The following is a 508300-nucleotide window of genomic DNA, read 5'->3' as shown; positions in this document are numbered from 1 at the left end:
TGCGTTACGTTTATTTTTATTTTTTTAAAATATTTTTTTATTCTCGAGTAAAAACAGGGATTTTAGCGTGAGAATTTTTGCAGAAAAATGCATTAACAGCTCGGAAAATAAATTGCCTACACAATACATAAACTTCAAGACCATGAAAGAATATTTTCAACTAAAATAAAATCACAAACAGAATATAAAAAAAATAATATAAAAAATAAAATAATAATTATAAAAAAAAGTTAAAAGAGTAGAAAAAAAAATAGAAAATGGAAAATTAAAATCAAGAGTAAATACACAAGTGAAGGTTGGAAAATGTAAAAAAAAAAATAAAATAAAAATAAGAAAAATAAATTAGTTGACCGAGAGTTGCCTTGTTGAGCATGTTTTACGATGAATTCGTAGTAGATTAACGAGGGATTCAATTACGAGATGATTTAATCGACTTACCACTGATGTGACAAAAAGATTATCTAGCCCCAAGAAGTCTGCACAGATGGTTTGTATACGATTGACCCAATGTTCTCGTTAAATAAATTTAGTGACTCGACAAATTTGTATGACTTTTATAATTTTGACACCATCATCAGCCAGATTGTTGAAATCAATCTAAAAAAAAAAACATTAAAAAATTATAAATAAATGTAATTTAATTTTAAATAATATTTTATACTTTAATATTATTTTTGCATGTATTTTATATTTTATTGTATAATTTTTCCTGATGAATAAAATGTATAGAATAATTATAAATACATTAATAAGGGCGCAGGGAGAAATGGCTATTCCCTTGGTCATTTTTGTGTTACATTTTGCAAATTTACGATCGCAAACAAAAGTAATATATGAACCCCAAATATTATATATAAGAAAAATATGAACTGACCATACTATTTATAAAAAAAAAAAAAAAAAATTAATGACTAGTAACGGTATCGGTGATAAATTCATATTTTCAATTGTTCCAATGGTCACATTGACGCATTGGGAATATACAAAAATTATGTACTAAACAAATCGTAAAGTGTCCAAGTGTCCAAAAATTATATAAAAACTAAATAAAATGACCAGTATAAGATGGACAATGGTCGGCCAATTATTGACGATTGTATTCCGCCAACTGTCGAATATTTTGATGACAAGAGTCAAGCAGTTTTACGAAATAGAATAAATAAAATGGGCGTGAACTTGATAAACTAGATGTGGTGGTCATCCCCTTGCGACTACAAATATACATTATCATTTAGTCAGTGTTTTTCTAAGGAATACGAACACGAGATAGTATAAATATACAAAACCACATTTGCTTGTTCATCATCAACGCTTGGTCACCACCATGTCTCTTTAAATTAATATATGCATGTTTATTTTAGTGGTCATGTTCAATTATTTTCATCATACAATGTGACAATATATACACACGAAATTGTTTTTTCTATATATGCAAAATAAATTTAAAACATGAACAACATTGTATTATACAAGATAAATTTTAATGTTTATCTTTTTATAAACTTTGTCAATCAATAAAAATTGTAAATAAAATATATTATTTTTTAAAATTTAATTTTATATTTTATTTTAGTCACGTGCAATATTACGCGTGTAACATTTTAGTAAGTCACGTGTCAACCGGATATATTAAGTACCGGAAGTTTTAGCATTACTTCTTATTCCATTTTTATTTTATCAACCATTTACTTCGCTTCATTGAATTAATGACATTTTCAAATAATACAATAGATTTTTTTTTTCCATTTTAGTGAGTCATAGTTTTTCATGATCGGGTTACATTTAAAAATAATAAATAAATATTATTATAAATGTTTTTTATAGAACTATTTTGATTATTTTTACTGTCATTTAGAAATTGTAGTCTTGATGTCATAGTTTTGTCATGTTTATTCCCCGATGTTACATTTTTTAAAAACTAATTAAAATTTAAATAAAGTCAAACATTATTATTTTTTTTTTTTTACTTTATTTATAAATTTTTTTTTTTTTATTTGATCTTGAAAACTAACAAGTAACTAGTAATTTTTAATCATAATTTATTTTATTTTATATAATACTATTTAAAATTAAAATGATATGCAAAATATTAAATCAAGAAATATCAAGAGTAATGATGATATTTATCAAATTGAATTAAAACAAATAATAGACAGATATGTAATAAGGTGTTATCATGATACAAAAGGCTAAGGAAGTATAAGCGTCCATCGCAATGGTACATCGCAAAGTAGCAACAATAAGTAAAGGCACCTAAAATTTGATCCACCAGCACTGAACAGCAAAAATGTTTATGACCCACATAAACGATTGTCATTGTATACTAATAACTATTGTTATACTATATGATGTATATCTTATATATGACAAACTATTATAATTTTAAATGCAACGAGAGTCAATTTTATATCTTTGATTACTAAACAGTTTCCTAGTCAACTTTAATTTTGTCAGCTACCGTGTTTAACAGAGAGTGGAAAATAAATTCACCTTTTTTTTTTTATTTTTACTTATTTTTAGACATTTATTATAATTTTTTTTTTTTTTTTTAAACAGTTGAAAGTATGCAGACGCGGTTTAGTCAGTGGAAAACTAACGAGGTCAGTCTGGTGTATTAATTTTTTTTTTTTTAATCATAATTTATTTTATTTTATTTTCGGCTTGGTCGATAATACCAGGGTAACTGACACACACAGTAATTTATTAAAATCTAAAATAATTATATGCAAAAATATTAAATTAAAACAAAAAAAAAAAAAACCAAAATAATAATAACCAAATGAATGAATTATTTTAAAGAATATACACTGTAATATATCAAGATTGGAAAATTAAAAATTCGCCAAAGGGCAGCTGTATAATATTGTCATTGTCAAATTTATATATAAAAAGACCCGTTCTAGTTTCTCGAGTAAAAGATTTGCTGGTGGGGAAAAAAAAAGTAAAATAAAAAGAAATGAAAAAAAAAAGGGGCCAAAAATCTGTGGGAACTGAGTTCAGGATGAGTTGAAAAGAACCAGAAAAAGATAGCCAGGGGAAATAGGCATCACATATTGAACATGTATAGACAGAGCATACATATGCAATAGGGGAAAATAAAGAAAAAAAAAACATAAAGATGCACATACTTGGATCCAAAGACCCCCAGGATAAAATATATACCGATTGCATAATTGAACATTTAAAACCATCAAAGAAACAATATTTCTATAAACTTAAAAATAAAATATATAAGAGGGCTGACAAAAGGTTCAAAAAGAAATAAAGTTGGTGAGAAAAAAAAAAAAAAGTAACATTTAAAAGGACTACAATGCACGTGATCAAAATTTTATTTGTCGTGTGCTGAACGTGTGCATTGTTTTTATCGTGATTCTTGACATACATATCCATGTATAAAAAAAAAAAACAGGTGGATATTTATTGATGTACAAGTCATGGGAATTATTATCAAAAAATAAATAATAATTTATTTCAAATAGATCATGATTGAACATGAAAAAATAAAATTATAATGATAAATATACAGATATATATTTGCATACGTGTTTATATAAAAATATTGTTATCAATATATATAAAAAATATAAATTTATATTGTTTGCTTGATAATGATAAATTTTTAATCAACAAGAAGTTTAACGATTAGTCAGCAAGGTTCCCATGCTAAATAATCGTGTGAGCGCGTGCTACGACCGATTCCTGTGTGAATTACATTGTTGAATAACCCACCCCCATTCACCCTCAATATTGTATATACGTAAAATTTATATATAAAAAAATTCATGTATACATAGCCTGGCTTAACACCCGATATACCGATTTTTCCCCTCGTCACTCATTCACCAATACATATATTTACCAATAATAATTTAAATTTTTCAAAATGGATTTGACCGTGTGGGAGTGATTTCACGGTGGCGTCCTTATCAATGCTAACATGATACTTTTTTTAAAAATCTTTCTCACTTTTCAAAAGCTTTTTCAATCACCTAGCAACTCATCTTTCTTATCTGTAATCCTCTCTCGCTCGTGATAGCTCTTTACTTTGTGTATATATTATCTCATGCAGTCACGTGCCTATCATTATTATTTCTCAATGGTTGCATTGATCCTTTGTCCTTATAAAATTATAATTGTATACATTATCATTATTAATTATATTTATTATTATTATTTTTAAAAATAAAAATACTGCATGTTTTAATTATTCAAAAATAAAAAAATCATTATTTACAGGAAGATTTTGTCAATAATCTTCAATAAAAAATTTCATTTCAAATTAGATATTGAAGACATAAAATTGATTATTACAAGTACAATTAAATTAAAAGATAAATTTGTATAAAAAAAAAAAAAAAAGAAAATATTTAAATCCCTGGAGATCTAGATGAACTTGGTGCGATGAGAAAAAAAAAAAAAAAAAAAAAGAAATAGGGAGGATTGAAGGGGCAAAGTTTGCTTGCTTGTTGACCAAATGCAAGAGTACGAGGATTCATCCCCCTTAACACTTATGATTGTTCACTCTCGCGACACGCGTTCCCACGAAATCACCCTTGATATGTCTCTTGAATCCCTTCTTTTTCATTTTTCTATATACCAGTCAATTTCATATGGATATATACCCCCACCAAAAACAAATATCCATGTACCCCAATGCATTTTTATTGCCCCCACTATATTAAGGGTACCCGGGGGCCACCACGTGGCGAACGTACGCATTTATCCCCCACCAAAATTTATTTCATCTACTCTGACCACGGGATAGGTCGTGTGTCGTGCTCGTCCGCCCGCACACGACATACGTTTGCAGCCACGCGACCGGTATACACGTAATGCAACATAAAATTTGTACTTAAACAATTTTTTTTTATACAATTTTAAAATTTATTATTTAAATAAATTTAATATTTTATAAATAATAAAAATATATTATTTAACAAAAGTGTGTTTAATAAAAAAAGTGAAAAAAAAATTAAATTAAAACACAAAGTTATATAGTGATTGAAAAAAAATTAACAATTAAAAAATATACAAGTGATAAAGCTTAATGATATTTTTTCTATTTTATTTTAATATTTGGATAGAAAAAAAAATAGTGAATAATTTGTTTGAAATTTAAAATATATCATTAATTTTTTTGTGATAAAAATTATAAAAAAATGTGGCGAGTTGTTGTAGCTAGATCAGATGACAACAGTACTCTGTTGTCATCAGAAATATCATCGGGTACAGTTGGTCCAAATCATTTATCAAGTTTACCAGCTCCACCACCAAGTCATCATTATTATCCTGGCTATCCACCACCCCCACATCATCCTCCTTATCAACCACAACATACAGACATGCGACATCACGATATGAGACAAGATTTGCGACCTGAATTACGTCAAGATATGCACAGACCAGATATGAGACATCAACAACAACAACAACAGCAACAACAACAACAACAAGATATGCATCAAAGACAAGATATGGGACAAAGAAATGAGACTGGTATGCGTCAAGAAATGCGACATGATATGTCACAACATCAAGATATGGGTATGAGACAAACAAGTCATGATTTAACTGAATTAAGACCAAGTCATGAATTACCAGAACTTAAAATTGATGGACCAGAACTTAGAAGTCGTGATACACAAAATCAAGGACATCAAAGAAATTTAAAAAGGCCACTGAGTGATTCTGATTGTGATGATGTATTCTCCGAAGAGAGTGGAAAAGAACCGTGAGTATTTTTTTTTTTGTTTTGTTTTTTATCAATTGAATTTTAAATTATATATATTGTATTTGTATATAAAAAAAAGTTTTTATTATTCTATTATAAAAAATTAATTTTATATAAACATAATATATAATTTATTCAAAATTTCATTGTTTCATTATTGACATTTGAAAAGACAAAAGTTATTGATATGACATTCAACCCTCTTGAGTTGCCTTTTTGAAGGAAAAAAAAAAAAACAAAATATTTTAACCCTTCAAAAATGCAATCAAGTGACCATTGTGGTCAAAACAATTTGTCTAGACTGAATATTATTTTATTTATATATATTTTAATTTATAAAAATATTTATTCAATTCAGATGCAATTCACCTGGTGGTGATTCATGCCAGCACGCGTCACGTAAAAGAAGACGTGGTATGATTGAAAAAAAAAGAAGGGACCGAATAAATGCATCACTAAGTGAATTGAGAAGGCTTGTTCCTGCCGCTGCTCGAGATCCACATTCTGGAAAACTTGAAAAAGCTGAAATTTTACAGCTAACTGTTGAACATCTCAGATCATTACGCAATAAAGGTATAATTTTTTTATATATATTTTTCATCAAAAAAAATATTCTCAAAATACATATTATCTAACGGATTTAATAAATCCGTTGTTGATTTACCGGATGTAACACTGTTATGTCGACAATTCAAATCTTAGTTTGATTTTTATTTTGTAAGAAAAATTCAAGAGGCGTGACGTACCAATAGATGTCTTTTACTTGAATCGCTATTTTTTTTTTTTAATAAATGTGTATTTTTTAAATATACCGGAAGACACCTGTTGAAAGGGAGGGTTGTGATTGGGCAACTGTGACTGAGTATAACCGTATTGCCATATGTTGTTTTATCCAATTCTTACCCTGTGAAAATCTTAATAATAAAAACGTAATAGAGTCGAAATGAATCAAGGAAATCTGGTCAAGTCGTTAACTATATTTATAGTCTATACAGTAGAAAAGTCATCTACAAAGAAAAAAAAAAAATCAAACTACTAATTTAGTATACGAAATCTATTGCCCACTTCCGGTCTGACCTTTTCCTTTTTTTTTTTTTTCTCATAAAAATTTGAAAAAATAAAATTGACAGTAACTAAATAAAAAAAAAAATATGAAAATAGTATATTTAGAGCAAAAAAATATATATATGCGCCACTTCCGACTGTCCCTTCTCACGAAAAACTTTAGTCAGTCGAAAAGGATATATGTGAACAGTATGAGGAAGTCCCGTTTTGAAGTTTAAGCAAAAGCAATATATATGCAGGTGCTTATACTTGCGTTTATAACCCGAAGGATCCTGTGGGAAGCACAGAGGAAGTCAACAACTCTTCCGAATGACGTTCCCACGATTGATGAGAGAGATCATGCCTTGGTTTTTAGAATAGCATGAGAATAGTAGTGGTGGTGGGAGAACTCCCTTGATACGGGGGGGATACACCCTATATGAAAAATGATGCTAAGGTGGCCATGCACTGTGCTTACTACCACTGTACAAAGCAGATGCTTGGCCCACTGTGGGAAACCTTCATCGTCAACTTTGTTTCGATTATTATATTTAAACTATTCAAATTTATTTTTATTTTTTTTTAATTTAAAACAAAACACTCGATTTAATTATGAAATATTCTCACTTAAATTTATACCATAAAATTTTTAAATAGAATTTTTTTAAATTTAATTTTTTAAATCAATAAATAATTAACTTGTTTAAATAAAAAAAAAAAAATATTATTTTATATTTAAAAATTTATAAAAAATAATAATTAATATTTTTTAAAAAAAACAGTAATAATAATTTTTAATTAACAAAAAAAAAAAATTTAATTTTTAATTTTCTAAAAATTAAAAATATTCAATTATAATTATTTATTTATTTAAAAATTAAATTTTTTTTTTTACAAAATTGAATTTTAAATAGCAATTTTTTTTAAGATTGATAAAAAAAAAAAAAAAAATTATTCCATATTTTGAAATTTATAAAATAATATAATAATTATTATTTAAAAAATAATAATAATAATAATAATTTTTAATTAACAAAAACAAATTTAATTTTCCATTTTTTAAAAATTAAAAATATTTGATAATAATTATTCATTTAATTTAAAAATTAAAATTTTTTTTCTACAAAATTTAATTTTAAATAGCAATTTTTTTCAAGATTGATGAAAAACAAAAAAAAAAAAAATTATTCATGTATAAGTTGATGGAGATTTCGCACCAGCTCACAGCCGACAAATGGGACAGGTAGCGTGGGAACCGTTTAGACCCCCATAGCCCCCTCCCCTTCCCAACACAACCAGACCATTAGTCTGTATGTGTTAATACTCGGCAAAGCTTCAATGTCATGTCATATATATAGCATTAATAAATATATACACGAATATGCGCTTCGCAATATTATATAAATTTCCCCTTTTACTGTAGATATACATGAGCCACAATGCTGTATGCCGATGTATATATATAAACTTGTTCTATATATAAACATGTGTATAAAGGCAACTTTAGTTAATGTCCCAGGGGCATTAGGGGATCACTCTCGTGGTTTCCTCAACACTAACTCTAATTTAATTAACCAAAACCCAATAAAAAAACTAACTCTTCTTTCAAATTTTTTATATTTAGATTATTTTTTTCAAATATTTATTTGACTTTATTTATATATTGATATTTTTTATTTCAATTGAACCCCCCAAAGCCCCTTGCTGAGAATTCATAAATTCAGATCAGTCATAAATCTGGAGAAAATATTATATACTTTTAAGTCTCTGGAGGAATCAATGATTGAATTATGCTAAATTGTATGTTTTTTTTTTAAATGTGTTTTAGGAGCTGAGGGTTATGATAGTACAAAATTGGCTATGGATTATCATGCTGTTGGTTGGAGTGAATGTGCATCTGAAGTTGGAAGATATTTAACAACAATGGAAGGACTTGATGAACGTAATCCATTAAGATTACGTGTTATGTCACATTTACAAAGTTTTCATCGTGAACATCCACCAAGTAATTCATCAACAGTTCCACCATCTCCATCATTAGGATCAAATTCAACAGCAGCTAGTTATGATTTACCAAGTACTAGTGGAGGTATGCCACCTGGTAGTGGTACAGTACCACCACCACTTATTGGTAGTAGTGGTTTTGGATGGGGACAATATCCTGGACAATATCCACAACAACAACATGGTAAACCATATCGTCCTTGGGGTGCTGAACTTGCATATTAAATAAAAATAATTTAATTTTTTTTTTTCATTCAATAAATCCCAATAAGTCTGTTGTTTTATATTTTTTTTTTTTCAAATTTATATATTTAAATTAAAAACAAAACTATATGCAAAATTATAAAATCAATTTGCATTTAATAAAAATAAATTGAGATAAATTATATTTTTAATTTATAAAAATAAATTGAAATAAATTATTTTTCTAATTTATAAAAATAATTAACGACAGAATAAAACAACTGGGCTAATTTTAAATTAAATTGGGTTTTAAAAATATATATAAGATTAAAAAAAAAAAAAAACTTCATCAGAGTGATAACACAAATAGTCATGTTTGTACCTTTGTAAGTGTGAAAATTAATAATTATTAAAATACAATTTATTTATATATGTATATGAGACAACTGATGGTCCATATTTGTACAGTGTATATAAATTATTTTTTTTTTTAATTTTAAATATGTAAATAGAACAATAATTTTTCTAAAAATTAAAAAAAAAAAAAAAATGTATATTTTCACCTTCAAGTGCCATTTACATATCCGAAGGTCTAAAAGTGTGAAAGAATATTTTTGCAATATGAATTTTTAAATATAAACTATTGCGATAACTAAAGACTGTGTATTTTTTTGTGTTCATTATAAATATTATTTTTTTTTTTTGAAACCTTGTGACTCTTTTGTATGCAAAATGAATCCTCACCCTTTTTCAAACTCTCTGACCCATTATACAAAACATTTTTTTTATAATTTTTTTTTCTTTCTTTTCTACACTATCCAGTTTGTCACCAGCTTGAATTATTTCAAAAAATTGGAAAGCTTTATAAAAAAATTTTTTTTAAATATATATTTCTAAATGAAAAATATAAAACCAGTTTTAATTAACGTAAATAAGCAAAAGTTTAAAAAATTTTACAACGAAGCAATTTGTTTGCTTTGGACTATAGCTGGCACGTGTCCATTGTATAAATTATTTTTTAAACATTTTATTCATAGTGAGAGAAAGAAAAAAAAAAAAAGTTAAAGTATATATTCAAAATATAACATGCATCGGTATAATTACTGTAGCTTACTCCGCGCTTAACCCCATAGAAAATATTAATAATGAAAAAAAAAAAAAAAAAAAATCCAACAATGAAAACATATACAGAAAAAGATAATGAAAAAGCAAAAAAAAAAAGTTGATGGGAAATAAATTTTCTCTGGGTTCGTGTGACTCACCGAAAAATCAATAATAAAAAAATTTTTTTTTCCGTATTAATATTGCAAAGAGGAGAGAAAATTCAAATGAATAAATAAAAATAAAAAAAAGTTTTTGCATTAAGATGAATATAATGTATATATTGTTGAATTGAATTGAGTTTCAAACAACAAAGGATTTCAGAATCTCAAAGATGTCTTTGAAACGTTTTATGATTTACAAAAGGAGCTTTGATGGTCTGTTGGTTTTTTTTGTTGTTTGGTTTTTATACTCGAATGACGACTGATTTCTTCTTTTATATTATTTTCGATATATTCCTTTCAATATAATAACCACAATAATATAAATTAAAAAATTGATTAATACAAATATAAACACTCAAAGTTATATATATGGAAGATATAATTATTTTATTTTTATAATATTCATATTGATATTTATACAAATTTTCACAGCCTTAAAATATTTTTACATTCTATCTTATAATTTAATAAGATTGTGGTAATAATTAAATCTACTTGGAGGTACTTGGATGTGTTATATTTACATCAGGTCTTTGACATACAGGTGCGTGTAAATTTTTTTTCAACTTATTGCTATTACTATATATTTTTTTTTTTTTTTTGATAATTAAGGAAAAAAGGCAAATACATAGATTGAGCGAAAATCCAAAATTGGATATAAATAATTAAAAATATTTTTAAAAGATGCAATTTGAATTTGTCATTTCGTTGATTAATAGGCCAATAATTATTGCTGTTGTCATATTTGAAAGATTTTAAAATAATAACAAAAGCTAATTTATATATTTATCTTAAAAAAAAAAAAAAAAATTTATAATAATATATATAGATTATTTTTTAATATAATAAAATTATCGCGATACGTTAAGTTTGTAATTTCTTAATGATTAATTATAAAAAAAAAAATATATAATTATATAAATTGTTAATGAATCATTTCATTTTCTCGATTTTCATTTCTTTGATTTTCATGTTCAATGCAGTAGCAACACATGGAATTGCATTCATCAAGATTTTCAATGACGTATGTCATATATGTATCAACACTCTTGGCATCAAGTGAGGGCAATGACCATGATAACGAGGCAATGTCCGGCTCAAAATATGTCGTTGTCCACATTGGTGTTGGAGGTGGTGCAAGCTCACATATAACCTTGTTATGATAAACTTCATCTTGTTTTTGTTGACTTTTTTTAACAGCTCTACTTCTAGTTGATAATTTTTTAATCACCTAAAAATTAATAATTAAAATTATAAAAAATAAATCAAATAAAATTACAATAATAAATTTAACAATTTATAATAATATTTATATAAAATAACATACCTTTAAGATTTTCCTGCCGGATTCGTTGAACGCCTTCTTGAACATTCTCTTGGTTTATCGATCCTTAGAATCGCGGTGTGTAGATTCCACCCCTTAACCAACACTCACGCGACAAGTAAGAAATATTTTCGCACAGAAATATATACAAAATAATCAAAAGTTATCAACTTTTAGAAACTCGTAATTTAATAATTATTAAAATGATAATTTATTAAATTTTTTTGATAAGAACATTGATGATTATGTTGATGATAATATTAAGAAAATACTTGTGATATATGTATAATTTTAGGCGGTGGCTTTTTTTTTTTTTTTTTGATACGACGCGTACGCCGCGACGCCTGTCGTCGTTGTGCTGGCTGTTGGCGGGACACAACTTCTATTTATAGACTTTAACCCGAGGGGGTGAAGGGAGACTGGGTAGTACCGATCCGCTTATCACAAGCAACTCCCACTCTTCATCGACATTATAGCCCCGACCTGACGGTAGTTTGTTGGGTGGTTTTGGGGGTGGTTTGAGCAAAAAAAAAAATGTATACGAAAGGGAGATTATTCTCATATTCGCAAAAGCATGGATATATCAACATGGCCTACATAATGACGTGTATGATAATCATCAAAAAAACCTGTTTTAATTTAAATGTAATTAAATAAATTTACTTGATTATTTTAATTGCAAAATTAAATATATATAAAATTTTTTAGCATTTTTAAATTTTATAATTTAATTTTTTTTTTTTTTCTTTTTTGACTCGTTTGAAAAACTTGTTCACTTGGTAATTGGAATGATTTTACCAAGAGTAGGAATCAACTCTTGCATAGCCAGCAAGAGTAAAGGTGAAGTTGAGCAGCTTGAGTTCAAGTAATAATTAACCTTTTGTTTATCACTGAACAAGTAAAATTTAAATCATTTTTCTAAAAATTTTTTAAATTATATTAAAGAGAAAAAGTAAAAAAAAAAAAAACCAAAATTTATTATTATACTTTTTAATTATAAATATGTATAATAAAAATAAAATAATGAAAAATATAATATTTTTAGAGATATGCTTGATTGAGTATTGAAGAAATATTGGGGTTCGATATATGGGGCGAAAAATATTAAAGTAAACCACAACTTGAGAGACCGTAACGAATGACGTCAATGGCCCATGGGGATCAAAACGCGAAAATGAAATTGCATGGAATTGGATTAACATGAGATTGATCGTAGTTGTGAAGGACAAAAATTTTACCCCGATGAATTGCCTTTTTTTTTATTATTTTCCATATATTCTATTCGAGGCGAAAATTGTGTGCCACCACCAAATTCTTTGTTGGTACATGATTTACATGTATGCATCGTTAAACGGGACGCTTCATAATTTTGGTGAATTATTAATACAGGATGCATCGATAATTTTCTCCTTTATTTTTTGATTTTTTGTTATGATTTGTTACGAATAAAGATTATAATCATTTATGATTTATGACTATTTTACGACAATGTATATGCTTGCGGTTTAAAAAATGCACAAAGTGTGACATAATAACAGGTGCAACAATTGAACATTCAAAAATTCAATAGAACATACATTTCTCAATTTCTTGCACTTGCTAAAGTGACAATGTTTTTGTGTCTTTTTATTTTTTTCTGCACGCGGCAAACACGCGACCTCACGCGTACTCTTGCGTCGCGTGTCAAAAGAAACCAAGTGTCTTCGTATATTTAATAATACTAAAGATTTTTGCCAACTGATATAAGATTTTAAATAAAATAAAATTTCAATTATAATCATACGTTAACAATGTATATTATATTAATTTATTTTGATTATTATTATTTTTAATATACAGTTGAAAATTTAATCTTCCTTGGCAAATATGATGATTAATATTTTTGGACAAAAGAACAAAGGCAATGAGAAGGTCAATATATCGAATGGATCAAATAAAAAAAAACAAGCTTTTTTTCTCTTTGCTGTTGTATATTTTGAGTTTGTGTATACAAAACTGTACGTACAGTATGTGTGTATGTGTGCATGTACATACGCGTGCTTACTTTAGGAAAAAGTGTGTGTAACGCGTGTGAGCGACGTCGTTCTCACGCGACGCCACGCGTCGATTTTACCCTCCTTTCCTCCCTCAATTCAAAGTGAGGCGCGCACGTGCCATTTCATACACCGATGAAAAACTTATAATTGTCATAACATCACCCCATATTTTTATCCATATCTTGAACATATACTTTTTTTTTTCTTTCAAACATGATTTTTGCAATTATATATTGTTCTTATTTTTCATCGTTAAAAATCATTTGTTGTTTTCGATGAAAAATTTTACATGCAACATACATTTTGCAATAATTATTTTGCTACATTTTTGATAGTAGTTACTAATTTTTTTTTTTTTTAATTGAAAATTGATCATATATATCTTTGTTGCTTTGAAAAACAAGACATATAAAATTTTTCGAGGGAAACAATTGCCAGTGGCAACGAGGTAACGATCGGCGCGTGTCGATCACGTGCGCAAAATTGCGCTCAAACATTTCACCGAGTAAAATAAAAGAGAGAGAAAAAAAAATTATTATAAAAGACTAAGTAAAAAAAGTATACATGAGCAAACGCGTGACGCACACATTCAAACGAAATAAAGCTTCATCTAATTGCGCCAGCCGTTCCATTAGAGATTAAACTTCAAAAGAAAAGCTATACCCTTGTCTCACTATTATCTTTCTTTCTTTCTCTTTTGCAACTCTGACAAGTTTGTTAATTAATGCGAGGAGAAATTGTAGAAGGATCGCATTGCTGAAAGTTTAAAACTTAAACTCTCTTATAAGTCTGTTGAGATATAAAAAAATTAATAATTTTTTTAATTTCATAAACCTTTATAAATGCATCTTGATTGATGATAGTGCAATATTACAAAAGAATCATTTGACTTTGATTAATTTTATAGCACCAATTTATAATACATTGTTTATAAAAATAATATTTACTTTGAGTAACTAAAAATATCACGTATAGAAATAAAACGATACAAATTTAAGCCAATCAATTTTCGAAATAAACATTTAAATTTGATATGAAAAATTTATTTTGTTGATGCATCGTGTTTTGTAGTAAATTCTTTATACTTTTCATTTGCTTTTTATGAGTGATTTTTATGACTGGCTTTTCGGGGGTGGGGTGGTAATAATCCTTTAAACTATCTGACGTGCGTGGGAATCACTTCGGCCAGGGCCTCACACGCGACCACCACTATACTATTTTTTCACGCTAAGTATATAGGGCGATTGAAGGGAGAAAAAAAAAAGCAACAAGGGAAGGAACGATGATGACAATTAAAACCCTTTAAATCAATTCTTAAATCTACTAAACCTTCAATCGATTAATTTACCAAAAAAAATTTTAATTTATTTTTTAACTAAAAAAAAATTATCATATATGTATTTTTAAATTTCGTAATTGAACGTTAATTAAAAATTGTTGAAAAAAAATAAAAATAAAAAGAAATCTATAATATCGATATTCTATAATATAGAGATGAGTATATTTTCATTGATTCAAAGATGTCAGCACATTGTTGAATTTTCCGGAGAAAAACAACAACCCCACCCATGTGTGTTTACATTTAAATTTCAACCCTCGATTGAAAATGAAATGTATAATTTTCGTAAAAAATTGATTTTATATTTTATTGAAAGATCAATAATAAAAGTAATAAATTAAGTTTCTGATGAATTTAATAATGAAATTATACGTAAGTAGATTAAATATCTCGAATGATTAATTTAAAAATTGAAAATTTATTTAAAGTAATATAGAAAATAATATTTTGTAAGATAAATGGTTTACAAGAAAATAATAAAATTAAAAAAAAAACAAAAAAAAGGAAGAAAAAAAATATCTGTTTTATATATGCACGTTGACATAAAGTATCCGTTTTTCTTCTTGCGCGCACGTCGTTTAGTATTGGTGTTATTTAGTATCATTGTATATGATATTTTGTTGGGTGGTTTATGTAGGGTGGTATTTTGAGACAAGGGGAGGAAAAGACGCAAATTTATATGCGCGAGAGTACCAGGATGAAAGCTAAAAGAGAGGAAAAGGGCTAAGAGGACCACCACCATTTCATCCCTGTGTATATTAATGGTGGGAGTTTGTTCCCCGATCTCCGTAAAGTGAATCGAGGCACATCACCGAGGCAGACCACTAGTCACCGGCCAGTCGTTGCTGCGGCGGCAAAGACTTTTATTTATATATAAATAAATAAATATATATTTACATTTATATTTTTAACATAATAATTAATTGTCTTTCCTTTTTATTTGTATAATAATTAAATGAAAAACGTGCAACATCATCATATGCACAAATAAACTGATTGTTTTTTTTTTTTTTTTCTCTTTCTTTTTTTGCAAAAAAAAAAATAAAATAAATAAATACATATAGGAAAATAATGTGAGTGTAAATAATGCTGTATTATTAATGAACAATGTCAAAATAAATGTGTTCAAGTATAATACTTTTTCTACTAAATTTAAGTTAGTTTTTTTGCTTTAAAAAAAAATTTTTTTTCATAGATCTTTTCAAATAAAATTCACGGTAAATGAAATTAAAAAAAAAAAAAAGAAAATTGATGAATAATTGAATATTGTGTCGACACTTGCTCGACAGCTTTCATCAGTTGTTAATGGTTATCTGTCAGTAGATATACGTCTGGCTCCAGTGCATCAAGGAATGTACTTGATGCAACTGAAGCGAGAGGTAGACAATCATATAGAGAGCTGCATATATATATCAAGATAAACAGCATAAATGAGAGTTGATAATAATCGTATACTGACATAGATTCGTGAGTGGGATTAATTTTTATTATTATTTTTTTTTTTGTATAGACAATAGATGATTGAAAATTTAACTTTTAATCATTTATCAAGTATAATCATTTAAAAAAACAAATATATATTGAAAAAAAAATAAATTGTATTTTTACAAGAGATGGACAGTAATTTTTGTAAGTGATATGGTTCATATCCTTATCTCGAAATAATAAAAAAACTTTTTATCCCTTTTTAAATGTTTTTTTTATATTTCACTTTTTATTTTACTTTTTTTCCAATTATTTTCATATTTACTTAAACTTTTTTAATCTTATTGCTAATGAATATTTATCATTGAAATGAAAAATAAATTTATAGAAAAATATTTGTTAGATATTTCGAGGTTTATCAACAAGGGTATTGAAAAAAAAAAAAAATATGTATAAATCAAGTATTCAAAAATATTTTAAAATGCGAGGGAGCAAGTGTATACAGTAACTTTATTTTCTAAAATATACATAAAGATATTAAAATCGATTTTAATCGTCTCGACTATGTGTCCCTCAGGAACTATGTCATAAAAACAAAAAATTTACTCGCAAAAATCTAGAGACAATAAAAAAATAAAAATAAATAAAACACAACCACGATGACAGTAATAATAATCAAAAGTTTAAAAACATTGAAATTTTATATACATAAAAAATCAACCCAACGATCAATAACTTATATTTTTTTTTTTTGTTTATTATTTGTTTCAGGTTGTTGGAAAAAATGCATCAGAGACAAAAAAATAAAGGTCCGACAATACAAAACAAAAGGGTTGTTTATCGTGTACCAACTAGAGTCATATTTCTACCAACAACAATATCCTATCATTACCTTTAACGTGACTTTAATTAACTTCTTAGAAATAATATAACGACGACAGAAAAGAATCAGATAGTTATTGTTAATATATAAAAAAAAAAAAACATTGAAATAATTTAATGAATATTATATCACTCGACTCTTTACTTTCTATGTTATGATAATGATGATACTTGAACATCTAAAATAAACAAAGGGATCTTAATTTACCCGAGTGAACACTTTTATTTTTTTATTATTTCACATTGACTTTGTTCTATTATTTTGAATCACCAGTTTTTCTATTTTTTTTTTTTCTATTATTTTTCAACGAAAAAAAAAAAGGAAACTAAAGAAACAAAATAAAAATGACAAGAGTATCTCGCGATACCATATCAACAAGCCAGTGACAAAATAACAAAAAAAAAAAATATATATATAAAGAACGATAAAACAAAAAAAAAAAAATAAAGGACTAAATATATATACAACTTGGGCAGTTAGTTTTGGCAAGAGATGTCAGTTGTATAGTTACAAATGAGAATAGATAAAAATATTTTAAAAAAACAATATTTTTAAACAATCTGTATGAAAAAAAAAATAAAAAATAATAATAAAATTATAAAAAAGATAATAAAAGCTTGAATAATAGATGAAAAAAAAAAAAAAACATAAAAATATGATAAATATAATAGCTGATTTACACGATAGAGAATCATAAAAATTTTCCACTTAAATATGTTGTGTTTCAAATGATTTGTATGACCATTGATTTTTCGATATATACTAGTATCCGGCCGGTGATTGCCGGAAGGCTAGCCAAGAGAAGTTCGATTATCGAAGTAGAAAAAAAAAAATCGAAAAGTAAACGGATGAGTTTGAGTTAACTTGTCCAATATTATCCATTGAAATTTAAATCGTCAATAAAAATAATTTCTTTAAAAAACAACATTTGAAGGAAAAAAAAAAAAGCTTAATTTTTCTAGTCGACAAATATCAACAGCTTATTTATAAATAAAAATAAAAAAAAAAATATAAATAAATAAATAAACTATTACTGTATATTTTGAAATGGAAAATAACAGTTTTAGGAAAATAGAGGAAATTTGAGAAGGATATCTATCTAGGGACCAGCCGTTCAGCATCCCAGCCTAATGGTACAGTGAAGAGTGTGCCGTCACTTTGAAAAATCCCATGAGATAAACCCTTTTTCCTTTTTCGTGCCTAGCTAAGAAACGAGAGTAGAGTGCTTTTTAAAGAATTGAAAAAAAAAACAACATATCTTGTTTTATTATACATGAACTATATGTATTTTTTTATTATTCACAAACTTTTATTACACCATTTTGAACCGTATCCTTTTTTTAACATCACTTTTGGCTTCATTCAAAAATCATGCACACTCATTGTCAGCTCGAGGCGTGTAAATCGATATAAAAAAAAAAAAATATACAGATAATATTTGACAGAAACACACACACATACATTCAACATACTCATCCCCCTGAATTTTCATGGATTGTTGTGATTAGCCAAGTGGACACTGGAGGGATGATACGGGTGAAAAAAGTCATATAAAAAGTATAACAAGTAACTGAGAATCAAGCAAAGCATACCAGTTCATCCTAGCATTTTTAACGTGCCGAAAAAGATAAAATGTAAAAGAAAAACAAAAAAATAAAAAGAGAAAGAAAAATAGTCTTTCACACTGTAGAGCTTGCGAGTATATATCTAGATAAAGAATATAAAAAAAATATATTCATACATATATATATAGAAGAAGAAAAGGAAGCAGGAAGTGAGCGTATATCTATTTTGGACAAAGGTACATATATACCTGAGTATGTTGTAGGTATAAAAAAAATTGACGAAGAAAATTGATGTCATGTGAATCGAAAAAGAAATAAATAAATATAGATATATAGGTAACATTTACTTTATATCACAGCTGATAATTGGAAGGCCTGAAAGACGAAAAGAAGACTTTGTAAGAAAAATATAATATTGATGGACTTTGATGAGAGTGGTTGATATACGATTGGATTGAGATACACTGACACTACTTTAATTGCAAATATTTTCCAAAGCAGATATATCGAAAATAAAAAAAGATGAGAAATAAAATACGGGGATAATAAAAAGAAGAGAAAACAAAGAGAAACGAAAAAATAAAAAAAAAAAGAGATTTATACTCGAGGGAAATCCGTGCGTTTTTGTCATTCAACTTGTCCATTTAAATCGGCTTTTTTTATTTATATATATATTTATTTTTTCCATGTTTTTTCATTAATTTTATTTCATCATTTGATTTACTATTTAATATATATTTATAAATACGAATCATTGGGTAATATATATTATGACACACACCTAGATATATTGGTGTGGCTTTAAATTGGATTTGATGATAATACAACGCAACGACCTCAGCTGACACGACTGATGACCTCTTTGTTGGGGTCAAGGCAATCCACGTGGCTTTTTCAACTTCCAAAGAAAAAAGAAAATCAAGAAAAATTCAAAATAAAGAGAAAAAAAAAACGAAGAAGAAAAAAAGAAAAATCAAAAAAAAAATAATAATATTTAAAAAATCGAAGAGATTGGGGAAGTTTAATTTAGAATCAGAGCACACGAGATAGATAGAAGGAAAAAAAAAAAAAATATAAATATAAATCCAAGACGAGATGCTTCGGGCAGTGTTAAGATAGTGTATAGATAAAAATAGATATTTTTTTTTGTTTGTTTTTGTTTAATGGTAAATTAAAAAAAAAAAAAAATCAAAAGATAAAAAAGGAGTACAACGACGAGTGTAAAATGATCAAGTATTGGACATTGATACAAATACTTTTAAATATATTTTTAAGTTTTAAAAATAGTGGTGTATTATCAAAACAACCATCAGGACGTGAAACAATATTAATACCAGGTGATTTAGTCCTTGGTGGATTATTTCCAATTCATGAAAAAGGAGGTGTTACATGTGGTCCAAGAATTTATAATCGTGGTGTACAAAGACTTGAAGCAATGTTATTTGCAATTGATCAAATTAATCGTGACAAAAATATATTACCAGGTATATCACTTGGTGTTCATATACTTGATACATGTAGTCGTGATACATATGCACTTAATCAAAGTCTACATTTTGTACGTGCATCATTGTCAAATTTGGATATAAGTATATTAGAGTGCACTGATGGATCTACACCACGTGTACGAAAAACAGCAAGTGCTGGACCAATATTTGGTGTCATTGGTGGCTCATATTCATCTGTATCACTTCAGGTAATTTAATTTTTAACTACATTAAATATTTCCATTAGGGCTGGTCAGTAAACCTCACTCTTTTAATTTAATATATTTATCATAATAAAAAAAAAAAAAAAAAAATGGAATTTGAAAATTCTTTTGTAAATGATAAAGTTTAATTTCAATTATATTTGTGAACGAAAAAAGTAATATTATATTAGTGCCTGACCAAACGTGGGCATATCTACTGATTGCCTTGAGACCAGTACAGCTGTATATTTCTCTCTCTCTCTCTTTCACTTATACCACTTGGTACAACATGAACACGTATAAAAGCACAGATCGTTTATCGCATACCCTGCCATACTAAAATTCCTATCACCACGTTATATTCTATTTTTTTTTTTTTTTACGTTTTTTCCAGTTCACGTATCACACGTTAACACGATACGAAAATGTGCGAGATCAGCGAAAAAGACATTACCATCTTGTCACATAAAAACCCAAGTGGCTGACTATTCTTTTCTTGAAATGTATTTTATTTTAAAAAATTTTATATATAGATAATCAAAATATTTTAAAACATATATATCAGTACGATGATGATGTAGAAAATTTTTCCTTTTTGTATTTTTAATATTAGCTTTGTATGAAATTGTACATTAATATATATTAAAGAATATTATGAAATATGTTCATTCATGGCTTAAACATGATGGCAAAACAAAACAGATAAAAATATTTGGCTAGTTTCCAGATATCAGATTTAACAATGTTGTTTATTTACCACACGCGTGTATATATTTGTATAACGAAAAAAGAAAAAAAAAATGGGCAGGTGATGTATATACCTAGGTTTATAAATATTTTGTATGTACGTGAGTCTATTAAAATTGGCTGAGTTCCAGCAGCGATTTGGTGAAAGTGGATTTGAAAACGTAGGTCGAGCGAGATAAAAAAGAGAGAGAGAGAAAGAAAGATTGAGGGAAAATGAGAAGAGTGATGATAATGGTCCCAGAGGAACGTGAAGAACCTCAGTAAGGTTTTGGCCTCAACTAAACTTTTCTTATTTTACCTTGTATACTACTTTGTATAAATGTATTAAATTGTTTTTTTATTTTTCTTTACTTAATCTATTTTCGTTTTTTATATTTTTCGTAAATTTAAATTTTCTACTTTATTTATTTTAATAAAAAAAAAGCATTTTGTTTTTTTTTTTTTTTGCATTTTATCTTGAGTATCAAAGTGAATATTATCTTTATCAGGTTGCCAATCTCTTGAGACTTTTTCATATACCTCAAATATCACCAGCATCAACAGCAAAAGCACTGAGTGACAAAACACGATTTGACTATTTTGCAAGAACTGTACCACCTGACACGTATCAATCAATTGCACTTGTAGATGTTGTCAAAAGTGCCAATTGGTCATATGTATCAACGGTATATTCAGAGGGTTCCTACGGCGAATACGGAATTGAGGTGAGTAGTTTTTTTTTATTTTTCTTTTTATTATTTTTCATTACTTTTCATTTTTTCTTTCATTTATTTTTATCCCTCAACTGTATTTTATTGATCTAGGTTCTTTTAACTTTTTGATACTCTTTGATCATCATTTGTTTATTCAAATAAAAAAAAAATATATATATCTATATGATGATTATCGTATTTTTTTTTTTTAATTTCAATAAATTTATTTTTATAAAAGAGAAAAATAAAAAACTTAAATTTAGGTATTTACGCGAGAAGCAACGGAGCGAAATGTGTGCATTGCAGCAGCTGAAAAAGTACCAAGTTCAGCAGATGATAAAGTATTTGATAGTATAATTCAAAAATTATCAAAAAAACCAAATGCTCGTGCTGTTGTATTATTTACACGTGCTGAAGATGCAAGAAGAATATTAGAAGCATCAAGACGTTCAAATTTAACACAACCATTTCAATGGATTGCAAGTGATGGTTGGGGTAGACAAAATAAACTTGTTGAAGGACTTGAAGATGAAGCTGAAGGTGCAATAACTGTTGAATTACAATCAAAAAATATACCTGGTTTTGATGAATATATGGCTAATTTAAGACCCGATACAAATCGTAGAAATCCATGGTTTTCGGAATATTGGGAAGAAGTATTTTCTTGTACATTAAAAGAAAATTTTCCCTTAACAACAAATAAAACAATAACTGTTTGTTCATCAAGATTAAAATTAACATCATCAAGTGGTTATGAACAAGAATCAAAAGTACAATTTGTTGTTGATGCTGTTTATGCATTTGCAATTGCATTGGACAATCTTCAACGTGATATTTGTGGTAAAAGTGGTGCACTTTGCCAAGCAATGATTGATTATGATAAGGGATTATTTTACAAGAAATATCTACTTGATGTGTCTTTTACAGGTAAGATATTAAATTGTTTTTTATATATATAAGCTTGAATGATAAATCATCTATCATTTTATTCTTCTCACACAAAAATTAATGAAATTTTATTATTTTTTCCCCTCCTATTTTTATTACTATTTTTTTTTCTTTTCTTTTCTCATGATTATCAACGTTTTGTTCAACTAAAACGACTTGTGTATTTTTATTTATTTATTTTTTTTTCTATCCCTCGCAAATAGGATTTTTCAAATAAACATAACGATATTGAACTAGTATCCCTTGCAATTATCTATTTGTTTAACCAATATGTTATTTATATATAAACAATAGTATCTATATTTATTTCATGTTTTTTTATTCATGTAAATTTATATCTCACATATGTATGTTGACCAAATCAATGTTTGCATACTATAATTTGCATTTCGAATTATTATTTGGTGATAAAAAAAAAATATATATATCTCGGTTTTGTTTATGTAATTTGTCAAATTGCAAAAATAATTTGGCCACAAATAAATAAAAATTACTCAAGTATATTTATACATAAAAAATTGATATACATCTGAATTTATGAAAAAGCTCAAAAGCTCGTTTAAAATCACGTATATATGAATGCATAAATAATAAAATAAACTAAAAATAAAAAATCAAATATAGGCATATAAATAAATGATAAAAAAAAAAAATATTATAAAACAAAAATCGATAATAAAAAAAATTAAAGAATATATATTAAAAGAGCGATTTGAATAGTAAAAGAAGAAATGACAGACGACATTGAGTGTGATGCATAAAAAATTTCGTGGCAATGCCTCAGGGATGCACGACTTTGTCGTCCCTTGGTTTCTTGCCTCGTCAATATCCAAAGAGGCTATCGATCCCCCAACTCAACTTCCTCTCGACCGTTTATTATTCGCTCTACGTAAATTGCCGTATACCAACTATATTTTTTTATATAAAATATGTATAATATTTTTTTGAATATATATGAGTAAATCTCGACACCCAGATTTTACCAGCAATATGCTTTTTTTTTTCTCTATGCTATTTTTTATTTTACATATAGATTCATATATATAAAGGTATTATTTATATTATTTTTTTTTTTTTTACGTCTTCTTTTATTTGAGGGATTGAACCGGATCAAAATAGTAAGTAAAAGAGATCACGCGACAGAAAAGACAACAAATAATATTCATAGAAAAAAAAAATGATGATGGTATAATAAAAATATGATTGAAATTTGGGAACAATAATCCTTTGAAACTTTGAAATATAATATATTGATGCACGTGATTTGAGTTCAAATATTATCTATATTTAAAAATTTAATAATAAATAAAAATAATAATAATAAATGCGTTTTATCATCCAAGTTTTCATATACATATTTTCAACACTTTTATAATATTTTTTTTCTTTTCAATGCATATAAATCAGTCATGGTATGATTATTCTTGACACTGATAAAAATACGTTGAACTAAAAATATAAAAAAAAAAGCTTCAAAAATATTTAAAATCAAATTTCAATTTCCGCTTTTTACAAAAAAAAAAAAAAAATTGATTTAAAATTTTTATAAAATATGTTTAAATAAAATTATCAAAAAGTAAATCAAATTTGTTGGTTGGGCTTTATATATATTTCATGAATGGATTTAATTTATTTGTAAATTAAAAAAATGTATTTCATATTGGTCAAGTGATATTATCATGATTAAAAAAAATTAAAAAACAGAAATTTAAAATATCATGTCAAAGTACTTGACCTCAAATATAATTTCTTCATCCCATAAGCTTGCACTTTTTTTTTTTTTAATTAAAATTAGTTCATTACTCGTGATAATATACTTGGATAAAAATAAAACAAAGAAAATTTATAATATTTGTTATTGAAAAATCAATAAATAAGATTTAGCGATAAAAAAAAATAATTAAATTAAAAACTAATGAACACGAAATGAATTTTAAATAAAATAAATTTATCTATACTAGAATAATTTCGATTAAAGATGAGCACAATAGGTTGGTAAATTTATCAGAAAGACTATATCTCTGATAAGGTACTGAAGAATAGAGCCAGAATAAAAATAAAAAAATCCAATATCTCTTACAAACAATGCGTGAAAATACTTTGAAAATAAAAAAAAAATAAAGGTCAACTTTAAGCTCAAGTATTATTTTAACAAAGTGTTTTTTTTTTCTTTTTTTTGAAGAGGGCCTTATTATCAATAGCTAAATCGAATCACGAAATGATCCAAGCTTTTGATTATATTTTTAAAAAATCATTTTTGATAATAAAAAATCTTTATCAACCAGAAGAATTAAATGAACAACAAAATAACTATCCCAGTTGTAATTTATAATTATCATTATTAAATAATAATATACGAGATTGATTGTCAACTGTTTTCGTCGCTGATAATTCAATTAGTACGTGATTCTAATCGATTGAAATTGTTGATTGATTAAAATGTAGTTTCCTAATCAACCAAGTCATTGTTGTTGTTGAAAAAAATATACAGATAACATGATGAGTGAGTTGTCAAAACGTCAATGATTCACACAACAACCGTTCATCAAAACTGTATAAAAACTCGCATGTTTTCAATTAAAATTTCGGATATTCAATCAAAAAAAATAATATAATTTATGATTATTATTTTTCAAATGAAATTAATAATATAATTATAATAAATACATTTAAAAAAAATAAAAGTACTCACATTAATACTGGATTGAAGAAAAGAGGGCTATACTAGCACCAAGGGACAGCACTATAATGCCTCCCAGGATCATAATATCCTTGGAATCCAATTGGATCAGTTGATGATTATGATGATGATAATGACGACGACATATTCAGCAACCTGATAAAAATAATAAAATAATTATTAGATATATTTTTATGATTGACTGGTATATTGATTAAATTTGAGATAAAAATAATTACAATTTACCAACACTAAATATTGGGAGAATGTAATTGAGTGATGCCAATTAATTTATCACAATTCACATCAGTAAAAAAATATATACAGGTATATTAAATTAATTAAAAATTTTTAACAATTATTGAATACACAAAATTGAAAAATGAAATTAAATAAAATATATAAAAATAAAAACAATAATACGTACGTTTTGTGAGTAAAGAGTGAAAACAGCTCCGATTTTTCCATTCAATTAATTTTTAAAAATAACAATTAAAATCACTTTAATTGTTAGTTTTTTTTATTGTAGCTTGATTATCTTGATTGAGGCTATTAAATGATTACACTTTTATCAGTAATTGACACTTATAAATTATATAAATTTAATTACGAAAAATACGTAAGAGCCTACGCGACAATATTTATTTTCGACTCGGTATGACGCAGTATGACGCTGATATGCATTGTAATGGCGGCCACAAAATTCCAGGAATCACAACATGGCCGAGCGCTGTAAATATGTGGCAGAAAAAAATACTAAATTAAATTGGCGGCAATATTTTAAATTAATAACTAAATCAAAAATAAAAAAAATATAAAAAAATAAAAATAAATTATCAAAGTAATTAATTTTAAAAAAGTATAAATAAAATAAATTAAAAGAAAAAAATAAAAAAATATAATTAACAGTTATTATTGAGATTGTGAAAAAAAAATTTTTTTTTTTTTTTTATTTGTTTACCAATAAACTTCAGAGTGTAGCCTTGATCCATCAGAATTGATTGAAGGTCGAGTCCAAAAATAAAAATAACATCTATATACGATACTTCTCTCGAGAAACTTTTTATTTTTTATTTTTTTGGTTTATATATCAAAGATATATATGCAGTTTGTGAGGAGCAAAATGTATATTTTATACGCGTACTTGGAGAAGCAATATATACAAAAAAAGCGTTAAATCCCTTGTCGACGTTGTTGTGTCGTCGTAGTAGTTGTCCAGAATTATACCCAAGGGTAAACGTGCAGCTTTATATCTCAATGTATATACTTACACAAGAATCGATTTACAAAAATCATCTAAAAGCTGACCCTCACTTTATAACTGTCATCTGAGAGCATATATATTATACATAATAATAAGCTTGGTGGATACTTACCCTCTCCATTTGAGAATTAATATATGTCTCATAATAATTTCATATTCAAAGTTAGTTTTCACTTTTATACAATCAATAATCTCCAAAGTTAAATATAAAAAAAATCATAACCTTTTCAACAAAAATATAAAAAATTACTAATCTAATTTTAATGTTATTAATTATTTGTAAATTTTGTTGATAGATTTAGCTGGAAGTGAGGTTCAATTTGACAAACATGGAGATGGTTTAGCTCGCTATGAAATTCTCAACTTTCGTAAAACTAATCAGAGTGGAACAAATGGATACTACTACAACGTAAGTACTCTTGATAAATAAAAAAAAATAAATAAATTATAATTTAAATTATAAATAACCAAGATAAAATTATATATTGTATAAATAATTAAATTAAAACTTTAAGGTTGTTGGAAAATGGCACAATAAATTAGACTTTCATACAGATCAATTGGTGTGGGCAAAAGGTGCTGATAATATACCTTCACAATGTTCATTGCCCTGTGAACCAGGTATGATACGTAAGCAACAGGGAGACACCTGTTGCTGGGTTTGTGATCGTTGTGAAGAATACGAATATGTATATGATGAAAATACATGTAAAAGTTGTGAACCAGGTCATTGGCCACACAGTGATAAACGTGGTTGTTATGCATTACCAGTTAATCATATTAGATGGAGTAGTGCATTTGCAATTGGACCAGCAATAATATCATGTCTTGGTATTATTGTTACAATGGCTGTTGCTGGTCTTATGTTTTATCATAAAAATACACCAGTTGTTAGAGCATCTGGACGTGAATTAACAATAATATTACTTGCTGGTGTACTTGTTTGTTATTTAAATACATTTTTATTATTAGCAAGACCAACAACAGTAACATGTGTACTTCAAAGGTTAAAAAAAAAATATTTAAATTTACAATTTTTTCAACTATTTACACAAAAAATACTGAGCTTTATACATCTTCTTTTAGATTTGGTGTTGGTGTTAGTTTTAGTGCTGTTTATGGAGCACTTCTTACTAAAACTAATAGGTATTTAATTTAATTTATTAATAGTACTTGAATTTATCTAAGATAAATAAATCATTATTAATTTTTCAATATAGAATTGCAAGAATTTTTGATTCAGCATCAAAATCAGCAGTAAGACCAAGCTATATAAGTCCAACATCACAAGTTTGTATAGCATCAGCTTTAATTGCATTTCAAGTTGTTTTAACATTAGTATGGATGATTGTTGAACCACCAGGAACACGACATTATTATCCAAATCGTCGTGAAGTTATATTAAAATGCAATATACAAGATATGAGTTTTTTATTTTCACAACTTTATAATGCATTTTTAATACTTGTATCAACAATATATGCTGTTAAAACACGTAAAATACCAGAAAATTTTAATGAAAGTAAATTTATTGGTTTTACAATGTATACAACTTGTATAATATGGCTTGCATTTGTACCAATATATTTTGGTACTGGTAATTCACATGATATACAAATAACAACACTATGTGTTGCAATAAGTTTAAGTGCATCAGTGACACTTGTATGTTTATATTCACCAAAAGTATATATTATTGTATTTCAACCAGATAAAAATATACGTGGTAAAGTTACAATGGGTGGTAGTACATTTAAAAAACAAAGTAGTAGTGCTGGAACATCATCAGTTGCAAAATGTAAGTTAAATTTTAATCAAAAAAAAAAAAATATACATTAAATATTTATTATAATAATTTAAAATTCAATCATCCAAGTGAAATGAAAAAAGTAGAGAAAAAAATACTGATGACATCTAATTAAATTTTTCATTTATTTATAATTTTTTTTTTTAATTATCGTAAAGTTTTTTTATTTATTTAAAAATAAATAATAAACACTCAAATTTTATGCTTGTATTTTAATAGAATTTTTTTTATATATATTTAAGTTTATTTAAAACATGCAAACATAGTAGAGATTAACTCGCTGGTTTTCGAGATAGAAACGATTGAATTTTAATCTTGGTAAGCCATTAGACGCCCGAGATGAAAATTTCTTGTAAGCAAAGTTTTAAACTGATCTACATAATACTCTTAAATATCAAGTCCTTGTATTTGTTTGTTTTTGTTTGTAACAATCACGTTGAGGTCACAACTTTTTTTTTTTTTTAATTTAATTTATTATTTTTCTTATTGATTAAATTTTATTTCTATTTATAATTAAATTAATTATTTCATATGAATGTGATTGGAAAAAAATTAAGTATGAATTATTAAAAAAAAGTCGAGTTTATTTTACGATAATAACACATGACACTTGTGTCTAGATCCAACTCATGTAGACATTTAATTGACAGGTAATTTAATCCACATGGACGTTGATTGCATGTATAATATAAACTTGTAAAAACTTTATACACATACTTTCTTGTCCTCCTCAATTTCTTATTTATTGATTTTTATTTAAAATAATAATAATAACAAGAAAATTATATTTAAAAAGTCTTGATTACATTTAATAAGTATAATTTGTTTTTTATTTTTTTTTTCTTCATTATTTAATTTAAAAAGTCAAAATGGCCAATCAACTTTTCTGCAACCTTTGCTGCGACAATTTGTTTGAATTACTTTTCATAATTAACTGAGATTGGTAGTCTCAAGTTTTATTACCTTCGTCAAACTAATTTACCGAATAATTTTGATGACTTCCCGTGCTATGAATATAAATATATAATATAATTTATTTACAGATGGTGGTTGTGAGATGAGCAGTGAACATGTACCATTGCGAAGTGCACTATGTGCTGTTGTACAGACTTCAATGGGAGTTACAGAAATTTCAATAGCATCAAACAATTCAAATCAGAATGATGAACAAGTTGCACAATTATAGATTGATATTAATATTAATTGTGAAATATTTTCTATCAATAATTTTAAGTGCTCAAAATACATCAACATGGTTAAATTAATTATATACAAACTATTGATTAATTCAAGAAAGAAAAATACTATTAAAAATCTAATGGTTTCAAATGGCTTCCGAATATGTGTGAGACTTGGATAGAAAAAAAAAAAAACACTTTCAGTTTTTCATTAATCAAATGGAGAGTGAATTTGTATAAGTGTATTATTTATATATAAAAAAAACGTAACAACATGTGAGCGTGATACCTTCATATTGGCATGTTTATCATATAGAGTTTATATAAAAAAAAAAATAAAATAAGGTATAAACAAAACAGCCTTCTAAAGGTTGTTGTTGTTAAATTTCCATATATGTATATGTGTTGTTATCATCGCTCTTTTTCATACTAGCTCGACCACCTCATTTTTTTATTTTTTCATTGTTGTCGTTGCTTGATTGTTAATGTTGATCACTGTAATATTTTGTCGTTTTAAGTAATGGAACATAACACAATTGAAAGATAAAAAAAATAAATATAAAAACTATGTACACATGATACATATAGACTGCACTCGCGCACGAAGCCTAAAAGGCTTTTACATTCTAATGTGGCTGTTTGTAATGATAAATAATAATATAGTAATGTTTAACTCACGAATTCGATCAATTGCCCAGAGCCTATTTGTATAGTAATCAATAAAATATATTATATATTGTTACGATGTCGAACGAACAAATTTACGGTCTATATATTAATATTATTTAATTATTATTATTAAATTGATAAATATTTTTTATTTATTTGATATAAATGTATTTGATATTGTACAAGATATATATTATGCCAAAATGATATTGGTTGATTGTTGTTTGTCATGATAATTAATCTAGTACGTCAATTTGTTCGTGCCTCATCGATTTACATACTAAAAAATAAAAAAATAAATAATGTAGACTAATTATATATGCAAAAAGAAAAAAAAATAATATAAATATCATTATAGTTGTTAAGAGAAAGAGAAAAAAAAAATATTGAAACCTTATTTACTATTTTTGAAGAATATCTCCGATGGAGCTGGAAGTGAATGATGTATGAAATTAAAAAAAAAAAAAAATATCATTATTATTAAAATAGATAAATAATTCAATAATTAATTATGTAAGTTTTTTTAGGAAAAATAATTTAGATAATTATCAGTGAAATATTGTATATTTTGTTTTGTTGAAATTTGTTTTTAAATCAATTTATTTTATTTTTGTTATTTATTAATTTATTGAGAGCATTTTTTTTATCTTTTTTTTTTTTTTTTTGATTTATTAATAATTATATTTGATGATTGATTGTTAATATATCCAAGTGTTGATAAATAGATTGAAAGGTAATATATATTAATCGAAAACGTGATACAATGGTTTCAATAAAGAAAAAAAAAAAAAAGATTAAACAGAAGCACGAATGAAAAAAAAAACAAATAAAAATAAAAATATTATTATCATTGGTGTTATTTTATTATCTTGAAACCTCATTATAAGTTTCTCACGATTTTTTATATTTTAAAAACTTACTGATAGTTAAAAAAGTTTGCTATTAATTTTTAAAAATAGAAATGAATATTATCTATGCGAGAAAAATATATATATATTTTTAATTTAGTATAAAACTGGCTGTTTTGTTTTGTGTTCAAGAAGTGCCAGTCGTTGCTCTCTTATCAGTTTATAGCAACGTCAACGTCATTGCGTAAGCATAAATTATACATCAGAATATAATTACCAGTTATATCTGAATAAATGAACATACATTGTCAACAGTTTGTGAATTTTAATGTATTAAAAGTCGATATATTTATTTATTTGTAAAATATTAATGAAAAGAACAGCTATGGCGTTAGCTTGGAGACTATCATCAATTGTCAAATTAGTAAAGTATTTATTTTATATATAATCATTAATCAATACGCGAAAATACGTTTTTTTATTATTTAATTAAATTTTATAATATTATATATTGATAGAGAACAGCTGTTGGCTTGAGAACGAGATTATTTTCATTGAGTTATGTGAAGCATGGAACTGTTGTGCCATTTAAACTGTCTGATATTGGAGAAGGAATTCGTGAAGTTACTGTCAAGGAATGGTATTGATTAAAAAATATATCTATAATTGAATTTATATTATGAACTATTTTTTTTTTTATCACAGTGTTTATTTATTATTTTTTTAGGTTTGTAAAACCTGGTGATAAAGTTTCACAATTTGATCAAATTTGTGAAGTTCAAAGTGACAAAGCCTCAGTGACAATAACAAGTCGTTATGATGGTTCAATAAAAAATCTCCATTATCAGATTGACGACGTGGCACTTGTTGGTAATCCTCTGGTTGATATAGAACTTGACAGTGTTATTAAAGACACTGTTGTTGAATCAACAGAGCCAATAAAAAAAATAACAAGTTCTACATCATCAAAACAAACTGAAAATAATACAGATGAACATGTTTATGAAAAAACTATTACAACACCAGCAGTTAGAAGAATTGCTGCTGAAAATTTTATTGATTTAAAAAAAATAATACCAACTGGTAAAGCTGGACGAGTATTAAAAGAAGATATTATTTCATATTTAGAAAATAAAAAATTATCAGTAAATAATGATAAAAAAAATAAACAATTAAATAATGATGAATTTGAAATAATTACATTAAAAGGATATGAAAAACATATGTGGAAATCAATGACAAAATCAATTGCAAGTATATTAAAAATAACAATATAAAATATAAATTAAATTAATTAATTTTTTTTTTCTATTATTTTAGAGTATTCCACATTTTTCATACTCTGATGAAATTGAAGTAACAAAATTAATTGAATTTAGAAATAACGTAAAGGATATTTTGAAAAAAGAAGAAAATATTTCATTATCATTTTTGCCATTTATAATAAAAGCTCTCTCAAAAGCCCTAGAAAAATATCCAAGACTAAATGCATGGCTTGATGAAGATTCACAAAGTCTTAAAATTTTTAAAAATCATAATGTTAGTATTGCCATGGATACACCAAATGGTTTAGTTGTACCGAATATTAAAAATGTACAGAATCAAAGCATTGTTGAAATATCAAGAGAATTAAATAGAATTCAATTACTTGGTGAAAAATCATCATTTTCAATTGATGATTTAAGTGGTGGAACAATTAGTTTATCTAACATTGGAATTGTAATATTAAAATATTATTTCTCAATCAACAAGTGTTGGTCAAACTTTGATATATTTATTTTTTTTTGTTTATAGATTGGAGGCACTTATACAAAGCCAGTTATTGCCTCGCCCCAAATTGCAATTGGTGCAATTGGTAAAATTCAAAAACTACCACGTTTTGATGATCAAGGAAATTTAATAACAGCAAATATTCTCACAATAACATGGTCTGCTGATCATCGTGTTCTCGATGGTGTAACTGTTGCTAAATTTTCAAATGTCATGCGTCATTACATGGAAAATCCATCACATTTATTAATTTTATAATACAAATAATAAATTACGGAATAATAAATTCACAATTTTTGTTTTTTTTTATTCACATATATAATTACGTCGATTTTTTTTTTTTTCACTGGTTTTTGTGTACATATTTTTTAAACATGTTATTATTATTTTTTATCTGGTCTGTTATATTAGAATTTAATTATTATTATTTTTTTTTTTTGATTCTTTTTAATATCTAGTTACAAATTATCCAAAAAACATAGTCAGTCTGTTTAATTTGAAGTTGAAGAGGTATTGGTTGAGATTGTTTTTTTTTTTTCTCGTTTGTAATATATATACAGAGTTGTTATTGTTTATTTTTTTTAAATCAAAATTATGATTCCTATTAACACATTTAAAGGAAAAAAAAATCAAGTAGATATTTTAGAGCTATTATTGTTTTTTTTTTTTTAACTTGTCTAACGTATGATTCAATTAATTAATCAACAATTAAAGGGCCAACGAAGCTATCAATAATTATTAAGATTTGATTGGTTGCAGTGTTTTTTTTTTTCAACAATAACGCAGATGTTTTAAATAAATGACGAATAAAATACTAATACAGAATAATAAATAGATAATGCAACATATAATATGTAAGAGAGCGACAAGAACAATGACTAATAATCTATGTTATTGAACGCTTTAATAAATGCTTGACTTATTTATTTATTTTCTTTTTATTATTATTTTTTATTTTTGATTTATGTCTGTGATCAAGACGAAATTGAAACCGATAATAAAACATCAAATGCAGTAATAGGATCATCTTTTACCGTTTTTTCTTTTTCTTTAAATTTTTTTTTTTTTTTCTTATCAGCTATTTATTGCTATACAACAACACACGAAGTAATATATAATATTTTGGTCCAGCCGAGCTGGAAGACAAACGTGAACAATGTTTTATCTTTCATCGATATTCAACTAACGTCCGATGACAATCAATCTAATATATTTTTCTTTACTCTCTCATTTCAATATATATATTTTCTTCTTTCTGGTTTTAACTAAATTATTCACGTGAAACTTTACTTTATCGTATCACCGGAAAGTTTTTTTTAAAACTAAATTTATTGGGATTTCTGGCTAAATTATTCATCAGCATTCTTCTATTTTATTTTTTATTTTTTATTTCTTTTTCTTTTATATAACTGCAAATCGATTCTTGTGGAATTCTTTCATCACCTAAAAATATTTTACTGGGCATGAGAAATATTTGAAAAGTTAAGAAGTTTAAACATTAAATTTTGTTTTTTTTTTTTTTGATTTTTTTAAATTAATTTTAGTCTCATAGTTTCGAGCCTTTTGATAGTGGCTTTCCTGTGTTACCTTTGTTACTTTTTTTTTCTCTCTCTCTAATTAGGTACACGTTTTGATATATGATAATCAACAAACAACTCAATAAACGTATTACCCATATCCAAAAAAAATAAACACACAAAATAAAAACCATAAAAAGTATAAAAAATTTTTTATAAAAACAAAAAACAATTTTTTTTTATATTTATTAGTTTTTTTTTTTGTTAAAAATAAAAAATTGAAAATGCATAATTTAATTAAACTATAGATATAATAAATCCTAACATAACTAATTGATATATAAATATTTTGAATTTAATAATGGCAAGTAAACACACAACAGCCAATAAATTTTTTTTGTTTAAAAAAAAAAAAAAATCATTTGAGCAAATTATAAAACAAAAAAAAAAAAAAGTAAATAGCTTTTTTTTTTTCTAAACAAACAAACATAAATTTCTAATTGATTATGTAAATTTTCATAATTAAAATTATTGCTTATATAAACAGTCATAAAAGTATGAATCAGTTTACAACAGTGCGAAACGTACACTTTATAACACTAATATAATATCAATTTTTAAGTACGGCACATTAGAAGAATATTTATAAATTTCTTTCTTTTTTTTTTTAAACATATTACTCTGTTATTTTCCAATCAATCATTTTTTATTTTTTAATAATAATATAAATTTAGGATTCACGATTTATTTTTTTCATTAAATTTTTCTCAGTCATACTATTGCTTTTAATTTTGTCTTTAAGACATTATCTAGTTTCTTAAAAATAAAAGTATCAAATGATACTCATATTATAGCTTTTTTTTTAAAACTCATATATTAAATTTTTTTTGTTTGTGTAAGGTGTCAAGATATCGCTCAAGAAAAATATAGAGATATGTGTTAAAATGTGCGCGTCATATATCATTTTTTTTTGTCCATTAAATTTCTCGTAAAAAAACTACGAAGAATATAGAAAGTCACCCCATCAAAGGATCATTACAAAAAGGTACATTTGTGCATGGTTCCAATAACGACTGGAATAAAATACTTGGATTTTTTTTTATAGTTATTATAGCAATAAAGCATCAGCGAATTTTTTTTTTTTTTTCATCAATTAAATTTCTTTTTGATAATTGAGACTTGAATGAAAAATAGTATCAGTGATGCTTTATTGGAATTTGATATAATTATCAGTCTAGATAGAGAAGAAGAAAAAGATAGTAATAATAATTTTGTTATTTAAAAAAAAACCTGAAATCTATCCGGTTATTTTAGTGGAATCTTTAATTTCACTGAGGTCGACTTATCATCATTGATACGATTGATCCAGTTGAGCGAAGTATTCCAACAGCTGAATCATGATCTGATTTTGTCAAATCAATACCATCAACTTCGAGAATTTTATCACCTGGTTTAAGTGTTCCTTGAGCTGGACCAGCTGGATTAACTTTTGTTACAATAATACCCTGATGAAACCAGAAAAAAATACAAAAACATTAATCAATCAATACAATTAAATTTATAAATATAATTGATAGTAAAAAAAAATAAAAGTCTTACTGTTTCATTTCCAGCAATCCCACCAGATATTGTAAATCCAAGTCCAGGATTTTTTCTCACTTGTACCGGTAACTAAAATTAATTTTAATTAAAACAAAAAAATATAAATTGAATTTATTTATTAAAAAATACTTACCACACTGACATTTTTATGTGGTCCAAACATCCATTTAAGTTTTGGTTTTTTATCACCAGGACTATTATATCCATTAACTTTTAATCCATTAATATCCAACGAATCATTATTATTTGATAATGGAGTACTTCTACCAGAATTTTTATCATTATGTAATTCAATTGAATTATTCAAATCCATATTTAATCCATCATTTTTAATACTACCATTTGATTTTTTTGATCTATCAGAGTGTCTCAATTGATTATGTGCTGATGACAATGGACTTCTATATTTTCTTCCAGTAACTGGTGATGTTGGAATATCTATTTCACTCAATATTTCATGACATTTATCTGATTCATCAAAATTTAAACATACACCATTTTTATCACCATAATAACTATTTTCACTTTCACAAATACTACCCTCATTATTTTTACATTTTAAAATTGGTATTCTACTTGGTTTATCTTCTTTAAAATAATAATTATTATTACCATTATTATTATTATTATTATTATTATTATTATTAATATTAGCAGTATTATCAATTGATGTATTTAATTTAATATTATTATTTAAACCACTATCAACAGTATCATGATTATTATTAATAATATCATTTTGATTATTTTGATTATTTTTTGATGATTGCATTTGTATTTTATTATTATTATCATTATTAATATTAAGTGTATGATTGTCTGTATGTGTATATGATGGTGTAATATCATCTACACATGAACGATTCAATTGTTGAAATAGTGCAGCTTTTTTTGAAAATGCAGCAGCAATATGATAGGGTGGTGGTGATAATGGGGTATCTAATTTTTTACCAGATAAATCAATAATTGTACTTTGATCACATATATTATTATTTTTATATGGTTCAGTAAATTTTTCTGATTCTACAATTTTAGCTGTATTTGTTTTAGAATATTCTTCTGGTTTCCATGTTGAACTAACATAATCAGCAATTGTTGGTGGTTTTAATTGTAAATCATTATTACCTGGATTTTTAACACATTTAGCTTCACGTATTTCAGGTAATGTTTTTTGTGCTAATATAGTACGATTAATTTCTTCAATTGGTTCAACAAGATTTAGAGCATCTGGATTTTGTTTATTATCACTTGGAGATTGCTGTTGATGATGATTAATTGTATTAAGGGTTGGTGTTGATTTTGCAACGACAGCTTCTTTAACCATTCCTTCTTCATGCTCCGAGTGGGTCTAAAAATAATATTTACATTTATCTTAGATATAAGAAAATGAATAAATAAATAATAGTAAATTAATTAATCACTAACTCTTTGATCGTGCATAGATTGATGATGTAAATTTCTTGCATGTCTTGCTAAATTACGAAGTTCTTTTGGATATGGAGTTGGTGCTCGATGAAGTTGTCTAGGGAGTTCAATTTCAACCTCAGCTGCAAAACATATTTTTCTTCCAGTTCCAACAATTGAACCGGATATTGGACCCACTGCTTGCTCCATTTCTAATAAAATTAAACATCAAAATTAATTTTTCAAAGTACAAATTAATAATTTTAAATAAACAACATAAACAACAATAACCATATTTTATTTATAATAATATTATTTAATTTTACCATTTCATTCCTCATCCTCCTCAACTTGTTTTTCATTATCATTATCATTATCGACTGTACCAGCATTAATTAATGTTAAATAATTAAATAAATAAATAAATAGTTAATAGTTAAAAAAAATATAGGTATATACCTATATAATAAAACTTACTTTCAAGTTCTTTTCTTTGTTTTTGTGGCAGCATAAAACAACTTAGTATCATCATATCTTCTTCATGATTAAATTCTTGTTGTAGAGGCACCAATGGTTGACTCTGATTATCACTTAACCATAATGCTTTAAGATTAGTTAAATTAAGCATTGATACTGGTAAAAATTGTATACAATTATTAACAAGATTAAGTACACGAAGTGATGATAAATGTCCAAGTTCAGGTGGTACATCTGTTAAATTATTTGATCTTAATGATAATAATGATAATGCATTACAACTACCAATTTCAGGTGGTAAACAACGTAAATAATTATTATCAGCATTTAAACAATGTAATTTACGTAATAATCCAATTGATGATGGTAAAAATTCCAAAAAATTTTTTGTTACAATAAGTTCTTCTAAACTTGACATTTGTCCAATTTCAACTGGCAGTGAATTCAATTGATTATCATCAATTTTTAATGTTACAATTGTACGTAAATAACATATTGAATCTGGTAATTGATATATTTCATTTGATGAAAAATTCATAATTGATATGTCTCGCCATCCTTGTATTTCTGTTGGTATATCATGTACAGCATTCATTGTACAATCAAAATGATTTAAACGATAAAGTTGTTCAATATTAACTGGTATTCTACGTATGTCATTACCATCAATCCATAATTCAGTTAAATTTGTAAGATCACCAACAACTTCTGGTAATTCAGTAAAATCATTATTACCAATATCAAGACGTTGAAGATTTGTTAATCTACTCATACTTTTTGGTAATGTCATCATATTATTTTCACGTAATTCAAGTGTTCTTAATGCTGATAATCTACCAAAATTTGCTGGTAAATATTCAATATATGCATCATTAATATACAATTCACGTAAACCAATAATATGTGTTATTGCATCAGGAAATCTTTCAAATGGATTAACACTAAGATCAATTGAACGTAAATTTTTACATTCTTTTATGCTATCTGGTAATTCTTTTATACTGTTTTTAGATAAATCAAGATGTTCAAGATTTATAAGTGAAGCTATTGCTGGTGGTAATGAAGTAACTTCATTGTCACTCAGTGATAATACACGTAATTCATGACACTGAAATAATGGTCTTGGCAAATCTTTTATCTGTAAATATAATTAAGTTTTTATTTTTATTTCCCTACATCGATAATTATTATTATTTAATTTATTTACTCTATTGGCATCTAAATAAAGTTGCTCCAATGTTCTTTCATAAATAAATACATCTCCTGGTACATCATACAGATTGCAATGATTTAGTTGAAGCTCACAAATGTCTTCTTCCTGTGCTCTAAGACAGGCAGTACACTGCCACCAAGAACTACCCATCCTTACTCACGTATATCTTCTGTCAAAATAAAAAATAAAGAGCTTAAAAAAATAACATAAATAAAACACCATACATATAGGATATGTATATATATCCCCTTGTACAAACCAACCAACCAACCAGATTGCAAACAACCTCGTAGTCATCATTGGTAAAAAAAAAAGGAAAAAAAAGGAAAAAAAAAATTATATATATAAAAAGATAAAAGAGACATACAAAAAAATATATAGAGAAAAAAACTTACTATGTATGCTTTGTCGTTTGTCAGGAACTAAAGAGAAGCATTGAATCCAAATATAAAGCGAATAAGTCGCCAATGATTCTGTCACTCTGTCACAAAACTATCACGTTTTTTTCTTGTTGGTCGATGGCATGTCATCCTCTTAATCCTGTCTATTTTTTATTTTATTTTTTTCTTTGATTTATTTTACTACATATGTTTATCTCAAATGAAATTTGTCTATTTTAAAAACTCTTGATTATTATCACTCTGACATAAGCAATGCCAAATAAGGCATGAAAGATAGTGAACAAAAAAAAAACAAAAAAAAAAAACAAAAGCTAATGATGGGAGCCAACTTAATATACCTTTTTATTTTTTTTTAAATTAAATAACAATGTTGATGGTCTTATTGTCTATATTGTCTATCACACACAAGTCACAACAAATAAGTATTAAACAAAATGAAATTTAGTCCAAGAGCACGCTTGTATGTCAACGATGACAACGATGACAACGACGACGACGTCACCACCATGGCCCACCGATACCACCACACCGAGTTTAACCCGGTTGATCAATAAGGGGGTTTTTGGATAAAACAATAAACCCCAACATATGCACACACACACATAAATATAGGTAATAGGTATATACTATATATATGCTATCACGAAATTCAATATAACCCTTCTTCTTGTTGTTTTTCTTGTGAATTTAAATGGCCACCCAGTACCCACTAGGGAAACTTATTTGCCGTCATATATACTCAACTTCTATCTATGTATACATATAATAATAACATGGAGTTTAACAAGGAGGGTAATCTGTGACGTCACACTGTGTATTGGCATAGGGAGCTGTTGAAGCTCACGGAATGGAGCAAGTCAGTACATTTTTTTGCCAGTGATGACGCTAGTGGGACGAGTGCCCAAAGTCACATGTTGTTTTTGTTTATATTTTTTTTTTTTTTTGTGTAGCTCAGTTAGAGTATTCCTTCATTATGTAAAAAAATAATACAACTACATAATACATTATTTATTCAACAAGTAAAATTAAAGCAATTTATTTTAATTTACAGTGTCTAAGAAAAAGATAAAGCTAAGGAATTAATGTTGCTTACCATATAATTTCTTTATAATCACATCAATTCTTTAGCTTCATCTTTTTCTTCCTATTTTCATTTGGTATTTTTTATGATAATGAATTACTTTAATGTTAAATAAATAATTTTTTATTAGAAAGATCATTCAAATAAATTTTATTTCAATTAGGTACATGTGATGCAAATGTTGACATAAAATAATAATATAGTCAATTGAAGTATTGAAAAAAAAACAAAAATGTTCATGATGACATTAATGGATATGAACCAGGAAAACCAAGTCTTTTGGAGAATTAGTTGGTAAAGGAAAAGACACAAAAAATCACCAGAGGATTTGTATTTGTATGGTGATGGAAAAACCATGTTGATGGATCTCTTTTTAGGATTATTTGTTAACTAATTTATATCACAATTATTTTAATAATAATATAAATAAATAATTAATAAATATCATTGTTTACAGATTGAGAAAAAAGAACATGTACTTTTTATTTATTTATGCTAGATGTACATAGTAAAATTCATCAAGTTAAAAACAATAAAACGTGTTAATAGTAGTACAAAACTTTAACCATTTGATCAATACACCAGTTGCTGATATGATTATTGAAAAATCATGGCTTTTATATTTTGATAGATTTCAGATGATGTTGCTAATGCAACGATATTAAAACAAATTATTTACTGAATTATTTGAACGTGTAATGATTGCAATCATTAGCATGTTGTTACAACAAGTAATACAGCTCCTGATGATTACACGAAAGTCGATTACAAAGAAAATTTTATTCCATTTATACAAGTGTTAAAAAATTATTGTTTAGTTGTATCACTTGATTCAGGAATTAATTAAAGATTAAAAATTGGACAAGGTAAAAATCGCTGTTATATTATCAAAATACAAGACCCAAATGATTTGGTTGGAAATGGAAAATGCTACTATTAGACCAAAAGTTAAAGAATTGATGTGACCAGAAATTATGTGGTAAGCATCATTAATTTCTTAGCTCCATTTTCCTTGGCCGCTGCTTGCCTTGGTATTTTTATTAAGATATATTGCTATAATTTCATTTGTTTACTAAATAATAAATACCAAAGACAAGCAGTGGCCAAGGAAAAAATAGAGTTATAAAATTAATGCTGCTTATCCAATAATTTTTTTGGCTGCATTAATTCCTTTGCTCGATTTTTTCTTGGGCCACTGTTTGTCCTTGGAATTTTACTCATTTATCTAACAAATAAAATTAAATTAAAACATTATAATAAATTAAAATACCAGAACAAGCAGTGGCCAAAAACAAATGTAGCTATAAGAAATTGATGTGGCATACCACATAATTCCTTTACTGCAATAATTTCTTAGCTTCATCTTTTCTTTAGCCTCCTGCTTGTGCTTGGTATTTTTTTTTATTAAAATACCAGCAATATCAGTTACCTATGATTATCAAATATTAAATTTAATGTTTTTAATTCATCATGATTTTTTATAAATTTAATTTTGTCTTGTCTGAAATCTATTAAAACATAAAAGCCATGATTTTTCAATAATCATATCAGCAACTGGTGGTAATGGATCAAATAGTTGAAGTTTGTACTACTATTAACACGTTTTATTGTTTTTTAACTTGATGATTTTACTTTACAATCTAGCATAAATAAAAAAAAGTACATGTTCTTTTTCTCAATCTGTAAAAACAATGATATTTATTAATTATTTATTTATATTATTATTAAAATAATTATGATATAAATTATCTCACAACAATCCTAAAAAGAGATCCATCAACATGGTTTTCCATCACCAACAGCACGATACAAATACAAACCCTTTGGTGTTTTTTTGACTTTTCTTTATTCATTTATTTATTTATTTAGCATATAACTAAATTTATCTAAAGAACTTGGTTTTCTGGTTTTATGCATTAATGTCATCATAAACATTTTGTAAAATTATACAACACACCTTTGATATTCATCCTCAATAAGTTGTCTATTTATATTTTTTCAATACTTCAATTGGACTATATTAATATTTTATGTCAACATTTGCATCACATGTACTAATTGAAATAAAATTTATTTGGAATGATCTTTTAATAAAAATTATTTATTTAACATTAAAAGTAATTCATTATCATAAAAATACCAAATAACAGTAGCTAAAAAAAGATGAAGCTAAAAAGAATTGATGTGATTATAAAGATATATGGTAAACAACATTAATTCCTTAGCTTTATCTTTTGGGCACTATAAATTAAAATAAATTGCTTAATTTACTTGTTAAATAAATAATGTATTATGTATTGTATTATTTTACATAATGAAGGAATAAAACACAAAAAATATAAACAAAACTGTTTGGGCACTCGTCCCACTAGCGTCATCACTGGCAGAAAAACGTACTGACTTGCTCCATTCTGTGAGCTTCAGTGAAATTCGAGAGATTACCCTCCTTATACACCTCCATGAATAATAATATATTTCTCCCACGAGGAGGTAAATAACTTATAACATTGGGAAGAAGATACATGCATTATAATTTATCATACATACCAATGCATACAAGGAGCGATAGAAACCGATAAAACACGATGATTTTTAATGATAAAAAACGCAACAATTAGGCATTAATCATTTAATTATAGTTAATTAATAACTATTGACAATATTTTATAAAATAAATTGAAAAAATATTTTCTAAGAAACTTTATGACATTGTTTTTAATTGTTACAACGAGTAAATATATTTTGTTAATTAATTATTAATATTTAATTAATTTAATTAAAAAAAAATTTATTTAAAAAAAAGAGCTATTTATTTAAAAAAAAAAATTGTTAGTTGTTTTTTTTTATTTTAGGTAGATGTCACTACTGGTAAATTTTATTTACACAGAGGACACTAGTTGTTACTTTTTTTTTTCGATTTTTTTTTTTTCTCTCTCTCTCGTCTCTCCCTTGTCTATTTTTTTTTCTCATCTAACTTTCGAGAGAGAGAGAGAGAGAGAGAGAGAGAGTTTTAATAGTTGAATAATTTTTTTTTTTTTTCAACTTGCAACAATTTTCTAACACAGGCATGCGCATATTTCATGTCAAGTGTTGTTAGAAGTAATATTTTGGTTTTTCGGGGGCCTATAAATTAATTAAAAATGGTAAGAACTATTGTTGTTGATGTCATTTAATATATTGAATAATATTGTTTATTAATTTTTTCAACACAATAAGGATACATTATTAATCAGTTGTTTTGATTATTGTACAATGTTGGATGACTTGATTGACGTTGTTTTAAAAATAACCTCGATGTTATTGTCTGCCTCAGTGGATTTAATTCCAGTTATTAATTATTATTAAAATGTGTCATATATTTTCCATTAACGTAAATTTTTCATTTTTGTTATTTAAATTTAATTTTTTCATTTATAACGTGACTTTTTTTTATTTATTTTTTAATATTTTTATGATAAACAACACAATACAATAATAATTCATATTTTTTGATTTTTTTTTATATCGTTTTTTTCTCATTTTTTTTTTTATTACATTTTAATTTCAGCATAAGCTTAAATTTTCCCAAAAAGACAAAGTGAAAAAATTCATAACTTTCACTCAAACTGGTGAGCAGACAGCAATTTACTGCTTAACACAAAATGACTGGAAATTAGAATTGGCAAGTGACAATTATTTTCAAAATCCAGATGCTTACTATAAGGATACCAGGGGCGGTCACTCAGTGGACAAGAAAAAACTGGAAATATTATTTGCACGATATCAAGGTTAAAACAAAATTCAACATTTTAATATGAAATATAGCCTGGACATTATTATTATAACTGATTAATTTTTAATATTACAGATCCAAGTGAGCCAGATAAAATAACTGAGGATGGAATAATGAAGTTTCTTGATGACTTGGGACTCAGTCCAGAAAGCAGACTAGTGTTGATTATTGCATGGAAATTTAGAGCAGAAACACAGTGTGAATTTACACGTGATGAATTTATGACTGGCATGAATGAACTTGGGTAATTTATATTCAATCATTATTTTATAAATAAAAAAAAAAACTTAATTTAATCAATTATATTTAAATTTTACAGAGTTGATGGAGTTGACAAATTAAAATCTCGTTTAAATAGTTTAGAAAATGAAATTCGTGATACACAAAAATTTAGAGATTTTTATCATTTTACATTTAATTATGCTAAAAATCCAGGACAAAAAGGACTTGATCTTGATATGGCAATAGCATACTGGAATATTGTGCTAAGTGATAAATTTAAATTTTTACAATTATGGTGTCAATTTCTTCAGGTAAAATAATCAATTTATGTATTAACAAAATTACATAATAATTATTTGCTCGTTTTATTAAATATTTTTGAATAATATTATTTAGGAACATCACAAAAGATCAATTCCAAAAGACACATGGAATCTTTTACTTGATTTTGCATTAATGATTGATTCAGACATGGCTAATTATGATGAGGAAGGTGCTTGGCCGGTGCTAATTGATGACTTTGTTGAATGGGCACAGCCCCAGGTTCGTCAGTACAACAATATCCCATTATCATTTTCTAATTAATTTTTATTTATTTTTCAATTTATTAATAATATTTAAAATAACAATTGAAAGATGTACTTTTTATGAAAAAGTATCAGACAGTGGTGTTAGTAAAACTATCATTTTTGTTAGATAATTTTATCATAATTTTTTTTTGTTGACTTTAATGCATTTTTTCTTTTTCTTTTTCTCATAAATTGCTCAATCATTACGATTTTCTTTTTTTTCTTTTTTTTTTTTCTTTTCACGTCAACTTTATATGGTACTTTTTCGTTTAAATATGTTCTTCAAATAGATAATAATATCTTTAAAATTTTAATACACACTTGCATAATATTTAAACTTTGAAATCTTTGAAAAATCAAAAAAAAAAAAAAAATTAACTCTACATTCTAGCATCATTAATTAACAATAGAAAAAAAAACGTTCTTGTATTTTTCTACGTGAAAAAAATTCAATTGATATAATTTTTGTTTTTGAATTGAACTAAATTATCAGTTTCTTTTTTTTCAAACAATTTAAAATGATTTTGTTTTTCTATATCCAAGCATACGTTATATTTTTTTTTTTTTCTCATCACATTCAATAATATTTTTAATTAAAATATTTGTCAAACTGCGATATACTTAACATGATTTATTATTTTGAAGAAGTAGCAAATTAAAAGAGAACAAAGAAAAACATAATTAAATTTAAGTAGAAATTTTTAGTAAATAATCTATGAAAAAATGGTGATAATAATACACAATTATACAGACACATGCACACATACACCAATAGTTTTTAGTAATAATAAATCATTGAGTTTAGCTAAAAATAATTAACAAAATTACTATAAAATATATCAAAAAAAAATATAATTATTCCGATTATTTCTTAAAATTAAAATCTTGCTTAATACATCGTGTCCAGCAACAAAAATATTTTCGATGAGATTTATATTTTTTAAAGAAAATCAGATAATTATTAAAAAAAAAAAAATAACAACTATAATTATACAATTAAATTGAAAAAAAAAAAAACACTTTTTAAAGTTCTAAACTCTGTTATAAATTATTATCGGAGATTGCAATAGTAAAAATTAAAATGTTGTTGAAAGAATTAAAAAAAAAAAAAAACTACCTTTGTATATATTGTAAATAAAAGTCATAAAATTTGTGGCATTAAAAAATACAAATAATTTAATTTTTGCTGGTTCGAATAAAACACAAAAATTATAATAAAAACAACAACTAAATTTGTGTGTAATATTTAAATGTTTTTTTTTAATATTTAGCATTTGCTGCAACCACAGTCACATGGATAGCCTTCATTTTTACAGCATGATGATTTATCATAATAGAGAAATGCCAATTCATACTGACGAGCTTGTACATTAAAACAATTGTTGAGAATTTCTTGTGTATACCAGTCACAAAGATAGTCCAGTTTATCCAACTTGGTCTTTGAAAAAAAAAAAAACGAACATGTCTTATTGAATTTTTAATATTTTATTTTGATTGATAAACATACTTGTGATACGACTAGACCTCGATTGGAAAATCTTTCAGTTGGATGAGCATGTGGATCGAAAAATGTAACTCTTTCTGTATTACCTTGGAATAAAAATAGATTTGTTCGACCACATGTTATCAAGAGCATTATTAAAGACTCTGCCTTTGGTTTTTTGTACCATTCCTTGAGGAATAGTTGAATATTATTACAGAGATTTAGTTCAATGTCTTCTTTAAACACGTGAAACTTCTGTTAAAACAAAAAGAAATCATCTGGATGTTGTTGTTGTCTTTTTTTATATCATCAACATTATAATAGATAATTATTACTTACCCATTCTTTTAGAGTCTTAAGACGTTTACCACCAAATTTTAAAGCCTCATCAGTGTTTAGATAAGGATGAGACACCAAGCCTCGTTCAACAATCCAAGCATGAATATCATTACCCTCAATTATTGATTCTGCTATGAAAATATCAAGTTGAGGACATGTTTCAACATTCCAAATGAGTATTTTTGAATTGGCAATTCGTTGGGCAACCAAGAGACAAATTATTGTACATGCTTCACTTACTAAGTTCGTTCAAAACAATCAATATACATTTAATAAAAAATATACAATTTAATGATTAATCATTAACTTACTCTCTTGTCCTGGTGGATAACGACTCTGTGTAAAATTTTGTTCATACCAATAGACATTGATATTTTTGTAAGATGTATCTTTAACATATTTTGGAAAATCAAAATCAAATAATGGAGGAAGTTTCATTGCCATTATTAAATACTTAATTAATTTTTTTTTAAATTTTAATTATAATATATTTAAAAACATTTTAACTGGAAATTTTGATGCCATATTTTTCGTTTTAATATGCCAAATACATGATAATATTATGTTTATTTAAAATTTTGACAAATTAATTGATGAATTAATGAAATAAATGAATGATTTTGTTTTTACTAAAAAAAAAAATGAATAAATTGATCAACAGCAAAAAAAAATAGTAGAAAAACATTAGTTTTTTTCTCATTGATTACATATCATTTTACATGGCATGAAAATATTTCTTTTGTAAAATAAATTAGGTTGATGAAAATCCTGAAAAAATAATAAGTCATTTATGATTTGGATGTATCAGTGATGTCAGTGTGTTACGGGTGTGTGTGTACATTAGCAAATTGTCAACATGGCTGCTGTAAAATTCGGTTCTCATTTAAAAGAATTAAGAATATTGTTGTGTCAAACATCAAAGACCAGTCAAGGTGCTAGGTAAATAATAAAATTTAATTTAAAATTATTTAATTAATTAATAATTTATATAATTTTATCATTTGTTTTATGAGTATTAATATTGCTACTGAAAGGTGTGAGGTTATGTTGTTTGACTCTATTTATTTACAAAAAAATTTTTTAATTAATTTACAGAGAATTTATTGAAAGTCAATATGTACCGTTGAAGATGAGTAATCCAAAACTTCCTGTATTGGTCAGGGAGTGTTCATTAATTGAGCCTCGTTTATATGCCCGTTATGGTGAGTCAGTTATTACATCATAACTTTGACACTTGCCATTATCGAAATCATATGTTTGTCTAACAATTAAATATCTTTTCAGAATTTGGAAAGGAATCATCAGTGTCCTTAGCAAATTTAAAATCATCTGAGATTCTTGATAAAGTACTCCAACTTGCTTCAGCAAAGCCATAAGTTAAATAATTCTAGACAAGTTTCCTGTGTATCATAAAAGAAAAAAAAGAAAAAATATAGTTGCTAAAATAAATTAGAATCATTATTTAAAAAAAAAAAAAAAGATCAAAGAAAATAATTTCCCAGAAATATCATGATTTATTTATTATTAAAACATACAGGTACTATTTATCAAAATAGAATTTTTGATTTTCAAGAAAAGATTAAATTAAATTTAGATGAAGGTAAATCTTTTAGCACCGAGCTACTAGTTTATTTATTTTTTTAGAGGTATTTTTTTTTTCATCTTTTCTTTTGTCAACAATTTTAATAGATCAACTAATTCTCAGTAGAATACTTTTTTATTTTTTTGCTTGTTAATTGTGTTGTTGGTCGTGCATTATTTATTTTTTTTTTTTTTAACAATATTTAACTATTAATTTAGTAGATTTATTTAATTTGTTAATACATTATTAATCATCAAAAGGAGGTAAGCCAAATTCTTCTGGTTTAAATTCCAATAAAGTACCAATAACTTTTGTTGCTTTTTTAGTCAAATCTTTTGGCAAATTTGAATCAGGTACCATTACAACTTGCATTCCAGCACTAACTGCTGCTTGAACACCATTTGGCGCATCTTCAAATACAAGACACTGTCAAAAATAATAAGAAAATTTAAATATAGTTTTAATGATGCTTGATTTTGTTTATTTTTTTTGTCAATAAAATATATTTTATACCTTTGATGGTTCAGGGTTATCTGAAAATCTACTGGCAGCAACTAAAAATATATCTGGTGCTGGTTTACCATTTTTAACATCAGGATCAGAACCACCAAGTACTTGATGATGAAATAACTCAAATATTGGCTTAACTTGTTTTGTTTTAAGCTCATAACTTGCTGCACTTGAACTTGTTGCAAGTGCAATTGGAATTTTATGTTTATACAAATGACGAAGTAATCTCTCTGCACCTATTAATTTATTTAAAATTTTTTTTTATTATAATAAACAAATTAATGATTGCAAAAACACAACATTCAATCATAAATATTATTATATGAATGAAAAATAAATATCTTACGATGATAAAATTATAATTAACAATAAAAAAATTGAATTATTTTTGATGGCAGATTCAAAAAGTGTTACACGACATTATTTTTTTGTTTAAATTATCAAAAAGCTAAATGAATAGTTTTATTTTTTCCAAATTTAATTTATTTCAAAATAAAAAAATAAGAAAAAATAAAACTTTTAAAAGCAATGATGAAAAAAAATTAATAATGATTTAAATAATAATATAAAAATCATCACAGCATTATTATTTTTTTGTAAATCAATAACCTGGCATAACTCTAACATCAACGAACAGTTCATGCTGCATTTGATGATATTTTTGCTGAAATTCTTGAATACTTATTGGCAATTTAAAATGTTTAATTATTATATCAAATCCAACCATTTCAGGACGTCCAAGTACGGCATATGCAACATCACCTCCATACTTGTGACCATATTCAGATACTACGTTATTGTATATTGTCTTGTATACGCTTTCCGAATCTGCACAAAAATAACGAAATATATAAGACTTTATGTATTAATTAATAATGACCTGGTAACAATTGACTCTGTGGAAATAATTTTTCATAAACTGGAGTTAATTGATCAGCAAGTTCTTCTGGTGTCAATGGTAAGCTATATTTATCAATAATAAATTGACAACTTTGACGCCACTGTAATCCCATTACTGATGATTTTTCATTCCATCCAAAAATCTTATCACTGCCATATTTACTTAACACCTCATTAAATGCCATTGTATAACGATCCTCTGTATCTGTTGTAAAATTTCTACAAAATATTAGTAACACATATTTACTCAATTATTTTAATCTATTTCTTTAAACTTTTTTTGTATTACAATATACTGTGTTAATTATTTATTTAATTTATAGTCTTGTTGATGATAAATTAACACTTATTGTAACTATTAATTATATTTTAATTTGACAGCTATTAACTGACGTTTAGTACACGTGCAATTGCATAAGATTTCATCATTGACCTTACCTAGAAGTAATCCATCCATATCGAACAAACAATGCGTAACATTTTTGTAATTTTCCATTATGTCTATTTTTTTTTTTACTATGTAGAAAAATTATTTCCTGGCTCGTGAGTATGTGACGTTTTTTAACTGAAAAGTTAATGAAAATTAAAATGTCAAGTTTATAAAATTAGATATTATTTTCATGGTCATATTGACTATCATTTTATTTGCATACAAATATTGTTAATTTTTTATATTAATTGTTATATACTTACAATAAAATAAACTTTAAATTTTTTATAACTGTAGTAAACTAAGCTGTGCTAAACTCAAAAACGAGGGAATTTTGAGGAGAGAAATAAAACACCTGGGAGGAGCGTTTGCTAAATGCTGAGGAACAACCGAATGGTATGGTCTGCTAGATGATTGGTCAGTTCCCCGGTCTTGCGAGACCTTGAAAAAAAAAATTTGGCTGGGATAAATAATTGTCGATAAGCTGTATGTTGACAAGACCAATTGATGGTATGATAAATTCATTAATTGGTTTTTGTTTTTAGTAAATATAAACATAAATATTCCAATCAATTTCACTTAAAAAAATACGAAAAAAACTATCAAAATAGTATGGAAAATAGTCTTAATAAAAAAAAAAATAAAATGAAACTTTGTGTGTGTTTTGACTTTTGAGAATTTAAAAAAATAAAGTAGCCATTTTGGTGTAATAATAAAAAAAAAATGTCTACCTTGTCAGCTTATAATTAAATTTGGCAGGAGAGAGGTCATATTGTTGACATATTTACGTTTTACACATCAAAGTCTAATGTCAAAATTGACGTCAATTTTTGTCAACTCCTGTCAATTTCCAATAAAAATACATCCAATACATCAATTTTTCCTGGTACATATTTCTGAGCTGAGACGTAGTAGCATTAATAAAGAATTAAATTAAATTAAATTACTGCTAAAAATAAATAAAGATATTAATGATGGTGAGTCAATGATGATAAGAATTTATTTATTATACATTTAAATAAATAAAATTTATATTATTTTCAGGATGATGATGATCAGTATCAGGCTGGTTATGATGTTGGTTCATTTCCACAAGATTTTGGATATACACCATTTGATGGTGAGGGTGATAGTTCAACTGGTCTTTTAGCTGGTGAACAAAAACCAAGAATATTATTAATGGGACTTCGTAGAAGTGGTAAATCATCAATTCAAAAAGTTGTTTTTCATAAAATGTCACCAAATGAAACTCTCTTTCTTGAGAGTACAAATAAAATAATAAAAGATGATATCAGTAATTCAAGCTTTGTTCAATTTCAAATATGGGATTTTCCTGGACAAATTGATTTTTTTGATCCAACATTTGACAGTGATATGATATTTGGTGGATGTGGAGCATTGGTATTTGTTATTGATGCTCAAGATGATTATATGGAAGCACTTAATAAACTTCATTTAACTGTTACAAAAGCATATAAAGTTAATCAGGCAATTAAATTTGAAGTATTTATACATAAAGTTGATGGTTTATCTGATGATTATAAAATGGAAACACAAAGAGATATTCATACTCGTGCTAATGATGATTTAGCTGATTCAAATTTTGATCAAATACATTTGAGTTTTCATCTTACATCAATTTATGATCACAGTATTTTTGAAGCATTCAGTAAAGTTGTACAAAAACTTATTCCACAATTGCCAACACTTGAAAATTTATTAAATATTCTTATATCAGTAAGTTAAAAAATTTTTTTAATATATTAATTTTTAACTTGATGAAAAATTAATTAATTATTATTATTTATTATAGAATTCAGCAATTGAAAAAGCTTTTCTTTTTGATGTTGTTTCGAAAATTTATATTGCAACTGATAGTTCACCAGTGGACATGCAAAGTTATGAGCTTTGTTGTGATATGATTGATGTTGTCATTGATGTCTCATGTATCTATGGGTAAAAAAAAATAATTAATTATATTTAAATACATTAATAATTCATTGACTAATTATTGTTTTCTTGTGAAACATTTTTAGACTAAGAGAAGAGCTTGCAACAACATCTGACAAAGCTGCTTTTGATGATCAAAGTTCTAGTTTGATAAAATTAAATAATGGAACAATTCTTTATCTTCGTGAAGTCAACAAGTTTTTAGCACTTGTTTGTATTTTACGTGAGGACAACTTTGATAGACAAGGTGTTATTGATTATAATTTTCTTTGCTTTAGAAATGCAATACAACAAGTATTTGAATTACGTAATAAAACAGCAAGTACTAATAATCATTCACCATCATTGAGTATCAATGAAACGACAAATAGTGTTCCTGGTAATCAATCTGGTAGTATTGGTCAAAATGGAAGTACTGTTCTTGCACAGAGTTAATTTTAATTTAATAATTCATTGTCTTTTTTAAAATCTATTACAGAATATATTTGTGTATATAATATATCATTGTCAAATGCATTTATTTTTTTCTTTAATCAACAGTAAACTTTGTTATTTTATTTTCTTTTTAAATCTACAAGTTGGTAATTAAAAAGAAGTATTTACTTTTTTATTTTATTGTTCGATAATACCTCCTTCAACATTCTCTATTCCTGATAAATAATAGTAGAAAAATCATTGAAAAATACTTCTTCGGATTTCTGTTAGCCTGATATTTTTAGAAAAAAAATTTTACCGATTTGTATCAGGAACATAGAATGAATAAAGAGGTATTCGGTAATTTTAGAAATTTACCTCCCCGATTTTATATTTGCCTGATACTTAAAAAAAAAATATCGAGTATCAGGAACATAGAATGAGCAAGGAGGTATTTTCAAAAATATCAAATACCTCTTTGCTCATTCTATGTTCCTGATACTCGAAAATTTTTTTCCTCTATGCTCCGCGTTATTAAAACTGAAAGGGAAAAAATATTCAAAATTACAGCAAAAAATAATGTTTTGTATCAGGAACATAGAACAACTAAAGAGGTATTTTTAAAAATTTACCTCCTCGATTTTATATTTGCCTGATACTTAAAAAAAATAATTTTGATTTTTATCAGGAACATAGAATGATAGAAGAGGTATTCCATGTTTTTGAAAATTTACCTCTTCAATTTTATATTTGCCAGAAACTTTTTGAAAAAAAAATTTTTCTATTTGCATCAGGAATATAGAATAGGCAAAAATATTAAAGTTTAGTATCAGGATAATAGAATGGTCAAAGAGGTATTTAATGAGTTACGAAAAATAAAAAAAGTGATTGATAAAAATTTCAATTATGATAAATAAAATAATTACAATGAAGATACACAAGAATATATACAATCGTTCTTGTTTATTTAATATTATCGATTAAATGTATTTAAAAATTTACCTCCTTGATTTTCTGTTCGCCTTTAATTTTTCAAAATTGTTTTTATAAATTTATTCAAGCAGTTAAAATTTATTTTCATCCATAAAATTAAGTAGTTCTTCATTGATATCATATTCTGATAAATTAACAGCTAATGAATTATTTATTGACTGATACCAAAGATAAACAAATGTATCATCATATTCACTCAGTGATAATTCATCTTTATTTATTTCTGTCCAGTATTGGTTGTGTTTTTGTACAAGGGGTGGAATAGGAATTGGAATACCAGATGGTGGAAGACTTTGATGGGCAATTTCAGCAAGATGATCTTTCATAACTTGAAGTTTGAGATTCATTTTGTCTAGAAATTAAGGTTCAGGATAATAAGGATTATCAAATAAATAAAAACTTATTAATTATCTTAATATTAATAATATTTTTGTTTTATAGAAATAATTATTTATAATTTTGTTATCATTGCATCAACATAAATTCAATGCAATGATATAAACAATTTGTTTTTTGTTTTTTTTTTTTTTTTACATTATCACAATGAAAGTACACTGGAAATAATTTCATGTACATTATTCAGTACATGGTAAATTGCTTTCGTTAAAAGCAGATGTCAAGCCAGTTACTGGAAAAAAAATTATAAAAATAAATATACATTTAATTAATAATTATTACAAGTAAAAACTGAAAGTTAAGTAAACAAATAATTAAATTAAACAGATATTTTTTAAACATTAACAAGTATTATTATAATTGTTATATTTTTAAAAATAAATAATTGATACTTACAGAAATCAGCTTCTTTATTTTGAACAGCATTGTGTAAAGCCAAAGCAAGATAAGTGTGATACTTTGTATAGCTAGTTTCCATTATATCCAAATCTGATGAAATTAATTGTTTGGCTCCATTTTTCCATCGATCACGAACGTGGGCACACATTCCAAGCATCTGTGTTGTACAATAAAATTTTAATTTTATATTATAACGTTGTATTTTTCATTTGAAATTAATTTAAACTTACATTATTAATTGTTACTAGGATGTCAGAAAATTGAGGTGTTTGAAGACAGTGTTCATGAACTCTATCCAAGTAATCATTATGAGCTAAAAAATAAATATAATTAAACAAGTTTAATAATTAAAATAAAATCAAGTCTGCAATAAACGTACCTTCAATTATTGAATATAAATTATTAGCATTAGCTAATTTTTTTTCTAGAATTGAGCCAAGATTTTGGAGCACTTGACCTGATAGATATGAATGTATTGAACCTATTGCATGCAACAGCCAAAATCTGAGACACTCTAATCTTCTTGCATAAAAATGTTGAAGAACATCTGTCATATCATCATCACAACTTTCTTCTAAATCTAATAATAAAAATTATATAAAACAAAATTAATAATTACAATTTATCAACAATAAAAATGTTGAAAATTTTTGTACCTTTAAATCTAAGATCACTCAATGTCCATACTGCCCACTTGAGTTTCAATTGAAATTTAAAAATAGTATTATATTTTTCTAAAGTATCATCAGTCAGTACCATGTTAACTGGCCAATTAATTGAATAATGAAGAACAGTTCCATCAACTGCTTGAAGTACTTGTCTTGTTCTTATATCATTTATTGTCATTGACCAATGATTATCTGATTTTGAATCACGCCATTCATCTGGCAATACTTCCTCCATAAATATTCTCATTGAATAAGGATTTGTTATTGATGAATGATTCTCAATAGCATAAAACATTTCTTGTTGAAAAAATTTCTTCATAACATGCTCACGTTCCATCATATAAATTGATCTCATTAATTTAAGATGATGCTCCAATTTATATTCATTAACAAGAATATCTTTAACAAGTTTTGCTGCACAAGAATATCTACGATCTAAAATTTCATCTAATACATTTTCAAGTACTTTTCTAAATGGCAATATATAAGGTGATATTTTTTCAAGTTTATCATATATTTCAGTACTATTATTGTTGTTTTTATTATTACTTTTAGCATCAACAGTATCAATATTTAATACTGGTGGTAAATAAGTTTGAAATGCTTTCATAAGAAATGGATTATTAATTCTTAATATTTGTTGTTTAATATTTTCTTCCATATCTGAAATTGTATTATTGCCTGATAATTTTTCTGATTTTGTTGAAGAACTATCAACATCTTCATCTTGTTCAATCATATCTGGTTCATCATTATTATTATTTGAACTATAAATTTTAAGTTCAAAAAGTACTTGTGTAACAAATTCAACACTCAATGGTACTCTATTATTTTCAAATTGTTTTGTATTTTTTTTCCACATGTCTGATAATCTATCTAATGTTACAAGAATTTCAATGCTTCTTCCAATATCCATGACTTTTTGAAATAATTTAATTAATACTGGATCTGATATTGTTTTATCAGTACATTTAGTTGTAACAAATGTAACACGTGTTAAATCATCCTCACTTTTAGTATTATCAACGACTTTATTTATCAAAAATTCATGTCTAAAATCTTCAAGACGTCCTTCACTAAGCCAAGTATCAACAATATTTAAATAAACACTTAGACTTGATAGATAAATACTTGCACAAAGATTTGTTCGTTCACGACTACTTGATGCTTCCATTTGTTGATAAATACTTGATAGTAATCTGTATGATTTTATATGATTATCAGATTCAATTAAATTTGATGTTACTAAACAATGAATACCATCAAGTAAATTAATTGTTTTTAAATCTGATTGAAGATCTTTTGTAAGTGTTAAAAATGTATTAATATCATCTTGACGCATTACTTTTTTTTCAATTTCAATAATATTATTTTTAACTTGACTCATGTGTTGTTTCATTGATGCAATATAAGCTTCAAGTGTTAATGGTGGTAATTCATTAATATTATATTTTAAATGTAAATTTTTTTCAAATAATTTTAGCCTATTTATCATTGAAAAATATGGTGTTAAACTTGTAAAAGCACTGTTAAATGCTGCTGGTGTTAAACTTGGAATTGATAGATTATCTTTAACAAAAAATTTATTATCTGTTTTTTCATAATAAACAACCATTTCCATGGGTACATGAAACATCCATAAAACTTCTCTGAGTGCTTGATACTCAGTAATTGTTCCAACATCTAGAGTTGTTCTTTTAATTTCTTTGTGATAAATTGCACATAAATGGGCATGTGAAAATCTACTGACTACTTGTGATTCATGTTTATTTACATCATTCCACCAGGAGTTTTCAATATTTGAATTAAGCCAATTACGTGATTTTGTAACTTGATCAAAATGATCAATTTTTTGTAAAGCATTTTCTTCAGTTGGTATTAATTTTTTATTGCCTTCTTTAATTTCTAGTCTTGATATTTTTTTATCATCTTTTTTTTTATCATCCTCATCATCTGACCAATCCTAAAAATAATAATACAATTAACATTGATTCATCATAAATATTTAATCCAAAATAAACGATTATTATATTATTTAAAATAAAAATTAATTTACACTTTCTGAGCTGCTTTGATATTGACAAAAGAAATTTTCTTGACCTTCTTTAAGATGTTCAGCCCAGTCAATTTCATTAACTTCATTTTCTTCTGTTATTGATAAACTTTTATCAATGGATGACACTTGAAGACAATCAATGCTTGATTTAGTTGTGTCAGTTGATAATTCCAATATAAGTAATAGCAATGACCATTGTAAATCATACTGTGGATGATGCTCAAAATCAAAACTTGTTAAAAATGTATCAACAAGTCTTTCAAACTCTCTAGCAACATCATATTTTCCATGAATAATAAATTTTTTTTTAACATCAGCTATTTTTCTTTTAGTTGCATGACTGTCAATTGACAAAAAACGATGATGACTGATATTTGAGGTAACATATTTTTCACACACTCGAAATGCTTCATCTGATTCCTAACAATCATCAAATAAATGTTAAAATTTATTCTGTAAATTAGTAAACAACTTTGGTACTTACTTCAAAGCCAGTCAATGATATTATCAATAGCTTCAGATCATTTTGAATATCATTGAGTATTTTAGTTCCCATTTTATTTACTTTTTCTTCCACATGAAAATTTTTATTATCTAAATAATATGCTGAAACAAATTTTAATATTAGTTTATTTGAACTGTCAAAAGTTGTTTATACTATTAACTATAAACAAAAATATTTTACCTATTAATCATGATGATTTTTGCTGTTGGTTATACTTTTATATTATAAATAAATTTTTGTTTCCATGGGTTGCTTGTCTTTCCCCAGCTACCAGTGAATATTTGTTAAATATCTAACCTCGATATGTTTGTTTACTGACACTACAAAATTGACAGTTAATTAAATAATAATAAATTAACAGCTATTATTAAATTAATAATCATAAAACAATAATAAAAAAATAACAATATTATGATAAATTAATTTCAACTAAGTAAACATGGTTTTGTTTATAGTTGTATATTTTTTTATCAACAAAAACTTTAATTAAAAAATACATAAAGAAAAAAAATTGATTACCCATAAATATTGATAATTAACACACCATTGAGTCATCATAATAATGATTTAAATTGATAATAATATTATTTATTTATTTATTTATTGTTATGGTTTTATTGTTGACATATAAAAATAATAATAATATTTAATTTTGCTAAATTGCTGGTTAATATTTTCTCTGCTTGGTGGCGTAGCTCTCTCGAATGTGAAATTTCGGCTAAGTTCTGGTAGATACCCACAGAGTCTCGAGCCCCTGAAAAATGGTCAAATTTTAATGGCCGCGAAGTGACGCTATAATTTTTTCACTCCAATAAATTGCTTAATTATCCTGTAAAAATGAAGCAAGGTATGTTAAAATTGTTATTAATTACTTTGTTTATGTTTAATTAATTGAAATACTATAAAACAATAGTGAAATATCAAATAAAAAATATGTAAAATTGTAAAAATGAGCAACCGATTGTGCGAGATTTTTTTTTCGTCGTAGTAACCCGGCGAATGAATATATTTAACAAAATTCGTGTTTTCAAGTTTGCAATATTAGTTTTTTATATTGTTTTATCAATTGTTTCGGTATTAAAATACTTTATTTATTTAATTTATTTTTGATAATTAATTTGAGAATGAGGCTGTTGTCTATCACCAGGATGTACAAGCTAATATTTTTTCATAGCAAAATATTGTCCGATTGCTCCGAATGCTATTAATTATTATTGACTCCATTTTGTTTAATTGCTATCTTTTTTTATTTATAATTTTTATTTATATATTATTATTATTATTAAGTGTGTGAACTTTTTTTTATTGGTTTTTATGATCCATGTACAGAGCTGTTTGGCTGTGGAGTTGTTGTTCATGTCTCATATATTTTGATGTTGATATTTACAGATAGCTAAAGCTGAGGCTACTAATTATTTGAAGAATATGTACCTGGGGCTGAATCAGCATGTGTTAATATGATTCATCAGACACAATTATTGAAACCAAGACTGAAAAAGATGATCAAGTCAGTTCGTCATGGGAGTCAAGGTCGTTTTACAATACAGTGAGTATTATTTTATTTTTTTAAATCAATTTAATTTCTTTATTAAGCTTTAAATGAATTTACAACAAATTATCAAACAACAATTAAATATTTATTTATGATTATAATTATTTTTGTTTTTTATTGTTACAGCTACAGTAAATGGAGTTTTGGTAAAACATTCATCATCACCAAGACCTTGCCAATATATGTAAAATGAAAAAGAACGAGCAATAAGTATTACTGAATTAATTGGAGCAGATGATAAATATGAGAGTGCTTGTACACCACGACAAAAGCTGTGTGCTGTTAATATGACAACATAGCTGAGAAAATAATGGTGATGCTGAGAATGCAATAAGGTACGTTTGGTTTGGATTTTATTTATCAAATGGTTGAGAAAATAATCGAGCTAATTCTGAACCGTTTGGTCAACTAAATATGAGATCAAAAAATATTGGTGAGTGTATTGAACAATCAGATATTAATACACTTGAACCACCAAGACAATCATAAAAAAAATAAGATATTGAGTTTGACGTGGATATTATCAGTATTGACATATTGTCATACGTTAAATTTATACTGATGAATCCACTGGAACCATTGCGTTACGTGAATAGTGCAAAAAGTAAGTGATTACTTAGCGAATGATGCACTCGATATAATTGACAAATAAATAATTATTTGTTAACGAAAGCGAATCAAAAGCGAAAACATTACTCGATTTTAAAGTTAAAAATGACAAATTAAAAAAAAAAAACGGTGTTATTGCGTCACAGAGGAACGGATATTAAAATAACGAACGACAAAACTAATGACAACAAAAGGAACGTACAAACTTGGAGATCAAGAGCAAATGACCGACTTAAAGACAATTGAGGAAGTACCTGAAGAAACAACGCATACAACTATCCGAAAAAAAAAAACAATCTGAGCTAGATTGATAATAAACTTGGACACCAACAGATACTAAGTCGTCACCGAGACCAACTACATCACTCAATCCTTTATCAATGATGAATCTTGGATAATAAAATAGCCCTTATTAATTATCTTTGACCCCCAGTGCAATTGAACTTACTAAATAACAGTTAGAAGCTTTTTTTTAATAATTTAACAGACCATTTATTATTGCTATTGCCATACATTTTTTTTAGTTACTTAATCGAAAGCATTTTAAATTATCAGACAGACTTTTCCCATTTAAAAAATAATAAGTTAATCAATTGATAGTTTACCTGTTGATGTTGATGATTCAATATTTATCATCAGCTGCAACATCAAGTTTTAAATTGCGGTAGTGTTTGTCCATGTATTTCACTGGTCGACTCTCTTGTTAGCCTTCGGTATATCAGGAATTGCTACCATCAAAACGTTGAAAAATATTCCACCACAATGAGATACATTATCGTCAACATGTTCAGAATTTTATAAATAATAAAACAATTAAAAATATTTAATAAAATTACTTCATAAAGAATTTAATATTCAATTTATTACAAATAAAAATAAATTAATTAATAGGCAAAATATAAATACATACAAAACAATTTATCATCAAGCGTACAATTAAGTAATTTAAATAATATAATTCATCGTTTTCTATTTTATTAATAAAAAATAAAAAAAAAACAACTCAATTATTTTATAAATAATTAATAATAAATATAATAATAATTCAGATAGAGATGGTGTGTAAATATTCGTGGTGCCGCTGATGTAATCATTACAGACTACCTGGGGACATCTGCGTAGGATGGTGGGATTTATGGACGCTTAAAAGGTAGGCCTCTATTTAATAGAGTATTAATTAAGCCATTACAAAAAATTGCCTGAGTAAAATAAAAATTATTAAAATGATAAATTTAAATTTACAATTGATTTATAAACAAAAAATAAAACTGTCTTTTCTCAGTGGTTGAGGTAACTCAGTAGCGTTCGCAACTCGAAATAATTTAACAAACAGTTCGTTATATTTTTTTTTTTTTTTATAAATTAATAATTATACTTGATAATTTCGTAAACTAAAATAACTATCAATTTAAATAATATTATACAATCACCATTTTCCCATATGCAGGAGAAAAATTCATAGCTTTGAATTTCTCAATCCTGCAAATTGATTTTAAAAATTTACAAACGAAAATCGAGTTTGATGTAATATATCAAAATACAATATACATTAAACATCATATAAAATATAAATTATAAACATTACGCATCATATAAAATTACTATCTATTACTAGAACAATAAATTACGAATAATTCATAAGATATGTCGGTTCACATTTGGCAGGTACATCAAAGCGTGCGCGCTTTTTTTTTTATCATTAAAAAAAAAAGAAAGATTAATAAAACAATAAAATCTGCAATAAAGCAACGGGTAAAAATAATCAAAAAAATAATTAATAATTACCAAACAACCACCAGTATTCATACATTAAAAATGACAATAAATAAACTATTGATATAAAATCTAATAACAAAGTTCAATAACTTCAAATAGTAACGAAAAAAAAACTAATAGTAAATTCTACAGTCTATTTAAATCAGGACATTAGAAAAATAGCAAAAAAAAATCTGGATTTGTATATATGGTTTTAAAATAATACCTTTTTGGCAAGATATCGCTGTGATTTAAATTTTCTACATAATCAACGGTATAAAATAAATATATTTTTTATGAATTACTCTGGATGATAAATATATAAATGACAATTTAAAATTGCGAGATTATAAAATTCTATTGAAGCTAAAATAATTGTCAATAATATTTAGACTAGAACTTGTCATGTCGCGTTTAAAAATAAAAACTATTAAAATAATTTAACAATTTATTAATCTAGTATTGCACCATTGGCCATTGTCTGTCATGATTGACATTAAAAAAAATATATAAATTAAATTTACACATAAATAAAGTATGTTAAAATTATAACGAGCTTATACGCTAAACTAAAATATATTAAGACCCGATTAATGAACTTGATTGATGACTTTAAAAAGCCAATAAATTATTGCTAAAATTAATTTAAAACTATCATGAGTTGCCTCGATCGATTACAAACGATTATTGGCACAAAATTTATATTTTTTTTTAAAGTACTAAACTGTTTCTACGACTGCCTCCATAAGGTAGTACAGTAACAAAACTTTCATTTTCACTGTCACTTGTATTAAAACTTGTTTGTCGTTCTAAATTAAATGATCTTGATCCAGAATTTAATGTACCAATATCAACACCAGAATCAATGCTCTTTGAAAAATTTGAAATATTTGAAAGTTTTCTAAAATTACCAAAAAATACACTATCAGTACCAATACTCTCAGCTCCACTTTCACTGGCACCATCACATATTGATTCAGTTTCATCAGTCTCTGATACACTACTAAATTCATATTTTAATAATTGTTTATGAGATTCACTACTATCTGTACTACTTAGATATCCACTGTCTTCAATTTTTCCATTTTTTTGATTAATTTGTTTTGTATTTTTAATGGTATCTGTATCAATTGTTTTTTTCCATGATTGTTTGTTAAATTTATGATTTTTTTTTGTCCCTACGAGACGAGGTATTTGGACAGAAGGGCTGTCGCTGACCGTAGGGCTGCCTGCTTCAGCTGTACTTCTGTCCTTGACGTTTTTTGATATGAAAAAATTATCAATTTGTCTTGTTGGTTTTTTTTGTAAATAATTATTATCTATTGGTGGTGGTAGTGGTACAACATCTGGTTGATTTTGTTTTCTTTGACGTCTTGCTTGTCTTTGATCTGGTGTTAAATATTTTGTTTTTTCAATTGTATTATCTAAATCAATTTTTTTATTAACATTTTCATTATCATCATTCAATGAACTCATGCTTTTCATAAGTTTTGAATCAATTGTATTTGATTTTAATTTTGCTGCATAAATATCACGTAAAGTTTCATAGCCACTTGTTAATGAGCTAGTATTATTTTTTTTCTCATCATCTATACGAAAACTTCCTTTACTTTTTAATAATATTTGTGTTGGTGCTGGTGGTCTTTCTAATGAATCAATGTAATTTTCATTTGTCATATCTTTTTCATAAATTACATCACCATTTATTTTGAGTCTCATTGGTTTTCTATCTAATGTGTCTGGCTCATATTCTGACTCGTCTTGTTTTACATAATTATTTGGTGAATCATGTACTTTTATTGTCAAATGACCTGGATTTTCAGCTTCATATCGTATTTCTGGTCCTGAATCATCACTATTTGCTGGACTTGCATAACCATCATTAACATAAACTTCACTTACAAGTGAATAACCATCAGGTCGTTGAGAAATAAATTCTGGAAAACTCTTATAATAATTTTCTTTTGCTATTTCATCATCATCATTATCATCTTCATTATTATTATTATTATTAATATCAATATTATTTTTTGATTCAATTTTTGTATTATCAGATTTATCATTAACTTGCATTGGTACTATATTTTTTTTAATTTTTCTTTTTTGATTTTTATTATTATCTAAGCTATCATTTTTGTAGCTTGGATTGATCAGTCTATCATGATGATCAAGTGCTTTAACATCTTTCATTTCTTTGATAACAGCATCCATGATTTTTTTGGCAGGTGTTTTTGATGTTTGAATTTCATTGATTATGTCATTTAATTCTTTACCAGGAATATCTGGTGCTTTTGATTTTTTTCTTTTTTGAGTACTAGTTGATATTTTTTTATTGCTACTTATTGACTCTGGATTTGTTTTTTCTGAACTACCATCTGGTGAAAATCTTTGCTCAGTTTGATTACGATGATCTTCATTTATTTGATTTTCTAAAGCAGCCGTTTCTTCCATCTGTTTAATAAATGAATTTTCAATAGCTTTTCTAACCTTGGCATTAATTTCATTGTCTGGACCAATTGTTGATAGCTCTAATGTACGTCTTCTTGTTCTACAAAAACGATCATAATTTGTATCTTCAAACATAGATTTTGTTGATCGTCTCGAGACACTATTATTATCATTATCTCCAAGAATTTCACTTCTAGCAATATTTTGAAATGTCCTGAGCATTGGTGGGTTTTCTTTCCATGATGCCAAAGTTTTTCCAGTTGAATTTACCTGTTCAATATTCATGTAATTATTTCTATTGTCTCGTAAATTTTCCAGGCTTCTTGCAAATGTACGTATATTTTCTTGAAAATTTTTATGATTATCTTCAATATTATTATAACGTCTTTCTGGTGGTTTGACATCCTCCAGCCAAGCTCGAATTCTGCTATCACCAGTAATTGAACGTGAAATGTCAGGAACAATTACTGGTAAATTTGGACGAGCTTCCATACAACCAGGACAACCAGTACATTTTTGTGATTTTTTTGATCTAGCAACAGAGCCTTGAACAGAAGCAGCTCGTTTATTTGTTGAAGCACAACGTTCTGATGATGATTCTTCTTCGGGTATACCTGACAGTGTTGGAATAAATCGTTTGGCTGACATTTTGTGTTTAGCAATTGAGATGACTTCGCGAATTTTAAGAAGGAATTCAATAGCTGCTGGCGGTGGTGCCTGAATTGATAGGAAAAAAAAAAAAAATAATACAAATTGCATACCGTTAAGAATAAATTTGATTTTCTATTCACATTTATTTAATATTTTCACTATGAATACAAACTTACAATAAGTAGTTGTCGCTCAAAATAGGCAGGATTAAAATATAATTTGCGACGTTGTGTACCAGGAAGTACTGGCATATCTTGTTGATGTGTATTTTCAATTGTTTCGACAATTCTCACGTCTTCTTCAGGCAAACGTTCAGCAATTATTGAAGTGCCAAAGGGTCCTTCTGTTTGTTCCATATACATTTGTTGAGGATGTACAATTGCCGACGTCACCTTTTCAAATCCTTGTTCATTGTCACTTAGATTAAATTCATCACCTTGATCGCTTTCACTGAGACCACTATTTGTGTCACTTTCAAAGTGTCGTGTTGCTGTTAGTAATGGATTTTTTTTAATCAATCCAGCACCATTTCGGCCACCTGTTATTACAATTTCCGGTGGATCTTCCATGTCTTTTTGACGAGACTTTCGACTGTGTAAATATAACGACACACTGGCAATGTAAATTAAGGCCAATAAAATTGCAGCTATTCCAATAGCTGTATATTCAATTGTAGATAATCCATATTGAGGTTGAACTGCTGATGCAAATGTTACTTCTCGAATATCTGTTGATTTATTATTGTAAAAATTAATTATATGAAAAAAAATAAATCAATTAATCCAAAGAAAAAAATACTTACTTGTCTTTGATGGGGATCCAGCAACTCTGAAGGTCACACAGGGACTAAATACACCTGGGTTCGTGGACTTTGGTGATGCATCCCGACAAACAAGTCGTGCAACAACAATTTTACCTTCAGCTGCGTCTCTAAGACCAGGCTCACCATTCCACTGTCAGACAATAGATATATTAGAAATTATTTCTCAAAGAAAATAGACAACAATAAGTTTAAATTAAATTAACATATAAATTTCTATTTACCTGTAAAAATGTTCTTCCTTCATCTCGAAATAGTTTAAAGGGTGGTTCAACACTTGATATATTTTTAAACTCTGTCCATCCATATTTACCAAGTTGTTGAGATCCAGCAATACCACAAAGTGGTGTTTTTATACCTAAAAGACCGAATGTCATAATAAAAATTAAATTTAATTACTGTTTAGCATACTGTCCAAGTATTTATTGCTTTTTTTTCTTGTGACATACCCTCAAATTGTATTTCTGCTTGTGGATAAACAATCTGTCCACGTTGAGGTAAAAATACATAGGGTACTTTTTCAATGACACCAGTGCTACTTAAGAATCCAGCAATACGGCACTCTGCACATGCAAAAAAAAAAAAATACAAAAGACATGAATAATCAAAGACAATACAAAGTGTGACTTGCAGAATTTTATCTAATCTAGCGGTAAATCAAACTCACAAAATCCCTAACTCATTCTTAAATTAAAACAATAGTCAACTAACTGTTGATTGTCATTGGTGGGCAAATAATTTAAGTGGTATTTTTCAAAGACTGCAGTACACAAATATGTATGCAAATACTCTTTTTTTTTTTTACTTTGTCCAAGTAAACATATGGAATTTAACAAATGTCATGCAAGGCTATTACACAAGTTAGTAAAAATATTTAAGAGACATTTTTAATCAGTAATTTTGTTGAAACTAGAAGGTAACTAATTGTACAACAAGAAAAGGAAAAAAAAAAAATTTACAAATAATCAACTACCATGTAGATAGTTGCAGTCAAACGAGTGAATACTTTGAAGGCTTATAACCGTTTATCTTATCCAAGGCCATTTTAAAATCTTTGGAGCCCACATCATCCGACAACCAAGTGATTTATTTCATCTTGAATTTTTCCCGTTTTCAAATTATTCATTTATTTTTCCTGATAGATTTTTTTAAATTATATAAAATTTTGAACCTCGACCTTGTAAACTATACGAATTGAGGTTTCTTGTTGTTCATGTTTAATCACAGCTATATATAGGGGGGTATAAAAATAAAAAAAAAAAAGAGAAACAAGAGGACTGTATATGCTGAAGCAAGCCGGTTTTTTTGGTAAATAAGATGAAATGATGCTTATAAAGTTGGGGTCATTAATAAGACGGTAGTCGACAGGTCACTTGGGCCACTGGTTGAACAAAATCACAGCTGGATTGTTGACCGGGTCCATAAATTCGACCTCCCACGACCTGTCTTCACTATAACTTTTTGCAGTAGCTTCCCAGCGCCTATTTGTCGTTCACCCGTATGTTATGTTTCACGTCGTAAATTACTGTATTATATTTTACTGAAAAATTCATTATTATATAAAATTACGTGTAACATTTTGTTCTCGCAACATAATACATTAAATTTTAATTTTAATAATTTCATTATAATTTAGATTTGCAGAAGAAAATAAATGTTTGTATATAAATTTATCATTTGACCTTGTCGTATGTGAATGTGTACTTTACATTATTTACATTGTAAAAGTACATAAATTTTTCATTTTTTTATGCCTTAGAATATTATTTCTGGGTATGACAATGACAATAAGACATTAATTGCTTTCACACAACTCTTAAATTTCAATTACATATATCTTTTTTACAAATAAATAATAATATAGACGTCTTTTATTAAACTGCATGATGTCTGATGACAGACTCACTAGGGAACTGGTAAATCAATAACCATCATTCAATCTCATCTTGAAAGTTTTTACTCAAACAGGCATAAAAATAAAAAATAAAAAAAAATCTTGTATTTTCTTATTGAGAAAGTAACAAGTGGTTTTTTCGATGAAAGTTTTTAAAATTTTTTTTTCATGGATATACATTTGTATAAATTTTTGATAAATAAGTAAAAAAGCAATTCTTGATTATTATCTTTAATATTTGCGTAGCCAAAACTCGTTAATAAAAACAAATGTATATTCATGAGAAAGCAAACTATCAAAAAATTGATGATACAGTTGGTATTTTGAATTTATTATAATAATTATACTATAATGATAAAAGTGCTTATGTTATTTCGTTTGTAAAAAAAAGCCCTTTTTATTTGTATAAATTAATAATAATAAATATATTATAATTATTATTATTATTACAATTTCAAAAGTATAAAAGCAAAGTTAAATAAATGTATATAACTTTATGATACACCAGAAATATATATATGCAAAAAATTTTAAGTTAAATTAGCTCATCTTTTAAAATGTATATATTTTAAATTCATCATATAAAAAGAAGGTCAAACCAACTGGATTTTACCGGGACATACTTATAATATTGCGTGTCGAAAATCGTTGAAACCACTGTGTGCCACCCAGCATCAATTCATTTTCAAATAAATATATATAAATTCACATATTCCATTTAATTTCTCTTTCCAGAAATATATACTCATAATCATGTAGATAAAAAGATGAATTTAACAAATTGTTTTTTTTTTTTTTTTTGCCAAAATATATATTAAACAGTTAAAGATTCGTTTGTTGAGTTGCATGTAAATTAAACTTACCTTGTATATCACTCACGCAAAGGTTGAGATCTTCTCGAAAAAGTGGTAGACCAGAATTGCATTGACATATACAAGTAGTATTTGTATTGAGTGTCATGGAGAGATGATTATTGTAAGGTGATGCTGTTCCACTGCTAACATCCGAGCATGCATTTATGCAATAACCTGATAAATAAAATTAATACTAATATAATTTTTCATTAACACATAAATTTACAAATATATTTCTACAAATAAATATTGACAAATTATATTTATCATATAAATGATTAAATATTTTTTGTATACCGGTTTAATTGCGAGTCTTTAAATATATACAACTAGGTGCCATCGCGGTTTATTTATATGTGTATTTGTTGTTTTTTGAGGTAAGACTTATGAGCTTGAATTATAGACTAGACAATCAGGAAAAACTGGTAATCCACTTTCCAATTATTCGCACGAGTCCGGATGTATACTTTTATTAAAAATTTTTTAAAACACTAATGACAAATGTTGTGCAAGTGCAGACTTTACCGTTTTTTAAATATTTCTTTTTTTTTTAAATTCTATTCTAACTATAATGTATAGACTTTATTGGTGATAATAATTAAATGAAAAAAAAAAAAAAGGAATGTCAAGTTAATAATGCAATTAATAAAAAACTGATGGTTAATTAAATTAACAAATTAATAAATTATGTTTACCTTCAACGGTGAATATATCGCCGTCAATGTGCCTAACGACAGAAACATCATGTCCCAATACGCTGAACACTTTGAAACATCCAGTGATGACGAGAATCTGTAGAAGCATCTTCCGAGCATTCTGAAAAATTAATTTTAATAATTATTAATTTATTAATTATTATTAATATACATGCTTGTTATATTATAATGATTTTTGATTGTACGATTGAGACAACTTTCTAAAAAAAAAATTTCTTCTGTTGATGCGAGAAATTGTTTATATAATTTTTTTCATTTTATATATACTTCTTGCTTAATTGAAATTGAGGTTTTTTAATTGAGTCAATAGAATGCATTTTTATGAGGCAATTTATCCGTAAACACAAATTTCCAAAAATAAAAAAAAATAAAATAGATAGTCATTAAATTTTAATTTATTGACTGATAAATTTCATTGAATCAATAAATTTTATCATGCTAAAGTGCAGTGTAATTTCGCATTGTGTCAATGACACATTAAATAAAGTTGTTGAAAAAGGTGAAGGTAGAATATATACGTATATACAAGAATGAGAAAAATTTTCTGAAGAAATGATATCGCACGATGTATAAGATTAAGAAATTTTATTACAACTCGACACGGTTCATGGAGTTTTTTTGTATACATATAATGACACTCTTGCTGCTGCAACGGTATAAATTTTTTTGATTCTTAAATAGCATGCAATGGATAATATCATCTTGAGATATTACAAGGGTATAGCTTCTTCATCTGTGTACCAATTTTCTCTGGTTTTTTTTTTCTTGATTTTCATTCATTCATTCATTCGACACAATTCTTGTAATTTAACAAACAAGTGTATGATGTTGGTGGTATCACTTTTCTTATTCGACGATGCGTAGCGGCACGAGCCGACTTTATTCCACCTCCAATACTCCAATATATATGATCGGAACCTCCTCTTCCTCTTCTGGCCGCGCCCAGATGATACTCTTATGATGTTCTTTAAGCAACGGGATTTAACAAGTGGTCCCCACTTCAATATACCCATCATATACCGATACAGAACACTTATGCATAGTTATATAAATTTGTTTTTTTTTTTTTTTCATTATTTGCACTGATCATTTTGACACTTTAATGATTATCTTATTTCAATTTTCTTTTCTCTTAAATTTTTCTTCTTTTTTTTTCTGATTTTTCAATATCAAGTCTGGTAGCTTTGAAATTTTCAATCAACCAAAAGTGTTTATAACTGTCTACCAGTAAATTTTGGTCACCTTATTAACAAGTAGTTTTTTTTTTTATTTCGAATCAACATTTGGCAAATGAAAATTTATATTATTGGTACTTGGAAAATTTTAGAATATAATAAAATTAAATATCAAAGTCAAGTATATTTAGTAGCTGATGATTGTTTTTTTTATTTTTTAAATTTGTTTAAATAGTTTGTTCCCCAATTTGATTCGACTTCCGTGAAACCTGATCGTTTTGATCGATTTGATCAAGATGTTTGATTAAGGATAACTCAAGAGGATCAAGAAAACTTCAACTCGTCGTGATAAGGGCCAAGTCTTGTCCAAAATTGATCAAGAAAACTTTAACTTGTCCGTGATACGCCGTCTTGATAAAACTTGATCAATAAAACTTTAACTATTCTGACTAAGACAGTTTGATAAGATAAATCAAGAAAACTTTAACACGTCCGTAATACGTAAAGTAATTTGATCCAAACTAAATTCTGATAAAACATAATCATCAATGACCAAGGACGTCTTGATCAATATAAATTTAAAATTTAACACGTATGTGATACGGCCGTCTTGATCCAAACTTGATCAAGAAAAACTTTAATATTCTTCTTGATTAGAACGGTTTGAAAAATATAGGATCAAGAAAACTTTAACGCGTCCGTGATAAGAAGGCCGTCTTGATCCAAATTGATCAAGAAAAACTTTAACTATTCTTGACTAAGGCTAAAGTCTTGATCAAGATAGGATAAGAAATATTTAACACGTCCGTGATACGGCCGTCTTGATCCAAACTTGATCAAAAACTTTAACTCTTCTGACCAAGGCCGTCTTGATCAAGATAGACCAAGAAAATTTAACACGTCCGTGATACGGCCGTCTTGATCCAAAATCTTATCAAGAAAAACTTCAACTCTTCTTGATTATCCATTTTGATCAAGATAGGATCAAGAAAACTTTAACGTCCGTGATAAGGTCAGTCTTGATCCAAAACTTGATCAAGAAATCTTTAACTCTTCTGCAATTAAGGCCATGGCTTGATCAAGATAGGATCAAGAAAACTTAACACGTCCAATACGGCCTTCTTATCAACCAAGAAAACTTTAACTCTTTCTGATTCAAGGCATCTTGATTTTTATAGAAAAATTTTAACACGTCCGTAATGTCTTGATTCAAACTTGATCAAGAAAACTTTAATCTTTGAAAGGCCGGATTGATTAAGATAAATCAAGAAAATTTAACACTTCTTTGATATTGTCCAAACTTGATAAGAAATTTTAACTCTTTTAAGGCGCCTTGATCAAGATATGAATCAAGAAAAATTTAAATTGTCTTTAATAAGGCCGTCTTGATCCAAAACTTGATCAGAATTGATCAATAAATATTTATCTCGTTACTTGTTCTTTTAAATATTTCTTGATCAGATAGGATCAAGAAAACATTAACTGTTAATTTATTATAAATTATGTTGATTATTACGATTTTTTTAAATATTGATAAAAGTTTTACTGAGAAAAAAAAAATTGACAAAACGTGACCTAATAATGTTCTCAAGACTGGTATAAATATATAATGTAAATGACAATGTACATCGTTTCCTTGGTCGAGCGGTTTAAAGCGTACCCGTTAATAATCATTTATACTTCGTCGGTTCGATTCCAACGTATTAGAAAACAAAAACTTCTGCGCTCGAAAATTTATCCAACTTTTCTATGACATCTCTCTTCATAATACAAAAATAAAATCATAATTTATATAATAATTTTTTTTCAAATATTTCGATCAAGTAGAATGAAATATATTTAATCAAGTTTTGATCAAGCTCTTGATCAAGTCTTGATCACCTTTTGATTTTTTTTTTTTCTGATCAAATCTTGATCAAGAACGTAAAACGTGATCAAGTAAGATTTCAAGATAATGATCAATTTTTGATTAAATATTGATAAATATTGATTATCAATGTTTAGCGTTACGTTGATCAAGATTTGATCAAGACATCTTGATCAAGAAATGGATTTGAAACACTTTGCCTGAACAAGTCTTGATCAAGACTCTGATCTCATACTTCCACCTTCAATTATTTTTTGTTATAAATAGAAAATTCAGTTTGTAGATTTTTATGGTGTTATTCACCAAGTGTGTATCCACCCGACACTTCCTATATCAATTAATTTTAACGAGCATTCGTGCGCGCGTTCACATTCAACGATCGTTAAGGGGCAAGGAATGTCGTCAAAAATAAAAGAAAAAAAGTAAAAAAATACTCAAGACTTGCGAAAAGTGTAGTTCATCAGCGAATAAAAGCATTTCAAATGATTTTTTTTTTTCTTCTTAAACGACAGTTTAAATAAAAATAAATAACAATAATCGCATTAATTTCTTTTAATAATAAAGTTGTAATTTGATAAGAGGCACTCTAAGGTTCTAATTAAGACATCATCATCAATGAACGGAAGTGACGATGTGCATATATAATTTTATATATTTTTATCTCGATATGTATGCTTACGAATTAGTTATCAATTATACTATTAGTCGCTTGATTAGATTAATATTAGTATATATATTCTTTAAACTTTGCCGACCAACAAATTGAAAATAAATTTTTAAAAAATCATAACGGTTAGAAAAAAAAATAAAAATTTAATCATCAAAGTTACTTTGGAAAGATTAGAATTATGTTTATAAAATTAAATTATTTATTTTTCATTATAAAATAATGTAAACGATTTTTAGCAAATAATATTAAAGCACTATATTGAAACTTGTATTATTTTAATATATGGAATATGTATTGGCTATTTGATTGGCTGCCAAGTCGTAATGTCATAAATGGATTTATAATAGATAACTGTATAACCATTATAAAAAAAAAAAATCGTTAAATTCAGAATAGATACATTTCTAATTTGTCGTTTTTTAAAAATCCATTTGTTTTTTAAATTATTCTGGTTTTGTTGATTTGATTCAGGTATATTTTTTTATTATTAAGTGCTGCATCATTGTTTTAGCCTTGACCATTAATTAATGTATTTTATTCATCATCAAACATCTTTGCAAAAGGGATCGTTGACCAATCGAGACTTATATATCAACCAATGAAATAGCATATCTTGTTGGTGCTTCAACTTGCTCATATTTTATATTTTTTTTATTCTCAAATATATTTTTTTATGTTGGACACTTTATTTTGTTAATTATCTTTATGACTTTGCCATAAAAAAAAATTTATCGAAACCGCGATGATTGGTGAGAAAAATGGAGAATAATTAATATTTTATGGATTGATGGTTTAAGGTTTTTTTTTTTTTAGTTAATTTTCTTCTTTTTTTTAATTCTTGACATTGATAATGAATATTTTTAATCGATTTTCAAGCGCCTTTAAAAATTACAAGGTATGAATACACAAAAAATTAAAAATTGTGTTTTTTTTTTAAAATTTTTTTTTAGTTGATTGAATGGAAAGTGCTGAAAAGTCTCGTCAGTTATCGCCTTTGCTGTTAAAATTGTGAGTTAAGAGGCGTGGATAAATTTAAAAAAAATGATAAAATCAGATTGAATATATACCGATTAAAAACAAATGGTGTTGGTTTATTAAAAATATGATGAAATTGAAGATTAATTTGTAAATAATATGTCTGGGTTATACCAGAAGAACCTGTTATAAAATTTTACAAATTATGACAAAACAGTTTTGTTAGACAAACTTGCTTGCGTGGAAATTTATATAATATTAAATTGAAATGATCATGTTCAGACAGTTATTCTTGATTCGATTAAGTTTTTAAAAAAACTTAAAATGGCATATATGCTTTTGCGACGACAACATTTACCAGACTCATCCATCAGTGACTTGATCTCTCTTTTTTATATTTTTTCTATCCCATTTTTTCTCTCTGCTAAAAAAAATAACCATCATTTCGAATTTATATATAATATATTTAATTTTCTAAAATATATCCAGCCACCTGTAGAATGAAACTCGTTCATTATTTAATCAAGGTTTATGTTAATTAAATTCAACACAGTTTTTATTTTAAATACGGTTTTTTTTTTTTTCTTCAAAAAAATTATTCGTGTAGCATTCCTAAAACAGATATATATTTATTTCGCATATACCAATTATAAATTTTAATATTTATTTATTATTTATTTTTGAAATATAAAATTGTCGATGTATCACAGAAATCCGGGACGTTAAAGATGAGGTATAAGAGACATTTTTACACGTGCAAATGCTACTCAAACAACTCGTTCAACAACTGTCTTGAAAAAAAGAAAATTTCTCTGTTTATTCGCAAATATTTAACCTATCACCCAAGTATATGTGTGTGTCTATTTATATACTTATTCAAGTTGTGTTTTCAAATATGAAAATTAAAAAACCCCAATGATATTTTTAAAATGAAAAAAAAGTTTTCAAGTATTTACTATTTTTCCGACACAATAAAAATAAAATATAATAAAAATTGCACAGATATTTCGCATAGACATATGATCATTGACACACTTGAGAAAATTCTTGAGTGTCGTTTTTTAAGTAGCTTGTTTTATGTTAAAAATTCAAGTGGAACAATTCAAATGATAAATATTATCAACTGACATCTGTCAGATATGAATGGCTACATCTTTTTTTTTTTTTTTCCTTTCGTAAATTGTGTTAAGTGCAGCAACTTTTAAAGTTGAGATTGTTTTCGTTTGGCTTATATATAAATGTGATGGGCCACCCATAATGTTTATTATTTATAGTTTTTTTAAATTATTTTTTTCATGATATTAATACAATTGTTGGATTATACCAACTTCCACAAACTTTCCAGCTTCATATGTGTGTATAATTATTTCCTGGTTTGTATATTAATATTATGCTTCAGCAACCACTGACAACTTGGTTTATTAACGAGATAACAACTCTATAAAATAGATCCAGTGATTAGCAGTGGCGCGTGTGCATGTGTCTATATATGAATCAAATCACTCAAGCTAATCAAAATTTATGATTTATATCGTATATTTAAACTCATATTAAAACACTAAATAAATATTGTATAATCTATACAATGATATCTGTATTATCCTCAGAATTTATTATTATATTTATAATCGTTTAATAAGCTTTGTTTTTTTTTTTAAATAAATAAATAAATACATCAACAAGATAAAAGTTAAACGACTTAAAGACACACAAATTCACAATGATTACCTCGTAAATATGACAAAGTGGTATTGCCAGTTTTTGGTTATTTAATTCGATTGGTATATTCATATTTTAAAAAATTTTTTAGCTGCTTTTATTTTTAAACATTTTTATTACATTTATTTTTTTTTTTTATTTTTTTTCGTCGGCATGTATCCTTGTTTTACGCCTTGAATTAATTAATGATCTTCATTTTATGATCACCATATTTTAATAATGACTTTAATATACAACAAGATGCGGTCATAATCTATAAACATTAAACTTTCAAATTGTTGAATTTAAAAATTTTTTAATTACTTATTATTTCAATTAATTAAGAATACAAAATTAAATTATTATAATTTAAATATATGATTTATATTTATTAATAAATTGATTCAGTAGTTAAATTTTGTATAAAATATAAATATATTTGTTGATGATAATGATGATGATGATGAGATGATGATCATGTTGTGTAGGACGATTGAGAATTTGAATTAAATTTACATTAAAAAATAATGTACGTTTTTGTGACGATATAAATGCATTGCGTGATTTTGTAAAAGGATCAAACACGTATGTCTTGAAGTGAAACACATGTTGATGATGTACCCACGTATATATACGATGAAAGAATAAATGATGAGTGTTATAGACACTCGCGTGATCGTGTATAGTGGCTCTCAGGTGTTCTGGAAAGTCACACATCTGTATACAGTAGGTGCAAAACTCTCTTTTTTTCTTTGGGCTGTTAAAAGAAAAAAAAAATGAAAAGATAAAATAAAAAAGTTGATTTATCACCATTAAAGACTGAGATGAAAAAGAGGGTTGAGCAGTATACGTGTCACCAAGCTTGTGTATATATTATTATGTATACATGATTCTCGCCAAAAAATTTTGTCATCATATATATGTACATATAAATTTATAAAACATATATAAAATCTTTTTGCATGACTTTGCATTGGGCATCAAGACTTCCCAGAAGTTACGCTGATAATTTTTTTATTTTTTTATTTAAAAAAATTTTCATTTCTCTCTTAGGACACATTTACCATAACGAATTGAATCTTGAGAGTAACATATAATGATAAATGAGATTGTAATTAAGAACAAATTTTTAATGCATTTATCAATTGTCACAGTGTGAAATAAACGTCTTTCATTTGAAAGATTTATGAAGAAAATATTGTTGATGATAGTAGATGGGAAAAAAATAAAAAAAGAATAATAAACTTTCGAATATATTTTATACACAATTGGGAAAAAAAAAAAGTTATACAATAGAACAATTGATAATTAAATTAAATCAAGTTATTTTTATTAATTATTATTGATTGGCGCAAAGATGAAGTAAGATGAAAGTTTAATTTACAGTGTAATTATTTAAATAGTTAAATAATTTATTTTCAAGTATTTTTTTTCTTTCGTTTTCTAGAATGAGAATAATAAAGTCTTGGTGTCAAATTGCTATTGCATTATTAGACGGTGAGAGCGAGTATTTTTTTTTTTTTTTTTTTTGTGGTTTTATCCTCGTGCTTACCAGTGGTAATTCTTATTATGTTGCTAGTGCTTCAGAAAGAACACATTAATACTTGTTCTGTAACCACTAAGAGACCATTTAAAAAAATATATATATATATATATATTATTTATAATATCTTTTTATTTTGATGTTGGTGGAAGAAAAAAAAAAAACGTAACGAAGTTTATTCGTCAATTTCACGTAAACCACGAACGAAAAAAAATTATTGCACTGCGAAAATGATATTATTATATCGTAAATGATATTATTGCAATAATGTTTACTAAGTGTTTGTGTGGTCATGATACATATCCTGTGAAATTCTTGGAAAATTTTGCTACTGCTTAAATTAGATTATGCTTAGTAAATTTAAAATTATGAAAATATGCGTGCTTCAATATTTTTCCTTACCCTCTTATTTATAAATTTTCGTATTACAAAATTGAGAATTCAAAAAGCAATGATGCACTTTTGTCGTAAAAAAAAAAGCTCAATGAATTTTTAAAAGTAGGAAAAAATATTTCAAAAATAAGACAATGTGAAATTTCAAATTCAAAAGGTCTGAGTTAATTATATATACATACTTGAAAGTATAAAAAAATTGATTCAACTTTAATTTTTATAATTACTTTTAGTATGCTCTCAAAATTCAATTACCCGACATCACGCGAAGAAAAGAAAATTAGATATAAATAAAATAAAACATAATGTAATATAATAAATAACATATATATCTTTTTTTTTTTTTTGAAATCATCTCGCTGAAAAGCATAACCATAATCTCAAGTTTAATAGCAATAATCAAACATCTATTTTTTATTTACAATATATATAATAAAAAATTTTGAATTAAAAAGTAATCTGATCGTGTATAATATGTTGACAAATGGATGACGAGATGACACATTAAAAAAAAAAAAAGTCAGTCTTCATCAATAATGTATTTTATTTATTTTTATTGAGCTTGAAAACAAGTGCGTGACAGATAAATTGATTCAACCTACTGAGTATTATATATATGGTCGTTTGAGTATAATACAATTCACATTGTCGGTTTACGCAGTCTCGATCGATCCAAATGATCTATGGCGCCGGCGCACAGTTCGACAAATATTCCTCTCAACAACAAACACGCACATGTGCTAAAGATTTTTCTCTGATATAGAATAACACAGTAAATACAACAAAATCAACAGACTACTATCACAAGATATGCATTACGTTTGTCAGAGAATATTTCTCTTTACGGAAAATCAATGTAGACAACGTTCTATCGACAACGTTTACCAAGAACGCGGAAATTCAATATTTAAAAAAATAAATATAAATCGCTTAATTTTTTTCCTTCTCATTTAATAAATATTTTACAAAATAACGATATAAAAAAAAACGTACATAAAAACTTTTTTAATATTTAAAAAAAAAATTACATATTCGTAAACGTGGAATATGATAATTATTTATTATTTTTTTTTTATTACTCAAAAATATGAAGAAAAAAAATAAATAAAAATAAACAACAACTTCAACAGGTGCCTCCTGAATTTTTTGAACATTAACTCGTTAATGAATTAATTATTTCAAAGGGCCCAAATGAGGAAACCATAAAAAAAAAAAATAATAAACACTGCAATAGCTCGTAAGTTGAATAATAATAAAACACCACACAATTCAAAGGATATTATACGATAAATGATCCAACAGATATATATATTTCAATCTGGGTAGGCGTATATAATATATAAATAAAAAAAAAAATGCCTCTGTGGTAAATTGAGCCGGTAGGAGTGACAAGAACCAGGTCTTATAAAACCATAAAAGTCCCAAATAAAATAAGGTTATATATACAATTTGCATCGTTTTTTGCATAAATCATATCACTTTATTATTTATTTTTTTATTTAAAAAAAAATAAAAACAAAATGAAAAACAATAAAATTTTGGTCGTATATAAATTTGTATGCTTGAAAAGATGCAAAAGTTATTTTGGTCATGAAGACAAACGATGTGTGAGTATATATCCTTTTTCAGAGTGACCAGTTTCAAAGTAAATGTACATGTATATAAATATATATTTATATACACTTTAAAACTGTTGTCCTGCGTTGAAATACGATAAAATCATGATTCACTTGCCGTTACTTTCTTTTCTAATAAATTTCTAAAACTAAAATAAATAAAATATAAATTACAAATTTGCAAATAGATATTGATTTTTTGAATAATATTTAAAATAATAAAATAAATATTTAAATAATTTTTTTTATTTGTAAAATAAGAATTTCACTTTTTTTTTTTCGATACTCTGCTTGATTGAATTACTACAAAATTATATTTGATACAGTAGTGAGGATGAAAATTGATAATTCACTTGATTTACGATGTGTGCAATTATGACTTGAGGTTATTTAACCTTTTACTTTTTTTTAAATTCACGTTGGAGGTAATTAAATGATTAAAAAGTTTCTGTAGCTGTCTTACTTGTTTGTCTAGTATCAATCTCACTCAATGCTTACAGCGTTTTTCATAATTCCATAGCATCCAACAGCTATGTATACATATATTTATACATCTTTATTGATATCGTGAGTTGCTCTTGTTTATGAGAAAGGCGTATACTTCAAAGGGCGTCTCAAGTCGTTAATTACTTAACCGTACTAATAAGTCCCTTATTATCATTATTTTTTTTCATTTTTACCGTTTTTTTTTTTATTATTTTTTTTTATATTTACACGAGCAATTATACCTAAAACTTTTTAATTTTGTTAATGGTTTTTCATTAAAAAAAAAAAAACAAAACGACTTCAGTATAAATTTTTGGACACAAAAATTTTAAGTAAATTTAATTTTACTCTATAAAAATTTAATTTAATCATCAAAAATTTTAATTATAGTAAAATAGAAATTTATTTGAAAAAATACTTATTAAAAAAAAATGACTCATTATATTTTTATGATTTTTTATTTTTTAATTATTATACTTTTTTTTTTTTTTATAGTTTTATTGCTTAATGGAACTCAAATAATTAAGCTATGAATAAAAATATAAAAAGAAAAAACAAGTAAATTAATTTAATAAATAAACCGTTAGATTTTTTTATTTTTATTTTTCATATATCGTATGTAATATTCGAGAAACATTATTGAGAAATGACACAAGTAAATGTCCCAAATCTTTTAAGACGATTTAATCCTTGTTTTAAAAAATTTTTTTAATTCTGATATGCTGAAGTGAAAAAACCAATGAATATATATCGTGTATTATAATGGATTCAATTTCGGTAAAAGATAATTATATGACAAATGTACAAATGGAATTAAGGTACTGATGGTATATGAAAATAAAAATACAAATAAAAATTATAAGACAAAAAAAATAAAAACCACTTGGCAAAAGAAAAAATAAGAGAAAAAAAATTATCAAAATCTTTTCATGCTGGTAAATAATGTAATATTAATATATACACGTTCTCAACTTCCGTATTACGTTTTAACAAAATATGAAAAAAGTACGGTTCTTTTAAAATAAAAAAAAATATATAAATAAATTTAAAAAATAAAAAAAACCCCCATCGGAAGTCACAGTTAGTTTTATCATTTCTGTGTTAAACCATATCGTTCATCTAAATATCATCATGCTTTTAGTAAAATGCATTTTAAATAAAAAATTATAAAAATGAAAAAAAATATTAATTCATACAGGTCAGTTGTTTATACAAGTTCCCTTACAAATTTTTAATGAAAAAAAAAATATATATACATAAATTATTACATACAAACATCAGATGGATTTACTAAGTAATAAATACAACATATACAAACACGATATTATTTCTACGAAATCACTTAATCTCAGTACACCGATAGATGTCAAAAAATTATTGTCGTTGTTTTTTAATTTAAAAAAAGAAACGATTTTTTCTCTTCATCAAATTGCATATATAGATGTAGGTGTAACTTGTTGAATTACTTATAATACAAAAAAAAATTATGAGAATAAATGAAAGCTACATTGCTGGAAAATTTATTCAGTCGAGTAGAGTACAAAATTGAAGCATCTATAAAGCTATATAAATAAGAAAATAGCCAACGCAAAGATGCAGTAGCAAACGCGTGACATTCCACAAAAAAAAAAATATATTTATAATACTTTGATCTGAGTTATGTATGACCGACTGTAGAAACCGTTGATTCTATCATATTATTCTTTACCAATCCACATGTTAACATTTTGCATTTATTATTATTTCATATTTTTTTTTGTCCTCTATTTTTATTTAACAAACAACTTTTTTTTTTTAAAACTTTTACAATATTAAACTCGTATTTTTATACCTGTTTACTGGCTCTTCAATTTGTGCTAGTAAGCGTAAAAAATTGCATGACTAATAACGACAATAAAACTAAAACTTGTGTCTTACTCATTGAGTCTAAACAATGTCAAGAATTTTAGCAAAGTAAATAGCTATTTATTGTTTTTAAAAAAATATATATTTATTATCACGATCAATTTATTGTAGAAAAAAAAAAAAATAAAATAAATATCAAATTATAATAATTATGATTTGAAAATAGTTTATGATTAGCGCACATTGAACTCTTTTTATAACAAGAAAATTATGCATTTATAGTAGTGTCAGAAATTGCATGGTGATCAGAATCCCCATGAAAATTCATCGAGCCGTAATAATCGTAGTTTTTTCATGTAATAATGATGCATTAATTAATATTTATAGTTATCCACGTGGCATGACGTTTCCTCTGCATAATTTTTTTTGTATCTTATAACCATTTTTTTTTTCTTCCCCTCGTTTAAACTCATCTATTTCCTCTTGTTATTAGTTTTTTTTTTTTATTTATTTAAATTTAAGAAACATTTTTATAATTTTAAATTAGTTACTAACTCGATAAGGGTTTCGACAGTGTATATACTGTTAATTGAATAAAAATTATTGTGATTATTTGAATAAAAAAAAAAGATCTAAATAATAATATAAAATTCATTTGTATATACATATATTTAATCATAATTAACATCTTCAATATCACGATGTTAATGAAGATTTTATCAATTCAATTATCCTTCATTTTCCACTACTGTCAATTAAAATTATCGTCATATTGATGGTAAAACTATGACTATAGGAAGTGCTTCATGCTAGTTATAAAATGGAAAAGCCCATGTTGATGTGCTCAAGACATTTTAAAAGACGTAAAAACATGTTTACTGCATTTTATTTTATGACTTTGATTTTTTCTTTTTGCAACTTGAATATCTCAATTTTGCAGAAATGTTTATTTAACAAAAAAAAAAAAAAAATCAATTGACATGTATTTTGTGTTTAGTGATATAATAATTTGGTGATAAAATTTCAGTCAATATTCATTGGAGTATTTATATAAAATTAAATGCTTCCGGTTACAATTTAAATTACAAATAAAATAGAAAAAAAAATTAGAAGATTAATTACAGTATTGATACTACAACATTAGCTTTATAATAAAAATAAATATTATAATTTATATAAATCAAATACTCAACAAGATGTTAAAATTGCGTGATGATTAATGACACATCAATGATGAATTAACAATTATATTGCTTGGCGTTTATTTACGATACTAAATTGACTTTTGAATCGATAAAAAAAAATCATCAGTAGCTCGGCAAACTGACACAAGACATGAAAAAATTATATGATAGAATAAAAAAGAATAAAAAAAAAAAAAACAATTAACTCGTAGACAAGGTGTTGATCGGATCCCACATACCTGTCAAGATAAATTTAATTCTCCCAGTGTCAATATTTAAAAAAAAAATTAAATTCTTAATTTATTTACTAAAACTTGAATATTTGCATGTGTATTTTCGATAAACAAAAATAAAAAATATTTAATCTAAAATCATAATAAAAAATCATACAGTATATATAAATAATAATGATGAAAAAAAAAAAAAATTAAAATCGTGATTTGTGGGAATTTAATTGGAGGAAGGTTGGTGATGCTATAAATTACGGGTGGTCCAGATGACTATATAGCATCATAGTGTAATCAGGAAGTTCTTGAGAATAATTCTCCATATGGTAACTTTTATAAAATTTCATTGGCAGCCTGTAGTGCGTCAGCTTGCACAATGCACAATTCAACATTTTACCTGTTAGTAAAGTGACAAGCGTCGCATAAATTGTATAGAAAAAAATTATTAAAAATAACAAAAAAAAAATTTATAATTATATATTACTGATTCGTTTCTTATGTTAATGATCATTAACCAATTTGTCGTGATTAAAGAAAAATAAATAAATATACATAAATAATATTAAACACAAAATAACAATAAATAATAATTCCAAGTTAAAATATAATTATCAAAGGATTTTTTTTTTTCTCTGAGAAAAAATATAGCGGCTTTCCCTTTTTATCTTATAATTAGGCTGTTACTCTAAGCCCTCGTTTACGACTTATTAAAAAACGTGAGAAGAGAAGATGTCGATACAGGAAAATAAAATTTAAAAATATAAAAAAAAAAAAGAAATCCAATAAATATCATAATATAAAAAAAAAAAATATATTTTTTCGTTTGAATTAGTGTCGAGGAACCATTGGATATATAAATTATAAATTGACTTGATTTAATGTCCTGAAAATTTCAGCACATGCTATACTTAATTTTACAAAATGTAGATCTCATAAATAATCATTTTGTAAATTATTAATTTTTTTCTCCTTTTTTTCTTTTTACAAATAAAAATGTAAAACTTGTGTGATGCTAACGTGAATACAATTATTTAATTTTTGATGAATAGTTTTTATATTTTTTTTTTTATACAATGAATGAACTTGAATAGATGAGAGACAGCTAGCGTCAGGTGTTGAGTGTTTTTTTTATACAGTACTCAAGTGCAGGTATCAAAGCAAACGAGCATGACTATCATAAAGTATATTTCCGATAATTTTTTATGTGTGTATATATGAAAATGTGCATAAAAGCTTACTTGAAAAAACGTTTAATCACATGTTGATCGTGTTCAAAGTGCGCTGTACATGTATACAGAGTTAACGAATTTGGTCAAATATTAAAATTATCAAATAATAAATTAATTATTATATTCAAGTCATTATGGTTTTATGTCATAAACATATTTCATACTGATTTATTATTCAAAGAACAATGAAGAGAAAAAAAAACAATAACATTTTATGAGTATTGATTACTAGCTATTAATTGCAATTTTAAAATAATTTTAATATATTATTTTAACGATTATATTAAAATAATATAATCATCTTTATTTGCCGGCTATATTATTTATCACAATAACGACATTTATACTGTAATTTAAATACAATAGAAAATTTAAAAAAATTATTGTTTTTATATTAATACAAATAACAGATCCAAAAGGAAATATGAATTTTATGATTTCCTATATTTATTTAAGATGATAAAATGTTCAACAGTCCGAGTAAAATAGGCCAAATATCTCGATACAAAAAAAATGAAAAATTAGAGAAAAGAGAATCTTAAGTTGCGTGTGAACTGAGAAAATTTTAAAAAATAAAATGCAAATAATAATAATAATAAAATTTGATTATAATATGTAATAAGTAGGTTATTGCCTACTTAGTTTACAGTCTTAAAAAAAATGAAAAGATTATTGTATTCAATAATCTTGTTATCATGATGATATGCTGCTTCAAAATATTGCATATATAAATCATCACAGTTAGACTATATATACACATAAAATTTAATTACAAAATTATTATCCACATATTTATTTTCTAATTAATAATAACAATAATTAATTTTTTTAATTCTTTTTTTTTTTTTGTGAAAGCATGTAAATGAAATTAATTTATACTTGCATCATCTTGTTGAGTTTGAAAATGAGCAAAGTTAGGTATATAGTATAAAGAGAGGAAGTGAGAAAAGTGGAAGATTAAAAGATCAGGGTAACTGGAGCACATAGGCGTCCTGTGTAAAATGTACATGTTGTTGTTAATTTGATGTTTCTGCTATATTCCAGTCATGATTAATCCAAAAATACAGTATCTCAATTATTGCTATATATTTTTTTTAGCACTTGATATAATTTCCAAAAGATTTTTGATTATATCAAATATTACAAATGGTTTTTTGATAATATGAAAAAAAATTTATTTGTTATTTTTAATTTTTTTTTTTTTTCGATGTAACTACCTAATTAGTGATATCGTTAAATAATTAAAAAAAGAAAAAATATAACAAGTTCATTACCTGAGTTTACTACAGCGTCAAGTTGTTTTCGAGTTGTTTTCTCGTATTAATTTTTTTTTTTTAATTTTACTCTTTCACTCACAAAAATATAATAAATTTTTTTTTAAATTTTATAAAAAATAATAAAATATAATTATTGTTTTATTTTCACTTCAATCATTATGCACTTTAAAAATAAAAAAAATTTTATTAATATTTAAACAATGAATTTTACACGAGATAAGTGACAGTGACATTTGTGTTGTTGTGTTAGCAAAGAAATAAATAAAAATAAGGTGGTTGATCTGTGCAGTGTGGTGGATGGGTAGTTTGTGGCTTGAAGAATAACTTGTGGTAAAACAAGGGGGGGACTGAGTCCGTTTCACTTACCAGCTTACCAGGGTCTTGTGTATAGTAGTCCCCCTTCTTCCATCACCTCGACCACATCATCGTCATCATCACTACACTGTACACCTTACAATCTCAGTCTCTATGTACCTACCTATTCTCGTGTCAAATAGATACACTCACGACTTCCAGTCTTTAATTTAAATCCCTTCACTTGGATCCACTCAATAGCTTCATTAATTGGTATTTTTTTTTAGTTTATTTTTCAAAGAAAAACCGACGAAAAAAAATTTTTTTAATAATCACTTTGCCTCGAAGCAAGGCACGTGCTGATAGCTTTACCTTAGAAATTATTTGAAATGATTGAGCAGATCTTGTTGAAATAATGACATGATACATCCCGCAGGGTTTTTTAACACATAATTCATTTTCTTAAATTTAAATAAACATAATTTTATATCTAATAACACATTAATAGTTAATTCTAATTAATTGATCATTTATAGATTGATTTATAATTATATATTTATTAAGGATTTATAGAATGAGGAAAAAAAAACAAAATAACGGACGTTATTTGTGATAAATTGCTTCTGGATTCAAATAATTCAACAAACCAGATTGAAAAAAAATAAAAATAAATAAAAAAACAAAAATCATATTTGTTTTTCGAAGGATAAGATACAGTTATACATATGTAATCAAGTTGATAAGATGATTAAATTATTTAGAGACATAAATTTAGGCAAACAACTCTGAATTTTTGTCGCCGAAATATTCGAAATTAAAGCAGATTCCCATAGCGGTATATTGAGTGGTTGCATAAAAGTTAGGATAATATTCAGACTTATTTATTAGTTGCGAAAATTTCAAGTTTAAGGTATTTTTAAATAAATAACTGAGAGATTGATTGATATGACTGGCTGTGTTGTTGATTCCACAATTTTAATTATAGAATTTTTTTTCCTTGTACATTAAAAATATATGAGCAAGTTGAATAATATTAATAATTAATTATATATATACAAAATATCATGCATCCAGGGTGACTATATATAAGTGAAGATACTGATTAGTATTTACAAGAAGATGGTGTAAATTTTAAGTATCTTGTAGTATATGGTCTTAGTTGGCAACAGTTAGATGAACATGTGGCAAAGCATCAGCCACATCTGTCTAGGAAATGATTTTGTCGCTATGTATTATTGTAGGTAACTTTTTTTTCGTTGGCTTCACCATCTGTATATATGTATATATAATGTTTACTATGACTGACTAAAAAATTACATCTATTCATATTTTCACTGACTTATTTAAACTCATGTCGATGAATTATTTATGTTTATAATATTCATACGTATTAAATATACTGAGACTTTTTTTTTTCTATACAACAATGTATTTGATTTTTATGCAATTAAGCAATTAGCTTAATTATAAATAATTATCTTTTGATTTTTAATAATTACATCGTTAACTTTTGTCATTTTTTTTTTTTTTTTTATTGTTCATGTAAGATTTTTATAATTTAAATTATTCATTTTTTTTTTTTTTTTTCATTCAAGTGTTTGAGATTGTTTTGAGAATTTTTTTTATGACATTAAATAGATCCGGTGAGGCAGTAACTTTCTTTTCAATTTTCCTTTCTAAAAACATTTAATGAAAAAATAAATAAATAGGGAAACCAAAATATATATTTATCTTACTTGTAACTATTGAGTTTTAAAATTTTTTCAGTTCAATGCTGCATATTATCAATATTAGTAATTTATGCTATATATTTTTTTTTCTTCTATAAATTTATCACCAATGACTATTCAGTTCCGCTGATAAAATTGCATATGCCATGACTGCTTTTTTTTTTTTTTTGTTCTTTTCCACCTTCTTTACAAACATAAACACGTCAATTCTACCTGCTTCTTTCCGCGTGCATGAGTTCTCATTTATATCATTGCGAGTGTAAGTGAGACCGACATAAAACAAAGAAGTTCCAATTTCCACGGAATTTCCGTAATCACATATTCCTTGGGGAGAAGTAAAATAGATAGAGCATAACTTATATGTACACATAAATAGATGAGCGCGTGCACGATTGTCAACTCGTGCGAAAAGTTTTACACTACGTGCTTTGATAACGTCTAATCATGTATACAACTACAATGTTCCGGTGATAATAATAAAACACAAAATTTACCCTTTTTTAATCACATGACAATGGTTTTTTTTTTTTTTAATGTAATTTTAAAAGAACGTAAAAATAAAAAATATCACATGGCAATTGAAAACAAAAGTATTCTCTTTAGGCTTTATATAGATGTATAGAAAACTTGTCGAAATATGGAATTGTGGTGATAACACCTGTTACAACTTGACGAGAATAGAAATCCAGTTTTTTGGAAGGTTCCATAACCGTAAAACTGCGACGAGAATTTTATATACCGGTAGAACTAATAACCAGTTTATCCCAATGTCAATGTTCAATAATGTGATTGGTATCATTATCATCAAATTCCATTTAAATTTACCTGTAAAAAAATAAATATATATATCTATATATTTTTAATGGCAATTTAATGGTAGTGAAGAAATTTAAAATTAATATTAAATACCTTTTCAAAGTATAACTAAATTATATTATAGTTATTATTAAATTAATTTTTTAAATTAATTTAATTTGAGATGATTTTCAATTGATATTTTAAGTGGCAGAAGTTGCGACGAAAGAAAAAAAAAAGTTGTTTCTTTTCGATGAGGAAAATATTGAAATCACTGACGTTGCGCATCAGTTGCAGTTGTTAAAAGTGCAAAAAATTGATAAGAATTTCGTAAAATCTGTTTTGAAAAAAAAATCGTCATGTCGTTATTTTAAATTTTTTATGAAAAAATATTTGAACGTTACCCCAGTAAAAGTCGTCATTGACATTGTATAAAATTTTCCAGCCTTAAGTTGAAGAGGTTTTTTTGTTCGTATCAAAGGAATAGTCATTAGTGTTCTTATGGATGGATCACTTATTTGCTTTTCCCATCCTGAGAGCCACTGACTCTCAAACAAAATTGTGCTCTAAAAATAAATTTATGGAAGTTCAAGTAGAGTAATGAGTATTTAAAACCCTTCATGCATATATAATTGTAATAGTTAACCTCGTAGCTTATTTCATTTCCAATCCAACACCAGTTTGCTAGTTGAGAAAATGCTGCACCGAGATAAACAGCAAATTTCATAAGGCTCGTTTTAGAGGTTGATCCCTAGAGAAATTTAAGAAATAATTTAAATTTTAATCGTTAATTTAATTTTTATTCGAAAAAATTTATGACTCACTAAAACAGCTTGAAAACCAGTAAGGCAAATCATGGAAAAACTTGCGAATAACTGCATGAGCATACTGGAACCGAAAATTGCGTTTAAATCATCAACAGCATGGATTATGTCTTGATGATTTTGCAGACAAGTTTTAAATCTTAATTGATAAGAATCTTCAAAATTATTTACTTCATCAAGCTTTATCGGTATAAATGATCGTATCTTTTGATGTTCATCGGTGATTTGATAAATACTTGTATTTTTAAGAAACTCGAAAGTAGCATCGGTCGAATAAAATGCCCCCCTGTCGTGTTGTTTACTGTCACACATTCGAAAATTAGAAGTTAAAATTTTCATTCGAAAATTAATCCATCGGCCCATTTCCGTAACCATAGAATCCATGCAAACAATTAGAAATAGTCCATAACAAATTGCTGCTGATTGTAAAAAATATCCAATTTCATGTTTTGGTGATATTTTTGTATTAAATGGAAATGCAGATCTTATTGGAAGCTCTCCATCTTGTCTTGGCACCAAAACAAGTAATGCAAAAGCAAGGAATATTGCTAATCCAATAAAAAAATAAAATAATAATTGTTCTAAAAAATTTGAAATCCTCAAACGGCTACGTACTCCTGAATCTAAAATCGAAAAAATAGCTTACATTCAATTCTCAAAAATTAGTCTCGACTTACCAGACGATTTAGCAATTATATCTATTGGTTGATAGACTTTTTCGACAAGTTGATTTATTTTTTCTTGTTTATCATTGAATATATATATTTTGAATAATATGACCATCATTCCAGCAAGATAACAGCCATCATCGGTAACGATTAAGAGATCATTAAAATTAATAATCAAATCTGCAGTCAGTGTTCCGATAAAAATTAACACAAAGCTCAAAACGACTTTGTTGTAGACGTAATAAAGAATTTTGACATAAGCCGGTAGCGTAGGATTGAGGCTCCAGAATCCACATAGTCTTGAATAAATAGAAAAAATTGAATGTCTTCAATCGGAAGCAAGTTTGATACTTCCTATTTTTTTTTTTTCTGTTTTTACCGCAGACCGTCGATTTGCATGTTCAGTATTTTCCGATGTAGAAATTGTTTCACCATTTTTCAATAAATAGTCTTTGTTATCACAAAAACTCTGAAAGGTGAGAAGGCGTGCCCACACGCAAAGTCAATGTTTCCCCTCCATTTGAATATATGATTTGAATGATATTCCACGGACTTATAAATGTTGTATTACATCATGTATGCAACGGGCACTTTAATGCAACCGCGTATAAGTAACAGCTGGCATTCTCCCGACAATTTATAACACTTTTTTTTCACACCTTTATTTCTTTACAATATTTGATGATAAATGGTACCTGTTGTATTATCACATATTTTTTATTCAGGGATACTCGTCATGCACGTGCTATTTTTTATTACCTTGCTTTTCTAGGAAAAACGGAAATACCAAAATAAAAATATATGAATTTTTTAAAACATAACTCTTATATTCCATTACTCATGTAGTTATGTGCAAAGTGAATATAAGTAGTCAAATATCGATTTCAACAAACTACCGGGGTAATTTAAAAAAAAATTAAAGTTTTATCGATATAATGAAAAAAAAATGTCAGAAGTGGGATTCGAACCCACGCCCTCATTGAGGACCAGAAGCCCCAATATACCCCGGTTTTGAACCGAGAAGGTTAATGACCTTGAGTCTGGCGCCTTAGACCGCTCGGCCATCCTGACAATTGATGATGACAATCCAATTGAATTATAAGTACAGTGAGAAAAAATTTTTGTTAGGTAAGAAATTTTAGAAGATATATGAAATGTACGTTGTAGACATAGATAGACTTAAATTGCTGTAGCAGTCAATATGTTGAACATATGTATAATTTATATGCCAAATGGATTGCTAAGTTACCAACAATAATAAACAGAGTTTCCTTTTTATCAGCTGTATCTTATGTCGATAAATTAGCTTTCGGGTAAATCCTTTGTTTCGGTAACAGCTATATGCAAAAATGCAAAAAAATCAATACCTCCAAAGTCCAATTCAATGATTGCATTAGAGAATAATTCAAATAATGATTTTGTTAATTAAAAAAAAATATTATTGAGTATATAATATTTTCAATACTGTTGATTATTGATAGCAATAAAAAAAAACCCTGTTTCCGCCCGGGTTCGAACCGGAGACCTTGCGCGGATTCAATAGAAAAAAGATTGTGAAGCGCACGTGATAACCACTACACTACGGAAACACATTGGTACTTTCTGGAAAAATTTATTGGTAGACATAACATGTATCAAAGAAATTGACTGTCGAAAATTTATCTCCTAAGACTTGTGATATTTTGAGTATTCATAGAATTTTGAAAAGTAAGCGAACGGAAAGCTTCTTCAGCAATTGCATTCAAGGAATTTCGCGTGATCGATTTGCAAACCGTGAGACTATCTAATAAAATACTTTGCTCGATAAATTGAAGCTGACCCAAGTTAAAATTCAAATAAAGTAGTGATTTTTGATTAAACAGATGCATGTCATAAAATTTCTGCGAATCTCCCATGCTCTATACGCAACAATGATTTTAAAGATCTCAGACTTAAACAGAGCAGTAGTCATTTTGTGTGTAATTGAGCGAATCATATTGTGGTATTTATGCTGTGAAACTTTTTTAAAAAAAATTTAAATTCATGGTTTGGTCAAGCAAATAATTATTCATTTATTTAAAAACTGTTCAGTGAATATCGAAGATAGCATTCAATGTTTCCTGCTTTTGCTATCTGCGATAGCCTTGCTTTACGTTCGATAGCAAGCCGACCATGTTATTCACTACCAATAATTCCAGATAAAATACCGGTAAAGTAGAAACTATCATTTAAATTGAAATTTCAAAATTGAATTTTTCTATTTTTCAAGTTTTAATGTCATTGTCTCGTAGAAAAATTATTTCGACTGTGATATAAAATTTATGACTGAATTTTGACGATATCGTATGTTGATAAAAGATGTACCATGTCAGGTTCTTCAGAGAGCCTTGTTCTCAGCACTTGGTTACCCAGGTTCTGAGACAGATAACTTTAAATTCCGATCTTTCCTTCCTTTTATAATACATGTATATCTAAATATATGTTCATATAGTTAAAAAAGATAAGAAGAAAATATAAAGTGACTTAAGTTGGCATGATAGCCCTGGGCTGTTTAAAAGACACTTCCACTTTAATTATTCTAAAAAAGGTGCTCTTGCGATATTGCGATATTATCATATTGCCAGACCTGCTAAACGACGTTCACGAAAAACTTTTATAGGTGAAACTTTTATTCGTGTACAACATAATAAAAATAAAAATACTAAATATTTTTAATTTTTTTCATCAAAAAGTTTAAATATAAAATTACTAGTTGTCTAATCATAAAAAAAAATCTTAAATAAATATAATATTATTGCGTGATAATAAATTTTTAAATTATTATAATAATTATAATATATAGTTAAATAAAATATCTGTTTGTGAATTTGATCCTTTGTTTGTGATAAAAGTCGAAAAAGAAAAGAATATAAAAAACAAAAAAAAAAAATTATAATCAGTAATCAAATTTATTAGATTCTATTGTCTTGAGTAGGGAAAAATGAGAGAAGGTGGAAAAATAAAAATAAAAAAAAATTCTTTTCCAATTTTATGGTGTGGAAAGACGATATAATAAGGAGGGCCTTTAGGCAGTGCGAGTAACGAGGGAATAAGAATAGCTAAGAGGACCATAGATTGGGGACGAGTAGAAAACGCGTGCACAGGTTTTTATTCCTTGGGCTCTGTCGGGTGTAAGAGCACAAGATTTACTGGACCCCACTGAGCTGGTGGTCCGCATGAAAACTTTGAAAATAGGAAGAATGAGGTACAACTCCTCTGACTTTACGAAAAACATTAAAGCAATATAAACGCGTCTTAACGGCGGTCGAAAATTCACGTCTCATTTTAATTGCTTTTTCTTTTCATAGTGGATTCATTTTTCATTTTTTTTTTTTACTTGGTGTTATTTATTTATTTATTTATTTTTTATTTGAAATCGTGAATAAAAGTTGAAATAAAAAAATGATAAATTATCATTAACCGCATAAAAGTTTTGAAATAAATAGAATGATAATTTTTTTTTGATGGTCAAATAATTTTATTTTACTTGAGATATACTTATATTTTGTGAAGCTCAAAATCGATTTGAGATAGGTGACAAGAAATCTGTTGACTCAGGAGGATAGGGGGCTTGTAATAAAAATAAATATCCTAGGGAGTGTGCTTGGGGGCCCAGGGATGGTGAATAAGTATGAGGAAAAAGGATCGTATATATATATGAGAAAAAGAAAACGCAAAGGGGCTGCAATGTGTCGTATCTAACCCGTATCTATACATTTTTTTTTTTTGTTTTTTTTCTTTTTCCATATAACGATATATAATACCTACATATTTTCGAATAAAGCATTTTTTTTTTCTTCAAATCCCATATGCTGAATCATTCGACGTAAACTTTAAATCTTCCATAACCAAGATGAAACTTTTTGTCTTTGTCGATTGAAGGCTGAAATTTTTCTGCAGCCCATGAATTTATTTAATTAATTTATTTAATAATTAATTTTTTTTTTTTTTTTATTTACCTTATCGATTGTCATAATAACCGAGCTATGTTAATGATGTTTTTTTGAGTATACAAAATAAAGATATGTGCTTTAAAAGTCTATACAATTTTTCACAAGTGAAGGATATAAAAAAAATAATAAACATACAAATAAATAACAATACGTAAAACTGACATGTGTACAGTTGTCGTGTTTATAAAATTGATCGATGAGTCAACAAAAACGACAATTACTCTGTTTAAAAAACAAATATAATAAACAAAAAAGAAAAAAGCAATTTAAACGGGCATAATGTCTTTAGTGAGTAAACAAGTGAATGAGTTTAAAAAAAATAAATAATGAAAAGGATAGATAGTGATTCAGCACTATATTTGTGTATGTGCAATTGACATTTTCATGGTCAGTTTTTTTTAGACTCTCGGTGAAAATGAAAGTGATGTAGAATTATCGATTACTCTTGAAACATTTTGGACATGAGAACGACCACTTTGTTCGCCCTTCACCACCGACCCTCAGTTTATTTATGTATTATTTTTTTGTTTCTATACACTATTGATAAATATCCAACTATTTGAACGTGCGACATGGTAAAAAAAAAAAAACAAATGTGGTGCGAAAAAAGGTAGTAGGCGGAATAAACGAGTGGGGTCGCGAGAACTGCCTCGCAAGATGTTGCAATGCCCATTACAGCCCCCGGGCTAGGTTCTTCACCAAATAAAAAAATAAAAAATAAAAAAAAATATAGTTCTATACAATATATAGTCAATGGTTTTTATGTTTATGGATATACAGTTTGTATGCGTGCAAAATTTCGCATCTGGCAAACAACCCATATGGGTGAACCATCATTGGCGATGTTGAAAAAAAATTCAAAAACGATATGCGAATACATAATAGTTGGATTGTATTTTATTTTTTTTTTTTACATTTAAAATCAAAGAATTTATACTTTTACAAGTTTGGGGACCTTTGAAGAGTGAATGGAGCATAATAAAATGCTGTTTCGTGTATAGATGAAATAAAAATTGCCTGGCTTACGAAAACTACTCACCCTTTGCAGTACATCCGGGCTCCATTACTGATTTCTGGTCTTTTCCAGTCATCCGAATCCATTCGAATCAGTAAAAGATTTGTGAGATTTTACTTTCCAATATTTTTATTTATTTATTTTTTTGTTTAACCCTCATTTTATAGTTTTCTTTTTTTATTTTTTGTCTTCATTTAAAACGTGCGGAAGGAGGGAATTAAGAGAAAAAAAAATATTGAAATCTGACGAGTCTTCAGGATAATAAAGTACTGTCGGAAGTCCAATCACAAGAGTCCTGTCATCATATTGCCAGTGCAAGGGGAAAGGTGGTGCGCGATGAGAATATCGAAGGGACGTGATTTTTATATTCTTGAACATTTTTATTCTCTTCAAATCGAGGGATGCAAAAAATATATAAAAAAAAAAAAAGTGTTGATGAATATATATATATAGAAACAAGTTGCTTTGATCCCTTGATTTCTAGACTCTTAGTTAACGCAATGCTGAGATTTTCATTTTTCCAGCTGTCTCACTCTTCACCCTCGCTCGCGCCCAATCTAATTCAATTTTTTTTATACAGATGACATATAATCCCTTTATATATTTTTATTAACAGCTGTGTTGTAAAATAGATGAAAAATATAAATTTTAAATAATTATAAAATATACCTCTCTTAATTAAATATTAATAATAAACAACAATTGATTGTATGTAAATTAAATAAGTATATATTTTGAATAGAGAAAATTTTCATTAATTTTTCATCATTGAATTTTCCATTTAAGACGACTTAAGAGAAAATACATTAACACCCCTTTTTTGTTTATAAGAGACGTGAAGGATTTTTGAAAGTACAAAGTTGTGAGTGATAAAAGAGCACAGAATTTGTGTTGAATTTTCTTCAATGTTGAAAATACTTGATTTTTTATATTATTTTTCTTATTTAATTTTTCACACCAACATCTTTCCTAACAAAACAAATGACCTTTGGATCCGCAACATCTGTTTACCTCACCTCTTTCCATTATGATTTTAATTAATTAACCATCGTTAAGCCAAGACTTTTGAGTAGCCTACTACTAACATTTATTATTTTTTATTTTTCCACAAAAATCAAGATGTTATAAATTAATTTATATATATACCACAAAATATAATGTAAATTTTAAAATATAAAAAATTAAAAATCAATGTCAAGAAAAAATATTTTCATTATAATTTTGCCAGCAGAGACTCAAAAGTTTACTACACAAATATATAAAAGGGGTTTTGTAGAAGATGCGATAGTATATAGATAGAAATTGTGGAAAGAGAATAGAGTTTTGCAAAACGAGTTGGCGACTTTTAGGAAGCGTATAATTAATTTCCCGTGTCACTCTTCTATACTTCTCTTCCTCTTCATTTATATCCACCAGTATAGGATCGTTTTGTTTCCCTTGGTTTGAAATCCCCGACGACAATATTGCTGGCCATTTGGTTCGACATTGCAACCTGAGAGGTTTTCTCTCCCTCTGCCAAGCCACTGCCAAGTGAAAGGGGTGACTTTGGTAAAAGCAACCTATCCTATCTGCGAATACCAACCCGTCAATATCAGCCAATGTAATTAAACATAACAGATCAACATTCAGAACATAATTTTTTTTTATTTTTATCTACATGTGTATATTTTATGCGTATATTTTTTTATTTTGAGTTTACGTATATTGGTTTTACGAGCTTTTCACAAGTCTATATATGATAAAAGAAAAATAAATAAATAAAAATATATATGTTGAAACAAAAAACAAATAATCGAAGGGGTTTATACGAGTATATGCATATATCGTCACATTCAATGATCAGCTTTTTATTTTTTTCTTCTACTATACCCACCGCACTTTTGCTTGCAATTTCACCGGCAATAACGAGCAACCGGTTAATTGGATAAATGTCCGATGAACAGTAGTCTGAATATGGTCAGTTTCACTGTCTCCGTAATACTTTTGTCTCTTTCTCTCCCTCTGCTATTTGTTGTTTTTTTTTTTTTTTTTTGTTTCACCCTAGTTCTCTCTGGGAATCGTTAAAACCCCCTTCGACTCAATTCCGTTCGTGTCCTTATATCAACGACTCCACCGGTATATATATACACACAATCGTTTTCATTTAATTTATTGGAAACGACGAATCATGTTTATGTCTCTTTTTCACTGAACTTTATATCAACCCCAACTAATATAATATATCTTCTTTTATAATATTTAATTTTTTTTTTTTTTTTTTTTTACAATTAATTTGTAAATTCTGATATTGAACATCTATTTCGTTTGATAAACCAATATATGTATTGAGTTTAGAAATAAATTTAAAAAATTTTTATTAAATGAAAATTAAATATTTTTATTATTTTTATATATTATATTTTATTTATATTTAATTATTTGAAAAGGGAGACATTTAAATGTAGATTAGAAGAGGCTTAATGTTGCTCGAATGTTTGAGACATTTGTACGAAAAGACATTCGATATATGTATGTGAATATGGGTGAGACAAATAAGACAGCCGTTTTCTAATTGCTTCTCGTAAATCAGTGACAACACCTGCATTACTCAAGTAAAGTGTTTATCCTTCGTTTGCATGGTGAATAGGGCTGATGAATTGAGTTTAATTACACACGATACCATAAATTAATTACGAGATTGCTATTTAATGAGAAATCTATTGACTTTTAAAATAATCAATGTGTTGTTTTTTTTATTAAATATACCCCAAGAAATAAAGATTTTTTTTTCTTTTTATTTTATCAATAAAAAATACTGATAACAATTTAAATAATAAAATATAAATAAACAATAAAATAAGTAAATGACTTTTAATGTCACAAATATTATAAAGCTCTCGACAAATATTTTTCTGGCTTTTTTTTTTTTTATTTTTTACATAAATATAAGAAGCTTCGTAGTAGAATGAAAAGTACTACAGTCGTTAGTACTTTTATTTTATTTCATTTTTTCTCTTTCTTATATAGCATTTGTGTTTTTTTTTTTTTTTTTACAAAATGAAATAAGAATCGTAAAATGATAAAAAAAAAAAAAAGGTGGAAGTGTTTCAGGGTCGTAATTCGTAGATGAAAAACTGAGAGAGACTTTTTGACGTCTTGGTTTTCATAAAATTCAAAATACTGTATACAGGAAAAAAAAAAAAAAATTATATGTATGTATATGAATGGTCTTATTCTGATTATAACGTGGAATACAATTCACTCTTGAATTTTTTATTTTGTTTTATTTATTTTTTTTTGTAGAAGTTTATAAATTCGGTAAAAAATACACTAGTGAAACAGAAAAAAAAAATAAAACGATGAAAAGGGCAGAAAAAATAGAAATAAAGGAGAAGAGGTACTACCCTCAGGCCAATAATATACCGAGAACCTTTATTTTATTTAAGCATCCCCAGTTTTTCATTACGTTCATTTTCATTCCTCGCGTCTTTTACCTCTTCCTCGGCCCTTTTTTTTATTTTTGCTCTGCTCTTGCCAAGTAATGCAGCCACCTTAGTTTTCCAAATAGATTATTTACCTCTTGGAACAAAATACCTACTCTTTTTTTGCCTTTAAGACAAACACCAAACTTTTATTTCCATCTGTATCGAGACGGAAGATTTCAACAAAATAAGTATTCGCTCGATTTCCTTTGGATGAACTGTCCCGTTATGTAACTGTAAAAAAAAAAAACAAATAAAAATAAAGCCAAAAGTTGTATTTTTGTTTTTATGAGACTATCGAAAAACTTTTTCACTATCGAAAAATGAGATTTTTCTTTACAACAAATTGCACATTTTAGAAATAAATTTAGAAAATTTTAAATGTTACTCAGTATATGTAGGACTGCTAATATTTTAGAATATAATTTTTTTAATTTTATCTAATTTTATTAATTATAATATTTCAATAATTTTCTAAAGTTTTACCACTAAAATATATTCGTTGAAAAAAAAAAAAAAAAAGAATAACCCAATTTTTTCATTTTTATTTTAATAGAATGAAAAAAAAAATGAGATTTAATAAAAACAAAAATATATGTACATAAAAAAAAAAAAAAAAAAATTGTTGGTATATTAACACCTCGGTAAAAAGTTATTGTCGAGGCCAGATCGTAATCTGTTGGTTATTCTCGAGGGACTTTGGGCGTCGATAGACGATACGAGAAACGAGGAGGAGCCAAAAGCTCAAAAAAAGGTCGCTTAAACACGGCAGCAACGAGGCAATAAGCGAGTCTACGGATATAGTGAGTTTAAGGGTGAAAATACCGATAGAGTATGAGGGTTATGCTGTTAGACCACACGGAAAACCACCCCTGGTCAGCACAAACTCTTCAGCAAAAACATTCGTGTGCCATTTTTGCTTCTATATACTATATATATATTTTCTTTTTAACTTTTTTTTGTTATTAATTCATATTTTTTTTTATTGTCATTGCAGTGCTCTTTTGTTATATACAGCTAATAATACGAGCTCAGGTTAATTTCAATTATATTGATAATAAAATTCTATAAAGAATGAAAATAACCTTCCGTTTTAAATATTAAATATTTTTCTTTTATATATAGCAAGAAAAAAGTCGTCGATACATGCGTTTTGTCATTATGAATTCATCACCATTATAATCTGTTATTTATGATTAAAAAAAAAAATTAATAACGTCAGTATATGGACGTCCTCTTTATAATAATAAAAATATTTCTTTTTCTGTCTGACATTTAAGTATAATATAGCTTACGAAGTAATTTTAATTATCTTTATTTCAATACCAAAACTTTTTAGTTATATATTCTGCATTTATATTTAGACACATAAGAACGTAGTTATCAATTGATTTTTATTTTTATAGCTAGGTATATGTATTTAATAAAATATTTATATATGAGTTCAAATAAACGTTTTTCACATGAGTTGAGTTTATGATGAAGAATAAGTAAATTAAAAGGATGTAAATGTGAATAAACACAGTAAGAGTTGAATGGTATGAGGATGGCTATCCGGGGGCATTCACTTTGTACAAGATCAAGTCCTTGGATCCTTTTAGCAATATTCAAAGGGCAAAAAAATACAAAAAAAAAACCATTAAAATTTTGAGGTGCAGTGTATTTTGTGTATGTATGTTTTTGTGAAAATAAAAATCTATGTAAATAAAAGTTACAAGTAAATTATATACTTGTTATTATTTAACATAAATTTTTTCGACCTAAAAATTATTCTTAAAAATATATTGATAAATGTTACATTAATAAATATATTTTTATTAAAAAAATTTGATGGTTTTTCATTGAATGAAAATTTATATAATATATTTTATTTTTAATAGACAATAAAAGTTTAAAATCTTGAGGGTGTAATGAGTTGTCTCTAACAGTTAGTTTAGCCTCAAATGTTACTTGGCAATTAAGGAAGAATTGCATGTAACAGCTGAGCATTAATACAAGAGAATATGCCAAAACGAACCCTTCATTTACTCGACCATTTAGAGAATTTTAGACGGTCATCATGCCTCTTTAGCCCTACTTATCCCTTAAAACCAACCATTCAATATATACACACTGTGATTTTAAACATTTGTGTTTGTGCATAAACCAATTCACATATACAACTTATACAAAAGAAATTATCAAGAATCAAAATATCCAAAGTGTCGTTTCTTATCGACTCTTGAATTATCATGATATTCCAATGTATACTAAAATAGTATTCAACATTTCTTCCCTTTTTTTTTTCTTTCTTTTTCTCGGACTTATCTTGAGTCTTTAGTTAAGCTTCTTGTGCTCAAAGTAACTACCGAGATATCGACTCTGCATATGTATCAACTATCTCGATACTTGTGATAGCAAAAAAATAAAATAAAATAAATAAAAAAGCACCATTTTATGTGTCAGCATCTTATGTACATTTAACTATTATTTTTTTATTTATTGTTTTTTTAATTAATTCGTCAATTAAATATTTCAGTCGTTAAAATTTTTTTGATTGATGAATATATTTAAATGATTACTTGTGTTTGTATATGGGTAGAGGGTTTTCGGTCAGTAGTGTATAATCGAAGGAAATATCCGTATTGGTAAACAAACGCGGGTCGTTAAAGCATCAGTTTAACCGATGACCGTATTTTAGGATAGTTTAAGTAAGAAATTGAGAGTGATGTGGAAGGTAGAGGTGGAGGTATATATATACGGATCATGATGTTTAGGAGGGTTGTTTACGGCTTGCTTTCTCTTGCACGGGTCTATGGTCAATAAGATTTCTAACCGCTTATACGGATTTCTATATATCGATGCCGATACACATATATATACAATAAATGGCTGTTCATCCCCTGTGGCCAAGATATTCGCTGACGGGGCAAAATACTCATCCCTTCACGGAACTTGGCGATAAAGAAACAGCAAAAATAATATAAAAAAAAAATCTGAAACATCAGTGCCAACCGACCAAACATGATTATTTATTTCTTTTTGTTCATTTTTTTATTTTTTATTTTTATTGTATAATGAAGGAAAATTGATGTAAAATTAAATGAAAAAAGAAAAAAAAAATTACGAAAATAATCAAATGAGTTAATTTATTTTGTGAGGAAAAATTTTTAGTTATTTTTTGAAAAATAATAAACAAATCACTTTTGTCGATGTATAAAGTTATTTTGAAAATACGATAATGCTCACTCACCGTCATCTACATCAGAGGGGGGTGTATATATGCGTACATTTCTCTGTATATATAAAAAAAATAAAATAATAATACAGGGATGAGGTATGGTGCGTGGCAGACAAGCAAGTAAAACTGGCTGTTCGTTGGTGCGAGTCGAACTGAGAGTAGAACATTTGCATGTGGCGATCGTTGATGTGGAAACTATATGCCCTTGTCTCTTCTATATTTTGTATATCTCTTCGTTTTCCATATCTTGTGAAAACTACTGTACCAAAATTATGATATTCATCTTAAATATATTCTATCTATATTTGACTAAATTTTTTTTCTTTTTCCTTTTACATTTGTTTTTTAAAATTATAAAAAGTATTTTTATTTATTATTTTTTTATTATTTTTTGTAGTTTTAAAAACTTTAAAGTGAATTGAAAATTACGAAAATGAACGTAGTCGCCTTAGTTACTTAAGGATGAGGGGGTAAAAAGACTTAACGAATATAGATTAAAAGTTGTGTACCGTCAAAGGGGGTTGGGTTGAGTTTTTGAGGGATGCTTTGTGCAGAATTGGAAAAGCCACAGCGCCAGTTTCGTCGGTCGGTTGGTTCAAGTCTGGCCGACGGGAATAGTGTTTGTATTTTAATGAGGGAGCTATGCTAATCCCCGCGGCACGCTGTTTCTTTAGCCCCCGTGCGCGAATATATATATAGATGTATTATAAATACAGCTTCAGTTCGTCCATCTCACTATTAGTTTCATTTTTTAATTTTGCAAACATAGGCTATATTCACGGCACAAGTAACTTGCAATTTTATTTTAGTTGCGAATGTTGCTTTAATTATCATTGTATTTTTTAAAATATCATAAAAATAAAAAAAAAAAAAATTATATAAATACATTGTAAAGTTGGACTTTATGTTCTGCAAAAATTTTGTATATTTAGATTTTACATTTAAAAATATTTAAGAGCAAAAAAAATGACCATTTTTTGTTTGAAAATTTTTTTTATAAATATAAAAAAAATTAATTAAATTATTTATTGATTATTTTATTATTTTATTTGAGCATTTAATATTTTATTGAAATATTTAATATACAGCTATTTTTATTTTTACAAAGTATTAATTTTTTTTAAAAGCAATTCTCATTTAAATTAACAATTTAAAAAAAAAAAATAATATTTTATTGCTTTTTCACCTGTTTTTTTAATTATTATTCTTTAATTATTAATTTTAATTATTGATTTATTTTTTTAATTATTCATATCAATTATTTATCTCTATTTTTATTTGTTCTCAAGTCTTTTCTTTTAATATCTCTATATTTTGATTCAAAATTTTCGCGGGCGGTAAAATTTAGTTCCTATTTCTCCCGCTGCGCAGCAGCTCAAAAAAAAAAAAAAAAAAAAAAAAAATTGAGAGCACTTTCCCCCTCTTCTTTATTTGTACTACACAGTTAAAAAAAAATCGTCATTGTCGTGAGATGTCTCGAAAAATACTCCAACATTTTATCATTTTTATATTAATTTACAAGCGCGAATCGATGTTAAAATCATTGTCATCTGAAAACTCAATACCGTTAGACCGATATTAAATAAACAAAAGTGATTATTTAAGTGGATTATTACATTAGGTATTTTTATAAAATTGTCGCGCTGAAATTAATGGCGTCGTTTATTGAAAAATTTATTTGCTCAATTTATATTTCTATAAATATTTACGTGTGTGTTGTATTATTTTATTCAATCGTAAAATCATTCTTAGTTCGGTGCTCAAATATTTATTATTAATTTTAGCTAGAATAATTAGAATTGAATTAAATTTTTTTTTTTTTTTTGTTGAGAGTATTCGCGTAAGCCCATTTTCATGTCCAAGATAACGTCATCAACCACGCATTTATATTTGCTCCAATATTGTGTTTGTTTTTTTCTCAAATACGTAAAGTGAAATAATTTTATTATTTTTATTATGTCTATTTATTTTTTATTTTAATTCTTGTTTTTTTATTTCAGATTCATAAACTCCAAAAATTATTATGCTGTTGTTTGCCAATATGATATGTTGGCCATTGCTGAATTCCAGATTTCACGTATGTTTATTAATATTTATTTAAATCAACATACATATTTTATTAACAATATAATTATCATGATGGATTAAATATCTATCTCAATAATTATTGATAATCATTCTGGAGTTCGTGTCCGTGTGACTTGGACATTGCGCGCGTGTGTGTGTTAGTGCTCCAATTCAAGGGCACACGTATGCGACGCACACATCTTGACGACATTTTGTTTTGGTTTTTTATCCAAAAAAAAACATAACATTTATTTCGCGTGTGAGAATTAAGAAAATCAATAATACTCAATTAAAAATTTTAAGTTGATTGATTATTTTTTTTTTACATTAATTTATACTATTGAGTGATTTAATTTGATTTTTTTTGATTTTTTAAATTTATTTACTAACTGATAAATAATAATTAATTAATTCTATATAAACTTAAAACTTTTTTCTTGAGTATTTTTTGATTTAAAAAAAAAAAAAAAATGCGTAACGACAGGTTATTATCACAAAGTTTATTGTTGTTTTTGTATTAAAAATATTATTTGTGATTTTATTTTTTAAAATTTATAAAGAGGGTGTGATAGAGGGTGATTTGATTGGGGTTGTAGAATATTAAAGAGAGGGTGTTTGAGAATAGCAGAGGGCTGGCTCAATTGTGAAACTATACTGCGATGACAATAGGGAAAAAAAGGGAGTTGAAAAACTACGCAATTTTCATCCCCTTTATATATATATGCTTGACCCACTGCCATAATTTGCCAAATCGATAATTCACATTCGTTTGCATGACTCGAGTTTAATCGATAATGCATGTGCATCCAAGGGAAATTATAGAGAAGGCGTATCGTGTGTGTCTTTCTAACATAATTAATCATTATTCAGCAAATTTGTTGCAATAAAATCATTAATTAATTAAATTAATATCTAAATTCAATTAAATACATTTTTTTAAATTAAAACATTTAAAACAAATATTTATATTTGTTTTTTTTTTCTTTTTTCTTGATAAAAATAATATATATTTCGACGAAAAATATATATTTTAATTTAAATAATTTTTAACAACTTAAATAATTTTTTTTTAAATTCTTTTCAATTATCAAGATAAATATAACGATATACTCCACGTGATTTAGTTTTATATTATTTAAAAATAAAAGAAAAAAATAAAACATGCGATTTTATTTTTTATATTTACACAACTCACGAGAAAATTAAATTGTTCTATCGATGCGAGAAGACAATTAAAAAAAAGAAGAAAGTGATGATGAAATAATCTGAAAATCACAGTTGAAAGAATGAAACGATGAGAGAGAAAGAGAGAGAGTGCCTATAATCCCAATACGTTGATTCGTTGTGCTTCGAATGTTGACAGAAGTTTCAACAATTTATCGTGAAGGATATCGTATTGTGGACGTGGCTGCAGATAAAACGATTATGATCTCTCTCTGTACCTATCTCGCCTTTTTTTTTAACACCCCTTTTTTTCACTTGCATTTCGTATATATCGATATATATTTATTTTTTTCAATATCGAGACATATAACGACATAATCCTTGTTTAATTGGAAAACTTGAAGCTCTTGGTGATGAAATTCGTAAATTCGTCTGGATAAAAATAAATTAATCTAAAAAACCATAATAATTAAAAGTAGCCAAATTAAAAATACATATCTATAAATAAAGAAAAAAAAATTTAATTCTAAAAAATTATTATAATTTTAAATTTTTGATTAGTTAAAAAAAAACAACAATGTAAAAAAAAAAGTTAAACAAAAATTTTATGCGCATAAAATACATTTTTATTTATTTTTTTTTTCTTTATAAAGTTTTGAGATGTAAGATCGGGTTAAATTTAAAAAGTTTTTTAAGTGCGTTAATTTAGTTGATATGTAAAATTTTAAATAAAAATTTTATGTCAAAGCTTGGTCGTGTTCTTGTATATTTTGTCTTGTTTTGGGACGTCAGTCATGTTATTCAACGACCGTAGACAATGATTAACCTTGCGCGACGCTGGAAAATAACATCCGATTTTCTTGGTATTGTATCACAGTACACACCCATGACAATACAACGATATGAAATATACAAATTTTGATGAGAATAAGATGTATAAATGTTAAAGTAATAATAAGAAAGATAAAACAAGAGTTAGTATAATATAAGAGAGAGAAAATTGTGGCTTGGTTGTTGCAGAGTTTTGTGAGATAGTAGTATGAGGGGTGTAAATGCGTAATTTTATTCTTGCTTATACGACACTGTAGTTTAAACTAAAATTTTCTCCTTTTATACATGTATACATAGGCAAATATATATGTAGCAAAGATGAATGTTATCTTGCTCGTTATATAATTATGACGGATACGTCGTGTGCCAAGGCGATTTGATTATAAATATTTCACTGAATTTTACCTCATAAATTTATCATTTCAAATTGGGTAACATGAATTTACTGATATATATTTTCTTCTTTATATATATATATTTTATATATATACATAGACAAATCGATATTGAATCTAAATTGCAATTTTGTGTTATACTCTTCAAAAAGGAGTAAATTACAGCAATAACGAAAACACATTCTCAATAAACCTTCATTGCAATAAGACATGCAAGGCTCAAGTATTTTTTTTTTTTTTTTTTTTCTTATGCTTTCATTATTTTCTTTCGTATTTTATTTTTTTATTTTTATCCTTTACTATCTTAGTATTTTTTTTTATTTTTATTCGGCCGATCACCCCTTAATGGGCATCAGCTCCCTTTCTTGCCAAAGTAGCGGCTTCAAACCCTTGTGAAAATCTTTCGATTTCACGTCATCCCCTTTTTTTTTTTTTTTTCTTTCATTTTTTTAATTTTTTTATTACTCGTCAATTCTCCTTAATTTACCTTTCTCATTCGATACCTGTTCGTGTATATACACTGGCGTTTTTATTTTTATTTTTTCATAAAAACTGGTGTATTTTATAATATACAATTTGCAGTACATTGTGTGTATTATAAAATCATCAAAACATTATAAATTTATTACTGTGGTTTTAAAGGGAGGGAAAAAAAAGTTAAAATAATATCCACATGCAGTAATAAAGTTTTAATTTTTGTCACATGAGTTTTTGTGTTCGAGGAGTAAATTATAATTATTAGCTGCTATTATTACAATTGTAAAAAAACGAATGAAGAAATGTTCAGACAGGGAGAATTGGGAATTGGTTATGGTTTAAGAGAAAAGTAAGGGTGGTGACCAAGGGTTGATTATCGTTTATGTGCCAAGCTATATATATATGAAAAACATCAACGCAAAGAAAAAAAAAAAGAATAAAAAAAAAAAACAACTCTTGTCAAGTAACTTAAAATCCTTTGTGAATATGAAAATAGGGTTATACTTCTCATCCTATACACTCGAAGCATTTTCCAACTCCCTCAGTGGTTTGCTAAACACCCCTGATGATGACGCAAACAGTTGGCTTCTTCTTGTGTTGTCTCGACTTGTATATATCACCGCAGCTTTTTTGTTGTTTTTTTTTTTTTTTTTTATACTTGGTCTTTACATGATTCTATTTATAAATATATATTTTTATTTATAGTTGTATGCGTACACTGTATTTACCAGGTATAAAAAATAAAAAAATTACTATATAGGTTTACTATTAGCATGAATTTAATTTGTGTGACATATTTTATAACTACCGTTATTGCTCATCATCATAAATATTCATTTTGTCGTATTTAATATCGAGGCATGGCTCACCAACCCGGGGTGTTATGAAACTTTTCCGACAGCTTTTCCTTCCATAACACAACGAGCTGCATTTAAATATTATTTTTATTTCTTTTTTTTTTTTTCTTACCACAAATTTTATTTTAATCAAAGTTAATTCAACTGTCAGAAATTTTTCTTTTATTTCAAGAAATAAAAATATACTGTCGTCGTTGTTCAATACTCAATGAGGAAGTACTATTGTCAAAATGACATTTTTTTTATTGAGTACATTGAATTTATTAAATAATTTATCTTTAAATAATATTTTAAATTAAAACAACATCTTTATTCTTGTGGTTTTGGAAGGAAAGACTGCAGTAAAATACCAATATTATTGATAAAAAAAATGTCGAATATCCAGCAAGTATTTAATTAGTATGAAATAAACCACTGGCATGTGGTTGTCGTTTTTTTTTTTTTTCTTTTCTTTTTGTTATATTTTATTTTTTGTTCATTTTATTTCCGTCATAAAAGCAGTGTCATATACCAATTTATTGGTCATACTTTATCAAAATTTTTCAAGTATTTAGAGTAAATTAAAGCGGTATTTTATTTTTAAAAATAATTATAAAAATTAATATGAATATTTAAACATCAATATTAATATTTTTTTATAATCTATTTTTATAAAAATATTAATATTGATGTAAAGTCAAGATTTTGCTAGGTGTTAATTTTGAAAATGTCAAATATTCTCTTGTCTTGGTTGATTATTATACATAAATAAAACTGACAATCGATTGTGAATAATTATTTTTGTGTAATAATGTTATATTTGATGCTTGATATTCTTCCCTCGCATATCTTTGTATAGATTTCATTTGACATATACGTATATATAAATTTTTAGTCAACTCCAAACTGGTAATCAATAAAAGTTATAAATTCAATAAGATGCAAAAATATTACTTTTTTATATATCGTCTTAAAAATAAATATAATAATTAAAAAATAATAAAAAACTCACGTAAAAAAAATTTCCATTTATAATCACATCAGCAATATATTTTCAAATATTTAATACCACTTGATGATGCATATAGTGGCTTTCCATAAAATAATTTATAGTTTAAACGAGCATTAAAATTTAAAAGTGTGCTTTATTTGCTGAAAAGTACTGTTTTAATGCTGCGTTGCTTGTGTCTCGGCTATACGACAAAAACACATATCCTGGATACTTTATGACAAGTGCAAAATAGTTCGATGAGCTGGAAAACAAAAAAAAAAAAAAACTTTTAAATAATAATCATAATAATATAGCAGCATACCAAATTTTTTTATCAGACTAAATTTAAAAAAAAAAAAAAAATGACGTTATGTCATTCAGCAATTTTTTCCTTCTCCATTTCGTTGATATGGCTACAAAAAAGCTCTTTTTTTTTTATTTATTTTCGAGAATGCGAGTCATGATGCTCACTTTGAGAGTAAAAAAAAAAAAATCGAAAGCTTCGGTAATCCAGCAATTTGTATTTATTTTCCCCTCGATACTTTTTTTCAACCTCTTTCTTTTGTGTAACGATGAAAAATTCCTCATTCTCAGGATGTGGAATGAGATTTTCAGACCAAATTCCACCATAACACCCTTGAAATTTTTTTTGTGTGTACAGAAAAAATTTTCATAAACCATATACAGCTCTAAAAAAAAAAAAAGAGTGTTGATCAATTTGATTTTTATAATAATCATCTTTGTCATTTTAAAAAAAATACATCGGTGAAAATATAAAAAAATAAATTTTTCATTTTTAAGCTATCGTTTGTAAAGTCATTTTATAACCTTGACTTGATAATTTTTCCAGATTATTTATAGTTTAATTTTTGACAGAAACATTGATACAAATTAAAGTGAAAATAATTCGGTCAATTTTCCAACTTTTATATAGCTGTCCTAATTTTTCATCTTGAATAAATAGAAACACAAACATTCATCGAAACTTTTATAACTTAATTCAATGATTATTTATTTTAGTCACCAATCAATTTTACAGAATGAAAATAAATAAAAAAGAAAAATAGAATATAAATTGTATATTGATAAAAATACTTTCAATTGATATCGTGTTTATCCCAATGATGTCATCAACGATTTGCCATTCTATTTCTGTAAATGAAATAGAAAATATTTCGTGTGTTTATCAACAATCTTGGTCTTGAATATATTTTAAATGTTGAATTGCGTTACCTACCTTTCTAACATGCGGGCGATCTGTTATGCAATTACTGAGAAACTTGCTAGGATATATTCTAAGGGGGCAAGAGCCCTCAGCGAAAATTTTGTGAACAAGAATAAGGTATATATCGCTATCGGACATGACAGGACACGACTGTCTGACACACCCTTTCTTCGTTCGAATTTGTCCATTCCTTGCCATCCATATTTCTGATCATGAAAACATGTTTTCTAAAATTATGTACAAAACCATTAAACGAAATAACTGCTGAACAATATATAGCAATAAAAAAAAAAAAAAAAAATTGAAAATATATTGATATTTCAAGACATTTACAATTTGCTAATAATATACTTTTTAAATATTTTAAATTTATCGTATTTCTTTTTAAATAAAAAATTAAAATACTGTGAAGCAAGTTGACGTATATCAAAGTCAAATAATAAAATATAAATTATTAATATTGATAGATATCCAAGTGTCCTATTTATATTTTAATATAATTAAACAAAAAAAAAAAAAAAAAAAATACAATATATATTTGTATCGTCATATGATGCCATCAGATTAACTGCTTGACGTTATATATATTTTTAAAAATACATAAATGACGTCTTATTCATTTAGCAATTTAATTATTCATATAGATTATAAATTCTCAAATATTTTAAGAGAAAATTTTACAAGTTTATAGGGGTAGCTTTTGTAGAGTGACTTTAACAAAATCAAATCAGATTTACTAGTAGCATGTGCGGGTTAATTCTAACAAAATATATCTATACACTCGTTATCCACACTTGTGTGTTAACAATGATCATCTTTAAATATCCAATTTCATTAAATAGGTGTGTGGTTTTTAGTATAATAATAGTATATACAGTACTGTACATGTGTCCCGATTGAATTAATGATCCAGTCCTTTATTTCTATTCTGAACGTCAAACGAATTTGTAAATTTTCCACCCACAACCACAACACATTTTGTTACACATATATATCTATATCTATATAAAGATGTATATATATTTAAGTGTGAAAGCGCTTGACCCACTTGGCTTGGATTTATACCGACAATCCCCTTGGAATCTCTTCTTACGTTAATTTAATAGGAGGGACGCGTGCTGCCCTTAACCAAACCCCTTTTTACTCGTTTATACTGGCCAAGATACAACAAACTTTCTAGGGGCTATATGATTATCAAATGTCTTGCCCACCCTTTTCAAGACTATGATGTTTCTCCTCTGTGAGCTAGCTAATGTTAATATCAGTGTTCATTGAATTTTCATTGAATAGATGTACACATATTGTTCTCAACTTTTGAATGAATAGTATATTCTTATCACTGCCCATATATATTTCAAAAAAACAATATAATATATATTTGAAAAAAACAACAAGTCAATTAATCTTTTACTAACTTGAATAAAAATAATAAAATATATATATATATAACAAAGCATCATATAAATTTATTGATATATATATTTTTTTATCGCACACTACTAATTCATTAAATGTTATCATGTTGTTTTTGTGCCAATAAAATACTTGCCAATTTTATGTGAAACATCACAACAGAGTTTTATTTTGATGGTCATTCAGAATTGTATGAAAAGTTGAAATGGAAACTGGACAAGGGGCTTACTAAAAGAAACATAAATAAGACAAATAGGGGTGACTCGATCGACAATAGAAAAATATTGAATGTACCGAATGCTTCATAAATCGAAGGGTGGTTGGTGATTTTTAGTATAAAAAAGAAAGAGAGAGAAATAAAGTTAGGTAAAAGCAAAAAACGAAGAAAAATAAAATAAACAAAAAAATTTGTCCACTATCGCAATAAGTCGTACGTTTATTTTATGTTCCAACGCGTATACCTCTTTTCTTTTTATATTTATATATATATATCTAGATTGTCCTAGGGTATTTTAACAAATGATATACTGCATTCCATCGTCAATATATATTTTTAAAAGTATGTATTCGTATTTTTTTTTTGCCAGAGTGTTGATACGATATATATTAATATATTTATGGGGTTTCTTTATCACGTCATTTCTTTAAGGTTGTTATAAAATCATGGAGACAAAGATTTTGTATAAAACGTAGAAATAAAATATACATGTATATAGAGAAAAGGGTTTTAAGAGAATAAAGACGCTAGAGAATTCCCAGGTTTACGTTTACGATCTTAACTACAAATTCGACAGAGTTACTGAGGCATAAGAGGAAGAGGATTGTATGTGTCTCGCTAGGGTGGTTAGCTTCGTGCGAAAGCCAATTCTCCCTTTTCGTATATGCTTTTGCTTCTTACAGTTGTTAAGAAGTCCCTATAGACTAATTTTCCATCTTGCTCTTGCATCTCTGATCGTTTACTTGACTTTACCCTTTTAACTTCATCTATTCTATACAACTTTATACCAATATTTTCAATCTTCCATAAATGCAAGCATGTATATAGGGATAATTTTTATTTTTTATTTATCCTTTATGTGCATAACAAATTAACAATAAAAATAAATTGATATTCAAAGTAACATTGATGATAAATCATTGCAAGTTTAAAAATATATTTTATAATATTATTTTATGACTTTGTTTAAGGGGCTTTGTAAAACATTATTTGGCATTGTTTCGTTATAAAAAATCCATGAATCTCAAACAATTATTTATCTCGTATGATATTTATTCTCTCAACAGCTGCCAGAATATAGAGGAAATAAAATAAAATTTGTATCAATTTGTATGTTCAGTAGAAAAATGCAACCCTCTCTGTATAACACGAGTCGGTGGGTTAATCAGCAAATATGCCTGATTCGAAATAACTGACCCATTTATACTGCTGCTGCGGCATGTTTAATGATTTATCATTTGTAACTTTTACTACACATATATATTTTTTGCTTTAATATTCAGCCAAGTAAATAAAAATTTGTCGATTTATTTACAATATTTTAAAAAAAAAAAAACGAAAAAATATAGAGATTTATAAATAGTTTTTTTTATCGTTCTATATACTCAGTCTATAATCTATGCTACACTCTGAAATTCTTATGATGAAAAAAACAAAAAAAAAAAAGTGAAGCTTTTAAAGAAACATTATCTGCTTTTTCGTTTTCACATCCCCCCCTTGGTTAAGAAAGCGAGCGAGCGAGTAAACTTCGAGATAAATGTGACACCTTTTATCGTCCATATAATAAATACCAGTGCTTCATCTATAAAACAAACGACCCTACAAAAATTTTAAAAATATTGTTCTCCTACTTCATCTATATAAAAAAAAATAAATAATAATATTATATATCAAATTTATAATAGGAATTGTGATTAATTAATTTCCGATTTTTTTAATTTTTTATCATTTAATAATTTATATATTATTTTAAAAGCCAAATAAATAAAAATTACGATAATAAATCATTTAATTTTGATAATTTCAAAAATGTAATAATTTGCAGACATAATTTTTTTGCATAAATATATATGAGATATTTGAATTGTTGAAGATACAACCAGCTGTAGTTGTCCCTTACTAATGACCCAGCATTTATTTTGATATGGCAATTGCTTAAATATAGATTAAAAACATATACATGCTATATATACTAGGCAAAAAAGTAGAATAAGAAGAAGAAGAAAAAGCTAAAACTTCATCTGACTAGATTTCAAGTTGATTTGAAATGTATATACTGAGAGCTCTGTGTAGATAGAATATGTGTAGAGGGATGCTGACAATTTTCCTCTTTTTCATTCGTTCTGTATACACTGTGTAGTGTGCTAACAACACACATTGCCATATATACATACAGATATATAGATGGGTATAGCAAACGAGAAGGCCATAAATCGCGCGATAATTCGCGCTCTGTGCGAGACACACCGGTTGTTCGAATAATTATCCCCTGCGATTGTATTCCTTGTGGGAAGATAAAACGAGAAGCACTGCCAAGTTTTGTATTTTCACCTAAACGTTTTAGGGCTACACACCACCGCACTGTGGGAATAAAACTTTTTTTTTTTTTTTTTCCTTTTTCAAAGATGTAATTCAACCTCATTAAAACCAGAGTGTTGTCTTTTCGATATTTTTTCTTTTTAATTATTATTTTTTTTTTTTTTAAATACATTGTTGAGGAGTTTTTTTATTTATTTTTTTCTTTCGAATAAATTATTAATTGTTTGAGTCATTTTAATGAAATAAATCTTGCTTGAGGGAGCAATGTCTTGGGATTCAAGGTGAATGAAAAAGAGGGGTTAAAGATCGTATCAAAAACTGAGAAAGAAGAGATTTTAATAAATTCGCGTGGTGGTATACCGTCGTTGTGCACGGATGGTGGGTTAAATAACTTAGGCAAAAGCCAAAAGTCGACAGTGGCGCCAGGGGAACGGTGAGAAATATTAAACAGTCTTGTTTTCCCGTAAATCAGTTAGAGAATCACCCTCACACAAGAGCTTTTCCAACCGCTTCTCGAGACGTACAACATTATCCCTAATGACTCTTCGCTCATGTTTTTTTTTTTTTTTGTTTTTCATAACCAACATCATCTTGATTATGTTTGGTTTTTTTATTTCGCTTTTTTTGGTTTTATTTTATAACTCGGTTTAAAATATATAATAATGTTTAGATATTCTTGACTGAGTTACATTTTAGTGGTTGACTGATGTCATCAATACATGCCATAATGGTATTCACAAGTGTCTTTGCACCCTCTTTGTCAAGTACTACATAAGTATAATTTCTACATTTGTGTCAGTTAGATATTTGTGTTCAATACTTATGTTTTGTATATGGGGAGTATCGAAATACATGCTTCCTTGACAAGTTGACGACAATCAATCATTCTTAACGGCTTCGTCACAATTTCCTCAAAGATTAGAAGATTTGTCAAGCGAACAAAAAGAGAGAGTGTGTTAATACATGCAAAAAAAAAATATAAATAAAATATATATTTACTACACCTCTTTCAAGTATATTTATAGATATTTTCGCAAAAAGAATAAAATAAAACAACCACAACTCATTAATTTGTCATTCATATTCCCTTTCTTTATACATCTAAATCTTCTTTTTTTGATCCACCATATGAAAGATGCCTTGGGGCTACTGTTTTACCAACTGTATTCTTGTTTTTAACAGTTTTTTTCCTCTATCCATTTTTTTATAACTCTTTTTTTTTCTTTTTATTATTATCTTCTTCTTTCTTTTGATTTATATATTATATATCTATATGTAATATACATTCGTAAAGTTTTCATTGTCTGAATATTTCCATGTAATTGGAGATAAAAATATTTTCAATGCATTTGTAATTCCATCTCTATATATACTTTTGGTATTTTTTTTGTTGGCTTTTTTTTTAAATTCAGATTTTGTATGATTCAGTCTGGGAAAAGAGTTGAGTGACGCACGTTGCGAATAACGTAAAAAAATATATATTTTGTGTAAAATAGAAAAAAAAAAAAAAAGAAAAAACAAAAAATGTTAGTATAGATTTTAAAATATTGAGGGTTGAATAAAAAAGAAAAAAATAAAAATAAAATGTAAAGAACGAAAGGAATCAAACTCGATACGAGAACAATGATAATTTTCCAACAAAGTATGAAAATAATAACCCCTTTCATCGTTAGGTTTCGACTTTCAAGGGTTGCTATATTCTGTCTCCACCTTTCTCATGACTGTATTGCCTGCTTTTATTTCACCTTTCTCGTTTTCTACTGCTTGTTCTCTTGCCTCTTCTCCAGCTCTCAACTAGAGGCTGTGGGGATTATGGAGCTTTGCAAGGATATCAATTATAACCAGAAACAGTTATTTCCCTTGCATCGAGATACTTCTGCAATCCCTTCGAGGGATCCCTTTCTCCTTATTCGAGCTTTCTAATCCTTTGTAAATTATATCATTTTCACTGTTTGTTTACGCAAGTCCAGGGGACGATTTGTGGCCGACTTTATGATTCAACTAGGATTCACACACTATATCTTTAACAAAATATCATAACATTCACATACTGTTTTCTAAAATTCATCCTCTGTCTCTCTATTCACACTACTGATATAAAAAAAAGAAATCTCAGAATCTAGGAAAAAAAATATTCACGTATAGTGTATACAAAAATAAAAATAAACATATAAGCCTCAACACCTTAATATTATTCACCAGGGAAATGCTATATGAGATTAGGGTGACTTGCTATTATGCAAATTCATAAAGTGAAATTGCCTGGACTTGGAGTATGATTGTTCAGAGATGACCTTACTCAAGGGTGCATATATACTCCAACTAATATATGATTGTTCTAATAAAAATATAAACACATTTACAAAAATACCTAAAAATATAATTTCCAGTTAACTAAAGGTTGTTCATTTAGCTTTTTATAATTTCGATCGTACTTGATAAATTAATACAAATGTCATAATTCAGATGATGATGATGATGATGATAATTATTGTCGCGAGAGATAATAGAGAAGAAACACAAGTTATATATATTGACTAGTATATTATGTTTTGAAAGAGATAGACAATACAGAAGAGGGTTGTTAATGTAGGTGGATATGTTTACTTTTAGTGTTGGCCAAGTAGCACCCGGTGTGCATGGTTCTGTCTGATAGCAAACACAGAGTATCGATCAGTATGACTCGGGTAAACAACTATTGTAGAATTGTATACAATACAGAGAATGACCTTTCTCTTTATGCTTGTAAATGATAACTTTTTTGCGTTTTTTTTTTTTTTTGATAATGCAATATAATAATGATGATAAAATAAATTCATATATACATACAAAAAAAATCTATACAAATATATATGAAAATAATTTTTCGTTATTGTTTTCTTTTTTTTATTATTTATTCGATGGGGTCGGTAAAGTTAAATGAATGCTTCTATCAAAGTTTCATTGTACGTGATCCGACGAGTGTCGAGAGCATATCCTGTACATTGGAGCAACTTGTTAGTAGAAGTTGGAAAATGCTTTTCGTTTTGGTATCGATGTTTGCTGCATATTCATTGAATATATTTCTCGAAGGTGGTTGTTATCGATATTGTAACTGTGTGTTGGCACTTTGGCAGGGCACTTGTTGGCATTGTTTGATTATATCGTCCAGCAAACTCGCAACAAACAAACATCAATTGTGTATATACATATACTTTATTAAATGGTAACTGGGTTTCTGAGTTTTCATGATGATAAATAAAAATCTCTATGTTGCTTATTGTATATATATATACCTATATATACATGATTGGCTTTATAATAATAAATATATATAGAAGTGGTAGATGTGTACTTGGTGAAAATTGAAACATTTAATTTGAATATACATTATGATTATATAAAAAATAAATACATGCTCGCATATATATTTATAAATAAAGATATATACGTGTGTGTATATTGAATCTCGTGTAGGTAGATTGAAAAATTTAAGTAGAAAAGAGTTGATATATGAACAAGTAGTGAGGCATTTATATATATATGAGTGGGAGAGTGACAGTGATGTTTAAATGCGCCGACTCAGTAGCCGCGTGGCCGCGGTAGCCAAAGGTTTTCGCGGCTGAGCTATTCAAAGCGCTGCAGAGTCGCGACGGCAGCCACCGGCGCGCGAGCCATACGCACCGGCTTCATTCCCACCCTTTTATTTTTCAATAAAATAAATATACAAATAAAGTATATATAATTTACACAAACAACATAAATAAACAAACGATTAATCTATAATAAAGTTTACATCGGAATATATTTATAGTTATTATTTTAACTTCGATATTCAACGTGATTATTATTCAAACAATATTTAATATTAAAAAAATAAACAAATAAATAAAAATAAAACGTTCGGAGTTATTGTTGTCGTTTCATTTTTTATTTTTTTTTTTTATTTTTCATTCTATTAAAATTTTTTTTTGAATTGTTTATTGGAAAATTTAAAAATAAACAAAAATAAATAAATATTTATATAGATGTTTTTTTGGTGACGTCATTGATAACAACCCTTGAAAACACGTGGCCTTTGGCGCACGCGGCGCAGAAGGTTTAGGTGGGGGACATTAAAAAAAAAAAGACAATAAATTTGAAATAATATTAATAGACAATATTTTAATTGAGAAAAAAAAAATAAATAATATTTTTAATCAATTGTTATTTATTCAAATTCGTTATTGATAATAATTCAAGTACGGGTGAACGAGCAACATTTGGTGAAGAACACAGAAGGCGTAAAATGCTGGAACCACGCTGGAGACCCGTCCAGGTACTTCACAACTTCACCAATCATGTTCATCAATTACCCAAATTAATAAATATGCACTTTTTATATTTTCAATGCACAGCACCCTTCAATTCACCCTAATTTTTTTTTTTTTTATCAATTTTTTTCTGCATTAATTAAAATCCATCACCGTTGTTATTTCTTTAATCCGTTATTTATTAATTTTTCTTTTTTTTTTCATCTTGTTGCATCCTGCTGATATTTTTTTTTGCATCCTGTGTGCTTTGATAATTGTTTGATATAAATTTACCTACTTGTTCTATCGCAATAATTGAATTTATTTTGTATTAAACGAGTATTTTTTTTTTTTTATTTCTATTTCGTAATTGATATACGTGTTATTAAATTTATTTTTCAAATATTAAAATACAAGAATAAAAAATAAAATAATACACCAATTATTCGTTTAGTTGATATTACTGTTGGAAGTTGTAAAAAAAAAAAAAATTTATTGCTTAAACTGTGTGTGTTACGTCAGAAAATTATTCCAAGATACTTGATATATAGTAGAGTAGTGGTAAAATAATTATTTTAACACCAAGATGTAGTTAGTATATGAAGGCATATGTGTAATCAGCAAAAACGTTTTAAAGCACGATACAAAAGCAGTCGAAAGGCGTTGTATAGTGGCTATTTTAATACTCAGGAATTCCACGATCGATTAAATACACTGCGGACCGTGTTTTCATTTAGTCGGGGGAGTTTAAATCAGGAGAGAAAAAGGGTTGGAAAGAGAGTATAAGGGAATGAAAGACGACAAGATAGTACCGATATTCATGGAATTGACATTTTAACGGTCATAAACTGGTCCAATGAATGGTTTAACATGAACTACTGAATTAATTTGAAAATTTTCTTTATTTGTATAAGCGATTAAGACGTCTCGAATTAATTAAATGCACGTACATTCACAAGATATGTATATTATTATTATTATTTTTTTTATTCATTCTATTCTATTTTCTCTCCTATTTTTTTTTCTTTATTTTGGCACATGTACACTGAGATTATGTGACTTGTAAAAAAAGTAAATAAAAAAAAAAAAAAAAAAAAAAAAATATTATAAGTGATGATGAGGCAACAGCTAGATTTTAATTTAGAAACATTGCACGTATTTATACATCGTTGCAATAAAATATAGTATCTTCTCTTGCTCCTTCAATAATAATATTTTTATTTTGTTTGTTTTTTAATTTTTTTTTTTGTTTTTTCGACTATTTTATTAAACTTATAATTTTATTTTATATTTTTTGTCTTTGGCATTTATGGTCGACGAAGCACTCTTGCAAGACGACAACGGGTTGAGAAGGGGGGTTGATTTTAGAATACATACTCAGGGGGGTTAGTGATACAGTGAGAAGTAGGTGGAACGTCCCGGAGACGTAGGCGGTCCTAGTAGTCTACAACTTGGTGGGCGTTAAAGAAGTGGGTGGGGATGGCTACCACCCGACTCAACGTTACTCTCTTCAACCCCCCTGTATTTTTTTACATCATCCCCCTATATATATAGATTTTTATTTTTCTCTTTTAACGCTTGATCTCTCTTCACCTTGTCTGTCGTCTACTGCATCTTGAAAAACCCTTTTTTTCCACTTGCAATATTTAAAAAAAAAAAGAAACAAATAATTTCTTTATCAATTTTTTCAATATATATAATATTGATTTATTTATTCTTTTGAATACTTGAAATATAAAATAATAATAAATTATCAAGTCAACGTTAACGTGTATAGCTTTAACGTTTCATACGTATTGCAAATGGGGGAAAGTATATTGCAAAAATGCGCTGGGCAATCTTCAAGTCTCCTCCGACGCATCTCATTGTAGTTAGGGGTAGATAGATATAAAAGTTTCTGCCCAGATATATAAATTGCAAGAATGCTGGTGCTGCTGCGCCGCTGCATCCCTTTCGGCCACTTCCGGACTACCCTAGCTCCACCCACTTTTATATTAATCACGTCTTGGCTCGACCCCTGCGACGCTCACCATCTTCCTTTTCTGGTGAGCGATTTTCCAATGCCACGATAGATTGTAGCAATGCCCGGGAGGACCACACCTTTGTGTTACTATATACATAACATACCTTGATACCAAACTGATACATACGAATAGTGTATATATTTTTTTACATCCATTTATCCTTTTGACATGCTCTTGTCTTTTTGACTTGATATATCTTTGTATTTTCTTTTTTTTTAAATTAAAAAATTACCTGGTTTTTTGTTCATGTAAAAAAGGAAACACTTATAAATATAATTTGCAAAATATTTAATATATTAGCAAAAAAAAAAAAAAAATAAAATATCAAAGTAAATAAAATATAAAAACAGCTATTATGTTGCATCTATCTATGAGGACAATTTATATCAATTTGGATCATATATATATATTAAATATGTTTCTATTGACAAGGCCATAAATGTGTGTTCACGAACTAGGCTGATGCATAGAGTTGCATCCGGAGGCAATGTTGCACGGTTGTTGTTAATATGGTGATGTAAATAGGGACAGGGGAAAAAGGTATTATACTGGTCACTGAGAGACTATGATACATAATAGGTTATAACTAAATTTTGGTTTTCGTGTAGTTAGTGAATGACACAAAATTGACTTGTTACGTTGTCGAATACTGTTTGTGATTTGATGATTTGCCGATCTATGAGTACGTGTAGAATATATGTTTGTTACACTTGATTGTAAATATGCACTGCAATTATTAGCTAGGGTAGTGGTCGCGATGTGGTTATAACGGGGATGGTGAGACGTGAAGAAGAGGTCATATACTAAAGTAACAACTAGTTCGTTTACCATCAATGCTGACGCGACGCATTAAATCATAATCATAATTACACGAATGCGACAGGATCCAACTCATTCCATATCAATATATATATGCGCACATACAACAAACATCCCATTAACTATCATTTTTTTTTTTTTGCTTTTTTTTATTATTCAATTATGTGACATATTTGTCAGAATTCAATTAGTCTTGATAATATATTATACATAAAATAATATTAAATTTATTTTATATATTTTTCAATTTGATTGAATATATAAATGTGTTGTTATTTTCATCCAACTTTTAAGTAGGGAAGAAAATAAAATTGAAAACCTTGAAAGATTTTTGTAATCGAGGACAAGTTATATATCAAGTTGATGATAAAATAAGTAAATAAATAAATAAACAAAGTTAATATAATAAATCATTTTTAAATTAGTTTAAAATGTTTTTTTTTTTTTATTATACAAGTATGAATGATATTTTTCTTTTTATTGGGTCGATGTACTTTATATTGCGGCAATTTTTATTTTAGAATATACAAAAAAACAAAAAAAAAGATAAATCTGATTTTGTAATTATGAGAAACCTGATATTTGGTTTCTTTTTTTTGGAGTGACGCTATCAGAGGGGTACGGTGTGCGGGTAAGAATCACGCAATGAGAGCCTTGACTTCGTGCTTGCTGGCCGTCAGGGAACTCTTATCAGTTTGTCGACACCGATTTTGCTTGTTTGTAAAATCCAATCGACTTTACTCAACACTCTGCTTTGTCTTTGTCTCATTCACAATCTTCACTTTATTACTAAATCACTCACGATATACGTAACTTTATTTTTTGTGCTTGTGAGGTTTTTTTTTATTTTTTTCATTTCATTTCTTTTTCGATCAATTTATATATGTACCTGCAGCCTATCGAGATTTTCAACTTTGATTTTTTTTAACATTATCCAGTGCTGAAAATTATTGACACGCTAACAAACTTTTTTCTCTCTCGTTTGTACTAATCGGTATAATATAAATTGTAAAAAAAAAAAAACATTTATGTTGATATTTTTTTTGGTGAAAGTTAATATCTATTTATAATTTGAAATAAATAAATTTTACAAACGGCTAAAAAAGTTTTAAATCATACACTCAATGGATTACGTATTTGTGGATTTTTTATATTTAAATTTTCACTAATAAATTTGAGAATGTGTTTTTTTATGGGTTGGCGTGAAGGTGGTATAAAAATTCCAGATTTGTGATCCATTTGAAAGTGCCATATTGTCCAGGTAATTCAATAAAAATAAAAAATAACAAAATAATATAAATATATATTTTTTTTTATATACAACTATAATAACACAGTTATAACTCATAAATTTTTACAAGTTTTATATTTTTTATTATTATTTTTATTTTCTACTTGTACAATAATAAAAAAATAATATATATATGTGAAAAAGTTCAAGTCACTTTTCTCTTATCATCACAGTCTCGTTGTTATTTGCACGATGATTTTTTACTGTTGATAAGCACCTTGTTTCTCTCTTATTCTATATTTATAAATATATTTTTATTATTTTACATTTTTTGTAAACAAGAAGCAACATAAAACATAATACTTTTTTTTAAAAATTACATTTATTATTTTCCACTTAATTTCATTATCATTATGATAAACTTTAATCTAGACGAAAAACAATAATAAAATCTATTTTAAGATGCGATATTTCAATTTATATTAAGAAAATTTAAATGATAAATAAAATAATATGAGAGTATATTTGAAGCAATTATTTTAAATATATGATGTAAAGAGAAAAAAAAAAAAAAAAAGAAAAATATAAAATATCATTAATTGAGTTAAATAGTTAAGCGATGTACTGTTGATGATGCATGTGTTTGGTTTGCTTATTACCCGATGACATAACTTTATTCGTACACTTGCAATTTGTGATACAGATTTACGCGTGGGTCGAATCGCGGGCATTTATGATAATGATGTGTTGAACCAGTGCATTTTTATACTGTGTGTCCTTCTTCATGTGTCACCCGGAACATAAAATGTAACGCTATATGGACACAACTGCATCTCATACCAACATTATCATAAATATAGACACATATATATATAAATATTAACAAAGTAAAATTTTTCATGTATATACATGACGATAAATATTTCAACACGAAAATCAGTATATATTATGTGACAATCATAAATGACAATATAAGGTAGATTCAGGGATCACGAAAGATATGCGTTGGCAGCTGGTGTAATAATATTGCTGTTGGTATACATATGTGATACATGACATGACAATGACAACTATACATGTTGATGACACGCGTATGCTTGTTGTATGTGTATACTTAAATATTTTGTCCCTGGATATGTATACATACAACATGCAACGGCGGTGTAAGCCAACGTATGCCAGTATGTATAGGGCCACCAGGGATAATCGTCAAAGACGATTGGTGGTTTCCTGCTCGTGTTCACGTGAACCAGTCCAGTCCGCACTCTATCTATATATATATTTAACTCATTTTTTTTATTTTTTTTCATCATCATGACATTTATAACACCCTTAAAATTAAAACAAATATATAAATAAATAAATAACTAATAAATTTTATTATTATTCAATTCAATATTCAACAAGCTTGAAAAATAAATTTAAATTTAATTAAATAAGCATTTTGAAATATATAAAATTTTTTTTTTTTTATAATTCATTGTAAAAATACACATGACCCAATTATTGTCAATTCAATTTTATAATAAACTTTAATAATAATAAATATATAAAAAAAAAAAAAAAAAATTATACATCCAAGTTTACTATACAGGATAAGAGATGTTAAATTTTTGTATATGGAATTTATGATCTCAAGATATGTATCTTGTAATTTGACACAATAATATATATAATAAAACGCGGGCGTTAAAAAAGTGCGCGGGCTACTTTGCAATATCACGCCATCTATTTTGTAATAGAAACAACGGAAGAGTCTAATTCTATGAGTTGTATCCCGCAACTAGTAGTGCACTTATTGTTGCATTAGACACTTATACTTGTTAAATTTTTTTTTTATACATGTATATATGAACATTACAATTATGTTTATGTGCACGCATTTAATATGTATTTACATATACATCCTTTTTTTATTTTTTCAAACCCTAAGCAACAATTTGAATTTGTGTGTCTACCGTCATCAGCATCACACACTGAGATTCTTTTAGTTTTGCCTACATACCTAATTATAACGAGTCGACAACTCATTGCGATAAGCGATTTACATACTAAACTACACGATGGATTTACTGAGTAAGCTCTTGTGTCCGACTTTGCATCGTTTTTATATACATTACGCATATTTCATCTATATAATTGTTAATTTTTTTTTTTTTAAATTTTATTTCGTTCTTTGATAAAGTAGGATTAGCGATAATTTTAATTTTTTTATTTATTTATTATTTTTTTTTTTTTTTATTATTCTCGGTACCACAAATATATAAAATCTTGAGATTATTATTTTTCGATATTTTAGTGTTCTTGAGATAAGATTGTGAAACATTTAGACACGTGTGTCACAATTTCCAGCATTAAAGTAAAGAAAAAAAAAAACGAAAACACGTGTTAAAAATCATATATAATTAAACTTAAAAAAAGATAAAATTATAAACTAAAATTATTATTAAAAAATCTTATGATAATATAAAGTCACAAGAATTTTGTGGGGTGATTGACCAACAGCTGCTGAGGTAAAATGAGGTGAACATATTTTTGATGTTGTGCATGTATATATGTATGTATATATATACATTTTCAGACAGTTTGTTTAAGAGTGAATTTTATTCCCGTTGATAAATCCATGACGGTACGAAAGCTGAATGTCCCATTGATGAAAGAATGAGACAGAATAATAGATAGAATCAGAGGCAAGTGGCCAAAGCTCATTCGCACAACTAACATTTGTATTAATAGTTATGAATCTAGAATAGCAACGTGTCTCCATGCATATCACATTCAACACAAAACTTGGTACCTTTGTCACATTTTAAGACTTTTAACTTTGAATTTTATTTCATGATTAAAATCAATTTACTTGCAAAGATTAAAAACAAAAATTTAAAATACAAGAAATTTATTCACTATGAATTTGTACCTTTACCCTCATACATACCAAAGGTCAAATTTTCATCGAGTCACGTGGTTCAAATATCTCAACTAATTTTAGTCATAGCATTTGTCGAGTCGAAATTCGAAGAAAATATATATATACACATGCATCTAGTTTTCTTTGTGTGTACATTTATACAAGTACATATTCACAAAAGTTATCATCATGCAAAATAAAAATTATTTGAAAAAAAAAAAAAATTAAAATCATAATAACACAGTAAATTATAAAATGTAAAGAACAATACATAAATATATCTATCTATAGGTGTGTGTGTGTGTGTGTGTATCATCATTTGGGAAAAGGTATCGTGTTTCAAGTGCCTTTAGAATCAATCGATGCGCAATACATAATTTTTTTTAACTCTTCATCCCTTTGACACACAGAGACTGAATAATAGGGGATCGTTATAAATGTCTACCCAGTATAACACTTGTAAGAATAATAACTGCTTCTGCTATTATTATTTTTTCTTCATTTTCAATAACACATTTGAACCGAATACCATTCAAGAGTAATATGATTCTGTATTATTTTTTTTTAATAATATTTTGTGAATGTCATTTTCTGATTATTTGTGACAACTCCATCAGCAAATATCATTCAAGTGTGACATGTCATATATACATTGAAGAGTTGTTGCAATAGAAATATAATAATAATAATTTTATTCATATATGAAATTAAAATCATTAAACCGTAATTGTATTTAAATTTCAGAATAAATAAATTTAATAATATATATATATTTAGTTGTTATTTTTAATACAGAATAGTATATAGAATTTAAAACGAAATAATTGCAGCAAGAAGATGAATCGTTGCATCGTTATAATGCCGAAGTGTCATATTTATAATTACAGAAAAGATCTAGTATGTTGTATATAGTATTAAGAAAATACATACACATTTTATATACATACATATACATGAATGTTGTCAAGTTGACTTGTCGCAAGTATGCTTGATTTACAATCGATTTATTTGCATTTATTTATACGCGTGTATGTAGATGTGTGTGTGGGTGTATATATTTTAATACTTGTATATAATATGAACCATTGAAATTTATTAAAAGCATCAAAGAAGTAGAGAAGGAGTGTGAGACGAGGTTGAATTTTCAGTTGTCGGAGTGTTGCTTGAAATCCCTCCAAGTCTAGGTCTTGGTGTTTAGCGGGAAATAGCAACGCGTAAATCTCGTTAGAGGACAGAAAATCTCACTGGTCTTTATGTCGTTATATGTATACGTAAAAATTTTTTATTTTTTACGTAAATACTCAATGCTTGCTTCGCACTTTTTAGCTTATATACCCCCTTGTATTTTCGAATGAAAATTACGCAATTGTAATTTAGATCCGGACGTTGAAATTAACTTTGGCCATTAGCAGTACAATTTTGTCGTTTCTCACTCATTTCTAAAAAAAAATTTTTTCTATTTTTTAAAATTTTCTTTTTTACTTTTTTCTTGTCTCTATCTTCTTTTCTCTTATCTGACTTTTGCATTTAAATGCAATAAGTTTATGATGCCAATTATTTGTAGACTTGCTTGTATGTGCAATTTGCAATTAATCGTTTTAAATAAAATCCAAACAAGCCTTGATCTAAAATACTATTTAATGATTTACTTGATGGGTCATATAATATAATGATTTATTTTTATTGGTTTTTAATTTTATAATTATTTTTGTCAAATAAATAAATTTAATTAAGAAAGATGAAAAAAAAAAAATATTCATTTTTTTTTTTTTTTTGGTATTTTCTATTTATGAAATTTAAAATGAATATTATATTTAAATTGAGGATGAATTTTATTGAATAACATGTCAGTGAAAATATAAAAGTCACAAAACTTGATTTATTTGACAATCATATAATTTTTTTTTTCCTGGAAATATATTTTTTCATATATATAGTTAATAATTTAATTTAAATTAAATTAATAATTCAAGAAAAATTGAAAAATAGCTTTTTTTTTTCAAACAATATTCAATATTGTAAATATTATAAATTATTCTTATTATTTTTTTATTTTTTGGTTGGAGAAAATTGTGATATTATTTGAGGGTTTATGTCACTCATGTTGACTCATAATTACATTACATAATTTAGCAAAGAAAACCGATAGTAAAACATACACTGTGATATGCAAAAATTTACTAAATTATTATTATCATAATATAAATTTTCTTAAATAAAATTAATGACGTTGACAATTTGTAAATGGCTGTGCAATAATTACAAAAATGAATTTATAAAATAAATGATAGTCATATTTATCTGAACCAATTTTCATATTAAATTAACTAAATTTTCATATAATTAAAAATAACATATCGTTAATATTTTTTTTACAAATAAATAGCTCATTTTTTTTTCAACTCAATATATGAAAATAATTTTTTTATATTCTATATTATTGCGCATTAAAATATTAAATTTATATTTTATATTAAACTTTTTTTTTTATTTATTTTTAATAGTTAGGGTTATATGAAAAAAGTCATCAGACATTGTTGGAGGATTAGTTGGCCTTTTGTATCCCCAACAAAGTCGAACAATGTCACGACTCATTTTTTTTTTTTTTCTCTTTACTCAAACAAAAGTCATCTTAATGAAAAGACAAACACAGTACCTTGTTCTCATATTTTCAGACAAAATAATATTAATAAATTGCTATACAAAAAGAAAAGAAAAACACTATAATAATAACATGTATACAATTTCAAACAAATAAATTATTTAACAAGAATGATCTGGATATTTTAACGTGACTCAATTTGTAAATTGTGAGAAAGCGGTTTTATAATACCAGAGAATGAAGTTTTCATCGTACTGGAGAATATGATTAGTGTATCGTTATAGAATGAGGGCGTTTTAAATTGAGTTTATTGAGCAGTTTTCGCGGCATTGCACACCCTCTCACAATGAAGGGGGCTTTCAAATATACAGGGGGGGGGGTGAGGAAAGAGGGCCCATAAAAGAAAACGACAGGAGCTTTGGGTGTATACACCATTCACATATTTTTAAAATACGACAGTATAACCTCAACTATCCCATTTACAATACTTTTTTTTTTTTCTTTATTTTGTGTAGTCAGCAAGCTAATTTCTCTCTCCATTTTCAGCTTTTCAATTACATTATTTTTTTATTTATTTAAAAAATGTTTTTTTTTTTTTTTTCTCTTTTATACGCTACACAATTTTCTCTGATTACTAACTGGTGTTTTTTTTTTCTCATTTCTGTTTCAGGTAAGAAATTGTCTGACTGTATAGATTCTGATTAAAAACCAGCTTGGAAAATCGAGGTAAGCAAATTGTTAGCTTAAATAAATAAAAGTAATTGCCATGTATAGGTAAAGGGGAACGAACTTTAAAAATAAAAACGATAATAATATGGTTATAAATTTGACCAATATAAGAATAGCTACGTCAGAAAAATTGCAGTACTTATTTATTCCTCGAATATTTAAAGAACATTCGTTTTAGAAGTTATTTTTAAGGTAGACAGTATTAGGCCTATCCATATTGTTAATAATTTAATATATAATTGACTGAAAACCGTTTAATTTTTTTTTTATACTATAGTTATAATAAGGTATAAGAGTAACCGACAATAAATTGGCCCATGTTAACCCCTTGTAATCATATTGAAAGTTCAAACTTTTTCGATTTTCCTCAATTGTCTGTGCTTACTGCTTATATAAAAACGTACATGTATATTTATATCTACCAACACACTAAAAATAGATAAACAGAGTAAAAAAGTCACCAAGTATAAAAGGTGCCTACGGGGCAAAAAAAAAAAAAAAAAATATCTTTTTATTTTCTTCGATAATAATAGTAATAACTTGAATCCAGTTAAATCGGCTCGACCTTTATTGCTGCCTTAAAGTAGTTAAGTTAATCCAAGTGTCTTTCGAACCAAGAGAATCATAAATAAAAAAAAATAAAAGAAAAATATATATGTATAATCTAAAGATCGCTTTTTGGTGTGTATATTTCGTAGGACAAAAACATTAGCATAAATCAGGAAACACAAGAGGGGAGTGAGAAATGTTTATTCGATTTGACTTTTCCGGTGGATATATAAAGAGAAAGAGAAAACAGAATCGCTTCGTTAATTAGTATCGCGAAAACTTTGTTAGTTTGTCCAAGTTACCAAGTGCAATGGGGTTGAAAGAAGTTTGGGATATAGTTTAAAGAGAATGTGGAATGAGGAGAAAAAAAAAAAAAACAAAGAACGAGGGTGAAAAGGAGTTGATTTTAATGTATTATATTTTGTATATATATATATGATAAATATTATACTCGCGTGCACCCAATGTACAAGAAAAAAAAAATCGTACAAGTTATATATACACCCGAGAGGTCTTTTTCTATTTTTTTTAAATTTTATTTTTGAATCCCCTTATACCCTTTTTCATGTGCATGAGTACCACCCTCCTCTTTCTTTCTATTTTTTGCTTACTGCCCCCACTTTTACCCTAGTTCAACCTCAACTCTTTCGCTTTTAGCGTAAATTCAATGAATTGCTTTCTCTCATTCTCTCAAATTTTTTTTTCCACCTCAACCACCCAACTTTCTTTGGCAATAAATAATGCATTTTGTATTTGCTCGCGGTAAAAGGGTCCACCCAGGATTCTTGAGTGGAAAACTTTTTTTTTTTTTTTTCCATCTCTATTTTTCAATAAAAAAAAAAAAAGGAAAATAAAAAATACAATTGTTTTCAATGAAAAATTTATTTATTAATTTTAGAGAATTTTTTTTTTTATATAAGTATATTCATGAATTATTTATTTTCGTTTGTTTTATAAAATTTTCTATAATAGTCAAAGTAATTTCGTTATTTTATACAAAATACATTGACAAAAAACAAAATAATAAAATAAAAATAATAATGGCTGTTTGCGCTTTTCTTTTGAATAAGAAAAGCTTGTACATTTTCGAATAAAATTAAATAGAAAATATGTGGATATCAGTCGGCATGAATGAAAGTAGAATCTTTGAATTTTCCAAGACCAAAAAAAAAAAAAGAAAATAAATCTTATGGCATTTGTTTGCAGGGTGAACTTGTTGTTTCCCATTCTCAATTTCTACTGTACTTTACAAAATTTATATACAAGAATTTTAGTATAATTGGCAGTATCAATTTCTTTTCTGTGGACAAACGAGAAATCCTCTCACTTAATATTGCATTTCTATTGTGACCAACATTTTGCTGATTGTTCAGTATTATATCTTCAGAAATTTTAACCCATTCAATTCAATTTGTAAAAAAAAAAAAAAAAAAATGTAGAGAAAGCAAATAAAGAAAAAACCATCTTAATAGGGTACTTGAAAAGTTTTAATTTTTAATTAATTGAATCACTTAGTCTTCACATATAGACATGTTTATCTAGAACATATAATTTTAATTATTAACTTTGTTTATTTTGAATTGTCTGTGTGTTTATTATTTCATGAAAAGCCAACAATATACATGATTGTTCTCTATTTGGTATATATATAATATATGTATTTATATTACATATTAAGTTAAATTTTCGTCGAAATAATTTCCCCCTTTTTGGGTTATACAACGTATATGGACAATTGAGTGTTTTGGTCTCGGGATTTTCGGTCGCAAAATTTTGCATCAACGGATTACCTTATCTACAAGCTCTCACTCGCATAAGCACGTCTACCTCTTTTCTGTGGTGGTATACGATGGTCCTCTTTGGAGGCCAATTTCAAAACGAATATCATCCACTTTTGTATACGCAATATGTACATATATATGTATTTATGTATTTTATATATATACTTGTGTGAATTTTATGTTTGGTCAAGTATATATACTGTACAACTTGAATACGATTTAAAATAAATCCCTCAAATTTTTTTTTTCCATTTCTCATCCTAATGCATTATTACATAATTATCTTGAAAAAGGCTTAGCTATCAGCTGAATTATTTTTATATTTTATCTTATTTTTTACATGAATGAATTGTTTATCAAAAAGCACTCGAGGGACTTTTCTTTAATGCACAACTGTATGTATGAGGTTTTATTATTTTTTATTTTTTTTTGTTAAATTTATACTTTTTTTATTCGGGTAAACGTGCCAGAGAAATGTAGCCATTACTCCAAATGATGCAATACTTTCGTGTGCTATATGCTAATGAAAAATAGTCGCAACAGTCACCAAATGAAAATCAGCAAGAAAAAAAAAGTAAAAAAATTTATAAAATATACAAGAGAAAAGAGAATGACAAAGATAAAAGTTTAATTTATTTTCAAGTAGGATCAACTGATGGACGGATTTATGTTGACTTGAAACAATTAACAATGCTATTAGCAAGTGTATTATATATTTACGTATATAAAAATAATATTTAAAAAAAAAAAAAACTAAAATGAAAACATGATAAATATATAATAATAATATTAGAATTATTTAGAATTTTAAAATTGTTATAAAATTAAAATCAGTACTGTTGAAATTAACATTTATTCGTATATACAAAAGAAATTATAAATTGGTAATACCAAAAATAATTATCATTAGTAACATTAAGTTTTAATCTGCACAAGAAACCACAGTGAGTCAAAGCAATTCGTCACTGACTAACTTTACAATATATTTTCTCGAATATATATTTCAAGCTGTTTATTCTCATCTTCGTATAATTCTTCGTTCTTTGCCACGATCTTTGTCTCATTATTTTCTCTGTCTTTCTATTTATTTATTTATTTATTTCATCTTTTTTTTTTATTTTTTTTCACATTGACTTCTCATTTTCAACGACACGCCTTCATCCTTTTAAAACATACACATCATACATTTTTTTTTAAAACAAAAATTTACTTTTCTATTTGTCATCTTAATTTTGTGTCTTCATTCCGACGGCGTCAACTTTATATATATATATTTCTATATTTTCTCAGTAAAAAAAAAAACAAGAAAAAAAAAATACCTTGTGATCGTTCGTTGGCATTGGAATGAATAAACAAAGCGACTTAAGATCATCGTGGAAAATAAATTAAAAAATATATTTATTTGAAAAAAAATAAATTAAAATAAAATAACATACGCAAGTCGTTTGCAAAGTGACAAAGAGACAAATGTAAATAAGTAAATAAAGATACACAGGTATATAGACAAAAAAAAAAAAAAAAGCTCTTAGTTAATATGTATTTGTCGTGTATCTGTGTGTATATTAATATATTTGAACAACCATGTGCTGTCCGGTTAGATCGTTGATTTTATTGTCAAGCTCGCAACGACAATATTCCACGAAGTCAATATAACGAAATGAAAATATACACACGCAATTTAACAATTATCATAGTCATCCAATATTATAATTTATTTTTTTGACAATTAAAATTTAAACTATTATTCTGTTGTATTATTTAAAAAAAATATTATCCAAAGATAGAATTTAAATGTCAAGAAATATTTAGTGGTACACAGATAATATGTAACAAAGTTGAACGACATCAGACAAAAATTTTCGAGACACTGCAAGTGTGTCTCGGATGTCACGCGAATGCATGTACAAGAGAAAATTGATGACGATGATGAGGTGGACAATGAAGAGTATAAGAGGGGCAAGAAGAGTCGTCTCAGTCAGTATATAGATAAAACTTTAAAAAAAGGGGGGAAATGATATTTGTATTTAGTATAATATGTACATTAACACTGTGCCAATGAGTGTAGAAAGAGTTAGAGTTTTATATAGAGAAGAGTTTCATAGCGCGTTTGACTTTCGTGACGTGATGTAGATATGGCGGGGGGGAATTTAAGGGGGAAAAACGACAGAAAACGCGTAAACAGAGAGTCAACATGTAAACAGGCCACTCGCGAGACAAACAACGTGGGGGCCAATATTGCTTTTACCACTACTACATAACCACTCTGTGTTCTATAATTTTATTTCATTCTATGTATAATATTAAAATATATTTATATAAAAACAAAAAATTTTTCATCATTTCATTCGTGATGACCTAGAGTCGAGCTCGTTTTTTTTTTTTCAAATACACAAATTTTTTAAAACGTATTTTTATATTTTGACAGTTCAATTGGATATAATTAAATAAATTTTAACTTACAAGTGATTGTTTCTAATTATTTTCGTAAAATTATATAAGCGGAAAATTCAAGTGTAAATTCACGTTTAATTTTTGAAATTTATAATTGTGGTTGTTTTTTGTTCTTATTTTTTAAAATTGTTTTTGAGTGATTAGTTTGTGTTTGATTTATTGATTTAATGATTTATTGTGAATCAGTGAGGCATTGCCTATTTGTGTAATTTTATTTCATTATTATTTTTATTTTTTATTCGTTGTTGTTGTTGTTGATGTTGTTGTTGTTTGTGAGTTATTATTAATTTTTTTTTGTGCTCACTCGGTGGATTTATTTATTACTCTGAAAGACGCCGAGACGAGTACAGGGGATTGTGTGACAAGTTGAGGGGAAAAGGGATATTTAACGTCACCGCACGCCACGCGGTTCAACAGGTGCGGCGCGTCGCGTCATTCTACAAGACGTATGTTAATGCATTTAAACACTTGGATGTTGTTATTATTATTTTATTTTTATTTTTCATGCTTGTATTAAATATAAATATATATTATGCACAAAAAAAAAAATAACTTTAAATTCCTCTATATAAATTATAATAACTTGACTATTCATTTATTTTTATTTAATTACAATGACTTGAATATTTTTTTTTTTTAATAAAAATTTCAATTGAAAGTACAAGTACTGATTGTAATTAAGTGATTAGATTTACCATCAGCGAGTAAATATGTGAATTAAAACACGTGTAAAACCACGTGTTACTTAATCGTGGCGGCATCGAACTCGATTAATGACCTTCGCTACGACCAAGACAACGACCGTTTCATTTAGATTTTATTCCTTTTTTTTTTTATTTTGAATTTTATTAAATATACACTTTTATGTATATAAATTTTTTTTTTCATTCGATATTTTATGCATATATTCATCGTCGATGACGCATTAAAAGACGTAAAAAAAAAACAAGTAAATAAAAAAATTAATATATACGATAAAAATAAAAAATATATACAAACAAACAAACAAACAAATAAAGATATACCTCTTTAAAAATACTGAGAATAACAAATAAGATATAATGTATTCCTATTTAAAAATTTCCAATGATCATCATTATTTATAGAATTTAATGTCAGAAATAATTTCCTATATATATTATATATCGGTTTAAAAAAATACCATCTAAGGAAATTTAGTTTGACTAATTTCTAAACGAGGTTAAAGTTAAAAATCTTAAAAACAAAAAAAAATGAAATTATTTTATAAACGTGTGTGTATTGTGCGTCAATCATTTATGGAAAATTCATAAATACAATAGGCTCCGAGATGGCAAATAAAAATCGAGAAAAATACTGCAGATAATAAAAAAAAAAAAAAAAGTTTGCCGGATATTACGAATGGTATTGTTGGTGTACGGGGCAAATAAATAATAACGAACAAAACAAGATGATATTACAAACAAATGCCTCGAGAAGATTACATTTAACCGACTCTGGGCGATAAATAAACAGACTCGACTATATGCAGCTTAAAAATAAATTGACAATACAGTCTTTGGATATAAAAGTATCTATTGTTAACTCATAATATTTTTGTTTTTTTATTTATTATTTATTATTGATTTAATCAATCGTATGTTGAATATTATATTTATTTAATTTTTATTTATACGTGTAGGTTGAAAAACATACCATTAAAATCATAACAAATTTATCAGTATATTTATTTTATATATATACACATACATAACACTGATTGTACTTTGTAATTATGATGAATCATCATTGATGGATACAATGACGATTCAAACACTGAATTCTTTCAACTTTTTTTTTTTTTTTTTCTCTTTTTTTTCTCGTTGACCTTGAGCCGATTTCGGCTATATGTCTATACGTGTTTCTATTTGAATCTAGATGTGCGTGTTTAAAACCTTGAATCATTTAAAAAACCACACATGATACTTAATTTTAATTTAATATCTCATTTACATAGTTTTTTTTTTTATTTTTTAATATATGAAAATAAATAAATACTTGGTTTTTTATAATTTATTATTCATAATATTTTAATTAATGATAAACAAATTTAAATTTGAAAATTTAAGATCATTATCATGTTGTTATTTCTGGTATTGTTTTCTTCCTGTTGTTGTTTGCTTATTTTTATTTTTTTTCCTTAATCTTGATGCTTCGTGTTTCAAGCAAAATCATGTTTTTTTTTTTTTTTTTTTTTTTGATATAAATTTATATTTCATTCATAAAAATTGAAATTGAAGGAAAAAACATTTATATACTGTTAGAATTATAGTAGCAATATTTAATCGTTTGGTTGCTTGTAACTGCTCATTTTTGAATTATATAATTTTATAATTATACCTTGTGCATAAATTATGTTCAAGTGTATATAATTTAAAAAGTGTCACGCAAAACATACTATCTAAAATAGACAATATAATATTAACTTGACTTTTCACCGCATGTGTATTGTGTTAATTAAATTTTTATATATCACTGTATTAAATTTAAGTTATTTTTATACTGTTGTAAATTTTTAACTTTCAATTCTTTTCCTTTTTTAGCCTCGCACACACTTGTCGGCTATTATTACTTTATCACATATACACATATGAATTTGACTGTGTAAATTTTTATTTTTCTACACATCAACCCCCCGACGACTTTTTTATTATTACATGAACAGAATTATTTTTCCAATAAAGCTTGACGCTCAGGGAGTTTGTCAGAACAAATAACCTGAAATTATATCTGGCGAGTAAAAATATAAAAAATAATAATTACATATATATTTGAAAAAAGAATCAAGAGACTAGGTTCCCAATGGAATTCTTGAAAATTAGATCATTTACATTCTCATGACTTTATCATGAATATAGTTACACAAATTTTTTTATTTTTTTTAAATGTAATATTCTTTTGAAATCAACATTTGTTTTTACTTTCCAAATTATAATTTATAAATTTAATTTCAATTGAAACTAAATAATATGATGAATATATTTTTTATTATGTACTTCAATAAGAGTATATCTACTAAAGTCAAAGAGTCTATAATAATATAAAGTCACGTGTTTACATCTAGAAAAAAAAATATATATGTATATCATTCAACACACTGCAGTGTGCACCAATTACCTGCAAAATAGGATTTCCTGTTTAGGAAGAAGTAGTCGAGTGAGTCGAGTGGGATGCATTTTCAACTTGTAAACCACGTAAACGACTTCCTCTCTTCTCTGTATATTATTCTGTAGGCCAACATATATAACACAGTTTTTTACACATACACTCGTTTTATCAACATTCAGCGGACAAGACTGTCACACGTAATTATTGTTTCTTTACATAATGAAATTATCGAGAACCAAAAAAAAAAAAAATCATATATAATTTTAAAGTAAATATGCAATAATATTTGATAATTTTTTTTTGGTATTATCGAAAAATTTAACAATATGGAAAAATGTATACATGTGTTTGTTTAAATTCATCTCGGGTAAACAAAGACAATATATTCACTGTATAAATATGCTGGTAAATGGTAATATGGTATAGCTGTGATATTATAACAAGATGCTGAAATGTATGGTAGATTTTGAGGGTTAGAAAATGGCAATGCATAACGCTTGACCGATTAAATTTGGCATGGGTATATTGTAAGACGATGTAAATCATTGAGGGAGAAAGCATTTCTTGAAAATGTCATAATACATTATCTATCCTTCGAGTATGGCTGTACGTGCGTGTGCCAGACGTTTCTCTAGTCAACCCCTTTAGTCTCTATAGATTGTCAAATTCTCTCACACACAGGTTGTATTTGTTGTAAATTTGAAAACATATTTTCACGTAATAGTTTCATGATATTATGCTTGTTGTATATTTAAACAATACTTTATTATAATTAACCTTAATGTTGAAAAAAATTATTTTCAATTATTTTTATTTTATAATTTGCCAAAAATCCTGGTTCAAATTTTCTTATCTTCATTTTCTAATTTATTTTTACTAAATAAATAATTATTTTCTTATTTAATTTATAAAATAAATAATGAAAATATAAATAACAGTTCTATATTAAATTTATTAAATATTTATTATCATTTGTATGATTTAGAGATTGAAAAAAAAAATTTAATCTAAAAATTTAATGAAAAAAAAAAAGAAAGCAAATAATGTTGTTTATTCTGAAATAAAATTTAAAATTATTTAATATATTATTAATTGATTAATTAATTTTTATCTTATGAAATTTAAAATTTGAAAAATAACAAATGAGAATCTCTGGTTATTTTATTGGTTTATAAAAGGGGTTGAAAAAAAAAATGAGTAAAAGAAAAAAGAGAAAGAAGAAGAAGAAAGGTGTGTAACTCTCCGTTATCTCGGTGTGCTTCCGTTTAGTAGGGTAACTCAAGAGGGAACAAAATATATAGGTATGAGTTGAAGAAGGAAAAGCACCAGGGTTGATCACGTCGGTTTGGATAGAAAAGCACCCCGTAGGCAATGAAGAAGTACAAGAGTCCGAGAGGTTATACTGAGTGTGAGACACATAGTGAATGAGTTAAAAGATATACCAAAAGCATCCACTAGTGGAAGCAATGGTTTTCATGATTTTAACATAGCTAATTGTTATGCATGGCGCGCATCATGGACGCCTTTTAGCCTTTAAACTCTCATTCCACACAGTCACACAGCAATCTCTTTCCACTCGCGCGTTAACCCGGCAAAGGATTTTCCTTCTTTTTATTTTATTTTTTCTTTCTTTCAACCCTTTTATATATATAACTCTGTCTTTTTACTGCATCAACAAACGAAAAAGCATTGCTCTATAATTTCCAGCAATTATACATATTTAGTCTTATTTCTGATGTTATGTCTGATGCAGCTTTGTATGTCTGTCTGTATGGTTATAAGCTGAATCAAGTGAAAATTGTTATACTAAAAGAAAATTTAATAATGAAGAGAGTGGAAATGTACGAGACTGTAATATATATTATAATATTTCTATATATACATAAGACAAGAAGTTGACAGATGACTAGGATAAATATTCAACGAGAGGGTTAATAAAAAGAGAGACTAAAAAAACGGGGGGGAGGTAAAGTTGAAGAGGATAAAAAGAGGGTGTCTACAAGGTGCCGGAGGTGGAAGGGTTGAATGCGTGTCCGGTCGGGAAATAACTTTCTTAGCTACTTACTGTTTCATCTCCTCTGTAGAAAATTTAACCCTTTATATCTTGTAAATTTTCTATCTTGAAAATATTTATTAATTTTTTTTTTAATCATATTATAAATATATATATTTATATATAATTTGTCTGCCTTTGGATTTTTTCTTGTAGCTTGTACAAAGATATAGGATGTAGGTCGTGATGCTATTTTTATTATTTGAAAAACAATATTTTTTTATAAATCAATGATTTAGAGCTTGAGATTATTTGTTGGTGGGAATATTGTTGGCTGATTAGTACTTGCAAGTTATACGCACATATAGATAATGTGATAAAGCTCATTTATTTTAGTCGAAACATCGCGTGTCTTGATGGTGTTTTTGTGCAAGAAAGAATTAAAACTGACTGTGGGCAAGACATGGTTTTGCACGTATTTATATATGAAGCTAAATATTTCTCTTATGAATTTAAAAATTTATATATATAAATAAGAATAAATAATTATTAGTATATTATTTTTATCATGATTGATTTAAATTTATTGTTAACGTGCGCAATATTAGAAATATAGTATCTACTAAATTCATGTGTGAATATTCCTGAGATTTCTAGATGGCTTTGGCACGATAGAATTTATGTTTCTTTGTTATTATAGTAGAAATACGTGAGGCAACCGGGTTGCATACGTTATAATCGTTCAAATAAAAATACACAGCTAACATAAAGCGAATGGCACGGACTTGCACCAGAATATTTTTTTATAAATCTACGATCAATAAATGTTCAATATGTTAAACTGATCAGCTCTTTTTTTTTTTTAACTTTTTTTTTTTATTTGTATATTCAAATATCATAGTATAATTTTACAAAAATTTTATATGGAAAATCTTTGTTTTTTCTTATCATGTTTATATGCTCAAATGCTGACAATGGATAACCAATATTATGAGAATTTTCACCCTGTGTAAATTGAATTTTCTTGCTATTTTAAACTTGCAATTTTTTTTTCTATTTTATTTTTTTTTTTCATAGATATATATTTAACTCGTAACTCTGTGTTTAATGTCCTACGTCATTCTTGTTGAAAGTGTATTTATTCATCCATTCTCAACACCTCTTTTTTTTTTTTACATTTTATTTTTTTAAAAATATTTTCTTACCTGACTTTTGAGATAAAATAATTCATTATATATTTCGGCCTATATTTAACAAAATTAATATTTCAACATTTCACTTAAAAGTTAAAATAAACAATTCAGGTCAACTGAAAAAAATAGACAATACATACTTGATGAGTCAATTTATATTTTATACAAAATTTATTTTTTAAATTAAAAGACAATATATTGATTGTGTTTTTTAAAATACTTTTAATTTTTCTTAATTCAATTACACATTGCACATTGCACATGCAGAGATTGACTAATACAAAATGCATAAGATAGAGTTTATAGTATTTATATAGTTTAATTTAAAATGTGAATATTATACAAACCCTTTATACAAAGCAAAGCAACCCCTAATGCCAATGACCTGGTATGATAGTTATAGGCGCAAAATCATAGCTATATATTCACCGTCTGTACGTCGCCTATTCTTAGCATTTCCCTGTTTTACTCTACATTATATTACACAAAATACATATACACATATAAATATGATAAATACATATGTTACTTGACGTTATATAATTTTGAATCATTGTACACATCAACTAAATATTTTCTATCTATATATTATCGTACATATATACATGTAAACTTTCTGAAAGTCTTATTAATAATTAATACTATAATAACATAATAAAATTTACAAGCTCTTTGATTTCTTCATATGTGTATTATTACCTTTTGAATATTTTATTAAGTAAATAATAAAAAATTCATAGAGATAAAAAAAATCACATATTGAAACGCGGAAAATTCAACTTAACTTGCTATTTTATGAATTTATTTATTAACTCATTATGGGGAAGAAAAAAAAATTAAGTATTAAAGATTATTTTTTAAGAGTTTTAATTTAACGCATGTATAATTTGTTTGTCATTGCAATTACGTGACAATATAATACATATATATTCAGGACATTTATAAGCTGGTAGATTTTACATCATCACCCTTTCTTCTTCTATCTCATACTGACTATCTATTTTCACAATTTTGTATGTATATATAAGAGATAGTATGACGATATCTAGTATTGTAAGAGGGAAAGGGTTGCTGTCGTTTTCGGCAGACGAAGGGAATGAACGGTATGGCAGGTTTCATTCCTCAGGCGTTTGTTAATTTGCCACGCGAGCACATTACGCCCGTTTAGACGCTCGGGCAAACAGAAATGAGAAAACTGAGAAGGTACGACACCATTCTGACTCCTACTGTCTCATTTCCATACTCTTCTATATACTTTACTTTTTTCACTAACTCCTGTCCTACTTCATTCTACTCACGATACTCATTCTTTCACATTTTCTCTTGTATAGTCGCGTCGAGAGTGTCGCGATTTTTTTTTGAGGGTGACAAAGATTTTCTGGTACTTCGATGCCAACCGAAAAAAAAAAAATACTCGACATTTTGGTGTGCCTCAAGGGTTCTCGAAATATATTTTTAGGATGATCATTCTGTATTGTTTTTTTTTTTCCTCTCTTATATTGTTGAGAAAAAAAAAAAATAATAAAATGTTATTTTTCTTTTTGCACTCTTGACAATTTTTCAATTTTCATTTATACCTGTTTACACAACAACAGCATGAATTGCTTTGAGATTTTAAGAGGTATTTTTTTTTTTTAAATAATTATTCATATAATTTTTATAAATAAATTTTTTTTTTTTACCAGCTGAATGTTTAATGGTTCAATAATAATAGTTTTGAAAAAAAAAAAAAAACGGATGTGCAAAAGAAGATAGATTGGGTATAGAAAGATGACAAAATAAGTGTGCACATTGGAAAAAAATAAAACAGGGGTAAAATTCAGATTTTTCATTAAGGAGCCGTCGACTCAGCTATCCAAGTCATGCTTGTGAGCTGAGGGATTTTTCTTCTTTTATTTTTCGTTTTTTAATTTTTTTCTTTTTTCATTCGTGGCAAAAAGGGTGGTTTTTAGAGAAAAAAAAATATAAGAACGCTGCAGAATGACTCGGGTGGTGTGGGTGGTAAAGGGAGTACGGAGTTAGTGGATAAGACCAACGTTATAATATGGTGGATTAATACGCGCAAAATCTGCCACCTAAAAGTTATTAATGACTGCTCCGTTGCTGGTCGACGCGTCAAAGATTTTATGAAAGAGGGTTTGTCACCCTCGAGAACAAGCATTCAAGAAGAATAAAAAAAAATAAAAAAAAAAACGGAAGGAAGGAACTTGGTAAAGCTTTTGCGGCACAATAATGAATTCTTAAAATTGATTGGTTGTCAATATATTCGTCAAACTTTAATTTTTCTATGATCAACCTTTCATTGTGATTAAAAAAAAAATAATAAATAAAATTTCTTGATGATAAAAAATAAACGTTAGAATTAAAGTTATAGTATATAATATAAATTTTTCTGTATGTGGATTTGAAGGGTGAATATAGATTTGAACAAGACCAGTTGGATACTATGCAAATTGGAAAGATAATAATCGATTTTCACAGAATGGTTGTGTTGATAGGCAACTGAATGAGTACCAGAAGTGCCACCCACTCACCCCCTCACACACAAACACACCTATTTCAGATATTTTTTACAAACACACATTCAAATGATTTTTATCTCTGTCTACTTTACTTCTTTTACCATCTCCTATCACCGATCTCTCTCAAGGGAAATTATATTATCTGCCCACACTTTTTTACATTTACCCCTGGACCATCGAATACCTTACCTGTCCTACGTCAATTCACATTTCAACGAAAAAAAAAAAAAAATTCAGAAACCTATAATATTTATTTCTACGAATTATTATTGTTTCTACTTTTTACATTTCAACGAGAATTTTTAGTATATAATTTTTATTCTATTTTTATAAAAAAATTTTTCGACACAAAAAAAATATTAATTAAATTATGAAAAATAAAGATTAATTAATCGAAAATGATTGGCATAAAAAATAAAATTAATAATAATATAGTAAAATAAAAAATAAAAAAAAAAAAAACATTTAAAAGAAATGTACATAACTAAAAAAACGATGTAACTCTATGAATATACTTTCGTTTCTCTTTACTCGTACCTCTTTTTCAAGCTTTTGAACGCGTATGTTTACTTTTGCGATAAAATGTTGAAACAAACATGCGGGCATTGGACTCGTTCATGGCCGGTATTCTGTTGCTTGATGTAGTTGATGAATAAACAAAAAAAATAAATTTTTTTTTTTATTCAATACATATATAAAATAAATAAACAACAACTACGTAGTTGTTGAATATATCTGATCGATTGACGACGACAATCTTGTTACATGAATTTAATCATCATAAAGAAGACACAAATGGACTTTCTTAAAAAACCAGTCACTGTTATTTATAAACAACAACGACTTTGTTTGTCATTATTTATTTATTATTTATTTATTGCTGTTATTTTTATCGCTCATAAAATTAATAAATGCATATTGTTAATATACATAATTATACTGAGAAATAAAAAAAAAAAAAAATCAAGTCATTGATGTCTTTAGCAGTTTACCAAATCTAAAATAAATATAATATATGTTTGTGTATACACTTGACCAGAAGTATCGTCTGGCTGTTGCAAAAAATATGAGGCAAAAAAGATTTCTTATATAAAAAATTAATCGGCATGTGATAAAAACAGTAAGAGAAACATAAAGTCCAGTATGTTGGTATAGGTATATATATGGACATCAAGTGCCTACAAGCTTAGTACACAAAAGGGTTGAAGAGAGGTTGAATTGCATGAGTTTATTGTTGTTCATAGTATAATCTACACGTCAGGACCACTCAGACTTCTCTCTCCTTCAAAAAGGCTATTACCATTAAGAAAAAGTATCCGACAATAATGCATGAGGTTAAATTGAAAAATTATCACACCCGTGCAATGAAAAAAGGGTCATGATTCTCGTGATGTTTTGTTTCAACATGAGCTGTCATTAGTTCATATTCTCTTTCCATTCTCATTAGATTTTTTTTATTATTTTTTTTTTATTGTTCTTATTATTATTTTCTTTTTTTTTTTTTTATTTAATTGCAAAAAAACAAAATGATGAGTACAATATTGTAGCATGCGGCTTTGCAGGGAATATTGCGGCTCATATCGATTTTATAAGGGTTGTAAAATTTGTGAAGGGGCGAAGCTACTTCCGATCGTTCGAGCCATCCGTTTATTTCTTACCGGCGGCGAATAATTAGGGCCGATAAGTCACGATGCAACACCCCGCGGCATATACGGCTATAACATTTGTCGAGGGTTGGAGAAATTGGAGAGGAACAAGGTGGTAAGCTCCGAAAGTTAGCTTACCACCCAGTAAAAATAGAGTCGGGGGAAAAATCTGATCGCGTGATCTTAGCCCATAACACGGACAGACAGACAGACTTTGGCTCTGTAGCTTCTAGCTTCATATAATTTTTAACTCGTTGGCTGCTGTGTTTAGTATCAAAAGTCGATTTTCTTTAATTTAAAATTTACACTCAATGTTGATATTTAAAATCATAAATACTTATTGAATAAAAATTTTAAATGAGGAAAAAAAAAACTGACGAAATAGATTTTTGGATAATTTCCAATTTTTTTTTTTTCATATTTTAAGTGAATATTGATAGGTTATTAAGTGATTGAGATAATGTAAAATTTTTAGAAAAAACAATTTACAAAATTGCTTTTCTTTGTAAAGCGATTGGAATATCAAAAAAAGAAAAAAAAAATTAATTTAAAAAATAAATTATTGACTTATTATATATTTTGTTTTTAAATTTTTTTAAATTTACATTGATTTGTTTTTAAAAAATATTATTATCGCGTATATTATGCTAAAAAATAAAACGAGTATAGAAAAGTATTGATGCACCTTTTGTTAAATTCGCGAATTGGGAAATGATATTCGCTCGAATGAATGAGGGAGAATCTCCAGATATTGTGGTATCAGACTTTTATACACCATTAACTGTGTTGGACGATTATTTGAAACTTGGAAGGGTGGACAAACTGACCACTCCAGTACGTATATGTTAACATCGATCTTTTACTATACGTTTTTACTAAAAAAGAAAAAAATATATAAAAAAAATTAGACCATATTGTTGTACACATTCAACACCAAATATTTCAACTTTTAAGAGGTGTTTTATTTTTTTATTTTTTGCTTTTTTTTTCTCGTTGCCAACATAACGTTGAACTAACATATACAGGGATGGGTAAAAATTCTTTTTACGAGGGTGGATTATTCAAGCGAATTGAACTAACAAGGTCCCAGTGGGCAGTTTATACTTGATGTCAACAGTAAACCCCAAAGTGTTATTCTCTTAAAGAAAAAAATATAATAACAGAATAAAATGATAACTATAAAAAAACAACAAACAAGAAAGATATAATTATACATATTTGACATAATATTTTACCATCAATACTGGAATTGACAAAAACTATATGTCAAGTATGATTGAAAGTGTCGTTTCTTCAACTAAAGATGATTGTGTCGGACAGTGACTTTGATGAACTTGTTCTGATGCCTAGCGGCTTTTGAAGGTCCTAAATATTGAGGGAGGTGACAGTTCTTATACGACTGACAATTTTAGCCCCATTGTTTGCTTGCTTCATCATACCAAAACCATCGCAACACCATTCACATTGTCGATGAGAAATGGCAAGCATAGATCCTCAGGCAGCATCTCAAGTAGGCAATGTCTATAAGACCATCCAACGATCGATGACCATTTGTACAAGTCCACTTTACTCTTACCACAACTTACATCATCAATCAGCCACTTGTTCATAACCTCATCAACAAATATATCGATACTTGTTTGTTTGTTTGTTTGTTTCAAAACTTGGGGAGTTTTTTTTTCTAAATTTTTTAATTCAAATATATTTATTGACGCAATATGTGGCATTAAAATTATTCATCAAAATACAATTTCATTCAGTTTAAATAAAACCCTGAATCAATTGATTAAAAAATATGAATAATTTTAATATTTCATTAAGCTAAATACCTGTTGGCTGTTTTCACTTTAACAAGATCAACTTTCAATTAATTTTATATTGTATTTTTTTATTGTATTTTTATGCACAAATATTCAACCTGTTTTATTGAAATACAATATAATACTATCAATATCATGACAAATGATACATTTTTTTTGTAATTCAATTATTACATTGCTTTGTAAAATTATTTTCATTTATTCTGTACAGTATAATTTAATTACAACAGTATAAAAAAAGAATGAAAATTTATATCAATGTGTCCCTTTAAACATTGGATGAAATTTTGTGTCCTCTGATTAGATTAATACGTTATCATCCAATGCTTAAGTGGCAGACGGATTTGCAAGACTTGGGGGGTATGCTTGGTTCTCAATTGGGATCTTCATGAATTCCTTGTAAGGCGGGTCAAACATCGACATTTCCACTTGCCATACACCCTTCTCCACCAATATTCATGATTTTCATGCAGTTGCTTTGAGCTAGGGAGCATCCAACTATAATAAATACATGTATGAACATTCAAAGACTATATACAGATTTTGCTGATTTTGTATACACTTGCCTAGGTGATTTAACCTTTCTCTTATTAATTTATAATAGGTCGTGTATTACTCATGACTTACGCGTGTCAGCAAAGTCTTGTAAAATAGCTAATATGATAATAACTTGATAATTTGTCAAATCATTCAAATCAATCATACATTGAATTAAACAATGCAGATATTTATGTACATGTACTTGCAATATATTATATGCAATGAATATTTTATTTTCATGTTCTATGTAATTACAAGTAAACGTAAAATATCATTATGCATCATACAAAGTATTTAAAAAAATATTAAATCATATTCATGCAGCAGATACAAATTTAACAAGGTATATAGAATGGTTATATTATAGTTGTGGTATGAGTAGTAGTAGTGGTTCGGTTTGTGTGCGGTGGCGTAAGGAATCCATAGATTGCGCCGTTAACAATCAGCCGTAAATTATAGCTTCAATATCCATTGTGTACCCTCCTTGCTCTCGAACGAGCCTAACCCCCAAAGTCTGTGTAGAGGCCAAGAATACCCATCCCAACGTCTTTTGGTTACTTGGTTGGTTTGTCTAAAAAAGAGAGAGAAAGAGAGAGAGAGAGGTTAAAGAGAGGTTCAAGGTGGTTAGGTGGATGTATGCATATAACAAGTAGCAAAAGCACCTTGCTCATATTCGCTTGTTCCTTGGATATATCCACCTTGGGTTTACCACTTATAACGTACACTTGCTTCGGCCCAACTCAACCAAAAGATATGTATATTAATGGGGCAATCTTACATAGTTTTGTTTACCTTGCCATTCTCATTCTACGTATACAATTACCTTGTACTATCCACTTGGTCTTTCCAAGATCTTTGGTGGCAAAGGCTCTTTACCCTCATTCCCCTTAAAGCTCCTTCGACTCAACTAAATACAACTACTTCGAAGACTAATGTATTATACAAAATTTAAACTCAATGTATATTATATACACAAAACTTATTGTAATTGTATACTATAATCTATATATAATGAGTTTTCATTTTTGTTTTATACCTATATATTATTGCTTTTATTATTGTTAGTAATATTTTTGTTTTATTGAAAAAAAGCTTTTTAACAATTTTCAATCAATCTATTGAATTTGAAAACAATGCATTGTGAATAAAAAATATATATAGAAATAATTAAAGTGAGAAATTGAGAGGAAAAAAAAAGGAAAAAGAACAATTTTAAAATAAAATAATAAAAAAAAAAAAATCAGCTTGAGTTGGCAAGTTAGCTGAGGGCCACGAAATTCGTTCGAAGTAATCAATATTAGAGCTGAGTAAAGATATATGCGAGGATGTAGGCAAACATTGTATGTACACGCGTGCATTGTTACGTAAAGAGTGATAGTAGTGCGAGGGAGTAAAAGAGTATAAGGTTTAGGGGGGGTAGAAAATTCATACTGTGTTTGATATAGAATGAATAAATGGTGGGGATTTGGAATGAGGAAGAAAAGGGGTGGACAGCCGGACAAACAAAACCCTTGCTGCTTCATTTCTGCCCGTCTGGCCAGACACCGACCCTTTATACATATACATATACGTGGCAGCGTGCGACACAATTCAATGCTCGAGTATTTCCGTTTTAATGCATATAAATATATATATATTTATTATGGATATCATTTTTTTTAACCCTTATTTTTGTTGTCACAGTTTGTTGCCAATGTATCCATACTTCTCTTTATTCTATAGAGGATTTATTTCGATTTCGTTAATTAACAAATCACTTTGCTGTGAATATTTATTTATCTTTTTTTTTTTCTTTTGTATATACTGAAAAGATTTGCATTCTGCATATAAAAGTTTTATTTTTTGTATCATTTTTTTTTATTGAATTTAGTGATTTTGTATTGCAGGTCAGTGGTGCATTGTTCGTTGGGTATACTGAGAGACGTCATCGTGGCTCATTGACGTGAGTTCAAAGTACTTTACCCTCCTTGTCTTCTCATTCTTGTCCGGCATTGAATAAATGAAAGATCAAAATAATCGATCGACTATTATTTAAAGATGCCGTCTCTCTCTCTCTCTTTTTTTTTTTTTTCTTTTATCACTGTTGTTCTTTCTTTACTCGTTGACTTCCTCAATATCTTACTCTACGTCAAACCCCACAAAGTCAAGCTCAAATTTTCATGAAGAATCGTTATGTCGCGACGACATTTCCCTATAAATTGTGGCTATACTATTCTATTTATTTTTCCAACATCTATATATACCAATACCATTCTTTTCTGCTTTCATTATTTCTTTCAAACACAAATTTACCATCTATATAGTAATACAAATGAGTATATATATAAGAAAATACATCCAATATCATTTTATATTGTATAAATAGAAAAATTTACTGAAACTTTGTTGGATCTTTGATTCAAGAGTTCGACAAGACTCAAGTCACATTTCCAAACGAATCATCTCAGATAATTTATTATATGAGGCAAAAAAAAAATAATCCATAATGAGGGTAATACATGCGATGGCGACAAATAAGTTTCGTTTGAAATTCGTTAATCCACTTTTCGTAATGAAAAAAAATATATATGTATGTATTTTTGTTTTTTTTTTTTTTATTTTTGTTATTTACTTTTTATTCAATTGGTGCTGAGTAAATGTTTGTGGCTTTAGTGAATATTCTCTCATTGGTTAATAGTTAAATGCATATAGTATTAAACTAATTAAAATGTTTCTGTAAAAGGTAACAGCTATGCGGGTCATCCCAGTTAATAATAATACCTATATACATAAAAAAAAGTGCTGAATAAAATGAAAAAGAATTGTGCACAACTTTTAATTTTTATTTTATTTGTAATATGTGTTTCATTTTGCACATATACATTCAAATATATTTTTTATTATTATTTTTTTGTTCAACTGCTTCTTTAGTTTTTATTGTAAATCTTTTTTTTTTTTTTTGTTATTCGTTTGGATGGTGGCTTTCATTATGTGTAGTGGGTGAGAGAGTCAGAGAAGAGTTATCTCGAGAATGGTTAGGGAGATTCACCCAAAGACTTAGCACATACACCGGGCCTTAATAACAATTGGCTATAAACTAGTTTCTCGAGCAGTGTATAATTGAACGCCTGGTATTACCGCGATATTATTCGCGAAGGTTTACTTGAAAGAGGAGTTCTCATACTCTTTTGTATAAAACTATTGGCTACTCTCTATTTCTACATTGCAATTTAGCCACCCCTCATGTATATAAATATCATCTATATGCTCAAACCACACAAAAACTGTATAGGCCACGAGGCTCTGTATAAACGCACACACGTGATATTACAATCGTTATTAACCTTGCAATGTTAATTGTTATATTTTTTATTCATTTATATACATGTATTTTCATTTTATATCTTTATTTTATGGAAAAATGTTTTAGCAAATATTGCAACAAGATAATTTACAAAGCAATCGATAGAATAAAAAAGACATAGTCCAGCTTGTAATTATTATTTTTTTAATACTTTTATTTTTGTTCTATATTTTTGGGAGGTTTTTCATTATTTTTTTTATTTCATTATTAATAATTGAGGGTTGATATAATTTCAAATGGCTTTTATTCTGGTGTACCTGCATGCATTTTTGTCTTGGTAACCTATAACTGTATTCACATACTAACCCATGCTAGTTATAACGTGCTGCTGAAATAAAAACTTAAAGCCTCATTTACAAAGCCACGCGCACGAGTTTGGTTAATTGAAAACTACCGAAAAGCACAATTTCGCGAGAAATTATTTCTATTCATTAGCCAATGTGGATGGTTGCTCTATACGCAATATAGAACGATGGTAATTTTAAGAGAGGAAAGAGGCTATATAACTGTAATATTTGGTAGGAAAAAAAAGCTCTATCTAACACACAGAAAGAGTGCGTAACCATTGGACCATATACCAGTGAAAAAAAATGCCGTAAGGCTTTTTAAACACACACACACACACACGTCGTTGGAAAAGCTACTTTTTTTTATTTTTTTATTATTTTCTTTTCATATTCATTCCTCTGTGTGTAGATTTTTTTTTTTTATTTTTTGTCCTTTTTTTTCATATTAACTATCACTGACTATGCGGCATATTCTTGTATACAAGAGGTCACTATGTGGCTTGGCGTGTAATTATGTAACATAAATACAATCACCATCTCGACGACGTAATTTTTGCGTATAAGCACAAAAGCCCGCGGTGACTCTATACCGACCCTGACACAACCGCTTGGCAAAGCTCTTTTTTTTTATTTTTTATATTTGTGTGTGTGTTTTTTTTTCATTTTTTTTTTCGTGCTTCTTTTAGAAACGCTTTAGCAAATCAATTTATGGGCAACCGGCAGCTTTTTCGCATTGTCCGTGTGTCGCAGTGGGTACTCTTTTGTCTGGCGTTCATTGTTGTTACAGAAAATTATATCCGTTGAGAGGCTATTTACCCTCATTTTCAAAAAAAAAAAAATATATTTATCAAACAATAAAATATTAACTCAATAATTTTTATGTCTTTTTTTCTCAAAAATATTATATTCATTTATTTATTTAGTCAGTTTTATGTTGATGCAATTAATACAGTAAAAAAAAAAATTGGCAATTGAGAATAAAATTTATATGAAGACGGTGAAAATGTCTTGAGTGTGGTGTGTGCGACGAAATAGGGTTTGGGTTGCTCTTACGAATTTTCTGGTTGTATTTTGGTCGGTCAATGAATTTACAACCCTGGGGTTAACGAGAATGAAAGTGGGCACGTGAGAGGATGAAAAAAAAAAAATAAAAATACAAAAAAATAAAAACGTGAAACAAGAAGGAAACATGAGCTGGGGGTAAATTAACTTGAAATAAGCACCACCCGGATGTTTTCCGCAAGTTGAAAAAAATAAAATAAAAACAAAAATAAAAAAAAATTCAGTGAGAAAATAAATAGCTGTGTGAACGTGTGTGTTAAATATAAAAAAATAAAAGAAAAAAAAAAAAAATTAAATTCCCCTGTTTATCTTTTCCAATTGCCTCTGATCTTTTTTGACCATCATATATATATAGGTATATACAATTCTCATCTGCTGTCGGATTTGCAATCCCTGAAAATAAATCGCACACCAGTACCATTGATCCCCATATAATATTTGTCTTATTCACCCGGCCATTTTACAAGATTTCCATCAGCCATCAGACTTGTAAGCGAAATACTAGCTTCGTTCTTATTTTAGACACCACTATCTTCCAACTGTCCTTTTGCTTTTGGCATATTATTTATTTATTTATTTTTTGCTTTCACATACTATATGCGCTTAGTACACACAAGAGCCGAAGAAATAACCACGCGACAAAATGTAAAAGCTTTTGCTGACAAATCGATTTCTATTATCACTCGTGAGCCCTCTATTTTTCTTTTTTTTTCTACATATTGATAACATTATATTGTACGTCAAGGTATTCGCACCAAGGGATTCGTTACACACACTGTCCTCCGACCATTATTTTTTTTATTTTAACTATTTGTTTTATTATTATTTTTTATATACATATTCTTTTCCGTTTTGAAGTTTTAGCTGTGAATCGAATGAACATATCACTTTATATTTTATTTCTGTATTTCATGATGGTCTTCTGTGTGTCGTGTACGATCGTGCCGCAGGAAATAATCAAATCTTTCATCGTTTATTTTATTTTACATTTTTTTTTTTTATTATAAATATTTTTGTTTTATTTTAGTCGTCTTCTTTTTCAATGCGTTCACAATTTTTGTATGTCTTTTTTTTTTAAATGTTTTTCACATTCATTTTTTGTTACTCTTCATTGTAAAAGACAAAGGAACTGGAAATGTCGGTAAGCGTTAGCCCACGTGTCGTGTACAAACTAAGAGGGCTTGTACGTATATATATGAAGGTAGTAGATATTGTAAGGGGGAGGGAAAAAAAGGGGGTGGGTTGTTAGATATAAAATTTGAAGTAAGGGTGGTGTTGAATTGAGGGATTTCTAAAAATATCAAAAAATCAAAAATAGAAGATAAAAAAAATAAAAACGAAAAAGAAACAAAATGAATTTTTAGGCTGTTGATAAGAGTGGTAGGTAGATGGTGAAAAATAAAGATAGAGGTTGGATAATAGACAGGGAGAAATACGTCTGGTGGACGTGTATGAACGGAAAGAAATGAAAATAATAATAGTCGGCATATGCCGTGGGGCAATGGTGTCAAAAGTAACAGAAAAAAATAGATAGAAAGGTGTAGTTTTTAAAGGACACATAGTGAGAAAAAACGTGCTGAATTTGTCACATATAAGTTCATCCCTTGCCACATACACTGACTCATTGCCAGGGGGACATGATTTTTAGGCAACTGAAAATACAAAGATGATAACTTTGATATGAATATGATCCAACAATTTCATATGTATAAATTGATATTATTATTATTTTTTTTTTTTTGATTCAATCATTATTTAAATATTAATATTTATATATGAAATACAGTAACCTTTATTAAATGATTTTTTGTTTGTCCATTAAAAACAGTTTTGATTTTCAATAATTTTTATATCAAAGTATCATTATAAAATACATATTTAAACTGTGCTTTGAATAATTATTTTTTTTATTTTTGGTATTTTTTTTTTTTTTTATTACCTTAATTTGTTGCTTTGATATTAATTTAAAATTTTATTTCAATATTCACTTTGTCATCGGTGTGCTTCAATAATAATTTGATTTTGTGAAAACATATTACTGCAATGTTTTGAGAGTCATAAAATATCATGTTTATCAGTTACAAATTAATATGTCAAACAAATATATAATATTCTTGTTATTTCTCAGTATTACAAATACATATATTTTTTTTTTTTTGTTAATAAATATCAATCAATTCGTTATTGAAATGAAATACAAAATTGACAAATATTTCATTATTATTAATGAAAATTACAATTCAATATAGAGAAAAATATACAGACAAAAAAAAATACAAATTAATGGGTTAGAAATTAATACTAAATAATTGTTATAGGTAAAGTTTTATAACTCATTTTGACATAGGTATGGAATGCATACAATGTACTCATACTATATTGAAAATAGTAAAAGAGAAACACGGTAAACACGCGATGACGTGATTGTATCGATTATCATACAAATATTATGCACTTCCTCCCTTTTTTTACTGCGCAATCTGCATTTTGTCTTATATATTTTTGTACATAAATATATATATATCGTTTCAATTCCGGCCTATTGGATACTTGCATACACAAACCCCCTTCACACATTACTCCCTGAAATTTCATACGCGATTTATATATTTTCACTAACAACAGACACTGACATGCTGAAAATTATTATCTTTGTAAAAAATAAATATTATTTATCTATCGTTATGTTTTAAATGCTATTTATTATAATTATATTTATTAAATATTAATTTATTCTAAAAATATTCTATTTTAAAAACAAGATAAATAAATTTTAAAATAATAAAACAAATAAAGTAGTCACGTTTTAATCAAAGTTTATTTTTGGAATTGCATAACAAGCAAAAAAATAAATAGAAAAAAAAAAAAAGGACCTTGCTAACGAAGTTCAGTGTAAGGGTATATCTTGTTTTTCTAGATAGGCAATAATATTGACTCTCTTTCTCTCACTATATCTCACTCCTAAACATATCCCTTGTAAATTCAATGTTTGCGCAACTCTTTGTTACAAATACTTGTCCCACGCATACGCTTGATGCATTCACGTTGCTCAACATTGTCATGACGAGACTAAGGGATTTGTAAAAGTGAGTAACGTGACCCTCACTCAATTTTAACAAAATTCACCTCTATCTGATGACCATCAGAATGAGAACAACGTTTTCCGCACTTTTGAACATCACAATGTTCAGTTGGTTTGATGCCTAAGTTTTTTTTTTTTTTTTTTTTAGTTGTTGCATGGTTAATATGGTTAGTCTTCATTAGCAATCAGAGATGGGACAAATGAGAAAAAGCAAAGTCTCGTTTGTTTACTTGCTAGTGAGTATACTAGCCTCATACAATTTTATACATGTCTATACATAGAACAATTTTTTTATTATTTATTTTTGAACAATAAAAAAAAAACAACGAAAGTACTCGTTGCATTTTTTAATTTCCCATTTTCATCTATTTTTTTTTTTTTTTTTTTATTGATTAAATTAGTTGTGCATAGATATATTTTTTTTATCTAATTATTTTTATCCTCAATTTTATACTCTGTACAGGATTAAATTGAAAATATTAATTGAACAATTAGAAAAATTTGTAATGAGAATTTTTTATAAAATATAAATTATGTTGGTAGTTGTAATAATTATTTTTTACTTTGTCTATGCTATACATTTGAGCATCTCATTGTCAGTATTATTTTGATGAATAAAAAAAATGAAAATAAATCTTTTTTTCTCTCAAAACAATTTAATATAAAATGAAAGCTATGAAAATAAACACAAAAGAATAATAATACATCTATGAGATTTTTATATAAATGTATTTTATCGAGAATGAGTTATTATTAGATATGACAAGTTGTTTTTACGTTTGTTAAGTTTACAAAGTACATGTGTATCATGTTGCAGTTGCAATCAAAATGAGTCACAGCTTTTTTTTACAGTATGTGGTTCATTATCACATGGTCTTTCATTCCTATTTACAGCCCCGGAGGGTGTCGACATTTTTTACTCTTCACTATTTGTATATATATAATTCTTTTTTTTCTTTCTTTCATCCCTTTTCAAACGCTTGCCATTACCTCTATTTTTTTATCCACCGTTAAAACTTTTTTATTTATTTATATATATATTTTTTTTTCCCTCTTTTTGTTAAAAGACAAGTTGAAAAAAAAAAAAAAGCTCGACAACAAATCGTTCGACCTGTTTATGGCAGTTGAAGTTTGTCTTTTGATTTTTCGATGAACACCAGGTGCTTTAGATGGCCATGTAGACAAACTTTGCCAAAATCTTACGTGATAAATTCATGATAAAAAAAAAATATTGAATAGTTGCAAAGAGAAAAAAAAATAAAGCTGAATTAATTTTATTTCTTTTCTCTGTTGTTTTTTTTTTATGTACAATATTTTTATTTATTTGCAAAAAAAAATAAATCTGGCTTACGTGATGAGAGTGAGTAAAAGGGGTTATCAAGAGTATGAGTTATTCGGGGTCAGACAAGGGGTGAGGATAATTTTCCTACATTAAAAACGATATCAGGGTAAAAACGCTTAAAGGAGTAAAGGGGGTTTTTAAAAAATAGAGGGATTGAAAATGGGTGAGTTGAGGGTTTCCGTTGCTGGAAAAGTTGGTGTGTATAAACAGAAGTTGCCTAAGTACATTACAAAATGTAATGGTGAATCGGAGGTGTTTGGGTGGTTGTTCTAACAACGAAACGTGGTTTAAAAGTGGAGTATAAAGAGGAGGCTTCAACCTCTTTTCCTCATGAAAATAACCTTCCTCATTCTATATTTTTTATTTTTTTATTTTTTGATATTTTACTTCTCTCTTTAACTAACTAGCCTTCTTATTTTACCCCTCAAGCATTATTATGCTATATTGTTACAAGGAAATTGCGTTTTTCTAAATGGAGAAGGTGCTCGAAGTAGTAAGACTGTATTGTGATGAGAAAGTACAGTGCTTGCGGCAATGCCAATTTACGAAACCAGAACTCGTACATATACATAAACATTCAAAAAACCACCCCCATTGATATACACTTAATTATCGTCAAGCATATATATTCCCATTAAAATAATATACGATGTAATCATTATTTATTTATTTTGCCAAAAATGAAAATATATTAAAATATATATGCAGAGTTGTTTTTTTTTTTTTTCAATGAGAAAAAACAAAATTATAAAAAATAACAATAGCGACAAGTAGAAAAGTTTTGATCGTTAATTAAGGGGTTGAATGTTGAGAGCACGAGAGAAAGAAAGAGGAAAAACATCAAAAAAAAAATATAATAGGTCTTGGATAGGAGAGTTTGAAATAACTGAAGGGATTAACATGGTTATATTTTTTGATGCTTATCATTTTTTAAATGCGAATTGCAGTTTCAAGACTCATAGTGTATGTATATTTATTTTTAATTTTTTTATATATATAATTATTATTTTTGCTTGGTAGTCGCAGATGTATATACGTATATTAGAAGAAGACAAAAATTTTAAAGAATATTTAGTAATTTGAAAACTGTCTCACGCGGAGCACTTATATTTGATTGGACCGTTTATGTTGTATATATATATAATAAGCCAACAAAAGTGAAGCAAGCATACCACAATCACAAGACCATTGCATTTTCTAAAACACACCCTTCTGAAAATGTTGGTTAAATAATATCCACACTTTCTACCGTAATTATCTCACTCTCAGATTTTCTGAATCTCTATGGTATAGTCTAAAAGGGAAAAGGTGGAGGCGTTTGTGAAAGTTGCACGACTTTGTGCTTCAGAGTTTGAATATTAAAGATAAAGACAAGAAAATCAGTAGAAATAATGTAAAAATTATATAAATAAAAAACATTATCTACAAAAACGTAAGAAGAATAATTTTACAAGAAAAATATTATAATTTTAATATTTTATAAATGTTTGATAAAATGATAAATTATAATTTACATTATTATTATTATAAAAATTTAATTAATTATTAATTTTATTTTTAATATATATAAATTTTAATCGCACTGTAAATATTTGGTGCGTTGAAAATAGATCAGGAAGGGTTGTAGAGTTTGTATTATTATTTTTTTTTTTTTTCTTTTTTTCTCTTTACTATTATTTCTCTTGGAGTTTACCCTTTTATTTTATCATGCAATTTCATTGGGCAAAAACCATACGACTTATCCGCGAAGAAGATCACAGTCGCTTTTTCTCTCCCCATAGTTACTTGCTGTAGAATATTCAACCCCTACAATTCTTTGACTATATACCATCATAGTACATCTCATAGTTGCTGCTTATTTCAACCCGTTATTTTAAACATCCCACCAATTTTCTATTAACTTTATTTATTTTTATTTTTTTTCAACATTCAAAACTCGTTCGTTACTTTTTTTCTAGCTCACCACGTTAAAATATATTATGGTAGCACGTTGTGGTTGCAACTTTTACGATCAAATTACGACTTTTAAACTATTTTTACGAGAGTTGTTTCAATTATTTTACCAATTCGCAATTAAGAGTATGCCTTTACCATGACTACGTATAAACCCTTTTCATAGCGACATTATATCGTTGTGAACTGGTTGTATAATGCCACTTGTGTTGCTCGAATTCAACACAAAAACTTTACAACTTCGATAATTTTGTGATTAACTAATTAACGAAATAACCAAAAAAATTTATTATGACATAAACTTTTTCTCTTCTTTTTTTTTTTTACCCAGCAAATATTTGTTATTTTCTGGTACTAAAATATTAAATAATATTATTGTTTTATTCATGTTTTTGAGATTAATAATTCAACAAGAAATTATATTGAGATAATAGTCAAATAAAATAAAAGCACTTTCATGTTAAAATCAAATGAAATTGTTTTTATTATAAATTCATTAATTAAAGCTTAAGGCTATTTTTTTCTTTTATTGATTTTTTCATTTTATTTTGTATAAATAAAGTGAAAATAAAAATTGTATATTTTAGTAAAACTGAAAAATGTGTACTATTATTTATAAAATTCAAAAAATAATTGATGAGAATAATGAAATAATCAAGTGTATTATCGTGTCACTGTTAAACTTGTTCAGAAAGATTGACAGGCATGACCCAGGCTGAATATACAATTACATTAGCAAACATATATTGAATGACTATTTTGATCAATTCGTTGAAATATATTATGAATTTATTATTTTAGTAGGTTAAAGAGTACGACAAAATTATGTATTTAAATTTTCATTTAATATTATGACGTTTATTTAATTTTGAGTGTGTATACATATATTATTTTTTTTGTTTTATATTATTTATTTGTCAGTTGAACAATCATGAAAAAGTTGATTGAGGTAGGTTGGTATATAAAAAAAAATACCAGACTCATTTTAAAACTTAAACTTGCAATTTTAAAACTTACCATGACTAAATGAAAAGCAAAAGTATATGTAAGTTTTGTGCATCAAAAAGAGGTACCAAGACGAGTTGGCGCGGCTTGTCCATTATATAGGTAGAATAAAAAAATACACTGTAGAGTGATGAGTATAGAGGTCTGGCATGTTGATCCGTATCGCCGAAACGAGGTTTGGCAACAATATTTAGCCTGAGACGAGTATAAAAAGAGTCTCATTAAAAGACTGGAGTAACGAGAAGGAGGGTTGGACTCTCTGTACCGGGCAAACTTGTAAAATTTGTTCCAACTACCTTGTCTCCTCTTTCCCCTTTTTTTTTCCTCCCATATCACCCTTATACCTCAACATCACCTCCTAAATTCTCACATCAAGTTACTATTTACTACATTTCAATTACATTTTTAAGTTTTTTATTATTATCAATAGTATAATATATATAATTTTACTATACTCATTGTTCGGGTAAATTGATTATTATTTAAAAAAAAAAAAACTTGACCAGTATGTGGAATTACTTGCAGCCCTATATTATTTATTTATTTTTTCAATTTTAACTTGTACTTTTGGGGTGACTAAATAAACCACAAACTAAAATTTATAGACAAAGTATCTTTTGGCCACGTTGAAACCCTTTTGTGGTCAAGACTTTAGAATACTTTGAGATCATACTGAAGCAAATTTAATACAAATCAAGATTATTATTTAGCATTGAATTATATTGGCCAACTGTTCTAAATGACTATTCAAGTATAAGGGTGTTTACAACATTGGTTTATTCAACACAATGTGCCACACAGTACTGTGAAAACTATTATTGATTTTTATTTTAATAATTAATTATTATTAAATTTATTATCTTATTTTGTGGTAACTTTGTATCACTGTATTATTGGCCATCTCTTTTTAACTTTTTCTTTTTAACTTCCGGCATGACCACCCACTGTGTTTGACTGTATTGTCGGGTTGCATGTGTAGAACCAATGCCATTCATTAAATGAAATAAGCACGGTATCTGGCAATTCAAAGCTCGTAACACACAGTGACTTCTAGAAAAAAAAAAAAAGAAACAAATTAAACAAATAAATAAATAGAAAATTACATATATAAATGTAATAAACATTATTATAATCTTGATAATCTTTACAATTCTAAGTTCTAGTTTTTTTTTATTATTATTTCTTAAAAATTATATATTATTTGACAATGTTTTTTTTTTTTATTATTTTACAAACATTGTTAGTATCGTGATTGTTTTATGAAATAATTTTGCAAGTCGTTATTATTATTTCAGCTTAGAATATATATTTAGACGAGTGTGCAGTTAAATATATATATTTTGTTGAAAATATTTGCTCAGTTCTAAATTCGTTTGGTGTTACAGTTAATGAGGAAAACAATGCTACAATAGTAACATATAAAATTTAACTCTTGCAACATTTGTCGTAGTTAATAGTTGGTATTATAATATATAATATATTTTTGGTACAAATGTATATCACAATATATATATAAAACCCAAGAAAAATTATACATGTATATGGCTTTCTGAGATTTAACTTATTTCTAGTAAACACGCGCGTTTACAAAAGCCACACACTGGTAAATGAGATGTGTATCGTTAGTATTTAGTGTTTAGTTAACATTGGGTATAGTGAAGCCGCTAGTGTTTGTAATTGGTACGGTTTAGTAGCGATGAAAACGATTGTGTACCTCACAGATTTCTACATTCTCTTCTTAGAATATCTGAGAACATGCAAATTTATATAAATGTGTATGTGATAATTCTACATATGCATTGTATATAAAATGTAAATACATATGGCTTTGGCTCACTTTGGTGAGAAAATGGAATTTCAAGAGAAGCAAAGTTTCATCTTGAATTTTAGACTCGGCTTGTTGGTACTGTGTAATATAGGGATGCTGGCATTTCAACTTCTCCATACAAAAGGTACATAGAAGTGTTGGTATGTGTGTATAGAAGTGAAAATGACGGACCAGATGGTGCACTAACTGTTATATATATATTATACAATTAAATATTCATATCTAATCGTAAAAGATAAATAGAAAAAAAGGTCAACAGTTTTTTTTTTTTTTTTTCTTTCAATGTCATTTGTGTGACAAGTATATCTTTTGCCATGGTCAGGATACTATATTGTCTATTCTGAATCTTTTATAGCACACAAGTAAAAATTTTATATTCAGAAGAGCGCGATCCCACTTATTTGAAGATCAAAACCTTCCTAGTACAGAGGCACGTTCCAGCACGTTCAGCCACTCTTTTCACGACTCTCAACCCCGTCGCGTATATTTCAGTTTTAAACAACAAAAAAATGCTAATGCTTTGTATATATACACACCATACATACATACATGTATAGCACAGTGTTAGGTGTTATTGACGTTAAAAAAAACTCTACGTAAAATAATAAATAAACCCCGTTGAGACGACGTTTTTTCGTCTATTCTATATACGAAAATAAAAAAAAAAATTTTTACAAGAAATTTTTTATCATATATACATAAAAACTTGTAACTTTGACTATATATTTTCAACACTTTATTTACACAATTCAAATGTTCTGAATATACATATAATATATAAGATTGGCAGAAGTAAAAATTTCTCGTTTGAATTGACATGTGTCCAGTGAGTGGAAGATATACTTGGAAGAATATTTGAAGAGGTCCCCTCAATTGAGAATGACCATATATGTGAATATCATTCGTGCGAAAAAAAAGGTCAGATATTTTCAAGTGTGTATAGATAAATCCAATACCAAATCAGCGTCAATCAATGAATGGTGAGACATGTCGTGAGTCGTCTTGTTATAAAACCATATCTAAATTCAATTTGACATGAAAAAAATTTACATGGAATACCAATAAGTTTACAGCCCACAGTAATATTATGTTTCATTTTTTTTTTATTTATAATTTACTGTAAAGAAAATTTATTTGAATAAATTATTATACATTTTTTAAAATTAGGAAAAATTTCGATAACCTTATATGCGATGTCAGTAGAAGTCTTGATCTATGAAAAAATTTAAAAATAAAAAATAAATAAATAAATGGAATAGAGTAAAAAAAAATAAAAAACATAATGTAGGGAGGATAAATGGGTGGTGAAACGCAGCAGGAATAAAAATGGGGTGTTTATAAGTGAGTGTCCAATGTATCATGCTATATTTACATATACATTCACTGAGAAGTATAGTCATTCACAAAGTAGAGAATACAGTATGGAACCAATGCGTATTCTGATATAATAAAAATTAAATATGATACTTGAGGTCCCTCATACTCTATTTTTTACCGCATAAATAAAAACTTTTTTACCCCTCTTTGTAAATTCTTTTATTTTTTTTTATTTTTCTTTAAAACTTATATATATATTTTCGCATCTTTTATGGTGCCTAGAGGCTGACTACTGGAAAATGCACCAAGTCATGCTTTCGATATTTTTTATGAAAATATATAAATTTAGATAAAAAAAAAAAAAATTCATTTTAATTTTTAATTCATATTTTTTTTCTGTATATTTATAAAAATTTTATTCATTTATTAAATTATAATATATATATTTTTTTTTGTCATTTAAAATAGTTCAACTGATAAATATTATAAAATTTTATTAAACTTTTTATTTTAAATATATAATGTGTATCTGATTCGTTCCAGTTAAATTATATAGTAAAAAAAATTTTATTTTACTTGACTTTTTCTCAGCTAAAAATATTATATAATTCTATATTACAGTAATAATTTATTCTATAAAATTAGCAGCTTGTTTATTATAAACTTTGCCATATATACTTTTCAAATCAATAAATCTACGTCAATGATAGCTCTTTTTTTTTCTTTTTAATTCTATTTCTATATATACGTAGTAATTGTCTTGTATATTGTTTTTTTTTTTTCATTACGAATTCTTAAAATGATTTTTCCGTTTAATTTTAAAAGGGTTATATAGGGTACATGTAAGTCTAGCGTGTCGGGTAGTCACCAACGTATTTAATGGCAGTTTAGGGAGGCTGCTTAAGTGCTTGTCAAGGATTAAATCAAGATTAACAGCCGCGGCATTTTCACTTTCTCTCCCTGTATTCTCTGGCAATGTTTCTAGCGTTTTGGCACTTGCACCCTTCAGTCACATCGAAAATCTTGCTCAACTGAATGGCCATCTAGGTCGCTTGTATTCTGTATACAGCTTTTAACTAAATTAGAACAATTTCAGTTAACTAAAACAACTATATTTATATCCTTGGATATAATTTAATGTAAAACAAAAATTAACAAATATGTCAAATTTTATTTACAAATAACACACATAATTATTTTAAATGAACGAAAAAAAACGTAAACGACAATTTAATATTTAATTATTATATTCAATAATATTTTATAATTAATTGACAATTAATTTGAACAACATAAGCATATGCAATTACGAAATTATTCATGATACAATTTATTTTTATTTTAACATCATACACGTGGCATGTATAAATTATTTGTTTATAGGTCGATTAAAATGTTTGAACAAGTGTCCTCATAATGCTTATACAACATCCATTATTATATTACGTTTATTTTTAACCAATCAATTTATTATTTATTTTTTTCTTTAATTAAAATTTTTTGTAATTATATATGTTTCTTAAAATGTAAAAGATTTTCATCAACGGACAAAGCAATTAATAATGTAAAATTAATAATTTCTTTGGCTTTTTTTTTCTTAAAAACAAGGAGACACATGAGGATGAGGTTTTTGACTTTATTTTCGTGAGTTTTGAGGAGAGCCGCGTGCCGCGTTTTTTATTTTTTTCTCGCTTCGTGCCTCAGCAAAATTGAACAAAACAATTTGCTCCAAAGCAAACACTGGCATCCGGTTTACTTGTGAATAAACAACACATTTATTTTTAGAGGCCGCAACCACGCTCGGCCACATAACATTTACTCGTCTCAACCAGTATCTAGCCATTGCCGCTATTTACCATCGTTAAGCATAACGATTCTCAAAAGAAAAAATAACAATAATAAATAATAATAATAAAAAATATTAACAAGAAAAAAAATTAAATTTACTAAAAAATATTTATTTATATATTTATGCAAATTTCAATGATGGGAATGTGTGTGTGTGTGCTTGACGAGAGAAAAAAAAATGAATGAATAAATAAAGGGAAGTTTAAAAAATAAATAAAATAAATATATTTTAAAAATAAACAATAAATTACATACACTCTTGTATGATGAGTGATATTAATAATATTTCTCAGAAAATTATAAAAATAATAATAATAGTTTTTTTTTTCTTTAAATTATGTGCTTATAAGACGAAGAAAAAAAAGCACGTATTTAATTTTTCATATAAACATAATGTATTCATTCAGCCCTTAGCAATTTTTTGTTTTATCATTCTATAGATTATTTTTTATTTCTTATTTCTCACAAATATAGAAATAAATCAATACAAAAAAATATGAATATTTATTCTTATTATTTTATCCAGTGTTGAAGAAGTACATATACATTTTTTTTTTTTTATTTCATTTTACTGTATTAAAACGTAATACTCGTGAATGCAAATTGACTTTCCATGTAAGTGACATTTATTTTTTTCCAAATATATATTTTTGTTTATTCAAGTAATTCATATGTATATTCTAATGTCAATGCCCTGACTTATTTTTTTTTTTATTATTTTTTATATCTTTCATTTATTTATTTTACGTTTTTTTTTTTCTTACGTTTGTATACAAATTTTTGTTTATATATATTTATACTTGCGTGTGTCTGTATATTTATATTTGTATATATATTGTATTCACATATCCTGTTCGTTTATATATTTTCTCATCTCTTCCCCGTGTAGTATCGTTCATTCGAGGCCAGCTTTTATATTGTTTATCGGTGAGTTTACGCCTCACTTTACTTTCGGTGCAACATCTGTAAACCCCGTCCACAAACAACTTTCATGTAATCATAGTGTCAGTTGCAGCTGCCTATGTTACTCGAGATATTTTCAATATGTAAACCCCTCTTTTTATTTTTATCATAACGCAAATTGTGTGACAATTGTTTCATTTATATAATTTTATATAACAATAATTAATTTCATTGTAATTATCATTCAATTATTTGTTATTCAATACAAACAAATACAACAATCGACCATTTTTTTTATGTCAAAATTATTATTCTCACAATAAAATGTATATTTTTATATATGTTATATCATTTAAATTTCCTTTTTTGATTTTATTTTTCAAATGCTAAAATACATACATATATCTTTTTAGTTTGTGATACCACCCAGTGTTTTATTGCCTCGAATTTTGAAGCCCCTTGAGAGCTTTTGTATTTTTTTTTTCGAGATTTATTGTTTAAATTCGATAGATATTGCCAATTATACAGTCCTGTCTTAACTCTGCAATGCTTTATTTTATTTTGCCATCATATATAAAATTTTTCACACCTTTCTCAATTTTTTGTACGTTGTATATATATATTGGTGAGAATTTAAAACACGTATACAATTTTTGTGTATGTACACAACACGTGAAACACGTTGAATGAATTCAGAAATAATCTCAAATACTTTGAGATTACATTCAGTAGATTATTTTCAACGTGATACAACTTCTTGAGTTTATTGTCACATCTCTTCTTCTTTTTCTTCTTCTTCCTCTTCATCTTGAGTTATATATACATGTTTCATTTATTCGTAACACGAACACTCGCATTATTTAACCAAACAGTAAATTTACTTGATTATTATTACAAATTTAAATAGTTCATATTTTACATATATACCTGCTATTTTTTTTTTTGAAGAACTACTTTAATGTACAGACATCAAATCTGTCTTATCAAATCCGACTACTCAAATATGTAATTCAATTAAAAAATATACATAATCATCATCATTGATTTTCTAAATTTAATTCATTTTGTTCTCTATGTTTTTATCAACTTGTCATCGTGTTATCATAAAAATTATTATTATGAATTTTAGCTGTTACATAATGCTAGCTTGAATAAAATTGCATTATTGTTTTATTTGATGCTTGATGATTTATAAAATATGCAACATATCAAATCACAACAATAGCCAATAAGTGTTGATGTCAGTTTAATATAAATAAATAATAAAATGAATATTGCTTGTTTATTAATTCTTGTGTTTATATTTTTTATATATATGAACTTATTTGTATATTAAAAAAAAAAAGAAGCTACATTTATTGATCGATTATTTGTTTGTTTTATTTGTCATTTTAACTTCTTTCCATCCTGCTATTATCATCAATTTATTGTTGTTTTATAAATATAAATTTCTTTTGTCCTCAAGCTCTAGCTTCTTTTTAATAATGCAATTACAACAATCAACACATTCAATAACAAGTGTATTATAAATGTGCATATGTGTATCCAAGTGCATTTACACATATGCAAATGAGGTTCATAATGTAGCCCTCTTTTTATTTTCTCTCACTCTTTATTATTATTTTTATTTTTGTTATTTTTTTTTATTTTATTCTCTACACACATCTACACTGTGAGCATGATTGTTTGTATTTTTATGAATAAAAAAAGTTTAAAAAAAACAGTGAAGAAAAAAATGTATAAAAATAAAAAAGTTAGCTTCGACGTGCCTCAGAAAGGAGTGCGTCCTCAACTGTGTACGTAACAACCCAGTCGAGTTATTTACCTTGCTGACTGTTTATTTCCACTGTGGCAAATATACAAACATACTCACATATACCACACATATGTTAATAATACATTTATCCTCGCAGTTGAAGAACATAAGCATAAAAGAGTAAAATAGAAATTAAAAAAAAATAAAACAATGTGTTTATCGATTAGAAACATGAATCGATATATAAAACATTTATAAATGGACAATCGTATATGCTATATGAGTATAGATGACAACATTGTATATGCTTATTCAGTATTTACTGAATAAATTGTTTATAAGTATAAAAGCAAATAATCATATTAAATTACGTTTTAATAATTTACATTTATAAAATGTATAAAAAGTTAATTGTAAACTTGCAGTATAATGCTTGGTAATCAATTTATAATATACATTTTTTTATTAAATATTTATTTTTATTGAAAATTATTATTTTCTTTTTTTTTTTTTTTTTTTTTTTTTGGCATATGCGTAATATTATATTATTTAAATTTGAGAATGTAATTTAAAAAATATTATTTTTTATAATGCAATTTGATGTGGCTTGAATATGTGTATAGGTGAGATAAAAAAAAAATATAATTTTTTATTTTTTTTTTTGAAAGACGAATCGTTCTCATTATAACACTTGATTTATATTTTAAAGAAGCACACGAAAAATATTCTAGGTTAGAAGATGAGTTAAAAGAAAATAAGGCTTATGGGGTGTAAAGTCAAGGAGAAGAAGCCAAGTTGCTATTTTTCTTTTCTTTTTTTAGTGATATACTTTTTCCCTGCCTTTTTTTTTTTTCTTATACTCTCCATACAGCCTTTTTCAAGAATATATTATATGAAAAAATTCACCGGATGGGGAGAATGGCCAAAAGAATCGCCGCGAAACTCGTAAATTTATGAAAGTCTACGATGTACGATCTTAGCTCGCTCTTTTCTCTCGGTTCTTAAAATTCTTTCTTCATATTATAGATAAATAATTTTTTTTATTTATTTTAAATTTATTTTACTGTATATAAATTAATAGAGTTGGTTTTTTTTTTTTTTTATTTGTTGCAGGGGCATATAGGTGAAAATCCCTTCGACACTGGATCCTGGGGAAAGGAACACTTTCAGCCAACCACGGCAGCTTGGCAGCTGAATCAACGCAGTCACACTCGACCTAATGTAAGTCTTTTAAAATTTTTTATTTATTAAGTTTTTTCTTTTATCTATTGATTCGTGTCCTAAAACAATAAAAATCATTTGATCATTTTTATGAACTATTTAAGCGGCACAGAAAAAGTAGCTCTATAAAGTTTCGATTTATTTTAAAATTCAACTTATTTTTTAGAACTATTATTTAATTAATTTAATCAAAATAAATTTACATTATTCCGTACGTTACATTAGTATATAGAAATTCTTTTATTATTTTTTTATATTATCGGAGTGATACAGTAAATGCAAACTTTTTCCTGTGCAGTTTTGTTTATTTTTTTTGTTGAATCAATTTTATAATAGAAAATTTCTAAGACTCTATTAGGCTTTTATTTATTGGAATTATGATAGACTTAATTGAAATCTAATATGTATTCATCTCATATTACAACTTTAGAGTCCATAAAATTCAATTTAAATGGCCGCAAATCTTTGAACCAACTATATGAATATTCATATTATGTGAATTTATATATACAATAATTGTATTTATTTGAATATGCTATTTAATATTATTATCAAAATGAATAAAATAAAAATAAACTAAATAAATAAATTATAATAGTTATGAATATTGTTGTTTGACAATGGGTATATATATAATACAAGAAAAAAGAAATGAAAATTCGAGGAATAGACAGGAAAGAAAAATTGTAATTTGCAGGTTTTAAGATGGCAAAGTGAATGGTGAAAGAAGTCTGGCTTTTTCATTGTTGAAAAAAGTAAAAATGTAACTCCCGTCCGGTCATAAATGCCGTGTCGTTGTCACCTCTTTCCGTTATTTTTCAACAGTAGGGTAAAGGAAAGAAAAAAAAAAAACGACTGCCCTTTTATTTTATTTTTTTTTTCGCAAAGAATTTCTGCCATTCCCTTCGAGGGAGATTCTCCTCGACCTCTCGTATTTATAATACGCTTTGTTTTCCCTCAGCTATTTGTCTTAGAGTCCGTTTCTTCAGTATTTTCATTTTTTTATTTTATTTTTCCTTTTTTCATATACATATAATTTTGTTTTTTTTTTTTTTCTCCCTTTTCACTTGAACATTAAAGCTCGTGTTTTTATTTAATCTTCACCTCATTTCCCCTTGTTTAAAAATATAAAAAACAAATTTATTATTATTTTATTTTTCTTGAAAAATTTTTTAAGCTAATTCAACAGCTAACAAGACTCGAATTAAAATTATCCATGCAACCGTAATTTGGTTTATATGAAATATTAAATTTATGTAAACATGATGCCTCCATCAAGTGTTTTAAAAAATAAAAATGAAAATAGACACTGTAATTTTGACTCTGTATTTATATAAGTTTATTTATTAATTTTTTTTCAAAATGAAATTAGATACAAAATACATAGTCAAAATACAAATGTTTTAGCTCATTTGCACAATTAAAAAAAATAATAATTTCTCAACAATTTTGCGAGGTTGCAACACTGTAATATTGAGTGCTGTTTTACAATGTTACATATGGATATAAATATATATTTTAAGTTGACTGGCTCATGTTGGCACGTGAGCATTTATATAAACAACTAATGACGTGACAATAATTTCAGTCCCCATACTACTGCATACAAAGTAATCGCCATTGAAATATATTTGCAATGATAAAAAATGCTGACACTTCTATTATCTAAACTCAATCACAACACACAATCATCATTTTTTTTTTCTTTTAAATTTTTTTTTATTTAGATTTAATATCGATTTTCAAAATGCAATCAGCAAAAAATAATAAATTTTTTTTTTATTTTTTCATTTTCAAGTTCTTAAATTAAAAAGCTAATATAAATATATATTTATTTTTTTTATTGTATTTTTTTTCATCAATGTATATATAGTAGAAAGAAAATCATGGGTTAAAAAATTTATGCCACCCCCTTTTGTGATATGAATCGCAGCGAAAAAAAAAAAATCCGTAGAGTCTTCTCAGCTTCCTTCCCAACCCCTGGGTTTTAAGATATGCAGAGCACAACTCACACTCACTGATTCTTTTTTTCTCTTTCTATTTATTTCTTCCACTCATTTCTAGTGACTATTTTAATACGAAGAAGATAGGGTGTGCAAAAGCAAATCAAAGAGGGTGGGTTTAAAAAGAGAAAGATAGAAATACGTTGTGGCAATCACTCTGTGAAGATGTACTTCTTGATTACACAACTTTTTACCTAATTACATAACATTGTTAGCATTTACAAAGTTGCTATTTGCTTGTAGACTACTAATTTTATATATATTTTGGTGTCATTTTCTATTTGAAAAAAAATATTTCATTATAAAAGTAAAATAATTTTAAAAAAAGTAAAAAAAAAACCTTTAACTAAAATTTTACATTTTGTTTTTATATTTATGTTTGCATATAAAATGGATATATAGATATTGATCGATATAGCATTTGAAATTGGATTATGATTTTATTGGAAACACATAATGTCAAAGATTCAAGGAGAGAGGGGTTATAGGTTAACACAGGCAGACGTTGCAAACATTAAGACGTCTGGTTTTCAAACTACTTCATCCCTTTCTAACGTGGGGTGAATATATCCCCATTATATTTTGTCTCTTAACCTCTACCAACAACCAATTTACTATATCTCTATGTCTCTTTTTCTCATACACATATACACTTGTGCAAAGATATCTAACAAGGCTGTTAGCCATCTCCTCATTGTCCTCTAATTCTCATCTGATCCTCGCATTACGTAATTTTGTCTTTATTATTTTATAATTCCTCTTGGTTATATATATATAGTTTTGTGCCAAAACCAAAAAGCCAAAACCCCCATCTGACTCAACATTAACCCGTGTCCGATTTTACTGTGTGGACGTCTCATGCTAATGCATTTTCACATTTATTAATTAGTCAACTTTATCTATATTCAAAGCTTTTCAGTTTCACAACTAAGTATTTCAATTGAAGTAAAAAATTTATCATTTCATTTTTTTTTTATATTTTTAAAAACTTCATTTCAATCATGCATTTGGATGAAACTTTTATTCTGTATATATAATTTTAATTTACCCTAAAAGTAAAATTTTAAAAGTTTATAAATTTTCAAAAATTTTAATATAAAACAAGTTGGTCCATTTAATACATAGAAATACTGAAAATTTACATTTACAAAACATCAAAAGTATAAATTTTCTTTCAAATGGCAATTAAAAAAAAAAAAAAAGTATAAATGTTTTAATTGCTAGGAAAAAAGTTGGATTAATTGTATAGACAAATTGTAAAAAGCTTTATTCGTACGTATAAATTTATAAAAGTGTGATTGAGATAGATAGATAGATAGATAAATATGGGGGTAAGAGTAAAAGGTAGAGTGAATGAAATAGAAGAGTAAGGTTACTTCTTGCATTGAATGCTAAACAAAAGCTAATTTATATCCGGAGGTTGGGACTGCCGGAGATCGAGAGATGAATGGCTGTGCTACTTGCATACCAAGTAAGTCAAAGGCGGAGGTCTTGGCTATCCAACAGACGAGTTAAAGATCCTGATGTTGAATACGTATAACCCTTTTTTTTTATCACCCTTGTATATTAGTTAAATTTAACTTACTTTCACCAATGATCTATGGATTTTATCAAAAACTTGTCGAAACGACGTGTTGATTATTATAAATTTTTTATAAATACTTTTCATATGAAGATTCATCAAAAATACATTTCCGTATTTCCGTATTAAATTTACATAAATTCTCATCACGATTTTCAATAATTTACACATTCCCATTAATATTACATTTGTAAATATTAATAATAAAATTAAAATTTACATAAAACTCTTTCAAATATTCAATCTTTACATAATAAAATTAAATAAAAATAATTATAATGTAAAATTTTTAATAAAAGTTTATTTTAAACTTGAAAAAAAAAAATAAAGCGAAAATTTTTTTTTTATAAAAGCTTTTGATGATGATTGTTAGTTGAGGGGACAAATACAAGTGATGATTTCAATGATGACAATGAGTCATTCAAAAAATATAACGAAGGGTTGAAATAATATTTGAGGGAGAGAAAATATATAGTTGTATAAAACGCCTGTTGATTCAGCAATATTTTGAGGGAATGGGATAAAAAGCATCGTCTGGCTTTGCGTTGAACTTTCTCGATACACAAGGCAACATAGCAACACGGTAAAAGCACAACAAGTGGGGGGGAGTATTACGAGGGATATAAAAGCACCCTCTCGATGGATATACAAGCAACATGGACTTGATATTTAGAGTGGCGCGCGTCGCAAACATCCACGTGCTACTCTTAAAATTTATTATTATTTTTCATTATAAAAAATATATATTTTTGTCATTAAAAAAATATCTCATTGCTCATTTTTTCCAACAGTATATTACTCTCCCTTACTGACTACATAATTCAATTTTTCAAGATGGACTTTACCATCACTTTTTCAACGTATTAATTCAATTCGTCATCATCACATTATGACAATACGAGTTTTGTAAAATTTACCATTTCATACGTCGTAAATATGTGCGTTAAAATAAGAAAATTTATATTATATATATTCACATGTCTATGAAGAAAATAGTATAAAATACCAGAGCTATATAAAATAGTATATAATGATCAAAAAGCTTTTCTATTTTACGATCAATATATATGCATTAAAATATAGTCTGTATTGACGTATATAGATTTAGTGCGTTTTATTTTTCCATCGTTAAATTTGAATAGTTTGACATAAAAATAAAATAGTCGTTAATACAAAGAAAGTCCAGTGTAAAATCTTCTTTTTTTTTTTTTATATAGTTTATAAGTTTATGTATGAATGTCTATATGTAGATACGAACAAAACTTGAAACTATAAAATATATATAGCTGTTTTTGTGTGCATATGTATATAAATATATGTGAGTAGATAATTTGTGATTTGGTATTTCCTGAGGCATATCATCACATTATATCGATCGTGTGCTTCATTAAGACGATAATTACTGCATGCGTGTGCATGTAGATATACTCTTTGAGATGTTGCTAAATAGGGGAATGCCTAACCTTGTTGCTTTAGCATAACTTCCGACATTTTGCCTCTGGTTAGCATATCAGATTGTATTACACAGTATAATTTTAACTACTGTATCATCCAAAACATGCTATATTGTTTTAAATTACATTTGTTATATATAGTTGTATATGTACAATATGCCTCATCACCAAGAATTGAATCATATTGTTGTCTTCTTGAGATATACATATCTTAAAGGAGATGAGAGGTTAAGTTTATATATATATTATAAGATATCAGTTGTTAGATAGAAGTAGACTTTTTCTAATAATAGAAAATATTATTAAGAAAAAAAAATAAAATAAAATAAAAATTGCAAAAGTAGAGATAACTGATGATTCGTTATGTAGATATTTGAATATAAAAATTCTTCAACACAATGCTATTCTGAAAATAAAAAAAAAAAAATAGATGATGATACATAAGTAAACGAAGAAGAATCATAATAAAAATAAAAAAAACTTGACAGACAGAAATGCTTCTTCGGTGGAAAGGGTGGTGGGGTAGTTGGGTGGTGTTCGATGGAGGTGGAGGTGCATATCCATAGTGTTAAAAGTTGATGTTGGTAGTGGGAGCACCAAACTATACACAGTATAGGTACACATTGAAGATGAGTACAATAGAGAAAAAAAGAGAAGCAGCAACTTGGGAATCCTTCAAGTTGCTGAGATAAAGTGAGATAAAATAAGAGAGCAGAGGGCGGCACCGAGAAAAGCGAAATTCCGCGAGAGGGCGTGTCCTTTAGTCATGATGAGCAGGTGCAAAGGTGCGCGTTACCGTTGAGCACTGACCACGCCTTCTACCAAAAGAACCAAACTAAATTTTATACTTGAGATATACATATATATATATATATACAAAAAGGTAAATGTAAACGACAACGTCAGGGTGTCGCGTAACGACAACGTAATATCTGATCCTTTTTCAAGCGTCCCATCCACCTTGTCTTTTGTTGCTTCTATCTCTTTTCATTGCAATAGTTTTTACTACTGTCTGCTTGATCCAGAAAATTCCAGGAATATTTTCCACTAACACAACACAAGTCTTTTTCATTGCACATGCCATTTAAAATGAAAAAAAAAATTATGAAATGAGAAAACCTCACTTACAAGTCAACGTCCTGTCAGACATAGTCCATGGACACAGGGTACACTTAAACTTCAGCAAAATGCATCATCCCAATACCAACTTCTACACTATCACAAAATATAAAATATAAATTTTACTGATGCTTAGTTTTTTCATCACAAGACACATATATCTTTCAGTTTTTCTCTTTTTTTGGTTTTTACCTTTTATTATTTACCAAGAGTAACTGCACGTCTCAGAATATTCATGACTGCATTCAACTATGCAATGTCACCTTCATATAATTTACTGTATATAAACTTGAAAAAAAAAAAAAAAATTATACTTTTAAATTAATAAACTTGGCATTAATTACAAATTCATTATTTATAGATATTTTTTTTTTAAATGTTGATCGCATTTTTTTCTTTTTAAATTTATTAGACAAGTATTTTTATTGCTGAAAAAATAGCAAATATTTTAGTAGACATATATAGCCATTGTGTTGTAGAGTAGAGTTACTGTTAAACTATAACTTTGAGATATTGGTATATTATATTAGGACACACTATTCTGTTATACTCGTTGAGCTATTACCAAATATCTTGGCTGAACATGGAGACAAGAAAATGGGCATTATTCGTAGAGAGAGGTGCTGCTTGTGATACTCTATGGGTTAGCCTAGGTGATGTATTGAGATCCCATTGTATCCACGTGAATCCCCCAAGATTGCCAAACGACGTCTCACCCTCTGGCATATCATCTGCCTCAACCCACAAGTCGCCTAGCTGGATATAAGTCACATATAAGCTTGCTTCGAGTCTTTGAAAATATCTTTTGGTGGAATGCTATACTGATCCCGCTGAGAAAGGGTTTACTAAATTCAAATTTTCTTTTTCTATCTATTTTTTTTTTTTTGTTCTTTTTTCTTTTTGATTTATCCTCATCTTGAAATATAGGTATATATATTTTTTTTCTTTCATAGTTTCATTTTTATTTACAACATCATTATTTTTTTTATTCAATATTTCTCATTCAATTTTCGTGTTCAACATTGAATATATTTTTCAAAATGAAATAACAAACTTTTATTATTTTAACGACCCAAACGAAATGGACATTATTCCTTTGTTCCAATTTTATCTTGTGCCAAAATAAAATACATATTGTCCATTAAATTTACTCTTTTTTTTTTCCTTTTCAATTTGAGTAAATAATAATAGCTACCAAAATAATATTACACCAATGCGTATATCTATATGTATTTCAAATATGATAATTTAATTTATCTGCATTGATATATATAAATGTTTATTTGTCTAGGATTGCTCGGGTGCTATACAGTATATAGTATGATCAATTTTAATTGGCACATTTCCAATTTCTTCTTCACACTTAGCATGACAACATTGTACTTTTATCTCACACCTATATACTTTTTTATTTTTTTTTATTTTCAATTTATGGCTCAACATGAAATTATTGTCACATTTTATGTTTTACAAAACAAACATCTTTGAAATATATATAAAAGCATTTATAAATTTAATATTATATTTTTATGACTTTTTTTTTTTTTGAAAGACTATTAATAATATTATATCAATTTTTTAAATAAATTTTATTATTTATTTTATTTTTATTTAATTTCAAGTACCAATCGTATATAAATTTATAAAAGCATATATCGTTTTTTTCGTATTAGTATATTTTTTAAAAAACGTTGCTTGGTATTTATCAAGTCAAGTGATATGAAGGCCTTTTATCGATCGACACTCCAACTGCTCATAAATTGAACGCAACAAGAATAAAAATGACAAAAGGGCGTAATCGAATTGGAAAGAATAAATTAATGTGAGACAGAAAGATATGGAAAAGAGAAAATTTTCCATTTTTTTTTTTTATTTAAAAAAATATAGAAAAATAAAAAATAAAATTTTTTTTAAAGGGATTTTGACATACGAGACAACGAAACGTAGTACAATCATGAATTTTTCGTTACTGTGTTCTCGATAAAGCCGTCAATTTTCACCCTCAATACCGTTTGTCTCCGGCGGAAGTATATAAGAGTGAGTGAGAAAAATAAAAAAAAAAAAATATAAAATAAAAAACGACAAATAGGAAAAAAATAAAAAAATAAAGTAGTGTATTGAGGCAAACGGGCGCCAAGAATTTTTCGCTCGCCGTCGGAAGCCAGGAGACATTTATTACGACTTTAACTGGACTTTGTGTTTATTCAGCGACTGTTGCTTGAGCCACTTCATCCCTCTTTCCCATCACTTTTTCAACACACTATATACAATTTTTATTTTTTTTCTATTTTGTTTCTTTTTTTTTTTTTATTTTTCACTCTCGATTCCTATAACGTCCAGCATGCCAAGCACGTACTGTGACCAACTCCTTCACATTCTCACTTCAGAAGGAGGTTTACCCCAGAATCTTTCACTTTATCCATCGTGAACACCGATCCACCCTTCACTTCCGTATATATCCTTCAAAATGTCTCAAAATCCACCAAACTTAGACCCTTATTGGTTATACGAATGACCTTTTATTTACAATGACCATCACACCAATACACACTCTTGGAAAAAATTTTATTTCACCTCACATATAGCACTATAAAAAAATCATATAATTTTTTATTTCAATAGAGTATTAAGCAACTTTAAATTGAATTTTAAAATAACCAAGTAATATTATATAAACAATACAATAAAATTATAAAACATTCTATAGATTTCTTGGAACAATGTAAAATATAAAAATGATCATCAACTCTTTTATTTGAAAAAAAAAAAAAATAATGATTATTATTCAATGAGAAAAAAAACGTTTGAAACAAAGTCAAAGAGTTTTTTTTTTTCTTGCAATTGACACATGAAATTTAAAAAAGTTTTATATAGATAAATACAGATGAAGAGGAGAAATAAAAAAAAAAAAAAAAAGTTGATATAAAATAAAAGAAGGTGCATGAAGGAAGGCGAGTATCTTCACTCAATATTACCCACGGCATTTGAGCCCTTATTCTTTTCTCTTTCCTCTTTTCCACCTCGCTGGCAATTTACATTTCCTTCCAAGTAGAAATGAGTCTCGCTTTCTTGCAAGTATATATTCTTTTTTATTTTTTTTGCCTGCAAACTGTCTGTTTATCCCGCTTTATTTTTAAAGAGTTTCTTATTTCTCATCCACACTTGATTCACCTCGTCCATCTTTGTGGTAGTGACCTCATCTACTGTTTCTTGTCATTTTACGTTGGTAGAAAAAATAAAAAAAAAATATATATAAATATAAACCCTAACTCCTTGCTCATTCTACTCTGTATAAGAAAAAGACCCTCATCGTGAATCCCACAGCACCTCATCTGTCTCTTTCTTCATTTTTTATAATTTTTTTTTTTTCTCGTCATCATACCAAGACAATTCTCCATTTACACCCTGGATTACGCTTCGTTGGCCGATAATCGAAAATATGCCAGACGATTGTTTGTACATTCTTTACTTATTCTTACTTTTATTCATACAATAAAAGGTTTTTTTATTTCATTTTCCCTTTAAATTCTGAATAAGAGTATAATTTTTCTTTCAATGTCTATATATTTTCTTTATTTATTTTTTTTTATATCAAGTCTTTAATGGATACTTTCGTTTTTTTATTTAAAATTTTTTTTATTCGTTCTAGAAATATATTATAAATTTGCATAATATGAAATAACAAAACACCACTATAAACATTGCATTCTAATTGTATATATTTTCTTGATTTTTTTATTTTTATTTTATTATAACCGAGAAATTCTATTTCTTAAATCTCCAATTATCACGTATCGTCAAACAGACGCAATGGTCCCTTCAATTCGCTACTCAGTGGCTTTCAAAAGAGGGAAAAAAAGATTTAAAAAGGTTTTTTTTTTTATTGTCCCATTGGACCAATATCACATACCACACACCTCTCTCATTTTCAAAGTCAAGAATTATTTTAAATTTTAAATTACATAGATAAATTTATATACAATTGACTTGTGAGATTGATTACCACCACATTTTTCGGTTACTTTAATCTTGAAAAATAAATAAAAGCTTCTGTAGATGAATTTTATATGAACAAATTAATTTTAAGTAAATCGAAAAATGTTTCTATTTAGCAGTTGAGCTTTTCTTGATACTTTTTATTTTTTATTTTTCTTTAGTAAGAAAATCATTTTAAAGCAGCCTACGTAGTTTCATTTCAAATCCTAATTCTATTGTGGGGAGAAAATAAAAAAAATTGCGTCAATTATCTACTGATTTCAGTAGCGAATTTGCGGATTAGACCAAGCCACGAAATTTTTATCTTTTGCAATTATTATAGCAACAAGAATATTTATTTTTTTTCTTCAAAATTTTCTTATTTTTTTTTTTAAATCTCTTTTATACTCTAGCATTTTTAAATACTCAAATAAATTGATGATTCAAGTGGATTATTAAATAAACCAATGATAAAAATAAATATAAAAAAAAAAAAACAAAATTGTTATTTTTTTTATTCTTTGATATTATTTATTTTTTTTTTCTTTCATAATACACGAGTTACTTTTTTTTAAAAAAATGGTGCGTCATCCAATATGAATAAACGATTCCATAATTATTCGCTGTAGGCTTGAAAAATTGCCACCTAATCCTCAAATCGATAGCTTGAAGATATGTGAGAACAAGAAGTTGTTTCCCTCGAGGGTTGCTCGATTTTTTTTTATTCTTTATTTTCCATGTATTTTATTTTTGCGTCAAGAAAAAAAAATATATATAAGAAGGCGTTATAACTGTTAATATCCATTCTGCGGTTTTTTTTTTCCCTATTGTATTTTCAACCCTATCACTAGTGTGTAAAGTATAGAAAAAAAATTGATAATAATTGGTCATGCCGATGCAAATATAAAAACACTTGCTATTTTTCATGTTATTTTATTCATAGCCATATTTATGTGAATTGCATTGAAAAAAATTACCCAAGATTTTATATCCCTGAAAAATTTTCTAAAGATATATTAAATATCATAATAATAATTTATAAATTTATATAGATATATAATATAATCAAGCGACAAAAGGATAAAAAATGAAGAAATAAAAAAAAAAAAAAAGCCTTGATATAATTTATAAAACGGCATTAAATCGTCTTCGTCGCGACGTCAGGCGTGGAATAAGAGAAGGGGGTTGATAGTAGTGGATAGGATATACAATAGGTTAGGGTGAAGAGGACATATTAGCTCGACTTAAGGCGCGGCATAATGATCTCAGGGTAAAACCATCTTATATTTGGTGGCTGTTTGGCAATGTGAAAGACCATTCAAGGGGGGTCGTTTCTGTTTTCTCTGTGCGACTTTTCTTCACCAGGGACAACTGAGGGCATCCGAGCATAAATAAGTATACGACTTCGAGTCATCGTTGATTGCGTAGCCGCGAAAGTAGTCTAAACTTCAAACTCTTCGTAGTGGTGGTGATGGTTATAGCTATATACAGCTTGCTCAATATATTTATCTATATATCCCTTTCTTGAAAATAATGTCTGATGAGTATAAGTAAGTGGGTGGTTGAGTGAGCAAACGAATGAGGGTATATAAGTGAGGGTGCATGAAGATATGGCAATGTGGCTCTAAAATCGGCATCAAGACCATCACATAAAAGACCCTTAAAAAAAATAAAAAAATTTAAATTCATTGACACTATATATACGCTTGAGTAAATGTATCGAATATAAGGGATGAGCTGTTTGATATTATTCCCGCCAAAAAATTATCACGACATGTCAGCAAATTTTTATTTCTCAGATTTCTTTATTTTTTTTTTTATTGCATTTTACTTTTTTTTTATTGCTGTATTTTTTTTTTTTCTTTCTTCAAGACTGGTGATGTTGGTATAAAATCGATTTTGGTATATTGCTGCAAGATAAGCGGTCTCATAAATCAACTGAGACGTTCATCTCGCTGGACTTTATACCAAACGTGCGAAAGGCGTGTCAGGTTTATTTTATTTCATTTTTTTTTCTTGGTCAAGAAAAATATATATGTTGGGGTTCTTCTCCCGCACGTCCAGCTTCTTTATTTACCCTGAAAAGTGGCAGAGAAGGGTAGCAAAAAAATAAAAAAAAACGACTTGAACACCATACAACCAAAGACTGACCAGTTCTCACAGTAAATACGTCCAGTGAGTTTGCAAGTTCTCCTATCGTAATCCCACAGCCCTTGATCCATGATCTTGCGATAAATTTTACGAAAATTTATTAGTTACATTTGCAAATATATAGATACACATATAATATATACATATTGGATAAATTGAATTATTTATATCATCGCATATATTTGCCACAACATTGAATTTTCATATTGACAGTCAGAGCTTTTCAACTAAATGATGATGAAATTCGAATTTAATTGACTCGTTTGTGTGTGTGATGTTTTTATTTTTCCATAAATTTTAAAGAATCAATGTAATGCAAATTAAATATTTACGAGTGTAGTGATTGGCAGATAGCCATTCATCATTTTCCGAGTTGCAAATAGTCCATACACAAGGTCATATACATTTTATATACCATCGAATTTCACTGAACCATTAATAATTTCATTTCTCTTTCCAATTCAGCTATATAGTCTATTGTGATATCATTGGTAAAACGTTTTCGCAAGCATACATGCAGCCAATGTGGTTGCAAAACAACTTCCCCAACTCCTCTTGTCAATATCAACTACAACAGAAAAATATATTTTTTCACATTTCTATTGTTAGTTGACTTTTCTTTTTTATTTTTTTTTATAAATGTTGTTTATTTTATTGTTTAAATGTTTTTTTGTCTGCAACTGGATATACAATAGTATTGTTTGAGTTTATCTATTTTTTTTTTGTTGTTGTTGTATCAAAAGAAACGTTTAAATTTGAAAAAATAAAAACAAATTCTTAGTGTGGTCGCGTGGCAAATCCTCTTAACGATTCAAGCGTCCAAAATGTAACATTTTGACCATCAAAAGAGTAGTGAAGACCATTTAGTAAAACCAAAGCTCACCTTTTCACTGGCCAATTATAGAAGATTCTCACGATAATCCTATTATCTACATTAGCTCATTATTGCATAACTTTAGTCTTTTAGAGCTTATCAAAGCTTGGCTTTCTATATCTTTTGCTGAATGTGTAGTTAAATATATATATTCTTTTAAAAACGTCTCGAGTATTGTCAATTTAGAAAAGGTCCAAACGATAATAGCATATACTTCATCTCGTTAGTCTCCAATTATAAGAAAATATACTCATTAAAATTATCATGTTAAATATTAAATATATATTTTGGTCAATTTTGAAAATTTATCAAAGGATTTTAAAAAGATTATCATAATATTATTCAAAAATACTTATATATATCGTATTATTTTGTTTTATTATTATATTTGATATCATTGAAAACGACCAAGAAGACTTTCAGCTTATCAGCAATGCTGAAAATTTTATTTAGATCCCAAACGATATTTTTAGCAATAAATGCGAAACGTTTGGTCGTTTTCGTAAAGGTGGAGGGTCGATTGAGGCAATCGCTTCAAGTAGGATATAGCAATGACGAGATGTTGGTAGTGGTCCAAAGTAAAGAGGGTGTTGAGGATGATCCCATGTCCACACCTCTGTTGTCAGCTAATGCTCGGGTCATTTTATGAAGTTAGTATTTGTGTTAGTGTCGTTGAAAAGAATTTTCTTCATATATGTACAGCAAGCAAACAATAAGAGTGAGAAAAAAAGCTAAAAGAACAATTTACCAAAAAAAAAAAAAAAAAAAAGAAAGGGTATGGCTATAATAAAAAAAAATGAAAAAAAATATACAAGGCATAGTATTAACGGGGGATTTCAGTTCATGTTCCAGTCGGTGAACAACTAACATCATCCAATACTCTCTTTTGCTGTTTCTATCGAGAATCATCTCCCTTGAATTCGGTCAAAGGGGGGTGATGTAACCAACGCCCGTTTGCTATCGGTCTCAACGACAATCCCGGCAAATCTCTTTCACTATAAACGGCTAAACAAAGAGGTCCATTCTTCAGAAACAGCCCCCCGAGACGGTCAAACGACCTTATCGGCCTCTGTCCACTACTTACGATCATTTATCTAGCTCCTGGAAAATGTCCGAAATTCCACGCCCAAAGCGTGTGGTTTATCCGTCAAGTTGTCCGAATAGTCTTGGATTTATTTTTTTCTTGTATTTTTTTTTTTTTTTTATTTTATTTTATTTTTTTTCTTATACTATTGATTTCATTTTAAGAACTGTGAAATATAAAATAAGCATTGCTTTCCTATCAACACTCTGAGTGGATTTTTTAAAGCAAGAATATAGAATTGAAATAAAAAAATAAAAAAACAAAAGAGAGGGTGAACCTGTTTTGTGAAAAAATAAAAAAAAAAAAACTGAAAGTGCACCTACTCCTCTCTAATATATCCATATACCCTTCGATAATAAAAGAAGGCAGATTAATGTCTTTGGTCTTGAATCCAATCAACATTACTTCTACAATAGTCTACCAGCCAATGTCCTCTCACAATTCGACGCGGTCGGATATTATCAACAGAGTCGGGTTTTTTTTTTTTCGACCCTCTCACATTTACCAATATCTTCTTTTGCCAGAAGACATACCCCTGCTTATTTTTTTATTTATTTTTTTTTTTGTTTTGTCTTCTTACACCTCGCCACCCTGTTTTTTTTTTTTACACACCCATTCCCATTTTCCTTATACTCTCCCCATTATTCTTAATTCCATTCGATGATAAGTATGCTAACAAGACAGAGGTGTCTTCAAACCAAATTAACGCGAAGCTTACATGAAACTCCAATGACTTTTTTTTGCCAGCCAGTCAATGTTAATGTATGCATCGCTAAAAAGCATTAACCTATCGAAAATGTCTAACCACCCTCGATCGACGCCAAATAATTTGGGGATGGAAAATCGTTCTGTCACTAAACTATACACTGATAAAATCTTCTATCAACAATATACATTATACATACTTTCTTTTTTTCTTATTTGATTTTTGTTTCCCTTTTTTTTTACGACCAATGAATTGGCTCTAAAAAAAAGTTTTTATTTTATTTTTTGACTCAATTTATAATTCTTGAAAACAATAATAATAAATATATATTGTAAAATGATTTTGTATCTAATGGATCATGTAAATTTTCAATTAGTATTGTCTTGTTTTTGTGCATTAACGCTTCAGCACGTCCAGTGGTGTATTCTTGAGCCTGTAGAATATTCCGTCAAGACCACAAACACGCTTTTCTCCAATTATCTTTCCAGGTCGTTTCTACTGTTTCTCTCTAATAATTTTCATCGTACCCGCAGAAAATCTATTCTATGTATAAAATCATACTATGAAACTCGCACGTATCAGCAACTCATACTCGCATACATGAATGTGTGTAAATATATACGTGACACGTTAACAATTGTCCTTTTCTCGTAGATGATTCTCTAACCTTTATTTCTTTACTTTATTTTTTTCTCCGTTATATACATATACGGAAACCGTAGTGGCTGACCTATACGAACGATTTCCGCGGTGTTTGCACTTTTCATATTAACTGTTTTAGACATTAAAATACTGAATTGATATATTATATGGGTATTTTCCCTAGATCAAGCAATGACATAGTGAAATAGCACTAAAACCGACTATCCCTGGAGACTTAATATTCCCGGACACATATTCCTTTGAGCATGACTGGACACAGTTTGCATCCTTCATCGTATTATCTTGGACTCATAAAACACTTCTTTATATATATGTTTGCGAGAAGCTCTGCATTCACCGGACTCTGCCTATATATACAGAACATTGAATTGGTAATCCAGCCACGAAAAAGACCGAAAATAACAAATATATATTATATAAAATATAAAAAAATATATAATGGAAAAAAATATTCAATAATGAATACTGTTTTTTTTTTTTTATAATACATATTTGAAAATTTTCAGGACGTGCAACTGATTACCAATTTTTTTTATTTTTTCTTTCCGTGATAATTATGATGAGTAATTATGTGTCTCGTCAGAATGTAGTATATCTAGGTGCACCCCTTGGCAGTGGCGTTGTTAAGACAAAGCTTTTTCCCGCGCGAACTATTAAAAAATGTGCGCACGTCGTGTCAAATTTTTGTTGGCAGTAAATTGCTGTGAGTATATGAGAAAAAGAAAGAAAAAAAAAACACACAAAACTGTCGCGAAAAAAAAAAATAATAATAATTATAATAATTAAAAAAAAAGGAAAGAAAAAAAAAACATATATGAGAGTGAGTGTTGAGTTGGGAAAGAGAAGATGGGATCCGAGTAAAAAACCCTTGCGGCATTGGATACGCGGTTCTGAGATAAAAAATTAGCCCGAGTTGCAAATGTTTCTACCTTAAATCATATATTTATCGCGACATTAATTCAACCCTTTTAGGTTCCTGCGTGTTCTCCACTGCCAATGTCTCGTTTTTATATATCCAAAACTTGCAACCCTTTCTCTTCTCATCCTTTTGTTTTTTTTTTTAAATTTTATTTTTTTCATCTGTCTTTCTCTCAGTGCTCTTGCGATTTTATGCCATCCTACATCGGAACTCTCGGACAGCCCGTTACCTCGCTAATTTCTCAGATTCAAGTATTTTTATGTACCACCCCTTGTCTGTTTTACCAGTCCAGTATGAACGTAAATCCCCTCGTTTATTATTTAACTCAGAGACCAAAAAGCCCTCTCCAACTCATACAGTACTTTTTCTTTACCCTCACGACAAAAATCCAAACTTTAATAATATGCTAAATTTTTACGTTCCTTCTCAACTGAAATATATATATTAATAAATACATAAAATTTCATCTCATTTATATCCATTAAAAAAAATTTATCTATAATTTATTTTTCTAAAAATCACTAATGATTCATTACTAATTAAATTAAACGTCAGCAGTTGTTATTATATTCTGTGCTTACAATGAATTTAATTAATATAACATAAAATATTCAAATTTCGTTATCCAACAAAATAAATAATAATTGATTTTTAATAACGAGCTGTCAATCATAAAAATATATAATAAAAATACCAAGAAAATAAGAGAAAAAAAAAAAAAAAAAAAACACATTGTATCCATATATATTTATAATAGAATAAAAGATAAACAATGCAGTTGAAATTTAACCGGGAATGAATTGTAAACAGGAAGTTGAGGGGGTTATTTTTATTGGGGGCAGCAGAGGGGATGGGCTTGTTGTTTATTAAATAAATACATAGGTATTTGGATGGGGTCGATGCCGGCTGGGGCAATTTTTAGATGGTTTTGTTGTCATAGGACCAAGGCCGAGTTAGGAAAAGACAGATATAAATACATATATACAGTAAATATATATATGTATTGAATAAAAGCAAAGGAATAGAAAAAGAACATGAGTTTCATGTGTAAGGATTTCACCCTAGCACAGTGGTAAAACGTGGGCCTTTGGCATCCGGTGGCCGTTTCTATATTTCTTCAATATACATGTGTATATATGTATCAACCCTCCTTCTTCTCTTTTTCGCTTATGGGCCGACAATGGACGTGCAAAGCCCTTGGGATTTAGTGTTGAAACCTTGTATACCCTGATACAGTTGAAGCAAAGTAGAGTAGTCCTTTCGTTGCCAATGTGAAATAAAAGTATGTACAAAGCCCCTTTCGCGACCTCGGCAATGATTTCATGTAATATGCTTATTTCACTGATGCAAAATAATAATAATAAAAAACAACAACAACAACAATACTATACTATATACTGTAAAATAAAATTGAATAAAAGAATTAACAAGGGTGAAATTATTTGAATGACTTTAAAAAAATAAAAATTATATATATTAAGAACTGTATACTAACTATTGTCGTGTCATATGCACTAAATATTCATTTCAACTTTTCTCTGCCTTGAGGTAGATCCTTTCTTATTTCAACTTGCACAAAGCACCATGTATAGGGCAGTAAAGAGTTCAGCAATAGGGGGATAAATAAACACCTCAAATATCTACTTCCGACGTATATAAATATAAACCAAAAAATAATAATTTTTAACCTTGTTGAGCTATTTCTTTTATTCGTTTATTTTTTCTCTCTTTGAAAATATTATAAACGAAAAAATGACAACCATATGACATCCAAGCAATTTGAACATCAGATAGGTACGAAATAATGTTTACTCTGAAAATATCTATCCATTACGAAATTCAATATATATAAAATTGAATTAAATTTCATCATAATCTCGGATAGAAAATATATTATACAGATATACAGTTATTTTTTTTTTATTTTTTTGTTTGTTTGTTACGAAATATATAAATATATTCTTATCAAAAAAATAAATAAATCAAACAACTGATTATATTTTATTTTTCATATATTGGGCTATTTTTATCTTTTATCATACAATATATAAAATTTAGAAATCCAACAAATAAAATATAAATAAATATTATAAATATCAATTAATTAAATAATAAATATAATATAAAAAAAAATTTTAATAGATCTTTTACCAACAAGTGACATGTTCAACAATCTAAATTTTTTTTCAAAAAGCTTTTCTTAATCATCATCAACTATTATTTTAAGATTAGGTTTTTTCATATGGCCAAGCATATGCCATGGTAATGTTCAGTTGTGGAATAAAGATGGTTAAGATACAAGGCAAAACCAAAGGGCCGCAAGAAGTTAGAAATGATAGAAACATAGAGACTAAGTTAAGTGAGACGACCAGTGATGATTGTGTTATGTATGCGTGGTTTATGTGTATAAATGTGTTTATGTATGATATATGGAGGGGAAAAATGAAAAAAAAAATAATAAAAATAATAAAAAAAATGAGAACTTGCCGACTGCGGGGGTATGAGGGGGGGAATGATGGGATATATGAAGAAGAATTGAGTGGGGAACTAAAAGCAGGCCTGTTGGTTGGTTTCAACTATATTTGTTTATATTTACACAATAAGCAACAGCCCCGGCGGCGGGTTCGGTACGCGACTGGCATCGTCGCTTTTAGTGTTTAGTCCTCGTTCTACTCGGTCACTGAGTTTATCGTTATACTTGCTTATTTACGCACTTTTTATTCCTCATTATTGTGATTTTTTTTTTTTTTTTTTCACTTACTTTATTATCCTTTTTTTAATTTAAATTTTTATCCATATTAAGTTTTTTCTTAGTTTGATTTTGGCGCTTCTTTATACTTGTTCATTCCCCCCCACTTTTGTTCACCGACATAACGACCTTCTTTGATTAACTGCAAATGTACTGTACACGCACATTCCACCTGTATAAACGTGTGTGTAGATATTTTCATTAATACATGTGAAAATGAAAAGCTCTGTGAATTAAGTGGTGTGTGTTTTAGTTTTTTTCTTTTTCATATTTTTTTTTTTTTTTTGAGGATTATATTGAGCAAGTGTTTTTGAGTTGAATCAACTGTGTTTGTGAATAATTTTATGGTTATTTATTTATTTATTTATTTTTTTTATTTAATCTTGTACTTTTTCAATAGCCAATTTGGATTAAGTGATTTAATTTAGTGGTTTATTTAAAACAAATTTAAAGAAATAAAAAATAAACCATCGTAATGGAATTAACGAAAAGAAAAAAAATGATGTAAGATTACAGGTGATAAGTGTCATTAATTATTGACAGTTTTTTAATTTTAAACCAAAAGTTTGTTGACTAAAGCTAAAATTTGTTTAAAATAATTTTTAACAAGTGTTTTTTTATTTTTTTTTATTTCTTTTACCAATTGAAGATTGTCCCAATTTTTAGGTTTTTATTCTTGTTTGATTAATTTTTATTATTATTTAATATTAATGATTATGCGTCTGTTAAGTAACATACATAATTTGTTTGAATTAATTTCTGGTCTTTTTTGCATGATTGATCAGTGATTATTTTAATTATATTTACAATAATGTTGAATATTAATTATGACAGCGGTATATCATTTAATTTTGACTTGAGACACGAGTCCGAAAAGATATAATAGATTATTATAGTAAACTGTAACACGGAAAAATTGCATGCTAGTATCAGACGTAAAAAAGAGAAAAAAAAACAAAAAAAATGGCGTGATTCCAGGACGATGGCATAATGGATCATGACACGGACGGAGACGGCGCGATCAACTTGTCAACGTCTCAGCGACCCTCCGCCTCGACCACCCCAAACGGTGACTTCGGCCAAGATCAACAAGACAACGATCAGGTACACGAAATAAAAAGAAAAAAATTAAAAAAACTAAACAAACAATCATTCGCCTTAATAAAACTCATCTTAAAAAATTGCTTTCTATTTTTTTTTTTAATTTTTTTTTTTCTATTTTTTCATTTTCTTTTTTTTTAAATTATATTATTGCGATTTTTAGATATAATAAATATATTTTTTTTTCCCTTCTTACCACTATTTTTGATGGAATGGTTTTCGAGAAAAAAAATATATCGGTTATGTTGAATAAGAAAACCTGATAGTGGGCTTTGAGACGTATTTTTCGACAGTGCGCGACCGTCATAAAAATGCACGTATATATTGAGCAAAAGCCCAGCCATGATTTTAAATTCAATTCAAAATCTCATGTACAGGGCTATAAGTTTCAGCAAGTTGGTTGTATATATACAGGGAACAAATGTTTTATGGTCTTTAAACTGATCTTTCTATATCGAATTTATGCTTATAAATTTTTTTTTTTTTTTTTCTTCAATCACTTGGCATTTCATATGTGTGCAAATACAGATCATAAAAAAGTATTTCACTATTTCTTTGTATATTTTGAAATATACTGGTAAAAATTTAAAATCAAAAAATCCAACTTGACAGAAAATGGTTAACAGTATTGTTCTATTTGAGTCACTTGTGAAATTTTCATGAAATATTATAGAGTTTGAGTAATTTACTGTGCGGGTTCAGTGTATTGAGTAACTTATTGCTAAGTTTCTTCGGTTATTCGACAATGAGGATACTTGAGAGTGAGGGATGAAAATACAAGCATTCAAAAGCATGGTGTTGGTCTTCAACACTGTTTATAATTTAAGAAAAGCACTTCTTGTCTCACCGCATCCTCTCAAATATCTACTGAAATCCCAAAAGTCGAGAGGCCAAACTTGACTTGTTCCCTTACCATAGTTTGTGGTTATATTCAGGTTGGAGTGATGTGAGAAAATCTCTTTGAAGAACCGCCGTTCATAAAAATTTTGTTTTAACGTTCCGTTTTTATTTTCTCATTTTTTTTTTTTTTTTTTATTCATATATATATTTATGTATGTATTATTACTACTGCTTGAAAAAAAAGGACTTTATTATTCTTTCTTTTTCTTACAAAAAAAAAAAAACACTTGTGTTGTTTTTCATCCTTACTTTTTCAAGAACTTTATTAGAAAAATCCCAATCCCTAATTTATTTTTTCTTTATTTTTAAATATAGTCAGTTCTTTTTTTACTTTAATTTATTTTATTTTTTTTTCAATAAAGAAAAAGATACAATAAAGACGAATGAAGTGTCTCGATAAAAGACGAACGAATAGCAGCCCTTCAAATCGCAAATTGCAGATAGGCTGTCCTTTCCAATCAACGCCACTGGCCGTCATTCCCCTTTCTTATTCTTTATCATCCACAATTCTCATCCCCTTTTACTTTTATTTTAATTTTTTTTTTCTTCTTTTTCTTTTGTACTTTGCGTGTTCAGCCACTTCTGGAAGAAATTGTCATCCCCTTCGCTCTTCTCACTCACACCTTAAAGCACACTTTTCCTATGAATATCGATGGGATATAAACCCCCTTTGGAAAAAACAAAAAAAAAAAGTAACTTGAAATTTTACGTAATTGAAAGAATTTTTTCATTTCAATTTTTTTAAATGAAAGAAACAGCTGGATGGTAAATAAAATATTTTTTCAACCTCAATTGTGTCTCTTTTTCTTATTGTATAATCAATCGAAAAAAAAAAATGAATTAAATTTTTTTTCTAATAAAAGAAATATTGACATCAATGTAATATCAACTGTTTAATTAATACGCATTAAATTATGAAGATAATGAAATTAAATTTTTAAAAAGATTATGAATATCAGGCAAAATTAATAATTAATTAAAAAAAAAAAAAAAAAGAATAAAAAATTCTTTCAATATTTAATATGCGTAGCTATGTATATGTGTGTATATGTAAATGAACTTTAAATTCTTGAAAAGTTTGGTTAATAAAAAATTCAAGTAAACCTAAATTTTATTGATCTGTCGAAAATTTTACATGCAAAGTAAAATTTTCTTCATTGGAGATGGAGTAGAGAATAGATGTCGCAAATCTTGAGACAAATTACGTGAGACGCGTCTCGTTGTAGTATAGAAATCAAGCAAGGTTTTATATGCATTATTAACTCTTCAAAACCTCATGGCTGTGTACTTAAATCCAATCTAGAATACCCCACCTCTTTATCACCCCTTCATCCAACCGCCCAACCTCACTGTTATTTCTCTTGCAGTAAATGCAAGAAACATGGACGATTACCCTCTATTATTCACACGCCAACTTTGTGTCGTTGAGTGATACCCCTGAGGAAATAAACTTAAAATGCGTGTGACAATATCAGTGTTTATAGAAATACAATAATTATTATCGTTGTTAAAATTTTACTTCTTCGAAAGATAAATATAAATAATTTATACATAACAATATTATTTATAATTTTATCCATCACGCTATCTTTATTGATTATTTCATAGCTTCATATATATATTAACATAACATCAATACAAATAAATTCTAATAAATTTACATTATTATTTTTAAATAATACAACAAAAAATATTTCATTTAATCTATATTTAATTTTTCAATATTATATTCACAACTAATGATTATAAATAAATTTGTTTGACTGATTTTTATCGAGTAAAATTTAACTAATGAATAACATTTTTAAAATTGTACGTGATCAATACACACTTAGTTATATGTTGTTGTCAAGAAAAATCATATCGCAAACGTGACTCGTTTCCATACATTTGATTCTCATATGTTGCGTTCAATCGATTTGTGGTGACACCAATTTGCGTATGACGCATCGACTGTCTCATATTACATTATTGTATTATTAATTTCTTAAGCACGCAAAAAAGTTGGAGGGGTAAAAATCGTGGTTTACTGTACGTAACTATATTTATAATTTCTTTTTTTATTATTCTTTATTTAAATGAAAAAAAAAAAAAAATAGATATAAAAAAGTGACACCGGTTTAATCGATCGAAGAAATATAGTGAACGGTAAACCAAACAAGACAAAAAAAGAAAGCAAGAAAACGTTGTTTTAAAAATCGTGAGAGCGGATAGTTGTTTCAGGTGTTCTTCTCTCCCACCACCTGGACTTTTAAACCCCTCAAATGTAAAGCCTTGTTGTCCCTGATGAGCTCATGAGAATAGAGAAAATAATAATAAAATAAAAAAAGCTTTCATGATAGAACTTGGGTTTGTTAAATGACAATGTTTACTCATCAATTATTTAATGTCTATATATGTGTTCATGACATTTTCCTTAAAAAACAAAAGGTAAATAAAAACCATTGTAAATTTTAGTGAACGACAACCTGGTATAGACAACAGTAGTAAATATACATAAATTTTGTCTAATGCATTAGTTGCATTTTACCTCTCTTTATTTTATATTTAATATTATTTTTGTTACACTTTGTTTTGTCTTTCATTTATATTTTATTTCACAATGCTTTTAGACAGTGTAAAATTAATTAAAAGCACGCGCAATGATTATTTTCTGAAAGTTCGTAAAGCTTGACTCTACAGTAACAAACCGCAGTTTATTTTGGAAATTACGTCTCACAAATTTATATATACAATACAGCAATATACTTTAAAACATTTACTTATATACAAATTAAAATCACAAACCAATATACCAGGAAGTATAATGCAATAAAAAAAATTTGATATACCAAACACTTTTCATTATTGAGCAATAATAAAACAAGTCAATATATATGATGAAAAAAAAAAAAAAAAACCAGGAAATTAAATCGGTGAGAAAATCGCTTAGGAAGTAATATATGTTAGGGGGGGTATTGTGGTGGGACAAGAAAAAAAATTTTAAAAAAATAGAAAATAACGAGTTAGTGGTAGTGAGGGCAGATCTCATGAGTGGGTGATGGTAGAAAAGGGGGTAAGGTAGAAGGCTATGTGAAATAGATGTGTATATGTGTATATAAAGAAGAGACGACATTGAGTGAGGGGAAAAGCGTTGGCTAGAATAAACACATAGATGTTTTCTTTGTTCCTCTAAACTAAACAGCCAACGAGGAATCTAAACAGAGACCAGAACCCAAATTCAATTTGGTCGTTGCTTTCTCGCTATATGTGTTTATAAATATATATATGTGCTCTCTCTCTTTCTCTCTCTACCTTTGGTGGCTGTTTTTCCTCGCCTTTTACTCTATGCTTTGTTCCCACCGCACAAGAAATAAGCGGCCTCCCTTCAATATTTATCACAACATTGTTTGGTCCATCATCACACTCTGCATCATTTATATACAGCTGCATGTGTTTATATTTTCATTCAACAAATTCCTACAAAAATTTTTTTAATATTTTTCTTTTCAATTTAAATTTATAAATTTAATTTTTTAAGTAACATGATTTTTTTTTTTCTCCTTTTTTTTTTCGATCAAATATTTATTTTTTTTTTATTATTGTTTATTTTTTATTTCTGTATTTTTTTTTTCGTCTTTTTTTTGTTTGTTAAACAGTTGTGTCCGCACCAGCTAACGTCGTGTTCGCTTCGTGACACCATGACGCCGTGTCCTTCGCAATATATGTATATATATAAGCCAAATAAAGTATAAAAAAAAAAAAAAAACAATCAATTTGATTTGCTTGTATTTGTTCAGTTGGCCTGGAGGATTACATTTTAGTATAGCCACGCAAAGCAAATGACAAGTGTGCGTATGAAAGAGAAATAAAAAATAATAAAAAAAAAAAAATTTAACATAACACAAAGTAGAAAGAAATGCGAATTGTTTACTTGATACTGTTAGTCTGGCTTGTCCAGAGATCTCGCTAAAAATTTAAGCAAAAAGGGTAGCACAAATATAAAGGGGTGATAATACCATCTGCATGTACAAAAATAAATGAAAATAAAAAAAATTATAAATTCAACAAATGAGAATTTGTATAAATTGAGATACAGATTTGCATTTCGAATGATATGATAAACATAGAATATACTTTTCAAAGTTTGTAGACATTTAATTAAATGCAATTTTTTATATAAAAATTTTAACCTAATCATAAAGCTTGCCTCTTGTTTATTTTCATATTTTCACGATATTTATTTATATTTTTTTTTTTTTTAAATATGTAATTTATTAAAATCCAGATGTGGTTACTCAAAGTATATAGATAAATTTTAAATAAAATTATTATTATTCTTTTTTTTTTTTTTAAAATATTGTGTATATTTGTACACATAAATGTGTATATATGTGAGTTTTGCTTTGCCTCACCATCAATCTGTTTGTTTGTTTAAAAATAAATATCACGTCGTTTCGCCATCTGCGCTCATAGCATACACTCGACTGACTAGCTCAGCTCAAACAACCTTGACGTACTTCTGGAATGCTCAAAAGTTATTTGTCGATTTTCAAACAATTTTAACCAAGGATCTATAAAATATATATAACATCTTCATTCATTGGAATTCAAAATACTTGATATTGCAACAAGTCATTAATATTTATACCAAATACAATAAACAATAAATCAAAAATAAAATAATAAAAATTTAAATAAATTATTGACGCAATAAAATTGTTTATTGTTATTAATTAAATATATAAAATATTAAGTGCAAATTTATATTATTTGATATAATTCAAGTACAAAGAATATTTGCTACATGTATAATATGAGTAGTAAGATCAAGGGCAAAAATTTACCCTCTCATAACCAGAAAATTTACATTTGTTGAGAATCGTTAAATCTACCCACCTCTCACATTTTCATCAACTCATCTGCCAAGCTTCTTCTAAATTCACGTAATAAAGCGTTAGCACATGAGAACATCGTTTACATAGATGAAAATATTCCATTCTCGAAACTTACTCAAGCCCACTTGACATTCTTTGCTCTAAAACATATCTCTTTCTTTCTCTCTTTCATGATGTCTGTACTTTTCATGTATATATTTGTTTATTGTATCCACTTAACCAAAAACAAGTGGAATTTTGAAAATTATACACTTCTAATTTACTCATAAAATTATTAATGAGTAAATCATTTATTACGCAAAACTATGCTATCAAAATAAAATAAATATAAATTTGAAATAATTAATGTTTTTTCCTGTTCAACAATTATATTTATGATTTATAAATAAAACATTTATAATTTACTAATGCTGAGGAAATATTTGCTAGACAATATTTGATATCATGTCATAAAATAGTTTTTTTTTTTTTTTTTTTTCGATGAAAATTAAATATTACAAATAATATATCAAAATGGAATACATATATCTTTTTTTCTTTTTTTTTTTTTTTGGTTTATTAAATTAACTCGCGGTAAGCAGTAAAATAAAATTATATAATCTCAAATAATGATAAGAATATTTTTGAAATACATACATTAAATTTGATATCATTCGTTTACAATACCACTAATAATACAACTTTAAAATCATTCAGAAATAAATCAAGTAATATATTTATGATTATTATTAATTCATGTTATGAAATTTTCGTATTTCATGTTCATTCATCATGATCGTAATATATTTGAGAAAAATAATATAAAACTATAAAATGATTATCATTTATTAGTGTAATAAAATGTATATGTGTACATCGTGTTCATGGCTGATAAAAGTTGGTTTACTTAAACAACAGCAAACACTATTATCTCCACCTGGACTTAGACAGGCTGCTCACAGGAGAATTATTTTGATGCGTGATGGCGCAAAACAATTTTATGATAACGTATATGATAATTGTGTATAACAAACGTCATACTTTTGATACGTATTGAATTGTAATACGCTGTTTTATATATAGACATTTTATTTTTTTTTATAAATAATTTTTCTTTGTACATTTAAAGCTATATATACGAAAGGTATACAACCTTATCCACAAGTTCATATTTTATATACAAATAAATACATAGTCATCAAACGAGATTATATTTACTCGGGTATTAACTTGCGTTTTGGTGTCGGATGATTATGATACTCTCCAATGACAACTCTCACGCCACTGTAATTAATACAGTTTACTTTGATAAATATATAATTTTGGCATAAAAAATATTTATTTATTTATTTTTTTAAAGTTATATTTATATATTTATTTGACACCATGGTCTATTTTTGTGGCTCTCATGTAACAATGATTTTATCTCTACAAGTGTTTTGTTCATTCATTTTTTTTTTTTCTTCTTTTTCATCATCCGCTATCACAGCTCTCATGCAGCTTATTCTCACGATAGTCTAAATAATTATACTCTATCGTCACAAAAGAGGCGAAAAATGAAAAAAAAAAAATGAAAAAAATAGATCCTCCGGTAAAATCTTTAATTCACATTAATTCTGGTCGAGTAATTTAACTGAAAGAAGACGATCCGTCATTTGGAATCGTAGCCAGGCTTTTTTCCAACTTTTTCATTCACCGCATCTCCTTCACTATACCACTTGATTCATCCATAATTTTTCCAAGCTCTTGGAAAAGTGCATTAACAAAAAAAAAAAAGAAAAAAAAAATTATAAAAGTCATAAACACCTGACTCTTGACTTTTCAAGTTGCAATTTTTTATAGGTGATAATGTGACATGCCACCAATGGGCGATGATGGTCTTTGATCATTATTGATATTAGAGAGTGAAAATAATATAAAGAGATATTTGAGCTCGTTTTGCATGTGCCATAGTCTGAAAGCACTCTACACAAAATAATCCCCTTCTCTAAAATTAACAATAGATTCTTTTCACGTTACAACATTTATAGTTTCGGCCTATTCAGTTGACGGTAGTGATGGTGATCCAACGATGAATTTCTGTCATACTTAACCATTGTTTTGTTGAAAATTTTCCTGGCACCCTGTTTCAGTGTCATCAAAACTCCAAAAGACAGAAATCTTTGTATTCACAATCTAATTAGCTCTGGCATTTAACGTCGCATAAATAAGTCAAACACCTATTGAATTTTCTTGATATAGCAGAAGTTTTAGTCTCTGGGTATAACAAAATTTAACCCGCTTTAAAATAATCATTTATATATACCATTATAAATTTTTTTCATTATTTTTTATTGTATGAATAAATAAAAATACAATCGATAATTAAATTGTTTGTAAATTGAAATTAAATATAAACGAAAATTTATATTATTTAAGATGAACTGTCAATTTATTGAAGAAAATAAATAAATTCAATTCACTGGATGGTATGTATAAGTTGAAACAGATGGCCGATCAGATATCAGAGATTAAGAGAGGTGGACTAAATCCAGTTATACACCACTAGTTCGTATATAGCTATGGTATATTCATTTTCTCACTCTTCAAAATGGCAACCAAGAGAAATGTGCTTTAATTTTTCAAGTTTTTTAATTAGCGAATGTCTCGGTGTGCCAACTTTGCACTGGGCCCTGAGACATTTATATTAGAGTCACACCGTGTGCGCTACTCTCTCCTCTCATTTTTTTTTTTATTATTATTTTTCACTTCTGTCCTTACAGTGCTCGCACATATCTTTATTTTTTTTTTCTTTTCATTTTGTCCTTCACTGTGTCGTCGTGATTCCTCAATTTTTCACGACTCTTCTACACCCACACAAAAAAAATTTCAATTTGTTATTCCTAATTACGTATTAAATAATAATTATTCTCAACTAAAGAATAAGAAAAAAAAGGCATGTCGAATTGAAATTTACGAGGACACTCCAAAGACATTTAGTAATTTTTATTATTATTATTTTTTTTTTCTGTCATCAACAAAAAATAAGGGTGCATGTATTTTTTTGAATTGTTTTATTAAAGAAAAAGTAATGATAACAGCAATAGAATGATTTATATGATTTGCGAAAAGAAAAAAATTTATTATGACAAGTGATGAGTGAAAAATATAAAAAATATATGAATATTTTAATATTTAAAAATATTGGTTATTTCATAAAGACAGAATTGAAGATAACTATAACGTTGCATATGAGAAGGAGGCAGGGAAAATAAATTGAGGATGAGGCAGGATAAATTCATTGTTGGATCAAGTTTTGTACAAAGTTGGAAAGAGTGTATATTGCAATTGAGAATTGTATATAGCCTCGGTCTCTTGGTGTGTATATATGTATAGGCACAGCAGAGTCGACTGGTTCAAAGTAAATCGAGACTTTGGGGATTTGGTTGAATTGTTGATGGTAAAAAAGTAGGGATAGTAAAGGGGGTGATATAGGTACAGAGGTAAAGAGAAAATCGAACGCGAAATTGACTCGTCCGTATTTATTGCTTCGTACTTCTTGATTTTCGTTTGCCATTTACCTCCTCGCGACTTTTTCCTCCCTCTCTCTAAAAACTACCCTCTGCATTTCGTCAAGCCAGTTCGTTTCCGTATCGTCGAGGCGCACTCCCGCCCAAACAATGGGACCCATATAATTGCTTTTATAGCTCACTGAACGCTAAATATTCCATACTTTTCCTTCTGCTTTACGTCAACCTTTCTCGTTTTACTCTTCTACCCATTCACCCACCTATATCAACCATCTCTTGCCCCCTTTTATTTTATTATATTTTCTTTTCTTGTCTACCAAGTTTTTCTTGATCGTCGATTGGGTAAATACATTCTCTTTCTGCCGCGTTTAAAGTCACTCACGCCGCAAAGAATACATACTGACTTGCTTCCAGTTTATCTCATTCCTCTATACTCTATATCCACCTATTCTATCAAGAAGGAATGGGTCTTGAATTTTATTTCAACCGCAATACCAACTCTTTGCTATTCTAAAACATTTTTTTAACGTTAAAAAAAATTTCATATTCTTCACATTGTGTATATAGATATACAATAAAAATAACATGTATGTTTGAATAAAGAATAAAATTGTATATCGAGATGAAATACTTGTGGTGGTACCATTGAGACACATGCATCATCGTTTTCTGTACGAAAGTTAATCGATTTGTTCGAGAATAAGCGAAAATGTATTCTTAGAAATTTGTGATTATTTTGGGTATAACTTCTCTCAACTCGGTGAGAATTGCTGAGATCAGCATTGGTTTACCAATTTACTTTTTGGAAAATTGGTTCATTGTTTTTCTGATCAAGAGATTACAATCAAAACTTTGATATATAATTGATAGACTAAATGTTTCAATTAAATAACTGTTTTTTGATTTTTATAAATACTATATATTTACAATACCATGTTCTCTTTTTTCGTGATTTTATTTTATTTCTGATATTTTTATTATTTGCTTTCGTAACAGTAAATGGGGCAATCTTCGTGTGACTAGTCCCAGTGGACGCGTCGTCTCGATTATATTCCAAAGGGCAGTTTTGCTGATCGAATAGTATTTAGCAATAAAGTTTGATTTTACCGAGAGAGTTTCGCGACGGGGTGAAAGAAGCCCTTGATTTCGTCAGGTTTGCGAAAATTACAGTAACCACTATGGAAAATTGTAGATGTTAGTGTATGTGTATGTACGTGTGAGTGATAGAAAGGCAAGTGAAGTGATGGCATTTAGTCTTTTGTATTGGAAGAGAAGAGTATGAGGGTGCACTGGTCATTTGAGGTGGTGGTTAAGCATCGTGGAGAAGAGAAAAAGGAATTTCTGGTAGAGTATAGAGAGGGATAATAAAACGACCCAATAAAATTGACGTTGAACGATCAGAGACTGCGGAGTATCCACACATAGATGTTATATGTATTTAGCAATGACTGTTTCACAGATTTTCAACATTTTATTTTTTTTACCCTCACATTTCTACTAATACTTTTGTACAACATTAATACTCATCGATATTTTTATCATACTTTTTCGTACCATGTAATTTTTATTATCTTTTTGTTAATTTAATTCTTTTTTATTTTTATGCTGAAGCTATGAAAAGTCTTAAATAATTAAAGGGCGTGATAATTTTCTTCTTGGTAAGGTCATGTCACGTTTTTTCTATCCTAATTGACGTGGCACCTTCGTCCCCCAGGATAATGCTTTGGGGTCACAACCAAAAAGGACATAACCCTTTTTGATTCAAGATCGTTTATCCCCTTTTAAAAAAATTTTATTATTTTATTATTTTCAATATATATATATATAGAGATACACTTTTTCTTCCTCGTCATTATTATTTTTTTTTAAATTTCTTCACGCCGACATTGTCATCATTCTCGGTTGTCGGTGGACGGATGAAGATTAATTCATTTCGTCTTAATCGTATCAAAGTTTGAGAGCCGACTCAGACACAACTGACTGAACATAACCCTATTTTTTTTGCGATTCTTTTTCTTTGTCGCTCTTTTTTCCAGATTTTTTTTAAGTGCATCTTACACTCCTTGACTTTTTATACTCCTTCTCAATCTGGCTATCTCATTTTCACTTTTATCCCTTCGGCGATTTCACCTGATCCCCATGAGGATAATCATATTTAATAATGTCTTGGTATTTTTGGTCCTGTCAAATTCTTGCGAGTTCAAGAAAACTTGGCTGGTAAAGCATATAGAGATAGTTGGTGTGAGAGGTTAAAGAGAACAGAGAGGGTTAGGAGGGTTGAAAAAAAGATCTGTCGGACCGGCATATAAAAGGGCTAAGTTTTTCAAGTGACAACCCTTTTTATTTAGAGCACAACTTTCGCGGAGGCGAGGCTGAATAAATCCAATATTGCCAAGGGGTGAGAATGGAAGAAAACGAATAGAACGGAAAAAAAAAATAAATAAAATAAAAAAAACGAGACTGAAAATTCACGGCTGTCAATTCGATTTTTTTTTAACTTTTTCTTTTTTTTTTCATTTCGAGAGAGTCGATCTGTCAGGAATTAATTACCATCTAGTCGCACGTACAAAATAAATAACAATAATAATTAGTGATGAAAAATAAATATATATCTGCACACTGACGTATATAAGTAAAAAAAAAATCAAGTCAGATTTTTTTTTTTTTCTACACTATCCGGATGAGAAATTCGTAAGGGTTACTGGGAGGGTTAATCCTCGCGGGGCATCAGCTAATTCCCTTTTCAAAATGAAAATGCTAAAGAAGCGAGTTGCCGGAAACAAAAGCCCAAACTGTCGGTAAATCCGATATGAAAATTTCACCCCCTTTTGCAACCCATGTCCCCGATTATACGCTTGTATATCCAACTCTTCTATTTTTGTTCTCTCTTTCTCTGTTTTTTTTTTTTTCTCTTTATATATATCCTTGACTCAAAAACTCCCTGAAGCCCCATGGTGGTTATTATTTTTATTGTCTCTGTTTTTCTTTCTCTTTTTCTTTTATTTATTTATTTTTTTTATTTTTATTTCCAGCGATTTATTTTTCATCTTTACTTTCCCGCAACAAACCATACATAGGTAGTTTTTATATAGTATACAGTTAAGTCCATTTATTGTACTCTCACGCGTCCTGTCCCACCAGAGGCGAGCACGCGAGTTCATAAATATTTTCCCCTCAGGTGCAAAAAAAAAAAATTTTATTCTTTTTTAATAAAAAATAATAATAAAAATTGAGGGGGTTGGTGAAAAAAGTAGTAGTTAACTCTAATACTCTTTAACCGCGTGGTGTTTCAATGAAAAATCCACGTAAATTTAGACCTCTCAGACCAATGAACAAAACTCGTATTGTTTTCTACTTTAAAAATAAAAAAAATATACAATAAAAAAGAATAAAATATAATTTATGAATACCAACATACAGTAGAATAAAAATGAAAAAAAAAAAAAAACTTCTTAACCACATTTTAAAGTGAATCTTTATAAAATGAAAAACACTCAAATAAAAATAAAAAAAATAATAATAATAAAATAAAACAATGAACAAAATATAAAGTATTATATTTATCAGAGTGGTAAATATCGCGATACGAACAATAAAGTTGCCACAAAAGGAGAGTCGAGAGTTGAGAATGGGAAATACAACTACCCATAATAATACATACAATTTTGAGAAGGATGTATATTTCGTGGCGCTAAATTTTTAAGCATTTCTAATTAAAAGGCTAGTTAAACAAGCCGCACTGGTGGCCCGCAGGGTACTCAGCACACGCACAGCAAATGCTTACTTGGCCTACCACACACACACACACACCAACTTCACTTATATTTTCATCTCTCTTGATTGCATAGAAATTCATCATAACCACCACAACGACTGTATCCAACGTTTCAGGTTTTATTCGAGCCAGACTGAGTGAGAGTGCTTGTTACAATGTATATGTATTACCTTGAAACAAACATCACTCAGTCAAATGATGTGCGTTAAAATACTACGAAATCCAACGTTATACTTCATCAAAGATCCTTGTGAACTTTAACAAATTCAACCCCCAGTGATATACACAACTTTTAGTCAGCCAATAAATATATAATTTATAGCTACGAATTTTTTTTTTCTTTTTTTTTCTTACTTTCTGCTGTTTATCATTTTTATTTTATTAATTTAATAAAACATAAAGATAATATCTGAGTTTTGTTATTTCAGGATAAATAAATTGATGAAAATATTATTTTTTGACACTGAAAATATAAATAAATATGTATCTAGAGATTTTATATATACATAGTTGTCTGATACACATAAAAGTAAATGAAAGTTCTTTAACAAATGTAAGAAAAAAAAAACACTTGTTTGCCTTCCGGATTGGCAAAACTTCTTACAGCAATATCGATAGTAATATCACTCGTGAAAATAACACAAAATACAAGTCGTCAAAATAGCCACTCACAGAGTTACTCTGATGAATTGCAAAAAGTATCAATATTTTTTTGCTTCTTATCATTATTCTCCTTCGAAAATCCTTCAAAAATATTCCAAAGTAAATATACACATTTTTACAACATATATTAAAAGCAAAAAAAAATTATATAGATATATTGTTTGATCTGACAAATAAGGTCATAAATATTGAAACTCCAAACTTCAAGATGAAGAAAATAAAATTAAAAAAATACCAAAACTTGTATGTGTGCATGAGAAAAGTTTTTTAATTGTAATTTGGTCATTAAATATGTGAATTACAAAGTCATTTGTAAATTGTACGACCGCGAGAACCACTTGGATCTTAATTAAATGTGCACCAAAAAAGGGGGGAGGGTGTAAAATCCTAAAGACATATTGAAATACCCCTTTATTATATGAACAGCCGGCCAAGAAATTTATCTCCATCTTTGTTTCTCTTATGTACAATGCAGGGTACAATGTACAATATGATAACTTTGTACTTGAGTGTCTTTGAGGGTAGTTGATTTTGGCATTTATTGGCGTACCATGACGCCCATATGGAAGATTGGCCATACAGTGTTATAATACCCAAGGGGATGCCTTGAAGGTGTTTCGATGTCTTGTGTTTAGCAAGATCACTGCTAAAACCCAAGGGCGGATTTCTCAAGAAGTCAAGCACTTATGTATATACATAAGAGTCATGTTCTCATTCTTCTTATACTCTTGAAATTTTTGTGTCACACTTTTGACTCGTTATTTGTCAAGTGATACATATTTTTATTTTATTTTTAATATTTTAATTTAAGCTCTATCTTGAATTTTGATTATTTATTTTTGTATGAAATATTAATTATTGTTTAATATATCTCTTAAATTAAATTAAAAGAGTTATAATATTAGAAAATAAATTTAATCTTTCTGTATTCCCCTGCCAATTGAATGGGCCTCTTAAAGTTGATTCAAAACTTAATCGACACTGCAGTATGTTACTAAATGATCCAAGCCCACACACAGTAATAACCTCATCTTATGTTAAACCCCCTTACATCTACACTCATTTTCTCCATACGCAATTTAATACTCGACCAATTATATACATATACGAAAATCTTGTTAGCTACGGTTATACGACCATGCATATACAGCTTCTTGGTGTTATTAAGGGTTAGTTGAACCTAGGTGTTAGATACAAAGAAATAGTCTAGCTATACGAAAAGATGAAGACAATGTACATGTGAATATCTCTAGCGTGACACACCCGAGGCATTCTTCGAGGGTGTCCTATAAGAACAACGAAAGAGGGCCATTTCATGAAAAGACACAAGAAAACGTATATAGTTTATATAAAGAGAAGGGCGGAATACGTACAAACTTGCACGATTATCATCCACGATTACAACTATAAAATGCGATATTGTCTCAGTTTTGTGACATTTACTATTCCTCCTCTCTCATCTTATTCATACCTTCAAATAGTCTTTATAACCAACTTGTCTACTCTTCGTCTTCAACTGTGTATATTTCTTACACATGAAAAAAAAAGAATAATAATATTATATATACTTGCGAGCGAGACCCTTCTTTGAATTAAATTGCGCACAATTTAACATTTTAACTTTTTTCAAAATTGACTCACGGGTGTTACTCAAACTTGAACTGCCAATATTTTTTTGACGAGCAGTATAATATATACAAGTTTTATTTATAAAATAAACTTGAATAATATATTGGATAAATTTTAATATGTAAAGTACAATGTGTTTGTGAGTCATTCACAGTAAAAATGAATTTTTTTTAATCTAAAGATATATATGATATTGTATATAATGAATTTATATAAATATTTTTTTTTGTGACGTGGTCGAGTACTATTAGTATCAACATTGACAATAGTATTTCTGATTTATTGTTAATCGAGAACACTTGAATGAGTATTCATTAATCCTCAGAATGAAAAAAGTGATACGAGATATCTTTTGATCGGACTTTATCTGGATTGATTACTAGTTCGATTTCAACCATTGGCGTCAATTGAATCGTTTTTCATTGTACTTTTGTCGCAAATAATCTTTAACCATTCTTCTTTTTATTTTATTATTATTTTTTTATTAAACTTATATATTTTTTCTTTTTTGATTTCAGGTAAGAACGAGTCCCTGGCTGACACAAGAGTATCAGGTCAGTTAATTTAATACTGAAAAAAATAATAATTTTATTTTTATGTACTTCAAAAGTCCTAAATCTTTGCAAATAAATTTATTCATTTTTTTTTCTTCTTAATAAGACAGAACAACTTGTTTTCTTGAGACAAAAATATGTAGTTATGGTTTTTCTTATTTTTTTTTATTTTTTTTTTCCAACAACATGAATTGTGTCGGGTACTTGGTTTTTGAGACAAAGTTAAACAAAACGGCTTGAAAAAATAAAAAGAAAAAAAAAAGGGGTACAGCTTAATAGCTTGAAGTAGCGTTGCTAGACGAAAAATGATAAATAATTAAAATGAAAAAAGAAAAGTGGTGAGGGACAGTGGCGATCGTGTCGCCTACAACCCTTCGCACGCGCGCACACTGTCATCCACCCCGAGGGATTTTGTGGAATAATATCGTGGCCGCGATTGCACGTGGCAGAGTGCAGACTACTACCACTACTACTAGTACAAGTTTAAAAGAGGTAAAGGGTAAAAATATATACTCAGTCCAACTACTTAATGATGTCTGACGAAACTGAAACGGGCAATATGGTCTATATTGTATTTATATATATATAAGTGTGTTTATTATTTCGTTCATTCAAGAAACCGCCAGACGTAAAACAAGAGAGGGAGCAATGTAGCACCCCTCCAGTACACTAGACCTGATATGTAATGAAGCGATTAATGATTGATCGAATCAACCCAGACAGCGTCAAGTACTACTTTCCTCGTCTTTTTTTTTTTTTTTTTGTTTTTATTCTTTTTATGTCTTTATCTTTTTTACTTTTTTTTTATTATTTTAGTTTTCTCTTGTTTTGTTTTTCTTTTTCGATTACGTTCTACCAATTTTCAAGCGAGAAAAAACTATTATCCTTCAAACTCAACCCTTCATCCTTCTAGCCCCTAAAGCACATTTGTTTCAAGTGAATGTGTATATTTTCCAACCTTTCTCTTCTGGACATACTCAATCCAGAGGATAAATCGAATAATTTAATGGAAAAAAAAGTAATATATATATTTAAAAAAAAAAAAAACAAAAGAAAATCTTGGTTGAAAAATAAAAACTCGAAGCCTTCAGTAGACATGTGTATATTATATAAATTTAAAAAAAGGGTTTTAAAATCCATCAGTTAGTTATATTTTTTATCCCTTCATAATTACAAGTGAGTGAGTGAGTTGTGTTTCGCGACTAAAAAATATTCAATGAATAGACAGATGAGTAACCTTGGTAAATGAAATACAAGAGAGAAAAAAAAAAAAAAAAGAATTAAACAAACGATGGATTTAATTGAAATATAATCGGAGATATATAAATTGTGAAGTAAAGAATAAAGGGAGAGACAACTATGTAAGGGATATGGACAAGAGAAATTTATATATAACATATGAGATATAATTTGCAAGAATATATATATACTACTTGTATTTACATATATCTACCTCGTATGCGCTTGAGTTAGTTTCATCTCCATGACAAGTGGAGATTGCAAAGGGACAAGTGGATCCTTCTCTGTATTGTATATATATATTCAAGTGTTCAGGCCAATTGATGGAATCCGTGGATCGGACACGTTGAAACAGATGGATCACCATTGATGTCTTGAGTTCGTGCAAAAGCATAAAGTATTGCTCTCATTTCCGGCATAATATATTTATTTTTTTTTCATCTTTTTTTTACTCGATATATATATACTTTTTAGTTTATATGTATTTTTGTCTGGATGAGGGCTTATCAACATTATATAATGATGTTTATCGTCGCGGCAAAGAGGGTCGTAGTGGTGGATTGAAGGAACAATCGTTTCGTGAGTAAATATTTAACATTATTTCGCGCAATGTTTCGTTTCAACTGGGGTAGTAGCAGCGGTGGCGACTCCCAAGGGTTCGTTATGTTTCCTCCCTTAATCCATCACCCCTCCTCTCCACACAGAGAAAGTCCATCACAACAGTCTTGATAAAATATACATATATTCTTATAATAATAGAAATATGTTTTTTTTTTTTTTATTATTGTCGATATTTTTATTTCAACCCTGTTTATTTATATTAAGGGATGAAAAATATATATATTTGTTTGCGTTAAGAATTTTAATTGAAATGTGTATAAATTGCATATTGCGAAATTAGATAGAGTCTCATTCGATGCATGATAATTTCTTGATTCATTTTTTTATGAAGGATGATAAAATTAGAAATTTGTTTTTTTAAATATAAATATAATTGCATTGGGATTTTTGAAAGAATACAAATAAGATATTGATCGTGTTTGACTGGTGTGTATTTTCAATGTGTGCTCTAGATAGATGAAAAAATAAAAAGTCGTTATGTGTGGGAGTTAAAAAAAAAATGGTAAGAGAAATAGGGTGGAAAGGGGGTGGTTCAGTCTCGGGCTTTCCATCGACACTCGTATATCATCGTGATTATCTTACCGACGGATCTTAAAAGTTTTTTGTTTGATACGAAAATGTTGCTTATTGAGGCCTTCACCTCAACCAATACAACAACCCCTTCATCTCTGCTCATCCACAAAAACCTGAGATATACTTGGTTAACTTGCCAAAGGTAAATCGCTTTGTAAAATCTTTTTAAAACTTTAACAAGACTTGAATGCAATTTCCTTCTGTTCGAATATATATATATATGCACACTTGCTGCTTATTCTCTTATTCTTATATAGAACACTTAATTTTATTATTTTTTTTTATTGTCAAAATTAAATCGATATTTGAGTCATTATATCGCGTGAAAACAAATTACAGATGAAATCGTCATCAACTTTTATCGCGAAATTGGATTTTTCTTTTTTTCTTTTTTACTAAAAAAATTGATTGTTTATTTATTTATTTGTAAAAATAATTTTGTTGAATCACTTTGTTTTTCTAAATAACTTTGCTTTCTTTTTTTTTTCTGACTATGTGGCAGTGTGTCTATTATTATAGCTTTTTCGAGATATACTGACGACAAGTAATAGAGAAAATAATCGCAAACGATTGTAGTATGTGGCAAGTAGAAAAGAAACACCAGAGGGGCTCTTAACCTCGACAAGAGAGATGTCAAATAAGCAAAAGAACAAGAAAGACAAGAATAAGTATATAGAAAAATAAAAGAGAGTGAGTATAAACGAGGGTGAATCGCGAGACTGCTGACGCTGGTACTGTCCAAGCCAAATGGTCAGCCACCGTTTCATAATGGCCCAATAGACGCTCCTAAAATTCACGACAAGTTATTGTTTAGGCGCACCCATATAAACGACAATTTTCGATTCGCAAACAAAATTTATATATGCTTTGTTCACTTTTCTATACATTTAACAAATATATATCAACTCGATACAATACATAAAAAATGATTATCTTTCAATAAACATTTTTTAATTTTCAAAATTATTTGAATTTTTTTTTAATCACCCTTTGCACAATATTTAAAATAATATCAATTGATTATTTAACAAAATAAAAATGATGTAATCAATTTTTATTTTATTTATTTTACAAAAAGTAAAAAAAAAACGTTGAACCCTCTGGTTTAGCCCCTTGTTGGCCATTATAACTTTGCCAAGTCAGACAGTAATTAAGCTCGCAATAAGGACGAGTGGACTGCTAGCCATTAAGACAACCCGAAGAATCGACACTTTGTGCAGGCGCGAGTGGGTGGAAAAAGTCAAGAGAGCAGTGAAAAAAATTGAAATGAATAAAAAAGAAAAATTACAAGGATAGTCTACTGGCCCGTCAAATGAAGCGAAATGATAATAAGAATAAGAAATTTTAGGGAGGTGAGAGAGAGGTATCTGATAAAAGAAATTGTCAAAGAAGCAAGTGGTATATGCCTTGACAATTGAGGAAATGGCGTACAGACGATATTTCCACGCAGTAATTGTTCTGGCATAATTATTGGTCATAATTGTGAGCTCACTTTGGGGGATAATGGGAGGTCAATTATCGTTAAGATCTCGATTCAACTGCCATAAAGATAAGCCTGTTTTTTTTTATTTATTCACATTTTTCTTTCTTTTTTTCTTTTACATCAAGTAAAAAAAAAAAAAAAATAAGTACATAAAGTGTCTGAAATAATTATTAAAGCCAGAATGTCTTAGATAAAAACTTTGTCTATGTATGTTTTGATTATGTGGTTGAAAAGTTTTTTCTTTTTTTTTTTTTTTTTTTTTGTTGTATATATGATATGTTATACAAGATCATTAAATTGGAGAGGATTTGTTCAATGAATAGGTACTATGAAGAATAGGATCGGATAGTAGCATGGGTTTTGTTCAGAGAAAGATAAAGAGCAGTATAAGAGTCTCGGTCTTCTTGAAGGTTCGCACAGTTCAAGTGAATATTTGCCATTGCTATTAAATATTTAGCCAAAGTCAACAAAACCTACTACTATAGCTATTTCGTTTCTCTTTTTCTCTTATTTTACCTTCATCTCTTTGACTTTTTTTTTTTCTTTTTCTGACGTTGTATCGGTCTTGGAGATCCTTTTCAATATTTTACAACAGATCTGTACAATCTTATTTGTTGATTTTACCTTTATTTTCACTGTCCATTCTACAAGCATTAATAGAATAATAAAATTCTTTGTAAAACAAAGTTATTACTGAAGATGAAATTTTAAAACAATGTTGATACACTGTACATATACTATATAGGACATTTAGTAGACAAGTCATATCTGAATGAAGAGAGAATTCAGTTGAAAAACCGATACAGAATCAGACACATTGCAGTACGTCATTCCGCGTTGAACCACGTCTTCCGGTTAGTCCCCTGTACGGAAGCAAGGAATTCCGGCTTTACGGCAATGTAATTTTGAGAACGAATCCAAGAGTTAATGTAACCAGCCGCGTGTGCTGACACAGTCGAATAAAAATCAGCATACCACTGAAACATACACAAGTTGAATGAAAAGTAATAGAAAAAAAAAAAAAAAGAAAGAGCAAGAAGACAAAAAGAAAATAATAAAATCAGCAAAACCAAAAACAAAAAAAAAAAAAAAAATAGAGAGTATACATATTGTCCGTATAGAAGAGATCAGCAATGTCGTCTAAATTTAATCGAATATTTTGTAAAGCTAATATTTTCTACTCTGTCTACTTTTAAATTAAATTAAATAAATAATTAAATAAAAATTTATGATGAAATATAATTATAATTTTCAAAAAATCTGAGTGATACGACTATACAGCGCAAAAAGAATAGAAAGTCGACAGTGTAAAATATGTTGGATTATAGTTATTATATTTGAGAGTAAATTAATTCGTGCATATATCTGAATGCTTGAGAAGTTTATATGTGTACATCAGAAGCAATACAAGACTAAGAAAATGATAGAAAAAAAATATGTATGTACGAGTGTAGTATAGGATCGAGGCCATAGGGTGGGAGAGATAAGGCTAACACAACCATAGAGAATGAGAATGAAGGGTGAGATATTTCCACTATTGATCATCGAGGCTCAGAGTGTAATGCTAATCATGCCCCCTTCACCCATCTACCACCCCCATATATACCCTCTCTTATTCTATCTTTTTCCACCCTTTACTTGCTATGCCATTTGGTTTTCCACTGTGTTTTCTCTCTCACCTACCCCTGCAACTGAGCCACAGTACGAGTCGACAGTTCTTCTTCTTCTTCTTCTTCGCTTTTCATCTCATATTTTTTATTTATTTTTCTTTTTATTCTTGTTCTTTCAATTCTCAATCCAATGTGCACGTCCAATCCAACATTCCCCGTAGACTCTTGTTCTTCCGTGACACGAAGCCACCAAGATATCGACTCTGATACCCCCAGGGACAATCACAAGCTGGACTTGTTCCAGCATCAGAGCCAAGACAACTTTAGAACACACATAATTTGTCATATTTTTTTTATCTTAATATTTTTTTTTTTTTTAAATTTGTGTTTTTTTTTTTTGCATCTAGATCTTTAATATTTACTGGATTACTTTTTTTTTTACACAAGGGAATATTGACAGACATATTATTAATTAATTCAGACAAAGTTTGACCTTTACAATATGAAGACTCTAATTGAAAAAGCCAAGCCTCTCATTCTCTTTGGATATATAAACTAAAATTATTATTGTAATGAAGAGTAGATGTATATATACACTATTGGCCAATATAATAATTACATCAGCATATCAGCAAACAGTAGTCAGCTATCTATCCACGAATGGAATATTGTTGAAGCTTTTACTCATCTATATATATAACTCAAGTGTATACCGTGGCTTTTACCCTCATACCTTTCTATCTCACTTGCTTATATTGTTGAGGGTAGAAACGATGAGAAGAGGTAAACCAGGGGGAGTCCAAAGTAAGCCCCTAATTTCTTGGGGTAAAAGTTGCCAGCCGTAAGTATCATGGAGGGGTGTGGTGTTGGTTAAAAAAAAAACAAAAAACAAAAATGCAAAATAAAACCAAGAGAAAAGCAAAAGACTACTTTTTTTAGGGTCGAGTGGAGGGTTGATTTTGCACGCAAAGAATCGAGTCAATCGACAGTGGTATTGCGCGAGAAGAGACGAGTTTATATTGGAAAAAAAAAAATACACAAGACGTATACACATATACAGATCTATACATACACATATTAGTGAGTGAAACGTTTAAACTTTTTATGAGTTGCTGCGTCGTCACTCGAGTGGAGAAATTTCAATTTTGTCACCGCGCGACTTTGTCATTTTTTTTTTCTTTTATTTTTTTTTTTTTTTCTTGTGTATATAGAGAAAATACTTTGAGTCAGTCTCATCCCTTAAACTTCATCTTCTTCACCCTTCACAAAACATACCAGAAATAAAAATTTTCTCCAACGTTGTCAAAAATTACCTGCACGTGGCTAATTCCAACAGATGTCTCCTCGCATTGATACACTTTGACTTTATTTTATGTCAAGTTATATTTTGAAAATATATATTTTATACTTCGGTCAATATTAATATTAATTTTCTTACTCCCTCAATTTTTATTTTTTTTTTATTATTTTTCTTTTATTTTTACCAATGAAAATTGTGACAATGAACAGGATGAATATTTATATATCTCTTCGTTTATGTTCTCATTCTTTCAACATTTTTCATCATTTATTTTATTTTTTTTATTTTATATTGTTTTTTCTATATTTTAGCTCTGTTTTTTTTTTACTCCTCTTTTTCTTTCAAATCGAACATAAATCTATTGAGCGTAAGACTGAAATAAAACAAAAAAAAAAAAACAAAAGAAAGATAAATAAAGAATGAATAAAAAAGTAAAAAAAAAAAAAAGGAATAAAACAAAATCACGAATGCGTTGCATGCAAATGATTGCGACCCGGACGCATAGATCAGCTTCTCTCTTTTTTGGTTCTTGCATAGTCAGCATTGCGCAGGCTGTTTTAATATGTTGACGCTTTAGTGGTACATAAGGTGGGAGAAAGTTGAGGAAGGCCTGAGAGATAGAAAGAGACAAGAGTTAGTTATATATGCTCAAATACCATACATACATGTATACGAAAAAGATAAAAAGAAAAACAAGAGCTTCATTGCTGCAGGTAGTTGGACCAAAGGGAGTGGCAAAGCCAAAAAAAATAAGAATAAAGAGTGAAAAAATAAAAATAAAAAATGAGCGGAAGGAGGTCCTGGACTGTAGGAAACAGAAAAAAAAAATAAATAATAAAAAATAGCAGATAAAAATATAAAAGCTGAAAAAGGCTGTAGAAAAAAAGGTGAAAAAAAAATTGAGGTTGGCCAGGGGGGCTCACACAAAAAGGGGGGGTGGTTGGTAGATGGAGAGTTGCGCAAACACTGAGCGAAAGCCACGAAACGAAGAAACTTGCCATAACAACAAAAGACGTTTGTTATTGGACAGCAATTGAATTGTCTCTTTGTCGTTGTGCCTCCTTATTGGCCGAACAGTTGACGCCCACCCTTTCCCACCTGGAAAAATTTGTGGGGTCAACTCGGGGTAACATAAACCATCAACGTGTATTTACAAAAAGCGAAAAATTACTTACACTGCATATATACATAAATATTCTTGAGGGGGTTCAAGGGGGTATGTTTGTAGAAGCGACACAAAATATACATATAAGTATTTCTCATCTAGAAAGATACACTCGATGATGGTACCATCAATAACTCGGCTGTTTTTTCTATTTTTCATTTGTGTATTTTTTTTTTCTTATCTTCACAATCAGTCTATTTTTATTTCTCATCAGATCTATCAAAGAAATTAACTCTCAAGCATCTTGAATTTTAAATTACCTTCGATAACTTTGCAGTATGTGAATAATAAATTCATGTATATCTTTAAATTAAGATAATGCCAATCACTTTCGATCTGACATGTATTTTCATGTAGAATACGAGTCGTCGACCTTACAAAATTTGTCATATATATATCTTAACACCTTTGGCCATTTGACCTGATAAATTATTTATAATATAAAACTCACAAGACAAAAACTGAATTATCACAATTTTACATTCGGCTCTCTATTTGACATAAAAAGTTTAAAATTATAAATTATATTATCGAATACAGCTCATTGTGTCATATAAAATATATATTATAAATTTATTCATAGATAAAAAAATCCAACACAAACTATAAATGTTCAGATTGATTTTATATTTTATTTAATTTAATTTTTTTTTAATTTAATTTACATGATTGACTCATTTCATGAATTAATTTGTGAATTTTTCTAAAGCTAAAAAAAAAAATCATTTGGTCATTATTATACATAAAAATACTACAAAAATATATAAAATAATTTAGAGAAAATTAATAAATATATATAGCTCTTAAAAATTTGAGTGACGTTGTTACGATTGATGTCGTATTTTTCATCTGAAGAAAAAGTCTCTGGGATTATGCCTGTTTTGTACTATATATAAGCATTATCATCAACCAACAGCAGATCCACTTCTGATGTTCTGTATACACTATATTCATTTGTACTCTATTTCTATGAGTTTTATATATCCTCACATAGAGAAAAAAGAGGTTTTACCCAACGCAGTTATTCGTGTGCAACGCCTTTTCCAATCCCTACTACAGTATACCCGCCTCTTGTACATCTAACTCTTTTCCTCTCGTTGCATAATAGCATCACAATGCAAAGGAGATAAAAAAATAAAAATAAAATAAAAAGTAAGCAAGGAGGACAGCAATTCGAAGCATGCAATGCCAGTGAGGTAGCAAGTATTTTCTATGGATAATACCAGAGAAAATGAGATAGACTAACTTTGTGTTGGAAGGGTTGAATAACTAAATTCCCCTCGAAGCAAAAGTGGTGTGTTGCAGCATCAACCCCTCCATGACCATCATCCCCTTCATCTTTGTCGTCGTCGTCGTCAGCATCTCGCACAAGGTGTACAACTAAACATCAATTTTTATTTATTTTTTTTTTTTTAACTTCAGCAATAATAACTGAATGAAGTTAAAAAATACTCTCCAAAAATTCTACAAGAAAATTCAAATGTAAAGCATTGGCGTATAATTTTGAAAAATCTGTGCTTATTTGTGACATGATGATATTATCATCAACAAATAAAATATACTGGCAATGTTTCAGTTGTGTTTCGCGCATTATCCCGGCCTGTTTAGAGGCGCGTCCGTTAGTATATATCCTCCCTTACTCAGTTTACCCCCATCGTATACCTCTTGCCCTCACAATATTCTCCTTCTCTTTGTACCCTAGCCTCGCCTAGCTAGCTGACGCGCAAGGCCATTTGTGAAAAGCCACCACCCCCTCATGACTGTATACTATACTAGTCTGTATACATTTTCAAAACCCCCCTTTAAGTATATTTTCCTCAGCTTTAAACCTATATATCTCTTGTCTTTTTCTCACTCAATGTTTCTCTTTATCTTTTATACTTATGCTTACTATATCTATCTTTTTCAATATATACATATACAATTTACCAACATTACAACACACAACTAAGCAAATGCGTTCTCTGTCTTGCAACAACACACCCCTTATGTGCCTTTTATATATATCTATACACCAACCAACTACCATATAACCACCCACCTCAATTTAACCATACACCCGCTAAAGGCATCTCAACAACAAGTACCTTGCTACCCGGTAGCATCCAACACAACACAGCAACTTGCCCTACCCTACAATCTATCGCGCAACCAACCCCAGTTGAGTGTATCCATCGTCGCAACTTGGCTTGTCCCGTCTTTTGCAATATCGTTGTGCGTTAGTAAGACAAGTGTTGTTACCGTACAACCATCAATACTACTATTTTATTTATAATATTTATTTATTTATTTTTAAATTAAATTTTTAAACGACAATTCATCAATTAAATTGAATACAACTTGCGGTATACTATCAACTGATTAACTTGAGTCTTGACCTTTTGGTATGTCTTTATATTTCTATCATTCTTTCAATGATAAGATCAACACTAGACAAAAATTCTGCACATCCACACACATACACACACGTACATGCTAACAAAAAACTAACAGAATTATTTTCTCATATTATATATACTTTTTCTATTTTATCTATAGCTATATATATATGATGTCTATTTATATTCATACTTACATATGTATATAATGAGTCTATATATATATATTGATCATGTACATATGTACAAAAATATATATATATAGCGATAGGGTGTTCTGTGTCTTGTCTGGTATGGCTTTAAAGTAGTATGAGTAAGGGTGACTTGGTTTTCGTAACGGTGCTCAAGGCCTCGCCCCCGCGGACACCCTTAACCCTCACTCTTTCTCTGTTTTGCACCCTCTATTTTGTTCTCTTTTTCATACACATATACACACACATTTTTGCAAATTTCTCCCACTCTTTTGTTCTGTTGTGCTGCCTTGATGATCATTCGTTGCATCGAACGTCGCGGCATAAACAAGACAAACGTTGCAACCAACAACAACTACTACGATTATTATTGTTGTTATTATTATCATTGTTATTACTATTGTTATTATTATTATTATTATTATCACTATTATTATTATTATTATTATATACTATATAAATATTTATTGATTTTTTTTAAATAATAATAATTTATTCAAGTGATTTTATTATATTTAATATTAAACTTTTTTGACTTGTGAATTTTTCAAATAGTGCATTGATTAATTTATTAAATTTTTAATATTTAATTATTTTGTGAAAATATTCAAGTGATTAATTGAACATTGAGACATTGGATTTATCGTGCAATTAATGAAAGTTTTTTGTGGACCAAATAACACAAACGTCATCAGTGAATTCAAAAAAAAAAAGTTTTTTATTTTTTTGAAATAAAACAAAGACTTTTGTGTAATTTCGTTTTTGTTTTTTTTTTTTCCTTCAGTATTTAATGGATATTTTATTTTTTTAAAAAGAAACAAGTGAGTGTGTTGTTGCATGACTTGGTTGCACGATAGACCTGTATATTATTTAACCGTGAATTCAAAAACTCGAGTGTGCTCGTCCAACTTGGTTCAACGTCTGATGTTGAATTAAAACTTTTAGTTAATTTTTTTATTTTTATTAAACAAACTTTTTTTATTTTAAAATAAAATAAAACACCATGTGATTGTGCTGAAATATTGACAGAAAGTTACAAACATTTAGTGCTACTTAACAATTTAAATTTTGTCTTTTGACAATTATTTTTTTTTCTTTTCTAAAAAAATGTGCCTGAAATATTATTGTGATTTTTAACTTGATGATGTTCATGTTCATAATTATTAAATTTTTCCGTGAGTATTATTGGGTTTTTAATATTTAAAAAAAATATTGAAATATTGTGGGTCGATGCGTGTTGTTGATTCGGGCGCGTGGCACGCACTGATGATAAAAATAAAACTTGAAAATCGTATCGCTAACAAAATAGCCACAGTTGCTTGTATACAATGTTGTGTGTATCGTCGTTCTTGGGCGCCGACGCTTCGCATTCCGTCAACGGTGGGGCAAAATCCGTGCGAAAATGGTGAAAGCTTGAAATTCAACGAGAAGGGAGAAGCTAAATGTGCGAGGGTGAAAACAGAAAAGCCTCAAAATACTGATATTCAACCCTCTATAAACTAACTATATTCACTGTGCCAGTCGCGTGGCTGACGTCACTCTGTAAACACCAAAATAACTATTTTTTTATCAATTTATATTCTCAAAAATTTAATGAAAAATATAGTCAATACATAAAAAATAAAAAAAAAAACATAATTATGATATTTTTGCATGATATATTTTCTTAAATTTTAAATATCTATATCAAGAGTAAAGTAAAAAATTAAAATATCAGCCCTTTCGGGTAATAACATACGTACACATATAGATAGCAGGCTAACAACCCTCTTGAGAGTTCATATGACAGAAAAATAAATTTTCTATATTTTGCACATGACCTGAGAAAGACAACATCGACAACAATGATGATATTCCAGAAATTTGTCTCAGTCATACTGAGTTGTCGGCGTCACAAACTGCTTCTTTGACAAATCACCCAATACTTTATGAAATGATAGTGAGTCTTATATACAGTCGCTATCATCCAGCAGCATATACATCACTCTCTCTCTTTTTTTCTCTCTCGATATATTACATCTTTTTGTGTATAGATATATCAAGACATCTGGCTTATATTATATCATCGATACACATATTTATTTACTGAAATCCATCTTAATCTTTCACACACCTTGAATTGTTTTTATTTATTTTTATTTATTTTTTGTTGTTTTTTTTTTCCTGGCCCTATAGAATATGACAAAATTGACACACATACATTATATATATACAGAAGAAAAGCAATTGAATATGCCAAGATGACAAAAAAATCAGCAAATCACAAGAAGCTTTTTAATGGAACGAGTACTTTTTAAGTATTCTCTTTGATACAGAGAAAAGATGAAGAAAAAATAAAAAAATAAAAAGAATCTAGAGTTACAGTTCTTGCGGAAGATTCAACTGTCAATTGTTGCTATAGAAAAAGATTTTTTTCTCTTCTTAATGTCCATATAAACACACATTTACCACTTCAGGAAAAAAAACTGACTCAGCGATGTATCAGTGTTGACCTCTGGGATGCGTGTGTTTCATGCTTCCAAACATGAAATGACTAGACATCAGCAAAGTAAAAAGAGGTGGCGAAAAACACTGAGGGAATGAAGGTAAAAAAGAAAAAAATTCGTAGGATAGCTTGTAGTTAAAAAAAGATAAAAATATTGAAAAGGGAAATGAAATAGTGAAGAGAAACATGGTCGAAGTCTTTAAAAGGGTCGTAGCTAGAAACGACTGAGAGATAGGTGAATGAGTATGTGAGTACATATTTGTTTAGCTAGAAGCACTCACGTTTTGACTCTAACTGTGTGGTGCTTTAACCATCTACCACCCATTTCTACACCCTTCTCCCTTTTTTTTTTTTTTTTTTGACTACCATCCGCCTGATGATGTGTTTCATCAAAATGCTTTGTGAGTAAAGGTGGAATGAATGGACAAACGAAAGAAAATATGGATAAATACAAACAAATCGAGGCATTTAATTTTTGTTAAATTTTGATTGAGAGATAAAATTTGTATAAGGGTAACTATTGATGCCGAAAAATATTCTGTATATTTTTTTTCATTTGAATTTTGTTAGTATAACAATCGATACAGTTATAGAATATGTCAGCAGTAAAGCGTGAGTGTAAAATCATTTTTTTTTTTCCAACAAATTTTAGGGAATAAATCGAATATCATAAATGGCTACTGGTTCACTTAAACTCACCCCAAAAGGTTAGCTTTTTATATTTTATTTTTTTTATATACTTTCATATGTTGTATATGGCTTTAAGCAGTCGAGTGGCTTTGTATAATATTTCGCGGATTTTGAGAAACGATTGACCGATAGATTTTCAAGTGAAAAAATATCGTCAAGCGAATATATGGGAAAATGGAGGTAGATGAGAAAAAGCTTTAAAAATAGTACAGTATATAAACGAATGGATCAGAATATCAGAGAAAGAGAGTAGAATGTGGGGATTGTCGTAGATTTGTAAATGGAAAGATGGTGGTGTATGGTTTTTTTCTATATATATTTATATTACAACGGACACAGTCGAGTGTTTGCAGCAATATTCGGTCCATTTCCATTTGCCACACGTGGCGCATTTACAGTTCACACCTCTTACTCTCTATTTCATATACTCACCCCCTTTTTTCTTTTTCTCATTCCACAAATGTATATATACAGCTTTGCCTAATGGACACACAAGGTGTCGGTTTGACTATGCAAAAGAGTCTCTTCAACCTTTTCAGTATCGTCATACCCTCAATATTTTATCTCAAAATATATATATGATTTTTTTTTATCAGTTGTTTTGTTTTTTTATTCATAAAAAACTATTTAATTTATCTAATTTTATAGTCAAAAATGATTCTCGTTTATTTTTATTTCATCGGTGAATAATATAAATTTATAAATGTATAATAAACAAATAATAAATATATATAATAAATAAATAAGTATATAGATCGAAAAAGTAATATCCACAAAACATATCGTAACAGCAGGCGATACAAAATACATTATATATATCTTCTAGAAATATGAATATGTTTTTTTTTTTATTTATGGAAAAAAATAGTGTCGAGGGTGCAACAGTAAATGACCCATGACTCAAACACACTTGTATTCATTTTGACATTGTCTTGATAAAAAAAAAAAAGAAAAAAAAATTATATCGTTTACAAATAATACAGTTAAAATAAGATATTATTAAAATGATTATAAATTAAGTTATTATATAGTCTCTTTTGGAAAGAAAAAAAAAAAAAAAAAAAAGAAAAAAAAAGAAAGTTGAAGGGTGAAAGTCTCTAGAAAATAACAGGGTGCTTGCATATAATATTATTTTTGTACTTTTACTACTTAAATATTTTTATGTGCAAAAAAAAAAAAGTCAGAAAAAAAAAAGAATATATAATATAGAGTTTTGATGGAAGGGGCATGTCTGACCATTCAAGAAATTTCTACTGTTCACGCACGTTCGTACATGCGAACAGTATATTGAGACGCAATGAAAAACGAAGAAAGAAAGTGCGAGCGACCAGTCTGAAACGTGAATTATTTCGCACTCTCTGTGAGAGTCCAGTAGAGGGTGACGTCCACCCTTAACACACAACCTTCTCTCTCTTTTTTTTCTCCCAAGTGACGTGATCCCACACCGGCAGTCGCCTCTCGGTCACCCTGGCTTTATGGCTTAAACAAAACTTTCGTATATTACAAGTCTGTGAAATATGAATACGACGGGTGCGAAGGGACACTAGCTAGAAAGAGAATATTCAAGAGAAATAGAATGATGATGAAAAAATATATATATAAAATAAAAAAAAATAATAATAACAGAAAATGATAAAGAGAGAAATATATTTGAGCTAGTAAAAAAGGGGTGTAAAAGGAAAGAGGTAAAAGAAAATTGAAATCATATGTATATATGTGTAGATGGATCCCGGTCAGTTGCCTGCCATTATGAACAACCAGACTGCTACTGGCAAACCCAATTTGTTATCGACTTATAGACCAAATGACTTACTATTACCGCAGATTTATTCGTCGCATTAGCCTACGGGTTACGCCCACTCGTTATGTCTCTATTAATTTAACTTTTCTCTTGTAACTTGTGTAATATTACGATAACATTTTTAACGAAAAATTGTATAATTATTATTATAAATAATTTATATTTTTTATTTAGTATATATAACAATCTTTCAAAGTATATTATCAATTTTTTATTTATTTTTTTTTTTTCGCATGAGGATTGAATTGGTTTTTGGATAAAGAAAGTCTGGTCGAAAAGAGATTCGCCAAGTGGACGATAAAACGTGCCACGTGTTACCTCTCTGCCCATCCTGTTTCACAACCACCCCAGATATTTTTCACCACCCCCTCAAGTTAAAAAAAAAAAGGGCGCACACAACGCGTTTCGATATTCATGTGAGCATTTATCCAAGGCACGTCGAACCTTGGCTAACGGATGCTTGGCAATCTAATAAAGATAAAAAATAACGTCACATACCCTTCGTCTATCCCTGCTTCATTTTCTTATTTTTTTATATTTATTTTCATTTTTTTTTTTCTTATTTTATCCTTGGTAAACTTTTATTGAAAAATATATATATATATATCTATCTTTTAGACTGACCTGAATCCTCGCATATAAACTACCCTCTTTACGTGAATTTACTTTTTCTAAATTGCTTCAAATATTCAACCCTCTGACCAATGAAAATAATTACAACCCTTGTATATTTATATTGAATAAAAATAAACTATGTATATGAAAAGAAAAAAAAAAAGAGAAAAAAAAAAAATCACAAGACGAGATCACGTATTGGATATAAAGACAAAAATATTTTCAAACCATACTTTACCAGATGTACCCTTGGGAAACATTTGCAATTGTCTATACTGAATCTCATTTTATTTAAAAAAAAATAAATAAAAAAGTAAAAATATAAAAACTTGACACATTTACATATTCAAAAAAAAAAAAAAAAAAAAACTTTAGTATCTAAAATAAAATTATACATCAATATTATTTAAAATCAAAGTTATCTTATTTATTATTTTTTTTTTTTATTTATTTTCTATAATAAAAATAAGAAGAAGAAGAAAAAAAAACATCTGTCATATTATTATTGTCAGAAAGCATCATAAAATATAACAATAAAAAAAAAGTAAATTTTCAATTTTCCTAATTCATGTGGATGCATAAATATCTGTGGACATAAAAGAGGGCTGTTTTGGGTAATATTGTCAACGACAAGAGAAAATTTTACCCTCCCCTTTTTCTCTTTCTCCTATACACTGTTTAGCCGCTTGTATTTTGTTAAAAAGAGATGGAGCATACATAAATGGCAATGTCCGATATCCTTGATATCATTTCATCGCTCTATATATCAATATTCAATTACACTAGCAGTACTACAACCCTTGAAGACATCTAGTTCCCCCCCAACCAGTGTCCTCTAGAGTTTAGCAATTTTGTGATAACATCACGAGGGATGTTTTTTGATATTGCCGAAAAATAATCTGATGACTTTTGTTTTATATTTATTTATTTTTCATATCATATTTTATTTTTTTATTAATAATTTATATTTTATCGCATAAAAAATTGAAAAAAAAATACAATTTGTTTGAAATACAAAATTTTCTAAATTGTTTATGATACCCCGATGAAGAAAATAGTATTTTGTGTTTTATAAAAAATAAAATATTTATTATTGCTGAATAAAAAAAAAAAAAAAAGACAACATTGAGTTGAGGGAATAGGTCCGTTTGAAATAGTTTGATACAATTCAAATAACACAGTAACGCCCTTGTTCAGTTGAATTTTAAATTTTTCTTTATCGACCATAATTTTCGAAAATCTACACACAAATAGGTTACGTTAAAGCTGTCTACCCTATCCTTATATCCATCGTTTTCAAAAGAAAAAAAAATAGTTATAATATACATATATGAAACACGAGTGTTTCGGGACTTGTACATATCAACGAGAACAGCAATTTTCAACTTCGCTTTTTCGAAGACTCTAAAATTTTATCTATCCTCTTACCACCCTTCATTGCTTGCTTTTTTTCCTGAATTATTTTACCAGTCAAATATATATAAAAAAAAAAAAATTCAAAATTCTCTTTCCCTCCGGAATTCATATATATAAGTATCATCCGTTGTCATTGCACTGAAAAATTATAAATGTGAATAAGCAAACAAAATAAACATAGAAAAAAAAAAAACCTCCCTCTACTTTACTTATATATTTTTTTTCATCTTGCGCTAAAAAAGAAAGCATAAAAAACTAGGCCATGAAAAAACAAATATTTATAAAAAGACATAAAAGATATGTTTACTGTACAGGGTGTGACTGTGTGTAGTAAAAAAAAATAAAAAATAAACAAAATATTAAAAAAAAATATAGTCTGTCCACGTCGTATAATATTCGTCTTAGGAATTATTTAAAATATATATATAAAAATGAAAAATAGAGGGGTTAAGAAAGCAACAAGAAATGCCTACCTCATAATTCACTGTTGCCTCAGGTAAAAGCAAACTCCTTCGAGCAAACACACAAAGTTAATTAAGGCTATCGTTTTTCATTTTTCATCGTTAAACGTCAATTCTCTCGATCGTTATTTCTCATACCACTTGAATTATATATACACACTATAAATATGATTATTTTTTTTTTAATTTTATTTCCCTTTGTTCAAGCATTAAAATTATTGGAATAAAAAATTTAAAACAAAGAGTCTATGGTGAATAATATTTATTTCGCAGTTTTTTTTTTTTAGGCAATAGTCACGTTGGGGGTGCTGTATACGCAATGAATGATAAGACGTTAAAATGCATTGTAACCCCCTTCTTTTTCTTGTTCTTGTATGTCTGTGTGTCTTTTGTGGTTTACTGGATAGTTTTTTTTTATTTTTTATTTTTTGGGGGGGCTAAGAATGATAGCGGGGGTGTCACGTGAAATAAGAGACATATACCACGCTCGCATTATGTGAAAAATATGGTAATAATATTGCTGGGGCCAAGCAAAACAGCGCTCTGCATGTGAAATATGCGAGATCGCTTCGTACTAACCCCCCTGGCGTTCTTCTCTTTGTCGCCAACCTTTTTTTTCTTTTTACTTTTGTTTTATTCTTTTTTTTTTAAGCCTCTTTGTCACACTTCAGACATTCATTTACGAAGACTCTCTTTAGCCCTTAACCTGAGAGTGTGAAATTAAAAAAAAAAAGAAATAAAATAAAAAAAACAGGTATAAAAAAAATGAATTTTTATATTTTGTTTTTATTTTTTTTTATTATCGATTTGTAGGGTAGTACATTTACCCAATCGAAAAATAGGAAGAAGGGGTGGTTGAAAAGTAAAGTGGCATGGTGCTTGATTTAGAACGAGGCCAGCTAAAGGGTGCTCACTAGAGGGTAAAACAAGAGAGGGCTCTAAATCGCGAAGAAAATTGTCCGAAACGCGATCGACTTTGCTTCAATTTTTCTTTTTATATTTTACTTTCTTTTATTTTTTAAAAAAACTTGATATTTTTGTCATAATTTTCTTTACAAAGTGTCTCTTGTTTTTTTTTTTTTTTGTTCACCAAGCAACTTGGATTTTTCTTTCTTAGCTAATTTACTCCTTTCTTCTTGCAAGCTAAAAGTAGTCACCCTCAATATTTCTTCTAGCATATTTATTCTCTTGTAATTTTGGTTTCACCAATATTTTTCCAAACCCCTTTTATATATCTTATATACACCACCTACTCCTCTCTCATTTTAATTTCTGTCTCACAAACGAATGAATCTTGCGTCAAGGCACAATGCTGTAAAAAATATTGGACAATTTTACGCCCAAGAAAATTCAACGTTGTGAGTTAATTGTATCATCAGAAATGAGAGAACCTCGTTTGGATGAAAATCTCGTCAGGATAAAAAAAAAAAAAAAAAGAGTAAAATAAAAATAAAAGAATAAAGAAGACTTTTAAGTAATACCATACAATTTTTAACCACAATCTCATCCGGTATTCAGTCCGACGGGGCAGCGTGTTCAACTAACTTGGAACTTCCTGTCTCATCCCCTATCTCATTTTCAACCCACTCTCATTTTTCGTATGTTCTCTTTCTGATTTTATCCTAAAACTTATTTTTCATTATTATCATAATTAATCATTTTAAACTGAGCAAAGAATATTTATCATTTTTAAATTCTTCTTATTAAAAAAAAAGTAAAAACATTTTAATTATATATTTTAAAAAATAATATCTCAATCAAATGTAAAATATATATTTTTAAAAATTTAAAAATATGAACATGAATAAAAAAGAATCATATGTAGATGAAGTAGGTATATATACTTGCTTTCTCCACGAGTTACAATGCAAACAAACTAAAATGGACTGCGAATAAATATTCGTCTAGCGACAAGGTCTCTCGTTTGAATGAATACCCGTATGCTTGGTCATGATCCAACGGACACACACATTGCCACTTTTATACATTAATAGTGAGGTGAACGAGGAGAAGAGGCAACTTTCTGCATGACGTATATACCAATGTCCCGTATAAAGAAGCTTACAGGATGGCTAGATGGATGGAAGAGAAGAGGGTTGTATGAGTGGGCGCGCGTGAGGGATTTAGGGATCTCTAATGGAGACCAACCGACTGTTACTCCAAAAAAAAAAAAATATATAAAAAAATTATTTTTGAGTTTAGAATAACTCAATTACTTGTCAATACTTTTCAAATAATCAAACAGTATATTAAAAATATATTTTATTAATTTAAAAAAAAAATTATAATTAATCAGAAGAAAATAAAAAATTAATGATCATTATTTTTATTATTAAAATAATTAATTATTAATACTACATTATTAAGAGTTTAAAATAAGAGTCAGATTAAAATATATGCAGTGGCTGACAGTAAAAAGATTATACAAAACTTTTGCCGTTATACAGAGAGTTTCTAGGATTTGATATTCTTCCGTTAGTAAAATGGAATTCTAAATTGTTTTCCTCTTGTGAGTATAAGTCTATATTGGTTTTTGAAATTTTATGACTATGCAGCATTGGTAACTCAATAAGCAAAGAAAATAAGACTTTGTTAGTATGAAGAGAGGTAAAAAAATTAAAAAAATAAATAAATTTTTCTTTTAAATATTGTTCCCACGAGGCGGCATCGTTTCAAACGTAAACGTAAAAACAACAGAAATATAAATACTTGCTTGCGTCTTCAATATCCAAATATCAAACATTGCTTTTACGATAAGTTAAATAAAATAAAAGGAAATAGAGGTTAAAATTATTTAAACTTGCTGACAAAATACATTTGGTTGTCTTGTTATTTTATTATTTGTATTTATATATTTTTTTTTAAACATCATGTGGCTGACTAAATTTTGGCTTTTCTACTGTGTCATTTTATTCGTCGAACTAGTTGAGCTTGAGGGGTTTTGTTATCCTTATGAGGATTATTAAAAAATGTCTGTACTCGGGTCAAATAAAAATAAATAAAAAAAAAAGGATCTGTAAAATGATTAAGCATCAAGTGAACATAATTTTTACGTTGTTTGATTTTCATTAGCAAGCTGTGGTATGATAACAAGCATTAAGGGTAAAAGAAATTATACGAAAATAAAAAAAAAACCGTGTGCCTTTTACTTTTCATCGAGCTTTAAAAAGCATTACTTTCTTGTATAAATATCCACCATTTTTTACGTTCAACCCACATGTTTTATTTTTTTTTTTTTTTGTTATAATTTTATTTATCTCTCTTTTTATTCTTTATTGTTTTTTTTTTTTTTTATTTCTTCAAGCTGAATTGACGATTGAAAATTTCGATGAAACAGGGAGTAAGCAAACCCGTAGAATTTCAAAATTACGAGACAAACTTTTCTGCATCATCTCCATCCGGCTACAAAATATTCTCGTTCACCCCTACTGATTTTAACGGATTTAAAATTACAACTTTATGTTATTTTTTTTTTCTTTTATTTTCATATCGTCAATCAATTATTTCATAAAAAATAAAATTAATTTTATATGTTATAAAAATTTATATAAACTGAAAAAATATGAGTGAGTTGTTTTAAAATACTGATGAACCAATCAACCAGCCATTTATTATGTAAACAGTCCAGGTCGTTTAAACATTGATGATAAAAATTTCATCAGACCGTAAAAATGAATCTTTGCTTTTTATTCTTTCCCCTTTTTTTTTCATTTAAAAATCAGTGTTCAGTTTGATATAGGTATTAATTCTATCAATATTGACTGAAATAGACATTTTTTTTTTTTTTTTTCATTAATTTCTCGTGGAGTTTTTAATTTTTCATTCATTTATTTTTTCTTTTTACATATGAACTCCCTTGATCAAGTGCACCACCTATACATTGGAAAAAAAAAAAAAATTTACTTTGTCAATATTTTATACCATTGTCGATGAAAATTATTCGGTAAAACAATTTCAACGTCTTGTACTTATCAAATATTCTGTCACATCCCTAACACTCGTCCATTTTTACGCATTTGCGAGCAATATTACCCTGTTTCATACACCCACACACCTATACACATATATGTATCAACATTATTACAAAACCTAAAGGAACAACGTCTGATTATGCAAGCGCATGACTGAATATAACGCGATTTAATATTAAAATATTATGACAAACGTCAACAGCCGTCTCTTACTTGGAAAAAGGGGGCAGGAAAAGTGTGAAGTGGAAGTACAATAGTAAAGGCAACATTGGCTGTACTGATTGGCCCAAAAAGCACGTCCATGTGAATACCAAACGAGATATTCACAAGATATACCTTTATTTTATTTTTTCATTTTTTTACCCTGTATATATTTATAATATTTATTTTATTATTTTATTTCAACTCTTATACTTTATGTTTTTTTATTTTTTACTTCACACCCTTGTATAATCCCCAATCGTTTGGAAATTTATTGAGTTATATGAAAATTAATCCTACCAAATAATGTTATCTAAAACGATAAAAATAACAATAGAAATGAATCATATAAGAGAATAGTCATAAATATGCAAAGTCTTTGGTGGTTGGAAATTTTTTTTTCGTTTTTAAAGAGAATAAAATAAATAAAAGACAAAAAAAAGTAGATGATGATTTTGAAAAAGATAAAGATGAAGAAAATTCATATACTTGGAGATTTTTTTTTTTTTTTTTGCGGTATATATGAAGGTGGGCAAAGAATAAATCCAAACAGTAAACAGGGTGAAGACATGGAATGAGAATTCTAATATATAAAAGATATGAGGCTATGTTGCCTTCTGGAATATTGGGGGAAATGGTATATTCAATAGAGTTGAGGATTCAAATAAGCAGTGTACCAAGTAGGTGGTGATATAGATTGTGAAAAATGGTAAAATACAATTTTTCTTATTTTAGCTGCTAAGAAATCTGAACAGCTAACAACAAGCGTATACTTGAACCTTTATTTAACCTTTTCTTGAAAAATTCTTAGAGATCCTTCTTCACTTATCTGGTCTTGATAGTTCTTCAGTATATTTTATTTCTTCTTTGCTTAAATAAAAATCATGAAAAATAAAAAAATATATATTTTCTTGGTCAAAAGACATTTCTCTTTGTTCTGTTCTTAATTTTTTTTTTTTTTTTTTTATTCTTCATTCTTAAACTTTGTGGATTATTTTAAAGCAAGACATAATTTTTTTTTTTATCTTGAACTTGGGTTTAAACAAATGTTATATCCTTGAGTTTTTCTCAAGGTATATATGAATGAGTTTATTAATTAAACTAATTTCTCAGTTTTAATCGTGAGTTGATTAAAATGTTTCAAAATGCACTCTCCATAATTTGTCTTTCTGTATAAATAAAAATTTAAATATATAACTATGATAATGTTAAAAAAACTCAAAATGTATTATTATTTTAAACAAAAAAGTTGGTACATATATATAAGCAATGAAAAAACAAAGACAATAAGTAAATTTTTGTTTTTTTGTAGTTTTGAAATTGTGGTGACGCTACTCCTGACTAAACACTGATAACGCTTGGCACGAATTTCTTTGCATGTTATAAACATACGTAATCGTACACAAATAAGATTAGCATACAACTCGAGAGAACATTGGCTGGTCTCGGGGATTTTACTTTAAACAGACAATGTAAAAGAAAAAGACAAAAAACAAATATACGATTTTCCATATACTCACGCGAATAGCATCAACTTGTTTCATTTCTTTTCATTTTTTTTTTAGCAACATTGTAACATATATAAAGACAGTAAAACACCAAGAGTTTTGAGGCTATATACTATAACAGTGTAAAATGCATTTGTGTTTTTCTTTCGTACTTGGATAACTCGACTGTGTATACAATGTGATAAAGAAAACTTTTAGAGTCCACAAATAGAAAGAGATGAAGAATTCATTGCAAATGATGGGAAAATTTTGTATAGCTTGAAAAATAGATAAAAGATAGATTTTTAACACAATATACAACTCTCATCTCTTCAGGTCTTGATATTCAGTGTCTTGTTCACTAAACTACATCCTGTCTCCTCTTATGTACTATATATATTTCTATCGAGAAAATATATACGTATATGTTATACTTGATAAAATGAAGCAGTCCGATATATGTTGTATTTTATAGAAGAAGGGAAGAAGAACAAGCATTCATTTCAAAATCTACAAAACCTACTTGCGGAATTGTCGGTTTGAGAGAAGTTAATAAAACAAATCCTCTTTATGCAAACAGTAATGTAGCCAGGGGTAGAAACGAGTTTAGTTACCAACCATCGAGTACAAACAACAACGATGAGTTTTCGGTTTTCCATTTTAAACTCTCTATGCTGAGTGTTTTATGTATTTCTATATAAATGTAACATTGAGATGAATGCCATTAGACAAAATAAATATTATTCAAAATAGCATTATTGCAAATTAAATATTATATGAAAATTATAATAGTCAATATTAAAATTAATATAGAATTTTTTTTTTTTTTTTAATTTAATTTTCCAGGCATCAACACTGTATGCAGCATTGAAACAACAACAATCAAGAGAATCATCCTGGGAACTTGAAAGAGAAAAAGAAAAACAATTTCAACAAACAAGAATACGAGAAAGAGGAGGTGGTGTTGAAGGTGGTGGTGGTGGTGGAGGAGAAGGAGAAGGAGGAGGTGGCTCTGAAGAGTCTGATCAACAAGATCTTACAATTGAATATAGAAGCAATGGAAAACTCAGTCCACCTGGGCAACATTCATTGACAACAGCATCCATGACTCAGCAAAAGCAACCGATAATTACCCAACATTCTCAGCAACCGAGCTCAGGTACGCCCGGCTCACAGCCGAGTCCCCATCAAAGTCCCCAAGTACCACAACGAGCTTCACCACCAAATTTAAATCAAGGAGCATTACAACCAGGTGGTACACCTGGTGCTCCACCAATTCACAATTCTACCCAGATGATGCTAAGCCCAGCAAGTGGTCTTCATCAAATGCAGCAATTACTACAACAACACATACTCAGTCCAACACAGCTGCAATCATTTATGCAGCAACACACACTATATCTACAGCAACAACAACAACAACAGCAACAGCAACAACATCAGCAACAGCAGCAACAACAACATCAACAGCAACAACAACAGCAGCAACAACAACAACAGCAACATCACCAGGTTTGTCTTTCATTATATATCTTGTCATAAGAAAAAAAAAATAATAATGTCAAAAACAATATTTATACACTTATATTTTATCGAATATTATTTTTATTACAACTTTTTATTATTTTATTATTTTAATAATAATAAATTGTTTTTTTTTTATTTCCAAAATAAAGGAATCGTCTTCCGAGCATGCCTCCAGTCAAGAACGCTTTGGCTACTTCTCATCCCTGAAGAACGTAAGTAAACTCTGAAATAATTTATTTTTTGTTTCTCCATACTTTACTCAAGAACTTTTCTTTTCTACCCTCTTGGTAAAAATTTTTCTCGTCTCCACTTGACCAATCAGTAATTCTAATTATAAAAAATGGAAAATGAAGAAGAAGAAAAATAAAAAAAAAATAAAATTTGTATAATCATAACAGGGTTTTGTGCCACCCTCTGTTACCAGTCAGTTGGGAAAACACTTGGTGAACACAGCAGGATAGATTAATCGTGCCTTTATTAAAAAGGTACATTAATTGGCAAGGTTTTATAAAAAATTTATGTCGATGATGAATATACATATATTTAGCAAAAGGGCCACAACAGACTTTCTTTGATTCCAGGTCACTGGGATTAATTAATTAATTCAATCGACTTATTACCCTGAATAAAAAATTTAAAAGTTTGTTGAACTTCAGTGCAAAATAAAAAAACAGGGGAGCATGTTACTTTGTACTTGTATTTCTTTCATTCTTATTATTTGTTTTTTTTTATTTTTTGTTTTGTTTTTTCTTCATTTTTTTTCAGAGAGTCTGAAATGCTTTCTAGTCTGGGCAAACACTTGCTCCCTTCTATACTATATCGTTATGATAACAATAACCCTCGCAATGCTTATACATTACAAACTTGAAGATTCTCTATTTCGACTTGTCAACCTTCATGATAAAAAATATTTCATAAAATATTCAACCAATATTGTAAAACTTATATCCCTCAAATATTATAAAATTTGTTGCTCATTATCAAGTAGTAAAAAAAAAAAAAGTAATTAATTTTTTTTGTTTTCTATTCAAATAAATTATTATAAATTTGTGCGCATATGTTAATTTCAAAGAAACAGATAAAGGACACCAGTTTTAGCATATATATTTTCACTTGAATGTCCAATATTTATTTAGCACAAACTCATTCATACAGTCTACCATCTCCCAGTCCAACAAGCTAGCCAAGTATTTATATAGCCCAACCATTGTATTGTCCAGTCCTAATTGCATCTCAACTATTATCCATTCGTTGTTCTTTTATAAATATACATATATATATTATTATTAAATGCTAAATATTAAATACTAAATTCATTTTTAGTTATAATATTTCTTAAACTTATTCATTTGGCTGTTTTTTTTTTTTGTTTTTGTTTCACCCTAATATATACAAAAATAATGATTCTTCATTCAGATTAAATTCCGGATAGAAATCTCATAGCAGTTATCATTTACAATGGTCATTATCCTATTATCATCCCTTTTATTTATGCTGATATGATAAACGGTGTTTTGCTTGAAAGTTTTTAAAAACGCACCCCTAACCTACGTGGAGGGAGTAAAGGCACTTGCAAAAAAAAAAAAAAAAAAAATTCAGAGGCTTGGTATTTGGTGGTAGTGATGGTGCCATGGGAATGAAGACAGAAAGAAGGGGGTGCCTGGGCAATTAAGCGACGCCGTCAGCCGTTGTGTCTCGTTGTTTGTCTTCGAGGTATCCCATAAAATGCTGGCCCATCCTATCCAACTTGGCATCTTTTTTCTCGATGTTTCCTTCTCGCTGGCCGCCCTTCTGATTTATTCATCACCGTCAACAGAAGAACGCAAGGCGTTATTTTTTTTTATTCAAATTTTTTTCTATTTTGCTTTTTTTGTATATCTACTTTTTTACTGTCTGATCCTTACTCTCAACCAGGCCAGTGACGAATTTACTTTTTCTTATCTACACAATATAGAGCACTTGTATAACAGTGTATACAAAATTATTTTGCATTATTTATTATTATTTTTCATATGTATATACATTATTTTATTTTATATTTTTTTTAGCATCAACATCAACTTGCAGAACTTGGAAGAAAACAACTTGAACAAAATTTACAACAGTTACAAGAACAGTTACAGCTAAATCTCATTCAACAAACACATTTACTGCAAACAGGTGATAAGAAAAAAACATCAGTACCATTACAACAACTTGGTATTCAACAACAACAAATAATACAACAGTTACAAATAACACAAAGACAATATCTACTTCAACAAGGTCTTAATCTTCAAGGACACAATCATTCATCAGTTAATTTATCAAATGAAGTATTACCAAAATGGGGATCATCAGAATCATCAGAAGGTACGGAACTTCATCAAAATTTAAATATTTCAAAATCATCAAGTGGATTAAATGGTTTGTTTTAATTATACATTTTTTAAATAAAAAAAAAAAAGAAAGCAATATATATTATATTTTATAGGTTTATATTTTATTTATTTATTTATTTATTTATTTTTAAGGTCTTATAAATTCAATAGTATCAAGTAGACGATCCGAGCTAAATGGTACGTCAGGTGTAGATGAAAAACCTCTAGATGTATCCTGCAATGACAAAGCACATCCCCTTTATGGCCATGGGGTTTGCAAATGGCCTGGCTGTGAAGTGATCTGCGAAGACTACCAAGCATTCCTCAAGTCAGTATTAACCACCACCTCCCACATCATCACACCTTATATTCTATATACCCTCTTACACATTTTTATTCTCACTGTTATTTATCAATCTCAACGAAAGCGGATTGTGGATTTTCAAATGAAATAAAAAATAAAAAAAAAAAAATGTATATATATAAAAATCAAGTGAGTCAGCGCATCTCATTGATGTGTACCTTTTTCCCCTCTTGGTTTTGGTAATCACGTCGCCAAAGTCCCCAAACAAGTCGTCGAGAAAAAAAAAAAAAAGATATTTAAAAAAGAAAAAAAAAAAATAAAAACGCTAATTACCTTTGTCTCATTAATATTCACGACATTCGACCGCATCGTTATGCCTTTCTCTTCTTAATCCCCAGTTGCCTTTGGAGTTCTTCCTTGAAGCCTTAACAAACGTCCTTCTCATTCTCCATGATCACACTGTTACCCACCAACAAACCCACCACCATGATGAAGATATATCATCATCGAGAAGAATTGACATCAAAGGCACTCACTTTTTGTCTAATTCGCTTTTCCTCTTTCTTTCTTTCTTTCTTTCTTTATGAGAAAAAAAATAAATTAAAAAATACAATTTGTTTCGCTTTTTTTAATTTGTTTTTTAATTTTTTTGTGTTGCTTCATATAGGCACCTCAACACCGAGCACACACTAGATGACAGATCAACGGCGCAAGCAAGAGTACAAATGCAAGTTGTTTCTCAATTAGAGATACAATTACAAAAAGAACGTGACAGATTAACAGCAATGATGCATCATCTTCATGTAGCAAAACAAATGGCATCACCTGAACCACCAAAATCATCAGAATCATCGGTATGTAACCAGCAAATATTTTCATTATAATATAATATTTAATAAATCATATGCTTTATGATTCATGAACTCTACATTATTATAATTAACGTAAAAAAATTAAGTTGAAAAACAAAGTAGATTATGTTGATGAGTATACGAATAATAAAAACCACAGAGTATAATTATTTCCATGATAAAAAATATTCTTAGGATGAAAAAATAAATAAAAAAATAAATACAGAAAAAGCTACTTTATACTAAAAACATTATGAGTTGTGAAGAGATGACGCAAACAAACGTTAGTTTTGGATTTAACATCGTACTGGGCTTTCAGAGTGCTAATTTATACACAAAGTTGTAATTAATAATTCATCGTCCGGGTCTGCTTGGTTCCTTCTCCCTTTCTACGGCGATTTATATCGCCTTAATTAAAACCCTTAACAAGTTACGCAGTCAGAGAATACCAATATCGCATTAACACTCTGTCGCCTTGGAATAATTACATAAAATTTTCAGTGTCAATTTTGTCTGATTGTCAATTTGACTTTTATTATAATTATTATTCATATTATATTAATTTTTTTTGTGTATTTTTCAATTTAAAAAAAAAAAATATAGACGGGCTCGAGTTTACCAAAATTAGGATTATCATCAGGAATGATGAATCAACCACCACAAAATTTTGGTGTATCACAAGTATCACCAGTTTCAATGTCAGCACTTGTATCAGCAGTTAGATCACCAGCTGGTGGACAATTACCACCATCAATTGGTGGACCAATGCCACCAATGACAAATATGACAGGTATACCAGGAATGCCACCAATGCCAAATATGCCTGGTGGTATGCCAAGTATACCTGGTGGTATGGCCAGTTTAGCTGGACCCATTAGAAGAAGAATTAGTGATAAATCAGCACTATCACTTGCTGGTGGTAAGATGATTTTTCAAATATATTTTATAATTTTTATTATTATTATTTTAAACAAATAAAAAAATATATAATTTATTGATATTATTCAACGCGCTAGCAAGATTCTGCGTATTGACGATACAGTAAAATATATTTAGATATATATATAAACAAAAATAATTTATAAAAATAAAACAAAAAAAATAATTAAATATTCATAGGCCAGTTTGATGAGGGGACTGTAAGGCGCCGGGTATCCATCGATAGATCTGGCATAGATATTAATGAAGGTAAACGAACAATCAAAATGACAAAAAAAAAAAAAATTAGTAAATGAATTTTTAAAATAGTTGACATTGGGAAAATAACATATACTTGGGAAAATTATTTAAAATATATTATTCATAGTAATATTCTTTAATGGGGTCTTGATTATATTTATTACTAAATTATACTAACAAAAAAAAAAAAAAATTAACTAACACATGTGTCATGGTACTTGTGGATACCTTGTTGGCGTGTCGAAAAATAATAATTACATCACCACTTGATTTTTTATTATAATTTTTTTGTTGTTTTTTTTTTTTTGTTTTTTATCATATCTCTCGTTTTTTTATGCTGCTTGGCCTCTTCATCGTGTAGGACTACCCTACATGCTGGAGCGTGCTGGCCTCGATGTCCAACAAGGTACTGTCTTGATATAATATTATATCAATAACTCATTTTGCATGACACCAAAATATATATCTATGCTAACTTTAATCTACTTTTTCAATATTCATAAACTTTAAAAAATTTATATTTATATTTTCAGAACGTTGCACTCTTCTTTGTACTAATTATAAAATTGTCAATATTCACATTAAATATACTTGATACTTTTAATAATAACTGTCCTTAAAAGTTTAGTTTTAATATTTAAAATTAAATTTTTTCTTGTTTAACTCATTGAATAATATATTATTTTAGAAATACAACGGAATAGAGAATTCTACAAAAATGCAGATGTCAGACCACCTTTTACGTATGCTTCATTAATAAGACAGGTTAGTCATTAACTTTATATAGATTTTACTTAAAACTTAAATCATTACTTTTCTAATAAATATACTATTTTAATTTAATTAAAATTTCAGTCAATAATTGAATCACCGGATAAGCAGTTGACGCTCAATGAAATCTACAACTGGTTTCAAAATACGTTTTGCTACTTTCGGCGGAATGCCGCAACGTGGAAGGTATAATTAACAAAAAAACAAAAACAAAAATTTAATACTATTATTATAACAATGAAAAACAATATTTTTAGTTTTATAAGATTTTACAGCTGAGATAATAACGTCAGTGAATAATCACTGATTAATTGATAATTAAAATACATAATTAGTGAGATTATTTCAACGTTAAAAATATCAAGTGAATTGACAACTGTCACTTGTAAATATTTAATCAAAACAATGATAAAATACGAGATATTTTTGAACGGATTATATTATTGATATATAATATTAGGAAAATAGTGAAGGGCCTGCAAGTGATTATATATTGTAGGAAAGCATTAGCGATGAATGCGCATTAGTTTGTGTAGATAATTATTTATATATTTGTAGGATAATTATTATTTATTTTTTATATTTTTTTTATTTGCAGAATAAATAAAACAAATATCATTTTGATTGACTTTTAGTATATTAATTAAATCAATAATTTATCTTTTAAAAAAAAAGAAAAACAATAAGAAAAAGTTATCTTATTTTGTATACTGTTTGTAAATTAATAAAAAAAATTATATTAATAATTATTAATAATATCTAAAAGTTAATCAAAATGAAATTAGTTGATAAATATTAATGGCAAAAATGTGGGCGCGTTTGTGTGAGTAAAATGTGAGTGAGAAAGAGTGACTGTTATCAACGTTTTGCCATAAAGCTTCGCCTCGCATGGTTCTGTGTTTTAAACAACAACAAAAAACTGATTTAAAAAAGAAAAAAAATAGATACAAAACAACAATCATTGCATAAATGTAATTTCGGATTAAAAAAAAAAACAAATTAAAATCAACATCAGCAGGTATCCAAGATTGATGAACGAGTTTTTTGACAGCCTGGATGGAGAAATAAATTGAAGCTGATGAACGAGCAAAGAAAAATATTTCATCGATGAAAAAATCATCATAATGAAAAGAAAAAAAAAACCAATCAACCAACCTTTTTTCCGTCCCGCGGCATGAATAATTGTTGTCGTTTTCCCTATAGAATTTTTAGAAACCTTAGCTCTGCATTAACTGATACAAGAATGCAAAAAGAAAAAAAAAAAAAATATTTAAAACCGTGTCCTCCTTGAATTAATAATTTTTTTTTTTTTTGTTAATTTAATTATACATATTTATTTATTTTTTTTTTAAACATTTTTACGTTAACCCTTACCTTCTTTCTGATTTTATTAATTTTAACAATATATATTATTTTTTTATCGCGAGCGATTATATCATGGCTCTTCGCTATTTATATTATTATTTTATTATTATTATTATTATTAATTATTAATTATTAGTGCATAATTTTATCATCAATATCATGATCATTTTGTTGTTGAATATCATTGACAATGACCAACACGTGACGGGCTAATTTTTTTGTTTCATAATTAAATTGACAGAACAAATTTAAAAAAAAAAAACAGACAAATTGACGAATGAAAATTACTTTATATATATTTTTTTAAATGTTTTATTTAAACAAATGTAAATTTAATACAAAAAATCAACGTTAATTCATCATTATCATCGTCATCATCATTAACCAGCCACCAGAGTCGTGATTATGAGTTGGCTTAATTCGTTTTTTGCGTTTTTTGCTTATTTAGTATGTGTATTATTTTGTATAGAACGCAGTTCGACACAACCTGTCTCTCCACAAATGTTTCATGCGAGTCGAAAACGTTAAAGGGGCTGTTTGGACGGTGGACGAAGTGGAATTTTACAAGAGACGTCCTCAACGCGCTTGCAGCACGACTGGGTACGTTACCCCCCCTCGAAACGCGCGTCTTTTTTACTATCTATATTATCTTTATTATATATATTTAAATTTTTTAGATAAAAATAATATATCAATTAATTACTCTTTTTTTTTATTTAATTTTTTTCAATATATTTCTCTTTTTTCATATTCAAATTTTTATTACGATAAAGTCAACGTCCCCATCATCATCTCACTTAATAATATTTTACACTCTATTTTTTTTTATATCCTTTTTGCACATATTACCTTTTTTATTTATTTATATATTTAATTTATAAATCACTTTACTACACCTCTTTTTTAAATCTTTTATTATAGCACTGTAAACACACTCTATTTCCTGTACTAGTTAAATTTTTTTAACAATTTTTTCTTATATTTCGTAATTAATATTTTTAAAAAATTTTTTAAAAATTCTATGTGTACTTTTTTAATATGTCTTTTATCTCTTTTTATTAATTAGATATTTTTATAGATATCAGTTTACTTTTTGATATTTTATATGTCTTTATATATTCTTAAAATTTTTTACCATTTTTTATATCTCGCTTTTCTTTTTCTCTGCATCTATATGTACCATTTTCATTGATAGATATATAATAATAATAATTTTTTTTTATATTTTATTTAACTGCTATGTTAAACACTTACATCGCATTTTTTTTCTTCCATCTGGATGCATATTTACCCATTGCCTGTGCTACTAAAAAAAAAAATTTTCTAAAATTTTTCTCTCCTATTTTTTCTCTTTATATGTATATTTAAAATTTTTTAAATGTGTAAATATATATATTTATTTTTTTTTTTTTTTATTTTTCTAATATGTGTATTTTTGGCATTCTTTAGAACGTTTTTTTTATTTTTTTTTTCCTTTTATATTTAATATGTAAACATTTTATAAGCCATATGTTTTTTTCATCATGTAGCTTATGTTGTGTCTGTTTGCCTGTTGGATCGACTGGTATGTTACGAGTTAATTTTTTAAAATTATTATTTTTATTTATAAGAATTATCAGTAAAGACAATATTAACGCTTTTAACATTTTGATTAATTAGATAAATCGCTCGAATAAATACCAGTTGATTTGCCAATTGTCTTGTGCGTGTGTGAGAGAAAAAAAAAAAACAGTAAACTGTCCGTTTGCGCAAAAATGCTGTTGTTTCGAAAATACATTTAATAACAATTTCTGCGTGAATGAGAAAATGATTCAAAAAAAAAAAGTGAGCGAGAGTGTGGGACAGTAGTATAAACAAATCATTTGAAATGAAAAAAAAAAAAAAAAAGTACGAAAAAATATTTAAAATGCGTGTGGCTTAACAAGCATGATGAGCTTTGCAGCGACTAACGTGAGAGGCCACGTACAGTGGCATATTTAGCAAAAAAAAAATATATGTTCTAGCAAAGAAGATAAATTTATATTTTCAATTTATTTAAATGTTTACGACACTTGATTACAATTGAAAGTGTGTGTTGCACGTACTGGGTAGTTATAAGAAAACAAAAACGCCCACAAAAATTATTTTATTTTTTTTTTTATTTACCCTAAACCCCATTTTTTAAACAAAAAAAAAAAAAATATCTCTGTATGGTGTTGTGTAATTCGTTATATTTATACTTTTTTAAAAATTTATTATCTTAGTATATTTCTCTCGCTGTTATACTTTCTATTACGTGTTAATAATTAATAATTAGAAAAACCAAAAAATGTGAAAGAATCATAAAAACATCGTGGGAAAGCAGTCAGCAAGGCATCGAAGAAGATTTTTAAAAAAAAGAAAGAGAAAAAATAAATAAATTTTATGATGAGAGTCAAAAATAATAGACAATAATATAAAATATGGGATCGTTTTTTAATCACTATTATTATTATTTTTTTTTTTTTTCTAATTCAATATGTTTTTTGATGAAAAAAAAAAAAAAAAAACAACAACTTTGTTCTCTTTTTTACTCTCTTTTTCTCTATTTCTTGGTGGTCTTGTCTGTGTATACAGAATGCCATCCGCACCAATCTATCATTGCACAAGTGTTTTGTGCGCTATGAGGACGACTTTGGGTCATTCTGGATGGTGGACGACGCCGAGTTCGTAAAGCGACGGCATCTGTCCCGCGGCCGTCCCAGGAAATATGACCCAACCCCATCACCCACTCCACCCCACCTCTCCGCACAGTAAGCACTTACCACTTTTTAGAAAAATTCTGCTGGCTGACTAGTGCGAAACGTACTGCTAATACTTTGACTATGATTATCAAAACGTAAAGAAAATTAAACAAGCATTTTTAGAATTTAAAATTCATAAATATATATATACCTTTTTTTAAAATAGATTAATAATTATTTAATTAATTTTTTTCTTTGTAATGATATCATTGTCAAAGTAAGCAGCAACGAATCGCTTGGTCGTTGTTTCTCTACCTATCCATATCGAACGTGCGGCGAGTCTGCTGCCCGCTTCGGTTCAAAAAAAAATATCATTATCAAATTTAAACGGTAAAAATATTCATCCTCCTGAATAAACAAATCTCTCAATTAATCTATCGGCTATTTTTCAATTTTCATATTAATGTAGACAATCGAAATCTACGTAATGATTCGAATTTGCTAGTAAAAGTTGCAAGGAAATTAAATGCATTTGTCTGGCGTTGCAGACAGCAGCTCTCCGCGGTTCGCACCTGACTCAAATAAACAAAAAAATATATAATACATAAAAAAATAAATAAACAACAGTGAAAATTAAATGATAATAATATCACGCATCATGCCTGACCACCTCGTAGATCCTCCTTACCTGAAATTAAAATAAAATATATATTTTCCAAAATGAAAATTTATTTATAGAAAAGTATGACAATGTTAAAGCGATTATTATATTATGTCCTGCTTGCATCAGCGCCGCGCTAAAAAAAAAAAAAAAAAATAATAACAATTAAATATCGAAAAAAAAATTCCTTTTAGTTTGCTAAATTAATTATACATAGTGCTTAACTAGTCATAGGCTTTTTGGAATTGAAAAGCCATAATAAATAATGAAATGAAAAAAGAAAAAAAAATTATTTTTTTTTTTTTTTCACAAATAAAAAGTTCAATGAGCTCAATGCTGCCAAAAATATATCCCGCATGACATTTTTCCGATGATTTTGTCATGAGGATTCAAAAAAATAAAAATAAAAAAATTAATAATGTATGCATGATGAATCCTAATGGTAATACTTTTTTTAATTTCGATTAATTTACTCGTCCCACCCTCGTTCCTTTAAATGCTTAGCTTATGTAAAGCTTTTTGTGTTTTAGTGCTTTATCGACGATGTCCAAACATTTTGCAAGGATGTATGAATCTCTCCAGTAATTTAATAAATTAACCTTGAGTTATAAATATATATTATTTAATTTGATAAATGAATAATAATCCTGCGAGTAAATGCTGAAGAATGTTGATGAATGAGTAAGGACGCGTCGTGCTAATTATTGCATGAATTAGATTTTAGAATTAATGCAATATATGTGAGTGTGTGTGTGTGATTTTATACAAGTACAATGATCGTGGGTGAATATTGGTTGAGGAATCTTCGCTCTTCATCATCAATCATCAGCTAGGTATCAATAAGACTACAATTATATGCACAAAAAGAATTTTTTCTACACTTCAAATGACTTTTTTTTTTTAATTTTTTTTTTCAATTTATATATTTATATCAATTCAATTTTTAATACTCTTTTATATATATTTTATCTGCTTGCCTCTTTTTAAATTCTTGATGTCATTTTAATAACTTTTTTTTAAAAAAAAAACGTTAAAAAGTTTCTTGAAAAATACTCGAAGATAAAAATAATTTTTTTTTTCAACTGCATGGACATACATATGACAAGTATTCAATAAATTATTAGACTCACTAAATTTAAATTTATTGAAAAATTAAAAATTAATAATGTTTAAAATAAAATCGTCAAATTTATAATTTAAAAAAAAAAAATTCATTTCGTTTAAATTATTTGTTAAATAAAATATTTAAAAATGGAAAAAGGTGAGTTTTTAATATCTCGAGTATTCAATAGAAACTTAATCATTTTGAATAATTAAAAAAAAAATTATTGATAATTAAATTATAAAATCAAAAATACAAAAAAAGTATTATTTTTTTTTTACATTCAAAATGGTGACGTTTAATTTATTTTACTTCAATTATATTTCTAATAATTAACAATCAATCATGAAAAAAAATCCACGGTTCAAATGGTGAAGTTGATTATAAAACATCAATGGTGAGAATTACATATTTAAAAAAAACTATTATATCACATTTTATAAATTTTTTATTCCACTAAATAATAGTAATTGTAGTTTGAAATTTTTTACTATTAATTCTATTTTATATCTAATTTTTATATCTCTTTTTTATAAAAATTTTTTTTCAACTATTTTGTCTTTTGCTTCTTTTTTTTATATATATATATTTAAAATATTTTATATCTATGTGTGTATTAAGTAGTTTTTATATAATAATATATAATATTTGTAATTTACATATCATTTTTCGATACTATTTTCCTTTCCTTCTCTTTTTACTATATGTATATATATTTAATTAATAATTCTTCTTTTACCTCTTTAAAATATTTAAAATAATTTTATATTAATGTTATTATCATAATATATATTCAATAAATCATTACAGCATGAAAATGCAGATAATATTATCAAATAACTAAATCAATATATTTTTTTTGTCAATACTTAGGGGTGTGCCATCAAAGAGTCCAACACTGACGCACAGCCCGACAATGTATGGAGACGCATTGAGTGCAAACCTCCAGGTAAATATTAACTCTCATCTGAATATTAAATTTCTTTAATTTAAAACAAACTACTATTGTTATTTTAATTGTATATTATAACATTGAATTTTATTTTATATAAATAATAAATTTATTGCAGTTGAAACTTTACTGTAATAAACGATGAATAGATAAAACTTTTAATATTATTTGTTGACTATAAAAATTATCATTTTAAATTAAACTTTATTAATAATAATTTATTTATCTGTGTGTATTTAATTTTTATAAAATAAATAAATTAATCGAATATGCTTTTTGAGTATTTCCAGGCTGCGTTAGGTGAGTCGAACATGGGATTTTTAAATAATTCAATGTGCACGTCGACGGCAACGAGTCCAGACAAGGAACACGTAATGCCACACCATGATATGCTGTAAGATTGATAAATTTTTAACAATTAAATAATCATAAAAAAATAAATTAAAGATTTGAAATATTTAAATTTAAATTTTACAATTTATAAATATAAAATAATTTGATTTTTAGAAGATCACCACTGGATGAACCAGGAATGCATATAAAACAAGAGGGTCAGTGTCCAGAGGGTGGTAAATTATCAAGATTAATAAAACGTGAATTAATGGAAGCACCAACGGAACATGATCACGATGATGATGATACTATTGATGACAGAGAATATCCAGAAAGTCATGATCATGATTCTGGTCAAGATGAAGATATGGCAGAAGATTTATCAATGGCACCAGATATTATGACATCAGATGATCAAATTGAAGCGTAGTATCATAGATAAATATTATCCCCTCCATTATTTATTTGGCACTGATTAAAATAATGCCAAAAATAAATAAATAATATAAATTAAATTTACAAAAATTAAATGAAGAATGTTATAATATTTCCATCAGCCCAAAGTAAATATTATACAACAGCAATATAGCTAATTCATAAAATTTCATTTTAAGAATGATTAAAAATAATAATTATTATAAATTAATTAATTAAAGTCACTTACCATATCTAAATCGCAATATATCGAAAAAAAATTTTTTAAAAAAATAAATAAAAAGCGGTTATAAAGACTTTATTAAGTGAATGAACTAGCGATTGTACTCAATTTGATGACTAGAAAAAGGGAAAAAAATTTTTAAAAAATAAAAATTATATTAACTTGAGAGAATAATAAGAATGAATCTGAGATTTTAATAATCTTATGATCCATTGATCCATATCGTTATTCAAGCAATTTATTGATTTTTATTTAAATTTATTATTATTATTTTTCATTTATAAATTATATAATGTAAAACTGACAACGATTTTTAATAATTTTATTTTGTTTTATTATTATTATTATTTAGATTTGTAAATTCTTTAGTTATTGTGTATATTTATTATTAAAAATTGTAGTATAGATAAACTATCTATTGATTATATATATATATAAATTATAAATATACGTGTAGATTATTTAAATTAATGTTTGAACAACCAGTGATCAACGATGATGTTTTTAAATATAGGAATATTCTGGATTAATAATTTTATTATATATTAATATAATGAAAGCTTTATCATTATTTAAAAAAATATTGTGTCATATCCAGATGGCCTAATTTTCACATCAAACTTGTAGATAATAAAATTAAAAAAAAAAATATATATATACATTTTAAAATACAAGATTATAAATACTATAGCAAAAAATAAATTCAATAAATGCCAGTTTTAATTTATATAATTTAATATAAAAATTTAACAGTCATAGGGCATATCGGTTTTTTTTTTAAATTATTTTTTTCGATAACTCTATGAAATATTGAAAATAAATTTGATAAATTTGTCTTTTTAGACTTACTGCATAATTTTAGAATGTAAATTTTTCATTAAAAAGAAAAAATAAATAAATCATTGATATATATATATATTTCCTTTTATCATGTTTAAAGGTCCAAAAATATATATCTCCATGTCTCTGTGATTTTTTTAAAAATAATCAGAGAATGTAGAAATTAATATTTGTTGATTAAATAATTGCATAGCGATAATTTATTAACAAAGGGAGGCCTGACATACCCATCAATCAAAATTTGACCATCAATAATAACGAAAAAAAAAAATAAAAAACGACATAAAATAATAAAATTAAGTAAATAAATGAACATTTTTTTTTGTAGCCTGTATAGCTTAGCGTTTTATTCAATAAGTAGTTTCGTATTCATTCGTACTGAACTAATTGAAGTAGATTTGTAAATGATTAAAATTGACGGTGACAGTGAGCGAGACTATACAGTGATTAATATAATGAGTGCACGTACACGTGAGGCTGATATATTAAAAAAAAAAACAAAATGAATAATAAATTATTATAAAAAACAAAAACAATAAAAGTGGTAATCATTTAACTTTTGGCAAACCATAAAAGAAAATAAAATACAGTAAAATAAAAATAAAACAAATTGTGTGAGTGAAAATTTAAGGAAAAAATAAATAAATAAACGAAAATAAATTTAACATTACATAAGAGAAAATGTGAAAGAATAATATAATGAAAATAAAATAAATAATGAAATGTGAGTGTGATAAATTTTAATATATATAAATACGAGAGTTTTAATTAAGACATAAGCTCGAGCGGATGGCAATGAATAAAACTAAATAAAAAAAATTTTAAAATATGTATTGATATACATAATAATGCGTATACGTTTATCGGGATATAACAATTAGATGTCACAATCCCAAAATTCAAAATGAAATCTCATCCCAACCCTTTATCATCTTATATTCATCTTTAAAAAATATAAAATTAAAAAATATTTCGCAATTATTTGGCGAAAAAATAAATAACTTGACCATAAAAAAATAATTAAATAAAAAAATAAAACAATGTTAAGATTAAAAAAAAATATATCAATAATAAATTGTCCATAACATTTTCATATTATTATTAATAATAATAATAAAAAATATATCGCTGTGTAACATAACAGCACCAGTCATCATTTGTCAACAGAAAAAAAAAAACAAAAAAGAAAAACACATTTTGTAATTGTAAATCTTATCGTTTTTTTTTTTAAACATAAAAAAAATTGCATTGTATATTTTCACATCACTACCGAATGGGTATTATCATTGTTTATCGTTCTTTACCGTTTTTTCATATATTAAATTCAAATATAAACATTGATAGCTGAAAAATAAAAAATGCAACGTAAAAATGAAACTGAAAAATCAGCAATTAAACATTTAAAATTAATAAAAAAAGAAAATAATTATTAATAATGGTACTGAAATCACACTTCATTATACTCTATTCATTTATTTATTTGATTTTTTTTTTCGTTGAATTTTATTCAAGTTATAATATAAAATTATTTGTTTGTCAAGAAAATACATTTTTTATAATTAAGCTGCGTTTCCCGTGACTCATTAATACAGAGACCTTTATATTTGTATATGTTACAGAAAAGAAAAATAGGAAAAAACAAGTTAGAAAAAAAAACAAAATATTAATAATAAAATAAAATAAATATACATATAAATATTAAGTATATATATAAATAATGTGAGATTCAGTGCCAGCTCGAGCCTCAGTTTCCACAAATCGTACTACCCACATACTCTAAGTCTATGTAATGTATAATGAATTAAGGACTCGATATACCATATAGAAAGACTCTTCTGTACATAGTTTTTGAAGGTAAAAATACCTCAAAAAAAAATATGAAAAAACAAAAAAATAATGAGGCATTAGGAATTAATGAAAAAAATAAAACACACACACACATTTTAAGATCGACATTTTTTTTTTTTTTTTGCGATATGTTGCATCCTTTACCTTGCATTTGATTGTATAAATGCTTGATAAGAAAAAAAAATTCAAGAAAATTAAAAACTTGTTGAAACATTATTTCTTTTACATTATTAACATTGTCATTTAGTTTTTTAAATATTTGTTAATATAGAAAGGAATAAAAATTTAAATTCATATAAAATTATCAAGCAGAGAAACGAAAAAAAAAAACAAAAAAAAAGAGGAAAGAAACAACATAAATCATTTATTGATTATTGATGCATTTTGGTTTTAGACTGTGATCATATATGCGCAATGCGCCCAAAATTGGCTCGTGAAGTTTAAAAAAAAGAATTTTTTTCAACAATTTAATTATACATTTGAATTATTGTGTTTGAATGTTTCTGTAGAATGAGTATTGAATAACAAGGAGCAACCATATCAGCTATGAAAAATAAAAAAGAAAAAAAATTAAATAAAAAAAAAAAAAAAATGCGCGTTAGATAATAAATAGTGCCAAAGCTTTGCTGATATAAATTTTTAATTTTATTTTATCCTTAAATAATTTATCAATATGAAATCCTACCTTAATTTATTTCCATCAACTTGTAGCTACGAAAAAAAAATTTAAATATATTTTATTAATGTGTTAAACTGACAGTAGAACTTTGTGTTTTCGTCAGACAGCGCATGATACTAGCACAAAAACAGATCTGCAATGTTATCAACATTTCATCGATTGATAAAATAATTTTCGCTGATAAAGAAATTTGTTTTTTAAATATCATATAATTATATATAAATTAATTTTTACAATTTATTGTTTTATATTGTATCAAACGTTGACTTATTTTTATGACAAATAACTGAAAAAATTATTATTTATATTTAATCATTATACACTATGATTTTTTTTTTTTTTTGTAAAATAATAATTGATAAAATTAAATTATATACTTAAAGAGACAATCTAATAACTAAAAATAAATTTTAAAATAATTAATTTAAAAGCTTTTTGTTGGGTTTCGATAAATGACTAACATGAGGGGTGTAGAATAAGTTTTACTTTACTGCAAACATAGCTGCCTGTATTTTTTTTCTATTCATCGATCATTCTGTTGCAACCCTTCGTGGCAAGTACACCAACAATCCCCGCAGAATATTATATTTTAAACCACGCGGTAAATTAATAAATAAATAAATTGTATATTTAAAATTATTATTTTAAAACTAGAGCTTCTGTAAATGGAGATTTATGTGAATTATATAACTACATACAGTTTTAAAATTTTTAAACTAAGTGTAAAAAGTTTTTTATTTTATTGAGTGTCAAGTATCAAACAAATGGATATAAGTGCATTGGTACCAGCTGGTCTTCAAAATAGTTTAGATCAATCTGTTATTTCACCAAATTATAATAAATTATCAGAAAATTTACGCAAGTTGACACCAATCAGTATACAGTGTGCATTTTTTTGTGGTGGATCAAATTGTAAATATGAAAATTCAAAAGCTTGGCTACCTGTTCATATGGCAATTGAAGGAATATTTTCTCACTGGTAATAATATTATTTTTAAAAAAACTAAAATATAAAATTCCATGTATTTATTGAATTTTTTAAAACAGGGTGACAGACGATATATTGGCGATGGCACGGCCTAGCACAGCCCGAATAATACAAAAAAATATTATTGAACAATTTAAAGAATTAAGTATAAAAACAATAATTAATTTACAAACACCAGGTGAACATGGAAGTTGCGGTGGTCCACTCGATCAAAGTGGTTTTACCTATGATCCATCTGAATTTATGAAAAATAAAAGTAAGTTTTAAATATATATTTTTAAAAACAAATACATAAATTTACATCAATTAATTCAAATCAAGTTATAAATATATTAACCTTAATAATGAAATTTTTCGTTCAACTAATTAAGTGTATTTATATGCGAGGTAATTTAAAAGGTCAACTTCCGTTCTCGTTTAAAATTTGCGCTCGGTTCAATAAGGAACCAAATGTGGTTTTTGCCCCACCACATAAAACATAATAACATCGTGCTCAGATTGCATGCAATGCAGTGATAGATAAAGATAATATATCTATACTGACATTATCATTAAAAAATAATAATAATAATAATGACAATAATAATAATAAACCATAACAAATTACAATGTTTCTTTTCATTCAACTTTATTTTATTTACTTGATTTATTTTATCGTTACAGTTTACTTTTACAATTTTGCATGGAAAGATTATGGCGATGCAACAACAAGTAAAATTCTTGACATGGTCAAAGTCGTTGCATTTTCAATTCAAGAGGGTCGTGTTGCTATACACTGTCATGCTGGTAATTTAATAATTATAAATAATTTATAGAAAGAAAAAAAAAAAACAAATAAATATTTATATATCATGCAAATATTAAATAGAATATTTTTTATTCATTTTAAAAAAAAAAAAAACATTAAAAATTATCTAGTGAATAAATTAAAATTTTTAGACACGCTATTTTTTAGAATATTATATTGATTTGAAATTCTAATGAATATATAACTGTCTTGAATTACATGATATCATTATAAAAGTAATTTAAAAAATTATAGTTATTATTTACTAAATTTATTATTGAATTATTATATGATTAGTTAATTATTAAATAACATAAATACTTTGATAATAGTGCTTTTTATTGACAATTTATATTTGTTAAGCTTATATTGATGTTGAATTAAATATTTGCAATGAAATTATATTTAGAAGTACATAGGTGAAAATATAACAAGCAAATATGTCAGTTTCATTGAGCAACACATGCAATATAAAATTAATTGAATCATGCATAGTTGACAATATCATTAAGTATAGTTGTTTTTTAGCTGAACATAAATAACCACTTTTCGATTTGTTAAAAGCTTTTGTTTTTTTCTTTTTAAATTTAATAAGCTTGAAATGATTAAAAAGAATATGTATTTTTCACATCTAGTTATAGAGAATAACCTTGATAAATTATAGTTAGTCAATCGATTGAATTTTATGATTCAGTTGACCTTAAAATAGTAAGAAAAACCAATTGAATAAAGGTGTATTATTTTAATTTTAATAGGTCTTGGTCGTACAGGTGTTCTAATAGCCTGTTATCTAATTTACAACTATCGTTGTCGTAGTAGTGATGTTATAAGATATGTCAGAATGAAAAGACCAGGTGCAATACAAACACGTGGACAAATTAAATGTATTCAAGATTTTGAATATTTTATTCTTCCTCAAATAACAATATTTCCAATTAACAAAATTGGTATTGGTAAAAGATTATGTTGTTTAAAATCATACATTAAAAAACAATGGAATACACAACATGGATATGAACAACGTACATTTAAATATCTACCAAAAATTGTTGTTATTATTTGTGAAAGAATATTAGAACTGTGTGATTGTCGTGAAGATAATTCACCAGCTGAAATTAATTATTTAAACTACGAATATCCATTTACAAATAAATTTATATCTAATTCATTGGATATACTTTTAGAAAGAGATGAAACAATGAGACATTCATTTTCGTGGACTGAATCACTTTCTGAATTGTCTTGTGATTTTTCAAGTAAGATTTATTGTTTTTGCTGAGCTTTTGTTTTGCTTATATACTTATAAATTAGAACGAGTTGGTAGTTAGAGAGAAGTTCCTGCTTATTTTTTTCGATGTAAATCAAGTAGAAAGAAGAAAAAAAGAAGTATTAAATAGTTGTTTTTGAATTGACCTCCAATTTTTCTATTTGCCTAATTTTTTTTCATGAGCTAAAGTATTTGATGTTTTATATGAAGTTTACCTCTTTTATTTTATAATTCCCTAATAACATTAAAGTTTCATCAGGCGAAATTTAAAAAAAAAATGGCATTTCTACTAGGCAACTATAATTGGCAAAGAGGTATTCGGTGTTTTATAAAGTTTACCTCTTTTATTTTATAATTCCCTAATAAAATTAAAATTTCGTCCGGCGAAATTTAAAAAAAAATGGCATTTCTATTAGGCAACTATAATTGGCAAAGAGGTATTCGGTGTTTTATAAAGTTTACCTCTTTTATTTTATAATTCCCTAATAAAAACAAAATTTTGTCCGGCAAAATTTAAAAAAAAATAGCATTTCTACTAGGCAACTATAATTGGCAAAGAGGTATTTGGTGTTTTATAAAGTTTACCTCTTTTATTTTATAATTCCCTAATAAAATTAAAATTTCGTCCGGCGAAATTTAAAAAAAATGGCATTTCTATTAGGCAACTATAATTAGCAAAGAGGTATTCCGTGTTTTATAAAGTTTACCTCTTTTAATTTATAATTCCCTAATAAAAACAAAATTTTGTCCGGCAAAATTAAAAAAAAATGACATTTCTACTAGGCAACTATAATTGGCAAAGAGGTATTCGGTGTTTTATCAAGTTTACCTCTTTTATTTTATAATTCCCTAATAAAATTAAAATTTCGTCCGGCGAAATTTAAAAAAAAATGGCATTTCTACTAGGCAACTATAATTGGCAAAGAGGTATTCGGTGTTTCAAAAAGTTTACCTCTTTTATTTTATAATTCCCTAATAATATTAAAATTTCGTCCGGCGAAATTTAAAAAAAAATGGCATTTCTACTAGGCAACTATAATTGGCAAAGAGGTATTTGGTGTTTTATAAAGTTTACCTCTTTTATTTTATAATTCCCTACTAAAAACAATATTTTGTCCAGCAAAATTTAAAAAAAAATGGCATTTCTACTAGGCAACTATAATTGGCAAAGAGGTATTCGGTGTTTTATAAAGTTGACCTCTTTTATTTTATAATTCCCTAATAAAAACGAAATTTTGTACGGCAAAATTAAAAAAAAAATAGCATTTCTACTAGGCAACTATAATTGGCAAAGAGGTATTTGGTGTTTTATAAAGTTTACCTCTTTTATTTTATAATTCCTTAATAAAATTAAAATTTCGTCCAGCGAAATTTGAAAAAAATCGGCATTTCTACTAGGCAACTATAATTGGCAAAGAGGTATTTGGTGTTTTATACAGTTTACCTCTTTTATTTTATAATTCCCTAATAAAATTAAAGTTTCGTCCGGCGAAATTTAAAAAAAATTGGCATTTCTATTAGGCAACTATAATTGGCGAAGAGGTATTCGGTGTTTTATAAAGTTGACCTCTTTTATTTTATAATTCCCTAATAAAATTAAAGTTTCGTCCGGCGAAATTTGAAAAAAAATGGCATTTCTACTAGGCAACTATAATTGGCAAAGAGGTATTTGGTGTTTTATAAAGTTTACCTCTTTTATTTTATAATTCCCTAATAAAATTAAAATTTCGTCCGGCGAAATTTAAAAAAAAATGGCATTTCTACTAGGCAACTATAATTGGCAAAGAGGTATTTGGTGTTTTATAAAGTTTACCTCTTTTATTTTATAATTCCCTAATAAAATTAAAATTTCGTCCGGCGAAATTTAAAAAAAAATGGCATTTCTACTAGGCAACTATAATTGGCAAAGAGGTATTTGATGTTTTATAAAGTTTACCTCTTTTATTTTATAATTCCCTAATAAAATTAAAATTTCGTCCGGCGAAATTTGAAAAAAATCGGCATTTCTACTAGGCAACTATAATTGGCAAAGAGGTATTCGGTGTTTTATAAAGTTTACCTCTTTTATTTTATAATTCCCTAATAAAATTAAAATTTCGTCCGGCGAAATTTGAAAAAAATCGGCATTTCTATTAGGCAACTATAATTGGCAAAGAGGTATTTGATGTTTCATAAAACTTACCTTTTATTCTTTATTACTCCCTGCTATCCTCGAATTTTCGTCCGGCTGTCCTCGAAAAAATTAGTTATTTGTATAAGGATAATAGGATGATTTCATAAACGTTACCTCCATTCCGTTCCTTTTCTAACTTCCTGAAAAATTCTCAATTTTTTTTCTGAAAAAAAAGATAGTTTGGCAGACAGATAGAATAAGCAAACAAATATTCGTATTTCCAGATACAAGTAGAAGCGATACTTCTTTAAAAGATACTTTAGATGGAAAGAAAAAATTAAATGATGTCATTTGTTTATCACCAGAGTCTCCATCGTGTTCCACAAGTTTTCCAAGTATTAAGAATTTCTATTTTTTCATAACGTTCATTTTTTATAATGAACTAATTAGTTTAAATGAATATTAAACTTGTATTCTTCTTTTTTATCTAGCATTAGAAGATTGTGTCGTGGATGAAGTACTTGATGATGGTATTCATGATCAAAAACTTTGTGAAAACAACTGTTACAAAGAGATACAATCACATTTGAATTTTAAATTTGTCATGCAAGATGATAAATTTAATTTCATTAATATTGATGAAACAATAAAAGCTCTACTCTATGATCATGATAAATTGACAGATGAAAAAAAAATATATCTTCAAAGTTATCAAGTACGTTGCTATATTATATTATTAATTCTATTTTAATATTTTATAAACAAAGAATAAATTGAAAAATGACTTTATAAATTTACAGATGGATTTAAATAATAAAAGTACAACTTGGCAAAGATTAGAACTCGAGACTGATATTTATATTTTGTCAGGTTTATTATATGAATGGCTAGAAACTCTGAAACAACCTGTTCTAGATGTTGCAAGTTTAAGTCAAATTGTAACACGCAGTTCAAAGCCAAAACAATGCCTACAAAAATTAGAACCATGCAGTCGTTATTTAATTGAATATTTACTACGTTTTATATCACGACTTAGACCAATATCAATAGACACGCAAAATTTAATTATTAAACGTATAATTGCATCAATCACGCATCAAAAAATTCGCATTCGTCAAACTCTCATGCCTTCTGGTAATTTAATCAATAAGTTTTCCAAGTTTTACGTCAGCTAAAATAACAGTATCATTTTTTTTTATAGGAAAAAACTTTCAAAAATTACGTGGTGGAACAACAGGTAAATTGATTGATTTTTTAACACGTTTTTTATATCTAATTCAAGAAACTAATACGCAAGAATTGAGTCATCGTACTTGGTTTTCTTCTTCCGGTTGGTCAATAGCAAGTGGTCGTCTTCATGATATCAAGGATGATGATAATACTAGCTTACATATGTAAATAAAATTATGTGATAGGATATAAAAAAAATTATAAAGCGTATTTAATTTTTTAACTTAAAAAGTTTAATAATTTAAAAATAAAACAATTTACATCAATAAATATTTAAAACTATGATTTTTTTTTTTTATAAATTTAAAATTTATGTGAATTTTAATTTAATTTATTTAATTTATCAAGTTATTTGAGTTATTTAAAAATTGATTTTTTTTTTTTTAAATTTAAAATATATGTAAATTTTAATTTGGGTTATTTAATTTATTGTTATTTGAGTTATTTAAAAATTGGGCCAAATTTTATCTTCCAGCCATGAAATATAATTGTTGACTCTTGTATAGATACCAGGTGTTAATCCACACACAAGTCCAAAACTAGTTAGCCCAATAACATCATACATGCAGTCGAAATCAGGATCATATACAACAAGAGGTCCTCCACTGTCTCCCTATAATTCAATAAATCAAATCATTAAATATTTTAAATAAACAATTGCTTATTATTTATTTTTTATTACCTGACACGTATCTTTGCCTTCTTCTCCTGCACAAATTTGCCATTCATCAATTATTCCTCGTTTAAGTGTGTCTTTATCAGAACCAAAAATTTCTTTGCAACGTGCATGGGGTACAAGATCAAGCACAACTTTTAAAAGATCATCTGTACCTTTTTTATCAGCTGTAAATATCCAACAAATAAATACGTTTTAATATTTGAAAAACATTTTTTTTTATGATAGGAATATTGAAAAGCTATCTATTATTAACTTACTCCAATCTTCACGACCCCATCCACTTGCAATAGCTCTTTTCGGCTTTAAAATAGCTGGTGAAGTTGGCAAACAAGCTGGTCTAACCCAGGCATTAAATCTCACTGGACTTTCCAATCTCAACAAAGCAATGTCATGATATTGTGATGGTTTTTTATGACCAGAATGACGAATTCTTTCAACGACTCGTTTTTCTTGAACTAAAGCATCATCATCATTTCTCACTAAATTTAAATCACCAACTCTTACCCAGCTAGCCACACCACTAAAATAAAATAATTCATTATTCATAAAACTATACCCATTTAATTGTTAGAAAATTAAATCATCAATCGAAACAACTGTCTTACAATTCTGAAGAAGAGGTACAATGAGCTGCAGTTAATACAAATATTTCAGAGACCAATGTACCACCACAAAGCCAAAAAATTTCTCGAGTTTGTTTTGAATTAAAACCAATAGCAGCCATATGAGGAAATTCTTTTGGATCAGCTTTTGTTCCACCGACAATAAGTTTTTTTGATTTTATTGCGCAAAGAGATGTGTTAATTGGCCTCGGATTAACTTGTAGAATAGGTTGATGAATCAAAGCGTAAACAGATTTGGCATAAACAGCACACACTAAAATAAAAATTTGATTAATTTTTTTTTTTTTCAAGTCTATAAATAAAATAAAAAATAAATTAATTACTTTTTTTTGCAATCGTTCCTGGTGTGAGTTGATTTGGATAAGTTGAAAATGTTTTAGCAGTTGTTGTAGTTGTTGGATACATTCTTACAGTTGTATATCTAGTTGTCGAAATTATTGGCCTTCTTGTGGTTGTCGGACGAGTTCCATAAATACTAGAACTCTCTGGACAACAAACAACCGGTTGAAATCTATCATAACCACATAGACTCTTCTTGTCCAGTGTTTTTCCAGCCAATAATTGTTGATAAATAACTTGACACTCAGTTATAAATTTACAAACACCATTTGTTCGATAATCTACTTCACAAGTATCACCTGTTGGTATTTAAAAATATATTTATAATATTAATCAAACAGTAATATAATTATTTTTCAATATTTTCTACATTACAAAATCATTCATTTATATTTTCAAGGTACAAATTAAATACATTTACTAACCTTCATACTGCTCTGAAGCTACAAGGACAGCAAGAATATTTACAATAATAAATACCGGCGCCAACATATTATCGCCAAGGGTTCTACGCAAATATCAAAACAAAATGAATGAACAACTTGATGATAGATACTGCTCTGACTATTTTATTGTAAATAAAAATTTATACCTCAGATATAAATGTGTCCCCACTTGCGATTGCTCTCATCTACATTTTTTATTTCGACGACTAATAATAATATACGTCATTCTCTCGATGATTCTCATGTTGAGGACTATCTCAAGTGCATATAAATACAACTTCATGAATAATAAACTGGAATTTACAAAGCAACGCCCATAAGCCAGAAATATTACTATCTGAGCAAGTTTTTTATTTTCTTGTTTTTTTTTTTATCACCTTTTATTTTTTTTTTTTTTAATTTTTTATTATTATAATTTACAGTATTTTATCGCGTGCTATTAGTGATTTAATTTTTTTCATATCAGTATGTTAAAATATAAATGAGGTAATAACAATGATTTGATACAGATATTAATAGCTAAATTGGATCGTTTTAAAGACTCAACATAATACATTTTTTATTCAGTCCATGATGAAATTGAAGAAACAATTTTTTTATATATTCATCACGTTATTACATATTGTCAAACAGTATTTTGTATCATCTGAAAGAATAGCTGAAAAAAGTATATAGTTAATATTTAAAAAAAAAAAAAAAATAGTTTATTTATAAATGAAAAAAAAATATATAATATAAAGTATATTTATTTTTAAAGAATGCAAGGAATATGCAGAGCATGTTTATGTAAATGAGACAGTACCTGTGTTGAGAATTGGAGCTGGTACAAATAATGTTTCAAAATGTGCTATTGTAGAAGTGCCTCTTATTGTTGGTGGTGTTAAAGCAAAACCCATGGAATTTCCTCACATGGTAAATCAATAAAAAAAATCAATAAATAATAAATTAATTTTTAAAAATACATATTTAATTTTAGGCTGTAATTGGATATGGTAAAGAAATATTTTGGCAATGTGGTGGAACATTAATATCTGAACAATTTGTTTTAACTGCAGCTCACTGTCTTGACTCAATGGATAAGTAAATTTAAAAATTTGGCATTGCAATTATATAACAAAAATTTTAAATATTCTATTTATTCAAGTTTAAAATATTTTTATTTATAAAATGTATTTTAAGGGGCCCAGCAATAAAAGTTCGTTTTGGATTAATAAATTTAAAACAACCTGGACCAACAATGCAAGAAAGAAATATTATCGAAAGAATAAAACATCCTGATTATAAATTACCATCAAAATACAATGACATTGCATTGATTAAATTTGATAAACCATTAGAATTAAATGCTGAAGTGAGACCAGCATGTCTTGAAGTTAATCATTCACCACCTGGTAAACAAGCAATTGCCAGTGGTTTTGGTAAAACTTCATATGGTCAGTTGAATAATTATCTAAACAATTATCCAATATTAAAATTGAATTATTTAATAAATAATTCTTTCTAATTTTTAGATTCATCAGTAGGAAGTGACGAGTTGATGAAGGTTACTCTCAATCATGTAGAAACAGAATTATGCAAAAAAATTTTTTCAGTTGAATCTGGAGGTGTACACTTGCCTCGAGGTATCATTCCAAGTATGATATGTGCTGGAGTCATAGAAGGAGGCAAAGACACCTGTCAAGTAAGCAAAAAAAAAATATATAAATATTATACAATTTAAAATAAACATTAATAAATTTCTACCATAGGGCGATAGTGGAGGTCCACTTCAACGTGTTCTTACTAATCCTTACTGCACTTACAGTGTCATTGGTGTAACATCATTTGGTAAATTTTGTGCATTTAAAAATTCACCAGCAATTTACACAAGAGTCAGTTCATATCTTGATTGGATTGAAAAAATTGTTTGGCCAAGTGGTTGATTTATATTTGATAAATATATTTGTATTTGCATAATAATAAACTAATAAAACAGAACAACAAAAATTACTAACGTACTATGTTTTTTCCCTCTACAATAATAAACGTATTTACACATAGACGATGTTTACATCATTCATAATAAAACATAAAAATAAAAAATAAAAACTTTACCCTTTATAATTGCTTTATAATTACAATAAATCAATTGGATATTTAAAAATATTATTTCATAAACATACGATGATTAAATGAACATTAAAAAATAATATTTTTTATATTCATAATAATTATAATGGAGGCACTTGTTAATCGAAACATTGACAATAAGATTTCTTTAACAATAATTAACTTATTTTAATGCCTGATTTAATTTTTGTCACGTGTGTTTAATTATATTTCATTTGTTAAAAATAATTGTAATTAGTTGAACATGTATTGTTCACATAAAATTGTACAATAATTGATAGGTACATAAGTATATATATTAAACAATAATTATAACTAAAAATAATTAATAGATATATATATATTGTCGAAAAAATTACTATTTACATTTTTTGATTAAAAATTTATAAGCGTAAATATAAATATATATTATAGTAATATTTATATATAAAGTAAAATAAAACGTCAAAGATTATTATCATAAAATAAATCATCAGTCTTACGTTTCTCTCAAGATAACTTTTTGCGAGCAACGTTTCGACTGTCGCTTTTATTAAAAATATAAAGAAAATATATATATCACTAAATAATGTTAGTCATTATTTTAATAAGTAATAAAATAATGTCTTGACTAAGTAATTATTATTTTTCATTTTGATTGTTCATGAATAGTTTGATAATAAAATTGTAATAAAAAGAAAAAATATTAAGCGTTATTATAACGATATTAAATTAATTCCTAGCAAGGATAAAAATTGACATTGTTGAATTATTTCATTGACAGAAAGATTAACAACAATATAAATTTATTTTTTTTCTGTTTTATTAATCATGATAACGCTTGTTGATTTTTTTTTTTCTTCTTTGATAAATCAGTCGTCAGATATATCTTTGTATAAATTGTAAATTAAAAAACAAATTGCTTGACATGCAGTGATGATGATATTATTTACAGGCTAATGATAAGCATGTCCTTGCAAATTAAGTTTGATGAGACTCTTACCTCAATAACAAAATATTTCAAAATTAATTATAATTGTTACTATTACTATGATTATTTTATCTTATTTATTTTTTTTTTTTCTATTAATTTTTGGAGTTGATGATGATAATGATTACTAGTTGAGACATAAGGGTCACCAATCTCCAATCTAAAAAAATAAAAAATAAAAATTATTGAAAAATAATATTAAATGATAATATCGTTTAAAATTTATTTAAAGATAATATTTTATTACTTTGCTATAAATCATTGCTATGTAAATTTTAAAAAAAAATTTAATTAAATAAATAAAATAAATATTTATTATGTTATTCATAAACGTCAAAGTAAATCAAGCAATAAAAAGAAAAACAACTTATCATTAACACATGATTATTTTAATCATCAAATTTTGTTAAGTTGTATTTGTGATAGGTTTTATTTATTTATTTATTTAAATAAATAGTATATTGATGATTGAGGTGAATGATCGCATTTGATTTAAAAATATATATAGAAAATATATGGCTAGACAGGAAATAATAAAAGAAAAAAAAAAAAAAAAAAAGATGCAATTGACCAGGTAGTCAAACAGACAAAATTTCCAGGTATGATCCGTTATTTATACCTTAAAATATGTTATTATAAAATTTAAAATAATTTTCAATTTAGCTCTCTTCAATGACACCAACAATAACATTTACATAATCAAAAAAAAGGCTGTCAAATAACAAAAATATCTGTCTTATATTTTCAATATAATAATCATTTATTTATGAATATATTTTTTTAATCATAAAAAAAAATATTGTGTATATTTAAAATAAAAAATAATATATGGTTATTACGATACACTCTGGTTTAACAACGATAAACTACAATGAAATAAAATAAAGAAAAAAAAATATATATATTTATGATATTGAAAAAATAAATGGATCATTGAACGCATCAATTTTGTTGAGAATGAATTTAATTTGATCTGGTTTAACTTTCTTCGAGTATCGAGGCGTGGTCATATGAAGAATAAAATAAATAATGAAATAAAAAAAAAATATATATATTCTCAAGTGTCTAGACGCGTGGGACAAGTTGCTATACACGCATGAAAATAAAGGTAAATTAAAGGTAAAAAAAAAAAAAAGGGAAATTCTTATATCTCCATAAGGAATTTATAGCCATAATTTTTGCGTAAATCTTATTGTATATTTTTTTATATGTATATAAAATAATTTTAAAAATAATAAAAACTCACCGAAAGAATCATTGTTTATGTTGTCTGGAAGCAGATGAACTTGATGATATTAAAATATCACTTTATAAATAGTAACTGGAACGTATAACTTTCGAAATAATTTCTTCTTGGACAATTTTGTCCTTTTCTATTGTCTCATTTATACACACGCACACACATATATATTTATTTAATAAATATATATTAATTTTTCTCTTGTTATTTATTTGTTTTATATATTGATCTTAATAATTATTATGGTTTTTTTTTTTTTTGTTATTGTTTAATGTTTAAATATTTTCACCAATATGGTGTATCATTATTGAGATGTTGCCAAGATGCAAATTCACTCCATGTAAGTAAATTAGCATGTGTTGCTTCCAATGTACGCATTACACTGTTATTATTACGTTGTCCATTAATAAGTCCATTTGCACCCATAATATTCATAGATATTGGATCTGGTTTTGTTGGTGTCTAAAGCAAACAAATAAAAAAAAAATTAAATATACATTCATAATAATATTTAAAATAAACTAAACATATAAATAATTTCTTACTATTTTTCGTTTTTTTAATACATAATTTTTAGATTCATTATTATCCCAATATTCTTCATTACCAATTTTATATTTAACACAAAATTCAATTTTATCTGATTTAATTGGTAATGTTATTTTAAATTTAAATGTATCATATAATACAAGTGCAACAAGTGGTCCATTACCAGGTTGTTCAACAAATGTACAATATACATCTTCATGAGTATTCCAATCATCACTACTTGTACGTACAATAACTTGTTTATCATATGCAAGATTTTTAACTTTAACAGTACCAATAATATTTTGTTCAAATTCACGTATTATAACATTTTCTAAACTAACAGCATCAATATCAAGTTTTCGACGAAATGCAAGATAATCACTTGCTGGTTGTTGAAATAACGCTTCCCAAGGAGTTGATATTGCTTCTGCATGTAAATCTTTTGTTACACTAAGTAATTGTGCACTTTTCCATAATGGTGGCATATTACTTGGTTCTGACATTACTCGTACCTAAAAAAAAAAATTTAATATTAATAAATAATGATCATTATAAAAACATTGAATTTAATAAATTTATATGCCTCGAATTTTATATCAAATATATATATCAATTTGATCGATTGACCTATTTTAATTTTAATTCAAAAACAAAATGATATCACTTGCTATAATTTTTTCCTTATTACGTATTTTATTATAGCATAATTATCTTGTTTACGTATTTATAAAAAAAGCAATTTACAAAAAAATTTAATTATTGTCCAGACGGAAAACTGAATCATAAATTTAAAAACCACGAAAAAAAGGGTAATTTAATAATAAACACAACAACAATAACAACAAACAATAAATAATTAAATTTTTTAGTATAAATCCATCAAAAAAATAAAAAGATAAATTATTGTATTATAATAAAAATTTAATAAATATAAATAAAAATATTTTATCACTTTTTTTATAATTAAAATTAATTATAATAAACATGATTTTGATGAAAAAAAAAACAAAAAAAAATTTATAATAATTTTTTATTATTTAATTTATTAACCTGTGTTAATGGTCTTCCACGATCATCAGCAAAAACAACACGTTTTTTTTGTTTACTGTTGTTATTTCTGTCATTACTTTCTCTGATGCCATTTGGAATATTGATGGAACCAGTTGATAAACATGGTCGTATTCTTGGTGGTACAGAACGTCCGGATATTGGTGTAACTTGTTGTACAAGAGGACTATAGAGTAAATGATGACCATACACAGAAGTGGGACTATGTCCCAGTAATAATTCTGCTGGCATTGCTATAGAGCACATTTAAATTCTGCAAATAAATAAAAACAAAAAATATATAAATAAACTTGCATATACATATATCAAAAATAAATATACAAAAAAGTTTCAAGTCAAGGATCTTTTGAACTCCAGGGTCAATGATTTTTTTTTTTTTTTTTTTTTATTCATTAATATATTATCTCATAATTAATGAATCATAAATTTCTACCATGGCGCTAATTCTCACTTATTCGACCTCTTGTTATCATTCTATTTCCTAGTGTAATCATAATCACTTATTATATTTATCAATTTTACAAAAAAAAAAAAAAAGTCAATTAAATTAAATTTAAAAGATTTATAATTATTATTTTACACTTTTATAATTTAAATAATGATAAATTAATATTATAATTTATATTTACTTATTTATTCATTATTTTAAGATTAAAAAATAGTAATAAAATGAATCAAAAAAAAAAAAAAAAAAAAAAACAAACTACTAATTATAATAGAGAAATAAAATTTATGTACTATTTGTGTAACATTGGTGGTTATAAATAAACTAACATCGCCCTTGGAATAATGCCAATTTGTCGTCATGTAGAATTTCTTGCAAAAGGCGCCGTCAATGCTTTCAACATAACACGTGAATCACAAGTCATTTGATAATTTTTCAAATAAATTATAAACAATGAAAATATATTTATAAATATATATAAATCCATTTCGATAAGATTTTTTTCTTTTTTTTGTAATATAATTATTTTCTCATTTCATTGAAAACAAATAATAAAATATACAAAAGTCGCATGATCTTTTAATAATAATTATAATGAAAAAAAAAATAAAAAAGGTATTGGATAAACGAGGGAAAAGTTATCAATATACAAGACATGAATGAACGAGTTTATTACTGATTTTCGAATGGAAATTTACAGTAAAAAGATTTATTGCTTATGAAAATATAAAAGGGGATAAATAAGTGTTGCATTGTTTATTTTTTTTTTTAAATTATAAATATAACAATGACTAAGTCAAAGGGACCAAGACCTTCAATATACGGTTTCTATAACGTGATGAGTTTTAAAAGAAAAAAAAAAAAGTAGAAAAACCAGGCTAGAATTCAAAGATGGAACGAAAAAGTATATCGAGTTACCCTTTGAAGGCAAACGTACCGTGTCTAAGCTAGAAATAGACAAATATTTATAAACAAATGTTTATTTTAGCTTTTTTAATATTTAAATAAAATTATTTCAATAATTACTACATGAAAAAATTCATCTATTTGATTAATCATTCAAAATTCACAAGTAAATTGTCCTTCAAAAATTTAAATATAAACAAAAAAAATTTTTTTGCAAATATTATTTAAATATTTGTTTAGCTTAAAATAATTTACATTACTTTCACGATAGCCATAAAAATTAAATTTACTTGTGAATATTACTAAACCGGTTCCCCCATTGGTGGATGCGTGAATTGAGTTCGTGGTCACTAAGAAGATTTTTCATTGTATATAAAGTTATAATTTTTTTTTTTTTTATCTCTCATAAATTCAATGTTATTCATGATTTTATTTATTTATGTCTGATACAGAAAATAGATATATATTATTATTTTTATATTAAAAAAAAAAAAAATATGATAAGGTAATCACTTCAACACGTCAATAATAATTCATTGTGATTGGTCAAAATGAGTTCCGATTGTTCATCAAGACTAATGAAAAAAAAGCCAAATGACAATTTAACCTCAGGCGATCAATTATTATTTTTTTTCTTTTAAATTTATTTTTATTTACTAAAATCAAGTGATAAAGTTTTTCCGTTTTGATTTTTCATATCCACGTGGTCAAATATTTACCAGTGATAATAAAAAGAAATTTTTTTTATTTTTAAATAATTATAATTGCGTTAATTTAATTGAACTTTCATTGATAATATCTTTATGAAATTACATGGATCATGATATTACATATATTGTTAAAACATTTCGAATGATTTATAATGAACCTAATAACATAAACTTGTATTATCTTTACTCCTCGAAACATCTGGACTTTAATAGAAAAAATAAAACATTTATACTCAAGTATATTTAATTTAACATTATCAATTTTCCATTTTAACATTATCATTTTCTAATAAAATATACATAATTTTTCATGTATATTTAAAAATAGTAACTAATTATTTTTCATAACAACAAATGCAAAGTCATTGTTTTTTTTTCCTTCAAAATTTTATATAAAAATAGATTTTCATTTGACTAAAATTAAAATACATTACTTTATATATTTATTTAATTAATTAACTTGATAAAAAAATATATATTTTAAACATTAAGCAATGATAATATATAAACTTGCCAATAAATTAAAATTGGCAGTATTTAAAATATTTAAAGAATTATTCTTCAACATTCTTAATCTAATAATAAACACATTAAGAAAGTAAAATGTAAGGTTTATATACTTGTTGAATTAATTTACGTAAAATGTCATATGAAAGTTAATTACTAAATGCAAATTAAAATTATTTAAAAATAAATTAAGCCGGTAAATAATTTAAATAATTAAAAAATACAAACCTTTTTTAAATCTCCAAGAGATCACACGTTGTTAAACAATAATAATCACAACAATTACACTAAATAAAAAAATCTTAAACACTGTTTTTTTTTTTTTTTTTTGTGAAATAATAATTCACGTCAAATTGACTCAACACTTGACTAGTTTCACAAATTTATTAAATAACAGCATACTGTTATCTTGTTAATGTAAAAAAACACTTTAATTATAAAATTAAAACTCATCAATTAATTAATTAATATATATATTGTTAAATAAATTAAAATATGCCGGTATATTTTAATTATTTCGCGATCCGGCTTTCTCGTTGTCGTAAAGCCGTCTGAGTATTTCTTCTTGACACTTGAAAGCTCACGATAATAATTCTGTAAGAACCCCTCTTGATCTTGTTTTAAAATCCCCACCAAAAAATATATATATACATATCATCAAAATACTGAGGCAAAAAAAAGACAGTTTGAAAACTCAAGTACCAATGCAAGACCCAATAATATTTGCGCCTGTGCTACAAGACGAACAACCTCGTGATTTTCACGTGATCATCATGTCTCAACCAATCCTATCACAATCAGGTCCACATGCGTCAGTATATATAAAACACAAGACACTTCAAACAAATTCAAATTAAGAGGGGCAATTTACTATTGGACCCAGTCTTTTATATATAAAATAATATTTTTTTTTTTTTTTTTTTTTTAATTTAATTATTTTAATAACACTTTTTTTTCAACAATTATCTTAGTAATATTCCATAGATCTGTGTTGGGGGGATGAATAGTCAATCTGCTCCAATTTAATTAATCTAATATATTTATTTTTTTATTTTCTAATAATAAAAAATATATATTTGATAGATATTTTATTTTTTTCTTTTTTAATTTTATAATTTTTTTTTTAAAGTCCAAAGATTTTATATAAACAATAAATGGTTTTTTTTTATTTTCTAATATTTAAATATTAGTGAACTATTTTTTAATGATTTGATTTTTAAATTTATAAAATATTTATAATAATATCAAATTTATATTTCGAAATTTATATTGAGATCAAACATCGCATGATTTTACTAATGATTATTCGAAATGTTTCGCGGATCATCCTATTATCATTATAATGAACTAAAAAAAAATTTTTTAATTTATTTCCAATATTAACTTATTGTTTAATTTTCTTTTATTTTATTTTATTTTTTTTTATAACATTTTAAAAATGAAAAGCCAATTATTATTGTTTTGTAATTTTTTTTTTTTTTCTAAATTTTTCCATTAATATGTAATTAAGATTTGAACTTACTGAACTGTATCCTGGAATTTGGACATTCCAATATCACATGATTACAATGAAAATAAAAATTTAAAAATAATAAATAAAATTTGTCACAATGCCAACTCAGATAAGCAGATGAAAGTCTTTAAATTCAAATTTATCGATTAGTCAGCTGTTGAATAAAAAAAAAAAAAAAACATAAAAAAATCGTGTAACAAAAAATCTGAATTACATCAGAATGAATTGAATGAATAATTCGCATGACATCAAGGTCAAAATGCCAAAATAGAAAGATCTCACCTTGGCGCCAAGAAGCTGCTGATAATAATTTAAAAAATAAAAATACAAATAAAAATAAAAAATGAAAGAAAGAATAAAAAAAAAGCTAAATAAAAAATAAAATAAAAATTATATTTACCATGCACGTATCATAGTCATGTTTTCTAGATTTAATGCAAACCTAAAAAAAAAAAAAAATAATAAATATGAGTAATATAATTATCAATGCGTAAACAAAAAAAAAAATGTCATACGATTTTGATAAAAAAACTTATCGAAAAAAAAAAAAAGAATTAAAAATTAATAATTTAAATTTTAAAATAACAAACCACATGGTATGCACATGTAACATTGACTTTTCCGTATTATTTTAACTTTTGTTATTTTTTTTTTTACTCAAATTTGGGTGTCTCCAATCATCTTAATAATTACTTATGTTATGATTGCCTATGTATATTTTAAATATCATATATACATGACACATGTTTCGATATTTATTATCGCTTCATCAACATGTGCAACTTTTAAAATGTGCTCATACCGTATTTTTTTTTCCTCATTAATCTCATAACAAAAATAAATAAATATAAATAAATATATATTTTTGATATAAAAGAAAAAAAAACAAAAATATTTATACAGAGGTCTTCGCGGACAAATGAATGATATCTTTATGAATTATTATTAAACTGCGTTGTGATAAACTATCATTTGTCAAACCAAGCAAAGTCACAGACTACATTTTTAAGATATCATTTAAATTTTTTTAATTTTTGTATCTCTCAGTTTTTTGCTAGCTTGAAATAAATTTTTAAAAAAATTGAACTTTGCTTTGATGTATTATCTAATTATTTAGGAAATAAATGTAAATATTTTTTTTGTTTTTTTTTTTTTCTACTCTTTCTTTTGAATGATATAATTTTGTTGAAACATATTGTTGACTCAAGTTTTTAAATATTGTATAATTAAACAAGGTGATATAAATAATAACTCAAGGGCTTCAATCTGATCCGTTTTGTTTTAAATGACGAGTTATCTGACAGATGATATTTTTTTTATGGAACGATGAGTCTTTTGTTATTTAGTAATTCCATCAAGTTTCTTGACAACAAAGCATGCAAAATGCTAAAAATAAAAAAAATGTTATTATCTTTAGATTAGTTTTCAAAATTTAATAGTAATTATTGCAAAAAAAATAATAATTATGGCATAATAAATAATGACATTTAAAACAGCAGATCAAAGGTTTTTTTATTTTTTTTTTTTTTTGGTATTATCAAATCGTCAGCTCGGCGCCATCGGGTTATCGAGTTGTCAAACATTTCATTATATTACTGGAATATTTGATCCTTGATGATCAGTTGCTCTAACAAATGATAGTAAATTTTTTAATTTTCATATTTTCTACAAATTTTCCACTTCGAAATAATTTCGATTAGTTTTTTACTGAAACATTGAAAATTTTCCAGCTCATTTACAATCACAATCGTTAATAATAATATTGATTAAATATTTCCGCATTTTCATATTTGTTTTTCTATTATTAATTTTTATTATTTAGCAAAGTGACGTAACATTGTGGTATTAATTTATATATGAGATAAAAAAAAAACAATCATTCAAAAATAATAATAAATGAGTAAACTATAACATCAATAAATTGCAATAATTTTTTTTTTTTTCTTTTTCTTTTCGATATACAAGAAAGCTGTAATAAATGCATTGTTTAAATTGATGATGCCCCCACGTGGCTATTCAATTTTATTATTTTATTTTTTTTTTATTTTTGTTTCACTCAAATGTCTTTATAGAAATTATTTATAATAACTTCATTAATCAATTATAATACATATTTAATTTAATTTTTTTTTAATTTTTTTTTCCCCCGGAAAGTCATTAATATCCTTAAAATACCCATTAAAATCATCATTAAATTATCACTTATTTATAGATAAAAAAAAAACAAAAATAGTACAAACATGATAACGTTGATGCATGTAAATGAAAAATTAAGATTTTTTTTTTGTATTAAAACAAAAAAAAAAAAAAAACGAGAAATGATAATTAAGAGTGTACACTACCATATTTTTGGCCTCTGACAACAACATAATTGACGCAATGTTGCCGCAGGACCAGACTCTTGGGATCACCGTTCTTCACTACCCTCACTATTACCACCTGGTTCTTGTTGAGGTCTGACAATTTGATAAGTTATGAGATACTCTGGATATGCTTGTTCACCACGATAAACAACATATTCAGGAAATGCAAGACCACCTTGTGATGGTCTTCCCATAACACTATGATGTCCAGGTGGTGCATGTGCCATTTTCATTGCCGAAAATTGTAAAAATGATTTACCAAGTGTTACCCGACATAACAACAAATGTCTGTAAAAAATAACAAAAAAAATATATATATAAATATAAATACAAAAAAATGAAAAATATATGTTTTAATTTAGTCAAGTGTTATGTCGGTTGGGGTCAACTGATATTGCATAATTATAGATTGTTTTGTCCTCGAAGATAGTGCAATTACATTTTTGTTTACCCAGTTTATAATGAGATATGAGGCAATGTGACATTTTGATATTAGGTCAAAATAGGTTAAATTAAAATTACATCAAATCAAAGATTCTTAGTATGGATTATAAATAATAAATTGATCTATGAAAAGAAAAAAAATAATTATTATTATAAGAACTATTAAAATATTAAGTATTTTAAAAATTTGATTAAATAATTAACAATTATTTCAATTTAATATATCCTGATGAAATATAATATTAGATAAATTTGTAATATTATAATTTTATATATCTCAAGGTCATAAAAATGATACAACTTGATGTATTTATTTTTTATAATAATTATTGATAAGATAGTATATTATCTATTAAGGAAAAAAAAACAATAAACAAAAGAAAAAAAAAAAACCCACCTGTGACAAATATAACAGCTACGATCTTTGTGTGCAGGACAACCAGTTCCTCCACAAATTCCATAAACATATTGATTACTTTTACTGCTATGTTCAGCAAAATAAATACCAGCTCCAAACATACCACCAATATATGCATGTCTTTCGTCAAATCCTTTTTGCACAATAGCATTAATAAATGATGAACCATGAAATAACATTCTTTCATTTGCTTGTGGTGTACTAACTGTTGATGATGTTCTTGGTACAGTACTTGGTGATGGTGGACCAGCAGCTGAAACTTCTTCAGCAACTTCTTGACGACGATGTGCATAACGTTCCCATAATTTTCTATTCTGTACTTTTTGTATCTAAATTAAATAAATTAACAATTAATAAATAATAATAATAAATAATTAATTAATATAAAAGAAAATAATTACCCTAACGATATTGTATCGTTCAAATATTCCACCAGAATGTCCATTATCTCTGTGTTCTCTAATAGTACCTTGCATTTCTTCTTCAACAGCAAGATATTCTTTATCATCAGCAAGTAAATCAACAAGTAATGTACCAGGATTAACAGACGGTTGCCATATTGATCCAACAGCTGAACTTAATAATTTATCCATTCCTTTAATAAGTTTATGTCTATATCCATATGCAGTAACACCAACTTGTTTTAAATCTTCATGTCCCATTTCTGCAAGTATATCTAATGTTATTTGTTCACGTTCAAGTAATTCTAAAAGATGTTCAAGTCCAAGACTTTGTAAGAAACCAGATACAGTTGTTATATTGCATGTTCTATCATCAACACCATCTTTAATTTCACGATCAGATGAATTATCTAAATTTGGCATTGGACTAAGACATGTTGTTGGTCTAGCAACTGGTACACAAAGTGTCATTGATGCACCAGATGGCATTATAACAGTTTCTTGTGTTAATGCAGGTGGTGGTGTTACTGGAACAGATACAATACTTGGTGGTCTACTTGTATTAGATGAATTATTTGTAATATTAATTGATCCACATGGTGTTGGTGTTACTGATGATACTGATGGTACAATTTGTTGTGATGCCATTGCATCTTGTAATAAACATCTAACATCATCAGCACTTGCTAAATCAACTGGACTTTGTCCTTCTTGATTTTTTAAAAATGGATCAGCACCATGTGCCAATAATAATGCACAAAGTTGTGTTCTACCTTTTTGTGCAGCTTCATGTAATGGTGTAAAACCCCATTTATCTGTTGCATTAACAACTGTATTATATTTAATTAATAATGCAGCAATATCTAAATGTCCATATGATGATGCATTATGTAATGGTATTAAACCACCTTTATCTTGTGCATTAACATCAGCTCCACGTTCTAATAAAAATTCAGCAACTTCTAAATTATTATAACCAGCAGCAAGATGAAGTGGTGTACTATTTCTACCTTGTGCATCACGACAATTAATATTATCTTGTGTAACAAGTCTTTGTACTCTTGCTAAATTACCTTTTTTAGCAGCATCTAATAATGCTGAATTACCTCTTAATAAATCAGCAACATCTTGATCACCTTCTCTAACTAAATCTAATGGTGTTGCACCATCACGATTTTTTTTTGTTGCATCAGCTCCATGACGTAATAATAATCTAACAATTTCACATTTACCTTTTGCTGCTGCTTCATGTAATGGTGTAAATTTCCATAAATCAGCAACATTAACTGATGCACCATGTTTAACTAATAATTCAGTAACTTCATAATGACCATATGAACATGCATTATGTAATGGTACAAGACCACCTTTATCTTTAGCATGTACATCAGCTCCATGTAATAATAAATATTCAACAACTGGTACACGATTATAACCAGCAGCAAAATGTAATGGTGTTGAATGACGTCCATCAAGATCACGACAATTAACAGCATGTGGATTTGCTTGTAATATTCTTTCAACAGCTGTTAAATCACCAGATTTACTTGCTTCTAATAATTGAATTTCTGAATCTTCACTAACACTTGGTGGATCTTGTAATATTTTTAATATATTTTCAGTTGCAAGTTGTGCTGCTGTATAACCTTGTAATGATACAATTGTTGGATCAATATTATATGATAATAATATTCTAACACCTTGTACATTATCATCTCTAGCACATCTATGTAATGCTGTTTGTCCAAGTCCATCAAGTCCATTAACACGTGCATTATTTCTTAATAATAAATCCATTGCATCATAGTACGAATGATCAGCTGCCACATGTAATGGTGTTAAAAAATCTTTATTTTTTTCATTTAATAATGCATTTTTTCTAATTAAAGTTTCAATTATTTGTTTACGTTTTGTATAAATTGATGATACAGCACAATGTAATGCTGTATCACCAGTATATGGATGTTTAAAATTAATAATTTCTGGTGTTATATATTTTTTTAATTTTGTTAAATCAGCCTGCCTGCAGGCATCAAGTAGGCAGTGTCCTTTATATTCATATGATAAACGTTCTTGTAATTCCAATGTTGGTGCAACATCAATTGCACTTTTACTATGACAATTAAGTTGTGTTGGATCAGCACCTTCTGATAATAATAATGAACATACTTCAGCTCTTGATTTACTAGCACCTTCATGAAGTGGTGTAAATGCCCATAAATCACTTGCATTAACAGCTGCTCCATGTTTTAATAATGCTTCAGTTACTTCAAAATGTCCATATGAACATGCATTATGTAATGGTACAAGACCACCTTTATCTTTAGCATGTACATCAGCACCATTTTGTAATAATAATTGTACAACTCTTGCACGATTATAACCAGCAGCTAAATGTAATGGTGTTGATCTACGTCCATCACTTGCATGACAATTTACATTTAATGGATTTAATAATTGTAATAATTTTTCTTCATTACCAGATCTAGCTGCTTCTAATAATTCATCTTTACGATATTCACCAGTTAACACAGGCTTTGTTGCTGGATCAGCTAATTCAAGTGCTGTTTTACCTTCTGTATTACGAATATTCGGATCAGCTCCATGTTGTAATAGTGCTATACAAACATCTATTTTTCCCTTTAATAATCAAATAATTTTTTTTTTTTTTAAATTTATTTCAAACGAAACTAATCAAACACATTTGTTTATATTTTATATTATAATTTATTATTTACTTTAATAGCAGCTTCATGAAGAGGTGTGTAATTCCAATTGTCTCTTGTATTTGGATTTGCACCAGCTTCTAATAGCAGTCTTACAACATCAGAATGTCCAAAAGAACAGGCATTATGAAGTGGATGTAAACCTCCATCATCTCTTGCTTGAATTGAAGCTCCAGTTGACAACAAAAATTCTACAACATCTCTTCTTCCATATCCTGTTTAATAAACAAACAATCAACAAAAATATTTAAACTTTTAAATTAAATATTATATTAAAATTAATAATAATAATAATGAAAACAAAAAAAAAAAACATTCATGACTCACCAGCTGCAAAATGCAGTGGGGTTGACTTTCTGCCAGCAGTATCACGAGCATTAACAGTCTTTTGATTGACTAATTTTTTAACTCTAGTTAAATCACCATTTTTACATGCTTCAAATAGCTCCCTGAGTGGATCTTGTGAATTTGATCCTGACAGGGACTCAGCATTTGTCAATACAGAACGTCGTCCTGCCATTTCACACCGCCATTTTTTACAAGTACATAATGCCACACACAAATTAAATATTTACTTATATTTATTATTTAAAATATTATTAATACTTAATTATTCATTTTGTTAACTTATAAATTCAAATAAACTCCACCACCGTGGACCAACTTGTCCAACAAACATTGATTGTTGCTCATTCACCCATAAAATTTCAGAGCTAAAAATTTTTTTATTATTTTATTTTTTTTTATTTTTTTGTTCTCTCTTTTTCTCTCTGTCACTATCCTTATTATTATTTTCTTTTTTTTTGTTTATATTATTGTTGTTAGCTGTAGACATCAACCTTATCAACTAAATATCATTTTTCTTGTCGATAAGACAGTTATTTAAAAATGGCGTCTGGAAAAAATAAAAAAAGAGAAATAGTAATATAAACAATAAGAGACAGAAATAATTGATAAAACGGAGCAGGCGCTGTCTAGAGGCTGGTGTACATAGCTAATTTATATATATATATGTATTTATAACAAAATTAAAACAACAATCAAATTTATCAAGAATTCTAACACTTATATTTAAACATTTGTATAAGTTTATAACTTTTTATTTTTTCATTAATTTTTTAAATTATTTTTACTAACGTTGATTGGAAATTTTATAAATGACAGCTTGAATGTTTAAAAAATATATAAAATATTCAACTAGTGACCTAAATGAATTATTAAATTGTCAGTAAATCAGTGTTGTTAAATGTGACTGTCAATAATAATAAAAAATTTAAATAAAATTGATTAATTAACAATGCGAAAATTCAGAATAATTATTCAGGCCGTAAGTTTAACAATAATTTTACTATTTTATTACTCCAAAAAGTAAAAAAAAAAAAAAAAAATTTGTTAAATTGTGACAGTATTGCTATTGTTTATAATATTGATAATTAAATATTTGTTTTTATTTTTAGGTATAGGAGAGCTAAGAGAATTATAAAACTATGAAAAAATTATTGATACTATTGATCCTGATTCAAGTTCTGGGCCCTAGTTTTGTTAATGCATGTCCTGCACCATGTAGTTGTAAAAATACAGGGCAACAAAGCGACAAAATTAGGGTTAAATGTAACAAGGATATTCAGGATATTAAACAAATTGGTTTTAATATAATTGCCCCAGATATTTATGGATTGTAAGTTGTTGTTTTTTAACAATTATAAATTATTGTTAGTAAAATAATAAGTCTTGTAATATTTATATAATGTTATTATTTAAATTTTTTTAAAGGGATCTAAGTAAAAATGTTATTGATGTTGTTGAACCATACGTATTTCAAAATTTAACAAATTTGAGACGTTTAAATCTTGCTTATAATAAAATAAGCAAATTGGAAAAAGACTGTTTCTTTGGACTTCAAAATCTTGAAAGATTGTAAGTTATTTTAATTAATAAAAATTATTTAAAATTTATTTAAATATTTATATGGTATTTTTTTTTCTTCTAGAAACATAAGTAATAATCAAATATCATCAATTGATTCCATGGTATTTTCACAGCTTCTAAATCTAAAAAAACTGTAAGTTAAAAATTGAAAAAAATTATAATTTGCTTTTATTATGCTTAATTATTGTACTTATTTTTATGATTTGTTTGACTTATTTTTTGTGTTTTTTTTTTGTTCTTTCTTTTTTGGCTTAGCTCTTTGTCGTTTAACAAAATAAGCACTGTGGAGACCGATTTGTTTCATAATTTATTGGCAATAGATCAGTTGTAAGTATTATTTTATTATTTTCATTAAATTATAATTGCAATTATTTAACAATTTTTTTAAAAAAACAAAGCAAAACAAAAATGTATATTAATTAAAATTTGTTTATTAATTATACAGAGAACTCAATGGAAATGCATTAAAAACATTGTCAGAAAGAAGTTTTCATGTTTTACGTGAATTAAGACTAGTTGATTTATCTGACAATCCTTGGGAATGTGATTGTCGTCTTTATTGGTTGAGTAATTGGAATTCATCACTTTACAAATTAAATCCATTTCCAAAATGTCATTCACCACAAAATTTTCAAGGTCACTATATTACAGAACTTGGTTTATCAGCAGATTATTCATGTCAATTTACAAAACCAGTTGTTGAAATTAAACCTGATCAAAATCAAGTTGTTTTTGAGGGTGATACAATAACACTTAAATGTTCAGTACCAAGTATACCAAATGATCCAAGTGCAAATTTAAATTGGCTATGGGATCCAACAATGAATATTGATAATAATATAAATAATGAAAAAAATTTAATAAATCCACTTGAAAAATTTTCAAATATTAAAATTGAAAATAGACGTTTATCAGATAATGCAATAATTGATATATCATTAAAAATTGATCCAGTTAAAGAAGAACACAATGGAAAATGGAATTGTCATTTACTTTCAAATTTTGGTAATATATCAACTGCAATAAGTATCATTGTTATATCAGATAAAACACGTTATTGTCCATTAACAATAACAACAAATAATAAAGGTGTTTATGCATGGCCAAAAACAGTTATTGGTTGGAAAGTTGAATTACCATGTGAAGGTTTTGCTTTAGTACCATTACGTGCATCATATGAATGTGATGAAAATGGTAATTGGAAAAATTTAAATACTGAATTATGTCCATTTACATCATCAATAACAAAATCATTTGAACAATTTTCAAAAGTTGATTTAACATTAACAAAAAGTACATTTTTAGAAACAGCTAAAAGATTTAAAAATCATACATCTGATGTTAATAAAATAACAGATCCAATTGAAATACATTTTATTGTTAAAACAATTGAAAATTATTTAAAATATTTAACATATGAAAAAGAACTTGATATATTATTAATAAATATTATAAGTATTATTATGAAAGTACCAAGATTAATTCTTAAAACAGCTGAAAAAAATTATAAAGCATGTACAAGATTAATTAAATCAATTGAAAATATAAATGAACATAAAAATTCAAATATTTTAAATAATAAAAATATTGCACTTGAAACAATACGTATTAAACAAGAATATACATATTCAAGTTTATCATGTACATGGTACAGTTATAATCAATTAATTGAAAAAAATGATAGTCGTATATTAAATTGTTTAGAAAATAATAAAACAATTAATAATTTTTATATTGATAATAAAATAATTGAAGCAACAATACAATTAAAATTTAATTTTACTAAAATTGAAACATTCAATTTAACAACAACACCACAATTAATGATATCAATGTTTTCTGATAATAATTTATTTCCATTTTATACTGATAATAAAACTTATGAAAAATATGATATAACATCAGGAATTATTGGCTCAAATATCATTGGTTTAAATAATAATATAACAAAAAATTTAACTGAACCAATAATTGTTATATTAAAAATGTTAAATCCATATGATTCAAATAAACGTCCAATATTAGCAATTTGGAATATAAACAATAATGGTAGTGGTGAATGGTCAACAAAAGGATGTGAATTAAAAGAAGCACTTGCTACTTTAGTATTATATCATTGTGATAAATTAGGATATTATGGTTTACTTGAAGATTTATCATATCTTGATGAAAAACCAATGATAATTGGTGCAAAATTTAAATATTCAAATCCAGCAATTTATATTGGTACATTAATTATAATAATATGTTTAACATGTACATCTGTAACTTATATTATTTGTAATACATCAATTGCCATGCCAAAAAGATCAAAACACAGTATTATTAATACTTGGATTGCAATAATATTATTATGTTTTTTTTATACAACTGGTATACAACAAACAGAAGATATTGAAATATGTCAAAATGTTGGATTAGCATTACATTATTTATCATTATGTTGTTTATTATGGATGACAGTATCAGCACATATAATGTATCATAGATTATCAAAATCAAATATTAAAACAATACCAGATGATGAAATACCAGAACAAACAATGCCAAAACCAATACTTGGATTATATTTATGTGGTTGGGGTATATCAATGATTATTTGTGGTATATCAAGTGCAATTAATCATCATGAATATTATGGTTATAATTATTGTTTTTTATCAACTGGACCAGCAATTGTACAACTTTTTATACCATCAATAATATTAATTATTTATATGATGATATTATATCTTTTAATAAGATGTACTATTAGAAATATTAATAATAATAATGGACAATTATCAGAAGGTACACAAGCAACTGAAAATGTTGATTTAGAATTATTAGAACCAAATGAAAATCGTGTTGATGATAATAGTGTTAATAGTACACCAACAGTATCATCTGAAATTGAAGATATTGAACATTCACAAATAACACAATTAAAAGGACATATTATAATATTAATATTATTTATAATAATATGGTTATCTGGTTGTATAACAACAATACAACCATTTACCAATTATTTACCAAATGAAGAATTAATATTTGCATCAATTTATGCATTATCATCATGTGGTTTAGGTTTATTTGTATTATTATTTTATGGTATTGCAAGAAGTGATGTACGTTCACAATGGACAATAATGAGATGTTGGTTAAAAAGAAAAAAAAATAATTGTTGTAGAACAAGAAATGTTTGTGATGCACATCAAACAATACCAGCACAACCATTAGTACAAAATTTAACATTACCAATATTAAATACACAAGCAACACAAGTTACATCTGATACAAATTCAATAGCATCATCAAGATGTTATATTGATACATCAATGAGAGTATCAAATATACAATTAAAAACATCTGATATTGGATCAGATACAACATTAAGTATAAATAAAAATCAAAATATTAATCTTGTTGTACTTCATAGACAACAATATCGTTCAAATAATTCAGTAACAACATATACAGAATCAGCAGTAGCTGGTGGACATTCAACATGTGCTGAAATGTTTTATAATCCACATCAAAGTGGTGTTGCAAGAAAATTTTTTAAAAAACAAAGAAGACATATTAAACATAATAATTTAGGACCAAGAAAACAAGGTGATGGAGGAGCAACAAGTGATAATGATTCATGTATATCAATACCAAGACCAGCACAAAGAAATCATGATAATCAACATTTAAATAATTCAAAAGTTAATAATACAAATATACATGTTGAAATTAATCCAGTTAGTGATGTTAAAAATATTAATATATTATCTGATTCATGTGGTAGTATATCATCAATTGGTGATAATAATATTCCAGTACGTTATGTTATTGGACAAGAAAAAATTCATATTAATGGAAAAAAATTAAATAATAATAATAATTTATCAAATAAAAATAATATACAACAAAATATTCCATTAAGTCCAATTGAATCAGATGGTGATACAAAAACTGAAGAAGAAAAATTATTAAAAAATGCATCACAACAATGTAGTTTAGAATATAGTTCAGAAATTGATTCTGTAACACAAATAACAAGTGAAAAAAGTGATAATAATCTTCCTGAAATTGATGAAACACCAGAAACATCAGATAAAAAAATAGACATTGATTTTAAATGTACAAGTTTAAATCAAATTAATCATAATAATAATAATAATAATAATAAAAATTCAAAAATATTATTAAAACGTTGTGAACAATCAAATAGTTTATCTTGTTTAACAAATATTAATCATTATAATATTGAAAATATACAAAAAAATTATAGAAATTCATACAATGATTTATTAAGTATTGATACAAGTTCAAAAAATTGTGAAGCTGATTCAAGAGCATCAATTGATGATTTAATAAGTGAAGAAAATTCAGATATTAATTCACGTCATTATATTGAATCACAACAATCAGAAACAGATGAAAATAGTTTTACAAGTGAAACATTATTTAATCGTGATGCACCATTATTTACAACTTCACTTAATAATATTAAACGTATAAGTTCAAATAGTGAAAATATAAATTTTGATATACTTCATGAACTTAAATTGCCAAATTTAAATCAACAAGTCAATAATATTATTAATCATGATAATAATAATCATGATTATCTTGTTAAAGAATTTAATTCATTGACTGATTTAACAGCTATTAATGTTTCATTGGGTGAAATACGACATCTTGATATAAATGCTAGTATTGGTGTTGATTATGAAGATACAAATTATACTGATACACAAATTTACAATGAAGATTTTGTTGTTGATGATGATGATGATGATAATAATGTTATTTTACTTGATGAAAATAGTGACAAAAAAGAAACGAGTGTTTAATTTATATCAAGTATAAATTTACTAACAAAATAATGTGCCAAGTGATTTGATCTATTGATCTTTCTTCCTATCAATTTTATTATTTTTGTTTTTTTTTTTCTTTTCTTCCATTGCAATATCAATATATTATATAAAATTATAATATGTAATTTTTTTATTTTTTTTTAATGTGTACATAAATTAATTATGTAATAATCGATGTCATATGCACTTGACTTTTCTTTGTACAATATCATTTGTCTGACTGAATGATAAATATTTAATCATCATGATTTTTCAGACTGAATTTTATTTTTAGTAATACGAATTTTTTAAAAATTAATTTAATTATTGATAGACAAGAAAATGAATGTGCACAAAAAAAAAATTTCATGTAAATACTTTGTATTTTTAATAAATAATAAGCTTATGTTGATTGTAATTTTGTTGTGTAAAAAAAATTTATTTATGTAATCAAAGAAAGGGTGTGTTCAAAAAAAAAAAAAAAAAGAAGAATTGCAAAATGTAGGGCAGGTGAAGGTTGACCATGAACGTGAATATGACCTTGCAATTTTCAATCACTTCACCAAATGTATGTTGGTTTTTTTTTTAGTAAAAAAAAATATTCACTTAGCCGAAGATACTATGATTTTATTAAAATAAAATAATGTTATTTTATTTTTAAAATTACCTTGACTTTCTTTTCTTTATTTTTTGGTATTTTTTATATAAAATTTATTATTATTTTTTTAAATAATATCAAGGTTACTTGGACAATGGTCTTATTGTCTCAAGTTTTGTCTTTTTTTTTTCATTTGAATCGCCAAGTTCTTTCGACAAAAAGTTTATCTTTGATATTTAAAAAATTGCACCTGTAATTTTGTGTTATAAAAAAAATGAAAATTGAGCAATATAATTCAAAGGCCACAGTCGGCAATCCCTTCACTGCAAACAGGGTCCTATCGCTTTTTTTTCATTGGGTGTGGTTATCTGCCCAATTTCTTGTTTCATTCACGAGAAGGCAAATCGGCCAACTGTCCAATGCTTTTACCGATTGCATAATTTTTTTCTTTTCTTTATACATTATGTATATAAAACATTTTTATCTTTGTCTTTTAAAACTGACCAGGAGCCCTATATAAACTCAAATCTTTTAGCAACAAGACATCATTCACTAGAATCTTTCAATCAAGAGAGTCATCATGGCATTCAAGGTGTGTATTCACAAAGATTCAAAATATATTTCATATTTATATCTATAATAAATAATTAAAAATTATTTTTTAAATTTCAGTTCATTACCCTTTTCGCTTTGGTAGCAGCAGCAAATGCTGGATTTCTTCCAGTTGCACCAGTTGCATATTCTGCACCATCTGCATCTTTGGGATATGCTCATGTTGCTAAAATTGCAACTCCAGTTATTACAAAACACGTTGATGAAGAATACGATCCACATCCCCAATACAACTACAGTAAGTTAAATAATTTTTTTTACCTTTTTCAAATGATTATTTATTAGTTTTTATTTTATACTGATATACTTAACTTAATTGTTCTTTTTTAGACTATGACATTGCTGACTCACTAACTGGAGACTACAAAAGCCAACAAGAAAGTCGTGATGGTGATCATGTTCAAGGAAGCTACTCATTTATTGAAAGTGATGGATCAAGAAGAATTGTTGATTACACAGCTGATGATGTCAATGGTTTTAATGCAATTGTACGTAAAGAACCAGCTCAAGTTGCTGTTAAAGTTGCAACCCCTGTTTATCAAGCTGCTCCAATTGCATATAAAGCTGCTCCAGTTGCATACAAAGCTGCCCCAATCTACACAGCACCAGCACCACTTGCTTATGCCGCTCAACCTGCCCAACAATACGTTTACCATCATTAATTTGTAATATATATTTGACAAAATAAAATAAATTCTTTTTATACATATAAAAATTTGATTTGTCTTTATTTTATTTCATTAGCTCAATGTCAACTAATTTCAATTCTATTATGGTAAATTTATTTTATTCAAATATTATATTATATCAACAAATGTATTATCTAATATATAAATGATTTTGTTTTTCATTCCACTGTTTGTTAGCTTTTCAAGGATTTAATTTGTTTGATTATAGAATCAACATTTATTAATATATTTTTAAAATATAAAAAAAAATGCTTAATGTGTTTAAATTTAATATTTATTATGATAACCTAGTTAAATAGGAAAGGGTAGACTCTCATGACATCGTGTCATGATCGGATGATTTTTTTTTTATATACTCACGGTCATTAGTGAGTCTGTATAAAAGCCAAATGAAAAATAGACTCGTTTGATTATCGTATGTTCAATGATGATGAGGGCCACGTTTTTCATACTAATTGTTTCCTGTGTTGCATTTGTTTTTTGTGATAAAAATGCAAAAATCGTGATTGTTGGTGCTGGAGCAGCTGGAACAGCAGCTGCATCAAAACTATTGGAAAATGGATTTACCAATGTTACAATATTGGAAGCACAAGATAGAATTGGAGGCCGAGTTTGGACAACAAAATTAGGAGAATATTGGGCAGACATGGGAGGACAATGGGTTCATGGAGACATAAATAATGTTGTTTTTGATATGGCTAATCCTCTTGGACTCGTCCAAAAAAGCACTGGAAACATTAGCTTTCACAAAATGTATAGTTCATCTGGACCAGATATATCCAAAGAAATTGCCACGAAAGCAGCACAAATATTTCTGCCAGAAGATGAAGAAATTGACCTTAAAAGCCTAACAACTGGCTCAATTGGAGAATATTTTGTCAACAGGTAGATTATTTTATATATTTTGTCATGTATAAATATTAAATCAATTTTTTTTTTTTTACTTGTAGATTCAATGAGTTTTTTAAAGCTCATCCTGAAATTCCAGCCAAACAACATCAATCAATTTTAAATGCATTGAATTTATTGATAATGACAGGTGACGCTGCAAATAGTTGGTTTGATGTTTCTGCCAGAGCTATCAAAGAATATGGTGAAGTAGGAGATCAACGAGTCAATTGGAAGGACAAAGGTTACTCAACAATTCTTGATATACTCATGGTAATGTCTGATTGATCTATATTATTTCAAAAATATATTTAAATTAATATGTATTGTATTTTTTTAATTGTATAGAAAAAAATTCCTGATCCATCAAAAGAATTACCTGTTATAAATAATACAATTTTTAATAGTCAAGTAACAAAAATAAATTATGAAAATGATGGAGCTGTTAAATTGTCTACTTCTAATGGAAATAAATATGAAGCTGATCATGTTATTTTTACATGCTCATTGGGTGTATTAAAAGCAGATTTCGAAAAAATATTTACTCCATCATTACCGGAAAAAAAAATTAATGCAATCAAGGTAAAATAAATTTAATTATTATATTTGATATATAATTTTCCTGACTGAATTATTATTTCCAGTATCTTGGATTTGGACATGTTGCTAAAATTTTTTTACTTTATGATGAACCTTGGTGGGAACTTGATTCTTATTTTCTCAAAGTATTTTTATGGAGTGATGAAGACAGAGCAGAGCTAGAAAAAGACGTAAATTTAATAACACAATATTTTACAATTGAAAAAAAATAAATATTAATATTATTTATAATATTTTTTAATTATTTTTCTATTTTAGCCTGAACGTAAATGGATGTTGGGTCTTACTTACGCAATTCCAGTTGAACACAAACCTAAATTATTTTGTCTTTGGTTGGCTAGTGATTATTCAACAGAAATGGAAAAAATACCAGATGAATTATTTAAAAATCAGACTATTGGACTTGTCAATAGATTTTTTGGACGAGACTATAACATCACTCTGCCAAATGAAATTAGAAGGTATAATATTAATATAGGTATACATATAAAATTTTAATTTGTTCATTTGTTGTTTTTTTTTTTTAATCATATCTAGAACTATGTGGAATACCAATCCAAACATCAGAGGCACTTATAGTTATCACTCGATTGAATCTGATAAACTCAATGCAAAAAACGAAGATCTAGAAGAACCAATAATGAAAAATAATAAACCCGTAAGTACTTGTAAATATATTTCACAAGTTTTATCTATTATATCAAATTAATTTTTAGATTATTCAATTTGCTGGTGAAGCAACTGAACCTTATCAATATGGTACAGTTCACGCAGCTATAAAATCAGGATTCCGAGAAGCCGATCGCTTGATGAAATCAATAAAATAAAATTTAAAAAAATTGTTATTAAAATTACAATTATCTTGTAATAGTTTTATTAAAAAATGTAAGCAACTTTGCATGCTATATATACTCAACTCAAATTTCTTGATTTAAGTACAAGTAATTATTGTTGACTATTATTTATCTAATATTTTAATTAATTATCACCAACATGGACTTGGTGTAAAAAACCAACATGGTGACGTAAAAACTCAAGTGCTTGATTTTTTCCAGAATCAAATGCTCCATGAGTAGTTGAATAATAATGTTCTGATGTTGCTTCTCCTGCAAACATCACAACAGGAACATTCTAAAAAATAAAAAATAATTAAAAATACTATTTAATTTTTTTTTCTTTCACTAATATAATTTAAAACAAATAATTTAACCTTTGGTTTATTATTTTGAATAATGGTTCCCCATATTGGTCGAGCAAGAGATCTTGGAGAGACAAAATTTTCATCACATTTTGTTGAAATGTGACTGTAACTTCCTTTGATAAATTTATTTTGTCCCCACTGTGAACGTTTACAACGTTTTGGTGCTGGTAAAGTATTTTTTTTCATAAAAAATCTCAACACATCAATACAGTCATTTGCAACTTCTTGCTCACTGAGATCTTCAATAATTTTTGCACCTTTTCCACCTACCCAGCCAAGTAAAACTGTCTCCTGATTTTGAAGAACATCAAAACCAGTCAGGTATCTTGTCCATGGAGCTAATTTTATACTGTCATCACTATTTTCATTTTCTTCATGCCACAAAAATTGTATACCTTCAAAACCAGGATCCCACCATGGCTTGCCAAAGTCTAATAAAATTTTATTCATCACACCAAAACCGAGTGAATCAATAGCCATACGTAAATCATCAGGTAAATGTGGAATAAACATATCAGGATTTTCTTTGAGATATCCCAATGACGAAGTTACTAAAACACAATCAGCAATAATTTTTTTATCATTCATAACTAAAGTAATTGGATTTTTTTTTTCATCATTTGTCTGCCACTTAATTTGTTTTACTAAACTTTTAAGTCTTACTTTGTTTTTTAAACTATCAGAAATCATATTAACAGATGAACTATAACCATTATTAAATATTAAATGTTCAGGTCCACCAACAAATCTAAATTTACCCCAATTTTTAGCTGATAAATCTTCAAGTTTATCACAAGAATTATCAATAAGTAAATATCTAACATTCCAGTCATAAATTATTTCACTAAATTCTTTTGAATTATTTTTATCATTCATAAAATTATCCATGGCATTTCGAAGCACATGACCAATGCTTTCAGGTATTTTTTCATCAATTTCATCAACATATTTTTCACAATCTTCTAGAGTGTCTCGCACTAGGTCATCAATCATTTGAATTGATTGTTTATCAATGTGTCTACCATCACTTGTAATATATAAACCTTCACCTTCACCTGATTCTGTATCAGCTATTAAATTATTTTCATGACAAATTTTACCAAATGTACTATTATCACCATGCAAAAATTGTGCTCCTTCTTCTATCCAATTATCATTCCAAGCTATAGATTTTATTCTTCCACCAATATAGTCCTGAGCTAAAATAAAAAAAACAATTGAAAAAATGTTTTAAATTTCACATTTTATGTTTTGTTTATTTTTATTTTACCTTCAAGCAAAATGTAATCATAAAATTTATGTTCCTCAAGTGTTTTTGCAGCAGACAAACCAGCTAATCCAGCTCCAATTATTGCCAAAGTTGTTTTCTCGGCGACTTGTTTATCATCATTCTTAGACACCTGTCTTAATAATTTAATTATCTAACAAAAATATAATTTTTTCTTAACAAATAATTTATAATATTAGGATCAAGGATAAAACGAATTGTGTTTTTAAAAAAAAGCTCAATAATATATCAATTTAAATTGATTTATTTATCATAATAATATCATGAATTAATTTTAAATTTAGAAAAAGTAAAAATAATTCAGTACTTTATTGTGTATTTTTCTCCACCATTGTGACCCTCATTAGTAGACAGAGATTAGTAGACTTTCGATTATAGGTGCGATTTTAATCTCCTAAGAATTAAAAACCAATGCCAATATAATTTTTTTCTTTAATTTTTTTAAACGATATTATGATGCTGATTGATTACGAGTTGTAAATAAAATATAACGAGTTAAACATAAAATAGAAGGACAAAAAAATGATATGATTAAATTAATGTTTTTGTTATTATTTTAATTACCTGTGGTAGGCAATAAGTCTGTCAGCTTCACGAATACCCGATTCAACAGCACCATGAACAGTTGAATAATAATGATCATGAGTTGCTTCACCAGCAAATAGTACTTTCTGTGAAGAAAAATATTTATAAACAAATCAAATACATGTCAAAATAATGTACTCCAAATTTAAAATACTCACAGGTTTGTTGTTTAATTTTGATAAAATTGGTTCAGCTAAATCACGAGCACTAGCACCAAGCTGATCAGTTTTAATGCTTTGATGACTGTAGCATCCTCTAAAGTGTTTATCTGTGTACCATTTTGATCTTATAAATTTATCAGGTGCAGGAATATTATAGTGTTTGCCCAAAAATTTATCCAACAAATCACAAAGACCATCTTTGACCTCATCATCACTAAGAGTCTCAATGAATCTTGAACTTTCACCAGTTATCCAGCCACACAGTACACGAGGCTGACAATCAACAGTGAAAAATGAAAAAACATCAATAAGCCAATGAAGATTTTTCGGTTGTTTTTCAAGAAATTCTTTTTTATCTTGTTCAGTCCAAATAAAACCAAAACCAGCTGAATCTTCAAGCCACCAACGATGAGGAAATTCAAGAAATAATTTATTAACTGATCCAATTCCCAATCCCTCAATTGATAAAATTTTTTTATTAGATAACTGAGGTTTAAATAATGACAAATGTTGATCTTTCAATACTCCAAGTGATGCTGTAAATATAACACTATCAGCAATAAATTTATTTCCATTTGTTGTTGTAACTGTAACTTTATCTGTTGAATAATCAATTGATGATACTTCATTTGAAAATTTAACTGTATCTAATATTGGAATACTTTGTGAAGCATCTGGATATCTATGCTAGAAAAAAAAAAGAAAAAGTAAAATTAAAATTATAGAAATAAAATAAATGTATTATTTATGTATTTTATTTATATACCATCAACAAATCAAATACTGTTTTATATCCTCGATCTTTCCAGTTTAGTAAATGATCACCTTCACAAAGCCAATAATCTGACAAACCTCTTGCAGATACTTCAAACCATGTGTCACTACATTGCATTGAATTATCAAATTTTTCCATCCAATCAAGATATTCTTTGGCTCTTGTATCATCAGTAAATTTATTATCATTTAAATACTTGTAAAATCTATTTAAAAAAATAAGCAACACAATAATTAATAAAAGCAAATTTAAAATATTTTCAAGTTATAAATATTTCGCGGTAATGATAAGACTTCTTAACACACAAGACCTGTCGACCTTGAGTTATTCATTTGGTGGGGATAAAACCAATAAATATATAAGAATGTTATTTCACAATTCTCAGACATACATATCATGATTTAAAATGGCGCTACAAAAGTAAAACAATAATAAATATTAATAAATTTTATTATTTTTAATTTTAATATTATTTTTGTTATAGAAAAATTGATCCTGAATTGGAACAAATAAGAAATGATGTACAAGGACCACCAAATTTGGATATGTTAATTTTACAAATGCAAAAAGCAAGTGAACATATTCATGCTGGTTTTTTATTTCAACATGAAGGTTTATCAGTGCTTCAAAAATTATGTCTTTTTATAAGTTCATCATCAATTGAAAAAATATATAATGGATGGCATGAATTTGCAGCACATTTGGGTTTAAATCGTGAACAAATACAATGTATTGATTATAATTTTAAAGGTCTTCAAGATCCAACATACTATGTGCTCCTAACATTTGTTCAATCTGAGAATGCAACAATTGATAAAATTATAACATCCTTCAAGACTATTGGACGTTTGGACATTATCAATAGAATATCAAATCCACTGATGAATTTTTTAAATTCTTTAACAACTTTAATTGTTGAAAATCGTAAGAAAAACATTTATAATCAATCATTTGATTTTTAACTTTATTATTTACATTTATTTCGTAGAAATTTTAAGACCTCAATGTCTTCCAAGAGTTCCCCTGGTTCTTAGTCCAACAATAACCGTAGAAAATTATTCATTTTCAATGTCAACAATTAAAAAACAAGATGAAATAAAATCTGAACCAATTAGTAAAACAAATTCAGCTAAATCATATGGATCAATTGTCATGTTGACATTTACCAAAGATAGTGAAGAAATTGTTAAAAAAATTTCAAATATATTTAGAAATAAAAATCCAAAAATTGGTGTTGTTATTCTTAAAGAACAAGAAAAACATGTTTATAGTAAAGCAGAAGAATTTGTTGATGATTGTTTTAAACAAGTCAACTATATTGTACCAATTTTAACAAAAGAATATATTAAACTTATTAATAATCCTTCTAAAAATGAAATTGACTCATTGACTAATTCTCTTGATACAAAATATGTTAATTATATTTATGCATTATTGAGATATGAGTATGTCAAGAATAAATGTTGCAACAATCGAGTGAGGTAATTATTTTGTTAAACAAAAAAATACAATTAAATTAATGTTATTGTTGTGTTTCTTTTTCTAGATGTATTGTTCCAGATGTTGAAGTATCAACAGTCATAAAATCAGATTTACATCCAACTTTACAAGCATGGTTTAGAGAATCAGATATTGATAATTTTACTGATAATATATTATTAAAAAAATTTTAATAATAAAAAAAAAATAAACTTACTCTTTTATAAAATAATCACCATAAGAACCAATTGCATCTTTTAAATCTTCCTCAGCTTTGTCATTTATCATATAATAAAATTTCCAAACTTCAGCACTTTCTGATTTTGGCATGACAACACCTTGAGAATTTACAAATGTATTTTTATTAAAATCATTTAAATTATATGATGATTCAAGCAATCCCAATGGTTGAGCAAGTTTATGAACAATATTTCCTTTTTCTCCATGAACCCATTGAGCACCCAACTCAACAACATTATCTCCTATAAATAATTAAACACACAGATTAATAACCTCAAATCATTCATTGACATTTTAATCTAAATTATTTTAATTAATTAATCATTTTACCAAATTCAACAGTATTAATTCGTCCACCAATTCTATTTTTTGCTTCTAATATTGTTAAATTTTTAAATCCATGTTTGTAAAGATGACATCCAGCTGATATACCAGCTGCACCAGCTCCTATTATTATTATTTTTTCTGAGTTGACCATTTTACAATATAGCTATCGTGATAATAAATTTTATTTTGTTAATACACTTTTAGATAAGTCAGTAATTTTAGTAAAGTATTATCACGTGAATAAATTCTGATATGATGAAATCAACTAGATTAAAAGAATAATTGTTTTTGATGTTCTACACTTGACACGTATGTCAAAATGATTTAGAAAAAATAAACATAATAATAGACAAGTAAACACAAATGCGCGCACGCATATTTATTTATTTTTTTTTCAAAGTGAATTTGATGGATGATTCATCAACATGATCAGTATTGTCAATTAGTAATTGACCAAGAAATTAAATTAATATTTAAAATAGATATTGAATAACAAATAAACAAGATATTTTAAATGAAAATAATACATATATTTTTTTTTAATTTAATTGTAACTTGAATGAATTTAAATCATTAAATGATTCTTGTGCTCTAGGCATTGGAGTATCGTAAGCAGCACCTGCTGAAGAATAGATTGCTGGTGATACAGTAACATCAGAACTACTTGGTGTTAAATAACGTGTTGATTGACGATAATCTGATAGTCTTCTAGAAAACCAACATGTATTTATTAAAAAATTATTTGTTGATGTTTTTTATTTAAAAAATACTCACTGATTGCTGGAAGAATGACGTGAATGATCATAAAATTGATTTGTTGTTGGTAAAACAAAACTTCCATTGAAAGATTTCAATGAAGGATCAACCATCATTGGTGAATCATGAGTTGGTGGTGTATTATGATGATAACGTGATTGTATTGAATTAATAATCATCTTGAGTTTTTTATTTTTTTCCATCAATGGCTTGGCTTGTTTCATCAACTGCCAGTGTACTTTTTTTATACGTTCATATTTTTTATCCTACAAAAAAAAAAAAGAATTAAATTAAACAATGACATTTCTTTTTTTTTTTTTACTAAATTTATGGATGAATGAAAAAAAACAATATCAACTTACAAGTATTTCAAGTTGATTACTCAAATTTAATTGCTGACTAAATTGAAATTTAAGAATCGTACCAGTTTGATCAATTTGATCAAGTGAATTCTTGAATAATGACGAAACTGCTGATGGAAGTGGTTTTTTTAAAATCAAACTTTGAACACCAACAGCATGACAAACTGGACATTTTGCTTTAGCTTATATTATATTAAAAAAAAAAAATCAAAGTAATAATAAATTAATTTTTAAATTCACATCGTAATTGAATACAATAAAATGCTGATGATAATGATGCTTTGTTAGTTGATACATGAATTTTATTTTACCTGCTTCATTGCATTTTTGACAAAATAAATGACCACACTGGGTAATGTAAAATTGTCGTTCTTTTTTTTCCATTGAAGTTGCACAATTATTACATCTATAACCATTTATCTCCATGATGATCAGATTTAACGTATTAACAATGCAACACCTCTACTTTGACTGTAGCTAGATGCTTTATTCTCAAGGTTAAAAAAATAAAAAAAAAAATAGTTAAAAACCAATCACATAGCTCAAAAAAAAAAAAAAATAGTACAGCCAATGTAAACACTGATTTGATTGGTTGTTGTTGAACAAAAACATTAAGAATTTCATAAGAAAAAAAAAAAAAAAAAAACAATAACAATAACAATGAAATAGGTACCTACTTTAATAAATATATTTTTTATTTTTTTATTTATTATTTTTTTTTTTTAAACAATATCGTGTAGTACAATATAACCCTTATTTAAAAAGTAAGTAATTGACTTGTACTAAACATATTTTTTTTATAAATTTACAAACCCAAAAAATATTGTACATAATCAGACGTTAAACATTTATACAATCATACGACTTTATAATAACTATACTTTCAATTTTATTTTATCTAAAAAACAAAAAAAAAAAAATATTGGACCCTTGTGGAAAAAAATTAATCAAACAATCATAAGTTTTTTTTTTTTCTTCCATTATTATAATAGCTAAATTAAATTATTAATTGACGTGCAATTAAATTTATGTACAAGTATATTTTATTAATATATTAATTATAGCTAATTAAATTTATTCTATAATTAAAAATTTTCATGAGAAAAGTAATGCATCAATAATCAATAAACACAAAGCAAATTTTTTTAAAATTTCATGTGAATATAGAAATTGGTTTTTTCTTTCTGTGAAATTGCACAATTACCCCGCCATTAATATTATATTAATATTATATAAATCAACAATATACAAGATTTTTTGGCTATTAATCCATTCTGTACTTGATGTATATATTTTTTTTAACAATTAAAAAAAAAAAAACAAACAACTGTTAGCAAAAAGAAACAAAATAGTAATAATAAAAATAATGAAAATCATCAAGTACAGATTGAAAATATTATACTATTCTCTGAGGCACTCTAATGATTAATAATAAATTCTCTTTATAAAAATTTAAACGATTGAACATAATTGATTGTGCATTAGTAACAAAAAAGAAAAAAATTAATAATCAGATCAAATATTATTTAAGTTAATTTGAAAGAAAAAATATTAACAATTCAATTAGTCCAATCGAAATATATTTTTTTTTTTCATTTACTTTAAATTTATATTATTTTTTTTAATATTAATATAAAATTTGTACAAATTTCCTTAAATTCTTTATCATTTATATATATTTTTTTTTTCATAAAATATCACTCTGTTTTTTTTTTTTCAACAAACTTGGAATTGAGACAGTCTGTTTATTAGCTGTTGAATTATCTGGACGAGTTTTTTTTTTTTATTTAATATCTATTTAATAAAATATAATTAAATGCATTATTGTACTAATAATTTATTTAGATGAAAAATAAATATTTTCATTTATATAAATATTGAAAATATATAATTTTTATTTAGTCATTTAGGCACTCGTGTGGACTGACAACGAGTTGAATCCTGAGTTTAAATCACTCATTTTATTATATTAATTAATTATATAAATAATAATTGAATTATTTACTTTGGGAAGACTTATTCCTTGTAATATTAATATTAATCTATTAACGCAAAAAAAAAAATTAACTATTATAAACTTTAAAATATTCAAAAAAAAAAAAAGTCAACATGTTATTATTGACCTCCAACAAGTTCTTGTAAACGTTTGAGCTCTTTAAGTAAATCATTATTTGTTGTTTCAAGTTTTTTCAAACGATTTTGATAAGATGAATTTTCATTTGATAAATATTTTACTTTTCTTTCAAGATCATCCATATATTCTTTTTTTTTACGTCTTGATTCTTGTGCTGATATTTTATTTTTAATTTTTCTTCTTATTTTTTTTAATAATTTTTCTTGTATTTTTGTTAATGGCATTTTTTCTGGTATATCATATCCTTCATTTCTAAATGTACGTATTTCTTCTTCAGTTAATATAAGTGGTCCAGTTGCACCTTTCTAAATAATAATAATAAAAAATAAATATTTAATATTTAATATAAAAAATAATATAATTAATAAAAAAAATACAATAATTCTCACAAGTTGAGTTGATATAAGATCAGTTTGAATTGGATGTCTTCCTGATTGTCGATTTGTTGAAACATAAAGACGTGGATAAGGATAAGCATTAATATTTTGTCCAATTATTGAATTTTGTGAATAACCATGTTGTGGTGAACTTGATGCTGATGGTAAACCTTCACTATCTGAACTAGCACTACTTGGTGGTGTTGGTGGAAGACCTCTATTTGATCCTCTTCGATTAACTATTTTTCCAGTATCATGATTTCCAAATGGAATATCAATACGCTAATAAAACAATAGAAAAAAAAAATCAATTAATCAATCAGTTAATTAATTATTAACAACAACAACAATAATAATAAAAATATAAATAATAATTACTTCATATAATTCTTCTTCTAATTCATTTCTATTTTGTAATGTTTTAACATCATTAAAATGTATACTATGTGGTGATATCATGGCATCTAATTTATTTGTATCATCAATATATTCCAAGTTGAGACAATCTGGTGCTGGACTACTTGGTTCACTTACTGGCTCACCCTTAATAATAAGTTCTTCTAATTCTGTTGGTAAAGGTGATGGAGGACTTTTTTTATTGACTAGGGGAGATGATAAAATAATATTATTATTATTACTATTATTATTAATATTAATATTATTTTTAAGTGAATTTAATGAATCACGTCCAGATGCTGTATTCATTGAAATTGCAGGATAACATTCTTCATCCATTTCTGTTAAAATAAAAATAAATAAATAATTAATTTTATAAAGTAACATTAAAATTCAAAAATTAAAAATTATTTATATACCATCAATTTTATTTTGAAGACCAACTGTTTTAATATTTTGAAACCAATGTAATTGACTTAAATGATGAATTGTTGATGGTGAATATAAATTAAGTATTTGTTGATTATCATCTGGACTTGGTGGTGGGCTTGTTACAAGCATACTATAACTATGTTCACTTTTAATTGGTCTTTTAACACCCAATGATGCATCAGTTATTAATTGATCTTTTAATATAACATCAGATGCTGTTTTAATATCTTTATCACAAAATATACCACCCCATTCATCGTCTCTTGATGATGTCATACTGTCAGGCATTGAACACTGTAAAAAAAAATAATAATCAAAATTATAAACTACACAGACTAATAATTTAAATATAAATTAAATATATATATATTTGTTTTTTTATTTATTTCAACTATCAGTATGTTGATAAACAAGTTGACTAGTGTATGACTATAAATAAAAAAAAAATGTAAAAACCCATTTGATAATAGCACTGTCTTATTAATAGAGATAATTTATACAAAAAAAAAAAAAAAAAAAAAAAACACCAAGACATATAATAATAATAAAAATAAAACTGGGTAAAATTAAATTTTATAACAAGTGTTATGATAAAAATAAAATTATGTCATTTTGATAAAATAATATTTTTATAGTTTGGTTGAATATATGATGGTGTACAAAGTATATATAATACGCATATTAAATAAATATACTTTTAAAATAAAAAATATTTGACTTTTGAATAATATAAGCAATTGAGTTCGTCGACCTGATGGGTGTTGTAATAATATAAGGCATGGGTCTATTGAAAAACCAGACGCGTCTATACATAATAATATCATTAGCACTGTTCAAGGCTTCTGGCCAAAAATATAATCATATAGACATCATCAGAGAGAAAGAGTGCGGGAGTGCGGGTTACCATTGGGACTGCAGTAAAATAATATTTTAAAAAGACTGGTCAAGTTGAAGGCCATATCAAAGTCTCACATCTTGTCAGAGAAATTTACGTATATATATTTTTTTTAAATATATAAATTTATATATCTAGATGTATATATAAGTCTGTGGTATTTCTCTCGTCACTTTGATACTTGAACGCGTTACACGTTACCGCTATGGGCCAAACGAGTTGATTCAACTCTTCTTCTTCTTCTTCAAAAACCCTTCTACGCTCCAGCAATGCGGAACTTGGCGTCGTTCAAGGTCACAATTGCAACTTTCCTTCTCGCTTATTTTTCCTCATTTTATTTTATTTTATTATAAATCTAAATAAATTATATATTTTCCCTATTTATAAAACTTGGGTAATCATTTATTATCAGCTACTACAGCATTAATATTAAATTTAAATTAACAACTTCTATATCAATAATACCACTGGGTCAGAAGTTTTAGTTAAAAGTTATCATGATATGGTTTTTCCTATTTTTTTTTTTATTATTTTTATTAATGATTGTCAGTGTTATGTGTAGATAACTTTCACTTATCTCATCTCTATCACCAAAAAAATATCATTGAATTTGTATTTTTTTTTCTATTTAAAAATGTTTTGATTATTAATTTTAAAATAAATAAAATGATGATTATAAAAAAAAAAAAAAAATAAGTGAGATAGAAATATAAAATATTATGCTTTGCAATTATTTGGACATCAAGCTGAGAAATTAGAAAGTATAAAATTTTTATTATTAAAAAAAAAAAAAAAAAATTTTACTTATTTTCTGTAAATTCGTGTTGATTTTCTAAGATTTCATAAAATCAATTTACAAAGTAATTATTATATTTATTTATTTTTTTTTTTTTTCAATATCATCAATTTTAAGTATATACTAATTTTCACAGCAAAGTTATTTTGCTAATATAGCGTTATTTAATCTTCATATAAAATAATAATGAAAAAAATTTTGTTTAAATTTGTCAGCCACCTTAAAAATATTTGTAGCTTGAAGGCAAATAAAAATAATAAAAAAAAAAAAAAATTAATCGCTGAATTATATTAAAAATACTTGGTAGTCTTGGTTGACAGTTTATACCATGCATATTAACAATAATAATAATTTTATAATCATTATTATTTCTATTATGATTATTATTGAATTTTTTTTATTTCAAGGATATATAGATACTCGTTTATAAAACAGGTATACGTATGACCAGGATGTATATATTCATAGATAATAAATAAAAATCTACTAAAAATTGAAATAAAAAATAAAAAAAAAAAAAAATTACTACATACTAAAATTATTCTTCATTATCAACAAAACTATTTCAAGGTTTAAATATATTATTTAAAAGAAAATAAATTTCGATGGATTTGTGTGTATCAGTGATTTCCCCTCAAGATATACAGCTAATGAAGGATTTCCACTTTGATTTTTTTTATTTTTCTCACTGTCTATGAACCTTTTTTTTTTTTATGTATTTTTTTTTTTTTTTTAATCTTTAAAATAAATCGACGGCGTCAAGGGAGAAGAAAAGGTTGATAGAAAAAAAAAACATATATTTTCTAGGGTATATAAAACAAGTTTAGGATTTTTTTTTTTTAAATAGTTGATTGGCATTTCATCTAATCGTTTCATGGGATCCCTGTTGGTACCACCTTTTTATTTATCTTGAGTAGGAAAAATAAAAGCGTAAAGATTTTGAAAATTGATTGGCTGCCATTATTTTAAAAAGGATGAAAATAATTTTTTGGAGTATTATATATATTATTTAAAAATTTGTTGAAAGAGAAAAATTGTGGTGGTGATGATCATGATGATGATGATGATGATAAATAAATACGAAAAAAAAAAAAAAAAGAGAAAAGACGAATTTGTAATGTAGTACTTGAAGAGACGGTAGAACAAGTAGTGTATTCGGTTTAAGAAGGTGGAAGGTTGCTTACCGGTTTCACTGACTCGGCCAAGTCACGAAAAAAGGTGAATGTCCTCGAAAGGAGTCCCGTCATAAACTATCTCTCTCTTTTCCTCTTTTCTTATACTATCCTGATGCACATCGGCTAACCAAACCAGCCATCCGACGATACATACCTTCATCGTCGCGCGTCTACACTAACTACTTTTTATTCAAAAAAAAAATTTATATATAAAATCGCTACGGGTGACTGTTCAGCTATACAACTATCATCACGCGGGAAAATAATATAATACAAAATGGAAAAAAAAAATCTACAAAATATAATATAAATAAATCGAATGACAATGAAGAAATAAATAAATAAAAAAAAAAAAGGACGACGACAATATAAAAAAGAAAATACCAAGCCAAAACGAGATATAAAAAAAAAAAGGAAAAAAAAAAAGAAAATGAGGGCGGAGTTGAATTAAACCTGGTGTGTTGACTTTCCTGTTTAGGGCGGAAAATAAATAAATTTTACCTTCAAAGGGAAAAAATGTAAAATATATATTATATACCTGTATAATAATACAACGACATTCAGGGTCAGGTGGAACGTGAATATATAAAAAAAAAATCGTGAGAACGATGAAATTAATTTTTCACCAAATACCAGAAACGGGGAAAAAAATAAAAATCACAAGTAAATATTAAAAATGATTTGGTTTATGTATTTTAAAATAAATTGATAATAATCAACCGAGAAAAAAAAAAAGAGTGAGTGAGTAAGTTAATAAAAAAAAAAAAAAAAAACACCAAGAATTAAATACAATATATACACATGTCTGAAAATGCGATAATAATTCAAAGAGTAATCAACGGATTTAAAAATTCAAAGGCACCTTGAAAATAAACCAAAGATATCTATATATATATAAATGATTTTTTTGTTATCAAAAAAAATATATATATGTATATAAAGACAGGTTAAAAGTATATTGACTGTTTAAGCTTAAAAAAATAATATTTTAATTAATTTTTATTTACTTATGTATTTTATTTTTCAGGTAGTTTAATACCTGCACAATATATGAGCTTGATGTATATATGTGATATTTATCGAGCCTCACGAAGCAGCAATAGAAATGAAGTCAAGGCAAAACTAAACATTCCTATTTCAGTGCCAGTATCGATACTGATAAGAGACTTCATTTATTACTACTTTATACTAACGTCAAAATAAATAATAATAAAAAAATCACATTAAAAAATTTTTTATAACACAAACGATGTAGGTATATATAAAAAATTAAATATAATAACAATAAAAATATATAACAAAATTTATTTTTCGAACAAAAAAACTAAATGATGTTAAATATAAAAAAATACAAATGGCTGATCCAGCAAGTTATATTTTATATTTAGAATGAAACATTATCCAATTTTGTGTGTGTATTTATATATATAGATATGTGTGTATGTGTATGTGTGTGTGTGTTGACTTATCAGAGGAAGCAAAAGCTGATAAGACCGCCACCGAATGCACGAAACTCTTGAAAAAATATATATATACAATGCTTGCCTTTTTTTTTTATTTTTTGATAAAAATATATATTTTATCTGAATTTTATAATTTAACTTTTTTTTTTTTTTAAATGAGTAGATTGGCAAGTTGCAAAACAAAAATATACATTGTATATATTATTTTGGCATTCAACCAATTTAAGCCGGAACTATTCAAAGCGTTCACTGAACTCGCATCTTTCTCCAGAACAGTTTCTCCGCAAAAAAAAGCCAAATTTTTTATTTTTTTTTTACTAAAAAGAATTTCTATTATTAGAAAATAATACCAATAATTATAAAAAAATTATATACCTATATATAAATAGCTGTTGAATGAAAAAGTGTTGATTTGAAAATAAAAAAAAAAAAAGCTCAATGGAGTGACTCTTAGTTTGCGCTCCCACCAAGTGTGTTTCCGGTTCACGCGCGAGTTTGTATGAGCACTTCCGTTCTTCATATATGTACAAAAATTATATACATATATAAAAATATGATGCGATAAAATCATCATCATAACATGAATACTCATATAAAATCAAAGAAGCTCTATCAAGATTGATATTGACCGAGTAAACAGATATATAATTACAAAAAAAAAAAAAATACTAATTACAAATGAAAATAAACACTATTAAATCTTGATTAAATAATCCAAGATTCAGACAACAGTTAATCACTTTCTGTATAGCTTTACAATGTGTGTTTTCATTAAATTAGATACACAACAACAACAGCCAACATAAAAACTCTTCATTTTTTTTTTTTTCCCAAAGAAAAATAAAAGTAATAAAACAATTTCTAAAAATTAAAATTATACATGATCATGTGTTGAAAAAAAAAAAACATGTACTTTGATAAAATTAAATTATAATTACAAAAAAAAAAAAGAGACTTATATTATTAATTAGGAGTTATTATATAGATTATAAATATCAACTTTTAAATATGTAATTTATATTTTTAAATAAACGATATCATATTCCATGGTAAAATGTATTAACACATGCTTACACAGCTGATAATTATTCAGGTGTATACACACGTATATCAAATACACGTATATATTTTTTATTATAATACTTGACAATATTATATGCGCGATCTTTTGGGACATCAGTGTAGATATAAAAAAAAATAAAAATAATAAATGATTTATCTCGCATGACAATGTTGTCATTGAAAAAACAAAAGTAACAAGTGAAAATGATATTGTAAGGACAAGTGGGTCGTTGCTCGTTCATTTGATAAAGATGATCTTAATTAAACTATATGCGTTATATATAAAAAAATACATACACCAACGCTTCCGGGAAATAATATATACAATTGTACAATCTCATCATCAAAATCTTTTAAATATTATTTTGTCAGTCATGGATTTTATTGTCATATAAAAGTCTCAAGTATTTTTTTCTTTTTTTTTAATTTTATTTATTTATTATTATTTGCTTCTTATATTTTTTGAGGAAAAAAAAAAAAATTCAATTTTATTATTGATAATAATAAAGATTATACAAAAAAGAGCATGTTAGTGTGTATGCACAAGTGTGCACTTAAATATATATGCTCGTTGTTTCATCATACACTGCATAATCGAAATAAAAAAATAATAAAAAAAAAACCAATGAGACGCATGTGTTTTAAATAATATCGCAAAAGTATTTTTTTTTTTTCTTTTAATTTAATCATTGAACTGGAAAAAAGCTTAAAGATAAGAGTCATTTTGAAGGGCTGTTTTTTAAAATTCATGTATAATATGAAAATTATTATTTTAATATAATTATGAATATGTATTTAACTTACCGAATCATTATTATAATTCGCCCACAAATCATCCATAGCTGAAGTGTGATTATCAGAAGCCAAAAAATCCATTGCAGATTCGTCCATTATAAATATTAATTTATTTATTTATTCTAACTTGATTTAATTTTTTTTTTTTTTTTTGATTGATTTCTTTTTATATTTTTTTATCAAGATTCAAAGATATTTTTGTTGTTTTTTGCCTGCTGATCAATCAGGCGTTTCTAAAATTGGCTCATTGCATTCCTAAAGAAATAAAAAAAATTAAATAATAAAATTAAAGGGATTATAAAAAAAAGAAGAGTAAATTTATGTTCTAAATTTTTTAAATATATATAACAGGATTTATTTTTTACTGGGATTAAAATTACGGGACAAGTAGGCGGGCTTTATCAGTGCATGGAAAAACCACGTGGGATTGATGATGATAAATGATAAATATCTTGTTGCACTGATGAACGATATTACAATGAAATTATTACATATTATTACAATGAACAGTCTGTTTTTGTATATACTCAAATGATAGAAAGAAAAATTAAAAAGAGAGAAAGATAATGCCGCAATGGGATCAATAGACAGTTTTTTTTTTTTTTTTTTTTAATTTTATTTTTTCTTTCTATTGAACATTAAATGTTCTATTCATATTTACTATTATAAAATATAGAAAAAGGTCAGTATAACGTTGATAAAATAAATTAAATTTTACACTTGTTTAAATAATAATAATATCGATGTATTTTAATTTTAAACTCACCGCTTTTTATGTTGAATAATTTCGTGAAAATATTCCAAATATTGTTTTTACAAAAACTTCACAATTATTATTTATATATTTTTTATATATGAAAATATAATTAAATTTATTAGAAATTTAGATAATTAAAATTTGAAAAAAAAAAAAAAAAAAACACTATTTATTGTCACAAATTATCACGTTTATTATTATTTACATAAAAATCGATATAAAAGGCAACACCCTCAACTTACACAACACAATCAACGCATGCGTAGATTTTTGATAAACTTATCGAAAAAATGATAATTTGCAAAATTAAAAAAATATAAATTTATATATGTATTACAATGAAAATTAATAAATATGAAGTTTAAACAATAATGATTTTATTTGAATTAATATTTTCGGTATTTTGGAGTAATAAAGTATATGCTTGATGGAAGAAACAGAGAATGAAGAATAAAATAACACAACAATTGTATGCACGTGGTTCTTCACACGCTCTGGCACGCACTGTGTTGAGCCGGTTCAACCAACCACCGTGAACCACCTGTTACCATCGGCACTTATCTTTTGACTCTTTATTTTACAAAGAGTGGGAGATAAAATATATGCGCGCGCATTAAAATAATATATACAAATACACGCGCGCGCGCACGCGGGGAGAGTTAAATTCTTTAAGAGAAGAATAATTATTATAAAATTTAACGAAAAAAAAAAAGGGAAAAGCCGGCCGGGCGGGGTCGTGGCCTATAATGTAACTTTGATTAATGTAATAATAATATTTTTCCTCTAAAAATAATTTATTATTTAATGAGATTAAATTATTCATTAGAAATATATATCAATATTTTTATATCTAAACTTGGTTTTTTTAATTTTTCAAATTTAATTACTTTATGTATTTTTATCTTTTTTATTTTTATTACTTTTTTCATGACTAAATAATGTCATAAAATACATTTTAATATGTCTTTTTTTTTTCAACTGATTAAATTGTACGTTTAAAATTAGCAATATTAAAAAGCCGTAATTAATTAAACAATTAACATCACTAAAATAAAAAAAAATACAAATACAGATTTGAATTATTTATTAACACCGCGCATTTGACTTTATTTAAAAAAAAAAAAAAAAAAACCAACAAATTCATTTATAATTTTTGATACAAATATTAAAATAAAGATATATATTTTTTTATTTTTAGGTAAAATTTTAAAAGTCGTAATTATCATTTTTTATCATTATTCAAACAGACAAATTTTAGTTTTTATTTTAAATCAAAAATAAGTTTTTTAATGACAACATTGTCTGACCTATATTTTTGTAATTTTTTTTCTCAATGTTGTAATTACCTATTTATTTTTGATAAACATCTGGCTAAATTTTATGTCTCGTTTTACCTTAAAATATTCATTCAAGATTAATTAGCTCAAAAAAAAAAAAATTGAGAAAAACCACCTGTTTATGTTTGTTTTATTTTTCAAGTTTACTCAATTTGTAACAACATTCTATGATAATACACGTATATTTTCTATTAAACAAGCATTTATTTACTTTTTTTTCAACATAAATACTTGGTGCGACAATGAAACTTCCTCAAACAGGAAAAAAATGGTAACAAATTGTCGTTTTTTTTTTTTTCTTTAAACATAAATTTATATGCGGGCGTTTAGAAAAAAAAATAAAAATAGAATAAACAAAAATATAATGTAAAGCATGCGGGCAATCAGTGTTTATTTTGGACTTTAGATTTTTTTTTCTTTATCATTTTTTTTTTTATTGTTAATAAAAAAGAAAAAACTATTGTTTTTTTAAAAGACAGAAAAGAGATAGCACACGGTTATAAAAAAATAAATAAAAAATAAAATTCCTATTACTCATTTTTAGTTGAAAACATCATTAGAATTAAAAATAAAAAAAAAAAACCCCTGAGGCCTTTTTTTGTACGTGCTTATATGATGACTTTGACAAATGTCATGTGCGATATTAATTTTAATACTTTTTTTTCATCATCAATTTCAATGACGCATGAGAAATTTTCATAGGTTTTTTTTTTTTTACTTTTTTTGACTACTGCAGTAGATAATAATTTTCGAAAGGGAGAGAAGTCTGTGAAAAATTTTATTACTCTGCACAGATAGGGGTCTAGTGAGTCACCAGTATAAGGGAAACTTTATTCATTTTTTTTTTTTTTTCAAATTGCAATGATGAATGAATGATGAAAATTAAAATTTCAATTATTTGCTGTTTAGTCAATAAAATTGGGGCTGTTAATGCGGGATATTTGTAATATTTTTTTGGGGTGAAAAAAAATATTCACATATATGTTTTATAAATTATTTTTTAAATTAAAAATATGTTACCTTTTTTCTGGGAGAATATTCCATCGATATTTCCAACTGTAAACTGTATTTGCTTCACATTCTACACTTGCTAAAGTCGAATGAACCGATTGGAATGAATCCTAAAAACCTAATGAAAGAAAAATAAAAAAAAAAACCAAATTAGTTAATTATGTGATAAAAAAAAATTAATTGATTGGTAGAAATCTTCTTTGTCTACGATAATAATGTTAACAAAACATTTATACATTTAATTATTAATAAAATTATTATAATAAAAATAAAATATTTACTTACCAAAAAAAAAAACACTTGCACTGAATCTACAAAAATTGAAATTAATTTAGATAAATAATATTAAATATAAAAAATAAAATACCAAGCTTTTAAATACTTGACTAATTAAATTTTTTTTACTTACTAAAAAAAATAAAACACTGTATTATTTATGCACACACTAAATCTTCAAATGACAAACGTAAATTATTTGCAGCCATTGTTATCAAAGCATTGATAAGGCGCATTCAATTAAAAAAAAATATTTTTGGTAAAGTGCGTTCAACAAGAAATTACTTGAATCTAAATATTATAAAAATAAATATATAATAAACATGAAAAATGATTTAAAAAAAAACCTGAAAAGGAATAAAATAAACATTCAATAATCTTTTCTAGAAAAAATAAATTGATGTCTTACATTTGAAATCCATTTCTGCAAATACCTGAAACACATCCTATTCACCCCCGTCTACTCTGTTTGAGATAGACAGGTTGATGTGCACACCTTGATCAATAAACTCTTCTGGCATTCAAATTTATAATTAAAAAAGAAAAAAAAAAGAAAAAGTGATCAAGGTGAGCTACGAGTCACAAAAATATATAAAATATAAATATTGGGAATAATTATCAAGTAGCTTGAAAGAATTATATCATAAATTCTTCCAAGATACAAGCTTGTTGACGCACTTTACCCTGAGGGATTGGTTAAAAAAATGACCAGAGGGTCTCTTACCTTATTTAGAAGTTCTAGAAGGCAGCATCAACTCCTATGTAGAAGATCTAAGAGGCAGCATTCAAATGCATCAACGATTATGTAAAAGAAATCCATGAAGACTAGAGGATGCTGCACTCCATGTAGTTCATGTGATGGATCAATTGGATCAGCAACAGGTTCGATGATCACACACAACAACATACACAAAACTATGATCACCATCCCTTTTCACCACAACTTTTTTAAAACACTTTTCACTACCACACCACTTGTAACAAAAAAAAAAAAAAAAAAACAACAAATATCTTCTCATATAGTTTATAAAGTACTTCATGATTCAATAAATTGTTCTTATAATTATTCACTTGATAATAAACGATTTGACTGGTTTATTTAAGTATGCTATTTTTATGATTTAAAAGTGGTTTATCAATTTCAAAAGAAGGTCTCGAGACTCTTGGGTTGTCACGTGGGTTGATGATAATATACACGTCGTTGCTATAGATGCAAGCTCTTCGATAGAGGCAAGCTCTTCAGTAGAGGCAGCAATTTCTTGACACTCCCAACGCTCAAGCCAACATGTTATGATTTATCAGCATCACCAGCGATTTTCCAAAATTAATTTTAATTAAAATTGATAAATATTCACCAATATAAAAACAACAAGTGGTACATTAGAAAGAGCTTAAGAGTCATTATTACCAGCACCATGTGATGTTATTGTTTGTCTAGAAAAGATTGATAAATCATATTAGATAACTCATGAGGTGTTGGATTTCATTTAAACTTGATATTTTTTAAATTCAATTGCACATGCAACATGTAAATAATTAATTGAGTAATGATTATTCATTATTATTGTTGAAGCATAAGCATATCATGTAGATTGTCGTGATGATTAGGTTTATTTTTCATTTTGTTGCTGGTCTAAGTGTATTTGATGATTGTTAAATTGTCAAATAGTTTATAAACAATTTGATTAATTTTTAAAGCACTTGGTAACACAAACTAAAATCAACGACGCACTTAATGACACTTTTAACACTATAATCATTTGCTTGGTATTGTTCATGTTATATTTTATATCATTCAAGCAGTCTTGGTTATTGTAAATTAAACAGTTACTTTCTCTTCATGTTCTTTTTTAATTATGTAAATCATCTGACATTACATAGATATTGGCAATACTGAATGTTTTTGTCCCCGGATAAATTTAATGCAACTGTAACAATAAATTATTAAATTAGTATCAGATAAATACTTTTATTTATAAAAAATAAAATAAAATAACTCACTAGGCTCCAAAATGATCTTGGCTCCAATAACAAACCAATTTTCAATAATATTGTTTGATTAATTGCATTAGTACATTAGATATTTTTCTGCCACACTTCTTGTTATATATCTGTAAACAATAAAAATATGAAATAAACATTATGTTATAAATATTTTTTAAATTGGAGCAATTATTAGCAACAAAAAGAGAGATTAGATGAAAGTGCCATTATTGAATTAATGGTACATAAATAAATAAATCCATAAATAAATAAATAATTGATAATTAAGCAAATAAATAAATGGTAATTGTATAAAAAATAGATAAATAAATAATAAGTTAACAAATAGACAGTAAAAAAATTGAGTCTAAAATGTAAATAAATGAACACTAAAAATTGATAAAGGCCTCAAACAATGGAAAATTAATACTGAAATATTTCATATTTTTTTGATTATTGTTAATTATAAAAACCGTTAATATACAACAAGGATGCTACAACAATGTTAAAAATAATAAATTTTTATAAATATTTACAAATAAATTGACAAATTTATTGTCTTTGTCAAAAAGTGACAACCTAACCTCGAAACGTTATTGGTTTTTTGACTCAATTATTGATAAAAATTACGTAATTATGTTTATTTATGCTCCAAATAATTAATAACAATGAAATAATATGATATTTACATACCATTTGTCCATTTTTTAACAAATTAAAATTTGCCTTTGTCAGCTTCAACGCCATTGACATGTCCATTAATTTTTGACAAAATTCACAACAGTCAGCAATAATTTATATCACAATTTGTTCACAACAATTTAATTAATCAATTTAATAACAATTTATAATTGTTTAACAATTATTATTTCTAAAATAAGTCTATAAAGTCACGACACACATTTTCACTGTAACAAAGCAGCGGCCATTTTGGATTTGAGAATCCATCATGGAGCGCCATCTAGCTTGAAAATTACCGACGTTACCGACTATAATAAAAAAAATATAATAATAATAATTAAAAAAAAAAAAAAAGTTGACCCGCATGGTGTTAACCTTAAAATTGTTTATAAATAAAAGGTTGCTGATCAGTGCTGATCAATTTTATTATTAAGATATAAAAATAATTATTTAAATCATGGGAAAGTTAAATGGTAATTATTAAATTATTTTCTATTAATAACAAAAAGCTAAATTAATTATAAATAATCATATAATTTACTTGAACAATAATAATTATTAAATTTTAGGTCCAAGACAAGATAGAAAACAACTATCATGGAGTTACAGAAATAAAAAAAAACAGGTTAAACAAAATAGACCTCCACCAAAAGCTACTGATAATGTTCAAGTACAAAATAAAAATGCTAGAATTATTGTTAGAAATTTATCATTTAAAGTTACTGATAAAGATGTAAGAAATTTATATGAGCCATTTGGTGAAATTGAAGAAATTGATTTGCCTCGTCGACCAGATGGCAAATTACTTGGTTGTGGTTTTGTACAATTTAAAAGAATTGAAGATGCATCAAAAGCTATATTTAAAACAAATAAAAATGAATTTCTTGGTAGACCAATTAATTGTACATGGGCAGTATCGAAAGCAAAATTTGTTGAACAACTAGAACAAAAAAAAGCTGCTGAAAAATCACAAGATAATGATAAACAAAATGATACTGTTAATTTAGATGATACAAAAAATGAAGTTGACGATAAAGAACAAACATTTGAAATTGTTCCAAATAAAAATAAAATCATCACTAATAAAATAACAAAAAATGAAAGAAAAAAAATGACACCTGAAGAAAGAAAACAAAAAAAAGATGAATTACGTAAAAAACGTGCAAGAATTGTTGTAAGAAATTTATCATTTAAAGCTGATGAAAATACATTAAAAGAACATTTTAATAAATATGGAAATATTGAAGAAGTTAAATTATTAACAAGAGATGATGGTAAACGTGCTGGTGTTGGTTTTGTACAATTTGAAAGAGTACAAAGTGCAGCAATGGCAATTCATTATGAAAATATGAAAAGTATTTTAGAAAGACCAATTGTTGTTGATTGGGCTGTTCCAAAATCTAAATTTGTTAAATCACAACAGGCTAATGATGAAGATGATAATAAAAATGATATTGAAATTATTGATGGAGTAGATGACAAAAATAAAGAAATAAAACTTGATGATCCTGATGAAATAAAAGATGAAAAGTCTGGAGATGAAGATGATGATGCATCTGTAAAAGAAGAAGATTCTGAAGACGAGGAAGATGATGATGAAGATGAAGAAGAGGAGGAAGATGAAGATGAAGATAAAAAAGAGGCAGAAGTTAAAGAAGAAAAAGAGCCTGAAAAACAAGAAAGATATCGTTCTCATGATGTATCTGAAGGTAAAACTGTATTTATAAAAAATGTACCATTTTCAGTTAAAAATGATGAGCTCAAAGCTTGCATGGAACAATTTGGTAGAGTATATTATGCTCTAGTTTGTATGGATCCATTGACTGAGCATTCAAAAGGTACAGCATTTGTTAAATTTTTAAATGCTGAAGATGCTGAAAAATGTTTAGCTGCTGGTACAGAATTACGTCTTCATGATCAAGTACTTGATCCTCATAGAGCACTTGATAGTAATGATATGAAAGATCCAAAATCAATAAAAAATCAAAGAAGTAAAGATTCAAGAAATCTTTATTTAATTAAAGAAGGTGTTATACTTGCTGGTAGTCCAGCAGCTATTGATGTATCAGCAGCAGATATGGCTAGACGTTTACAATTAGAACAATGGAAATCACAAATGCTTAAAAATTTAAATATGTTTGTATCAAGAATACGTCTTGTTGTACATAATCTTCCACCAACACTTGGAGATGCACAATTTAGAGAAATATGTAAAAAACATGCTGGACCAAAAGCATTTATTACAGAAGCTAGAATTATGAGAGATTTAAAAAATCCAGATGCTAATGGAATTGGTCCATCAAAAGGATTTGGATTTGTTGCATTTTCAACACATGAAGATGCCCTAAAAGCACTAAGAAGTCTCAATAATAATCCTAATATTTTTACAAAAGCATCGGTAATTATAATTTATCTTTTAAACATTATATAATATTTATTTATTACTTGACTATTATTTATTTTAAAAATTATTTATTTTTACAGAGACCAATTGTTGCATTTTCAATTGAAAATAGAATCATGGTTAATGCTAAAGAACGTCGTGTACAAAAAAGTCGTGATCACAATCCATTATGGCAAAATAAACGTAAAGAAACTTCAAATGATAATAATAATGATTCAACAAATGATCAATCATCAAAACGACCAAGATATCATGAACCAAATGAAGTCATTGAAGCCATTCCTGAATATTCTGGTGTAACTAGTAAACCAGGTCGAACAAAATTACGTTCAAAATTTAATATTAAAAATCAAGCTGAATTACACAAAAAAGTACGTCAAGATCAACATAAAACAAGAAAATTCGAACGTAAATTAAAAGAAAGACAAGTTAATCGACAATTATCACAAAAACAAATAAAACCAAAACAAGGCTCAAAAAAATTAAGTAAAGAAGATGTTAATTTAAACAAAATGATTGATAGTTATAAAAATAAATTATCAGCCCCAACACCAACTAAATCAAAATGGTATGATAATTAAAATTAATCAATAACTATAATATTAAATAAATAAATTTTCAAATTATACAAATAATTGTTTGTTTTTATTTATTATTTATTTATTAGTAAACAAAATAGCAAATCAAAAAGATAAATGTTTTTTTTTTTTTTTTTCTTTTTTCTTCCAAAAAAATTACAATAATGTTTATGATGATGATTGAGCTAATGTAAACAAGTAAATTAAGATTATTATTGTTTTCAAGAAATAAAAAAGATGATTACAGATGAAAGTGTTGACGTGAGTCCAGCTCAATCAATGATTATTGTTTTCTAGCTTTTTTAGCTGGTGTTTTAGATGGTGTTTTAGTTGTTTTTTTTTCTTTTGTAGATTTTTTAGCATACTTATCAATCAAAGAATCAAAAAAATTTTCAGCTTCACCAGCTCTTGCCTTGTTACGATTTAATATAGCCAATGCAAGATCATCATTTGGTGCTTGATCCAGTTTCTTTGAATGCTCAAGACGTTCAGCTTCAGCTGCTTCCTTTGCCCATTTACGTTTTCTACGTTTTTTCTTTTTATCATCTTCCTTGACAAATGATTCATACTCTGGTACCTCACCAGCTTCAACAAGTTTTTGTATAATTTCATGAAGACGTGGTTCCTCATCACAATTTGTAAATGGTACTGCTTCAAGTATATAATCCATGTCACCTTTACTATCCATATATGCACGTTTTAAATCTTTAATTTCAGTATCAGATCCTTTATAGGTTTTTTCATAATTATTAATATCTTCAACAGTTATTTCTTTGAACAATGTTCTCCAATAATCACCCCAATTTCTCATTGTAACCTCATCACTGTCTTCATCATATTGACCAGTTTCATCATATATTTTACGTTTATCATTATCACTCAATATTGAATGGATAAAACCAAGTACTTTAAATTTTTCAGTTGCTTCATCTTTTCCATCACCATCAACACGATCAGGATGAACAAGCAATGACAATTTATGATATGCTTTTTTTACTTGTTTGTCAGTTGATGTTTTTGATATTTTAAGTACTTCATAAAAATTACGACTACCAAAATATTTTTCACACAAATCAACAAGTTTTGCCATGATTTTTCTTTTTTTATATTTATTATTAATAAACTACAAATTTATCAGTTCAATACACAACAAAAATTTTCTTTAACGCGGGAATGCAAGAGAGCAAGATCCAGAGCTATTATTATTATTGTTATTATTTTTTTTTTTTTTATTAACAAACTTGTTTTACACTGTTGTCTAGCTTATCAACTGAGACTGACTGAGACTGTATGGAGAAAAAATTTTAATGTCGTTAGTGTGGCGTTTTGTTGCCCACGTGGATCAACACTTTTCTCTCTCTTTGATGATGTATATTCTCTCTCTTTTTGTCTCATGTAGAAAGTCAAAAACGAAAACGTTCAATCTGTCAAAAATACAGCCATATGTTATCAAGTGTATGAAAAATAAATAACATAAAATTGTTGAGTGACAAAAATGGCAAGTGTCAAAGATTTGGAAAAACGTATAAAATATTTAGAAGCTGAATTAGCTGCTGAAAAGCTCAAAAATGCAACACCAATTAGAGAAAAAATTCAAGAGATATCATCAGAAGTTGTTGATACAAATCCATACAGTAGATTGATGGCTCTAAAACGTATGGGAATTGTTGATAATTATGAAAAAATACGTGAATTAAGTGTTGCAATTGTTGGTGTTGGTGGTGTTGGTAGTGTAACAGCTGAAATGTTTACACGTTGTGGTATTGGTAAACTAGTATTATTTGATTATGATAAAGTTGAATTGGCAAATATGAATCGTTTATTTTTTCAACCAAATCAAGTTGGTCTTAGTAAAGTTGATGCTGCTGCTAAAACATTAGAATCAATTAATCCAGATGTACAAATTGATACTCATAATTATAATATAACAACTGTTGATCATTTTGATGATTTTATGATGTCAATTAATACATCAAGTTTAACTAATGGACCAGTTGATTTGGTATTAAGTTGTGTTGATAATTTTGAAGCAAGAATGGCTATAAATACAGCTTGCAATGAGCTTAACTTGAAATGGTTTGAATCTGGAGTATCAGAAAACGCTGTATCTGGACATATACAATTTATAATACCTGGTGAAACAGCTTGTTTTGCATGTGCTCCACCACTTGTTGTTGCATCAAATATTGATGAAAAAACACTTAAAAAAGAAGGTGTTTGTGCTGCTTCATTGCCAACAACAATGGGTATTGTTGCTGGTTTTCTTACTCAAAATTCACTGAAATATTTATTAAATTTTGGAGTTACATCAAATTATCTTGGCTACAATGCAATGCAAGATTTTTTTCCATCAATGACACTCAGACCAAATCCAAGTTGTGATGAAAAATTTTGTCGTCAAAGACAACAAGAATTTAATGCAATTCCAAAAAAACAAATTGTTGAAGAAATACCTGAAGAAGGACCAATTCATGAAAGCAATGAGTGGGGAATTTCTCTAATTGATGATGATGACGATGAAGAACAAAACATACAAGCTGATCAATCTTCAACTGGTAATTTATGTGCTGGTCTAAAACAAGCTTATGACATTCCAACAAGTTCAACAACAATTGACAATGAAGAATCTACTGATGACACCAGTGGATTGAGCCTAGACGAATTAATGGCACAAATGAAAAGCATTTAATTTTTTAAACTATCAATTATTTTATCTGTTTTTAAATAATATATAATTTTGTTTGTAAAAAAATCATTGCAATTGATAAAAAAAAAAAAATAGTAATACACATTAAATTTATATTTGAGTAAAATAAAATACAATACAAATTAATTTTTCTTATTATTTTTCACGTGAGATGATTTATACCAACTGATAAAATGCATATAATACCTGTGTACTATATTATTTACTATATATATATAATGGTTATAATATTTATTTGAAAAAAAAAAAAATAATAATATAATAATCATAATTATTTAATCATTTTACATACTTACTAATTTTTTGTATCATTTATATTCATTCAATTGTTAAAATTAGGTTTTGCTTTCATTTATTAAACAATGTCTATTTTAAAATTCATGCAGCTTGAACAACCTTAGCTTGAATAAGTTTTTGTGCTGAATTAATTTTATCACCAAGTGACAAGGCCATACCTTGACTCTTGGCACGAATTCTAATATGTCCAACAACTGGAGCATCTGGTTTATTAAATGGTTTTTCAATTGATAAATTAGCCAATGCATCTTCACCAAATATTGATTTTGCATACATATTTGCTGCCATAAAGCCACATTGTCCAGATAGTGCTTTTTCTGGTGTAAGACAACGCATATTTGTTGATTTTAATAGATGAGCCAAATACTCTCGAAGATCAGCAAGTGTTGTATTGACAGAAACTTTATTTTCCCATTCAAATTCAGCCCACATTTGTCTAAATTCAGCATCTGTACATGATGCTGGAACAATGTAATCCATAATGTCAATATGAATGTCATTTAGAACAACAACACTTCTATCAGATCCAGCACCTGATATATCATACACAATATTGCCAAAAATAATTCCATTTTCTGTTGAAGCAACTTTAACATTTGCTTTTATACTTGCAAAATCTCTTGGTGCTAAAACAATTGGTTGTGGTCTTTCAACAAGTTTTAAATCTCCCATTGTTGCCAATTCAAGTGTACAATTTTGTAATGTATCCTCAGTTTGATTGACAATCAATACATCAAGTACAATATCATATTGATTAACATGAACAAGTGCTTCAGCATAAACTGGATCAGAAAAACCAGTTAATTGTGTTACTTTACTTAGGGCACTTGGAGCTGGTGAATCACCACTACTATTTGATCTACCAGCAACAGCAGCACTTAAACTTTGTTCAAATACATCACCAGTACCACCACTTAAATCAGCTCCTTTATTAAGTTGTAAAAATTGTATTGCATCATCAACTTGTACAATACAACCAGTTTTTTCTTTAGCTTTTTGTGTTTGTGAATCTTCTTCAGCTTTAGCTGTTAACATACGACCCAATGCATCACGACAACCTTCAGTAAATACATGCTGAACAATTGTTGTTGGACAAGCAAGTGATCTTAAACAAAGTGATATTCTTTCACCGTCATCATGAGTCATAGCTTTTGTTGCTAAACCAGAACGACCCAATTGTAAAATACTTGACATAACTAACATTGCTTCAGCTTGAATACGATTACTTTTTTGTTCATCAGATACCAATGATTTATAACGTAATGCTAATTTTGCTAATGTTGTTGACAATGATGCACCAATAAAAAAATCTCCATCCATCATGTATTGCACTAATGCCGGACGTTTTTCTTCTTTTTTACGATTTGATGATGAACTAAATGCACTTTGTGTTGCATATGTACCATCAGATGTTACTAATTGAGCTGGTTGTGATGGTGTTGCACCATCATCACTTGGTTTTTCACCATTTTGACGTTTATTTTCAGCTTCAACAAGTGGCAATTCACCAAGTGATGATCTTATTCGATTCATTAAACTTTCAATATCTTCTTTTGTTGTTGCATATTCACCAAGTATCCATAATGCACCTCTGTGTACTTTAACTGATCTTATATTCAAAAATACTTCAAGTAGCTTTTCAATAATTAATGGTTGTAAATTATCAAATCTTTGTATTGCTTCACGTATAAATACCAAAACATCTGTTGCTGCTGCTTCATTATTTTCAGATAGAAAATCAACTAATACAGGTATAACTGTTGCTGCTACATCAGGAAATTTAATACAACATGTATGAAGTGTTCTTACTAATAATTGACGATATTTACCAGAATCTTCATGTTCTTTACCAACTGTTTTACTTATTTCTTTTTTTAAAAATTGTACAACTTCTTCAACTGTACGATTTGTAACAAGATCAATTGCTAATGCAAGAGTTTTTGTACGTACTTCAAGTGCTGGTGAACCAAGTACTCTTAGTATATCCATTACAAGATCTTGTAGTACTCTTTCATGTGATTCACTTTCTTTCATAGCAATAAGACGATCTAAAACAATTAACTTGACATTGTTATCACTTTCTTTGACAACAAGTTCAATATAACAAGATGCTGCAGCTTTAATTGCTGTTGGTACACTTGATAATGTAACAAGTGTACCAGCAGCTTCATAACGTACAGCAGCACTTGGTGAATTTAATAAACTGTAAATACAACGTATAAAACGTGCACGTTCTGATGGTTTTGCTAAACATACTTTGTATATTAATTCAACAATAACAAGTTGTAAAATATCACCAAATGTTGGTACAAGATCAAGACAAGCAGCAAGATATGCTAAAGCACGATTTTGATCAGCATGAAGAAGCATTAAAAATGCATTACGACGACATGACATGTCTCTTTCTTCTTCAAGATATTTTGCTATTTGTTCAGGAGCATCAGGAATTAAAAATTCAAAATTTCTATATATTGTAAATATTGCAAGTACTGCATTACGACGAACATATGCATGACGATGTTCTAAACAAGCAATTATTGTTGGCATTAAAGGTTCAAGAAGTTCTGGTTCTTTCAATTTGCAAAGGAATCTAAACAAAACAAATGACAATTTAAATAAATTTAAACTTTGACAATATGTATATTTTTAAATTTAAAATATTATTACCTCAATGTTGATCCTCTAACATATTCATTTGGATGCTGAAGATCTTTTCTATATGCATCACAAACAAGTATCATTTCTTGTAAAAGTTTTCCATCTGGTGATGTTTTTGGTACAATTTCCCAAAAAATAAGAAGCAATTTTTTAATTGTATGATCTTGAAGTGGCAAAACAAATCTAATAATTGTCATTAATAGACCAGGTAGTCTTTCACCACTTAGTATCATATGAATTGTTTTTTTTAATGCATCAATTTTAACTGGAATGTCACCTTTCTCCAGATCTTGTTTCATCTGGAGCTCGTTTATCGGCTCTGATTCCGTTGGTATATTTATCAGGGTATAGCATGGTTGCTCCACAATGCTACTCATCTTATCGATGATATATTATTAATTTCAACTTTCTATTTATCCAATAATTTACCTATTGTTAATTAACAACAAAACAAACAATTATTTATAACACATAAATGACACTGTTGGGTTGGAGCTCAGGTTATGATCTCCACCATTTTTAATTTTTTGATTTATTTTTTATATAAAACTCAACACTTTAATTATTAATTCATTTAAAAATAATTCAATTATACTTACGTATTATTATTTTATTATCTCAAATAATTATAATAGTTTAAGGGACAAATATTTTTGATAATATAAAGCCGTCAAATAAGCATACGTGTCAGTAAATGTCCATATGATATGTACATTTTTTGTGGTATGTGTACACGCACTCTCAAGTTTATTTTTCACAACACAGATCGGCGACACTGTCGGCTTTAAATTGCATATAATTATTATAATAACAACAAAAAAAAAAACAATTGTTTTATTTAAATATAGGAAGTATTGTTGTTGATTAATTAATTATCAACATCATGAAAATACTTAAACATCATGAAGCAGATTATTTTTATTTATTTATTTTTATTTCCCACTTGTCCAGGAAATTTTAAATTTTATTTTTTTAATTTTATATTGATGACTTTAAATTGAAATTCAATTAAATCATTGTTTTAAAATTTTTTAAATTCTTTCATAGAAAAATTCTCATATTTTTTTTTTTTTCTTATCAACTAGTTGTTAATTTTTTTTTTTTTCATTATAATCAACATAAAGTGTGTATTTCTATTTTATTTTTATTTGCAAAAAATATATATTTAAAAATTTATTTAACTGTTTTCTTAGCTGCAAAAAGATAAAAATTAGAATATGAAAAATACATTAGCATATTTGAACAATGACAAATTGATAAGTAAATAGTTGAGTTATTTGATAAGTAAAAAATGTCGATATATAAAAATTTATTTATTTATATTTTATATATGAAAAGAAAAAAAAAAAACATGTTGGTAACGGTTGTGATGGAATAACACGTACGTTACAGATAAATTAAGTCAAAGACAAGCAAGACAAGATTAAAATGAGAACACTTGTTACCGAAATCGGCATCAAGTATTGGTCACTTGATCAATCAACAAGTAAACACACTGTAATTATTCCATTTAAAAATCATTTATACTAATTAAAATGTTTTATAAAAATAGAAGCTATCTATTTGGTATTATTTTTTTTATAACTTTTCTACCAAATATTATTATTTGCGATGAAGAATGTATGAAAAAAGTTGAAAAAGTTGTACTGGAACGTTGTAGTGGATCTGGATCACGAAGAAAAAGAAATTCTAAAAATTATAAAGGTATAATTTTAAAATCCATATATTAGCATAAAATATATTTATATAATTTTTTAAAGTTTTAGGTGATTTACCTGTTCAAAGGCTTAATTTAGATTCAACAGAAATATTAAAAATACTAAACAGAACAGCAAGAGACAATGCTCCACATACAGTCATCATCGTCAGTCATCCTCTTGAAAAAAAACAGAACAATCATTCACGAGTTTTTGAAGACGTATTTTTTCAGGTATATTTTATTGAAATTTTATTTAGAAATTTTTTTAATTTAAAATTTTCATTGTTAACAGGATGATGATAAAAATTTCGATATTTATTTGAGTGAGAGTGATATACGCACACTTTATGAAACTATGGCAACACGGATTCCGAGGAATATGGATGAAAATTACATTGTGACCTACTTTGCTGAAATTGCTGCAAAATGTTGCAACGACATCGAATTTTGTATGAAACAGGAAAACATGGTTTCCTGTCCCGACGATTGAAAATAAAAAAAATAATATAAATATAATAATTACTGTGTTAACTAAAATGTAAAAAAAAAAAAACAATACATTTTTAATTAAATAAATATCTTTGTTATTAAAAAAGTCTAATTTAAAATTTTTACAAAATAAAATACTACAAATCAAATGACAATTTTCTAAAATGTATTTAATTATTTTTCGCAGTTTTTTTTTATTATTATTGATAGAAAAATGTAAGGGTAGACCAAATTTTATTTTTATAATTGTTGATGATTTACGACCAGCACTTGGATGCTATGGAGATGTAAATTCCTGGTCACCAAATATTGATAATTTAGCTCGAAATGGATTTTTATTTACTCAAGCTTATGCACAGGTTAGAAGTTAAAATTAAAATTATGTAAATTTAAATTTATTAATGTATTTTAATTCTAGCAATCATTATGTGCACCGAGTAGAAATTCATTATTAACTAGTCGAAGACCTGACACACTGAAGCTCTATGATTTCTACAATTACTGGAGAAATACAGTTGGAAATTTTACAACTTTGCCACAACATCTCAAAGACAATGGCTATATTACAAAATCAATTGGAAAAATATTTCATCCTGGTAAATGATTGTGTTGTTAATTTTTTAAATTTAAATTTAATTAACATTTTGCTTTAAGGTATTAGCTCAAATTATTCTGATGATTCACCTTATTCTTGGAGTGATACACCTTTTCATCCATTTACTAATCGTTTTAAAGACTCACCAGTTTGTCCAGCAGCTGGAAATTCATCAGCAAAAAATCTAGCAAGTAGAATTGAATAATTATTTAAAGATTATAAATAATATTTATATATTTTAGGTGTGTCCAGTATCATTGTCATCTATGCCAATGAAAACTCTGCCAGATATTGAAAATCTAAATGCTGCAAATGATTTTTTAGCTAACTATAAAAATAAGCTTTTATCTAAACCATTTTTCCTTGCTGTTGGTTTCGAAAAACCTCATATTCCTCTTAAATATCCTAAAAAATATTTAGGTAATTTTGTGATATTAATAATATTTATAATTACAAATTTTTATATATTTTTTACCTTTTAGATTATCATCCAATTGAAAAATTTAAATTACATAATTATTATTGGCCAAAAAATGTTAGCAGTGTAGCATATAATCCTTGGACTGATATACGAGAACGTCAAGATGTCGAAGGACTAAATTTAAAATTTCCTTGGCAAAAAATACCACATTATTTTGGTAAAAAAATTGTACAATCATATTATGCTGCTTTGTCGTACATTGATGATCTTGTTGGACAACTTTTAAAGAAAATTTATACTTTAAATTTGGAAAATAATACTATCATTGTACTGACATCTGATCATGGTTTGTATTATTATAATAATCTTATTTAAAAAAATAATAATTGATGAAAAAAAAATAATAATTAGGATGGTCACTTGGACAACATTCACAATGGGGTAAATATAGTAACTTTGATGTTGCCTTGAAAGTTCCATTGATAATTTCATTGCCAAATCATCGAAATAATTTTGATAAAAATATAAATTCAATTGTCGAACTTGTTGATATATTTCCAACAATTGCTGAGCTTGCTGGATGTCCAATTAAATCTTGTACAAATTCAAAAGATAATCTTTGCAGCGAAGGTATCAGTTTTGTTCCTCTTATTAATGCAAACATTAAAAATCAGGTAAAATTAATTTAAATATCAATTTAAAACAGAGCAATTAATTTTTTTTTTAAACGACTCGTTTGTTTTTAAATATAATCAGACAATAAAATGGAAACAAGCAGCATTCAGTCAATATCCACGTCCAGGTATAGAACCAACTTGGCATCCAAACAGTGATAAACCACGTCTTGATGAAATAAAAATAATGGGTTATACACTACGAACAAAACACTATCGATATACAGCTTGGATTAAATTTAAAAATAAAAAAGCATACTGGAATAAAATATTAGCTGAAGAATTATATGATCATCGTCATGATCCAAATGAAATGTCAAACTACTCAAATGATCCAATGTATAAAAAATTAAAAACAAAATTAAATACATATCTAAAAAATAGATGGTATAATTTTTAATAAAATAAACAATTAACATTTATAATTAAACAAAAGTTTTAATTATTTATTAATTGCAATTATTATTCTAAATTAATTTATAAATGTGATCTTAGTGTGATCTAGATGTGTCTTTCCATTTGTACTTTTGTTACATTTTTTATACAAAAGTTATATTACAATAAATTCTAAAAAATAATAATAAATAATAATGAAGCTTTGTTTTATAAACAATTTTATAATTATTATTTATTATTATTATTATTTGGGGTGGCTTATAAAAATACCACTCTATTATAATGTGAAAAAAAAAAAAAGTTCAATAAATTTGAAATCAATAATCATAATTATATAATAAATAAATAATAATTATGATGAATATTAATTTTCTTGAGCTAGATGAATAATTCTAAAACAGTCTTTCAAAAGTAACTTAAATACAAGATATCACTAGGTTGTGTTCTTTGAAATTTCTTGGCACAATAAATAGCCTAATTATCTTAATTTGTTTTTTCTCTTTTTTTTTTGTTTTTTTTTTTTTCTTATAAATATTTGATTGCTTTTTGTCGTAACGAGTATATAATGTATTTTCAATATGACATAATTAATTAATTTACAAAAAAAAAGAAAAAAAAAAACAAACAAATCAACAAAATATCTTGATTTTTGTCGTTTTTTTTTTCATCCTAAAATGAATTTGCTAATTGCTACTAACAGTATATGAAAAAAAACGTGAATAATAAGTTCATTAATGTAGAGTTTGTGTAGTCTTACCATTTTGTTTGTGTTCAACACTCATATGAAAAAAAGAAAAAAAAAAAAATAATTGAAAAAAGAAAAAACTACTGGTATTATTTAATTATTTATTTTTGAACTGCATTATTTTGGATTTATCTGAAAGTAAATTAAAAAGAACAAAATAAGTTCATGTTTAAAATATTTAATATAATTAATTCAACAAACCTGGACATAGCCTGATGTTGAAGGATTGACATATCCATTTTGTTGTGAATTATTATCAACTTGTGTGTATCCATTCCTGGGATAATTTGTGTTGACATAATTATTACAATTTGGCTGATAACTTTGTTGTGACCAAGAGTTATTTATTGATGAATCACCAGTTGTGTAATAATTATAAGCTCCAGCTGTATTCATTGTTGATGGTGATGATATTGGTGTTAGTGGTGGTGGTGGTGGTGGCGATTGAGATTCATTATCAAGTAACAATGTATTGTATGCAATTTCTTTGATTACTGCTTGTGATGCAAATGGAAAATCATTTTGCATTAAACGAAATATATTATTAAATTCACTTTGCATCAACGATTCAATTTTTGATGACATTTGATTTTGTTGAAATTTTGTTGAGTATGGAAATTTATTTAATAATTTCGATTGGATTTTTTCAAAATCAATAGTTATATTGGTACCATCAAATTTTAATGATTCTAGTATGTCAACACGACCAATTTGATGAAGTAATATTTTATCATGAGCTGCGTGATTTGATGCATTAACACATAGACGATAAATATCTTCACAATTTTTCAAAAATGATGAATTAATTGTCGTTAAATATTTATTTATCTGTTCATCATTTGTACTATTTATAAGATAACTTACAAAACTCCGCCAATATGATTCTGGTCGATGACAAGCCGACCACTCATGCATTAACCTTTCAAATCTATCTGTCCATGGTATTTCTTGATTAAATAAAATTATTGCATTAGCAACATCCTGGTTTGAATATATCCTACAATTACTCGAATCCATTGATATTTTTTTGTTTTTTATTTTATATAAAAAACAACTCTCAATAATACACTTGAATTTTAATTTACTGTTTCACTTGTTGGATATTATTATAAACAAATAACTACACTATTTGTAGAAAAAAAAAATAATGCAAAAATGAGTAAATTATTTAAGACACGTGGTAATAGATCCATTCGCAAGCATCATCAAACTATATAACATACAGCAACATCACAAAAAAAGTGAAAAAAACCCAAACGAAAACAATGAAATCGATTGCATTTCCAAGAACTTTATCGGTAAAGAAGATTTTTTTTTTATCATTTATTTAATTATTAATAAACAATTATTGTTAATTAATATTTAAAATTGTTTATATAGAATTACTATTTAATATTATTTTTTTTTTTTATTATAAAAACTAAAAATAACTGAGGCAACAAAGTCACAGACATATTACATCACATTATAAATTAAATATATAAAATTAAAGTTTTTTTTTTTGTTTCTTAAGAAAATATAATTATTAGTATTATTATTATTATTATTTAAACATTGACATTACGTTAATCTTATTAAAAAAAAAATAAAAGAAATTCAATCATGCAAAGGAAGTGTCGATTTAAATTTAAAAATTAATAGTTATTTGAATTAAAATTATAGGCAAGATTTTGATTAGACCATCACTGTTTTTTCATTATTTTTTAAAACTTAAATATGTAATTTTCTTGGCGTGGCAAAGGTAAAATTATTTCTACGTGTTGCCAATTGAACTTCATGCTTCCATCTGTAGATATAAGGATAAATTTCTGAATCAATAAAATCAGGTATAGCATTTAATACAGCAAAATCATTTTTTCCAGGTGCTTTTCCATCAATAAATACAGCATCACCTTCTTCAGCTTCAACCAAATCATCATCAGAACTATCAGACTCGTGATCACCAACTTTTGGTAATGGAGAACTTGATGGTGTATGAAAATCATCATCTAAAAATAATTTAATTAATAATATAACACATGATTATTATAAATATATTTAATAATTATTTATAATTTAAATAAAATATACCAGAGTCTGACGAGTCCTCAAAAGTTTTTCCCAACGAGCACATACCCAGTTTCTCAGCTAACTTTTCAATTTCATCATCATTATCATTATCATCTACATCATCTATTTTTTCATCATCATCATCAAATAACCACCTTTTAACTGAATTTTCTGATTTTCTAGATTTTTTTGTCTTGACAGCTACTTTATTCAATAAACAATTTAAATGTTTTTCCAACATTGCAAGACCTTCTGCACAACGTAGATCAACAAAACCATCTAAAAAAGGCCATAATTCTTTCCAAGCAACATGATATTCTTCAGCTAAATCTCTTCCAACTCTTTCAAGTCCTTTTTCACTATCTTGATATCTTGATGTTGGATTTTTAGATCTTGGACTTGTTAAATAATCAAATGAATTATTTAAATTTTCTTTATTATCATTTGGTGTTAAATTTCTTCTTGGTGGTGTTTTCCATTTTTTACGAAATTCCATAGCTTGAGGTTTAGTCATTGGTCCAGCAAATGCAGCAACTTCAATTTTTGGACTTAATGGATCAAGATTAAGTCTTGGTGGACTTATTGGTAAAAATGGTTCACCAATTCTTGGTTGAAGAATATTATCTTCAGCACGTAGTACTGGTACATAATACTGATCTTCTAATAATAAACTAATATCTTTAACAAGTGTTTCATCATCTTTTCCTTTTCTTGAACAAACAATATCCGATGGTAACTGGCCATATTTATTTTTTTTATTTTTTTGACATTGTGGATATGATAAAAGTAATTTAACCAAATCTTTGTGTCCATATTTAACAGCAAAATGTAGTGGTGTTTCATTGAGACCTTTATCTGGTGTATTTAAATAAAGATCTAATAAAATTTGTGCACGTTCATTATCCTCATCTTTTCCATACATTAAACCAGAAAATTTTGGATCACTAACAATATCAAGAATAAGTTTTAACATGACAACATTATTTGATGCTCTTATTGCTGTAATATGAACAGCATTATAACGACTGCCTTCCTAAAAATAAAATTATTTTAATAATTTATTTAAACTATTTTTATAATTATTTTTAAATAATAAAAATTATATTTACTTGAAGTATTGCTGGTGTATCACCACTGCTTATAAGATACCTTGGATTATTCCATACTTGTTCTTTGACATCATCAACCAAACCAGCCTCAATAAGTTTTCTAAATGCAACGAGTTCTTGACTTGTTGGACCTTTGAATAAACTTGGTTCATTATTGTTACTTGTTACTTGTATAACTGGTATTATTTTATTGTTTATATTTTTATTATTTTGCTCGTAACCATTTTTTGTAAATTCTTCAGCTTCTTGCAATGTTTTAAATGTCATTAATCTTGCTGATTTATTTTTTTTCATATCTTTCAATGCATCAAGCTTATTTGTATATATATGAACATCTAAAAATCATTTAAATATATTTGTTATTATTTTTTTTTACAACTAACCTTAAAAAATAATAATATTATTATTAAAAAATTTGATATTATTTACCTGATGATGATGTATTTTTTGATGAATCATTTTGTGGTACATAAACAGCATGATAACCAGTTTCACATTTTATATTTTTAATATCATTTTCATTAATTTTTTGACAATTTTTATTGTCATTAATTTTATTTATTTCACTCATGTTTTTGTTGTTGTCATTGTCTCTCCAAAATCTTGATAAAAATGATAACGCCAGCTCGGTAATATGTCTTTTTTTAACTTTTAAAAATTAATAATTTTACTATGACACAATTACAGACAGTCACTTTGATTAAAATAGTTTTTAGTTAAATTATATAAAATTAAAAATTAATAACATTCAGCGAATTGTGATATTATATGTCAAATGATGTCAAAAAAAAAAAAAAAAGAAAACATCCGTTGCCAAAGGCCAATCAGCAGTGAGCTTTTCAAATTGCACTGGCCACGCGTAATGTTTTTTTTGGTTTTTTTTTTTTTATTTTTATTTATTGTCAGACTTGTTGGTAGATCAGAAATATATTTTATCTACAAAATAGAGACAAAATAGAGACGCAAAACGCATCCACTGAATTCAGTGGTTCTCAGTGAATAATAATTCATTCGGAAATAACAACAAAGGAGGTGAAAAAAGAGGGGATTAATTGACAGTTTTCTGCACTGACATGACAACAAAGTTACACAGTGTTTTTATTGATATACAACATTCAATAATAATGTAAAAATTTTTGTATTATTATTATTAAGTATCAATTAAATTGACAGAGTCTAGAGGTGAGTTACATAAATATCAATAACAATTATTATAATTTATATTAAATATTAAAATGCATTTTTTTTTTTTTTTTAAATGATCAGTTTCTTGAATTGCATTTTACTCATAAATACAAACACACATACATTTACTAATATATCTATAAACACCCCTAGTTAATAATATAATTTAAATTATGAAAAAAATAAATTGACATTAGCTATAAATTTTAGATTAATTAAAATGGGACAAGGAACTGAATGTACTGATCGTCCAACTGAGGTCAGTGTCATTAGATTTGTATCAAGAAATCGTACAATTGAAGAAATTGCACCTAAAAAAGTATGTATTTACTTACACATGCGTAAATGAAACGCCATTGATGCTTGATGTGAGGTCATCAACCTCTAATCCAAAACAATGATTCTCAATAATTTTTTATGATTTTTTTTTTATTTCAGGAAATTTTTACATGTAAACAACAGGGTTGTGGTAAAATATTTACAAATCATGATGAATTTAGAACACATGAAGCACTAGAAGAATTAAAAATTCGTTTTATGTATGAAAATTTAATTTAATTTAAAATATAGATTTATTGTTATTTAATAAATAATTAATTATTTATTGAAATAATTTTTAGCTGTAGAGAACCAGGATGTGGACAAGAAATGCCAGATCCAGGTACAATGTGGCGTCATTATCAAGAATGTCACAGTAATGAGACAAATGCATTTGTATGTCCATATACAAGTTGTGGTTCACATCATAATACAAGTGATAATTTAACAGAACACATTGAAAATTGTCATCGACAACCACCAGCACTTCCAACTGAACCAGAAATAATATGTTTTGAAGTACCAGCAAGTGTAACAAATATTGATGATGATGATGATGATGATAATACACCAAGAACAACTGTTGAAGATGATGATGTTGATGATTGTGGCGGTGGTGGTGGTGAACAAGATGAACAAGATGATCATAATGATACTTGCCAACAAAATGATAATGATAAAATAAATATAGATAATGATACAAATAGATTTATAAAATCATCAACACGAAAAAATATAAATATTATTACAAATAAAAATTTAACAACGAATCATGATGATATATATAAAGATGAAAGACTGATTAAAACAAATATTTGTGATAAAAATATCACTACTAATAATAAAGATAATAATATAGATGATTATTCATCAAATACTGAATACATAACATCATCACATAAAATTGATAATAATCATGATACAACATTTTATCATAACAATGTATATGATGATAATATTGGAAATAAAAATAATGATGATAATGATAATTTAATGATTGATAATAATGATAAAACAAAACTTCAAGATCATAGAATTGATTTGGGTAATCTTGAGAGTGTATTTAGAAGTGGTTTAGAGGGTGATGTTAAAAAAATTGAAGTTAATAATGATGCTAGTGGTAATTGTAGTGATGATGAAGAATATACACCAAAAAAACAAAGAATGTCACGTTTTAAAAAAGAAGAACAACCATATAAATGTGATATTAATGGTTGTGGTAAAATGTACAAGTACATATCTCACTATCGACATCATCAAGATAGTCATAAAATACAAGAAACAATTACAAAACAATTACCAAAATCACCAAATAATAAAACAAAAAGTAAAGCTTCTACTGTCAGTTTTTTTTTGTAAGTTTTTATAAAATACAATTTGTTGTTTATTTAATTATTGTTAATTTGGGTCTACAACTAAAGACAGTGACTCTGATGGCTCAATTGAAACATCATTCACAACAACAACGACAACAACAACATATGTATTATTTATTTACACATAATTATTTTTTATTTTTAGATGCAAAATACCAGGATGTGGTGCACAGGTTAATAATGTAACAAGTCTTTGGAAACATTATCAGGAAAATCATGCAAATGCCAAGGCAACAGTAACTCAATCAACAAAATTAAATCAAACGTTTCGATAATGGAGAAAAATTATTAATATAAAATCATTAAAAAAAAGACAAGTTGTTTAGTAAAAAAAAAAAAGGTAAATAACAGCTTGATGCTGTACAATAACAAGATCAAGAAAAATATATAAATATATATCTAAAATGTCAGCAAGCACAAATGGAAAGACTGGCAATGGTAATAGGATACGTTTTATAAACGATAACTATAATCTAATTTAAAAAAAAAAAAATTAAAAAAAATTTTAAGACTGAATTTAAAGCCAACTATAATGTTAGCATCGAGTGTCTATAATAAAAAAATAACAATGATATATAATCAAGTCAAGTTTATTAATTATTCATTATTCATTGACTTGATTAATTAATTTTTATCAAGTCATTGTTGACTTTAAATAATATTAAATTAATTCACAAACACTCGTTAATGATTTATTAACATTTTTAAACTAATGAAATTTTTAAAAATTATATAATTAATTTACAATATTGTAAATTTAAAATTTATGTGTTCATTAATATTGTTGAATGACTTAAAACAAAAAAAAAATTAGGCAATTGTTAAAATAACTGCCATTGTATTATTGGTGTGTAATATTGAGTTTGTTTGTTTTTCTTTGTTTTTTTTTTATACTATTTTAAAATAAATTATTTTCTTCGATTTACATATATACTAAGTGAACTCGATGAAAATAATGAAAAAAAAAAATATATAGTTATTGGCCTACTTGGGGTCATTTTAACTTAGACTTCCAGTGAATTAATTAATTCTTCAACGAGAATCCAAAAATATAATAGTCTATTAGTAATATAAAAAATATCAATGAATTGTTTTTTTTTTTTCCTTTCTAATCGAGGATGTCAACGAATCCAATATAATATATAATAAATTTGTGTAATAATGTGTCAATAATAATAGGCTAATTATAAATTAATTATGTAATTTTAAATTACATTAATAAATTGTCCGAATAATCACAACTTTGCTACTTTAAAAAAAAAAAAAAACATATTAGATAATAAAATGCTTAAAAGACTAATACGCAGTAGTATATAATGCTACTTGTGATTAATTTAGAAAATATTATTAAAGTAAGATTAATAAATAAACAAATAAAAATATTGTATTTAAATTTTTAATTTTAGTGTGTTCAAAAAAAAAAAAAAAAACTAGCAGTATACTATTTAATTGGCACAAGACTTTTTTTGAATATAATATATTCAGTCTTATTGATTTCTACTATTTTATATATTTATTATTATATTAATTTTTTATTAATTAATTTAAAATAAAAAAAAACGAATAAAATTACGTATCAAATGTTTGATAAAATAATAATAAAATACTAAGCAATTTTAATTTGTAAAAAAAAAAAATATAAAAAATAACAAAAAATATGTATGAATTTCCATGATAACTCGATAAAATACAAAAATTCTGTGCAATAAATAATTTTATTTACTTATTTTTTCCTTCCTACATATTTATAGAAAAAAAAAAAACAGAAAAAAATTTTTTTTTATATAAATTTTTCATAAAAAAGAAAAAAAAAAAAAAAACGAATGTTTTTTTTTTTTATTTGAATTTTACATTTTTTTGGCGCTTTGTTTAAACTACGCATGCGTTATTATTAATTTATTTATTTAAATATTAATTAATAAAAAAAATATGATAATTGTGTGTTAAAAAATAATTAATAATTATTGATATAATAATATTGTCTAATAATGTCTTCTAAATATATTAAAAATACTTTTTAAATAATGTAAAAAACAAAAAAAAAAAAAATAATAAAAAACAACCATCTTTAATTTGATTGGAGGGGATGATAGCAATATGGCCGCCAGTTGCGCGAAAAAGGAGGCAAGAATACAGTGGAAACTGGAAATAGGACAAGGAGAGGTGTCACCATCGGTCCTTTACACAATCACATAAAAAATCCCTAACACGCGGATTTGTTTAAGTAATACGTGAGTATAAAAAAAAAAAAAACGAATGTTGAGTGATTATTTATCTCGTTTAAATCGTGATAATAATTACAATTAAAAATTACATTTGGAGATCATAAACCGATCTACTGATCGGCGTCCTTTCGTCAAAATGGAAAGCTTGGTAAACAGACGCAATAAGAAAGAAAAAAAAAATAAATAAAAAAAAAAAAATACACAAAAAGCACAGATGCTTCCTTAATACACAAGACAACAATCTAATGATAATGTTTTTTTTTTTTTTTTATTTGTTATTAATATATAGACAAAAGAATTGCGGATGACAGCAGAAGAATCAACTTACAGATCAAAAAAATTCAGTGGTTTGTTCATGTTTTTTTTTTTTACTTATTTATTTCTTGTTTTTTTTTTTTTTTTTTTTTTTTTTCATACTCCTTCATGATTGCTTTGTCTGGTTATGATTTTAATGCTTTTTTTTTGTTATCAGACTTGAGAACAATTCCAACTTGGGAATGTACGTGTGCCTCGTGTGGAAATCCAATCAACCGTGAAACGTTACACTCTCATCCAGTTTTAGGAATCCTTCAGTGTCAGGTAAATATTTTAATAATCTATCAATGACAACAACAACAATCATGATGATTGATATTAATTTTATATATTGTGTTTGTATTTTTTAGCCTTGTGCTGATCAATTTAGATTATTACAATCAACTGCTGATGAGGATACAATAAAAAATTCTTGTCTTATTTGTGCTAGGAGCAACGTTAATCAACAATTTGTTTGTACTGGAAAAAACTGTGACTTTTCATTTTGCAAAGTAAGAATTAATAAAAAAAAAAACAAATTAATGTATATATTAATTGTAATAATATTTGTAATTAATTAATGTTTGTTTTTGTTTTTTTAAGAAATGTATTAAAAGGAATGCAGCAAACACCTTGCTTGTTGTTACAAATTCAGATTGGAGGTGTTTTGTGTGCAACACAAAGCCACTTTGGCAACGTCGTGGTGTCTGTGCTCTAATGATGGCATCAAATTCCAGGTAAATTATTTTAATTAATTATCTCCAATCAAATTTCAAAGAATATCAACAAAAAAAAACAAAATAAATAAACATCATCTTTCCTTATCACCACTTGTTTTGTTATTATTTATTTTTCAATTTTATTTTTTAATCGCTGCCCAAAACCTTCGGCATGTTTTTTAAACATTGAAATTTCAAAATTCTTATTTCAATTCAAATGCAAATTAATATTTTTTTAATTTATTATTTAAAAAATAACACAATTTTTTATTATTATTATTTCAATTAATTATAAACTCAATATAATTTTTTTAAAAAAAGCATGTTTATCGTTGTAGTTTATTATTTATCTGCAGTAGTTAGTTTTTAATAAACATTAAGAATCTACTAAAATTTAAAACAAAATAATGATTGTATTAATGAAAGAAAAAAAAAATAATAAAAATAAATACAAGAGTCTTGGAAAAAGGAAAAAGAAGTTTGAAAATTCAATGAAGCTATGAATATAATGAATTTAATAAGAGAATCGAGCAAACTTCCACAAATGAATCGAAGAAAACTACAGACAATAAAATGCATATATAGATTAAAAATGACATAGCATGAATTTCACTGATTAAAAAATAAATAAAAATAAAATAATAGTAAATTTTATATATTATTTGGCTTAATATGAAAAATAAAAATAATATCAAAGAAAATATATGCAAACCATGGACTTGGGAAACTTGTGTTTCAGAAGGAGTCAAAAAAATAAATCAGCAAGGAGTAGAAACAATGACAGCGATGACAGCTCCGAGGATTCATCGTCACAACGTAAAAATAATAATAATAAAAAAATAATAAAACCATCATTAGTTAAATCATCATCAATAAAATTATCTCAAAATCAAAATACAAAAAAAAAGAAAAATATTAGTGTACTATTAACAACTGATGAAGATGATAACGATGATGATGATGATGATACAAATGATTTTGAACCTGATAAAATTATTTCAACACAACAAAAAAAAATACTTCCAATAAAACATAAAAATAAAATAAAATCAAAGTCTTCTGATAGTGATTCAAGAATTAAAATAACTAGTGTTGAAACAATTAGAAAATCACAAGTTGATAAATCAAAAATTGCAGCATCACAGAGTCAAAAATATTCACAAAGTTGGCTAAAACCAACACTAGTACCACGAACAACATCTGATTCAAGTTCTGGTAAAGAATTTACTCAGAATAAAATTGTCAAAGAAATTTATGTACCTCTACAAAATCTTAATTCAATTAAAGAAGATGTATCATGTTCATTAAATAGTAGTTCTTCAAATGGTGAATTATCAAAAACTCAAGTATTAAATTTACGAAGTGCAACACAAAAATATTTTGATGATTTAATAAGTACATCTAAAAAATTAACAAATGATATTGAAACTGCTAAAAAATTATATATGAAAAAAGATAAATTTAAGGCAATTGATGCTTCAAAATATATTATAGAATGTAAAAATATTGCATGTTCATTAATAAAACGTACAGAGATTAATGAAAAAAAATTATATGAACAGTACAATGGATGGTGTAAAAAATCAAAAGTTAAAAATATATTAAAAAATTCAAAACCAACTAAAAGAAGAAGAACATTATCAAAGCATGAAACATCAGCAGCAGCATCATCATCATCAGATGATGATGATGAAGAAAAAGAAAAAAATAATAAAAAAATTGTCAAGAAATCAATTGAAAAAAAAATAGATGAAAAAGAACCAACTGTATCTGAGTGTGATAGTGACCAAATATTTTCTGATGATGAATCAAAAAAAAAGTCTTCCAGTATTAAAAAAAATGATAAATACAATAAAAATAAAAAAATAGAAAGTAGTGGTATTGAAAGTGAATGTTCAAATGGTAATAATAATTCAGATATTGAAATGAATTTATCATCACAAAAAGCTTCCAAATCAAATGATAAAAATAAAGAGCATAAATTTTCTTCAGATAATTCAGATGATGATAATAGAGCAAAAAAAAATACAAATGATGATGATAAACATAATAAATCAGCTGAAGATATGTTTGCTGAAGATAATATTAACACAAGTGAACCAATTTTTGATAAAAATAAAAATAAAGTGACCATAATATCTGATGATTCAGCTGATGATGATGTATTTTCTTCACCAGATTTAAAAAAAAGAAAATCAAGAGTTTCAACATCTGGAGAAGCTAAAACAAAAAAACCATTATCAAGAAGATCAAGAAATAGTTCAACTGATGAAGAATTTAAAAGTTCACATACAAAATCATCAAAAGATAATATTAAAGATGTTGAGAGTCTAGAAAATCTTGATGATGATCAAGCTAAACAGTCTAAAAAAAATTCATTGTCACAAAAAATTTCAGACTCGTCAGACATGGAAACAACAGAAGCAAAAAATCATAAAGATAAAAAAACAAGTGAAATATCTGATAGTGATGAAGCAATAGATGTTCAAGCAAAAAGTAAAAGTCAAACTATTGAAAATTTTGATTTATCTGGAGACGAGGCTAAATCACAGGAGGCTGTATCAAAAGGAAAAAAATCGAATGAACTTCCTGATGATGAAGAAGCAACTGTCAATGATAACATTGATAATCATTTTACATCTGATGAAGATGAAATAATTGCCAAGAAAAAACTTGAATTTTCTGAGTCGTCTGATGATGAAGAAATTACTGAAAAGAAAACAAAAGCTATAGAGTCTAGTAAATCTAATGATAAAGATAAATTATTAAATACTTCTGATGCTGATAAAAGTACTGATGTTGAAAATAATAAAAAAGTTGAAAAAGAGCCTAAAAATAAAAATGATGACTCTGATGCTACAGAGGTTGATGTTGCTACATCAAAAAAAGTTGTGACAAAGTCGTCAGATAGTGAAGACACAGAGCCTATATTTTCAGCAACTGATAAAACCAAAAAATTAGCATCCAAAAATAATTCGGATTTATCAGACAGTGATGATACAGAACCTTTGTTAAAAAATAAATTAACAAACAACAAGCCATCAGCTAATGATAATTCTGATGATGATCAGAGTACAGATATTGATGATACACTTCCAAAACTACCAATTGATTCAACAGCATCACTGGATTGTACTAGAATTGTTGATGAATCTCCAAAAAATAAAGAAACCCAAAATTCTTCTGATGATGATGATGAGAGTGAAAATGCTATGAATAAAAGTAAGAAAAAAAAATCAGAAGATTCAGTTTCAACAGAATATGAAGAAGACGATGCTGAAGAACCTGCTAAATCAAAAAAAAATAAATCATCATCCAGTGAAGTATCGGATAATGATTTAATTAAAAAAAAGCAACTTTTAGCTGAAAGTTCAAGTGATGGTGGGGACACTGAGCCTGTTTCAAATAATAAAAAAACAAAATCTTCTGATACTGAAAAAAATGCAAAAAAAAAATTATTAAATTCTGATTCTAGTAATGATGATGATGATAATGATACTGAAGTTGAAAAAATAAATGATGATAGTGTCAAAAAAACCGATTCAAAAACATTAAAAGCTCTTGAACATTCTTATTCAAAAAGAAAAAAAACATTATCACCATCATCACAAGAATCTAAAAATTCAAAAAAACCAGATAAAAGTTCTGATGACTGTTCACAACAACCAGATAAAAAAAGGCGTCGTCTTGATTTATCAGAAAATAAAAATAATGAAATAAATGATAAAACAAATAAAAAAAATTTATCTAGTCATAGTTCTGCATCAAGTGATAATGAAGCTAAGAAAAAACTTCTTAATTCATCTTCATCTGATTCTGATAATGTACAAAAAAATTCAACTGATAAATCATCAGATGATAAAAATATATCAAATAATAAAATAGTTAATTTAAAAAATTCACCAATTCAACAAGCAAGATTAAATAAAAAAGCATTTCGTCGAATAATAAATCAATTTTATAAAAATAATCCAAAACTTAAGCTAAAGTGTACAGTCAGGATTGAAAGAATCCCACCAAGAATACTTAGGAAACATGCCAAAGCTCTAAAAAAATCAAAGGAATACGTAGAAAATAAAAAATTAAAGAGGTACTATGCTTAATTATGCTTTTTTTTTATTTTTGTAATTAAATGATTATTTTTTCTTTTCGTAATTGATTTTATTTTTATTTATTTTTGCTTTAAACTTGCTTATTTAGTTGGTTATTATTATTTTCAAATCACAAACATTATTAACATTCAATAAAGCAATAACACAAATATGTTGAGATGAATAATCAATATTGCCTAATGATTGAAGCTCACAAAAATATTCATAACTTTTATAATTGCTTATTGAAGAAAACAAAAAAAAAAAAAAAATTAAACATTATATTTTTCAGTTTAGTAACATTGGCTGATTTGGAAAAAAATCGTAATCGTGATAGAGAAATAAAATCATCATCTGACGAAGAAACTTCGACATCAACAAGAAATCGTAAAAAAAAAACTAAAGAAACTGAAGAAACATTAATGGATCATTTAAATAATATTAATAACGGTGATACAATGGAAGTTGATAATTCATTATCTGATGATAATGAAAATGAAGAACAACAAAATTTAAGAAACGCTGCTGAAATTGGTGATCTTGGTGATGCAGCTGAAATGATTGCCCATAATAATTTATTACGTGATACTGATTCAAATTCGGGTGAAGAACTTGAAAGACTTGATGATTCAAATGCTGAAGATGAAGAAGAAAATGAAACAGAACAAAATAAAAAAACCAAAACAAAAAAATCTAAAACAAATGATAACGATGATGATGACGATGATGATGAAGACGGTGATGATGATGATAATGGTGGTGGCGGTGATGATGGTGGAGCTGATAAATCAAGATGGCGTCGTAATAATGTTTTAACAAAAAAATTTACAAGCTCAGATTCTGATGAACAAGCTGAAAAAGCTGAAAGAAAATCATCAGGTTTAAAATCATCACAAAATCATGATGATGATAATGATGAAGAAGATAGTAATGATGATAATGCAAAAATAAAAAAAAAACGTGTTAGAAAACAACGTCTTGATTCTGATTCTGATGCAAATATATTAGAATTAAATTCAAATTCAGATAGTGATTTTGAAACAACTGATAATAATAAAAAATCAGATAATGAAAAAAGTAATAAAAAAAATAAAACAAAACGTAAAAAAAATAATAATTCATCTGATTCTGATTCATCATCAACAACAAGAAATAAACAAAAAGCTAAAAGACGTAGAATAAAAGCAGCTGAAACAGATAGTGATGATAGTTCAATTGAAGAATTAAATAATTCACAAGGTACACCAGGTAAAAGTGGACGTAAAAATATACGTAGAGTATTAAAAGATACAAAAGTTGCTGATGATACAAAACAAGCAGCAATGCAAGAAGAAGAAAGATTAAAACGTATGGCTGAACGTCAAAAAATATATAATGAAATGTATGAAGTTAGACTTGCTGGTGAAAAAAAAGTTGATAATCTTGTATTAGATTTTGATGAAGAATCAAAAGAAGAATTATTATCTGTACATGAAAATTTAGTTAAAAAACTAAAACCTCATCAAGCACAAGGTATTAAATTTATGTGGGATGCATGTTTTGAATCATTAGAACGTGCTAAAACAACAAAAGGTTCTGGTGCAATATTAGCTCATTGTATGGGTCTTGGTAAATCATTTCAAATAGTTACATTATCACATACATTATTATCAAATTGTGATAAAACTGGTGTTAAAACAGTTATGGTTGTATGTCCATTGAGTACTGTATTAAATTGGGTTAATGAATTTAGAATATGGCTAAAAGAAATTAATGGTGATGAGGATGAAATTGAAGTTTATGAAATGACTAAAATGAAAAAAAATTTTGAAAGAAAATATGTATTAGAAAAATGGCAAAAAACTGGTGGTGCATTAATAATTGGTTATGAAATGTTTAGAAATTTAAGTAATGGTGGTAAAAAAGTACCTAAAAAAATACGTGAATCATTTTATCGTTGTTTAGTTGAACCAGGACCAGATCTTGTTGTATGTGATGAAGGACATTTATTAAAAAGTGAAAATACAGCAATAAGTAAAGCAATGAGTAAAATAAGAACATTAAGAAGAATTGTATTAACTGGTACACCATTACAAAATAATTTGGTTGAATATCATTGTATGGTACAATTTGTTAAGCCAAATTTACTTGGTACTAAAAAAGAATTTTTAAATAGATTTGTTAATCCAATAAATAATGGACAATTTGATGATTCAACTGAATATGATGTTAAATTAATGAAAAAACGTGCACATGTATTACATAAAATGCTTGAGGGTAGTGTACAACGTTTTGATTATTCTGTATTAACACCATTTTTACCACCAAAACAAGAATATGTTATATTTATTAAATTAACTGAAGTACAAGTTAAATTATATCAGTATTATATTGAAAATTTAGCAAGAAGACATCGTGCTGCTGGTGGTTCCCTATTTGCTGATTTTCAATCATTACAACGTGTATGGACACATCCAATTTGTATTAAATTAAATGCTGATAAAGATGCTGAACGTAAACGTATGAATAATGATACTGATTCTGAAGGTTCATTAAAAGATTTTATTGATGATGATGATGATGATACAGATGATAGTAGTAGTAGTATACAAAGTACATCAAGTACAGAAAATAATAAAAAAAAAACAACAAGTAGATCAACAAAATCAACAAGAGCAAATCCACAACCATATGAACCAGTTATTGATGAACAACAACAACCTGGACAAAGTGAATGGTGGTCACAATTTGTTGAAGATGATTATTTTGAAGATATGAGAATATCATCAAAGCTACTATTATTATTTGATATATTAAAAGAAAGTGAACAAATTGGTGATAAAGTATTGGTATTTTCACAATCATTATATTCATTGACATTGATTGAAAAATTTTTACGTATGATTGATGATGAAACACAAAAAGGACAAACATCTGATTATTTAGATGGACACAGTGGTAATTGGTCACTTGGTTTAGATTATTTTCGTCTTGATGGTTCAACATCAACTGAAAATCGTTCATTATGGTGTAAATTATTTAATAGACCAACAAATACAAGAGCAAGATTATTTTTAATATCAACAAGAGCTGGTGGTCTTGGTATTAATTTAACAGCAGCAAATAGAGTTATAATATTTGATGCCAGTTGGAATCCATCACATGATGTACAATCAATATTTAGAATATATCGTTTTGGCCAAAAAAAACCATGTTATGTTTATCGTTTACTTGCTGCTGGTACAATGGAAGAAAAAATATATAATCGTCAAGTTACAAAATTATCATTATCATGTCGTGTTGTTGATGAACAACAAATTGAACGTCATTATACAAATAATGATCTTGCACAATTATATACATATGAACCATGTGATGAAGAAACAAGTTTACAATTACCAAAAGATCGTTTACTTGCTGAAATATTTTTACGTCATAAAAAAAATGTTAGAAATTATCATGAACATGATTCATTATTAGAAAATAAAGCTGAAGAAGAATTAGATGAAGAAGAAAGAAAACAAGCATGGCGTGAATATGAAGATGAAAAAGCTGGTAGACGTCAAATGGGTATGCCAATGATGAATTATCAAGAACAATTATTTATGCAACAAATTAATGCACAAATGTTAAGTCCAACAATAACACAAAGACCAGAATTTGAACAAATTAGAGCTCTTATACAAAAAGATTATCCAAATGCATCACCAGAACAACAAATGCAAATAACTAAACAAGCTATGATTAATATGTATAATTATATTGAAAATCAACATTTTATGGGAACACCAGTATTACCAGTTGGACGACCACCAATGCAAATGCAACATCAACCAGTACCATTATTACAACAACAATTACAACAACCAAAATTACCAAATCCAACAAATACACTTGCTAATATGTTGGCACAACAAGAATATGCTAGACATCATAATACATCTGCTAAAAAATTATCAGCACAACACAAACAAATGTTATATGCACAACAACATGGTAATTATCGTACCGTACCAAATCCAATTGTACAAGCAAGAGTTAATCCTGCTCCAACAGTATCAAGACCAACAAATTCAGCTGAACCAGAACTTGTTGAGGTTTGTCATTGAATATTTTTTTTAAATATTAAATTCATCATAGTTTATTGTATTGTTATTGTTTTTTTTTTTAAATTTATTTTTCAGTTGGATGATACAGAACCAACACCAGCACCCAGCACATCAGTGGTTTCAACAAGTAGAGCTAAAAAATATCAAGAAGAATAAACCTGAAATATACATTTGAAATAACATTAACACATTTATGTATCATCATTTTGACTTTGAGCACAAGAAAAAAGTTGAAGCTTCAATATCCATTCAATCATAGATTTTTTTTTTTTTTTTTATTATTATGATTAGTTTTTTTATGGTATAGTTGTAATTTTTTTTTTTTTTTTCTTTCATCATCATCAAATATACTCTTAGTTGTCTATTTTTTTTTTTTTGTTTTCTTTTTTTTTTTCTAAATAACATTGTCGTGCAGTTGTCGATATTATAATTATTAATATAATAATAGTTGTAAGTTTAATTATTAAATATTTTAATTCTTATTATTATTATGTAGAAAATTAAATTTAGGTGTAAAGAAATATTGAAAGAAAAGAATAAAAACAATGGTCAATAGCCAATTTCATATTTCTTAAAAATATAAAATTTATGAGTTTAGAAAATAATGAAAAATAAAAATAATTACATTTAAAATTTTTTTATATGAAAATTATTCTTTTGTTTATTTAATTTATATTTTTTTTTTTTAAATATCATTTCGTATATATTTAAAGTATTGTCGTGTGTGTAATTTATAATCTTCAGACAAGTTTAGAAAACAAATGATAATTATTTTATTAAAAAATAAAAGATAAAATAAACAAAAAAAAAAAAATAAATAAATAAAAATAATGGTTGTCAACAAGATAAGATAACGTTGATCGGAGTTTCCAATATTGTTTGGTCAAAATAAAGACAAAACTTTGGGATGTAGTTAGAAATAAAAAAAAATTAAAGGCTTTCATCAGATTTTTCAAGAGAAAAACAAAAAAATAAACAAATAAAAATCTTTGAAATGTTTTTAAAAAATTAACGAAAAAAAGTGAAGAAAAAAAAACAAAATTTCTTTTTCAGGACAAAACGAGATGAATTTGTTTTGTTTGTTTTTTTATCTTTGTTTTTTTTTTTTTACATGTATTCCATATTTATAATGTAACAATTATTCCTGAAATATAAATGTAATCATAGGCTTGTAAAAATGCCAATCGTGTTCCCTCTGTGAAATGTAGAAACTTAGAAATCACTGAGTAGTAGTTAACAACAACAATATCTATCCAATAATTGCCATAAATTAAATCTAAATTTCTACTCGATATTAATAATAAAATTGCCAATAATAATTTGGTTGAATTGTTTGTTTAAATTAATATTTGTGTAAGACCTAAATATAATAAATAAACTATCGATTAATCAAAGAAAAAAAAACAAAAAACCAAGGCTAATTATTATAATTATTATTATCCTAAATAAATATTAATAGTAAAAATTATTTACCCTAATTTTCATTAAATATATTATTCATTTTATTAATTATATCAACTAATTAATTATAATTATTTTTAAAAACTTAATTACAATTGAATGTGTAAACTGTAAATTGACAAAAAAAAAACATTTTTAATTTTTTTTTTTCGATTTATTTACTACACTATGAAGTCAGAAGCAAATAAAAAATAATCACGTTCAAAAACGTATAAAATTTGAAAAAAAAAAATTTTTTTATAAATTTATAATTTTTCAGTTGGTAATAATGTAAAAAAAAAATTAAGAGGAAATGAACCAAGCCTAATCTGACTTATTGCGTCATTTTGAAAAAAACGCGCAAAGATTTTACCCACATAATTTATTAAATTAATAATTTTAAATAAATTAAATATGATTTTTTAGATTCATCAAATAAATAAAAAATTATTAGAATTGTTTTTTGTTAATAATATCTGTTGTAATGACGATAATTAATTTTAAGATATGATTGATAATTTAATTATAGAGGGAGCCAGTATATTCCCACGCTAGAAGAACTACTTTTTTCAATTGCGTAGTGAACGTCAGTAAGTGTGTTGTACGGTTAATATAAAAAGCCTCGCAGCCCTACTTTAAACCTCTGTAGACCGTAGGCTTAAGACAATAGAGTCCTATCATCTATTCACGTTTGGTTGTGTCCCGTTGTGTCTTTTTTTTTAATAAAAAAAATTAAAAAATAGGTCACACAACTCACCACCATTCATGAAATACTCTATGTAAAAAAAAAAAAAAAAATATAAAACTTAAAAAATCCAAAAAAATTATAAAATTATTATAAAAGATAAAAAAAAAAGTTGACAAAAAAATAAGTAAAATAACCTCAAAATAAAAAAAAAAGAAAAAACGAATTTAAACAAAGTCGGTGGTTAATAAAAAAACAAAAAAAAAAAAAGAAAAAAATAAGTGAACGTGCAAGAGAAAATAAGAAAATAAATAAAAAGCGTAAAATTTAAAAAATAAAAAAAAGTAATAAAAGTTCAGGGCCATTTGTCGTTGTAGTGCGTCAAAAGTTATTAATTTCCATATTTCACATATTACAAAAAAATTTCTTTCACAACGAGTGAAAGTATAAATTCAAAAAAAAAAAAGATATAATAATAATAATATATCTTTTTTCAATAAATTGATTGATATTTGATTTTTTTGATAATAAAAAAAGTAAAATCTAAAAATTAGCAATGGCTTCCTTGTACGTTGGTGACTTGCAATCGGACATAACCGAGGCTATGCTGTTTGAAAAATTTTCAACGGCTGGTCCAGTTTTATCAATCCGTGTTTGTCGTGATGTTATCACTCGCAGATCTCTTGGATATGCATACGTTAATTTTCAACAACCAGCTGATGGTGAGTTTATTAATAATATATTAATATTAATATTATTTTAAAAAATTAGACACGTGGATATTGGACACGTGTGCCCGTGAGTCCACCATATTGGACGCATGACGATGAATCTAAAAAAAAAAAAAGAAACCACTGCTGCGCTCATGTCTCAATTATTTAACACCATTTGCTCCTAAATACATATTGAGCTAAATAATTTTTTTTTTTTTTTATTAAAAATTAGATTATTATTATGTAATAAATAATGGATGATTTAATTAATTTTTTTTGCTTTTTTTTTTTCCAATAGCTGAGCGTGCCCTGGATACCATGAATTTCGATACGTTGAAAGGAGGTCCAATCCGTATCATGTGGTCACAGCGTGATCCCTCATTGAGAAAATCAAACGTTGGCAATGTCTTTATCAAGAATTTGGATCCAAGAATTGACAACAAAGCATTGTATGATACTTTTTCAGCATTTGGAAATATTTTGAGTTGCAAAGTTGCTCAAGATGAATCTGCTGAATCAAAGGGTTATGGATTTGTTCATTTTGAAACTGAAGAAGCTGCCAATAAATCAATTGACAAAGTCAATGGTATGCTGTTGAACGGCAAAAAGGTTTATGTTGGTAAATTTATTACACGTAAAGAACGTGAAAAGGAACTTGGTGAAAAAGCTAAACTTTTTACAAATGTTTATGTTAAAAATTTCGGTGAAGAAATGAATGATGATAAATTAAAAGAAATGTTTGAGAAATTTGGTACAATAACAAGTCATAAAGTTGTTGCTAAAGATGATGGTAAATCACGTGGTTTTGGCTTTGTTGCATTTGAAAATCCAGAATCAGCTGAAGCAGCTGTACAAGAATTAAATGGTAAAGAAATATCAGAAGGTAAATTTATGTATGTTGGTCGTGCACAAAAAAAAGCTGAACGTCAACAAGAATTAAAACGTAAATTTGAACAATTAAAAATTGAACGTTCAACACGTTATCAAGGTGTTAATCTTTATGTTAAAAATCTTGATGATACAATTGATGATGAACGTTTACGTAAAGAATTTACACCATTTGGTACAATAACATCAGCTAAAGTTATGTTAGAAAATGGACATAGCAAAGGTTTTGGATTTGTTTGTTTCTCAGCACCAGAAGAAGCAACAAAAGCTGTTACTGAAATGAATTGTCGTATTGTTGGTACAAAACCACTTTATGTTGCACTTGCACAACGTAAAGATGAACGTAAAGCACATTTAGCATCACAATATCTTCAACGTATGTCAAACATACGTATGCAACAAATGGGTCCAATGTATCAAGCTGGTAGTGCTGGTAATTTCTTTGTACCAACATTACAACAACCACAACACTTTTATGGACCAGCACAAATGACACAATTACGTCAAACACCAAGATGGCAAACACAACCAAATCAAGTTAGACCAAGTGGACAAGCTGGTAGTACTGGATTTGCAACAATGCAAGGACCATTAAGAGCAGCACAACGTGCACAAGCACCACAAGCTCAACAAATGAGAACAGCATTATCAGCAAGACCAATAACTGGACAACAAGGTGTTGGTGTTGCTAATATACAAGGTAGACCAATGCCAGCAGTTAATGTACAACCAGCACAAGGACGTCAAGCTAATTATAAATATAATATGAATGTACGTAATCCACAACAACAACAACAAATGACTATTCCACAACCAGCACCAGTACAACAAGCTGTTCATATACAAGGACAAGAGCCATTAACAGCACCAATGCTTGCTGCTGCATTGCCACAAGAACAAAAACAAATGCTTGGTGAACGTTTATTCCCACTTATTCAATGCATGTATCCTGAATTAACTGGTAAAATAACTGGTATGTTGTTGGAAATTGATAACTCTGAACTTTTGCATATGCTTGAACACAATGAGCTTCTTAAGGCTAAAGTTGAAGAAGCTGTTGCTGTATTACAAGCACATCAGGCTAAACAGGCCACTAAAAAAGAGTAAATTCATTAACATCTTGATACTCTTGAATTTTTTTTTTTCTCTTATTATTTACTAACATCACTTTTTTTTAATATGGATAAAATCCGTTCTTTCTTTCTTGTCGGTTTTTTTTTTTTCAACTCGATTTTCTTTTGCTCTATTCAGTTATAATTTACATAATCGAATTAATCAACAATTTTTTTTGTTTCTTTATTCAAAATTATTATAACATTTTATTTTATTTATCTCTTTTCTTAATTAGGTTGAATTATTTTCGCCGTTTTTCTTTTTTTTTTTGTTTCGAATAAAAAAAAAAAAAATTAAAAAAAAAACACATTCTCTTTATTTTTTTTTGTTTATTTTTTTCTTCTTTTTTTTTTCAAAGTATTGTTTATAACATTGCGATAAAAAATGGAAAAATTAAAAAAAAAAAAGTAAAACTGTAACAACAAAATAATACTTTTGTAAATCAACGTTTAAAAAAAAAAAGCAAAAAATAATACAAAAAAAGAGAAAAATCAATTTAATCTAAGAAGAAACATGATTAATGTAGAGGATAAATGATTGTCTTCAAGTTTTGAAATAATAAACTATTTATGTTTCTTCGAAAAGAGTGTTATTGTTTTATTTGTATCCCATTTAAAATATTTCAGGTTCAATCACCTTAGAAAAAAACTCATTAAATTATTTTTAATTTAAATAGAATAAGTAGTCAATCAACATTTATAAAACCAGATTGTTGTCTTGTTCGACAAGAGCATAATAAATACCACCACAGCCATCTTCTCGTACTAGAAAAAGTGGAACGATTGAAACACATATTGAAAGTTGAATAAATAAAAATTGAATGTACCGTTTGATTCTATTGAATGATCTCATCCACAACTCGTGTTATAACAACTTGAATTCCAATGCTGATAATTAATTTTTAATCTAAGCAAGTTGAAAAACCAGAAGATGATAAATACGAAAAATAGAATAATTAATTTGTTCAGGGCATTTAAACTTTATTCACAATAATATAACATGATTCTCATGTCTCACAAAACTCGTTTATCTCGTTTACAATCTAGTGCATACAATTATCAACAAATATTTCATATCTGATTGGTAAATTTATAATTTTTTATTTTTATTTTTTTATATTTTAAAATTCATTAATTAGTCCAAGCTTGAAAATAATAAAAATTAACATGATCAAGCTTTCAATGTTGGTGGTGGTGATTGCTTGAGTTGAAGAATAATTGAACGCATTCTCGATACGTCTTTTGATGTTCTTGATGATTTTGGATTGAAATCACATAATTTTGAAATTCTTTCCCATTCTGTTCCTGGCTCAACTTCATCAGCTTCAGCAACAAATTGTTTCTCAGCATTCCTATATGATTTATTCGTTTACGACAAGATGCAATATTAATTAACAAAATTTTTTATCATGCTAAATGTGCAAAGACTTTGATATTTTTTATAAATTTTATTTTTTGTAACATAACAACAAGTTTATAGCGTTTGTGGAGTGTGATGTGTAAGCAATATCATTTTTCCCAAAGCATTGAATTAATTTATATATTTAAATAATGTTTTAGGAAAAATGTTTTTGGTGTTTTTTTTTAAAAGATAACTATCATTTTTTTGTTTCTAAATACATGCGCGTACAATTGCCAAGCATTTTTTGTTCATGGCTTTCTAATTTCACTACTGCGCTTGTTTTTTTAAATTATTATTATTATTTTTGTAAGTGATTGTTGTTATTTAATTTGTATAAATAATGTTTAAAATGCGCCGAGTGTTGTTAGAGTACATGATTAAAATAATAAAATTGATAATTTATTTTTTTTTTCTTTTGCAAATAAATAAAAAATAATCAAAGCCATTGATTAAATAAAATAATTTATTTTAATTGAGCTACAGATTTTTAAAATCATGCAAATAATAATTTAAATTTTTTAAAAACTTACTTGGCTGATTCCCTAAGAAGCAGAATGAGAATAATAGATTTTTCTCTTTATAGTTTTTATATTGGAAAAAATTAAAAAACAGTCACAAGAAAATTGAATAAAAAATTTAAAAAAAAAAAAAAATTAGCAAAATAAAGAATTTAATTGGCTTTTAGCTTTATAATTTTTTTTTTTTTTTCTTTTTGGCTTGGACATTGACATTAGGCTTTAAAGACACCAAAATTTCGTAATTTTTAATGGACATGAGGAAGGCATAGAATTAAATTAAAATTATTATTTATTATTAAATAATAATTACCTGTTTGTTGCTTTCGTTTTGCTTGTTGTTTCAGCATGATGCTTATACCATTCTTCTAGTTCTTTTTTTGCTGCTTCTCTCCATTCCTCTCGTTTTATTTCCTCCTCAATATCTGCATTAATAATTTATGTTAAATTAACAATACAAATTTAATTATAATTGTTATTCAGTAGCTACCTTTTTCCTTGAGACGTGTTGCTTGTTCTTCTCTCCATATTTTAATTTTTTCAGGCTCTTCCTTTGTAACAGTTGGAGCTGGAATTGCTGGTTCTAAAAAATAAATTTACCATTAATTAAATTCAAGACATTAAATTTACATTTATAAAAAAAAAGAAAATAGAGAATAGATTCTCATTAATTAAAAGAATTTAAAAAATAAATCATTCGACGAATCACCTGGAGCTGAAAACTCTGAATCTGTTTGTTGATCAATGGTATTTATCATCTCGAAACTTCCAGCGCCATTTCCATTAAATCCCATAGTCATGTTTTCAAAGTTTCCAGAAATATCATCTATTTTTTTATTTCGTTTTTCATTTCATTTGTATTTTCATAATACATATATATTTGTTTATATATATTTTTTTCAATTTAAAAAAACAAAATAAACTCAAATTAAAATACATAAAATGATAATAAAAATGAAATTAAAAAAACAATTGTTTTGATAATTGTAATTAATTAAAATGGGGTCATATAAAAGTTAAATTTACCTTCAACTGTTGATGATACAACTGGAACAGGTGTAGCCATAACAACTGGTGGAATTTCATCTTCAAGACCAGCTAATTCATTTTGTTCACGTGCTAAAAATTCAGCAGCTGGATCAACATCTGTTTCACTAGTGAAATTATCACCAAAAGCGTCCATGATATCTACAAGTACAATACAACAATGTATACAATACTTCAAATCAATCAACAACAAATTTATTATTTTTTTTTCTTTTTTTTAGGTTAAGTCTTTACAAACATTTTTTAAAATAATATTAACTATTATTACAATAAATCATTATCATTAGAAAATACTTGATAAATATATTAAATAAATACGTAATCATTAGTAAAATAATATTAATAATTAATAATTATAAATTAAACTAATGACAAAGTGTCAAATTAATTGCTTAAAATGGTGATCAATTATTTTTATTATTTAAATTAAAAAAATTAATATTAATTGATGTAAAGGATTTACCTGATTGGAATGCGTATGAAGATTAAAAATAATAAAATTAATTATCGTTATTTATTAAGGTTTAATCGGAAACACCCCTTTCAATATTCAATACGTCAACGGCAACAAACGGCAAGTGTCAACGTCAATAGAATGAACACAAAAAAAAAAAAAAAAAAATGGAAAATGTCGATTAACTCACATGATAACAAGGTGATTTTACCAGCCGAGCCAACATGACGTTTACCAAAATAAATAATGTAAACAAACTGTGTACAACACACCACCTGTATAATAATCAAATTAAAATAAAATTGTTTTTGTTTTTATCAAATGTGCTTATTATTTAACGTCTAGAAAAAAAAAGAATACAAATACATACAAATCGAAATATTTCTTATTGACAAAAAAAATATATTGATAAACTAATTATAAATTGTACTAAATAGATTAAACTAATTGGACCGCCAAAATATATATATATTTAAACTACATAACTATAAATTTATTTTTTTTACGTTTATTATTTTTTTTTTTTATTTAATTGACAAGTTACTATTTTTTTTTTTCGTTATTTTGGATTACGACATCCAAATTTCATTCATACTCATTTTTAATTATACAGATGGTTTTTTTTTTTTAAATTAAAATATTGCACAGTGTGGATAAACACTGTGTGTATTTAATTAAATTAAATTTTCGTTTTATAATTCAAAATTAAATACAACATAATTAATTAACTCAACGTTCATGCAACTTTGCCAGTGTTTGGTTTGTAAAATTATAAACTGAGTTATTATTATAAATAATTATTGTGACAATGCTTAATTATATTGAAATAAATAAAGCTGTACATTAAAAAAAAAATGATTATTTATTAATTCAAAATGTGAATGATTAACGGTTATTGTGAAATATTCGTGGAAATTTAAAAATTATTTATCGTCTATCACATTATTATGTGCTTGGTCTTTCGGATGATTTAAAATTTAAAAAAAAATGTTATGAATTTAAATTATTTATATTTTCACAATCAGTAGTAATTTTATCATCAAAAAATATATATATATTAATATATTTTACCACTGGCAGTGTATAAGACAATTATTTTCTTTTTTCCTAAATTTTGTTTATAACTAAAAATTTCACGCAAAATGATTATTGCCGGTATAAAAAAAAAAAGAAAAAAAAAACCACGCTACCACTCACACATGAATTTTTTAAAAATAAAGGATTATTTATAACTATTATAAAAATACTATTAAAATTCTAAGACAACAATTTCACTTTTTTTTTTTTTTCATTCATCCGAATTAATTATTTTTCGTTAAACGAAACTTTTGGAGAATTTATTATTTACCTACTCAACATTAAACTCGAACTGTTTTTTTTTTTTAAATTTTTTTTATCTCACTTAACTGTTCTGTGAGTATTTTATAATTTTTTTAAAATTTTTTTTTCTTCTCGATTATTATGCTCAGTCTTGCCTGGAGTGGATCCCCCCCAAGGAGTCTACTTCATCGTTGACACAAAGAGGTTCGTTATTCAACAAACAAAAAAAAATTTAAAAAAAAAATAATAATAATAATTAATAAGATGTTTAAGTATATCGAGTTTGTTTTTATTTTTCTTGATTATTTCAGGCACTTTCTTCGCCATCCTCGTATGAGAGAATTTCAGTGCTACGTGGCAAGAGAAGAGAAACATGTCCATATTTTGGACTTTTATATTTATCTTGTATAGCTTGTTGTTGTATATTTGGTGCATTTGAAAATGTTTTACTGAGATAAGAAATGCATTGACGTAATTGATTAAAACTATAACCTGATGATAATTCAAGTTCATGTGGCCATGCTTCTTCTTGTAATGTATGACGTGCAACAGCAATTGCAGCAGCAGCAAGATGACTTGGTAAATATTGAAGATATGGATCAGCTTCAAGCATTGATAATTCACATAAATATTGTGCCAAATATAATATTTTATCTGACAAATTATTTGTAATACAATAATCACGTAAAAATGGTAGTGGTGTTGGTACTGTTAAATCAAATGATAATACTCTCAATATTAAATGTTCCATTCTTAACACTTGTTTCTTTGAATATGTATCATCTGTTATATAAACAAATTCACCAACATCTGGTGGATAAATTTCCTCGTATTTACTGTAATTAATAAAACAAAAAAAAAGAAATTAATAAACAATAGATGTAGATCAACATCTTGTCATCAATCAATCAATCAATAATTATATACTTACGCAGCAATAAACATAGCTGCTGTTCCAACAAGTTGTAATTTAGCTCTAACAACACTCATGTATGATAAAAATCTATCAATATATGACACAGCTAAATAAAGTGTCTCACTATGAAGACGATATTCCTCAGCAACTTCAACCAACCAATCAACCAATATTGCTCGCATTGAGTAGGTTATGTCTGGTTGTTTTTTCATGTATCCTGGTTTTGGTCTATGTTGAGTCTATTAATAAACATAAAATAACATTTATTTATTCAACTTCAATCAAAACAAGCAATAAACAATAGAAAAAAAAATGTAAATAATCATTTATCATGAAAATTTCATTTTTCCCTCCAAAAAAAAAAATGATAATAATAATGATAATTACCTCAGCAATTTTAAGATAATTAAAAATATCTGCTCTGTATTCTTCAATATCATAAAAATTATTAATAATTGTTTTTGATGCTTCACGTTTAGCTTTCATGTCATTTTTCATTGAATCCATAAAATCAATTGATTTTTCAACTGACACAACTGGACTATTATCATCATCATCATCTTGATAATTATTATCTTCACATATATTTGTTTTAATTTCTTGCAATACTGGTCTAAGTGTTGGTACAATACTAACTGGATTAACTTCAAGAATTGGTTTATCTGTTTTAATAGTTACTTCAGTAATTTGTTTAATATTAATATCACGTGATGATTCACGAAGTACAACTGTTGTTTCTTCTTCAAGTTTATCCTCATAAATTCTAAATAATGTATCATCTGTTTTTTCATCATATACTTTGAATCCATCATAAGCAGGATGAGGCACGTAAGGCTTGGCTTTTGGATATTTTTCATCCTTACTGTGTACCTCCTAAATTAATAACAAAAAAAAAAAAAAAATCATTTTTTTTTTTCAGTTTGGAGCATTTATTTGTCATTTTATTGATATTCATTTTTTTTTTTTCAAAATTTAATAATTATTTGTTATATGGATAAAAGTAAAATGTAAACAAACTGAGGGGGTCAAAGGGAGGAAAAAAATCGACGGTTATAAGAGTGGAACGCGTGAGAGAAAAAAAAAAAGCGGCTATACTCACTGGCTTGTTTCTGTGACAATTACTCTGAAGAACGCCCAAAACAGCACGTTTTTGTTGCTGTAAACCATGTCCTTGATGATCACGCAATCCATGATTATCTTTGATTCTTCTTGTATCACCAATACGATTTTCTTGATCCTCGTGAACTCTGATAGTAGCCATGATTATCTCAATAAATTCCCGGCTTGCTTACCCGCTCGTTCACGCTCGTTACTCTTTTTTTTTTTTTGTCGTTAGGACTAATTCAACCTTACACACGCGTATACAAACACACACGGATATAAGCTCTCTCTTTTTATTGTCTAACGTACAATCGGGAATCAGGAGCTTCTTGTTGATTGTCTAACCCTGAATTTCCACGATTTTAACGAATATTTATTTATGTTAAATTATTGAAATTTAGCATGGCAACAGTCGGGACAACTCTGTTTCTTTTTTTTTTTTCTTTGACGCGGTATCTTTATTTTGTTTTATTTTTTTTTCCCCAAATAAGCCGGGAAGAACACACTGGTCCCCTACCCACACTGACACACACTGACGAAATGCACAAGGTGTCCGGTTTTTTTTTTCTCCAAACACTTACGCACGCACACACACACACAACACTTTTCAACAGCTGTCGAGTCGTTACGTATATGTCGTTGGACTTGAATATTGACCAATTGGATTAGCTAGAATGTCAAGTCGTAGCAGACACATCCAATGAGAGAGCTTCATTTCAAATGAGCGCTTGTAGTGGGGAGAAAATAAACATGGCGGAAAAAATGTCAACAACATAGTTATCTGTTTTATCTTCAGCTGAAATTACAGTAGTTTTCTTTATTAACCTCAATTACAAAATTTTCCTATTTTTAGTTTTTTTTTTTTTTATTTTTTTGTTAAATAATTTAGATAATTATTATATTAATTAAAGAAATAAATAATAATAATAAAATAAAAATTTATATATCATTGTATTCAAATTAAATTAATTAGACAATTTTTATTTAAAAAAATAGAAAATTTTTTAAGCAGAATGTTGGTAAATAAAAAATAAACAAACGTCAAACTTCATGTTATATAAAAAAATAAAAAAAAAAAAATAAATATACCAGCTGCTTTGCTGCGGTGTCAAAATTATAACCGTGAAATAAAAAAACCAATTATTTTATATATGTATGTATATATACGATTATAATTCACTGTAATTCATTTTGATAATAAAAAATTTATAATAAAAATATACTGACGTAGCACATAAATAATTTTAATTAAATTATTTAAATCTATGGTGTTATTATAAAATAAATATTAAAAAAATGGGTGAGTATTTAATTTGATATATTGTTAATTATAATATTAAAAATAAGGTGTTTGTCATTGTTACAATTATTGTAATTAGACAGAGATGAATTTATAAATTAATTTTAACTATTACTTGTTATTGTTGGTCATTAATTTTTAATTCAATTTCAAGGTGGGGTGTTGAGTTATTTTCGTAATCTTTTGGGTAGCAGAGAAATGAGAATTTTAATTCTTGGTCTTGATGGAGCTGGAAAAACAACAATTCTTTACAGGTATTATTTATCAGTTGCTTTAAAAGACATGTTAAATATTTACACAGATTAATATTCATTTAATATTTGTATATTGATAAAAATAATTATTGCTTTTTAGATTACAAGTTGGTGAAGTTGTCACAACAATTCCAACAATTGGTTTTAATGTAGAACAAGTGACATACAAGAACCTCAAATTTCAAGTATGGGATCTTGGTGGTCAAACAAGCATCAGGTAATTTATAAATAATAATATATAAATTGCAATAAATAAATATCATTGATTATTTAAAATTAATATTTCTTATATTATTGTAGACCTTATTGGAGATGTTACTATTCAAACACTGATGCTATAATTTATGTAGTTGATTCAGCAGATCGTGATAGAATAGGAATTTCAAAAGAAGAACTTCTTTATATGCTTAAGGTAATTTAATAAACAACAACAATTAAAAGAATAAAATAAAAATACTAAATACAAAATTATAATTTATACAGGAAGATGAATTACAAGGTGCAGTATTGGTAGTATTGGCAAATAAACAAGATATGCCAGGTTGTTTAAGTGTTGCTGAAGTTCATCAAGCACTTGGTCTTGATGCATTGAAAAATCGAACATTTCAAATATTTAAAACATCAGCAAAAAAAGGTGAAGGTCTTGATCAAGCTATGGACTGGCTTGCAAATGCTTTACAAAGTAAAAAATAATTTTTAAAATAAATTTTAAAAAATTTGATAATAGATCAATCAAGATCAATCAAGATGTTTATTTATTAATTTAATTGTTAGAATGATTGATGGTATAAATGAATTATGATGATCAAATGATTTAAAGTAATAATAATGAAAAAAAAACAACAAATGAAAAATAAAAGAAAAACATATTATTTAACGAATGTACGTGTGAATATTTTATTTAATTGTAAATTGTAATTGTAAGTTTGTGGTATGAATGTGTCAATGGTGTTTGATAATTATAATACAATTGGAAAAAATTAAATAGACAATATGTATAATAATATATTGTTTGTTTTATAATAATCAATTTTATATATCAACAATTTGTATTTAAAAAGATTTTAAATTTACAAAAGGATTTTTAATTTAAATGCCAAATGTGTTGATAATTTTTAACTCAGATTAATAGAGCATTTAGTAATGACTAACCTGCACTAGTTAGAATTTTGATATTTAATTTCCACAAATATTATAAATATTATTAATAAAATAAAAAAAGAAAAATCATAAGAGTTGAATACTAATTAAGTTTGTATTAAAAAAATAATGAATTTATTATACCTTGACAAATTACCAGTCAAGTGATCCAAAACGTTCAATACGTTTAGTTTGTGTATCAAGTTCCATTTGTACTTTTCTTCTCATATAAAAAATTGGACAATCACGTGATGAACAAAGTACTTCTTGATGTAAACTACCTTGGCATCTTTGACATTCTGTCCATAAACGTGAATATTTTTCTTCAAGTTTTCTTCCAGCATATAATTCAGTTTGATAATAATCAGCTTCTTTATCTTCACAATATTTACAAAGTGCCATTTTTTCTCTTTCAATTGGTAATACAGATTTACAACCAATACAAGTTTCTTTTTTTTGTGTAAACATTGATAATGCACCAACTTTTGATGTTACAATAGCTCTTGTTCTTGTATGATCACCTTTTAATAATTGTGATTCAGCTTTTTCACCTAATATTGGCTCAAATATACGTATCAATGGTTTAGATAATTGATTTTCAAGATAATAATTTGTATCAATTGGTATATTATTTTCTAAAACATATATTGGATCTTCAGCTTTCATATATGCTGGTGTACCTTTAGCTTGTTTTGTAAATACATATGGTACACGATCACCTAATTTTGGTGCTGTACCAGCATCTCTTTTTTTCATTTTATTAGCTAATTCAACATGTGCCTGTTTACCAGCATAATCTTGTGCAACTTTTGTTAATTCTTTTGTAACAACAAGTTGTGATATATCAATACGATTACATAATAAATCAGCAATTATTTGTTTTGCATAATCCATTGCACCATCTGGATTACGTTCAATTAATAATTTTTCTAAACATGTATTCATCATTTTAGCAACAAGTGGACAATTATCACGTCTAACTGTTTCTAAACCTTTACAATCCATTTTATCATATTTATCTGGACGTGTAAAATAAAGACCAGCATATCTTTTTTTATTTATTAATAAATATGGAAAATATACTTTTTCAAATTCAAGTTTTATTGGTTTTATAAATTTTTTTGATACATATTCAGCAGCTTCTTTACCAAGTTTCATTGCTTCAGCAATATCTGTAACACCAAATTTAACCATAACTGAATCAGTATCACCATATATTACATTTGAATCATGTGCATAACCATTTTTAATATTAAAATGATCTTCAACTTCTTGTTTTGTTCTTTCAATCATTGTACGTCCATATGCTGTAACACTTGCTGATATTTCTAAACATGGAAGTTTACCCATTTGTGCACCAGTAAAACCATAAACAGAATTTGCTGATACTTTTAATGCATACTGACGACCATCAAGTACTTTTTTTTTCAATGGATCAGTTTCATTTTTTAATTCTTCTTTAGCTTTTTTTCTTGCTCCAAGTAAATTTTCCAATATTTCTGGTAATAATCCTTTTCTAATATTACCTTTGGCAAATAAAGAATTACTTGGTGTCTTAGTAACATCATCATCAGATAAATTATATTTATTTTTCGATTGAACAGTTAGTAGTGTTGTATAACAAATATTATGAGCCATAATAATACTTGGATATAGAGAACTAAAATCAAGTGTTGCTATTGGATCATTGTAGTAGCCACGTTTTGGTTCTAATACTGTTGCACCATCAAATTGATCATCAATACCTTGTCCCTGATGTACTGGTATTAAATAATTTCTTTCACGTGATTTTCTTAATAATTGTGATACAACTTTTATTTGTTGTCCACGTGTTAATAAACTAGCAAGTGTTACACCAGTTACTCTTGCCATTTCCATATAAATAATAATACACATTAATTTATCCAATAATCTTATTGGTAAATAAGCATCTTTTAAACAATAAACAGCTAAACGACGACGTGTTTGTTCATCACCATTTTGTAAATCAGATATTGTACTATGATGTACGTCTTCTTTTTGTTCACTCAAAAAATGATAACTCACTGCATTCAGTGTATATGAACGTAATTTATAATCTCTTACTAAAACTAGCAATAAATCAAATGGTACTCTACCCTCAAAATTAACTGATTTATTTTCTCTACGTCCCATTTGTTTATTTTGTAAAACATGATCTTTAATAATTGATTTAATATCTTTTATTCTTCCCAAAAAACTAAAATTTTTAACTTTTAAATGATTTGCACGATTAATTAAATATGGAAAATCAAAATTATTAATATTATAACCAGTAAATATATCTGGATCAAGTTGACGTACAAAATCAGCCCAATTTTGTAATAAAAGTTGTTCAGTTGTAAAACTTAATACTTGTGAACCAAGTATTGGTGCACATGTACCAAGTGTAAATATATTTCTTAAAAATGGCTCTGAATCACCTTGTTTAATACACATATTTGCAATTTGAATAACTGGATCATGATTTGGTTCAGGAAATATACCTTTTCTTCCAGCACATTCAATATCAAAACTTAATATTCTAAATGGTGCAACTTTTGACCATTCACCTTCTGGTGCATGTGATATAAATTCATCCCATGCAATATCAACTTCAAGTTGACATCTTGATGTTTGTGGTAAATTATGATTATATTTACCACGTAATTTCCATTTACCAGCTGGTAATTCAATCCATGAACAACCAACAACAGATGTATCAACCATAAATCTAATATCAAAATCAATATTACTTTCAAATGCACGATATTCATGTGAAAATACTGGATAAACAATTTCTTTTTCAAGTAATCTTTTACATGCTGCTACTAAACGTGGTAATGCAACAGTTATTTTTAAAAATGATGATTCCTCTTCACCTCCATAACCATATATATTTTGTTTTTTAACAATTTCAACAGCTAATACTGTGTCTTGTACATTTTCTGGATTTGAACGCATATCTTTTTTAATTTTTTCATCTAATGCTTCTTTAAATGGACGACAATGTTTATCAGTAAAATTTGATGGTGCTGTGACAAATAAATATGGACTAAAGCCATGTACATGACAACAAACTGAATTACCATCCATTGTAACACCATACATTCGCATAACTGGTACTGGACCAATTTTACTACCAGGCATATCAGCAATTGGCTTGCCATTATAATGATCAACTTCAATTTGTTGAAATGCTAAATTATCTTTTGTTGGATTTAAATCTGGTGGATCTGGACGACTCCATTTTGCACTTGTGTTTTCTTGTTCTGGTCCCTAATTAAAATATTATAAAATCAATTTTACATTTAATATAATAAATTGGAATAATGTTAATCAATTAGTTTGTGTGTTTATAAGTGAATATGACAGTGGAAAATATTTATCGAGTTTGTGATGATTGAATATACTCAAAACTCACTCGATATCTTCGATTTGTCTCTGAATGACTAGTCGAGGGCTAGACATAGAAATAAAGATATTTAAAATAGTTGAAAGATAAATATTTATAATTAATTTAGAGGATAAATTAATTAGTGATTAGAATAGTTTACCTCTTCATGAATCAACTGTGACATTTCACCAAAATCATCCTCCATGTCATTCATGTTGGCCAACTCGGCCTCAAACGAACCAGGTAAATCATCATCGTCATCATTTCTATATTTAAATAATAACATTTAAATTAATAATCAATCTACATTATATAGGATATCTAATTATTAATTATTTTTTTTTATTAGATGATGTTGACAGTATTTTTAATGATGACAGGTTAAGATCAATAAAAACAATAAAAAGACAAATATTTACCCAAATTTTGCCTTTTTTGATGGTGGCTGGGCAGAACCAAATACTGCCTTCTTCATTTTAAATATTAATTTATAAAATATCAATTAATTAATAACAGTTTTTTGATAAAATAATACAGACTGATCTAGACACAAAAACTTTTTATGCATTTCTCTACTTTCTCCCGCGCAATTGGCCAGCATCAGCCATTTTGTTGCCCGCCAAAATTGTAATAAATTTTGAATTTACATATTAATTGTATAAAAAAAAAAACTACCTAATTAATTATTAATATTATCACTTTATATATTTATAGCTTTTTACTTGAAAAAAATATAATTTTTTATAGAAAAAAAAATAAAAGAACTTTATTTAAAAGTTTTTTTTTTTTTTACAAATTTAAATGCTTTAATTAATTAGTTTATTTATTGTAATTATATTTATTAATTATAAAAATATGTTGATAACAATTCCAAGAATAAATAATTGACAAGAAATAAAATTTCGAAATTTTACAGTCATTTGATTAGAAGAATTACATGGCTGTTGTCCTCCATCAGATTTGCAGGCACAAGTTTCAACAGTGTAACCATCAACCTGTCAATTAATTAATTCAATTAAATAAATTAATTTTAATAAATAAATAATATTAAAATATGTTTTTACATTTTGCGTATAACATCCATCAGTAAGAGGTATTTTTTTATCCTCTGTCATTTTTCCACAAAAGTAAGTTGTATTAACAACTGTAAAATAATTTTTAAATTAATTTAAAAAAAAAATTAAAATAATTATTTATTAATTAAATATTAATTACCTGCTTGATTGTAAATATAACTGTACTTGATGCAAACATAGTCTGATCTCATTGAACAAGATATTTCATTTCTATTTTCTTCCTGCCACATGTAGCTGACATTTGGTGGTGTTGAATCATCTAAAATAACAAATAAATATTCACTTTCAAGTGTTACAAATTAAATTAAATAATTAAATAATTTACTTGTGTATATAAATGGTTTAACACATGGTGTGTGCATTAATGATGAACAATTTATTGTTGAATTTGCATTGTCATCATACTCTGGTCTCAGCCATGTAAATTGAAAACACGAAGCTTGTGTTGGATCTTTTAATTCAACAGCACCTTTTATTTTTTAATATTTAAAACAATAATAGTTTATAAAGTTATTAATAATTATGAAATTATATTATTTAATTTTTTAAACATACCCAGAATGCATTTTGATGCATGTAATATAAAAAATAATGTTATTAAATGATTCATGATGTTGATAAAACTATTTATCAAGTTTATCTTATTACTATCTTTTTCCCTGACTTCCTCGATACCTGATAATTTTTTTTATCAAAAGCCACATGACTTATCTACTTTTTGTCATCTTGTTAGTGTTGGTGGGTTTGACAATCAAGATAATACAAATTTTATTAAACATATATTTATTACTGATTGACAACAATCTGATATATTTTTATAAATTATTTTCAATACTTAATTTTGAAGATGCTAGCTGACGTAAATACTTTTTTATGATGTTTATGAAAATTATCATTTATCTTAATAAATATAAAAATTTTGATTAATAAAAAAAACTAAAAAAGAGAGCAATAAGTTTATATATATATATATCTTTTTTGTTAAGTAAAATAAAGAAGAAATAGTATAATGTTTAAAATTCATCATGTCGAGCAAGTGCTTCACCAAAATCAGTTGCTTGTGATCCAACAAAAACATCATATTTATTGATTATTTCATCTTTAGTTAGTACACCATCAGCATCAGCATCAGCTTCGTAAACTAAATGTCTTGCTTCAGCCTCAGCATGATCAAAGTCTTCAGGAATAATCCAATTTTTCATCTGTTTATTAAATGCAATATAAAGTTAATGTTGATTATTCAATAAATGACTTGATAAAATTAATTTTTACCTCTTCAGTGTCCATAAAACCATCACGATCTTTATCTCTGTATCCAGAAAATCTTTCTTTCTCATCTTTAACCCAATCAGGCTCTTGATCATCCTCTGCACCTTCATCAGCTCTGTACATGTCTCCTGTTAACCAAACACACAATTTAATTAATTTATTTTAATTTTAATAAACAAAAATATAATTAAATTATTAATTACCAATGTATTCTTCAAGTGAAACTTTTCCATCACCATCTTTATCAATATCTTCAAGTGTTTCCAATACAACAATATCTTTCATATGATCAAATTCTTCTGGACGTAAAAATGATGTAAATTCAATTTTAGTTAATGCATCATCACCATCTTCATCAGCTGCTGACCATCTTCTACGATCTCTCTTTAACATAACATGATATGAATAATGTGCATCACCTTCTTTAGCATTTTTATCAAAATCATTTTCATCCATAAATCCATATACTAATTGTTTATATGATTTCCATGTTAATTTTTCATTATCATCTGGATTATGAGATTTCCATTGACGTTCAACATCATCAACAATGTATCTACGTTGAGTAAATTTTATCCATTCTTTTAATTCATCAATTCTAACAAAACCATCATGATCCTTGTCAATTTTATCAACAATCATAGCTAGTCTTCTTGTTGCTTCTTCTGGACTTAATTGATCAAATGTTTTTGCCTCTTCACCAAGAAATGCTTCATGATCAAATTCTGGATTATGATGTGATTTTATAAAATGATCCTGATCACTGAGTTTCTGTAAATATTGTTAATGTTTTTAAATAAATAATACAAATATTTTTATGATTATTAAACATTAGATTATGTAAAAAAAAGATAATTAAATACCCTGTCAATAACACGATGATTAGCTTCATCATCTGGTTTTGGAATAGCCTGGACAATTGATACAAAAACAAGACCAACAAGTACTCCTTTCATCATCATTGATAAACAAAACGTCATCTAACCAATTTCAAATATAACAATAAATAAATATAGCACACAAAATCAACACTAAAAAAGATACCAAGTGTTAAATTAACAGCTAAATTATTTTTTTAACATCCAGAACAAATGTCAAAAATAGAAAATAATAATACACTGAAGCTAAACAGCTTCCACATCATCAACAAGCAGTCAACGTTTTTATATTATTTTTGCTTGATGGTTACATTGCCTCTACATGTCCCCTACTTTGCTTGTAGCTATGCTGTCCTTGTTCAATCAACATGATTTTGATTTGCACCATTCTTTTCTCATTCCTCTCTTTCTCTCTTGAATCTCAACACATTCGTTGAACGTTCTGCGGCTTATAATACATCTATCTATAAATCACTTGATGAAAAAAAATTTACTCTACTTTTTTTTATAGAAATGAATCTGGGACTTTGAATTTTTTATATTTTTCATATATAGAAATAGCAGAAATAAGCTAGAAAATTAAATTTTGATATATCAGATAAATTTTATTCTAATTTTTAGATCAATAATTACAATGATGTTATGAATATTAAAAAAAATAATTTAAAAATGCTCAACATTTAACTTATAAAATGTCTATCTATTTGTTATTAAAAAATAAAAATATGATGATGATGATTATGATAATTTTGTTTCTTAATAAAAATAATCATCAGCCTCGACAATTTTATTAATCTGATAAAGCCTGATGGCAATGATGTTCTCATCATTCCATTCGTCGTCATCGTCATCTTGGACATCATTTGAACACTTAAAATTTAATGGATAAACTGATAAATCATCAGTGTCAGTGCAATCAAGATATGCTGATGGCTTCAACGTGATAGTACAATTGTCAATCATATAGTCAACATTCATCACTGAATTATCAACAACACGTGATACTTTTGATTTGTTGTTTAGACGAATTTTAGCCAAGTCTAGAAGCTCTTGAAGCAACACATGTCCATCAGGTAACTTGAAACTAATTAATCTTTTTAAATCTGACTGTGGATTTGGATGTATTAAAAGTCTTAAAATATTTTTATCAATGTTTTCATTGACCACTTCAGTTGATGGATCCACAATAATTTTTTGAGGTGAAAAAAGTCCAACCTGGTGGCCTGATAAATTTGGTGTCATTTTGGAATTTGTTTAAAATTTTTTTATTCTTTTTTCTTGACTTAAACCTAGATGTAAAAAAATTAATTTAATTAATAATATGTAAAATAAACAAAATTATTTAACAACAAGTACAACTATTTACTTTACCTTCACACTAATTAATTTAACAACACCTTAAAATAATTTTCACTAAATTGTTTATCAATAAAATTGTTGTTAAAAATTAAAATTTATTTTCTTTTTAGTTGTTGTGATGAGTCAGCATAGAAAACAAATATGTTTATTAAATTTTATTATGTTCGTCTATGATGGTCTATGATTTCAAGGGCCACAGAAAAATACATGTGTTGTTGACAAAGGCAACAAGTTGCAACAAGTTTTCCTTTGTCTAGTTTCGCGGCAAAAATTTTTTTTAAATTGAAGATAATATAGAAATCTAGTTATCTAATTTGTTATTAACAATTTATTATTAATTTAATATGATAAACAACATAGTTAAATATAATGAACAACAAACACAAAGTCACATTATTTTTTCAACAATAACTTTCTTTTATTAACTATTTTTATTTTTTTAATAAACACATTAATAAGAACAAGATTTTTAGGTTTTTTTTTGTTTAATAAAGTTGATAATAAATGAAATAAAAAAACATAATACATATAAGCTTTTTACATAAAGTTGAATGAAAAATATGAAGAAGTCTTTGGATTGTACAAATACTTAATGACTTTTGGTTTGGTGCTGGATGATTTGTCATAGCTATCAAGACAATCAATGACTAAATTATCATCTGAATCACTTGAATCTGTTGAATCAACACAAAACACTACATCATCACTATCATTTTTAATTTGATTATCATCTGATGTTGTTGATGTTGTGTCATTAGTATTATCAATTGGATTGAGATTTGTCATTTCAATAAGAGAAGCAAGATCCAGACCTTTTTCTCTGATGACACAATTTTGAATGACGTAATCAATTTTGAGAAATGAATTATTATTGATCTTGAATACTTGAGATTTTTTCAACAATGATATTTCAGCAACATCAAGAAGACACTTTATACTAACTGGTTCAATTGGTATTGTAAAATCAACAACAGCATATCCTTCTTTCATCAATGCAAGTATTGTAACATTTTTTATTTTATCAATTGATGATTGTACAATTTCATTATCAGCATCATTAATGGTTATTAAATCACATCCAATTTCGAAAATTGCAAAATCTAATTTCATTCCTGGTGATTGCTTTTGTTCTTCCATCACGATACACTATTTTTTTTAATTTAAATAAAAATTAGTTATCATTAATCAATATATTGTTTAGATGATTATTATAAAGTTAATATTTACCTGCTTTTTTTTGATGTATTGACAAAATGAATTACAATCAGTAAATAAAAGCTGCACAATAGAATCTTTAGTCAAGAAAAAAAAAACACCGGCAGAATTCTTGTCGGTTATTTTTCGTTTTGATGTGGTTTGTTGTTGTTGATGTTGTTGTTATTATTATTATTTTGAATAAAAGTTAAAGCACTGAATTATCCAGTGGGCGTTATTGGAACTGTGTGATGTTTTTCTTTTATTTGATGATAAAGAAACACACACGGGACCGCGTCTTTTCCAACCGAGTGTGGTAAATTAGTGTTACGAACAATTGTTTTAAATTTAATTTGGATTACGATTTACGAATAAAAGTATAAAACAATTTGTTATTCGCAGTCACTTATTGTATTTCCTCTGTCGTTAATTGAATCAACAAATTGTTGTAGTGCAATTTTTATACATAGTCTTAAACTCAACAAACATTTTCAAAATATTAAAACATTTATGCCGAATAATTCGACCATTCCGTTTATTTAAAATAGAAACCCATCTAGATAACTCTTTAGTAAGAAAAATTAGTCTTTAGAGCGGAATAAACGTTCGAAAGACATTGAAATGAATTTTTAGCTCTGTATTATCAATATGATTAACGATAGGTTCAAAAACACTTAGATACCTCTTTGCTTATTCTATGTTCCTGTTAAGGATCGTAGATTTCTTCTGAAATTGTAAGTCGAATATGAAAAATTATGTAAGAGTTAAAATAATAAAAGTAATAAATAAAAATTATAATTATGATGAATAAATAAATTATAATAAAGATACACGAGAATATATACAATCAACACTGGAGGTGGTGGGTTAATCTTTTATTTAAATAGTAAACTTATTTTAATGTTGACTTAAAATTTAAAAAATTCAATATAGTACCTCTTTTAGCATTTTATATTCCTGATAAAAATAAGTAAAATATTTAAAAATTACTATTCTTCGTATATTATTAGAAAAAATTTTACCGAATCAGATCAGGAACGTAAAATGACTGAAGAGGTATTAGATGTTTTTGAAAATTTACCTCCTCAATTTTATATTTGCCTCATACTTAAAAAAAAAAAAAAAAGTATTTGATATTTTTGAAAATACCTCTTTGATCATTCTATGTTCCTGATATTCGAAAATTTTTTTTCCACAAATTTTTTGAAATTTTATAGAAAAAAAAATTTTTGAGTATCAGGAACATAGAATGTGCGAAGAGGTATTTTCAAAAATATAAAATACCTCTATGCTCATTCTATGTTCCTGATACTCGAAAAATTTTTTTTCTATCAAATTTCAAATAAATTGTGGAAAAAAAAAATTTTCGAGTATCAGGAACATAGAAGAGGTAAGGAGGTATTTTCAAAAATATAGAATACCTCTTTGCTCATTCTATGTTCCTGATACTCGAAAATTTTTTTTTCCACAAATTTTTTGAAATTTTATAGAAAAAAAAAATTTTGGAGTATCAGGAACATAGAATGAGCGAAGAGGTATTTTCAAAATTATAGAATAGCCCTTTGCCCATTCTAAATAATAGATGGCGCTGAACTTGTTAACTCAAAAATTACCTCTTTTTCTGTTCTATACTCCTGATAAAACAGCCCTCTTCTATCTATGATATTTATTAGTGTTTACCCTATGGTTCCTAAAAAAAACAATAGATGGCACTGAACTTGTTGACTCAAAAAATACCTCTTTGCCTGTTCTATGACCCTGATAAAACAGCCCTCTTCTATCTATGATATTTGAATGTGTTTATCCTATAGTTCCTCGAAAAAATAATAGATGGCGCTCAACTTGTTAACTCAAAAAATTCCTCTTTGCCTGTTCTATAACCCTGATAAAACAGCCCTCTTCTATCTATGATATTTAAATGTGTTTACCCTATAATTCCCAAAAAAATTAATAGATGGCGCTGAACTTGTTGACTCAAAAAATACCTCTTTTCTTGTTCTATAATCCTGATAAAACAGCCCTCTTCTATCGATGATATTTGAATGTGTTCATCCTATAGTTCCTCGAAAAAATAATAGATGGCGCTCAACTTGTTAACTTAAAAAATACCTCTTTTTCTGTTATATACTCCTGATAAAACAGCCCTCTTCTATCTATGATATTTCAATGTGTTTACTCTATAGTTCCTAAAAAAACAATAGATGGCGCTGAACTTGTTGACTTAAAAAATACCTCTTTGCTTGTTCTATAACCCTGATAAAACAGCCTCCTTCTATCTATGATATTTGAATATGTTTACCCTATAATTCTCAAAAAAATCAATAGATGGCGCTGAACTTGTTGACTCAAAAAATTCCTCTTTGCCTGTTCTATAACCCTGATAAAACAGCTTTTTTTTATCTATGATATTTAATAGTGTTCACCTTATAGTTCTTAAAAAAAACAATAGATGGCGCTGAACTTGTTGACTCAAAAAATACCTCTTTTCTTGTTCTACAACCCTGATGAAACAGCCCCTTTTTATCTATGATATTTAATAGTGTTTACTCTATAGTTCATAAGAAAAATAATAGATGGCGCTGAACTTGTTAACTCAAAAAATACCTCTTTGCCTGTTCTATGACCCTGATAAAACAACCTTCTTCTATCTATGATATTTGAATGTGTTTACTCAATAGTTCCAAAAGAATATAATAGATGGCGCTGAACTTGTTAACTCAAAAAATACCTCTTCTCTTGTTCTATAACCCTGATAAAACAGCCCTCTTCTATCTATGATATTTAATCGTTCTTACCCTATAGTCCCTAAGAAGAATAATAGTTGGCGTTGAACTTCTTAACTCAAAAAATACCTCTTTTCCTGTTCTATGACCCTGATAAAACAGCCCTTTTCTATCTATGATATTTCAATGTGTTTATCCTATAGTTCCTAAGAAAAATAATAGATGGCGCTCAACTTGTTAACTCAAAAAATACCTCTTTTTCTGTTCTATACTCCTGATAAAACAGCTTTCTTCTATCTATGATATTTAAATGTGTTTATCCTATAGTTCCTCGGAAAAATAATAGATGGCGCTGAACTTGTTAACGCAAAAAATACCTCTTTTTCTGTTATATACTCCTGATAAAACAGCCTTCTTTTATCTATGATATTTGAATGTGTTTACCCTATAGTTCTTAAGAAATATAATAGATGGCGCTGAACTTGTTGACTCAAAAAATACCTCTTTTCTTGTTCTATAACCCTGATAAAACAGCCCTCTTCTATCTATGATATTTAAATGTGTTTATCCTATAGTTCCTCGAAAAAATAATAGATAGCGCTGAACTTGATAACGCAAAAAATACCTCTTTTTCTGTTATATACTCCTGATAAAACAGCCTTCTTCTATCTATGATATTTCAATGTGTTCACTCTATAGTTCCTCGGAAAAATAATGGATGGCGCTGAACTTGTTAACGCAAAAAATACCTCTTTTTTTGTTCTATAACCCTGATAAAACAGCCTTCTTCTATCTATGATATTTGAATGTGTTTACCCTATAGTTCCTAAGAAAAATAATAGATGGCGCTGAACTTGTTAACCTAAAAAATACCTCTTTGCCTGTTCTATAACCCTGATAAAACAGCCTTCTTCTATCTATGATATTTGAATGTGTTTACTCAATAGTTCCAAAAGAATATAATAGATGGCGCTGAACTTGTTAACTCAAAAAATACCTCTTCTCTTGTTCTATAACCCTGATAAAACAGCCCTCTTCTATCTATGATATTTAATCGTTCTTACCCTATAGTCCCTAAGAAAAATAATAGATGGCGTTGAACTTTTTAACTCAAAAAATACCTCTTTTCCTGTTCTATAACCCTGATAAAACAGCTCTCTTCTATCTACGATATTTAAATGTGTTCACCGCAATAAATCCTAAAAAAATCAATAGATGGCGCTACTTGTTCCGAAAATTTCAAAAAATATCAAATACCTCTTCACTCATTCTATGTTCCTGATACTCAAAAATTTTTTTTCGATCAAATTTTCAAAAAAATTTTAAAATAATTAAAAAAAAAAATTTGGAGTATCAGGAACATAGAATAAGCGAGGAGGTATTTTCAAAAATATTAAATACCTCTTCGCTCATTCTATGTTCCTGATACTTCAAAATTTTTTTTTCTATAAAATTTCGAAAAATTTGTGGAAAAAAAAATTTTCGAGTATCAGGAACATAGAATGAGCAAAGAGGTATTCCATATTTTTGAAAATACCTCTTTGCTCATTTTATGTTCCTGATACTCAAAAATTTTTTTTTCCACAAATTTTTTAAAATTTGATAACAAAAAAAAAATTTTCGAGTATCAGGAACATAGAATGAGCAAGGAGGTATTTTCAAAAATATCAAATACTTTTTTTTTTTTTAAGTATGAGGCAAATATAAAATTGAGGAGGTAAATTTTCAAAAACATTTAATACCTCTCCAGTCATTTTACGTTCCTGATCTGATTCGGTAAAATTTTTTCCAATAATATACGGAGAAGTATATTTTAAATATTTTACTTATTTTTATCAGGAATATAAAATGCTAGAAGAGGTACTATTGAATTTTTTAACTTAACATTAAAATAAGTTCACTATTTAAAAAAAGATTAACCCACCACCTCCAGTGTTGATTGTATATATTCTCGTGTATCTTTATTATAATTTATTTATTCATCATAATTATAATTTTTATTTATTACTTTTATTATTTTAACTCTTATAACTATCTTATAAATAAATTGCTAATAAATAAACGTAGCAACCCCACAACAACGTGTCAATGTAAGGGAAAAAATAATAAAAGAATAATTCTAAACGAATACTAAAAAAATTTGACTAATCAGATTACCAATGAAACGCGGTCAAGTCTTTCTTTATGATAGAGAAATATAATAAACAACAACGACAACACAGTTGATAAAATAACATGTATAGGTATGGAAATTGATAAATATATAGTAGAATAGATAAATATGTTTTTTTAAATGTCTATTCTAAATCTATTTATAAACGAATAAAATGCCTATCATTATTCGACATTTTTTTTCTTTTCTGTCTTACAAAATATACATGTGCTTTTACTGCTGGTGTTAATGATAAAATTAATAAATTCTTCAATTAAATAAAAGTATAAACAGTAATTATCTGTAAACATGATTTAATTTGATGTATTTTAATATTTTACATTTTCTTATTTTCGTTTTAACTAATTTGAAGTGAGTTTAATTATAAATAGTATTTTATATATTTTAAAATTATTATAACAATTATTTTTTATTGACGTTTTTTTGCAGCTTTAACAGCCTTAGATTTTGGTCTTTCTCCACCAGATAAAAATGATGTTATCATTTCAGACATTTCAGGCATTTGATAACTCGTTAAACTATTAAGTTGTTCCATTTCCTTTCTAGTTTCAGGATCATTCATGATCTTTGGTAAAACTCCAACCAATATTAAAGGCAAAATCATCATTAAAACCTGCAAGAAAATAAAAAATACAATATCAATTCTTTGAACAATAATTAAGCCTACAATTTTTATTTTAAGATATTGTTGTTTGTGATTTACCATTGGATTGAAGAGAAAATCTGTGACCCTCCATTGTTCACGAACTTGAAAATATTTAAATGGAGTCGCTGCTTTCATCTTGAGTGGATATGGCACTTGGACAACTTGGGATGTTTGTATGAGATTGACTTTTCTTGCTCTAAATTTACCTTTTGAATTAATTTCAACTCTGACTGGTTCATATGCAAAATCTGGATTAACAACTTCAACAATATATGATCCAGAAGGTACATTGGAAATAGTAAATGTTCCATCCTCTCTGAAATATATATTACAAAATAAATAAATAAAACTCCATTTGTAAATCAAATAATCAATTTGGCTGACGTGTTAATTTGTTACTCGATGATGATAAAAATTCATCAATCAATTAACAACATTAATAATGAAATAATACTTTTGTTTTTTGTTTTTTTTTTACATGCAATCTTCAGTTAATTTTACTGAACTGTTTAATATATAAAAAAATGATTATTATTACCTGAGAAATCCATAATATTCACCTCCATTTGCCATGACATGAGTCATTGTCTGCCAACTTGAATCTCCACTATTTTTCCATGGAAAAACTTTTCCTTCAATCATGTATAAATCTGATGATGGATCATCATCATTTTCAAGACTAATTACATTTGTAATACAACTAATTACCACTAAAATAGTGAAATATAAATAAATATCAGCACGACAAAACATCTTTTATTTATTTTGCACATGCACTATGAAGTTTACTGCACATTTTCGATCAGATGATTCTGTATTGTCGATTAATCGAGGAAAAAACGACTACTGCCATCTTTGAGGTGAAGTTTACAACCTTTATGTCGCCATGTTGAATTTGTGAAAGCCGCCATGACAATTCAAGGAAAAAACGACTACTGCCATCTTTGAGGTGAAATTTACAACTTTTATGTCGCCATGTTGAATTTGTGAAGGACGCCATGACAGTTTATCTTTCTATACCAAAAAAAAGACAGAGAGAAAAAGAGAGAAAAACACAGTATAATTTGGTATAGCATGTGTTGATTTTGTCATTTTTGTGTGTGTTACGTTTGTTGACTGTTGTTCGTTTAACAAAATTTTAATCTATTCTTAATTCCAATTGTAAATATAATTTTATCCAATTTATTGTAGTTATGTATTAGTAATTTTAAAGTGAAGTAAAATAAAAAAATAAATATGGAAGATAAATTACGTCAAATGGAGGATGAAATGTCCAGGTAAGAAAAAAATACAATAAACATAACCAATATATAATCAATGCCGAAAACAAATAGCTTGTTTAATTGTAAAATTGTTTATAATATTATTTAATTGCAAGTTAATAATTTTTGTTTTTAATATAAAGGTTTGAGGCTGAAATTAGTGGACAAACATCAATGATGAGACCAGTTATTGGAGTAAACACATATAGCCAAGTAGCAAGACAATTAGAACAACATGACATACCAGCTCCAGCAGTTGCAGCAGCTGCAGCAAGTTTAGCATTTCCACCAATGATGGGATTTCCACCACCACCACCTCCACCACCAATGTTAATTCCACCTCAAGTTAATCGTAAGTAAACATATCAAATTTATTTTATCATTTAATTGTCTATTTTCTAAAAGTTCAATTGAATCTACTGCCAGCTTTATAGTCTATTATTAAATTGTTATTTGTTATTTATTCAAGGCCCAGTTACAACTTACTCATCACCAGCACAAATATCAAATAATTACGTACCAGCTCAACGTGATCCAGTCACGAGAAATCAAAAAACTTATGAAGCACCAACAGTTGCAGCACCAGTCATACGTCCAGATATTATTGAAAAAATAATAAACACTAAAATACCAGAAGATGATGGTAAAAAAAAGATCAAAGTTAAAGGTGTTAGTACAGCTGCTGAATTGGCTATTAGTCAGGGTAAAGCAAGTTCAGTTATGGCTAATGCAAGTGTTGAAGAATCACACAGTGGTAAAGGTAAAGGTAAAAAAAGTAAAAAAATTATTCGAATGGCTGGTGGACAAACTTGGGAGGATCCTTCATTACTTGAATGGGATGATGGTTAGTTGAAAATTTAATTATTTTAATATAATTTTAAATAATAATAAATAATCATTAAATTTTTATTACATTTTTTTTTTTTTACAGATGATTTTAGAATATTTTGTGGTGATCTTGGTAATGATGTTACTGATGAAATGTTGGTTCGTGTATTTAGTAAATATTCAAGTTTTAAAAAAGCCAAAGTTGTACGTGATAAACGTACAAATAAAACAAAAGGTTTTGGTTTTGTTTCATTCAAGGATCCACAGGATTTTATCAAAGCCATGAAAGAAATGAACGGTGAGTTTATTTTTTATTAATTTAATTATTTTCTTATTACTTTTCATTTACGTTTGCACATTTTTATTGGTCCATTACGCTCAACATTATCCTAACATTAAATAAATTAACAAAAATATTTTTTTTTTCTTCATATTGTTTGAAAAAAAAAAAAAAAAAACAAAAAGAAAAAACAAATTGAAATAATTTAATCTTACATTGAATGATTTACATTTATAAATTAATGACGACCACATAAATACTTATTTATTCGATTTTCGTTATTTTTTTTTTTTTTGTCTTTAATACACTTTGAGTTACACCGCGAGAAAAAAATGACATCAAACATGACATGATGAACTCAAATTTGAATATTTATTAAATTTGAATATTTATGATTATTTACCAAGTGGACCCCAGCCATATGATATAAATAATTGTGGAATAATTGAATATTGTTTTCTTGGCTGATTTGAACCGGCATTTCTAACAGCAACACGATTTTTTTGTGGCACAACTGGTAACGTTGTATCAACTGTTTTTCTAATTGATTCATTCGTTTGCTTTGAAGCATCTAAACCAAAAAAATAAATCATCAATAATTCATAAAATAATAGAATAAAAAAAAGGACAATTTTTACCTGATGATTGATGAGTTTGACGAGTTCCATGTGGATTCATATAAAGAACAGAAAATGGCATACCACCAGCACCCCAACTACGTGATAAAAAAACATCTTTTTTAACAACTGGTTTATTTGTTATTTGTCGTATGGCTGATGATGACTCGTCACCTCCTAATACATCAACATTTTCTCCAATATTAGGTCGCCTTTGTGCTTGCATTCTTTTATTAACATAAAAATATATTTTTAAATTATTAAAATCATTATAAGTTGAAAATTATTTTCAATTACATACAAAAAATTAGGATCCTCGTGCATAATGTCCTCGACATTATTTCTATGAACAGGTACAGATGCTAAATATCCCCAGCATGGATCATCTGATCCACATGGTGATTGAACAATTGAACCATCTTGCCATGATACTGATTGTCTTTCATAAATTGGTATTGCAAAAGTTAACATTGGATAAATGATCAATGCATTTGATAAAAATACCAATAATTTATTCATCTTTTTATTTTCTTTTTAATTTATCTGAAAAAAATAAAAAATACATTATTTTATTTATTATATTTTATAAATATGTCGTGAATAAATTTTGAAAATTATTATTGAATTATTATTAACATATTTAAAATTAAAAATAAAAAAATAATAAAGTTATTTTTTAAAAATAGATTCAAGACAATAATTGAGTGGGTGGTATTTTGAGTATTATCATAAATTTTATTTTTTTTTATAATTAAATTCATAAGGACACTTGAATAGTTGTCTAGAACATGATGTTTATGTTGTTTTTTTTTTTTTTTTTTAAGGAATTTTAATAGTGTGTAAGGCTATTTATATAAATATTTTTGTTAAATTTAGATTAGAAATGATTGTATCATTGGATACAAATGGTTGTTAGTGTAGGCGTTATTTGTATCGAATGCCTACGTGGGGGAGAAAAATGAAACACGATCATCATTCTTATAAAAACGATGTTAATTTTTTATTTTTTTATATTATAGTTGTAAATTTAAGAGTGTCCACGCGACCATCATATTTTTTTTCTGATTCATCAAATCTATATTTGTTTGTTAGAGCATACTTATTTTTATATTTTCATTTTATTTTTAAAAACAATTATTTATACTTTTTTTTTTTTTTATTATTTAATTTATTCTTTTTTTGGATTTTTTTCTTTTTTTTTTCCTGGTTGTATGGCCTTGACTATCCAACAAGTTTACGCTTGTATATAAAAAAAAAAAAGAAGAATTTTTATACAAGAATTTAATAGAGTAATGAACTCATCGAGTTTTTTTTTTTTTAATTTTGAAAATGATGCGATTGGGTTGCGAGTTTTGTGAGATGAAAGATTATGATTGTTGGAAAACTTTATAGGTTTTTTTATAGATAAATGCATTTTATTCGAGTCAATTTAAACAATAAAAAAAACATAAATTTATCAGTATTTTAAATGGCTTTTTATTATGCCATTCGTTTAATTTTTCCAAGTTCTGAAAATTGGAGAAAAAAATTTTTTCAATTGATCGAAATGTCTAGTAATTATGCAGGCAAATATGTTGACAATTACAAAATTATTATCGACAATATTGGCGACTGAGAAATTTGTTTATAATATTTAAATTTTTCCAGTAACAATATGTAGAAAAAAAATTTTTAATTGTCAACATACTTGAATACCCAAACATGATTACAAAATTAAAAATGAAAACAGTTATCAGATGATATTTGACTTTATTAATTTCCTCAAATTTATTTAATTTATTTTCATAAAATTTTGAATCTTTAAATATTAATTAAACAATTACAAAAATAATTTATATGTATATATTTTTTTTATTAAGTCAAATCATCATTTTCAAGGACTTTCACAATTAAATTTTTATTATCGATGCATTTTTATTAAAATTCTAAAAACAAATTCAAATGAACTTTTACAAGAAAATATTTATTAACTATAATAGATTAATAAATTTCAATCCTTCAATATTTTTAAGCAATTTTTCTTTTAAATTTATTAATTTTTAAACTGACGATTAGTTGCATCGCTGAATTTGTTAGGTATTTTTTATTGAATCACATTTAAAATGAGTTATTTATTAATAACGATAAGGAATTTGCATTATTTTTTTTTATCATTGTTATATTCAATAGAATGTAATGTATACTAGCTTATCATTTTATTATTAAAAATTATGATGATAATAGATGAAGAGAAAAGAAAAAAAGTTAAATATCTTCGGTGTGTTTTTATTGTAAGCACGAAGAAGGAAGTAAATTCCTCAGATTTGATTTAACACCTTACATTCGTGTTCGTATTTATTTAGAGAGGGTTGATATAAGTGGATTAGCTTTATCAACACCCGAATTTTTGATCTCGTAATTGTTATTTTATTTTTCAAACTTTTAGACCTTTTTCTTAGCTTTTACCCTTTTTAGTAGTGTTAACTTTTTTTTTTTTTTTTTTATTCTTAGCTACAAATTAGTAAAGTATTTAATTTTTCTGGATCTTTTTGATTCTTTATTTGTCGAAACGTGATTTCTCAGTATTATTTTTATATTTACACGTATTTTATTTTTATTAATTTTATTGGATACTAATTGAGCTATTTTTATATTTTTTAAACAATCAAACAAGTATTTTTAATATTTATTTATAAAACTGATACTATAAGTAATATGAAAAAAAATTTCCAAATAGAATTATGAATTTATTTTTAATTTTTTCTAACGTCAGTACTGGTCAAATGGCTTCATTTTAATTTTCACTTTGAAAAAAAATAAATTCGTTAAACTCTTAGGATACAATAACCAATAAATTTTAATTAATTTTCCATTATGTGAATTGAGTTGGTTTTTTTTTTTTTTAAAAAAACCTTAAAAATACGATCATTTTATTAGCAAATGCAATTTTAAAAATGGCAATTTATTGAACAATAAAAAATCAAGTAATTGAAAAAATATATCATTATAAAAGACAAAAATAAATAAATAAATAATTAAAATTAAATTTGAAAGTTGAAAATAAAATAATCCAAAAATATTGCGTAAAATTAGAAGAAGAAGAAGAAAAAACTCACCGATATGAAAAAATGACTCAAGATTTGTTGTCTTTTTTTTTTTCGAAATAAAAAAAATAGTTCACTTGGGTTTAATATTCCTCAATGATAATTAAGGATCGAATATTCGTTCGAAATGATCGTTTAATTGGAAGTTAAGATTCCCGCCAAAGTCTTAAATACTCTGTTGTCGTTGGGGTTTGTCGAGATTGAATGCGACTAAAGTTTGGATTCTCTAGGTATTTGATTCAACCCCCTACCCGATCACATCGTATACATCAAAAGATCTCACACAGCATCCCTTCTCCAATATCATTTCAACCAGTCATGAATTTATACGACCAATAAGCCAATCAAAAAATTTCACAAATCACTTAATAAATTAACCACCTCTATTTTTTTTTTTTTTTCTCAAAAATTATATTCATATTTAAATTATTATTAAAAAATTTAAATAAATAAATTAGTATTATTAGTTTATTTTTTTTCAAAATTTACGTTATTTTTAATAAAAAATATTAAACAACATATTAATTTTCGAAAAAAATAATATTTATTTATTATTTGTTTTATTTTATATTTTTTCATTTTAGTTTAATTGACTTGTTGACTGGCTGTCGTGAGAGCATTTATTTCCTGGTTCAATAAACAATAAAAAAATAAATATATAATATTTAAAATTGTTGTATCATGCGTTGGTTACACATATACATTTTTGGTTTTGTGAATCAGACACAGAACATTTTCGTGGGCGACATTAGAAACGCAAGATAACCCGTGAGACTTTGGACAGAGTCGAAATAAAATGAAAAAAAAAAAACAAATTTCTGGAATTTAAAAATATTTATAACGATAATAATGTAATATATTTATTTTTAAAATAACTATTTTAATTTTCTAATCAATTAATCAACTAATTTGATTGAGATATCTCTTAAATTTTTTCCAAATAATTTAATTAAAAGCTTTAATATTTTACTGTAAAACAGGACGTTAAAATTTGTCTTACTAATAAAAATTTAATTAATACTATTTTAAAAATGAAGTCAAAAAAATTTGTGATAGTATTTTTATTTTATTTTCATGTTTGACAAATAATAGAAAAAGTCAATCAGATATTTCATTGGGTATTTGTATATAATCCACAAGAAAAATCCCTTGGATTAAAGAAAAAAAAATAAGCGTGTATGAACAAAAAAAAAAGGGGAAAAATATCATAATATATGAGGGTGGAAAAATACGTAAATGACGACGCACGATATTTTATAATACCTGATAGATTAAGTTGAAATTAATATAAAGCAATTTGATGCACTCTAATATTTTTATTTATTACAAAGTTATGTAAAAAAAATTGAAAAAGAAAAAAAAAATAAACCGTGTAATCAATCCACATATATTTTTATTAATAAAATAAAAGTATAAATAATGTAGGTCAAGAAATTGATGTAAAAAAATATTTTAAAATATTAACAGAAATGATGAAAGACTGAACGGATATCTGATCTGAGTTTGAGATTCCTAGTTGATTTATTTTAAATAATAATTTATCATTGTTATTTAAAATATGTCCTGGTGATGTTTCACTCAGCTTGAAGTCAATTACACTGCTGATCTGTTTATTTAAAATAGTAATTAAAATTATTTGCAATTTTGTATATTTTATTTTAAATATATCATCGTGAATGATAATAATAATTAAATGTTAACTTGTGGTATAATTTGAAACTTGTAGATTATAATTAGAGTAAATTTAACTCGACAATATATGATACACTAGAAATGTCAAGTTAATCCAAGAATTATTAATTATCATAGTTTCAATTCAAAGGATTTGTTTGTTATTCTGAAAACTCAAAATACAACTAAATAATTGAACTTTGTTATAAAAAATATTTTTATTCTCTGAATCCTTTGACCTATTTTTTTTTCTTTTTCATTGTCATAAATTTAATTTTTAAAACATCAAAGAGAAATAATAAAATAATTTAGTAATTTAATTAATTAGGACAAATTTTTAATTGATGTTTTTTTTAAAAGAATTATTATTATTTTTAATTATTTAATGTATATATTAATTTATTATATTTTTTTTTTGTTTACAGGAAGATACGTAGGATCGAGACCAATAAAATTACGTAAAAGTTCATGGAAACAAAGAAATCTTGATTCAGTTAGAAAAAAGGAAAAAGAAAAACAAACACTCATTGGTTTATTGACAGGACAGTGACAATTTTTTGTAAATATATATTAAAAAATATTAAAATAAATAATTAGTTATAATCAATCATGTGTTTAATAATTAACTCGACATTTAAAAAAAAATAAAATAATTATTTAACATTTTTACAATAAAGTAAAGTAACGAAAGAAAAAAAAAAAAGAAGTTAATTTTTTTTTGTTTTATATCAAACAAATGTGAATCATTTTAAAAACCATAACAACAAAATATTATATAAATTAATGAATTTTTTTATTTCTTTTTTCAATGATGATGTATTAAAAATAATAAAAACAAAAAGATGAAAGATCATAATGACAAAGTAAAGGAGGATAATAAAACAAATGCCCTCGGGGTGAGAATAATTTTCAACAAATTATCAAACTTTTCTTATTCATTAAATTGTATTATATTAAGTTGATAAGTATTTTCATATAATATATATAATAATAAAAAATAAAAATAAATATACAGGAGTATGAAGGAGAACGAAATTCACAGGGTGAAAGAAATGGTTTCGGCAAGGCTTTTCTTTCAAATGGAGATATTTACGTGGGTTTATATTCCAATGGTTTACGTCATGGAAAAGGACTTTATAAATTTAAAAACGGTTCCAGTTATGATGGAGAATGGCAGCGCGGATTAAAATTTGGCAATGGTACATTTATTTATCCAAACAATTCACATTACCAAGGTGCGTCAACAATTATCAATCGAAATTTTATATATTTCTATTAATTAATAATACCATTAATTACTATTTAATTTATTGTTAATAAATAATTGTTAAATAATTTCGTAGGTGAATGGAAAAATAATATTAAAAGTGGCTTTGGAATTTATCACTATGAAAATGGTGATTGCTATGAGGGATCATGGAATGATGATGTTCGTCATGGTCTTGGTACATATTTTTTTAAATCTTATGGTGTTAAATATATGGGTACTTGGATTAATGATAAAATGCAAGGACCTGGACAATTAATTTATCCTAAATATAGATATCATGGTTATTGGGAAAAAAATTTGGTTAATATATTATTTTAATATTTATTTTAATTTTTTACTAATTTAATAATCAATGGATTTATATTTTTTTTAATAGCCAATTGGAAAGGGATGTTTTGTATTTGAAAATAAATGTATGCAGCATGGATTTTATACACATGTATTAGATAAAAAAAATTCTAATAATGATGCAAATAAAAAAGTAATAATACAAAATAATTTTTTAGTTATATTATTTGATGATTTTATGGAAATTTTATTTCTGTAGAATGAAGATTTAAATATAAATAATTCAATGTCAATTTGGCGAGCTCAAAGTGTCACTCATTATGATCCTGACCTGTTGCCACAGGAAGCTGTACCTCTTCGTGAACAAGTTAGTTACTTTGAAAGAAAAAAATTAAAAATTATTATAATTTAAATGCTCAACATTTTAGAAAGTTATAGAGATAATTGAAATATTATTGTTTTGATACTTCCTCTACTTGGTATGACGTAAATTCAATAATCAGTTATACAATTATGACATCCTGTATCCGGATTAAATAAGATATTAATTAGTTAAATAGTTTAATGAATTATCGATATCCGGTAGAAGAATTAATTTCATTTAAAAATACGTAAATACATATTTCATTATTTTTTTTTTTTTTGGCTCTATAGACTTCCGTTGAATCATCAACAGACATTTGTGGTGAAGAAATTTGGACATCTGATGAACAAATGTATCTCACTCCAATTGAATCAGAACAAGAATTTCATAGTTTTCCACGTGACTATGATAATTTTGGAGACGAAGGATAATTAAAATTGTATTAATTTACTTTTTTTAACTTTAATTTTATTAAAGAAATTATATAAAAATGAGTATTTTTATATTGTGACAAAGAATTTTCTCTCTTTTTTTTTTTTTAAATACATTTAATATTTTATTTTACCGATTATTTATCCTCAACGTTAACGAGCAATTTTATACTTAAAAATACTTAAATATTATATTTACATTTTTAAATAAATCAAATTTATCTTTATTATTTTTATTTGATAAAAATAAATGTGATGATTTATTATATTAGCAATAATATACAATTAAAAAATAATAATTTATAAAATTTTACATAATAAATTTTGTATGATGAATGTATTTCTATCTAGAAAAAAAATTATAATTAAAACAGCAGTCATTCAAACAAAACAAAAGTGGGCAAAAAAAAAAATGCTACTTATAAAAATAATAATAATCAAAGACTATTAAGGACGGAGAAAATCTATTTTTTGAACTTTGACATCATAAAACAGTCTTATCATTATTAAAACAGTTAGAAAAAAAAATCTAAATGTTAAAGAAATGTTAATGTTGTTATTACATTTAAAATATAATAATATATTTTTGATTATTCTATTTTTACGTTTATTGTGATAAAAAAATAATCAAATTGGCACAAAAACAATATGTTAAAATATATTGTTTATCTCAAAACATTAAATTATATTTAAACACGTAAGAAGACAATATTTATTTGCTTCGACATCACAATAATAATCAAATTAGCTACCACGAATAATATTATTAATTTAAACCACAGTCATATTTTTCTATTCAACATAAAAATAGTAATAATTTCTATATTAATTTAATAATATTCATGCTTTTTTTTTTCTTTTTTTACAAGTAGATATTACGTGCTCGGTGGAAAAAAAAAAAGAGTGAAAATATCAAATTTCATACAAGTAGAAACCAAATGATATGAATAAAATAAATAAAAATAAATATTAAAGATATTTTATATTATTTGCTCAATATCATGGCACAGTAAAAATATATATTTATTTTTTATTTTAAACTTATCAATACTTTTCGAAAAAAAAAATTATATATATTATGTTAGTTTGACAAACACGAAGATACTAAGTTATCATTTAAATTAAAAAATTGTTGGGTCATTATTTATCATTTGTTGAATGTAAATTTGAGTATGTATATACTTGGATAATAATTTTTTTGTCCCTATTATTTTACATGGCCACCAAACGATCAGGTGGCCTCTGTGAAAAAGCAATACTTGCTACAGAAATACTACAGAGGCCTGCAGTTATCACACCAAGGCCAATATAAACCGAGGTTATCAACCAAAATGCAAATAAATATAATGTTTTATTACAATATTTATCCTTGGTTGGATCATAATTTGGCTCGTATTCTTTATAAACCCACATTGAACCTATAAAAAATAAAAATAACATGACAAAATAAGGAAATATAATTTAGAAAAAAACAGCAACAATAATAATAATTAGCTAAATATTTACCAATTATAAACCAACCAAGCATAAAACAATTGATTAATGTTTGAGTTGGTGATTGTCGTATTCTTTCTTCATCTCTTTCTTCCTGGCGTTTTCTAACTCTTGCTGATAAATGTAAAAGTTGTTTAAATACACCAAATCCACCACCAACAAGTAAATAAACTGGTATATATTCACCCTGTGGACAATCATATAAATATATACCACCTATCACCATCATGCATATTGGTATTACTATTGTCACACCAATTATAATTGTACATCCAACTGAAATTTTCGAAAAAAAAAACAATTATATATTTATTAATCATTAAATTAATTGATAAATAAGATTAATTAAAAAATAAAAAAAAATTCTTACGTGTGCCAAGAAGAAGAACAATAACATTGAATATAAAATCAAAAATTCCTTTTGATGTTTTATGAGCTTCTCTCATTCTTCCAAATAACGAATCATATGATGGTGGAGGTGCTAAAAAATTAAAAAAACAAATTTAAATTGCAGTGAAAATATTATTTAAAAAAAAAAAATTGTTTATCAAGTTTTATTTATTTTAAGTGCTGACGAATATCATTCAAGGTATCATTTTTAGTTTTGAATATTTATTATTATTTTAAATGATTATGTCAGCATTTAAAAAAAAAAAATAACACGATATATTCAATGGAAATTTTTGAAATATCCTTTTTTTTCTTTATGATGATAATTAATAGATAAATAAGTTGTTTATTAATAATAATAATTACCATTTGGATCTATAACTTCGTCGTATGATGGTGGTGCTCCTCTTTCACTTATTAAATTTGCTGGATGATCTGGTGGTAAATTAATATTGTGATAAGAAGGTGGAGGTGTACAATTTATGCAAATTGTATGATGAAGATTATTGAGAGTATTATGTGATACAGAACAAATTCTAATTATTTCTTCATGATGTCCTTCACAAGGTCTACCACAGACCGACATTTTAATGTCTTTTTATGATCCTCAATATTTTATAAACCAAGGTTTTTTAAGTTTCTTTTATTATCAATTTATTTTCAATTGATGCAATTCATAAATTGAGCTATAAATTGATTTTATTTTTTCATAAAATTATTTATGCAATCTTGATATTTCCAGCTTAAATTGACTTTGATTAATATCATTGTAATAATTGCCCAATTTTTTATTTTAAAAATTAAAAATCAAATATTCACTTAAACAAAAATTTTTCACTGAATCGAAATTAATTGAGACTATTTAATTTCGTTATTTCGATTAATAAAAATATTTCTATAATTTTTAATATTAATCATTATTATTAAATTCAACATTAATTATAATTAAAAAATTATAATTATATTTATTTTTTCATTGTTTATTACACTTGTTTATTGTTTTGTTTGTTTTCTTTCTTCTTTATATTTTTTTTTTAATTTTATAATAATTATAAACTTGTTTATATATTTATTCACTTAGATATATTTTCAATATTAAAATTCAACTTTTAATCGTGTACTCGAATTGTTTTTACGATTATAAATTTATTTATGTAATTTTTAAAAATATCACGTTGTTGACAATTGCACTGGGATGCACTGGGATAAGATGAAAACGAGACTGAACGAGAGACTGTGAGTAGACGCCATGACATAGCGAACGTCAATGAACGAGACAAGATACAACAATAAAAAAAATAAACAAAAAAAAATATATATATATATAATATTTAATATAGTAAATAAGGCAGGAGGTGATGTTGTCGACACGACAGGGAGATGATGATGATTCATCAAGGTCCTCAACTTTGCTCCATTTCAATGATAAATTCAGGATCAAAATAAATACAATTTTATATTTGAAATATTTAATTTATTTCAATTATTATTTATAAATTTACATAAGTAAATATAATTTCATTTAAAAAAAAAATAGCAAATCATTATTATATTGTCTATTTTTAATGATTTTTAATAATCAATACTTTCCATTATAAAAGAATTTATAAATATCAAAAAGTTTCGAACGAAATGTTAATTAAAAATACTAGAACAATAAATTTTTTTGATGATTAAAAAGTATAGTTAACAAACAGTAAAATAAAAAAACTAAATATCATGTTTTGTTATTATTTAGAATTTAATTAAAAATAATTAGCAATATATAAATTTCTCAAAGTCAAGATGGAAAGTCAAGAGCACAATAGTCAGACAAAATAAAAAATACACCAAAAAAAAAACCTATAAGTATAAAACTACAAGGTCATCAAAAAAAAGCATCTCTACATATTTTATATAATACAATATAAATATATAAATTAGACTTAGATAAAACAGGTATATAAAATATAAAAATAATAATTTAATATTCAGATAAATATTTCATGATAAAAAAGAAATGCCAAAAGAAATATCAAAAATAATTAAATAAAAAAGAATATTGTCCTGAGGCATTCAGGTATATATGAAAGATCTTGAGACCGATTTAATTCAACCTCGGTATCATGGTCACTCGGGTTTGTGTACCTGGAAAATCCTCATCCAGGCGTGGGTTGAAGGAACACATGAGAGAAACACAAAAAAAAAAAAAAATTGGCGCCGAGTATGTGTTGCTGAAATTGGAGATGATCATCCCAGATATTTTTTATCTTCAATGACCTTCATCCCTTATTCACTTGCCCAACAATACATGCATATAATTGCATATAATAATAATACAACTCTTATTTTTTTTTTATTATTTCCAGTTATTTTCAATTAGCTCTGCTTCAAATATAAAACCCTTAAAAAATCATTGACCTCCAAAAAAAAATTAATCATCAATCTAAAACACCCATGATAAATCCTATTTAATTGAATTTTTTATTTTTAAAATACTCCAAATAATTTTAAATCAAATTTATTTACTTTTTTTTTTATTTTGCCCTTTAAATTTGTCTTTTAATTTTGTCCTTTAATTTTGACACTTCCAAGAATATATTTAGCTCATTTTTTAAAATAGTCAAATACATGTTTATTATTTTTTTTTTTTTTTACTTTCGTTTTCATATGGATGCAGTTGTGTCTTTCAAACCGGGACATTTAATTGTGTGGGTGTTAATATGTATTTTTTTATTTGTTTATTAGTATAAAGGGAAAGTAAAAGTGAACAAAAATTTTATTCATGTATTGATATATAAATCGTATATGTATATACACATGCGTATGTGTGTGTTTGTAAAATAGCGTCGTAACGAACGAACTAAAAACCAACAGTGCGTCCAGTCGAGAGCTAGTGAAAATGATCCCTTGTATTATTATTTTATTATTTATTTAATTATTACTATTATTTGTTTATTATCAATTAATTTGTCATGTAAAATATTTGTTTTTAATTTTTGTTTGTGTTGACTCAATAATTATTAAATAATGTAAATTTATTGTTATTCTTTTGTTTGACAACGACTTTGTGAAGGACTTTTTACTCTTTTTTTTTTTTTTATTTAGTGGTTACACGTGAAGATGTGTGATACAGCAAAATTGTGCAAATATTGTTGTGAAATATTCTGGTAATGGTACAGATTTATTGTGAAATTAATTTTTTTTTTTTATAAATTATTAAACATGGGTACACCGGATATTGATAATTTTTTGGCTGGACGTTTGGTTGAATGGGTAATTACTATTTATTATTTAAATAATAATAATTATTGTTATATTATTGTTGTTAATTTTTCTAATTAAATTTTTTAGTTTGACAATTGCCTTGAGGATGATCATCGACTGGCAAGTTATGATGAGCTAGTTGATGGAACACTTATTCACAATGTATTTTTACAAATGTAAGTAATTAAAATATTAAAAGCATACATGTTAATTAATATTAAAAATAATAATTTTTAGGAATATTGAGCCTATTCATGATGGTATTATTCCCAGCTGTGGGAATCCAATTATCAGAATGAAAAATCTTGAAATGATTGTTGGTAATATAAAGCAATTTTATGAAGAAGAATTGGGACATATTTTAATGAAAGTTCCTGATATAACAAATTTAGGAAAAGATCCAGAAAATAATATTCAAGAAATGGAATTATTATTAATTTTATTACTTGGTTGTGCTGTACAATGTCCAAGAAAAGAAACATTTATGGAAAAAATAACAAATTTATATGAAGATAAATCAAGTCAACATATTATGGTTGATTATATTAAACAAGTAACTCTTTCTCCTGGTATTGTATTGACCCAAGAAATGATGGAAAATTGTGGTATACCATCAGATGTATTTAAAGATATTAAAAAATTAAATAATGAACGTAATATTTATAAAGATAAATGTCGTATTATTGGAATTGATGAATTATCATTAATACAAAATAATAATTTATCATCATATTGTGATAAAAATTCAAGTATAAGAAATAAAACAACAAAATCAGAGTATGAAGAAAATCATCATAATGCTGTAACACTTGCTGATGTACGTTCACAATTAAGAAAAAAAAAACAAGAATGTGATGAGTATAAAGAATCATTAAATGAATGTCAGCTTGAAATTGAAATAACAAAAGAAACAATGAATAAATTGAAGCAAGAAAATCAAGAATTAATGCATGAAGCAAGAATAGCAAAATCATATAGAGATGAATTAGATGTTGTTATGGAAAAAGCTGAACGTGCTGATAAATTAGAACTTGAAGTATCACGTTATCGTGAAAAATGTTCAGAGCTTCAATTTTGTAGAACAACAATAACACAATTAAAAGAAGAAAAACAAACATTAGAAGAAACTTGTGATATGTTAGAGGAACAATTAAATTCATCACGTTGTCGTTCAGATAAAGTATTAGAACTTGAAGCACAATTAATTAAATATAAACAAATGTTAAATGATATGGTACTTGAACGTGCATCTGATAAAGAAAAATATCATGAACTTATTGAAGAAAATACACAATTACGTCAATTTAAAAAAGCTGCTGATGATGAAGCTGAAAATATTGAATCAATAAGTGAAACAGATGAACCAATAAATTGTGATAATAGATTATCTGAACAATTAACAAATAATGCACAAACAAGAGCATTAAAGCTACAAGTTGAAAATGGTAAATTATTAGCAATGATTGATAAATTAAAAGAAAATAAATTTTATGAATCATCAAATAAATTATTAGAACTTGAAAAAGATAAAAAAAAAATGTCATTAAAAATTGAATCATTAAATGATAATAATGATAGATTAATACAACAAAATTCTGATTTAGAACTAATATGTCAAAAAGCACTTGATGAAAATAAAAAATTACAAAATACATTAAAAAATCAACGTACATCATTTGAAAAACAACAACAAGATTATCAAAGTCAACAATTAAAAATTGCTGAATTTGAAAAAAATTATGATATTGCTATTAAAGAAAAACAAAGAGTACAATCATTATTTGATAGTGTATGTAAACGTGCTGATGAATTAGAACGTTCACTTGAATTATCAAATCAACGTATTGATGAATTAAAAATAGTTGAAGATAAATTAAAAAAAACTGATTCAAAAATAAGTGAAATGGTATCAAAAATTGTTATACTTGAAAAAGATAAAGAATCATTAACACGTGAAATACATAAATGTCGTGAATTAATTGAAGAAAAAGATGTTGCATTAGATAAAGCAACAAATTCAATTGAATTATTAGAAAAAAAATTATCTGATTTAGATAGAGAAATTGATAATTCAGCATCTCAAATAATAAGATTACAAGAAATTGAAAAAACAAGTAAAGAACTTGATTCACAAGCAGCAATTGATAAAGAAACAATGAAAACATTACAATCAAATTTAATTGCTGAAAAATTAAATACCCAACAATTACAAACATGTTTGGAAAAATTAGGTTTAAGTGTTGATTCATTATTAAATTTAAATGTTGATAATATTGTTGATACATTAATTAAGCTACCAGAGGTATCACGACATATTGAAAATTCAAAAATTAATCATATAACACCAACAACAAATACAGATAATGATGAAGATACACCAGTTAATAAAAATTTACGTGAAAAAATTGAATTAATGAAAAAAGAAATTGATAATATACAATTAAAGTTAAGTACTAGTCAAACAACTGCTGATAATTTATTAGAAGAACAAGCTAAATTACAAGTATCAATAACAACATTACAATCAAAAAATACATCATTAAATGCACAACATACTGCATTACAACTTGCTAATTCACAATTAGTTGCTGAAAAAGAAGAATTACTTAAAGATCGTGATGTTCAACAACGTACACATCAACAGCTATTACATGATCAAGTTACTCTACAAAAATTACATGAACAACTTAATAATGAGTATGAAAATCTTCTTCAAGAGAGAGAAACACTTAAAATTAATTTACGTGATGCTAAAAATATTGCACGAACACTCAGAGAAAATTTAGATGCTTTGGAAAGTAAAAATAAACAGCTATTAAGTGAACAAGAAATTGCTGCTTCAAATGTTAAAAGTCTTAATAATCTCAGAGGAGAACATTCTAAATTAAAGGTAGCTTTACATTTATATTTTTCTTTTAATATTAATAATAAAGTTTATTTTAATTAAAACGATTATGCTTGTTTTTTTTTCAGGATGATTTTAGAAATTTATACACTGCAACAGAAAAATTAAAATTAGAATATAGAAGTTTACAGGATGATTATAGAAAAAATAAAATTGAAACAAATCGTTTGAGTTTAAAACAAACAGAATTACAAGGTGAAGTCAGTACAAAAGAAGAAAGATGTGCAAATCTTGAGCTTCAAATAAATAAATTAAATCAACGTTGTGAGGTAAAATTATTATTAAATATTTAAAAATATTTAGTTGTTAATTTATTTTTGTTTTTTGATACAGATGTTGATGCAAATGACGTCTGGCCTTGATAATAATAGACGATCATTGATGGATCATGTGAGTGTGCTGTTGAATCAATATCATGATCTTTTAACTCATTCCATGGAGGACAAAGAACACTATCACATGGAAGAAAAATTATATCGTGATCAAGTTAATAATCTTTCAAGACAAAAAGAAAAACTTGAAGAAAAAATCATGGAATATTATCGTAATAAGCAAAGTTGTTCAACAAAAAAGTAAGTTTAAATTATAAAAAAAAAAATAATTAAGACAAGATGATAAAAGATAAATTTAAATAACAATCATTAACATAAATATTTACCGGATGTTTTTGCACTGTTTTTTTTTTTAGAAAACGTTTTGGAGCGAATTTGGTGAAACAAGTTAAAAAAGTTTCCGATATATTAAAGGTAGAAAAAAAAAAAAAAATATATATATTTTATATCCAGACAATAAATACTCATACTCTTTTTGTTTTCTCTTTTTTTTTTTTTTTTCAAAAAGAATCGTCAATCATGGGCAGATGATTCCAAACAATCAGATGGTAAATCTGAATCTGGTGGAAATGATTCAGATGTTAGTGTTGATGATCATCGTGCAGCAGGTAAATGTTTAGCAATCCACGAGGAGCACTATTGTACCATGTGCATACAAACACTTAATTAAAATATAATAACATCATTTTCATTATGTGCAATTATATTTTCATAATAAAAAAAATTAATAATAAGTCAAAAAGAAAAAGAAGTGATTATTTTTTTATAAAATTTTTGTTATTAGCTGATTCTACTGAGCTTGACAACGATTCTTTTTCTTTGGGAACACCAGGAACTCGACGAACAGTTTATTACACTGATGATTCACCTTCATCTGCTACTTCCTTGCCAGTAAGTCAAATCGTAAAATTATTTTTTGTTCGTGTTTGTTCTGGTGTGTCTTTTTTATTTTTATTTTTATTTTTTTTTTATTATCATTTATTATTTATTATTGAAATAAATTTAGCCAGAACAAAAATCAGCCGAGTCCTTGTCACAAAGTCCAATTGAACCAGATGCTCAAACTCAATCAACACGTACAACAGGTGATAAATCAACCCGTCCAGAGGAACAAACACAAACCCGTCCATTTTTAATCTACAATAAAATATCAGCAGTTATCAATGAAACAACGACATTATCCCCAGTAGAAGAGCCAAATTCACCACAAGATATTGGAGAACCACATACTGCGAAAGATTCAAAGGTCGGTAATTCAGTCTGGTATGAATATGGTTGCGTATAAATAAATAATACAACAACAACAAAGTTGTAGTTGAAAAAAAAAAACAAGTATATAAGCAAAATAATAAATAGCATAATAAAAACACGATGAGAAACGACAAAATAATAAAAAAAAAAACAACAGATTGCAATTATGCTGAATAATCAATTATACGCTTCTTCGCCTTAATTATTTTATAAAATTTTATTTATAAATAAAACATTTTTTTTTTTAATTTTATATATTCGATAAATTAAATTATCGAAAATTTTTTTTTTTCAATTTATATTTATCTACAAATTATAGCATTTAAAATTTATATTTTTTAATAAAATTTTTTTGTGATATAAATACAATGTGACAAAAATAGTAAAAAAATAATTTTTTTTTTTTTTTTGATCATTGATGGAATCGGCATAGATGACAAAGAAAAAGAATTTGTGCTGATGCAGAAAAGATTGAAAAAAAAAAAACAAATAAATAAATAAAATAAAGATTTTAAAAACCGGAATGCTTGCCGACTGGTACCTCGAACGAATCCGTCACCAGTAAATTAATTATACTGTAAATATAGTTACATTTTATATTTTATTTTAGTCTTTTTTATTATTTTATTATTATTCAGTTTCTTTACGAAATATTGGTCCATCAAAATTGAATTCTATACGTTCCGACGAAACCGTCTTCCAACGTTAGACTCTTTTTTTTTTTTAGACGCATAGATTTAAAAATTTTTTTTTTTTATTATTACCTGAAGCGACTGTAACATGTGCATAAAAAAAAAAAAAAAAAGCCGATAAACTAAACAACGAATTTTAAAAAGAATTTTGAAAAAAAAACTACGTAACAAAGTATTATTTTTACTAAAGAATTTTTGTATCTCGTAGACTATAAGTTCAATTTTTTTTATGAAAAAATAAATAAAAAATTAAAAACAAAAAAAAAAATGAATAGTTTAAGTTAATAATATTTTGTGAGTATTAAATTTTAGAAGACAATGAAAAAAAAAAAAAAAATACGAGTGTTATTTTATTGTTATTATGATTTAATTTTTTTTCATTTATGAATCCTTTTGAATGCAAAAGTTCCCGCGGGACTGAGATATATTCTGCGAGGTAAAAGGGCTGTTTTTTTTTTAACTTTTTTTTTTTTTAATCATCCTTCTCACGGACTCGAAAAGATTTTACTCCAAAAAAAAAAAAAAAAAAAGACACCTATCAACCTTCCGGAGATACTTGTCCCCCCCACCTTGAAATTCTCAGACCCAAGTAAATTTGCATACTTGACATGAGCCACTCATTTCTCATTCGATCGCAACAATTTTTAAACAATTTTTTTTGCCAATTTTTTGTCAACATTTAATAGGACTTCTTTTCTATTATCAAATTCGTGTGAATGCAGCTGAAACAGAAATAACGATGAATCTTAATTTGATTGTTTTATTTTGTTCAATAAAAATTCTCAGGTATAATATCCTTTTTTTTTTTTTTATTGAATATCTTGGAATAAATAATTAATAATTTTAATCTTTAATCTCATAAATACAATATTTATTTTTATTAAAAAACCATAAATAAAAAAAATAAATTTTAACCATAAACAATGAAACCTAAAAACAATTATCTCAAAAATATTTATTTCATATATTTCCTCTAGAATATTTATGAATCTTTTTGTTTACAATAAAAAAAAAAAGTTTAAAAACGTTTCGCGACATTGTTGGAGACAAAACTTTGGGGATGAAAAATGCAAGAAAATAAATAAAAAAATATATCATAATAATAACAAGAATAAAGTTGAAACGATCGAAAGAAACTGGAGTTGTCTCACCGTGGGGTAGAAGAGCACCAGGGCATCGTAAAAGAGTCTTGCAAAAAAAAACCCTATCTACCAAAAGCAAAGGAGATAAAAATAAATAAAAAAATAAAATAGAGTAAAGGGAATAAAAAAAAATCAAGGGATTTGCTCCGTTCATTTTTGCAGTTCACCCCAGTCTTCATCGTCAGCGCGAAAAAAAAGATAAAGAAAAATAGATAAAAAATCAAAAGAAGAAAAAAAAAAAAAATTATAGATATATATGGTCAGAGAGACGAGGGAGAGAGCGAAAAAAAATTTTCTGGGTGGTGGCAACAGAGGGATCGACATGGAACCCCACCCCTCATGATTCAGCCGCGAAAGGAGGGACGCCACTTTTTACAAACCCCCATCGGTTATGTATGTCTCTCTTTTTCTTTACAACCCCCCTTGGCCCTTCTCCTCTCCTCAACCCCTTTCATTAAATTCTTTTCATTAATTTTTTTCAATTTTTTTGCCTCTTATTTTTTCTATTCGATAGTGGGTTCTCTTGATTTTTTGGCTCACGAGATTTTGGACTTTAAGGGGTCCAGAGAAGGGAGGAGATTATTTCGTTTAACCCGTATTCCATAACAGGGTGGAGCAATATATACAATCATCCAAACTGTTGCTGGATAAGACTGTACCAATTTTGTATATGGGTGTCCTCTCATCTCATCGTTGTCGTCGTCATCATTATCATCAACAATTTTGTCTTGTTCGTTGGTCTATCGCCACCGTGACACAATCAACTAAAAGAGGGGATAAAAGTGGAGGGATATTATACTCGCGTGTTCGCGTAAATGTACGTCCTATCATCGGCACACCAATGCCATGGCAAACAATGTGTTGCACACCGTCGTCACTGTTGGACAGCTAGTGTTTCGAACGGTCTTGTGTATTACGTGATAATAATTTAATTTTTTTATCAAAATACATGATTTATAATCAACATATTATTTTTATTTAATTAAAAAAAAAAAAAACCATATATAAAATAAAAAAAACATAATTAAATTTGCATGTCAATTTAATTCAATATAAAATATTTAACGTGTTAATTATTTTGTTACTTTTTTTTTTCAATTTTCAATTAATTTGCACGGTTTGATTTGTTTGATTTTAATTTGGCTTTTAATTAATATATATTTTTCATTTATTTTGTTTGTTTGTTTGTTGTTTTTTTTATTTTTAAATTTGCTTGTTTGAATTTTTGATAATTGAGTGTGATATTAAATATGATTTGTCGTAAAATTTGTTGATTGAGTTTTAATGGGTGGTTTATTTGGCAACACGTGAGTAAAAGTTTAAACGTGTGAATTATGGAAACGAGAATTGGTGTGTCCAGTGGGGGTATTACAGGAACAAGTGTTGAACCGGTGAGATGTGTAACAACACCCTCACCGGTTCATCAACCACAAACAATAACAATATCATCATCATCTTCATCATCATCAGCAATAACACCAACAGCAACATCAACAACATCATCAATAAATTCAATATCATCATCAATAACAACAAGTACAAATAATGCTATTGGTAGTATTAGTGGTATTGCTGCTGCTGTTGCTGCTGCTGCTGCTTCAATAACAACTGGTACATCATCAATGAGTCCAACTGGTGCAACACCAGTATCAGGTTCATCTGGACCAAGAATACTCAGTAGAAATGTCAATGGAACACGTGAGTTTAATTAATAATGTCATTATTAAATGTCGTCAATCCAACAAGTTAACTATACTCATTTTTTCTTAGGCTGATTATTATCTCTCTTGTAATTTTCTTGTCAGCTTTGATGAACATGCAATCAAGCAATTTTTAATCATTGCCATATTCAATGCTGAATTATTTTCCTCAATCAATTATTGTCTCATTCATATACACCCGAATTTTTAATCATTTAAACAAATAAAAAATAAACATTCGCGATGATACATATATATATTTTTTTTTTTCAAATATAATCGAGTTCTTCATCCACAACCGACAGTCTTGTCTCAACAGTCTTGTTTATTGTTGACGTGACTTGGCGGTGTGCTTTTAGCCATCGTGAAAAACTGGATCTATAAATTTTGAAAAAAAAAAGACGCCAACTAATAAGTGACAAGGACCAAGTTGTTTTTTTTTTAAATTAATTTTAATCTTGTTTTATCAAAGTTATTTATTTATTAAACAATAAAACAATTTTTTTTTTAATTAATTTTGCTATAATTTTAATGCAAATTTGCATTTTATTTATTTATTTATTTATCTGATTTTATTCTTTTATAAACAATATATATTTTTTACGTGGGAGAAAAGTGAGCTGAAATAAGATGACTCACCCTCTCATTTATTTATTTATTTTTTATACAAAACTTGGCCGACAGCTAGATAAAACAACAGAGAAACAGAGAAAGCCACACAAATTTAATATAAAAAATATAATAATAAAAGTAAAAAAAAGAAAAAAAAAATACCGTAACGACTTGGGTAAAAACGTTGAGATAGTTTTTCGTTGGGCACCCGTAGCTAGCCGCCGGCATGGCTATATTGCGAGATCACTTTTTGCCAACTTCTTGCACGAGACAAACACGTCCAATGTGGAATGGACCCGGGAGTTTGCAATGTTACTATCGTTTCCACAAAAAAAAATATATATCACAAAAAAAAACCTTTTGGAACACAGAAAAAGCGAAAAAAAAAAAATATATATATATTAAAGTAGAAAAAAAAATAGCAAGTAGACAAAAAATGATAATAATAATAATGAAAATATACAAAAAAGAAAAAAAAAAAACGTTGATGGTCTTTGCGGTTTTGTCGGGCTTTTTTTTTGTTTTCTTCATCTAGCTCTGATGGCACTGCGGAACCTCCCAAAGACGCCAAGCTTTTTTTTTTCTCTAGTCTGGCAAAATGATGTTCGAAAAAGAAAAAAAAATATATATAAAGATATAAAAAAAAAAGTATAAATAACACACGGATATTAAAATAATAAAATCATTCAAAAAAAAAAAATTAAATTGTGTGAATGAGTATTGTTGATGAAAAACTTTTTTACTACGATGAATAATAGTTTTTTTTTTTCTAGTTAAAAAATATACTCGTGAAAAAAATTAAGTGAGAATTTGTATTGTAAATTAATTTCTGTTCAAATGATTTTTGAATATACATTACAAATTTCTTTTTTTAAAAAAAAACAATTAAATTAATATAGTTTTAACGCAGCTATAGCCTAATATATTAAATAATTTTTCTAACACTATTTTAAAAGTGATTTTAAAAATACTTGTGCTTATATTTCTAAATGAATATAAAAAACTTTCATATATTCTTTAAATACAAAAGAAAAAAAAAAACTATTAGTTTGAGGGAAAAAAAAATTAATATTTTAAAAACAATAAATAATAAAACGATGCAATTCTCTTGGTTGGATATATTTGATTGTTGAGATTTGATTGTTCCCGTATATGCGTTTTGCATATGTCTAGTCTGGACGGTCCTTTGAAGGATCCAACCCACGCGTGGATGCAGCTGCGTGCGTCCGAATTATACGGATGAATTTTTTTTATATTAAAATTTTTTTTTCTATATATTATAATTTTTTTTTCATATAATTTTTATTTGATCGTTGCTTACTTCCTTACTCCTTTAGTCCTTTGACTATATATACTATTCAATGTCTTGGCGCACATGCGTTTTACCTCAATGTTATCTGAATAAACAATCATGATTACATTAATATATGAGACACATTAAAAGCGCATGGATGCACTTGAATATAAAGAAAAATAAATATTAAGATATACCAAATACAATAGTGAAAATAAAAAACAAATAAAAAAAGGCTTTATCAATACACACAATCATCTAAAAAAAATCATAATAATAATATCATTATGTTACTCGGTAATTAAACAATTTTTTTTTTTTTTTCATTATATATATAATTTGTGTTTGAAATAAGTTTTTTTTTTTCTTCGCTTTCTCGTTTGTAGATTTATTTTTTTGTTATAAACTTGATTATTTATTTTTTTTTTTCATCAAAATATTCACTGTTCCGTAAAACTGCCAAGTTTCTTGCAATAATTTTTTTTAATCTCTCCCTAGTTGATAGTAAAAAAAAAATATACAGAAATTTTTTATTGAACATTGTATTTTTCTGAGAATGGTTTAAATGACTTCGAGTATTTTTAAGTAACAATATTATATATATATATATTTTAGAAATAATTTAATAAAAAAATTGTAGCAAAAAAATTATATGCACATGCCGGGAGAGACATGACGAAATCGATCTGAGAACTCGGCTTTCCCACAGACACTGTTTTTGCATATATTAAAAATTTTTTTCTGGAATTTTTTTTTTTTTCCTCCAAAGAAGAAGGGTCGATACTGTATGTACGTATGTTTTTTTTATTTTTTTCTATGGGGACAATTATTATTTTTTTTGTTTTTTTTTTTCTTCGGGTACTTTTACTATAAGTCGCGAAGAATCACAAGAGTCACGTTTTAGCTAATATAATAATTACTAAAAAAATATTTTTTTATGTTTTTTTAACTGATATATTTTCTTTGTAATTTTTATTAAAAAAATATATTATTTTTAACTATATCATTTTAATAATAATGTTGAGACAAAAAAAAATAAAACAACAAGTAATATATTGATAAAGTTAAATGTTTAATAACTTTTTATACTAAAAAATAATAATTATAAATTTAATCTACGATATAAATAAATTTAAAAAAAAAATTATCTCCTATTTTTTTTGTAGTTCCCACAATAATTTTTTATTTCTAACTAGCTGTTTATATTTATAAATAAACTTGTACTTATACCACCTGCAAAGTGCTTAACAATTTTTTTTTTTTTTGGTCAGACAGTCAGAAAAAAAAGTAGGCCTGTATATGCATGATTATAAAATATTCAAAATACAAGAAAAAAAAAAAAAAAAAGGTCCTGAGAAGACGAGAAAAGACCCCCCAATTGTCTATTTTTTTTTCCCGAATTTTTTTTTTTCTCGAGTTTACTATGATTTTTTTTTTCTTGACATCTTAAAAAGTGGGGAGATGGCTAGGGCAATACAGGGGAAAATGATGATATGCATAAATGAAGGGGTTAAAAGGGTCGTCTCATTGAGAGAGAAAGTGGAAGTTAGGGGTTCCCGCGGGCGCCGTGACACTATTACTTCCTTGAGGTAGTAGAAGAAGGGGAATATAATTTTCGACAGGTAAAAGAGTAGGCGCCTTGTTGCATCCTTCTTGCGGATTATCGCTAGAACAAAAAAAAAAAAAATATATACATATTTAAAAATAAAAAAAAATCAACCCTTTTAGAGAAGTGATTTTTTTTTAATTATCAAATACACTGTGGGAACGATGCGTCAACTCATGTCTCTCGGATTAGAGGGTGAAGATGTTGATGAATTTAATGAATTACGAAACAAAAAAAAAAAAAAAAAAAAGGCTGATAAAAAATTGGTACAACTATTGCCAGGTGTGATTACTTGTCCTTGATTTTTTTTTCTTTTTTATTCTTAATAAATATTTAAAATATAAAAAAAATGTTTTAATTTAAATTACCAATATCTTTTGTTAGAAAATAGATAATTTAATATTAATTTTTTAAAAATGATTTTTTTATTTTATAATTAATTTAATAATTTATTATTATTATTAAAAATAATTAGTTTTTTATTTTAAATTAATTTTTGTATATTTTTTTATTTAAAAAAATTTATTTAACATTGAAATAGAATTTAAAAAAAAATATATACGCCTATAATACAAATGAAAAGTGTCAAGTGACATCTACTTGTTATATACCTGATCATTGTAAATTGGTTGGTATGAAATTTATACGATCATTTAGGTTGACAATCGTGACTACGTGCAACGAATAACCACACTGGTCACACCAGTATTCCAATACTTGATTTTTGTCAAAAAGAAGACTTGTATTTGTCTTTATATCTTCAATAAGACTGAAAGAAGTAAATTTAAGTTTGTCTCTTTATGCATCATTCGCCAATACACGTCAATGTCGTTTTATTATTTTCTTAACTGCATTTATTATGTTTGTACTTGATACTTAAATCACTCATCACTCTTTATACAGTCGTATTCTATTTTATTATCCATTTATCTTTTTCATACGACAAATTTATCTTGTTAACAATACAAATTGTTCTATTTGTAAATTTTATTTTATTTATTTATTCATTGAATAAAATAAATTAGTATATATTTAATTTTTATTAAGTTTTACTAAGTTAAATTTATCGAAAAAATTTAGAGATAAATCCACGTGCCATCATTTTTGTAATATACAAAAATACATTTAATATATGATTAAAAGTTTTTTATGGCTGTGGTGTTTTATTCATGCTAAAACTTTAAATTTTTTATGATTTTATAATTAAATAATAATGAAAAATGAAAAGTATATTTTTTAAAATAAAAAAAAATATTATTACTTTAGAGATAAAAATTTTAAACGATTGAGAACACTAATGCTCTTCTTTTTTTTTTGCTTAATTGAAAAAAAAAATTAAAAAAAACTGTATACATACGGGTTTGAAAGGGTTGAAATAAAATATCCGTATCATGAATAATCATATTCATTGTTTCATTCACAGAATGACGGTTGGTGAGATGAAAAATCCGTTGGCATCTGCAATACTAACAATTTTTTTTTTATTTCTTATCGTTATTTAAAAGTAAATAAAAAAAAAAAAAGCTCAAGATGGCGAGAGCAAGCCATTTTTTCGGGACGGTAAAATTTTATAAAATTTTATTGAGGGGTCGTTATTCACCCCAAAGATTTCTGGGACTATTTGGGGTGAAAAATTTTTCAGAACGGGACTCACTAAGTGGGCTGTGCCCCAAAAATCCAACCCCCAGATACCAGCCTATTTCTAACCGTCATTTTTTTTTTTTTATTTCAAGGATTAAATTAAAAATTTAATTTACAAAAAAAAGTCTTAATAAATATTAAATTAAAAAACTTGCTACCTGAACTATTTTACTATTTTTAAATCAAGAAGAAATTAGTTTTTTCCAATTTAAAATTAAATGATTTATAAAATTAATAATTTTCATTGAAATTTTAAATATACACATATGCATCTACAGCCATGTAATTTTGTAAATAAAAAAAAGCTTTATACATAAAAAAAAAATTAAAGTAAATATATAAAATGAAAAAGGTGTTGGGTAAAAGACCGGTAGCTGATGGTATATATAGGTATACAAATTGCAAGCAATGTGTCTCGGGGGGTATACATATAAAACCATAGCAAAATAAAGGTTTTAGTAGCCACGACTCAGTCCATCTGCCCGGTATGTTTTGTCCGTGTGTCCGGGCCACGAATGGGAGGTATAACCCCCTAATGCAAAAAAAAAATATTAGTTAAAAAAAACTCCTAACCCTTCCTTGATTACAATGCCAGTAAAAAAGCAAAATACTAACCGCCGATGAGAGAACCAAACGATTTTTGCTTGCTTGGTTGGTTGGCGTGCGCGTAAAAACCCATGAATCTAAGAAACTAGACCCGTTTTTGTTGTTATTTGTATTTGCCTTTATTTCCTCCCTCGCCATCATCCCCATCATCATCATCATCATCACCTCATCCTCCTCAATCTTACCGCATTTATACTCTATGAAATAATGGACAAAGAACGTAGAACCTCTTGTCGCTCCTCAATCTTTAATTTTTTATTTTTTTCTCCTCACCCTTTTTTTAAAATCCCTGATAATAATTTGAGTTTAAACTAATTTGTAATAATTTTAAATTGTTTATAAAATTTATTAAATTAATTATTATTTTTCTAAAATGATAGGATAATTGTATTAATTAATATAAACTATATAAATGAAAAAAAAAAAAAAAAATCATGAATATAATTAAAAATTCACCTGAACCGGAAATTAACAGTGATATAAAAAATTTATGAGTATTGTGTTCTATTGTTTGATGATGAATTTATTAAGGTTTGTATTAATTGGAGCAGGGGTAATACAAGTTTAATTGGCAAACAATCGGTGGATAATCAGCCCCCGATATGAACGGTGTCGTTATACATACATACAAGTAAAAAAAAAAAAAAAGATTGTAATGAAATAAATATAAAAAAACTAAAGCAACTGATATATACCTGCAAGTCAGATTGGAATGAAAAGAAATATATAATATAATGATAAAAAGTACAATGTATAATACGCGTAAGGAAAAGATTGACGAGAAGTCAAGGTGTAAAAAAGTATAAAATTTCTAACGAAAAAGAGGGTGGCAGAGGGGTGAGGGAATATATACACACATATATGATACTCTCGTTCCCATGATTGACGATGAGATGAGGGATTTATATATCTGGTTTGCCTCCCTGTACCCTTCTCTCATTCTCTCAATCTTTTTCATCATTCTCATTTCTTTACTGCGTGCCACACTCATCTCAGGTATATACACATTACAACAAAAAACATTACACCCAAAAAAAAAAAAGTCGTTATGTAAATTCTCTTCAAGCGGTCATCAAGAATTTTCTCTATACAATAAAAAAAAAAATTGTAATATAAAAAAAAAAGCATATATATATATCAAAAGAATAAGAAAAGAAATTATAAAAATTTTTAAATCTAAAAAAAAAAAAATTAAAAAAAATTCAAGACGAACCGAGAATTCCATTGAAGATGAGATTCTTTGCTCAACTAATGCGATGTATTTCATTCTCCCATATTTATTCTTTATGATATATATATACAAAAAATTAAAAAATAAATTGATTTAAAAATTCTCAAGTATTTTTACGTTTTACATTGTTATATCGAAAGAATTTTCTGCATTTTAATATAAATTTTTTTTTTCATATATTTAACTTGACACCATAAATGAGTAAATACCACACGATTCAATTATAAGTACATATATCATTGCTACAATACCAATATCGATATAATGAAAAAAAAAAAATAATAAAAAAAAAATATTTATGAAATATGAATGGCGTCGATTACTAAGTACAAATCTCATGAGTCTCGGTGATCACCCCCTTTTTGGAGTAAGACCAATCGAAAGAGACAAATAAAATTAAAAAAATTAAATAAAAAAAATGTTAAATAAAAAGGTATATGAGACAAAGAGAAAGACAGATATGAAACAAAGATGTATGGAAGCGTGAGACCAGACCAGAGAGACTACTCGTAATAAGAACATTGGCCAGTTTTTTATTTTTTTCATTTAATTTTTTTTTTTACCTTGATGTCCTTTTTCCCCAGTGGACTTATGTAGGCTTCATCCCCCTTAACCCCCTTTTATTGCCCCCCTTTTTTTGCTTTATTTTTCTGCGCCCTTGTAGCACACTTCATCGCTCGGTATTAATTTATACCCACTACGTGTGTGCACGCGGGGTCTCCAACGACCGACGACGACTTTTTCTTTTAACGTTCTTCGAAATTTGCAAGAAACTAGTCGAACACCCCGAACGACCATGTCCCTCAGGTAACATACATACATATACACACAATTTATTTCTTTGTCTTATTTTTAATTTTTTTAATTTTTTTCTTTATCTTTCATTATTTTTATTTATATATATATTTTTTTTATGTATAAGAGAATCTTTCATCCTCGCGTCTTGTATATATCGTTGTCGTTGTCGGTGCGTTGTACTTTATGCGATGTATCTCGCGTCTTTGCCATTTCATTTTTTGATGACTTTTATTTTTCTTCGAACGTTCATCAGTTGGTTGGGTTTTTATTTAATTTTTTTTTTTTTTCTTTATGATGCTTAACAACGGGAAATTGAGAACTAAGGATTTCAAAACTGAGAAATAATATTAAATAAGATATAAAAAAAAATTATATACGTTTGTTAACGACTGTATAAATTTATTAAATTGATTTTTTAATTTTTTTTTTTTTTTTAGTTGTCCAGACTTCGGTACCACAGAATGAAGCTGAATTACAACTTTATAGGGTCATGCAGAGAGCATCATTGCTTGGTTATTATGACACACTTCTTGAAATGGGTAAATTATTTTATTTATTTATTCATTAAGTTGATGATGTACGAGGGGCATTGGAATTTATAAATTTTAATAAATCATTTGATTTTTAGGTGGTGATGATGTACAGCAACTTTGTGATGCAGGTGAAGAAGAATTTCTTGAAATAATGGCATTGGTAGGAATGGCCAGTAAGCCACTTCATGTACGAAGACTTCAAAAAGCTCTTCAAGAATGGATAACAAATCCATGTATGTTTTAATTATAATTTTATAAATAAATTATAAATTTTTTTCTGTATGTTAAATATTTCTATTTTTTTGCTTTAGCTATATTTCAGAGTCCTGTAGTACCAACAACAAGCACAAAAAATTCAACATCAACAGTTACAACATTTCCAAGTTCAAGTCCAAGAATTCAAAGTTCAAGTGGTTTTAATTCAACATCACAAACAACAAGTCCAACAACACTTTTTGATAAAGCTCCAACAAACAATGTGCCTCTTGTACCTTTGTCAAGTAGAAGTGTAAGTCCAGTAACTCCAGTTGCTACTGTTGTTTCTACTGCTGCAATTTTACCAACAGTACCAACATCAACATTTCGACAAAGTCCAAGTCCAAATACACCAATAGCATATTCTGGTGGACAAAGTCCAGGAGTTCTTCAGGTAATTATTATTATTTATAAAATTAATTATTTATTTGAATAAAATTAATAAAAAATATTGTTTAAAGGTGGGTACATGTGAATCATCATGTGGAAGTGGAACAACACTTAGTCCAGGTGGTTTAAATGCACCACAAAGTCCAACACAAGCAATACCAACATTATTACCATCACAAGTTCAACGTCTTGCTGATGCTGCTGAACGTCTTGCTGGTAATTTACGTCCACTTGATCCAAAACCTCACAATGTTAAAAAAAAAATTTGCAAAGATCTTGAGGTAAGTACAAAAATACTTTTTTAAAATTTATTATATTCATCAGTCATTTACTTTTTTTTTCCTTCTTTCAACCTGTCCACTAACTTGATAAAATTCTCTGCTATTATTTTTAATTTAACATATTTACCAGAACATAAATGCCAATGTATATTATATATATTTTTTTTCTTATGTGTTCTGACATTGAGGCTGAATAATTTTTATTTTTTGTTCATTGGTTTAACTTTGTGATTTAATTTTTTTTTTATATCAATTTATTTAATGCCGAAGCAGATGGTGATGGCAATGCCAGACACTGACCCAAGACGAATGGATGAGATAAGAAAATACGCAGCGATTTATGGTAGATTTGACTGCAAAAGAAAACCCGAAAAACCACTTACATTACATGAAGTTTCAGTTAATGAAGCTGCTGCACAAATATGTCGTTTTGTACCGGCTTTATTGACACGAAGAGATGAACTTTTTCCTCTTGCTAGAAGAGTCGTTCGAGATTCAGGCTATCATTATTCAAAAAGTCAATTGTAAGTATAAAAAATTAATATAATATTTATATTAAATAATTATTTTTATTAATTTTTATTAAAGTTTATCAATGACAAGACCAAGAGACAATTGTGATGATTCTGATATGGATCGTGCTAAAAGAAGACACTTGGATGATCCAGAGGGTGAGGACACATCCCAGGTTAGCTTGCTTCAAAAGAAATAATTCATCGACTCCAAAAAATATCCACATCTAACAAATGACAAAATTACGAGAAAACAAAAATGACATATTTAAAATATTTAATTTAGAAAAATTCAAAGCAATGAATTTACTAACTAATTTTATTTTAAAAATATTTTGAAAAAAAGGTCAAGTATAGCAATTTAATGTGCTATAATCGAGTGACGAGTGTTTGCATGTTTTTTTTTTAAATATATTAATTAGTTTAATTTTGTTGACTGCATGTGATTACTCGACACCTTTAAACATCATGTTTAAATACCTGAAGTCTAGAGACGTCGATTTGTTAAATCATTGCTTTTATTTTGTTTATAAATATTTTATTATTTAGATATTTCTTTTCTTTCTTAATTGCATGATGAAAGTAGTAGTTATTCTTACTGTCTACAGCAGTTAACGTGTTTCAGATGGAATTGGATCTTCGATGTACTGGTGGTGGAGATATCAACAATTCAATTTTACGAAGTACATCAAGGTAATTATTATTGTTTTATTAATAATTATTGGTTAATAGATTTTAATTTTTTTCTTTTTTAGTCCAGTTTGGCGGAAGAAGAATAATAATGGTGTGTTTGGAACGAGTATTGAAGAAATCAGTGATACAGACAGTCAATTTTCATTCTCAAATGATGAATCATCTTTACATGTTGGTTTAATTAATTATATTTTATTTTATTAATAAATAAATTATTTTTTAATTTTTATTTATATTTTACAGGATCCAAATGACTTTGAAAATGATAATACAGATAAAGAAAGTGAATTCAATTTAAAAGTAATTAAATTATTTAAAATATAATATTATGTTTTTTTTCTTCAAATTAATTTTAGTATTTTTATTTTTTAAAGATAATTGCATCACGAGGAGACAATATTATTGCTGTTGCAAATCCAGCACTTATGAATTGCAGTCATCCAATCAAAAAAGAAAATGATGAAAATAAATCAACACTGTGATATTACCTCCTTTTTATATAGTACGTGTTGTTAAAGAAAAAAAAAAAATTATTCATCAATTTAATATTTTTTATTCCTTAAATATTATGTAAACATTTTTCGTTTTTTTTTATTGTTAAAAAAGAATAAATTTATTATCATCATGTCATTTTATATCGGGATTTTTGCAATTATCTAAATTATCATTTTGAATAATGTCGAATTGAAATAAAATTTTAAAAACAATTAAATTCAATGTATCATTAATTAAAAAAAATGAAAATACTGAATATAAAAAAAGTCAATACAGTATTTTCGCTAATAAATAAAGTAAATTTGTAATTAATATGTTGAAAAAACAAAAATTATGATAAAAAAAAAACTATTGGGGACAAAGCAATATGTAAATATAGAATATCTTTTTTTATATTTAATAGAAAAAAAAATAATAATAATAAATTGTTTGTAAGCATTCCATGTTAAAAAAAACTATCCATTAAAAATTGTCTTCCAAAGATTTTTTTGGGTACCATAATAATAATAATAATAATTATAAAAAATAAAATATGTTCTTAAGAATTCACCGCTCATCAAATATTTCTAAATCGAAAAAAAAAAAAAACGCCAATTCGAAATTTGTTTCGAATATTTGAAGCTGTTTCGAAATTATATTTATATAAACTTCTGCCAACCGATCCACACCACATAACAAAAAAAAAAAAAATCATTACTTTAAAAATAAATTTACATTAAAATCAAACTAACTTGAATAATAATTCATTCTACATAAATAAATAAATATAATCCATCCACCTAAATAATTAACATTGATAATTATTGTATAGAAAAAAGTATTCAAGAAAAAAAAAAAAAGAAAAAAAAGATGCACCTGCATACGTGCCAAACGTAGTAAAAGGTCACGTAGTTCAAGTTTCAACCCCATTGATTTTCACTTTCATCGACTCCAATTTGATACGCATATTCACATTGTTGTGTCTATTAGAAAAAAATAGAAAAATAAAAAATAATTTTCCAACTAAATCCTTAATAATTTGCTCCAAAAATTTACCGAGCAAGATTCACAAAAATATTTCCAACAAAATGCATCAACAAAGTTTACAAACATAATATTTATAAACATTTACCACCCCACTATCCCCCTTCTAAAAATATGCAATTTAATATTTTCTGTAGTGGCAAGCATGGCAAGACTTGTCACACAAACACACACCAACACTAAACTCCACACACAGATAGATATAAAATACATGTAAAAATAAGAGATACTAGATACAAAAATACAAATTCTAAAATGAGAGATAAATAAATTCAATATGCGCATGTGCACAAATATTTTTTCATGATCGAAATGGCTCCTCATGTAACACGGGTATACGTGATGGTCTCTCATGACGCCATGTTTTGATATATATTATTATACCCCCTCAGTCCCCCCTATCCATAGCCAAAAAGCAATATACGTTCTGTCCAGTGTTTTTCAATGTGCAGTTTTAATACAGTGTATATATATTTATATCTCTCTTACTCCAATAAACACACACAACTTACTTCAGTGTTTTTGTTAACAACAATATTTTTTTTTTAATTTTTCTTTCATTTGCATTCTTCTGGCTTTTTTTTTTTTTCTACATTGAGGTTCTTTACACTCAAGTGTATGTATATTCTCCCTCTCTTTTTACTTGATCATCAAGATCCCGTTACATTGCTTTATAATAATCAAAAATAGTGTTGAAACATTGTCGCATATATTTTTTTATAATAAAAAATTAATGTGATAAAAATTTAAAAATTTATTATAAATTTAGTGATGATTGTTTAAAGCCTAGTATAATTTAATATAAATAATTATCAATTTGCTTGACAACAGTGTACATTAAAATAATAACAATAACAATAATAATAATAATATAATAAATAAATATATTTTTTTATTATCTTGACTGGATTATAGTGAAAATTGTGTTTGTTAATAAATATTATTCATTTGCTGATGCAGAAAAAAGTGATAATATTGTGGGGGGGGATCCCTGAGCGTCCACATCACCGTCGTGGTTGGATCCTAGTGAACATTGTATCAATAAAATATATATAATTTAATTACGTCATCAATATTATTATTGTGTTTATATTTTAATTGATATATAAATATTCAATATAAATAAACACACTGGCCTCGGGAGAATTATTATTGTTATTTTTTTTTTATATTTTTTTATTTGTTTAAAAAATTATCATAAACACAAAACATCTTGAGAGATAGATAGATTTATAAAAAACAACATGGAGTTGCGACTACATTCACCTGCTGGGGCTGAACCCATTGTTTATCAGTGGCCACTTACATCAGGATCAGGAAATGTAAGTTATTATTTTTATTATTGATAATTAATTATAAATATTATTATAATTTTTGACCTTTATTATGTATTTTATAAATTTTTTTTTGCTGTTGAATGTATTGGTGTATCTGTATTTGTTGTTGATGTTGATGATGATGATGTATACTGGCACGTGCCAGAGAGAAATATTTAAGTGTGTATGAAAATTGAGAACAGATGTGAATTAACAAGTGTATGCTATGTTTTTTGTATTTTTGTAATTTAAAAATATTAATTAATTATGTATTTAATAACAGGATAAACATGATGGTGCACTTGATGTTGTTGAGACAATGCGATGGGTTTGTGAAGATTTGCCAGATCTTAAATTACCATTGGAAAATAATATACTTGTTAATTATGATACAAGAGATTATGAAAGTATGAAGGGTCTTTGTGATCGTTTTAATCGTGCTATTGATAGTTTAGTACAATTGGTAAGTTGAAATTTATCATTAAATATAAAATAATGTAGTTAATGAGTTATTTTTTTTAATATACAGGAAAAAGGTACAAGTTTACCATCACAAAGATTAAATAAACGACCAAGTAGATGTTTACTTCGTCATATACTTCAACAGACATATAATCAGGCAGTTGTTGAACCAGATAAATTAAATCAATATGAGCCATTTTCACCAGAAGTTTATGGTGAAACAAGTTATGAATTAATTTGTCAAATGATTGATCAAATTGAAATAAATGAAGAGGATGTATTTGTTGATCTTGGTTCTGGTGTTGGACAAGTTGTATTACAAATGGCTGCAGCAACATCCTGTAAAATATGTCTTGGTATTGAAAGAGCAGATGTGCCTTCACGTTATGCAATAAGCATGGAATTAAATTTTAAAAAATGGCTTAATTTTTATGGTAAACGTTGTGGTGAATATCGTATTGTAAAAGGTGATTTTTTAGCTGATGAACATCGTGAAAGTATAACTGGTGCAACAATTGTATTTGTTAATAATTTTGCATTTGGGCCAACTGTTGATCATTCATTGAAAGAACGTTTTGCTGATTTACGTGATGGTGCTAAAATTGTATCATCAAAATCATTTTGTCCATTAAATTTTCGTATAACTGATCGTAATTTAAGTGATATTGGTACAATAATGCATGTATCAGAAATGACACCATTAAAAGGTTCAGTATCATGGACTGGTAAACCTGTATCATATTATCTTCATGTTATTGATCGTACAAAACTTGAACGTTATTTTCTACGTTTAAAAAATAATCGTCTTGGTGGAATAGATAATACAGATACTGATTCTGTGATAAATAATACTGCCAGTAATTGTAGTAAATTGTCAAATAAATCAGAACGTGGTGAACGTGCTAAACGTGATTTATCAAGACAACTTGAAAGTCCAAATAATTCAGAATTATTAGGTACAGCAAGTGATACTGATGATGATAGTATTAAAACACGTAGACAATCATCTAAAATACGTAGAAAATTAAATAGAAAAGTAACAAGTGGTTTACCAAGACAACCACCAAAAGCTAAACAACAACGTGGTAGAGCTGTTAAAAAAACTAAACCTAAAAAAAGTATAAATATAACTGGTTTAGATTTATTACATAATCAGACATTACTCAGTACATCACCACAAGCTATTGGTAAAAAATTACCACCAGCACCTGGTTGTGTTGATCAGCATTTATCATCATTGTCATTATCATTACAACCACATTCAACAACTGTACATGAAGAACTCAGTATACCATCAGCACCAGCAGCAACACCATATGCACTACAAATACTTCTTGATTTATACAGGTTTGTTTTTATCCATATAATTATTACCCAGATGAACAAATTTTACATGAATGATTTTTGTTTGTTTTTTTTTTTTTTCGCATCATCATTTTTTTAGAGACCAATTTATGACGATGTTTGAATCAATGAGATCACCGACTTACAAAGTTACTGTTAATAATGATTTAACCAAGGAAAGAGAAAGAAATTCAAAATTACAAAGTCGTGCTGCACAATTGGAAAAACAAATTAAAGTATTGATTGATGATAGTGTGGCTTTGTTAAAAGCAAGAATGACAGAGTTGGGAATTAATGCAACATCACCTTGTGATTTACTAACCAAAGCTAAAGAAATTGTCTTGAGGCATAAACAATTACAGAATAAAGCCAGTAAATTACAGGCACAAGTATCATCAATGGAAACTGAACAAAATCGTTTATCAACTATCAGACATCAAGAGTTGCAAGAAAAATATAATATATCTAATGTTAATCCACCACAAGTTGTTACACAAGATTATATACTCAAAGAAATTTCAACAACTCTTTCACAAAGAAAGAAACTTCATTCACAGGTAAATTTATAAATTGTTTTAATTTATTTTATTGGTTTTCTTTTATTTTTTATTTTTATATAATAATATTTATGTTAATTTTTTTATTTTAGGTATCAAAACTTGAACAAGAATTAAATAGTTTGGAGCGAACAACATCTGAAAAACAATCAGTTGCATTGGCACAACAGCAACAGCAACAACAGCTACAACAACAACAACAACAACAGCAACAACAACAACAACAACAACAGCAACAGCAGCAGCAACAACAACAACAGCAGCAACAACGTGAATCAATATCAAATAAACATTCTCAAAATTCTCATTCACAACAAAATGGTAAATCTACATCATCAAGAAAACATCGTGAAAATCGTTCACGTTCACAAGAATGGCCAGATGTGCCAGATATTGGAAAAATTCAAGAAAATAATCCTGAAATTCTTGCTCAAAAAATACTTGAAACTGGCCGTCAAATTGAAGCTGGAAGAATACCAAGTCGTCAAAATTCATCATCTGTTAATAATTCAAGTTCAAATAATACAAGAGTACGTTTACCACAAACAAATTTTAATTTTTCATCATCACCACAACCACAAAATCATCGTGAAACAACACCAAATCGTATTCAAGAACCACCAAGAGTTGCAAACTTTGAGGATCGTTTAAAAAGTATTATTACAAGTGTATTAAATGAAGATCAACAAAATAGAACAAAACAACAACAACAGCAACAACATCATCAACATCCACAACAACAACAGCAAACACAACATCATCAACAACAACAGCATCAGAATCATCATCATCAACAACAACACCATCAAAACCATCATCATCCACAACAACAACAATCACACAATTTAACACAACCACAATCATCTCAATTTAATGAACTTGATCGTAAACGTACATTATCACAAACAACAGGAACACCTGATTATACACAAGTGTCACCAGCAAAACTTGCATTACGTCGACATTTATCACAAGAACGTTTAACGTCATCTTCTTCATCTTCATCAACAACAACAACATCATCACATGTATCAAGTGGTGATAGATTAATAAATGATCGTCCATCAAGTCGTGAACCACGACAATCACAAAATCCATCTGGATATTTAGGTACACGAACAATTGGTGATCTTGTTAGTGGTGAAATTGAAAGAACTCTTGAAATATCAAATCAATCAATAATAAATGCTGCTGTTGATATGAGTGCAATGGCAAGATCTGAGGCTGTTTATTCACCAATAAGTAGACCAACAAGTGCTGAAGGTGAAACTGGTCTTGCAACACTTGCACATGTTGCTAGTTATGCACCAAATTCAGCAGCAGCAGCAGCAGCAGCCGCTGCAGCAGGATCAACAACAACACCATCAGCATCAACATCAACAACATCATCAAGATCATCAGTTTTATTTACACCTGGTAATCAAGGACAAAGATATACACCAGTACAATTACCACGTGCTGATATAAAACCATATCATGAAAGTTATTTTTCTGATAATACATCACAACCACAAATTAATCAAACTCAATCAGCACCACCATTACACTCAATGGGACAACCATCAAATGGTGATGTACCAGTTGAAGGTCTTGCTGCATCACTTCATGCTAGAATTATTAATAATAATACAAATAAAAATGATAATGCAAGAAGATATCAACCATATTCAAGATATCCAAGTTGTAGTAGTAGAAGTTCAAATGACAGTCGAGTACCATCACCTTCACCATCACCACAATTGTCTAGTACAGTTGTTAAAACTGAATCATCTGTCAGTACATCTGGTGCACCTTTGAGCCCAATGGCTGAGCCACACTCAAATACATCAACTCCACTTGTCGATGAACCTCATATGATTACACAGAGGCAAAGAAATGGCATTGGTGATGATGGTAAGTTATTTTTCATACAAATAAATATCTAACTTTGTTTTTAATTTTTTATTAAATTGATATTTATGTCAATTTATAAGTAGATTTTTATGCTGATGCTTATTATTTTAATCTTCAAGCTTTTATACGAGTTTGTTAATAATACTTTTGATTATTATTATTATTATTTCATTAAAGAAAATTGTCAAGAAGTATTTTTATTTATTTTTTTTAATTAACAATTGTATATTTAATTTATTTAATTAGCTTGACAATTTCCTTTAGTTTTATTTCTTGGTGTTAGTAGTCATTCTTGAATGAGACATTTGTTTTTTTTTTTTTAATTATTTTTTTTTTTTGTTGTCTATAGTTTTGAAGTTTTATTTAATTTTAAAAGTATATTTTTTTTATTCTAATTTTAATTAATTGTATATGCACTAAGCAGTTGAAGTTTTTTTAATTTGACTAATAGTTTAATTTAATTTTGTATTTGTATTTTTTGAATTTTTTTTTTCATGGAAATGATTGGTATTATTTTGATTTTTATTTATTATTTTTTTTTTTCATTGTTGATGGTTGTATTTGTTAGATGCACTGTAGCTGTTTGTTGGTTATACTATCACAATACTCAGATCTCTCCCGAAAAAAATTCCTTGAGGCTTGATTTTGTTAGAGATTGAGGCCACACACAGGGACAAATCGAAAAATGATATGATGGCTGTCTTTAGGGTGGTTCTCGACTCGTGGTGAGTTTCCCAACGGGGTTTAGAAAAAAAAATTGATTTTTAAACAAAAAAAAAAAATTATTTTTTCTTTTTATTTATATATATAATACTCTAATTATTCAGAAAAAAAAAAACATTCAATCTTGGATATACCAACATAAATTTTGCTAAATATTTACATGAAAATAAGCCTCAAATTATACTCAAATTTATACAAGTGTATATCCAAGTTTTTATTTTATCAAAATTTATTAACTAATCGAAAATAGTGTTAGGTATAAAATAGGTAAAAAATTTTATAAATAAATATTTTTTCAATAAAAGTAAAGCTTGTGAGGCTTAAGTTAGCTCTTGAATTTTTTTTTTTTAATAATTTCCATTTTTATTATTGTATCAAGGGGCCTGAGGTAATCAAAAAAATAAAGCAAAAAAAATAAATATTAAAAGACTGGTAAAGGTTTAATATATTATCTTTCTTCTAAATAAAATTTACCCTATTTAAAATGCATGATTTCCTGTATAAATAGAATGCTTAGTTGATAAATACCTAGTGATGGCTTATTTTTATGAAAATATTGTACTATTGTAGTGTTAATCCAAGGTATATAGATGAAGGAAAAATAATATATATATAATTAAATAAATAAAAAAACAATAGCAATTAAAAGAAAAACAAAAAATGAAAAATATTACAGATGGTGAGACAGATTGGCAAGATCGTATAAGTTCTGGATTTGATCGATTAGTTGCATTTGCATCAACTGAACTTGATAAACGTCGACGTTCAACTGAAGGTGTTAATACAAGTCCAGACAGTGGATTAGGTTTAGATACAGCTGTTATTGGACCACCACCAATTGTTCCATCACCTGATGATGCATTAGGACCACCAAGAACACCATCACCACTTAGTCCAAGGCCAACAAATTCATCAAATAATAGTAGTACATCAACAGTACCACTTAAATATCAACGTCAAACTGATCCAGAACGTCATCATTTTAAAAAAAAATTCTTTTATAATTCATCTGGTAGTACAAGTAAATTTCGACCGAAAGGAAAAGACTGGGATTGGCATAGTAATTCGGGTAATTGGCCCTCATCAAATAGCGATCAATCGTAATTTTTTTTTCATTATTATTGACTATTATTAATTTAAAAAAATTAATTAACATTTTTTTTTTTTTCTTCCTTTTTTCCTTATTTATTTATTACTACTATTATTATTATTTTCTTGTTTTTTGTTAGTTAGTAAATTTATTTGAAAGAGGGTGAATAAAGGAAAAATTGTTTTTGTAAAAATTTAGTTATTGTTACATATGTTTAGGTCCAGGATCTACTGTATTGCGTGTTATTAAAAAAACGTTAATTATAATTTATTTTATTATTATTATTATTTAAGTTTTTTTTTTTTTTTTTTTTAATTACTTTTGACCTAATTTGTCGAGTTGATTCAAGTTTTTTAAAAATTTTTTTTTCCAATAGAAATGAATATACAAAAAAAAAAATGTATAGAAAAATAAAAAAGGTAAAAGCTTTCTGCAAAAGGTTTTTGTATTTACGATAAAATACTGATCGTATTGAACGCGAATTACCTGGGATTAGAGACTGATACAATGATATAATTGGTTAAGTTAATCAACCAAAATGAAAAAATAAAAAGAGATTTTTAAATAGACAAAAAGAAAAAAAAAAAAAGAAAACCTTTGTGTGTTCGGTTGCAAAAATAAATTGCAAAGCAAACAAGAGTGAGTTTTTTTTTTCTTTTTTTTTTTTTTCAAATTTATATATAGATATATATAAAGCAAGATCACATTGACTAAAAGTGTTCATATTGTAATTTCTTAGTGTATTTGAAATAAAAAAATAAATAAAAAATTGTATCGTCGTGAATGGTAAACATTGCAATAAGCAAGTCAAACAAACAAAATATATATTTAAAAAAACAAGTATAAATAATTGTACACAATAATTAATGGAAAAAAAAAAATAAAAAAATAAATTTAGTTTGACAATTAGTGAATATTAGATATGTCAAAAAGGTGCGTGTCATTGTAAATGTATAAAGTGATGAATGGATAAAAAAAATGATAGAATATAAAACTAATAAAATAAGTAAAAATAATAATATGAATGAAATGTGAAAAAGAGAATAAAACAAACAATAGTAGAAATGGTTTTTTAATAAAATAACATAAAAAATTTATATGTATAAAAGAATAGGGGAAAAAAAATTATTATATGAATGAAATGAATGTTGCATCGTTGATGAAACACATAGTATAAGTGGATGAATGAATATTATTAAATAATATTTACTACCTAATTATTGTGATGTAGGCACCTGCCGAATTTAGCAAGATACACTACTATACACTGCCGAATCTTTGGATTAATTTTATGAATATATAATTAAAGATAAATATCATCAAAACATAAAAAAACAAAACAAAAAAAAAATCATAGCTATTAATTATTTATTGTTTCATTGAAATATTTTAATACTAAGGTTTTGTAACAATCATGACAATTTGTCTCTTCATTTATTAAATCAACCTGTCAACAATTTTATTCACTTTTTATCCTCTTTTTTTTTTTTTTTTTGTTGCTAGATATTTAGAGCATGAAGAAGAAAATAAAAAAAAAGAAATTAAATAAGAAAAGAAGCAAAAACGAAATTCAGAAAAGAAGAAAAAACAGCTGTAGAAAATTGACTCAATTTTCTTTGAAACTACACCAAGTGGATTTATTCAGACTCGGTTTTTTTGTTCTTTTTTTTTTTCCAACACTTTGTTTTCGTTTCTTTTATCCCTATGATTCTCATATCTCTTCAGTAAAAAGGACAAAACCCAAGCTTGAGCAATGGCATGAGAATAAAAAATAAAAATAAAAAATGAATTCTCATCCCTCAGCCACTGGACTCATCAGCACGTCAGCAATATACGCATCCCGTCAACCAGACAAGAAAAAACAAACAAATAAAAATATATATAGTTAAAAAAAAAATATATATTAAAGAACATGTGCGCAAGCACTTTGTACGTTTAACAAAAAAATAAAAATGAATAAATAAATAAAAAAGAAAAAAATTGCCGAGTGGTACACTCGTTAAATTTAATAGCTAGGTGGCACTTGCGCCTGAAAATTTATATGTAATACGTAGAGGGTTCTCTCAAAAAAAAAAAAAAAAAAAAAATACGTTTCTGTAAAGCAAAAGAATGAGCCTGAAGTTTTTTTTATTTTTAAATTTTTTAATTTATCTCTACAGCAATTTTTCAAAATTTTATTTAACCTGTGGTTTTGTATAATTCACGTGTCTGGCAACTAGCAATTCCAACAAATTACATGCGTGTACAAAATTAAATACCATTTATTTACAAAGTGGATAAATTAAAATATTGAGCTCAAAGGGTAAAATGTATATAATAATATTTATTTAATATTCAATAATAAATAAATGAAAAATATGAAAAAAATAATGGTGTAAATTTAATATTTCTCTCTCCACCAGTCTCCAAATAAAATCGAGCATGAACCGCAGGGCTCTTGCTTTCCAATATCCACATAAATCTGGTGAAAATCCAGAGAATCTAATAAACCACATGAACCGATGGGTAAATTAATTCAGTTCATTCGAACTCTCTAAAGCTATAAAATAACTCGAAATTGTATATATAAGAACAAACTTTTAATGCTAAACAACGATATTTTGTAATACCAGTTGTAATATATATAAATAAAAATAATTAAATAAATAATCAAAAAAAAAGTAAAATAAATAAACATTAGAAATAATAATATTCTGATTAAATAACAATTCAATGAATATATTAATTCCAGGCTGTTTGTTTCAAATCAATCTAGCATAGACACTAGCTCAGAGAGTTTGGCAATGATCGACCAAAACCATCAGGGAGAGAAGGAGTATGAGGTTGATGGAGAAATAGAATGAAAACCAGAGGGGATTCGTTGGACAAACAATGGTCCAGTATTACGATTAACGGATATATATATAGTTGCGATGTATACAAGATTTGCCAGGAGCAAAGGTTGGCAAGGTGATGATAATTATTAGATCATGATGATGATGATGATGATGACGATGATTATTTGTAGCAAGTGGTACAGATTTAACTGACAACTGAGTGAAATACAAATTAAAGTAAATAAATGAAATAAAAAAAAAAAAAAACAAATAAGATGAAAAAGTAAAAGAAGAAGAGTAAAGAGGGTACAATGGATACAAACAGAACTGAGGAGATGAAGAGGGATGTTGGTTGGCAACTGGGTGGGATAGAAATAAAAAATTAAAAAAGAAATAAAAAAAAAAAAAAAGATGAAAATAGGTTTTTTGAAGGATAGAAAATTCGAGTGGTAAGAGAGGAGAAGTGAAGAGGAAACTGAGGGATGAGGAATGTGTTTTGCAAGAGAGGGTGGTTAATGACGTCACGTTGCTAAAGCGACGCGGCAACGTTAAGCGTCTGCGTGGATCGTCAGGGTGTCTGGGACGAGATCAATAGCGTACCAGCAACCAGGTACATATAGAGAAATAAATGTGAAGTTGCAGGGGATGAAAAATAAAATAAATATAAAAAAAAAAAAAAAAAAAGGTTGAGAGAGGATAAAATTGTTATATAGTTTCTGTAGTTCCTGTATTCAACGGTTTGGAGCTGGTGGAGCTGGTACACATACAACACAGCCACCAAAAATTTTAAGTGAGACAGAGAGAGAATAAATGCAAGGAACCGAACAACGAGCTACCACCAACTACGTCGACGTCGACGACTTCGACGGACGCCAGTCAGTCCAGGCGACGATTCCCTCGAGGTAGGACGTGGTGTAGAGATTTTTATCTCTCTACTAAAATCACCACTACTACTACTACTACCAATATACAACAATAATAATAAAATATAATAATAACACTAATAATAATAGTAATAATAATAATAATCATCATAACAAAAATAATAACACACATACACATATATATATATATATTTATACAGATACTGACACACATTTTCATTTCACTCATTTGCTCCTGCTCACTGGCTCATTGCCTCCTCTTTTCTTCTTTTATTTATTTTTCTATTTTTTTACCTTATTCACTTTTTCATCCCCTATCTAAAAATTTTACCAGCCCTTGTCACATTGCCACACCACCAACAGTGCTCCCTCTCTCATACTGAAATACTCCTTCCAACATCAAGGACCAACAAACAACACAATATCCTGTATATCACATCAACTCAGTCATATCGGGGGGCGCCATGTCACCATCGACACGACGTACTCTTGGAATTGCCTAGGATTTTCCTTCCCTCCAGGTAAGATATTTTAATATATTGTAGATATTTATTATTATTGGTTTGATTTGAAAAAAAAAAAATTTTAATTAAATTTGTGAATTATTTGAATAATTAAATATTATGTGGCGATTTATAAATTAATATTTTTTTATTTTGCATTTGACATTATGAGAGATGAAGGATTAACGTTGGCTATTATTTGATCGGATTATTGTATTTATTTTTTTGATATTTTTCATTTTTGTTCACATTTGTTGATCTTGATCGTGTGAAATATGACGATTTGTGTGTTTACGGATTTTGTGTGATGATATAGGGGAGAAAAAATAAATTTTTTTTTGTCGTGCTACAACTGGACATGGTGATGGAAAAGAGGGTAGTTGAAATGGTGGTATTGGTGGTGGTGGCAGTGGTGGTAGTGGTGGTGGTGATGATGGTGGTGATGGTAGTGTAGAAATAGAAAAAAAAAATAAAAGTAAAAAACGAAAAACGAAAAAAAAGAGGGTGAGAGAAAAATAAAGTGGATGAGGGAGGGAATAGTCTTGTGGACCGAGTAGAGGGTGGAGTTTACTATATCCACAGGATTATGTTACCCAAAGACTGAATGTAAGACGAAAAAATTAGTGTCTGTTTGTTATTTTAGTTTTTATTTTCTTCGATGTCTGACGAAACTTTTATATTACTACTGTGATGATATATTAAATGACAAATTGTCTCATCCGGGTTATCAGAAATTATTATTGGTGAGATAATATTCATTAAATATTATTATTTTAAATTAATTTTAATTATTTAAACTGATTGACTTTTTTTTTTTTATATTCAAATCATTTTTATTGTGATAATATTAACGAGTGTTAATTGCTTGTACATTTTGGACTTTTAATTTTTTCAAGTGTCTAAATTTTCTAGTTTTTTTTCTGTGTTGATATGTTTTGTTTTTTTCTTTTTAAATTAATTTATTAGTTTATTTAATTATTTTAGTAATATTTTACGTGACAATTGTGTGAATGTGGGGTGTTTGTTAGTGTGTGAGGGGAGGACAAATTAGTAATCCAATTTTCATCAAGTGGATACAGGGGAAGGGATAAAATTGTCTCGGACAGCCGAAGAGTTACGACGACAGGCAACACCCAATCTGTCTATACATCGTATATTTGACTTTTGGTGTTTGATTTAAATCCCCTAAAATCTATAATTGATATTAACTATTTTTTTTGTTTTACGTATTTTTACTTGACAATTTATTTTTGGTATTTGATAATATTTTCATTTAAGAATTATTGTTAGAAATTTTTAAAACAAACGTTCTATATTGCTAAAATAATAATAGTAATAATTAATAATAATAAATTATTTGTAAATTAGAATATAATTTGTACTATTAAAATAAATTTTTATATTTCGTTAATTTAAATATAAAGAAAATTTATCATTGTGACAAGTAAATTTAAATTTATTCAAAGTTAAATTGTATCTTGTCTTTTCATGACAAACTTTTAGACGGAATATTTTTATCACTTGTAAATTTAACATCTCCATATTTCTATTTTTATCTATATTCTATTATGAAATTTTTTTTTAAATTTAACATTAGAAAATGAATATAAATATTAATTATTCGATATGAGAAAAATAATTATTTATTTATCAATTAAAAAAAAAAAAAATAATTCTATTTCATTTAATAAATAAATATAAATATATTTTATTTATTTTTAATGTTGACACTGAACGTTACCTTGATTATTAAAATATATTTCTTTTTAATTAATTTTTTTTCTCATTTTAATTTATTTTCCATTTAATATTTCGATTTTTAATATGAAAAAATGTCACAACAGTTGAGTAGGATTAATGAGACACCTGATGATCACACTGAAACACCCCTACATACATATATCCTCATTTTACACCGATCAAAAAAAAAAGGCAAATCAATTTTTTTTTCTATGTATTTTTTTCTATTTTTTATAATACGCCTTTTTGAGCTTGACGTCAAACGACACATTTTTTAACCTTTCAATTTTCATATGTAATTTTTTATCCATCAAGTGCATATTATATTTTTTTTTTTTTTTTTTTTAAATCGATATTATAACATAATTAAAAGTATATAAATAAATAATGTAATAATATTTATTTTTAGTAACATAATAATTAATATACTAAAGAAAAAATTTTTTCATAATTAACATGAATAAACTTTTTAATTAATTAATTATACATTCATTTATGCAATTATAAAATTTTATATTTACATAATATAAATTAATAAAATAAATATAATATTTATATGTTTATTTAGTATAATAAAATAATTTATATATCAAATTAATATAATTTTTATTGTATTATTGATTTTATCTATTTCCAAAAAAAAAAACAAAAATCAAATAAAAAAAAAGATAAATTGAATAAAGAGGGTGACTCTTGACGTATCATAAAAGCCAATAATAAATAATAAGAATGTCGGTATAAATAAAATAAAAAAATAAAATTAGTATGATTATTTGTAATAATAATATTAATAATAATTTAGTATTTGTTTTTTTTTTTTATTGTGAGTGAGAAGAGGATGCCAATTTGTCGGGGAAACGAGGCACGATTTTTGTATATCCCCAATCAATCGGATATCCGGCATACTTGATGTGAATAAAAAAAAAAAAAAATACATATAGATTTTTATTTTTCCTTACCCCAGCAATATTAAGAACCCCTTGTCGTTACCTTATTTTTCTATATATGCCGTCGAACGCCTTCGAAGAATGATGTTAGAAATAAGGGCGCGTTTGGTTTATACATATTTACTGTACATATATATATGGTGATGCAAGGTACATAGAGAATAGATTGAGCTAGATGGAAAAAAAAAAGAGGACAAAATAAAAAAAATAAATAAAATTGTGGATATTGAGGTGTTAGCAAAATGAGCGGGATATCGCTTTCCTTAGCTACGTCATAAATATATATATTATATTCCCCTACTCATATTTTTTTTCATCCCTTATTTCTTGTCGCATTCCCGTTTTAGATATGCAATTCATTCAATTTCTTTTTTTTACTATTATTATAGTTTTTTTCTCCATTGGTTTTTCCATCCTTCACTCATCGTCACCCAGAGACATTTCTTTTCCATTTTCTATTATTTATTTTCCATCGCATTTTATTATTATTTTTTTTTTATTTTATTTTCTCCCCTTTCTATTTATTATTTTTCTTTTTATGATTTTTTTTTTTTCCTCAAATCACAGCAAGATTTTTCAACTGCGCGATTACTTTTCAATATTGAATATATTTTTTTTTTCACCCTGTATTTTTTTCTCATTTTTATTATATTTATATTTATTTAGTTTTTATTTTTCAATTTACAAACTGAATGATATTTTTGTTATGAATAAAATCCAGGTGTGTGCTTGATGGGTGGAAATATATATATTTTTTTTCCATGTAAAGCTTGGGATTAATGTTTACCACTGAGATTACCAAACTCATTCAATCAAAGTTATAAAATCCTCTATTTTCATATTTTTAAATCTTTTTTTTAAATATTATTATTATTTTAATAGTATAACTTATTTTAATATGAATATAAAAGCTTTATTGTCATTTAAAAAATTACAAATGACGGTATAATATTTAAATCGTCATTAAAATGACTTTGAATATTATATTTTAATATTATCAATTTTCTATTTTCGTACAGTGTGCGTCGTAAAATTAAGTGTATAAAATGAACATACAGCAAAAACTAGTTAAAAATAAAAAATAAAAGAGAAAGAAAAGAAAAATATAAATCAAGACTTTAAATGAATTAGGTGGATATCTCTTATAAGGAGACATTTAAATATATTATCGCTTTTGCAAACTCGAATTTTCATTCTTTAGGTCACGTCGTAGAAAGACCTTTCATATTAATCACAGTTGGACCATTCAGTGCACCTGTTCGGGCGTTGCCCAAAATGTCCACAGCATGTGCTTTTCATTATAATTGTTTGATCCTGCTAAAATTCATATTTTTATTTCTAATTTTTTAATTATATATCTAATTTAAATTTGTATTTAATTAATTTATTTTTTAAATCCTTAATTTATATTTATTTATTTTATATATTTTAAAACTTGGTTGTTTTTTTTTTTTTTCTTTAAAAGTATGTCTAGTCCTTTTTAGCCCTCTCTCTCTTTTCTTCTCTTTATTTCTCAACAATTCTCCTTGAGATCTTCTATCTACCCAAGACTCAATATACTCTAGCTACTCAGGTGAAGTCAAATTATCCGACAAACTCTCAACAACTTTATCCAATAGTTTTATTAAAAAATTTAAAACAAATTTTTTAAAATTTAAATCTTTTTACATTTATTATTTTTAATAATCATTAACTTACAAAACAAAAAAATTATATATCAAAATTACATTCATTATAAGATTTTTTATTTATTAAACTTTCTTACTTTATAAAAAGTTTTTTTTTAATTTTTATTTATATTGGAGACACATGAAAATAAATAGAAATAAGTTGAGATAAATTTTTTTTTTTTATTATTTATTTATTTTTTTTTCCAATAAAAAATTCATAGCTCGTCTTTCATCAGAGTTTTTCCAAGATTGCCAGGAGCAGTAAGAAAAAAAAATTGAGGATAAAAAAAATATATATATATTCAGAGTAAAAAATCACGTGAGTCTGAGAGAGAATGACCGGTAAAGTCAAGAAAAATAAATTCAGATAAGAAAAATATAAGACGAAAAGAAATAAGAGTTATATATATGAAAAAAAAAAAAAAAATTGGAAGAGTAAAGAAATTTAATTTGACGTTCCGAATAGCAAGTTATATACGAGAATCGATAGGTTGGACGTCCAATAAGAACTTCCGGGCTGCAAGATGCTCGCGTGTACGGGCGTGACCGGGTTCATGGATATAAGAGGACCAACCATATAGTGGTTTTCTCAAGAACTATAAGTACAAAAAAAAACAAAAAAAAATGAAGGGAAAGATGAAACGAAAAGAAAAAAAAAGCCAAAAGAAAAGAGGCTAAAAAAAAACAAAAAAAAAAAAAAAATAGAGACACGTTGAAGAGAAAACCTAGCAGATAAAAAAAAAATAATAAAAAAAAAAAAGAAGAATAAAAAGATGGGTAAAAAAAAATAGAAAAAAAAAAAAATAAAAATAGCACGATATAAAAGGAATGGGAATAGTCTGCAGATACTGTCGGTTACATTGCGAAAAGTATGCAGTGGGCGTTAAGATGAACGCACGAATTTATCTTTCAAACTGTTATAAAGTACATATATATATTTTTTTTTTTTCACAAGTTTCAAATAAAAGTTGTTTCTTGTTAAACTAAGGTGTGGTTTTTTTATTTTTTCTGTTTTTTTATTTAACAACCACACAATTTTTAAGAGATCGCCACAATTCTTGTCTGTTACTTCAGTCATTCTATATTTTTTTATATATAAAACACTTGTTCACTGTTGCCAGCCTTTCCTAAACTACCCCTAGTTTTTTTTTTACGGAGAAACGACAGGAAGCAAACCAATGAAAGACTAAATAATACTGACAACTTCAAAACCAACATCAAGAAAACATCAAATATCATCATAATAAAAATAATAATAATAAACAAACAAACAAGTAATATTTTGCTACATTTAAACTGACGTCTTCTCAACTCTCTTTTAGTGAACATTTATATATATATATATATAGCAATTTTGAAACTTTTTATTTTCTTTTAAACCAGACAAAAAGTAAAAAAAAAAGCGTCTGTTTAAACGACTCGGGAAATTCACCAGAGTATAGATGTGGATTATTAAACTCCAAGAAAATGAAAGAGATAAAATGTACGTTGAAAAATAAATATATTCAAGTTAAAAAAAAAATTACTAAAATATACATATAAAAATTACAGAGTAAAAGAGAATATAAAAAATGGGAAAATAAAATTTATTGAAATTAAGTAAATGCTTGAATTTTGAGAACATAATTTAAGGAAAGTATTTTAGGTAAAATAGGGGAGATTTTTTTGAGTGAAAAAAAATTCTAGTGGTGCGTTAAGAAAAAGCTTCGGGATATCTTTTGAAAAAAAAAAAAAAAAAAAGATATAAAATAAATCAAATGAGCGAATGAACAAGCACACATGTGGATATCAAAGAATTGAAAAAGAGGGCTATATGACTTGGTGAATATATATATAAGTCTCATCGTGTGTGCTCAATGCATAATGAATTTGATTCACAAAAGAAATATCTCACGAGTATGTTCGTTCATGCAGCTTATTGAATTCGCATCTTCACGATTGAAAGAATCCGTAAAACCATATTTCCATAATATTTTATTTTTTTCTTAAAAAGAACTTATTTTTCCTTTTTTATATATATATTATTTTTGTCGTATTTATTTTTCTCTTATATTTTCAAGCAAGATATCAAGTTTAAAATAAACATTTAAAAAAAAAAAACTATATTTGTTAAATGAATAAAAAAATATGATTTTCTTTAAAAGTATAAAAAAAATAACAAAATGAATTAGTGCTGTGAAGGACATTTTTACAAAAAAAAAAAAAAAAAAAAAATCAGAGTTTATTTTGTGAACACGAAAGCTTGATGAAAAATTGTAAAAATAAAAGGAAAAGCAATTACGTCATTTGTTTTTCCATCAACAGAGAGTGCCCCTTTCTCTTCCTCAAAAAAAAAAAAAAAAAAACAAATAATAAAATTACTGTTAAAATCTTGTTTTTCCATTGAACTTGTTTCCGAGCTTTTAATTAAAATAAAATCAACAAAAAAGGAGAATGATTTTTGTTAAATATTAATAATAGTATTTTTATATTAAACAAGATATTTGATAGTATAAAGATATTGACATGAATATGAATATCAAATGTCAAAAAGCAAGTATACTTTATTATACAATCTTGAATGAAAATGTTACGTCAATGTCAGCCAAAATTTTATCCAGATATTTATTGGCCCGTACGAATTACTTATCTAACATGTCACCTCTATCTGACATGTATTGATTCAAACGCAAGCGCACTAGTAATATTACACGGTTTGAGGTAAAAATTATAAAAAAAAAGGAATAAAAAAAAAAAAAAATAGTCTGGTAACGCGTGCGCTCTATTGGAAAAGGGTCGCATAACATCGTCATTTTATATAATCTTTTTGGGGTAATATAAATTCGTATCTTCCTTCCTCAATTTTTTTTTTTTTCCTCAACACTTTGCTTTTATATCAACATAAAGTTGAAAAAAACAAAAATTATAAAAACTACAAAATTGTATACAGAGATAAATTAACTATTATATTAGAGAAAAAAAAAATTATAATTTTTTTATTAAACGTTTTATACATTAATCATCCTTTCTGTTCAAATTTATCTTGATGAATAATTTTTTTTTTTTATCTCAAGATGGTAATTTTATTTTTTAACAGATTCTTGCTAGCTAATTTTTTTTTTTTCAATTATTTATTTTTTTAGATAACATTTTAATTAGTTTAGCTTTTTTTTTTTTGTGGAAATTTATTTATTTTTATTAAGTATTATATTTTAATGGAAAACTGTTGAAAATGTATTCTTATTTTTTTTTTCATTTGTATTTTATTTATTTATAGTATTTTTAGTGTTTTTTTTTCATCTATTTTGCATGTTTTTAGTATCCTAGTCTTGTGTATTAGATAAATAAAAATATATGTGCAACGAGAGTATATGTTTTTGATAGCAATAAAATTTGCTATTTCATATTCATGTATGTACAATAAAATGAGAATGTGGTTGGTCTACGAAAGGCTGTTTGTTATCATTCTCAGCAGCTCGATGTTGAGTACATTGGAAATCGATATTCTTCATCAATTTTCCCTTAACTCACAATTCTCTCCTCTTATTTTTTTTTTATATTTATTTTTTATTATTATTTTTTTCATCTACCTTTCAAAACCTTGTCTCATTTTTCTCCTTAACTTTTATTTTACAACCTACATTTTACGATTTAAGCTACCCTTCTTTATAATCTCAACATAAAAAAAAATCATTAATGTAAAAAAAAAAAAAACAATTATAAATATAATAAAAATTATTATTCTTTCTGATTGAGATAATCTTTTTTTTATTATGAATAAATTTTAACTTTTTTTTTTATACATACATTATTTACTCATCTTTGAAAGTTATTTTCAAACTTTTAATACCATCAAAGTATAAAAACTTTAATTTAATATATAAATTTACTAAAAATCTTGGAATTTTGTTCAAGTTAATTATTAAAAATAATTATAAAATTTAATGTTTATTCTACAAGTAAAGCTTAAAAAAAAAAAAAAAAAAATTCCCAGTCTGACACTGGTTGACTTGTACTACTGAATTTTTACGTCTCATTTTTTTTCTACATGTAAAATGAAAATATAATTTGGTCTGAGCTTGGCGTTGACTTGTACTACTGATGTATTTTTACAAAAGAGAAAAAAAAATAAATAAAATTGTTATGAATTTTTACAAAATCCATTTATAGTTAGGGAGCCCATCGTGCTTTTTCTTACCTCATCGCATAACGATTTGAAATACGTTTATTCGACGTGTCTTGACGAGTACAATATGCAGCTTCAGTGGCCGACCGTTTTGGTGGAACGACAGGGGGTGGCTGACGGTCAAAGTAGGTGGATGAGGTAAGTTAACTTACCTCATCGCATAACGATTCAAAATAGGCCCAATCGATTGGTATTGATGCCCTAAATAAGAAAATAATAATGGCCGACCATTTAGAGGGCACTTTTTTGATGGCCGACCAAAAAACTACAAGTTTTAACAAAAAAATAGCTAAAATGAGGTAAGTGAACTTACCTCATCGCATAACGATTTGAAATAGGCCCAATCGATTGATAATGATGCCCTGAACACGAAAATAATAATGGCCGACCATTTAGAGGGCACTTTTTTAATGGCCGACCAAAAAACTGCAAAATTGAGAAAAAAAAATGAGGTAAGTTAACTTACCTCATCGCATAACGATTGGAAATAGGCCCAATCGATTGGTAATGATGCCCTGAATACGAAAATAATAATGGCCGACCATTTAGAGGGCACTTTTTTGATGGCCGACCAAAAAACTCCAAGTTTTAACAAAAAAAAGAGCTAAAATGAGGTAAGTTAACTTACCTCATCGCATAACGATTGGAAATAGGCCCAATCGATTGGTAATGATGCCCTGAACACGAAAATAATAATGGCCGACCATTTAGAAGGCACTTTTTTAATGGCCGACCAAAAAACTAAAAAATTGAGAAAAAAAAATGAGGTAAGTTAACTTACCTCATCGCATAACGATTGGAAATAGGCCCAATCGATTGGTAATGATGCCCTGAATACGAAAATAACAATGGCCGACCATTCAGATGGAACTTTTTTGATGGCCGACCAAAAAACTCTAAATCTTAAGGACAAACATAAAAACTAGAAAAAATAAATAAATATTGAATAAAAGTTTCATGAAAAATTCATCAAATACAAACCGATTCTATTGAGTTCAATAAATATTTTAACGTTAAAACTTTACAGCAATATTTAATTAAATTTTTTTTTTCCAACATGTTTGCAAACATGATAAACATGATAGTCAGAATTTTTCATCGAAACAATTTTCCCAGGTGTTTTTATTTTTCCCCACATCTCTAGAGAAAACTATTTCCTCCAATCCTCCAATTTATTTATTTATTTATTTTTTTTTCTATTATTTATTTTCTCAAACACTGATTAAAGTAATAGTTTTCCATTACCTGTTTTTTTTATTTATTTATATATTTATATATATTTTTTATTTTTTTACAAAAGTGTTTTCACATTTTCTAAAGTTGAAGAAATAACAGTAGCACGAGTTTGCTTGTGGATCGTCGGATTGAAAAGTTTGAATCCCCAGTATTCAAGATGAGAAAAAGAAAAGATGGATGAGTTTAAAAAAAAAAAAAAAAAAATAGGATACGGGGATTTTGGTGCACCAAGGTGTATTACACCAATCGAAAAGAAAATAAAAAGAAAATAAAAACAAGTTAAAAATTCAAAAGAAAAATAAATAAATAAAAAATAAAGTAGCAATGTTTTATTTTTTCAGTTGTAAAAAAAAAAAAAAATCATATAAAATATATATATATTAAGAGTTATGTGTGTTAGGATCACTTGAACCAACATCAGAAGGGAGTCAAGGGATTACGAATAATCAGTGAATAGAGAATATATAGGATTTTGTTGGTCACTGAGGGAATCCCTTGTGGCTTTAGTGTATAACCACAAAAGTCTATTTTTAAAATTGTATATATGCAACTTTAAATGTATATAGTTGACTGGCAATTTGTATGTCAATGTAAAATATTTTTTTATTTATACATAAAGTTAGTTTATTGCAAAAGAGAATTTAACCACAAGCAAAAATATACGACTTTTATATATAAAAAAAATTTGTTTTATATATATTTATTATTATTATTATTATTATTATTATTATTATACTAAATTTGTTTGTATGTTCAAGTTTATAGTAGACATATAAAGTTTAATGTAATTATGTTTGGTTTTAGGCCGCCGCAATGTGGCCTGGAGTACTACCGTTGGTAGCTGTACTGATAACCCTGCTACATCCTTCAGGGTAAGTTATAATTTTAAACAATTAAATTTAATAAAAAAAAAAGACTATTAAAAATAATAGCTTTACTAAATTTTATATATAGATAATTTATTGTTATTTATATATAATTTAAAGTTATATATGTTAATTAACTATTTTGATGTATAACACACAACTTGTTGATTTATTTATATATATATTGTTGTAAATTTTGAGGTTGACCAGACTATGTAATTTAAATTTCTTGTCAAGTGCATTAAATCTAGGCAATGTTGACATCCACTTTATCATGTTATTTTTATTTAAACATACATTTTAAACATGTTAACTCTCACACATGCCTCAAATATTTTTATTATATTTATTTAAAAAAAAAAAAAGAAGGAGCTATTATTATTATACGTTTTTTTTTTTTCAATTCTCTATATATACATCAAAAGATATTTTTGATTTGTACATGTCCAAGTGTCAGAAACTTCAATACCAGATTATCGGTTCATTTCATATTGTCAATATTGATATATACCACATAAAAAGCTTGAAAGTTCAATGATCCTTGGGTTGAAAAAAATAGAAGAAAACAAGATTTAAAATGAAAAAAAAAAAATAAAAATAATATATATAAGTATTATAAAAATATGCCCCTCTTATTTATTCTTTTTGTTGCAAAGAAAAGTTTGAGAAACAGAAAAAAGAAGAAAAAAAAAAATTTGATATTCGAATTTATTCATGTATTCGGTCAGTTTGAATCGAGGTGTGTTGACGCCTGATGCCTATGGCAGTTCAACAAGTCTGAATAGCCTTACTACCCTTACTCACCCTACTTGCCACCACAACTATTTTAGTCGATATATATATATATATTTTTTAGGCACTATCAACAGACCCTGTATGTTCCACAATACCAAACTCTACTTCACTTCGCTATCCCATGTTCGAGAGAGCTTTTCCAACTAATGTTAAAAGCAAGTTTCTCATCAGTGAGATACTCATTCACTCACTCACTCATTCTCTTTCTCTCTCTATCTCTCCCTTGTGCTCTCTTTCCTTTTTACTTGCTCCTCAGGCTATTAAAACAGTTCAAATATTTCGCATCAAGTATCACAGCGTTTATCTCAACTTTCCACCTGTTTATACCTTTCGTTAATAATTTAAATGATAATTTTAACTTTTCAAACATACTCTCATACATATCATCATCATTATAGAAAAACTAAAAAATACATTTTTTTAAAAATATTAATCCAGATTAAAATACAAAAAAAAAAATATACATAAATTGTTTACCAGATTATATTTAATTTAAATTGAAAATATTAATTTTTAAAAGCTGATAAATAAAATTATTTCAGTTAATTTTTCGAGTGATAAAAATTTAATTATTGATTTTATTATTATTATTACAGAATTCATTGTTGTTTATGTATTTTTAAAATGTATTTTTTTGTTGATGATCTGGGTGTTGATTAATCCCTATTTCCTGAGTAATTATCAAGGCTCAAAACGTTTTAAAGTTTAATAATAACGAGGGTTTAGGTATAAGGTATAGTAAAGTAATATGTTTTGGTATATCGAGAAACATCATTCCCCTTTTCTCTCGACTCTCATGAAACGTTAAATAACTTTTGGGCGATTGAACGATAATGAGTATCTAAAATGACGATGGTGTAATAGTTTAAAACATGTCAATATACATGAGCTGAAAGTGAGTGAGATGGGTGGTTACATGATCGAGGTAAATATTCAAAACCTCATAAATATTGAACATGGGTAGTCGTCATTTGCTGTTGGGTTAAATGAATATCATCGATATATATATATTTTAATTCCAAGGGTTTGTGAAAACACATGTCGAAACCAGAATCAGCTTAAACTGACGTTTCATTTTCCCTCACAAATTTACACTCGACAAACATTCATTTATCAACATCCCTTATATATTTCCACAAACATTTCAAATCAATATTTTTTTTTTTTACATCAAAAAGATATTTATATATGAAAATATTTTTTAAAAATACATTGACACTTGCTTAAAAAAATAAAATGAATCCATTAAATTTTGTGAATTAAAGCACACAAAAAAAATTAATAAACAATATTTTTATTGATTTTATTGAGCTAAGTTAATTTGAACATTAAAAAATGATATAAATCATTTCTAATTGAAATTTTGGGTTACTTAATTCTTACTGGGAAAAATAATGTTCATCTTTTTTTTTAGATATAATTTAATTTAGCTGGGCTAAGAGATTCTCGTTCGTTTCTTGGAAAAAAAAAAATAATAATAAAATCAATATTTTAAATATTTTTCGGGCAAACATTTAAAAATCAATACATATTTAAAAAATAAAATTGCTATTCAAGTATAAAAAGTTTTAATTGGATTTTTGTTTTTCATTTTTTTTATGAATATTTTAAAGGGTGAATAAATTAAAAAGTAATAATAACTTTATGTATATCGTTATAGAAATATTGGTTCTATTTATCAGAAGGATATTTATCATTTTTATAGTATTCACGAATAAGGGATATAAACAGGCGTAAAGGGATACACTGAAGTAACACTATGAATTCGAATAAGTCCCGTAGGTAATTGTAATTCAAATTGGCTTGAATACAAACTGTATATGAAACAGTGGTCTACAAAATAGTTATGTTAACGTCCCAAGAGTGTCTGATCATACATGTGTCTTATTCCCGTTTTTTGTATATTTTATATATAAAATATTATTTATGTGTCTCTTTTTATTTTTCTCACTTATTTTCTATCATGAAATTTACTTGGCAACACACTTATTTTTACAATTCCCTTATTATTTTTTATATAAAAATAAAATATTATATTTTTTCCTTGAATTTTAAATATTTTAGATAGTAAATTATTATATAATGAATTATTTCATGTTTTATTTTATCGTTTTTAAAGTTGAAAATAAATTTTTTTATCAAACTGTATGACTATATGGATAGAATAAATATTTTTCAAGCGTAAAACTTTTTTATGTATTTCAGTAAAAATTTCAAAAATTTTTCTTATAAATGTAGTTTTATATTTTTATCTTGAAATGTTTTGACATATCTTCTTTGAAAATACGACTGATTATTGCAGATAAAAAATGCCTTGTCGTTTTATTCAAAATATAAAAATTCATGTATAAAAAAAAAGAAAAAAAAAAAAAAATTGTAGCTTACTTCTTGAAAAATTCACAACTGAGTGATCAAAAGATTTTTTTTTTTTTTTCCAACTACAAAAAATTTAAATATTCACATCACAAAAAATACCGAGAAAATAAAAAAATAAAATATATATATATCTAATAATAATAATGAATAAAAAAAACAACACTACAAAATAAAAAAATAAAAAAATTTATAATTTTTTTTCTAGATTATTTTTATCTTTGGTATATTTAAAAAAAAAAAAAAAATTTAAACTTATTTTTTATTTACCAATTCTTAACAATGAAAAACTTTCCAACAAAACACAATAAGCATTATTAAATTTTCTCTCCAATTTTTTTTATTTCTGCTCTTGATAATCTGTATTCTACTTGAAAAGTTTATCGGTGTTTGTTGGACAATCTTGAAGAGTTGACAATACAGACAACTTGAATACCAGTCGTCATGTTCCCTTGGGGTGGTTTATTTTGGATGGAACAACAAGAGATAGAAATTGAAAACGTCAAAAGGGTTGTCTAGTATCGGTGGACCTTTGTAAATACACTGATGAAGAATAAAGGAAGCATCAACAGGATGCACTGAACTCACTAGCAAATATACATGTCTATAAATATCTGCATTGATATAAATATATATATATAAAGTCTCATTAACATTGAGTTCTCAGTGTGACCTCATTAACGTTGAATTTTTATTTTTTCATTTTTCTTTTCTTATATTTTTTTAAAATATATATCTATATATTTTTTTTTTCGTTTTGAATATATACACACACACTCTATGACTCTAATAATATGTTGTGAATGGTTTTGATTATCATGATCATATTGTTTTGCCATTTTGTCTTTACGTAGTGGATAATTAGGAGGCCAATTAATCTACAGTTGCTATTGATTTAGTACAAAGATAATATCACAAAAGAAATAATACTACAGTAACAAAAAAAAATCATTTTTTTTTAAATTTTATTGGCAATTGGAGCAAAAGATGAAAAATATCTATAAGTTTTTTTTTTTTTATTTCGATAGAAATATAAAAAAAATAAAATAGCAAACTATGCTTTTATAGATTAATTTTTTATCCAATTATAATTTATTATTTTAAGTATATCTCTGGCTACTTTGTCAATGTTTGATTTAATTAAAAGTTTACTTTTAAAAACAAAATATACTTTGTAATCATTCAATTATAAATAAAATTACAAAAAATAAAAGTTTAAGAAAAGAAAAATAAAGAAAAATTAATATCTGTTTATAAAATGTTTTTTTATTTTAATAATTTTTACTTTTATCTTTTAATTTTTTTTTGGAAAGATTATTTTTAAAGTTTGCTCTTCTTTTGGGTTCTTAAGTACAGGCACGTACATGCATGTCAAAACAATGGGATAAAATTTTTTTAGATAGTTTTTTTTTGTGTTTAAAAAATTAGGCTTTTTTGGCTGTCAAGTGAAGCTTGAGTTTTATTATTTTTCTTCTTTGTTAAAGTGTTGAATTTAAAATATTTTTTTTTTTATTTTTCTAAAAGAATATTATTGAATTTTGATGGTTTTTTGAATTATTTATAGGGAAGGGGGTATAATGAATCGACAAAAAGAATTTTTTCTCGTCTTTGTATAATGCAAAATATTTTTATTTATAAAAACAAAATATGAGAGAGCTTTTTTTTGTGTTTAAATTTACTCGGGGTTTGCGTTGTCGACTACTGACGGCTTTCAATCAAATCTGGGTAGTAAATTACCTTTCTATTTGATGCATGCCAAGTAAAACTCTTCGACCACTCCATGCAATTTCATTTTTTTATTAAAAGAAAAAAAAAATATGTATAATTTTTTTTTTCTTTACCATCTTGTTTTTTTTTTATTTTTTCTCTTTTTTTACACTTTATTTTTATTCTTTTTTTTTTTTGACACAGTTTTTACTTTATATCTCCATTTTATTTTCAAACATAAAAAGAGTGAAAAGAAAAAATAAAAAAAAAGTAAAAATTTTTCGTAACATGTCACTTTGAATTTAAAAAAAAATATTTCACAGGAATAATTTAATTTTTCGATTCAGAAATTATAATTTTATTTAATCCTGTAAATGGGTGAATATTTTACTTTAAATAGATGGAAATAAAAATAAATGGAAAATAAATAGCTGACATAAAAAATACCTGATTTATAAATTTTTAATTTATAAAATAAAGCTAAACTTAGAATTTTGACATAATAAAGTTTCAAAATTATTTTTAGTAAACCCAAGTTGCTGTAAATATTATTTCTACATCGAAAATTTTCCGAGAAACATTTTTATTTCTTCTAAAAGTCAAATGAAAAACGAGTGAAGGATAAAAATGATTATTTTCAATTTTTAATGTGAAAAAAGAAAAATAGTTTTCTTGTAAATTTGAATTATTTTGCAAAAAATTTTCAAGATGTATACGATAGCTATTTGAACCGTCGTTTTTATTATTATCCAGGTTTCTTGGATATCGATAAATGACCCCGTAAAATTTCAACTTTTATATTTTTTTCTTTGAACAATTTAGATTTACTCAGGTACTGAAAATTCTATATGTTTTCTTGGACAAAACTTTTTCTTTTTTTTTTGCAGTCAGCTATTCAGCGTTATGATAGATTTGGGTTACAATATATATATATATTTTTTCATTATTTCTATTCTTGCTAACACTGGTATATAATAAAATGACGATTCGGTTAACCAAAGTGTCATGGACCTCTTGGATATCTATTATTCTCAGCACGTTTTCTCGTTCACAATCCGTGGAGAGGCTGAGCAACTATCAGAATAAAAAACAAAAAAATAATAATAAAAAAAAAAAAAAAAAAAAGAAACGCTTATACATTGGTGCCTGAACGTGACAATAATATCTCTCAACCCGTCATTTTACCCGATTTATAAAATGAAAGAGACGTGTGTGAGATTTTTTTCGAAAAAAAAAATTATTTCTTCTTTTTTCAACCATAGATTTCAACTCGATGCTGCTAAATATATATATAAAAATTTATATCTCTTTATTTTATTCGATGATAAAAGTTATTTTAATTTTAATTTTTTAAATTTTTAATTTATTTTCTAGATGTACGCATACGGGAAAGGTCAACTACCGGGCGAAGGAGAAAGAGGTGCTCGACGACATTCTCGGAGAAAAAACATACGATGCCCGTATTCGGCCAAGCGGGGAAAACGGAACAGGTAAAATTTTTATTTCAATTATAAATGCTTTTATTCTATCCACAAAAAAAAGAAGAAAAAAAATTACTAATAAAGATAAAAAAAAAAAACATAAAAAAAAAGAAGAAAAAAATAAAAAAAATAGTTTTTTTCTTTTTTTTTTTCTAAACTAATTATATTACAAGTAGAGTTAGATGAATAATTATAATTTAACAATAATTAACTTGTTTATATATTACACATAAGCAAAGAAGAGAAGAAAAGCTTGTAAACCAAGTAAAAAAAAAAATACATAAAAAATTTTTAGTTGTAGTGTTGAATAAATTTTCAAGAAATAAAAAAATTATTTCTAGTTAATATAATGTTAACACAAACAATGGCAACATTAACATACAGATAAATTAAGCTTTTTTTTTTATTTATTTTCTTTTCGTACTATACAGCAAGTATATATCACTGCAGTAGAAAAAAAAAAAAAAAAGAAAATAAATAAATAATAAAGTGAGAGAAAGATATAAAAAAGAAAAATAAGTGTTTAAAACGATCGTAACCATCAAGGTAAATATACCAAATCACAAACACACATTCTGAGTTAAAATAAAATAAATAAATAAAAAAATGTTATAAAAAAAATAATAAAAACAATCGCAGTGACGATCATAAAAATGACCGAGTAACGACAATCCAGGATACACATTATTGCTCATAAGCACGCTTTTTTCTTTATTTATTTATTTTTTTTGTGTCCAACAGACAACAGAAAAACACAACAAGAAATAGTGAATTGAAAAATACATCAAACAATGAGCTTTTTCAACCCAAATGTCCATTTCGCATGCAGCGAAACGTCGTTAAGTGCAAAAATATAGTTGCTCGTTTCACACATCAATATTTTTTATCGCAATAAAAAATCTGTAAATAATCATTAAAAAAAAAAAAATACTATAAATTACGTATACTCTATTTTTCAACCATATATACAACATATGCGTCGAAAAGTTTTTACTCGCTGTATAAATTTAATAATACAATATATTTTTAATAATTGAACAAAAAAAAAAAAACATACTCAAATAACTCAACTACAATTGGCTTTTATCAGGGTAATTGGAAAAAAAAAATAATCAAATTCTTTTAAAATTAAATTAAATTAAATTTCAAAACTCCATATAAAATTAAATTTCAATTAAAAATAAAATTATCATTGGTATATGTATAACCCAACTAAACTAAAAATAAAACAAAAAAAAAAAAAACAAAAAAAATTTGTAACAAGCATTTAAAAAAAAAAAAAAATTACAAGTTAAATAATAATAAATGAATAAAAAAAAAATAAAATATGTTTGAGAGAGTATAAAAAACATTTGTGTATATAATGTTGCAATATGTACAAGGGTGAAAGAAGCAAGAGGAGGGTAGTAGATTTTAGAGTGTGATGTAAAAGTGGGTGTGGATTCGAGTCGCGTACAACTAAAAACGTGTCTCACCTTTATTGAGCATCCACGAGAATTTATGTATTTATATTATATATAGATAAATGTACATATATGTTTTATATATATTTCGAGTATATTGATATACATATATGTATATCAAAATAATATATATACAAATGTATGTACTTCAATAGTTTTGTATGTAGTTAGTATTATAGGTCGACTGGGGAAAACACATATACATGAAAAGAGTGCGAAGGGTTTTGTTGGGTTGTTGGTAGAAAATATAGGGACACAAAAGGGTCGAATGTTGGTAGTTGGTTTTTCGACTGAGTGTATATCCCGAGGATATTGTTCGAGCACGTCGTGCTATACATTTCCCTTGCAAATTATGAGTCAAAAAAATGTGGCAAATAAAGCTCACTCTATGCTAAATCCTGTTTTTTTTTTTGTTTCCTCTCTTTTTATAACTCTATCACTGTCTTTTACACAGTATCTTGATTCTTTTTTCTCCCTTTGTCCTTTTATAAAACCCAACCTCTTTCTCTCTCTCGATCATACACATTCACATTCACACACTTGTTTTGTATATGTTCCTCTATCGAAAACATTGTGAAATTACACTCAGGATGAACAACGATAACCCATAGAATCTCGTTAGGCAAACAGTTGTGTGCATATGTATATATAAAAAGTTAAACTAGGAAGGAAAAACACATTAATTAAATAAAATAGAGAAAAATAAATAATTAATGGTTGGAAGTTGTATTTATTTTATTTTTTACTTGTATGCAATTTAAACTTTTTCAATTGGCTGTCTCGTGGGGATTGACGAAAAAAATCATGAACATTTTTTGAAAAGCACAGGGAATAAATATTTACAAAAAATAAAATAGTATATATTGACCAAAAAAAAAGAGGTAAAAGGGGATACATGTGTTTTAAAATTTTAGTGTAATTGAAATAATAAATTATAAAAGATATATAGTGTCCAGTTTAATTGTCATCATAATTTTAGTTTTTATCGTTAAATTCTGAGAGGGTGATTGGTATTTAATTGTCAATTAGGCTACTGCTAATTACATTTGCCTCAACTGCCCTCACTCTGACATTTTCCCTTATTCATTTATCGTCCTTTTGACTTCCGTTCTATTTTTATCTACATCTAAAGTTTACTTAATCACAACGACATTTCATAAATTATATATGACAATAAAATTACAATTTTACATATATGTAATTTAATATCATAAAAAATATTTAATAAAAAATATATTAGATGAATTTATTTTATTTTTTATTTTTTATTTTCATTCAAGTAATTTTTAATATAATATTTTTTAAATTTATTTTTATATACTGTTTCTATTGTATTTTCAATTTTCTCAACTTTTAACGTAATTTTTTTTTATTTTTTTTCTTGAAACTAAATATGTTGTAGAGTTTCTGTACTCTAAAGTAGTTTCACGTTTCCAACGTCGAGTTTACGTCGACATCTCCATTACCCTCTTCACCTCCTTCGTCATCTTCTTTTACATTTTTTTTTTTCTTTTTTTCTACCCCCAACTCTACTACCCTTCCTCTTATTTTATATACGAAACGCGAAATACAATATTAAGCATACGACGTCAACGGAAATTGCTCATTCTCAGTTTTCCGGTAGAGAAGTATTTCATTCAATTTTTGTCAACGTGTAAAACGACATCAAAGACTCTTTAAAAAATAAAATAATCATGTAAAAGAAAAAAAATTATATAATGACAATAATATTACAGAAAAAAAAAAACAACAAGATTAAGTTAAAAAAAAAAGAAGAAAATTAAAAAAAGAGTGCTTTCAGCGAAAGGCGCCAAAGCTCCTGTCGCCTTATCGAGCGTATCAATATAATTTAGTTTCCAGCAACTTGAAACGACGATTAAATTTTTCCACTTTTTCTACTTTATAGCCAAACAACCCCCTTATATATTTTTCCTGTCACAAGTCCTCAAAACAATATGAAACTCGTAATGAGCTTTTATCCGGATCAAATATCGAAGCGTGATAAAAATTGTAAATAAAAAAAAAATGATAAAATTGATATTAATAAAAATAATACAAGTATCGAAAGTAATTTGAAAAAATAAATATGAATAAATAAATAAAACCGAGTATGCGGAAAATATATATAAATATGAAAAATGTTGAAGAAGCAATATTGTATCTGTTACGATGATTGTCTACTGTTACTATGAAATTTATACGATCAAAGAGAAAAATATATTTTCAAATGTGTTATTCGTATATATTCTTCGACTGAATGCATTTAAATTTGCATGACACATACACCCACACACTCACGTAGTGAATATTGCGGTTGAAAAAAAAAAAAATAAAACCCCTTGGTCTCTTCTGATGATAAATTTATCTCTTGGATTTTGTATAGATATAGATATTTTACATCATTCGAGTGACCCACTTTCACGGGGGCCCGAGCAAAAGCTCAATTTCCACTGCCTTCAATAACTGACCTTTCTTTGAAGGGATTAGAAAAAGAAAAAAGAAAAAAAAAAATAAAATCCGCAAAACTGGCAAGAAAATATAAAAAATATTGAAAATTGAATAATAATAAAAAAAAAAAAGCTCAAAAATATTATAATAGTGAGAAAAAAAAAAGAGTCAAGAGAAAATGTGGAAAGATATATTTGAGTTTAAAACTAAATGTCAGATATCGTCACTTTATTGGGCATATCCCCAAAGGCCCACTAATTACACGCCAATTAATTGATAAGTTAAATTCCCTGCAACCGTTCTTCCAACTTTATCCTTATCACCCAATTTAAGCATTTCATTTTGTTCCCTTTCTCTCCTCTTCTCTCTCTCTCTCTTTCTCTCCTTTCTCTCTGTTAACTATAGAACTTCCCAATTAAATGCATAGTCAATATCTCGTCTGAACTAATGGCAATGCTTAACTACCTTCAAAGTTCATATAATTGTAAATATCACTAGACAACTTTAATATCAAAAAAATAAAAAAACATATATACACGATAATAATGATAATAAAATTATATGTTTTTACTAACAATTCTGATGACCATTAAAATTAAAAATAAATAAAAAATACATCATGATAAAAGAATAAATAATTTTATGGGGAAATATTAAAAAATGAAAAAAAAAATGCTAAACTGATAAATTTAAAATAACAATCGTTAGTATCCAGTTGCCGTACATATAAAATATCAGATTAATTATAAAAGGGCTCTGTTGTTGTTTGCCCTTAGATGGGCCGGCCATTGTCCGGATAAACCTGTTTGTGCGAAGCATTGCGACAATTAGTGACATCAAGATGGTAAGTATAACAAAAAAAAAAAATACGTCAGGTTTAGAAAGAAAATCTTGGAAAAAACGATTAAAAAAAAGATATTAAATTTCGGATTTTAAATAACGAATGGAAAAAATAAAAAAATAACATGGGAATTTATCTGTGCTACTTTTGCCAATTGTAGAAAGAGTATTGTAGGTTTTAGAACACGTGGTGCGCATGCTGCGAATTATTCATTATATTTATATAAAAAAAAAAAAAAAAAATATGATGATGAAAATTTTATGTATTCAAATATTATATAGTATATGTGTTTACACAGATAGTGCTGCTTATCAGGGGATAAAATTATGCACATTTTGACACAGAAAAAAAGAAATATAATTTAGTATTTTTATATGTTTATATACTCTTGAAAAAATAAAAAAAAAAAAAAAAACGAATGTATAATGTTCACCTTCTGAATTGCAGCACTATAGAATTTGTAAATCACTACTAAATTTTATTTTTCATTCTCACAGTTGAGAGGATTTATTTTTTACAAATCCATTGATCAACAATACAACCTTATGTATATGTATATTATTATAATAATAATATATATATCATTATATTGTAGCTAGTTTATGAACAAAGGCATGCTAGCCATTATTATCTCTTATCCCAAAGCTTCTTATAAATAATAATTATCATTAAACATCTACGAGAAAGCTCCAACATTTATACCGATAATAATAATAATATAGAATTAATATATATAACTGACAAGTGATAAGTATTAATTAACAATGATAATTATAATGCTCAGTATATGTTTACATTTTTATAAAATGTTTTATAAAATGTTCCTTGCTCTTAGCTTAGATAATAAAAAATGAGATAAAGGAAATAAACTAGGTAGATGCAATAAATCCAAAAAGATTCCTTAATTAGAATAGAAAATGTTTTTTTAAAAAAAGAATGATAATCAAATAGCTAGATGTAAATAAATGTCCTGCTTTACAAGTATAATACTCGTAGAAATGTAAATATACATCTGAGCTGATAATCTGGAACTGAATCAACTAGTCCAACAAAATTTAAAAATTAAAAAAAAAAAAAGAAAAAAAATGTTGTAGAATTCTTGAATGTCTTATTTTTCATAAAGGATTCAGCTCATAGCCCAAAAATAAAAAAAATCTTGAAATATATATTGGTCAATTGGTTTGATAAAAAAACAAAAGAAAAAAAATTCAATATAAAATTGATTAAAAAAAAAAATCTTCAAAATTAATAATGTGCCAAAAAAAAGGAAGCAAAAAAAAGGGAAAATAAAAAAATCATATACCAAGCTTTATTTGAAAAAATAAATAAATAAAAAAATATAATTAAGAGTTGAATCCTTGGGTAAAAAATAAAAAAATAAAATAGATGGCTGTTATATTTATAATTTTTGACAAAAATAATATTAAAAAAAAAAAAAAAAGTATGATGCAAAGATTCGAGGTGGTTATGACGCGCAAGCGCCGTCCCGCCAAAAGTCTTTGCAGCACGTTCAATACGAGTATGACGCCCACTTTCCCCTTTCTCCTTTAGCCCTCAGTTTCACTGGTCTGTTGGCCCGGTTGAAGCCAGCATCACAACCCTCCTCATCCCTATCTTCATCTCCAACAACTACCCCTACATTAACCCAACTATTCCTTGTACTCTATATATATATTTTACCCGAGCAAACGTCTCATCTTCATTGCCACCTTTACCCAACATCTTTTGCATCAATTAATGCTCGACAATATTAAAACATATTTTAACCCTTAATTATCACATCATGTTTTTAACATATTTAAATTTTTAAATTCATAAATATATAACTCAATTTATATTAATTAACAAACAAATACAATAAACAACATTGATGGCCCGACTTGCGCAGGTAAGTCAACGCCACCCAATTTCAAAATATTCATCATTAGATAATGTAAAGCTGCTTTTTTTTTTTCAATATATAATGAACACAATTTTTTTTTTTCATTTTACATTTACATCAACACTGTCATATGTATTATAAAAAAAATACATCAATTACCAATGGAGCAATTTATCGATGAGTGATACAACTCAATATTCGATCAGACGAAAAATTATTTAAGGCGAAATTTTAGAACAAAAAAAAACAGATTCTTTTGCTAGTATCTACAAGAAAAAAAAAAATATATTTACACAGTAAATATTATTCTATAGAAACATGAAAAATAATATTACCATCAGTTTTTTTTTTTGATTGTTTTCTTTGTCCCCTGATTTTATTCGCTCCAATTCTCAAATTCCTTAAATATCAAGCTCCAAAGAATGTAAAAAAAAAAAAAAAATATTACAGAGATGGTGAATTATGTGTGTGACAGTGGAAGATTGATTTTTTTTTTTTTTGTTATTTATTTGGAGGAATTCATTGACCTATAGAAAATACTGCTTTATCAAATGGGACTTGAACGAATAGAAAATTGATGCCCATTGAGACTGTTTAAAGACCGATTGCACGACAATTTTAATTTTTTTTTTTTTTAACTCTTATTTTTACTTTTCGTTACTTTAAAATAGAATCTGGACTATGTAACCTAGTTTTATTGTTTTTTCTCTTCCATTATCTTTGGTTTTTATTATTTTTATTATTTTCTTTTGCTCTCACGTTGAATTACCCTGAACATTTTGAATTGGGAGTGAATGAAAACTGGCAGAGTCACTGTACAGATACATCTATATAAACTTGAGTGTATATATGTTAAAAACAAACGTAGATACCACAAAGAGACAAAATTTAATATACATGTATATATAAATTTTGTATTTGTATTGTGGGTCAGAGATCGAAGTGATCCTCCAAAACATACTGAGAATAACAACTAAACACACACGAACACAAGTATATGTTATGTGACCTTTAAAATACTTATGGAACATTTGCAAAAGCAGAGGTTAACAAATTAACCAAATATCCTGATAATTCACTGATAATTCTCAATCGTATATCAATTGATATTATATATATAGACTATTTATCGATTTGAAATATCTCAAATATTTCCATGTCAAAATTCATTCTACTATATATATAAACTGTCAATAAAATATTTTTTAATTTTCTTATTATATTTACAGTATATAATCGTTATTCATAACTTGACCCACATCGAATCCTGGATAAATTCCAATTTGTATTTTCAATCGATATAATAGTAATTGAAAATGAATAATCATTTTTTTTTTTAAATTATTTTAATGAATATTGATGCTTGTACAAGTGTCAACAGTTAAAAAAAAATCTAGTTACAAATTTGTAAAGTTTTTTATTTAAATTTTAATTTATTTATTTTTTATATATGTCTCGTAAAAATCAGTGGAAGCGAGGAAAACGTGTTGACAATTTTTTTAAAATTTAACAAACACGTTAAAGTTATTTTTTATTTTTTTCAACTACTCTAGTGTATATTGTGTCGATAGGATATTCTATGAAAATATATATAATGTGTTGTATGGACATTGAAAATTGTGAAACCACATTAAATCGTATTGTTGTATATATAAATTCAAAAAATTCACGATTCAAGTGACGAGATGTGTATATTTTATTTTATATTGGTTTTTTTTTTTTTTATAGTAGATAGAGGTGAATTTACAATGAATCTTGTTGGAAGATTCGTGGCTCTCGTAAACACGTAGTCACTGATAATACGACATGTGAAACAACTCTGACGCCAAATATATATATTTTTTTTATTTTTAAGATTTGTGTGCAGGGACTTGGCATCACTGCACGCTCACTGTCGATTTATTCATGACTTGTTTTTATTATTTATACTCATATGTTTATTTGACAATATACAAACACTTGTTTATCATTTTCTTAAAATATTGTTCAACTTTAGAAAATTTTATTTCAGAAGAAAAAAAATATATAAAGCACTTTTGATGAATAAAATATTGATTGAATTGAAGCAGCAAACTTTTAAAGATTAAATTTTTCATTTTTATATATAAAATATATTATTGTGAATCCTGACAAAGTATTGCTGAATAATGATTTCAATAAATCATAATCATGTTGAAGATAACAATTCAAAAAAATACATATATGTGATGGAAAAGTTTAACAAAAAGTACCACATGCACGCTACACAACAAAAAAAAACACCGAAAAAAAAAATATTGTTATTCCGTTGAGACTGATTAATTTGTGTGTTCTGTTTTTGCCATTGTTAGATGGACCCACATATGTCCACGTCAACATATTTGTTCGAAGTATCTCAAAAATAGATGACGTTACTATGGTAAGTTTTTTTTCAAAAACAAAAAAAAAAAATATACAAAAAGACAAAGAATTTATGCAAAAAAAATTAAAGTTTTTGAGAGATTATTTGATGAATTATGTACCCAAACATAAAAAGTCACAGACACGTACACGGGTATGCTCGGTGTTTGTATTATTATTTATTTTTCAAAGCAACAAAAAAAAATAATAATAATAATTTGTTGATTTTAATTATTTTTAATTTTATTATTATTTTTTTGAAATTTGTTTTTGATCGTTTGTGTCCGCATTTGTATTGTTTTGTTTTTGAAAATTTTTTTGAAGTTGTTTGTCAATGTTTTTTTTTTTATTTTATGATATAATTAATTTGACTTGAGTCGTGGTAGATTCATCAGATCAATATTGTAATTTTTATTTATTGTTATTTATAATTATATTTATATATATATTTATTGATATATATAAATATAATAATATTTATCATCACTACCATCACTAATGATGTTTTATAGTTTTTTTATTTTTCTATTTTTATAATAAACTTCATCAAGCATATATAATTCTCTAGATGTCTTGAATTTTAAAGCGCAGTATGATGCCATCATGTCAAAAACTTTTAAATAAACGTAATTACTGTGAATCTCAATTAGAAATTTTCAACTTAAAATAGGTTTATACAAACTATATTCGTTCAATTTGTATTCAGTATAATAATCAAATATAAAATACTATTCACAAATGAGTCATATATTTTTAATCGAATAAAAGAAAATTTAATTAATTAATAATTCAAATTTCAAACTAATATAGAAAATACTTGATATCAAAATAATAATATATTTATAAGAGGATGTAAAGTAAAATAGACAATGAGGGTAGGAAAATTCACTCAAACTTTTTTTAAATTCAAAAAAAAATTAAAATTTTGTCCAGTCGATAAGTGAATAATAAAATTATTTAGAACAAAAAAAAATTAATTAATCACACGTTAAATGCAAGTTTGAATAATTTAAAATTTCGACAAAATATTTTGAATAATATACAAAAGAGTTTGGTCATCTGAAAATTAACATAAAATAGATAAAAAATTTTTGCTAAACTCACCCTTACTGCACCACATTGTTGATGTTGATGAAACATACAAGATTAATGTTGAATTGTCCCATTAAAACCTACCTTATCTGCAACAAAAATAAACAAACATGATTAATAATTTAACAGTCTTAAATTTTTTACTTTACATACTCTTGTAAATATATTTTTTAAATTATAATTAATATCAACTGATTAATGAGATTAAAAGCACAATTATAAATATTTCGAAATAACTTAATAAATCCAAGTAAATCGTTAATTAAAAAAAAAATTAAAATAAAAAAGTTATTTGATCAATGGTACCATGCTGTGCTTAAAAAAATGAAAAAAATTATAAAAATAATTATTCGCTCGATATATCATAGTAACGCTATAAACTGCTGATGTGTGGTAGAAATAATTTCTTAGAAGTTTTCGTGTACGTCATGGATATTTTATAATTAAAATATATTTAAGTTTAATAATTTTTTTTCCATTTTAATACTTTAATTAGGGAAAGAGAGAAAAAAAAAAAAAGAAGAATACTTGATATTTTTGTACTTGAAAAATCAGTGCAAGTACAAGAATAATTTTTTTTTTTACATTTATAAAATTATACATATAAACATTATAACAATTATAAATATAACAATAATCAATATATGTATCTGTAAGGGGTAAAGAATATCCAATGAAAATTGCAAGAACCTCATGATGCGTTAAATTAATGAACGAATCGATAATCCATCGCTTGGAAAACCTGATTTCGACATGTATATATATAATTATATTCAAGACCTATATAACACACATAATTATACACTATTTACCTTGAAATTTGAAATTAAATTGACATTTTGTATGTATAATAATCTCAACAACTTTTGATTGATACATATAATAATCATGTATTGCTTTTTGGCTAAACAATACACCCATATTTAACAGAAAAAAAATTATTTGAAATTAATTAAATTTATTAAATTCATAAACTACTTGTAAAATAAAAATTTTCATTAGTATCTTTTACAAACAACTATCCACCTTTGACATAACTTAAATGTTTTAATTTTTAAATGAAAAAAAATCTTTTGCATTCTTTTGCATGCTCATTTTGTCACAAAATGAGAAAATTTAATCTTCAAAATTTTTCATATTTTATTAATAAAATTATTATTACTTTTTTAAATTAAATATAATTCGTTTTTTTTTTTTTTTAAATTTAATTTGAAGGCTATTTTTTTTTATAGACACAAAGACATATTAACATGACAAAATAATAGTTAAATAAATAAGAAGAAAATGAAGAAAATGAAATATATATTTATATCGGTAAGTGATGATAAAATATGAGAATTTCAAAGTTAAAATATTGTATATTCACTGCAGAGGTGAGTTTGATAATACATATTTTACTTGATTTAAAATATATTCTGAGAATTTAGATGAATTGTCCAACAATTTTCTCGAAAACTTGGTGTTGAAATTACATGCATATGCAATTTCTCGTATCGTGGTTATTTCAATTTTCAAAGTTATTTGCTGAATTGTGAATTTGATATTTTGTAAATGAAATAGGAAAGTGACAGTTGTGTAATATGTGAATACATATAACTATTACATAAATGAAATTAGATTCGTTATCGTTGTTGAGAAACCATTTGCACCATGCGGTTATGATTTTACCTTTCTCGCAGTAACACGAAATATAATACTAAAATTATATATTCTAAATATTAAAATTATACATGTATTTAGTAACCAGTTAAAATTATTCCACTGGAATATTGTCATCTTTGAATACAATCTTCTTGAAGTTGATATCATTGTCGGTATACATCTTCAGTCTTCACACATTCTCATTATTTTTCAAGTTCATTTGATAAATCATTTCGCTCAAATTATTTTTCCATTAAAGTTAAATCTTTAATAAATAATAATACTTATCTAGCTCAAGAAAAATTAACTTTTTTTTTTTTAATTCTTACACCACTCTTGTCACAACCACATCATAACTATCATCCACAAAAACCATCAACAAAATTCGAACAAATAAATGAAAAAAAAATTCAGTAGAAAAAATAGGAAAAAAAAAATCGTTCTTTGTTCTTTTCCTCTGTACCTTGAGGATACATATAGGGCAGATAAAAAAAAAATAATAATAAAAATAAAAAAGGGCGTGAAAGAAAAGTAAGCGTCTGTTTGTATGGATGAGAAAAAATACAAGTGTTACATAAAAAAAAAAAAAAACCCAAGGAAAAATATATAAAAATACAAAGATATTTATATAAAAAATATTTAAAAAAAAGAAAAAATAATAAAAACATGATAAAAATATAGTATACGCTGTTTGGCAATGTATGACAAATGCAAAGGCTAGAAAAATCAATCATATATTCGTTTTTTCCAATAACCATATATACAACTCGTTGACCTTTTATCACTATATATTTTCCAATTTTTCCAAACACTCACACCATCCACCACATGAAAATATATTTTTATTTAAAATTTATTCAACATTTTTCATCACTAACAGGTCCCTTGGAAAAATTAAAAAAAAGAAAAATAATAAAATGAAAAAAAAAAAGAAGACATATGAAAAATCAAAATCCTACAAATTTATTTAATAATCCGATTGTTTTGTTCTGTTCCGGCAATACGTTAGATGGTCCGACAAATGTCCACGTCAACATCTATCTCCGTTCAATCAGCAGAATAGATGATTATAATATGGTGAGTCCAACACAACAATAATCAAGGCCTACAAAATCTATATAATATTATATAACCACACATAATACACGAAAAAAAAAAAAAATAAATATATATTAAAATAATTTTTTATCATAATATATATCACGATTATTCATGTGTGTGCTTTATTCGACACACTGAGCGCACAAAATAATATTTTTTATATTCACGATAATGATATTGTTGTTGTTGTTTTTGTTGTTGCTGATGTTGTCATTGCCCGCAGAGTGACGAATAAGACACAAATATAATAATGTGTTATATAAATTTATATAATTACAATACATGTAAATAATATATATTTTTCAATAAAATATATAATATATTTTACATTTGAAAAGAAAAATGAAATCTGGATTTTCTTGTTTGTATTGTACTTGTATAAATGAAAAATAAAAAATAATAATTTACTGTATATAATGTCGCGCAGTCAGTGGATGTGTGCTATAAGTCTAATATTGACTATATATATTATAATCGATGTCGTTATCTTGTCATGTGTAAATATATATTTATACCTAATTCAGCATATATTATTATTGTTAATTAATAAAAGTAATATATTGGCTGTTAATTGAGTGATTGGAACGTGAATAATGAGTAATATATATATAACTAAAATAATGAATATATGATTAGTTGTATACTTGAGTATCAATTATTATTACTACCCTTGATTATTTATTTGATTAAAAAAAAATAATAACATTATTAAGACTATTTAATAAACCATGTATTTTTTGGTTCAAGTCTGTTGGATCGTTTTTTTTTTTTTGTTAATATATATTTATGTATTTTAGCTGCTTTTTTTTTTAATACAAAATATAACCAATATCAGACTCTAATAATCGACACGTTTTTCGATAAATAAAACCAAACTTTTGACAATTATATATATATTGATGAGATAGAAGAAAGAAATAAAAAAAAACGAAAAAAGAACAAAGGTCGATTTTTAATTAAACGATGAGGGTTGCATGCAAGAGAAAACTAAAACTTGCCATTTATCTTGTTGAAAAAAAAACCATCGAAAAAAATAAAATAGAGAAAAGATTTTAATCGGTTAACAATATCGCTCGATCATCTACTTCATTTACTCAATTCACTTGATCGCTCAATCATCATTGAATTTTCGTTCACTTGAAACCTTCACTTTTCATTAAATACTTGACTCTGTATTACTTTTTTTTTTTTTTATTTATTTTTCATGTTTGAGTTTTCTTGATCAACATTATTACTCAACCTACTGCAATGTAATTTACTTGTCAAATATATAAACAATATGTATACAGTCAACATATTTATAACTAAAAATAAACATAGTTAATGTTTGCGTTACATGATTATATCAAATTTTCGATAAATTATGTAAATACTTTAATGTCAACTATAAAATTAATAACGTTATTTCAATTGATTAAATTTAATTTATATATTTATTTGAATTTTAAATATAATCATTAATAAAAGTCAAATAAATCAACAAAAACTCATAAAAAATTGAATTGAAAAAAAAAAGGTGATCGAGACGATGATATTCATAACGGAAAAAATTATTAAAATATTAATTTTTATTTACGTAATAAAATCACGAATAAAAACTTGACGATAATACAAGTTTTTTAAAAAAAAAAATATATATATTAATAATAAATATAATTATCATATCAATCGCTATGAATTTAATATTTTTTCATCACGCAATAATGACACAATAAATAATAAAATATACTAAATAACACATGCACTTTAAATCACGCTATAAAACACGTCTTCAATGAGACATTTAGCTTGAATTTAAAATTTTTATATATTAATAATAAAGTATGTCGGGAATGTGCTATTTTTGCTTGATTTCTATTTTATTTTTTTTTCTTTTTCATATATATAAATATATACTAATTTTTTTTTCAATATACTATATCAAGTATAAATATTTTACTATATTAATTATAATTTAAATTTAATAATAAACAATATTTTAAAAAACATGAAAATATTATTTATACATAAAACGATAACTAACAATCGATTACCACATGCTGTTGTCGAATTACCAATTTCGATTTGTCAACAGTAAAAGCAGATTAAGGTGGCGTGCATGATTGGAACTTTAGGGGATTGAAGAGTGATAGAGAGAGGAGAGACGAGAAGAGAGAGAAAGAGTGCCTGAGGGACTAAACAATTTGTGGCTTTTTCTGGCTTACACTGATTGGAATTCAACTTTGATAGTTTTAACAATATATATCATTAAAGTTAAGCTTATTGATTTACAAATGAAAAAAATATTCACAATTATTCTTTAAAAGTTGAAGCAATATATGTGCTTTAAAGAGTATACATGTTTGAAAATTCATTGCTCAATAATAAATTAAATCACTCAAAGTCTCGTCTTTGAATACTGGATTATTCAATGCAATATTGTCCAATTTAACTCTCGTGTTATATCACGAGAAATCCTGGTATATAGGTGATATAGAATTCTGATGAATTAGTGTCAAAGTGGAAAGTTCCAACAGTGATGATGTGCACGTCAACGCATGTGGTATATTAATACATATACAGTACACATGTGTATACATGTATGTATATTGTTAGGCAGGCTTTTGGAAAATTTGTAAATTTTGAAAATTTGAAATTTGGTTTGTTACTGCGGTATGTGACATTTTATAAACATATTTTATAAATGCCATTGTGGTCAAAGAGATTTTCCAAGTATTTTAATTAAACACACTTAGTATCATGATGATGATTTTGAATGGCAAATATCAACTTGTATTTTGATGAATAAATTTTCCGACAAATGTTTTTTTTTTTTCACATATGAGACAATGAGAATGAGTGTGAATTCTTGTGGCATACTTGTGTGATTAGAATCATGATAATAATCATTTGTGGTACATATTTTTATGATTATTTTTTTATTCTAAATAATATTAATAATATGATTTTATTATCGAGTTGAATATTGCATCAGGTTATATTATCAACTGATAATATATTTTGTTAAAAAAAAATAATATTAACAATTGAAAAACATAATATCATTTGAATGGAATTACGATGAAATTCGATATCCGGTAGATACGCGTTCGTGCAGATAATAAATTTTATAACAACTTTTTGTATTCGTCGAAGCTTTTTCTACAATTGGATAAATCAATAAACTATGTACCCTTTTGTGTGCTATTTGTACCCTATTCAATACTCATCCCCCCGAACAACCCCTTGCCATATAAAATTCTTGGACAAGTCAATACTTGAGTAACTTTATTTTCAATTTTATTTTATTATATAATTTTATGTATCAAGTTATTTTTTGCATCTTCAGACAACAGTTCAGTGAGTAATAGGATGATAAAAAAATAAAAATAAATAAAAAATTGCTCATCATTGGTTAAAATGCGTACATAACAGTCGACAAGATTATATGCGACTAAAAGTTATTTCCACATGAATTATCAAACTCCCGATAATAACATCCGTGAATTATTTTTTTTTTATTTGATTCTTCATCTTTTCTCATTTCAACGTCATATTTACACATTAAAAAAATAACAAATTCCCAACTGATAAAATCCAATTCATCGTGATAATTTAACTCCCAATATAATTCCCATATTATTTAATTTTTTAACTCTCATAAAGAAAAGCAAACAACACGCATACAAAAAAAATAAAAAAAATCATAAAACTAAAAAATTTCATTCAATACAATATTCCATTTTGAAAAAAAAAATAATTTATATATATCTGTATATTTTTTCTGTAGCATGTTCTGTATATTACACTTACTTAAATCATCATTTAATGTCTATATATAAAAACATATATATATATCAAACTAAATGTGTAGAAAAAGTAATAAATTTAATGAAATCCAACACGTAAAATTCCCATAAAATTGATTGAATAAGTTTTTATGTTGTGAAAATTAAATGTAATGGATATCATTAATTTTATGAAGTCTATATTTAATACTTAATATATGATTCCTGACGAAATAAATACTTGCGATGATAAAACGATTTAAATATAATGGATATATATATATTTAAAATTCAAAATGAGGTGTTTTTAATATATATATATATATAGGATATAAAGGAAGAAACAACCTACAGATGAATCCGCAATTGAAACTGTGAGCTAAATATGCATGTAAATATGTTAACTCTCTTGTTTTATATTATATTAATGAGCATGTATTACTTTAATAAACATATTAGTCAATGTAGCTTAAGCATGTTTATTATCACTCATCAAATATGTCACAAAAATGCTTTTGCACTGTGTTTACAAAATGCTTTAAATATTATATAATATTATGTATCCCAAATATTATTGTTGTTATTATTTTATTTGATGTTGCTTTTAATGTTTTATTCGTTTAAACAATTTTCAAACGAGGTTATATATTTTATTCATAAAACGTATATTTAATTTATTTATAAATAGTTATTGTAAAGAGAAATAAATATAAAATTATTTTGTTGCAATTTTAGATAAATATTTGTTTAGTTTTGTATGTTTAATTTAATATTAAAACAAATATAAATAAAATTCCTTTGCTTTTATGATAAAATAAAAATAGAATAGTCGCAAGCAAAAGCAAAACGCAGAGATAAAAGAACGTGTTTTTTTTTATTTTTTTATTTTATGATATATATTCTCGAGAGCTCGTTATAATTGGCCAACAACTTGTGACAATTAACAGAAAAGCCAGATGTTAAAAAATTTATTTTTAAAAATTATTTTCTTTGAATTATTCGAGTGACAAACCTTGTTACGCAAAAATAAAACAAGATTTTTTTTTTTTAGATAAAAAAAAAATTGTATTTAACGAGAGTAGTGATAAAAATAAAAAATAGTTATATAAAATTTAGATAAAGATAGTAATGAATTATTTTATGCTAACAGGAATACTCGGTGCAGTTGACATTTCGAGAACAATGGTTGGATGAACGACTTAAATTCAACGACTATGGCGGTGAATAAAAATTTTAAATAAAAAATTTAAATTAAAACTTGAAATTTATTGATAATTAAATTAATGATTAATATATATTTTTTTTTTATTTAGGGAGATTAAAATACTTGACACTAACCGAGTCAACGAGAGTTTGGATGCCTGATCTTTTTTTTTCAAATGAAAAAGAAGGTCATTTTCATAATATAATTATGCCAAATGTTTACATACGAATATTTCCAAATGGAAATGTACTGTACAGCATAAGGTGAGTTTAAAAATTCAATTAAAAATAATTAAATTATTGACATAACAAAATTGAAATGTCAATTAAAATAAAATAACATTTTTTATGAAAAAAAAAAATATATTTAAATTAATTTCTGATGTGTGTATGTTTTATTTTTTTATTTTCATTTTCAATAAATAATCATGATTAATGAAATATCAAATGGATAATATCAACAATTCAAATGCACATGCATCAGAATATCACTGACGTTGTCATGTCCAATGAATTTGAAATTGTATCCTCTGGATCGTCAAACTTGTTCGTTACGTATGGCTAGCTGTGAGTATATCATTTGCTTGATTGCAAATTACAAAATTTTATCATTGTATAAATTAATCAATATGCAAATTTAATAAATAAAACAGATGGCTGGACAACTGATGATCTTGTATTTGTATGGAAAGAAGGCGATCCCGTCCAAGTTGTTAAAAATTTACATCTTCCAAGATTTACATTGGAAAAATTTCTCACTGATTATTGCAATAGTAAAACAAATACAGGTTAGATAAAATGCAAATTATTATTTTTATAAAATGAAATTATTAATTTTTTTTTTCCCCCATTTAATTGATGAATATTCATTGATCATTAATTAAATTATGAATTCATGAATATTTTCAATGTTATTATATATAGAATCAACAATTTCATTAAAATCTTGTTATAATTGTTAGTGAATTAGTGAGACAAAGACTAATCGATAATTGCAAAATTCCAGGTGAATACAGCTGTCTAAAAGTGGATTTACTGTTCAAGAGAGAATTCAGTTACTATCTAATACAAATATACATTCCTTGTTGTATGCTTGTCATTGTATCTTGGGTATCCTTTTGGTTGGATCAAAGTGCTGTACCAGCTAGAGTATCACTAGGTAAGATTACTTGAAAAATATATCGCACAAGTATCATTTCAACAACTTTTTAACAACACCAACAACAACAACAACAAGCTTTTTTTTTTTTCTAACAATAAATTTAGTATAGAAATATTTCAGTGCCAAATCATGATAAATTGAAAAGTTGTTTACAAGCTAATCGATCGTTTTTAGAGTCCACTTATCTCTTTTTTCATTGAAGCTTATTGGAGCTTTTTTTTTTTTTTTAAATGAAAATAATTTTTTGAAAGAAAATACATGCGCGGTTTTTTTGTGATTTTAATTTTGAATGAAAAATATTTTATCTAGGTGTAACAACACTACTAACAATGGCAACACAAACATCAGGAATAAATGCATCACTGCCACCTGTCTCTTATACGAAAGCCATTGACGTATGGACAGGCGTTTGTCTGACCTTTGTATTTGGAGCACTTCTTGAATTTGCTCTTGTAAATTATGCCTCTCGAAGTGACATGCATAGAGAAAATATTAAAAAGAAATATCGTGAAATTGAACACTCATCATCAGTTGAAGAACCTGATGGTACAGCTAATTTTCAAATGGTCAGTATGTCAATTATATTTTATCGTTTGCTTTTTTTTTTTATTTCATCATATTAGCGCCAGTTGATTCAACATTATTATAATTAATGATAAAATTCATTGATAAATATAAAGCTGAATTTTATCATAATTATTATAATGACAAATGAAACAACTGGATATTCATATTCACATTCAGAATCATTCGTGTTAGTTGTTAATTAGTTGCATGATCATGGATCGGACAAGAGTCATTTGATTGAAAAATAGAAAAAAAATGGAATGAAAAAATTGGATCGGCAATATAATTTTTTAAATAAAATAAAACAAAAAATTTTTATTAAAAATTAAAATCATTGATAAAGAAAAAAATGAAATTAAATTTTAACATTTGATATAATTAAATTTAAATGGAAAAAAAAAAATCCGATCCATGGTGTTCAAACACCGATCCAAGAACCGTCCAATTTCTTTCAGAAGCCTCTAGTCCGACACCGGGAGGATACGATGTTAATGGATAAGATGCGCCAGTGCGAAATTCACATGCAACCGCAGAAAAAAAACTGCTGCAGGTCGTGGCTTTCCAAGTTCCCGACGAGGTCCAAGCGCATCGATGTAATATCACGGATAGTCTTCCCCCTCGTATTCGCACTGTTCAACCTCGCGTACTGGTCAACGTACCTGTTTCGCCAGGAAACGGAAGACGAGTAAATAATGAAGAGGAGGAGGATGATGATACGCTTGGATCAAGGGATGTGGCTCGCGGCCATCTCTATCATTCTCATTCACGTCATCATCATAATAATAATAATAATCATCATCATCATTATCATTTTAATGAAAATCGTACGAATCATCATCATAATACAAAAAATTCATACAATCGTCAACGTTCACGTCATAATAATCAGCAGTCACCAACATTATCAACAACAAATGGGGATATCGATGGTGGTGGATCATGTGGATCACCAGATGCAACATCACAACGTCTACCATCAAGAAGAAGCTCAACATCACCAACATCATCGAGAATGTTAACACCATCACCACCACCAATACACATTAAAAGCAATGGTAAAAAAGGACGTAAATTTTCACATTTACCATTATCACAAACTGAAAAATGTTGTTTTGGTATATTACCAAGAAGATGGTTTACATGCCATGCAAAAGGTTCAGCAAGAATTGATGTACTTGCACGTTTTGCATTTCCCCTTATGTTTGTTTTTTTCAATTTCGCATATTGGTCAATGTATCTATTTCGAAATGAAGATAATGAAAAAATGAGCTGAAAAATGACTGTATATTTACGTAAGAATAAATCTGGAGTAGGATAATTTGAAAAAAAAAAAACAAAAAAAAAATTTTAAATTTTTTTAAATTAAAAGGTTTTTTAAATTATAATACAAGTCAAATTTATTTGACGAGAAATGGGAACGAATTTTTTAATACAAAAATAAATAAATAATAAAATTTAAAAAAAAAAAAAATTTAAAAATATCTACTATTGGTTTTGTGTCCTTGTATATTCTCTACCTGATGCTGCTCAAAATATAAATTTTTTTATAAATTTAATAATGAGAAGTATTGGTAAATAATAGAATAAGGACATTTTCCATAATCAAATGCTCAAAGATATTAGGAAAAAAGAAAAAAAAAAGAAAAGAAATTTAAAAATAATAATAAAAAAAAAAAGTTATAATGATTTAAAAAAAAAAATTAAACAAATTCCGGGAACATTTCTCTGTAAGCACAAACGAATTTTGGGCGAGAACGAAATCATTTGTGTGAATGGATTCGTATAGCATTATTAAATTGAGATTGACCGCGTGCCACAAAGTGACATTAACATTAGAGCCTTGTATAGCCACGGCCTTTCACGAAAATAAATTAAAATAATAATAATATTTAATAATAAATAAATCATGAAAAAATAAAATGAAAAAAAATGAAATATGAAAATAAATTTATAAGTATTAATACCTATGTATTAACAAGTAACTTGTTAAAATACTGACTCCTTTATATATTAAAAAAAAAATTAAATTAATAACTAAACGTGAAATAAAAGTAGATTTTCTAGCCTCACGATAAAACTTCGTTATGCTTACAATTAAATTGATATACTAAGAGCTTTTTTTTTAGCGAATACATTACGAATTTAATAATAAAAATTATATATTAAAAAGAAAAACAAAAAAAAAAAAAAAACATCTTGCATTAACGATATTATTTCGGAGGCTAGCAAGATTCTCTCTTCGTAGGAAAAAAGAAAATTAATTATTAAAAAAATAAACGAATTAAAAAATAATTAAAAAAAAAAAAAAATGAATTTAAATAATTCCATTTAAAATTTGACGTGGAATTTTATTTATAATTCAAAATGACAAAGACCTAAAAACACATAAAATACTCAACTGAATTGTTGACAAAAAAAAAAAATAATTGAAAAAATGAAAAATGAGATTTTACAGGATCTATTTAGTTGATTTTTAAAAAAATATATTTATTCGGTTTTTTAATTTAATTTTATAAACCATGATAACGTGATAAATGAGTGACAAATAGGCTACTGGTATAGAAAATTCAATGGATGAAGATCCGGCAAATTAAACTACTATAAAAAAAAAAAAAATGAATAACAATAAAAATAGAATGAAGAAGTGGCTTGAATAGTTTGTCAACAAAGCACGATGAATGGATGACACGAATTTATATCATTGCCTTGAAAAAGTGGGTAGGGTAACAAGGGCAAAATACAAATGTCGATAAACCATTAATTTCGAAAAAAAAAAAAATCAAGAGCAATGATATCACGTTCCAGTTGTTAAAAAAAAAAAAAATATTTATATTTGTGCCTCGAATTAAAATTATTATCTATATTTTTATTTTGTTTATTTAATAATTTATATAAATTTATTTGCTGTTTCATCGACGTCGAACATTGATACCAATCTTTTACATTAAAAAAAAATTTTTATCAAAAAAAAAAAAATCATGAATGGTTGTCGATAATAAACGTTGGAAAGTAACTGTTATAAAATTCTCGACGAATCATACGATACAATTTGTCGTTGAAAAATTAAAAAAAAATGTTAAATAAATTTTAAAAAATTAAAATAACCTAGTATACTCGAGTCAGATATAAAAAAAAATTTATGTTTTATTGTCAATCGAAGAGTTGAAAAAATAAATAGGTTAATTAAAAACAAAAAAAATTTAAAATGGAGAAAAAAAAAATAATAAAACTAGGTAAAATAATGAAAGATACGAAACGTTTTAGATTAGTGTTAATAGATGCACTTATAACACGTAAAAAAAAAATCATAATAATCATTCAAAATTAAATGTCACTCCACTGTAAATAATTATCAATGGTAAATATTAATAAAAAGTAAATTTAAAAAAAATCCCAAATGAAAAAACGAAATAAAAAAAAACCCTTCCATAACGCTTCAACACGTATAATATTATGAAGAAAAAAAAATTGGCATATCTATACAGGACAAGCAAAAATTAATTTAAAAAAAAAAAAACATTAAATAATAATAAAACTTATAATAATATTAATAATAATAATTAAATAACGGAGGAATAAACCCACACTGTGTCGTGAAAATTCAAAATGATCCTGTACATAAATAGAAAAATAACTGTTTAAAAAAAATATTTCAATCAAAAAGAAAAAAAAAATAACAAGGAGAGTTTATGGAGCGAATGGACCATTACGTGTAAGACGAAACGTACGAATTACAGACTTGTTAAAAACATGGTGTTCATTTGCCCGCCCTTTTTTTTTTTCAAAGCTTAATTTGATTAATTCATATATTTAAAAAATCATGATAAACACAGGATAAATAAGCACTTAAATAATTGAATACCATGTTCGCATTAAAAACTATATAATCACAAATGACATAATATAATAGTAAAATTTTAAAATCAAAAATATTCACAGACGTACACAATTATTCAGGTACTAAAATTTAAGAAGTCGCATGAATAACGCTAGATAGGAAATACGATATCGAAAGTGACGGACGTTTAATTGAAAAAATAAAAGAAAAAATAAATGACAGAATTAATTAATAATAAAAGTTTTAAATTAACAAGTTTGAAAAACAAAAATAGGAAAATACAGAGTACATAATGTACGAATTAAAAGACGGAAGGAAATAAAAAAGTACGGACGGAAGTTTAAACAAATAAAAACAATTACAAGTGCACGTTGTGTAAAACTTGAAAATTAAGAAAAAAATAAATATATATATATTATAAATAAAGAAGGATTTGACGATAAACAAATTTATAAGTGTTTATATTTAATTTCATGCCCGATTGGAATGAATTAAATTAAAGCACAGAAAGTTACTTTATTACCATTTAATAAATATTGAATGTTGGATATATAAAAAAAAAAAATGGTATCATATCGTGTCGCATTTAAATCAATCTTGTTTATTAAATGTTTTTAATAATTTATTTATATTTTATCATTGATTAATTATTTGTTAAACGACAATTTAAATTTTATTAATTTAAAATGAAAAAAAATGTGTATTTTAATTTTTTTTTTTTCATAGATCTTATTAACGCAGGTCGTATAGAAAGTACCGATATACAAAAATGATAATTCAATTTTTATTTAAATGGGCAATTAAAAATTCTATAAATTAATTTAATTATTGATAATGATTTTTTTTTTTTTACCACTCCCTATATTGCAAAACCTATTGTGACCCTATTGCAAATTAAAAAATAAAAAATAACAAAAAAAAAATTAAATAAAAATGAAAAAATAAAAAAAAAAAAAAAAAAACGTACGTATAGACAGTGGTAAGTGTTGATGAAATTTTTATTTAAAATAATCTAAAAAAAATATGGCATGAAATTGAATACTTTAGGATATTGACATACTAAATTCTGTCGATAGTGAGAAAAAAAAAAATTGATCATTACGATGCAAAGTTAATACGCACGATAAAAGAACGATGAAATATATATTAAATAATTCTAATAATAAAAATAAACGTCGTATTCATTTTGCTGCAACATGCTCAATTACTGATAAATAATTAGAAGTTCATAAAATGAGAAAAAAATAAATAAAAATAAATAAAACCCTGTAACAGTATAATGAATTTACCATTTAAAAAAAAATTTTAACTACTACTACTACTACTACTACTGCTACTACTGATGTAATAGAGAAAAAAAAAAAATACTGGTTGGAGAATAAATATCAAAAATTCAATATTGCTTTTATTTGTACAAAAAAGGAAAAAAAAAAAAAATTAAATCAAGTAATAATAAAAAAAACAAAAGAAACCCTTAATGACTAACAAAAAAATTTCATTTTTTTTTTTTTTTTTGGTTACATAATTTAATTATAAATAAATTAATTATATTAAATTTTTTATTTCTTTTCATTATTTGTTTTTTCCAGCATTTGTCGTTTGTATTCTTCTTGTTTTTGTTTTTGTCTTCTTTTTCTTTCAAGACGTTGTAATTCTTCTTCAGAAATTGGTGCTGTTGTTAAATTATCATTACTTGTTGATACAACTTGATTATTGCTTGTGACAATTGTGCTTGGAATTTTTTTATCAGGTATATCTTTTTTCATGACTGGATCTATTGTTACAGCAATATCCATTTTTTCAGGCTTTTCAATTGTCTTCAAGGGTGCTGACTTTGTTCTTGAGAATGGTTTATCAATAATTCTACCATTTTCTAATGTTGATATAGCAGAGTTTTGAATTTTTGGCTTTTGATTATCATAAATTTTTGATATTTTATATTCAAACTCTTTACCAAAACAAATTAGTACTTTTTTCAATGCATTATTTATTGAAGCCTGATTAAATAAAAATTATTATTAACAATTACAAATTGCCATAATGATGCTTATTAATGTTGTTTACTTACTTCACGTGCTGATTTAATTGCTAAACCTTTTACTGAATTTTCAGCATTGCTATAACCCATGTCTTCATGAAATGATTCAACGCTTTCAAAGGTGACATTGAGCTGAACTTTAACAAAAGCAGCACATCCAATGTGATATTTTCCCATGACATACTCAACAAAATCTTTAAATAATAAAGTACCATTAATATAATAATCAAGTTTATAATTTTATTATATTTATAATAATTTGTACCTATTGTTTGACTTGTGACTGCATGACTCCAATTACCATCTCCAAAGATGTCATTAGCAATTGAAATCAATTGGTGATAAACAACACTAGCTTTATCATTTTCATGAGCATTTGTGTTATTTTTTTCTGGTGATGTGTCCATCTTGGTAGCTGGCTAAATTAATAATATGTTTATTAATAATAATGCTTAAAATGTTGTTATAAATTTAACAGTATTTTGATAAAAAAATTAGATGTTAATAATATTTTATTGTACTTACGATTTTTATACAAGATGTAAAACTCATTTTTGATAACACTGATAACACTGATATAATTATAAAATAACTTTGATAAATTAAATAAAAGTTTGTTTATTGTTTTTATGTCGCACAAACACAAGTTTTATAGGTTAGATTTGAAAGTTGGAGTCAGCTGCTACAGTCAGCTGATAAATTGACATGAACACAACACACCAACTCATGTAAATGACCACATGTTTATGTATGTATCAAGAGGGGCACGGTTATTTTGTTGTCGTTTATTTGATTACAAGAAGACTAGTAGGTCTCTAGTCAATTGATAACTTGACAACGGAACGTTCAAGTTATAACAAATGCATTAATTCATTTAGACAATTAACTTTGTTACTTGGAGTTAATATTATTAGATTTATTGATTTAACGGTGCTTACACCAGATGGTAAAAATTAAATTGTTGTTATTGGAACTAATGCCAAGTCTCAAATACGTGAGACAAATAATCGGATTGTCATTATTTTATTTTGTAAAATATTTAGCCAAAAAATGTTTAACTATATATTTTTTTATAATGAGTATAAATATGATTACCTAATAAATATAAAAACGGAAAAAATAGTTTACTTTGATGGATAGATTGATAAATCCATTTTGACTTATCAACTATCATTCACATTTGTTATAAATACTGATGGAGACAGTCTTTTTTGTTGCAATAAAATTGATTCAATTAAGAGAATAATAAAAAATAGACACTAACCTTGTGGTGACTAAAACAACATTGATAAATTCTATGTGGATGATGTCGAGCCGATTTCACGCTGCGCCTTGAGAAGTTGATGCATTTGTTCTTCAATTGATTCAACAAGCCGGTACGACAAACACCAGGAATGACTCAATTTAGTGTTTAAGCAATTAAAACAATGTAACTTCACACAATCTGTAACCAAAAAATGTAAACAAAATGATTATTAATTATTGTTAATATTAAAAAATTAAATAAATAACTTTGAGTTGGACTATGTGTTACCAAATGCGACTGTGATAACACAAACTAACGAGAACAAAAGTTAATATATTCATTGATTGTTGTTACTGAAAAATCAAAACCAACATACCGTATGCATCTCAACAACATTCATGTTATTTTATTTTGGCTGATGAATTTATTTTTGGAGTATTCAATTCAATGCACACATGACTCTGCAGGGCCACTTGTTGCTGTTGTTGCTTTTTCCAGTTGATATAATATATTGGAGTCGAGTTGAACACATTAATATTCAGCTAAAAACACAACATAAAAAAACTACAATTAATTATTTATTACATGCTCAGCCATTTTGTTAATGTCGCTTGAATAAATAAATTAATATTAATCTTGATTTTTTCTAAAAGTCACGTTCAATATTTTTTTTTTATTGCTCCATTGACAATAAAAATTGTTTCTTTATTTTTTTAAGTTCGTTAAAAATTAAAAATTGAAAAATTAATAATTATCTTACTCATGATATTGTTGAGATAAAAAAATTATCTAGTGAGAAAAAAAAAAAAATAAATAAAAGAATACTCAATTTTTCATTCCAAAAATAAATCAAATAATTATTGTTCAAATAATCTTCGAGTTAAAATGTTTGCGACATTGGATTAATTAGGCTTTTATTTATTTATTATATTAATTGACATATATAATAATTATTGTAATAATTAATAATTAATGAGTAAAATATTTTCATATACTCACAGTTACCCCCACTTTCGCCAGCGTCATTTTGTAGTCGACAAAACTTGCCAGTAATCATCGTTTAAGATACAATTTAACAATAAAACAGTACTCTAAGGATTGCCACGTATTTATTAATTAATTAAGACACTAATTAACAATTATTTAAGTATAATAATACAGGTAAAATTGACTTACTGGAAAATTCGTAACGGACACGACGTAAATCGCGCTATAGGCAGCAAGAGAATGAGCTATACCCACGCCTCCGCTAGACGTCGCTTTTAGCTGGTAAAAATGACCGCATTGTTACCAATGAACAGTAATTTGACCAAGAAGATCACACTGCTGCCTCTAATGTTGCTCGTATAAATTAAAATTTTGTTATCCATGGGGAACATCCGACATGATCGTCAATTTAAAATTTTTTTCACATGTATAAACAATATAAATAATTGTTAATTAGTGTTATTTATCAATAAATAAATAATACAATTATTTAAAACAATTAAAGACTATTATTTGAACAATAACAATCCATCAGTTTTAATTATTATTATTAATTATTGTTGTTGCACAACAATTGACGATTAAACCTGGTTAAGTTGTCTGTCAACAAATAAACAAATAATATTATTAATTTGTCTAATGAATAATTAATTGATTAATAAAGTAAATAATAATATAAAATGTCAATTGATGTCAATATACATACATATGTGATGTCAATTTTTCAGATTACAATAATTATTTAACCTAACCTATTGACAATAAACATTAAAATCATCAATAAAAAGTTGTAAGTATAATTAAATATTATCAACAATTAATTGATTTTTGAAATAGTATTGATTTTACAATTAAATTTATATTATTTTAATTTATAAAATTAATTCTATTTCGAAAATGAATATAAATTTATTTAATAAATAATTGATTTTAACATTTGACATTTTTCATGACCTTTTCAGTATGCAAGACAAAAAATTCAATCAATTATATTGAATAAATTGATTGTATTTAAAAAAAATAAGATGAAAGTTTTATTAAAAATACACAGACGAATAGTGAATTTTTTATAAACGAAATTATTAAACTGCCAAAAAAAAAGAAATAAAAAAAACAAGGTCACCAGACGCCAACGTGAGACAATTGGTTAATCAATTAGTTGATTAATAATTACTTGGAGTTGAAATTATCAATAATATCAGCTATCAATTAATTTCAGTGTATAAATGATGATAAAAATAATGAGAGAAAATGAAAAAGATTCTTTGCAAAGAAGAAAAACAAAGTGGAAAAAATAATAATATAAAGAAAACATGAGAATTTTTGTCATATACATCCTGAGCATCCAAGCAAGACATATTCTCCAAATATGCCAACAATGTATTATCATTTTTTACGGTTTGCAAGCATGCCAAGGCATGTGTGTGATTTTCGTCTGACTTGGTTTCTTGTGAAGCATGTGGTACTATACCAAATAATCACGAGATCCATCGATGTCTTTATCAGTTGTATATAAAGACAAAAAATAACTGTCAACATTATTATATTAACAAGAAATGTAATTGGTATTTATTTATTTTTAATCTCATTTATTAACTTGTTAGATATTATTTAACAGCCTGTTATATTTATTTAGCTGTGTTGATTAGTATTTTTTTTCTTTTTTTCAGGTGCAAAGAAGTGCAAATAGAAAAAGAAAAAAATATACATATGAAATTACGTAATGTTGACGTGTCTTGTTGGCAAAAAAAGTTGGAATTTTTGATGAACCAGTATATGGAAAATTTACTTAAAAAATATCATGAGTTATGTGGGATTGCATATAGACATTTGGATTTAACTACTTCATAATGTAATATGTATATATTTGTAAAAATGAATAATACAATTCGAGAGTGTTGTTTGAAATTGGAGTGTCATCCGGTTTGCAAGAAACATTTTGAATATTTTATATTGAAGAGGTGAATATGCAAATACATATACCAATTTAATGATACTTTTATTCCACTTAATTTGATAAAATTATCTCCACAAAGAAAAAAAAGATAAAAATAAAAGAAAGCATTGATAAGTTTTTTTTTTAAAAAAAAAAAAAATACTTTAACAACTTCATCCTGTCTTGTTTGAGCTAAATGGACTTGTCCAGAGTCTCCAGGGTTTTGTTGCAACGTGGAAAATAGATTTTGTTGAGGATGACAGACTAAAAATTGTATACATGTGGGTATATGTTTTTTCTTCAAAGACATTGTTCTTCATTGCTGTCAATGTTGCATCGAGAATGTCACGAATAACACCTCAGCTGTATCTGAGAAAAATACAAGATTACTTTACTTAAAAATTGACTTATCAAACAATGATTTGTTTTTTTAATTGAAAGACAATCTAGTTGAATTTTATTTTGAAAGATGAAAAATGAAAAAAAAAAAATGTCAGTATGAATGAGATACAATAGATTGTATTTGTATAAAATACATTTGTCAATTTATATTTTTTTCACTAAAAAATTGATATATTGTAGATAACATAAAAGTAAACATTGACAAAAAGCCCGAGAGTAAAATTGTCGCATAGGATTTGCTGACAGTGATTTGATTTGTACCGTCAAGATGAAATTCTTACAATATATTAACCACATATATGTATAGTCAAAAAAAAAATATAGATAACAAGAAGACAAAATGAAAAAAAAGCCACCAGAGAAAATACAAATCTCGTAAATGTCAATGAATTTTCAAGTGTGTCAACTCGTGAGATTGGTAACATCATTGAATACCATTTGGGCTACAATTGGCATCTTGGTTTTTTATTTATTTTTTTTATTACAATACAATTCTTCTGTATTTATAATTGACTTGTGTCAATAACGAGATTGACAACAATGAAAAAATACTAAAATAAAAACCAATATTATTGGTGAAGTTAATACTTGGACGTTTGAGGTATAATATTATTTATAAAAAAAATCTTTAACGACATTTAGAACTATAATAAGAAGTTAATTTAAATTTTTTATTTATTTAGGTCAATGATTAATTTTTATTATAAATCAATAAATATAGACAAGGGATATTTTAGTCTATTGAGTATATGAGAATTGTCCTCCGTTGTCCTCTCGAGAATCCAGAATATCATCATTCAGTTTCTCTAATCGGACTATTGACCCACTTTACACACTAATTGTCACTTCTCATTGTCAATTCCCAACTGTGATGATCACACAAGATTCTTGAATATCTGTCTGTATGAGCGTCTCTTGAATTTACTAAGGCAAATATATATCTTCAGCTCTCCAACACACACAATTCACTTGAATACATCGATTAACATTGGGCTATAAAAATAAATATAATTAATTAATATCTCCATGATTCATGTCTATTTTAGTCTGGGTCATTGTTATATTTTAAAACAAAAAAATTAATTATATATATTAATAATTATTGATAAAGTTCAGTGTGTTATTTAAACTTGAATAATAATATAAATAAATGTATATATATTATATATATTATATTCATGCTGCAGACAGAAAAGATAACATTCCCACCTCAAATTTTTTCTTATCAACATGAATGATTTTCGTCACTGCCAACAGCTTAATTTCATTAGTTCGCTTTTGTGAGTTGAACACAGTCTGCCAATTGAGTCTGTCGTTTTTTTATTTTACGCAACTGATAAATTATTAATTTATTTATTTTATATTATTTACAAAGTATTATTAGTTTTATTTGTTTTTGTTTTTGTTTTTCAAATATAAAATGACTAGAGATTCAGAAAAAGGAAAATATTTATCTACAGAAGGATCATCATCTTGTGAATATTGGATTGCAATTGCATGTAAGTTTTTTTTAAAAATAAATAAATTAAAAATTTATCATAATTAAATTTTGTTTTATTTTTATTTAGGTTCACTTCAAGCATTTACACTTGGCTGTATGATAGGATGGATATCACCAAGTGTTATTATACTCAGTGCATCTGATTCACCAATAAAAACAACAATTGAAGGCATTTCAAATATTGCTGCAGCTCTTGCTATTGGACATGTTTTAGCTCCATTTGTCAGTAGTTCAATGATCGATAAGCTGGGACGAAAAAAAACTCTTGTACTTGCTGGTATACCACTTATCATTAACTGGGCAATGATTTATTGTGCCAAAGATGTTTGGGTAAGTTGTATTTATTTATACTATACATATTATGATTATGATATAATTTAAAATACTGCTACTGTTTTTTTATTTGATATTATTTTATTTTTTATCTTTCGGCAAGTGTTTATATTAATATCTAAAGATCGAACCTTCACTTTGACATTCTCACCTGACATTAAATAAAAAAGATAAGATATTTTCTTATCATTAAATATTATGTTTAACATTTTTTCTTTATCTTGTTAATTAATTTGCATACATATGTAAATTAATTATTTCTGTGAAAAAAAATCAATTAAATTTTTATTCTATTTTTAATATTAATTGTAAAAATAAATAATTAACAGGTTTTGATAGCAGCTCGTATACTTGCTGGTATATCTTTTGGTGCATGTATTTGTGCTGGACCACTTTATCTTGGTGAAATTGCATCTGCTCATAGACGTGGGCTAATAGGCTCAATTGGAGGAGTCATGTTAAATATTGGAATATTATTTTCTTTTATTATTGTACCAAATTTATCAGTATCAAATACAGCATTGGTATTTTTAACAATATCAATAATTGTTGAATTTTTAATTTATCTACTACCAGAATCACCATATTTTTTAGTTATGGTTGGACGTGATGATGATGCTGAAATATCATTAGAAAAATTACGTTGTTGTAATGATGTTAGTGATGAACTTATTGATATTAAATCAACAATAATAAATTCATCAACAATGAAAAGTAATAATATTATAAATGATATTAAAAAAATATTTACAATAAATTATAATTTACGTGCATTTATAATAACAACAATATTTGTTGTACCACAACAACTTGGTGGTTATTCAACAATATTAATATTTTCACATGTTATATTTAAAGATGCTGGTGGTAAATTAATATCACCAGAATTATGTCCAATTGGTGTTGCAATAACTCAAATAATATCAGCTGGTTTTACAACAATTGTATTTGATAAAATTAATAGAAAAAAATTAATATTTTATTCTGGTTTAATAGCAACAATATGTGATATTATTATTGCATTTTATTTTTTTATAATTGAAAAATTAAATATTGATATATCAAATTATTCAATTGTATTATTAATATCAACAATGATACTTGTATTTGCATTTAATTTAGGATTTACATCAATGCAAATGATACTTATTGTTGAAGTTTATTCAACTGATATTAAAGCAACTGGTGCATGTATGACATCACTTATTGGTGGTATTTTAAGTATTATATCATTTAAAATGTATCTTGTTGTTGTTGAATCATGGAACTTTGGACATTCTGTTCCTTTTATGGGCTTTACAATTGTCACGTTTCTCAGTACTTTTGCATTACTTTATGCAACACCAGAAACTAAAGGAAAAACATTTGTTGAAATACAACGGCTGCTTGCCAAATAAACCTATGTTTTATTTTAAATACAAACAAAAATTTACATTTTACACTCGATAAATTGTTTTATATTCTTTAAATTTTACTTTAATTCAATGTTTATTTTATAGTAGATAAATAATAAATTGAATAAAAAACAAAACAATGATAAGATTATTGAAAGAGATAAATACGGATAAGACTGAGGTAGAATCATAATTTAAAACATATCATCGTTGTTGTTATTGTTATTATATAAGAATTAATTATTGTATATACATATTATGATAATGAAACTAATTTTATAATTTTTTTTGTGTATATTATTAGTTTAATTTTATGTTCAAATAATTATATTAAATTAAACAAGTTTTATTATAAAATAATTGTCAATCGTATACATTTTTTTGTGATAAGTGAATAATGATATTTATCATGTTTATTTAAATTTATTAGCAGACATTTAATGTCATCTTTAAATGCATTATCTCATTCTTAAACATGTATATTTTTTTTTATATTAATACTTTGTTAAATACATGAAGAAAAAAAAAGAAAAAAATTGACTTCACACTTAAAATTAGATTTTTTTATATATTTTTTATTTACCAAGTGGCTAAGAAGCTAGCAATTAATCAAACACAAATATATATATTTTTTTTCTTCATGACTCAACACATACACACAAAGTATTCTATTATTTTTCACAATCCAAACTTTTTAAAATGAATTGTACTGAAAATATATCGTTAATTCAAAAAGTCTTTAAACTTCCAACTTTAACAATAAAAAAAAAAACATAAATAAATAAATAAATAACTTGTATTTTATTGTGAAATAAAAAAATATTAAAAAAAAAGTTTTAAAAACAACTATTAATATTGTTATTGGTTTTTTTTATGAAAAAATGAAATTTATTATACAATTGAAAAAATATTCAATTGATAAGCAAGCAAGATGTTGAAATTGGTGATGGTGATGGTGTATCACCAGGATGCTTCAATAATCATGATACCAAATGTTTGTACAAACATACAGAGCATGAAATACATGCAATGATTGTATACATAAACTGTGTCCAAAACCAAATCCTCAACGTTGCAAAATTTTCCTCTCCTTGCAACTGACCAATATCAACACTTGCATGAGTTAACTCTTGAATTGTATATATAACAAGTATGTTGTCACCCTTGCCATTGCTGTATCATTAAGCCAAACATACTAACGATCGGTGGCAGAGGTAACAAATGTTACCTCTGTCATACAGTCGACTGATTATTTATCTTTTTTTATAATTTTAACAGTTGAATAAAAAAATATATACATGTGTATCCTATATAAAAATAAATGTCCTAAACAATCATAGTACAGTATCAAAAAAAAATAGACAATAATTAAAAATATTAATAAATAAAAATCAATTTATTGTTTAACTGTTAATTTTTTTTTAAATTAGATTAATAACTGAATCGATGGAAAAAAAATCAATCGAAAATATGTCATTACAGGCTGTCTCGATACAATCAACAGATCGTACTGGCAGAAATATAAAAAATTATAAATTAATAAAATAATTACCTCCAGCTTTTATAAATAAATATTTTCAATTGATTTTTTTTGCATTAAGTCAGTTAAAATGTCAACTTCAATAAAAATATATTTTTTATGTATTATAAATAAATTTTTACTGTATTTTATTTATTTTTTTAAATAGTAAAAAGTTTTATTTATCCAACCAAAATGAGTTTGCATAAAATTTTATGTACATAGAAGTTGAATAAATATTTTCTGTATATTTGGATGAAAATTTTGCTACTTTGATGTCACGTCAGAAAGTTTTTTCTGTATATTAGATATACTGATGTTGAATGTGAAGTTGTATTTATCACTTAATAACTTTGACCAAACCTTTTTCATTACTCCTGAAATTGTCACTTGCTTTCTCTCATTTACACGCAAATTCTGTCAGTTTTTTTTTATTTTTATAAATTTATAAAAAATTCATAGCAAGTTTTTATCATAATTATTTTTTTTCATCAAATTATTGCAGTTTATATATTTTTATTGTAAAAAAATCTTATGCTTGCTAGACAATTGTACAAACTATGCCCGTAAGCATGACAATTATTTGTGCTTTTATGTGTGTGAATAAAAAATGTAAAAATAAAAAAATTTAAAATATATTGTATTGTCTATTTTACAAGAAAATTTGGTACTCATTGTTGTCATTGTTATTGTTATTATTATTATTAATTATTATTATAAAAGCTTTATAAAACAGCGTTGACATTTTCATGCTTTTTTTTTTCTATTAAATCATATTTATCTTGAAAATAGAAAAAAAATATTTGTATATTTGAAATAGAATGTCACGCTTAACATCTTCACGACCGTCAGAATAAATTTACGTTGTATATTTTCGACTGAATTCAATGCCGTATAAGTTTATCTCAACGACACAATAGATGTCCATTTTTTTTTTTCACCGTGTAAAAGTCAAGAAGCAATGCACAATATTTTTCTTCATCACGATGAAAAATTTCTCATCAAATATGTAGCATGTCATCTTTTATATATAACAATTTTATTATTGCAGAAAAAAAAGAGAAAAACCCTCGTAACAACAAACTTTTATAAAAAAATAAAATATAAATTTTTAGTCAATATAAATTCTTTATTAAACTTTATATCTACATTAAAATACATTAAAAAAAATTGATATATAAATATTTTACTTAACAAATTATTTAAATAATTAAACATTAAAAAAGAACATAAAAAATTATATGAGTTTCTACTGAATATTTAAATTAATATTTGCTAAAAATTGATGGTATGACGTGCATCAGTCGACAACAATGCGTGATAGTTGTGTGTTATTTAACATGAAACTTGACAAGTAATTATAGTTGTTCAGTTGTATTAATCATGCATGTGATTGATGGACAATGCAAGGGTTTAAAATCTTGTGATTCGTACTGAACAACACAAGATATTTTATTTAAAATTTCAAATAAAATGAATAATAATAACATTAAATTTTATTTTGACCTATTATAGCAAATATCTTTTATTATTTTTTATGTGTAATACATAACTTAATCATTCAAGCTTGAGAATAATAAATTATACATTTTCATAAATTTATAAAAGACATTTGCTGATTTCTCGAATGTTAAAATTTTCGTTTTAACAAATACATTTATGCATATGTCATGTGTACATGTAAATCATCAGCGTTTAAATTTTCTCAGCTATGTACAGTAGAAGGTTGATACTGATGCTAAAATTTAAGCAGTACGTGACAACGGTTGACAGTTTTACCCAAAGGATTTAACTGTGATTTCAAAGGAGTCATGCTAATAAATCAAACTATACTGCAACTGCCTTTTTTTTTTTATATATATATTTTGTATTTTCATTATATAAAGTAGATTAATTTTTCATCATGCTTTTGAATTTTTTATGCTAAAATTACTCTTAAAGTTGTTTAATACTATTTTTTTATAAAAGTAGATTTGTACTATTCTTTTTTTTTTTTTTAATCTATTATATTTACTTGAACTTTTCAAGTTTTTATTTTGATGTTTATTTATTTATACTTTTTATATCTTTGTTAGTTTATTTTATTTCCTTTTTTTTACTTTTTAAAAAATTGATCTTGTACAAATTGCAAAACTATAAAAAAAAAAAGTTACGATCACTGATGTAATTAAAGTTTATTATGAATTGGACAATTTGTAGCTAAAATTTTTTTTTTCTTTTTTATATTATAAATATATAATAAATCGTTTGTCCAGTTTGAAACTTTAAACTTTTGAAGGAATATTGTGAATGAATAAGAAAATTGAAAAGCAATTTCAATCGCACTTTTAGCTTGCATCACAGTTTTGTTGAAAGGGATCAATTTCACGTCTTATTATTCGAAAAACTTTAAACTGATAATACAAAAAATTCTTATTCAAATTGAATACGAATCTTTTTTTTTATATTTTTTCATCAATTTCAATGTTTTCTTTATTTATTATTTTTTTTTTCTTTTAGTTTAAAATTCTATTTATATTTAATTTTATTTATTTAGTTTTTTATAAGTTGACGTGTGAGAGATTTTTTTTTTACTCTTGAGGTCCTTTGTATTACCCTCTTAAAAAAAATTTTTTTTTTTTACCTTTTTAAAGTTTATGTGGGCATGGGTTTAGTATAAAACAAAAGAGATTTTTTTCACTTTTTCGTTGGCTCACTTTAACGATGACAATAACCAACGAGTGCGTGGTGCCTAACATATATAAATTTTTTTTTTGTTTATTTATTTTTGTGATATTTTTATATAGTAGTTTTTCAGGTTGGTAGGAAAATAAGTGGGGTTTGTTTTACGCTCCATATAGAAAAACTTCAAAGATATAAAAAAGCTTCAAAGTCAGGTGTGTGTATAGACATCTTGATTAAGCTACGTCATTGCTGTATATATTTGTAAAATTTATTTATTCAATGATATAGACTATAAATAGCTGTATAAATTACAGTCTCTATTATTATATTCTAATTTGAAAATTGAAAAAATTCATTCTTTGAAATTCAATTGAAGAAATTCTCCGTTTTTTTTTTATTATTTTGACATCTAAAATTACAGTTGCACTTTGTGAGATATTTTTTGATGAAAAAAAAAAAGAAAAAGTATACTAAAAAATTTACTCTGATTCACTAAAAATGTTTTTTTTTAAAGTAAATTTTCAACTTTTTCGATTGGCAAACTAAAGTTTTTTCTTACCGGAAGTTATCCTTAAAAACTTTGTCAAGTCAGAAAAAAATAAAAAACTCCTTGCTTTTTCAAAAATACAGTATGAAAAAAAAAATTGATTACATTTTTTTGTACAAATCGTTAATCAAAAAAAAAAAAAAAATATAAATAACTAAAAATAAAATGAAAAAATTTAGCTCCATGTATATTTTTACAAAAATAAATCATATAAAAAAAAATAGAGGCTCATTATTGATGCTGGAGTTGTGAAAATGGATTTTAAATGAATATATTTATATAAAGAACAAGTAAAAAAAAGCAGACAAGATTGTTTGAGACGAGAATTAAGTAAATTAATTTAAGAAGATTTAAAAAAATGTTAATAATTAAAACAAAAGTATATTTTTAATCATTATTTTTTAACACTTTTGTATATTTATATTGTTTATAAAAAAAAAAAACTATAATAATAATTTCAATCACTGTTTTTTTTTCAAATTAAAAATTCATTTTATTTTCAATTGATATTAATTTAAAATTGATATACAACGTGGCTCCAATTTCACTACATAATTTGTATGTTGTTAGCAATTATTAAAAATTAAAAAAAAGAAACGAAATAATACTTTTGCTAAACAGTGCAAGTTATATTTTCATCACTGTATTTTGTTTATTTTTGTATTTAGAAAAAAACTATTGTAATATGTTTAAAAAAATTAAAATTACATTTTATATCAGCCTAAAGCTTGTACTGGAATCTGTTAAAATAAAATTAATAGAAATTAAATAAAATATATTTATAATTTTCTACTTTTTTTTAAAATTTAATTTTCAGGTACTTACGTTATTTTGATGCATGCAACTATACAACAAATGTGCAGTGGAACACTTATCATTTCCTCCTAAAAAATGATAATATAAATAATAATAACACTAATAAAATAATTTTAAAAAAAGTACATGATATAATAAATACATCTTACTTTGGTTGCCACAGGTACTCATAGCATTGACGATTTGATCATGTGATGGTGATGTCAATGGCACCATATTAACAGCTGTATTAACGTCCAATGATCCATCATCATAAGTCTTAAAAATTAAAATCAATCATTATTGTATTACTCAAGGAATACAAATTGTTTATAAAGAAAATATATTTTTTTTTGTAGTTACACCTGGTGAATAATTGATTCAAAATATAACAAAATAAATAATTGCAAATCTTACCAGTCCCAGTTGTTGAAGAAGACATCCAACATAGCAATCAAATTTTGGATTATTATCAATAAATTCACCTTGACGAGCACGATTTATCAAACTTCTATCAATACCATTTTGTTGTCTACAGAGTCGATTAGCAGCTTGGAGTCTAATAAGACCAGCAGCTGTTTGTGCCTGATGATTTTACAAAGTAAACAAAGAAAGTAATTAAACGAATAATATAATTTATTTAATTATTAATTTAGTTACCTTGACATTATAAACCAAAATTGCAAAAGTTAAAAAAAGAAAAATAAACTTCATTGTTGCTTTGATTAATGTTTATATTAATATGAATTTTTTTTCTCTAGTCTTCCTGTTTTTATATCCGTTAAAATTGATTGTAATTTTATTAACATTATTTTTAATTTTGTCTACCAACATCAATAATACAATTTTTGCTTAGTCATATCTTGGCTATATAGTGAATAATTTTCTCGATGATTTTTTTATTATTTTGTTATGCTGATAATTATATTGTATATACTCTTTGGAATTTTTGTTGAATATTTTATACATTAATTATATACAAGTAATTATCAATGATTGGTATTGTGTTTTTAATTTGATAATGTGACATTGTATTTATTGGAATTTTTTATTATAATAATTATTTGTATTATCAACAGACGTCAAGTATTAAAACCTTTTTTTTTTTTCTTACGTAATAATGTAAATACTCATTATTTATTTATTTAATTTTTGAAGGATTTTTTAAAAAATTATTATGAGATTTTTAAATGAACATTTATAGAAATAAATAATTTATTTTGTTTTTGATGGAAATTTGGATCTCTGGATGATTGAAGCACTCATCTTGAAATCCTCCTCTTTTTCATCCTCCTCCTCTAATATCCTCCTCTATGTCAGTGTTGGGTAGGTAAGATACCTTGTAAGATACTGTATCTTACATCATTGGTTTCATACATCGAGGTATCTTACAATGTATATTTACCTTTTTTATATGAATTGTTATTGTAAGTTAATTATAACAACAATTATTCCATCAAATTAAGCAATATTTAAAATTAAAAATTTTATCAATTAAATTATTTTTTTACACGGTTGGAGAAATGGCGGACGAATTTCTCCACCCTTTCTCCAACTTTCTCCACCATTTGTTCAATTTTTTTCCAACTTTTTCAATTTTCAATTATTTAAAAAAAGAATGACTAATTATTAATTGTTACATAACGCAAAGCATAATGATGTTTATTTTTTTTGAAAAAAATGAAAATTTGAAGACACTTTTTTTCAAAAAAGTTGATATACCTGAGGTACTTGGTCTACAAAACTCCCGTGATCGTTTCATCAAATTGATGAATGTGGGAAAATAAGTGGAAAAATTTCTCCTCGTCGTTGATTTCGGAAGAATTTCTCTGTGATAATTTTTTTTTTTTCACACGTTTCTCCGCGTACTCTTATCGCGGAAAAATATTTCCAAACGTTTCTCCGCCCAAATCGATTCGGAGAAAATTCGTAAAAAATTTCTCCGCGGTAAATTTTTTTTTTTCACATGTTCCTCCACGTATTCTCATCGTGGAAAAATATTTCCGAACGTTTCTCCACCCAAGTCGATTCGGAGAAAATTCGGAAAAAAATTTTGATACCTTTCTCCACTCATTTCTCCGCATGGGTCAATTTGGGAGAAATTCGGAGTAATCACGGACAAATTCGGAGTAAATGCGGAGAAATTCGGAGTAATCGCGGAGAAATTCAGGAGAAATCGCGGAGAAATATTTTCACCAGGGATTATACCTCTGCACCAGCTTGTTCAACAGAATTTCTGTTACGTATGGAAATAAATTTATATCGTGTAGATATAATATTAACGATATTAATGATAATTAGCTACTTACTTTGATTTTTGTTGTGCCTGATAATGACCCAAGTAAATTAACTTAATTAATAATTAACTATTAATTTTTGTTTATTAATATTAATTGTAAAAAGAACGCGGTATTAGGCTGACGCCCAGAACACAAAAGAACGCAATTAACTGCCTGGAACCATGGGGAACCTATCTTGAACATCAGCCATTATGCAAATTACGTTGTAAAAAACCCCATAATCTAGAAATTTTTTTTTCTTTACATTATGCGCATGTCTTTTTATTTTGGCGGTTACAAATACACAACTACATACACATCTAACACAATGACATACATTTTTTTCACAGTTACTTCGTGATGTCAATTTGACATGAATTAATAGCAAAATTTATCTGTGCAAAAATAAATAATTATTTCATAAGTTGCATAATAAACAGTTATTTAACTGCTGAGAAATTTTTTCTAAAATCAACGAAGAGGAGAAATTTTTCTTTCGTTTCTCCGAATCAACTTGGGTAAGGGAACATTCGGAAATATTTCTCCGCGAAAAAAAACACGCGGAGAAACATGTGAAAAAAATAATTTTACCGCGGGGAAATTCTTCCGAAATCAACGACGAGGACAAAATTTTTCCACTCATTTCTCCGCATGGGTCAATTTGGGAGAAATTCGGAGTAATCACTGAGAAATTCGGAGAAATATTTTCACCAGGGTTGGCTTGTATTTTAGGTCCACCAGTACTCATTCGTCCATTTTGATGTGAACTACTTTCAAAATTCATATTTCTTTATTACACTTATTTTATTGAATAATTCTAGGGCACAAAATCATTTAATTGAAAGAAAAAAAATTCAAAAAAACAATATTAAAATAATACAATGAAAATACTTGAATTATAAAAAAATTTTTGTATTTTTGTTCTTAATTTTTGTTTTTATCACGTGTTGAAGATTCTCAATTTATAAATTAAAGCTATTTTAAATATGTTGAATTTTTACAAATAATAATCAACATTATATTCAGTAAAAAAATAAAATAATTTATAAAAAAAAAAAAAAAGTACGTGTTGATTGTGATACGTGCATACATGAAGAATAAAAAAAAATCCTCATGATTTATTTATTTTACTTGATAAATCTACCAGAAAGTACAACATCTTCAACTAAAACCCTTGGATCAATTGAAAAGTATTGTGTCATATTTGAACACTTGACTTTTATCTGTGCATGTCCAAGTGTCATTATGGTATTGAGTGATTCAAGATCAATTGGATCAATGGGTTTTCCATAAAATGAAAAACTTGATGAGCTTGATTCATCAGCATCATCAATATCACATGTCGTACCAGATGAATACCAAGATGGTCGATGTGTTGTTGATTTTCTGGCAGTATTTTTTGGTTTTATTGATGCACGTTGTAATATTTGTTTTGTCGTTGATTTTTTAGCAACACCAGAATTTCTAAAAATATCTCTTGGTGCTGGTGGAAGTGGAGGTGGTGGTGTTGATGCATTATTATTACTACTTTGTTTTGTCATAACTGTTGCTGCCATTTCTTTGTATTTAAATGGTACACCTGTTACATATTTTGATGAATAGTCATAATTTTTATGATATTTTAGCCAATGACTTTCAACAAGTGTTATTGACAATGCATTTACATCATTACAATAATAACATGTATACAATACATTACGATCACCACAATTTGCACTTGTTGATGCTGGTCTTTTTGGTATTATTTCTTCAACAATATCAGCATCATCATTATAATCATCTAAACGACGTTTTTTAATAATATGTTGTGGTTCATTTGTTGATGTACTTGGTTGATTTATTTTAATAGCTTTCCATATTTCTAATTCTGGATGATTTATTTCAATATGTTGCCATATATCTGTTTCTAAAGAAGCTGTATAACAACACTGTGAACAATTTAAGTGTATGTCTATTTGCATGTACACGCATATGAGTTCTTAAACCATTTGCACTTAATGCTTTATAGCCACATATTTCACAAATAGTATTTGCTGGTTTTTTAATAGTGGTATTATTTTTTTTATTATTGTTGTTATTAACAACTACAGTATCATCAGATTTATTTAATTCATCAGCTTTACGTTTATTAGATAATTTATCATTATTCATTTGTGCTAAAAATGGATAATTTTTAAACCAAGAATCATGAATAATTGGATCATTTTTAAGGCTTTCATTTTCTTGTGATTTATTTTTTTGTTCAATTGTAAAATCATCATCTTTACTATCAATAATTAATGCATTATCATCATCATCATCATCATCACCATCAGAATAATAATTATTTATTGTTGATGCACCAATATTTGATATTTGTTCAGATGAATTAATGATTTTTGTATTATTTTTAGCAATACTTGGTGTTGGTTTAATTTTTTCACGTTGCATTATTTCTTGTTGTTTTTTAATACAATTATTAACCCATTCTTCAATATCAGGTTTATGGTCAAGTGTTATTGTTTCAGTCATTCAACTTTTAGCCCGTTGAAATTTTAGTTGGTAAATTTTGTTGCCACAATGTTCCTGGTCGTTTCGCGGAACTCAGTCAGCAGAGTTTTTCTTGAATTTTCCAAACTCAGCATCAAATGAACTCCACTAGTCGAGTGCTCACTTTGACCTATTTTTTACTCGTTTTCAAACTCAATTTATATAAATATATATATTTTATCTATGTATTCTCAATTTAGCTTTTCAAATTCTATATATAATATTTCTATTTTTTTTTTTAACTCCCAGCTTAATTTGATAAATCAATTATTTTTAAAGATGCTTTTTTTAAAAATTATTTTACACTTTATGTAAAATTTTGATGTCATGTATGAAAGTTTTATTTAAAATAAAAATATAAATTTTAAAATAATATAAAAATTTATATATTACATGACATTTTGAATATTTATTTATAAGTTTTATGCAGTGATTTTGAATGGTCTATTGATGTAAATATTTTTAGAAGTATATATGTACGACATATATTTATGTTACAACAAAAATAAACTTGCTGAATTTGTTTTCTCAACAATGGATATACATGACAAGCTAGAAAATTGCATTTGAAATTTCAACAAAAAAAAAGTATATCGACAAGAAATAATATATTTTTTTTGTCATGAAAATTTAAAAGTCAAAAATAACAAAATAAAAATTAACACATTATATAAATATATACATTTTAATTTGAATAAATAATTAATGATAAAAATATAGTGTTAAATTTATTGATGTATTTTCTTTTAACAAAATTGTCTTGATTTTCTTTTTTGAATTTAATATTATGGTTACAATCCTATTAAACCAAAGCTGATGAACACTCCAGGATTTAACATCTTAGATTAAAGTTTGCACAAGACAATTCTGTGATGTTGCTACAAGTACCATCACCATCAACATTAGCTTCTCAGCTGCAACCCATTCCTTTTATCGTCTTCTTTTCCATCTGCCCATCGAAGTCCATAAGCGGATTGCTTCAATGGCTCGGTCGAGCTTGTGATCCATAAACTTTCAACACAGCTGACTTCTATATTTTTTATATACAAAAATATACAATATATATACAGATGAATACAGTCACATATAATCTATCGATTGACTTTTTAAAAATAAAGCTTTACTCAATCCACTGGATTTTTTATATTTTAAAATCATATTCTATATTGATTTTTTTTTTGATAAACTATTACAGCTAATCTTTTAAAAATCATTTATTATCTTATTTTTTTTACTATAATAATTTAAATAACATCCCAATAATTTTTATTTTAAAGCTTTAATATTTTTTTTAAATTAAATGCAGAAATATTATGTTTTTTCTTATTTTTATTTTACAGATTTACTTTAATTATTTATATATTTATTTAAACAAAGAAAATATAAACAATAGATTATTAAAAAATTATTTTAAAACACTTTTTTAAATAAATGCCTAATTTCAAATTTGAAATTTACCCGCGTGATAAAACTTAGTTCCAATTTCTCCCGGAAGAGTGCGTAAAATAAAAAAAAAAAAAAACTCAAGGGCTCTCTCCCCCCCACGAAGTCTCATTAGAAAAAAAATTCGTCATGGTGTTAGACGCGTCCTGTAAATTGCTCCAATTTTAATTGTTTTTTTATTAATTAATAATAGCGAATCAATTTTTAAACGTTAATTACCTAATCTAATAATTAAAGTGCATCAATTTTAGGTAAAAAAAGTGACAATTTTAGTGAATTTATATATTATTTGTGTAATTTTATAAACAGGAGTAAAAACAACGGCGCCTGAGGTTTGTTAATAAATTAATAATTAATAATTTAATTAATACAAATAGACTATAATAATTAATATTAATATTCGACAATTCGATTATGCCACTTGATTATTTATAAAACATTTATTATTTGTAACATTATTAATTTTAATTAAATTTTTTTGTTTTTTAGTTTTTTCAAGGTCAAAAATTGACCAAAACGGTGGCCATTTTGAGATTGCAAGTTTGCATGTACTCAATTGTACTCAATTTTTATGTTGCTATTTTGCACGTACTCAATTTTCATGTATGTATTATTTTTTATTTATTATTTTTTACATTTTTAAAATTTATATTTTGTTGATTATTATTAATAATCAATTATCAATTAATAATAAATTAATAATTATTATTTTTTAATTGATAAAAAATAATTATTCCTATAATTATTGAGTCATGTTGATGTGATTTTGGATATTTGTATGTATTTGTGAACGTTGCTTGGCAAAACACATCAACACAAGACAAAATATAAATTAATTAATGTGAATTATTATTAAAAAAATCATCTAAAATAATAAATTAATATTTGTTTATTTTATTTTTTTAGAAACATGCTGAACAAAATGCCAAATGATGCAGCCAATTTTATATCCAGTTTTTTATTCGAGTTCCTGTGTTACCTATATCCTGCTTCGATATCATGTATGTACTGTTATCCATTATTTTTTTTATTTTAATCGTAATCCTTATACTTTGCGTGAATTAATTATCCATGAATCTTCAATGGATTAATTGTGCGACATTAGGAATTTTATTTGGCTCACCTTTGGCTGGTGACACATACATACGTTCTTTTTTTTAATCCATATACATTTTCAACGTTATCAATTGATTTATCAATGATAATTAATTTTGAACATAATTATTTCTTCAAGTTTTCGTCCAAAACATTACGTATGTTTAGAAAAAAATTTAATAAAGTTAATTACTTTATTATTATTATTAGGAAAAATTAATTTTCATTTCGTCAATTAAATTATTTTCTCGACGTTTGAATAATTTACATAATCAATTATTAATTTAGTATATTTTCGTGATACAATTACATCTCGACAACACCATCAGCGTTTTATAAATATTTTAATTTTTTATAGTTCAAAAAAAAGTTAAACAACACAAGCAATTAAATTTTTTTTAACTCATTTTAAAATAATTAGTTTTTTTAATTTTAAATTTTTTTTAATTCTAAATTCTTTTGTTTTTATAAAAATTGAGTGATTGAATTTTATTTAATTTTTTTACTTTATTTTGTATCACGTTTTTATATGCTAAAAATATAAAAATTTTGCAAACCTCTTTTTAACGATACTTAAGCCACAAGAGTTCATGGCCTCTCTCAGTTTTCAACCACCTGCCACTGGAATTTTGTGTACTTGTTAGCAGTTGTTGTATCTTATTTTCGAGTAACATGACCTGAGTAAAAAAAAAAATAAAAAATTAAAGTAAACATTTAATCTTCATAGTAGGCAAAATTCACATCATGTTTATACAATTTTATATTTTTTATTTTTAACAAATATAAAATGAATGAATAAATACAACAAAAAAAAAGAATTCGATCGATTAACGAATATTCTTGAGTATTTTTAGAAGCAATAAAAAAAACTTGAGCTTTTTTGCATTTGAAAGGTTTCTCTGAATCGTGCACAGGATTTAAATATGTTGAATTTCCCTTCGTTTTATTTGATATTTTTTCCTTGATCTTGTTTTTCTCATTCCACTTTTAAATAATCTAAAAAAAAAAAATATATTTACAGTAAAAAAAATCAGATAGAAAATGGATAATATATATAAATTTTTAAAATTGTAAATGCTTTATTTTATTATTATCCTGATAAAATAAAAAAAAATGAAATCGAGTAGGTAGTAGTAAGGTTACATAGTTGATAGTGGGAAAAAGAGAAAAATAGATGGTAAATATATTCAAGTATTGTTGAAAATTCTTGGTAACTCAGCGTAAATGACAGTGAGTACTTGTCATAATGAGATGCTCCATATTATCTGACAGTTACTCTCGAGACACTAATTTTATTTATTCAAAGTTTTTTACAATTTAAAATATATATCTTATTCATCATTAAATAAAATCAAACAAACGTTATTTTATATTGTTACAAAGAATATATAAATACAATTTTTAAGTAATGTAATATTGAAAATGGATTGAATCTATTTTATCGTTACTTGATTTTTTATAATAAATTTAATACTTGAATAATAATTCTCGTTTTTTCCTTAACATAAATTTAAAATAGAAATTTTATTATTTTTTTTTTATTCAATTATTTGAAGAGATTTTTTCATATTATGATAAAAATAAAAATTAAATTTTTTAATTATATATAAAATTATTATCATTTCGATAACGAATGTAAATTAAATTTTTTTTATTTGATTTTTATATCAATCAGTAAATTGATTAAGTAAATTTTCAATTATATAATTTATTTTTATATAAATTAAAAATACTAAATCACATTTAATTAATTTAATGAATTATAAAATAGCTTTATCGATTATTGAACAGTTGGAATTGTTTTTTTTTTATTTTTTTAAATAATTTTTACTACGAGGTAAAAGCCTCATCTCCGACTCAGACGTTATTTCCGTTTGTTGATTGGAAATCTCGGTAGGTTTCATGAGTATTCCGGTTGCATGTACAAAGGTAAAAGTTGAACAAAAAATTTTCAACAAAAAAATAAATAAATAGAAAAAATAGCTTTGCAAAGTAAAAAAATGTTTAGATATTATATCAATGAAACAAATTGACTCATTGATTTTATTATCTTAAATTTTTTTTTATCTAAAAATAAGAGGTGGAAAAGGCATGCGGACAAGGAATATTACAGTTTTCAATTTATCAGCGTCCATTCATGAATTATTTATAAGTGACTTTGAGAAACGTTGCAGCATCACTTTTCACTTTTCTAATCGAAAAAAAGCACTGCTTTATATTCGTTTCTGCCTACGATACACGTGCAATTTAAAAGTCAAAATATATCCACCCTCAGTTCATCGTGTAAACTTTACTTTTTTATATGCATATATAAAAAATACATTTACACAAATTTATAATATACACACAAATACACACATATGTCAAACAATTTTACTCCTACAAAATTTTTTTTTCTTCTATCAACATTTGCAATTGCATTTTTATTTCCCAACATTTACTTTTTTTTTTTTATCTTTTTCATTTTTTTAATAATGTACAAAAAAAAAAAATAAATAAAATCTTGAACGTTGCCATTTTTTCCTTGCCATTTGCGACGATTCGATAGTACCTATTCATTAAGAGCAACGTAAAAGTTGCACGTAAAATAAAAAAAAAAAAAAATAGATTCAATGTTTTCAAGTGGTTCACGCTATTTTCTGGTATCATATATATATATTTTATTTTTCCAATTTCTCGTTTTCGATAAATGGCAACAACTTATGATTTATCCATTTTTAAATCGAATTTTTAACGAAAATAAAAAGAAAAATAAATAAATAGAGTACTTTAGATGAACGATAACAGAATATTATATAAAAATAAATAAGTAAACAGTAAAAAGACAACAACAGAATAATAGCATCATTTGTTTTGTGTATTTTCAAGTTTGTATAAACACATTTACCGTTATCATAACGTTAAAACAGTAACATTAAGAAGTTTCTTTCATTTTTACTTATAATCGTTGTTATAAAGAAAAAAGAAAAAAAAAAAAAACACTTTAGAGAGACATGTGTCGTAACTCGTAAGTTTAACAAAATTACATTTTCAAAATTTGTTATGAAAACTTGAATTTTATTTAATTTATTTTACATAATAAATTTAAAATAAAATTATTTATAAATTTAATTTTTTTAAATTTTAAAAAACAAGATTTTATTGAGGAAAAAAAATAAGGAAAAGAGTAAATTTAAAAACGTGGATTTGGGTATTTGAGTTAGGAAGATGATAATGGTAATGATGATGGTGATGATGATAGTAGTAGTGGTGGTGAGTTAGATGATAGTATGGGTCAAATTGAAGAAGGGACAATGATGAACGACCAGTACGTATCTCAAGGGAAACATAATAGATTCCACATCAACCACTTACACTGTCTCTAGACCATTGGGACTCTCATGTTTTACCCATACATCAACTACTACCTTCTTATAAAATACTACACTGACACCAACACAATAATAATACACCATAAACTTGTTCAATCCTATTTATTTATATATTTTTTTTATTTTTCATTTTAATCGTACACTCAATTTTCATTTCATTATTTCTAAAAACATCATGTTTATCATTTGGTGATAGTATCTCGTCTTTTCTTTATTCCTCCAGCCACGTTTGGTTTTTCTATTTATTTATTTGCTTAACATCAAGTTAGTAACTTACCATTGTCATTCTTACGACAAGCTTGTAGAGAGATTGTTCATTTTTTTTCGTTTGTTTTTGAATGTTATTAAGATGCAAGTAGAAACAATGGACTAGCAAAAACAACTTGAGTGAATAAACAACTTGTCAAAGCTGATTTTGTCTTGATGATAAACACAATATAAAAGTTGCACTATATTTTAAGCACGCAATTTGGCACTTGTACAAGTATTCTCATATATAGCTAAATACTCTAAATGTTGCTTTTACTTATTTACCCTGATTTTGGTTTCTGAGGTAACATTTATCTCATTCATTTACATTATTTATCATCTCTTTTCTTTATGTATATAAATTTACATTTATCTGTCTCTATTCACTTCACATTAGCCTAATGTATCAACCTGACGAGTTTCAACAGTCATGGATGTTACCCAAATGGTGGTTGAAAATGAAATGAGATAGAGAGGAGAAAGCCATTGGGCTTTAAGTTTCAAACACTCAATGTATATTACATTCACCATATATAGACATATATTATCAATTTCTATATATTATTCTCGTTCTCAACGGATTGATGTCCATGTAGAAAAAAAATAGGCTATGCATTTATGTAAACGGTTATTACGCATGGCTTTTTGAGCTTGCCCACTGAATTATACATAAAGAGTTTCAATATTATTATTCTGTTTATATGTATGAGTGTAAGTGTGTTCTACTTTTCATGTTTTGCTCTTTTTTTCTTTTTAAATGGCTCTTGGATTCTTTTTTCTTTATGAGCCCACTCTCATGGATGATTATTCTTATTTTCTTTGATGTAATTTTCCATTTTTTTTTTTACGTTTTTTTTATCCTTCACTTTATTTCTCGTATGTTACGTGTATCTTTTATTTATTTATTTTTTTTTTCCATGTAAATTTACTTTTACGTAGCCATGTGTTGGAAGTTGTTTTTTTTTTTAAAATTCATGTGCAATTTTTTTAAGTACAATGTAATGGCAATTGGTGATATATATATATATAATTTTTAAATTGCTAGAAAATTGTATTTCGATCAGAAATTTTATCAGGGTTGTTTCACATCGTATAGCTTGTAATACAAAGTCGGTTATACAGGTATGAAACAAGTAACAGCGACAGCTGTTTCACAGGCAGGATATTACTTTAAGGCCCCGGGGTAATCGCATCATTGACCTATATATATTGTATTCGTGAGTTTAGTGTATGAGGCAAGACAAGAGTGTTATTCCACATGTAGTTTTATTTTTATTTTGTGGTTTTATTTACAAAATGTATGGAGGATATTTGAATCGCTTGAAGGAACAACTTCTTGGTATTATTGTATTTTTTCATTCAGTAATCATCTCAATTTTCTTTTCGTTTTTCCAAATATAAATATTTTCAATAATACAAATCTGGTATAAATATATATACTCATCAGTTGTAATCTTGGCATCTTTATTTGTATTTTTATATTTTTTCTTTTTTGAAGAAAGCCAATTGATATTTGTATGATATTTGATATGTATGTGTGTAAGAATTCATGCCCACTGTAGTAGAAAAGTTTTTCATTCGTAATGCCAATATTTCATGTCCAACCAGTCATGGAATCGACTCATACACTTCGTGAACTCGATAGTTTCCGATATGGTTAAAGAAACCCAATAGTCTTTTTTTTTTTTTTTTTTTCTCATTGATATACTTACATTATTCATTTATTTATATTTCCTCATTAAATTTATTTACCTGAAATATTTTTGTAATTAATTCACGGGCATATAATATATGCAGAATAAAAAAAAAATTTATCACATTAATGTAGACTGATTAAAAGTAATATATTTATATAGCCCCGTTGGTGTTAAAATTAAAGTTAAATTTCACAAGGTAGCTAAGTTTTAAGGGTCGCTCGATAATTACTGGTTTAATTTGTTTTCTTTTTTTTTTTTTTTTTGCAAATAGAGATTATTTACCCTCGTATACGTCGAACAACCAACACCTTGGTAAATTTGCGCGCGCACATGGCCTGACGATAATCGTTGGCATTAACGCGTTCGTTGAATCGTAGTTTTGCACGGAAGCACCTGACTTTATTTCCCTTTCTCTACAACGCTATAAATGTATGTATGGTGATTTGGCTTTTTTTTTTTTTCATTCGCTTATTTTTAAACCCTTCAACTTCTTCTTGTGCATGGAGAGTATATGAGTCTCAAATATTCGCTTCAATAATCAGCTGTACATAAAACACCCAAACAGAATATATAGCGTGTTAACATTTTGTTGTTGATCGTACAATTCCCTTGTAAAATGTATATACACATATATAAATTTGTGATACGTGCAAATAATGGCTTATTATTATCAGTTGTACCAACGAATAAAGTTGTTATGGATTGTATCAACTACTGTTGTTATTGTATCATCTATATCATCTATATTGAAACAATTCACATTAATTTAACGAAAAAAAAAAAAACACTTTTTTTATTAACTAAATAATGTGCTAGCTTGAAAAATAATGTCAAGTGATTTTGAGTGAATAATGTGTTTTTGAGGTCATCATACGCCACATAATATATTTTTATTGCTCTCACTTTTTATGACAAAAACACAAAGTATATATTTTCTACTGCAGCTGTATGTCTGACCAATGCTTGATTTTTCTACTTATTTTAATATTTTATTTTAATGATAATAATTATTTTTAAAATTACCTAAAAATAATAAAATTTTAATTCTCATGTATATTAATAAATTGTTCCTTTTTTTTTTGTTCTTTTAAACTATGTTTTGTAATATTAATTCAACTCACTGAATTTTCATAAATTTTATATGATTATTATGATGAGTCGACAAAATGTGAATCACGTTATTAATCAAATGCTAATTTGTGGTTAAATTTGTTGGAATGAATTAGCAAACATACACAACAAACAAATATTCATTTACAAAATTATATATCTTTTATCTAAAATAAACTATATAAATTTAAAAAGAGATTAGTATTTATATTTTCATAAATTAAAGTGTCATAAAAAGGGAAAAAACAAAACCTACATAAATATATTTACAATTACAATTAAAAGCAGATGTTTAAATTTGTTTTTACATTTGTATATCTATGTGATTATTGGAGTAATTGTTTCTACACTTAATGCTCATTTGTATATAAATGTTTATTTGAATATATACAACAACAATGAGTAACCATAAATTCTTGAAGTTGTTGGACATGGCCCACAAAGTACAAACACACGACAGATAGATGAGAATTTTGGTAAACCACGTTGTACAAGTAAAAGACACAATATAAGTCAGTGACAATATTACAATGTTCATTTAAATGTGTTGAATTTACACTAATACTAATGTATAAATTGTTCTATATATATATTGATTTATTTATTCATCTATCTTGTGAAGGTTAGTCTATGACCAACAACGTGTGGTTTCCTCTTAGTATCCTATGGTTTCTCTAATATGATAGCACTCTAGAGAAAACGTTTATATCAAAATACACATATATAAATTATACACCACTACATTATTAATATATAAATATATATTATATTTATATATATATGTACAAAGAGCTTTTACATAAGGAATACTTGGCTCTGTTTTATGTATATATATATACAAAAGTTTAGCCACGAACTTTAGCCAGCGATTAATATTTGCGGACAATGGAAATGTGCATATTTTTGTGGCATCCACCAAATTGGTGAGTTGGCCATTTGTATACGTGAACATAGATATATAGATCAAGACATTGTATTCGCGGCTTCCTGCAAGTTGTGTGATGATGTCCGCTTTAGGACATTCAGTCTCATTCAGCTTATCCTCCTTCTCAATTGTGTATATATGAAATATCTATGTATAATATTATACAGATAGACATTGGGCGGATTTTAGACTGACTCAAGCTTTCTCATTTTCTTTATCTTTATCTTTCTCATTCAGTGATTATCTCTCTTGGTTTATTTCAACACCGTGTGTGTCATGGCACGTCTGTTTTCTAACATACGACGTAAGTTTTCTTTGTTCGCATACTAGAAACTCATATACTCTGACCTTATTTTTGGCTAAAGCCAATTTCATGTCTTACAAATATATATATATTCTCGTTTCTCTTTCTAGTTTCTATTTGTCTGTCTAATTTTTTTTTTTTTTTATTATTATTATTTTACTATTTATGTAGGTATTTGCAAATTAAAACTTTTTGAATGTGCATTAATAAATTTAAATATTATGGACAATGTCCATGTTTATCACTGACATTTGATATATCTAGTTTAAATTTTAGTCAGAGTTTTAGGGTTACAGTGTCATTCATTTTAAATCAAAAACTTTTATTTTATGACATTTTAGATGACTTCGAGTGTAAGAGAAAAGATAATTTTGTACAATGTAAATTATATTAAAAAATTAAAAATTTAGAATTTTTTTTTTTTCTCTAAAAATAAAAATTGTTTTTGACGTTTATCAAAACTTTTTGGCACAAGTACATATACACTTTTTAAAAGTCATAAAATACTGTGTTTGATAAGACAAAAGTATCTTATAAAATTATTTATTCATTAGTTTGTTTTTTTTATTTTTTAATTTGATTTTTATTTCTGTTCAATTATATTGGCTTTTTTTCGTCACGTATATCTATTGTTGTGTAAAGTATTTAATGTTTATAACGGAGAAAAAAAAAAAAATAATAACATATATATCGAATTCGTGAAGTGAAAATAAATTGAGCTATTTTATTTTTTTTTATTATTCTACTTGTCTATAATACGTGTTTTATTTATTTATTTTATTTTTCTCATTGTTTTGATACAAATTGGATTTTTTGTTTTATTCTAAAAACGTATAAATTGACTGTGTATATAAAAAGTCAATTTTTTTTTTTTTTTTATAAATATATATTTGAAAGAAAAAAAAAAGCTAAATATATATGTTAAGGTTAAAAAATAAAAAAAACCAGAAATGAAAATGAGAATATGATAGTATGTAGGTGATGTAATGTGGTTTTTTTGACTTTTTATTTTTCATTCACTCTGGTGGTAATGCTGAAAGGGAGCTTTCGTGTCTTAAGTGTAATTTTCAGAAGGTTTGAACATCACCACAGCAGTATACTGCTCTGGTGATGTTCAGAGATGATTTTTTTTTTTTTTTTTTACTTCTTTGATGTGCAAAAGAATTTTTCTGATTGGTGGATGATCTTGATAGTGGTGAATGGTGAACTCTTGTGTGCCTCCAGTATTTTCACAAGCACTAAAACTTTATATATAAATATACATCAAGACTTGACTATTCCGCTTGGACACGGTCGAAATCCCTTGCGATATACTATCAAGCGGAAATGATGAAGTTTCGCTTGGAGCAAAATAATAAAAATGAGGAAAAACAACATGCACAATAAAAGAAAAATAAAAATAAAAAAACGACGTCAAAGTTGATAAAGGACCGAGATTAAAAAAATAATAATTTTTTTTTTTTTATTATAAAAGATGAAGCTAAGAAATGCCAATTAATTACAAATAAAGAATATAAGAAAAAAAAAAAAAAAATAGAATAGTAAGCTCATTAATTATAACAAATAGAAAACTCGGATAAAAAGTTTATTTTTGTTAATTTAGTATAATTTTTGTTATTTAAAAAAGTTAGCATTTGCAAAAAATAAAATTAGGTGATGAGTTTTGATGAGACTGTTGTTGGATTGCTGGTTGAAACTCGAGTGAGCATACAATTCAAATAACAATATGCAATCAAGTAGTTGACAGATGACGTTGTCATTGTTTGGTGGCTTTAGTTGAGAATATTCAGAAAGCATCACACGTTGAAAATCACACGAGACCAAGCGAAATAAATATAGACATAAATACACATAACCATAGTGAGAAAGTAAATGTTATACAGTTAATAGTGATGATGCCGGAGGCTATACTCCGAGGGGATCAAAAGCTTCAGTGTCACGAATATTGGCCTCGGTCTATTAGCATTTCCATTATTAACCAAATAAATTTTACACTCTATATTTCAAATATAATATATACAACTAAGTATATTTATTTATTATATGAACATTTAAATTCAATTAATTTTTAATCATTTCAACTTGCAAAAAAAAAAACAAATATTCGTCTAGACTTTAAAGGGCAACTAATTTTTAAACACCAGGTCATTTCGTAAATTTTTAAATAGGCATTTATTTATTTATATATAGGTCATATGACATACGTCTCTATTCGTCTTCAAAAAATTTATTTTTATTTTCAAAATTTGCCTTTTTATGTCCAGTTGCTGTGCGGCCAGCAAATCTTCAAACTTTAATATACAACACACAAAATATACACACGCTTGTTTATCAAATATATATTATGTATTTATAGTTACTTTATAGTTATATATTCTGCATGTATACATATATATATATTGTACAACATTGGTCGTTGAATTTTGCCGAGAGGTAGTTTCCGTTTGCCTCGCTTGCATTTTCTCTCTTCGACAATATATTTGTGTAGTGTGCAGAAATTGACTATTGTCCATGTGTGTATATATATATATGCGAGAATAGAAGGTAAAAGAGGCGTCGTACAAACCTCCTTCATCTATCGATTTTACTCCAATTTATGGTTACCCGTAATGCAACAAATATTTGCAATCTTTGATACAGGTTATATATATATATATATATTAGTGCAATGATGGTGGGCTTGTTTTCCACAATATAATATAGATAGGTGTATATAAAAGAGAGAGAGAGAGAGTTACGAAAAATATATATTGAGGAAGCTGGAAAATGTGAGAGTGTTAGGTCGTTAGAGTTGAGAGAAACAAATGGAAGAGGCATCTCGATATGAGACTCTACCAGTCCTCGGTTTATATGTACTTCATTTGCATATCTATGAGCACGTACTGGAAACTCTATATATACTGTTGAACGCTAATACTCTAGACAGGTGGAACTTTATGTTATCTTCATAACATATGCCAATCTATGTACTGATTATATTTTATATATTTACAAAATTTATTATCCATATAATTATATTAAATTGTAGACAATATACAACAATTGCTAATTCATCACTCTACAAATATATTCACATACAGTTGCATCTTGAATAATTAGAAATTATAATTACATTAAAAAAGTAATTATTTTATTATTATTTAAATTTACAGAAAAAAAAAAAAAAAATTATTTTCTTATTATTATATTAAATAATTGTGGCTTTTACGGATATTTAGACACAAATTAGTGAAAACTTTTAATGGATATACATAGTACATGCGGGTGTGGTGTACATAGAGCTTTTCCGTTTATCATCAAACAAAGGAACATTCCCTGAAAGGAAAATGAATAATAATAAAATAATGATAATAAAAAAAGTACAAGTAGAAAGAAAAGTGAAATATTATATATATATGACGATGAGCTTTGGAGATTGCACAGTTGGATGAGTATGCATTGGGGTATATGCAATGCTGACCCGCATTTGCCAGTTTCATAACTCATATAATGCCCATACTTACTGAGATCATCCGTGGTCTCAAGAAAATTGAACCGTTTGCCAGAATATATTTTAAATGTAGATATATATTTATGAAAGGTGGGGGTCGATGCGTTTATACTATATAACTTGCCATTTTCGATATACTTCAAAATTCTTTTTTTTCTTTTTTTTTTTTTTTTCCCTGTTGCTTTTTTTTATTCTTTTTCATTTATTTATTTGTTTTTTTTTTTTTCATATTTTTTCAAGTATTATTATTTGAAATTGTATATGTGAACTATACAGAATATAAAATTCTAGTTGAAGAAAAAAAAAAATATTTCATGGTGTGTAGATAAAAAGTATGAGATAGTTGAACGATAAACTTTTCAGCAAAGATTCTTGTGAAATTTATTCGACGTAAAAATTCATTGGTATACATTTGAATATAGCCTGAGAGAGTAAAAGTATGATATATATACTGTGGATACTGAATGGATGTGAGTTAGTTTTATTTTTTTTTGTTTTTTATGTGGTTGGTTTTAAGATCTTTTTCAAAATCAATAATTGTATAAATTTTTATTATTTAAAATATGAAACAAGTGTATTATGGATTATAAAATTTCAATATTTGCTGAATTGAGTTTTACTGAGAATAATTGTACGTGTGTGTGTGCACTTACTGGCCAAAATAATGATATTGACAAGTGGAAACTTTTAACGAGAACAAGCTTGAAAGTTGACAAGGCTTGGCAGATGATGACAGAAATAAAATTAATAATAACAAACCAAGTGGATACGTCCTTTTGAGAGTGAAAAAAAATAACAATGTTAATATTTATTTTTAACATTTTAAACGAATTGTTGTTTTATATAATTTTTTATACTGCAATTAATTTATTTTTATTGAATTTTTTTTATATATATACGAACACAATAATGGTCTGTGGGTTGTTGGACATGAATTGCTTCACACTTTTCTTTGTCCCTAGAACACGATCGATTTATTCTATCTTTCTCGTTTCTTTCATTTTCTTTTGGTCCCCAACTGTCTGATAGTTGTACTAAGAAAAAAAAAAAGAAAAAAATTACATATATATATAAAAATGGCAAGGCCAACGTGACTTATCGTTGCCAAGACAATCTCCGGTTCCATAGTTTCACCACGTCTTGGACTATGTGCCGAAGCGGGAAATAAAATCGAAACACCTTATGCCGGAACAAGTTTCCATCAAGAAAAAGAAAAAATAAAAATTGTAGACCGTTGGCAAGATAATGTCATGGTATCGAAGTGGTTTTAACGTCAATGGTTCACGACGTTAAAATATATATATTGAAACGTAAGGAAATAATGTTCTTTTTTTTTTTTGCAACTTAAACTTTTAAAATTGAATTCTTTTCATTTTTATTGATACATATCTCACGTGACAATGTACAGAAAACCTTTTTACGTAGCTTCCGGACATTGATGGCTGCAAGTCGTCTTTCGATTGTGCATATACTTCAATGAACCCGTCGACAAAATCGCTACCAAGTAAACGACATACCAACTTGTTGATTGTGTCATACAATATAATATTTATTCAAAAATTTTACACTAAAAAAATCTCATAATAATTTAATCAAATAGTTTTTCCATTAAACAAAAAGTTACTATCTTTTTTTACCAACTAATAACTAAATTAAAAAAATTATTATTATAATTTTTCACTTATAAACGTAATGAAAAGATTTAAAAGATAAATAAAATTTAATTATAATTTAGATAATTAATAGAGATTTTAAAAATGATCAAATTATTCAAATCAAAATATGGAAATTTGTTTTTTTTTTTTATTTGTTTTTATGTAATAAATAAAAAAAAATTACAATAGCCTTGAAATTATGTGTTCAAGAGAGAAGAAAATAGAGAGGTAATTGAAAATAATTACTTTTTCATGAAACAAACACCCACTCGTAAAAGCATTTAAGTGCTGGGCGGATATTGGTGGTAGAATAAGGCCACATTTTGTTCAACGTTAGAACCAGTACTCAGTAACGATCTACGTACTTTTACGTATAACTTTCTTGTTACTATTTGTTAAGTGCAATTTTCATTCAGTAAAAAGACCTCTCTTATCCGTAAGACGATAGGAACTTCCTAAAACAAAGTAGAAACAAGAAACTTTTTTTTAACTTGAAAATATATATGTATATTTAAAAAGGATACATAAAACAAAATAAAAATTATTTAATAATAAAAAAATTAAATTGCTAGACTAGATTTAAAATAATAATAATAAGCAGAAAGATTTTTTAATAGTCGAGAGAAAAGATATAGCTTGTCATTATAAATATATTTATGTTTTAATTATTAATTTTTTCTATTTATTTATTCATTTGTTTATATATTTATTCATTTATTATTATTTTTATTATTGAAAAATTTTATTTTTACTTGAACAATACAAAAAATTAACTTGACAAAAGTAAAATTTGTTATGAGAAAAGTAAAAATAAACTTGAGTAACTGTAAACATTTGACTTGTGATTCAAATAGTGCTATTTACATTTTTTTTCTTTTGAATGCTTTGACGTTCAAGTACACAACAATTGTTGAAATTTTATAATAAAATATTTAAGTCTATTAACGTAATATATGCTAAATTGCAGAATATAATTACCTTCATCATCTTAAAGTATTTTTAAAATACGACATTTATTTAAGTTTTGTGATCTACTGAAACAATGTAATCAAGAACACTTGGACTTTAAAGTTTTACTTTGAACGCGATAATTATTTGACCTGATAAAATTGTAGAAAATTGTTTTAAAGTATATTATTATTATTATTATGAATTTTTTAATGATTAATTATATAAAAGAAAACGATAATACTCTTTTCAAAATTTTGTGGTTGTCTTGAGACAGCCAAGGAAAAAAAATAGAAAATTAAAACTCAAGTCTCGAGTTTCTATCTGTGTCTATTGTTCAATTTGAATAGCTCAGTAATTTTTATAAACCAAAGTAGAAAATCCATCAGCTTGTCTGTTGAAAAATCATAATACAAACATTTTTAATTATATATTTATTCTACTAGAAAGTTTCGTTGAAAATATTTTCACATAATTATAAATTGATAGAAAATTGACTCTAATTAGTTGAATAAGTAGCATATATTTTTCATGTATATTATTCAATCAATATTTCGTAATCCATAAATTTTCAAGTAATTTAATATTACACCAAAAATAAAAAGCGAAAAACAATACACTATTTTTCGTGTATTATTTTTCAATTAATTTTTTTCATTTTATAAATACCATTTTCAAAAATACCGCGGTTGTTGAAACCTTTATGTATTTTTATATTAAAATATACAAACAAATTTTTGATGTAAATTTTGCAACAAAATACGATACAAATACATTTATAAATTTTTATTTATTTTTTTAAATTTTTTCCATTGTGTAAACCAATATCTAAACAGTTAAATTCACACACCGTATAACGTTCAGTCCAGATACCCGTTCACGTCCGCAATTATAATGTCATACATAAATAACAAGCGAAAAAAAAAAAAAATTTTTGTGGTCTACGTGGTTCTCGTTAATTTATTATGCTAACACTGTATTTTAAATTTTATTTTATAAAATATATTTTTATTTTTTCCACTTTTAAACTTCACGTTTGTAAATTAAATTTTGTTTAATCAAAATATCTGATAACAATGTCATTAATTTCAATTAACCAAAAGTACCCTTGAATTTTGTTTGATATCACATTGAAGTATCATGTTTAACGATAAATAAAAAATAAAACAAGATCATTTATAATTTAATTTTCAACAAATTGTAGTGTCCAGTATCAGGGAAATAATTTCAACCGATTTCTTAACATTTCAATACATAATAAAAAATAGCAAGCCATACAATTTTAACTCAATTTTCTTTTCATTTTCAAAACTTCCTTATATAGAATATAAAATAAAAATAATAAAAATAAAAATACAGTATAAAATAAAAACCATTGATTTTATTGTATATACAATTTGGTATTCGTGAAAATTGTCCAAAGGGTAAATTGAGCATTACCGAACGAATAGAATAAGAAATCTATATATATATTGAAGTAAAATACGAATAAATGGTGCAAAGAGAGTATATATATGAGACTGAGAAAAAACGATTGAAGGCCGGCCTGTTGGAGTGAATGCCTGGTCCATGGAGACGAATAAAGTTTTCGGCTACAGAGACCATCCAATCTTTCCCACGGATCATTGGACTTTTATATCGTTGGGGAATGTCTCGTCTATTTCCAAGCTCTATCTATTACATGAAATACGACAGTGTATATGTGTTAGTAAAGTAAAGTAACTCTCATTCTTCGTCATTTTAACAAAAAAAAAAAAAATAATAAAAGCAAAAAGCTCGCTGTAATTTTGTTTTATTTTTTTTCCTCGATTATTATTATTTTTTTTTTTTCGAGTCGTCAAATAGTGTTGCTTAGAATAGTAACCGACTTCATAAAGATAAAACACTGCTAAATATGTTGTATATATTTTTATTTTTATTTATTTTTTTTTTCGTTATTTTATTTCGACATGACCTCAAATCCAAATTGCATATAGTATGAACCTCAGACACCAGGTGCTTTTAACAATCCCCTCAAGCAAATATATGTATACATGAAGTGTGCTGCTTCATTCCTTCTAAATTTTACCAAACCCAAGGCTATTTATTTTCTTGAAAATTTATAGATCCCCACCGACGATTTGTCCGACAAAATTATTCCTCATTCCAAAAGCGTGTTTAACTCGGTTAAATGGTTTTATATATACTGAATTATATATTCTCACACTGGTTTTAGTCTAATGTACGATGGAAATTCAAATATTTCTTTGTCAAAAAAAAATATTAAAAAAAAAAACAAAACGTTTTTCATTAGTTATTACATTGTTTTATAATGTTTTGTTCATGAACAATGTATGGCTTTTTTTTTTTTAAATTTCTTATTTTGATGTTATAAATCAGAGGATAGATTTTCCTTTTTTTTTTCCATAAAGAAAAATTAATATGTAAAAATGACACTAAATTTTCTTTCATGTTTCAATGTTTTTTAGTTTATTCAATTCATATTTTTTACTTTATACTTTTGCCTTTTCAAGTTACTTTTACAATAATTTATAATTATTATTTATTTTTTTTTTTTATATTATTAAATTATCAAAGGGAAAATGAGCTTATGATAAAAGCTGATGTAATATTCGTTGAGCTGAAGTAGAGAAAAGAAAATATATAAATATTAAAATTTATCAAAGTTTATATATAAAAATAAAAATATGAATTCGTTGAATGTTATTGAATTTTAATGCTATAACTGCGTATTTCCGTTTTTTTTTTTTTTATTCTAAATCTATATAAAATATATATTTCCGTACAATTTTTTTTATTCTGATACCCATAAAATCCGTAATCAAGCTTTGCTATATTTCTTTTTATTTTATTTCCGATTAAATATTTTATTGGCATATGAAAGTATAAAAAATATCCATTATACTTTCTTTTTATTATTTAAAAAAAAAAAATTTATATTTTATAAATTTACATTTAATTATAAAGTTTTTTGTATATATATTTATAATTTTTTGTTGCATTAAGGATATTGAGTATTACGTTTTTCAACACAAAGCCATCACAGTGTGCAGCTCACTTGACTTGCTCGTTTTATTTTCAAGACATCCCCCTAAAGCCACTATACTTTTAAGAAAAGAAACTTCAAGTCGTCCATTTAATGCTCATCTCATTTATCTTCTGGTCTACAATTGTATATATAGTTTTTTTTTTTATCATTGTCTTGAACACTAGAAAAATCCATTCTTATTTCTTGGTTTTACTTCATTGCAGCAATTTCCTTTTTATTTTTTTATTTTTTTAAATATTCATTATTTTCAAGATCTCAAAGGATATAAATACACTTTTGTAAATTATTTAAAAAATGAAACAATGAATTTAATACACACATATATTTTATATTTCTTTCGTACTGTGAAAATCTTTATTTCAAAAAATAGTAAAACAAATTTTTTCTATTTTTTATATCATCCTTTAAATTTATTTGTAATTTTAACAATTGAAAAGTATGACAAACTTGGTGATCCACAATCCTCTTGGTGGTCAGAAAGTGGCTTCTCACTACTCACACTAAAACAAATAAATATATACATATATATAAATTGCATATATCCATATGTACATTTGAACATCCTCCTAGTGAAATTACATCCGGCAAATATTGACCACCAAATGTTAACATTTCATTATCTATATACTCAAACAAAAATGAAAAGAAATAAATTAACTATTTCATTTAATGAATTACAACGTGAATAAATATTATTTCTTTATTTTAATTTTTCAATTTTACTTTTTGTTTCAGTGTTCCGTATACCTACACGTTGAACGTTTCTTATTTGGTGTCTTGGTGAGTAAATTTTTTAATTTTCTATAAATTACATTGTGCATTTTAAATATTTAATTTTCAATCATTATTTTATTTATTCATTCAAACTATTGTAATTATCCAATATCGGTCTAATGACGTCTTATGTCGAAAATCAATTATATATTATTATATTTGGAAGATGACAATCCTTAGGCAATTAAATTGATACAGTTCATGCATGTACAATATACATTGGTGTATGTATACATATGTCTTTGTGTACTGAGTAAATTGTTAGGTTGAAATTGTACAATGCTTAAGGGTATATTGTAACGAGTAGCATGTATACATAGTACATCATTTGGTGTCACTTTTTGTTGTGCTTTGATCGTAACTTATTTTGAAGACACTGCACAATTGACATTTACAATAATGTTCTAAAATACTTGTCGATTATTAGCACTATTATCATATTTAAATTAAAATTCCCAAACAAATATTTTACAAAATTAATTACATCAATGATAAATAATATTAATTAATAATAAAATTAATTATCTATGAAATTTAAACGAGGTGTTTTGAAAATTCAACTAAATTTATAGATATAAATAAATTTTGAATGGTGTTTAGATTGCGTGTGTGTGTGTTGTGTGATGAATTTTCGTGTGAGACAGTGACAGGAAAAGAGAAATGATATTGGGTGAAAACTGAAAAGCGTGGAGCCGCGATTGAAAGGGTCAATAAAGAGAAGAGGAGGAGGAGGTATGAGTGAGAGATACATGTTGGTTGGTGGTTGGTTGGTAGATGGTAGTTAGACTATAAACCACAAAAGACAATGGCTGTTTTAGTAATAGAATAACGCGCGGGGTACACTCCATGTCCTCGCTCAATTCAATTAATGTCGTTATCCAACGAGAGATCCTGCATGTAGAGGCTTTTGATCGTAGCTTCTATTGAATGTCGCTTGTTGGATTATTCGATCCGATAGATTGCCGTGGTTGTTCAATATCTACCTTGGTTAAATGACAATAAAGGTAGTTACAATCACCTGCCAATCATTCTCAATAATCTATATTAATTTTTCTTCAATTTATTTATTTATTTATTTTTAATTTGATATTAAAAATCAACAATTTCATATATATATTTTTTAATTAAATTATAATTTTAATTTACAAATTATTTATTTATATATAAAATAAATAAATTTATTTATTTTTATTTATTTAGTTTTAATTTAATATATATATTGAATCAGTTTTTTTTATTTATTTATTTTTTTCATTCATTGATTACAATCAGTGACAGTTCATTTGGCTGGTTTTCAATTAAACAGGAGCATACTGATTATCACGTAACTGGCTAAACAAAAAGCATGAACTATAGCGTCCATCGTGTTTGTGTTTATCGTCAAGCGTCAACGATTGTGAAACGCCCCTCTGTTTAGTGGTGCTTCCATACCAATTTTCTATAAAATCCACTTCCTTTCCCTTCTCATCCTCTCGATTTTCCTTTTCAAAATATATGTGTATATATCCCACATATAGATATATAAAATTGATAAATTTTACTATCTCGTGTTTGCGGTTTCCTGTTGGTCTGATGGGAATTCACCGATGTACAATGAGTTTGAATTTCAGATTTATTTATTTATTTATTTTTTTTATATTTTATAATACAAGGCTTGTATATTGTTTTGTTATTTTCTGTATTATATAACAATACATTGAATTACATGGTTCTCGGAATTTAAATTATTATTTAGAAATTATATTTTTAATTATTTATATTTTTGAAAATTTATAATTATAATTTAGTTTGTGTTTTGAATAAAAAAAAGACCAAACTATATTGAAAAATAAAAAGTAAAAACGTTATTTTATAATTTTCATTATTGTATAGATGTGTAAACAAAGCTCCGGAATATTATAGCTTTATCATCTGCATTTCAGCTTTTCAAATGTTTACTTTTACGTTAAAAGAAAAAAAAAAAATTCTTTTTTATTATTCATATTTTTTTTTATTTTTTGTTCTTTTTGTTTCACAATTTTTTACAAATATCCGTTAAACCATCACGGTATAATCCTCAATGCACCTGAATCACTTGTGTAGATAATTTTTTTTTACAAAAAAAAAAATTCAACTATACATAAAAAAAAAAATTTTAAATCTTTGGTTTTTTAAAAAACCACACGTCAGTTAAAATAATAAAATATTCCATATATTTGTCATTTTTACTATGCTTCAGTCGAGCTGGCAAAAAAAAAACTAAAAAAATAAAATATTCTGTAAAGTATTTTTCATTATAAAAAAATTTTATCAATAATTTTAATTTCGTAAAAAAATAATAATGATGTATCGATTGCTAATTATTAATAGCCACAACATATAGATATAAAATTTTTAAATTAATTTTATTGAAAATTAACATGAAAAATGTTAATGAATTGTGTCAATGCAGATGCGGTTGAAAAAGAGTAGGATGAAGCTTATCACCGAGAGATAGTTTTCGTTAAGGCTATTACTGACGTCAATATGCGTAAACTAGAATTATTTTCCGCATAATCCAAATGGCCCTCAAAGCCCATATGCCATGCATAACACGATTATGAGTTATATGCGTTATATCTGGGCTTGACCACCATTAATTTATTATTATCATTCACGTCATCACTTAAACTACATAATATATATTTTATATAATAAAATTTTCAAAGAATTTTAATTCAAATAATAATTTTAAAACATATCGACATGCATGGCGTACATATATACTTTTTTTTTCAATTTTAGTATGATCCAAACACAAAGGTCTGACTGAATATTGAATTTTTCACTTAAACCATCTATTTTTAAATGCACGCCCTCAAGCGGTGCTTTATTCAATTTTTTAGTTGAGTCTCTTGTATATTAGAGAATACTGTTGTGTCCGGTTTAATATATAGTTCATATATGAAAAATAAAAAACTGGTATACATACGGTACTAGTGCACGCGATACATGAATCATCCCCCTAAGAAATTTTTTAAGTACAGGTTTTACTTGAAAAATTCAAGAACTGTATTTACGAATATTCATTTATTCATTATTATTTTTTAAAAAACATAGTGTCATGCATCCTGAAATTGCATTGAAAAAAAAATCACTTTTTTTCTATATTGATTAAAAATTGAAAATAAAAAAAATTAGATTAATTTGTGTCAAGTAAAATTAATTTCATCTATTATAAAATAAACTCGAATAAATTTACAAAATATCTTATTAATAAATTCATTTTTTTTTTTTCTAAATATCATAATTAAAATTGATACGAAGGAGGAGGATTAAAAAATGAAGGGAAAGTGGTAGAAAAAAAAAAAAGGAAAATTTACGATTCAACGAGCTTTCGTTGTGGGCCACTCGATAACGAGAGTACCATCGTTGGTAGTTAAAAAAAAATAAAAGAGGTAGATATAATAAAAAACAAAAAATATAAAAGTAAAGAGACAAAATGAACAGAATTCTTCCATCTTCGTCAGTTTGCTTTTTATCGTTTTGGTAATTTCCTTTGTTATTTGTTTTTTTTTTTTTTTTTAAACCCATTTATTATTATTTTTTTATCGATTAATTTTCATATCACTGTTTACCACGTTCCACAACTGGTCAAGCGATAATTCTTTATTTTGTTTTATTTTTTTTGTAATTTTAATATTTTTATATATACATATTCATTTATGAGGTGAAATTTTTATGAGTATTCTATTGATATCTGGTTTCTGAATGGGATCTTTTAGGTCATAAATTATTTTAAGCATCACTGAATTTATTATTTTTAATATTTCTTGGAAATATCAATTCTTTAATGATGTATATTTAGTGTGACAAATTTATATTCAATGTATGTCTGAAGGCGAAATAAATTGATACTTGATAATTAGGTCGAATTTCATTTTATTCTTATTTTTACATTTTTAATTCCAATTCAGTTTAATTTCATAATTTTTTTTTTGAATGAATTTATTTTTATAATAAATGAAATAAAAGAGATTGGACAGTATTTTAAATTTTATTATTAATATTTAATTAACAATATTTTTAAATATAAAGTCTAGACATTCGTCTTTTGGGTCATAAGGTTACATTCAGCCAGATAAACTTTTGGCAATCTAACTTTGCCAATTTTTTTTTTTTTTTTTTTGTGGCCATCTTATTGAAGGCATTGCCTTGAGGCTGCAGGCCTTTCATGATATTTTATTTTATATTTTTACCTCTCATTCTCTCACCTTTCTTATTTTTTTCTCTTTTACTTTTTCATTTAATTTTTTTCTTCTTTTTCTTGTCAGTTTTATTTTTATTTTACTGGCAAGATGGAATTTATTTTTGGTTTTTCTATATAAAACAAAGTTCTCTATAAAAAAATAAATAATTAATTAATAATTTTGATTGAAGTAAAATAATTATTAAATTTACTTTGACGTATAAATGAGAATATAAACTTTTAAGCTAAAGCTTTTTTTTCATTGATAAATATTATTATTTATAATAAACTGTTTTTCAGTGTACGATTTTCTTAATAGTATTATATTTTATAAAAATTTCACTTTAACACTCAATAGTGATGTTCTAATTTACGTTCAGGTTTCACAAACTGAAATAAAATACCCGTAAATCACAAGTCTAATTGTTCATTGTGTGTGCAATAAATTACAACGTCACACTTGCTAGAAACTAAATTTTTTTTTTTTATTTTTTTTCTAGTTTCATTTGATATTAAATTTCAAATGTCCTGAATGAGATAATTCATTGTATTGTTTGTTTATTTAAATTTTAATGCTCCAGTTTATTTTTTTAATCAAATTATATTTATAATAAATTAAAAGATATGTTATAATAATGCTTCTTTTTTTTTTTTAATTTCTTTTTTGTTTTATTCTATTATTATATGTTTTTCCACTACAATTTTATGGTAATACACGAGAGATGTGACATCTGTGTCTAACCACAATTATTTTTAATATTATTTTATATATTTTTTTTTAAATTTTATTTTTCATTTCATTATATTTTCAAGCTCTATGATATATTCAGGAAGCAAGCGTTGCTACTCAATACAGACTTTAATCTCAACCTTACTTTTTCGATAGATTCATAAAATTTACTTAATAAAAATGCAGAAAATTCTTTCACGTTTAAACTTGCTATATTTCCTTCAATTTATTTTGTATTTAAAATATGAAAAAACAAAAAAAAATTAATTCAAAACATTGTAGCATCGAATAATTAAATTATATAAATTAATAAATTTTTTTTCATTCTAAATTTGTTGTTATTAAATATTGGCATTCAGTTAAAAGTAAAAAAAAAAGAAACTTTAATATAAAATTTAATAAAGTTTATTGATTACTTAGTATTATCAATAAATGAAAAAATTTTTTCTTCCATATACTGTTCAATTAATTTCAACCTAATTATGAATAATAAAAAATCTTGAAAATATTCGATATAAATAAAAAATAAACAACATGTAAATTAAATTTAAATATTTCTGAATAATAAAAATCAGGTCAAAAAAATTTAATTATACAAGGAACATCACGTTGTGTATTCATAACTATATAATTTTAATTTTTTTTTTTTTTTACCTCAAGTTTTTTTATTAAATATTTTATAAATTGAATATTCACATCATGTGTATACACGTGTATATTTAATTTAGTCTCATTTATATTATTTATAACCATCTCAATTTTTTTGCTTTTTTTTTGTTTGTCTTTTATCTTTTTTGAATTGTAAATTAATCAAATACATCAACAGTAAAATAGTGACATTGATTCTGGACAAGACTTGAGATTATCCAAGACTAATCTACTACATCTTGCTATTGGTGAAATGTTCTTCTTGCTAATCCAGCATGACATGGTCTTGAGTTGCTGTCTCATTGGTTTTTGGGGTGGTTGTTCATCTCTGATCCTCTCAACATTACAGTTACCTTGGTGGTTTGTCGTTGTCAATCTTAACACGTATTCCTAGTCAATACAATTATTATACATTATCAAAATAATTTATTTTGAAAATTTAATTTACCCTAATTAATTAGTTGACAATATTTGTTAATTATTCATCAGCATATCTTCTATATTATTATTTTTTTTTTTTCAATTAATAATTATACATACTACCTTTAGTCAACTGTATGTTTTTTTTTCTTTCCTTTTCATTTCGTATAAATTGAGCTCTACTCATTTTAAAAACTCCAATAACCTTTAAAATATCTCATGTGCAAAATCTATATACTCATTCCACACTTTGTCCTTTGTTCGGGTTCATCTATTTAAACCCATCGTCCTTTAAGAACAAGAGAAGGTATTTGCTTTACTTGGTTGTTTTCTCTACCACAAAGTTTTGGAGAAATGCCAATATTCAAAAAGGCCTTCTTCTCTCTTGTTTCAAGAAAGTTTCAAGTCGTGAGGTGACGCTTTCTCGTGTGGTTTTCGTACATATATGTATACCATGAAAACCTTGTCACAGACAAGATCTATCAATTTAGTCAACGAGATAAACCTGAATTTCACAATGATTTCATATGGAATTTTCATGTGTGTACGTGATCTTTTTGAAGCGGATATTATATTTTCCAATAATACATATACCTATGTAATTCCCCTTGGAACAATATGAAAATGGGCTTGAGTATATTCACATACCGGAAAATATAATTTACATGATTATCGATTCCCAAAAGTCAACTCGAGTTCAAATATAATAATAGTAATAATATTTTTTTTTCTTCAAATAAATTTATTAATATACAAGTATGATTTGATTTTGAATTAATTAAAAAAGTTTTTATTTAATGAAACTTTGATTTTGTCCATCAATAAGACATTAGATATTAACTTTGAAATGCAAATAAATTGAACAACTTTAAGATGAAACGTCATTTAATTAAAGAGTAAAAAAGTCAAGAATATTAACTATAATATTAATGCAAGACTAAGTTTATGAAAGTTGTTATGATGTTGCTCAGGTGAGATGTTGAATGAATAATCAACAATACAAAATTGTGAATTAATTGTCGAGAAATGTTTTGCACTGATAAACATATCTCTCATCAAAACTTATTATCAACATTATACAATTAAATTGAATATGTCTGTTGTAGGATTTTTTGAAACTTTTATAATATGTATTTTAATTTAATTTAATTCATTTTTTATACGTCAAAATAATTATATTGCTATTGACAAGTTTCAATGATTCAAAGAATTGTACATTTAGCACGAAACTTTGAGGGAAATTTATAACCAGATCAATTGATTCACTTGGGAAATCAGATGCTGGGTTATCATCAGTATTTTACCAAGTCCATTATTGGGTATATCAATCAATTGAATGTTTCATAATCCTGATTATTATTAAAATATTTTTTTCAAGAAAATGTATTTGAAAATTATCAATTTATTTATTTTGTATTATTTTTAAACTTGCAATTGTTGGACACGTTGATCGAAATACAACGTTTATTTTATTCACATGTAAATTCATGATTTATATTCAAATAGTACATATCCCTAAACCCAAAAGAGTTTTTTAAAATTTCAAAAATATAGTATGATTTTATTTTAAAAGTACAAAGTATGAAAAATCTTGAACTTTTTTATTTTTCCCCTCAAGACCTCAACTTTAATACTAAAAAAAAAAAAACTATCCAAAGCCTTGAAGGAATAATTAATTATACTTTAAATTTACCATCTACTTGGCATAAATAATTTGTTTTTTGTTTTTATTTTATTTGTTTTTAATAATAGTTAATATCTACTTATTAAAAATAAAAAATAAAAATTCAGCAATATTGCATGTGTTATTTATTTTGGGCTCTATTTATCAGTCAATATATTTCAAGTGAAAATAAATTTGAACAAAATTGAATTCTGAATGAGTAGTCGATGACCTGGTGAATCAATGAACAGTGAATACGAGACAAAAGATAATTAAAATGTAAAAAAAAAAAAAAAGTATCAAACGATGAGAGTAATTTTGGTGGACCTGTAAAATTGTCATTGGTGTTACATTGGAAAATTGTTTGGCAAAAAAATAAAGCTCCAAAACATTACAATCCACGTTTTCAGAGAGTTTCTAAATTGAGAATATTGGAGATCGACATGTTGGCTGTTCTGCATACTGCGCTTTAAGCTTAACGAGCCGAGTAGTTTAAATTCAAATTTAGAATTCAGTGTATATGGGAAAATTGTTTGAAACTAACAAAGGGCATTGAAATTGCCTGTCGGTCGCAAACTACAAAGAGTTTACTTTCATTAATAATTATCTCAGTCTCGCTGATATCCTTTTATCTTATTTCTATAACATAAAATACTCTTTTTTTTTTTATTTTAAATCAAACAAAAACAAAGCAACATATCCATAACTTTAAAATAAATAAATATACATTTTTTATAATCTCATTATTTAATTTTTTTTCTTTTAAATATTTGCATGACAAGCTGTCAACTTTACAGCCATGGCATTTGTATTAAAAAAAAATAACTGAGTTCGTGATTCGTTTATGTCAAGTATAAGTTTTATAAAAAAATTAAAAAATATTGTACAGGAATAATATGCCAACAAAAACGTTATTCAATTTTTTTTATTATTATTTTTCTGTTTCTATAATTTATATATAATATAATTTAAATTATTTTTATTACCTCATAATAGTTGTTGGAATATTTGTTGACATGTTTGATCTTTAAGTTTACATCAGTGGTTTTATGTGAATTGTCAACAATGCTGAAGGGTTCGTTTTCAAATTATGCTGCTGACATAATTACTCTGAGTTTATATGAAAACCCTTAATTAAATTCCTGACATGTCGCACTACATATATATATATATTTTTTTTATACACATTAATGTATCATTTTGTGGCTGTAATATTAATCTGCAGTAGAAAAAAAAAAATAATTTTGAATAACAGTACAATAATAATTAAATAATTTTATAAGCCGGATTACTTTTTTTTTTTTTTATTTTAATTTTTTTTAAAACTATTTTTGAAATGGTAAAAAAAAGGATTAAGTTTTACTCGGTTAAATTTGGTATTTTTTTTTTTTTATTTTGATTTAAAATTTTGATGATTCATCTTTCTCATTTTGTTGATGGCCAGTAGAAGAGTAAGGTGTAATGTCGGCAATATCGTTAACGACATCATTCGAAACTAATGTCACTCGGGAGATGTTAAATGAGAGTGGGTAGACGAATTTGAGTCTAGATGTATATAGAGATGCTTTCACCAATGTCATCATCCATTCTAATGTTGTGTCATTACTGGCTTTAATTATTCCTCGTTTTGGCTCCTTAACCCTTTTTGATATATCCACTGGCACCACAATTACGTCCCAAATCCACATAAAAACTTTTCATCATTGTTTCAAAAAAATAGAGAGACATTTGATTAGAATTTATTTATTTTTTATTTTTTCATTTACAAAGATTATTAGTATATTAATAAAATAAAAAAATATGTCTAGTGCAATTTTGTTAAATCAATTATTCGCTACTTAATAATTCAGCTATATCGAACGACAGAAAAACGAAGAATAAAAGAAAAATATCATCTGTTGCAAGTAATAGTAATTAAAAATCGATTGAAAATAACTTTTACCAGTGTAATCATTTATTTAGAAATGATTAATTTATTTTTTCAGTCAATTTTACTTGGTATAATAAAAGAAAGAAGAAAATAGATAATTATAAATATTTAACAATTAAATCGATACGTTTTTCTATATAAATTATACAAATAATAAAAAATATATATTTTTCGTTTTAAAAATAAATCATTTACCAAAGAATCATACTAAATAATAATCCGAATACGGGAATAGAATATTCAAGAAGGATCCAAGTGCGATTGAATAGAAGATTGAATAACGTTTTTACATATAAATATATATGCAATGCACTTGTCGATAAAGCTCGGTGTTAAATATGTATGTAGCTATGTACATATACGAGATATTGTAGTAGATATAAGTAGACACTCCGATTAAGATTACAATATCCGTAAGAAGGTATAATAATTTAGTGGTAAATGATAAGTATATATTTATAGATTTATTCTTTGTATAGTAGAGTTGATAGAAAGTGAATATCTTCAGGTGGTAGAATTTTGTGGGTACTAGCAAGAAATCTCATATCCGTCTGAGAGCTTGCAACTAGCCTCACAGTGACTGTACCATTTCCGTCAACTGATTGAAAATTGTACCGCATAATGATGAGGATATTAGCCGGAAGTACTGTCGCACTATTCAAAAACTTTTTGATTAGTTCATGCATTGCTTTCTATTTCTTTTTGGTTATTTATATTTTTCTTTCGCTTGATAATAATTGTAAATTCATTGAGAGCGAATATGAGATTCACATCATTTGTGTATTGTGTGCTATGAAAAGCAATAAGAGAAAAATGTGGTACATAAAAAAAAACAATGTATATACATTTATGAGCTTCGAGTGACATGTAAATGAAATGGACTCGCGTACAACTCAATTAACCACATGGTATACTGTTTTATTTATTTGAAGCAACTTTAATTTTATTTCAATATTATAATTGAAATAAAAAAAAAAAATAAATAAATAAAGTTTAATTGAAATTAAACAAATTTACAAAGTAAAAATATAAATTTAATTATTTTTTTTTAATATTTAATTAATGTAATTTATTTTCTCGAATAAATAAAAATTAGCTAGTATTTGTTTTTAATCAAAATGGTAGCTTTTTATCTCTTTTGATTGAAAAATATGTAATTAAATAGAAAAATATTATTTTTTATTTTTTTACTAGAAAGTTCATTTAAAGAATATAAATAAGTTAATAGATGAAAATTTAATTAGAGCTTTTGGGATTTTTTCGAAGAATTATACAGTTTTAGAAATTCATTTTTATCCTATCTTGTTTTATGACATTTATTTATTTTTAACAATATGACTTTTTGGAAAAAAACGATTTTAATAATAAAAAGTTTTATAAATATTTTTTGAAAATTGTGAACTTTTTTTTCAAATTTCGAGATGTGACATTTTACTAAAATAGTGTATCTATAAAAACTACACATCTATAACTAATGATAATCAAATTATATTTTCATTACAATTGAAAACGACATAAATAAAATAAATTTAATAATAAATAAGTACTGTGTAATATTCATGTCACGACAATATAACAAACGGCAAAAATAGTTTTATAAAAAAGTAAAAAGTCTCATTGCAAAATGCTTTAGATTTGAAATACGCATGACCTTATTTTATTTTCTGCTTCACGATGCAAGTGTATATAAAGAGAAAAAAAAAAAAAAGAAAATATTAAAAAAGAACGAAAAACGAAAGAGAAAAATTTTAAAATAAGAATTTGCACTGGTACAATAACAAAAAAGTAATTTATTTTAAAAACATTGACGTGTGAATTTATGCAAAATAAAAAAACAATAATTTCTTTTCATTAAAAAAAATAATAATACATCAATAAATAATTAATTATCATAATTCATATGAAAAAAAAAGTTATCGTCAATTTTAATTTCATAATCGCTTTTTTTTTTTTGTTGTCAAATTATCGTATATTTATTATTTAACAATTACTAATTCACGTTTTTATGGACCATAAAATTTAGTAAAATATTGTGCCCACAAAAGAGAAAATATAATCCTGTAGATATTAACAAACCACAAAAACGTATGTACCAAAACCTGATACGTCGATTTTCATCTCATTCACCTATTTTATTTTAAAAGTAACGATCTATATATGTACGTATATATATTAACTATGCAAGACCGCATGTATACATGTTACATTTACCATGAATATGCCTAGGTAAATTGAATGCCTCAGGGATTTGCTATTTCGAGTAAAAATAATGCAAAGAACCATAAAAATACACACCAAATCAAACAGCCAGAAATAAATAAAAAATAATATATAAAAAAAATCAGATTCAATGCAAAAAAAAAAAATACAAAAATTTAAACAAAATAAAAATAAATATAAATAAACAAGTACTATATGATACAGCTATATATATGATGTTTCATTGTTTCGAAAAATAAAAGAAAAAAATAGAAAAATAGATCAAAAGAAAATAAAAACAATATACTGACATGCAGCAACGTTGGATAGAGCTGGATTTTTTATTTACTCGAGTGATGTGCGAATAAATTGGAATAGCCATCGAAAATAAATATACGAAAAGAATGATGAATCTTTTGTGGTTTAGACGAATTGATAGATACCCTAAAATAGATCTTTTATAAAGATAAAAAAAAATATACACTTTCAGACAAAAATTTAGATTGATGGGATTGTAAATAAGAGTTAAATAAAAATAACAGTTGAAAATTGTGATTAACTTATCAGAGCTTGCACGAGGATCTGAAAAAAAAAACCTTCAATAAAACAAATTATATATATATATTAATTACTTTTTAATGATACAAAATTATTAAATTTAAATTTGATTTGATTAACAGTATTATTTTCAAGTGTGTATATAAATGTTTAATCTTATTTTTCTCATATCGTGTTAAAGTACATTTGGCAAAGTTTAAAATTACCAGTAATTCACGTCAATTATCATAAAATGACTTAATTTTTTTTTTTTCAACATTTTCACCTATATCTAATTCTTTGGTGAGTAATTTTTAATGACATGTTAATGTATACATCTATATGTATAAAATGTGTGCAAAGTAAAAAGTGAGATAGTTTAAGTTAAAAGAGAAAGATAGAAAAAAAAAAATAAATAAAAAGAAGGTGAGCATAGAATTTTGATCGTGTTGGAGAGTTTTCAAAGTATAAGGGGTAGTTGTTTTGTGTGCAAGTGTTGAATAAGGATACCAGATCTTTAAAACACAACCAGCCTGGGGCTTTTGGGTTTTACTGGTTCGTAGTTTGTGCACCCGTTACAACTGCAAGTCGCTTTTCTCTTTTATTCAATTTTTATTTTTTATATTTTTCTCTTCTTTTCTATTCTCTTCTTACTGGCTCAACTTTTGGTTTTACTTGTTTTTGGATTGAAAATGTCTGCACTGCGGAATATCACGCGACTCACACGGCGCCACACGATTATTACATATATATATAAATTAAATTTCACGTCAATCTAAATACATTCTGACATTACAACGTAATATTTATAAATATGAGATATGTATATACCAACTTCATATAATCATACAGTATGTACTAATTAGTATTGTGTATTAATAATAGACTCAATGATGATTCGTGACTCAAGCAGTCAGTCAAAGTCAGTCAGTTTAGTTTATTTCATTAATCATCATTATCATTGTCTTGTTTATCAATTTGTAAATACAAATTATATTCTATAAATTATAATTTTCAATAATTTAATTTTACCTCATTGTTACTTTTTCAATTGATAAATTTTATAACTCAAGTAAAACGGTATATATTTTTTTTTTTTCTAAATTCTGTTGGAGTTTATTTTTCTTTTTCATTAAAATACTGTCAACTGAGATTAAAATTATAGTGCGGTATATATACTATGTCTAGTACATTATTTTTTACCCAAAAAATATATCAGAGACGAAAAAAAAAAAGGGACAATACTGAAATGACATAATAGAGCTTTCATCCCCACGACTTTTCCCACGTTTCAAAATTCGTTATCCTTGGTGCTATTCTCCAATTCTTCTAGTTGAGAAATTCCATTAATTCCGTTTATAACGGTCGGCAACCAAACTCAACCTCCTCTTTATCCTTTTTACCCTCCTATTCTGATAATGCTTGACTGAAATTCCCAAGTCGTTTAAAATAAATGCCCAGGGCATTTGGAAAAACCAGATTCAAAGAAAGAATTGAACAAAAAAAAATAAAAAATAAAATAGAAAAAAAATTTAAAATAACAAATTGATGGTTTATATATATTTTTAAGTTTGAAATAAAAATGTAATATCGTAGAAATTAATTTATTTCTGGTTATGCGGGGAGTGTATTATTGATAAATCCAATTGGTAATTTTTTTTTTTTTTAAATGTGTGCACTGAGCATCTTCATCATCTTGAATGTACATTCAATTTTTATATCAGATCTATCATCTTGCCAAGTACACATACCCATCTTATGATTTTTATCAAATTTTCTCTGTTAAAGTGCTTAATGTCTACCAATAAAAATATTTATAAAAAAAAATTCCTATCGAAATTCAATTATAATATATTTTTATATTCATGCATGTATTTAATTATTAGATTTTTAATATCAAATATAAATAATTTTAATAATATGTATTTGAATATACAGTTAAAGTTATTTATTGATATATTATAGAAGCAATAAAATTTATAGATATCGCTTAACGGTTGAGTAAGATATTTAGGCATTTCAAATAGATGTTGAATGAAGCACCAGGCAAACAATAAATCGGTGGTTTTCAGAGTACCCAAGAGAATCAACTGACGAAAATATAGCGGTAACCCACAAACTACGAATTGTTAGTTACTGCAACAGAGAAAATATATGAGTTTGGTGCCTTTGGGGCTTTATGAATACGTAGCCAATAGTTAAACTTGTATTATACATAAACTATCTTATATATTCTTATTTTTATATAATAAATTTTATAATGAATAATGAATATGGTAGCAATATAAATTTACAATTATATATGAGCAATAAAAAAAAATAGGAAGTTAATTTTTCAAGGAATTAAAGTGTAGGCTGGAATAGTTTATAAATAATTTAGTTGATTATGTTATTAATAATCGGTACATTATCCCAGATTAATGCTTGTCAGAGTAAAATGAAAGAATTTTTTCAAGTATGTACTTGTAAGTACATAACACTCTCATAGTTTTTTTTAAAAGAGGATCATCATGAGTACGTTGAATATATATATATCAGATAAAAAACTCGACAAAAATTCAGTGAATATATATTTAAAAAAAAAAAAAAAACAGTGCGAACAGACATAATGCCTCTCGTAAACCGATTTTATACGCGATAATAATACTCCAGGATTTTTCAATCTCTATCCAGACTAATGCTTAAAAAATAAAATACTCTACAGCATCAATTTGTCTGGCGCAAAATTTTACCATTCGTTTTTTGTTATTTATTTTTATTTTGAAATTTTGAGTATATTAATTCTCATGGGGAATTTTAAAGAGAAAAGAATAACGTTAAAAATATTAAAGATAAAAGTAAATACAATTTATAAATAAATAGTTAAAATAAAATGGAAAATAGAGGAAAATTTATTTTGACATTTGTAATACGATTTTGATATCCAATTGCTATGAGATATGAGAATGTTGTATGTTGAGAGCGATAAACTCAACTTGGTTAAGCAAGAATTGTGATATTCCACTTTGGAGATCATAATCGGTATCAAAATTCTGGAAACGTGCCATTAGGTAAATTGTGAAATGTCGAGAGTCGTGCTTGTGAAACGATCATGTAGTCGTGCCACGTTTGTGAATCCTTCTCAACTTTCCACCATCAAAAATAAAAGCCATGATGAGCAAGACATTGCTATTTTATTTCATTCTAATTCAATCGATTTTTGAATTTTCCAGTTCTTTTTATCACTCTTCTCTTCTTAATTCAATTTTGTTGTTGTTGTTGTTGTTTTTATCTTTTAAATCATTGCAGTAATTTTTTCAAAATAAATTTATCAAATCAACAATATAAAATCATGATTTTATAATAACAATTAATCCATCACAATGATTCTATCTATTTTTTTTTTATTATCCAAATCGTATCAATATTATTTTTTTGATTGAAAAATGAAAAAAAAAATACAATTGAATAAAGCACAATAAAAATCAAATTATTGAATCCAACGATTAAACCTCAGTATTCAAGAGTGTACTCACGTTTTCATTTATAATTCTGTCAGTAACGATTTCAAATAAATAAATAATAAATAAAAAATTTCAAAGCATTTCTACAGTTGTTTTGACAAAAGACCACTTCACCTTTGATTCAGTATCAATGTTCACCAACTATTTTATATTTTATTTATTTCAATTGAATTTTATTTTTCCTATATTCTCAGTCAATATATATTTTTCACTTCATCAGTCTTTTTATTTTTTATTTTTATTTATTTATTCATTTATTTTTTGTAACACCAACGTGTCGGGCATTTGAAATGGCTCGTGAATTTCGTCGCGGTCATCAGCATTGCTCGATGCAATGTGGGGACGTAAAAAGGGCGGACTAGACTATATACAATGTCTATTTATTTGTGGACAAATTCAATGGTAAATGTGAGAGGTGAGAGGATGGAAAAAAAAAATACGTGGTTAAAATTTACCGAGTGATCGTGCAGAGAGAGCAACGTATACATTCATACACATTTGTATTTGTGTCTATATATTTATTTGTCCTCTTCATCTCTCTCTTTCTTTCTCTGTGAATATATTATTATATACCTTGTTGTATATAAATGTGTGTATATTTTAATACACAAATATATATAAATATGAATTTTATGCCGAGTTAGTGTGTATATATAAAACTACATTTCAACCACCGCATGGTACTTTTGTGTAGATATATTTGTATGCCTCAGAGGAAATTCAAAACTGCCAATTTTATCATTACGTGCCGATGAAACTTAAATACTCTACATTTTTGTTATTTCTCCAATAAATTTTATCAAATTATTAACATTCTCAATGCTAATTAATTTTCACTACATTATTAACGGCTCATTCAATTTTTTCTTTTTTGATTTTATTATTTTTTTTAGCTATTAATTTACATTTACATATCCGTCTGATTTTTTTATTATAAATTTCATATTTTATAAAATATAAAAATGGAAAAATTGGGTAAGAAGATTATCTATATGTTCGAGCAAAAAAATGAATGAAAAAAAAGGATCAAAAACTCGAAATAGAATTATTGACGTCGGAAAAAAAAAATAAAAAAAAATGACCTATATTTTTTATTTGATTCAAGTTTTAAAAATAATTATATAACACCATGTATTCTTTGAAAAAATATATATATATACATTTGATTTGTCAGAGTGCAAGTTAGATTTCGATTTCACAATTTTTTTTTTTTTTTTTCGCAAACAATAAATTTACTTCTGTCGAATTTCGAGGATTCCAGTGTATATACCGTGTGTGTATATATATATTTTTTTTTTCTTTTATTATATTTTTTATTTGAAACATAGAGAGAGGATACCCAGTGGATTCATTTGCAGGCCATCTCACGAAACACTGCTGAAGAGTTTGAGTCAGACACACCATGTATTTTTGTCTGTATTCTTTTCAAATAAATAAATAAAAAAGGCATTAACGTTTTTCGCGTTCATGAGCAATTGCAATAAATCGACAACTGTCGAACTTGGTAGCTAGTTGAACACAGTTAAACCAACATTGATCATCCATGCGAATTTTCAGGGCACCAAATTGTTCAACTATATACAGCTTTTTTTTTTTTTTAGCACCCAATGGAACCGAGTGTATCGGAAAAAGTGATAAAATGCAGTTTGAATTACTTTAAAAGTTGTACAGATGCAATGGTGTTATGAAATCCAAACGTGTCAATGTCCAAAATCATTTGAAAGTATATATAAACTGTTGGATTTTCGTTACATGTTCCAATGTGTCAATGTGTACATGTTCAGTAGTTTTTTATAGTATACATATATATAAGGTCAAATAAGTGCCGACAAATATCACATTGAAGTGAGTGTGCTGACGCAAACGATAAATGTTTAAATGACCTCTTCAACAAATGTGAAACTATTGAAAAGAATTTCATTGTGAACAAGTTTTTAGACAAATATACAACTGTACTATCGTAAAAATGATATATAATAATTTCAAGTATTTTTCATCATATTTTATGATAAATGGATTTCAACAAATTGCAAACTATAATTTTTTTGAATTTTATTTTTTTTTGCTTGATGTCATCGCTGAGTATACAGATATACAAAGTATCTCTATATATATAAAAGATATAAAAAGATAAAGAACTAGGCAGTCGGTTAGCGCAAACATATAACGATTCACCGGAAAAACGCCAGAGATATCTCAACTTTAACGACCACCCGCTTTCGTCGAGTGGTTACTTCCCTCTCCATCAAAGACCCTTAATATTATCTATATATAATATTATTATTTTTTTTTTTTTCTATTCGTTTTCTGGTCAATGGATATAAGAAAGATTTTCTCGATTTCAAACGTCACCATATCATCCCTAAAAAAATATTTCATATTGCCATGCTAAATTGATGCTTTTCATTTTCTCATTTTCGAACTTTACTCTGCCATTCAATTCGTGATTTTCATTCTTTTTCAATATCTCTTTATCCCTACTACTGACGCTTTTGTCAAATTTCTTAACGTAAAAGCACAAAATTTATGCTTTAACATTGTTCAGTGTGCATTATGCGCCTTCGCGTTCTTTCAACGA

General features: G+C 26.4%; 55 protein-coding genes, 2 long non-coding RNA genes and 2 other non-coding genes across 121 annotated transcripts; 29 read left to right on the top strand and 30 right to left on the bottom strand.

The window, feature by feature from the left end:
- Positions 1 to 5129: 5129 nt before the first annotated feature.
- Positions 5130 to 9045, top strand: LOC122859176 (hairy/enhancer-of-split related with YRPW motif protein-like). The gene is made up of 3 exons (XM_044162592.1): positions 5130 to 5731; positions 6090 to 6304; positions 8604 to 9045. Exons 1-3 carry the CDS (start codon positions 5160 to 5162, stop codon positions 9002 to 9004), a joined length of 1188 nt encoding a protein of 395 aa, XP_044018527.1. The 5' UTR covers positions 5130 to 5159; the 3' UTR covers positions 9005 to 9045.
- A 1605-nt stretch (positions 9046 to 10650) lies between these two features.
- Positions 10651 to 11907, bottom strand: LOC122859195. The gene is made up of 2 exons (XM_044162617.1): positions 11555 to 11907; positions 10651 to 11458 (listed from the first exon to the last, which is right to left on the bottom strand). The coding sequence occupies exons 1-2, from the start codon at positions 11597 to 11599 to the stop codon at positions 11153 to 11155; spliced, it is 351 nt and encodes a 116-aa protein (XP_044018552.1). The 5' UTR covers positions 11600 to 11907; the 3' UTR covers positions 10651 to 11152.
- Positions 11908 to 15922: 4015 nt separating this feature from the next.
- Positions 15923 to 30959, top strand: LOC122859171 (metabotropic glutamate receptor). The gene is made up of 9 exons (XM_044162580.1): positions 15923 to 16393; positions 17123 to 20495; positions 21725 to 21940; positions 22192 to 22855; positions 27117 to 27229; positions 27336 to 27826; positions 27907 to 27966; positions 28041 to 28618; positions 29671 to 30959. Exons 2-9 carry the CDS (start codon positions 20025 to 20027, stop codon positions 29811 to 29813), a joined length of 2736 nt encoding a protein of 911 aa, XP_044018515.1. The 5' UTR covers positions 15923 to 16393; positions 17123 to 20024; the 3' UTR covers positions 29814 to 30959.
- A 454-nt stretch (positions 30960 to 31413) lies between these two features.
- Positions 31414 to 33385, top strand: LOC122859149 (lipoamide acyltransferase component of branched-chain alpha-keto acid dehydrogenase complex, mitochondrial). The gene is made up of 5 exons (XM_044162546.1): positions 31414 to 31746; positions 31841 to 31962; positions 32050 to 32572; positions 32643 to 33041; positions 33117 to 33385. Exons 1-5 carry the CDS (start codon positions 31693 to 31695, stop codon positions 33348 to 33350), a joined length of 1332 nt encoding a protein of 443 aa, XP_044018481.1. The 5' UTR covers positions 31414 to 31692; the 3' UTR covers positions 33351 to 33385.
- A 178-nt stretch (positions 33386 to 33563) lies between these two features.
- LOC122859141 (protein lap1) lies at positions 33564 to 40405 on the bottom strand. Its single transcript, XM_044162533.1, has 7 exons — positions 39701 to 40405; positions 39300 to 39474; positions 38093 to 39230; positions 37637 to 37827; positions 36345 to 37559; positions 36209 to 36280; positions 33564 to 36114 (listed from the first exon to the last, which is right to left on the bottom strand). Exons 2-7 carry the CDS (start codon positions 39453 to 39455, stop codon positions 35938 to 35940), a joined length of 2949 nt encoding a protein of 982 aa, XP_044018468.1. The 5' UTR covers positions 39456 to 39474; positions 39701 to 40405; the 3' UTR covers positions 33564 to 35937.
- A 3393-nt stretch (positions 40406 to 43798) lies between these two features.
- On the top strand, positions 43799 to 46582 carry LOC122859101 (DCN1-like protein 1). Its single transcript, XM_044162478.1, has 5 exons — positions 43799 to 43930; positions 44335 to 44554; positions 44635 to 44803; positions 44879 to 45092; positions 45178 to 46582. The coding sequence occupies exons 1-5, from the start codon at positions 43928 to 43930 to the stop codon at positions 45364 to 45366; spliced, it is 795 nt and encodes a 264-aa protein (XP_044018413.1). The 5' UTR covers positions 43799 to 43927; the 3' UTR covers positions 45367 to 46582.
- On the bottom strand, positions 45560 to 47896 carry LOC122859108. Its single transcript, XM_044162489.1, has 4 exons — positions 47484 to 47896; positions 47173 to 47411; positions 46858 to 47088; positions 45560 to 46788 (listed from the first exon to the last, which is right to left on the bottom strand). Exons 1-4 carry the CDS (start codon positions 47614 to 47616, stop codon positions 46618 to 46620), a joined length of 774 nt encoding a protein of 257 aa, XP_044018424.1. The 5' UTR covers positions 47617 to 47896; the 3' UTR covers positions 45560 to 46617.
- Positions 47897 to 47992: 96 nt separating this feature from the next.
- LOC122859133 (NADH dehydrogenase [ubiquinone] 1 alpha subcomplex subunit 2) lies at positions 47993 to 48660 on the top strand. The gene is made up of 3 exons (XM_044162520.1): positions 47993 to 48111; positions 48268 to 48374; positions 48457 to 48660. The coding sequence occupies exons 1-3, from the start codon at positions 48029 to 48031 to the stop codon at positions 48546 to 48548; spliced, it is 282 nt and encodes a 93-aa protein (XP_044018455.1). The 5' UTR covers positions 47993 to 48028; the 3' UTR covers positions 48549 to 48660.
- Positions 48661 to 48670: 10 nt separating this feature from the next.
- On the bottom strand, positions 48671 to 51271 carry LOC122859117 (pseudouridine-5'-phosphatase). 2 transcript variants are annotated; one of them, XM_044162508.1, is made up of 5 exons: positions 50858 to 51271; positions 50603 to 50729; positions 49874 to 50092; positions 49268 to 49500; positions 48671 to 49180 (listed from the first exon to the last, which is right to left on the bottom strand). In XM_044162508.1, the coding sequence occupies exons 2-5, from the start codon at positions 50658 to 50660 to the stop codon at positions 49001 to 49003; spliced, it is 690 nt and encodes a 229-aa protein (XP_044018443.1). In that variant the 5' UTR covers positions 50661 to 50729; positions 50858 to 51271; the 3' UTR covers positions 48671 to 49000. The 2 variants fall into 2 exon arrangements, with proteins under 2 accessions (XP_044018443.1, XP_044018435.1); XM_044162500.1 differs by lacking the exon at positions 49874 to 50092 and adding an exon at positions 50145 to 50369 and having other exon boundaries at positions 50858 to 51089.
- Positions 51272 to 51287: 16 nt separating this feature from the next.
- Positions 51288 to 53043, top strand: LOC122859094 (ras-related GTP-binding protein C). Its single transcript, XM_044162463.1, has 4 exons — positions 51288 to 51571; positions 51639 to 52331; positions 52408 to 52550; positions 52631 to 53043. Exons 1-4 carry the CDS (start codon positions 51566 to 51568, stop codon positions 52977 to 52979), a joined length of 1191 nt encoding a protein of 396 aa, XP_044018398.1. The 5' UTR covers positions 51288 to 51565; the 3' UTR covers positions 52980 to 53043.
- Positions 53044 to 53689: 646 nt separating this feature from the next.
- LOC122859076 (gamma-tubulin complex component 5) lies at positions 53690 to 58569 on the bottom strand. 3 transcript variants are annotated; one of them, XM_044162443.1, is made up of 9 exons: positions 58520 to 58569; positions 58156 to 58295; positions 57955 to 58076; positions 57471 to 57890; positions 55403 to 57377; positions 55126 to 55326; positions 54977 to 55059; positions 54744 to 54903; positions 53690 to 54303 (listed from the first exon to the last, which is right to left on the bottom strand). In XM_044162443.1, the coding sequence occupies exons 3-9, from the start codon at positions 58024 to 58026 to the stop codon at positions 54023 to 54025; spliced, it is 3192 nt and encodes a 1063-aa protein (XP_044018378.1). In that variant the 5' UTR covers positions 58027 to 58076; positions 58156 to 58295; positions 58520 to 58569; the 3' UTR covers positions 53690 to 54022. The 3 variants fall into 3 exon arrangements, with proteins under 3 accessions (XP_044018378.1, XP_044018369.1, XP_044018386.1); XM_044162434.1 differs by having other exon boundaries at positions 58495 to 58539; XM_044162451.1 differs by lacking the exons at positions 53690 to 54303; positions 58520 to 58569 and adding an exon at positions 54474 to 54579 and having other exon boundaries at positions 58156 to 58307.
- An 805-nt stretch (positions 58570 to 59374) lies between these two features.
- Positions 59375 to 61246, top strand: LOC122859069. Its single transcript, XR_006374331.1, has 3 exons — positions 59375 to 59521; positions 59654 to 59862; positions 61186 to 61246. It is a non-coding gene; the product is annotated as an uncharacterized LOC122859069 (long non-coding RNA).
- An 844-nt stretch (positions 61247 to 62090) lies between these two features.
- On the bottom strand, positions 62091 to 85590 carry LOC122859051. The gene is made up of 8 exons (XM_044162402.1): positions 85457 to 85590; positions 69254 to 69374; positions 68568 to 68732; positions 66260 to 66373; positions 66035 to 66168; positions 65793 to 65943; positions 65167 to 65717; positions 62091 to 65056 (listed from the first exon to the last, which is right to left on the bottom strand). Exons 2-8 carry the CDS (start codon positions 69360 to 69362, stop codon positions 62603 to 62605), a joined length of 3678 nt encoding a protein of 1225 aa, XP_044018337.1. The 5' UTR covers positions 69363 to 69374; positions 85457 to 85590; the 3' UTR covers positions 62091 to 62602.
- A 2911-nt stretch (positions 85591 to 88501) lies between these two features.
- LOC122859063 (odorant receptor 47b-like) lies at positions 88502 to 90218 on the bottom strand. Its single transcript, XM_044162413.1, has 6 exons — positions 90150 to 90218; positions 89780 to 90069; positions 89103 to 89725; positions 88925 to 89029; positions 88683 to 88844; positions 88502 to 88615 (listed from the first exon to the last, which is right to left on the bottom strand). Exons 1-6 carry the CDS (start codon positions 90203 to 90205, stop codon positions 88550 to 88552), a joined length of 1302 nt encoding a protein of 433 aa, XP_044018348.1. The 5' UTR covers positions 90206 to 90218; the 3' UTR covers positions 88502 to 88549.
- Positions 90219 to 90717: 499 nt separating this feature from the next.
- Trnal-caa lies at positions 90718 to 90841 on the bottom strand. Its single transcript has 2 exons — positions 90804 to 90841; positions 90718 to 90762 (listed from the first exon to the last, which is right to left on the bottom strand). It is a non-coding gene; the product is annotated as a tRNA-Leu (tRNA).
- Positions 90842 to 91267: 426 nt separating this feature from the next.
- On the bottom strand, positions 91268 to 91359 carry Trnav-cac. Its single transcript is given in 2 exon segments — positions 91268 to 91303; positions 91323 to 91359. It is a non-coding gene; the product is annotated as a tRNA-Val (tRNA).
- An 11974-nt stretch (positions 91360 to 103333) lies between these two features.
- On the top strand, positions 103334 to 244729 carry LOC122858943 (forkhead box protein P2-like). Of its 25 annotated transcripts, XM_044162330.1 has the most exons (19): positions 103334 to 103363; positions 103438 to 103514; positions 127898 to 127953; positions 147464 to 147519; positions 166417 to 166524; positions 186782 to 186907; positions 227324 to 227989; positions 228154 to 228216; positions 230053 to 230410; positions 230518 to 230692; positions 231336 to 231522; positions 232123 to 232438; positions 232639 to 232707; positions 233387 to 233463; positions 233554 to 233655; positions 237430 to 237605; positions 240173 to 240248; positions 240533 to 240645; positions 240759 to 244729. In XM_044162330.1, exons 6-19 carry the CDS (start codon positions 186794 to 186796, stop codon positions 241012 to 241014), a joined length of 2748 nt encoding a protein of 915 aa, XP_044018265.1. In that variant the 5' UTR covers positions 103334 to 103363; positions 103438 to 103514; positions 127898 to 127953; positions 147464 to 147519; positions 166417 to 166524; positions 186782 to 186793; the 3' UTR covers positions 241015 to 244729. The 25 variants fall into 25 exon arrangements, with proteins under 25 accessions (XP_044018265.1, XP_044018257.1, XP_044018300.1 ...); XM_044162322.1 differs by lacking the exon at positions 147464 to 147519; XM_044162365.1 differs by lacking the exons at positions 103334 to 103363; positions 103438 to 103514; positions 127898 to 127953 and adding an exon at positions 116990 to 117669.
- A 262-nt stretch (positions 244730 to 244991) lies between these two features.
- LOC122858894 (protein tyrosine phosphatase domain-containing protein 1-like) lies at positions 244992 to 251260 on the top strand. Of its 2 annotated transcripts, XM_044162121.1 has the most exons (8): positions 244992 to 245588; positions 245657 to 245853; positions 246261 to 246383; positions 247140 to 247640; positions 250049 to 250159; positions 250256 to 250479; positions 250565 to 250898; positions 250966 to 251260. In XM_044162121.1, the coding sequence occupies exons 1-8, from the start codon at positions 245374 to 245376 to the stop codon at positions 251160 to 251162; spliced, it is 1902 nt and encodes a 633-aa protein (XP_044018056.1). In that variant the 5' UTR covers positions 244992 to 245373; the 3' UTR covers positions 251163 to 251260. The 2 variants fall into 2 exon arrangements, with proteins under 2 accessions (XP_044018056.1, XP_044018064.1); XM_044162129.1 differs by lacking the exon at positions 250049 to 250159 and having other exon boundaries at positions 250966 to 251197.
- On the bottom strand, positions 251203 to 253455 carry LOC122858909 (serine protease snake-like). Of its 2 annotated transcripts, XM_044162141.1 has the most exons (7): positions 253228 to 253455; positions 253061 to 253143; positions 252620 to 252934; positions 252279 to 252549; positions 251931 to 252193; positions 251677 to 251837; positions 251412 to 251607 (listed from the first exon to the last, which is right to left on the bottom strand). In XM_044162141.1, the coding sequence occupies exons 2-7, from the start codon at positions 253125 to 253127 to the stop codon at positions 251440 to 251442; spliced, it is 1245 nt and encodes a 414-aa protein (XP_044018076.1). In that variant the 5' UTR covers positions 253128 to 253143; positions 253228 to 253455; the 3' UTR covers positions 251412 to 251439. The 2 variants fall into 2 exon arrangements, with proteins under 2 accessions (XP_044018084.1, XP_044018076.1); XM_044162149.1 differs by lacking the exon at positions 253228 to 253455 and having other exon boundaries at positions 251203 to 251607; positions 253061 to 253221.
- Positions 253456 to 253605: 150 nt separating this feature from the next.
- Positions 253606 to 256119, top strand: LOC122858922 (serine protease snake-like). The gene is made up of 6 exons (XM_044162162.1): positions 253606 to 253748; positions 253839 to 253993; positions 254058 to 254161; positions 254261 to 254514; positions 254593 to 254762; positions 254830 to 256119. Exons 1-6 carry the CDS (start codon positions 253652 to 253654, stop codon positions 255001 to 255003), a joined length of 954 nt encoding a protein of 317 aa, XP_044018097.1. The 5' UTR covers positions 253606 to 253651; the 3' UTR covers positions 255004 to 256119.
- Positions 256120 to 256231: 112 nt separating this feature from the next.
- LOC122858931 (protein phosphatase 1 regulatory subunit 3B) lies at positions 256232 to 262424 on the bottom strand. Its single transcript, XM_044162172.1, has 5 exons — positions 261796 to 262424; positions 258982 to 259252; positions 257946 to 258443; positions 257407 to 257862; positions 256232 to 256320 (listed from the first exon to the last, which is right to left on the bottom strand). The coding sequence occupies exons 2-4, from the start codon at positions 259243 to 259245 to the stop codon at positions 257686 to 257688; spliced, it is 939 nt and encodes a 312-aa protein (XP_044018107.1). The 5' UTR covers positions 259246 to 259252; positions 261796 to 262424; the 3' UTR covers positions 256232 to 256320; positions 257407 to 257685.
- Positions 262425 to 264810: 2386 nt separating this feature from the next.
- On the bottom strand, positions 264811 to 270214 carry LOC122858887 (poly [ADP-ribose] polymerase tankyrase-like). Its single transcript, XM_044162108.1, has 5 exons — positions 269760 to 270214; positions 269445 to 269647; positions 266707 to 269346; positions 266285 to 266634; positions 264811 to 265731 (listed from the first exon to the last, which is right to left on the bottom strand). The coding sequence occupies exons 1-5, from the start codon at positions 269950 to 269952 to the stop codon at positions 265488 to 265490; spliced, it is 3630 nt and encodes a 1209-aa protein (XP_044018043.1). The 5' UTR covers positions 269953 to 270214; the 3' UTR covers positions 264811 to 265487.
- Positions 270215 to 270445: 231 nt separating this feature from the next.
- On the top strand, positions 270446 to 276413 carry LOC122858835 (adhesion G protein-coupled receptor A3). Its single transcript, XM_044162013.1, has 6 exons — positions 270446 to 270759; positions 270890 to 271110; positions 271206 to 271349; positions 271423 to 271494; positions 271617 to 271688; positions 271807 to 276413. Exons 2-6 carry the CDS (start codon positions 270920 to 270922, stop codon positions 276185 to 276187), a joined length of 4860 nt encoding a protein of 1619 aa, XP_044017948.1. The 5' UTR covers positions 270446 to 270759; positions 270890 to 270919; the 3' UTR covers positions 276188 to 276413.
- An 832-nt stretch (positions 276414 to 277245) lies between these two features.
- Positions 277246 to 278109, top strand: LOC122858878 (larval cuticle protein A2B-like). The gene is made up of 3 exons (XM_044162096.1): positions 277246 to 277380; positions 277461 to 277638; positions 277731 to 278109. The coding sequence occupies exons 1-3, from the start codon at positions 277369 to 277371 to the stop codon at positions 278060 to 278062; spliced, it is 522 nt and encodes a 173-aa protein (XP_044018031.1). The 5' UTR covers positions 277246 to 277368; the 3' UTR covers positions 278063 to 278109.
- A 43-nt stretch (positions 278110 to 278152) lies between these two features.
- Positions 278153 to 280786, top strand: LOC122858849 (spermine oxidase-like). Its single transcript, XM_044162050.1, has 7 exons — positions 278153 to 278974; positions 279040 to 279250; positions 279326 to 279559; positions 279622 to 279747; positions 279836 to 280038; positions 280115 to 280235; positions 280294 to 280786. Exons 1-7 carry the CDS (start codon positions 278514 to 278516, stop codon positions 280402 to 280404), a joined length of 1467 nt encoding a protein of 488 aa, XP_044017985.1. The 5' UTR covers positions 278153 to 278513; the 3' UTR covers positions 280405 to 280786.
- On the bottom strand, positions 280556 to 286143 carry LOC122858842 (spermine oxidase-like). 2 transcript variants are annotated; one of them, XM_044162027.1, is made up of 8 exons: positions 285637 to 286143; positions 285284 to 285548; positions 283579 to 283792; positions 282806 to 283499; positions 282631 to 282733; positions 282049 to 282182; positions 280788 to 281977; positions 280556 to 280708 (listed from the first exon to the last, which is right to left on the bottom strand). In XM_044162027.1, the coding sequence occupies exons 1-8, from the start codon at positions 285782 to 285784 to the stop codon at positions 280556 to 280558; spliced, it is 2901 nt and encodes a 966-aa protein (XP_044017962.1). In that variant the 5' UTR covers positions 285785 to 286143. The 2 variants fall into 2 exon arrangements, with proteins under 2 accessions (XP_044017962.1, XP_044017972.1); XM_044162037.1 differs by having other exon boundaries at positions 282631 to 282737; positions 282810 to 283499.
- LOC122858859 lies at positions 283937 to 285471 on the top strand. The gene is made up of 4 exons (XM_044162062.1): positions 283937 to 284007; positions 284072 to 284511; positions 284576 to 285068; positions 285134 to 285471. Exons 1-4 carry the CDS (start codon positions 283994 to 283996, stop codon positions 285258 to 285260), a joined length of 1074 nt encoding a protein of 357 aa, XP_044017997.1. The 5' UTR covers positions 283937 to 283993; the 3' UTR covers positions 285261 to 285471.
- On the bottom strand, positions 285981 to 287224 carry LOC122858865 (zip homologous protein 1-like). Of its 2 annotated transcripts, none has more exons than XM_044162076.1 (4): positions 287063 to 287224; positions 286752 to 286933; positions 286408 to 286655; positions 285981 to 286341 (listed from the first exon to the last, which is right to left on the bottom strand). In XM_044162076.1, the coding sequence occupies exons 1-4, from the start codon at positions 287175 to 287177 to the stop codon at positions 286173 to 286175; spliced, it is 714 nt and encodes a 237-aa protein (XP_044018011.1). In that variant the 5' UTR covers positions 287178 to 287224; the 3' UTR covers positions 285981 to 286172. The 2 variants fall into 2 exon arrangements, with proteins under 2 accessions (XP_044018011.1, XP_044018019.1); XM_044162084.1 differs by having other exon boundaries at positions 286153 to 286338; positions 287063 to 287182.
- A 1194-nt stretch (positions 287225 to 288418) lies between these two features.
- On the bottom strand, positions 288419 to 299602 carry LOC122858794 (cyclic AMP response element-binding protein A-like). 6 transcript variants are annotated; one of them, XM_044161949.1, is made up of 6 exons: positions 299391 to 299602; positions 296286 to 296531; positions 290078 to 290384; positions 289641 to 289999; positions 289275 to 289544; positions 288419 to 289190 (listed from the first exon to the last, which is right to left on the bottom strand). In XM_044161949.1, exons 2-6 carry the CDS (start codon positions 296370 to 296372, stop codon positions 288867 to 288869), a joined length of 1347 nt encoding a protein of 448 aa, XP_044017884.1. In that variant the 5' UTR covers positions 296373 to 296531; positions 299391 to 299602; the 3' UTR covers positions 288419 to 288866. The 6 variants fall into 6 exon arrangements, with proteins under 6 accessions (XP_044017884.1, XP_044017893.1, XP_044017911.1 ...); XM_044161958.1 differs by lacking the exon at positions 299391 to 299602 and adding an exon at positions 297043 to 297196; XM_044161976.1 differs by lacking the exon at positions 296286 to 296531.
- A 205-nt stretch (positions 299603 to 299807) lies between these two features.
- Positions 299808 to 302556, bottom strand: LOC122858829. Its single transcript, XR_006374320.1, has 3 exons — positions 302334 to 302556; positions 301659 to 301768; positions 299808 to 301585 (listed from the first exon to the last, which is right to left on the bottom strand). It is a non-coding gene; the product is annotated as an uncharacterized LOC122858829 (long non-coding RNA).
- A 163-nt stretch (positions 302557 to 302719) lies between these two features.
- Positions 302720 to 305362, top strand: LOC122858788 (RNA-binding protein 28-like). The gene is made up of 3 exons (XM_044161936.1): positions 302720 to 302794; positions 302891 to 304719; positions 304806 to 305362. Exons 1-3 carry the CDS (start codon positions 302779 to 302781, stop codon positions 305304 to 305306), a joined length of 2346 nt encoding a protein of 781 aa, XP_044017871.1. The 5' UTR covers positions 302720 to 302778; the 3' UTR covers positions 305307 to 305362.
- An 87-nt stretch (positions 305363 to 305449) lies between these two features.
- Positions 305450 to 306540, bottom strand: LOC122858782 (dnaJ homolog subfamily C member 9). The gene has a single exon (XM_044161922.1). The coding sequence runs from the start codon at positions 306391 to 306393 to the stop codon at positions 305587 to 305589; it is 807 nt and encodes a 268-aa protein (XP_044017857.1). The 5' UTR covers positions 306394 to 306540; the 3' UTR covers positions 305450 to 305586.
- Positions 306541 to 306798: 258 nt separating this feature from the next.
- On the top strand, positions 306799 to 308494 carry LOC122858774 (ubiquitin-like modifier-activating enzyme 5). The gene has a single exon (XM_044161911.1). It carries the CDS (start codon positions 306799 to 306801, stop codon positions 307990 to 307992), a length of 1194 nt encoding a protein of 397 aa, XP_044017846.1. The 3' UTR covers positions 307993 to 308494.
- Positions 307599 to 311703, bottom strand: LOC122858766 (coatomer subunit beta). The gene is made up of 3 exons (XM_044161897.1): positions 311565 to 311703; positions 310975 to 311394; positions 307599 to 310897 (listed from the first exon to the last, which is right to left on the bottom strand). Exons 2-3 carry the CDS (start codon positions 311340 to 311342, stop codon positions 308389 to 308391), a joined length of 2877 nt encoding a protein of 958 aa, XP_044017832.1. The 5' UTR covers positions 311343 to 311394; positions 311565 to 311703; the 3' UTR covers positions 307599 to 308388.
- A 797-nt stretch (positions 311704 to 312500) lies between these two features.
- LOC122858756 lies at positions 312501 to 313235 on the top strand. 2 transcript variants are annotated; one of them, XM_044161885.1, is made up of 3 exons: positions 312501 to 312669; positions 312732 to 312895; positions 312957 to 313235. In XM_044161885.1, exons 1-3 carry the CDS (start codon positions 312501 to 312503, stop codon positions 313152 to 313154), a joined length of 531 nt encoding a protein of 176 aa, XP_044017820.1. In that variant the 3' UTR covers positions 313155 to 313235. The 2 variants fall into 2 exon arrangements, with proteins under 2 accessions (XP_044017820.1, XP_044017811.1); XM_044161876.1 differs by having other exon boundaries at positions 312726 to 312895; positions 312957 to 313229.
- An 82-nt stretch (positions 313236 to 313317) lies between these two features.
- On the top strand, positions 313318 to 315278 carry LOC122858749 (iduronate 2-sulfatase). The gene is made up of 7 exons (XM_044161862.1): positions 313318 to 313512; positions 313572 to 313749; positions 313808 to 313935; positions 313991 to 314168; positions 314231 to 314515; positions 314581 to 314843; positions 314926 to 315278. Exons 1-7 carry the CDS (start codon positions 313318 to 313320, stop codon positions 315241 to 315243), a joined length of 1545 nt encoding a protein of 514 aa, XP_044017797.1. The 3' UTR covers positions 315244 to 315278.
- Positions 315279 to 315918: 640 nt separating this feature from the next.
- LOC122858741 lies at positions 315919 to 317247 on the bottom strand. Its single transcript, XM_044161850.1, has 2 exons — positions 316186 to 317247; positions 315919 to 316116 (listed from the first exon to the last, which is right to left on the bottom strand). Exons 1-2 carry the CDS (start codon positions 316999 to 317001, stop codon positions 316102 to 316104), a joined length of 831 nt encoding a protein of 276 aa, XP_044017785.1. The 5' UTR covers positions 317002 to 317247; the 3' UTR covers positions 315919 to 316101.
- A 318-nt stretch (positions 317248 to 317565) lies between these two features.
- Positions 317566 to 320115, bottom strand: LOC122858720 (ankyrin repeat and LEM domain-containing protein 2). The gene is made up of 4 exons (XM_044161829.1): positions 319572 to 320115; positions 319143 to 319477; positions 318055 to 319066; positions 317566 to 317972 (listed from the first exon to the last, which is right to left on the bottom strand). Exons 1-4 carry the CDS (start codon positions 319711 to 319713, stop codon positions 317695 to 317697), a joined length of 1767 nt encoding a protein of 588 aa, XP_044017764.1. The 5' UTR covers positions 319714 to 320115; the 3' UTR covers positions 317566 to 317694.
- Positions 320116 to 320153: 38 nt separating this feature from the next.
- LOC122858729 (myb-like protein F) lies at positions 320154 to 323511 on the top strand. Its single transcript, XM_044161840.1, has 5 exons — positions 320154 to 320324; positions 320538 to 320646; positions 320766 to 320866; positions 320948 to 322000; positions 322167 to 323511. Exons 2-5 carry the CDS (start codon positions 320548 to 320550, stop codon positions 322294 to 322296), a joined length of 1383 nt encoding a protein of 460 aa, XP_044017775.1. The 5' UTR covers positions 320154 to 320324; positions 320538 to 320547; the 3' UTR covers positions 322297 to 323511.
- A 630-nt stretch (positions 323512 to 324141) lies between these two features.
- LOC122858706 (transcriptional regulator ATRX-like) lies at positions 324142 to 334853 on the top strand. 2 transcript variants are annotated; one of them, XM_044161817.1, is made up of 8 exons: positions 324142 to 324252; positions 324536 to 324593; positions 324719 to 324825; positions 324912 to 325052; positions 325144 to 325277; positions 325999 to 329349; positions 329643 to 333426; positions 333514 to 334756. In XM_044161817.1, the coding sequence occupies exons 2-8, from the start codon at positions 324551 to 324553 to the stop codon at positions 333592 to 333594; spliced, it is 7641 nt and encodes a 2546-aa protein (XP_044017752.1). In that variant the 5' UTR covers positions 324142 to 324252; positions 324536 to 324550; the 3' UTR covers positions 333595 to 334756. The 2 variants fall into 2 exon arrangements, with proteins under 2 accessions (XP_044017752.1, XP_044017743.1); XM_044161808.1 differs by having other exon boundaries at positions 324149 to 324394; positions 333514 to 334853.
- Positions 334854 to 335511: 658 nt separating this feature from the next.
- Positions 335512 to 338533, top strand: LOC122858700 (polyadenylate-binding protein). Its single transcript, XM_044161795.1, has 2 exons — positions 335512 to 336285; positions 336575 to 338533. The coding sequence occupies exons 1-2, from the start codon at positions 336120 to 336122 to the stop codon at positions 338269 to 338271; spliced, it is 1863 nt and encodes a 620-aa protein (XP_044017730.1). The 5' UTR covers positions 335512 to 336119; the 3' UTR covers positions 338272 to 338533.
- Positions 338534 to 339232: 699 nt separating this feature from the next.
- Positions 339233 to 341852, bottom strand: LOC122858684 (clathrin light chain). 4 transcript variants are annotated; one of them, XM_044161754.1, is made up of 7 exons: positions 341704 to 341852; positions 341220 to 341381; positions 340903 to 341019; positions 340684 to 340776; positions 340507 to 340618; positions 340209 to 340220; positions 339233 to 339628 (listed from the first exon to the last, which is right to left on the bottom strand). In XM_044161754.1, exons 2-7 carry the CDS (start codon positions 341374 to 341376, stop codon positions 339448 to 339450), a joined length of 672 nt encoding a protein of 223 aa, XP_044017689.1. In that variant the 5' UTR covers positions 341377 to 341381; positions 341704 to 341852; the 3' UTR covers positions 339233 to 339447. The 4 variants fall into 4 exon arrangements, with proteins under 4 accessions (XP_044017689.1, XP_044017700.1, XP_044017709.1 ...); XM_044161765.1 differs by lacking the exon at positions 340209 to 340220; XM_044161774.1 differs by lacking the exon at positions 340903 to 341019.
- A 1278-nt stretch (positions 341853 to 343130) lies between these two features.
- LOC122858677 (cyclin-A1) lies at positions 343131 to 345602 on the bottom strand. Its single transcript, XM_044161740.1, has 4 exons — positions 345030 to 345602; positions 344318 to 344803; positions 343946 to 344169; positions 343131 to 343850 (listed from the first exon to the last, which is right to left on the bottom strand). Exons 1-4 carry the CDS (start codon positions 345189 to 345191, stop codon positions 343322 to 343324), a joined length of 1401 nt encoding a protein of 466 aa, XP_044017675.1. The 5' UTR covers positions 345192 to 345602; the 3' UTR covers positions 343131 to 343321.
- A 351-nt stretch (positions 345603 to 345953) lies between these two features.
- Positions 345954 to 347278, top strand: LOC122858668 (ADP-ribosylation factor-like protein 1). The gene is made up of 5 exons (XM_044161728.1): positions 345954 to 346331; positions 346486 to 346585; positions 346686 to 346802; positions 346886 to 346997; positions 347069 to 347278. The coding sequence occupies exons 1-5, from the start codon at positions 346328 to 346330 to the stop codon at positions 347276 to 347278; spliced, it is 543 nt and encodes a 180-aa protein (XP_044017663.1). The 5' UTR covers positions 345954 to 346327.
- LOC122858658 (DNA polymerase delta catalytic subunit) lies at positions 347246 to 351703 on the bottom strand. Of its 2 annotated transcripts, XM_044161705.1 has the most exons (4): positions 351539 to 351703; positions 351280 to 351385; positions 351147 to 351185; positions 347246 to 351001 (listed from the first exon to the last, which is right to left on the bottom strand). In XM_044161705.1, exons 1-4 carry the CDS (start codon positions 351592 to 351594, stop codon positions 347879 to 347881), a joined length of 3324 nt encoding a protein of 1107 aa, XP_044017640.1. In that variant the 5' UTR covers positions 351595 to 351703; the 3' UTR covers positions 347246 to 347878. The 2 variants fall into 2 exon arrangements, with proteins under 2 accessions (XP_044017640.1, XP_044017651.1); XM_044161716.1 differs by lacking the exon at positions 351147 to 351185 and having other exon boundaries at positions 347798 to 351001; positions 351539 to 351676.
- Positions 351704 to 351855: 152 nt separating this feature from the next.
- LOC122858656 lies at positions 351856 to 352855 on the bottom strand. The gene is made up of 5 exons (XM_044161690.1): positions 352751 to 352855; positions 352521 to 352664; positions 352335 to 352454; positions 352184 to 352263; positions 351856 to 352114 (listed from the first exon to the last, which is right to left on the bottom strand). Exons 1-5 carry the CDS (start codon positions 352803 to 352805, stop codon positions 351965 to 351967), a joined length of 549 nt encoding a protein of 182 aa, XP_044017625.1. The 5' UTR covers positions 352806 to 352855; the 3' UTR covers positions 351856 to 351964.
- A 299-nt stretch (positions 352856 to 353154) lies between these two features.
- LOC122858650 (calumenin-B) lies at positions 353155 to 354682 on the bottom strand. Its single transcript, XM_044161660.1, has 4 exons — positions 354328 to 354682; positions 353668 to 354235; positions 353468 to 353592; positions 353155 to 353397 (listed from the first exon to the last, which is right to left on the bottom strand). The coding sequence occupies exons 1-4, from the start codon at positions 354442 to 354444 to the stop codon at positions 353209 to 353211; spliced, it is 999 nt and encodes a 332-aa protein (XP_044017595.1). The 5' UTR covers positions 354445 to 354682; the 3' UTR covers positions 353155 to 353208.
- A 1556-nt stretch (positions 354683 to 356238) lies between these two features.
- Positions 356239 to 357063, bottom strand: LOC122861145. Its single transcript, XM_044165344.1, has 2 exons — positions 356929 to 357063; positions 356239 to 356847 (listed from the first exon to the last, which is right to left on the bottom strand). The coding sequence occupies exon 2, from the start codon at positions 356836 to 356838 to the stop codon at positions 356239 to 356241; it is 600 nt and encodes a 199-aa protein (XP_044021279.1). The 5' UTR covers positions 356839 to 356847; positions 356929 to 357063.
- Positions 357064 to 361553: 4490 nt separating this feature from the next.
- LOC122858653 (ER membrane protein complex subunit 7 homolog) lies at positions 361554 to 363239 on the bottom strand. Its single transcript, XM_044161676.1, has 3 exons — positions 362976 to 363239; positions 362495 to 362753; positions 361554 to 362404 (listed from the first exon to the last, which is right to left on the bottom strand). Exons 1-3 carry the CDS (start codon positions 363188 to 363190, stop codon positions 362201 to 362203), a joined length of 678 nt encoding a protein of 225 aa, XP_044017611.1. The 5' UTR covers positions 363191 to 363239; the 3' UTR covers positions 361554 to 362200.
- A 230-nt stretch (positions 363240 to 363469) lies between these two features.
- LOC122858615 (RNA-binding protein 42) lies at positions 363470 to 371073 on the top strand. 2 transcript variants are annotated; one of them, XM_044161609.1, is made up of 6 exons: positions 363531 to 363714; positions 363843 to 364051; positions 364169 to 364543; positions 364631 to 364825; positions 370604 to 370737; positions 371021 to 371073. In XM_044161609.1, the coding sequence occupies exons 1-5, from the start codon at positions 363674 to 363676 to the stop codon at positions 370726 to 370728; spliced, it is 945 nt and encodes a 314-aa protein (XP_044017544.1). In that variant the 5' UTR covers positions 363531 to 363673; the 3' UTR covers positions 370729 to 370737; positions 371021 to 371073. The 2 variants fall into 2 exon arrangements, with proteins under 2 accessions (XP_044017536.1, XP_044017544.1); XM_044161601.1 differs by lacking the exon at positions 371021 to 371073 and having other exon boundaries at positions 363470 to 363714; positions 370604 to 370805.
- LOC122858643 lies at positions 364813 to 368710 on the bottom strand. Its single transcript, XM_044161646.1, has 4 exons — positions 368520 to 368710; positions 365726 to 365967; positions 365446 to 365651; positions 364813 to 365378 (listed from the first exon to the last, which is right to left on the bottom strand). Exons 2-4 carry the CDS (start codon positions 365941 to 365943, stop codon positions 365203 to 365205), a joined length of 600 nt encoding a protein of 199 aa, XP_044017581.1. The 5' UTR covers positions 365944 to 365967; positions 368520 to 368710; the 3' UTR covers positions 364813 to 365202.
- LOC122858629 (radial spoke head 1 homolog) lies at positions 370927 to 372591 on the top strand. Its single transcript, XM_044161621.1, has 6 exons — positions 370927 to 371074; positions 371194 to 371413; positions 371522 to 371748; positions 371825 to 371929; positions 371996 to 372103; positions 372391 to 372591. Exons 1-6 carry the CDS (start codon positions 371021 to 371023, stop codon positions 372529 to 372531), a joined length of 855 nt encoding a protein of 284 aa, XP_044017556.1. The 5' UTR covers positions 370927 to 371020; the 3' UTR covers positions 372532 to 372591.
- A 95-nt stretch (positions 372592 to 372686) lies between these two features.
- Positions 372687 to 375689, bottom strand: LOC122858638. Its single transcript, XM_044161633.1, has 4 exons — positions 374782 to 375689; positions 374396 to 374506; positions 374038 to 374301; positions 372687 to 373949 (listed from the first exon to the last, which is right to left on the bottom strand). The coding sequence occupies exons 1-4, from the start codon at positions 374999 to 375001 to the stop codon at positions 373744 to 373746; spliced, it is 801 nt and encodes a 266-aa protein (XP_044017568.1). The 5' UTR covers positions 375002 to 375689; the 3' UTR covers positions 372687 to 373743.
- Positions 375690 to 377223: 1534 nt separating this feature from the next.
- LOC122858594 (protein Daple) lies at positions 377224 to 383109 on the top strand. 3 transcript variants are annotated; one of them, XM_044161581.1, is made up of 9 exons: positions 377226 to 377670; positions 377749 to 377837; positions 377899 to 380551; positions 380635 to 380835; positions 380900 to 381138; positions 381255 to 381312; positions 381407 to 381506; positions 381683 to 381789; positions 381984 to 382159. In XM_044161581.1, the coding sequence occupies exons 1-9, from the start codon at positions 377620 to 377622 to the stop codon at positions 382032 to 382034; spliced, it is 3549 nt and encodes a 1182-aa protein (XP_044017516.1). In that variant the 5' UTR covers positions 377226 to 377619; the 3' UTR covers positions 382035 to 382159. The 3 variants fall into 3 exon arrangements, with proteins under 3 accessions (XP_044017524.1, XP_044017516.1, XP_044017508.1); XM_044161573.1 differs by having other exon boundaries at positions 377227 to 377670; positions 381905 to 383109; XM_044161589.1 differs by lacking the exons at positions 381407 to 381506; positions 381683 to 381789; positions 381984 to 382159 and having other exon boundaries at positions 377224 to 377670; positions 380900 to 381142; positions 381255 to 381286.
- Positions 383110 to 384733: 1624 nt separating this feature from the next.
- Positions 384734 to 396832, top strand: LOC122858566 (NGFI-A-binding protein homolog). 6 transcript variants are annotated; one of them, XM_044161524.1, is made up of 11 exons: positions 384735 to 385681; positions 393909 to 394010; positions 394100 to 394237; positions 394316 to 394653; positions 394721 to 394930; positions 395201 to 395454; positions 395519 to 395618; positions 396068 to 396135; positions 396198 to 396306; positions 396379 to 396435; positions 396492 to 396832. In XM_044161524.1, the coding sequence occupies exons 1-11, from the start codon at positions 385318 to 385320 to the stop codon at positions 396615 to 396617; spliced, it is 1866 nt and encodes a 621-aa protein (XP_044017459.1). In that variant the 5' UTR covers positions 384735 to 385317; the 3' UTR covers positions 396618 to 396832. The 6 variants fall into 6 exon arrangements, 5 of the variants coding, with proteins under 5 accessions (XP_044017459.1, XP_044017478.1, XP_044017469.1 ...); XM_044161543.1 differs by having other exon boundaries at positions 384742 to 385681; positions 396510 to 396832; XM_044161534.1 differs by having other exon boundaries at positions 384745 to 385681; positions 395204 to 395454; positions 396492 to 396831.
- A 1149-nt stretch (positions 396833 to 397981) lies between these two features.
- Positions 397982 to 405935, top strand: LOC122858557 (histone-lysine N-methyltransferase, H3 lysine-79 specific). 3 transcript variants are annotated; one of them, XR_006374307.1, is made up of 7 exons: positions 397982 to 398975; positions 399253 to 399432; positions 399499 to 400778; positions 400876 to 401332; positions 401425 to 403225; positions 403794 to 403950; positions 404625 to 404737. XR_006374307.1 is itself a non-coding variant. In XM_044161502.1 (6 exons), exons 1-6 carry the CDS (start codon positions 398898 to 398900, stop codon positions 405050 to 405052), a joined length of 4224 nt encoding a protein of 1407 aa, XP_044017437.1. In that variant the 5' UTR covers positions 397982 to 398897; the 3' UTR covers positions 405053 to 405935. The 3 variants fall into 3 exon arrangements, 1 of the variants encoding a protein (XP_044017437.1); XR_006374306.1 differs by having other exon boundaries at positions 403777 to 403950; XM_044161502.1 differs by lacking the exon at positions 403794 to 403950 and having other exon boundaries at positions 404625 to 405935.
- Positions 405936 to 408561: 2626 nt separating this feature from the next.
- LOC122858490 (glutamate-gated chloride channel) lies at positions 408562 to 448760 on the top strand. 11 transcript variants are annotated; one of them, XM_044161449.1, is made up of 11 exons: positions 408562 to 409259; positions 419804 to 419871; positions 426115 to 426230; positions 438977 to 439044; positions 443986 to 444055; positions 444149 to 444302; positions 444523 to 444605; positions 444692 to 444826; positions 445045 to 445197; positions 445510 to 445766; positions 446318 to 448760. In XM_044161449.1, exons 2-11 carry the CDS (start codon positions 419813 to 419815, stop codon positions 447038 to 447040), a joined length of 1818 nt encoding a protein of 605 aa, XP_044017384.1. In that variant the 5' UTR covers positions 408562 to 409259; positions 419804 to 419812; the 3' UTR covers positions 447041 to 448760. The 11 variants fall into 11 exon arrangements, with proteins under 11 accessions (XP_044017384.1, XP_044017360.1, XP_044017424.1 ...); XM_044161425.1 differs by lacking the exon at positions 438977 to 439044 and adding an exon at positions 430909 to 430976 and having other exon boundaries at positions 408563 to 409259; XM_044161489.1 differs by lacking the exon at positions 438977 to 439044 and adding an exon at positions 430909 to 430976 and having other exon boundaries at positions 408563 to 409259; positions 446226 to 448760.
- A 2410-nt stretch (positions 448761 to 451170) lies between these two features.
- Positions 451171 to 452384, bottom strand: LOC122861134 (DNA repair protein RAD52 homolog; the record flags this gene model as incomplete). The annotated part of the gene is made up of 4 exons (XM_044165336.1): positions 452169 to 452384; positions 451909 to 452062; positions 451674 to 451837; positions 451171 to 451602 (listed from the first exon to the last, which is right to left on the bottom strand). Coding segments are annotated over exons 1-4 (777 nt in total), but the record flags the coding sequence as incomplete, so codon positions are not given.
- Positions 452385 to 457483: 5099 nt separating this feature from the next.
- Positions 457484 to 459799, top strand: LOC122858479 (facilitated trehalose transporter Tret1-like). Its single transcript, XM_044161413.1, has 3 exons — positions 457484 to 457713; positions 457783 to 458045; positions 458378 to 459799. The coding sequence occupies exons 1-3, from the start codon at positions 457635 to 457637 to the stop codon at positions 459443 to 459445; spliced, it is 1410 nt and encodes a 469-aa protein (XP_044017348.1). The 5' UTR covers positions 457484 to 457634; the 3' UTR covers positions 459446 to 459799.
- Positions 459800 to 508300: the final 48501 nt, after the last annotated feature.

Source organism: Aphidius gifuensis, linkage group LG1, assembly GCF_014905175.1.
Source record: "Aphidius gifuensis isolate YNYX2018 linkage group LG1, ASM1490517v1, whole genome shotgun sequence".
Classification (NCBI taxonomy): domain Eukaryota; kingdom Metazoa; phylum Arthropoda; class Insecta; order Hymenoptera; family Braconidae; genus Aphidius; species Aphidius gifuensis.
This window is presented reverse-complemented; position numbering and strand designations above follow the sequence as displayed.

Coding starts and splice junctions, on each gene's coding strand:
- LOC122861145 (XM_044165344.1), bottom strand. CDS start 356,838: ATGGAAGAACAAAAGCAATCACCAGGAATGAAATTAGATTTTGCAATT.
- LOC122858490 (XM_044161449.1), top strand. CDS start 419,813: ATGTGGCCTGGAGTACTACCGTTGGTAGCTGTACTGATAACCCTGCTA. Junction 444,606..444,691: donor TTCGTTACGTATGGCTAGCT/GTGAGTATATCA, acceptor TAAATAAAACAG/ATGGCTGGACAACTGATGAT. Junction 445,767..446,317: donor GTACAGCTAATTTTCAAATG/GTCAGTATGTCA, acceptor AAACTGCTGCAG/GTCGTGGCTTTCCAAGTTCC.
- LOC122858700 (XM_044161795.1), top strand. CDS start 336,120: ATGGCTTCCTTGTACGTTGGTGACTTGCAATCGGACATAACCGAGGCT. Junction 336,286..336,574: donor TTTTCAACAACCAGCTGATG/GTGAGTTTATTA, acceptor TTTTTCCAATAG/CTGAGCGTGCCCTGGATACC.
- LOC122859141 (XM_044162533.1), bottom strand. CDS start 39,455: ATGGGTAGTTCTTGGTGGCAGTGTACTGCCTGTCTTAGAGCACAGGAA. Junction 36,281..36,344: donor CACATAAAAATGTCAGTGTG/GTAAGTATTTTT, acceptor AATTAATTTTAG/TTACCGGTACAAGTGAGAAA. Junction 36,115..36,208: donor GGATTGCTGGAAATGAAACA/GTAAGACTTTTA, acceptor TGGTTTCATCAG/GGTATTATTGTAACAAAAGT.
- LOC122859133 (XM_044162520.1), top strand. CDS start 48,029: ATGGCTGCTGTAAAATTCGGTTCTCATTTAAAAGAATTAAGAATATTG. Junction 48,112..48,267: donor AAGACCAGTCAAGGTGCTAG/GTAAATAATAAA, acceptor ATTAATTTACAG/AGAATTTATTGAAAGTCAAT. Junction 48,375..48,456: donor TCGTTTATATGCCCGTTATG/GTGAGTCAGTTA, acceptor ATATCTTTTCAG/AATTTGGAAAGGAATCATCA.
- LOC122858741 (XM_044161850.1), bottom strand. CDS start 317,001: ATGGATTCGAGTAATTGTAGGATATATTCAAACCAGGATGTTGCTAAT.
- LOC122858658 (XM_044161705.1), bottom strand. CDS start 351,594: ATGAAGAAGGCAGTATTTGGTTCTGCCCAGCCACCATCAAAAAAGGCA. Junction 351,386..351,538: donor TCAAAAAAGGCAAAATTTGG/GTAAATATTTGT, acceptor ATTTAAATATAG/AAATGATGACGATGATGATT. Junction 351,186..351,279: donor CACAGTTGATTCATGAAGAG/GTAAACTATTCT, acceptor TTCTATGTCTAG/CCCTCGACTAGTCATTCAGA.
- LOC122858729 (XM_044161840.1), top strand. CDS start 320,548: ATGGGACAAGGAACTGAATGTACTGATCGTCCAACTGAGGTCAGTGTC. Junction 320,647..320,765: donor AAGAAATTGCACCTAAAAAA/GTATGTATTTAC, acceptor TTTTTATTTCAG/GAAATTTTTACATGTAAACA. Junction 320,867..320,947: donor GAATTAAAAATTCGTTTTAT/GTATGAAAATTT, acceptor AATAATTTTTAG/CTGTAGAGAACCAGGATGTG.
- LOC122859076 (XM_044162443.1), bottom strand. CDS start 58,026: ATGGGAACTAAAATACTCAATGATATTCAAAATGATCTGAAGCTATTG. Junction 57,891..57,954: donor TATCATTGACTGGCTTTGAA/GTAAGTACCAAA, acceptor GATGATTGTTAG/GAATCAGATGAAGCATTTCG. Junction 55,060..55,125: donor TTTATATTCAATAATTGAAG/GTACGTTTATTG, acceptor TTTATTTTTTAG/CTCATAATGATTACTTGGAT.
- LOC122858650 (XM_044161660.1), bottom strand. CDS start 354,444: ATGACGTTTTGTTTATCAATGATGATGAAAGGAGTACTTGTTGGTCTT. Junction 354,236..354,327: donor ATCATCGTGTTATTGACAGG/GTATTTAATTAT, acceptor CAATATTTACAG/AAACTCAGTGATCAGGATCA. Junction 353,398..353,467: donor GTTTTATGGACACTGAAGAG/GTAAAAATTAAT, acceptor TTTAATAAACAG/ATGAAAAATTGGATTATTCC.
- LOC122859171 (XM_044162580.1), top strand. CDS start 20,025: ATGATCAAGTATTGGACATTGATACAAATACTTTTAAATATATTTTTA. Junction 21,941..22,191: donor ACGGCGAATACGGAATTGAG/GTGAGTAGTTTT, acceptor ACTTAAATTTAG/GTATTTACGCGAGAAGCAAC. Junction 28,619..29,670: donor AACATCATCAGTTGCAAAAT/GTAAGTTAAATT, acceptor ATTTATTTACAG/ATGGTGGTTGTGAGATGAGC.
- LOC122858684 (XM_044161754.1), bottom strand. CDS start 341,376: ATGGACGCTTTTGGTGATAATTTCACTAGTGAAACAGATGTTGATCCA. Junction 340,777..340,902: donor TTCAGAGTTTTCAGCTCCAG/GTGATTCGTCGA, acceptor TTTATTTTTTAG/AACCAGCAATTCCAGCTCCA. Junction 340,619..340,683: donor AACACGTCTCAAGGAAAAAG/GTAGCTACTGAA, acceptor TTATTAATGCAG/ATATTGAGGAGGAAATAAAA.
- LOC122858859 (XM_044162062.1), top strand. Junction 284,512..284,575: donor AACTTTAATTGTTGAAAATC/GTAAGAAAAACA, acceptor TTTATTTCGTAG/AAATTTTAAGACCTCAATGT. Junction 285,069..285,133: donor TGTTGCAACAATCGAGTGAG/GTAATTATTTTG, acceptor TTCTTTTTCTAG/ATGTATTGTTCCAGATGTTG.
- LOC122858479 (XM_044161413.1), top strand. CDS start 457,635: ATGACTAGAGATTCAGAAAAAGGAAAATATTTATCTACAGAAGGATCA. Junction 457,714..457,782: donor ATATTGGATTGCAATTGCAT/GTAAGTTTTTTT, acceptor ATTTTTATTTAG/GTTCACTTCAAGCATTTACA. Junction 458,046..458,377: donor ATTGTGCCAAAGATGTTTGG/GTAAGTTGTATT, acceptor AATAATTAACAG/GTTTTGATAGCAGCTCGTAT.
- LOC122858749 (XM_044161862.1), top strand. CDS start 313,318: ATGTATTTAATTATTTTTCGCAGTTTTTTTTTATTATTATTGATAGAA. Junction 313,936..313,990: donor ATTCATCAGCAAAAAATCTA/GCAAGTAGAATT, acceptor TATATATTTTAG/GTGTGTCCAGTATCATTGTC. Junction 314,169..314,230: donor ATATCCTAAAAAATATTTAG/GTAATTTTGTGA, acceptor TTTACCTTTTAG/ATTATCATCCAATTGAAAAA.
- LOC122859149 (XM_044162546.1), top strand. CDS start 31,693: ATGAAAAGAACAGCTATGGCGTTAGCTTGGAGACTATCATCAATTGTC. Junction 32,573..32,642: donor AATCAATGACAAAATCAATT/GCAAGTATATTA, acceptor CTATTATTTTAG/AGTATTCCACATTTTTCATA. Junction 33,042..33,116: donor GTTTATCTAACATTGGAATT/GTAATATTAAAA, acceptor TTTTGTTTATAG/ATTGGAGGCACTTATACAAA.
- LOC122859176 (XM_044162592.1), top strand. CDS start 5,160: ATGTGGCGAGTTGTTGTAGCTAGATCAGATGACAACAGTACTCTGTTG. Junction 5,732..6,089: donor GAAGAGAGTGGAAAAGAACC/GTGAGTATTTTT, acceptor TATTCAATTCAG/ATGCAATTCACCTGGTGGTG. Junction 6,305..8,603: donor CAGATCATTACGCAATAAAG/GTATAATTTTTT, acceptor AATGTGTTTTAG/GAGCTGAGGGTTATGATAGT.
- LOC122859063 (XM_044162413.1), bottom strand. CDS start 90,205: ATGGTGAAACAATTTCTACATCGGAAAATACTGAACATGCAAATCGAC. Junction 90,070..90,149: donor ATGCAAATCGACGGTCTGCG/GTAAAAACAGAA, acceptor TATTTATTCAAG/ACTATGTGGATTCTGGAGCC. Junction 88,845..88,924: donor GAAATGAAATAAGCTACGAG/GTTAACTATTAC, acceptor ATTTATTTTTAG/AGCACAATTTTGTTTGAGAG.
- LOC122858794 (XM_044161949.1), bottom strand. CDS start 296,372: ATGGACGAATCTGCAATGGATTTTTTGGCTTCTGATAATCACACTTCA. Junction 290,385..296,285: donor CGAATTATAATAATGATTCG/GTAAGTTAAATA, acceptor TTTTTTTTACAG/TGTTCAATGCCTGACAGTAT. Junction 289,191..289,274: donor ATCTTATATCAACTCAACTT/GTGAGAATTATT, acceptor ATTATTATTTAG/AAAGGTGCAACTGGACCACT.
- LOC122858557 (XM_044161502.1), top strand. CDS start 398,898: ATGGAGTTGCGACTACATTCACCTGCTGGGGCTGAACCCATTGTTTAT. Junction 399,433..399,498: donor TTGATAGTTTAGTACAATTG/GTAAGTTGAAAT, acceptor TTTAATATACAG/GAAAAAGGTACAAGTTTACC. Junction 400,779..400,875: donor ATACTTCTTGATTTATACAG/GTTTGTTTTTAT, acceptor TCATTTTTTTAG/AGACCAATTTATGACGATGT.
- LOC122858922 (XM_044162162.1), top strand. CDS start 253,652: ATGATGAAATTGAAGAAACAATTTTTTTATATATTCATCACGTTATTA. Junction 254,162..254,260: donor TGTCTTGACTCAATGGATAA/GTAAATTTAAAA, acceptor ATGTATTTTAAG/GGGCCCAGCAATAAAAGTTC. Junction 254,515..254,592: donor TTTTGGTAAAACTTCATATG/GTCAGTTGAATA, acceptor TCTAATTTTTAG/ATTCATCAGTAGGAAGTGAC.
- LOC122858638 (XM_044161633.1), bottom strand. CDS start 375,001: ATGTCGGTCTGTGGTAGACCTTGTGAAGGACATCATGAAGAAATAATT. Junction 374,507..374,781: donor CGAAGTTATAGATCCAAATG/GTAATTATTATT, acceptor TTAATTTTTTAG/CACCTCCACCATCATATGAT. Junction 374,302..374,395: donor TGTTCTTCTTCTTGGCACAC/GTAAGAATTTTT, acceptor CGAAAATTTCAG/TTGGATGTACAATTATAATT.
- LOC122858774 (XM_044161911.1), top strand. CDS start 306,799: ATGGCAAGTGTCAAAGATTTGGAAAAACGTATAAAATATTTAGAAGCT.
- LOC122858865 (XM_044162076.1), bottom strand. CDS start 287,177: ATGGAGATAAATGGTTATAGATGTAATAATTGTGCAACTTCAATGGAA. Junction 286,656..286,751: donor GTAATCAACTTGAAATACTT/GTAAGTTGATAT, acceptor TTTTTTTTGTAG/GATAAAAAATATGAACGTAT. Junction 286,342..286,407: donor CGTCATTCTTCCAGCAATCA/GTGAGTATTTTT, acceptor TTGGTTTTCTAG/AAGACTATCAGATTATCGTC.
- LOC122858629 (XM_044161621.1), top strand. CDS start 371,021: ATGAAAGATCATAATGACAAAGTAAAGGAGGATAATAAAACAAATGCC. Junction 371,749..371,824: donor GTTATTGGGAAAAAAATTTG/GTTAATATATTA, acceptor TTTTTTTAATAG/CCAATTGGAAAGGGATGTTT. Junction 371,930..371,995: donor ATAATGATGCAAATAAAAAA/GTAATAATACAA, acceptor TTATTTCTGTAG/AATGAAGATTTAAATATAAA.
- LOC122858849 (XM_044162050.1), top strand. CDS start 278,514: ATGATGATGAGGGCCACGTTTTTCATACTAATTGTTTCCTGTGTTGCA. Junction 279,251..279,325: donor CAATTCTTGATATACTCATG/GTAATGTCTGAT, acceptor TTAATTGTATAG/AAAAAAATTCCTGATCCATC. Junction 279,560..279,621: donor AAAAAATTAATGCAATCAAG/GTAAAATAAATT, acceptor TATTATTTCCAG/TATCTTGGATTTGGACATGT.
- LOC122859195 (XM_044162617.1), bottom strand. CDS start 11,599: ATGTTCAAGAAGGCGTTCAACGAATCCGGCAGGAAAATCTTAAAG. Junction 11,459..11,554: donor CCGGCAGGAAAATCTTAAAG/GTATGTTATTTT, acceptor ATTAATTTTTAG/GTGATTAAAAAATTATCAAC.
- LOC122858878 (XM_044162096.1), top strand. Junction 277,639..277,730: donor ACATCCCCAATACAACTACA/GTAAGTTAAATA, acceptor GTTCTTTTTTAG/ACTATGACATTGCTGACTCA.
- LOC122858766 (XM_044161897.1), bottom strand. CDS start 311,342: ATGAGTAGCATTGTGGAGCAACCATGCTATACCCTGATAAATATACCA. Junction 310,898..310,974: donor GTTAGAGGATCAACATTGAG/GTAATAATATTT, acceptor TGTTTTGTTTAG/ATTCCTTTGCAAATTGAAAG.
- LOC122858788 (XM_044161936.1), top strand. Junction 304,720..304,805: donor ATATTTTTACAAAAGCATCG/GTAATTATAATT, acceptor TTATTTTTACAG/AGACCAATTGTTGCATTTTC.
- LOC122858931 (XM_044162172.1), bottom strand. CDS start 259,245: ATGTGCTCTATAGCAATGCCAGCAGAATTATTACTGGGACATAGTCCC. Junction 258,444..258,981: donor GTGGAAGACCATTAACACAG/GTTAATAAATTA, acceptor TTTTTTTTTTAG/GTACGAGTAATGTCAGAACC. Junction 257,863..257,945: donor TATTAAAAAAACGAAAAATA/GTAAGAAATTAT, acceptor TGTTTGCTTTAG/ACACCAACAAAACCAGATCC.
- LOC122858887 (XM_044162108.1), bottom strand. CDS start 269,952: ATGGCAGGACGACGTTCTGTATTGACAAATGCTGAGTCCCTGTCAGGA. Junction 269,347..269,444: donor TTCATGAAGCTGCTATTAAA/GTAAATAATAAA, acceptor TGATTATTAAAG/GGAAAAATAGATGTTTGTAT. Junction 266,635..266,706: donor AACGATACAATATCGTTAGG/GTAATTATTTTC, acceptor TATTTAATTTAG/ATACAAAAAGTACAGAATAG.
- LOC122858943 (XM_044162185.1), top strand. CDS start 117,640: ATGCTGGAACCACGCTGGAGACCCGTCCAG. Junction 228,217..230,052: donor ACTTCTCATCCCTGAAGAAC/GTAAGTAAACTC, acceptor TATTTTTTTTAG/CATCAACATCAACTTGCAGA. Junction 240,646..240,758: donor ATGCCACACCATGATATGCT/GTAAGATTGATA, acceptor TTTGATTTTTAG/AAGATCACCACTGGATGAAC.
- LOC122858615 (XM_044161609.1), top strand. CDS start 363,674: ATGGAAGATAAATTACGTCAAATGGAGGATGAAATGTCCAG. Junction 364,052..364,168: donor AATTCCACCTCAAGTTAATC/GTAAGTAAACAT, acceptor TATTTATTCAAG/GCCCAGTTACAACTTACTCA. Junction 364,544..364,630: donor ATTACTTGAATGGGATGATG/GTTAGTTGAAAA, acceptor TTTTTTTTACAG/ATGATTTTAGAATATTTTGT.
- LOC122858835 (XM_044162013.1), top strand. CDS start 270,920: ATGAAAAAATTATTGATACTATTGATCCTGATTCAAGTTCTGGGCCCT. Junction 271,111..271,205: donor GCCCCAGATATTTATGGATT/GTAAGTTGTTGT, acceptor ATTTTTTTAAAG/GGATCTAAGTAAAAATGTTA. Junction 271,689..271,806: donor TTATTGGCAATAGATCAGTT/GTAAGTATTATT, acceptor TTAATTATACAG/AGAACTCAATGGAAATGCAT.
- LOC122858594 (XM_044161573.1), top strand. CDS start 377,620: ATGGGTACACCGGATATTGATAATTTTTTGGCTGGACGTTTGGTTGAA. Junction 377,838..377,898: donor CACAATGTATTTTTACAAAT/GTAAGTAATTAA, acceptor AATAATTTTTAG/GAATATTGAGCCTATTCATG. Junction 380,552..380,634: donor GAGAACATTCTAAATTAAAG/GTAGCTTTACAT, acceptor TTTTTTTTTCAG/GATGATTTTAGAAATTTATA.
- LOC122858653 (XM_044161676.1), bottom strand. CDS start 363,190: ATGTTTTGTCGTGCTGATATTTATTTATATTTCACTATTTTAGTGGTA. Junction 362,754..362,975: donor GAATATTATGGATTTCTCAG/GTAATAATAATC, acceptor TATATATTTCAG/AGAGGATGGAACATTTACTA. Junction 362,405..362,494: donor ATTTTCTCTTCAATCCAATG/GTAAATCACAAA, acceptor ATTTTCTTGCAG/GTTTTAATGATGATTTTGCC.
- LOC122858782 (XM_044161922.1), bottom strand. CDS start 306,393: ATGGCAAAACTTGTTGATTTGTGTGAAAAATATTTTGGTAGTCGTAAT.
- LOC122859117 (XM_044162500.1), bottom strand. CDS start 50,660: ATGGAAAATTACAAAAATGTTACGCATTGTTTGTTCGATATGGATGGA. Junction 50,370..50,602: donor TATGGATGGATTACTTCTAG/GTAAGGTCAATG, acceptor ATTTTACAACAG/ATACAGAGGATCGTTATACA. Junction 49,181..49,267: donor ATAACCCTGAACCATCAAAG/GTATAAAATATA, acceptor TATTTTTGACAG/TGTCTTGTATTTGAAGATGC.
- LOC122858720 (XM_044161829.1), bottom strand. CDS start 319,713: ATGAGTGAAATAAATAAAATTAATGACAATAAAAATTGTCAAAAAATT. Junction 319,478..319,571: donor AAAAAATACATCATCATCAG/GTAAATAATATC, acceptor AATGATTTTTAG/ATGTTCATATATATACAAAT. Junction 319,067..319,142: donor ATACACCAGCAATACTTCAA/GTAAATATAATT, acceptor TTTTATTTTTAG/GAAGGCAGTCGTTATAATGC.
- LOC122858706 (XM_044161808.1), top strand. Junction 324,826..324,911: donor TAGGAATCCTTCAGTGTCAG/GTAAATATTTTA, acceptor TGTATTTTTTAG/CCTTGTGCTGATCAATTTAG. Junction 325,278..325,998: donor ATGATGGCATCAAATTCCAG/GTAAATTATTTT, acceptor CTTGTGTTTCAG/AAGGAGTCAAAAAAATAAAT.
- LOC122858677 (XM_044161740.1), bottom strand. CDS start 345,191: ATGGCTACTATCAGAGTTCACGAGGATCAAGAAAATCGTATTGGTGAT. Junction 344,170..344,317: donor ATTATCTTAAAATTGCTGAG/GTAATTATCATT, acceptor GTTTATTAATAG/ACTCAACATAGACCAAAACC. Junction 343,851..343,945: donor GCAGCTATGTTTATTGCTGC/GTAAGTATATAA, acceptor TATTAATTACAG/TAAATACGAGGAAATTTATC.
- LOC122858842 (XM_044162027.1), bottom strand. CDS start 285,784: ATGGTCAACTCAGAAAAAATAATAATAATAGGAGCTGGTGCAGCTGGT. Junction 285,549..285,636: donor AATTAATACTGTTGAATTTG/GTAAAATGATTA, acceptor AATTATTTATAG/GAGATAATGTTGTTGAGTTG. Junction 283,500..283,578: donor CAGTATTTGATTTGTTGATG/GTATATAAATAA, acceptor TTTTTTTTCTAG/CATAGATATCCAGATGCTTC.
- LOC122858656 (XM_044161690.1), bottom strand. CDS start 352,805: ATGAATCATTTAATAACATTATTTTTTATATTACATGCATCAAAATGC. Junction 352,665..352,750: donor TGCATCAAAATGCATTCTGG/GTATGTTTAAAA, acceptor AAAAAATAAAAG/GTGCTGTTGAATTAAAAGAT. Junction 352,455..352,520: donor TAAACCATTTATATACACAA/GTAAATTATTTA, acceptor TTGTTATTTTAG/ATGATTCAACACCACCAAAT.
- LOC122858668 (XM_044161728.1), top strand. Junction 346,586..346,685: donor AAAACAACAATTCTTTACAG/GTATTATTTATC, acceptor ATTGCTTTTTAG/ATTACAAGTTGGTGAAGTTG. Junction 346,803..346,885: donor GGTGGTCAAACAAGCATCAG/GTAATTTATAAA, acceptor ATATTATTGTAG/ACCTTATTGGAGATGTTACT.
- LOC122858894 (XM_044162121.1), top strand. CDS start 245,374: ATGGATATAAGTGCATTGGTACCAGCTGGTCTTCAAAATAGTTTAGAT. Junction 245,854..246,260: donor TGAATTTATGAAAAATAAAA/GTAAGTTTTAAA, acceptor TTATCGTTACAG/TTTACTTTTACAATTTTGCA. Junction 250,899..250,965: donor TCAAACTCTCATGCCTTCTG/GTAATTTAATCA, acceptor TTTTTTTTATAG/GAAAAAACTTTCAAAAATTA.
- LOC122859101 (XM_044162478.1), top strand. Junction 44,555..44,634: donor ATTATTTGCACGATATCAAG/GTTAAAACAAAA, acceptor TTAATATTACAG/ATCCAAGTGAGCCAGATAAA. Junction 45,093..45,177: donor TATGGTGTCAATTTCTTCAG/GTAAAATAATCA, acceptor AATATTATTTAG/GAACATCACAAAAGATCAAT.
- LOC122858566 (XM_044161524.1), top strand. CDS start 385,318: ATGGAAACGAGAATTGGTGTGTCCAGTGGGGGTATTACAGGAACAAGT. Junction 385,682..393,908: donor TAGAAATGTCAATGGAACAC/GTGAGTTTAATT, acceptor TTTTTTTTTTAG/TTGTCCAGACTTCGGTACCA. Junction 394,931..395,200: donor AAATTTGCAAAGATCTTGAG/GTAAGTACAAAA, acceptor TTAATGCCGAAG/CAGATGGTGATGGCAATGCC.
- LOC122858756 (XM_044161876.1), top strand. CDS start 312,501: ATGTTTTATAAAAATAGAAGCTATCTATTTGGTATTATTTTTTTTATA. Junction 312,670..312,725: donor AAATTCTAAAAATTATAAAG/GTATAATTTTAA, acceptor AATTTTTTAAAG/TTTTAGGTGATTTACCTGTT. Junction 312,896..312,956: donor TTGAAGACGTATTTTTTCAG/GTATATTTTATT, acceptor CATTGTTAACAG/GATGATGATAAAAATTTCGA.
- LOC122858909 (XM_044162141.1), bottom strand. CDS start 253,127: ATGTTGGCGCCGGTATTTATTATTGTAAATATTCTTGCTGTCCTTGTA. Junction 252,550..252,619: donor AGGAACGATTGCAAAAAAAA/GTAATTAATTTA, acceptor TTTTTATTTTAG/TGTGTGCTGTTTATGCCAAA. Junction 252,194..252,278: donor TGTACCTCTTCTTCAGAATT/GTAAGACAGTTG, acceptor ATTTTATTTTAG/TGGTGTGGCTAGCTGGGTAA.
- LOC122859094 (XM_044162463.1), top strand. Junction 52,332..52,407: donor TATTAAATATTCTTATATCA/GTAAGTTAAAAA, acceptor TATTTATTATAG/AATTCAGCAATTGAAAAAGC. Junction 52,551..52,630: donor GATGTCTCATGTATCTATGG/GTAAAAAAAAAT, acceptor AAACATTTTTAG/ACTAAGAGAAGAGCTTGCAA.
- LOC122859108 (XM_044162489.1), bottom strand. CDS start 47,616: ATGGCAATGAAACTTCCTCCATTATTTGATTTTGATTTTCCAAAATAT. Junction 47,089..47,172: donor TTAAGACTCTAAAAGAATGG/GTAAGTAATAAT, acceptor TTGTTTTAACAG/AAGTTTCACGTGTTTAAAGA. Junction 46,789..46,857: donor GAGGTCTAGTCGTATCACAA/GTATGTTTATCA, acceptor TTTTTTTCAAAG/ACCAAGTTGGATAAACTGGA.
- LOC122859051 (XM_044162402.1), bottom strand. CDS start 69,362: ATGCTTCTACAGATTCTCGTCATCACTGGATGTTTCAAAGTGTTCAGC. Junction 66,374..68,567: donor TTGCGTGAGTGATATACAAG/GTAAGTTTAATT, acceptor TTGCATGTGCAG/AGTGCCGTATTGCTGGATTC. Junction 65,057..65,166: donor TTGAGCGACAACTACTTATT/GTAAGTTTGTAT, acceptor CTATCAATTCAG/GCACCACCGCCAGCAGCTAT.
- LOC122858643 (XM_044161646.1), bottom strand. CDS start 365,943: ATGAATAAATTATTGGTATTTTTATCAAATGCATTGATCATTTATCCA. Junction 365,652..365,725: donor CACGAGGATCCTAATTTTTT/GTATGTAATTGA, acceptor TGTTAATAAAAG/AATGCAAGCACAAAGGCGAC. Junction 365,379..365,445: donor TCAAACTCATCAATCATCAG/GTAAAAATTGTC, acceptor TTTTTGGTTTAG/ATGCTTCAAAGCAAACGAAT.